At 46.6% G+C, this 529,235-nt stretch overlaps 7 protein-coding genes and 2 long non-coding RNA genes across 46 annotated transcripts in view; 4 read left to right on the plus strand and 5 right to left on the minus strand.

Moving 5' to 3' along the window:
* Positions 1-15,023, minus strand: part of SLC16A9 (solute carrier family 16 member 9) — a 16,980-nt gene extending 1,957 nt beyond the window's left edge. The window contains exons 1-6 of the mRNA XM_088129795.1: positions 14,660-15,023; positions 13,225-13,341; positions 9,516-9,741; positions 3,159-3,302; positions 2,744-2,839; positions 772-1,665 (exon numbers count right to left, since the gene is read on the minus strand). Coding sequence (XP_087985921.1) covers positions 772-1,665; positions 2,744-2,839; positions 3,159-3,302; positions 9,516-9,711 — 1,330 coding nt within the window. The 5' untranslated portion in view covers positions 9,712-9,741; positions 13,225-13,341; positions 14,660-15,023. The remainder of the gene's footprint in view (positions 1-771; positions 1,666-2,743; positions 2,840-3,158; positions 3,303-9,515; positions 9,742-13,224; positions 13,342-14,659) is intronic.
* A 13,408-nt stretch (positions 15,024-28,431) lies between these two features.
* On the minus strand, positions 28,432-61,551 carry CCDC6 (coiled-coil domain containing 6). Its single transcript, XM_088129943.1, has 9 exons — positions 61,202-61,551; positions 47,229-47,378; positions 41,518-41,646; positions 37,626-37,729; positions 36,228-36,388; positions 33,693-33,849; positions 32,571-32,671; positions 31,854-31,978; positions 28,432-29,796 (listed from the first exon to the last, which is right to left on the minus strand). Exons 1-9 carry the CDS (start codon positions 61,466-61,468, stop codon positions 29,644-29,646), a joined length of 1,347 nt encoding a protein of 448 aa, XP_087986069.1. The 5' UTR covers positions 61,469-61,551; the 3' UTR covers positions 28,432-29,643.
* Positions 61,461-80,078, plus strand: LOC148216925 (uncharacterized). Of its 3 annotated transcripts, XM_088129957.1 has the most exons (3): positions 61,461-62,376; positions 73,001-73,115; positions 76,105-80,078. In XM_088129957.1, the coding sequence occupies exons 1-2, from the start codon at positions 61,467-61,469 to the stop codon at positions 73,075-73,077; spliced, it is 987 nt and encodes a 328-aa protein (XP_087986083.1). In that variant the 5' UTR covers positions 61,461-61,466; the 3' UTR covers positions 73,078-73,115; positions 76,105-80,078. The 3 variants fall into 3 exon arrangements, with proteins under 3 accessions (XP_087986083.1, XP_087986085.1, XP_087986075.1); XM_088129959.1 differs by lacking the exon at positions 73,001-73,115; XM_088129949.1 differs by lacking the exons at positions 73,001-73,115; positions 76,105-80,078 and adding an exon at positions 63,311-67,579.
* Positions 67,217-333,441, minus strand: ANK3 (ankyrin 3). Of its 26 annotated transcripts, XM_088129894.1 has the most exons (48): positions 201,754-201,941; positions 199,372-199,881; positions 193,196-193,297; positions 191,639-191,737; positions 189,128-189,226; positions 185,461-185,559; positions 183,654-183,839; positions 181,099-181,197; positions 178,745-178,843; positions 175,071-175,169; positions 171,840-172,037; positions 169,217-169,315; positions 165,682-165,780; positions 164,036-164,134; positions 162,187-162,384; positions 159,151-159,249; positions 158,028-158,126; positions 153,373-153,570; positions 151,906-152,004; positions 145,746-145,844; positions 145,530-145,628; positions 144,739-144,834; positions 142,449-142,521; positions 142,221-142,283; positions 133,923-134,046; positions 128,487-128,589; positions 126,409-126,515; positions 123,011-123,043; positions 118,556-118,780; positions 111,887-112,041; positions 109,342-109,553; positions 107,942-108,149; positions 106,920-107,016; positions 105,913-106,141; positions 102,075-102,200; positions 101,036-101,158; positions 100,464-100,490; positions 96,927-97,008; positions 85,312-85,386; positions 83,975-84,106; positions 82,612-82,755; positions 79,881-80,535; positions 78,457-78,838; positions 77,186-77,290; positions 74,559-74,642; positions 74,362-74,418; positions 71,503-71,588; positions 67,217-68,827 (listed from the first exon to the last, which is right to left on the minus strand). In XM_088129894.1, the coding sequence occupies exons 2-47, from the start codon at positions 199,393-199,395 to the stop codon at positions 71,520-71,522; spliced, it is 6,078 nt and encodes a 2,025-aa protein (XP_087986020.1). In that variant the 5' UTR covers positions 199,396-199,881; positions 201,754-201,941; the 3' UTR covers positions 67,217-68,827; positions 71,503-71,519. The 26 variants fall into 26 exon arrangements, with proteins under 26 accessions (XP_087986020.1, XP_087985991.1, XP_087986055.1 ...); XM_088129865.1 differs by lacking the exons at positions 199,372-199,881; positions 201,754-201,941 and adding an exon at positions 333,211-333,441; XM_088129929.1 differs by lacking the exons at positions 123,011-123,043; positions 199,372-199,881; positions 201,754-201,941 and adding exons at positions 86,021-93,739; positions 248,070-248,489 and having other exon boundaries at positions 79,881-79,971.
* LOC148216926 (uncharacterized) lies at positions 258,499-271,750 on the plus strand. The gene is made up of 5 exons (XR_015793732.1): positions 258,499-258,928; positions 260,888-260,939; positions 266,669-266,853; positions 270,649-270,743; positions 271,267-271,750. It is a non-coding gene; the product is annotated as an uncharacterized LOC148216926 (long non-coding RNA).
* Positions 333,442-371,878: 38,437 nt separating the features above from the next.
* CDK1 (cyclin dependent kinase 1) lies at positions 371,879-379,061 on the plus strand. Its single transcript, XM_088129988.1, has 8 exons — positions 371,879-372,013; positions 372,309-372,360; positions 372,725-372,881; positions 374,328-374,451; positions 375,300-375,470; positions 375,621-375,784; positions 376,469-376,610; positions 378,726-379,061. Exons 2-8 carry the CDS (start codon positions 372,324-372,326, stop codon positions 378,840-378,842), a joined length of 912 nt encoding a protein of 303 aa, XP_087986114.1. The 5' UTR covers positions 371,879-372,013; positions 372,309-372,323; the 3' UTR covers positions 378,843-379,061.
* A 4,806-nt stretch (positions 379,062-383,867) lies between these two features.
* RHOBTB1 (Rho related BTB domain containing 1) lies at positions 383,868-415,773 on the minus strand. Of its 4 annotated transcripts, XM_088129977.1 has the most exons (10): positions 415,406-415,773; positions 401,773-401,974; positions 400,481-400,584; positions 397,129-397,314; positions 395,767-396,710; positions 393,968-394,086; positions 389,408-389,558; positions 388,676-388,764; positions 387,685-387,790; positions 386,653-386,960 (listed from the first exon to the last, which is right to left on the minus strand). In XM_088129977.1, the coding sequence occupies exons 2-10, from the start codon at positions 401,962-401,964 to the stop codon at positions 386,791-386,793; spliced, it is 2,061 nt and encodes a 686-aa protein (XP_087986103.1). In that variant the 5' UTR covers positions 401,965-401,974; positions 415,406-415,773; the 3' UTR covers positions 386,653-386,790. The 4 variants fall into 4 exon arrangements, with proteins under 4 accessions (XP_087986095.1, XP_087986108.1, XP_087986103.1 ...); XM_088129969.1 differs by lacking the exon at positions 387,685-387,790 and having other exon boundaries at positions 383,868-386,960; XM_088129971.1 differs by having other exon boundaries at positions 386,818-387,790.
* A 761-nt stretch (positions 415,774-416,534) lies between these two features.
* On the plus strand, positions 416,535-430,861 carry LOC112542349 (uncharacterized). Of its 8 annotated transcripts, none has more exons than XR_015793748.1 (6): positions 416,535-420,983; positions 422,468-422,680; positions 422,777-422,893; positions 426,068-426,172; positions 427,651-427,792; positions 427,884-430,861. It is a non-coding gene; the product is annotated as an uncharacterized LOC112542349 (long non-coding RNA). The 8 variants fall into 8 exon arrangements; XR_015793749.1 differs by having other exon boundaries at positions 416,567-420,983; positions 426,068-427,792; positions 427,884-428,065; positions 428,197-430,861; XR_015793747.1 differs by having other exon boundaries at positions 416,567-420,983; positions 426,068-427,792.
* A 57,870-nt stretch (positions 430,862-488,731) lies between these two features.
* TMEM26 (transmembrane protein 26) lies at positions 488,732-500,895 on the minus strand. Its single transcript, XM_088129996.1, has 6 exons — positions 500,573-500,895; positions 494,556-494,634; positions 492,546-492,650; positions 491,828-492,057; positions 490,963-491,039; positions 488,732-490,335 (listed from the first exon to the last, which is right to left on the minus strand). The coding sequence occupies exons 1-6, from the start codon at positions 500,761-500,763 to the stop codon at positions 489,914-489,916; spliced, it is 1,104 nt and encodes a 367-aa protein (XP_087986122.1). The 5' UTR covers positions 500,764-500,895; the 3' UTR covers positions 488,732-489,913.
* Positions 500,896-529,235: the final 28,340 nt, after the last annotated feature.

Here is a 529,235-nt window from a genome sequence, read left to right on the forward strand (position 1 = left end):
TTAATTCCTGCACTCAAGAGGACTCCTTCATTAAAGCGCGAAATGTACGTGCTGAGGGTGCAATTCTTTCATCAGAAGGTTGGAAGCAGTTGTCCCACATGGGTGTGGCAGTGGGCAGCAGTGGAAGGGAGAGGAGAGACCATGGAACTTCTGCTGATCTGAAGGAGGCTCCTTAATACTGCTCGGGCCAGGGCCAAAACCCACAAGTTCCCAAACCACGGGATATCCTCTAATTTATTTAGCATTATAGTACATCCACTTACAAGGTAACAAAGCCATAACCTTCTGGCAAGGTGGAACTCTCATCCTGTTTGAAAGCCTCTCCTTCTGTGTGAATCAGAAATCCCCTAAAATGAGTCTGCCCATTGGGCTCTTTGCTGTTTCCGAGAGTGCCTGGCAGACACCACGGTGAAGTCCTACATGCCCTTGCACAGACAACACAATCTGGGTCGTTTGTACCATAACATGATTGCTTCCAAAAGTCCTCAGGCTTGGATGTTGGCAAATTTTTGAAAATATCCCCCAGGAAGGGCAACAGTATCAATACAATTGCTTTACAATTACATGCATTGGAAAATAAAGCAAATGCAATTTATTGTCCCATAGTCTTGTTCCCAAATTAAGAGTGGATTTCAGCCAGTGGTAGGAATGCTGGTTGCTGCTCTACTTTTCCATTCTAACTGAACAATTCTACATCTCCACTAAAAGGTTCTGTGGATGGAGGGCATTTTTGAAAGGAAGGAATGACATATGGCTGAAATGCCAACTTACCTACAATTGGTGGTCCAAGACTATTTCCAAGTCCAGCGAAAAACATCAATATGCCATAGGCGTGGGTCAATTTCTCGATCCCCACCGTCTTGGTTGTGACATAGGGAAAAATCGACCAGTTTCCCGCCAGGAAACCTAAAACCCCGGAAAGGATCGCCAGGGTTCCGTAGCTCTGTGCGAAGGGAATTAACACCAGCGCCACGGCCGTCAGGATTAGCGTCAGGATGTAGAGGTACAGAGCGTTAATGCAGTCCACGTCTGCCAGGACGCCCAGGGCCAGCTTCCCGATGGCCGTCATAATGCCGATGATTGAAATCAGAGGGACGACACAGTCTTCCTCAGCGATATTGGAGCTCCTCGCAACGTCCTCCATGAGTAACGAAGGAGGGAAGCCGCCAATGTCAAAGAGGAAGATGGCGATAAAAAGGGCGGAAAAGACTTTGTTTTTAAAAAGGCCCAATGTCTCCTCCCAGTAATTTAAATACCGGTCCCATTTCTTCTTGGCAAGCTGTTTGCAGAGATACGTTTGTTCTGCGACCTTCTTTCGGTAGCTGTCGGCCTCTCTGGGCGAAGCTGAGGGCAGTCGGCCGTGGACCGCGAGGCCGCCCGCTTTGCGGTCGCTGCCTGGCCCCTCGCTGCCTTCTCCCTGGGCCCTTTCGAGTATGGTGATGTGTTCCTCGTAAGCAGGCTTTTCTTTCTCTTTATAAATGAGGTATTGATCTGGAACCTTCTCGAGAGCGGGCGCCTGGGCCACCGGCAAAGGCCTCATCAGGCTGCCACAGGCTAGTATGTTTAGGGAGAGTGCGCCAATGATCAGCAGGCAGCCATCCAGCCCGTACAGTTCAATCAGCTCTTTCTGTAACGCAGCGTATATGAAAAGGCCCACGCTCGACCCTGGATGGAGAAGAGAGGAATGTGTCAGTAGCTTCATATCACCATCTGCTGTGCCATCTACTCTGGGGACTCAGACTGTGAAATCGGGAGGGAGAAACAGAATCATGGGTTGGACAGGGCTGCGAGGCCAGGGAGCCCCGTCATCCCTGCTCAGGTCAGGGACCCAGCGAAGGCACCCCAGACCGACGGCTGTCCAGCTCTGCTTCAGTTCACCCTATAAAGGAGAGCCCCCCCACACGCCTCTTTACGCCACCGGCCCCACCCTTGCAACTTGGCCTGAGTTTCACCCAGAACTCCATTCGGGTCTGAGGGTCTTCCAACCAAACACAGAACGATAGGCCATAATTCGCAGGAAGGCTGGCCACTGAAAGTTTGCTTTTCAGGGCTTCCTTTGGGGCCATCAGACACAGAACGAAAAGGGCAAGATGCAGCTGAAAGACTCTTGGTTCCTGAGTACCATGCAAAAGGGATGCCTTGGGGAGGGCCAAAGCATCAAGATGGCGGCCCCGGACACACAGTCAAAGCCCTGTCTCCTTCTGTGGGCACTGTGCCTGCGATGCAGTTTTAAAGGGGGCCTTGTGGTGGGCGACACGTCGACTTTTTTAAGCCCCCCGTGGAATGACTGTATTCACATTTCTTCATGGGTGTCATTTTTTACAGATTAATCTCCAAGTGCCTCCAATTAATGTAGAAAGCTACATAGCGGAGCAGATATCAGGAGGTTTCTGTAGGGGAACAAACGGCATAAAAGCTTGGTTTTTGAAACTGGTGTTTCCACAGAGGCTGCGGTGGGGGGCAAGAACTGGACCAGATCACCCATTCCTGGCTGATCCCCTTCCTTCTTCTCCCCCCGCCCCCATTATCCCATCAAAATCGAACACATCAAAAGGACCAGCAGAGAATTCAGGATAAGGCCATGGAGGTGAAGGAGTAACCCGAAACTGTTCAGAACTGAAGTAATGTTTAACTCTGATAAATGCAAACCAACTTTTGGTGTTTGGATGATATAATCTTAGTGAACCAAACTACAGCATAAGGTCGTTCAACCCAGAGACCAGCATCAGCTAAAACGACCTACCTGTGGAAATCAGACCAAGTGCGAGGCCTCTGCGTTTGTCAAAATACTGGCACGTGATCGTGACCGTGGCTGTGTACAGTAAGCCACATCCGAGTCCTAAAGGCACAGAGAAGTTTATGGCACATAATCAGCCCCCCACCATTCTTGGCAGTGCTGCTAATTTGATTAATTCAATGAAAGGGCCCGGGGAACCCTTCTGGAGGTCCAGCTCCCAGAGCCCCACGGCTGCCCCTGCACCGTTTATCTGAAGATGGGGCAAGACCCAGTGCCCACAAGCCTCTTGGGAGCTTTGCAGGGTTGGGGTCCAGGTCTAAAGTCAATACTACCTTCTAGAAGATGCTTTTAGCTGTGGAGGAGGGTGTTGGACTGTCCCGCTACCCGGTGGGGTCGGAGGGGACTTTGTGACTTTTCTTACCAACAATAATTCCATAGGAGCAAAACAGGAAGTAGATGCTGGGCGCAAAGCTGCTCATCATGAGGCCTCCTGCAACCATAAAGCTGCTGAAGATGGTGACCGGCCGTGCCCCGAAAGCAGAGACGCAGGTGCTGCAGACGGGACCTGCGAGGGAATCGTCGGGTGGGGGGGGAAGGGGTGCGGGAAAAGAGCAGGAACAATTTTTTTTATTTTAAATCGTTAAAAGAAGGAATTGAGATTTGTCGGCCTCCTTTTAAATCCTGAAAGGACAGCTGATGCACGGGACCAACCAAAGAAGGGCTCCAGCATAAGATTTTTTAATGTTTATTTCATCATTTTCACACCAGGAAAGAGCATTTTCTACCACCCAAGCCTCGGAGAACCACATGCCAGTTTTGGTGGTCGAGGCTGGCAGCACCATTGCAAGCAGGTCCCCCGCCTCCCCCTCCGTCACAGGTCAGCAAGGCTGCCTGCTCAGAAGTGACTTCCCTGTGGCTAATTCTCGGGCAACTGCGTATAAGATTGCAGTCTACGGACTTAAACGACAAGCCCACCAGACAAAACGCACAGCAGCAGGTTCCTCTCCCCAGCAGGTACAAAGCCATCAATATACGTTTCCTTCCCATAACGTGTTTAGATAAACTCCTATTTGCACCATCCAATTTTATAAGTGCCTGCACAGGGATCAGTCCAGCTGCGGACAATGAGGTTGATCTCCAGTGAAGAGGACTGTAGACTTCTTAAACGGGACTAAACAATACAAGCATTTGCAACTTTGCAGCAGTTTCTGAAAAAAGGCAATAATTCCTTCACCCCAGCAACCCCCCTTCCGACCATGGATTCGTAACAGACGAAGAAAATACAGCGGTCCCCAACTTACATGACCCTTCCAGAAACCTCTACATAAGTCAAGTTTCATTTAAGTCCAGGTACCCTTTGTGTGGCACCCTTCCACCATTTCTGCTCACGCACAAAAAGCCAGCCGCCGTGTCTTACACCACTTTTGTGGCTTAGGGAAAAAATTCTGAAAAGTGGTGTTAGACCTTGTCTAAATGATCTGTATCATCAGGGAAGACAAGGTACTTACAATGTGCACCTCCTGTGCTATGCATCACAACTCTGTTTTGACAAAGATAGCTAGTGCTCCTCGTTAAGGGAATAGCCAGCTCTGAACTGCAGATTTGTGGCAACTGGTTAAAGGGGTTACTCTGACGTGTCTGTCATACTCAGGTTCCCTGTGCCCTTAATTGGTTACAAAAGAAATCATGTTTTCCTGACATACATTCATCACTGATAAAATGGGCCTGAATGCGTCTTCCCAGGAGAAGAAAAGAGGGGGAGGGGAGGGGAGGGGAGGGGATGGAAATGGAACCTGGAGGAAGCAAGATGAGTTCATTCAAAGCATAGTAACTCTAGCCTTTGAGGCCTGAGATTTCTCCAGAGTAGGGCTTTGCTGCAACACTAGGGCAACCGTGTGAAATTTGTGACAACTGGCAGATACGCAAAATGAAATGTGGCCCTTACTCTGTAAGACAATTGATGGTACTGGAGGCAGGAAAGCTGCTTTCTGAAGTACCTGCCTGGGACTTTTGAGAATGCTGCCAGGTTTGGCCAACCAGACAAGGACCTCCAGAGAAGGTCCATCAGATGGGAATTTCTCCAGGACCTTGTGAAACGGGCGGGGAGATCCCCATCCTGCCAACATGTGTCAATAGGTCTCTCTGCTCCACTGAAGGCGCCTGTCCTTACATTGTCAACTCCTGAATCATTTCTCCAACTTGTTTGATCAAAGCCTTCCATTCTTAGTCAGTGTCTAGTTTAGCCCGAAGCAACTGTGGGTCACGCCCAAACCACCTCCCCATTTGCTGCCACCAAACCCAGCACCCTCCGTTCGTTTTTCTTGGCCCTGTGAGCGCTCATAGCCCACAGTATGGATGAAGAAAAGAGAAGGAGGGCTGCAGAACCATCTACCAAGGCCCTTTTTCTAGAATTCTTCACGAGGCAACTGAAGTCCTTCTTTTTACACAAACTTTCAATTTGGCTTCTTTTTGTTCTCTTTTCCTACTGTTTTTTAATTTGTTTGCGTGTTCCTGCTGTTGTTATCCTTCCTGACCACTTTGCATGAGCTTTTGGAGAAAGGTTGCATCAGCTAGGATTGTCTCAAACAGAAATAGGGAGGGAGGTGCTCTTTCAAGGAAACCCAGCCACGGAACGGAGGGAATTAGTGCCCAGTTCTAAGCCTGTTAGCAGCTTCAGTTTTCGGTCATGCGTACAATTTTAATTTAAGCTAACTCAAGAGTGAAGGTAATCCGTAAAACAGAGAGCCGCTAAGTATCCCTCTGCATTTTGTGCCAGCGACAGGGCATTTCATGACTCAGCACAAGGACCTGAGGCCTGGGCAAGCTTCACCACTCTCGCACCCTTCTTCAGTTGCAGTCAACAACTGACAGGCTTTCCTGTTTCAAGAGCCAAGCCATCCCCTTCTCTTTCAGCGAGCCACACTCTCTACAGCACCTTCCCACAACCTGCCCTCTAAAAAGCCGGGGCCGTGATTTACAGCATTCCCAGCAAACTCAGGATTTTCCGGTTGGAGGATAAGCTACTTTAGAGGCTTTCCCCCCAACCCACCATTTCATGGGGCATTGAGGCAAATACCAGATTTGTTCACTGTTTTGCTCTATTCATCACAGATTATGCTTTCCCATTAAAGGATCGTATAGCAATGAAGTCAGGTGGGGCAGGAGACTGAGTGAGTGCCAAGAGAGGTGGGCAAGAGCACCAGTGGTGTGCCCGTGCCCTGCAGGGCCCATCAGCTTGGGAAGTATGAGCAGGAGAAGCTGAGGAAGGGCAGTCTTGGACCCGGGCATCGGTCTTTCAAGGAGTCACAGGTTCAGGCCAGAGGATGAAGGGAGAAGGGTGGACTGGATGAAGGGACTCCATTTTTGGCAAAGCGAGCTCCTCGCTCAGAGCTTCCCTGGTACTGCGGCTGTCGGACTGCCTTCGTGCGCGGACATCGCCTGCCCTGGGAGCAGGCTGCCTTGGCCTGCTCCCTCGTTGCTGGACAAATTGGCTTTGCAGGCTTGGAAAACATGAAGAACCTGCAAAATCTCTTTTCCAAAGTCAGCAGTCACGGACAGCATCGCTTCTCGTGCCACCATGAATAGCCTCAGGAGAAAATCTATAATCTGCCTCTCCCTTTACAGTCGCCTGGTAGTTCTGCCACAGGAATTTGTGACATAGCAACCAGGATAATACGCAGTTTTAAGCGCAAGTGAAAAGTTAGGTTAAAACTTGCAACTATTGCTAGAAAGGTTGATTCCTGTTGCACTCCCCTCGTTCCTTCTCAGGGAGGTCCAGGAGAACTTACTAATGTTAGGATGTGGGCAAGTTCTTCCCCTCGGTTCCAGTTGTGGTCTGCCACAGAAAAAGGAGAGAGGGACGCTTTAGGGCACTGGTATATCTCAACTTACGGGAGCATTAGCATGTCTAATTTGCCACACGGCCATAGGTAGGCAGAGTGAAGAAGCGAGTGAGTTTCTCTGAGTGACGCTGAAACCGTTGTTTGGAATAAGCAGATTTTTCAGATTTTTCGTTCCTAGAGCATGAAGTGTTGCACCACCCAATCAGGAGTCAAGCCTAAGCAGATTTTAGACTTAAATCCCAGCACTGCAACCATCCCCATAATTCCCAGCCAGCAGCATTGTTGGCTGCATAGTTGAAAACGTTAAAACTGAACACCCCAGAAGGGGGTTTCAGGACATTTAAAGTAGCAGTTGTTCCATTTCCAAATGAACGATAAAATCACTTCATTTATAACTGATATTGCCAGGTATGTTTGAATTTTAATGCCATATTGCACAGCCAAACTCCCTCAACCAGGTCTTTAAATCATCTAATTTCTGCGGCGTAACTCAAGTGAATCAGGCGCTATTTACCAGGAATGGACTAGCTGCAATCTGAGGGGGAAAATCAAGTTCTTCACTGGAGTGAGTGGAAGCAGGCCTGGCTGCAGGCTTCGGCTAGGTGTTTTGTGGTGGACTTTCCTGGCTCAGGTTACGAAGTTCCTCCTCGGAGCCTTGATTGCCGGGAGAGGATCCTGGGCATCTTCTTTCCTGCCGCTGTTAAAGCTTAAAGGTGATGCCCGCCTGACCTTGAAAGCCAGCCAATTCTTTTCAAGGGCAAGGTCTTGCTTCTTTATCCACAAGGGCAGTGTTTCTCAACCCTGTCAGCTTGAAGATGGGTGGACTTCAACTCCCAGAAGGCTGGCTGGGGGATTCTGGGAGTTGAAGTCCACCCATCTTCAAGCTGACAAGGTCGAGAAACACCGCACAAGCGTGACAAACATCTCAGCCCAGCCTTCTCTGCCGCCTCCTAGAGTAAAGGAGCTACCGATGGCCAAGCCGGCCTTAGCAACCCATTCAGCGCCCCACGCTGGCCTGGCCCCCCCTTCGTAGCTCTCGGGGCCGGCGAGAGCCACCCAGCTGCCCGGTGGTGTGAGACTCAGAAACGCAGCCTGTGGGACCATGGGACCCTCCCTGTGGAAGCTGCTTGCTGGAACCGAAAGCCCCGATGCCCGGCCTCAGCGGCGTTCCCACAGCAGACGCCTTCCCCCACGGAGTCAGGGGCAGGTTCCTTCCTCCCTCCCTCAGCGTTTTTCCAGGCTACAAAAGCTGGTTTTCCTCTGAGATTCGCGCGTTAACCCTGCCAGACTCATGGGGACGGTCTTTTTCCCAATCCTCGCCCCCTTCCTCTTTTTCTCCCCCCTCCTCCCCCCTTTTCTATTCTTCCTTGTTTGGACTTAGATGTGCAAACGCAGCCCTGCCAAGCCTGGAGACTTCAAGCGCATCCACATTTCCAATTTTAATTCTATTTTTACCACAAAGCAGTTAGAGAAGGGCCAAGACCATCTCCTCTGCTGTGACTCAGACAATTGCACAAAAAGCCTTTGTATTTTTAACACCTTTAAGGTATGCAAAGTCATAATATTACAATTATAAAATCCACGGAGTTCAAAGTCATTATTTTGGACCCCGGGTGTCTGCAGGGTGGGCTCAAAAACACCCAAGACGTTATTATCACCTCCAATGGGCACTGTCGAAAATTAGACCTTATTAACCCTACCCTGCATTGAGGAAATTTGCATAGATACATTTCTGCCAAATGTATCTGTTTTATTCCATCTCTTATAACTCAACTATATTCCACAAATAGAAAGCAATTATTGCCTCTCCGGTAATCTGTATTAGTTTTTCTCTTTTGTTTAGACTGCAAAGTTTTTATAACATTTTCCTTCACAGTTTCTCACATATGTACTTAAGCCTGGCATAAATAAATACATCATCATCATCATCATCATCATTTTTATAAAACAAAATGACAAAGTGGTTTACAAAAATTAAAATAATATTTAAAAGCAAAATAAAATCCCATATTAATCCTTCTGCCCTCCAATCCCCATACAAATGTCTGTGCCCCATACAGAATTTTAGAGAAAGGTTTTGGAGGCAAAAGCAGATTATCTTTTCATGGGCCATGTTGAATATTTTTACATTTTATAGCTCTTTGTCCTGCCACTGAACTGAGCCAGATTAATGCAGACATACTGGAGAGCCAACAGATCATAAAAGCCTAACTCTGTGAAAGCAACTTCTATTTTAATTCTTTCTGAAATTAGTGTAATTTATTCTGCTTGTGGTGAATACAAAGAACTGGACTATCTAATTTGTGAAATTCTGGCCTTCAATTTTCACTACACCAAAGACGATGTGTGCGCAAATATTACAGTTCTAGAGATTCCCTGCTTCTTGCATCATTGGATATGTAAAGTTAGAGACTTGCTGAGATACAGTGCTCATTTCTATAGTACGAACAGAAATATATATTTGTGTTTCAATTCTAACCACAGGAAAAGGACTGCAATCTTTAGCAATCACTGCTTCAGACATTGTAGGGCTCACACAATGTGAAAACAACAGCGTTGGTCCTACTGTGGACTGCCTGCTAAACTGAAATGGAAAGCCCCCATTTGCAGAATGTAGAAATAATTGCCACTGGGCTTCCTTGCACTTACTACAACATCGTGACCCTGAGTAGATGATTCGAAGGAAAGAGACTAGGCCGACGGATGCTGATTGCAAGTAAATGATTATTCTTAAACTCCTTGCAATAAAGTTGCTGGTTTGCAGCTTTACATCATTTGGCAGTGAAATGTCATTGCTGGAATAGGTCTTCTCATCTGAACCGAGACACTAGGAACCCCCTTCTCCAGTTAAATTTATTTCTTTAAAGCAACGGGAAGGTTTCATAAGTAAAGGGTTAGATGTTAAACGTTTTCTCTTTCTTTTACTGGAGACTTACTTGCAAGCAGTCCAACTCCACTCGCCAGGGATCCGACCCACGCCGTCTTCCCTTTTCCTTCTCCAAACAGATCCAGCCATTCCACGTACAGCACCCCGACGGCTAAGGGCGACCCGTAGCACAAGAACTGGGTGAAAAAGGAGCCGAGGACTATCACCCAGCCCCACCCGCCGTCGGGCGACTTCTGGAACACCATTTTCCAGGGGAATCTGAGGGGTCACGGGCACTGCAGGGAGAAAGACAAACGAAGGGGAAAAAACGGGGTTGAAGAGGCAAGGGCACTGCTGCCCGAAGGCTGGGTATATATGCATTGAAGGCCATAATGAATCTGAGCTCAAGGATAAGAGAGAGAGGGTGGTGCTGAAGAGCTGGTGAACCTTTGCCAAGGCAAATGGCGAGCAATTTCTGGTTCCCACCCAGCTGGTCTCAAGAGGAGCATCAGCCCAGACATTCCCTTCACATCCATGGCAGAACCTTGATCTGTCACAGGCTGTGACTTTGCCGTCCTCTGAGCAAGCAGCCGACTGGAACAGCCATACGTGTGATGGCACGGCTGCCTCTTCCTTTAGCACGCCCCCTCCCTTCTTAAAGACACTGGAAGCTGTGGGTTCCCCCGGCCTTTGTGGCTTCTGTGTGGAGAGCTGAGCAGGCCTTGGGCCCCAGGCCGCTCTCCTTGGCTGCCAATGCGAAGGTCTGAACATCCAGAAGTCCCAACCACCAATGACGCTTCTGACAGATCAGGGTTTGCCCTCTGTGGGAGGAGAGCAGTGCTTTGGGGCAGGATCCCTGGGAACAGGGCAAGACTCACCATTGCTGCCATCTGCTCCTTGCCCACCAGCTAACCCAAGGATATGGGACAGGAGCTGTTCCGCAGGGAGGCTGAGAAGGACCCCCCACCCCCACCCCCACCAAGGAGGAAAGGATATGACTGAATGGCAAGGGTAGTGCCTGTTTGGCGCAAGGCCCTTAGAGCAGACCTCCTGTGGAACTACCACAGTTTTCTTTATTGTCACTCTAAATCACAATTCTCACTGTCCCCCACCCCTCTGCTTCCCATTTCCTCCCTACATCTTCCCTGCTCCCAACATATTCCTTATTCATGTGAGGCTCATGTGAGGCTCATGTGAGATCTCATGAAGTAACCAGCGAGCACTAAGACCTACAACCACCTTTAAGTTGCCACAAGAATATCTGTGTTGCTTTCGAAGCCAATCTGGAAGAAATACCTTCACAGCATATGGATGTATCTACTTGCCCTCTTCCTGCCTTCATCTGGGGCCATCACCAAAGCCTCCTCGGAGTACATTAGGTCCTACAGAAGCACATCAGCAGCCTGTCATCTGTCCAGGTCTTCACAGTCACAGCTGCTTCCAATACTAGCCATGCATGGCACTCTCCAGCCATTGGTGTGACGTGTGACTTCTTTGCTTTTTCAGTGTTGGCTCCTGGCGACTGCCTGGACAAGGCCAGGAAGTTTCCTTGGCAGCATGTTCAGAAGGGGTTTGCCCCGGCCTTCTTCTTCTCCTTCCTAGGGCTGACTGGCAGGACTAGAACTCACTCTCTCCCAGTTTCTGGTCTGGTGCTAACCACTAGACCAAACTGGCTCTCTGTGACACGTAATAAGATGCCCTAAATTCCTAGGCACAGAAATGACCTCGCAAATAGCTTTGCCCACTAGAAATCAGAGTAAAAAATGAGAAAGGTTTTTCTGGCCTCATCTTGGCCAACACCCAAACCTATCATAGTTCCTTTCTCTCTCTCTCTCTCTCTCTCCCCCCCCCACTCCATATATATATATATATATATATATATATATATATATAATATCTATCTATCATTATCTATCACCTATCTATCTCTATCATATCTATCTGCCTATCATTTATCTATATCTATCATCTAGCTATCATCTATCTTTGTGAAATGCTGTGCGATAGAAACTAGGAAACACAACTCTTGGATATTTTTGCGATTCATTTCGATTCAGGGATTGGACTTCTGCACCCACAGTTTTTGCCAAGTCTTGTTCCCCAGGGACACCTCCCTTCTGCACTCCCAGGCACGTCCTATTTTTCATGAGACAGGTGATTAGAAATTAATACACGTTCCAAGTGGACTTTCGTAAAGCTAGTGGCTAATGCAAATTCTTGAAACGGGTTAAAGGTTTTGAGCCCTCCCTCCTTACGGATACATAGTCCTTACTGTCCCTTTTGGTGAACAAAATATATGCCTGGAGAAGGACTTTGGATTACTGTTTAAATTAACTTTAAATCATGTTAATCTTGCTGAAAGACAGAGAGAAATTGTCCTACTGCTCCTGTCCTTAGAGAAAGCATTAATCTCAGCAGCAAAAATCTCAACCCTCTAGCTTTCAACCTGCCACAATCCAAGCCAGTTACTTCCAGAATCTTCTCTGGGTCATAATGTCTCCATAGACGTGCTTTGCCTGAGTCCTTCTCTTCAGAGAGGTGACACAGAGTTTTGTAAAGCTGTTCTCCTACACCTCCCCAGCCCGTGGGCAACACTTCCTTCCAAACACCGCAGCTACCTACCGTATTGGAATATCTGGACTGTAGTGGGAAGGAAGGGGAGCGCATTTTTGAACGTGCATGACATTCAGCATTAAGAAAATGAAAACCCTTAAAAGCAAAGGACCTGCCCTTTTATTCACTAAAACATTACTTTGCTCCAGTTAGCTGAAGCACAGAGGAGTGGTCAACCTGTTAGGACGTATCACCAAGCCAGAATGTTTTTCTCCCACCATCCACACACGCTGGGAAAACCTAACAGTAGCCTCACCACCTTATTCCCTGGCCTGCCGTCTCCTTTGGGTTGGTCCACTGAAACATTTCAGAAAGGCACAGGCTGGGTCTCTCCTAATGGCGAAGGCACTGAGGTGCCCTGAAGATGCGTGAAGAACATCAGGAGGGCTGTGCCTCTCTTAGGATCCAAAGGGGCTTCTGCAGCCTTGGGGGGCTCATGGCGTATCCATCTGCAACCGCCTCTGTCCCCAGGATTGTGCGGCTGCCCCAGCAGCTGCAGCGGGATCCAGAGAAGATGGGCCTGGTGTAAGAACTTGGTACCCTGGGTGCTCCAAAGCACCTTTTGCATTTGAGCTGCACCCACCAAGAAGAGGCGTTTTGCTGAAGGACAGCCTGTTCGTCAAGCCCTCCCTGCGACAATTCCCACAAAACACAAGCCACCTCCATCTACATCTTCCGACATGCCGATGAACGCAACAGCTGCCTCGAGCCCAGAAGAAATTTGTGTCACTCTCCAATCGTAGGGAGAATGGAGGTGGCTCAGGGTCGAGCTGTTGGGTTCTTGGCATTATCCGAGCTTGGTTGTTCCTGCAGCTGTTTCGTTACCAGGTTAGGTAACATCATTCATAAATGTTAGTGTTGCAGATTGAAGCATCTGACCGATCTGCTTCCTCATGTTCTCAAGACTGCTTCCTTCTTAACTGACAGAACATTTTCTTTTTACATAGACAACAGCCAGTGAGGGAGAGAAGGCAGAGAAATTGTGCTGTTTTCAGGGCAGGCTGTCCCTCTTTCTTCTGTGTGAAAAATTCCCACCCCACTAGATGCTTCCTGCATAATTATCTATTCAAAGCAGTCATTCAGACATATGCTTAGGAGATCAGGGAAATTCCGTCTCATCCAACATTTTCTGAAACACAAACACTGCATCATAAGACTTTACTTGCCTTGTTCATTCGTTTGTTCTTTTTCCTGAGATTGTCAGAGTCAGAATTAGGGTCCTTTCCTCAGCAAGTACAGCCTCCTTAAGACTTTTGGTAAAGGCTCCTTAAGAATTTCACTTTCTGCAATAGATAATCCTATACTTAGTTTGCAAAACTTCACACGGTCGGAGTCTTTAGTAAGGAATACTCACTTGGAAACTGGAATCCAGCCCTTTTGCCTATCTTGTTCTAAGGACGGTTCTCTGCCTGCCTCTGCAAGAGGGCCTTACTGCCCCTGCCCTCCCCCAGATGGGAGCCACCAGCGTGGATTCCTGCTTTTCGAGGCAGGTACTGCCAGCTGCATCTGAGGGTGGCAAAAGGTGTCCAAATCCATACAAAGGTTGGCTTTAGTGGGGCTTCCTCCTCAGTTGCTTTTCACAAGCCTGTCCTTATGCTAATCCCAATTAATTGGCTTCCATGTTGTTTGTTATTGGTGCTGCTTAGTCCTGGCGGGTGGGGTGGGGGGAGGTTTCTACTGAAAACATTCCAGCACCTTAGCCCTAAATTGAGAAGGGGGAAGAATACACCTTAAATGTAACAGCCTGAAAAACAAAAACTGCTTGGAAATTATTGCAGGATCCCAGGGTCTCTCTACCCTGAACTGCAGAGGGCCAGGACAATCGGAGCCCCCCCCCCCCCCCCCCGCTGATGTGCTCGCTGGGAAAGCACAGAACAGGCTCTCCAAACCGGAGCAGCCGGCCTCAGGTCACATGCCCAGCTCTGCCCGAGCACACAAGACCTGGGGTTTGGTGTGCTCTGCCAGGCCAGCCACAAGAGTGAAATCCCCGGGTGTTGGCAGGTGAGCCGAGGACAGGTGAGCCCGTGGCCAGATCCTGTGGCCAGCAACCAGTGGAAGGAAGCAGACCTCCTTCTCTGGCCAGGAGATGAGGGGCTGGAAAGGAGGCTTCGGAGAAGGGCAAGAAGAAGAACTTTCTCCAGAGATGGACGCTCCCCAAGAGCAGGCTTGGGGCTTTGAGCACCCCCAGGACCCCAGTCTTAAGCGTGTCTACTCAGAAGTAAGCCTCCCCTTGGGCCCCACAGCTCGTGCCAAGTCAGTCTTCCCGCCTCCTGGCCAATGCCTCGTACTACAAAGCCCACGGCCGGCCACGACCCAAAGGCAGCTGCGCGCATCACGCCGGGGGCGCCCCCGCGCCCCGGCCACCGGCTCCCTCCCAAGCCGAGCGAGCCGCTTCCCCGGCAGCGGGCCGGGTCTGCTGGCGGCTCGTCGTCCGCGGAGGAGCTGCGCCGCGCCATCCCTCGCCGGCCGGCTCCGCTCTGGCTCTCGGGCTGCCCGGCGGCGCAGGCGGGCGGGCGGGCAGGGCGGCTCGCCCCCTGCCCTGCCCTGCCCAGGCCAGCCCTCCCCTCCCCTCCCCTCCCCTCCGCCGCTCCCCTCCAGTACCTGCCTCGGCGCGCTCGCCGGGTGCCCGGTCAGCGGGGCGCGCTCCCTCGCCGCCGCTCGCCCCGCCGGGGACGCCCTGCCTGGCCCAGCCCTCCGGGCGCGGGGGAGCCGGGCTGGCGAGCGTCCGCGGGACTCCCTTCCTGCCGCCTCGCTGCAGCCGAGGAGCCGCCGGCCGGCAGCCGGTCCAAACCGGTTGGAACCGACGGCAGGGCGGCGAGGCGCGCTCGGGAAAGGAAGGCGGCGGCATCGCGGGACTCGGGCTGCGCTGCTCCGCCCGCCAGAAGGAGGCCCGCCCGGCCCGGAGCCGGACTCTCCGCCCGCCCTGCCGGGATCCGCCTTGCGCGGCCGCCCCTCTGGGCTGCAGCCTCAGCGCATCCCCGCCGCCATCCTTCGCGCCGCGGCCCCAGGCTGCCTGGCCCCGCTCGGCCCGGAGGCGCAGGGGGACCTCCCTGGGGCGACGCCGCCCACCCTTCCTAAAGGAACGGTGGGCGCGATACCAGCCCCCGTTCGTTCCCCCGTGAGTGCAGAGGGTCTGAAGAGATGAGGCCTTGAGGGGAGTTGGGGCAAAGGGGGTGGGGGGCAGCCCTCTGGCCCTTGGCGTTTCCCCCCGGGGCTGGAGAGAGCCCTGGCGCCGAAACAGACCCGAGGCTGAGGAAGGGGGCCATCCCAGGGCTAACCCTTGGAGGGACTGCCGGCCCCCAAAGCCTCCCAAACGTGGCCAGAGATTCAGCAAAAGGGCACATCCTTAAGAAGCAGAGTCTTCCCCGCCTGCCCCACTTCTCCTCCACTGGGCTTCCATGCCTCCCGCTCTTCCTCTGCATCCTCCCTTCTCTTGCCTGAAGAGCTTCCAGCTGAGGTGGGATTTGACGCAGAGATGTTCCCACATTAGAGCTTCTGAGCTGGGCTCCCATTCTTGGCCTTCTTCGCCCAGAATTCAGAGCCAGCACAATTCTGAGAGTTAGAAAAGTTGGAGGGGCAAACCCTTGAACGCCAGCTCCATGCCAACAAACTCCTGGTCAGTTTCTCAAAGGCTTGGAATAGCTGTTAGGCATGCAAGATTACCGTCCAGTCACACCAACCCATCAGAAAGATGACTTAAGCGCTTTTTTATTTTCTTTTGCAGAACTTTCTTCACATTATTATGCTTCATAATTCTTACAGGGAGTATCTACATTCTTTATTTATACATTAGAGCCCCTTTGGGGTCATGGTTAAGGCACCAGGCTAGAAACCAGGAGACTGGGAGTTCTAGTCCTGCCTTAGGCACCAGGCCAGCTGGGGGACTTTGGGTCAGCCACTTTCTCCCAGCCCTAGGAAGAAGAAGGCAACGGCAAACCACTTCTAAAATCTTGCCGCGAAAACTGCAGGGACTCGTCCAGGCAGCCTCTGAGAATCGGACACGGTTGAACAGATTAAAAAACAAAACAAAAACTACATTCTAGTTTTGTGGAAAGCTAGAGCAAGTAAATGAATTTGGGGACTCTGAAAGTTTGATACAAGTGGGAGAATGGATGAAGAAGCGTGAAGGTGTGCCAGTGCTGTGGAAAGATAGAAGTAAGTCAGATCCTGTTGCACTGGGATACTGTGGCAAAGCAAGAAGAGAGGATCCAGAATGTGGCCTGAATGCAAAAGTAACTGATAATGAAAAAAGTAAGTTGGAGAGGTTTGGTCATATGGAGCGAATGAATGCGTATCGGACTTCAAAACACATGGATGAAGGAAGAGCGAAGGGACAGAGAAGACCAAGGGAGTCCTGGCTGGAGGGCATCACCAAGATCTTCAGAAAGAAGAGGGGGAAGTTTAAAGAGCAAACTGCTGTGTGAACTGCTGTGGTGGAAGCAAGTATGGGGGGGGGGGGTGAGCAAGGATAAAGGTATGAAGAGATCTAGCGAACAGGGCGGAGTTAACTGGACTTAGTTATTTTCCTTCCTTTTTCTTATTTCATGCATTAACTTTCTTGGGGTTGTTATCTACCCCTTTTCTGCCATTTCCATAATGCTGCTTAATCTGAAAGGGGAAAAGTGTGATGGGTAAATATATAAGCAAGGCTATGTGTCCATAGCAAGCTTGAGAGTATGAAGAGTAAGCAGGGTGGATACAAGAAGGTAAGTAGAAAGGCTCCGATAGGCGGTCTGGCCTTTGGAAGGAGGCCCTCATGACCGGATGATTGCAGCTAAAGGGAATGTTTTCCAAAAGGATGCAGCAGGAAGGGAGGAATAATGCTTCTGTACGTAAGCTAGGTAGATCACTGCATGGAAATCCATATAGTCTTGGGTTAGACCCACGGAAAGTAACAGGTTAAATAATATGTTGGCAGGACACTCTGCCAACCAGAAGGTGCAAATGAGGCCTCTGCAAAACAAGCATTCACAGAAAACCCAGAGCAGCAATGTGGGATTTCAGCTTTCCTGATACTTGTGTGAAGTGTAAATCTAGTAGTCCTGGCATGGTGGGGGGGAAAAGGACTCTGGTGACATGTTTTAACTCTCCAAAGACAGAGAAAGACAATAAAAATGTTGGATTTATATCTAAGCCACAAGGACTGAGGAGGGAAGTAAACGTAGCTGGAACTCTGGAGAGATGCCATGTTGACATTTGTGATAGCGAAGGACAGAACTAAGCAAAGCCAGCTGTGTATCCGGGACACAGCATTTCAAAGAGGTTAGAGGAAGTTCAGGAGTCTTCCTTAGTTAGAAATTCCGAGAGAGAGAAGTACTCAAGGGGGATGAGGAATCCAAACAGCAAGGTAATTGCAAGCTCTCCCGGGAGAAGGGACATCTGAAGGCCACCGGGCTGCAAATGGCCAGAATCAGCAGCAGAGAGATACCGAGAAGTATTCCTGAGAAAAGGGATCCCAAGAGTTGATCAAACATGCTCCATCCAAGAGTCCCGTTTTTGAAAACAATGTTCGGGAAAGAGACAACGTGAACCACGTCCCAAGGACCATGAGGAGACAGTAGAAGAGTTTTCTGTATCTCTTCACCTACCTTCTAGTGGCCATCAGGATTTATGCAGCCCAGATCTGGTAGCCCTAGGTTCTCAAGAAGCTGAGACTGGAAGTGTGAGTAGGGAACAGGAAGCAGAAAACAAGGCCAAGAATGAGTGCAGGAGAGTAGCCTGAATGTGTAAAGCCAAGCGCAAGAGACTTGTAAAGGATTCCAAAAGCGGTAGAAGACCTTCGCTATGTCAGAAGCAGGAAGAGCCAGGAAGAAGGCTGCTGCTTACTTCCTTCTGTGCCTTGAGGGTCTTCTGTCACAAGAGAATTATGCTTGGCGAGGAAAACAATATAAGGAGAGATGGGACAGGCAAAGGTGCTGGAGAACATGTCATCCCTAGTTAGAGGAAGCACTTCTTGGGATCCAGAAAACACTGGCAGATGTTCTTTCTGAGAATTGTTGGAAAATAAAGCTGGTGTCAAAAGGCTAGAGCCAGGCAACCGTTTCCCTGATCCTCAGATGGGAGAAGAAGGTGGATCTGATCAACTACAATTTGGGAGAGATACAAAATTCTAAAAAAGACCATTAAGCATTGTTTAATTACTGGGAGCTAGCATGGTTGTGTCAAAAATAAATCATAGGAAAATCCAACTATGTCTTTTTTTTTTTTTCCTTTTGCTGGGGGCGGTGGGGAGACCTAGCAGCTTCAGAAGGCAGTTCCTTCTGCCTGAATCCTACAATGCTTCACAGCAAGGAATAATTGAAATTAAAATGAACCTGTTTGTATTAGTAGAACAACTGCAGTTCAATATGTTTACTTATGGGATATGTGGTTTCCCAACATTTGTTTTTAAACAAACTAAGGCAGAATCTGTCATATTACTTAAAAATGAAAAGTAGGTTTCCATATGCAAACAAAAATTGCTTCTGTATAAGCAAGGGGAGGCCAAGTTATTCTGCAGCAAAGGACAGAGACCGACACGAGTGGCTGCTGAACATCCTTCCAGGAACACAGTAGGACACGGTCTTCCATCGCTCCAAGGAGAGCAGGTTCGCTTGCCCGTATCTTGCCATTGCCCTGGCCTCTTCCACTAGAGGTGGCACCTTGGCCTGCCTGAGAATACAGACAGTCCTGCATAGACATGGCCATGCTTCGCAATTTATGTATATATATTTTTTAGTGCATTCGAGTCAGTGTAGACTCCTGGCGACTGCCTGGACCATTCCCTGCAGTTTTCTTGGCCAAATTCCGGAAGGGGTTTGCCCTGGCCTCCTCCTTTCTAGGGCTGAGTGAGAGGGACCGGCCCAAGGTCCAAGGCAGCTGGCCTCGTGCCCAAGGCAGGACTAGAGCTCTCAGTCTCCCAGTTTCTAGCCTGGTGCCTTCACCGCCACACCAAGCTGGCTCTTAGATTGTTTAAAATGGCTACTTGCCCGCCCCTTGTATTTTCAGGGATGACGCCTAAGAGTCGAAATGCGTCCATCTCCATCCCATCGAGAGATCTCATTCCTCGAGATGTGGAGGCCAGGACCGAAATCTAAATCTGATACGGCACCAGGTGTGCACAACAACAGAGCCAAGAGCCGCCCTGGCGCTGAAAGCGAAGCTGTTGCTGCCCACGGAGGACAAGCACAAACAGAGACTTCCCAGGGAAGAGCTGGTGTGCTTCATGCCTTGCGACACGGCCCCTTAGTGGACTTTTCAAGGGAGACGTGTCTGTGGGACTTGTGTCTACCGAGGAGTGTAACATGAGTCACTCCTCGCCGAGTGATTCATATTGCAACTGCTCCGTATCTCAGCTGAGATATGGCTAAAAGAAAACAGGGATGGAGCAAAAGGGACGGAGAGGGGAAACGTTTGAGGAGCGGTATTTTTTCGGGTCGCAAAGTTTATTTAAAAACGCCAAGACTCATTCCAAAGATTTGTTCTTTCTCGCACGATCAGAGGCCTGGTAGATGTTTTGTTTACTTTCTTGTGAACTACTTGTGGGATATTCTGTTTAAACCTTTGTGTGATTGTAATTTTCTGCTCTTAATTACCAGCCCTCAGTTGTTGAGAAATAAATGTAAGTGAAAACAGAGTATTTTTCAGAAGCGGTTGTTACACGGCAAAGTATATGTACGACCTGCTTTCTGAGGGAACGGCGTGCAGTTTGTACCACTCCGCTGTTGGTTGTGAAGTTCTTGTCGTTCTCCCTCCCTTACAAACCTTCTTTCTCTCTCTCTCCCGCCCCCCTTTCTCTTTTTTAGTTTCCTAAACCAAATAATGTTCTCCAACTTGTATGAAATTATTTCTTGATTGCGTGTAAGTTCCCAGCTGTTCATTAAGAAAGAACATTGCTAAAAGTCAGGCCTGATTTGATGGCACCGAGCTCGTCCCATGAAGATATTACTTTCCAAGGCTGGCGGGCAAGCCGTCGTCATTTTAAGGATGCTCCATTAGAGTCTGCGTTAGTTGCTTCCTTCCTGCTCTGTCTGTTTACCAGGCCCTGGACTGCATGTGGTGAGTGAACGAGTATGGACTCTGGTTCCCAGAAATGGTAGAGGAGATATTAGGATGAGGAAGCCACATTCTCCTGAAAGTTCACTGACTTCTTAGATTACTCAGATCACTTCCTTTAAGAAAACATTTAAAGAAGGGAGATAAGAAAAGTTTAAATTAGGTTAAATTAACCTAAATTAAATAAGATTAAATTGTTTCACACCACTGAAGTGTCATGTGGAAATCCAAAGCCCGGTACCTTTCAGCCTCAGCAAGATTTCTTTCTGAGGTGTCAATGTATGCAGAATTAATTAATTCTCAGTTAATTCAGCCTCAAATGGAAAGACTGACCAGCCCTGAGATAGCCACTCAATGCTATTTAGAAGCCTTCTTAAGTGACAGATGTCCCAAAATGGCCTTCTCAATTGCTAAGTTAAAGGCTACGTCATTATAGCCAGATATATGTAATGCAACGATATGCTGGGGTGATGTTTGTTTTCGCTTAGGCTGTGCTGGTCTTGGACTGTAATAACAAAAGACGGCACGAGACGCTTTCAGTTATATCTTTAAAGTGTCTTTTGATCGGGTTTATTTTATTTATGGGGGGCTGCACTGAACGTTTCTTGTTCTTAGTTGCCCAAAGTGTGTCAGGCTTGGAACAGGATATAAAGGAAGCCAATAGAAAGAGCTGCCGGGAAGAAATACGTTAGAAAAACAGACCCCCGTCACTCAAACAGCCAACCTTGGATTTAGGAGTGGCTGGGAGTTCGGCGGCATATACATTTAATATATCATTATTATCGTTATCACCGCTGTTGTTATTTCTAGTTCATTACGATCCAGGACTGGTACCAAAGCAGCCTTCCCCTTGCTGCCTCCCCTTGGCCCCAGGTCTGGGAGAGGAGCTCTCCTAAGGAACCAGGGCCAGCTGCACAAGCACAGGAGCCAAAGACCCCGTCCTGGAGTCCTGCAGGTGGAGGCGCCCTGCTTGTTCGGGGCAGCCACTCCTCCTGGCAAGAGGGAGGATGACCGGGAGTGCCCCCAGTGCCCTCGCCCAGGAACGCAAGCGCGGCCCGGGAGGAAGGGCGGCCCCTTATGCGAGGAGCACCCGTGCCTGCAAAGCCTCCGGCTGGACTCCCGGCCCTCCCTGCCACGAAGGTGAATTTGGAAAGGCCACCGAGCGCAGCCAAGAAGGCGGCTTCCCGTTGCCTGCCACTTCCCCTTCTGCTCACCGGGTAGGGCAGCTGATGGCCTCTGAGCGGGACCGGCGGCCAGGAGTGACGGGAGGTACCACTGAGCCAGTGATGGGCAACCTGCCACCCCCAGGTCCACATCCTTCCTCCCCCTGATTTTTTTTTTTGTTTTGTTTTTTGGCAGCCCCAAAGACTCCTCTGACTTCCCCATCAGATGCTGACTCCCAACCTTTGAGACAGGAAACAGAATCTGCAGTGAAATGCAAAATAGCTTAACAGTTTTGTTTTGCTTTTTAAATCCCATCTTTCAACACTGCTTTTAAGAAGAACAAAAAGATACAGGCACGGATTCTGTAAGAATGTTTTCCAGTTGGTCTCAAGAAGGAGCGCGGCATCTAAGAACCCGCATGCGAGATTTCCATTCCCCCAAAGCTTCTGACGAGACACCCCCAGCCCCACGGAGCCAGTCAGTCACAAGCAAGTGAAATTCTCTTTGGGGCAGGCACGGCCAGCAGCCAGGCTTACTATCGCCATCTGCTCTCGAGGCACCGTTGAGGAAGGAGGAGGAAGTCTTGCGCAACTGAGCGACAGGGCCGAGTGTGCCAGAGACATTTGGCACATGGGAAGAGCGGGTGTCGGTCCCTGCTGCCTCCTTGAGCGATGGGAGGAAACCTTTCAAAACTCCCCCTGTGCAAAAGCCTTTCGGGGACTCCCCTTCTATTCTGAGCCTCTCTTTTCAAACCTTTCATTGCTGTTGTTGCCATGACCTTTGGCGGTATTTTACCTGCACTGCTCTCTGCTTGCGGTCCATGGCTGAAAAATGTCCAGGAATGCGCCTTTTAAGAGTCATGGCATGACTAAACTCAGTGGCATTTTGGGTGCTGTGCTCTGAAACTTACCTTTCCTGAATTAGGGCTGTAGGAAGCTGGACTGGTAGCCCCAACTGGAGTACAAAGTTAGTATCCCCTTCACGGTGTTTGTTAGCTGGGAAAACTCCATGGACAATTAAACTTCACCTTTTAAAACAGGCTTCACTCTTTTCCTGATTTCCTTCTCAAAAGTCAGCCCAGCAGTTCTCCACCCCCCCCCCCGCCCCGCCCCCATGTGCCAGGTCCTGTAGGAAGCACTGGGGGCCAGTTTTGTCTCTTCCCTCCGGAAGAAAATGGCATTTGCGGGGAAGGAGCAGGGAGGCAGATCAGAAGGTGGGCAGAGAAGGGGAGACACGATGCAGATCCATTTAATTTTGCATACTGGGGAAAATCCATGCAGACCTCCTCACAACGTTAGCGCTTGGGGGTCATCCAGAAAAGCACCCTGCACAATTCAGGGGTGAGTTGGATGCTGTCAGGCTGATTTATAAGGGGAACTGGGCCCATTTGTGGAGGGTTGGGGTCCCAATGACAAGGCAGCCTTGAGGGCAGCTGGCAGCTTCTGAAATTGTGGGCGCTGCTTGGAGCAGAAAGACCCCCTGCCGGGGTCATGTGCTCCCTGAAAGCAGCTGCCACCCCCCCACACACAAAAAAAACCAGGACCAGATGGCTCATAGGCCTGGTCTAGCCGAAAGCGATCCTGTCCATACAGAAAACAGGATTTTTACTTGCTTAAATGGAGAGAGACTCAACCAGAACAGCTGCAGGCGACCTGACTGCAATAAAACTCTCTTTTTATATGCAAGCCTGCTGTGAGTGTGTGTGTGTGTTTGGGTGTGTGTGTGTAAAGCAGGTGATTTGTTCTGGTGGGATGAGGTGCTTGGTCCTTTCCACGCTTTCAGGGGTCTGCGTGGGCACACCAGCAAATGGGGTCACCTGCTATTCAGCCAACAGCAGGTTTGTGCTGGTTCTCCTTCTCTTGAACATTTTCCTTCATGCAGTTCAAAACTCAGTTTATCAGCACAGCTGAATTTCTTTCCTCACTTCCTCCTCTTCCTGTTGATAAACATAGCTGAGGTTAAGATCTGGAGGGGCAAAATATCAGCTGGAGAAATCTGGAAGCAGCTTCATGCTGGTGTTTGGCTGCCCTCCAGACATACAAGCGGAAACATGAACGAAGACACACACACACACACCCAGCGTGCTTCTCCTTTTCTCAGCTGGATCATCCAGGGCAGAGATCAGCTGAGGTGAATTGGATTGAGATGGGAGCCTGCAAGAGATCCAGAGGCCACCCCAACAAGAGGTGGTGAGAAATGAGTGGGGCGGATCTCATTTACATCCCGTAGTGGAATCCCCACTTCCTCCTTCAGCCCCCGTGCAGCAATTTCTTGGCAACAAGAGGGCAGGGAACTGGCGGAGCACAGCTCCGGGGGCTGCTTCCCGTCCCCTGGCCATGACCTCTGCCCAGGTCTCCTGCCCGCAAGGGGGGGCTTTGCACGGAGCAGCTGGCAGCACTCTGAGCCGCTGCCCGACCCCAGCCCCTCCCATGGGGGGGGTGCTTCAGGAATGTCTTTGCTTGCAGCCCCAGCCAGATCTGGCTCTGTTTTTGAACCAGATTTTCCTTTTGCTGGTTTCTCTCCCCACGCTAAAAGCAGCCTGGTTCTGTTTTCTGAGAAGGGTCCTAGAAACCAGCCAACCAAGACCAAAGTTCCACCCTCCCTTATGTCATTTCTTTCCAGGGACCCACTGGGTTGGAGGGAATAAAAGCGACCAGTCGTCATTCCCATCAGAAGAGGGAAGGGGAAGGAGAGCCAAGCCCACCAGCTTCATCACACGGGCGAAGTTCTGATTTTCCCCACGTGCCCTTGCAGCGAGCTGCTTTCTAGCAGTTTGGAGACGTTGAGCGCCTTTAGTTCAGTCACTCTGCAACCAGCTACTCATCCCTAGAAGTCTGTCTCCAACTTTGTCTGATGAGAGAGACACTCTCAGTAGCCTTTTTAAAATCCAAATCCACACTCCATTGATATTTGCAAAGGAATATATTGAGGAATAAATCTCAAATATTGAGATCCGACTTTTCAATAAACATAGCACATAGGACAGTTTCTTGAGCAGTTAATCTGGAAATCCTTAATTACACTAAAAAATTATTAAACTAGACCATGATTAGCCAAAAACAAGCACTCAGTCCTAGCGAATAACCTAAGATGCATGGGAACCAGCAATGTATGGCTTTTTAAGGGAGCTGATAATTTAAAATATTGTCGTTTCCAAAACACACGCTTTGGAAAGAACCCATGCAAAGCACATTTATTTAAATAAAGCTGCATGACAATTAGCGTCTATTACAATCTGCTGAAGCAGCCTCTGCATAAACAAGAGGAGATGCGTCGTCTTAACTGTTTGGATGTTTGGATAAGATGAAGTAATAAAAGCCTACTGGAGGAGATACTCACACCTTAATACTGTAACACGCCCTACATGGGGTTGCCCTCGCGGAAGCTGCAATCATGCAAAACAGAGCTACTGATTTGCCAGTTGGCATGAGATTCAGGGATCACGTGCATTAAACAAGAGCTACTGTGGGGCTAGCTCTGCACCCCACCCGTAATTATCCCCTGCTCAAAGACACTCGGAATCACAGCCTGACCTCACAACCACATCTCAGAGCTGCTGAAGCCACTAACTCCAACCCCTGCTCCGTGCGGGGATCCAAATTAGCATTCCCCCCAAATGCCGAAGTAGCTGCTGCTCGAACACATTCAAAGCATCTTCTCGGGATCGCCGGTTGGTATTTGGTCAGATTCTGCTTTCGGTAACCGAATTGTATTTCTGTGTCCCGCACTCAAGAGAGCAAAAGAACAGATCTTGACCTTCTCCTTCCAGGTGACACCTTTCAGGTGTTGGAGGAAGGCTGTCATGTCACCCTCCCTCTCCTCAAGGCCTGCTCAGCTGCTTCCATTGCCCTTCACAGGGCTTCGCCCTCACCGCCTTCCTCCAAACCTGTTCCAATTTGTCTAATTCTTCTTAAAGCATCGTGTCTAGAACTGGAGGTGGACCTAGAGGTGGGGCCTCTGACTAAAGCAGGGTGAAATGGAATGATTACTTCCTGGGATTTGGAAATTATGCTTCTGCTCATGCAGCCTAAAATTGCACGTGCCTTTTTTCAGCCACACCATGTAGCTGGCCAACACTTTGCCATCGAGTTCTGTTCTAAGGCCTTTTTCACAAGGACTGTTGCCAGACCAGGAATTTCCTATCCTATACCTGTGCATTTAATTTTGGCATTCTAACTAAAGAACTTTACACGCATCTCGGCTAAATTCATTCTGTTACATCCACCTCATTTCTCTACCAAGATCATTTCAAATTTCATTTCTGCCTGAGGGAGTATTAGCCATCCCACCCAGTTTTGAGTTATCTGTAAATCTGGTAGGCCTCTTCACTGAAGCCTTCCTATAAAAAATATTGAAGCATAAAGGACATGGGGCTGATCCTTGGGGAAACCCACTCCATACCTTTTTCCAGTCTGACAAGGAGCCACCGATGAGCAGCCCGAGTATGTTTTCTGGAGCCATTTACGTCTCCGTGCAACCCCGTCAGCCAGCTTGCTCACCAGAGCATTGTGGAATACTTTATCAGGTGCTTTATTAAGTCTACAGCATTCCCATAGTTGACTAAGGAAGTTACCCAGTCAACAATGGTCTATCAACAGACCAATCCTGGTTTGCATTTCATGCTGGGATATTACTTCCGTAAGTATTAAAAGTGAGTTAATTAACCCTCTAGTACAACTTCTTTCCAGATGCTCAGCAGAAGGGAGGGTGGCATGATTTATCAGGACAAAACAAAAATATCTGTAACTCGCTGTATCTACCCCACGTTGCCTTCTTGAACTTCTTCAAATAACGCACAGTTCAGGTAGTACTTGTGGCTTCAACGTTATAAAGCTTGCACTTGAGGAGGATGAAAGGAACCAGTCTGAGCAGTTCAGGGGAAGGTTACGGGGTTTCCGTGATTGTTATGGAAAAGCAACGATGTCTTCCTGCTCCTCTGGCGCCAAACGCCCTTTTCTCCGCAAGCGAAGATAAACAAGAATTTTTACCTCGTAGGCTTGAAAATGTGCAGCGCCAGTTTCGCTCAAGAGCAACAGCAGCTTTTTAACTGCATCCCCAGAATCATTTCCAGGGACATAATGCAGCCAGCTCTACGGTTTTCCCCCATGAAGACACTCAAGTAAACTTGATAGGTAGGGAAGGTGTCTTCTTTTAAAAAATAATAGAAATACAGCCTGATCTTGCAGGAGGGAGGCTTCAAAATCTGGTTAGCCAACAAATGACAACCAAGCAAAGCTGTGGACACGCACCTTTTCGGGACGCCCCAGGGCGCAGCCCCCAGGAAGAAAAGGCTCTTGCGTCTCCGCTCATCCCTCCTGCCCCAGGACGGCCTTTCAGAGTCACACGGAATGATGGCTTTTGCTGTCCTCTCTCATGGCTGAAATGGCCCTCGCCTCCATCCAAAAGCCACTCCAAGGAGCTGGACCCTTCAGCACCGCAACTGACCAGGGCCGCCTGTCCACAAGCCTTGCTGGAGCCAGCCAGCATCCACAGGTCTGGGACTCCCGTGGAGAAAGTCGGGGGCAAGCAATTGCCTTCTTTAGGGAGCCCCTACTCCAAACGCTGGGAGCAGGGAAGTCTCGAAGACGATGGGAAGAGACCCAAGCAAAAAAGAGAGGATGCAAATGCTGATGTTGTCTGTCTAGGACAGGGACTGTGCTCAAGATTAAGCCACCGAATAACTATCTGCACAATGCATAGATCAGATGAACTTTCCCCAATTGCCTCTCCAGGGAAACTAAGCAAGGAAAACGGTTCCTGTAGAAAAGTGTGCAAGATACTCAGGTGATTCTCATTACAATGTAGCTTGCTTGGGGGTCTGGGGGTAATGTTAAAAAGACACGTGTTTCTGATTGCAGCTTTAAAGAGTAAATTTAAGATTAAATCACACCTTTTCTGGCACTTATGTGGCATTGGAGGCAAGTATTCGTTTTTGGTCTGTTTTTATTTCAGCAGCCCAACGGATGGATATCATTCTTCCAAACATTACCACCACATGGGGAAAATTAAGTGTTTAAATAGGCCGCAAGATCTCTCCGTTTACCAGGATCTGCTTTCTATCTGCAGGTGCCCATGCAGAAACCAGGAGCAGTAAGATAGACTTAGCAGTCTCAAAGGTCTCCTGGGACATGTGCCGCGTGCTTGCCCACCAGCGAAAGCAACCAGGATAAGCAACCAACCAGCCAACCAAAGCCCATCAAGCAGAAGTTCAGCATCGCATCTGAGCCACGGTGCCTTGCTCCCGCTCTCAAATGTACGTGCCATGAGCTGTCTTTCTCCGATTCCTTCGTGCGGGGATGGACAAGCTCTTGACTGCCAGAAGCCACACTTAACGTGGGGGTATTAGGGAGAAGGTTGCGTTTTCTGGTATTGTTGGCTGCCCCCCTCCCCGGTCTTGGATTCATGTATGCTTAACCACGTGAAACAGATTCTGGAGCACACGCCACAGCTTTTCTGTTTCTTACTTAAAGTATGGGGCAGGGGGGTAGAGAGAACCATGCACTGATTTTTGGGTACTGAGGTCTTATTTTAAGTTGAGTTGTAGAATGGAATCTTGTCCCTTCGCTGATTTTTCCCAGGCAGGACACGTATGTTAAAAATGCAACTCTTTATTAGATCCTAGCTGAACACCGTATCTTTGATAGATACTTCAAATGCTGAGCGAATTAAGCCCAAGTCTGGCATCTTAAAGTGTCCCCCTGAAATACTTTAATGCAAGAACATTAAGCACATGCCTCTAAAAGCCATAAAAAGTAACTGGAAACGTTGAAGCAGGGATAACTCAGCCAAAATTGACTTTACGGGGAGCTAACCTATGCGTAAGACTCTCAGACACAAATTAAGGAGAAACAGCAGTGCTCAAAAAATTGGAAGGGATTATGCCTTTGAGTCTCCTTTCCACTTCATAGAGGAAAATATGAAATCATGCAAACTTTTTACAAAACACTGATTTCTTAAGCTTGTGCTTTCAGTAGTATGTTTAGACGTATCACAAAAACAGAGCACTGCCCCGTTCGGTACTGTCTCAAGCACCACACCCGAGTAGGAGGACTTAACTTTTAAAAGTAGTGTTACTACCTTGTAAAGGTTAGCAAGTAGGAACCCCAAGAAAAGGCTCCTATGAAGGCAGAATGACATTTCGAGGGGGAAAAAAGACACTTCGTTCCACTGCAAAGTGAAACAAACCATTTATTTGTGCTAAATGAATTGAAAGAATGTATTCCAGAATACATTTCTTTATACATTGTACCGGCTTATGCTGCTAAATACGCATTTGCTATTGTCACCTAACTTTCTCTTGATCCTTTTCTACCAAGCAATACAACAGTTTTGGCTGTTTATCATATGCTGCTATGAATATGCACCTCCCATCTGATTTTTCTTCCCAAAGCCTAACGTCATGGTTTAAACTTTCAGAGAGGAGGGGCCACACCATTAAAATATTTTAAACAAGGGGGAAACCAGGCTTTTTTGCTTTTCATACAAACTGCTTTCCTACAGCAGAAAGTCAGAGAACAGGCTGTAGACGGCCCCAAGCATCGTAATGAAGCAGCGGGATGGGAAGGGAGGAAGGAGGGAGGGAAGGTCGGACCAGGGAATCATACGTCCTACAGGCTCTGACGCTCCAGACAGTACCAACACACTGGACAAAAGGGGCCAATTGCTCATGTATGCTTTACTTGGGGTCTGGAAATTAAGGGACACAATTAGAGAAGTGAGGTTGGGCTTTTGCTTTCTCACTAAAAGCTGTCCTGAAATGTGGAGCTGATTTGCTGAATATGCTGGAAACACTCTGTCATATCTGGGAGCTTGTAATATACAGCCCATGCCTTAGTTTTATAATGCAAGATGTTGTGAAGAACTACAGAGAACTACCCCTTTTTATTTTAGAAAGGAGGAAGCTGGGGGGGGGGGTCGGGGGGGTAAAGTAAACGCCGTACGGGGAGCTCAGCAAAACGTAACGCCATAATACCAAGCGACGGAGCCGATGTTCCAGCCACGGGAGGGGCATACATCTATGATCCAATGTCAACACTGAGGGATTTTGGTTGGCTTGCTTTAAACTGATGTCGCGGATCCCACACCAACGGCTGCGCTTTAGAGAAACAAAGGGAGGACACTTCGTACACGGAAAGGACCCCCCGGGGCGGGCGATCCCCACGAGCCATCATCTGCGTTCTTCCCTGGAAGCGCCTTTAATGCAGGCAACGAGCTAACGCTGGAGGAGGTCCTTAGACAAACTTGTACAACACAATGAAACAGTGAAGCCTCGAGAACTTCAGTGCAAGTCAGTCAACTCCGAATTGACCGTCGTAAGCCTTTGGCTTGTAGTAAACTGCTCCAGGGGATGAGTCCAACTCTGAAGGCAGGATCGCTGGCCGGGGGCGCTAAGGCTGAGCGGAGGGCTGGAAAGGAGCCGGCTGGGGGGGCGGAGGGGGGGGCGGGGGGGCCGACGGCAGCGGGGTCTGCGTGTTCGGAGAAGGAGGCGGGGTGGGACGCTTGAACTTGTCCGGGCTGTTGCTTCTTCGTGGCAAAGGCCTCTGCGGGAGGAAACAAGCAAGCTGGGGTTACAAAGACGAGAACGAGAGAGGCCCTGACGGTGGCAGAGGTAACTGCCGGAAAAGCCACGCCCAACGAGGGGTCCTGGCAAGGCTGCCGTTCTCTGAGCCCCCCCCCCCCCCCAGCCAGCCAAGCCACGGAAGCAGCACAGCCTCAAGCCAGCCGGTGCAACAGCCCCTCGCCGCACGAGCCACAAGGCATCTGCCTTAAGCGGGACGCTAGACCAACCATCTGAAAACACGTTCTGGAGCCCGTGCCTTTTGCTAACCTTGCCTGCTTGTTTAATGTGGACACCAGGGCAGAAAAACAAAAGGAGGGGAGGCAAGGAGGAAATGCTGAGCAAGGCCTTGTCAAGCGCGGTGTGTCAGTTTACAGACACCGCCTCTGCGTGACGGGAAAACCATCTCCCCCAGAATTCCTGGTCTCTCTCGTCCAGGTGATCCAGATCTCAACATGTCACCTTGCAGAAACCGAACGGCCTGAGCCTGCGGGCGCCCCCACCGAGGGCCAGTGAGATTGCCTGACCTTCTACTGCAAACGCCCTTACTCCCGCTCAGAGTAAGGTAACCTGAAGGGGAGTGAAAAGGGCTGAGTAGCTGTCCAGGGCAGCTGATTCCGGGAGACCCACTGAGAACAGGGACCGTGGGATCTTCTGGCTGCAGCTCAGGCCACACTTTCAGAACAAGGGGAAAGCTAAGAATGACGACTGCAAGTCCAGTCTTACTGCATGAATCACCGAACAACTCACTTCTTCGAGAGGGGCAGGCAAACATTTTCCACCTGTCCCCGTGACCCCTCCCTGATCCTTGTCCCATGCTACGCATACTGTACGGTTAGGAGTGAGTCTCTGCCACGTTCTCTGCGTCAGAACCTCAGCCGGAGCACTCCTCCAACCCTCACGGAGTGGCTGGGGCACAGGAAAGGGGGGCCCGAAGGCAAGGACTCCTGCAGAAACGGTCCGGTGGTTGTTCACGTGTGGAGGGGGAAGGGGCTGCGCCCTTCACCTGAAACTTGCTTGGGGGTAAGTTAATGGGGCGCATCACTGCTGCAAAATTACTTGCCCCAATTCAAAACTACTTGCTAAGTAGAAAACCCTCATCTGTTGCAGCAGCAAAAAATAGTCCCGATGTCTTTTTTGTGACTTCAGAAAACTGGCGGTCATGGTCATTCTCTCATGGGTTCTAATGTTGCAGTCTGATGCTGAGTGTCAACAACAGCTGATGCTGGACCACAGTTTCATTTATCTTGCTCCGCAAATATGAAATGAAGATGCAACATAATGCCCCAAATGGGGCCAAACTGCTATTCTGGTGGAAGGGTTAAGCAACAAGCAGAAATCTACTCTTCAGAGGCTGAAGGAAACGGGTGAAAGGAGGCATATCCTGCAAGAGGCACAGTACGAGGACAGCCACATCAGTCCACGGTGGCCAGAAACCCCCCGGGGTCCGGCAGCAGCTTTTTCAACTAACAAAAAGGCAAGATAAACTGGAAGATGCCATTTAGGGTGATCAGTTCACGGTCGGCCCTGAACCTGAATCAACCTGGGGTGATTGATTTGTCAAGCGGGAAAGGCAAGAAAAGCAGGGTGTGCTCTTTATGATTTGGGGCTTTTATGGGCTCAGAGACGCTCCCCACTATTCATGCCCTGCAACCCTCTGAACTTTTGTTCTGGAGGTGGTGCTGGTGGGAAGCAGGTGCTAAATGGGGCACACAAACACGTAACACAGTGGTAAGGAAAGAAGAGCCGCAGAGCACACGCATGATGGGTTCAAAGAGGCAGCCGCTATTTTGTAATTCTGGGAAAATGATCATCCAGTGTTTCTCAACTTCAGCAACTTTAAGATCTGTGGACTTCAACTCCCAGAATTTCCCAGTCAGCATGAGTTGAAGTGCACACGATGTAAAGTTGACAAGGTCAAGAAACATTGTATAAAAAGAGAAAGATGGGCTTGACAGCACTCCGGTGTGAAGACACCACAAAGCAGCCAACACAAAGACAGCGTGTGATTTACGACAAGCTGATGCTGTAGAGACTCACTGTAATGCTGTGGGATGGCCCCATATGCTGCACGTGAAGGCCTGGAGAGTTATAGTAAGACATGCCAGCTCTGGTGAGTGAAGTCGGGGGAGTAAAGCCAACGGTGTGACTTGCATACGAGAGACCTAAAACCAGAAAGTGAGAGAAGGCGTCATTACTGGGGAGGTGCCTCAACAGCCAGTCCAGGAGGAAGAAGAAAGGAATCACTGCAGAAAAGGTATTTGCAATGGTCTTGACAATGTGATGGTGGTTCCTGGCCAGGCACAAAGGGGTGACGCCATTTAAGCACCTAAACGTATAGTTTGCTCCAATCCAAAAGCTTCAAGGCAGGAAATAACATGGCCCCTATATAGGTTGGAGATTTAACACTAGGAGTGGCTGGGTTTGCTAAAAGAGGGAAAATCTATTTTCACCACTGAAAAAATAAAAGTTTGAAAAATCTAAGACTAAAGAAAGGATATAAAGGAAAAATGTTGAAAAAAATATAAAAAACTCTCTCCGATTTACATTCGTGGTTTCCAACAATTCCATGAAATAAAAATGACTCTGTTCTGTTTGTTGGCTAGTTACTTACCAACATTTTAATACAAGTCTTTTACTTCCTGAATGCTGAAGAGTCTCCACTCACTGCTTCTAGTGGAAGATTAACTATATATCTAGGCAAGACAGGCACGTGCTATCACAAACATAAAAAATCAGAATTTTCCATATATTTACCTGGTGAGATGGGTCTGCTGGAACTTGGAGAAGGTGTGTATGGAATTGGACTTGACACAGTGCGAGGTCTTAATCCTTGCGCAGACATTTCGTTAAAATATCTAATTTAAGAGATACAGATCAATTAGTTTTAATTTGCCATAAATCTGTTTTCTTACTTTAGGCTTTCTTCTAGTTTTTCTCAAAGTTTTGCCAAGATACTAGAGGAGCATCATGATAAAGTTGGTACAACTGACTAAATAAAAACCATTTTTAATCATTTACAAGGGTGACACTAATAAAATAGACATTTTAAAGCATATTAAGTATTTTACACAATCACTATAAATGGTATATTACACTTTTACACAGGCCTGTAAGGAATATGGGTAACAAAGCTAATTTCTGAAATGCTACTCCCCCCTTCAGTCCAAAAAGCACAGATTGCTCTTCTGGCACTGCCAACTGCAACACGTCCAACCCTCTTCAAAGAAAGCGGTCTGTTCTTCAGAGGAATTCCGTGCACATTTAACTGAGTTGTTCATTAAAACGCACACGCTGACTACGTCTGTCTTAACTGGACGACAGTGCTGACTTTGAAGTCACTAAGCTGCTAACTCCAATTGTGGAGGGACACATGAGAAACGCTTCTTGTTCTGAAGGCGTGGCACTACGATAACCAAGCTTCCACCTGCAAACTTCAGTTTAGACTCCAGCTTAAGTGGAACATCCTCTAGTTACCAGATGGACGTAATTACTCCTCAACATTAACAAAGCAATATAAATCAAGCAGAAGGAGAATCCCCAGGAACGCAGGCCTTGTTATCTGGTCAGAGTGACTGAACTGTTCCTCCCCTTGGAAATGCCTTTGTTGTATGCCCAAATTAGCCCCGTATCTTCAAAGAGAGGGACAACCCAAAGCAAGGCCGTATCAGGAGTAGCTCTAAAACAACGTATCCTCCTGCTGCTGGTGCTGCTGCTGGCTGCCCCTGCAGTGGCATGGAGTGACCCATGGCATCAAGCTGGGCTGTTAATTACAGAGGAGAAAGGGACAGAAATGGACCGGGGAGGGTCTGTTTCTGCTGGCAGCCCCAGATCCCTGAAACCTAAAAGTCAGAAGAGTGGAACAAACCGAACACAAACCTTTCATCGTCCATTTCCAAACTGGATTCACTTTCGGACAGCTGCCTGCACAAGGCTTCCCTTCGCTCCATCTCCCTCTGCAATTTTCTTTGGAGCCTCAAGTTCTCTTCTCTCATGTGACGTTCTTCCTCCAAGTACTGGGCCATCTTCTCTGAATCTGGAGTTTCAAGATGGTTTGTTATTAAACCCAATGTTGCGCTTTGTAGGGCCCACAGATATTGGTAAACATTTTATAATTCGACTCTGAATTGAGCCGAATCAAGGAAGGAGAACATAGACAGCTGAGCAAACCCTAGTTTAAGCATAGTTTAACCCCAACCCCACTGAACTGGCTACAATTGGAACCATCCAAGGTTCCCTAAAGTAATTTGTATCTAACAGAAAGTTGTTGGTTAGGTAAAAGTGAGAGTGGCAAGTGCCTGGCTCAGACAGGCTTATCAGCCATCCTCAAAATCATGAATATTAGCTCCAAGAATCCCAACTGTAGAGGGACATATGAGAAATGCTTCTCCTTCTAAAGGTGTGACACTACGATAACCAAGCTTCCAGCAGCAAGCCTTGGTTTGGGGAGAAAATCTATCTTTGGGACAACTGTCTCTGTTTGCTGTGATGACAGAAATGACAATATAAATCTCAAAAAACTGTCTGGGAGGGGGAGTGTGTGTGGGGAGGAGCTCTCGTGCTCAGAAGATTTCCCATAAAAGTCCCCCACAGAGTCTCTCGCCTAAGCTGAAAGGTGGTGGGAGAGATGAGAGATAACCCAGAGTGCTCCAGCCTGGCTATTCATTATGGAGACACAGAAAGCAATAAATTGTCCAGGGTCACGTCCCTGTTGCTGCAGTCGCCCACCAGGCCATTCAAGGACAACGATGGAGAAGATAAAAGGAGAGCTGCACCAAGAGGCTTCTGGATTCTAGTGCCTCAGGCTGACATTTGCACACATGCAGCCCTCACCCCGAGACGTTGCACTGACTCAAGGACAGCGAGCAAAGGCAGTGTCTCCGAAGGGACAGGCAAGGACATGGAGATTAACGTCTCTGATCTCCTCTGAAGTGACATTACTAATTCTGCAAAACTTGTAAACAAAGACTCAGCCTAAAAACGTACGTCTTCTTCATTTCCCTCCTCAAATGACATTAATTGCTGCTAAATGCTTTGCCTCAGAAAGCTAAGTTAAAATATTGCTACTAATCTCTGTCTAGAAAAAAGGCTGCCAATTCAGCCTATTCAGAATGTAGGGAACGGACAGAGAAGTCATTGACCCACAAATACCCAAGTGCAGAAAAAAAGGGCAACTTTCTACATTCCAAGGCTGGAAGAAATACAAACTACGAGGATGGCTCTTCTCTCTGCTCTCTTTCAGCCTGAATCTGAAATTCAGGGGCTGCTCAGAGGCTGTCCTCCCATTTATTTCCCCATCTTAAGCACAGACTTCAGGATCCCACACTTCTCCCCCATACTCCTTTCTCTGTGGAGACATGAACACTCAAACCGCAGGATGACGGCCCCTGTCCTGAGATGTTCACTGAAGTTAGTAACAAAGTAATCACCGGAGGTTACTTTAAAAAAGCTGCTGACTTTTATTCAGAACAATTTTAAGCATCTCAGATTTAAAGCAGGGATTATTCAGCTCAGTTCACGGCTTGATCAAATTCTGTGCATTAAGGCCCGCTTGTTTATGCCAGAAATGACTGGCCCCCAAGAAGAGCACCAGGAAGAAGATCCCACTGGCAACGCATCTGGAGGGCTACCGTCCTCCAGGTATTCGGGGGACTCAGGTGCCAAAGGCCCTTCTGGACTCTTCAAATCTCACCACTGTTGCAGGGCACCAGCTTGGAGATAATGGGAAAATGAGGATAAACGTCTGGCAAATGTCTTTAGCCTCCTGTTGCAGAGTCTTCTCCAGTATTTTATGCCCCTGTCCTGTTGTTCCTTGGCGATGGCCTGCCCCTTCATTTTGTGCTGCTTTGTGGCCGTTACTTTCAATGTCTTTGGATGTCTTGCTCCTCCCTTGTCCCACAGCAAGCGGCTTAGTGAAAAAGGTCCACGTGCTCTGTGCCCAGAGGACTGGCATAATGCTCTTAGACAGTATCGAGGCATCAACAGTTATATTCTTGTTTTTAGAGCAAAAGTGTAATATAGAAAACACAGAGTATGGCATTTTCACAACTTTGAAAAGTCCATAACCAAATGTTAGGCCATTTAAACTGATGAGCTAGACGTGGTCAGTATTCTGCGCCCCCCCCGCCCCATGTATATTGACTACAGTAAAGCAAAACACAACGCTGACTCTTAGCAAAGATGACTAGAGAATTATAAAATCACACATAATTGTTTTATGGCAAAGCAAAATAAGCTAAAATAACCTGAAACCCTATTTGTTCTACCTGGGGAGAAAACCTAGATTGCAGTACAGTCAGTCCTGTTACACAGAAACTAACACCCTGCTTCTGAACTCGCCCTCTAAGTTATCCTGCCTGGAAATGATAGTTTTACATGACGCACAGGGAGCGCAGCGAAGGAAGCCGGACTTACGCTGTAGCTGCGCTGCTCGGAGCTGTTTCTTTAACCTTTCTACCTCATTCTTCAGAAACCTGATATGCCGCATCATATTTTCTGGAGAATCTATTTCCATTGATATGTCCCTTGGCGATGGAGGAGCAGACACCGGCTGGTCCAATTTCTCCTGGAGAATTCTGGAATTAAAATATATATGTACATACAAATTGGCACTTTCTGCTTCATTTCTTTGAAATATATTGTAATGGTACATGGGAATGACCTTGGGAGACTGGCCAAGAGACGCTGCCTAGGGAATGGTCAGACTTGCAAGATTCTGTTAATATAGCTTTACAATAAAGTAGAATTAGTCATCTGGTTGTGTTTCCTGTCTGGTCTACCTAGTAAGGCTGACATCAATCTTGCAAGTCTGAAAGTACAATTCTTCCCCCCCCCCCCCGGTCTCCTTTACAGCCCAAGAAATTAGGGAGGGTCTCTTCTGAGCCTCTTGCCCCGCTCACTATCCAGCTGTGGGCTATGCTGCCTCTTGGCCCAATCCCCCAAGGTCATTCCCACATACCATTACATCTATCAACAGAAAACAAGATGATTTGAAATGGTCAGTATTCTTTTTTGGCAAAGAAAGGTATGCACAAACTGTGCTGAAGAAATCAAATCCTACAAGTAGAAATTGTAAGAAGGCATTATCTAATTAGGGCAAACACTTTATCACAAACCTGAGGATCAATAAACCCACCCAGTGGGAAGAGTTACAAGCTAAGGCCAAGCCTGGTTGCTCCAGAATTCTGATTAACGAGGCTGGGCGAGTGGCCGGCTTACTCCTTGGCCCAAGGGCATGAAGGAGGCAGGGACCTTCCATCCACAAGTCACTAAGGGTTAGGTCCATCCTTGGCTTCCCGCTCTCTGAACAAGACTGCCTCAGGTTTCAGAATCAAGACTCAAGGCATCACTTTAATTTCTTGTGTGTTTAGAAGGTTAAAAAAAATTCTTGTGAGAACAAAAGATCATAGCAAGACTCAACCTTTCATTAACTAACAACCACATCAGAAAACATCAGGTGTTCATGGCCCTCCAAATTCTGCTGCTTCTGTGAAATCTGCTGAATGCTGTGAAATGTTATTTGTGATGAAAATTGGGATTCAGCAAAAAGATTTTATAAATAGCAATGGCTAATTTTCAATGTGAGATTTGTAACTTTAAGGCAAAGCTTAGTAACAGGACAGGAAGGACCCTTTCTAGTGAATTATCCTTAAAAGCCATATTATATTAGTCTCTGGTTTTGCAACATACCACGATTTACTGTTCTCTTACTGCTCCTCAAAATAGCTACATTTTAGGGAGAAGCTGTGAAATCTGCACCTTGGCCCCTCAAAAAGGTGTGAGTGAGTGGGAGGCGCAAAGAAGAAAATCAACCTTTTTTCTGCTTCAAGTTTATCCATCCTCTTCCAGAGACGATTCACGAGGGCTTCCTGTTCTTGTTCAAGTGTGTTTTCAAGATCAATCTTCTCACGTCTTAGCTAAGAAACAAAGTGTGGTTTGTTAAAAATGGGCATTGCCTTTTCCTAAGTTTTAGCTGGACCACAGTTTAACTCAGCATCAATTCAGGACACCAAGAAACTGCATTTAGATTGCCAACATTTACATTTTGGTCAGAAACTTTTTCTCACAAAAATATATTTTGCTTGCACAGTTGAGAGAAGTTCTGTTGGTCCAGGATCCTGGAAACAGGACAACTATTTTAACTAGTTATGCTTTTCTTTGCGCTCATTAGGGGAAAATAAATGCTTCTCCTGATTTCCTTCTAATTCATTTGTCCAGGTAAAAACAACGTTTCCTTCATGTCAAGCTTGATTCCTGGGGATGCCGTGCCCATACCCATGTAGTCCACCTGGCAGCAATATGGAACTGGTTTGGCTACTGTCTTCTCTTAGAGTGGAGTGGGATGTCTTTGGATTCCCAGCCTCACCTACAGCCCTGAGATTTCCTGCTCATCACCCATCCAGTTCTAATCAGCTCCAATCCTGCTTAGTTCTCAAGCTCAGCCAAGGTCAACCTGATGCTGCCAGGCAGCTGGACATACTCTGCTATTTACTGGTTGATTTGCTGCCCTTGTTTTGAGGAGACCAAGGCAAGGCCACCCCTCATTTTATCCTCGTAACAGCAGTCCTATGAGTAAGACGTGCTAAGAGAAAGCAACCAGCCTAAAGTCACCCAGCAAGTTCCACGGTCAAGTAGGGTCTTGAACCCAGATTTTGGGGGTCCTGGTCTGACACCATGATGACATCTCAGCACTTGACATTACTGAATTAGGCCATTCTCATTCTGGGTGGAGGGGGCTTTGCAAGTTTGGGAAGAGAGCGTTCCTTTGCATATCCTTTTGTGCCCAATTTCCTTTTCATCAGCTGAGTGACTATTAAGCCTCACTTTGTTTACTAATCAAAACATAGATTTTACCGGGTCCCCAAACTTAGCTACAGCTTGTGGGTTCTTGGGAGATAGGGCTTTGCTTTGGGAGAGGCTGTCTGAAGCAAAAGATGCAAGAACGCCAGCTCAAACATCCAGATTAAAGACTTTTGGGTTAACTCTCCCTACTGCCGAACCATACTTGATTCAAACTGGACTCCAGGCCCAAGTGGGCCTGTTCCTCCACTGGCTGGGCTGTCCCTACTACAGACAGACAGAGCCAACTATTCCCTGCCGCAAAGTACAGGAAATGCACTTTGGTGGAAGGAACATTTCCGTCAGCTAGGAAGAGTACTTGGGAACACGATCAGCCTCTCTGAGATGTGCTTTTATTAGGGCTAGGGGAAGATCAAGCCGACTAAATGGCCACACAAAGTAGTAACAAGACACTTTCAATTTAAATGAGAAATTAACAACTGCCAGAAGGGCAACAGCAGCTGCAGCTCAACTCCTATTTTGAAAAAACGGGGAGCTGCTGGATCAGGTCAGCTTCCTAAGCGAAGCCAGACAGAAGAGGCATTTCCTGGTAAGGATGTGGCAATAAAAGGAAACTCCCTAAAGGTATTTGCATTTTAATCTTTGTGCTTGGCCAAAGGGTTTATACCTGCTGCTGAATTCAAGTGCACAGTTCACCTTCCCCACAGAGGCTGGGAGGTGGCAAAAGTTAACCTCTAATTCTCAGGACTGAGCCACACACCCACGGCCGTAATTTGGTGTTCAGAATCCAGGGTAACACAACTCTCTCTCCTCCCATGGAACTGCTCGACCCAGGGAGGTTCTCAGGTGAACAAAAGCCACACGGCATTCCCACAGGGAGTATTTATGGTTCAATCAGGACCATCAAGGGCAGCATAACCACCAATGGCGGGGTTGTCGAGGAGCATTCTTTGTGCATACTTTCTTTGAGCACTAAAACAGAGCAGAGAGCAAATCAGAGCTCTGTAACAGACGTACTCAGATCCTCTTTTTTTGGTTGTTTTGTTTTTAAGAGTAAGCCAGCTCCAAAAACCCTTGCAACAGAGGACCATCACTTTAAAAACTGACAGTGGAATCAAATCTAGAAATCAAACATTAAGACCAAAGAATCCACCAGTAATTTTAATAATATCAGAGTCTATAAAAGGCTCTTAGAATATAAAAGTAAGAATAAAGCAGAAAATCTTAATTCTTCCGCAACTAGCACAATGATGTCGAAGTGAGTGGCTTGCATGAGGATGAGTGGCAAGGGCCCCCTGAGATCCCTTTTCTTCCTTGACAAAGTTCCTTCAGGGCTTGACTGCAAGATCTTTTTGCCAGGGAGTTCTCTGGCTTGTTCTTAACACCTTAACGTCGGCATGGAAGTCAGAAAACAGGTGTAATCAACAGTGCAATATCTGATCTTGAATATGAAGTGTCAGTTATACAGGCTTCAGAATTTGCTCTTCAGAAACTCAGAACGAGAGCCAGTTTGGTGTAGGGGTTAAGGCACCAGGCTAGAAGCCGGGAGACCGTGAGTGAAGGCAGTCGGGGGACCCTGGGCCGGTCCCTCTCCCTCAGCCCTAGGGAGGAGGAGGCCAGAGCAAACCCCTTCCCAAATCTTGTCAAGAAAACTGCAGGGGCTGGTCCAGGCAGTCACCAGGAGTCAACACTGACTCAAAGGTGCGCGCACACACACGCACATACAGACCCAAACCATCTTGAAATAAAATGGTCTTTCAAATGGCAACTTTGCTGTTGCCTTTTTCAGTTCTACACCTGGAAGATGATTATTATTCCTGGCCAAAAGTCACATGGCATAAACCTTTCTAGCTATTCCGGAATCATTTAAGCACATCGCTATCATAAGTGATTCTGCAGATACACTGCACATATTCCATGTGCAGCAGGCGGATTATTGTCCTCTCTAAATGAAGAGACCATTAAGCAGTAAGCCAATGTACATATTATTCTAGAACAAACAGAAACAGTCCCCTACTATTCTGGAATTACTCATTTAATCACAGGAATATGATTGAACACCCCGCTCTTCTTATGGCTAACCTAGGTGAGTGGGAACACAGCCTAACCCCTGCTTGTTCCTGCAAGGAGAAAACACGGGGCTCCACCGTTCATCTTCACTGCTAATTTCAGACTCCAAATGACAACACGAGGCGGTCTTATTTGGCAAGCCAGTGGATGAGCCCAGACCATCTGCTTATTTCCAGGATCTGTTCTACGCTCCTACTACCGTTAGCAACAATAAGGCTTGTGTGAAGCTCTGGAGACAGGATATAAGCGGGATGGCAGGCTCAGCTTTTAATGGAGTGACGCTCCATTAAGTGACGCTCTGGAGGTGTTGCTCTGCTTTTCAACCAGAATGCCCTCTTCTGTAATATAGGCAAAATAAGGTGGTAGAATCCTCACTCGCCACAGAAGAGGAGGAAAAATGCCTTCTAAATTTCAAGTGCGTGGCACTGATTAGTCTATTTAAGGAGGCACGTGCCAAATCTCTTCTCATATCTTATTTTATTACAAGGGGGAACGGGGAATGATCACCTCATTCCCTACCCTGAAGTCGGCTGCTCTGCAACCAGGTGCCCTTGACAAATGACTGTGAAGGAGCCCAGCTCCTTCCTCCTCCTCTCTTAATCCGCCCTCAGGGGCCACCTTTCCTCTGGCCTTTTCCAAAGCACAACTCTCCACGGAATCTTCCCCCAGACCCAGCACCTTCCCTTTAGCCTTCCCAGCCGCCATCTCGTCGTGGATGGGGGATTGAGCCCCACCAAAAGCAATGTTTCAACTCTCCCTCAAAAGCTGGGCTGCAAACTGCGCTGACAACCAGACCTTTATTCCTGTCAATGCTCACCAGCCCCGTGTGACTTACCTGTTCCAGAGTTAGCTGCTTTGAAATGGTGTCATTTTCCAGTTTTTTTATTTTCTTCATCAACTTGTTCACTTGGAACTCCTGCTCCTGCTCCAGATGCTGCTCGAGTTCTGCCTTCTCATGCTGTAGCTAAGATCAGGAGAGAGATCAAAACCCAAAGGGTCGGCATTTTGCAACAACAAACCAACATTTATTTTATGTAAGTATGGCTTATCTAAAATCCAGTCTGGGTAAAACCCTGATTGGAAGTGAAACAATATTAACAGCAAACATGAAGGATAGATAACATACGAAACACACACATCCTGCAGAAAATGCTTTTGTTCCTTTTGAAGGGGCAACTTCAGTAGCAAATTTCTACTGTGTTTTCTACAAACAGGGACAAAATACAGCAATCTGGAGCAAATCAGATTTCTGGGCATTTCATGTGGGGATGAGGCTCAAGGAGATTCCTCTAAGGCAACCCATGTCACTTCCATATTTTTCTTCTCCTGCGTGATGCAGGAGACCGTTGTGCATCCCCAACTATCTCTCCTGATCTTGAGGCAGCCCTGGTCTTAAGAGGGCTCCTCAGCAGGTTTTTCCCCTGGGCTTTGTGCTCCTAAAACAACAAGTCAGCTTCACAGCAGGCTTCTTCCCGACGTCTCTGGTGCATTTTTCACATGGACACCTGAAATCATAAAGCCTTTCTCTGCCTGTTGCTCCATCACAAGGCATCACATTCTGGAAAGGATCTCCTGAGCCCGACATCCTAGATATGCCTTAATCCTAGAACCCACTGCTAATAGAAACTCAGTTTGTTGTGAGCCATGGGGATGAACATGATGTGCAATACTCCACAGGTGAGGGTTGGCTTCTAAGCCTTCAAACCACTTACCTGAATACCAGGAGGACATAAGATCAGACCCCACACCAGGAGAGTGACTTCAGTTGGAACACCTGGCCTCTCTATGGGAATTCCTGCCTCTACCCATTTTTGAAACATCTGGGCTGCTCCTGCAATGTGTTGCAGAGTTGAGCCTGCCAACTGGGGAGCCCCAGCTGTGCCAAGCAAATGCTCTGATCCATTATTATAGGGACTGTGTTTCCTCAAAAGTATGTTTTATTACTAAGCCTATGGTTGTTGTTGTTTTTTTAAGTTCATGTTACTGTAAGAGCAACTGATCATTTCTGAAATTATCCTACCCTGGTTCTTTCCAAAAAGAGAGATACAAGACTGGTCTTATCAGCCAGACTTCCTTGATAAACAGATTAACTTAGAATTGGCAGAGATCAAATGACCGCCCCCCCGCCCCTTTCAGAGCTGACTTCCTCCATATGTGCAGAAGTCTGAACTGCAGACAAGTTCAGACAAAGACTTAATATTTCTGAGTGAGGGCAGCAAATATTTAAGTACCCCTTTCAGCCTGTCCTATCTTGTAGGGCTGGAAATCTAGGTGTCCGTTTTCTAAAGCTGCTCTGTAAAATCAATTTCTCAAATTCTCCGAGAAGGATGCAGAATAACCCCCCGTGATTCTATAAACCTAAGAAAAAACTTTCAAAGTAATAAGCAGTGCTGGATACCAAGCCAAGAGATAACCCTTCTTTCTTAGAAGTCTTCCAGCCATGTCATTTAAAACACCATGACATCCCTTCCCTAAAGGAACTGGTGGCTGGAGCAAATCCAACAGAGCTTGCAAGAAATCTTGAGCTTGTGCCTCTAGCTGGAAACTTCAAACAGAATGTCCCAATGCAAACAGTTGAGGGTCACATGCACAGGATATCTCATTGCTCCCAGTTCCATGAATGTTTTATTCTAGAATAATCACCTTCCTCATCACCTCTCTCCCTAAAAGCTTTTCTGCTAGCAAGGATCTTCCCTTCCAAGATGCCTGCTAACAGGCGATCACAGTATCTTTGCAGATACTGATTCATTGGTTCTATGGAACCAATGAAGCATCCTCTTGAAAGCTAAAGGAACAAAGTGGTCTCACAAGGTCACACCTACACACAGAACAATACAATATTTTGACACCCCACTTTGGGGGAAAAAAATCCCCACATTCGCAAAGAAGAGTCTGACTAAAGTACCTTCTTACAGACATAAGCCTCAAATTTGCACCATAATGCTGAAAGGCGATATACCCGTGTTTTGAAGTATAGTCCAAACTGTTCTGACCTGGAAAATCCCTGCCAAGAGAGCACCAGGAAGAACCCCAACCATGCACAAGGGCTGAAAGAGCTTCTGGAAGCTTTTTCCAGATGCCACTGAATCTCTGCCTCATGAAGGCCCAAGACATGTGCTCAGACATTATGAAGGAACCCTTCTGCTAATTCCTCAGCATCCCAGAATTCACACGGCTCATCAAACAGGCAAGGTCTGTCACACTGAACTTGAAAACATCTTTGTGAGGCTGAAAATTAAGCAAAATAATGGTGAAACAATTTGGGCAGCCACCAAATGAGGGTTGTATTTGTTGACTTGAAAACCTCTCATGTACAACGTAAGAGCAATTTTCTTTAGTGGGAAAGATTGGGAGGAGCACAACAGAGGAAGAACTGCTGAAACCCTTTTATTCACACATACAAGAGCAGCTCAACTCTTGCTTCCAAGGACACCATCATGATAAATTTAGAGATGGATGGTTAATTAGTCCAGGCATAACAATCCCAGTTTTATAGGGCAGAATTAATTAGTATTATACCTATTCATATCGGCTTCCGAATCTGTTATCATTATTATTTGAAGTTCAGTTCCCATAGTCCAAAAGGGAAATTGTGATTTTATTCTGGAGTCCAAGGCTTCATAATGAACCAAGATCAATTCCCACCTTAGTAAATCATAGTTTATGATCATTGCACCCTGAATTCATGCAGGTATCTTTACTGCTGGAGAAACTCCCAAAGGACATTAGACAATATGAAAGGTAAATTCAGCCTGGAGAAGGATCATCTGGAACCACACATCCTTATCTATGATTAGCAGGTGCAAAATGATAGCCCAGATGTATTTCTGAAGAGAAAACAATTCTAATTTATAATGCCTGTTAAGAAATCATTACCTTACTCAATATTTTAATTCCATTTATCTAATAAAGTTCCCTTTAACGGCTATATTAAACTAGTTTAGGGAAGTCTGAAAGAGTCAGGAGTGGCCCTTGTAGGCTGTGGCAGACAGTATTATAGACTCAAGAATTTTTTTCCCCATTGGTTTATGTACATTCATGGACCAAACAGACTTCAAAAGAAAGAGATGACAGGGACCGACATGGGTGGACAGTCCCCAGAGAGTTGCTAGATGAGTAGACAACAAATTAAGCTACAATATTCCTCTCTTCCAACACAGACACATTTGGAAACGTGTGCCTTAGAAATAAACAGTATCACAGATTGATAACTGGCTAATACCTTTATAAAACCCAATCCAAATATCGCAAAGAACATACAGATTTCTGACTTCTCTGAAATTCTTTAGCAAGGACAATATTGCAAAACCAGGAGGACTCCAAAACACAGACTCTCTGTTTCACCAAGACCTGCAGTTCAGAATCTTGAAGCAGACTCTGGTTACCTGCTCAAACAATAAGTATTGCCAGATCTCAAGAGTACCTTTTGATTGATCCAGGAGGAAGAGAGAGACTTCGAAACATAGAAACTAATTGTATGCATTCATAAACAAACCTGCAACAGTTGCAACAACATCAATCCAGCTGAAAACAACAACTCAAATCTAATACAGCTGCGGAAACACAAACATCTCTGCCTCTAGGTCGGCTGGAACACGCAGGAGGTGAATTTACAAAGTGGGAAATAGGCCAATTAAAATAGAGCTAAGAGATTAGAGGGCAGTAAAACGCAGACTTACTTAGCAAATTGTCTGCACAAAGCGATTGTATCTTTCCTTTCCTTTCGCACTGCGTCTGAGGAAAAGGAGCAAATGCCTGACGTGTTATGGAACAGCCATGGAAGACTTTGTTTGACAAGCAAGGTGAAAATAATACCAAGAGATGTAATAAACTAACTCAGGCAGATGGATAAAATTTGGGAGGGCTGTTCATACACAGGGAATGCATCCATAGGAAGCCAGGCAAAACAGAGAGATGGACAGCTGATGCAACACCATCCCCCCGTATCTCCAAAGAAAGAACCTAAGCAGTCTAGGGTTTTATAGGCAAACTAGGAGCCCAGCTCATCTCTGATGAGAGTCTATTACTTTTTGCTCTGTCCACTGCACCTCCTGGTGAAGAATCAAGGCATTTTCTTGCAAGCAGCAGCAGCAGCAGCAGCAGCAGCAGCAGCGGCAGCGGCAGCGGCAGCGGCAGCGGCAGCGGCAGCGGCAGCTTCAAGGCCCCTCCAATTTCTTGTCTTGTCATACATGAACAAACTTGGTGTGTTGACCCAGAAAGATGGTCCCCAGGAACCCTGAGAAGTTGCACAAGGGTTTGAACATGCCCATTAAGAAGAAAAGCCCGGCAACGTTTTCAGTTTGGCTGGTGCTAAGGAAAATTCTCCAAGATGTACGTACAAGATAAATGGCTTTAAAAATAAGCAGAGTTAAAGTCTTGATCCAAGAGTGGTAGATCCAGCAACTTTGCATCAACAGTCTTGCTTATGACCAAGAGGCAGACTAGAGAGGAGGAGGAGGAGGAGGAGGAGGAGGAGCAGCAGCATCAGCAGCATCAGCAGCAGCAGCATCAGCAGCAGCAGCAGCAGCAGCAGCAGCAGCAGCAGCAGCAGCAGCAGCAACTGTTGGGTTGTGATTTACAACCATACTCTGCCTTTTTAGGTACTGAATATTATCATCTAAACCTTGCTACGTGGACATAAAAAATTATTTAGATATAGAGTATTTCTAGTGGAACCTGGAAGTAAAAATTATAGGTTGGAAGGGTCAAGAGAACAAGAACAAAATCTAAGCGCTGCAGCCGTTCTCCTTGGCAGTCTTGGAAGTCAGCCCCACGGGGCATTCTGCAGTTGACTAAGTGTGCTGGGCTGTGCAAAGCTTTGATCCAAAGGTCAGTTCCAAGGCAATTAAAACACGCCATCCCTTTGTACCAGATCTTCAAACCAAAGTGCCCGATCAGTGCTATGCACTGAATCGGAGCCACTAGATCAGTGTTTTTCAAACTTGGCACCTTTAAGATGCATGGACTTCGACTCCCAGAATTTCCCAGCCACCTAACACTAACCCTGGCTGGGAGATTCTAGGAGTTGAAGTCCACACATCTTAAAGGTGCCAAGTTTGAAAAACACTGCACTAGATCAATCGGCCAGCCTGGGGGAACCTCCGTACAGGAGCACAAATCCTCACCACTGAGTTGAACTAACTTGTCCCATTAAATTGGATCTTGGGTGATTCACAAAGCATAACTCACATATTAATAATTTTAATACTGGCTTTTGAAAAAGTCTTTATTGTTTAATTTTTTGCAGTTAAGCCTGGTGGCTTGGCTTTCCCTGGCCTCCAGTTTAAAAAAAGAACGAAGGAAAAATTCTCCTTTGCAACCCATCTTTCTTCCACTGGTCTGTTAACTCCCCTGCTTGGAATGTTTAGCTTACAGACATGTTTGCCCGATATAACCCTTTTTGTCATTTCATCCTAATACCCATTTCTTTTTTCCACTTAAGGATTTAAAATGATGATTCCAATGATAACAAATATACTCCCTATCTAACAAGCAGAGTTGCCTGAGCAGTTCTTCCTTGAAAAACAAAAATAAAAGAACACGTACCTGCATCAGCTTCCTTGAAAGTTCATTAGTGAGAAATTCCTCCTCCTTTTCATAATTCACTGCCAACGTCTCCTTCTCCTTCTGCAAAGCTTGAATCTTCTTAAACAGCGTATTACTGATAAATTCTTCTTCTTGCTCTGCTCTTGCTTGCTGTAAGAGAAACACAACCTTACGACAAGAGGACTGGACTGGAAGGCACCCTGCACGTTCCTCTGCCCACGCCCTTCTGCCACTTAACTAAAAGAGGTATTGGACACCAATATATCCATCCTGAAAACCAAAACCCAATCTCTTTGCTGCCTGCCAGCGAGGATGCCATCCTGTTCACAAAGGACCTAGACCTCTCATCTAGAGAGCCAAGGAAGAAAGATAGGAACCAAAGTGCCATATATGCACCTTACAGATAAGAGTGCCTGGCTCCAGAACCGAAGCCAGACAGACAGCAAACCAGAGCATGGATGTGGGCGTGGAATGGATCTTGGTGGTGAATTCTCTGACACAGACAGCACCTTTTTCAACTTCAAGGAGTTTGTGGGCAGAGATTTCTTCCTGTCACTGCACTGAGGTTCCTGGGACAGAGCGCAAATACTGTTAGCCATCACAGAGGCAGACTCTCCTATCCCTCAACTGCAGATTAGACCAGTCACAGAACCAGTCATTTGGAATAAAGTCCATTCTTCATTTCCAGTTGCCCATCATGCTTGACTTTAGTGTAACCAAGGTTATACACTGTCAGGTGGGGTGGGGGAGGAGGAAAGGGAGAACAACCTATTCTTGTTGAGCCAAGAAGCCATCAAACCCATCATGGGCAGGGTGAAAACACAGGGCATCATGGGCAGGGTGAAAACACAGGGCAACCCAACAGATTTCCTTTCTCTTCCCAAAGCTCCCCATGCTTCTACTCTTATAATACCACAGATCCCACAGCACAGAGAATAAATGCAGTGGTTTAAAAGCAAACTTCAAACTATGGATTGGGGTCAAGGAAGTCAAGCCGTGGCTATCATGCACGCTGCGCCTCACATACCCCACTGAGTTTACATCTTTCCTGGTTTGTAGCAAACCTTATTGGTGCTACAGTTCAACCCGCAAATCTGGTTTGCCATTCTGGTTTGGCCAGGCAGTTGCAAAACAGGCGGAACAGGGAGCATAGGAGCACAAAGGTCACTTCATACGGAGCAAGAGTTTGGAGCCAAACGTGAAGCAACACAACTGGCTGGAAGGTGAAATGTCAAACCTAACGTGAGAAATCTGTACCTTCCCTGTATGTTGTGAAATGCCTGCGGATGATCTCTGTGTGATGCCAGGAGCCTGGAAAGGCCACATAAGCCCTACATCCTTGCCTTGATCTTGAAAAGGAAGAGGTGAAAGACTGGGACTAAGAGGAGGGGTGGAAACCAGGTTCTAGCACAGGGGATGTGTTTCCTTTCTCTCTCCATGGGTCTTTTCAAGACCTGCCAAACAGATGGGTATATCCCCTCTTGGGATTCTTCTTAACCAGGGCTGTGCTACATGTTTAGCCTGGGAGCTTTTGAGTGAAGTGACTCCCTGAAAGTGGGGAGGCCAGACAAAACAAAGCCCAAGTTGATAGGATTTAATTTAATTTGCTATTAAAATTAAACCAATGAAGTTATGATTACCCCTTATAAATGTAATGATTGTTGGCTTTGGCTGTTCAAGCACATTCATAAAGTACAGATCACAATAGGTTTAGAACAGCTCTTGGGGGCATATCCAAGGGTTGGGGGAGGTACATGATGGGAAAGGACAGATGGACGGATGCTCAAAGGTGCAAGAGAAACTAGCATGTGCAAAACAGCTCTTTAGAGAACTCTGGAAGAGCTGGTTCTTCTGGTGAACCATAGCGACCCAGTTGCTCCAGGAAATGGCTGTCTGGAGCCAGGCCACATTTACAGTATTTGCTAGGTTTTCATTCCATCTTTCCTTTGGAACTCATGTCCAGGACCCACAAATGATATCCTGGTCTGGAAGGTTTACTTTCAGAAAACAGGGAAAGTAATCTCAGAACAGCTGGATTAGTGTATGTGTGTGTGTTTGTGTGTGGGGGGAAATAAGACACTCTGCACCCCCTAGTGGGAAGTAGGATCTGATTCACACAACACTAATATGATTTCTTTTCAGCTTCGTGAGACACACACAGTTCAATATTGTGGTTTGCTGTCAAGTGCAGAAAAGGCCATTATGACTTCTTCAACAAACCACGACTTAAAAATCCTAGGCTAGTGCTATGTGTCTCAGTATGAATGTGTTCTAACAGAACTCATTATTCAGAAGGTGTTTTGCAAAGATTTGATAGCAATTAAGCATCTGTCTTCTGTTATTCCTTCTTATGGCTTGGGGGGGGCACCATTAATCATCAAGACAGGAAAACACACCTCAGGATGAGCAGTTCTAGAAGGCTGGCTATCACCACTGCAGGAAGGAGGCACCCTGACATCAAACTGAATGGACAGAGTCTAGCTACCACCACCTGCCCCCAAAGAAATAATATCCTTGTGAAGGAAGAACGTGTGACCTCACAAAAGCTAAAAACTCCTTGTCAGTTGTTCAAGGAGCAACCTCCTCCTGCCAATTTTCACACATTTCAGTTTTTACAGAAGCTGCTTTGGTATATCAGAGAAAGACATTTTACTGCATATCTTGAATTATTCTAAGCCAGCCTTCTTCATTCTGAAAGTAGGAGCCCCACATCTGATGCTCACAGTCATACGCGGCCAATGTTTATGAAATTCTGGAAGACGCTTGGGATCAAGCTACTTTGGTTTTTCCCATCAGTGACCTGTAGTGCCCAGAGAGCCTTAGTTTAATAACAGAGTTACTTCTAAAGAGTAACGAAATGCAAGGACCTAAGAATGTCAGCTGATTGGGACAGGGGTGAGGTTAATGCCGTGAGGCCCAGTGGTGAATCCTGCAAGAGATGGAAGCCTGGTGGGAAGACACGGCTTTGAGGAAATTGGGGGGAGACAGTTCCCCAAAACCATGCAAACAAATCTGAGCTTGATGATCCTGAGAAGGAGGTGAAGAATCTTAGTCACAGACTGAAGAACAAGGCCTCAAAGGATATTCATCGCAAACCTCTCCTCCCAAAATTGAGTCCCAGACCTCAAGGACATAGAAGAGACTGGGCAGTCTGGCTCAGTGAGTCTAGCCATGGTGGAGATAGAAAGGTGGCACAGAAAAAGATTCTGAATTGCCAGAGATAATCCCTCTTCTTCCTGCCCTGATTAGCACTAGGCAAGGCAGCCTTTTATCCAGCTATTTCTCCAGGGCAAAGGCAGCAGAGCAGAAGCCTTCCCTCCAGAGATGGGAAGCTCAGACAGTCTCAAGAGCAGTCGAGAGAATCCCCAAGCAATTCCTTGCTGGGAGCTTTAGAGGAAGCTGAAAGACCTCCACTGGCATTGCTCTAAGGCAGCGTTTCTTAGCCCTGGCAACTTTCAGATGAGTGGACTTCAACTCCCAGAATTCCCCAGCCAGCCATGGGAGCTGAAGTCCACACATCTGAAAGTTGCCGAGGCTGAGAAACGCTGCTGTAAGGGCTCCCAAGGGGGCCAAGCCCCTGAAATGAGCTTGCTTAATAAGCCCTTGGCAGGGATAACAAAATCTACACTGGGATCTTCCAAGGGGGACTTTGCTCCCACACTAGGCTGCGTCTGGGAGGCCGAAAGGCTTACGAAGACGCACAAGAGGGATTTGCCAAAACTTTTCAAGCAGGGAAACCCACAAGGCTAAAATGAAGGAAAATAACAGGAAAAAGAAGGGATATCCTACCATGACTGTGACTTCAGACATGAATGTGCTATTCCTGGGGTGGCCAAAAATGAGCCCCAGTGCCTCTGGGTGGCTGCCCCAGGCCAAGCCCAGAGGGAGACCTCCTCTCCTCAAGAGCTGTGCAACCTCCAGAAGGTTCTGAGCAGGACCTGAGATCCCTAAAGGCCACCACGAAGAGCCTCTGTCTGGAAAGACTCCTACTTTTCACAGCAAGGGTTCAGAAATTACACAGCTTAAGCAGGGCATGAGTTTCTCTTTTTCTTTCTTTCTTTCTTTCTTTCTTTCTTTCTTTCTTTCTTTCTTTCTTTCTTTCTTTCTTTCTCTTTCTTTCTTTCAATTCACAGCCTGAAGCTGTAATACTTGCCTTCATATTGAGAAGGCATAATAAGATCAAGGGGAAGGGAGGATTATTTTGTGTTTATAGAACTGGAATGGACCTCCAGAGGCTTAAACTTTCATTAGTCTCTGAGCTTGTGAGAGCGCTATGGGGAAATTCAACCTTCGCACTAGTTCTTTCTCTCAAGAAACTGGCACAGCAACACAAAGAGGAATTCAGAGGGTAAAATCTGCTTATGTTCAAAGACAATGAGAACGCTTCTGTCATAAGAGAGGGGGAACACTTCTGGCAATCCAGTACCACAAGTAAACTTCTCTTTTCATACTATTTCAATTGCATTATATGTATTTGCAAATTTAATGAAAGTGTGCGTGTGCGTGTGTGTTACACATGCACACTAAACAAGCTATATAATCATTATCTGTGTGAACAGGGCTTTCTTATGGCCTCACAATTTGCATAATCACAACAGTAAGTTTTAAAGAGCTCCCCAAACCGTCACTTGCGTAGCTGCAGCACCAGATTTTTGATACGCTGATGTTCTCATACAGAAATTCACCCTGAGATGGTTTTCACAAAAACGGCCTCACTCAAAATGCAGGAGAGCAGCCACATCAAGAGGAACGGGCAACAACCTCAACAACTTGTGCAAAATGTTGTAAGTCCAGATAAAGGCAAAAGATGTAAGATTCAGACAGCAATTCTACGGATGCCTATTAACAGGGCTCACTTGCATAACATCCTCCTGAGCCTTGTTCATGTGTGATATTCTCATAACATGTTTTAAATCATTTAACCTGAAGTGATCTGAGAACTCTATAGCAACTCAAGAGAAGAATTCACATAGGAATAGTTAAATGTCTAGGAGGAACACAATTAGGTAAAATGTGTGTGGGAATCAGACAAACTGAAGAACTGGAGGAAAGTCCAATTGCTTGTAGGGAACAAAAAACCCCAAACCCAGAAATTGCTTTCTTCATTGCATCCAGCTATTGCCAGATTGACAAACTCCTGAATTTAAAGATTTAAATTTAAAGCTGTTACAGGTAAATGTTTATATAGATTATTTAAAAAAGCTTCTTCCTCTGACTGACATTACTAGCCTTCTGAGCAAACAAATATTTAACTACAGCTATATGGGTAGTCTTAGCTCCTAACTTTCCAGATTTAACAGTTAGATAAACTGCTGTTTTTTGTACCAGAGAAATCAGTGCACCCCTAAATGTGTGGTGCCACATGTCATATTGTGCCAATGAGGGCTGGAATTCAAATCTCACCCAGGACACTCTAGTTTCCCAAATAGGGCTCTTTTATCACTCCGATGCTTCACAGCTCTCAAGGGCCACTGAAAACCCATTCCTGCAAGCTGGATGCGCCTCCAGTGCTGGAGACAGCAGGACCCGGAGGGCAAAACTCGAGATGGAAGTGTAAGAAGATGGCAAAGGGCAGCATCACATGGAGGAGCCTCGAGACACAAGACAAATGTTTATTTGCGAACTAAGCTAATATGTTTGTCCTGCTGACTCTGTTTTGAATACATTAGAGAAATGTTATTAAATCATCATCTACAAACATGATGGTTTCCACAAAAATAAAAAAAGGGAATTTTCAGTCTTCCAATACTTGTCATGGAGAAAAGGATGTGGATTTGTTCTCCACTGCTCCAAGGACAGGGCAAAAACCAACGGCTGGAAGCTTTAAAGAGAGAGATTCAAACGTGAGGTAAAGAGGACTTTCCGGAACCATGAGAGCTCTTCAGCAGGGGAATAGCCTGCCTCTGAGTCACAGGGGTTCCATCGCTCCATCATTTCAAGCCAAGGTTGGATGGCCACTGGTCTGGGATGGCAGGGGGATTCCTGCCCTGGGCAGGGGGTTGGACTAGGAGACCTCCAAGGAAACCAACGCTAGACTCATGGTGACAGCGAAAGACATGTTTTGTTACTCAACATTCAGGCCACATTACGCATCACCCCCTCCCTTCAAACCATGGGAAAAGAATACAGAGACAGTAAGAACTTCAGTAGCAAAAAAAAAAAAAAAAAAAAGTGGCATCCTATCCCTTGAGAAAATTGTTTCATTGGGGATGGAAGGAGAGAACAAAAGAAATAGAATCAAAATAGCTATGAAGACTGGTTGGCTGGCAACCCCTTGGTCTCCATGTTAACTTCTTCATTTCTTTAAACGTCTGGAATTGGAAGTTAATTATGAGTACAGATGCCAAGATTAACCTCAGGGTATGTTCACAATATCAGAATTACAGATAAGTCTTCCAACTGTTCTTTCCATCACAAATGTTAAAGGAAGACACTGAATTTGCATCTTTATAGCACCGAGGTTCTGTTACTTGAATTCCAAATTCTATGTTGAAATGTACGTAAAGCCCCATTAAAAGAGTACCCTCCTCACAGAGTATCCCTCCTGTAATTTGCAACAGATTGGGTTTTCAAATCTTTTTGACCAGAAACACTTACACGTATGGAAACCAAGCTTCCAGCACAATGTTATCAATTAACCCCACTGCTCCCAGCTCAGCTACTCCCAGCAAGAACATTCAGTTGGGATTTTTGAGCAGAGGAAACAGCCAGAATCATCAACAGATGTGAAAAGTCAGTCAAAAGGATTAAGTGGTCTCAGTGACAAACAGATCTCTAATTTCATGCAAATTAAAATATATTCCTGAAATAGAACAAACAAAATCTCATTTGACTTTTAGAGTGAATACAATATACAAGCCAAAGAGTTAACCCCAATCACAGCTAGGTAGAAGATGGAGTGAAAATCCACAAGCAGCGTCTTGAGTTGCGATGGAAGAACAGGAGGATGTCAAAGTATTCAACAGATTCTCCTCCTCAGATGGCTTTTTAGAAAGGCTACCTTCTCCTACAAAGTTAAAGGCATCCGGCAAAAAATTAGCTTTAGAAAACTATTTTGAGAAGAGAGTTATAAGCAACAGGGTTTAGTTTCCCCAACATGTAATTATTTAACTTCAAAGATGAAGTTGGGTGGGAAGGAGGGATGACCTATTCTGGTTATTCTATAAAATACTTTCCAAAAATACAAAATGGACCTCAGAGTTCCAACAGATACAACCAAGAGGCTAATTCCTTCCCCAGCCCGCCAGCCCCCCCGCAAACCAAACATCTTGTACTACATTTCAGCTTAATTCCGGGGCTGAAGACAAATCCGCACTCCAATGGCCTTGGAGTGCAGATTCACAACACAAAAGAGGAATAGAAAGAAAGTCCAGGAAGAAAAGGCCACCAAAGAGTTGCCCAGACCACCACATATCACAAAGTCCTTCCCATAATTTCTACTATTTGCACTGGAAAATAAAGCCTATTGATTTCTCAGAAGTGTAATTTTGCCTCCTATCTCATTTTTCCAATGGGATATGAGTGCATTACTGCCAGGAGTAGGGAATGCAGCTAAGTTCTATCAAACGGGCTCCCTGAAGAAGTACATGGAACACCTACGATGCCATGAATTTTACTTCCAGTTGTTCAGGTCTCGCCTGGAAGGAAATACTGGGCCAGGTAAATTAAGAAGGTTGTTATTTCACGAGTTACTTTCTTGCAGTCCCTCACAGGAGGCAACTGGAAAAGCAGAATATGAGGGTGTCAAAAGGCTGGTAGGAAGTATTATTCCTGCCAACTTGAAAAGGCTTACCTGCCACAATATTTAACATTTCTGACCTGTAAATTACAGAGTTGCACTGTTATGGTGGCTCTTTGTAGCATACAAGGAGGAGAAACAAAAGAGCAGGTCGAATTGCCAATTTGCTTAACTTGCTCTTTTCCATTTGGGCCTTCTCCCAGGTTCTGCCTGAAATTTCCTTTGATTTTCTTTTATGAGGGAAATGCGCAGTTATTAAAATAATGTAATGCCATGCACTATACATCAGAAAAAGCCACAGGACAAAGGTGGTGGAGTCAAAAAAGTGACAGGAAAGAAAATGAGAAAAAGCAGCAGCAGAGGCTACACCTCCTCTAAGCGTCCCACCCCCCACAGCCTCAGAGTTATGGGGGCGGCATCTGAAAGCTGAGCGGGGGCATGTTCCTGCTCTGAGGGAAGGCTAAGCTAGGCCCGTCCCTGTGTAGCTCCTGTGCTCAGGCCCAGGCCCAGGCCCAGGCCCACAGGCCCATGCACAGCACTCAGACTAAGGCAGCACTTAGCACAGAACGGGCAGTTTAATTAACCAAGGAATGAAGATCTGCCTTTGCATCCAGCCTCTCTTCTACCAAGAGCCAACCCGGAAAAGACACTCTAAAGCTCCTGTTCAGAATATAACTGCCCATTGGCTCCATTTTCATCCACTGGCAATGAGCTCTGGGGGCTGAGGAGGGAACCTGGGCCTCTCCACTCCTAGTTCAGCCCCTTCACCGCTGCCCCACATTCACTCTGGGGCCAAGAGGAGGGACAGGCCCAGAGACCCCCAGGGAGAAGCCTTGGTGGCTGAGGGAGGGCGAGAACCTCGGCCTCCCTGCTCCTGTTCAGCGCCTTCACCGCTACCTCACCACGTGGGCTCTTCTGGAGCAGCTTATGACCCTGCAAATAAATAAATAAATAAATATGCACCAAGCCACGTATCTTGTTAGAATTTCTATTCTGAGTTCCTGACTTCGCAAGGTGGTTTTGCTGCTTAGTGCTTTGATGGGGTCCTTTGAAGGACCCCACAGCCAAGAGACAACTGAGGCAAACAGTCTCTCCTCTGCTCACACCCAGGTCGATGTGAGACTGACGGCGGGGACCGCAGTGCATCACCTTGCCTTTCGGAGGCAGTTCTTCAGGCTAGCAATAAACTGCCACCTGTGCTTAGGATCTTTCCCCACCCTGGGGCCTGACCCGAGCGTGCGACACTTTCTCACCTGGACCTTATTCCCCTGAGCTCCCTCCGGGTAGCAAACCAAGCTACCAAACAAGCAAACAAACGAGCCTGTAAGTCTTCCTTTCTGCACATGCGTAAGCATCTCTAGTGCCCACCCCGGGCCCTTTTTCACCTTGGAAAAGAGCAGCTGGGGCAGGAGCAAGCACAGGACAGGTATACCTTGTGGGCATGAGGTAAGGTTGGGTCAACAGGGAGCTCCAAGTCCAGTACTTGAAACCTGCAGCTGCCCAGAGTTATTAGTTAAGATGGAGAACCATATACATTTGCTTAATAATTAATGATTGAGTGATAGACAGACAGACAGAAAGAGGCATGAAGGGCTTATTTTATTGGTGACTGATGGACACATTTCTTTGAAACTGCCTGCTGACCAAGATAGATGTAGTGACTGCCTGGGCCAACTACTGTACTTTTTCTTCTTCTCCACTTAGTAAAGCTTTTTTCCCGCATTCTGTCTCAACAAGAATGAGAAAACTGCCAAACAGCTTTTATCCTTGTGTTAAAATGCTTAGCCTTGGACTGTTGGTCAACCACCACTGGAGATGCGTAGAGACACAAGACCTACCTGGGTCAGGCACACAGTATGACAAAGCCTGGAAAAGTATTTTTGCTGAAGTAGACTAGATGGACAGAAAACTTCTCCAGCGGGCCGTGGGCAGACCCAGCATGCAAAAAGAGAACACCGAGAAGAGCACTGCAACACATCAAATTCAAAATATTTTTCAGAAGAGGCAGGTCTCCATGCGTCTCAATGCAATCCAACCATTTGGCCTGCAGCCTCATAATTCTGCCACGTATTTGAATCAAAAGCTACTTGGCAATTAGCTCTGATTTCCTCCCAGAAAGGGCTTACTCAAAGTAATCTCAGACTTTGGAGAAAATCTCCTCTGGCAATCAATCCTCTTACATAGCAAAGTGGTTTGTTTGAAGGCCTCCTACTGAAGGACATCACCATCTTTCTTTCTTTCTTTCTTTCTTTCTTTCTTTCTTTCTTTCTTTCTTTCTTTTCTTTCTTTCTCTTTCTTTCTTTCTTTCTTTCTCTTTCATTCATTCATTCATTCATTCATTCATTCTTTCAGAAGAAGAAGAAGAAGAAGAAGAAGAAGAAGAAGAAGAAGAAGAAGAAATGCATCTGCTGTCAGAAACCGGCTGACTTCAACAGAAGCTCACCCCTCCAGTGATACGTACCATACGCTGTGCTCCATTTCATTTTATGATTCAAACAAATCACCTTCATCTGCAGGATGCTGGTCTCACAGACTTCCTCAAAAAATAAAAAAGGTGGGGGCTGCAGAAACAGACAAAGAAATTGGAAGGGCCCAAGAACCTCTTAGAAGTACGGGGACTGGTAGCAGCAAGGAAGCACCTCCCCAGATTCTCTTCTGGTAAACAGTGTGCTGTGTTTGGTGTGTGCGCGTTCTCCAGATTCCCAATTGGTCCACTGTCCCCCATAGACTGCACAGCCATCATATACAGTGGAACCTCGGGTTACGAACGCTTCTGTTCACGAACTTTTCGGGTGACGACCGGCTCCGGCCGCAAAATTTTGCTTCGGTTCGCAAACTCCGCCTCGGGTTACGAACAGGATACGCAGCCATTTTCCCTCCCGTGACACCGTCTGTGGCCATTTTCCCTCCCGTGACACGTGGTCCGTGGCCATTTTCTGCCCCTGACATGTGGTCCGTGGCCATTTTTCCGCCCCTGACACGTGGTCCGTGGCCATTTTCCGCCCCTGACACGTGGTCGTAGGGAGGGGGACTCTCCCTCCAAGCAATAGCTGCCTCCCTGTCCTCCACGCCAGAACGGATTAACGGTAATTACATTGAACCTTATGGGAAAATTTGCTTTGGGTCGCAACCAATTCGGGTCGTGACCAGAGTCGCGGAACGAATTAAGTTCATGAACCGAGGTTCCACTGTAAATGTTATTTTTCTAACCATTCATGAATGTTATTCTCTTCACCTTAAATTCTTCAGGAGAAATATCTGAATTATAAAGATTTCTATTTTTAAAACATTAACTGAAATTTTGACCACCAAAAAAAGAGGAAGCACTGTAGCGACGGCAAGTCTTATAGTAACATCTTCTTTGTACTGTCCACACAATCTTCACGGCTAAGGTCTGTCAACCAGCTTCAAGCGATTCCATCAACGTCTCTCCACATTCCACATTACTGTGTTTCACTGGATTTTTCAAAATCTAAACAAGTTTTCTATCAAGATTTTAAACAGTTTAAATGCTCATTTTACTAAGATGTTCATCAATGTAAAAGGGGGATGCCAACAGGTTGCTAGAGAAATGCTGTAACATTTCCATATGCTTCCACATCTTTTCATCATATTTGCCAAATGATCAACACTCCTGAATTCCTGAACATACTGAAGCATTTAAGTTGGCTTCTGACCATTTAAGATGACATCATTAAGACATGATTTCAGGGAGAATGCATAATGCAAGTTTATGTGTGCGGTGCTCCTTTTTAGGCATCTCCTCAACATTCTTAGCTCCTGGTTTATCTTCGTTTCCATGGATTTTGTTCCATGGATATCTTTTTCTGGTCCTCTCTTGTCAGGGACTGTGAGCTCCTTGTGAATTGCCTGGGTATGCTGATTATACAGTAACAGTACTAGTTAGCTCAAGAAAGTAATTCTGGAGGAAAACCAACTTTTGATTTCATTGTTTCATACTTTTTCTTTCTTTTGCTTCTACAGTCCTCGATCTGATGTCTAGATGATAAATTGGGGTGATTATATTATGGTTCCCATGGCAGCTTCTTTTTAAATTATTAAAGGGAAAACAGGACTTCCTCGTTAGCAATCTTGAAGTCTAGTATGATGCTACACTTCATCTTCCTACAGATTATTCTTCAAAATCCAGTAGATGATTTTTATCTTTGAGTTTCAAAGTATTTTTTAGCAATGGGGTTAACATTTAAATGTTTTGAATGACTAAGCTGTCAATCTTTAAGCTATAAATGACGGCATCTTTCACACAAGGACCATTCAAACCATTCTCACATATTTTTTGTGCTTTGCATCTTCTGATGCTGAACATCGCTTAACATTTATGGCTCATAACTATGAAGGACAATCTTTGGATGTTTAAAGCTGGCTGGTCAGGCCCACGTCTTACAACATACAAAGAGAGATTTCATAAACAAATGGAGCAAACAAATCTGCAAATTATAGTTCTGTAACATTAACCTGACCCTTATGAACTTACATGCAGATAAATGGCTTTTAAATTTTCAGCATTTAAGTAGGTATGTTCTAGAACTCCATGAATAAATTACTTAAATTATCTGTCCCATAAAAGGAAGCAGTACTTTGAGGAGAAATGCCATAACAATGGATTTGCAAAGTGTCCAGAAGAATTTGTGTTGATTATAGAGCACCATATTCTTAAGTGAACAATTCCATCATGATAAAGAAAGGAATTTTATTATTTTTATATTTAAATTTTAATCTGCTACAATTTTAACCACTGCCCTAAATCTGTGGGGATTCATGTTACACATTATGATTTTTATGGCTTAAAATATGCTGTATCATGTTATAAGTTGGTTTTGAATGGGATAACCTTGAAAGGCAGGTGGTCAATACTGATGTAATAAACAAAACAATGTACGTGATTCTTATCAGTCCATGAACTAGAAGACCTTCTCCAGAATGGAAAACAAGGTCTAATTCAGCACTCTTTACAAGGTATTTCAATGCAACTCATCTGCACGGAATTGCGCATTCACACGGTTAGAACTCCCTTCAGCATCAAGGTGAAAGTGCCCCTCAGGCTGTTTCTGATTAGAAACACCCTCCTGCTTAATCTCTGATTTCCTGAAGAGGAACTGGAAATTCTCCAAAAAGCATCCTGAAGCAAAGAAACCCAAAGAAACTCTACCCTGAGCTGGATGTCGCCACTATAATTCAGTAGATACGTCAAATGCTTACTACTTCAATGATGCGGACCCTTGGAGTTAATTAACTCTTCAAAATACGTATCTGCTCAAACAGCAGGACGGTGAACAAAGCTTCCAACGAGACTCTTCAGCCTGCGTATTTCTAATATCAGAGAACATGGGGGGACGGGGGGGGGGGGAATTCATATGCAACTCAACTCTCCAATCAACTCCATGTGTGAAACATGATGGGCAACTCCACTAAAGTATGAAATTGTTCAGCTTACAGTTCAGTATAGAAATGGGCTCGCTGGGTTACGCTCAGCCTTTCTGAGAGCAGGAAATGACACTACGGTTGTGTCCCTGCCCATCGCAGAGCGAGACAGACAGACAGACTGAGAGACAATCGATCGATCTTTGGAAAGTCTAAAGGCAAAGAGATTTTGCAGGTCACTGCAGCATTTCAAGCAACCCCAGAAGGCAGACAAAGGTCGCCCTCAGCAGGCGAGCCACAGAGAGGGAACAGACGTGCACCTCCGTCTCCTGTCGGTCGTATCTCGGGCAGCGCTCACGCGGGGCCCGCGTTCCTGTCGCAACGGAGAGGCTCTGCGAGATTCCGAGCGTTACTCCTCCGAATGGCGCCGGGGGAGGAGCCGCCTTGCTCCGCGGACCTGCAACTCCAGACGCGCAGCGCAGCGCGGCCTCCGACTCGCGGCTCGCTCTGCGCGCCCGCGGTTCCCTTCCCCGCCCGGCGCCTCCCAGGGCCTCCCGCGGCGAGCGGCCGCCGAGCGACCGGGCCTCGCCCGCAGACCCGCGACCCTTCAGCCGGCTCCGGGCGGCCGCCGCCCCGCGCGAGCCTGGGGAGGGCGGGCAGCCCCGGTGGCCCGCGGCGAGGGCGGGCAGGCGCCCCCCGGGCACGCTTCGGCCCGGCCGGGGCACGGGCAGGGCGGCGCTGGGGCCGCAGGCGCCGCGGCCCGGCCCACCCGCCCCGCCGCGAGCGCCCTCCCGCGGGCCGGGCCGGGCCGGGCCTGGAGGACGCGGAGGGCCCCCGCCGCCGCCGCACTCACGATGGTGACGCTGGCCTTGCGCAGGTCGCGGTTCTCCTCCTGCAGCGCCTTGCACTTGAGCTTGTAAGTCTCCAGCTCGATCTTGAGCACCTTGTTCTCCTGCTGCAGCGAGGCCAGGCGGTTCGTCAGCTCCTCCAGCCGGAACGGCGAGATCACGATGCCGCCCGCCTTCCCGCCGGGGCCCGCCGCGCCCCCCGGGCCCGCCGCGCCCCCCGGCGCCCCCGCGCCGCCCCCGTCCGTGTCGCTCTCGCTGGCGCTGTCGGCCATGCCCGCGGGCGCGCGCCGCGCAGCCGGGCCGAGCCGAGCCAGGCGGACGCCGCGCTGCCGCCGCCGCCGCCGCTGCTCCCGCGGCTGCTCCCGCCGGCCCCGCCCCGCCCCGCCCCGCCGGCCCCGCCCCCGCGGCCCCGCCCCCGCCAAGAGGGGCGCCGCCGCCCGCCCGCCGCGCCCACAGCGCCGCCGCCCGCGGCCGCCGGCACTGCAAGCGGCGGCCCGGGGGCCGGTCCCTGCGGAAGGAGAGGCTGCTTTGCGCATCCTTCGCCGGGCCGGCGGGCCGCTGCGCCGGCGGGGGGCCGGCCGAGGCCCGGGAAGGGAAGGGAAGGGAGAGGGGCTGCTGCGAGCGCCCCGACGGAGGGAGGGCCTCGGAGGCGGCAGCGCCCGGCGTCACGGCGCGGGAAAGAGGTCCAGGCCCTTCGCGGGCGCCCGCACGGTCGGCAGGCCCCGCTCCCTCCTGAGGGCGAAGCTCCGGGGCCTCGCCGCGCCGTTCCCGACTCGCCGGGCCGCGCCCGCCGCGTCCCTCGCTTCGCGGACCTGCTCGGCCTCCGCCGCGCGTCCCGGCCCCCGGCCCGAGCTGCGCAGGGAGCGCCCCGGCGGAGGGGCAGCCCCGGCGCCGACCTGGACGCCGCCGGGCGACGCTCGCGCTTCGAGCCGGGCCGGTCGTTTTCGTTGCCTGGACGCCGCTCCGAGGCCGACGCGGCGTGTGAGTGGAGGAAAGGGGCGGGTGGCCCCGGTCGCACGTCCGCACCGTAAGGAAGGCGCCCAGACGAGCGTGTCGGTCGTGTGCAGGATGCCCGTGGACAACACGGGTGCTCGCTCGCCTGTGTCTGCGTCATTCCGGCTTGCCGGGACCCCTCGGCGGAATGGAGCCGTGGAAGGGAGGACTCCGCGCCGTCGGGAAGGTCAGTCTCTGTCCTGCGGAGGCGCGGGGCTGCCCTGCCAGGGGCCACCTGCAGCGCCCACGCCGCCCGGGGCCCGGGCCCAGGGCCCTGGAGGCCGCGGCTCGGCCGGCGGGCTGGGCAAGGCGCGGGCAGGCGGACCGCGGGCGGCTCCGTCCCTTGCTCCTTCCCAGGCCGCCTTCGCGGTCGCCGTCCGCCTGGCTAGTCAGGCCGCGGAGGAGGACCCTAGTCCTGCCGCCTGCGCCGCAGGAGGGCCGCGGTGGCTTGCTCGTTGCCGGGGCGGGTGGGCGAGCGACAGGCCGGAGCCGCGGCGCGTCTGTGCGCTGCGTGGATCTGGGAGACGGCGGCGGCGGCGGCGGGCCTCTGCCTAAAAGGTCGCTCAGGGTTTTTTGGCCGCGCGCGCGCGCGCGCCTCGGGCGCAACCGGAGGGAAAGGCAGATGGACGCGAGCCTGGCGGGGGTTCGGGCTCTAGGCCGTCGCGGCCAGTTTCTCCTCCTGGCAGCGGTCACCAGCAGCCGCTGCAGCAGCGAAGCTCCTACTCCGGCATGAAGGGCCAACCCCTCCTTCAAGCGGGCCGCGGTAGGAAGCCGCCCCGGCTCACCTCGTTTTCTAAGGCAGACCGCACCGTGCAAGGGACCCACAGCACCCCACAGGCCTCTCCTGCCAGGCAAAGGGCGTGCCGCGGTCTCCGTCCTAGCCTCTCTTCTTCCGGCGAGGAGGAAGAGGCTCCCCATCTCGCCGTCAGATAAGCAGAAGCAGCCCAACGTGCCGGCGGCCAGGCGGTCCTGTTTCTTCTTGAGGCTGGCGGCAGAAGGGTGTCCGTGGAGAGATCTGCTGCACTTCCAGCTGCTGGGCACGATCCCCTCCTGACCCAGGCATACCTTTTGGGCCACGGCTTATATTGTGGTCCGAATCTTTTTTTGTCTCCTGATTCCAGAATTTAACTGTGGCAGAAAGCAGCCCTCCTCAAATGGATGCTCTTCGGATGCTGTGAACCTCCGTTCCCAACATTTCGGAGAACACAAAATACAGAACTATAAATTGTATGAGCTGGAAAGGGGCCTTATTCAATGGGATTCCCATTATTCCCATTCAAACCTATGGGAGTGCAATACTACCTGCCCATGTTAATCCATCTTGTCCACCAGGATATCATACTCAGAGACATCCAACAGGACTTCGTGACAAATTCACCCTTGCTCCAGATAGCCCTTGTATCCTAAAGTGCTCACAGACACGACGTCCTGGTATCCTGTACAATGCAAATGTCACGGTACAAACTGCTCCTTCTTCCCATTTTCAAATACTGGGACTACCTTTACTCTTCTCTAATCTTCTGGCACCTCCGGAGTTTTCTAAGATTACAATTTGCAGTTCTGCCAACTACTTCAACACCCTGAGATGTATTTCAGCTCATGGGAACATAATTTGTTTAGGGTAGCAAGGTGGTTTCTCACAATACCTTTATTAATCTGGAGCTGGATTCCCTTCTTTTCCTCAGGCATGTTAGCCATGGCTCTGTCCTTCTGAAGATATTAAGCAGGCCTCCCCCATTTAGACTTGCCCTGCAGAAGAGACCAGCACATGTCTCCCTCCCAGCCCTTCCTCACCAGCTCAACTTTAAGCTTCTTGGCTCCCTCCCTTCAGGTTCAGACTGTGGGTGTTTTGTGTTCAGCCTCTTTTTCCATTTCCTTTTCATCTCCCTTTTGCTTCTCAGTTTGTCCATTCACCTCTTAAAGCTTTCCTCGTTTCATTGGGATCATTTCTACCTACATTTTCAGGACTTCTCATCTCCTTTAGGATTTCAAGGCATGGAGCATTGCCTGATTTGAGTTTGTTAAAATCTAGCTTTCTGAAGTCCAAGGTACATAACTGCTTCTTCAGCTTTTCCTCACTGAGTTTGCTTGAACTCCAGTGTGACATGGTTACTTTCTTTCAGAAGATGCCTGACACCTTCAGTCTGCCAATGTGTTGGCTGAGACTGGGTCTAGAATAGCTGATTCCCCTTGTTTCTTCTTTCTTCTGAAAAATGTCATTGTTTGCAAGAGAAATTGGAAATCTATTGGATCCCTTTTTTCCCTGCAGTTATTAGGGTAGTTGAAGTTCCACATTACCACTCCAGCCTGCTCTCTTGAGAAATGGCAAATTGATTTAGAAAGACATTGACCTAACTGGACCTGTCCACAACAGGTAGATGACCCAATATTTGTTTCTTGCTCCATTTAACCTTACCCAGATACTTTCAACAGGACTTCCACATTCCGGGACATTAGTTTTTTCACAGGGTAAATAGTTATTCTACCTATAAAACCACTCTGTCTCCAGCTCCCTTTCTACAGGGTACTTATTATCTTTCTAAGTCTGCATTCCAATCATGTCATTCCATCCGTTTTCCATGATTCCAAACAGATCCTATTTCTTATTTTGTGTCAAATTTTCTAGTTGCTGTTTATTGCCAGTGTTCTGCGCATGGATGCACAGATAATGGAGACTGGGGTATCGCTCTTTGCTGGTCTTCCTATCGCTGTGTATGGAGAATTTCTGAATATCCTTTGCTGCCTCATCTCCCTCAATTAGCTTTTGCAGCCCATCTTTCCTCTACAGGAGTCTGTGTCTCTGTCTCCCTCCCTGCTCTGATTTAGTGTGCAACCTTCTTGGTGAGATGTGCAAAGCTCTTGCCAAATGCATTATTTTCCTGCCTTTTTGAGCTGCAGCCCATCCCCTAAGAATTCCTTTGATGGTTGGTTGGTTCTATTGATTTACTTACTTATTCTTTTATTAGGCTTACGTGCCACTCTAATCAGAAACCCATAGCTTGCAGATTTGAATACAGTAAATAGGATTCAAAACATAACGAAGGCACAAGCACCAAGGAACAGCCCACTTACATACAGCATTCCCCCATAGGAAGGGGAAATTCAGTAATCGGACCCCAAACACCAGACTTAATTGAAAAAAACAGGACTTAATTGCTGAATGGAATGGACTTAATCTCTGAGGGGTGCTGTCCCGGTGAAGGAAGGCAGTGACCAAGAAGGCCAGACTTTGTCATCCCAGCAGATGACATTTCACGGGAATGCAGACACTGAGGAAGTTTTCCTTTCCAGCATTCATTTGGCAGGCAGAAGCCCCTGGGAGCAATATAAGTCATGGCCTAGAATCCAATCTTTCTTAACAACTTCATCATCTTAGCTTCGCTTCCAGGATCCCGCTGAGTCTCCCACCACCTCCACTTATCTTTTTCTTCTCAATGGAAAGCTTTGGTGTTACTGATTGCACAACACTGACAGTTCTTTCTATTGTTCTGGAGAAGTTAGGATGATAGAACCAGCTCAGGTGGTTGGGCTCACTCAGCTCCAGGGGCTTGGAGCATGGCTTTCTGTCCCCTTCTGTCCCCTCCTTGTCACATGCTTCCAAGTCCTCCTTACTCCCAGCAGGATGTCATCTTTCTCCTTGACACCCTTCTCACGTCCCTGCTCTTGAACAGAGTGCCCTATCCCCCTCAAAGATCTTGTACTGCTGGCTTCAAGAAGTGCTGTGTCTTCTCTGATAAAGAAGAAAAATTGGCTTCCAGTCCTTTCACTTTCTCCTTTGGCAAGGAGACAAGTTTGCATTTGTATGATTAGCATGGCCTTCTGGTTAAGAAGACAAACACAGCACACGTGGTAAATCATTAGTGCTGCTCCCTTGTGCCTATCTGTTCAACAGGATAGGAGACTGGCTTGTTTTCTCTACCTGCTTTACGCTCCCTTATTCTTGCTTGTTTTCCTGATCCCAGCTCTTGTCCCAAGCTTCCAGCTGCCTCTTCTTATTCTGGTTCACAAAGTGTCTGTTTCTATGCTTGTCTCATTCACTCATCCCAGGCTATGCTTGTTTGATGGATACAGGTTTTCAATGTTTTAATAGCTTCATAGATTGAAATTAAAAAGTGGTTCACTTGTTCCATGTATGTTAATCCTTTGCTATACATTGGAGATGGAAAATGGACAGTATTTATTAAACAGCATTTAGGCCACCTTTCAGGGTACAAAATCTTCCATCTTCCCTGGTCACTGGCTATAAATACATTGAAGAGTCTCAAGCCTCTGGAAGGACTAGGTTTAGTGGTTGATACATGCCTGCCTCCTCCTCTTCCTCCTGTCGGCCATGCTGCTTAGTAATGTTAAAGGAGCCACATCTTTTCCCAGGCTGTTCATTTTCTGAAGTCTTCACTTTATGAACTGCCACATGTAGATGCTTCATATAACTCAGCATCAGCCAGGGAAAGAAGTCCATTGGACATGCTCCTTACTGCATCTTGTTCCAGACTGAGATGCCAAGAGGAGGGAGGGAAGGGAAATGGGAATGCAAGAAATACTTCATATGTGCAAACAAATCTACTGAGTCTGAAAGGGGTGAATCCAGGGTCATCAAGAACCCTTCCCAAGAGGACAGTCGTTTGAAATCATGGTCTTTTCTTAATCTTTTTTCAATCTATTCCCCTCCTTTATACCCTCACTGAAACATCAGGTTTGACACTGAAAGGCAGTGCAATTCGTACATCAACCTTCCATCCTCTCAACGAGAACGGGAAATTCTCTTGGGAGGTCCCAAAAACAATTATTTCATGCCCTTTGGCGGTCTGCATGCCAGCCCACTTGGTGTTTTGGGTAAAGCTGCGACCCGGATGAAAGGTGAGGCAAAGAAGTTGGAAGTGGGGGAAGGGACAGGTGGGGCCAGAGCGCCCCAAAAGGCAAGCAGAAGAAGGGATGGTGGAATTAGCAATCCTGAGGGAAGAAAGGGAGGCAAAGCTTGCTCAGACCATTTACACCAGGTACAAAGCATACTGCGATCTCCATGTAACTGAAGTGTTTTAACACAATTTATTTTAGGCTTAAATTATCAACTAGATCATCCAGTGTTGGTGGGTTTTTTTCATACATATGTAATTAGAGCTATTATCAATGAATCCTGTTTTCATATGAAGATAATTAACAAATTAAAAGTATTTCACCAAAAACCCAAATAAAAATGCCCTTTAAAACACAGCAGCCTTAACAACCTAATATTAATCTGCTAGGATGATTACACATGATTGGCTTCCTTAAAGATTCTACATCTTAGAGCCAGTACACAATATAGTAATATTTTTACAGCGTGCTGCCACTCTGTTAGCTAAGAAATTCTCTTCCTTCCTTCCTCTCCCCCCTCTTTTTTTTTTAAATATCCCCAACTGGTGCTCCCAAAAGCACCCTCCCACTTCTAAAAGCTGCAAGCGTTTTCCCCAGTGGAAAGCAGGACAGATAGCACCCCCCTCCGCAAAAAGCAACTACTGTATATGTTATGGTTTCTGTAAGTCTGAGATAATTTCCACTGAAAAAGTTGGCAACAGCAACAAATATTAGATGAAGGGCTTTGTGTTTAGAGGTGGCGGACAGGCTCCCGCAAGCACCCCGCTCTCTTAACAGCCGCCGTCTCCAGGCTGCCTCCATTCCCCACCCACCACAAGCTGAAATGAGGAGGCATCGCTCAGCAGCTGTGCTTGATGAACTGCACCCCAGGATCTGGTCTGATGTGTCGCAATCTAATATTTGCAAAACTGGAAAAGAGTTCATCAAAATAAGGTGGAATACATGCATCAAAATATTAGTACTCTGGAGAGAGAATCTTTTGTTTCACAGAACTACAGAATTCCCCGTCATAGGAATCATTAAATTTGCAGCAGATTTTAAAGATTTTTTTAAAATCAAGCTAGCATTTTTGCATATACAAACATTATAATCGCTAAATATACAAGAATCTGTGAAGATACACCCAGAATACCTTGGCAGGTGTAGTGGCCATCTGAGACACTGATTTCTGTTCAATGCAAATGCACTATTCAGTTTGTGAGCTAAGAGGCAGTGCCTTATCAGCCTGGATCCTCTACTTCTCTTTAGAATTTACACGGTGTTATTTACAATGAAACAAGCAATGTTAGTCTTCTTTTTAAAAAAAAGATGAAAACAAAAACAAAGGTGTATTTTAGTACCCTGACAGTTTGGGTCTGAGAAAAATAAGGCGAACTGTTGTGGATTTTAATAATTTTTAGTGTCTCTCTGTAGTTTGAACCATTTTCCAGTGTCATTTTAATCTGTTCTTGCAACAGGAATTCCTTGATTTCACGATGGCCTCTCATTGCTTCAGTGAAGCTGTCCCGTAGGAGCACCTTGGACATCCGTAGCATCTTCTCCCACCTCATCCTCTCCAATGGTGTGAACAAAAGTGGATTTCCATGCTCTTGTTGAACTGGCTCATGCTAAATTAAATTTGTTTTTGTTGTGTTCTTCACATAAAAACCATGCGGTTAATGTGTGGAAGCAGCAAACACACAGACGCGCGCACACACACACTTTTGTCCGTGACTTGATAATTCCTGTTGATTTTATTCTTCCTTGAGTTTCTCTCTAGAATACTGGCAGTAAAAGCACACAGTCTTGGGTCAAGTGGAAACGGAAGGGGAAAAAAGAAAGAGAAAGAGAATACTGGTATCAGAAATGTTCATTTGGATAGCACTGAGCATTTCAATTGTAAATAGTTACTCTGCATCTGTCCCATAAAACAGAAGGCCCACCTCACAGCCTCTGCTGTGTTTGCACATTAATCTAGTTCACCTTCAGGTTGGGCAATGTTGGGCCATGCCTTCTGCTTCCTACAGACTTTTGTAACCCGAGTTACAGCACATAAGCTGCCATCTTCCCGTTGCCACCAAGAGAGTTGTACAGTATATCCATGGCCAAGAGGACTACTGCTTGAACTACAAGGCTTATCCACTCCCACCTAGCGTAACAGAACAAAAACTGAAGCATACTCAGAATAAGATGTAAATCCAGCTTTTCAAGATCTGGCGCTGGTTAAATTACCTTTGTTCTAGCCACCTATTCAGGAAAATGCTTCCCAATTCAATGAGCTAAACAAATGAGATTAGAACAAAATCTTCCAAATTAGAAGTTATCTGGTTTTATAGGTTACAAAACGTAACTCATATCCAGTCAGACTAGCAGCAGGTGAATATCCTTCCATGGTAAATGGCATGGTACCTAGCTGTCTAAAGGTCAGCCTTCAGGTTGACCGTCAGACAGGTCTGTCTCCATCATACAGTGGGACAAAAAAGTATTTAGTCAGCCACCAATTGTGCAAGTTCTCCCACTTAAAAAGATGAGAGAGGCCTGTAATTTTCATCATAGGTATACCTCAACTATGAGAGACAAAATGGGGGAAAAAATCCAGAAAATCACATTGTCTGATTTTTAAAGAATTTATTTGCAAATCATGGTGGAAAATAAGTATTTGGTCAATATCAAAAGTTCATCTCAATACTTTGCTATATATCCTTTGTTGGCAATGACAGAGGTCAAACGTTTTCTATAAGTCTTCACAAGTCTTCACACACTGTTGCTGGTATTTTGGCCCATTCCTCCATGCAGATCTCCTCTAGAGCAGTGATGTTTTGGGGCTGTCGCTGGGCAACACGGACTTTCAACTCCCTCCAAAGGTTTTCCATGGGGTTGAGATCTGGAGACTGGCTAGGCCACTCCAGGACCTTGAAATGCTTCTTACGAAGCCACTCCTTCGTTGCCCGGGCGGTGTGTTTGGGATCATTGTCATGCCGAAAGACCCAGCCACGTTTCATCTTCAATGCCCTTGCTGATGGAAGGAGGTGTTCACTCAAAATCTCACGATACATGGCCCCATTCATTCTTTCCTTTACACGGATCAGTCGTCCTGGTCCCTTTGCAGAAAAACAGCCCCAAAGCATGATGTTTCCACCCCCATGCTTCACAGTAGGTATGGTGTTCTTTGGATGCAACTCAGCATTCTCTCTCCTCCAAACACGACGAGTTGAGTTTAGACCAAAACATTCTATTTTGGTTTCATCTGACCATATGACATTCTCCCAATCCTCTTCTGGATCATCCAAATGCTCTCTAGCAAACTTCAGACGGGCCCAGACATGTACTGGCTTAAGCAGGGGGACACGTCTGGCACTGCAGGATTTGAGTCCCTGGCAGCGTAGTGGGTTACTGATGGTAGCCTTTGTTACTTTGGTCCCAGCTCTCTGCAGGTCATTCACTAGTTCCCCCCTTGTGGTTCTGGGATTTTTGCTCACCGTTCTTGTGATCATTTTGACCCCACGGGGTGAGATCTTGCATGGAGCCCCAGATCGAGGGAGATTATCAGTGGTCTTGTATGTCTTCCATTTTCTAATTCTTGCTCCCACAGTTGATTTCTTCACACCAAGCTGCTTGCCTATTGCAGATTCAGTCTTCCCAGCCTGGTGCAGGTCTACAATTTTGTTTCTGGTGTCCTTCGTCAGCTCTTTGGTCTTGGCCATAGTGGAGTTTGGAGTGTGACTGTTTGAGGTTGTGGACAGGGGTCTTTTATACTGATAACAAGGTCAAACAGGTGCCATTACTACAGGTAACGAGTGGAGGACAGAGGAGCCTCTTAAAGAAGTAGTTACAGGTCTGTGAGAGCCAGACATCTTGCTTGTTTGTAGGTGACCAGATACTTATTTTCCACCATGATTTGCAAATAAATTCTTTAAAAATCAGACAATGTGATTTTCTGGATTTTTTTCCCCATTTTGTCTTTCATAGTTGAGGTATACCTCTGATGAAAATTACAGGCCTCTCTCATCTTTTTAAGTGGGAGAACTTGCACAATTGGTGGCTGACTAAATACTTTTTTGCCCCACTGTAAGAACAAAATCAGTGGAATCAGAGAAAATCCAGAGTTCTGATAACTTTGTCCATGTAGGTGATCTGCAGCATTGACACTTAAGAGAACCACCGCCGTTGTGATTGTTACTCTGACATCCCCAGGAAACTCTCACTTATCTCTAGCTGTTCTTTTTGGAGAGATTTACTTCCTTCTGAACTGCATGGCATTTCTTGGACCTTTGACCTTATTGTTCCCAGAGGGTCCCCATCTCACTGGACGAGAGCAGCCCCATCAGCCCAGTGGTGTATTAAGGAAATGCAGAAACTATATCTTGCTAAGCACTGAAGGAATGTTTGCCAAAGCAAAACTCCAAGTCTCATATTGCTTCATAAAGATTCCATAATCGCTCAAAGTATTAAGAATAAAAGAGTTACGTATCCAACTGACCTTTCATTGTTTGGCTGTTATGAATAGGTTGTCTTCTCTGCATGCCGGACTTCCTTCTTCATTTTCACTTTACAACCTTCTCCCTGCTTTAAAAAAAGGACACACCTTCAGATATCAAACTGATGTTTTTATTGTAGTGATTCCACATGATAGGGGACAAGGATCAAGCTGTAAAATCTACCGAGTCATGCAGACCACTGTCGTCTGCTGAGTTGCAAAACGCGAGTGTCCAATAGAGCCAGCAGCTGCACAAGATGATGAGGTGTGTGCTCACGCAGGCGCCAGCACAGCACAGGGATCATCATCCAGAAATGAGTTTCCCGAGCATCATACAGAATGCTGGGTATTCCACTATTCCTCCACCAGTTTGCAAATACCCCATGCTGAGTGACCCCGAGTTAGCAGATCCTTTGCAAGCCAACGTCCACTGATTTAAAGAAGGCTCAAAGCTTTAAATTAAGTAGATTAGTCGGGAAAAACAGGGCTGGAAAAAGGGAAGGGGAATATTTGCAAAGCAAAACACATCTGCGGGAAACATACTAAAAGTCCCCCAAATATTTTTCCATTTGAAAATTAGCAGTTTAATAGTACAGTCAAAACCTTAATTCTTCAGACCTCCATGTAGCAGGCTACATATGCAGTGGACAGTTTTTTATTTTGGACTCCGTCCCTAAATGGTGGACAAAATCCGTTATTTCCACAGCATTCCAGACAACTGACCTGATTTGCATCACTTCTGTAACAATGTCATTTTACATCATTTGTGTCCATTCATGCCATGAGAGTAATGAGAGAATTAAAGAAATGGCATGAATGGATACAAACGAGCAAAAATCACTGACAACGTAATTACACAAATGATATAAATTGACACAATATAAATTACATCAATGACATAAAGTCTCATCTCTTCCCCCCATCCCCCAAGCCAACTGACCATTCAGTTGAGATTTTACCGCATTTTGCTAAAGAATATACATACAGATGATTGATCTAGGGACAGCAGCTTTGAGGGTGACTGTAGAGTGTGTAGCTGCTGGCCAGCTGATCCCATGCAGGTCTTCTGTGACTCAAGCTGCTGTTCAAACCCACCCCCGAGAGGCAGCGGGGAGCGTTTTAGGTAGAGAGGAAGGGGGAAACCCCACAGAGTCTTGGCCAGAGGCGCTCAGAGAAGCATGGGCTTTATCCGGACATTTTTGAACCCGGCCTGGGATTCTGGCCCAAATGTCCCCAAAGCCCTTGGAGAACTAGGAGCAATAAGATCAAGTTGGTAAGGAAAGTTTAGACCTGTGACAGACTATTTGGTTTCAGTGCTGCTTCTGCTCTTCTAAGAAAATCTTCTTTTCCTCTATCTCCTCATTTATTTGTTCTGGTTAATGGTTGCTAGTTTTCTAGCAAATGTATGCAAATCACCTCATGTAACCTGATGCAACTGGCTTTTCTTTTCACATTACTCCCTAATTAAGACCAACACCCCTTTTTATTATTATTATTCCAGTGTTAGGTTTACAAGCCACCACTGCAAACTCCAAAACAGCCTTGGGCCTGGTAACCCTGGAGAAAGACTGGAGCTGATTCCTGGGGAAAGAGCATTTCCTGTTCAAGAGTAGGAGGTGAGAGAGGAGGGTGGAGATCCCAGAAGACATCTGGCAGGCAGATGTGCTTATCACCCACGCCCACATACACACCATACACACACCACTTCCGCTGCTATAGTCAATGAATGCATGCTCAGGTATGCATCTCTTTAAAAAGCATTTGAACCCTGCATCAACAGCCATCAAGCATCCCCAGGACCTGCCTTCTGTTCTCTTTGGCCTTGATGGTCCACAGACCTCTCCTCACTCACTGCTGGTTCCAGAGACCAAAATCTGCAGCCAATTTAATCCGCTATTTAACCTGATGGACTTTTCTGGCGGACTAGTATCATCACAAGAGGGAAGGAAAGTAGTTATAACGGCGTGTCCTTTTCAGGATGAGCAACAGCTTTTCTTTGTTAAATCATAGGCTCATACTTCCTGCAGTTTCTCAAAAACTGCATCTGGGTAAGAATCTGGGTATCGTGTCTTCATTTATACATAATTAATTACTTAGAAGACGACCGATCTGGCTAGTCAAGTGTCTTTTTTAAAAAAAAAAAATCTTTCTGCCCAGGCTGTTAGAAAATTTGGCTGCCATCTGAATGCGAGGAACGATAGATTAGGAGAAATAAGGATACCCCACGAGAAAAGAAAACAGTGTATGGATCTGATATTCATTTGGACTGATATTCCACTTGGACTCGCAAGACCAGGCTAGGGATAGATCATCATGGAGAAAATCTATCTATGTGGTCGCGTGGTGTCGAAAACAACTTTATGGCACCTAATCAGTTTCATGCCGGCATACTTGGGCTTGAGTAATGCCGTTCTTGTGCACGTTCTACGGGGTCTACTAGGGGCCTCGTTCTAGTAAGTTTTGCCCAAAATTGCAGCCTTAACCACCAAATACTTCCAGTGCAAAAGAAAATGCTCTGCATCCTGTCTTCTTTTTGTGGATGAAACTGACCAGGAGGCAGAAGATGGGAATAACAAGCACTCACATGGAGTAGTCTGAAATTGTGTTATTAATAGTTTTACTAGTAAAGCCCCACTAGCCGAAACAGCAGGTGAATAGTTCTCTGAAGCCGCAGTGTGAAAAAGTAGTTGCCAGCCCACACGGATGCACGTAAGATTTTATCCTTTCAGCTCAAATGCGCCATTTGCTGAAAGCTCAAGCATTTTGCTTTGACGGGCCTGAGGTTAATCTGCAAGCCATCAGCCACTCAACCGCATTTCGAGCCAAGAGGAGCCGTTGCACCCCGATCAGCTCTTTCATTACCCTGACAGGTTTTTTCACATGTGGGACAACAACACGTCTTAATACTTTCCGGGTAACCTGTGAGAAATAACATAGGAAAAACAAAAGTCGATACATGTTCTGCCTGAGCCTGGAAGGGCAAAGTTGATGTAAAAAGAATCCATATTTAGGAGGACACGAAAAAGAGGGAAAAGAATGAATCTGCAAAAGAGAATTACTTTTCGGGTGACGGTATTGCCTTCTTCATCAGTAAACTGCTCTTGCGTAACTGATTCGCCTGGAATGTTTTTTGCTTCCTCGCCCTAGTAGAGAACATGTCACAGTGTTAGCTCTACTTACTTGGTTACAACTGCTGCTTTTTAACACCACTCCAAGCACTAAAACTCATGCCAGGCAAGATTTCCTTGTTAGAAACAGCACTTCCAGAGTGTCTTATGACGCATCATTCATGGTTCTGATACGGTGGATCATGTTAATTATATAATTATATCATCAAAGGCCATATTAGAAGAGGGTCAGCCCACCTGTGTCTAACTCAAGAGGTGCAATTCTGTGCTGGATAAGAGAGGGCCCAATGACTTCTCACTTACCTCAAGACGGTCCAACAGGTTGTCATTTTAGCACACAATGACTGTTTGGGCAATATGTTTAATTGTATGGGGAAGCGTTGTCATGTTATGCAAAGCACCCAACCCAGTCAATGATAGAGTTTGGTTTTCACCCTAAACGACGACAGGATTGCTAGAGACTAAATCCACTACGAAGAAAGATTAGACAGTTGATAACCCTGTCTTCCTGCTGCTAAAATGAAGACGAACGTTTCACTCTGGTGAAAGCTGAACAGAGGGCAGAAAGGGGCAGGGGTGAATAAGCCTCCTTGACTTCACATGTGGTGGTGCCCAACCAAGTTGGCCCGCTCAGATGGAAGGATCTTGAAAATGGCCACTCCCTGGTTGCCTGGATCATCCCTGCATGAATGCTGCTGCGGTGCAAGGGTCATTCAGTTGCTTCAGTCTGTCTTTTGAAGAGAGCTGGTGAATTCAGATGAGAGCTTAGATATCAAGGAGTGCCGCCTGTTACCCTCCGTTCCTCAAGGGTTGCTATTCAGCACAGTGATGACCCAGCCATGCCACTGGCTGAGATTGTACATCAAGCCAGGAAACAATGATCTGTCCCAGAGTAGGGAGTCATACTTCTGTGTATGATCATATGTTCTAGATCTATTGCCTTTCCTTATTTAAAAAAAATAATGAAGGCAAATATGAATGCACAGAAACATGGAAACACATTTCTTGTGCTAATGGATCTATAGCTACATCATCAGTTTGGAAAACAACCACCACAACAATATAGGTTGACTGAAGGTAGACAAATTCTTGTTTTAAATATACATTAGAGAAGGTTCCATAAAAGTTGTACAAGTAATTTATGTGACCAACCCACTGCAGCTTGAAAATTTAAGATAAGATACATATGGAAGTCAACACAGTAATATCAGTACTTCAGGGAGAGGCATGTCAAGCATTCTGTAAATCTATAAAAGGTTGTCCTAATGCAGAGCCCAGGATTAACTCAGGAACTGCTGCTTTTCTCTGAAAGGTTCCAAAGTGGATTATCCTTCCATACCCAAGAGTCTGTGTGCATACACGTTTCAGCAGCAAGTATTTGGGAAAATAACTCATCACTTTCACTAACCGCTGGACTGGTTTTAATTGCCTTGATTTTCATTTTGATTTTGATTTTGTGTTTTATATTTTCTATTAGGATTATAAGGCACTTTGAGTGGCTATACAAGATAGGATATAAATCGAATCATCACCACCATCACCATCACCATCACCATCATCACAGCAGCAGCAGCAGCAGCAGCAGCAGCAGCAGCAGCAGCAGCAGCAAAAGCTTATCAGTGTCCCAACCTACACCAAAGAGGCCATCTTCCTCAGAACTACTTTCACAAAGAGCCTTAAGAAAACTGGGGAGTCCCTGGGATTCCTCTCAAACTGGATCAGGGGCAATGCCCAAACAGGTCCACAAAAATGGAAGACATCCTATTTCTCTTTTTAGAACATGGCTTTGACTATCTAGATCACTTTTCTGGAGGTGCTGCTGTGACAGCCCCCACCCCTATCCCCAATACTTCCAACTAGTATTTACTGTTCAGCTGAGCAGCAGTCATTGTGTGGGTTTGTATTTAGACAAATGGCTTTGAGGAAGACATCCAGAAGAAAGTTATGAAAAAGATAAATCAAATTAACATATTTGTTTTGGGACTATAATTGGTCAAGCTACAGGACTGGTTCAGGACATTTTGCCACTTGAGATGAAGGGCAAGATGGTGTCAATTACTCCCTGGACAAACACAAGCAGGACTGATAGCCGAATCGTTCTTTTGCACAGGGTGTGCAATTGCTTGACTGTGTGTCCCTGATTCTGAAAGCACCAGACAAGCCTAGGGCCTTCCAGAACAGCTTGACTGGTGCCCACAAAGCTCCTTCCTCTTGCTTTTCCTCCATGGGTTCTATGGTCCAAGACCAGGACCTGACTTGTCTTTCCTGCTGTAACAGCTTCCAGTTACTAAACTGCTCCTGAACATATTTAATTTAGTGTATTCAACTGCATTCCAATGCATTTAGAGTCATGCATATACAAAGAGGCAACCGTGCAACACAGGATGGGATTATGAGGAACAACCCACGGTGCAATTTGGTAGTTTCTCCCAACATGCCTGTAGGTTCTGCAAGGGACAGCACATATCACACCAAAAGGAAGAATCTAATGTGAGCCATACTATCAGCACTGCAGTCCAAGCCCACTTCATGCCAGTGGCACCACAGTCACCCAATACCTTCAGAATGAAACGCCGGCGATAAACCCTCGTAACGATTCTCTGTTCTTCGTCTGAACTTGAATCACTCTGAATCTCACATTCACTGTCACTCTCACTAAACTCCTGATAAATGCAGTTTTTAGTACATTTTACCAGCTCATTTAAAAGATAAAAATGATTCTGAGCAAGACAGAGGGAAAATGGTTACTCCCAAATTTAGGTTCACACCCCACCCCACCCATACTGGGAATGTGTGCCAGCTTGCTCCTGGGGATCACACTCCTAAATGTGGTGCATGCTACCACGTTGCCTTGATAACATTTAAAGCATAAAACAGATTTGCACAGGCTTGGTCCAGCTATAATCTCTTCCCTCTATAAGCTGCTTTACGAGCAAGGAGGGACCTGGGGTGCACGTGTATTCTTTCTGCCCAGTACACATGTCCCCATTCTTCCTTGCTGGCCTCAAGCATACGTTCATCTTATATCAACAACGATGTTTCGCAAAACCAATGCTATTCTCGAGGTTGTATATGCCCCATGCCCCCTTCTTTCTAGTCCAAACCAAGATTAGTGGTACAATAAACATCGTTGTTGTTGTTAAACAGGATTTGAAACACTACTTCAAAAAGCAGTTTCAAATTTGAGTTAAGCTGAGAATTTTGTTTAAATCTGCGGCCAACCAAGGAAAAAATGTCCATCGTGTTTTAGCTCCACCGTCCACCTTTACATGTCTTTCCCCATTCAACAATATGTATTCTGTAATGGGGAAGAATTGCTTTTAGGGCTGAAAAAATGTGCTATTTACATGCAGAATCCACCCTAGAGCTGCAAGTAATGTCCACATGCTACTAAACTGAAGCATTTTCCAGGGATTTCTGCTACACCAGAATGGGCTAAGCTAGGATTTGATGGCATTTGGCAGGTTGATGCACCTCCACATATTTCCTGCCCCTTGTGTTACAGCATGTCATCATGCATCTCTCCTCAGTTTTGCATTAGGTATGAGCATATCTCGTTTATGTGTGCTCCTACATTCATATCGAGAACTTGGCTTTAATCAAGGTCCTCAGAGCAGCTGGTGAGTGAATGGGAAGGCGGAGCTGCAGAATGAAAACATCATGCTCTCCGCACCTGATTCCAGCATGGCAACATGGGCCCTGGAATGCAGCCCATGTATTCTGACCCTGAGAGACCACGCGGGAGGTAGCTGCAGAATAAGCAACAATGGTCGGGAATGGTGGCCTGTCCCCCTCCTCCCCAAGCAAATCAAGTTCACGGCATTTATACCTTTTGTTCCGATGCAGCTGCTGCTCCATCATCTTCCTGAGCTTTTGATCTTGCCTTGCTGCTGTCAGAAATATGCCAGCTTGTCTTTTTCATGCTAACAGGCACAGAGGTTTTAGGCGTATCAACTGCTGGCTTGTTTGCCTCTTGCAAGGATTTCTGGTGGGATGTTAATGAGATTGTTTGCTGCTCAGTTCGGAGAGAACTTCGCGTTTTTGGTTTCACAGTTTCCTTGTCACTCTGCTTTCCTAGGCTGTTCACAGAGTCCTGGACAAAAGACTTAGCCTTTGCTTCTAATGTAGATTCAGAGTAGCTCCCGTCGGTTTCCAGTTTTCCTGCTTCCCCTCTGAAATATGAGGTAATAGAATCTCTATACTGATCAGGGCTACAAGAGAGAAAGAGCCAACCCAAGAAATAAATAATGGTATCATTAAATCACCTCTCCACAGGCATTCAACAACAGGCTTACATTTATGACTTACTGTATACAGAAACAAATACATAGGTATGAACAAAAAGCCAAGTTGTGGCTCTGGAAGTCGATATCATTCCAGACGTACCAGGAGATGTATCTAGCCAATACAGCCTTGAAGGATCGTTGTGATCCTCTTAAGAAATAAATCTAGACCTGAGCAAGAGTATGTCTGGCCTGGCTTCTCTGTTCCGTAATGGCCAGCCAGGTACTTTTGGGAAGCACCCAAGCTCTGTTTGAAGGTCCCCCCCCCCCCCATACACACACTCTTCTCCTGGCAATGGATATTGATCCACAAAGGGTGTGTTAGGGGGCCTGATCCTTGATTCTCATGGGAGACGTTGTTGTTGTTGTTCAGTCATTAAGTCGTGTCTGACTCTTCGTGACCCCATGAACCATATTGCGCCAGGCCTTCCTGTCCTTCACTGCCTCCCTGAGTTTGCTCAGTAGAAACAACCTACAGCTTATGCAATTCCCTCACCATATTCCCAGGGTGATGGGAATAGCTAACAAGATCCTGATAAAATCTCCAGATGTTGTAGGCACATCCACAAGGAGCAGGAACCCTTGGTGATGGCTCTGGATCTTTGGAACACCCTTCTCAGAGCCCTTTTGAGAGACATTTGGGCTATTTTAAATCCTTTGAGAGCTACATCCCATCTGTTTCTAGAGTTCATTCTGCTTTTAATGTGGATGTTTAAATGCTGGTTTTGATTTCACTGTCTTAAATATCACAGCACATATATGTCTTGAGAACATTAGTTGGTCTATAAAATATTGTTAACCAAATACATAAGCTATTGATCCGTGCTTTTTAAGGGTCATGTTTATATACCTCCATCTAGCAGGAAAAAAACTAAGACAAATATTTTTTTAAAAAACACCCTATAATATTTGAAAACCAGAAGAAGTGATCTATCTGAGACTTGGCTGTCTCAGCCTTAGCACTCCATACCTGTCATCCAATCGATTCAGCAGTTCACCGCTTATTCTGCGTCCTGGAGATGTTGGTTCCACTTTGACCCTAGAGGCCTCATTCTGCCAACCTGAAATTGAAGACATTTCCTGTTCGGCCTGCTGCACATAGTTAAGTATAGACAAGACTTTTTCTTCTGTCATTTCCTCAGACTCAGCTATTTCTTCAAGGCAAATATCTTCAAACAGAGATTTAAGCTTTTCGTCCGTGGTCTCCTCATCAGTACCAGACTCCTCTCTCTCGTGGCGTTCAGTCCTCGCTAAGGTTCGGCTAATCTCTTCTCTTGGTGCTTGCATTCCAGCATAGCTACCGAGATAGCGAGGGAAATCCTTAAGATGTATTTCTTCCAATGGGATCTGGCCTGCATCTTTAGAGGTTCCTTCTCTAGGCACTGAGTTACCATATTTGCCGTCTTCCAGTGAAGTGTCTTCTTCAATGACCACGGGAGGTCCTGCGGCTTTCTCCTCTAGGTTTCCCTGTGAAGTTGCTAACACATCACTCAGTCTACTGGGAGTTCTAAAGGGTGATTCTATACTAGAGAAATCACTAGCCAAATCATCTTGATGGAAAAGGCTGGGTGGCACGAAGCACAACCCAGGGGGAGTTTCCAGTTCCATTTGAAAGGTGGGATAACCTAAGGAAGACAGTATATTTGGACTAATTGCAATGAAGAATGGAGTAACATGAAATCAAGCATTCAGAATGGCTGATTACTTAAAATATGAGAACTATATGAAACAGTAAGAACAATTTAAATAGGAAAGGAACAATGAATTCTTTAAAGAGTGCAACAAAACTGAAGTCAGCAAAGCTGCTAGCACAGTGCACCTACAGCTGATGTCCATTTACAGCTATTTTAATGATTTCACAACTGAAGAACTTGCTCTTCTCAATCAGCTGGAAAGAACCTCAACTGTTGTTCAATAATTATGTATATGAATAATGACAATTTGTGGCAAAATAAATAATTTCTGCTTTTATTATGGCTCATGATGATTAAATGCAAAGAATGAAGTTCCTGCCTGCGAGACAGGCAAGTTTCTTACAAGTATTGTAAAATTGGCTTCATTTTATCCTAGGCGTATCCTTTTTAATATTAACCTAGTTGCCATGCATAATTATTACTGTGCTATATACTTCAATTTAGTCAGTGCACTATGAGAATAAAGTTGATGTAAAAAATGGAAATAAATCTCAACAAGGACAGAAAAAGGTAATTCTTCTTTATCTATGACAGGACAGAAAACACAAACTATAGGTGGGGAAGGGGAGAGAATCTATATATAAATTCCCAGAACAGTGTAACTCTAGAGATGAGAGCACTGTGATGAGTGAGGAGACCTTGGTGATCTTGGAGACCGAGGTGATCTTGGTGATATGGGTACAATCAGAAACACTGATCAAATAAAGAAGAGAAAAGGAAAACCATGAACACAAAGGAGCCATTGCTCTCTAGAACAGGAATGGCCAAAGCGACACCTGTCAGACAGATTCTGACCATACCAAAACTTGGCTGGAACATTATTCTCTAAACGTTAGCATACTGCTAGCGTGTGAACATTCTGGAAAGGCCAGAGATGGTGGGGGTCACACATCCTTCTAAGGGGATCAGCGAATGACCTCCTCACGTTTACCACAAGACTGTGCATGTATTACAAAACCCGGCCATCTACTGTGCCACTGTCGGCTTGTCAGAAAACACTTCCCAGTGGACAATGGCCAGCGAATGGAATCATTCCAGGAGTCTGACAATTGACCATGCCTGTCCTAGCACTGAGTCTCAGCATAGAAATGAAACGGCAAGTGAATGGTATAGCATATTCCCACATGTAAATATTGGGCTAACCAATCTGAGAAAACGGGGAAAAGGCTTTCAGCGTTCAGATGTGCAAACTCTGGAAACTACGTGCATTAATGGTTGGTTGGTTTTCTGAATCCACTGAGAGAAAGTTAAGGTGTAGTCTGGTCTTGGTGAGGACAAGGAACTTGAGAGATGCTCGGAGAAGAGGAAGGACAGAATGCAAAACAAGAGAAGCACATTCTTTTTATAGGAAAGAGTAATTTCATGATTAAACAGCACAAGCCACATTTCAAGAAGAAATTTCTTAAAATGTCCACAGAACTTTATTTCTGCACTGCCGTGATTCAGTGGCCAACACTGCTGCTCAGAGATGGGTAATGTTTTATGCCTTGCACTGAGCCACAAAATGCTCCCAGGAGGCGGCAAAACAGAACATGTATTCTTGTACATATGCAAGTGTACACATGCATACACACTCATCTTGCATGTTCAGGTCAGCATAGTATTTCATAAGCAGCCTAGCAACATGTCAAAAGCCAGAAATAATTGCTATAACTTGTTCATGATTGCACCTCCACATTAGAAAGCAAAATATAGGTTAAAAATCTCAGGAAAACCTGGGCACTGATTGGAATGTTTGAGTTTCATTGCCCAATTAGGGGAATTTTAGAAAGCAACTGAAAAGTTTGCAATCATACCTCAGTGGCTAATTGAAGTAATCTGCAACTCTGTTAATGCAAAACAAGTTAACAGAGCCTATGCTCACTCAGTCATACGCTAAATTGTATCTTGGTAAATAAATACATATTTTGGGTGGACAAAAAGTCTCAAGTCCCATGTCATTAGATCAAAATATATTTTGGTTACTCACTTGGGAAAAAATACATAAAATGAAACAAACTCAGTTACCATCAACAGAATCGTGGAAAACATTATTTTCATCTGCAAAACTTCTGGTGCCTGATATGTTTCCATAATCAAATATTGGTCCTTCCAACAAAGTTACAATGTCAATCCGATTGATTTTTGTTAATACAGAAGTTAAGGCATCAGCTGTGGAAAAAAGAACAAAACACATTACAGTTCTTGCGTGTAACTTACAACTATTTGGGTACATGGCCTGTGGTTGCACCAATCACACAGGAAGCGTAGAGATCTATACACAGGAGGGGAGGTGCCAGCTGCAGACAAAGGACATGCCAGGAGACCAGCATTTCACATCAAGTCACTTTCTCTCAGCCCTAGGAGGGGGGCAATGGCCAACCCCTTCTGAAATCTTGCCAAGAAAACTGCAGGGACTCGTCCAGGCAGTTGCCAGGAGTCAACACTGGCTTGAAGATGCCAAAAACAAACCAACAAACAAACCCACAATACCACAACTTGCTGACAAGAACAACAGAGGAGAGAGATGGGATGGAAGAGGACAGACTTCTGTGTCAAAACAGGTACTGCGATTATTTCATGAATACTAAAAGAAAGAACTACAGATATACTATCATGGTTTCCTGTTTGTGATCTCCTTATGAGGTAAAATTAGCAAGAATAGTGGGGTTTTGTTGTTGTTTGGATTTGCTTTCTACTGCTGAAAATAATTCAATAGCCTGGTTTGATTATTCTGGACCTAACCGTCCACTGCTGAATGCACGCAGGGATTTAACTGAAGAGGGTATCGAGGTCACAGAATAACATAATGTAAACAATGTACCATCTGGGGTTTATGGAAGCCCACTGCATTGGCATAGAAAAGGAATGAGTAAATCGTGTTAGTGGAGATGCGGTGGGAATCATGCTTTGTTAAAACGTCTGTTTTTGCAATGCCCTAAAGTTACTACAGTGCAAAAGAAGTAATTACATACCTGTACCATAATAATTTGACTCTGAGGGTTTAATATTTCTGGTCATCCATATTCTTTTGAACTATATAGACTTATTATATGGAAATGTAACAGCTGGACAACAGGAAATATTCTCTGCACTCTTCTTATTTATTTATTATCCAATTTCTAGGGCAGCCAATAAATCAGTGAAGGCATTTAAAATAGTACTGATGAAATAAAAAGGTTGAAAGGAACTCTGGAGATCACGAAGTACAACCCCTACCCAGGGCAGACATCCACCACTGCCACAGAGCAATGGCAACTGGCATTCACTCTGTGCACGGGGTGTTTGATCTGTGATGGTTCGTTCACACATACCACTGACCCTGTCAGCTATCAAGTCACTGCATTGTTTCTTCAGGATGTATACGCTTCTACACAAACCTTAAACTTACTTGTAGCATTTTTTCCATCTCTGGTAACCCATTTCTTTAACAACATGAAGCTCTGGGCAATTAAAGAATTTGGGTTTTCCACTCGAATCTGATTGATTTCATCAACAGAAAAATTCAGCTCTCTTGCCAGTTCTACAGTGTGAGAAAGAGGGAAGAGAAATAATTACTCATGCTTGCTTTCAACTGTCCATTTCAAAATCAAATGCATTTCTGACATCAAACGATACAGCCTTTTTTTTTCCCAGAAAATTCAGCCTAAATTTCCCAAAGTTCCTCGAAGGATGTAGACAGACGATGAGAACTACTCTCGGGAACAGCCTTGAGTTGCTGTTGTTCACTCACTGCCTCCAAGAAGACAGGCTGAGAAAGTTATGGGTCTTCCCTCCATTCTAGGTTCTCTTTACTTTGTAAGGCTTAGTCTGGACTGAAACAATGTTCCAGGCAGGGAGGCAGGCCTTGACAACCTCAAAACATACAACATTGTGGCTTGGGTTCCAAGTCTCCAAATCCAATTCCAAGGCCAGAATGGCAGAGTTCACCAATCCTGCCCCTCTTCCACCAAGCGCTGCTCTGAAGCACCAGACTTGGAAGGGCATCTGTTGTGGCCAGAATGAGGGGGAAATGATTCGAGTCATGGGATAACAAGCACAATGCTCAACACTCCCCCTTCTGTATCTGAGATGCATACCCAACTGGTGGGTCCCCAACATCCAGTAGGAAGCAACAAAAAAGAATCCGGCTTTGTTGCTTGCTTGACTGTTGCGGTGACCTGCTGCACAGGCAGTTCTGAAGCAAGGGAGGAGTTACCAATGTCACACAGGAACACTTCAGGTAATGCGAACAGTGTCCCAGTCGTGGCTGCCCCTAGCTGGCCTAGGCTATTCTTAACCTGGATAGTATGTGAATGGGAGCCTCCCAGGGAATCCCAGGGCTGCAGACAGGACTGGGATGTCAAAAAATCACCTGGAAAAAGGTGAAGGCAACCTCTCTGAAACTGCTGCCCAGAAAATGACATGGATGCATCAATGGAAACATCAGCTCAACTGGACAGACTTTAAGACCCATAAAGTGTCTTAAAGTGTTGAAGGATGTTTTTCTTCATCTTTTCTTACCAACTCTATTATTTATTTTTGAAGGTACCATGAGCTCCAAGGACTTCACTCTTTCCCATTTTTTTAATCTCTCCACCTGAAGAGCAGAGCAGGATGGACCTGTGAGGAATAAGCTTGCCCTGTGCCCCCCATCAACACATGGACACACACATTCAGGGAGAGAGAACAAGGTGGGACTAATGGGGTTGCTAGTTTCTAGGGAGTCAGAATATTACAAACTCTTACCTGTCCAGCTAAGTCCCAGGTGATCAGCCACAATTGCCATCCTTATATCTGTCCGTTCGCATGGACTCTGTGGACCTGTGATTTATAATTCTTCTATTAAAAGGGTAACATGAAAGGGTGCTTAGCACTGACTAACTCTAATGCACTGTGTTATTTTAACAGGTGCTTGTAGCCCAATTATTAAAAGGATGGAATGCCCTGTTTTGTTTTTTTTAATATGCAGATTCATGGATCTGAACCTTTCCCCTTTCAAAAGCTAGTGTTCATCTACATGATGTAAATTGCGTAAATGGAACCAAACATGCCAACAATCTATCTACTGAGCTGTCCAAAATGATTTAATTACTGGTGGAGGGGAGAAAAAATGGCCCACCAGGAGCTAAAGAACCAAAAAGTTCTTTCTTTCGACAAAAGGCGAGTTTTACTGCCACAGAGCAAAACCTCCTAGAGCCCGAGTGTTTACATGAAGGTCTTCAGCATGCGTCCCTCACTATCTACCACACGGGCTTCACATAAAGGAAGAAAGAAGAGCATAAAAGACAAAACACAGAGATGACAATGACAGAATGAGAACTAGAGGAAGTCACTTCACAGGCAACCACAACAGTTCATGCACTAGGATCAACAAGTTGAAAGTTTTACAAACTAGGCTTGGTCTCCACAAGGTGAGCCCCGAGAGCTCCAGAAACCTGACTCCCTCCATTCTCACCAGTCCTCCTCTTACTCCTCCTCCTCTCACTGTCGGACTTTTCAATCTTTGATTTTAAAGATGCTGCCTCTGTTCTCATATCTCTAGCGGGCTTCGTTGTAATGGAAGGCTGGAAAACTTGAGTGGCTTCAGACAGGGATGTGTTTCTTGATGTACTATCTTCTTCCTCCTCCTCCTCCTCCTCCTCCTCCTCCTCAGACACTTCTGGTGGTCTTTTTTTCTGTTCGTCAGATAGTCGGTCAACAAGCTTTAAAGCCTCGCCGCTAATTCCCTTAAAATATTCAATAGAATGTTTACATACCTCCCTAAGCTGACTTTGCTTTGCTTTAACAGTTGTGGATGTTGCTGCTGCTGCTGCTGCTGCTGCTGCGATGGTGGTAGATCTTACCTTTAATGGTAATTTAGAAGGAAGAGATTTGGCTTTGCTTCTCTCTATCTGACCTTGGCTTTGAGCTGCTGGCATTTTTCTAGCTAAGGCTACATTATGCCTCTGCGTGCTTTTTATGGGAATCTTAGACCTCCCTTCTATGGGTGGAGAAGAGGTGCACGGCTTTCTTGGGTCAACTCTACTCGCCTGCCTGCCTTGACTCCCCCTGCCGGTCTGGCCAGTGCTCTGCAGCACAGCTTCTTTGGCCTTTACGGGAAGCCGAGAGCGACCTCTATTCCCTACTGGTTCGGAGGATGCCTGCTGCTCTCTGGGTCTTTTCTGCTTACAGTGTCCTTGAGTTGCACCGGGACCATTTCCTGAAGGGTCTTTCATTGGATTAGCTTTCTGTGTGGGACACTTGGACTCAAAATGTTCATTTAGCACTACTGTACAAGTAACGTGATTGGTAGGTATGGTACATGGGTCCAAATTGTTGTTGTTATTAAAATTATCTTTTTGAAAATCATGCTTTTCTGCTTCCCTACTGCTTGACTGATTAAGCACAGCTGTGTTTGTAACCTCCTCTACAGTTTCGCAGTCTAACCCCTGAATCCCTGATGTCACAGACTCTAGCTTATCTGCCATTTCCCCTGAGACGTCTTTCTTCAGCGTCATGGTGGAAGCCGAAATTCCCATTTTAATTGGCGTACGCAATTTGGGATCGACTTTAGAAGCGTGAACCACAACGGATGATTTCTCCAGTGAGTTACAACCAGGTGTTGCTTCCATACCATCTCCACTGGCCTGGAGGATGAGCTTAGGTTCAACTGTTGGTGTTTCTACTTCTCTCTCTATGGTTTTCTCTACTGTTTTGTCCCCTGACTGTGGCTGTGTGATGGCAGTGACTTTATTTTTATCCCCTTCCCCCTTGTCCCCTGACTTCCCTTCAGAAGTATGCTCACCAATCTGAAAAAATTGGAGTCTTTCTTCAACAAAATCCCTCTTGCTCATGTCAATTGCACCACTGCGAGTCATCTCAAACATCTTCCCTTCATGAAACGGGAAGGGATTTGGCTCACTAGTTGGGGTACTTTCATCCGTCGGCGTCCTAGCAGGCGTCGTGTCTGGGGTCGTCGCTGGAGATCTGTCTTCCACTGCAAGGCCAAAAGGCTTGGTGTCATCATCCCGGGTCTTGGATTCAAAGACTTCATCATCTCCACGATTACTGGACCAAGGGTCAAAATCGAGGCTCTTGGTTGCTATGGTTTTAAAAGGGGTGGCAAACTCTTCATCTACTTTGTAGCTAAAATATGTATCAGGAAACACGGTCCTGTCAGGATGTCGGCCTTCCAAAGTGAAAAACTGTGCCCCCGACTTTTGTTCAATCTTATCAGCACTTTTTTCAGCTGCTGGACATTTTGATAAGGGCTTCTTTTCTTCAGTGCCAACTTTTTCCTCCTCCTCAATAATTTCCAGCTTACTTTGGCTAAAACTTCGATCAGTCTGTTTCAAGATGCCTTCAGTAACCCACAGATCTTTTTTAGTTTCTACTGCTGGACATGCATGTTTAGAATCACTCTCTGTCAACCCATCATCCTCATCTTGCAGATCATACCCATCAAGAGAGTCAATTTCAGTGGCATCTGTATCGTGGGAGAATTCTGCCGTGGTTGCTATCGAGCATTCGGTGACTGACTGGTCATTGTTCCCATTTGGTGCAACATCATTCTGCGGTGAGTCAAGGCCCAAATCAAATTCATTAGGCTTTCCAGTCTCCTTCATTTCAGATGACTTATGTGTGGAGGTATCCTTCTGGTCATCTTCAATATCGTTCAGTTTAAACATGTATCTTTTAATTGGAACAGGTTGATACAAGGACTCATCATCACTAGAGTCACTTAGATCTTCTCCTGGTGGCACAGGAGAAGGGGGCTGAACTCGGATGACCGGTTCAGCCAGCTGACATTTTTCAAGTTCATCCTGCAGATTGACTTCAGTCATCTCCATGTCACTCTCGGAGGAGGGACGTTGCTTTTCTGGTTCTGACTGATCAGCATCTAACGGAGGAGGTGGTGGGAATTCAATGTAGGCCACCCTGTTTCCCTTTGGCCTTTTGTTAGATTCTCTGTCCAGGTTATGGGGCAGCTCTTGTTCAGTCAGGGGTGAGTCAGCAGAGGCCTGTTTTACAGAGGTGGATTTGGCTTCCGCCTCCTCCTCCGACTCCTCAGACACCTCGGGGATTGGGCTTGGCTTGCCAGGTATATAAGTGATGAGCGAATCAGGCGTCTTGGACGTAAACTCGTAACTCACTTCCTCTGAGCTTGGTGTCTCTGGGGTTAGGGGGCTTTTCCCAGAACTGTCCATGAAGGACACCTGTTCTAAGGTGTCATCCTCTGGACTACCTTGTGGGGAAGGAATCTGCTTCTGCTGCCTAGTGGTATAAAATCCCCCCCTTGTCTCTTGCACCGTCTTGCTTTCCTGACTGACAATTTTTTTTATTGTTCCTTGCTGCACCTCTCTTTCATACTGCCTCCCTACTTGAACAAAACTGACATAAACAGGTAATGTTTTTATCTCCTTTGCTCCTTCCTCTGTTGCTAAAGGGGATGGTTTCCCCAGGTCAAAATTCTTTGAGGGGGACTGTTTTCCTGGGCTAACTTCTAAGGAATCGGGTGATTTACGGGGGGATGACTCCGCCTCCTCCTTAGGAGGACTTAATTTGAAGCAACTGAGTTGCCCAATGCTATATTCTACACATTTGCTTTTCTCACGTTCTGCAGCAACCAACTGTCCCTCTACTTCTTCCTTATCCATTCTGATGTGGGGCACGTTAGCTGACAGTTCATGGCCTGCGGTTTGGGACTGTTCTTCAAGAATGCCACCTGTCAACATTCTTTTCTCTTCTGAAACTCTCTCTGGAATATGAGATACAGCCAGTGGTTCTTTTTTCTTTGAAATCCTGTCTCTCGCTTCGCTGGGGTATTCCCCTTCTCTGACAAGATATTCTCTATAAAGCACCTTTTTTGATGGAGACTTTACAGTCACTTCCTTCACCTCCTTAGAACCTGATCCGTTTGTGGATACTCTCTGCTCATATTCTGTCACGGTGATCAGTTCACCAGACTTGGCCATATCTTTAGTCTCAAGAGGGTCAATCTGATTTTCTTGGACTACATCCTGAACAAGCACATGGGAAAGTTTTTCTTTCTGTGCTTTATGGGAGGATGTCCCAGGGCTTTCCCACGTCCTATAAATCTTTTTATCCCAGTGTCCCTTGGCCGGGGCAGGCACTGCACTGGCACTGTAGGCCAGGCACTTCACCTTTTGCTCTGCAAAAGCAGGAATGTTCTTGCTTGGTATTTCATCCTTGGCTTTGGGTACCTTTGGAGGAGATGCATTTTCAGTAACTTTGCCTTTGCCCTTGGGGCCATCTTGTAAACAGCCAGCAGGAGATTCCTTCTGTAATGCTAAATTTCCATCCATGAGGTCTATGTCTTTGGCCTGTTTTTCTCGGGAATAAAACTGATAGACCGGGAGTTTGCTGTCCTGCAACCTTTTCACTGGGATTTTGGATGGCACGTCCAGCCTTTTCTCCTCTTGAAGCATCTCCTTATTTTTGGAGCCCAGGCTCTGTTCAAATTTCAGCCTAATGGAGCTGAGCTTGGATTGCTTCAGCTGGAACCCAGTTGGCAAAGCCTCTGGGATTTTGCTCTTTGGAGCCACTCCCTTGTGTTCCTTCAAGTCCTCGCTTGGCTGAGAGAGAATCTGCCTCTCTGGGCTACTGGGCAAACTGGCTGCCTTCCTCTCCTCAGTTTTTGGCCAGCATTTCCCATCCTGGGCATAGACTCCTCCTCCTCCTCCTCCTCCTCCTCCTGCTGTCCAGTCACTTTGTGACTCAGAAGCAGTCGCCTTCTCTGGACTGCTGCTTGCTGAACTAAAGCCAACCCCGGCCTCTCTCCCGATTCCTTTCTGCTGCTTTTTCTCTGGAGATTGCAGTTCATCGTTCAGTTTCTCTGTTTTGTCCCGGAAGAACTGCGATACTTCGGTCAGCTTTTCTTCGGCCTCCTTAACCGTCCTGTCCACCCTGTCTTCATACATCAACTTTTCTCTACCTCTGTCTAATCTGTTCTCTGCAAAGCGCATCCACATGGCATGCTTTGGGCTACTAACATCTCCGGAATAATGCAACACTGTCACTTTATCATAAGGATCATTTTTTGATATTTTACCCACACCATTTTCTGATATCTCTTTAGAGAGTTTGGTGAGGATGTCCTGGGGGGGTGCTGTGGCTACTTTTTCTCTGCATCGTTTATCAGGCCCTTGCAAGTCTGAGCTAAGGGGGGGGATATGATCAGTAAGTGACTCCTCGGTATCCGAGTAAGACACATCTAACTTTTCTGAGAGAAGCATTTTCTCCGCAAACCTGTAAGATTCCCCTCTTAGTTCTGACAACTCATCATCATGGTACTCTACTGAATGTTGACTCAAAAGCTTCAGGGTTTTGTACGAGTCATCAGACATAAGTTGGGCAGAACTAGGGCGACTATCTTCTTCTTGGGAGACAGGCGTATTTACTCTGGAAGATTCCAAGTAAGAAGGAAGTGACTCTTCAGCTGTAAGTTCTTCTTCTTCTTGCTGGCCTTGTTCATCTGAACAAGGAAGAGCCTCCTGCACTTCCAAATCACCTTGAGGTAAGTCTTTCTGATATACATACATTTCTTTCTCGGGGTGCTTTTTTGTTTCTCTAATAATGACTTCGGTAGGTTCAGCCTGATTACCTTTTTCAATATGGACCTCTATTATACGCTCCAGTTTGGGTTTCATTTTGTTGTCCTTCTCTGTAGGCTGGGGTGAAATTTCAGTAGGTTTGCTAGCATCTGGTGTAACTGAAGACTTATGTTCAAACAGACCTGCCAACTCCTTGGAAGGATCTCGTCCCGACTGAAAAGCTTTCATGATATCATGAACAGACATTGTTTCCTCAATTCTTTCTGAAGAACTCTCAGTGCATGGAGGTTTGTGGTAAACCATTCTGGTGGTAGTAGTTATGTGGGTTTCTTCTTTCACACGGACACCTTTACCAAGGGTGCACTTGTGGTCCTCATCTTCACTACTGGCCTTCACTTGAAATGCATTCACCTTTTCTTTGATGGATCCCCCATTAGGCCGGGGCTCCAGCTCCATAAAAGTGCTCACCACTTTGGGGGACGGTGGCTCTTCTGCGTGGGGTTCAGAACCCTCTCCTGATGTAGGTTCATAGCTACGGATAACGTGAACCACTTCAGTTCTAGTCTCTGTGATTACAGGAGGGATGGGTACATCATGGAAAAGGGGCTTTGGCCCTGTGCTTTCTGCACTCTGTGGGGCTGAGGGGGTTTTCTCACTCCTTGTCTCAAAGCCACTATCCGATAAAGGACTTTTGTCTTGATCGTGCTGGGAAAAGTCATCTGGAGACTCCAAAACAGTGTCAGTTCCAAAAAAGGAATCCGCAATTTTACACAATTCTTTTTCAGAAGTAGAAGGCCTCACGGAGGCTGGAGGCATTTTAAGTTTATGTTCTTGCAGGGCAATGGCTGGTTTTAAAACCCTTTTTTGTCTCTCTTCACCTTCCCTCCTCCCATCTTCAAACTTGTACTTCAAACTTGCCAGTGAACTGCTGCCAATGTCATTTGTTAGGTAATCGATTACTTTGGTCAGGTTGTAATCCTTTTCTGATACAGCCTTTGCTTTGATCTGCATCTTTTCTGGAATAGATATGGGAGGGATGACAACGCCTTGCCGTCTTGCTTCATCAATCTCACCTGCACTGAACTCTACCCATTCTTCCTCAGAGGAGTGTCCTTTATCGTTCTGTGACAGTTTAACTGATGCTTTATTTTCTACACAGACATCCTTTTTCAGTATCTCGCTAACTTTTACTAAGTCCTCTTTGACTTTCTCAACAATCTTAAAAGGTTCTTCATCATCTATTCTACCCTCTTTGGTTAGTTCTGGCTGGAACGCCTTCTCCTCCATTACATCTGTCTGCAATATTGCTGTCATTCTCATTAGGTCCTCTTTCATCTCGGCCACATCTTTTAGTATCTCCTGACTAGAAGACAAAGATGATGGTGTGGACAACTTAAGAGCAGAGGGTGCTAAAAACAAAGATGATTTGACAGGAGATGAGGTTCGGTTAAAGGGAGGCTGTGTGCATGTCTCTGTAGTCAATGTTTTAAGAGGTGAGAGCAAGGCAGCTGCTGATTTGGCTAGGGAAGGTGTCTCAGGGAGCTTCTTCAGTGCTGGTTCAGACAAAACATTGACTACAGAATATACTGGCACCGTGATTGTTGATGAGGTGACTGACGAGGTAGTTGCTGAGATTGACCCCAGAGACGTATATAGTACCCCTGCGGAAGGAGTTCTGATTGACTGAAAGGCTGGCGGAGATGAAGTCGCGTGCGACCTGAGTGGAGAAAATGGCTTTGCAGGAGTCGCTGGCAACATTTTCTCAACTGTGTCAGTGGCTGCTTTAATAGCACAGCTTGCAGAACCGGCTGCTGCCACCATCTTGTCTTGAAATGCAGCCGTAGCCTTGGACCCATTGATTAAACTGGCGGGGGATGGATATTTCAAAGGGGATATGGATCCATTCACCAGGGCTACCTCTGGGTGTCCAACTGTGTGTTTCACAGGGGATGGGAGGGATGAAGCCACCATGACTTTAGAAGGTGAAACAGCATCAACTGCTGATTTAGCAGGAGACACCACTGATTTTAAAGGTGAAGATAAAAGAGGAGATGCTGATGTGATGATGGACTTAAATGGCAGGCTTGAAGAATACATGTTAAGGTTAGATTTGGGAGAGGCTGGAGGCGTCATGGTAATGGATGACCTCTCTAAAAGAGACCCAGCTGTAGTCACAGGAGATGTCCGAGTAGGGAACACAGAAGCCGACACCAGCCCTTTCAAACTAGCAGCTTCCGTTATGGCAGGAGCTCTGACAAACGAACCAGGAGAGACTTGGATATTATAGGGAGGCTGTGAGGCCATGGTTTTCAGTGGCGAGGAGATTGTCCGAAATGATCTAATTGGAGAAGCTACATCACTAACAGATTTAACTGAAGATGTAGTGGAGGCTCCTAATGTGGATTTGATTGGTGAAGCAGAGGAAACAGACCAGATTGATTTTAATGGGGAAGCTGTTGGAGTGTTAGAAGAAGAACTTGACAAGGAAGTGAAGCCAGATTTGCTTTGTCCAGGCACAGTAATGGGTGCTGTTGTCCATGACTGATACGGTCTTGCGGACAAGAATGGCTTGTAGGAATAGGTAGTAGGTATGGATCTTGTAGCTCCAGCACTCCGTTCAACTGTTTCTTAAATTGTTAAACCAAAATAATATATAGATAGATATAAAACATAAAAATCAACAAAAATGATTGAAAAACAGAGAGACCAGAGAAGAAAATTGGTCAGTAAACGTTGTAATATTACAAAAAAAGCAAATACAGTTGTTCGTATGAATTAGAATGAAATAGGTAACAATTAATGGCTAAACAGGAGGGGGAACATAGGAATGAGCCACATAATTATGGATAATCAAAAATTTTTATAAAGAGGGAAGTGGAAAAGACAACAGGAAATGGAGAACAGAAGAGCACAAGGCAACCGAGTCTGCAGACAATGAAGAAAACAGAAAATGCTAAAAAAGAAGTCCACTGTGGTCTAGAGTAACAGCCACAACCAAAAATTCTTCTCTTACTTCCTATTGACTTTCTGATGTGCTGAATTTGAAGTTTTAAATCTTTCAGTTCCATTTGCCTGTTAATTTATATGTCTTTGCTACGAGCAAGTGTCATAATTTCCTCAGGATTGTCTATTTTTATAGACTTTAACCGTTTTGTTAAGACACGGAGTTCTTGTATGGACTTGTGCATGTGACTCTGCGTAACTAAAGTCTGCTTGAGAAACACCCCAAACTCTTTCATGCAGAACCCCCAATACCCATAAGAGTGACGGGCAACTGATGCGCAAATTGTGAAGCCAGGGGAATAAAGTCAAATAAATGCTTCAGGCTCACAAAGCCAATAAGAGCAAGAGCTTTTCTGACTCTGAGATTAAAACAACAACGGAAAAAAAATCATCTGAATGTCGACTTATTCATGCTTTAACTTGGTAAAACTTAAATAGAAAGCTTCACGTGAAATGACTTTAACAAGCATTTGTCATACAGAAAAAAAGAGAAATACAATTAATGAAAAAACATGAGCAAGCAAAGCAACCAAAACGTTTACTCTTATTCATGCATGATTTATCGTGTCAAAACAAGCATGAGGAAATGACATGTGCGGTGTGCAATGCAGAATACATCAATATTCAGAATTATTTCCACAGAAGGCATTTTAAAAGAAGAGTCCACTTTTTCTACAAGGCTGGATGTCTTGGTACCTTTTGAGGACAGTTTTCAAAGCAATGAATACAAAATTTACATTCCAGTTTTAATAGCAAATGGTGTTATTTCTGAAAATGGTCTTTCTGTATCGCTGTTGCTGATTTGAGCATGCTAATTTAATCTGTTCCTGAGGACTGCTGGAATTATTGAAGTCTATGACATATGAACTTTTAAAAAACTTCCAAAGACAACTAAATTTATGCTGTCAACCCTAAGAATAGCAACTCTTAGGAATCACTTCACTCGTATCATTGGCCTTTGAAGTTTCTGTTCATAAGATACAAGTGACAAGCTTCCCACATTTATTTATTCACTCAATTCAATGTTGGCACTGCCCTGCTCCAGAGTGACTCTGGGAGGCATTGACATTGGGGCGTCAGATGGTGCCACATCTGTAAAAAGAGGGTCAGCTTCAAATTAGGAGATTCTTAGTACGTTGATGGAGTTCCACCACCAGCTTCTTCCTTTCCTTCTAGGAGAGAAACTGCCTGGCTGCACTAGGCACATCTGAAACAACACTCATCTTTTAACTTCTGAGTGTTGCTACGTTAAGGGCTCCAGGGAACTGGAAGAAATGCAGTGTGGTTGGTGACTTTCCAGTGCCAGCAGCCGGTGCTCTGTGCCTGCGACGGTGACGTTTTCTTAGGACAGTAGCTAGAATTTCCCAATGCAGAAGCGCAGTAAATGCAAACAGGCAACTGCTACTCATAGGTGAGTATAGAAACAAGCAAATAAACAAAAGAAAAAACCTTACTGTTATACAGAGGAAAGTGTAAGAAGAGAGGGCACCAGATTTTAATCCAGGAGATATAACTTTGGGAATCAGCTGTAGCAGTCAGAGACCACCAACAGTTGGCAATGTCTAAGGTGACCATGTTATGCTGAGACTCTGGAAAGCTTCGGAGAGTTGAGCCTGACATGGGGAACTCTGATATGTGAGATAATAAAAAAAATACAACAGACCTGAAAGTTGCAGGTCGCTGCTAACTTTGCTCTTGTCTGTGAGTGCCGAAACCTTTAAGCCAACGCTCCACTCACAGCAGTAATTCTGTTTTTCCCCCCCACATGGAGCAACTATCTTGAATAAAGTCACCAAGGAATGTCTAGTTCACATGTGCTTTGATGAAAGGGGAGGACCATCCCCTTGAGCTGATACCTGAAAGTGCTAATCAATTTATGATAGGCTGGATACTAAAATAATAAATATGGCAAGGCATAATCTCCATGGAAATGGAATGACTTTCTCATATGCTTTTGCTAAAGTTGCTTTCATAATATTTCAAATAAACCTGGCCATTTTCTTAAAGCAAGGAATTATTTTTAGGCAAACAGGAAGCTGGTTTTATCCTAGTAGGCTTGCACCACCAACATATACATATACAACGAAGAATTGTTCATTGTATAATGAAATTTTAATTTTAAATTATACATATCTATTCACTGTACAATTAATCTTACAGAAGTCCATAGGTTAGAATTCTTTGAATAAGTCTGAAGATACTTTGGCCCGACATATTAATGTAAAATATGATTCCTATGTGAATGTTTGTAGTAAAAACAGCCACAAGGAGGCTTGATTTTGTGCCTGTAAAGTGCCATTAATTATAAGCAATATACCCGTACCAAGAGGGAGATTCTTATTAGGAAATTCATGCCATTCCAGAGCAGAAGTGTTCTAGACAGTTGCTTTTTCTAAAATAAGCTTAATTTGAGAGCAGCTCAGTTTGACATGTAGCTTGGTCCCCAGCTGTAACCTCACAGGGTGCATCTTTGGATCTGACCCATTTTGTTTAGCTGTCGGTGAGATATGACCACCTTGTCTCTGGAAAAGGAGATGGAACAACTTAGCTTCTTTTGCTACGCAAGCACAGAAAACCAATCTTCTACAAATGATTCATGTGGCCCATGGATATTTTAAAAGAAGGAGGATGGTGTCCTTGTTTGAGTTTCTCAAGTTGTTTGTGCTCAAAGGAGCTCCTGAATAATCAGAGGGCTTTGCCTACTAAGTCATGCCTCTTCAAATGACACCAAATGCAACATTTATAGAAAAAATGTCTCTTTTAATGAAAGATTAGATTACAGTATTAGTACATTAGGAAACTCACTCATGCCAGGCTCAGTCAGATAGCTGTAGCGCTTACGTAGAGCCAGGGACACGAAGTTCTGTCTCCGGTCTGTCTTCTCCGTCTGTAAGAAAACATATTTCTTCTTGGTACGTCGAAGAGACATCGCCGTTGACAGCAGATGCCCTTCTGTATTTTAACCTCTGCCTCGTTATCCAAGTCTTGTTCTAAGCAGCAGGCAGGGCAGGCAAAGGCCTGCTTTAAAAAAACAGGGAGTATTCTCATCATCCCACTTGCATGGCTAAAAAAGGCTTAGGGAGGAAACGGTGCCTAAGGAAAGAATTCTTGCATTTAAGAACTGTAAGGGCTTTCCACCTACACTGTCTACCCATAGGCTACACAGTCTGGGTTTGTCTTTTTCTGGCCCTGCATTTTAGAACAACCAACATCCCGTAAGGCATATTGGTCTGGAACCAGCGAAAGGAACCCACTTCCCTCTGCCCTCCCCAAGCTGATCTCCACATAGGTTTGTTTTGATTCAGTTTCGAAGTTTGAGTTTTTCCCTAACAAACAGAGTTTGCCATCTGCAATCTGTTTTTAAAGTTGTAACTTTGCCTCACTGACTCAAATCTAAGGATGAATGAATGACTCGTGTCTTGTTTGAGTCTTAAAAACAATTTAATTTCTTCAAGCACAAGACCTTTCTTTTTCTTTCTTTCTTTCTTTCTTTCTTTCTTTCTTTCTTTCTTTCTTTCTTTCTTTCTTTCTTTCTCTTTCTTTCTTTTCTTTTCTCTCTCTCTCTCTCTCTCTCTTTCTTTCTGCGCATTTGTGAACATTTTAAAGCCCCTCCCACCCAAATTGTACACATATGTGTATGTATGCTGGGGTTTTTTAGCATGCACATTTTTGCAAGTATTTAAGCACTTGCTTAAAGCACCCTGCAAGAAGTAGGAAAATGGAAGGATAACTGCATTTCACTTGACACAGAAGTTCAGTTTATGCAAATTCTATTGGCTTATCTTAAAGATCAGTTTAACATGAAATAAATTTCACCCTGCTCTTAATCAATTTAATCATTGACATAACTGGGCACAAATGGCCCCTTTCTGTTGCTACTGGAGGGTGGATGGCCCCAGCTCCATTCTCCATGTCAGCGGGCAAAATGAGAGGAAGGACAGGTACCCTCAGGCCTAAGACTGGACCTAGTATGAGCGGATTTGGGGCATATCCCCTGCCTCCTTCAGTCCCTCATCACAGAGAGCAGAATGAACCGAGGCCCCATTGGGCTGGCCCTGCTGCCTCAATGTCCTGAGTTCATGAGGTGTTTGATCCATGATGAAAACAGCAAGGAAGAAAAACGTGGGAAGAAGTATGACCCCAAAGCCTACCGTCCATAAATCCATTCCCAACCACACAGACACAACTCCTGAAGACACATTTATTTAGCAGAACCATATGAGCAGGTATTTGCAAGACCGCTTTGCCAAATGCCTTGATGGGAGTCAAACATCCTTCCTCCAAGGCAGTCGCACCTTGCAAAAGGTTTACTACAGTGCTGTGGAAGGCTTTCCCATCCGTGTGGGTCCATGTGCAGCTACAGTTTTGTCTACGTAAGGACGTGGCCATGGAGGCAACCCAAGAAAGCCTCCGAAGCATCTGTGCTGAGTCTTCTAATGGATGTGGCCGCCTTTGAAGAGGGACACTTGGAAAAACATCCTTTCCTACGCTTTGCCTTGAAGAGTGCCATACATTCACTTAGCAGGGCTAAGCCTTAATGACCATGTTACAACGTTCCATTATTACAAGGTCCCCCATCTCTACCATACTGCACGGTGACATCACAGTCATAACTTCTGGCTACAGATGAGAGCACCCACAAACAAGGCTACAGTTATACACGGAACATCAGGGCAGCTTTAACTTAGGCCAGTCAAATACTTCTGCCAAAATTAATTTGTCATGAAAGCACATAAATGACAAGGTACACCTACTTTAAAGTGAGTACAGAAAGGACAAATAAAAGGCATGGAAGGGTTTTGATTTTGTTTTAATATGCACAAAGGCAAGAATGAGGATTAGAAAGCAAGATGCCTTTGCTAGCTGATAACAGTTTGTATCGTACTTCCCTATATATGTTTCATAATTTTATTTAGCAATAGTTATACAAATAGCTCATTAGTTCAAAAAGAAAAAAAGAGGCAAACTAATTGGGGGAAATCTTAAAGAATGCTTGCTTGAAACTGACAGAAACTAGTTATCAGATAGCTGGAAACTACGGGAATGGTTGAACGTCCCAAGGTGTGAACCTTAAGATGCTGAAATTGGTGATTTAAGCCCTACTGACTGTAATGGGAGCATAAGGTCCTTATTTACTCAAATTATTGGGATTTTTAACACACTTGACTCTGGTTGACTCATGCTTTATTTTTTTTCCACAGTATGTCCCCTACTAGGCAAATACCAAACAGTTGGCACAATCATAAATCTCACTGAGATGGCCCTTCTCCTCCTCTGGGCAATTTGCCAATAGCTGGCAGCTTGGCACCAGGAACCAGGGTCCTCACCAAATATCTTCAGTGTGGTCCCTTCTAGATGGGTTGTGACTGAAATGTTGGGACAGCTGATAATTCAGGTAACTGTAATCCCAATTTAAGTGTAAGGCATCAGGTTTAGATATTTACAGCAGCATTGAGTGTTAACTCCTTGTGGTTCAAACACTGTAGGAGATTTGAGAGAGAGGTGTGTGTGTGTGTACCTGTGCACATGTGTAAAATATTTATAATATCCATTGTATAATAGAGAAAGGTCACATAAGTTGTATATGGAAAGTCTAAAGAGGAAGCCAGCTATCTGCAGGGCATTTTAAATGAATAAAATGGTTTTCTGTTTATCTGAAAGAAAATGCAGTATTTTCCTGGGGGTGTCAGATATTTAATGTGACACAGATTTAGCAAATCTGATTGTAGCTTCGTATGAGTTGCATTTATTTATACGCAAAGGTGGATTATTTGGGATTCACGCATATCCTTCTGACTTCCAATTTGATTTAATGTTCTCTGCTCAAGTCCACGTGAGCACTTGCAAAGAAAATCAGTCCTGCACTATATGAGTCTGAAAGAAGAGAATTCGGTAGGTTGCAGCTACCACATGGACCTTTTAGCCAAGGGCAGAGAGTGAGGACAGGAGAGCCCACTGACTGCACCCTACTGAATGATTTCCCCTCTGCAAACACTTGTGTAAAATGTGGCACAATTTTCTGCCTTGAAATGCTGCAAGGGGTAGTTTCGCTTTTCTTGGGCAAAGTTGTACTGTTTTATTGTGAAACAGCCCATCGAGGAGGAGGAGGAGGAGGAGGGAAGCTAAATGTGAAAATTGAGAAGAAGAGTGCCCTTGTTGCTCTAAGCAAAGGGTGGTATTTCATTTGATGTTTGCAATTTTTCTATTTCACAGCACAGCATAAACATGCATATAGTTTTAGAATTTGGGGTAAAGAAACCTTACTGCAAGGTGACAGAAAACTGAATATAAACTCTGATTACAATAAAAGTAAAAATTTTTAAAAAAACATGTTTGTATTACCTCATCATCTTGATCTGATTCTGTTTCCTTTGGGTCCCAAGATGAATTGCAGAGACAAGGAATATTATAATGGACAGCAGGGAAAAGAATATCAGGATATGAAAAAGGCCAAGTAAGGGAGCACAAAAATGCAAGCTAATTCATAATAGACAAAGCAAACCCAAATGTCAAAAAAAAAAAAAGATTAACAAACAAAACTCTACATCGAATGCAAATCAACACGTGACATTACTAAAAGCAGAAAGTCTATGAACTGGAAGCAGAAGCATGATCTGTAAAGAAAGTTTCCCAGCCTTAAAAACCACAGACCTTTTAAAACGCTTCCTGCTCAAAGGGTGCAAAACACTCCGGGTCCAAAACTTTTGAGCTCAGAATATCCCCATCCCGCTTGGAGCAGAACATTTTGAGCCTGAGATGTTTTCCACCCCTCTACTTTCTGCACACATGAAAACAGTTAAGACATAAAACAGGCTTAATCCAAAAGCAAGACGTTCATTCCTATTTGCAGCACGTACTAACTATTGCTTTACTACTCGTACTACTACGCCGTCACACGAGTCTCCAGGCTATACCTTTTTGTGTGCTGGCAGAGTGATATTCAAGTTGCAGACCGCTGTCTGGGGCAGACCCTTGGTCGTCTTTGGCTCTTTCAGAAAGGATAAGCGACCGCAAGGCTCTTGGCTGGTGTCTCTAATCTACAAATCAATAAGACGCCACAGGCCGGTTTGAAACGGTGAAACGGTTTTGCATCTCCACAACATTTACTTTGCCAGTTTAGTGGTTTAAACAAAAGAAGGAGAACCCCCAAAGAATGTTGCTTGGAATAGGACAGGAAGGTTTCTGGAATTCACCTGAACCCATTCCCTTGCTGAGATGGCGTCCCCATTTATGCACCTCCGTATTCACCTTCCAGAGGGCTATGCTCTTTTGTTTCCATTCATGGTTGCCACAAGTACAGGGCTGGCAAGAGCAGCCATGAGGTGCCTCTGTGGCCCAAGGAGCGGCTTCATAAAGCTGCAGGAGTTGGTCAAAGTTTGGAAGCGTTTTTATTTATGCCTCGCTTTTCTTTGTAACAGGCTTACATGACTGCTGCCCTTTAAGAAATAGACACCCATCATCCACAGAATCGCAAACAGTGATCATTTTACCCGGTCATTAATGGGCCAGGAGTGCAACGTAAATACTCATTGATCTGGGTGTACCAGAAGGAGAGCAAGATCTTAGTCCTCTCCAGACTCAGTTTCCAGAGGTGACAATGGCCATTCGGAAAGGATCTTAATGAAGGGCAAGTCCTTCCGAACTCCAAACCGATAAACCAGACTGTGTCTTGGTGCAGAGGTGCCCTCAAAGAGCAGCAGGGGGTCTTCTCCTGGCGGCTGAGAGGAACTGCCAGAAAGCCCTTCAACCATCAGCAGGACCCTCATTCCGTGTCTTCGCGGATTTATTGTCCCTGTCTCCAACCCACCTTCCCCGAGAGGTTCACGTCAAGCGCGTGATGGCACATTCACAGGGAGAGTGTACTTTCTTTGAAATAGCATGGCCTTTTAAAAGAACAACGCCACCAGATCACAAGAGTTTTGCCCCCGATCTTGCGGCCGCAGTGGCTTTTACCTTGATAGAAAATGGCAGTCTGTTTTCTTTGAAAGCATAAAAATTAAATACAAGCTGCTGTCCTCCTTTGGTTAAAGGGGCCAGATTCCCATAACAATCCACATAAATGGGTTTTCCTTCCAAAACCTGTTGGATCAAAAAAAAGCTTTGTTAGTACCCCAAGCAATTAAAGTAAATAGGAAGCATCTCAGCCTGAAAGCTGTTCAAGAGGTGTACTTAAAGATGCTTCCCCACATGAGATCAAGATCTGTAGAGATGTATTTGTTTTTTCCACCGGGCAGAAGGGGGCAAAAAGACATCAAAACTGCAGTTGTTTCTGAAATGACACCGGACCCTTCAGTGGCATTAATTACCTGCCTTTCTTCTTCTCACATCTAATTATTAAAACGACCCGTGGGCAATGTTGAGCTTTCACACATCTTTACATTCATCCACCTTTTCTGCTCCGAGAAGGGGGAAAATGTGTGCATTGTTTTCAATATTTATTTATTTATTTATTTATTTTTCAAATTTGTATGCCGCCCATCTCCCCCAATGGGTGACTCTGGGCAGCTCACAATAATAATAAAAAAACACAGGACTCTCCAGACATGGACATCATCTATAAATAGTTAAAAACATATATTAAAATGGCTTAAAAATCTCCTATAATTTGGCCCTAAAAAACCTGTAAGATGCTGGGGGGGGGGGACAAACCCCTCACCCCACCAGCCATCTCCACAGGTGCGGGCCCCCCTCTGGCCCCCAAGCCTTCTGGCAGAGCCAGGATTTGATCTCTTTCCTGAAGGCCGTGAGGGAGGGGGCACACCGCACCTCAGGCGGCAAGATGTTCCATAGGGCGGGCGCTGCAGCAGAAAAGGCCCTCTGCCTAGACCCCACCAATCGAAATTCCTTGACGGGTGGGGTCTGCAACCTGTCCCTTCTGCTGGACCGAGTGGGGCGGGCTGAGATGATCGGGGCGAGGCGGTTCCTCAGATAACCTGGTCCCGTGCCGTGAAGGGCTTTAAAGGTGATGACCAACACCTTGAATTGGACCCGGAAACAAACTGGCAACCAATGCAGCTCGCGCAACAGCGGTGTTATATGTGCCCTCCTTGGGGCATTAAGAACTGTCCACGCCGCTGCATTCTGTACCAGCTGTAGCCTCCGGATACTCTTCAAGGGTAGCCCCATGTAGAGCGCATTACAGTCGTCCAACCCAGAGGTGACCAGGGCATGAGTGACCGTGCGGAAGCCCTCCTGATCCAGGAAGGGGCATAACTGCCGCACAACACAAAGTCGTGCAAAGGCCCTCCTAGCCACGACTGCCACCTGCTCTTCGAGCAGGAGTCGTGAGTCCAGGAGAACCCCCAGAATACGCACCGGGTCTGTCTGGGGCAGTGCAACCCCGTCAAGAACCAAAGATGACAAACTCCTAGATCCTGAGGCTCCCCGTATCCACAGCCACTCCATCTTACCAGGGTTCAGCTGAAGCCTGTTGTCCCCCATCCAGGCCCCCACAGCCTCCAGGCACCGCGAGAGGGCAGTCACAGCATCACTTAAGGCACCTGGGATGGAGATGTATAGTTGGGTATCATCCGCATACTGATGATACCTCACCCCATGGTGCCGGATGATCTCACCCAGCGGTTTCATGTAGATGTTAAATAGGAGTGGTGAAAGCACTGACCCCTGTGGCACCCCACAAAGTAGGGGCCGGGGGCCGGACCTCTCGCTCCCTATCAACACCGATTGGGTTCGGCCTTGGAGAAAGGAGCTGAACCAGCACAGCATTGTGCCACCCAACCCCAACTCCTGCAGCCGACCCAAAAGGATACCATGGTCGATGGTATCGAAAGCTGCCGAGAGGTCAAGAAGAGCAAGGATGGATGCACTACCCCCATCCCGCTCTCGCCAGAGATCATCTAAAAGTGCGACCAATGCTGTTTCTGTCCCATAACTGGGCCTGAATCCTGACTGATAGGGGTCCAGATAATCCGTTTCCTCCAGTATCCTCAGAAGCTGCCGCGAGACCACCTTTTCTACCACCTTTCCTAAAAAGGGAAGGTGGGAGACTGGACGAAAATTGTCCAGGAGGGTGGGGTCTAGCAATGGTTTCTTGAGGAGTGGGCGGACCAAAGCCTCTTTAAAAGGCTTCAGAAACACCCCCTCCTGCAAGGATGAATTAACCACCGCCAGAACCCATCCTAAAGTCACCTCCTTGGTAGCTTTAACCAGGAGGGACAAGGATCTAAACCACAGGTGGTCGCACTGACAGCCCCGAGGACGCTGTCCACTTCCTCAGGGGCAACAGGATCAAACCGTTCCCAGATAACTAGGCAAGAACGCTCCCCGGGCAACTCCACTTGACCTACTCCACGCTTGGCTTCCAACTGAGAACGGATCTGAGCGATTTTATCCATCAGGTGTTCAGCTCTGCACGACCCTGCAAGTGGTCCTCCGCCCCCCCTTTTCCCAGGAGGGCCCGGGTGACCCTAAACAGGGCTGCAGGGCGACACTCTGAGGATGCAATAAGCGTGGAGAAATGCTGATGTTTCGCCACCCTTATCGCCACTAGGTAGGCCTTAACAGCAGCTCTAACCGGTGTTCGGTCTGATTCGTCCCGGGTTTTCCGCCAGCGGCGCTCTAGACGTCTCTTAGCCCTTTTCAACTCCCTCAGCTCCTCCGTGAACCACGGGGAGCGCCAGGGGTGATGGGCCAAGAGAGGACGCACAGGCGCAATCCTGTCCAAGGCCCCAGCCGCCTCCTTATAACGTTCAATAACACTTATTGGACTCGTAAAATTACAAATTTGGAAGTGTCAGGAGCATTGGATGGGTTGAATTCATCCTAGGCAGGACAAATGCACGGGTTTCTCACACCCCAGTATTGAGGATACCATGTTGAAATGGACAATTTAACACGACCATATTGTTTATTAGAATGTAAATGTAATGTTATTAATGTACAGCGACATATATTTTTGTACTAGGGTTGAGCAACATTAGAAGAAGTGCTTCAGTTTGACTGAACTGTTGTCAGAATACTCCGGCAAAGGAAATCTGTAAGTGGATGTGGAGATCTTCCTTGGTGGGATGCCCTGAATCCTCTGGATTCAGAGATTCAGTGGCTGTCCTGTTTCTTCTGGGTGTGTGGCAGACAGTAGACAATGTTGCCACCTCACATCCATATACAGAGAAGGATGAAAGTCCTTTCCAGGAGGTCCCAATAGCCAATCATCTATGCTAACCCCCCTGGCACCTCACGAAGCCTCGTGATCCAAGGCAGGCATTGCCCAGTGAGGGCAAGTCAGCGGTTGCTCTGCAGCCCAATGCCAAGTCCAGCACACCAGAAAAGCAGGTGGAAAAGAACTCTCTGCCTCCTTATGTTTAAGCTGGGGTTGGGCCCTTTTCTGCACAGATTAAGCCCAGCTGGTCAAGAGGCTTTTTGAAGGCAGCCACCTTGAAGGCCGACGGGCTCTCCTTTCGTATTTCTGTCTTAAAAGAGGTGCAGTGGAAGATTTCAAAGACAGATTGCAGTGAAATCCTTGAGGCTACTTGGCTCAAATGTGGCAGGATCTATCACCTCTGATATTTTCATCTAATTCTACCAAGAATAAAGCAGCCAGATGCATTTTGACGCTTTGCCCACGATAGACTTTATAATCTTAATTTAGCTTGAATCACATGAATTTGCCCTCAAATCTTAAACTGCACTCCTGCCCTTTTTTGATCTACCTCCAATTCAAATCAAACCAAGGCTGATTTGCACAGGCCTGATCTCACGTTTAATACATTTTGAAAGCCTCACCCACGGTCTATGATTATCTTGAAGACCTTTACCGTTAAACCATTAATACCTCAATATCTTTGCTTCTTGCAACTTCTTCAAAATTCTCTTGCTGCTCCAAAGTTTTGTCAACTTTATCATCTGTCATACAGAAGCAACGCAAGTTGGATTCCACAGCATCGTTTGTTTTGGCAAAAATGACAAACTTGGCCATGTAGGGGACACATATCAATTCCCTATATAGCTGTGTGGCCAACCCAACAGTTTCAAGAACTTGATGGCAATCTGCTAACCAAAATCTAGAGAGGGGAAAGGGAAACAGATTAGATAGATAGATAGATAGATAGATAGATAGATAGATAGATAGATAGATAGATAGGAGCAATTAGCTCGTTGTCACACATCTGGTTCATAAGGATATGGACAAAACAAATATTCCATTGGAATACCAATCAAATCTACCAGACTTTTCCTCCATAATTACCATCTGTTTAGAACAACGTGTCCTGAATGTATACTAAGAACTCCAAAGCTTTTCCTGGAATTTTAATTCACTTTCAGATGCTCTTCCCCCAAATTGGAGGTATACAAACTAGATATTGTCATATTTCCTTTCTCTGTCTTATCTCATGCATTCACTTTCACTGGGCTGGGCCATGTCTGGGTTCCCCTTCAGCGTCCAACCTGTTGCCTTTGAATCCCCCCATCCCTCTTTCTGGCTTTTGCAAAGGAGCTCATCAAAATCAGAGTTGCAACATTTCAGTGGACGATGACTTCCTTTTTAAAGTGCCCCGTATACAGAGGAGTAACGTATGGCAATCTTTCCAGCTACATATGGCTGGCTGTAAGTGATGGGAGCTGTAGTTCATGGGAGATTGAGGGCCATTCTCTACCTTCCCCACAGGGTTGTTGCTAGGTAAAAAAAATAGGACAAAGGAATGCAATTCATGCTGCCTTGAGCTCCTGGGAGAACACCAGTCAGTATGTCCAAGTAAGCAAATATGACCTTCATTTTTGGCCTGTAAATCTTACAAAAGGCAAAGTTAATCTGCTTTGCACTGTTTGCTTTTGTCCTACCTAGCTGAAACGTTGGTTGTGAAGGAGACGCAATCATTCACAAAGGTGAGGGGGGTGGTTCCTGTGATGTCTTCCCATTGCGCTGGTGAAGTGCCTCCTAAAGAAGAAAAGATATGCACCTCTTTTAAGAAAGGAGAATCTCAGCTTTGGCACAATCTGAAATTGTGCTTTTGTTTGATCCAAGTTTTATTGGTGCAATAGTTCCCAAATCACATAGCCCTGGACTTCTGGTCTTTTCAGATGGAGACCACTGTGGCCCTGCCTGTGGAGGATGAAGACCAGCCTCAATCTGGGAGAGGAAAAGTGTGTGTCTGTGTGAGGAGACCTAGCCCCAACCTTGAAATAAGTATAACTGACTAAGGAGATGCTAAAACAGAGAGAATCAAACCGTTGCTAAAGATGGTCCCTGGGTTTCTTCCAAAAGCAACACTAGATAAGGACACCTAAAAAGTCTGGAGACCTCAGGAAAGTGCACCATACCATGTAAGGTCTCCTGCCAGATAGATGATAGATTAGATAGATAGATAGATAGATAGATAGATAGATAGATAGATAGATAGATAGATAGATAGATAATGCTACTTATACTCCAAAAATATAAAATGTTTTAAAACAATATTCAGCAAAATGTTTAAGCAGTTCTCTGATTAAAGGAAAAGATGCATATCAAAGGTCAACAGCTGTAGTCAGGAATTTTCAGAAGGAGCACAGAAAACATAGACTTTGGCCATTTAGAATTCAGCTGACTTCTTGGAGTTGCTCTCTTCCTTCTGGCCTCCCAAGGGATGTGAATGTGCATGGTCTAACCGAGAGTTGGGGAAATCTCTGATGCTTGGCCTGAAATTCAAATCAAGCAGGCCAGCCGTCTGCCCATCCTGCTCATTCCAGTCACGTGGAGGCTGGGGAGAAGCAGGCGGAGGCAGACAAGACTGACCTTGGGGGTCACATGACGACTGGAAGACGCTGCCCGGGGGCGCGCAGCCCATCCTGGGGAAACGCAAGTGCCCCAGCCAGGGTCTCACCTGTGATGCTACACAGCAGTCTAAGGCTGGGCGTGGTGTCGCCTTTGTACCCGTTGGGCACTCCTTCCCCCGAGGGTGGTGGCACTGGAATCGTCATAGTGATGGGCTTGTGGAATTTCCTCCTTCTGGGTTCCACGGTAACAATGGGGCTGAAGGTGGCTTTGTTGCCAAGGATCTTCTTAACCATTTCATCCTGAACTGGTTGAGCCTATTATTAATTCAAGAAAGAGTTTTAAATTGTTATATGTACTTTTTTCCAGGAAAAGTTAGTTGTTCCTTTTTTTCAGAATGAGAATGCTGTCTTGTTACTTTTAAAATCATTTTGCTCTTTCAAGCTCACTAAAGATATTCATATACGCTAAGCTCCAATCTCAGCGACTGCATCCATGCAATGTCCTTGGCAACAATATGGGATTGCTTCTCCCGGGTTGGTTGTTGACAGCCCTTGAATCCCCCCCCCAGCACTAATGACATCATCCTGACGAGATTAGCCAAGGTCAGTTGCCTGCTGTCACCTGCTCAAGTGTCTTAAACAAACAACATCTTCTATTTTGACCATGTTGCCCAAAAGTCCTGAACCTTAAACACCTAGTTACAGTCCTACAGGAGTCTACCCTTCCAGGATTATAGAATAATTTTTGGAGTCGTCGCCCAGGTGTGAGAAGTACACAATTCTTAATGTCCTGAAAAAATCCATACGGGGAATACAGTCAAGCAGAGCATACCCATTCTTGACTGCAGCATAGAATATAACATTAGCTTTCCAGGTTCCATGAACCACCCCTCCAGAACCTCAAAAACATCATGTTTTGTAGCATTTCTATAGTGCACATAAGTGGTGTGAAACCTGCATGAATTCAGGTTTGAGGATCAACATTGATTACAGAAATCCATCAAATGACTGCAGAATGAACACCCGGCCTCTCTTTATTTACTTATTGATCCCCTATCAGTTTCAACGCTAAAACAGTTTCTCTGAAATGGGGGATCTAAAGAAAATCTCCTTATGGTGACAGAACAAAACTGAATATTCTGTACAACTGTTGACACAATAAAACGTATTGTTACATTTCATCCTGAATGGAGTTGAGATGCTGGATGAGACTCAAAGGGTTAATAAAGGGCGAGGGAGAAAAGCCCATGGACTTTTAGGAAGCTGTGCTTGAGAGAGATTTTTGGAGCCGCATCTGTGGGAAATCAGGAAAGGAGCCCTGCCCGATCCACTCACCGGGGTGCAACTGTACGCAACAGGTGACCTTCCATAAGGTGACACCCATAAGGATGTGCAGAGACGGGGCATGCAATTTTGCCCACGCGCGGGGCCAGGAAGGAGCCAGCTGGCCTCTGATTTGGGCTTCCTCTTCCATGAGGGGGTTTCTCAAGGCACACAGCTCCCTTACCTGAAGGCCCACTCGTATTCTTTTGGTCAACGCTCCTTCAGGGAAAGCAGCCTGGACCCGAGGGAGAGTCGTGCTGCTTAAGATGCCTCCTTCTGGGCCAATCTGGTTGCTCTCTTGCTTAATTCGCGAAACCACCGCAAAGTACTGAGGGAAATCCTTGGTGACGATTCTGCAGATCCGCTTCTTCTCCAGTTCTTCTGTACTGTCCAGCTCTAGGGAAGGAAAAGGGACTCCAGCCTCATCTCCACATCGCCACTCAGAAGTCACGACTGGCCCTTCAGAGAATACCTTCACTTGGTCTGCCTCGCGCCCGAACCTCTTTGAACTAACTTTGAAGCATACAGATTTTTCATTCTGAAAGTACTTCTCCTGCTTCTATTTCGAAGCTTAGCATTAAGCCTTTCTCGGAATTTGTTTGTTGGAACACTAAGCCAGAGCAGAATTGAACAACTCTGGAACCCGTGTTTAGCTATTTAATTTACAGTGTACTTTTCTCCCCAAGTAAATTAACAAGCTTACAGTTAAAACATAAAAAATATATCCAGAATCCTCAATAAAAACACACCAGTAAAAATTAAAAGATAGTTGGATTCAAAGTTTAACACCACTTTCTTCAGCTCCAAAGCACTGGATAACCACACTAAATAACAACACTCTTCCAAGTAAACCTGAGTGGCTGAAATTGCACAAGCTTGTCTGGAGGGAAATGTCTTTGTCAGTGGACAGAGGAGCTGAAGAAATCCAGTTCCACATCTCTGAGCATCAACGTTCAAAGCCATCATGAAGATTATTCTCTTGCATTTTCCCCTCCAAGGCCTCTAAAAGACTTGCTAGGCCATGACCAGTGTTTGAACTGAGCCTGGACAGAGACCATCAGCCAAGGAAGAAGCGAGTGGAGTAAGACATCAGGAGGAGTCCAATAGCACCTTTTCAGATCATTATTTCTTATTAAAAAAAAAAAAAAGCAGCTGAGCCTTTTCATAAAACTTGTAGTCTAAAAAAATGCTACCAATCTCTTTCTGATTTTTGGCTCTCCTCCTCCAATATCTGCTAGATCAAGAGAGTCACGTTCTGAATCTGCTTGAGTTCCTTGGTCCCTCTTAATATCTATCTTGGCCAGGAGGTGGTAGTGCACTCAGCAAAACCATGTTAGTTTTAGCATCAGAAAAGGAAAGGAGTGGGTGGTATCACTTGGCAGACGGCTCTTCTAGTTCACAGAATCGCAGAGCTGGGAGACTCGCTCAGTGCATCTGAGAGCATGCTATCGTGCTTATTTAGGTGAAGAACCCCTTCCTACAGAGAGGACACGTAATGTCTGACCCCTGCAGACTCCCCCAACAGCAATTCAGATGAGCCTGAGACCCGAGAGCAGCTTTTCTGCCCATCTGAACAGCTGCATCCATCAGGGCAGCGGTCACTGCAGCAGGCCCCGAAATGGCGGTCATTCTGCGCGGAGGATGACCTTCTTGGCTGCGCCAGGTTCATCAGCAGCAGAACCAACAGAAGCCCCAAGGAGGCTGCACCTAGCCAAAGTCAGGAAATCTTGGGAATAAAAAACAACTTGGAAGGGGGAGGGGCTTTTAGTCTCTGTAAGGGTCCCTCTGTGGGGGGGGGAGAGGAAGGGGTCGCTTCTAGCTCTGCCACCCGCCTGGGAGCCCTTCGGAAAGTCCCCTCGGCTCAGGAGCAGCAATCAGCGTCTCTGGCCCTTGCACTGCAGTGGGCAGTCAGCTTCGTCCTGTGGCAGTAAAGCTCCTAACCTGGCCGAGCCATGTCTGAGAATCAAGCTCCAAGAGACCAGAGCTTGCTGCCAAGCCTAACTTCCATGGGTTGGCCCCATGTGCCATAAAGTCCCCGTAACTAGGTAAGACTTCCACCTTCAGGAACACCAACATGGCAGGTAGGAGGACAAACATTTTCTCTCCTATCTCATTTGAAAATGCTTCCAAGCAGCATTTTACTGGCTGCCCTTAAGAGCAGGACTTGACTCAATATACCTTAACTCCTGCAAGGCTGGGCCCAGGTATTATTCCGGGAAGAGCATGGCAAAGACTGCAAGTTCATGCAGAGACAGGTTCTGTGCGGCCATGCAACTCCCAGCAAACGTTTCAACGGTTGTTCCCTTGGCAAAAATGATCCAGAACTTTGGCTTTATATCAGAGGTGCGTGTTAACGGTAACCGGACCGTAGCTCAGAAGAGCAGCAGTGAGCCAGGGATGCAGCAATAGAAACAGAAACGCTAGAGAAACAGTGCAGCTGAGTGAACCCTCTCCTGTTGCAGCAGGACAAAAATATCAGACAGACAAAACACTGAGTTAACAAAATGTCAGCAATGGTAATAAAGCAATGGGGAAAACGGTAAGCATATACTGTGATGGTTAAGCGGGCATCATGTGTTTCCTGCTGGAAGAGAAATCTGCGCAGAGGCACAGAGGAACCTGCCTCATCGTTTCTGCACTTTCATCAGCGGCTCCTGGCTAGAAGCGCCTCGCACATTTCTCACGTTTGCCTCATCTATTCTAGCTGCTTGCAAAGCGAGCGCGGTTACCTTCGTTCATGCCATTCAGTATCTCAGTGAGACTCTCGTGCTTGCTATCGTACTGATGCTCTTTCCAGGTTTCCCCATTCTCACTCCGCAGCACGATCAGCTCTCTCTCCTTTCCTCGCATCGATCCAAAGTGGGGGATCTCCACTACGACTGGACTGCACCAAAGAAAGAGAAAACCAGTGGATGACTAGAGGGCTGGCTGGGCCACCTCTTGCATGGTGTTTTCCCGTGGATCAGAGACAGGCTCGGTTTGTCACACGGTTGCAAGCGATTAACAGTTGACAAAGCCACAAAACCTTTCCAGCTTGACCTGCGAGTGACTGTTCGATTCACTCCAACACCACACTTAGGTAAAAGCAGACACAGGAGTGCTGGCAGGTGCTAATTCACACAGAAACAAGAAGTTACGAAAAATACATAGAAGCAAATGAAGAGTAAGAGTTTTGGAAGTTGCTTATGCAGAAAGAGGTCATAATCAAGATATGTGGATTTGGCAAGAAAGTTCTGCTGTGACAACACAAGTTTTGAGGAAAGCTAGTTTCTGCACCTCAGCTCCTCTGCATCATGCAACGTATGTTAACGTGGAGACTTTTTTCTGCATTCATAATTTCTTCTGCTTTGGGTAAGCATGGAAAGAAAAACACAGTGCACAGAACCCAAATGACTGAGAATCTTATTTAGCACCCGCCCAGCTTCATTCTGAGACTTTCTCAGCTCTCTCCCCGCCGTGGGCACGGCTGTGGCTGCCACCACGGAGGCTGCGACTTCGCTTCATCTCCCCCACGAGTTTCAATTTTGCTTTCGCTCTTTTGGAGCACAATTTGGTGTATGGATACTAGACAGGTGGATGTCTATGAGTACGCAAACTGAGAGAGAGCCAATCCTGGACTTATCCCAAATGCCAAATTTACTCAGGGGTAGTGTGGGTGCGAGAGAGAGAGAGAGAGAGAGAGAGAGAGAGAGGGTTGCCTCCAAATTCTCTGCAAAGAGGTACCATGATGAAGCTCCATTTGCTGGCGAAGGGAGCCCTTCTTGGGACAGTTTCAAGCTTTCTTTTCTGCCTAGCCGAAGAACTCCACAGAAGGGAAGCAGGAAGAGGCTGTGTAAGTCTCAAGAAGCTGATTTGCGTCGCAGCATCCCGGCCCATGGATTTTCCGCTTTGCAGAGAAAAAAACACTCCCTGCAAAACAGCCCCTCACAGAAGAGTCACGTTGCAGACATGCTACTCCTATTTTTTCCTGGATGAAGAGCAGAGCTTTCTCAGCAAAACACTTGAGATGAAATCAGACAAAGGAATGACTGCAACTGAAACGCAGAAGAGTGTGTGCAGCACAACGGGATGCAAGTCCTACCGAGTGCCAAGAGCCCTATCCCAAAGGAACCATGTCCTGGACTGGGCTGTCAGGGACTGACCACCAATGTTTGTACCCCGTTTTCCTCCCATTCCTCTTATGCAAACTCCTGCTTTTTTTGCAGCGCATCTTATGAAAAAGATCAGGCTTGAATTCTGGGGCGTCTTCCTTGAGGATGGTCTTTAACTTCCAGATCTGCTCTACAGCCCTGCGATTCCCTGGTGGTCTCTCGTTCAAGTCATAATTAAATTAGATTTTGGGGTGGGACCAGGCGCCACTGAATGGCCAGGGGCGGCTGCTCCTTCTGGTACTATATTCTTACCCTCTTGCAATAGATGGATTAGGAACTCTGCTGTAGCAGAAGAGCTCTGTCGTTGGGGGGAGGGGGTGTCTGCAGGGTGTGGTCAAAAAAGTGAAGATGGGGACCACAATGGTGTGATCCGAGCTCCAAGCGTTTTTTATATCTGTCGCAACATCATGTCTGCTATCCTCCCTTTTTTCCGACCGAACCCTGAGGACATTCATCTGCCACAGTGGTAACTTACCGTGGCAAAGTTACCCAAGCTGATCAGCTACATACAACCCACCCACTCCGGTTCTTTTTTCCAAATACCAGGAAGCAAGTGATTTGCTGAGTCAACGAGCCACCCCAGGCAGCCACCCCGGGCAGCCGCGTGGACGCACCGAGTTAACTCCTGTCGCTCTTTTCCGACCCCCTTTAAGCAACAGACAGCGTAACCCTGTGCTTTCCACCCAGGATTGCAAATACCAGCATGGAAACGAAGCAGAGGCAGCCTCTTTGTTTTCTATATGAAAAGTTTCATCACAGAAACATAAGCATTTATGGATTATGCAGCTTTGATATAGTTCAGTAATTTCCCACAGAAATTGCACGGAGCTTTATCGATGGGAAACAACGATCACTGATCGTATTTTACATCCACGGAACATCGGACCATGCTGTGAAAAGGCCGTGAGTGGTCAACCAAGAAGCAGGATAGGAGAGTGGTTTTCTCCTGCATTTCCAACGAGGGCATTAGTAACAACAGAATTTTTAAATGACAGTTAGGACATCATTGGACAAATGACAGTGAGGACACCATCCAATTAATTTATCCACTTTTACGCCACCGATTTCATTATCTACGTGCTTAATGCCACGAGATGGAGAGGTTCTTAACTCTAGTTAAATTGTGCCTTTCCTTATTTTTTTCCAAAACACAAACTGTTATTCTAAATGCCGTGGTTGGGGAAAAGCAGCAACATCTCCAAGGGCTGTTCCGTTTGCTGGTCTAACTTTAGCTCAGTGCTCCCCATGTACAAAACATTGAAACACACCAACAATTACCTTCTGAATGCAATCTTTGTTGGCGAACGTGTCAGAGACTGTCTCTCTGGATAAAGCCCACACAGTTATGTCCATGAATAGAAACCAAACTCAGAGGGAAGGTAGAACAGGGACTGAACACAAAACTTGGAACAACAGGATAGATTAAGTTTCACAATTGTGGAACACCAGCTGTCAATATATTTAAGGCGTTCAAAGAGTCTAAATATGAATATAATACTTTTCAGATTACTGTAAATGTGCAGTGTGTGTGTGTGTGTGAATTCTAAATATAAACATATGTAAATTACATACACACACACATAAAGGCATAAATTTTATATATATTTTGTTATAATTACAAACACTTGGAAGTGTGTGCGTGTGTATAGATGTACATCTAGTTAGGGATGATATAGATTGGGGAGGGGGACGGATTGGATCTGTTGAACAAGAGCCCCTTTCCTGGCAAGAGCAGCCGACCTGCTGCTCTCAGCCTTTCAAGGACCAGCTGGCTGCATTCACACACACAGCACGTTTCCCCAGGCAACGTACTGTAAATATCTACGTGATACACTACTTTTTAAAAAAGTTTTAATGGGGGGGGGGATGAGGGACAGGGGTTGGTGGCCTTGGGCATTGTTCAAACCCAGTCCCTTTCATAAGGCTCGGATTCCATGTGAACCCCGCAAAGGCACCACGGGATGGACATGTGAATCCAAATGATCAGGAGGGACTTCCCAGCCGGGCCCTCTCCAGAGAATTTGGGCACATAGCCGAGAGACGCAATGCCTCTGGGATGGCAGAAGGTGAAGCCCCACTGATCAGCAGGCCACGGGTTGGGGAGCCTCCATCTTCAATGGTTAGAGCAGAGCCACTCTAGGAGAACCACCCCACTGGAGCTCCTGCGGGGGACCTAGGAGGCGATCCGTTTCACGTGCCTCATGTTCCGGGGCACCATTTCCGCCAGGCTGTCTTTCAAGCTCAGCTTGACTCCTGAGATCCACAGAGGTGTCCCGGTAGTTTTCTTGGCAATAAGGAAACAGCGGTTATTATCGTCCTCTCCCAGGAAGTTGTCAGTCTGTTGGTTTGCTCTTGCCTTCCCAGTCTAGCCTACAACCTGGATGCTCCCCAGAGGCGTCCCATCCACGTCCTACGCAGACCCAAGCCAGCTCAGCCGGTGAGCCCCAATAAAGTCAGTCTCAGCCACCTGCTGAGTCACAGCCTTCCAAGCCAGGTGACCTCTATCTAGAGCTGTCCAAGGACAAAAAGACCTGGCATGCCTATAATCATGCAGCTGCATATCTTTAAAAAATAAGCAGGCAAAGGAAAAAACAGAGAGGAACGCTGAGAGGATGATCCAGTGGTGGACCGCAAAAGGAGGTGATGCAAAGATTCCACCCTCCAGGCCCAGCAGGTTCCACATCCATTTCCACCCTCCTCCAAAGTTGCTCTCTGAATTTAGAGGAAAGCTGTCATCAACACTGATGGGAGTTTCTCTTCTTACGTAAAGAGCAGTTTTAGGGAGGTCACATGTAGGTTGGGATTACACTGAGGAGAATGGATGAAAATCCTTCCTCATTACGGCATTAGTCTGCTGTGAAGATGCTATTCGTGAGGAAGACAATCATCTACATTTAGTTCTAGCCAGGAAACACACAAATAAAGAGTGTGACTGTGTTCATTCTGGCACTGAACTACAAGTAATCCTCGTCTGGCAACTACAGTTGGGACCAGCAACTTGGTTGTTAAGCCAAGCGGTCGCTAAGTGAAGCCACAACTGTATTTATGATCTTACTTCAGCTTTCCTTTGCTTTACAGACCTGCAAAGGTCATAAATGCGAGGATTGGTCATAAAATTACTTTTTCATCACTGTTGTAACTGTGAATGGTTGCTAAACAAGGCAATTGCTAAACAAGGACTACCTGTACATATGAGAACTTCTCTATTTATTTACTTTTTAGATATCTATCCTGTTCTTGAATGACATTTGCAGGAGTGAATCCTTGGCTCCCAATGGTCCAACATCTAAGCATGTATCAGCAGACTTCTGAGAATTTATGCAAGACCAGAGCAGCACAGAAATATAGAATTCAGAACGATCTCAACCCTTTCAGGTCTTGGAGTGACCCGTGGGGTCCTGTTTTATCAGGGTCCTGAATAGTACGAGAGCTGCATTCAGGTTCAAGCAAATGTGAGCGTGAATGCAACTTCTCAGAAATCCTTGAACTTTGACGCCCTCCAGCAGCAGATGGCTAGGGGAATAGATCTCAAGACCTCAGGAACTTTCTAGAGCTCTCTTCTCCAACGCTGTACCTTCTGGATCTTTTAACATCCACACCCATCTGCCAGCAAACTGGAAAAGGCTGTTTTACAGCAATAGAAGCCAAAGATATCTGCACATTACTGGGTCCACAGGGAACACTGGAGCCCAGCCTTCTCCAGTTTGGCACCCTCCAAAGTTGCCGGGGTAGCAGTCCCTCCATTCTCAGCCAGTAGGGCAAACCGGTGTGGAATACGGGAGCTGTTACATTTGCAGAGCAGCTCTTCTAAAACTTCACAGCACACCCAGGTCATTATCAGGCATGAACAGAGGACGCCTGATGAAATATTGGGTGTGGCTGCACCCAGTGAAGAGGGGCAATGGGACCCTGCAGGGATTCCCTCTGCCTTGATCCATGTTTTCATTCTGCTAACTGCTACACGGTTAGGATGGAAGAAGTTTGGACCCCACTGTCTTGGGCCGCCTTTGTATTATAAAGAATGTACTTGCTGAAAATGACCCAATTCTGGCCATGTTCTTCCTCCACAAACTGCCTTCAAAACCTTGTCAATAATTCCTCTGCCAGCAGGATTAAAATAACGGGACTACCACCACCATGTGTTTTGGGTGGAACTTCCTTTTTTAAATGTATAGTTAATGCAGCTGAGACAGTTAAAAAAAGCTATTTTAAAAAATTAAGAAAAAGCACAGAACTTATGAAAGCAGAAATGCTTGCAGTGAATTCCACATGCCTTGAAGCACAAGATCAGTTTTATAGGAGCAGTGCTAGAATATAATCAAGCCACTATGATTTTACTGCCTGTGATATTTAAATAAACTGGAAGCTTTTGCTGCAATTGTAAAAGAAATGGGAATGATCAAAACACAAAACCAAAAAAAAGCAAGTCAAAACCAAAAATAAGAAAAGAACCGTAGACATTTGATATCTTTGCTTAGAAACAGCCTACCCAATAAATTTTGTTCCTTGAGGCCCAAGCTGCAGGATTCGGCTAACCATGCTCTCGCCCTCATTTAAAGGGGGAGGTTTGGTGGGAAGATGCAGTTTACTGGATAGCATCCATGCAGCAGGAAGAAAAACAAGAGGGGAAATTAGGAGCAAGATGTCATCATGACAGGACCTTTCTACCAAGGACCGCATGTGGTAATGAACAAAATTTATCATTTTTAAATATATATCGAGAGAGAGAGAGAGAGAGAAAGAAAGAAAGACGAACAGATCCCTCCCCACATCATATGAGCTTGTTTCTCTCTACCGTTGAAAAATGTTTGTTGTTGGCAAATTCGGATAGACTGACAGCTTCAATATGTCCATTTACAGGTTAGCTCTTCTCTTACTCTCGGCAGGCAACTGCCAAGGAAGAGGGAAAGGGGCAACCGGTTATATTTTTGAAGTGAAAGGGGTTTTGCTGGCATGGACTGCTCTGCGCGTGACTGGGTAGCGCTACCAAGTCTCACCAAAGCCGATCTGACCCCGGTGAGAGAGGCGGGTCTCTGCTGACTGGCTTCCCTTCTTCCCTCCGCCCCATCCCACCTCTTCAACAGGAGGTCCCTCTGGACTCCATGGGGAGTTTGGCCTCAGGTGAAACAACACACGCCACAAACAAGTCAACAAACGCTCCGATGGTGATTACAACAGGAAAGACAAAGGTCCAACGGATTAAGGATGAAAAGCGATAGAGATAATCAACACGGGAGAGCAACTTACCCCAGGAACTGTGCCCCTGAAGGCCCCATCTCGATCAGCCTACTGGCTAATCCTTCTCCTTCAACCATTGGCGGAGGGCTGGCCAGCTTGGCTCTCTTCACCAAGCGGCAAGTGATGCGGGTGGGAGCGGTGCACTTGCGTGGCGGAATGATGATCCTCATGCCATGGTGGCGGCTGCCGCGCATGGAGCCCCCCCGGGCATCCACCATGAAGCTAACCAGGAAACTGGAACAGAAACAGGGAGTGTCAGGAGAAGTTGTCAGGGTGTTTGAAGGCTTCGGAGCAAAAGACCTCCGACACCAACCTAACGCATTGAGAAGGAGAAGCCTTCCGAGAACAGCCCAGCACTTACTAGCACCGTCCGGTGCCGGTCTACTCGGGAGGAGGTTCCGCTGAGCCCACTCCGCTCCCTTCAGCAGCCAAGGCCAGTGCGGCTTCACGTGGGCAGAAACGCAGGCCCTGCATTGCCTTCTGGCCTCGGCCTCCCCAGCAAAGGCTACAGATAATTCTCTGCGCGAGACACCCTTCTGAAGAGCAAGCTTTTTTTCTTATTGTAATCACATCATTGCAATGACACCACGGTTAACCACTGCACCGGTGTCTCCTATCATGAAAATATTAGCGTACTGTGTTATTCATGCCCTATCGGCAAGATCAGCTAATTATTTAACAATTCCGTGCACTCTATTTCCTCAGAAGCTATCATGGTGAAGTGCACGCATGACAACACTTTTCTCCCTAAAAAAACAGGCTTTGGCAAAAAGCCCGTCTCCTTCCTTTTTTCCTTAAAATCTCTCGGCCCTCCGTGCTTCGTCCTGAGCCTCTGGGCTTCTGCTGCAGCTCCTCCTAATTCTGTGGGCTCCCTGAGGCCTGGTGGGCAAACCTGGTTTCAATAGAGGCAAATATGTGCAGCTCGGGGTTGAACTGCAGCGTCCTCGGGGCTCTCCAAGCTTGCAAGGCTGCTTTCTTGCAGACATTTCATTACCCGGCTAGGTCACATCTTCAGTGCTAGAAGGGAGTGGGGTTTGCTCTCTGTTTATATACAGTGGCATGCCCCGCCAGTGTTGGTCGGGCTGGGGGTTTTGCTTTGTTCAATTTTTTCCCTCTGGTAGTTCCTTGATTAAGGTATTGTGTACTGCTTGTATGTCTGGTGGTGTTAATCTCTGCTTATCTGGGTGATGACTGCTGGTGGGTGAGGAGATGTTCTGGTCTCTTGTTTCCTTTTTATTGTCTCTTTTGAATAGTGTGTAGATGCTGTTTATCTCTATGTGCCTGTTGATGGCTGCCTGGCCTGAATACCAAGCTTCCAGGAATTCGCTCACATTTTTGGATTTAGCTTGGTCTAAGATTTAGCATCTAAGATTTAGCTAAGGAATCTTAGCATCTTGGACCAAGGTTTAGCTGAATACCAAGCTAAATCCAAAAATGTGAGCGAATTCCTGGAAGCTTGGTATTCAGACAAGGAAGCCATCAACAGGCACATAGAGATAAACAGCATCTACACACTATTCAAAAGAGACAATAGAAGGAAAAACAAAAGACAATACCTTAATCAAGGAACTACCAGAGGGAAAAAATTGAACAAAGCAAAACCCACTGAAGATATTACCTAGCTGGGTAATGAAACATTTGCAAGAAAACGACCAAGCTCAGAGAACCCCAAGAACTCCACAAACCTGGTTTCCTCAGGAAAGCAGCCAGAGTTTGATCCAACTGTTGCCCCACTGGAGGATGTTCTAGCTCTCTTGGTTAAAATCCTTCCAATTCTGCCCAGCTCAGAAGGCAAAAATAAAGCCTCCTTGAGCCAAGCACAGTTCCTGGTGACTTCATGGACATCCACATGGGTTTCCCTAGTGATAAACTGCACTTAGGAAAGTGGTTTGTCTTAGACTGACTTTCAGCTTCCCAGGCCAGCCTGCACTCCGGGATTTCCAGTATTGCCCAGGTAAGATCAGGCAAGGCTGATGGGAAAATTAGCCAGGCAGGACAGAGCAATGCAGCTGAAAATGAGTTTTTCTGAAACTGCACATTACTGGGGAAGGACTGATGGCAGAGGTGTGATGCTCCATGAACAAGCTCTAGCCTGGTATGTTCCCTTCACTCCTTTCAAATAAGGGAATGTAATAAAAAATCAGAAGCTCATTTACAGCGAGGTCCGTCTAAGCTACAGACTGTGTTAGGATTAATTACAATTTATTGAAACAAGTCAAGAGAGCTCTTTGAAGGCAATGGCAAACCACTTCCAGACTGTTCCTCAGAAAGCAACATGGACATGTCCATGAAGCCACCAGGAGTCAAGCTTGACTTGAAGAAGTCTTTACTTTTAAGGAAATTGAGGCACCAGGGACGGATCCCTGAATCACTTTGTGCAGCCCTGACGTTTCTCCAATCATAGCAAAGCAGAAAGTAGGGAAACAAATCCTAGAAAAAGAAACACAAAGTCCTGGTCCCCCTCACTTTCCTTGTATGTGGAGCACATCCCCCAAATAATAATCAGGACTAGCTACAGCTTATCTGGTTGGAAGAAAACTAAGCTGCAATTAGTTAAATATGGAGTTCCTGGCTAGGCTGGAGGAATGGGGCCAGGCGTGGGGCGGGGGGAACCAAGCTTGTTCATTTAATGGCAAATGGTGAACCTCAGCAGACGCGTTCCAACAAGACCCACATCAATTCAAGAAACTGGCTGAATCTCAAGCTGATCCCCAGCAGCTGGCAGGAAAATATTAGAAGAATAGAGGAAATTCTTTGTATTTTGCCTATCCACAGATGGATTTAGATTATTTCAAAGAGAGGGAAATCTAAAGAAAACCACATCCCAATCTGTGAACAGGATGAGATCTTAAATGACCCATTGAGCCCTATGGATAAGTTTGCCACATGATGAATAGGCTACTAGATGCACCCTTGTATGGGGCTGCATTTCAATAATCTAATATACCACTTCCTGAAGATAGTAAACCGACACACCAGGGGAGACAGAGCAGTGCTTTCCCTTTGACGTGGTAGCCTCTGAATGCGTGGGTTCCCCACCCTCTGTCAACCATCTAAATGGCTTCCTCCAGCATCCACTGAGACAGCCTCGGGAAGGCTTCATCACTGACTCTGGGACCTGCATAAATGGGTGTCCTTCCTCGGCTGCTTTTCCTCCCTTCTTGAGTATGCCCCTTGAGTTTCCACAGTCTGTCCTTTCCAAACACTTGCCCTTATGGTTGCCTTTAAAAAACCGCGGCCCTCCTTCCGTCCACCATAAGAGCCTCTTGCATTTCACCTACTTCAAAGACGGGCTTAGACTGCTCTGAGTTTTTGCTTTGTTTTTTGTTGCTTCCTTTGCACGTTATTCTAAAGCAGTTCTTATTAGCTGTCCTTCGTTGGTTTCTACATTTCCATGCCTAAAATCTTGATGTGATTGTAGATAAAAAGCTGCTTCCTGCAAACTCTTGATTTAAAAACAAAACATGGACCAACATTGATTTAATATAGATGGAATCATGCAAAAAAAGAAAGAAATAATTGCTCCAAAATCCGCTGCTTGTGTCCTCCCCAGGAATAAATTGCCAGTTTGCCACACGTGTATTTTTGCCTTGTGGCTAAAACCTGGACTCCCTCCCCAGTACGGGGGAACTTTCTCTTTCGCTCTTGGGGAGTCCCCCACAGGACATGCAATGCAGCCGCACAACAGATTTGTCCTCCCTTCCCAAACACTGATCTGTCCTAAGAACTCAGCTTGCCCTCTGCGCCTGTTTTTAGATGGATCCCTTTGGCGTTGTTTAGTCTAATCAACAAAACTCACGAGTTTGCAAAGCCTCAGGGATCTTTTAGGGAGTTTGCTAAGTGTTTCTAGAGGTAGTCTTTCTGCCTGACCATTTGCTTAAACAACACCGTTTCTCCTAAATGTGAACAGGGGCCTGGTTAAGAGCTGATCATGGCTCGATTTGTCAAGCTCAGCATGTACCTTGAATGCGAGACTATGGTCCTCTGGCTAGAAGCACCACAGAAGCGAGCCGCAGTTTGGTGGTTGACTGTTTGAGGCCTGGTTTCTTTCTTTCTCACGAAAACTCTTCCATGGATCCTCACTGGCAAATTCAACCGTATCTAGCAGGGCTATGAGACTTCCTCTAGCATTTCTTATCGAAATGCCCACCGCCCCTTTGTCAAGCAGCCTGTCTGTCAGCCCTCATATACATCAGACATTGTTTTTCTTCATGCACAGTTTGTATAAATGACATTAATAGTTAGTGACCATCTAAATCATTATCAGACTAATGACACAAGTTACAGAACAATTTCTAAAGCACAATACTAAACGCAACAAGAAGACAAAAGTGGAAAATCTACAGTAGAAGGTGGAAAGACTGGAGATGCACTAAAACATCTACACACATTGCAACTGGGGAGGAAAAAAAAATAAACATATATAGAAGCAAAATGAGAAGTCACAGACAGCATCATCATCACCTTGAATCATACTGTGGGAGTGGAGAGGAATAGCTGCAAAATAATTTAGAAAGCAAATTGGGGAAAAATTAATATGCGATTATTAGAAGCAAGCCACAAAAATGTTGATCATAAACAAAGGCAGAATCACAAAAGCAAAGCATTTCAGTTTGGTCATAGGGCGGTGGAAGGAGATGGGGGTTATTCTCCTTTTTTAAAAACGAAAGACATTATGTGATAGCAATGTGTATTTGGCTGAAATTAAAACCTTTGCCAAAACTTGTATGGAGATGAGGATCTGTTGGTCCTGTACACTACAGGGAAAAGTGAAGTGCTGTTTTGCACTGCACGACATCCCTGGAACCTGGATTATGTTAAAAGATGCAACACTGATGGCAAAGGATGTTCAGCTGATTTATGAAAGCAAGTACTGTAAATGTTTGAGAATGCAAGCTATCTGAAACAGTCCAGCACTGAACCCCTGCGCGTGTTTCCTGGGTTCACAGATTGTCCTTAGACGTCACACATTTAGTTTGATTTTGGCTCAGCCTGTTTGTTTGATCCCAGCCCCTTCTGCTTGAAAACCCTGATTTATGGTTTATTGGGCTCGCATATGTCTAGAAGAAAATACAGTGCAAACATTCAGGATAAACTGCATTTGCAACAAGGCCCTGAGATACCACCACTGGCATCGATTAGCGCTGATTCTCCTCTGCCTTGGACTCGGTGAAGAGATTAGAAGCATTTGCTTCCAATTTCAATTAGTCACAGGTTAGGGTTTCATCTGAATGCTAAATTATGGTTAGCCTTTGTGGAAAAATCCAATAAACATCCAATTAACTTAAAAAGTAATTGGTGGTAGAGGACCGAGAGCTTTGAAGGACCGTAGCAATAGCTTAGTCTAAACACCACAACGGCAGAGGCAGGAAAAGAAACAAGCAGGCCAAAACCTCAAATGCTGACGTTTGGGATGCCTGGGCGACCTTTATGGGAGCCAGGTATATTTCTCCAGTTTCTAGGGAAAAGATAGTAAAGGTTTAACAGTGCGCGTCCACTAATGCTTGCCTTTTACCTGCGGTGTGAAAACAGGGTATCTCAGATGTAGCAGCGACACCGAACCCTTTAACCTGCATGCTGTAGATGGAAGGCGACTGCCTTCTTGACTGCCAGCCGCCTGGGGCCCCAGAGCCATATGGGGGCCTCGAGGCCCCCTTTGCGCAAATGCTCCCCAGAGTCCCCAACTGGCATCTCCAGGACCCATCTCCGTAGCAGATCCTTTGGGTCTGGCGGGCAGCGCCTTAACAGCTGGCGCTGGGGCAACTGCTCTGCAGGCCGGCCGGCCGGTCGGTCAGCTGGTCGCTCCGTTGGGCGTTCCTGGGACGGGATTTCCGCCTCTGCCTTCTCGCGCAAGTCACGACTCTTTGGGGGAATCTAAGGCCAACAGACATTTAGTAACACTGCGGGTAAAAATGTCCTTTCCGTGCTGCAGGAACGTCTCCTAGTTAACTTTTCAGTGGAAGGAAGCAAAGTATTCTTGGCCTGGGCGATGTAAGAGGAGCTGCGCCTTTTCCAATGCAGCTGCCCTGTCCCACCTCGTGCACACTGGAGGCGGCATCAGCTGAGCAGATGACTGTCACCATATTAATAGGGCTGTGATTATGGTGACGTCTGGGGGACTGGGGAGTTTATTCTACCCTCCTATCCTCCTGGAGTGAATTCCAATAAAGCTGTCCATGTTGGATAAAACAGGGAGCGCGGCTAATACTTCATGAAGTTCGTGAAGAATAAAGCTATACATCTTTTTAAAAACACCATTCATATTTTGATTCGGTGGTAGGAAAATGATCTTGCTTATAGCTCTAATTATAGATATGCTTTTGAAGGAAAGAAGAGGAAATGGAAGATGCCTTGTAATTATAGCAAATATGTTTAAACATTCAAAAATAGTCTTTAAAAACTTTGAAAGGGTTATTACTAGTATTTAAAAAATGCATTTCCTTTTTTTTTTTTTTGCAGACATAATGAATCTTTCAACGTCCTAGGCATTCAAATCAAGTTAATGTTGTTTAAACTGGACTGAAATTCAGGGAACTTGAGTTGTTTTGTTCACACATACCCGTTTCCTGCACCTAGCCTAATTCATTACCAACACTAATTTCTTTGCAACAAATGCAACTGTCGCACATATGAAAAATAGACCCTTAGATTAGATGTAAATTTTACAAAATATCCGTGTTCCATAATATACTCTTAAATCAGAATAGTGGCCTAAGGACTTTTGCCCTCAAAGTTATTCGGGGGGGAAAAATCCGCAGAGGAACATGGAGGTTGTTTTCCAGTCTTCTTTGCAATTGTAGCTGCTGGTTTGCTCTGAACCTCCATTCCTACCGACTGGGGCTCACGAAGCACAACGGGTTAGATTAGAAAGCAAAACCAGCCACACCCACGAGTAGATCGGACACATTTCTGCTAGCATATGGACCTGTTTCCAGGTGTCTTACTAGTAAGAGGACTGGAGTCGGAATTAGCATATACTGTATATGACATGAAAAGGTTCTTCCATACATCCAAGATGAAGAAACTCACAATTATTTTAGTTCCTCCAAATACACCTGGTTGAGCCATGGGTTTAAATATGTTTACAACAGCATTGTGAACTAGAATGAGAAATGTCTTGCCATCTAATCCCAGCAGTTGTTCTTAGAGCAAGGAATCAAACAGAAGAGATTTGGCACTGGTATGAATCAGGATCTCCTGGAAAGCTGTAACTCCCTATGATGGAACAGGACCGCTCAACGCTTTAAAGTTTTAATGGAAAAGCCATCTAATAATGGATCTTGATGTGACTCTTTCTTGCTGTTGGCTGTTGAAGTGGTGCCCAAGCTCAAGGCAGATTAATATTTTAAAGATGTTGGTTTAATTGTTTTGCTATCAGAGGCATCAACTTTATTGCTAGATTTCCTGTTCTGCACCTCTTGATTACAGGGAGTCCCCAGTTTAAGAACGAGTTCTGTTCCCAAAGTCTGTCCTTAAGTCGAATTTGTATGTAAGCCGGAATGGTATGATTGTATAATACTGTATAAGTAATATTATGTAATGAACTCAAACCATTGTGTATTTCACTTGGATCATTGTGTATTTAACTCGAATTTTGCTACAACAGGCTTTGTTCTTAACTATGGATCATCCGTACCCCGGCCGTTCTTAACCCGGGGACTCCCTGTACTGTAAACCACCCTGAGTGTTGGTATCAACATAATGGTAGTGTTGACACCCAATAACAAGATATACAAATCCCACAGTTGGCACGGAGGAAGTGTGCGTCAAGAGCGAGCACTGTGAACAGGTTATTCCCTCTCCTCCAAGCCCCTGCCTAGTTTCACCTAGGATGAAGGAAGGGAATGATCTGCACTACTTACCCAGAGTGAATGGGGCTGGACACCAGGTTAACATTATCCAAGGTCTCTGCAGCCCAGCTGTAGTGCCGGAGGGAATCCGAGTCCACTTCTCGAGGAAACGTCGGGGGCTTCAAAGAGAAGGCCAACAAAAAACCATTAAGTCATCCAAGGAATAAGAAATATTCTCTGTGCTTTGTGGCCATCGAGCCCTTAAATGACCCTTTTGAAGAAGTGGTAATGATCTGCTGTGAATGTTTTAAATTTGTCAGATACTTTGCCAGCCTTACCTACACGGCACAGCTAGTCATTGTGCTGCGTACGTTCTCCTCACTTATTAGCTCTTGTCCTCCAAAGAACGCCCCCCCCCCCAGTTATCATCTTTATAATGCTGTGGTGATTATACAGTTATTGTCCCCCAAATCTCTGGGTTGAATGGGGGTTTGGACCTACATCTCCCAGCCACAACGCCCAACCACTGCCTCTGTCCCGGGCAATCGGAAGATGAATGCAGGGAGGACGAGAGACTCGACTCAAGGCTCTCGTTCAGGCACCAGATCAGCTCCTTGAGCCAGCTGGATGAAACCCCTTGGCAATTGCCTCACTGCAACAGCACTGTCCTATAAGAAAGTGGACGGCGCCTCACCTATAACGACACATCAATGTTAAAAGGAAGCAGCAGATACTCAACACACAGCATGCCTGTGGGGTGAGGCCCGGCTTGCTCCCTCCATGTTTCTTGCTGTGCAACAGGGGGAAGAGGAGGACTCTCAGCTTCTCGTGCAGATGCTCCGCTACTTCTCAGAATGCTTCTTTTGCTGCATCCCGGGGGAGTCTATCAGCCAGGCAACCTACAAGTTCAGGCTGGCTCTGGACAGCTTTCAGTCTACTGTGAAGGTCCAGATTTGCATGTCTGTGGCCACCTTCTTGACTTTTTTGACCCTCCCCTCCCCGGACACGCCTGATTTTGTATAGCAATCCTATGTCAATCAGACGTCATCTATTCCTGATGTCACAACCCTCATTTAGTGGGAGGGTAACGCAGCAGAAATTTGTGGTTTAATTCAGCCCAGTGGGGCAAGCCTTTTGCTATTTAACCGAAGTCTTCCACGCTGGCTAACAGTTGTAGCTTTCGATCACTGCATGGTCTTCCCTCCCTGAAGTACAGCATGAAGGTGCACAAAAGTAGCGTCCAAATTCTACAGTGTCTAAATCCAATCACAGATGTGATTTCATGTCCCGAAAAGAAGCCTTGCCTTTGCAAATTAAATGCAATACTGCATGAACTGTGCAGATACACCGCTTAATTCACACAGTCTTTAGTCACCTCCCATCTGTCTACAGTTTATTGCCCTGCCCTTAAACACTTAACAGTTTCAAACCTGATAGGAAAAATAGCAGGGTAAGAATCTGAATTCCAGGGATGGGCTACGTTGGCCTCTGGATCTTTCTGAACTTCAACTCCCAGGGGCCCTGCTACCTGAGGCTGTTGTGAGTTGTAGTCCAGCAGCCTTGACTGCTTTTAATAGCAGCTGACTGATGCATTCACCTATAATTCAAATTTCATCTCTAATACATTGCTTGTTGTTTTTTTCTATTTTAACAGTACACTACCATGGAGTGTGGCAGTATACAAATATAGTAAATGTATATATAAAAAATTAGGAAGGCTGACAAATGGAGAACTTTTAAAACTGGAATTTATGAAGAAACATGGACAGGCAGGAAGATGAGGTTACCAAGTACCTGACTGGCCAAAATGCCTGGTTTGTAGGCTGTTTTCAGCTTGGTAGGTGAAAATTCATAAAGAAAAATTCAAGCCTTAGCTTGAATTGCTTAGATTGAAGCAGCATGTAAATTAATGTAATAAATAAACTAGTAAACAAACAAACAAAGGCTTTCTCCATCTTCTGCCCTCCATATCTGCTCAACTACAACTCCCAGGAAGCATGCCCAGAGTGTGCTGGCTGGAAGGGATGGGAGCTGTAGCCCAATCAAGCTGAAGGACACCAAACTGTGGAAAGGCAGCTGAGGTCAGCCTGAGCTCCATGATCAACTCAGGGCATATTTAAATCCCCCACCCCGGGTCATAGGGAACTCACCGTGTCCTTTGGTGGCACCAGAAGTTCTTCGATCATCACGCTGTCTCGGGTGTAAGAACTTCTGTTCAAGGTGTAGGACCTATCCGAACTGAAGGAGCGGAGGCTGGTTGTATTTACAATTTATCAGAGAGTGTGACGATGAGAATGAGATGAACAAAAGAAAAATTAATTCATGCAACTTCCAGGGAGCAAGCTCAATGTGTAACTGATGTGAAGGAGTTTAAAAAATGCTACAAATGCAGTTTTAACAAAGATTTTAGCGATTCCCTCCTGTCCCCATTGGGTAAATCCAAAAGATTTCACCATTTATCCTGGCAATTTTATTTGTCAAAAGAAGCCTTTGGATATTGTCCCTCAGCAGAAGGTATTTAGATGAGAGTAAGTTCCACCGAGCTCAGTCAGATTTACTCCTACGGAAGTAGAAGGAGCTGTTCTGACAGGCATGCTATCCCTTTGAAACCAGGGCGCCTCTACTTGAATGCAGTAAAAATGCATAATCAAGTCCGATATACACTTGGCGTATGTTACCAATTATTTAGTCCTGAGTAAACTTATTCAAAGTGCAACCATGACTGATTTCAATGAGTATTGTAGTAAGTTTGAATTGAGGATTTATGCCTTGTTCCAAAATTATACAGATGCAGACTTCAGGAGAACTTTCTCAAAACTGCCCTCCAATTTTTTAGTCCAGACCTCTTGACTTAGACACTTCTGTTAGTCAGTGTTTTACTTGCCCTTCAGATTTATGATGATGGCGGCACTGATGGTCACTGTTTTATTATATTTTTTTGCATCACACAAAATTGTTATTGTGTGCATCTAACTGTGCACGGCTAATAATGTGTAAAGTAAGGAATAATTTAGAAATATGTTGGTTAACATAGAAAAAGCAAATTAATATTTTCCCTATTAAGTAAGATAGCTCTGTGCTGAAGTTTAACTTATCCATTTTATTGACTATCCTTGTATGTTGCTCTTAAGGATTTAGCTCTCAGACAGGCTACTTGATCTAAGCTGGTTTTCTTCAAAATGAAACCACCCACCTTTAGAACTGACAGCCCCTATCCTAAGGAGAGTCCCCCAAGTCTGACTGCCGTGCACTTGGAGCGTGTTCAGAACCGCTGACTTCCACCCCAAGGGTACCACAACAAGGAAAACCAGCTTGCTGAAATGAAGCTATTCCAACGCCATGCCTTTCAGGCTGGCTGGCAATCAGAAATAAAGGAGAGGTCATGGGCCATCCTTTCAGAAGTTCCAGAGGTTAGCTTGTTCAGGTTCCAAGCTTAGGATGAGGAGACTGTCCTTCAAAAGCAGAAACTCCAATAGTTTAGCACAGTGGGCAATGGGGCAATATAAATGGCAGGAGGACTCTTCCCTGTAAGGCTGTCTCTTCTGCAAGGGATGAATATCATCAAGTTCTTCAGCCTCAGTCATAAACTAACCTTTGGCAAACCCTTATTCTCTCAACCTTGATCAGGCCTGACTGCAGTGGAAGGGAAGAAGTCCTTGTTTATCTTACAAGGCTCTTTAGGGATTACTACGAGAAACATTTTCAACACTTGAAAAGTGCTACCTCATTGCTAATCTATCCGTGTGTCTATATGCCAACCTCCCATCTTCTCCAGAAGTTTGGAGGAAAACAATCTGAATCTACCAAAGTAAAGGCTAGACATTTACGCCTTACATTTTAATCCTGGAAGTTACATAGAGCAAACGTTAGAAGACATGCCACGTTCAAAAATGCTTGCTGTTGTAACTGAGAAGAAAGAAAAATGTCAAATAATATGCATTCAGCAAACAAAAGAATGCGTTTGGACTAACTTAAAAAAAAGAAGCATCGTGGCTTAACAGTGTATGACATGCACGCTGCACTTCTGAATAAATCTTCCCAAATAGTGTGTTTCTATAAAGCCCCATCCCTTTTAGAATGCTTCTCTCATGGGTTGATCACCATCTTGAACAAGAAGATAATTTGGTGGATTATTAAAGCCATCCATCTTACCAGCACAACAAGTGCTATACAGCCTTAGGCCATATCACTGCAGTCATGAAAACAGCATTATTTAAAGTAGGATGCAACAGAGGCGGCCATGTTACGCTGAGATGCTGAATGAAAAGCCACAAACAAACAGAGGAATGAGAAACGGCAAAATCAGAGAAACGTTACCAGGCTGCTGCCGTGCTTCCTTACCTGACCTTAGGACTATGTTTAGAAATGTACAAGGGAAAAGAAAAAAGGAGGAGGAGGAGAGGGAGAGAAAGAGGAAGAGGAAGAGAGCAAAGAATCAGTGAAAAAAGCACAGTGCCACGGCTGGATGAGGTAGCCACTGAATGTCATTGAATGGGAGTGTCCTTGGTTGATTGTCCCCCTCGGTGGTAGAGCAAAACTCTTTGGTTTTGTTTTATTATTTGTTTGTTTATTTGTTTATTTAAGAAATGTATATAGCTGCCCATCTACTAAAAGGAACTCTGGGTGGCTACATAAAATCTCCATCAAGGGGACTTCAGGTAACAGGTGTTGGGAAAACACTCTGCTTGAGATCCTGGAGAACTCCTTCCAATGGAAGTCAATATGATTGGGCTAAATGGACATAGTCTGGCCTAATATAATCTCCTGCAATGTTCTCAGTCCACGTGGGATGACAGTCTGTTCTGAATCCGGGCTAGAGAACTAGTGGCTGCAGATGCTTCCTCATACCACTGGACTGAGCCGCCATGGCCAGAGCTATGAGGAACACTGGTAGTTGTAGTTCAGCAACTTCTGGAGGACCACAGGTTCTAAACCTCTTCTAAATAACTCCTCTTGAATATATGCCCAGAAGAGTCTACAATGTTCAGGTGTCCCACAGTACACAACTTGAATAGAAAGTTTCTTTGAAAGATGCACAATTCAAACCTAGTTTCTTGCAGGTAGGTGTTAATTGACTTCCTGAGTATAAGATACATATGAAATATTCAAGATATAAATGTGAGTTAAATTGTAACAACCAATGGTACTATTGAACCAGAGGTATGAGAATTCTACCCAGTCTTGGACTGAGACCCACCGCCTACTTCATGGATCTACGCTTAGGTCTACTTTTGACATTGCCAAATCTGGTTGGTAGTTAAACCTCAAAAAAGGTTAATTATTAAGAGAAGGTTTAGTTGTGAAAATGATGAACTGACGAGGTCACCATTGAAGAAATCTAGCAGAGATCCAGTGGTTTCTGATCTGTTCTTCTAGGCAAAGCCCTTTCAACTCCAAATAACGCTGACTCTTAGTCTCTTACTAAAACATACTGCAACCTTCTTTTTTAGCCTATTTTTTTGACAAAACCTTTATGAGAACCCTGGCGTATGTCTTACGCTGGGAAAGAGCCGAAATGAGAACCGTATGACCGTATTTCTAATGAATTAAGCATTTAAGATACATATATACCATCTGTCACAAAACTGCTGGGCAGTGTCGTTCTTAGCACGGTACCCCCATGGGCTGCTCTTAGGGGGCTGGAACGGATGTTGCAACAGATTTTAGACAGGGCTGCGCTCCCCTTGACATTCCCGGTGCATCATTCCGATGTCCTCCGGGGTCAGCTGCATCCCAAGGCAACCAGGTACGGAGTGGCCAGGGACGATCTGTAAAGGCAGCTATGGCCTTCTCCTGGAGCAGCCCGACCGAGCTGTTTGCCAAACTCTCTGGGGAGGGTTCCAAGACTTGGGCTGGAGAAAGAACTGTTGCCTGACTGCTGGTAGAAGAGATGCAGGAAGTTCGTGTAACACAAATATTCTACCAGCTGCAGTTTGAGCCAAGGTATTTGTAAGGCCAATTTAAAATGCTAGTTAGCAAGGACAAGACAGAAAAGGCTTTTGTGTAATAGTTCTACAACTCTGAAATGGATAACCATCTGAAGTCCACTTCAGCAGTTAAGTCATTATGAAAACCCTCAGGCTTCATCTGTTTTCTTTAACCTGACAGTTGCTGTTAGTTTAAATGGTTTTGACCACAATTTGTCGCTTAGAGTTTCTGAATATAAATGATTATTTCGTGACTGTTGCAATGATATTAAGTGAACCAGTTAAAACTTTGAGTTTCTACCAAAGAACAATAAAGTCAGCTAAGCATTTCTGATCCATAAAGGAGAACAGAGAAGTGGCAGATTAACATTCCATAAATATCTTCAGGATGTGTGCATATATGGAGGCTTTACTGTTCCAGTAAGTACTACTCACTAGCTAAATACTGAAATATTCTTTGTTAAACTTTACTAAAGCCACAGTTTACATTTTGTAGAATAATAACCTGGATAATAACTACACCAATGGAATGTTATGCTATTTGGATAAGAAATCTGGGAAGACGCTAAAATTCAAAATAATTCTATTTATCTAGCACAATTGTGAAACACTTTACTGACACATGATTGAGTAAATGAGTTTCATAATTCAAAAGGTTTGCCATGAGGCAAGAGTGTAAAGTTCTAAGCGAGGGGACATGCGTCTGAACTGGAGGCAGAGCCAGCAACTAACCCCAAAACTACTACCTTCCACATTTTCCTTTGGGGGAGATGCCACCCACTGTTAGGCAATGAAACAACCTTCTACAAGCAATCATTAAGCTATAGGAAAATGTCCTCAGGGCTGCGCTCGCGAGGCTTAATTATTAGCCTCACAATAATTCTATTGCCTGTAAACTGACTCCTTATCCCCAACTGTGAAAATCATCTCCAAATGATTGCTTTGTATGTTTTAGGCTAGGAAATTGGAAGATGCCCCCACTTTTTGCTTATCCTGCCTTGCCAAGATGGCAGTCTGTGACCCATTCTCCTCCCTTGCAAGAAAGCTGCACCTTCCTTTTGAAACAAAAGCTTGCCCAGGGTTTCTGCAGCAACACAACAACTTGCAAACAAATTCAGACAATGATCATGATAATGGTGATGGCAATGCATTCTTCTGAGAAAGGATTAACCACCAAATGACCTTCGATATATATATTTGGCATGGACCTATGTTGCCTTCATTGTAAAAAAGAAAACAGCATCTGTAAGAAGGACAGCCAGTGACTGACCAGTTTTTCTTTTGGCCTGAATAAATGAGGATTGTAGGCTCGGCTATTGGAGTCATAAGCCGAGATCTCCACTGTTTCCAAAAGAAACACCTGATGTATCTGGACTGTCAGCAGGTACCAGGGAGAAATGATGATTTATTCATTTGAATAAATGAATTAGCCTATTGAGTGGGGCGGGACAGAAATTGTGGAACACAGAAATATTTTTTCTCTGAACTCTCGCCATAACAAAGCTCCCATGGAAGGCAGGGCAGATATGAACTAAAATAATGAAGGCGTCATTGAAAGGCTGAGAGCAATTAGGCAGTGACATTATGGGACTTGCATGAGCTCCCGCAAAAAGAGATGCTTCTGGGGACAAGGTGCTTATGAGAAGAGCAGGCTCATACCTGGCAGAGCGGGCTCCCAGACTGAAGCCCACGTAGCCTTCGGCAGGCAGAGAATCGTCCCCGAGTTCTTTGAGATCCTGCGGTCCAAGATACTTGTCCGTATCGCCCGTCATTGCGTCTTCACCTGCCACAGAAAAAAGGAAGTGGAAATCAGGAACTCCTCCAAAACAGAAGGCCACCCCCCACACCTTTGGCATCCTTGCTAGGAAATAAAACTCACTGCACACAACCACACACACACACACACACACACAGAGACCCCCGTGGTTTTGCCTGCTGAAGTGTTACAAATATCAATCTTCTGCCGCCGCCTCCCTGTGGAAAAAGAAAGGGCCCTCCTTCAAGGATTCATATATACCAGTGTTTCTCAACCTTAGCAACTTTAAGATGAGTGGACTTCAACTCCCAGAATTCCCCAGCCAGCTATGCACATCACAGATGAGATTGATCCCAGTGTTTCAACAGCCTTAAAAAAAGGAAACAGAAACGGGGGATTTTCACCTGGACTCACGACAGGGACACAGCTGGGCAGCGGCTTTCTGGCAGCAATAGGCGGTGATCTGCTGCTGACTTCTTGACCTCCAGATGCTCATCCCAAATCCAAGAATTTTAAGATCAAACCTTCCCTTTCATCCCTTCCTCTCCCAGTCCCACATACAGCACCCTGAAGGTTAAGTGTATAAGTGTGAATTGCCTTAGAATTTCCCACTTAGGCGGACACCTGCCCCAAACAGAGGGAGCAGAGAGTCCGCGTGGATCCAGCCGGCAATTTCATCTCAGTTCAGGGGCCTCAGAATGAACTCTTCTTCAGCGTGATCACTTTTTAAACAAAAGACTCTCCAGGACTGTACGCAGGTCTATTTTGCCCATACAGCAGCCCTGTGTTATGGAGTTCGTAGTCTCGGGGCTCTAAAAACAGTAAGCATCTCCAGCACAGCCCGTTCTTCAAAACCGGCTGAAAGGATGGCCTTTCACATTGCATCTTCCACTTCCATCTGTCCCAGTCTGCTCCCCCCGCCCATCAATCTCAAAGCTGTCCACACTGCTCTTAATTTTCACCTGAAGTGCAGTCTGGTGCCAACCACGGATAAGGCTGGTGAGTTTTCCTTCCAGATTCAGATTCTGGGGTATAACTTTAAGAGCTCTGTGGTGGCACTAGAGCTGTGGATCAGCTGTGAGGGCTGCCCGCCCCATTTAGGAAAACGGAGCAAGGAAGACCGAGAGGGCCAGCCCAAGGGAATGCCAAATGGCCAGTCAAGCGGTCTGAACTGGGGAGAATGGGAGATGTTACTGTATTCTTTATTCAGCCTCAGGGAATCCAGACAGAGGTAAAAATGACATAAAGGATCCTGAAGGACTCCCCCCTCTCTCTGGGGGCAAGGCGAGTGAAGGTCAGAGTCTACGGGCAACCTGAGGTGGGAGAGGTCCGGGTTGGTCCAAGGAAAGACAGACCGCAGTTCACAAACAGGGCAGATGCTGAGGGAAGCCAAGGCTGGATTCGCATCCAGAGCCAAGCCGCTTTGTTTGAGGGGCAGATACCCCAGAGCGACTCAGATCAGTCCAGAACCAGATTTTAGCAAAGCTCAGGATACCTATCCAACCTCAGAGGGAGAACCCCCTGTAGCTGCAGTCGCCCAACAATGTATTACAGTCTGACCCACCAAGTTATCAACAGGCAGGAAGTCAGGCTGGCTTGTTTTAGGGAGAGGAGAGACTCTGCAGTTTGCCCCTCTCCTGTTACAACCATCACTTCCAGAGACCCCTCAGGGAAGAGACCAGATCCCACCTATGGGGCAGAGGGTGACATTTTTGCACGGCAACTTGGGAGGTGAATGCTTGGGAAAAATGGGGTGCTGCCTCACTCCGCCCTGGTTCCTATGTCAGCAGGACAGGACAAAACTAGGTCTGGACACTCCATGGTTCTTTCTTGTAAGTGTGGCCTCCGGGCTTAGACACAGGTGCTACAAGTCCTACACTTGGCTCCCAGGAATTTGCTTTTTGGAAATAAAATATAAAATCTGTAGTACTGGGGTTTAGTTTAAAACCTCTGGCTTACCTCACTGTTATAATCTGGATAAGAACGAGTTTATGAACAATGTTCTAAAACTGTGTAACTAAAATAGCCCCTTAAAGCAGCAACAAATAGCCGGATGCTTGAATCTACCTCCCAGAGGTCTTTTGCCTTAAACCCCACGAGCCACGGACCGCGACGGACGAGACGGGTCCGCTCAATGTGCATCAAAGCAGCAGCAGCGGCGCCGCCGCGAAGGGTTAATTTCCCCCGACTTAATCTCTCCCCCGCCATGTCCCAGTCAAAGCTACATTCCGCCAGTGACAAAGATACTCTGAAACGCGCCCTCGCAACTTTAGCCCCCCCCCCAAACTGAGCGCGAGCTCCCGTCCCCCGGTGCTGGCAGAGCCGGCGGTTCCCCGGGCGGGGCTCTGGGCCGGGGCGGGCAGCGCCCTCCCTCCCCGCCTCCACCGCGGCGGCTCTGCGGAGTTGGGCCAGCTGCCCCCGCGCGCAGGGGCGAGGACAGGGCCGGCGTCCTCCTGGCTCTCGGGCCGCGCTAAAAATACCTCCCTCGCGAGCAACCACCGGGGAGGGGGAGATCGACCTTCTCCCTCGCCTCGCCTCGCCCTCAGCCGCGGCAACCCCAGCGCCGCCCGCAAGCTCAGCGCCGCCCGGCTCCCGCGCGCCGACGGCAGAGCCGCGAGCCCGAGGGGGAGGGAAGCCTCACTGCGCCGGAGGGCCATCTTCGCTCGCCTCGTCCTCGGCCGCCTTTTCTCCGCCTCTCGCCGGCCCCGGGAAGGCCGGTGAGCCCGAGAGCCGCTGCGGGGGATCATCAGCCTCCACAGCAGCATCGGGGCCCGGCCTCTGCAGCCCCCCGCCACCCCCGGCCGGCCGGCCGCCCGGCCTGCCAGCCAGCCGGCCCACCTCCGCCGGCACGTGCGCTCGGGGCCGCGGGCCCGTCCTCCTCCGGCCCTCCCGAGGGCGAGTGTCCAGGCGCGGCCCCGAGAGCGTCCCAGGGCTCGCTCCAGGCGGAGAGCAGCTGCGGGAGGGGAGGGGAGGGGAGGGGAGGGACGGGGCCACCCAGCCCCCCGCTCCCGCGGCATTCCTTCCCAGGCGGGCGGGCGGGCAGGCCAGCCGTTCGCAGGGGGACGGGAGCGCCGCCGGGGGCCCGGCTGCTTACCGCCGCCCTTCCTTCTCCCGCAACTTGAAGCGAACTTCTGGGCTCCGCTTGCGGGCGCCGGAAAGCCCACGGAAGTGCGCATCCTCCTCCCGGAGCGGGGGCGGGAGCGAGCGGGGCAGCTGCTTGGCTTCGCGGGGCTCTGGCTGGGGGCGCGCGGCGGGGAGAAGGGTCGCCTGGACGGCTCTGCCCCGGGAGGCGGCGGCGGCGGCGGCAGGGCCGGGCGAACGGGCGCGCGGGTCTTCCCAGATACCTTCAGGTGGAGGAGGAAGGGCGGCGGCGGCGGCGGCGGGTTCTTTGTCTCCTGAAGGGAGAGGTCCGGAGAGGTCCTCCTTCCAGGCCGGAGACGGCGGCGGTGCCAGAGGCGCTGGGAGTCGCGGTGCCACCCACCTGCACCCGCACCGCTCGGAAGTGCTGGTCGCACGGGCGGAGGCTCCCTCCCTGGGACGGGCCTGGTTAATCGTTAACCTCGTCGCCAGTTTTGCCACCGCGGGCGGGCAGGCGGGCGGGCAGCCATCGGAGGGACGGCAGCGCACGGGCTGACCAGCCCCGAGGCGTTGTCCGGGGGAGCCAGGAGGAGGCGAGGGGCCGCTCGGGGCTGCCCGGCCGGCGGGCGCTCCTTCCCGCAGGCCCGCCGGGGCTTCCGAGGGGACCCCTCGGGGCAGTTCTGGCTCTCCGCCACGTGCCCAGAGCTGCTGCCACCCTTGCAAGCAAAGTGCGCCAACGGTCCGGTTTGTTCAAAAGTGAGGCGGTTTTTCCTTTTTCCAGACTGCTGAACGTAAATACAAAAGGGAGGAATAACTGGCAGAACACCCGCTTCAGGCCCTGGCATCACATTTTGTCTTTCCTACAACATAAGCCTGTTTTGGCCTCTGAAGTTTCGGAGCGCAACAGGGGACCTGGTCCGTACTTCTTGCTTCCTTACAACTCACCAATGGCCGGATTTGGCTTCCAGGTAATGGGCCTGCTCTAGTATACATCTGAGCACATGGTTACTGCACGGTGCAATCCTCTGAATAGGAGAAATACGGAACGCGCTTAGTATCAGTCGCAACAATACCCTCCGTATTCTCCTCCAAACAGAAAACGTGCAAGGCCAGAGCCGAGGTACCAGGAGGGACAGAAGGCAGATTCTTCAAAGCCACCAGATGCATCTGGCTTTCCGAAAGCCTCTGCTGCAACTACTTCACTACTTTTAAGCCTCCGAATCACGGGCGAAATAGTCTCTTACTTGGACTCTTCTGAAGCAAACGGATTTGCACCTTCTCTACGCAGCACACAGACGGCATCCACCGTTCCATTTAGTGCTCGCAAGCAGTCATTTCCAGACGTGCGGAGCCAAGCGGCCTGGGATCCCTTCATGGGGAACAACCATACTGGCCCGTGACTTCTCCATGAATGGCGGCCTGCCTGCACTGCTGTATGAGGGGAGTGAAGAAGTACGAAAAATAGACTGAAGAACGAGATCCTGAAGAAGATGCCCTGAAGAAGACGTTAGGGCAGAAAAGCCCAAGACGGGCATCTGTTCTTGAATCAGTCCTTGGCAAATGCACATGGCGATGGGTTTTGTTTTCCCAAATTACGTTAAGGACAAGTATTAGAGTTTAGAGAGAGAGAGAGAGAGAGATAAAAGAGCAACTGCACATATTTTCAGTTCTGTAAAATCTTCAGTGAAGCCACTGAACATATGCAATTGCCGTGGAACTCTTGGGGGGAGGTTGACCCCCATAGTACCTACTTGATCTTGATTGATCTCAGATAATTAAAGAAAGGTTGGAGCTGATTAGAACTCGGATGAGGCGCTACTAGGAAGTTCCAGACTTGTAGACTAGACTAGGAAATTCTAAGAAAAGGACAGTAACAAACTAACTACATCTTGTCACCATGTCCATATAGAAAACAAGGGTTGAAGGAAGCTTTATCTATACCACCCAGCAGGATTATATCTCCCTCTTCTAAGTTAATCAGAGCTCAAATACTCTATCCAATTCTGAGCATCACACTAAGAACGATTCAGACAACCTACAGGCAGTTCAGAGAACGGTAATGAGGATGATCAGGAGAATGAAACTGAAGTTTTATGAAGAGAGAGTAAGAGCTGGGCATTTTTAGGCTTGAGAAGATGGAGCAGATGCTTTATCTTTAAATACCTGCAAGGACAACTTCTGTTGTTCTAGAATGCAGGACGTGGAATGATGGTTTTAAATGTTAGGATAGCCAACTCAGATTGAATATTAGAAAAAAGCAACCATCTGCAAAGTGAGGTGGGGGAAGAAAGTGCTCGGAATCCAACTCTCCATCTGCTTTCTTGTTTGGTTGCCGGCTTATGTACCATCAAGTCAGTGTCAGCTCTCAGCAAGCCTATAGGTAAGTTTTCTCCATGATGATCTGTCCCCAAATGGGTCCTTCAGGTCTACTAATAGTGCAACCATTGCCACTGTAAGGGAGATGTTTATTGAACTTATTAATATGAGGGAAAAGCTGTGGTTGCTTGGTGGATTTCACAGAAAACTGCAAGGACTAGTGGTAACATTCTGTCCTTCTTGCAAGAATGCCCATCTCCTGCCTTAGCAAAGTCTTGGGCCTAAGTGCTTTTGCCCTCGCGTAGTGGGGACCATTTTGCACTACTGTCTACCTCTTCTGTCCGCAGCAGGGAGCAGCAATTCACGGAAAAAGAAGCTAAGCAAGATTGTACCCGGTTAGTGCTTCAGTGGAAGCCAACCAGGAATCCCAGGGCCGTACACTGGACCAGGCACTCTGAGAAATACCCTGGAGGGCAGCCATGGCCATTCAATTCCATACTGTTATGAAAGCTACCCAGATGTGTCCACGAGGTCACCAGAAGCTGCCCTTTACTTGAAGGAGTCTATTTTTACCCTGTCTTTCAGCAGGCATGAATGATGGATTCTCCAAAATAACTTAGAATGATTTGAGCAGAAATGAAAACCTTTTCCTACTTTCCTTAGCAGGGAGGGGATGAGCAGAAGGAACAAACATTGTTTTTCCTTGTTGCCTGGTTGATTTTCTGCCCTGCAAGAGACTGGCAACTAGTCTTGCCCACCAACCGGTCTACTTTGTCTAAAGCAAACATTTATAAAGGCACACTCAAACATTATTATATAGTATAGACATGGCACCTAATAAATATTATTTTGTCCTTCGTTTTCTTCAAGGATTGGGGAACTCATGGCTTTTTCTCCTGTTGTTGGTAGGCCTTTAGTACATTTGTTTGCAAATATACAGGCCGAGCAGGTTTTGTAGAGTGCAGAAGCAAAAACTTCTTTGGGTTGGGCTGGCCTCCAAATAATATTTGCTTGTCATTCCAAAACCTAAATACAGTTTGTTATTCATCAAAATCTAACCTTATTTCCTTAAAACTCAGCTCAACTTTACAACTGAACTCTCTCCAGAGGGTCCTATCGATGTGGCTCTTACCACTTTACATTAATGGGTAACTTAAGATGCATTTCAGTGTGACAACCAAAATATCAGTTAATCAATCACCTCCAATCAATTACAGAGGGCTATAGAGGAGACGTTTTTGTTCCTAATGGAACTTAACCAACACCAACTTCAGACTTTAAAAACAAGAACAACAATGAAAGTCAGTTTCTGTTTTAGGGTTCTGTGTCTCAACTGTTGTAAACCAGTAACTCAGAATATGCAACAGAGTTAAGAACAGCCCATCTTTGTCCATCCATCCATCCATCCATCTCCTTTAATGAACCCTAGGATGAAAGATTTGTGCCACTCTTCCTCCATATACCACAGTCTGCTTAAAATTCATATCTCCCATATTTATCAGTCTGATTAATACAGTAATGTAGAAACTCTTAATTTTACAAAAAGAAGCAGTAGCATAAGAGAATACCTCAAGAAGATTAATAGCCATTTGATTAAAGGAGTGAAGAAAGGGACCTGAACAAAATCAGAAGGTTGTCCTGAATAATTGCAGTCATTAAGGAAAATAAGATGCGCATGAAGGCACTCTTGTGGCTAAAGAGAATTGACAAGGAAGGTTAGTGAAAGAGGAGTGAGCTGCATATACCTAAGTATGTACAACTAGTACTTTTCACCAAGGAAAACCTACAATGTCACCCCAGTTGTTTTGGGGTTTTAGCCACCAAAATAAGAACAGTCAACTGCTTGAAACAGATTTCTCCACTTCACTGGCAGAACATCTCCTTTGCGTGCAAAATTTCAGTTGATCTCTTGGTAAGGAACCTCCCGTAGCCCAGGATGCTTAGACCGGGAGTCTTAGCCGGTCCGAGACAGTGCGAGAGAGCTGCGCCAGAGCTAAAATTCCTGCTGAGTTAAGCAGTTTCTCATTAACAGCAAGTTCCATCTATGATAAAAGAAACTGCAGGTGTTGAAAGGCAGGTGAGAAGCCGCCTCTATTGTTCACTATTGACAGAGTGAGGAATAGAACTGAATGTGGCTTTTCTCTCTCTTCATAATAACACACAATCACAGCAAATACTAATGTTCTCTACGTGCCTCTCTAAAATATAAAGTCATTTCAAAACCAGGATCAGCCAGTCTGATGCAAAACATTTTCCTCCTCTTATCGAGAGAAAAGATCACTGTTGTAGGAGTCTTTTGAGATTGTGGAGAGGAGGTATTAGCAGCTCGGTCTGAAGGTGCATCTCAAAACACTCAGATACGGCCAAAACATCTCCTCCGTAAGTACAACCATTCTGTTTATACAGGTACAGGACTATTTATACTGTTCAGGACTCTAATTCTGAATTAAACCTGTGCAATGGAAGAAAAGAACAGGTCTGCTGGGGCCACCTTATCTATGGTACCCCCATTGCTTGGACCCACAAATTGAGGGCAATTGTGCTAGATGCCTGCATGCCCAGAAGAGGCTCCTTCCTGTAAAACTGCATCCTGCAACCAACAGAGAAAGCTGACGGGCTTAACAAAGGACAGGCGGGTTACGATGCCCGGTCTGAGGGAAAGAGATGAACTAGCAATGTTGGACTTGCACTAGAAGTACAAACTGTAGTGTATATGCAGCTTTGATATGCAGCTTGTTAGGAGAAAAAATGGAAAATCTGAAGGGCAGAGCCCATTGCAACTCCGAGAAAAGAGACATCAGAAATACCTTCTTCAACGTCTGAAATATATTCACCTTCACTGAGAATTTCAGGGGCATTCGCTTTACATGCTGCACAATTTAAGTGAACAAAATATTAGGTTAATTTTAAAAATCCAGAAAAACAAGTTACCATTGCAATTTTGATCGAAAACCCCATGAAAAAGGGTCTTCTTAATAACACGTATCATTAATATACACTTGTGCACAACCAACACTGTCTTGTCATCTACATACCTTCATCATCAGACATGTCCAAGACTTCATTCATTGTTTCTGGAACATTCATTTTATGTTTTTCTGTCACAGTCTGTTAAAAAAAAAGAAGCATCACTTCAGTTTAAAATTATCAGTAATGTTCTCCGGAAACTGCTGTAATAATAATCTACGTTAAATAAAATGATTGTTCCCCCTAATCGCCTGCAGTATTTCACGTACATATTTTATCAGGAATCAGTACAACAATACCCAGAGTTATGCCTGTGCCAGTGTGCAGGTCAACTCTCTCCAGGTAGGTCAGACTACAGCCTCCATCATTCCCCACGCTGTCTGCGGAGGATGTGATCTGGACTCCTACACTTCTGGGGGTCACACGGCTGGTTCCATGCAAGTAGTTGCCTTCTTCAGGATGTTTTTCACACACACACACACACACACACACACACACACCATCTACCCTACAGCCCTGGGATTTCCTAGTAAGGAAGTTCTGGGGTCGAGTGGAAAGACTGGGGTTCAAGTCCACCCGCAGCCACAGAAGCCCCCCTGGTGACTTTGGGCCAGTCGGCTCCACCTAGCCCATGGGCTGTTCTTGGGGCAAAAAATTGAGGATTGTTATGTACTTCATCTTGAGCTTCCAGACAAAACAAAAAAAGGGGAGGGGGGACATAAATCTAATAAACAATGGACATTAAATTATGGGTATCACTGAGGGGTGTAAACTAAAAGTGCAGATATCCGAAAGAGGATACTGATCTGCAAATCAGTAGCAGAAAAAATGTGGAATGAATGTCAGGCAACGTTAGGAGAACACAACTTAATAGCCAGCGTATTCCTTGTGGCTTCAATAGTTATTTTTTTCACTGCTGTTTCATCTGCCGCTCTTACTCTTCATACCGTTCAGAGAACTTGCTGCTGTGCTTTTGGTTAGTGTGTTCTTTCATTTTAAACGCGCCCCTCTTAAAATTATTTGCAAGCTGTAAACCTAAAATTATATTAGGAACTTCTGAAATAAGTAAAAGTAAAAGGGGGGGGTGCCCAGAGATGGGTCTACTGTGAACTTCCATCTGTCTTCGGCAGACAGTTTTCTGTTAGGGCTGAGCTACCAGCCTCAGTCCATTTCAGCTGCTCGGACCGAGACAAAAGTCTCCATGGGAACATCTGCAGCCAGCAGGGCACCGACTACCCACTTCTTGTGGCTGGGGAGGTGGGGGGGGTCAGTCTCTTGAGCTGGACTGTAGAAAACGTGGTGGGAATAAGCTCTCCCAAAATTGGAACAGAGCAGTCTAGAATGCGGATGCTGGACCAAACTCCTATTCATGTAATGTGGCACATGGGCTTTTCTGTAACAAAAATGCGATGGTTAAAGAAAAAGAATTTCAGCTTCTCTAATCAGCTCATCGACGATACCAACCCCTCACTGAAGTTATGGGTCAGAAGATGGCAGGACCTGACTTATCTGGTCTGGACTCTGAAGTTAAGCAAGATCGGGGCTGGCTGTTGTGTGGGTGGGAGACCCAAGTCCCGCCTGGGACTGGGGACTTGACAAGACCTCCTTGAAGAAAACAACAGCAAACCAGTGCCATAATGTTGGGTGGGAGTGGGGGTGAAGCTGGGCCCAGGAAGACCCAGGTTAAGCTACATTCAGCCATAAACACTCATTTGTGGTGTGGGGCCAATCGCATTCCCTTGCACAGGGATGCGCTGGGGAGTGTTACATATACTACCATGAGCTCCTCAAGGAAAGCAGGGATATAAGTCTAACCAATAAACAAACATTGTTTTGAGGACACTACACGGATGCAAGTCCTGGGAATGAACCCCCTGCTTCAAGGGATAAATCTGGAATTCACTGAAATCACCCAATGGCGTAGAAACGTTTCCCTACCCGGGAACATTTGGATCCATTTTAGCTCCCGCATTTATTTTTCCTACTGAAGTTCCAGGGCTGAATAAGGAAATATAAGGAAGGCAAAGCACCACTCCAGGAACAAACTTCAACTCCTTTCCATAGAGAGACAGGCAGCACCTAGTCAGGCCGATCTCACACACTCTTCCTATGAAATCATGGGAATTTCCCCACGACTGAGGATGGTAGTGGCATCTGGGGTTGACCTGGGTGGAGAGAGGGAGGAGGAGAACCTGCCAACTAGCCTCCTCCACCACTGGGTGTCAGAACTCAACATGGGATGATGAAATCCAAACTCCCTGGATAGATTGCCATGGTATGACATCCAGCGTATCTCGGGGCTGCCGGTTTCTTGGAAGAAGACGCGGCAGCTTCCTGCTGACATGGAGCCATACTTACAATCGTCGTCATCGTCTCTTCTGTCACTATTTTCAGCGTGTCGACGACAGAGATGTAGCCAAGTCGTTTGGCGATGGCCAAGGCAGTGTTCCCATTCTAGAAGAGGAAAAGCTTCCTAAGGAGATGGACTCTAGCAGGTTCTCCAGCTGAGGAGACAGCAAGAAGTCCAGCATGCCTCCGTGCAGAAATGTTTAGCTGTCATCTACTATGAAGGGTTGGCATTGGGCTGCTTCCCCGGGAAGCAAATGGAAAAGTAAATTCTGGCTTGTGCTTGGCCAGAACAACCCACTCCTGCTCAGACTTAACGGAAGAGCAGACAGGGATGGTTGGGGTTCTCAACCCTCAATTTGTGACCACTCTTATGAATTCCAAGAGGAAGGATACTTTAAACGCAGCTGTTAACACGGTGCCGAATAGACACGGTTTTTGGAGCTGCCTTTCAAGGCTGGCTGAGAATTCAGGCAGCAAAAACATCTCAAAAGCCCTGTGATACGGATGACCACTCTTGAGCTTATCTGCAAAAGCCATCTGCAGCAGGAATGAGGGATGGCCCAAGTACAGCCTGCTTCTTGAGAGCGAGGAGACACTGGTACAACTATGTCACGAAGGACCCACGGTGACCTGCGGGCTTAGACACGGGGAGCTGGTCGCATCCTTCCACTGTGATCTTTTCCCTCCCCAGCTTTGATAACACCAGAATTATGAGCACAAGCGAAACAGCAGCAGCTATCAGCAAAGAGGAAGTCTGCAGACAGAGGGAACCAAGACCTCTCCCCGGCCATCTCTCTTACCACAGTGAGCTCGTTGGGGGATGCGCCGTTCTGGAGCAGGACGTTGATGACATGGGTGTGCCCTTGCTGGGCCGCTTGGTGCAGGGGGGTGTAGCCATTCTAAGGAGAAGGAAAGTGAAGAGGGACTGTCACAAGGGACCCTCCAGAACTCCCCACCCATCCATGCAGAGGAAAGAAGACAAGGGAGGGGGAGGGAGGGGTCAGAGAAAATCTCACCTTTGTTTTGGCATTCACTTTTGCAAATTGCTGCAGGAGGAAATTGACCATCTTTATGTTTCCATAGTGACACCCAACGTGTAATGGAGTGTAGCCCATCTGAAATTAAATACACATAAAGTGCAGGATGATTAATACAGCACAAAAAAAAATTAAACTTAATGGATTGGGCTCCAAGTCCTCTCCTCCACCCCCTCCGTGGCCCAAAGTAGTTCCAGTTGTGTTTTTGAAAAGGCTTTCACAGAATGCATTGGGCCAGAAAGCAGATGGACTAAAATTATTGAATCACTGATTTATTTACTTATTTACTTATTTACTTATTTATTTATTTGATTAATTAATTTGTATGCTGCCCATCTTCCCCAGAGGGTGACTCTGGGCAGCTCACAATTAAAGTAAAACCTGACATCTGTCACAACAGGGCATGCAGAAAAGGCAGCAGCCACAGCTCAGTGCGTATTCCTTTATGCATTTAATCAATATCCCCAGTTTCTGATTTTGTGACGCTGGATGGGAATTCCGAGAGCTGCAGTTTGGGAAAGCTGCCTTGGACCAGATGGACTGCTGAGCTTTGAACCGAGAGATCTGGATTCAAGTCCCCTTGCAAGCAGGATGCCGAGCTGGAAGACTCCAGCAATCACCACGACCCTATCTCATGGGGTCATCACAAAGACTCACAAAAACGGGAGGGGCCTGGCTGGCCAGGAATAGTCACATGAGCAACTTTGAGGAAACACGTGGCATTTGAAAGTCACATGCAAGTCCAGCCCAGCGGGGTTCCCCCGTTTTGTGTGGCTCCTCTCACAACAATCGCATCTACTGACAGTGGTCCCAGCCCCAAGAGCGCCCAAAGTAGCACCGTTCCTGTGCAAGAGGAAGGCCCTGGTAGGGCTGAGGACATCCTGAGGATTGCACCGCAAGAACAAAAGGGAAAACATCCCATGGGGGGCAAATCCTGCTCCATCAAGAATCCTGAGCACAGGCAAGGGGGAGGTGGGACACAATGTCCTGCAACGTTTTGCGCTGGCAGTCACGGTTACCTTGATTTAGTGACGGGAACAGGCAGATCATTATTTCCTGAACAATACTACTACGGTTATACCTCTTGCAGATCCGAATCCCAGCCTGAAATGTGTGGAAGAGATGACCACGGTTGCAATCTTGTGCCCAGGCAGCTGCTCGCAAACGCCCCACTGAATTCCAAGAGCAAACAACATCAAGCCAGCGTTTGCATGTAACAGGTGGTTTTGCCATTAAAGCTATGGGACTAGCTGTATGTTACGAGATGGGAGGGGTAATTTAAAACCTCTTTCCAAGGCTTCCCCAGGGGACGCCAACCACCAAAGGTTAGGGCTGGGGCTGACAAAACCTCCTATCAAACTCTCACCTGCCAGCGGGGGAATTCAAAGCCCTTCCACCAAGGAGAAAGCAAGTCTCTTTGGACCTTCCTGCCAAAACTCTAGAAACACAGAACACGACCATCCTTGTGCCAGTCACTAAGCAGGGCAGCAGCTGTGCAGCACTGCGGTCTCATACAAAGGTAAGTTGCCATGAAAATTCCCTTATTAAACTAAAGAAGCTGAGTTTCTCAATCTAAGAATTATAGGGGAGAGGCTTTGGGGGGCACAGAGACCCGTTCTGGCTCTTTGGGGTTCTCAGAATGGGGCTGGTTTAGCATCCGCTTTAGGGTCTGCTGTGCAGCCATTCCCCAAACCAAGGGTGGGCCAAAGGGCATCGAAGCCGAGTGGCCGCCCTGAAACCAGCTCTAAGCATTTGCAGTGGGTGGGGAATCACCTGCAAGGATCTTTCCCTGGACCTGAATTAAGCAATAATAAGGGCAGATATGGGAGAAGCACCAATGTAGGGGGAGCTGGAAAGTGAAGCACCCCACACTCGCCTTGTACTGGCACTTTGCCCCTCGCACCCTCCCCCTGCATTTCGGGGTGCTTCACCAGAGCCCAGGCCCAAAACCCGCACTTGCTTTGTGCTGAATTTCAGCTCGATGGCAAAAGAGAGATGCAGCTGGGAGATTAAGGCTGATGGGGGCAAAACTCTCTTCCCTCTCCTTATCTTCAGCAGCAAGCACACTCCTGCTCTGCTAGCTGTGTGCCGGGGAGTTTGCAAGCAAACATCTGCTTCCAGACAGCAACCAACTGGGTCAAATTTGGCCCTCAGCATTGCGTAGGTGGGTCTGTTACAAGCAATAATCAGCCTGGTGAGAGATAAGAGCCCTTGAAGGAGAGGAGCAAAACGCACGTGCAGTTGAAGGCCTGGAAACAGGCAGGGTTGGGAAGCCGGACACTGAACTATCTTGCTGTTCCTCCTGCAAGATACGAAATGCATGCTCCTGACAGAGGCAGTTCAACCCCTGAAGCCCAGTTGTTGGAGAGGAACGCACTGGAGGGAATGGAGGTCCACACCTGGGAAAGTGGCTGTGGCGGTCAAATTAAATATTCCTCTTCCTTGCTCCTCCTTTCATCAAGTCTCCAGCAACTGCATTTCAGCAAGGAGACAGTTTATATTTTCAGGCCGCTGATCATCAGTTCCGCAGGCTGCTAATCAGCAAGGACTCTTCGGGGTTAGCTCGAGTCTGTGGTGCAAGCAGCCAGCAGGGAGACAAAGCAAACCTGAGCTCTCTCTTCCTTGAACTGCCTACAGAACTGCCTGCTAAAGCTTCAATAACAAGCAACAACATTCTCAGAATAGCCTTTCCAACCTCCTGTCTCTCTCCAGATGTGCTGGACTACAACACATCTGGTGTCCCAATAATGTACCTGAAGGCACTAAATGCAGAAAAGCTATTCTATACTTTTCTCTCTCCTCATGTAAGTAAACTGTTGATTGTGGCTTCGGAGAGGTGTTTGGGTGTCTACAGACCTTTAAGGATGACCACAGGTTGCCCTTAAAAGTCATGAGCTCCTCATGGCTTATCAGCTCCATCCAGGTAACATTATCTCTTCTTTCTAGAGACAGATGCTTATTTAGCAGAACTGAGCTGGGAATGCATGAAGGGGACAGTTCACAAAAGAGTCAAGGTAATGTGATATTTTCTGATGTACAACCGCACCACGTATAAAAGCCCTCTAGCCCCTGCTTTCACACTCCCATGCCCCCTTCTTGAGACGCAAGTATTTATTTATTAAATGTAAGTTAGCAGGGAGCTACTCGCTCACTTACACACTTTACCACAAAACATATGCATTTCTATTCACATCTTTATGGTGGCATGTATTGTTTTGTTGTTAAAATACAGTGATATTCATATCATACAAACGAAGAAGACCTGGCGAGGTCCTGCCAGCTAGCAGATTTTGCCTTATGGAGCCAAGCAAGGATGAGAAACCAGCTGGATCTCCTTCCCACAGTCCAGCCCAGCTTCTATGGATGGAGTAGGTAGGATGGTCTACAGAGAGCTCAGCAGGAGGTTAACGACTACCAGCTTTTATGTCAAAGCACCATCGCCCAACCTGAGATCCTCCCAGGACTTGGAACATGACCCCAGTTTGAGAATCAGCCCAATATTTATTTGAGAAGGTAACGCAAGACAATCCAGAAGATTTAAACAAAATGTATCTTGCAGTCCTCTGAGAAGCAATGGATCCTGTTCCATCTTTTCTAGTTTAACAACATGCAGTCTTTTAGATTGCACAGAAAAAACTGGAGAACATTTAAAGCACATAAAACAGAGCCAACTGCCCTGTAGTGATAATATTATTTCAGCTTAATTAGTCAAAATGTTAATATTTTGGTCATAAACCTATGTTCTCCACTCTTTCCTTTGAGTGACTGGTTGGTGAAGCATATAAGCCCCTGTAGAAACAATAAAATGAATTTATCTTCCATTCATTATAATTTCCTTTCTTTCATTGGAACAAGGAAACATAATAAATGAGATTATACCTTGGTATGAAACAGGCTTAATATGCTAATTATTGTAGTTTCCCAGTTCGGACATTAGAGGAAACTCTACGTAGTTCACTGAAGAGTTCATGGATTATCTGTTCACTTCCATCATCGACTGGGGAGTGAATAAATTAGCAGTCATTTGCTCACATATTGGCTTGTTTAGCCCAAATCAGCCCTGCTTTTAGTAAATGAAGATATCCAGGAAAGGCTATTACAGAGAATTCAAATATTGCTTCGGTTCCCACAACACACTTCACTTGGTTACTGAGTTCACCGATTGGTGGGCTGGCACAATACAATGAATTATAAGCTAACCAAACAGGTTGGATTTACCTCACAAAAACAATAAAGTTTAACATGTCCTGCAAATAAAGCTACTAGTAAATACTGGATGTTGTGTGAACACAGCCCTTGAGCACTGTACATCATTTTTGGCAGAGGAAAATGTAATTTCTAGATTGGTTGGGGGGGGGGCAAATTATACGAGATGCCATCTAGTGATGCAGTTAACAATTATATTAATGGCTTTTTACATGTAAATACCAGGTAGGGAGACCCAGTTTTGATCACACCCTTTCATTCCCTTCTTCTAGATGCTGTGATTCTGATCTGGTCTGAGGCCCAGCTGCTGCTCCTTGTACTGGACTATCAGCTCCCCTCAGCAGATCCTGATTGCTCTTCTCTACCCCAGGTAATGCGATGAAAATAGCACTAAATATTGCAGCAACGTCCCTGTTTTTGAGACGGTATTTCAAACCCAAACAGCTTGAGATATGCTATCGCATGTCCTTCAGGGCTGATCTTTAGAACCACTTTTGCTTTAGAACTACCCTGTTAGCTTGTCTACAGCACTAAACAAGCTAACAGGGTGTCCTCTAGGCTTCTAACTGGATTGCCAGCGCTCCTGGGTGTCACTAAATGATTTAAAAAACGATTTACTGGAGACACTGAAGGTGGGGGAAAGAGGCAGTAGAATGAGAAACCCATGTTTCAGAGTCCCCCCACCTCCTCCTCTTCCTCCTCAAGAGAATGGAAGGGCTGACTTGAAACAGGTCCAGTCCCCAAACGGATTTCCTCCTTTATCTGTGCCTCAATGTGATAGTGAACCAGAATGGTTGTGTGTGAGATCCCTCTGTCTCCTCTCCGTGGATTTTGCTACTCCAGCTAACAGCCCTGCCACTGAGTTTTATGACTCAGTAATCAGCTTCCTGACCTTTGATAAGAGGACAAGGGCAGGTAATTATTACTGTAGCAGGCTTTTTTCCACTGCCAAAGTGAAAAGCCTGACAACTCTTTCATTAGAATGTCCTGCTGCTCGGCTGTCTGTTATTATGTCCCCAACAGATCCTTGGTCCTTCCCTGAGTGGTAGGGCAGGGAGACCACACAGGTTGCTTTCGCCCAGGTGACCCAGTTTGGTCTGCTACCCAGAACAAGTCTGTGTTTGTTTGTTTTTAATCATAGAGAGAGAATGAAGACAAGTATCTTTCTCTTCTTTTGTTCACATGATCAAAAGGAAGAGAATTTGTCCAAAGTTATACTCTTACAAGATCCATTCCTCCCAGTTTGAGAAGTCCCTCAGCCTGCCTTTTGCATCAACGTTTTGAGGCAGAAATCAACAAACCTCTTGAAGAAAAACAGGCAAAAATCTGCTGCTGCCATTCACTGTACACCCAGTTCAAGCAACTCCTTCTGCCATGTTGGGAGAGGCACGCAAGTACCTTCCAGATGTTTAGGACTGCACCTGCTCTAGGCCTCGGCCAGCCTGGAGAGCGACTAGAGATCATGGAAGCTGCAGTCCAAACCTTCTGTGACTGAGTTTTTTGCTCCAAGCCACCAACAATGTTATACACCTCGCAGGTAAATCTGTGAATCAGTTCCAAAGAAAAACAGTGCATCTGGGATTGAGGGAGGCAGAGTAGATTTGGATTTTTGAGGCAGGCATTAAAATGAGTTAAAATGCGAAGGACCATCCATCCACAGACTGGATAACACGGTGATGAGGTCAGCCACAAAACAGGCCTGGAAGGGCCCAGAAAGAGGTCCACAGGCAGCCTGGCTAGGCACCGCACCAGAGGAGACTTGATGAGCTCCATTTCATCCAGGATCTTCTGTGTTGTTATATTTATTTGAGAAAAGGTGACTTTGGCACAGGAAATGATTCCCAAGCTAGAAGGGGAGGGATGGAACTGGTTTTACCTACATTAATTTGCCTCTCTTAGGACTATTTAAACATAACCTTTCAACAAACCCTACCTTAGTGTATGCATCCACCACAGCTCCTTGGTTGACTAGAACTTCTGCCACGTTGACTCTGTCCTCCTGTGCCGCCAAGTGCAGGGGAGTCAGGCCGCTCTGCAAATCATATGCAGCAAATCAGTTTCTTGCAGACAGGGTCCACTCAGAAGCATCGGGGTCAGGGTTTAATGCCCAACAAGGCTGTGCTCTCCTCCTGAACTCAACAAGAGGTCAGCAGAAAGTGCCCCCGTGGTTCTCAACACACATTTCAACTATGTCCAATTACACAACAGACTAAAAAAGGAACAGGCGGTGCAGGAGCAAACAAGTTGCCATGTCTTATAAAGGGAGTACTATTCTTTGTGCAATGGTAGGATACGGTGCATGGTATCCTCTTGCTGGTGCAGCACAAGTACTCCAGGAGCACCTTTCTCAAGGTCTATTTGTTCTGATCATTAATTTGGCATGTAGAAAACTGATCAAAAAGATGCTGTGAGGCTCCTTGCAATGCTGCATTTTACGCACCATTCAACCTCTCCTACAATGGAAAAAGACTGTACATAAGACCTCAAATGTGCCCAGAGCAGCAACCACCCTTTTTTCAGAATGACACCATAGGCCTGTCATACACCTGACCTGAACAACATTTTATCAACAACAATTGGTTTTACTCCATCACACTTGGTCTTCTACAAAGCAGGGAGCAGAACCAATGTTCCTGCTATCCGATCAGGTGGCCCAGGGCCACACCATGTGGCTTCTTTTGCTGTGTTTTTTGGGGCCAACCGCTTGACATCCAAGGCAACAGATTGCAAAGGGAATTCTCCCTCTTCCCCTTATGAATATTCTGTATTAATTCAGTGAAGATTATCTGGATAATTTGCATCTAGTCAACTCCATGCGAGGGCCTATGGCTCTATAGTAAACTTGCAATGCATGTAACGGAACTACACGAGAACTGCAAGATCCCTCCAATTCAATCCTATGATTCAGAAGCACAATCATTTGAGACCAGGACAGAGAAACAGAGAGACGTGAACTATTAGCAGTGTATCTCCCTTCCCCCTTCTCTCTCTCTCTCTCTCTCTCTCTCTCTCTCTCTCTCTCTCTCTATATATATATATATATATATATATATATATATGGAGAAGGGGAGAGAGAAAGAACTGAGAGCATTTGATAGCATCCAAGTAAACCTTTTTTGATCCCTTACAGAGTTCAACATTCAGGATTCGCTGCCAGGCAGGGCTATAGTTATCCCGGATCACAAGCTTCCCTATCCTGTCCTGCCAGCGTTCATCCTGTTAAATCTGGCTTGCGAGCTATTACACATCGTCGTATTTAGCAGAGATTGCAGATCATGCAGAACTCATGGTCATGAAGAAATATTCTCCATGAGCTATTCAGGTATTATGACCAACAGACCGCAGCGCCGCAGAGACCAACGGGTAGCAGGGATCACAATCTCACCTACGCCCAACGTACCTTGTTGCTAAGATTCACGTTAGCGTTTCTGGTGAGTAGCAAGGACACCATGTCCACGTGACCCTCTTGGGAAGCCAGATGCACAGGAGCAATGCCTTGTCTAGTCACAGCATTGGCATCGGCACCATATTCCAGCAATGTGGTTGCTATATCCATCTGGTTCTTCTTGGCAGCGATGTGCAGAGGGGTGTAACCATTCTGTCAATGCAAATATGTTTGGTTATTGGCTCATTCATTAAAAAGAAGATGAGCTATTTCTGGCATTTGTTGATGAGGATGTCTAAAGTATATGGAGAAAGGTTTCTTTTTTTTCAAAGGAATCGTGCAACCTTCCCCCCCTCCCCCAAGTAATATTTGTTTTCTGGCCTGGGAATACTTTGCTTGCTGATTTCCAAGAAAATACATATTGCTTGAAAATGTCTTTGCTGATTTTCCTTATATTTTCAGTCAGCTCAAAAACCAAATCACTAAGAAGGCTCAGTTTTAATTAGGAAACATTATTCTGCTTGCCCAACCTCTTTCCTCCTTTCCTCCCCTTGTAAAATAAATAATCTGAAGACTGGAAGCAATTCCATTAAAATATGAACGTAGCAAGGATGATTGTAGGAGCTCAGATGGCAACTTGGGTGGGGACAACCAGGAGATGCGGAGAAAGATTTGTGATGTTGAAGCAGAACCCCTGACAGGGTGGTGGTGATGTCACAAGACAACTTCCAGTGACATGCTGGAACCCTTCACTTCCCCCTCTTCTATCAAGCTAAGCTGTGGACTAAGGTAGATGTTTCCTGAATTCTGTCCTGGAGATCACAGCCTGGTCAAGAGACAGACAAATGTGAACCTTTCCTCATCTCTGCAGAACTAAGTTTGAGGAAAGCTTAACCACTCTACTGGTGACTTGGAAAGGAAGATTTGTAAAGGGGGGAGAGGCCTTGGGAGGTGGTCTGGAAGGAAACTAAAATGAGAAATATTCTGGGGGGAATACAAAACTTTCAAGAAATATGCTGAAGAATAATTTTAAAAAGCACAACATTAGGAAAGCAGAAATATGCCCCTGCAATTGATTCCCCCCCCCCGCCCCCGATCTCCTCATCTCAAGAGAGGATACAACAGATGTCAAGCGAAAATCCATAATTTTGTTTTTAGGTTGCTTGGGCAGCTATATTAAAAACAAACAAATCAGTCAGCCAGCCAGTCATATCCTGTCTCTGAATTGTAGAAATGCATGAGCTGGCTAGAAAACACAGTGAAACTTTAACACCCAAACTATGACAGTCTCTGCTCAGAAACTCTTTTCGGATGACATTCTGATTCTAGGACCTGGTTGTGGAAGATAGATTAAGAAGCTGGGACGCTGATACTGTACAGTCTAGGCACAAATAACAGGGAAACTTCTCAAGGAAAGATACAAACGGCATCTTAAAGCCACAGAATATTCTAGCACCTTATTTGCAAAAGCTTATTTTGGCATAACATTGTGGCTGTTAGTTATACATACTGGTGCATACTAGACAGATGCTTGTTTGAGCTGCATCTTTGCAATATTGTTCTCACAGAGCAGTTAAAAAGGAAACATAGGAGAGGGGGAAAATGGCAGACCTCCCCCCCGCCCCACCACCAGCCAATGAAGACAGCTGGAGCAGCAACAGCTCTGCCTCCTTTCCAGAGACAATATCTCACAAGCGGAGGAAACCGTCTGCCAATGTGGCCCTCGTATGGTCTCTCGGCCGACTGCTGAACAGCCAGGAAGGCCATTCCATGACTGAAGCTCAGCTCAGTTCAGTTCTGGGACCTTCAGGAAGCCTTTGGCAAAAATGGTGAGTTGGCAGCTGCTGGGCCCTTTGGTCAAAGGCGAGGGAATCGAGGGAGCCAACACGTACTTTCCGGTTTTCTTTCAAGTCCACCGTTTTGTCATTTAGGCTTTAGTGCAACATGGGCTCTGGGAGAAGAGAGAAGTGCCTGCTCCCATGAAAAGAGGCTGTTTTCAATGTCAGACTGAGACAACATCCTGACTCCATAGAGATGTGCTATTTCTTATTATTGTGCCCAGCACCGGACTTTTGGAACTTGGACCCGCTTCATCTCTTGAGGCACAGAGGTATTTACGGAGCTAGATGCCGGTCGCAGTCCTGATGCTTCCCAGGCTTTGCACGGCTTTGCCTTCCCTTTCCAAATGTAACAAGCAACGCAAAGCTTTCCAACGCCTTTTTCATCCCAACTCCTAGAAAAGGACCAGGCCTCTCAGGGTCTAACCATTCGGTGGGAGGCAATCCCAAGGAAGCCCCTTTGTGGAGGTTGTGCTCCTCTGAACAAAATCTTAAAGCAGACCTTTGAAAGCTCTGTTGTCCGAGATGGTGAGGAATATACACCAAGCTCAACGTGATACTTTAAGCCTACTTTCCTTTAAACCCGATGGACCAGGTAATGCAGCTTGCTGACAGCTTTGTCTTACAATTAAAAAAAAAATTATAAAATAACTTGTGCTTCTCATAGCAGTTTGGAATCAGGGAGAGAAGCCTGGGATTGTACATTACTTGACAAAGATACCCACAAGTTTGCTTTGTGCATAAATGCCCTTAGCCATGTACCATAGGTTATCTTTTGATTTTCAGACCTACAGATTGATTGATGGGTCTCTCCCAGCCCATCTTATCATAGCTCACTTTAGCTAACATCTGTGTCTAACATTGTCCCTTGGACACTTGGATTAGGGTCATCAGGCTGGAGCCTACAAAAGTATTTGAGTCTGGCACACCTCACAGATGACTGAGCCACCAAGAGCATCATTCCATTGGGCAGTTATGGGAACTGTGCCATCCGTTTACACTTTTAAGTGGGCAACATTTACCGTAGCAGTCCCCAAAAGGGGACATAAGAACAATTCATCCAAGGTCTCCCAAACTTTCTTCACTCAATTCAGTTAAATTAAGACAGAAGAGTCTTTCTGAAACATTCCTTCTCTAGATATCTTCCTTCTGAGCTGCCTAAGTGAGTCCACCACAGGAATGTCAGCAGGATTATAAAGTATACAACATTTTGTATTAATGGTTTCATTTATTCCAAGAATTTTGCTGGATTGGATTAAGATCAAAATCCTACATCTGCTTCTCTATGGGTGAATACCAGTGAGCCTTTCTGGGGAAGCACAGACAGGATTGCACTGAAAAACAGAACATTAAATGTTGAGTTTGAATCTAATGGCCACATTCTGGAATCCACTGATCTCTGATTGTTGCCTCATGCTCAGAAATCCGTTCCTGCATTTGCCAAGTTTCCACTGAAAGGCAACGTGTTGCTGGCATTTTCCACTTCAACCTTTTCAATCTCTAATCGATCTACACACAGTCATGTTGCCACACAGATACTGATGAAAGTGATAAACAATCATGCAAGGCTCTTACCTTACTTTTTCTGCTTAATTCTCCTTTCCTTTGACATCAAGATTACCAGAAACAATGGACAAAAAAAGTAGCCCATTCAAGTTACACATTTGCCCTCATGTAGGAAGAAAGAAAACCAGGATAGGCCTGAAGCCCTGGGATTGTATGAAGAAACCTGAAGGAATTAAGGTACTTCCTATTCCTCACCTTCATGGAGACCATCTTTACTACTGACACAGGAGGCCTGGATAGACTCATTTCTATAGCAAAGAGTCCTAGATTATCTAGGGTGGCCTCTGACATCCTCTTGTGCCAATCATCCCTTAAGTTCTTCACTGACCTTATGCCTGCCTGCCTGCCTGCCTGCCTGCCTGCCTGCCTGCCTGCCTGCCTGCCTGCCTGCCTGCCTGCCTTCCTTCCTTCCTTCCTTCCTTCCTTCCTTCCTTCCTTCCTTCCTTCCTTCCTTCCTTCCTTCCTTCCTTCCTTCCCTCCCTCTCTCTCTTTCTGCCATTCCTGTTAAACCACAAAGACTAAACCTTGTATGCTCTGCAAATAACAGTGCCAGAGTAATCACCTCCATCCAGTCCATAGATTCCTGAGACCACCAGCCATCATAACGTAAATTCCCTTTATCTAAATCTTTGTAATGCTTAAGCAAAAGGGGAGAGAAGCAGGAAGTTCTCTTTGTCCTGGCACTGCAAGGCTTTCCAGATGTCTCCTTAGAGTACCCATCCCATCCCAAAGTGCTGCTGTGGCTCTGCAGGGCCACTCTCAAGGGAAGGCTAGTAGGACAGTCTTGTTTTGCCAGACTGGGAGATTGATTTGGATTCTGTACTACTGCTGCTGTGGGTTAACTAAAACACTACAGGTTTAATTTATGTAATTCTATAACAAGAGTACCAGCACAGCTTAGAGGCTTTATAGGAGTTTCTGGGCTGAACAGAACATTACAGGCTTCCATTACAAGTTCAGAAGAGACATAAAGGGGAAGCCATCTCATCTGTATCAGAAAGCTTCAGGTGGCACTTAGGGTTAATCTTGTTGTCACCGACCCAAGGGAGGGGAATGGTCTTCCCAAAGCATCATCCCCTTGTCAGATCCTCCTCTACCAGTTCTGGGTCTTCCCTAGCGCGACTGACAGAGATGAAGGTCACCTATGCATTCAGCCACCCATCTCCTGCTTCTGATCGTCCCTGGAGGAGGCCCAGCAGGGCATCCCTAGGAGGGGAAAGATGCAATGCGTGGCTGGATCTTCACCCCACTCAGCAGCATCAGTACCTTTGCGGAGGCGTGAGGGGAGGCTCCCTGGTCCAAAAGGAGAAGTGCCACTTTCTGATTATCGTAATGTGCTGCGACATGCAGTGGAGTTAAACCACTCTAAAAACACATGCAGAACAAACAGGCATTGTTAGAAAACCACTTTACATAAACACTTGAAGAATTAGGTTAAACTAGGTTTAATGAGATTTACTGTGGCATTAACTAAGGTTTTGAAATGATAAAACAGCAAAACACAATACAACACAGAACACTGACTTATATACGAATGCTCTTCACACTTTTTAAGAGGTGGACTTTGCCTCCTTTAATAACTATCATCCCTGATCTCTTATGGATAAGAAATATTAAATAAATATAAGAAATCTAAAAAATATATTCTTATGGGTAAGAAATACTGATTCATATTTCATTTATAAGTTTCTTAAAAGTCAGGGTACCTTTTTTTTTAATATAGTGGACTCTGATCCCTTCAGCAGAGGGACGGGGATGTCTCTTTGCATATTCTGCGCATAGTCAGACCAGCCCATCAAGAGAAAAGTACTCTTCTGGCCTCAAGCAAGCATTCCATCGTGTAATTAGAGTGATGCCCAGGGGCATATGCAGCCTAGGAAAGCTGAAGTTGGTAATTTTTGCCCGATCTAGATAATGCCTACTTCATGTTAACATTGTTGGTGGTCCTCATTTTCTATGCATAATTACATAATCAAAGATGTGTCTTTTAGTAGAAAGCGGGCCACCACAATCCGTATGGCAGAGGGTTAAGATGAAGCGCTCCGTTACAGTGGCGATGAGTGCACCGTTGGGAGACTTGAAAGGACAGGCTAGGGATAGATGGTCATGGGGAAAAATCTATTTATGTGGTCACTAGGAGTCGAAAACAACTTGATGGCACATAATCAATCAATCAAGATGTTGTGAAGTAGAACAAGATCCTCAAGAAATCAATACCTCTGCTTCAGGAGAAATCAAGAGCTTTTGCAAGATTTCACTAGACTGCACAAAAGTGCGGGAAATGAAGAAATACTCCAGGGGTACCTGGTGTTCCAGCTTGTTGCTGGGATTGGCTGATGATGGATGGTCCCAGCTTAGGTGGGCCGTGTTGAAGCAAGATCTGCCTTACCTTTCCAGAAGCATCTGGAGAAGCATTTTTTTGAAGTAGAAGGTTGGCGACTTCCATTTTGCCATATTTTGCTGCCACATGTAGAGGGGTAAATCCTTTCTGTAAGATAAACGTTTTAATTAACGGTTTTATTTCAGGCAAAAGCTATTTTTGCAGGACCTTGGCATAACTGAAGAGGCTGTATTTCTCTGTTGGAACAGAACAGAAGGTGGCCTCCCACAAAATGTGGACTTGCAAGGGACCACAAGGACCCATCTTTCCACAATGTGCAAGTAAACTAATTAAATTACTGTGTTTTGTTTTGAAGTAACATTCTAATCCTTTGAGTTACAAAGAAACTTTGAAAGCATGGGGGTAATGTCTATGGGGATATGAGAAGGACGTTTCTAATGTCAGGACTTTAGCGTCCTGAGTAGAACATCCATCCTATTATTAGCAAAAAAATATATATAACCTACGCAGGATGGTAAAAAGGCAAAATAAAATGACTCACTTTAATACCCACCAACTTAATTATATTGGCAGACAAACAAGTAGCATCCTTTTAATTTATCTAATTAAATTATTAGATGTCTCTCCTGTTTTTTCTCCAAGAGCACAAGGAGGCCCGTTTGTTCCACGGCAGCAAGCCTGAGAGGTGGGCTGGACTGAGGACTGGTCTGGGTGCTTCCGCAGTTGGGGAGGACTTGAATCCTTCCCCATTAATTCATAGTGACTCTTCAAACTGGCAGAATATAGGAATACAAGCAATCATTTAGATAATTTGGCTCCAAATCATTTGCAGCTTTTCATCTGAAGCTAATCTAAAACTGAAGGATATTGGCAAAATTTCAGTTCTTGCCAGTTCGGAAATGAATTGACTTGTTTCCCACCACAAGTCTAATACGTTCAGATTGAGACAGCTAGTCAGCTTTTGTACTTCCTATACATTTTGATTACCCTTTCGACTCAAAAATATAAGCATGCATTTCCAAAGGTTTATTTCAAGAGAAAATTAGTTTAGAAATTTAAAAGTGAATTTTCATGAAGATCCTTTAAAACCCAGGTTGCCAAAGGACAGGAATGAGAGGTCTGAATCATATCCAAAAGTAACATGGACTGGAAATAGGCTGATTAGTCCATCTCTCTTTTCACTGGAAACAAAAGAATATTCTGCAAACTCAAAATCAGCAATCGTAATTCAATAATTGAAATTTTCCTCTTGAAGACGTAAAATAACACAGCCTGTGTAAAAAGGCACTGGTATGCTATAAACTAATCAGATTCTCCTGAAAAAATATAATCAAAGGCTGCCAGGATGATACCTGATCTGCAGAAACAGTTTTGAACTGTGCCTCGGCATCAGCTCTCGAGGTTTCATGCAAGGGTCTTTTCCAGGCCTACTTGAAGAGGCCAAGAAGGAACCCCAAACCTTCTGCAGGTGCCCTCTTTCTATCTTGGTTCTCTTATTATCTCCTTGCTTCCAGATATGATTTTCTGGGGTGGGGCACTTCAACCTCAGTCTGCTAGAGATCTCTGCCACCTTCTAAGGATCTAAAATACACTTCACACCCACAAATTGTCTTCAGATAATCACTGGCTGCTTTTTCCCCCCTTTCCTTCTTTTATTTTCTCAACTGTGTACAGAGTTGGCCCAAGTTACTTTGCTCCTTGAAGTAAAAGACACAATGCCTCCGGACCCCCATTCCAAGCACAGAAGCCAACTGGAGTAGAATGGACATCTTGGGTGGGGTCCTCCACTGCCATTGAAGAAGGAAGGTCATTCAGAATGGCTTAAAAGCTACTCCTGCTGCCCCTCCCCACCACCCTTGAGACCTTCTGCATTACAGAAGGTCAGCCCTGATTCTGTGCCGAGGCTGGACTGGCTCTGAATTAAGGGGATGATTCACAAGACACAAACTCTGGACAAGTTTCAGAATGAGAAGATGCAATTTGGGCTGCATTCTTTCAGATTGCCAAGGAATTTTATTGCTGAACATTCCCAGGTACAAGTTCTCTGAGTATAGAAAAGTAGTGGAGGCACAACCATACAGGTTGTCCCCAGGTTAAGAATGCCTGGTTTATGGACAACCCATAATTAAGAACAGAGCCTACTGTACCAAAATTCAAGTCAAATACAGTTATTCAAGTTAATACACAATGGTTCAAGTCAATTACACAATACTATTTATGCAGTATTATACAATAATACTGTTCCAGCTTACATACAAATTTGACTTAAGGACAGACCTTGGGAACAGAACTTGTTCTTAAACTGGGGACTACCCGTACTATGTTACTATATACAGAGAAAAGACAAGAATCGTGCAGGCAATGATTTCCTTCTGACACTCTACGGAAGCAGAAGTTGGACTTTGAAGAAGGATAGAAAGAGTATTGATGCCTTTGAACTTTGGTGTTAAAGAAATCTCCTGAGAATATCATGGATAGCCAGGAAAACAAACAAGAGGATCACTGAACAAATTAATCCAGAATACTCACCCAAAGCACAAGAGACCAGGCTGAAATTATCATATTCTGGACATATTATGTGAAGGCCTAGCTCTGGAGAAGTCTATAATTCTGGTAAAGGTAGAAAGAAAGAGAAAAAGACAACCAACTACAGGGTGGACGGACTCCATTATGGCACTGATGAGTGCACCTTTGGAAGACCTGAAGACCAGGCCGGGGACAGATCATCCTGGAGAATATCTATGTGGTTGCTAGGAGTCAACACCAACTTGATGGCACATAATCAATCATTCAATCATGTAGGAAACCTTTTCTGTGGGAAAAACACCCCCCCCCCACACACACACACATATACCTGCTAGAATTACATCTTTCTATCTACTCATTCAGCATCCTGTGGAAAAGCTCCAGAGTCCTGAAACTGTCCATTTGACCTTATCGGTACACTGTTGGTCCAGTGCAATTTATTCTGTTGGAATAAATGTTATCCCCAGACACATAATGATGTCTACCTGGATAAAGAGCGGCCACAACATTTTGAAACGTTCATCCAAGGCCAGCTTTCTGTATCTTAAGTTTTCTTACCTTGGTAATGATGCTTAAGGACGCCCCGTGGTCCAAAAGGATGGACGCTACATCTTCGTGTCCCTCTCGTGCTGAAAGGTGCAACGGTGTGTACCCTGAAGTTGTGGCAGCATTTGCTGAAGCTCCTTGCTGTAACAGCTGTTGGACTATATCAGCTTTGCCCAGACGCGCAGAGATGTGCAGTGGCGTCTGGTCATCCTAGAAACAAGGGGAAAGAGTAAAATTCAGCAAATTCCATGCTGGGATTCAAATGGCCAGCCAAAGGTTGTCCTCAGGGCCCGCAGAGGAGGAAAGAGGAAGAACCTGCAATAGGGACCCTGGACCAAAGGCAGCCGGTATCAGCGCCACAGAGAAAGGCTTAAAACCGACTCCCAGCTTATGCAAAAGCTCACACCGGGTCCATTTCTTGTGTACCCAGACTGTAAAACAAGCGTGTTACCTCTGAGCAGGTAAGCGCAGAGGGCCACAGAGACAACTTGAAGAACGAACCCCGAGGCAGTGAGGGAAACAGCAGGGGCAGGAGAAATATGTGGCAGGCCCAGAGAGGTGGGAGAGCATTGCGAAGAGCCTCAGACTAGCCCCCCGCCCCCAGAGTATAAGAGGGAGAGGAGGAAAGACGTGGACAGAGCCGCGGATTCTGTTATTATAGCCTGATTCAATAAAGTAGAGTTCTGGTCATCCTGCGGAGTCTGCTTCCTAATCTGGTCTACCTTGAAGGGCTGGCAGTAAGCATGTAATATTCACACATTATATAACCACAAGTAGGACACTGAATACAGGTAGTCCTCATTTGGCAGCCACAATTGGGACCGGCAACTCGGTCGTTAAGCCAAGCGGTCGCTAAGTGAAATCGCGACTGTGCTTATGGTCTTACTTCAGCTTTCCTTTGCTTTACAGACCTGCGAAGGCTACCAGGATTGGTCACACAGATGCTTTTTCATCACTGTTGTAACTGCAGTTGCTAAACGAGGACTGCCTGCAAAGCACTCTGTCCCATTTTTCTGCTTCGCCCAGAGAAAGAGGGGGAGAGGAAGAGAGTTAACTGGGCCCTTGGATCCGGATGTAGGGCAAGGGAAGGGGAACGCAGACACCGAAGCTCAGAAGAGCACGGTGCAGGCATTCATTTGCGTGGGTGTGAGGCTAAGTCCACATACGTGCTTTTCTCCAAAGCGCGTGGCACGAAGAACGTGGCACAATTAATTTAGAATCTGTTTTCAGATTTCCATATTAAATAGAACTTAAGTGGGAGTAAATCTGATGCCAGCTTGGAAAAGAGGACGGGAAAACGGATTTCCCCCCTCTGGCCACCCTCAGAATCCAAACCTCTCCACTTACAGATGATTGCCTCGCTTTCCCACTGTTCCACCCACAGAGACTCAATTTGGCAATTTAACATGGTGACTCCAAACCCTCAGTGTTGATCGCAGGACCGCATAAAGTAAGATAATGTTGGAGAGAATCCCTCGCCACCCAACTGGGGCAGATTAGCAGTGCACAAAACGCTTTGTTCCAAACTGTTTTGAGTGTGACATGCTCTGCCCCAAGAGTAAAATTGCTGTTCTGAGCACAAATAGGATTGTTTTGAGCACTTTGAGCTCCAGAGAGAATGTTCTACACGTGGAAAGCAGTTTTGCACTCAGAGGGGGCATCCCATGAAGGGTCACGCTGGTTTCATACAAAACGTTCTGTGCACCTTTGGACAGGATCCTAGGGCGCAGGGAGACCATCTCCTTGTCAAGGAACAGTAAATCCATGTCAAATCTGCAGATGCTAACTGACCTGGGTAGTTAATCTCTCGCCCCTTAATGCAGACCAGCTGAAGGTCAGAAGAAGTGAAGAAACTGCTCACCTTGGCTTTGGCTTCCACCTGAGCTCCATTCTGAACTAAGGATCGAACAACTTCTGATTGGCCAGCTCTGGCGGCCATATGCAGGGCCGTCTCTCCCCTCTGCAAATGGAAAATACTGTCAAGAGGCCAGGATGGAAGAGTAAAGGAACAAAGAAATATTTTACGAGCAACAACAGCAGAGTTTGAGAGCGAGTTCCCTGGGAGCAGAATGAAAAGCCAGGGCAACATCTGACCTCTCGAGACTGCCGAGCCCTCAGAAAGTAATTTATTCCTGGATTGATTTTCTAGCCATGAAAGCACACAAGAGTTTTGCTCTTTGTCTAATGAAAATGTTGCCGTTTTAAAAAGGAGGATGCGACGTGAAGCATTAAGGCAACCTTGTATTTAAAGGACATTCACCACTCGGTAAGCCCGTGGGACCGTGCCACGCTTTGGACATTCAGGCCTGAACGTCTTTCCTCCATTTGATCCTCCGCTATTGCACTTTAATGATCCGGAGGTCTGTTTGTCAGCAGACGAGCTCACAGCTAGGCCGATCGAAATGAATCAATAGTAATAATAAAAAAGGCTATTAAAAATCTGCAGAGCTTCATGCACTTTAACCAAAGGATGTGTCACTAGGGAGACGGCAAAGACAGCAAGAATCCGAAAAGAGCTTTTGCCGTCGTTAAAAGCAAATACTGCTCATAGCAGAGATTGTGCTGAATGCGGCTGCTTTTCTGTGGTGGCGGCTCACCTCTCCCAGCATCTAGCCTGGCAAAGAAGGGTCTGTGCCAAATGGGAGCAGAACAAGACAAAGACAAAAACTGCTGCTTGGCATGTCTGCTCTTGGAAACCCAGCTTTCACAAATTCATCCAAAACAGCGCCAGTTTTTAAGGCGTCTCTTCCTCCTCTGGGGGCCTGAAGGCACTCTTAGGTTTGACTGGATTCAGCCACATGGACAGGGTCGCCTCAGAACGGCCCACAGAGGCTTTCCCCAAAGACTGGACGTGTGTGTGAGCGTGCCCAAACCTCCTCTTTGTGGCACAAAGCAGGATAAAAAGAAGTTTGGGTCAGACCAGGGAGATGGGGAGAGGAAGGATCCCTCCCTTCCTAGCCCAGGAGAGAAGAGGGGAAGGTCAGGCCTTCCCTTCACATTTGCCAGGGTATGTCAGAGAGTGATTAATTCTGGTCAAGAATGTCATCACTTGGCGACGGCTGCCTACACAAAATGCCACCATTTGGAAACATGACAGACATCTGATCAGCGTGCGCCGTGCCATTTAGAAGAGTCTTCTGTCTTGTTTCTGTGCCCCAGTCAGTGCAATAGCTTGGCTGATAGCTACAGGAAATTGTTAAAATCTCTCCATGAGAGGGGCATCCGGGAAGGTCAGGGACTGACGATCTCAACAGGGCTGCTGCAGGGAGAACCGAGAGGACTAGAACGGTCCTAAGGAAAGGTCTGTCTCCACGGAAATCCAGCTGGGAGGACTCTGGAGACTGTGTGAATGCCTGCCAGCTGTGTGGGTTGGCAGGAATAACCAACAACTGGGGGGTTTCGAAACAACGGTTCCAGACAAGGCCATTATCTCTGCCTAGAAAAGGGAGATGCAGAGCATGATGCCACCACACCGCCCAGTAATGAAAGGTCCACCCTGGTACTCACCACATTGGTTGTGTTGGGAGAAGCTCCGTGATGCATCAGCTGTGAAACAATATTTACATGTCCCATGAAGGCAGCAACATGGATTGGAGTCAAACCCGACTGGAAAATGAGCAGAGAAAAGGAAAGAGCGTCCCTGGGGCTGGAACTGCCGGCATAACCTCAGCAGAGCAGAGCAGAGCAGAGCAGAGCTGCCCGGGAACCCGATGGCTGGTGGCTGGGCACTAAGGCGCCCCACCCACACTGGGAGCTGTCTGGGAAACCTGATGTTTGTGGCTGCAAAAATATACAACGAGGCTGGCTAATGCCAGTATTGCAAGGCCATCCTGCCCTATTTGTCTGCGCTGAGGCTGCATCCTGCACATCCACTCAGGTTTGGAAGAAATCTTCTGCTGCACTCTGTACACATATCTTGCAAAAGCGCAGCCCTCCGGAAGGTGCATATTTTATCATCCAGAGCAAGCTCCGTGCAGAAAGTACTTAGAAACCTTGAGTTGAAAAGGGCCTCGTAAGCAGGGCAGATGCAAGCATTCGGGCACGTACGTGCATGTGTGTTCATGTGCATTAGGAAGAATACGGTATTCAACTTAGGCTTCCCCTACCTGGGAATGAGAGTTTACTTTTCTACTTTGCTTTCTGGTTTTATGGCAATAAAAGCCATCTTAAAAGTTCATGGTGAAAGCTAAGCTGTTTCTTTTACCCTGGCGCAAAATGTTGTGTCTCCACTGACTGTCATTACCTTAGCATGACCTCTCTTGAATGCGCATTCGCTCTGGATGCCCTCTATAATCGTGGATGTGTCCACAAAGCTGAGGACTACTCTGCACCCAGTGGTGCTGCTGTGGCTCTTTTCTCCCCCTCACTCCAGAACACCTTTTTCGTGGAATGGGGCGGTGGCTGAATCCATGTAATGCTCTTTTACGTCAGTAGCTCCGTTGCTAAAGCCATCAGAGTGGGCTTCCTCCCTCCCTCACGCAGTAAAAGCCCCCCTCTCACTTCTAGCCGAGCAGAAAACAATAAACGTTGAATTCCACGGTACACTGTGGCTTGTCCTTAAATCAGTAAGGAGAGAAGGATACGAGGGTGCAAGCTTGCCCACGGCTCATTCTCCTTGGCTTTTCATCTGCACAATCCCTACCAAGCAACAGAAATCTATGACCAGCGCTGAAGTATCTCACCGTGTCTTCCGTTACGCTTTTCATGCTGCTACTCATCTAGCGTTGCTCTGCTCCAAATTTATTTATTTATCTTGTTTATATGGCCGCCCATCCCAAACAAGTGACTCTGGGCAGCGAACGATCATAAAATCAATTAAAACCAAATTACAATCGCAATACAAAAAGAAAATTAAATATATACAGCAGCTGAGAAAAATTATAATCCACAGATGTTAACCGAACCCGGAAATGGGGCTCTTCACAACTCGGGACCGCAGGCCCGGGCACATAACCAGGCCTTCAAGGCCTTACGGAAGGGCAGCAGGGTCGGGGACATCCTAACCTCTGGAGGGAGGAGTCCCAGAGGGCGGGGCTGCGCAGAGAAGGCCCGCCTCCTGGTCCCTGCAGCTGACATTCCTTAGCGGATGGGACCTGTGGCAGCCCAAACTGCTGGACCAAACTGACGGGCAGAAACGAATGGGAGAAGAAGGTAACCTGGCCCCAAGCCATGAAGGGCTTTGAAGGTGACAACCAGCTCCTTGAATCGCACCCGGAAACACACTGGCAACCAATGCAGCTCAGTGTTGTATGTGCCGAGTACCTGACACCGTTGACTGCCCACACAGCTGCATTCCACACCTGCTGAAGCTTCCAAGCGCTCTTCAAGGGCAGCCCCATGTACAGCGTGTGCAGTGGTCCAGACGGGAGGTGATAAAGTCATGAGTGACAGTGAGGAGGGCCTCCCAGTCCAGGAATGAGTGAAACCGGCGCACAGCCTGAAGGTGTGCAAAAGCCCTTCTAGCCACGGCTGCCACCTGCCTTTCCAGCAGGAGCCATGAGTCCAAGAGGACCTCCAGATTGCACACCGGGTCCGGTTGGGGCAGCACCACCCCATCCAGGACCAAATGGATGAACAATTACAGTAATTGAAGAGAAATAGCAAGAACAAAAATGAAACATCTATTTTAACAGCAGCAGCAGCAGTTAGCAGTAACTGCATTCCTTATTGCCCCAAATCTCGAGGATTTGTAGCACCGTGGACATCACTCTAGAAATGATTTGCATCTACCCCCTCACTGCTGAACGTCCCATTCTATGGCAAGAGTGGGGTCTGTTTTATACCAGAGCATAAAGAATATAAATTCTAGGTCAGGCTTCTCCAGCCTGGTGACCTGCGGGTGTGTGTTGAATTCCAGAATCCCTAGCCAGCACAGCCTTTGATCATCCTTGCTGGAAATTTTAAGTCAACTCATCTGGAGGGCGCCAGATTGGGGAATGCTATTCTAGGGCATTGTCCTCTTCGCTTGGTGTCTTCAGACCTGAATCCAGAATTTGGCCCTATTTGGAGGTACAGGGTCAGAGAAAGCTGTGCCAGAAATCCAATCCATTTGTCAGAAATGCAGAGCATATGTTGCAATTGTACTGTCAAACCAAGAACAGTGACGCTCAAGTTCGAGCCTCATGACCTACTCACCTTAAACTTTTCAGAGCAACCTCCAGACCTTTTCTAAAACTGCTGCCAAATTGCCATTTTTAATGTGACTAAAAAGGAAATTGTAAACTATATAGGAACAATCATATTGATTGTATCCCCAAGGCAAGGCAAGGGTTGTGACCTGCCAAGTTTCCAGTTGGATGGCTACAAGTTCCATCATCAGTCATATTTGGCCATGTTAGCTATAGAGTTTTGGAGTCCAAGAACATCAGGAATGATGCTCGTTTAGAACAAGAGACATTGGTTAACACTATATTTGGTCCAGTTGAAGAGATGGAATATGGGAGTGGTTTTAAAACGTAATACAGAAGTTTCCTCAGATGCTAAGCGTAGGTCCTGTAATAATATCTACAATTGTTCCCTAAACTGATGACTCTGTGAAATGGCTTATCCTTCTTGCTTGCTGTTTTAGTCTTTTAACTACAAATACAATTTATACATTTACTGTATTTTACTATGAGGTTATTCATTTTTGGTATTATGTGAATTACCTGATTTTAATTACCTGAATTTAATAACTATACAGATTAAAAAAAAAAACTTACCTACCATTTCCTAACAATGCAAAACTCCCAAGAAGAACATCAACTAAATTCCAGGAGATCAATTCTTTACCCAGAGTTTGGCTTAGGCCAGCAGGACAAGACCTGTCCTGGGTCAATTTTGTATACATCTCTTTGGGGTTTCTCAGTAGCTGATGTGTGCAAAGAATTCCCTAAAAGACTTTGTTTCCTCAAAATTAGCAAGTAGAAACATTAACTGAGGCAACAGAAAATGGTGATCATGTTTGATTTAGAATCCTTTTCGGCATTCTGAGCTTTTGTGCGGAAAGGCCAACGTGTGGCTTGTTTAATTAAAGCTGGCAGTAGCCGCAAAGATGCCTTACCTCCGTGACGGCTTGAATAGATGCTCCATGTTTCAGCAGAAGTTCCATCACTTTAATTCTGTTCTTTTTGCAGGCAATGTGGAGGGGCGTGAAACCATTCTGAAAATTTCAGAAGGGATTTCAAAAACTCCAAAATACATTGTTTACAAAATCTACCTATCCCTTTTGATATTGTATGGCTGCTAACTCTTCCTGGCCTGGAAGAGCATGATGGATCAAAAATCATCTTGGGAGCTTCCATGGTGGAAGGTAAGTTTGAAACAGGGTCTCTCCACTCCTAGTCCAACCCCTCCACCAGTAAACCCCATTATAGTGTCATATAAACCAATAAAAATAGTTCATTGTCCTTGCTAAAATGCTAATGATAAACATGGCTTGAAGAAAAGAAATGGACATACTATATAGTATAGCACAAAGCTGCATTAGTGCAACAGCAACATGATTTAATAAAAAAAAATCCTGAATATCAAAGATACATGTATTTCTGCTCACAGCGTTTGCTTAGATGTTGATGATAAATTTTTAAACTTGTCAGGAGCTTATTTTAAAAGCAATAGACAGAACTGGGTCTCCCATCTGAAGAAAAATACTTTAGTTACCTTCTCAATTGGAGAAAAGATCACATACTTTCAGAATCATCACCTATTCTAGCTGAATGAAAAAGGTAATTCACTCTGTTGTCCCCACCACCACTACCACCAGCAGCACCATCACTGCTACTACTCCATCTTCTTCATCATCAGGAAATCTCCCAATTGCATAGGCTGAGGATCTCACCTTCAGCCATATTGGTTGAGAAGTCTAGGAACTGCTGTCTCAGCATGCAGAAAGCACCAGGTTGACAAAAACTAGATGAGAGGGAGGGAACATGTGGAAAGCCACCTGAAGAATGTTGCTAAATTGGTAAGCCACCATCTTCTTCTTGGTGTTGAGGTTATTGTAGGTCTAGGCCAGTGTTTCTCAACCTTGGCAACTTCACGATGGGTGGAGTTCAACTCCCAGCATTCCTCAGCCAGCATTCTGGGAGTTGAAGTCTGCACATGCTGGCTGGGGAATTCTGGGAGCTGAAGTCCACATATCTTACAGTTGCCATGGTTGAGAAACACTGGTCTAGGCTATGGAATCTGGCCTGTGAACTAGGAGCATTTGACTCCCTCGTTCTCTAATTTCTTCTCTCCTCTCTCTTCTAATTTCTTCCTTGGCCCAGTGATAAAACTGGCAATATCTTTTAAAATTCAGGAGCAAGTTATCTGAAAGACCACCTTCTCCCCTGCAAACCCGTTTGCCTAAAGATACCTGCAGTGGGCCTCTTTTATGTATCCCAGCTATGGCTAGCTGGCCCCAGAGAGAGATTGTCTTAGTGACTGAGCCCTCTCTTCAACAGCCTTCCAGGTCAAGATTTATTCATTTATGAGCTCTAAGTGGTTGGCTTCCCTGCAAAGTCTTTAGATTTTGAGATTGTTTAGCGACTAAGTTTGCTTAATTCTGCTGCTTTTTATTATTTTGTTCTTATTGTATAATGAGCATTTCATGATCATTAGACACTAAGCACTTGATGTGGGGAAGCAGGGGAATATTTTTTAAATAAGTAAATAAATATGGAAATTTTGTCTCAGGACAGTCCCTGATAGCACTATGTCCCTGAGGCCACAATGGCTCTCTTGCAACCATAAACTATGTATTTTTGTCATTCTGTGAACCAGCTTGTTCCAGTCCTGGCCACCTTTTCTTCTGCCTGGCCCTGAGGAGATCAGCCACTTTTAATTAGAATTTAATGTGACATTGAAGCTTTGCGCAGGTCTGAACCAGGGGAAGCAAAAGCGAGGCGATACAGAGTCACGCAGGCACTCTGCCCAGCAGGCTGTTTTTGGAAACAGCAGATGCGCGGGTCTTCTTCTCTGCCTGCCGAGGAGAAGGAAGGGTACACCTTCTGCCGCCCACCTGAAGTGTGACTAAGCGTGGATCGTGGCCAACTACATCCCAATCAGGACCCCGTCAATAGGATCCAAGGGTGCTCTTCTAGTTGCAGAAGATTGAGAAGGGTTAGAACAGAATTGTGCAAAATGTCTTAAGGCTTTTTTAAAAAAGAAAGTGGGATTGTTCATAGACTTCTTCCTCCAGCTAGAGAGATTTCTGAGAATGATGGAAGAATGGCTATAATAACCTTTTTGTGTGGAGAATCTTTAATATAATCACAACTTCAGCAATAAAATAAAGGCAACCCGAAAACTCTACTTTGCTCCCTCCCTCCCTCCCTCTTTCTTCTGCAGACATCAAAGATTCCTCTGATCACAATTACCAAAAATCAGCAACGCAACTTCATTTCATTTTCAAGCAGAAAACTCAAGAAACCTGTCCTGTGAACTCACCATCAGCTTCGCACAGTTTTTGCTTTAAAAAAGGGAAAAACGCAAACTCCTCTGAGCCTGGCCATCTTTCCTCCTTAACATCGCGCAGCTACAAGACATCTGTCAATCGCAGAAGAGGCCCGCTAAGGAGGCCGGCAGCCTCTGCTCCTGACCCTGCCAGCCGCGCCCACGTTTTTCCTCCCAGCTCTCAAGTGCAGGACTCCACCTAACTGGTAAATGGGGGGTGGCAGACAAGAGGGACCCCAGGCGCTCACCAGTGCTTTGGCGTTGGGGTTTGCTTTCTTGTCCAACAAGACCTTTGCAACTTTGTAATGGCCACAGTGAGCGGCAACGTGAAGCGCCGTCAGGTAGTCGTTCGTCACGTCATCCACCGGCACATGGTGCTCAATCAGAAGCTGAACACAGTTGAGGTGGTCCCCTTGGGTTGCCATATGCAGTGGAGACAAGCCATTCTGGAAGTAGAGTCGGGGGGGGGGAGAAAGCAGAGTGAGAAACCCAGCCCTGGAGAAGAAGACAAAACTAACATCTCGTTCTTGTCTAGCTGTACAGCTGGGTGCGTATCTGCAGGGAGACGCGCAGAGCAGGAACGCTCAACCAAAGCTTTCGCTCAGCTGTGGTTCTTATCTTATGAAAGCATCCATGGGAACTTCAAAGTAATCTCAGGAAAGGAAAAAGGGAAAAGGAGTGTTTCCACTGGCAGAAGTGCTTAACCTGGAAGCCGGATCCTTTCACTGAATAAGGCCTGAGCAAGAACAGGTTCTAATCTTCTAAGCAGTGGGGCCAGTTTTCACCGAGCGGAAACCCTACATCAGGGGTTCTCAAAGTGCGGACCGCAGGCCGGATGCGGACCGCCAGGGTCATTTATCCGGCCCGCCTGCCTGATTGGCCACCGCTGCTGTCAGAAGCGGAAGTGTCGGGGCTGTGTCGGGAGCTGCAGGCGATGCACGAGGAGGGAGATCGCAGAGCCGGACTGTTCTACATGACCGGTATGCCGGGTCCGGCGGCTCTCCTCCTGAAGAAGAGGAGGAGGAGGAAGCCTATCCCACACATGCTTAAAGATCTGCATCACAGAATATCCTTAGCAATGGAATGCGAATAATCTAAAGTTACTTTGCACAGATCTCTAGACACAGATCTCAGAAAAGCTCATGGTTGCAGAAATGGCCTTCTAGATGCATCTCTGAAGGTTTAAGAGCAGCAGCATTTCCTTGAGTGTATCTTTGACGTATGAAGAGAAAACCTTAACACCAGCTTAGGCAGCGAACTTAGGTTTCCATGCTAGAGATGTCTGAAATCACTCTTTGTTCACAAGGGGCAATCTCATAAGCTAAGCTTACTCACGACTTGTAGTTCCTTGAGTGCACACTCCCCATTCATCTACAGCCAGTAAAAGCTGTAACTATTACTATACTTGATATTAAACACTGTTTGTCACAACCTAGTAGGTGAGCCACAGTTGAGAGTTATTATGAGTTAATGATTTGACAGGAGGGAAAATACTCTGGTTCATGTACATTCCCATGCTTAGTATTCTGGCTTAACAGGAAGAGAGGTAATCTGTGTCCCGCCCATCCACTTTTATCCAAACAAGATTCTTTTAAAAACTTGTTTACATGGGAAAGCAGTATAGTCCGACAGTGTCTGAGATTAAGAACAGCTTTTCCTCCTTTCTGTGATTTCTTGTCGGGCTCCTTTCCTTGCAAGAGCTAAACAGGACTAACCCTGCTTAGTTTCTAAACATAGACTAAGTTGGGCCAATGCTGCCATCTGCTGAGAGGAGAGGAGCTTCAGAAGTCTTCTTGACACCACCCTCCCTTGGGGCCACCAGACAAAAATGTAGTTTGAAACATGGAAAGCCTGGGCCTTTTTCCAGCACCGGGAAGCACAGCTGAAGATAGTGGAAAAGGTGAAGGGGGGAAGGTGTTCTTCAGGGCCCTTCTCAAGCAACTGACCAGCATCGCCTTTTCTTGTTAGCAGCCATTCATCTGTACCATAAAGTAATGGTAAGAGAAGAGCAAAACAGCAACCATTACAGCTTAAAGTGGGTCACGGCCAAACACGTATCAGGCTGAATTCTGCTGCTACAGCACGTTAATGTAGTGCGAGAAATAAAACAAGACCATTTCAGAATCAAATCCACACGCTAGTCAACACAGATTAAATTTATGTGTTGAAAAACAAAGAAAATGCCGTTTAGGAATTCCTTAAGAAAACGACAACTTATCTGAGCTTTGCTTGAGACTTCAGCTGAAGCAAGCTGGAAATACTGCTTTAGACCTCTCCAGTAGAGGAAGGAGACAGAAGGCCAGATGCCTGGGATTGAGATGCAAAAGCTACTTCCGATATATATGAGGACTTGACAAAACCTCAGTCAAAGCCTCCCTTTCTTCTTTGTACAGTTGACGCCCAATTCCCTACCACAAGCTGCTTTGAAATCCCTTCCGGTTTGAAAGACAGACTGATGTGGGAAATCAAAGCCAAAAATTCTCTGGGTGGGTAGAATTACCTGCGGTTTGCACCCAAAAAGTTGTGCCAAGACCTAGATAAGGACCTGGAGTTCTGGCCCTTCGCCCAGGTCTTTGGTATCTGTTTTTTGCTCCTGTCTGGGTTTTGCTATCTTGCCATCTTTTATTCCTATTCTTGTTCATTCTTGTCTTGTTTAACTGCTTTTTAATGCTTTTTACTTGTGAGCTACTCAGAGGCATTGAGATTTGGGCGCTGTACAAATTTCATACATAATAATAGCATAATTCAGACTTCTCAGACTGTTTGCCAGTGATAGGGGGATACGCTTTTCAAGAGACAGTCAGATTAATCCCAGGCATTACAAGTAAAAAGTTGACTGATGGACTGTTGCAGTCTCTGGCCAAACACATTCTCAAACACTGACAAAACCTGAAAAACCTGTTCAGATTAATTCCACCTGAGACAGGAAGAAAAATCTAGCTGTGTATATCATTAGGCAGCCATCTGTCTTACTTACCTGAAGTCCCTTAATTCTCACCTGCACACAGGTATAGGCAGAAAAGACGGAAAGCAGCGCATTTTTGTTCAAAAAGCTAAGACGCAGGGCTGGGTCTTATGGTGAACTAGCAGAACAGCTGCTAGTTTACAATTTACCAATGAACCAAGGATTCTGCCACGAGTTCCACCATCGCCCACTTACAAATGGAAATATGGGTGCAGAAGTACTGGCCTAAGCTACAGAGTTGTTGTTACGAGTAACCCAAAGCAAGGTAGGGAAAGAAGCAATCTGAGCACTCTAAAACACAGTAGCCCTCCCGTCCAGAGCCAAGCGCTCAAATGCAAGATTATTCCTCAGCTGGAAAACAGCAGAAAGATGGGTTGAAGTGAATTTCCAACCAGGCTAGTTTCCGTCAAGCTCTTTTCTTTCCCAGCCATTCCAAGCCTCTCCAAAACAAAAGATGGGTCACTGGAGATGTCTGAGTCTAGTATTCCTCGCATCCTGAGCATCACAGCATTACCTTTGTTTTGGAAAGAAGAGGGGCTCCACGGTCGAGCAGCATCCGCACCACTTGCTCGTGGCCACTCCGTGCCCCGCAGTGCAGAGGTGTCAGGCCATCCTGAAGGGAAGAAAGTCACAGCCCCTTTTTTTGGGAAACCAACAAAAACAGGCAGGTCTGACATCTGCAGAGTAGTGTGAACCTCCCCCTGGGCCCAGGAAGAAAGCCACATTTTAATTATATTTCTTACTCGTCCAAACAATAGAAGCAAAAGTCACATTGGCCAATATCACAGGACAACGATTATGTAAGTATTTATTCTGGCTTATTCGTTAAAAAAAATAGTTTCTCAGATTGAGATTGTCAGGAGCGGGATAATTCAGGAGGTGAAGGAGAAAATCAGACCTGTTGAAATCCAGTCCTTCATGCTCCTTCCCCGCTCACTGGAGCTTCCGCTCCTAGATGAGGTTTTTCTCAGTCTTTTCCCCTTCATATTCTGGATGATACTTCAGAATTAATATTTCAAGTCAAATATTACAAGTAGTCACTTTTTGAAGGGAAGCACCAGAGAGGGTGCCACTTCCAGTCCCACTATAACAAACCCCCAAATTTTCTCTAAACACATTTCTGTATCCAGTCATCCCTGGAGAAAGCCTCGGACAACAGCTTTGTGAAAGGCGAAGGCCAGATCTCACGCAGAGTTCTTCCCTTGATGGGCTCACCTATGCTCACACATTCTTTTTACCAGGTGGGGCTTTGTCTCCATCACCAAAGAATAAAAGTCTTCATGTATGATGAATGTCTTTCCTCCCCAGTGCAGTCCTACCCTCATACACGCACCCTTAGAGCAAGCAAAGCTCTTTTTTACATGCTGGGGAATATCCAGCAGGTCTCTCATTTAGACAGCATAACTCTAGGCTCCTTGTCAAAGAATCTTCAAGAATTGTAAACGGCGGAAGGGTAGCAGTTGTTGTACAAACTCATCTATCAGTTAGTGACAAACAACCAAGAGGGTTGTGTTTGGGAGAAGGCAAATCATTCCAAGTCTGCTGCTTCTCCTCCCTGGATCTCTGGACTTAACTGCACATCGGCAGAGCTGTTTTGCTTCAGGAGCTCACAGGTTTCCGTGAAGAGGTCATCATTCCAGAAACTACCTCAAAAAAGCCACAAATTCACACAAATAAACAAAGACACATCTTAGTGTGCTTCATGCAATAACTTTAAGCTCCAGGAAGGCACTGATTTCTCCTATTTAACTCACATTTATTTGGATTTTTTGCTCCTTGGCACTTCTCACAATGTTCCTCCAGGACAGTGTGTCAGCTAATGTCACTTCCTCTAAGATGGCCAAGGCAGCCTGTGACAGGCCAAGCGCTTGCATTGCTTTACTTCAGAGCCAAGGCATATTTTACCCATTTTCTTAGCTCTGGCCTGTGAGACTGAGCACGCCTATTTCCCATCACATCATTCAGTGGCTGCACAATACATGAAGCCCACAAGTCTCTCGGGGCTTAAGCTCCATTCAAACCTTAAACTGCCACACAGTCGAAATCCTGAACAGGAAAGCAGGACTGAGTGTGTTCGTCGGGCCTTCAGGTGACTTCCTGGTTCCTTGGTTCAACCAGCGGGTTGTTTACTGAAGCTCACACACTCCAGGTAACAGTGAGTGTGGGCGGCTTACACGCCTGGCTTCAGTCATCAGGTTAAAATGTAACACATTCACATCATCAAAACTAACCAAATAACCACAATCAACTGGCACGACGTCTACCCCAAACCACTCAGCCATCCCAAATGCCCTCCAGAAAAGCTGGGTCTTCACCATTCCATTCCATTCCATTCCACTGTTTTGCTTCTGTGCCACCCATTCCCAAAGGTCGTTTTCTGGAATGGGGCGGCCTTGTCTCATGGGGGTATAGTATTCTTAAAGGGGGGGCCACTACAGCTTGCACTTGGGAGCCCTGATAGCCATATTCCCTAGGATACTGGATCTCCCTGGAAGGGCGGAATCCACTTGGAGAAAGTAATCTCCTGAGCCACTTCAGACCAATCAAAGCAACTCCAGCTACTCTGAGACTTCATGCTTTGCTTGGTTCTTCCACAAAAGGAGAGGAGATGAGGATAAATGCGTGGGCAAAAGACATATTCATAAGCCAATTTATTAAGACACGATACGATCACCCGAACACCGCTCCCATGTCAAAGAGGTTCAAAACCAGCCAAATAAACACCAGCAAAATATAACTACCCATCAGTGTAATAATGAAGGGAAAATGACATTCCAGAATGCCAGCAAGCTCAGAGCCATAAACAAGATCTATATAACATGTAATTTAGCTGTCACTTCACCTCTTTTACTTATTTAAGCCACATCAATCACGCCTTTTCCAAGCATTTTGGGGATGTGCTTTCAAAGCAGCTTTAATGGTTCCCTGAGTGCACAATGTGCTCCATTAACCACCATGATACGCCGGGGAACATCTTTTAGACAGGAAAAAAGTGGTGTTATTTCTTTAGTCGCTGAGATCACATCTAGTGACGGCAGTCTTATTTATTGTAGTGCCTGAAATGCCAAAGTGTGAGTTTTGAAGCATAAGGTTAGGGGGCAAAGATCTGATGTGGCTTTGTCTGAAGGAGTCACAGATGAAGAAGCAAGCAAGGGACCCAACTAGCCTTTTACATATCATGAAAAAACGAGGTTAGGGCTTGGGCTTGGGCCGGGGAGCCGATCAGGGCCAAAGGAACAGCCGCCTGCAGTTCTAACTCCGTATTTGGATGCTGCTACCACAGAAAAGGGGGGCTTGGTAGAGAGGTATAAACCATGCATGGTGCCCGGGACACCTACAGGGGAGCGTCCCCCAAAGTCAGAGCAGCAATGAATAATGGAGGGCTCAGAGCAGGCCACTGAAGTCCCGCAGACCATGCCCAGACGGTAGAATTTGCTATCGCAAGAGACAGCAACCGTCCCCACCAGACCTCGGTGTGACCGTCACTGTCTCCACTGTAAGGGGCACGTCCCCTTCAGTGCCAAGCGCAAGGGAGCCATGGAGCTTACGTCCTGCTGGAGAGCTGCCCACTGGCCCCCAGTGGGCCCCTCTGAGAGGAGAGCCCTGGGCTAAGAGATGGTGGGTCTGAGCAGGCGCGCTTGGGCGGCTCCTCCCACTCCCCAAAGAAGCAGCTCTCAGGAGCCAAGGGGGCTGCAGGGCTGGCAGGCCCAGAGGAGGGCTCCTGCAAGGCTCCTGCAAGGGGAGGGAGCCTGTCCTCCACAGAAGGCCACACCTGGATTCAACCCTGGGTGGTTCAAGGGACAGCCCACTGCACGCCACCTGCCCCCCTGCCAGCTCCCCCTATTTTTCCTGAAACAGCTCTCCTTCTTAGGCCGTGCCCTGCTTGAGGGAAGTTCAGCGGCAGTTACAGGGGGCTGCTCCAAAGGGCACCGGGCGTGCCAGGCTGCTGGGGGCGAGTGCTGGGCAGGGGGAGGCTTTGATGCGGATTTTTAGTGAGTCTGAATATACGTAGACCAGGAAGAGTTAATGGTATACAAACAAACACGGCACTAAATAAATAGAATGACGAAGCCGTATCTTTTGGAGGTCGTTTTTTTGTCTGTTTTCATATATTTTCAGTTTAAAACTGCTCTACCCACAGGCCTGTTTTGCACGAAACAATAATCAAACAACTGCGGTCGATCTTACCCTTGTTTTGGCATCAATTTTTGCTCCTCTGTCAAGTAACAGCTTTACCATGTTGGTGTTCCCTCTTTTTGACGCTACGTGTAGCGGGGTGATGTCATTCTGCCGGGGAAAGAAAGAAGCAGCATTTACATTTCCTTCGGGGGGAACCTCTTTCCCGCGCGGCTGCGACTCTCCAGGTGCTCTTTCCCACACCACTCCAAACGGCCTCCTCCCTTCCTGGGGGCTATGCGGGGAGGGGGAGGAAAAGGCTCATTTCTGCAGGGGTTTCAGGAGGGGGCGCAGACGCCCGTGAGCAGCCTCCTCTGCTCCTGCCCCTTCTGTTCAGCCCAGCCCGGCAGCTGATGGGAGGGTCGCTGCTGCTCTTCCCGCAGAGCCTGTGGGCAGCACTGCCCGGGTGCTAAGGAGTCACCCGGCCCAGTACCAGATGGCTGATCGTGCTTTCTGCTCTGGCCTTGGCACCGCCCTGAGTGCTGCGCTGGCACTGCTGGGAGAGGGGCTCAGCCAGAAAGCTTTCTTGGTGATCCAGGGCATCGCACTATATTTAAAAAATGTGTAATGTATCTTGGGAAGCTGCAGAAAACTTCCTGGAAGACAGCAGCAGCAAAGCACATCGATAACGCCACCAGGTAAGCATCAAGCGATGCAGTCGCCAGAGGTTAAGCTGGACTCAAGGGCATCTCTGCCGGGTAAACAAATACAGGCCCTCTTTCACCCCCCATCATTCCCCGCCAGCAAAGGCATCATTCTGGCTGGGGAAAGAGGAAAAGAGGGACAGAACTGGGCTCTTCCAAGGGGACCTTCCTCCTCCTCCTCCTCCTCCTCCCGATCAAGAAGTGGAATGAAACTGGCTCTCTGCTTGCAGCACATCTGTCTTCCCGAAAGCATCTTAACTGCTCTTCATGTGCTGACTCACTTCAGCAAAGCTGTCCTTGATATGAACCCAAAAAGAGTGATCCTTGAAATTAAAGGGAAGGAAAAATCCACAACCCTGGCTCAAAAACGAGCATCTACAATCAAAATAGAATCATTAATTCTTAATGTGAATCTTGCTTATTTATTTTGATGGCCTCCCACAGCGTTGTTGATACTGTTTGGATTGGATTGCCAGACAGCAAGCTGCAATTTCTGTCCTCTCTTAAAATCTATGGCTGAGCTGAGCGGAGGGGAGGGGAGGGGAGGGGAGGGGGCTCCTGCAACTGACGGTCCCACCAGGGCAGCAGCAGAAGGGGGGGGGGAGACGGCTCCACACGGCAAGGTTAAAAGAGAAACTTGCTACCTGAGCCATATAAAATGGGCTTCCTGAACAGACGAAAAGAATATAAAGGCAAAGCCAAGAAAAGAATGTGCATGTTTGTTATAGTGTGAAAACTCTACTTAAACACCCCCAAAATGGGTGTGGACTTGACTCAAAAAGATAACTTATGGGACAACCCTCCAGCTGGTTCAGAAGGCAAGAGAAGGGTAGGGAGTCAGAGGGAAATGCTCAGAATGGGCCGATCTGGCCCCAGAAGCCATGCGTGGGGCTTTCCTAATGATACAAAGCTGGTCTCCGGACCAGTTAGGACACCCCTGAGAGGTAAGAATTTCTGCTGGAGGGAATGACTGAAAGCCTAAGTTCTTCACGAAGCGGGGCACGCACAGCAGACGTCACGGCCTACTCAGATTGACAAAGAGCCACCCAGCTGAGTTAGAAAATGCTTGAGTCTACAAATTGCCATACGCCGGACAATTAAATGAACATACGTGTGCGTGCTGCTGTTATGGTACCAGATGAGTTTGTGCAGCAGGCCTCATAAAATATCTAAAAACTACTGGCCGGTCTCTACAAGAACACGGAAATTGCAGTCCATTCTTTTCATCTCCTCCAGGAATAGAATGTACTCTACTCCCCAAACATAAATCAGACATCTGCAGAAGAAATGTTCAATTCTTCCCCCGCACATATGATAAACTACTTCTGCACCGTTGCCAAGAAAACCCCATGAATGTGTCCGGGCGGTCACCAAGAGCTCAGCTAGAGGGAGTCTTCCTTTTCTTCATTTACCTTCCTTCATCTGCCCCACCAAGCAGTCAAGGAGGAATTTACACAGAGATTTGAAACCAAACCTCCTGATCTGAGGAGTTCTTCTTCATCTTCGCTGGAAATCTTCCTGTGTTACGGGATGCAGACACCTGCGGTTCTTAGCAAGTCAGCATCCAAGCTCTGCGCTAAACGAGGCCCTGAAGCTGCTCTGCTTCCAATTTCTACTGAAAGGGGATGCTGGGGGTTGTAGTCCGTGGGCTTAGGGGGCGCTGGGTCGAGGGAGCAGCCCGGAAAGGAATACTGGGATGCATTTCTAAGAACCGTGACATACCCTGGCGGTAAAGTCCACAGCCGCCCCACGGTTTAAAAGCAACGTCGCCACGTTGATGTTTCCGTAGTGGGCCGCTATGTGGAGAGGGGTGAAGCCACTCTGAAAGATAAAGAAAAACAACCACGACATACACAGCAAAGGATAAATTATTATTTTTTTTCAAATGCCTTCCGGGAGTTCCTCTAACGCATGTCTTAGACTGGGCGAGAGCTCAGGAAGCAGAATGTGTTCCTGGAATGGGGCGGCCCTTCTAGTCTAGCCCCCACCACCATTTTGCTTAATGGCCTGTTCGAGGACTGGGGGGGCGTTGGGGGCGAGCTCAGAAAAAGAGAAAAAATGCCATTCGTACTTTGGGAGAGCAGGAGCAGGAAAAGGCATCTGGCTATCTTAAAAAGAATCTGCTAAAACAAATGCTACTAGTAAAAGGCAAATGACACCTTTCATTTAATTTGGTACATCAGTTTCTTTTTGGAAATATCTTATTTATGATGAATATTTTATCATCCTTGTCAGTTAAATATTTTAAAGTTTCCTTGATGAAGCTCAAAAAGAAGTCACTTGATAATAATCGCTGGCTATTCAAAAATTCAGAGCAGATGCTAATTGAAACAACATCAGAGTCCATATATTAAAATAAATTAATAAGAGCATTTTTTTTTTTTAAGTTTCTTCTGTAAAAGATGAAGATCAGACTTCCCCTGTGAGCAATCAGGCTGGATTAACCTCTCAGTTTCCCCACTCCTTAGAAAATGCCTCTCCAACCGTGGATGTTCAGTGAGTTGCTCTGATACCTGAGACGTTAAAAAAAAATAAATCTCCCCCTGTTTTGACAAATGCTAAAACATGCAGCAATTCAATCAGTTCCCACCACGAGTGGAACTTCAGCGGGACCCTGGTCCGTTCCTGGGATGACCCGCAAGCCTCTTTAGCCATGCTCCCGCTGCCTCCACCTCAGACGTTTCTGGGTCCCCGGGAAGAATCCGTCCCTCTTCTTGGTGCCGACAACCAAGTGTCATGCATGAGCCAGTCCCGGGTGCAAAAGTGGACAGAGATGTCTGCAGCTTTGCACGGAGCTAATAAAACATCGGCCCAGCGTGGAAAGCCGGTCGGACCCCCTCTTCTGGCTCTCTGGGGGAGACCATGGCTTCCGCCGAAGCTCACCTGGGGCTCCGGAAGCACAGACCCAGCTGCAGAAAACCCTGCCCTCCCCTCCCCTCCACCCCACCCCTCCAGCACATGCTACGCTCGGCTCGGACTAAAGCCACTCTCTATGCCTCTAAAAGGCAGTGCAGAGAAGGAAGAGAAGGAAGAAATGAAGCAGCAGCTCCACGTGGTAGAAGAGCAATGATGCACAGAGAGAGTCATAGTCGATACACAGAGAATATTTTATATAGATATACCTCGGTTGTTCTATTCACCATCATCTAGGTTAACACATTGGGAAGCAAAGGAAAGGGGGAAAAATGAACGGTTAGTTCTCGAACCGCGACCACGGGGCAGAAAGCTTTGTGAAGGCCAGATGATGCTAAAACAAGATCACGAACAAGCACGGAAGGGAAGCAAGGCTGAACAGCACAAACACAAATGCGCATTAGAAAGGAACTACAATATTTACCGCCCAGAGGCCATGGGAATTGGGGGGAGGGGGAGCTATAAACATTGTTAAAGAAATAAGTAAATTGCCCGTGGTAGAAATCAAAACCCGTCTCTCTCTCTCTCTCTCTCTGCCCCTCGGGTCCCACGGCAGCCTCTAGTTCCAGACCTCCCTACCGACTGGTTTTGAATTCTGCCAATTTCTCTCACAACAGGAAAGGAGTGCCACTTCCATGGGCTTGAGGCTGTGCCAGGCTTTGCTCAGGGTGTCAACGGCCACACTCTGACTTGAGCAACACCGCAGCCATTGTGGGAAGGACCATCAGGCACTTTAAGGGTCTCCGAGGCAACTATAGGGCTTAAGGGCCCACATTTTGCCCTGTAAATTGACCTACCCTTTTGAAACGGAAAAAGGGTCGCCCAATGCCTGGTCTCAATCCTTGGTTCATGGGCTGTGGGGGCACACGTGCAGGTCCCAGGACGAATCTTTTGCTCTCCTGCACTAGAGTGACCGTGAGGTCAACAAACTAAACTCAATACTGCAATAGCTCCTTGCTTGACCTCATATACAAACAGTACCGTTGGCCTCAAATATAGAAGGACCTCTATCCACTAATTACATGTTTCCTTCATCGATCCTGAGACTAGATAGCACACTCTCCTAATTCACAGCCTACCAAATCCAACAGTTGTGGGGCAGAAGGCAACTTAACAAGCCTCCTGGTGCTGCTGCTTCTATAACTGCAACAACTGGTGGAGCCGAACTACGATCGGTTGGCTAAATTCAGTTTGTGGATTCAAGTTCAACGTTACGTTCGACTTTAAAAGGTGCTAAATTAAGCCACAGCAGTATGACAGACTTTTCTTACATAATCCGAACTCCTGTTGCTATCAAGGAGCAGCAGAGAATGAGCATACATCATTCACTCTGTCCTTCAGAGAGAAAACGTTGCGTAACTAACCTTGGATTCCACATCGGCATTGTGGTCGTTTTGCAGTAGCAAAGCCGCCGCCTTGGTGTCATCCTTGCGTGCAGCGATGTGGAGAGCTGGGAGTCGCACTTTCCCCTTTGTGTCATTTTCAAGCAACAAGGAAACTACCTGGTCGTGACCCTGCTGGAGAGCCACGGCCAACGGGGTAAAGCCATCCTACCAAAGGAGCAAGGAACAGCCATCAGCAGATGTTACAAAATCAGTCACAGATGATAGCTGGGTTTGAAGAAAAGTGCCAGCAAAGAAATACAGTAGATCTTTCTGCAATGTCTGTTGTGTCAGTGTTTCAATAAAAGGAAGAGAAAATCTGGAAATTACTTGTCTGGAGAGAGCTATACAAGTGGTTCTCACAGCAATTATTTTATACTTCCCTGTACAAAGTATTATGGCGCTTACTTCACAGACACACAAAGTGAAAAATAATTTTACAATTACCAATAACTTTCTCATAAATGTAAAAGACGGTATCAGATAAGGAACAGCACGTGCTTCCTAAAGCTATAGTTTAATGTATAATTCATTTCAGCAAGAGTGGAACTTCAAGCTTCAGGCCATTAAATGGATGGCCAAATCGGTAATGTCACGGGGGTTGCCAGCAAACTGGATGGAAAGTGGATTATAATATGAAATTTGCAGGGGGCGTCCTCTGCGGACAGACTTGAGAACTGCCGCTAGACTTCTTGCAGCCTCTCGATGCATCCGTGGTACACATGACTTCCTGGCTGACAGCCACCTGCCTAAAAGTGGCAGGTGAGAAGCAAGGCTCCAAAAATTATATCCAAAGAACAGGAAGAAACTTAAACCTGAATTCAAACAAACTGAATTCAGTTAATCTGATGAACCTCCACGGACATAATCATGTCTTCTAATCGTCTTACCGAAGTGGGCCAATATTAGCTGCATAAAAAGTTCAAGTAGTTCATACTACAGAAAGTTGGCAACCAACATGGTGCAAAGCACCCTTCCCAACTTCATGACCTCCGTTGTGTGAGGTCTTCAGTTTCCTGAGTTCTTGGTCAGCAAAGAATCTGGACATTGGGTATTTTGGGAATGTGAGACCCTCTTATCTGTACACAGCCTGGGTTCCTTTTAACTATGGACTGTTTAATAAACCACCTTTGATTGGGTTCGTACAATACGAGAGAACAAAACCGAACTGACTGTATTATGTTTTAGCTAATGCATGGACTCGGGAAAATAAGTATTCATCAGAACTACAGTTTGGATGTCTATGCATCTAATTTACACTATGAAATATGAGAAAGTTGTATCCACCTGGACCTGTTTACGGTCAGTAGCTGTGAAGTGGTAAAACATGTTGCACAGCAACCCAGTCAACACTGAGTGATTTACATTTAAAAGCCTTTTGCCAGGGATTTTTTCCACCTTCCCAGGCTAGTCTCAGGTCTGAGGCCTTTCTGATGACCTCCCACCCAAGAACTACCTGGATCCGGCCTTGCTTATGTTCTTTGAGATCAGCCAAGGTTGGGTAGATGCTGTTGTACACTATGAAAGCAACACACAATATAGTGAAACTAAATCAAATCACTGGGCTGTGAAGTGGTAAAACATGTTGCACAGCAACGCAATCAACACTGAATGAAATGCATCACCTGCCTATGTTTTTTGTTTTGTTTTTCGAAGCACAGCCCTCAGGATAGCACTCACAAGGCAGATCTGACCCGTGCCCACATCTGGTCATCTTCATTTATTTTATATAACATGACCACACAAGATATTCCATATTTTGGCAAAGATGATGTATATGAACACCTACCTCTGTGGCAAGGCTCTGACTAGCTCCATTATCAAGAAGGAACTTAACCACTTCCAGGTGATTCTCTTGGGCTGCCATGTACAACGGTGTGAAGCCATTCTAAGGGGGAAAAGGGAGAAGCGTGTAAGAGCTGAAATGTTTCAGAACCCAGCACTTCTGGAGGGTGCAGGACTGTAGAAGGCTGATTTGAGAGGCTCTAAACCAGTGCCACATTCACACTGAGGACTGAACCAATGCAACTTGGAAATGTGCTTTTCAGTGCTCCCCTATCTGAAAAATATCCTTTTTAGCTGATGGAGTATAAAAAGAGATGAACAACAGATCAACAGGGGAAACTTAAGCCTCGTTTGGACATAATTATCTGAAGGAGTCTACGCCTCCCTTAACTGAAGCTGCATATCGCTTTGCTTTTACATGGAAAAGCAAGAAGGAAATTTATGTGTTCACAGTCTGCCCACACAGCAGTGTCCACGATTTAAAAACTGAGATTCTGAGCAACTCAATCATAAAAGACATGGATTAAACACTGGTTTGATGTGTGAAGATCACAAGTTACAAATGGCCAACTCTGATGCTGGAGGTGTGCATAGCTAGCCACAGTGATGCCCAAGGATGAAACATGCATCAGGAGATCACAGGCTAAGCTCTTCCCTTGTATACTTATGTGTGATGTCATGACAGAAGTACAAAAGGAGGGGAGGTGGCACTATGAGGTCACAACACAAGTTTTGTCACTCTTCCCCTCCACCTTGACTGGATGCCCATGTCCGGCTCAGCGATTGTGTCTCCAACCTTGACTTCCTTAGAAAAGAAAGAAAGAGGAAACACTAAGAGTGATAGACATCCAGCATCAGCTTTAGGGAAGAATGCTTCCTTGTATCCTTTCTGCTAAGTTCAGCAAATAATTGAGCATCTATGCTTCCCATCGAAATGTGGTGCAACTTAATCCTGTTGAAAAAGTGGAGGACAATTTCTAAAACATCCTTTGGACAAATATTGAAGCCATAACCCACAACCAAGCACAGCTCCTTGTTGGGTCTTAGCTGAAAAGTGTAATGGGAGAAACGTTTGAGTAGAAATGTAAGTGTCGTGGCTTCAGGAGGCTCCTAGCCAAGGGAGGGGATGTGTGAGAGACGCCCCTTTTTCTGGGCTGCAGATACTTCGTTCTGACTGTCTTTTCCTCGAGAGGCTCCGCTTGCTGAAGGGCAACTGGATGGCTGGATAACAGCCCTCAAGCCCCAAGAACAATCTGGGGACTGCTTTGGTCTCCAATGAATGAGATGGACAGGAAGGGTTGAGCTCTTCCTCCTTAACTGGATGACAGCTGATGAAACTGAATACAAATGCAAACTGGGGGAAAGCCAGGCAAATGCAGAGGCCCACTGGCAGTCAGAATGAGAGAGAATTGGGTCCTTTGCCAACATAAGCTGGGTCATGAAAAAAGGGAGTGAGAAATCATTCCACCTTCCAGAACCCACGAAAATAAGCTCTTTGTTAAATGGCTTATTTGTCTATAATGTTTGACAGAGTCTGTGAGATTCAGGATCAGCTGATGTTTGGTCAAGGTTTCTCTGTTGTTCTAACAGCATTTGCCACAGCCACGCGACCTATCCTGATCTTACTGTTACTTGATTTTTAATTTCATTACCATTTTGGTCTTTTGATATTTAAATAGTTTGACTAAAGGTTAATGACGATTTATTTTGCAAGGTGCCTTCTGCATCTGGTTCAGGCCAAAGGTGCAGTACAGACTAACTGACAGGGCTCAAAAAATATACATTAATGAGTTCAAAGAATGATACTTCCAGGCAAACAAACACAGGACTACAGACTAATCTATGGAATATCCTGTCTCTTGAACCCAAAGCATTTACAGCAAATCAGACTCTCCTGGTCCTCTCCTGGAGGCCCCTGACCTGAAAGCTGTGCCTTGTGTGAATACCGGATGGCCTGTTGCTCAACAGCCTGGGAAGGAAGGGCGCCCTGGGCATTTCAAGGTGAGATCTGTGCGAGGGCCTCTGGCACATCCCCAGGCCCTCTGCACAGGAGGGGTGCACCAGTGCAGGCCAGCATGGGGGGAAATGAAACTCATCCAGTGAAACTAGCTTTCCTAACCTTGAGAATACCACGGATAGTCAAGACGAACAAATGGATCACAGAAAAAATCAATCCAGAGCTTTCACCCAAGGCACAAATCTCCAGGCTCATATTATCATATTTTGAGCACATTATGCAAATAGATCGCTTGACAAGTCTGAAGTGCTGGGGAAGGTGGAAGGAACAAGAAGGAGGGTATGAACAGAAGCCAGGTGGATGTGCTTGATTACAGTGGTGACGGGCGCCCCTTTGGAAGGCCTGAAGGGCCAGGTTGGGGACAGATCACCCAGGAGAAGGTCTACTAAGAATCAACACCAACTTGACTTAATCAGCTAGGATACTATTTACAGGGCAGAGCCTTTCAGCTCTCAAGCCTTGAAAGACCTAAAGGGACAGGTTGAGAACAGACAAAGTTGAAGAAAATCTATCTATGTGGTTGCTAAGCATCCACACTGACTTAATGACATTTAATCAATCAATCAATCAATCAATCAATCAATCAATATGCAGTTCAAAATATGTAACATTTAAACAGCTTTCTATCAATGACCATAGATTGAAGATGACGGATGCTGCAGTTTGAACATATCCAACTTGGAAAGGTTAGTTTGAGCTGTCTCTATTAAGATTTAGTGTCATAGTACAGCCGCAGAAGCTCTAACGGGCTCTTTTAAAAGGATTGCTGTGGGATATTTACAAGAAATTGGTGATGTTTTCCTTCCACCCCCCTCCCCCCCAGAAGGGGGTTGAAATTCTTCTGCTGTTCTACTTGGATCATCAGCCAATCCAGCTGATTGCACAACAATGTCATTCCTACGATTCCAAAGGGGCGTCCTCAAGAGGCGGACAAAGTGCTTTGCAGCCCTTTGTATCCCCTAACTTTAGATCTGCTTAGTGCCGTGATGGGAGTGGAGAGGACGACTGATCCACCCACAACGTATCCAGAGAAGCAGGGAGAGCAGCAAGCTGACAGGCCCCTCTCCCTGGCTCGGCAGTGCTTCACATTCAGCTCCAGAAGGTGCTTCTGAGGGATGCACACATTGCTCCTATCTGCAGCTCTTTAAAGCAGCCAAATCTTTTTCTGGCATTGCATGGCTGCCCTCTGTAGCTGCCAGGTCATCATAGGAAACGATGCTACTGCTTTAAAGAGTTATAGAAAGGGGACATGTTTGCACTCCTGCATGGGCCAAAGCAGCTTTCTGGAATTAAATCCAAAGCATTGCACACTCCCACCATGTCATACTGATATGGTCTTGCCTATTCTCGCCATGGAGGGAAGCAGGAGTTCAGTTCAGCAGGTTCAGGACAAGTTCCACATTCAGACACCTGTGCTGATTTCCCCTGAGTCTGAACTGGGAGGTTTCTGTGGTTCTAATAGGGGGGAAGGAAACAGTATCCAAAAAGGTTAGTTTATATTCACAATTTGACGCAATACCCAGGGGCTTTCAGCATTAATTGCGGAAAAACTCCTAGAGAGAAGCAAAGAATGCTAAAGGACTTTGGTAAGAAAGGGGCAGGACCCCAACTCTGCCCTGCCAGCAGAGTGGAGTTCAAGCCAGGTTTGTTTTACCTGTGACTGTGCATTGACGTTGGCCCCATTTGTTACGAGCACCTTCACCACCTCGGTCTGCCCAGCCAAGGATGCTATGTGCAAAGCTGTGTTTCCTTTCTGTAACGAGAGACGGGGAGGGAATGTGAAAAATGCGCCGGGCCCTCCAACCGAATGGGCAGCAGGAAGACACGGATGAGCATGTTGACAGCCCAGCGGTCCCGAGATGACCCTGCAGGGATTCTGTGCATAACTAGGCAACTTTGTGGCAAGATCCGTTGGAAATATAGGCACCGGGAACAAGCTCATCTACCCCAACAATTCACTTAGGTTCGGGAGGGGGCACGCCACGAAAGAGAGTTAACTAGACAATTTGGAAACTTTTCTTTACGTGCAGTAAATTCTCAGGATACAGACTCTTGCTTTCAGCTTCTGTGGGCTGGGATGAACTGTGGGCTGAAAAGGGCCCAGCGTATGCCCACATGGGTGCCCTTTGTGGGCAAATGGCGGCACCTGCAGCATGGCACTATGCCCCAATGGATATGGCATAATGCCACACAAGTTACATCCTTTGCACAAGGATCCCGTGGCTCGGGGGGGCAGTTCTTTCACCCGAAGCGGATGACTGCTAGACTGCCACTGTTAACCGAGCTGGCATATTTCTTCCAGCCACAGTTCAGGTCCATCATCTTCTGTCTGTGGCCAAGCCACACAGCAACCTGCAGATGATCTGAGCCAGAAAGGAAAACTTCTGCAGTGCTCCTTTTGACCTTAGAAGAGAAGTCTTGTGAACCTGAGATTTCTGCCATTTATTCACATTATGCTGGACTATAACGTAGCATTAGAGGTGAAATAGCACAGGAAACGGGATTTTGTTATCCTTCGATTCGTTCATTTGCAGACGTATTTAGCTTCCTTGCTTTTCACTTTAATATTGCCACCACGTACTGCACACATCCTGTTCCTCTTCTGGCAGCGCTCTCAGCTGCAGCTCTGCCCGCCCCTTCTGCCCTCCACAAACAGCTGGCTGCTGGACCCAAAAGCAGGTTTGCAGGTGTGCTGCAGCACAGCCGTGCCAGTCCCTCCTCGGAGCCCTCGAAGAAGAATTAAGATGGCGATTCTGCACAAAACTCAGCCCAGTGCTAGAGAGTCTGTTTCTCTGGAACAGCCGAGCACAGGGAAGAGCTTACGGTTTAGGAGCGGGCAAAAGGCTTCCAGCTGCTCATTCAGTCTTTTTGGAAACGTTTCCGGCTCAGAGCGGTGTTTTATGCTCAAAACACACTCTAACGTGTCAGAATGGCTTATTTCGGACTCAAAAAGCAGCATTTTGGATTTGAGATGATCCACTCCAAAACATTTACATGCCATTCTGGCTAGTTGCTTACTTATTAAAATATTCCATTCACAGGATGTGTCTCTCTGCTGCTCTCTCTATAAATAATACCTCCCATCCTGGTTTACAGAAACAAACGTGCTTTGGAGGAGCCGCTGGGCTGTTCCTGTCTTCCAGCGGGTCTTCTCCAGGTGTCCACCCATCGTTCCACTGCCTGAGGGAGATGTTCTGGCTGTTTTTACTGTAACCTGCCTGAAGAAGCTTCAGCATACCCATGCAGTATACAATGGAACAAATTAAATGTATTTATGTAAGTGATAAGGGCAAGGTGAGTCAACTTGATTTGGTCAAGAATCTTTTTTTAATAAAACCTATCCTAATTTTGGTGATTGACAGACACAATCTTTTCAAGTGGAAAAATCCCCATGTAGCTCTTCTGAAAAACGACTGCTGTTTACAATGTGTTTTTTGCACATTTTTGATTCGGGGAAAATGAACTAGTTCCTTAGCGCTCCGATTTGCGCTACTGGAAGGTTTGGTGGGTTCCAGCAGCCAACCTGACCTCCAACGGGACTCATGGCCGAATTCTCTTCCCTTCCTCCTGGCAATTTACAGATGTTGTAAATATTGGGCTGCAGCTCCTGAACACATTGGCAGTGACCACGGGCACAGCTGGAGTGGTAAAGCCTTTCCAGTCCGCCCATTAGGCTAAACCAATTCAGCGTCTTCTGGGTGCAGAACTGCTTGACCAGTAGGTTGCCTTTGGGCTCAGAGTATTGTAGGACACCAGTCACTGGAATTGGTAAACCACTGGTCATGGCTTACTGTGGTATGTTTACCCTGCCAGCTGTGGTTTTTCAACAAAGTACGGTTAACAGAACTGTGGTTTAATACAATGTGGGCCCCCACCCAGCCATTTTTTTATCAATCCTCCATTCCATCTGGTCCCTGATCTTACAGAAAGCGAACTTAAGCTGAAATGAGACAGATTCATCTCCTGACCAGCATCTGCCTACGTTGGTCCCCGAAACAACATGCCTTACCTACCCCAAAGCATTTTCCCTTTCCCTGGCAGTCCCCCACCTTTATCTCCTGGCTAAAGGCTTAAGGCCTCTTCCCTTTCGTTCACTTGGCCGCCCCTCTGAAAGCAGGGAGTCTGTGTCGGGAAGCAAGGAAAGATTCAGATACCAGCTCCAGACCTTTGTTGCTGCATCCACATTGGCGCCTCTCTGTATCAGCTCTGAAACCACTTCTACGTGGCCTTCTTTGGAGGCGAGGTGCAGCGCGTTCAGCCCATTCTGATAAAGACAAAAGGGGGTGGGAGAGGGTGATGCGGGTGCCCGGAACAACAGATGATAAGTCAAGAGGCCTAAAGGTCACATTCCAGCATGATGAGAGCTTGCAGAAAGAGAGCGTGAAAGAGAGGAAGAAAGCCCTGGCCTCTTTCTAATTCATTTACTTTGCAAAACAATGCACAAGCTCCCTTGGCACGGCAACGTAGCATAAATCTAATGGGAAACCAAGTGTAGCTATCATTCTGTTTTACTTGAATCGCACAGTGAACAGCGATGAGATTCAGCAACCTCTCCATCAAAGGTATGGAAGAGACAACACTCCTACGTTGGCTGAGAATTCTGCAAGTTATCAGTTTCAGAGCATCATTTGGTGGGCACCATGCCCAGGGAGACCACGGGGCAGGTTCCGCTCCATCCACTGCAGAAACACAAACTTCCCTGCAGAAGTGTTTCTGGGCTATTTCATTTTCAGATGAGAGCTTCACCTACAGATGCCACTGAAATTGGACTCCTGTGTATACCTCCTCAGCAGGAAGTCCCATTTATTTCCTAACGCTGCACTGCCATGGCTTCAGCCTTCGTAGTTAAAAAATGGTACCCATGTCCACAGTATCAAAGTACAAAGTACTTTTCTGTATGGAGGTGTCAGCACACAATTCATCTGTAATCAGTAAAAGTATGCCACTTGTATTGAAACCAAGCAATTTCTCCTGTCCAGAAAGATGGAATTATACTTTTGGTATAGGTGTATTTCCATAAAATCCAGGGGAGTTTATTTCAAGTAATAATGTACCTTAAACACATCAATAGGCACACACTTTGACTGCAAAGCGCTGACTTTAAAACAAGATGGAGACAATGAATGCAAGTTGGAGAGAGGTTCTAGGATTAAGTACAGCCTTAAAATGCAATCTAGGGAAGTAAATTCTATTATGTTCAATGGGGCTTAGTTTAGAAAGGATGCGTAGGACTGTAGCCTTAATGCAGCTGAATATCAGTGTTCTTTCTTACCGCATCTTTCCCCCAGCTACACTCAATCTATCTACTTTATCATCTATCTATCTATCTATCTATCTATCTATCTATCTATCTATCTATCTATCTATCTGTTAACCTTTTTAGCAGAAAGCTATTTTAGCTTTTGTGCAGTAACCACAGAATTATTATTAGTAGTAGTAGTAATAGTAGTAGTAGCAGTAGTAGTACTAGCAACACCAAGAATAATGCACAGTGGACATGAAATGGGCTATTCTGACTGCCTAAGCAAATCTTTTCTGGCCTCAAGCCCTCTAAATGAGATGGATTTCAATGCCCATCTCCCCCAGCCAGCCTGGGCAGAAGAACTTCTAGCTTACATGGGGGAGGCTGTTCTGAACTCTTGGACAGGCACTGTCAAGACACAGACACAAGTATAGGCTAGTAGTAAAAACAAAATATGTGTTAATCAAATATTTGTACAACCTGATTACAAATGTTGATGTCCACTCCACTCTTTAAATAATCAAGAGCTTTTTCTAAGTTTCCTGCTCGGGCAGCTCGTAGGTAACTTGCATTGGTGTCAGACTGTAAGAGAAAGAAAAAGAAGAGAAAATAAAGACTTTGAAAACCAAGCATGGGATGAAATCTGAATTTTGTGATTTGGAACATTTATATAACTAGCCATCATACCCCAGATCCTACACCAACTTGGCCTACATTTTGAATCAAAGTTGAACGTTAGCACACTATTCATAACTCAGTATTTAGACATAATTAGAGTCACCCATTGGGGGAGATGGGCGGCATACAAATTCATAACTAAATAAATAAATAAATAGGTACCTCTTTGTCAAAGATTTTATTACTCCCTATTGCGTATAAGCTGCATCACGGTACTCACAATACTGAATATTAATATCTGTTATATGTCAGCCAAGTCACTTCAATGAAACAGGAAAGAAATTCTGCAGCTTATGTGGCGCCGTGCCTGGCTTTGGAGGCCAAGCAGGTGTGGGCCTGGTTGGGGCTTGGATGGGACACCAGCCACTCATCCCACGGCTGGAGGCTGGGCTGGGAAGAGAAGTTCATGGGTGTGTCAGCAGGAGGTGCACGAGGCTCGATGACATCCCGACTTTCTGCTGCACTGATTGTCAGTGGTTCTAGAATCTCCCGACTAGGAGAAACCCCTCCCCACCCGGGTGCTTTCAGATGGACTGGGGCTGTTTTAGAGCACCTATTCTCTAAACATCCCAAGAGAAATCCCCACCCCAACACACAAGTGTTTAAATACAGAGAGATAGCAAATTAGGGGTGTGCAAAATGTTTTGGGTCAAGCCATGGCCATTGCAAAATGTCACAAAAAGTTCTGGGACAAGTGAGAAACTGCTCTTTTGAGTGTAAAGTGGGCTTGTCTGAAGACTTTGGAAGTATTTCAAAATACAAGAAATAACATGGAAAAGTTTGTAGAGTAATATAAAATAAAAATTTTAAAAATACAAACTATTCCTTTGGAAGAAACTTCTCAGTTTCACCCTTACATATCAACTTGGGTTAAAATGAATATAGAGATAATTTCACAACAGTTGAACATTTTGGCACTTTCAACACTGTTATATTTAACTATTATTTAAATCAAAGTTTAGGTTAGTGGAGAGATCTGTATAAAAATAAAAGTAAACAATGATAGTTAAAGAGTTTTAAACTCTTATTTTAAGAGTACCAAAACTTCAGAGGTGGTAGCAAGCCATGTACAAAATAATACTCCATCGACAGTTGGACAATGAACACCAGACTTCATCTTTCTTACATGTAGTTATGTTATATACCGATGCATAGTCTCATACTGTAGTTTTAAGCTGCACGAGACACTTCCACAATGCTCAAAACAGCTCATTTCATGCTCAGATCAGCAGTTTTGCATTCAAAATGTGACATTTCATTGAATTTTGAAGTTCAAAAGGAAGCATTTTACTAATTGTATATTGGATTTTTTTCCTTTAAACATAAGACATCTTCTTTCTGGCACCTGCTTGTCTTCAGGCTAGGCGTTACAACGATCCTATGCAGACTGAAGGACAGCCCGTTTGGTGTCGGGGTTAAAGTACCAGGATAGAAATGGGGAGGCCGTGAGGCCGGAAGCCAGGCAGGGGCGGTGGGGCTGGTCCCTTCCAAAACCGTTGCCAAGAAAACGGCAGGGACTTGTCCAAGCAGCTGCCAGGAATCAGGACTGACTCAAAGCTACCGAAACATAATAAGATACAGAGAGAGACTAAAACGTACTTTGGTCACTAGGTTTATAAATTATTTTGGGAAGAGTAAAGTGCCCTAACATATTAAATGTTTGTCTCAGTCATCAATTTCAGTCTAAAAGAAAATGTGGTGTTATGCATTTTTTCCAGGAGGAAAAAAGGACCCAGGAAGGCAAATAAACACATTTTTACAAATTTTTACAATTATTATTTTAAAAGTAAAGTTCACCTAGGTCTTGATCTCAAGTGGACATTTATTCTTGGATTGCTATCATGACTTTTTGTACGTATGTCACAATTTTAAGTTGTGCAAATGGTTCATTTAATACAGACAGCATGCCTGGACCATCTTTCAAAAGAAAGGGATCGGCATAGCCTTGGCAACATTTTTCAGGCTTCAACATCTCTAGGAGATCAATTATTTTCTTTTAATATTTTACAAACAAAGAAGAGTATATCTGTCTCCTTAAACAGACTTGGGACAAATCAGAACACAAGAACTTTAAGTTTCCAATGCTGAAAGTTGTTCATTCTGAACCTGTAGTCATGAAGGCAAAGTCAGGCGTGGTGCTGAAGCCTGCGCAGTTCAGGAGAGTATAAGAAAACTGTTCATCGATTATTATATTTTTTCCATGTATTATCATAAGCCGACAATACTTTGAATTTAGATATAGCAAAACTATTTCCGGCACACTATTGTCTATACGTCTAACTGGCACTGAAATATAATCATGTTTATTTAGCATATTTACCTAAAGGCCTAAGTTGCGCTTGTCAACTTTTCTTTTCATCCTGCCCATATGTAACCTGGCCAATTATATGGGGCGACCTGATGAAGCGGCTTACAGCCCGTGAAATCGACCGTCGTGATAATCACAACAGGGTGAGGTTATCCTCCGGCCGAAGGAAAATAAAGGACCTGCTCCAGGTCATACCACAATTACGGCTCGGGATGACCGGACCCCGGATTCGCCTGACTCCAACCACTGTTCTTTCTCTGAAGTTCCACCATTAGCTTTCAGGCTTCCAGGTCCCAAGGAAATCAGCATCTGCTAAGGATCTTCTGAGTATTGCAGAAGATGGTTTGTTGTTTGGTTCATTCATTTTTATGACTGCAGCCTGCTCCATGCAAGCTATGTACATCAGCGAGAAAGATTTGGAGTCAATGATTTAGTGATCATTTGGGGAACCTTATCTGAACTAAAGACTTTGCCACTGAGGATGTCATGATAAGCCACCCAAAAGTCTCTGCAGCCCAAATGAAAAACTGCTGACCCTCACCACAATGCATAAAATCTTGTATTTTCCCATTCTTTTCATTAATGAAACAAAATACTGTGCGCTGTATAATAACAGTAATTTTTCTGTTAATTTCAATATTCAGCATGATTGTCATTGTACTGGATTCACAAAAGAGCATTTGGTTATTGTTTAGCTGTCTGGTCCATTTTAACATTTGTTGTGCAGGGAAATCTCTAGCAGGATCTCATTGTTCTCAAAGAGGACACATTCTGGCTCCCGTCCTAGCATGGAACCGCGTTTGATGTTCCTGTGGAACAGGAGCAATAACCTTAACTGGAAGGAATGAGCTTGCTCTGAGACCATCTATGCCAAATGTGAAGAACTCTTTGTACCCAGAGGGTACTTTCTTGGGCATATTCTCACAAAGAAGGAAGAACTACTACAGAACAAAACAGGTGCTTCTACTCACAATGTAAAAGGGAAAAATCAGTCACCTGTAGGATTTCTCCATCTTTGAACATTCTCACATTCAAAAAATACCTTAGAACTATTTGCAGAAAACCTGTCCATACATACATGCACACATACAGTACATTACATTTAGAAACTGCTGTTTGTTTGCTTAATTAGAAACTGTCTGACTCCAGTGTGACTCTGGGTGGCTAACGTTAAAAATAAGAAACTGTGAAAGGAACCAAGAGACAGAAAATCCAATGCACCCAAACACGGTCCCTTGAACAGAAAACATAGCCAACAATACCCCAACTTCTTAAAGACTTCCGGAACGTCATCCAGGCGGGGGCGGCACAGACCTCGGGGGTCCTCGTTTCAGGAGCAGGCGCTGTGACAGAGGAGGCTTGCTTCCTGAGTCCCCAGAAACGACACTGCTGGATCGAAGCGACCCCAAGCGCACAACCTTACCAGAGAAGTAGCAACCAGTGCAGCGTGCAGACCGGTGGGGTCACATGGGTGAACACGGCATGCCCCACATGCCCGTGCCACCTCGTTCTGGACCAGCTAGAGCTTCCAAGTGGTCTTCAAGGGCAGCTCCATTTAGAGCACATTACAACAGTCCAGCTGTGAGGTGACTAGGGCATGACTCAACAATTCTCCTAAGATTTTGGTGTAGTGGAACTTTTAAAAAGCGACACCCCTCCATTTCCCCCCACCCGTCACAGTTTGAAGTGGGAGAATCCGTTTGGTTACTTCCTTTGGTGTGTGAGGTGGACAAAGCTACAGACTTTTCCTAACCCCAATGACTCCAAAATGACAAAACCTATTGTTGTGATGGAAACACCGTCCCATTGTGCTTGTGTCACAACATCTCACGCACAAATAAAAGATGGAGTTGGTATCACAACTTCACAATGCGCATCACCTGGCTCCTCCTGAGGCCTTTTAGGGACAAAGTATTCTCAACCAACCACTGACTGCTAGTTACCTCTCTATTTATATGTTTCATTTATTTATTAGATTTTTACCCCACCTTTATTTCTGGTCCGCTCAAGCAGTGTACATATCTAATGCTGGCAACTCACACTGGTAACCTATATTGCCTTCTTGTGAGGAAGTAATTTCTACTGTTACCATAGATACAATATTTATACTTTCCTGTAGGCTGCCTGCAGTTCTGGATTAGGGCAGGTTACAAACATTGTAAATAAATCCGTGTGGATTTAAGTAGAACATTGAGTCAATACAAGCAACTAGTTTATCAAGCAGTTACATGGATGTAATAGTGCCACGCGGTCATCTGTACTCACCCGATGAGCAAGGATGGGCAAATTTTCCAGGTCTACCTAGTTCTACATTTTTCCACGCCACATAAGGCTGTATTTTCTGGATTGTTTCCACCTGCAGGAAGCAGGATTTATAGAGCTATCTGAATGATTTACGCCTCACCTGAGGCTTAAGAGAGTGGTGCAATGGTTAAAGCATCAGGCTAGAAACCGGGAGACCGGGAGTCCCAGTCCCGCCTTGGGGACGAAACCGGCTGGGCGACCTTGGGCCAGCCCCTCTCTCTCGGCCCGAGGAAGGAGGAGGAGGAGGAGGAGGAGGCCGAGGCAAACCCCTTCCGAAAATGCTGCCAAGAAGCCTTCAGGGACTTGTCCAGGCAGCTGCCAGGAGTCAAGATTGACTCGAAGGCACCAAAAAAATAAAAAAAGGGCTTGAAACTAATAAAAGAACTCTTATGATGCCAGAAAACTGATCACTGCTGCTTGGTATTGTTGCTTAATTTGGGGGTGGGGGGCACGCGCTGGAGAGTTCTCAGGGCCACAAAAAGTGGGGATTGAGGCCCTAATATGGTCACCCATTCTTTACAGGCCAAGGAGGAGTTTCAATAACGTGCAAGGGATAAGTGGTGCAAAGGTTACTCCAGGCTCCTTCTGAATTTTCCCCTTTAATTCAAGTAGGCAAACTTTTTTTTTTTCCATCTGTAGGGAAAGATTATTTTGGATACTTAGCAAAGTTTTACGTCTGTCGTCAACCGAACGGTAGCCTAATCTTAGAATTCCAGAATGGTACATACTAGCCATATGCTTACATGCAATATGCTTTCTTGGTATTTTTAAGAAGAGGAGCATCTACGTTCCAGTTAACACACAGGGAGAAAAAGCATAGATAATGAGCATTCAGGTACAGTTAGGTTTTGGAGGAAACCATTTTTTTTAATTTGTAACAGCAAGCTCTATGAGTTCTGGAAATCACTTCTCTCACCTTCACTACTAAGCACTTTGTCATTTTTTAGGTGGGGAAAAATCCTTTGTTACTCAAATACAGTAAATGTTGGGATCAGGTGAATCATCACAAAACATAATTGTTTATCTTTTAAAGCATTGCTACTTAAATATTTCTGATCTCAATTATTAATCTCAGTAATACCCTCAGTAATATAATTATTGATTGTAGTCTATAATTGAACTGACAACAACCCGACCCACAGAGTATCCACTCATCATAAGTCTCCTTGTAGCTACACGAAGGCCGCACCACCTCACGTATTTCTCAAGAACTTCGCTTCCAAGGGGCTACCGAGCAGAACACCTCAGCCTGTGCATTAGGCACTGCTTCCCTTCTGCACCTTTTAGCAGCCTTCAAGTTTATCTTAAATAAATTCACAGTTCTTATTCACCGCAACTCGTTGCTGGAGGCAAACAAGTACCGTACCCCTGCCGATGTGCTCCTTGCCATAGTTCACTTCGCGTTGCCTGCTGTGTCCTCTGCGCGGGCCATTCCTCCGCGCAGCCAGAGCGAATGCAGCGAACAAAATGCCAGAGCAGCAGTATTGCCCCTGAGCAGGGAGCAGGTCAATGCCCTTTCAGAGCCAGGGCAGAGCAATTCAGCCTCAACCCAGCCCTTCTGAACACATTCCACTGAGGGCGGGCGGACAGGTCAGGCAGCCTGACACCCTGGCTTTAACACACAGAAAGCCAGGAACCGGATCCACCGGGGATCTCTTCCAAGCAAGCTGGCCTCAGATCGGTCATTTCTGGGTGGAAACATGCAAGACCTCCTCAAGTCCTGCTTCGCTCTTCTTCGGCAGGCTCAGTACTTCCATACAGCTCAGGACTCATCAGAGGCTGATAAATAAGGAATAGACTCTCGAGCCACTCAGTTAAGATAAATGGAGCCAACATGAGCAGCGCAAACCGAAGCAGGCTTCCTCTGTACTGTATTCTAGGCCAAAAAAGAAAAAAAGTGATTCTGGTAGTGTTTCGCCTTCCTCCCATTTCATCAGGTATTCTGCTTTCAGGCAAAAGAACAGCTAGATGCTTCAGTGTGCTGATGAGCAAAGGTCAAAGCCTCTCTTCTTGTCAAAGACCATTCCCTCTACACGTGGACCTGCCTCCAGACCTCTCCTGGCCGGCAGCTTCTTGATTAGGGGTTATAGCAATATGACCACTAGATGACAACAAAGACACAGAAACTCTGGAGCCGGACCAGTAGGTTCCAGACAAAGAGCTGCAAATAAATAAATGCATAAATAACTAACAGGCTGCCATCCAGCAGTCCCTCTTTTAGCTTCCAAGGAAATATTACGGCAGTGTTTCTCAGCCTTGGCAACTTGAAGATGTGTGGACTTCAGAGCCCAGAATTCCCCAGCCAACCACACTGATAGGCGCAGACCAGGGTGTAACTTCAGAACCAGAACCACACAGCGGGCAAAAGGCTGGTGCAAATGCCAACCTCTTCCCCCAGTACAGAATTCACAATGGTAGACTGGGATCGACTTCTGGCACGCTCCTTCTGTTTCCAGATGTTTGGCCCTTGCCAGTTCATCTGTGCATAATCCTACAAGTAAAGCCACTTTCAAAAGTATCCTTGCAAAAATGATTTCAGATACAGAATGTTTATTCTCCATATTATCTTAGAAGGCAGTTCCACATCACCACAACCTGTTTTTTAAAGAACTGCATCTTCCTTTCCTTGGATATATCAACTCTTTTCGTCCAGAGCAACCCCCACATTTTATTCTGGGGGACTCCCTGCCACTGAAAACACATTTACATGGACCTTCTGGGGAAGATCCACGCCCCGTGCCACCCACAGAACGGACCCACTGAGCATATATAATGAGAGGGGGGTAGAATGTGAATGCACACACGTACACTAAGATGCATGCATATAACAGCAATACAGCCATAACAGGAAAATAAATCAGCATTTATTACACAGTTATCAATACTGGAAGGCAGGCATTTTGCTGCCATTACCATGAAGTTGCATAAGAAAATATGGTCGCATTATTCGGTCTGAAATATTTTTATCAGCCGGATTTTTCAAGGAAATCATTATTTCCCCTATAAGCACTGTGGATCTTTGGAAAGCACTTATCCTCGTATCAGTAATACCATAGGATGATATACTTCACTCAGGGCGATTGATCCTTGACAGTCAAGCTGCTGCAAGGGGATAATAGTTAATGTTCCTCTGCAAAGGAAGTTCCAGCCGCCTCACTCTTTGCCAAACTAGGTATTATGCAGTTGATAGATTCGTGATCGAAGGATGCATCTGAAGGATCGGACGAAGAATCCCGCTTCCACCCATGTTCTGTGCAGAAGGTCATCCAAAGACCTCAAATTTGGCAGATTTTATAGCTTTAGCTGCAGCAGCTTCAGCTGCCTTCCTAATAACACGCATCTCAGTTAAAGCGGCCATGATTGCTTTATGGAGTAAGGCCATCCGAGTTCTCTGAGGAAATACCGCACAATGAAAATACGACGCGCATCAGAGGTATTTTAGGCCTGTGCTTTGACACAAACGTATCCTTTTACGCTTCTTCCAAGCATCTTCTATGCCGTAAACAGACTGCCCCGTTCCAGTGTCCTGGACGGCGGGGAAAGCGAGGGGAGAAAGCAAAACCTCGAAAAAACACTCAGTAAAATGGAGCGAACAGACCTATGTCCGCCTTTACCTGCAAACCAGGAAGATCCTCCTTCTGCCAAGAATGGCAACAACAAGAACAACAGTAACCACTCCTTACCGCCATGCAAGAACAGGGAAATAAATCTGAAAAGCATGCTTAGGGCAGCATCTGTACACGCTTACTTGGTCCACGAAGCACTCTCCCTCTTCCACTGCCATTTTCTGTGGTCAAACATGAAACATGATGACTCAATTAGTTAACACTTTGCACACTGCATTGCAGCTAAAAATAGCTGCCAAACAGAAAGCAACCAAGCGTGGTCACGTATTCGGCTTCTCCAACTACTTCTGAAGAATGGAAAAGCAAGGGAGGGTCCGGCTGGGAGCGCTAAAAAACCAGGGGAGGAGAGGTCCTGGGAGATTCCTCAGTGCTTTGTAATCTTGACCTATTCCCGGGCCGTGTAAGCCTGGGACGAGGAATACCAAAAATAGCCTCCAGATCAGCGGGTAGCAAGCCCTGGCAGGCAGGGGTCCCTCCTGAAATGAGCTTCCGGGATGCTGTTTATCAGCTGTTTCTCCATGAAAGGAAGCTTGGGTTCCACTTGTTTTCCAGAAGCAACGCAACCAGGGTTTTACACTTACCCTGCCTACGTGCTGTCAAGAGGGAGGGTGCCCTTCCATATGCCCACGTTTCCTTTAAAATGCAAGGGTGTTCTGTCCTGGACCACAGAGAGTTCGGTAGCACTTTAAACCTGAGGAAACGACATCATGGATGGGTTGGGTGGACTAGAGCCCACCTTCTCAGTTGCCTGAAGAGTTACTGTTGTCAGCAGGTGCACAGATGTGGAAAAGAGAGGGTGGGAAGAAAACAACGCGTTGGCCTGTGGGACGTCCAATGTCCGTGGAAGGCAAAAATGGTAGTCCAAGACTATTTCACTCAAGAATGAGAAGTGAACATGCAGATTATTTACTACTGTAGTAATTAGTCACAACACTAACCCTACCTCTGATTTGTTAATGCCATTTGTGACAGAGAAAACCACAATCCACCATGACTGATCCTGACAGCACAAGACACAGAAAATGTCAGGTTCCCTCTCTTCCCCTCCTCTCTGAGATACAGATACAATATGGACTGAAAGAGTTTGCTCCATTTTTTGCTAACTGCAGTGACATCTCAGTTGTAAGCTGTGGCTAGTATAGCTTCTTCTTAAAGTTGGAAGCTGAATGGTTTTGAAACATACTAAGATGTGTTTGCTTGTTTAGTGTCCCAACAAGAATTAAAACAAGCAAAACATACGAAATGAATACACGTCCAGCAGCCAAGATAAAAACAACAATCACTCTCAATGCAACCACTTCACGGGCACTCCAACTCCCACATGGGGGAACACAGCCATGTCTCAGGGCCTTGCGAAAGGCCAACGGGGTCAGGGCCAATCTGATCTCCAGGGAGGCGGACGGTCCACGGGACAGGCATCTCTGCCTGAGTCCCACCAAATGACACCTGCAGTGGATGGAACCCAGAGCGTGCCTCTCCCGCACATCTGGTGGGATGGGTAGGCACAATCCGGGAGAAGGGGCCCTGTGAACAACCTGGCCCCGTGCCACGAAGGGCTTTGGGTGACCACCAGCATCTTAAACATGGAAGCACACTGGCAACCAACGTAGCTCACAGTCTGTTGACTTCAGCCAAAACAACAAGTTATGGTTATTCAAAATGAAGACAGAAGCAACCATCTAATAGGAGAAGAAAGGAGGTAGAACAGTATAAACCAACAAGGCTCAATGCAGTCCTTAATAAAACCATGGTTTGTGGGACAATAACAGTGCTTAGTGTTATAAACCATGACCAATAAACCATAGTAGCAATAAACCAAATGGCATAGGACATTGTATGACCCAACTATTGTCAGAATATCAGATGAATTTATTAATTTAGAAGAAATTAATCATACTAATGGCTTCCTTTGTCTTTGGGGATTAGTAGGAGAACATCTTGGAAGTGAAAATGTTTTTGCAACAGTATGTTTCTGAACATTAGTGTCCAGTTATTTTATTTTTTTCCAAAGCAGCTGAGTTGTCTGTCCTACGTGAAAGGTAGAAAGCCCTGCGTGGTGCTTCTCTTCCCTGGTGAAACTTAAGAGAGCAGGTGGATTTTCCAAGCAGCAAGCCAGGCCGTTGAGTCTCGTGCCTTGGGCCATCCTAGGTATACATGTCAGAGTCTTTGTGCATACATAAGCCACACTTCCACAGCAGTTTCTCACTGCTAGTATGAAAAATCAGTGGTCAAGCAACTCTAGTTTCTTTACTTTCACTTCTTTGTTAACTGTAACTGAAGCCACCTTGCTCTGCTTTGTAAATACTGAGATCAAGACACTCACTGGACATATTTGGAGTATTTGAACCATAAGATCTCATGGTTTCTTTAGACACAGTTTGTAGAACAAATCACAACTGGCTTGGTTCACACAACACATGAGTGCATAAATCATGGTTTACAAATCACAACCAACACCAAGCCAAAACCAAACAAACACTTGTATTATAGTTCAAGATGAGGTGTGAATCAAGGGGGCATACTTCACAGCTGGACTTCAGAGCTATCAGCAATAGCAGCTGATGCTGAATAGTATTTGACAGCTGACTACGGGGGCATCTGCAGGAACCTGCTGCTTCTGCCAGAAAGTCCAAAAGGACGCTTCCTTTCCTTTCCTTTCCTTTCCTTTCCTTTCCTTTCCTTTCCTTTCCTTTCCTTTCCTTTCCTTTCCTTTCCTTTCCTTTCCTTTCCTTTCCTTTCCTACTGGTGTGCGATGTCACAGCACATGTACAAAAGGGGAGGGGCTTGTGTCGCACTACTGCAATGATTTGTCATCATTCTGCCCCCCTTGCCCTCCCCCAACATATACTGCATTGCACTTTGGGGGCTTTATATTTTTGCAATTGTTTTGCCTTAACTGTCACGAGCAAGTGGATTATAAAGGGGACAAGTAAATCATCATTCTGGGATGGAGCGAGGATGCTACGTATCGGGCGAAATCAGAGGAAAGGCACGGATTGTTTCATGGGAAGCATCTGGGTCTGGCCGCAGCAGGAGGCAGCAGCTGGCTGGCCTTTCCGGGCTTGGAAGTCAAGCAGAGTCAGGCCTGGCCAGGGTTTGGATGGGAAGCCTTCAGGGAAGCCCAGAAGGAGGCAGCAGCCCACGCCCGTGAGGTTGCCAAGTCAAAGGCGTGGATGCACCAGGGAGTTGCCAGGAGCGAAGCTCAACTTTCCGGGCCTCCAGTTGCTCCAGAGCAGCCGCCCCCCCCAATGGAAAGCTTACTTAAGGTCCGACATTTCAGGAGCTGTTGCTGTAAGCAAAGAAAAGCTCTTGTGCGATCAGAAGGATTGGATAAGCAACCCACAGCCAGGTCCTCGGAAACTGATCTGACGCCACCATTTCCCCCAAAGCTATAACAGCCCCGTAGGGAGGAGGAGAACAGAAGTCATTACGTAGTACTGAAGGGTAAATAACAAGCAAAGCAGGGCCACGGACAGACATTGCAAGACATTGCGCAGCGCGGCCCTTTTCTTCCCCTTGGTTAGTTAAAGCTGGAGAGAAGGGAAACCCGATTATCAAAGTGCTGGGCACGTGAGGCCTACAGCCAATTTGCAGAAGCAATCTCACGACCCTTGGTGTGTGAAAAATGATAAAGTTAACTCGCTATCTTCCTTGAAGGTTATGCTGAGGGTTACTGAGGCCACCTTGCATAAGACACTCTAAGCGAACCTGCCTCTCTCCTGCCATTTGCCCCTGGAGGAGCCAGAAGAGGAGGGAGCAGCAGAGGCGGGCCGTCCCTGGACCCTTCCCCGCAAAGGCAGAAGGAATCCCAGCAGACTCTGCATCGGAGGCCCACTTCTGAATAGCCCCAGAGCTCTGCTCAGCCAGCTGCTATAGATCTCGTAAAGAAAACACCCGGCTGGCTATGTTTCCTTTCTCTTACTTCATGCCACTTTATGCCATTAAACTGATCAGGGGCTCAGACAACGGCATTGCGTTCCACCAGAGAAAGGAGGGCATAAGACAACTCCTGCAGGACCAGCACAAAGGGCCCATCCAGCAGGCTATTCATTCCCATCACGCTCCCAGACAGGCAGGAAATGTCCTTCTTAGCGGTAGGTCCACCATCTGATGGACCGCTTAGAAGTGCATCCGTGGAGCATCAATGTTGGTTCTTCTTATGAGCAGGAAGCTGCTTTGCAACCAGGAGCCACCCCCCACCCAGTCTCTGAGGGCTGCTGAGGTCATGGCCATCCGAGTGCACGAGGTCACATTTTTACCCCAGTTTTGCACAGATTTTGCCTCCTATTTTGGCAAAATATTTTTTAAAAAGAAAAATATCAGAAAATTGTGAATGTTGACACTCTAGAATCTGCAAAACAGAGTCTGAAGGGCTGTGAATTCACCCCCAATTTCCAAATGATTCCCTTTGGTATTGTACCCTTGGGTCCTAAACTATGTCCTTATTGTATATTCTTCCCTCCTTGTAAACTGACAGACTACCATATGGGGTGTTTTTTTAACCCTTTCCCCACGGTGGGGAAGAGCTTTGCCAGAGGTCCAGCAAAGGATGCAGAAGTTCAGAAGGCCGGTCCCTGCCGCAGGGCCTCCTGCCAGAACAAGGGGCACTGCGCCCAGCCCCACTCCAGCTCTACAACCACACAACAGGCTTGCAAACACAGGTTGCTGCGAAACCCCTGCCAGGCGAGCAGAGCAGCAGGCTGTGAAGTAGCCAGGGGGCCGAGAGCTTCACTGCCGCGGGCCGCGTGGTGGTGTCCTGCACCAGCAAAGCAAAGGGCAGCTCCTCGGCACGCTGGAGGCATCTCTGACATGCTGCCAGGAGCAGATGACTTGCATTCCAGCCAAGGCCCACATTTGTCAGCACACTCATAAAACTGTAGGGCCTCCTCCTCCTCCTCCTCCTCCCCCCCCCCACCTCCGTGCCTCTGCTGCAGCGGCTGAGAGTTCAGCACAAAGACTCACACCAGCCTTCCTCCTGGGGAGCAGCGCTGCTCTGGCAGCATCTCCCCCACGCATGGGAAACAGAGCCTCCTTCTCCAGCCCCACGAGCAAGTGAGTGGGGAGAGCAAAATGGGGGAGTCTATGGATCCTTTCAGATGCTCCCCCCACCTGAACGTGGCAGAATCCAGGGAGGAGGGAGAGAGATCCTGCATAATGGACAGGAGCAAAAGAAAGGGCTGGAATTTTGCCGGTCTTCCTGCTGTGGCAAACGGTATCAAACTCTGAACTCTAAAGAGCGTAAAAGCAAAGCTTTCAGAATGCAAGGATTCTTCTCTGTAAATCGAAATAAGTAAAACTAACATTAATTGGGATCATTTGTCAGTCACATCCCCAAGAAATCTTTCTGGGCTCCTTCCCCAGCAGCGCAAACATGATTCATCGCTACCAGTGGGAGGAGATGCAGAAGAGTCCCCCCCCCCCCAAGGGAGAAGGAATTTTGGGAAGCGCTGACTGTGCTGCTGGTCCAGAGAGATGGATCGATGAGACTCAGCATCCTTTGACCCTTGTGTAAACTGCCTAACCGGCTCTTCCATTTGCATTTTTAGAGCACCCTGGGTCATTTGCCCGAAATCACATCTGCAAATCCCCCCATTTGCAGCATGGCTTATGCATGTCCAGTGCTTATCAAATCTGTGCGGGCAACCTTTGACTTTTAGAGCTTCCCAGGAGATCCTGCCAAACGCCACAATAAAATGAAACAGTGAACGTGATGCTCCTCTTTCATTTAGAATGGATCGGGAAAATGAAACGGCGTGTGCTGCAATGCAAAGCGCCACTTTTGTGATTTTACTGTACAGTCAGGCCGGGCTAGACATGCCTTATATTTCACCACTGGGGGGAGAGGGGAGGGAGAGCTATAGCCTCTTAAAGATGCATCGGAACATGGACGATTCCATGAAAAGAATGAAAAAATAAAATTCTGTCCAAGGAATAAAGGAACAGCTGTCATTCTGCATCCTAAGAACATGGAGTTTGCATTTCTCAGTCGCCCCTCGAAAACTGAAGCAGTTTGGTTCATAGCCAGCTCCTCCCAAATGCTCCCTTTGAGATGTGTTGGGTTTCAACTCCCATCATCCTAAACCAGAATGGGGGAGGGAGTCCAATGTATCTCTAAGGCATCAATTTGGTGAAGAACAATTTAGGATGGTCAAAGAATAAAACCAATTTCCCACTGAGTATTTTAAAGGAGTTTCCTTGGATGCAAATCCTTGTGATTATCCAATCTTTGTACTAGAAATTCACGCTTCTGTGCATGTGTTTATAGTCCAGACAGCAGGATTGTGAATATTATCAACAGAACAAAGGAGAAGCAGCTTGTTCCACAAGCTGTTCCATAAGCCATTTCATGTGCTCTTCCCATATGATTTCAAGCTGCATTGTTCCAAATAATGTCTTTAAACTTTAATAATAAACACCGTTTGCTTCTGAAAGCAGAACCAGAAACCCAGGCTGGTGCCTGGACCTGAGCAGGGCAGGGAGCCCTGCTGTGCCTGTCCCGGTCGTTGGGCAACCCGACTCTTCAGCTGAGGCTCCAACGGCTTCCTTGGAGCGAAACCTATTCCTGTTTTGCCTATTCTGATTTTTTATACCAGAAGTCAGTAATGGTGAAAACAACTCTTTCAACCATTATGCCAGTTACCCGTTGCTGCTGCCCACCGCCAACGCACGGGCAGACTTGGTAGCAACCCATTTCCTTGGTTTGCAGAGAGAGTCAGTCTTGAAAACCAGGCAGTACGTTGCACTGAATCTTCGTGTAGTTTGCTTTATCCAGCTTAGACATTGTGCAGATTATCCTGTTCAGCAAATATTGTACTGGTGTTATTTAGAGTGGCGTCTGGGAAATAGATCTATACGGGTGCTGGCCTGGGGCAGGAATGAGGAACAACCACCCACTGCTGTTTGGCGAGAGGACTGCAAAGGGGGGAAGCCAGTTCGGGAAGAAGTGAGGCAGCCCACTCTCGGGCGTACCTGTCTCAGAAGCTCTGAAAATATTAGGAACAAGCAGCTAAATGAAGAGCAGGTGCACAAATACCTGGGGGTGGAAGAAATATTACCCAGGACTCAGCCAGCTTGTCACACGTTGGCTCTCATGTGCTCTTGCTGTGCGCAGCTGTGCCATTTTGGCAATGTCTGGGAGGACTTGAAGGGGACAAAGCTTCTCTGCTGGTTTTTGGAGAGCAGCTTCTATTATTCATTTCCCTTTTTCCATTGTTCTTCTTGGCCCATTTTCATGGGCTTTGCAAGCACTTGCAGCAAAATGCATCCACGTGCTACGTGTTCATCACACCTAAAGCCTGGTTGGGAAGTCCATATCCTGAAACATTCAGGTGCCTCTTATTTCAAGGACTTTATACAAAAGTACCTTCATAATTCAGCCCATCTGTCTGCCTGGGCCATCCAAAGTGTTCACCAAATCCTCACTTCACCTGGTACTTCAGATGCAGAGAGGAGCCAAATCAATCAATCAATCAATCAATCAATCAATCAATCAATCAATCAGAGCATACTTTCTATACTTTGGGGAATGCATCTTGTCAAAAAGAGGGTATAGAAATATTGTACCTGCTGAAACATCATCTGATTTAAAAACTAAGCAATACACAGGCATCCTGTCCTCTTTCCCCTCCGACCATTTCATAGCTCTGTAGTGCACTCTAGAGGATAGAAGAAGTTGACATGTGTGCATACAGACACACCCGTAGTGCTGGCCATTTTGATACAATGGGATTAGGATCTATAGGCTGGTTTTTAAGGCAAGTCATTGCAACACAATTTTTGTTGGATGGAGTTTTAATGGATGGAGCTTTTATTAATAAAACTGAGTTTAATGAAAGAATTGAGGAGCAATGGGGCCAATGTCCCAACCTGGATGTGTGACCCTCAGTGGTGAACAATGACCATGCTACTGGGAAATTCTGGGAGTCAGGTCCTTACATCTGGAGAGCATCCAGGTTGGAAAAGGCTGGACATTCCTATTAGTTTCCCATTCTATTCTCTAAATGGACTTCCAAGCTACTGACCAAGAGAATACATGATTTTACTGACTAAGACATTACAGTATTAAGGCCTACCTGATTGGCCAATGTGACATCTGTGCAATTTGTGGTTCTCAGTTCCTTGAGAGTTTTAAAGTAGACTTCCCCAGTCAGGTGCTCCCCACTGCAAAAATACAGTGGTTTTGGGGGGAGGGGTGGAATTTGAAGTCCAGGATCCCTGGGAGACACCAGGTTGGGTTGGGCTACCTTAAAGTCACCAGCCACTTCCAAGGCAGAGAGATCTGGAATATGCCCAAGCCCAAGCCCAAACCAGAGCTGAGAATAGTCAACTAAGGTATCTCTTTGAACTATATTAGCCTTGCCTGCTTACAAGGAATGATGCTGATCTAAAGAACATGTATAAAGACACAAACTAAGGATAGCATTTATATTGAAGGTAGACCAGAAAATGTGAGGACATTGGATGGAAAATATCTTTACCTATTCAAGAGATAAAGGACTCCTTAAACTAAACTGACCCCGTGCCTCATGGGATCGTAGCACCAAATTCTACTATTCAAGCATCTTCACATAAAGACTATATACAGCCAGACCAGAGAAAAAGATCTTTTTCTCCATACCCTGTTCACATGACATGCTCAACTGGATCAAGGCAAAGCTTTGATTAATATTAATCAAATTAATTAACACAATTAATATTGTGTTAATGCACTAACCCCGTTCATGAACTCTGACAATTAAGTCAGGGTTTTAGCTCTATAAAGTTCTGGGGCTGTTTGGGGCTACCCTGATTCCTCCTACAGACTATATTGTGTGAACTGCTTACGAGGGGAGTTAATATCCCTTATGGATTCTGAGACAGAGAGGGGAGAAATGGTGGAGCGGTTCTGTCAAACACACTTCATAGGCACTCTGTCTCTGACTCTTTTTTAACCTCCAACACAGCCACATGGGCTGGAGGAAAACGGGATGGGAGTGGGTGAGACTCCACCGAAAATAAATAAAGATTGATCACTTTGGCCAGAAGACAGTCCCTCTCCAGCAAGGGAAAATGAAAGTTATGGCTTCCCATCTTCCTTTGGGAAAATTCAGAGAAGGTCTGCTTCTTGACTGTCCAAGTGATCTATGACTACGCACTGCCAACCCAAGGAGTCAATTGTGTCATCTCGGCATCAGCCGAATGGTGTAACGGAACAGCTTCTGTCGAGTCTTCCAGTGAATTAGCGTTGGCCCACCCCATCCCATTTCCTCTTCCTTCCTTAACACTCAATTAGCAATCTGTGGTTAATGAACAAAAATGGAGTCCAGGACAGGGGAGGTAGTCTTCTGGACTACTGGAAAATGTGGGATGCTAACTGAGTCTTTCCTCATTTTGCTGTTTAACTAATGGTACTTGTGCCTAAATATCAGAAGGAGAAAGACCGGTGCACACTGAGCAAAAGCCGCTCCTCAAGACTGTTAAGCATCTGACCACTTGGATTCCCAAACAGTGGAAAGGCCGTTCAAACCATCACCTCCTAAGCCTCAGGATCGGAAGGAAGAAAAGAAGGAAAACACGAAAATACACACGGCTGCATGGGAAATGCCTGGAAAGCCTTCACAGAGAAACGTGGGCAGAGCTTCTGCAGAGAAGCCAGTAAAACTGGGTCAGCTTAAAGGTATTCAGGATGGTGCGATAATTTAAAAATACAAAATGGAGATCACTGGCACAGGCACTTGTAGGAAATGCAAAGTTAAATAAGGGGGAGAAGATCAAACAGTTGTGCCTTATCTTATCTGAACTGAACTGTGGTTTTTTTAGAGTTTGTTCCTTTCCCACTGGGGTTACAGTGCTAACTGTAAGCCTTCTGACTGCAAGTATTTACTTATTTAAAGAAGTTACACGGCTGCCCATCTCAGTACAGTGACTCTGGGCAGCTGAAGCATAAAGCGTAAAATAGCCCAATATAAATAATCAGTAAAGCAAAGCCGAGAGAAGGGCGTCCCGGTGGATACTGGCTCCGCTACCACCCTGGCCCCAGACCTCAGGGAAAAGCCAAGCCTTCAAAGCCGCCCTCATCCCGACTCATGTGCTGAGGACCCAGACGACTTCCCACGTTGGGATGAACTTATTTTAATGGCTTACTATGCAGAGAGCACAACCTATTATTGCAGGCCAGACATAATTTTGCTAAATGAACTCACTGGACTTACTGCTGTGATAAATGCTGCAATATTTTGTGTCATAGTGGAGGCCGTGTACAATTCTAACTACGGTGTCCACTCTTGAAACGGACTTCTATTTGCAATAGCTAAATTGTAATGCCTGGAGTCCACAATGAAGCACAACGGCAGATGATAAGACCCTCAAACTATGGACTTTCCCTAACAAGTCTTTTTATTTAAAGCACCCAAATAATAAAAACACGAGAACACGTGAAACAACGCACAAGTGAAATACTATCTCTTTGCCACACAACAGCCAGGAGATGACACTGATCTTTATCACAAGGATTTTCTCACATAGTAACTTTAGTGTATATCTAATCTCTGTCCTTGTCAAAAATGACCACAAAACAGCCTATGTAGACTAAATTAAGAAAAAGGAGCAGGCACGTCTCCATCTTTTGGGGTCAGAGGACCAGTCGGATTATGTCGATCATATATGTTTATTTTGGTTAAAAAAGAAACTATGAGAAATTCCGTTTTTAAACTTGGGAATGTTTTCATGCCTGCTTTGATTAAGCTCACTCCACAATCCAAAAGAATATTCGGTAACATCCAAGTGCAGACGCTTTGCTTCGCAACACTGATATTTTGGCAGTTCTGCTGCTCCCACTGCTTTGGGGTCTGTATTTTTTTCAGCCCAACTTGCGGTTCCATGTTATAAAAGCACATTAGCAGCAATATGCATTTCTTTTAAAAAGGCATTAGGCTGCCAAAGAACGGCTAAAGCACAGAAAGTCTGTTTTATCAGCCCACCCCACTCGGTCCGGCAGAAGGGGCATGCTGCAGACCCCACCAGTCAAAAAATTTCGACTGGCGGGGTCTAGGCAGAGGGCCTTTTCTGCTGTGGCCCCCGCTCTCCTGGCCTTCAGGAAGAGCCTGAAATCCTGACTATGCCAGGTGGCCTGGGGGCATTGGTGGAAGTGGCTCGTGGGGTAATTGATTCTGTGCCCCCACCCCCCGTCATCTTGAATGGTTTTAGCTTTTATGTACAGGGTTTGCTTATTGCTTGACCTTTTAATTGATTAATCAATTTTAATTAATTAATCTGTATTTATTTTTTAAATTATTTGTGGGTTTTGTTTTAATTGTGAGCCGCCCAGAGCCACCTGTTGGGGGAGATGGGCAGCATACAAATTTAACAAATTAATTAATTAATTAATTAAATAAATAAATAAATAAGTCCACGAGGAAAATGGAGAGAAGCAAGATGGCGAATGCCTGCCTACGTCCAAATGTGGTGATAACTCAGCACGAAGGAGCGTGAAGAACAGGGCGTTCTAGTTCAAGACGTTTAGGGGTTAATGAATGAATAGCGCTGAGCTGAAAGCAGAGGGATATTAAAGCACCCCAAGATAAGATGCTGCACCCTAAAAAAACACAGCAGTCTTTCTCAATCTGGTGTGACTCAGCTGTAGTGGGACAACAACACCCAGAATTCCCAGCCAACCCAAGATGTCAATTTTAGCACTGATGAAATGCACCAGGTTGGAGGCGGCTGAAATACAGAAGCTGAGCCTTTAGTCCAACATTAAGCGTGGAAAAGGAAGAGCTTAGGGAGTGGTATAAAACTGTAGAACTTGCATTAGCAGCTGCTTCACGAGCGCCTCCATCCTGTGGTCTCCATGCCTGCTTCTGCTTCGGTCTCCAGTCTGCCCCTCCATCCCACCCCCTCCCTAACACAGACAACTGCCCACACCAGGGTTCTTCTCTGATTCTCCTCCGAGCCACCCACTTGGCATCGAGGCACACGAACGTTTCTTCCTCTCGTGTTTCTAACGGATACCGCAGGAAAATGCTGGATCTCTGATTGTAAGCAATAATAACAACCATTGCCCCCACCCCACTAAGCAAAACAATCTTAGCTCCTTTTTCAGTCTTTTTGCTGTCACTTTTAAGGGCACATATCGAAAACCATTATTTATGCATACGGGACATCTAGGAATAGAAAAGTCCAGAAAGAAAATGGAAGAAAATGTATGTGCACATGTGCGTGTCTGTGAATGTTAGCATGAACAGATGTGTTTTTTCTCTCCAGGACTTTTTGGCCAATTTTTCTATTTTTCACCCCCAACTTCTTCTTTTTCTTAAAAGGTTCCAATTTTTCCTCCAGGACTGCACATTTCTAGGAACATCACAGTAAAAAGATCTCAAAATTAGTTGTGTGCCAAGGCATGTTGCAAGAGGCTCCCAACTGTAGCTAGCCATCTCATGGACAACATTTCTTACGTTCTACTTAAACGTCCAGTCCTAACAAATTACATTCAACCAAGTACAATATTTTAAACCTCACATACTATCTTAAATTCTGGGTGATATCCATTGCTTTAAAACTCTTGCTCAAAATCTATGTAGCATCTAAATGTGCTGGCAAAGTTTTCTTAGAGACTTCCACAGCCTACCAGGAAAGTGGGCCAATTTAGATTCAGATTTTTATTGTTGTTCTTGTTGTTAGAAAAAAGCAACCAGCCTGTCTCACCATGAAGAAATGAGATGCAGCTCTTTTTCCAGTCAACATTCTTACAAAAGAGAAATACTCTATTGCAGAAAAAGGCAGAGAACTATCCTTCGTAGCTTAAAGCAGGGTTCCTCAACCTTGGCAACTTTAAGACGGGTGGACTTCAACTCCCAGAATGGCTGGGGAATTCTGGAAGTTGAAGTCCACCCATCTTAAAGTTGCCAAGGTTGAGGAACCCTGACGTAGAGCCTCTCCAGCACCAGGGACAAAGAGGACAGAAGAAAATGAAACAAAAACTACATGATTGGTTCGTCATTTTTTACACGCCTATGCACCTGCTTTGGAAACAACCTCAGGACTCCAGAGTTCTAGGTCAATCAGAGCTGGGACCCATCATACAGTGACACCCACAGCAAGCCATGATGATGCATACACAGCACTTGTGTGGTGACATCCCTCCCTTTGTGTCCCGACTTCTGATGCCATTACATAAATCATGGTATTCATGTCAGGATGTCATGCCACACACTTTATCCTTTTCGCCCTGCAGATGTCCATCCCACCATTATTCCACAAGGAATCTCAGCTCTCCTAGAATAAAAGGCTTAATGACATCTCAAGTAAGAATCCCAAAAGGAAAAAGTAGGCTAGGGGAAAACACACATACACAGAGTAAACTCCTACAAGCAGCATACAGAAATCTGACCCAGGGAATTAAACTATCACCCTTACGTATGGAAACCCTAGTTCTCACAACAGACCCTGTCACAGTAAAATGGCAGCATTCATGCCAAGCAGGGGAAGGTCATCCCAGGAATGCCCATCCTATGAGCACTGCAACGTAGCCATCTTGGCACTTTATAGCTGAACGTCTTGCCTTCTTCTGATAAACATGTAGGTCTTCCACTGAGGCCCAAGAGAATGTGAGCCTTGCCCAAGTCCTCTGTAGAATCAGGTGATTCTGGACAGTGGTCAGTCTGGTTGATTTTCATTCTACTGCCCCATATTCAATACATTCCTCAGTAATAACAATAATCACGTGAGTTCTCAGCTGGCAGTATAAGTAGGCCCATAAACAAGTTTATTCCTCTCACTTTATGAACCTATTCTTCCACCTGCATTAGATTTATCAGAACAACCACACAGTCCCATTTGGAGAAATTCAAGGAATGACAAATCATTTACTGCCAAAGCTCTCCCTTTTAATGAACTTGTCCGTATTTTACATATTCTAAAAATAATCCCTTTTGGTTGATAGCTCATATTTTCTTTCTAACTGAGGTGACTCAGGGCCTAGCTTGGGCTTTCTATTTCTTAGGAGAGTTCTGCATTTAAACCTCCTCTGAGTATTTGTTGCTGCCTCTCTGATGACCTAAGCCTCAGGGCTGTTGTAAACCTGGAGTAGGCGAGAGAAAGAGAGAGAGCAGTTCAAAGCACCCTCAGTTCCTGGGAAGAAACACAGGCTAGCAATACCTGCAATAACAATACCACTCCTGCTATTATGAAGCCGTGACAGACATCACTTCCACCGTGCTAGAGCGATGAGTCTTTCTTGGAATACTCTAGAGCTGTTTTCTGCTACTGTCTTACAGCATGGTACACAATGAACGGCACTACAGCAGAAGCACTTTCTATCTTGCCATTGTCTCATTCCCTCCCACACCAAAGGCAGTCACAGTTGTTCTTTATCTCGAAAGGAATTACGTCATGCACATACAATAAAGTATGCCTTGCCAGTTATATTCCTGACCAGGCTGTTTGGAGAACATCCTTCTCTGCTCACGTTAGTCATGGGCAAAGTTCACTAGAAATATCAGCCAGCAGAAATTGGTCTAGAGAGAGTCCGCCTCTCTCAGTCTGGTCTCTTACTGCATTCACTGGGAAGTCAAATCCCAGCCTCAGGGAGCATCATGCTAGGGACACCGGAGCACCTCTGCCCCCTCCACGCCTGGTGTGACTTTACTTCTAATCAAGTGAGCTGGGCCACAGACATTAATAGAGGGTTAGGGAGGTCAGAGGCAATTAGGCCTCCCTGGGTCCCAGAGGCTGAGAGCGTGGCCATCGTGGCTCAGATCAACCATCTATTTTTCACATGTCATTGGCATTTCCATAATGACCAGCACTTGTAAGGTCACTGTCCATCCCTCAGCAGCTCTCCCACCAGAAACACAAGGAGCAAGCAAGAGTTTGAGAAGATCCAGCCCAACCCAGCCCTGGCAAAAATGACCTCAGCCTCTGCTCCATTGTTCATAGGCTCTTCAATCCAGCAGCAGGGCAGGCAACCCTAACCAGCTCTTGTTCCTCACACCCTGGTGCTGAACACTTACTGAGACAATCTTCCGTTTCAGGAGGCAGAAAGAGACAATTCACGTCCCCGGCAAAAGGGCATCATGCTTGGGTTACATCATTTCAATACAACTCACTAGGAAGCGCCAGCTGGGGAGAGTCCTCAAGTAATGCTGCCACTTCTCCTGGTCCAGGAAATGATAAGAAATTGGAACCTCAGAAAGGTTTGCCCATTACCTTTTGAAACAGTCCTTCTATCTTAGGAGGAAGCAATAAGTCCCCCTGGTCACGTGGCAAGGTCATTGTAGAGACGTGGACCCATCGGTAGAAAAGCCTAAAAGGTCTCTAGACCCTGATCCATCAAAGAAGATGACGGTTAAATACGCTCGAGGTTACCTAATGCTTGTGTGCTGCTGTAAACTAGAAATGAAATGGCATGACAGAAGTTGGAAGTGAAGTCATTGCTGTGGTTCTAGATAGACTCCTCTGTGCTACAAAAACCTTGGGGGTGAGGGTGTGGGGTAGAGGCAGTACCATTTTCCATCCTGTATTTCTTGGAACTGCTCTGGAGAAAAGACTGTGATTCAGGCTAAATCCCATTCTGTTACCTCTCACTGAAAGAGGACACAGATGTTGCAGCGGCATTCAATATCTAGATTTACCAGCTAGCCTGTAAGTCCCTTTAACCCACTCCCTAAATATAAGTTTGCAAAGGTACATCTGTTGTTGCTTTCGCCCTTTCTATTGAACAGTGTGTGAACACCATCCCCACAGAGATAAGACTGGCCCACACCTTGACGCTCTTCTGAAAAGCCTTGAAGACATGGTTCTGCCAGTGGGCCTGGGGGTCCTAGGTTGATACTGAGCCCATCAAGTGGTTTGTTCGAGTGCATGGCTCTCGCCGGGGGTGGGGGTGTAGTGGATGTGTATTTGGGGTTTTATTTCCATAAGCCACCCGGAGCCACCATGAGTGAGTTGGGCGCCCATATAAATTGCTTTAATAAATAAATATAAATAAATAAATAAATATAAGCCATCTTGAGAGCATATCTATCAACATGTAAAGTGGATCTCTGTGACTCTCAGGACAGGAAGCTCAGCATCAACATCCTTTTCTCTTCTCATAAAGGACAGACCCCCCCCCCAGCAAAGAAACCAACTGCACATGACACAGCAAAATCCAAATGAAAATCCTCTTTTAAAATCCCTACAGCAAGAGTGAGAGAAGTGGAATGGAGCAATAATGCTTAAAAAAAAAAAAAAAGCTTAAACAATCCAGAAGGATGTCTCAAATGATCTTCATATGATAAGAAACAACCTAAAATCTAAATTATCCTATTACTGTCCTATTAGGATGTCCAAAAATTATGTAAGACGGTGCTGGGAAAGCAGAACATCTCCTTAAGATAAACAAAATCAAGGAAAGCAGGAATGTATTTTCTCCTTTACTCCACAATTTGGACCTAACTAATAAATAAGTCCCCAGATGTACTAATGGCAGGCTGCCAAGAAGGGCTTCTGCTTGTTTATGAGATCTGCAGTTGACATATCTTCCAGCCAAATATAGAATTATTCACTTCAGTGATATCGCAAGTTGTTCTGCAGAAAAAGAAAGAACAGCCCACGAGTTCATGGCAACTCATGCGTTACGTCAATCCTCCCCAATCCAGCTGTGGATGGACCTCAGCTCTCGTGCCCCCCAGCAGAAGTCATGCTGGCTAGGAAATTATCCAAGCTGTAGTCCAATATATCTGGAGGGCTCCAGGTCAAGGATATGCTGTGTGCCTGTGGTTACAAAAAGAAAATTTTATTATTGCCACATTCTCCAGCTGAAGCCTTCCTTTGGGATCGTTACCCTCCCTCGCCTTGGGCTGTTACACTTCCCCACTGTTAAAATGGGAAGCGACTTATGTTTGTTTATTTCTTGATACAGTCACTTTAGAGGCAATTCTGGGCACCGCCTGAAAGAAGCCCATCACCAGGGCAGCCTAACTTGTATGTCCACAGCCTTGTCCCATCTCCCACCTGAAGAATCCAACCATGCAGATGGTTACCACGAGTTCAGCTTCACAAACTTCCTCTTCCCCTCCCCACCACCCTTCCAGCCTAGCCTCCTTTTTTGTAACTTTCTGCCTGATAAAGAGATCACTTGCTCAGTTCTGAAGACCTTTCATTAATCCAAAAGGAGTGACATGGTGTAATTGAAACAACCCATTATTTTGTTCTACGCTCTCTATAAAAGATGCAACACCCAACATATCCAGATCTAGCATACCATACAGCAGCTACTGGCCAAGTATGAGATGCTGAATATTAGAAACAACAGCACCTTTTTTAAAAAGTAAGTTTATGCCACAATCAATTACAAGAATCACATCAAATGGATCAGAAGCTGAGTCTGTATGAAAACAAGTTTTTTGAACAACAGCTCTTCTATCCAAGCTTCTCAAAATGTTTCAAATTATTGTTAAAAAAAAACCAAACACTTAGTTTGTCTCAGTACTTTGAGGTAGACCAGAACAGGAAGCAGATACCACAAGAAAAACTAGAACTGCATTGATATAAGTTACAATAACTGACACTGTTCTCTCTTTCCTCTCTCTTATACCAAAGAAAGTCAAGGTGGGACAATCCTGAGTCTCTTTCTCACACTTCCCTGGGCTAAGCTCATGTTTTATTAATGGTCGCTGCATACTGTCCGCAGGATAATCTAAGTACTCCTCCATAATTTGTGTTCTTTTATTTTAATTACACCTACGTTTTGATCACAAAACATGCTTATTTGATGCCAAAGTGATGACATTATGGTAGGTGTAATTCCCCAACACATTAAATAATATTTATTGTGGATTGTCTTATCTGTCATAAATTATTATATCATTATCATAGGCATCTTATTTTATTTGTTAGGTAAGTTTTTATGTATCTATTTACTTATATGTAGCTTTACATATAGAAAAAACTGAGAATGGGTATAAGAACATTAGCATAACCATACTCCAGACATTCTTTGAGGCATCTTTTCTAATGAAGCAATATACGTTGCTGCTTTTTATCCTACTGATCTGTGGAGCATCATCAAAATGCCTGATTCTTTAAAAAGCATCACAAGAAGCTTTCATTTTGAAATTCGCTCAGGAAGGGAAGACCAGAGAAACTGGGAGAACAGAGGGAAGGAGAAGTACCTTCACAACAGAGCAACAGTTTAGCCAGGGGATTTAGGCTCAGTGCCAGGGGGCTGCTCAACATGGGTGCAGCAAAATCTTAAGCAGGAGGACATCATCTACCACCGCAACCATTATCAGCCCATGTTTTCTGTATTTTTCAAAACTTTTCATAATCTTAATTTGTAGCCAAACTTCATAACAGCATGATGTCTTAACAGCCTTGTGAAATATGCTATTTTAAACAAAAGGACTCTGCTTTTCACATGGAGGGAACTCCCAGACTCAGCTCCAGCCTCCAATCCAATCTTAATAACAACAAGAACAACAACTTGCTATCTGTAATGCGTAAAATTACCTTCATGTTAAAAAAAAAAAAAGGAAAAATATTTGTCATCTCACTGCTACACACCTCCTCGTGGGCTCATTCTGGTTCAATTTAGGCAATGCAGAGGGCTCTCTGGAGTCCAGGAGAAGTCTGCTGATGGTTCCTTTTTGGGAACAATTTTCACCTGGCCCCTGAACCTGACCCTCTCATCTTCCCTCCTGAGAAACCAGTGCATCTGGAAAAGGAATGATTTCCTTCTGTATTTCAAAGCAAGTCACTGCGTCTATGAGCAACTGAATGGAGAGGATTCCATGCAGTCACGTCCTTGTTCATTTAGCAAGGGAAGACTGACAGAGAAAGAGAGGGAAAATGAATCACTGGATAATACTGGGTTGCTCAATGATCCATTTGTTTGTTTTCTTGGGTACCCATAGTATTTTCAGGAGTCTTCTCCAACACCAAAGTTCAAAAGCATCAGTATTTTTTCCTATTCTGCTTCTTCAAATTCCAACTTTCACTTCCATAGAGTGTCACAGTATTGCCTGCACAGTTCTGATCTTTGTAGGTATAGACACATCCCGGCATCTGAACATCTTTTCCAAGGCCTCCATGGCTACTCTACCCATTGCAGTATATTCCTCGGCTGCTGGTTCCTTTACTGTTGATAGTCGATGCTAAAAGGCAGAAGCTCTCCACCACTTCAATATCTTCACTGTCAATTATAGCATGAGACCAAACCAAATTTATTTTGGAGATTCAACACAGTAGAAAATCGGAGCATTTTAGTCAAGTTAAAGGTGTGTGTGAAGAGATGATACAAACCACTTCTGTTTTCACTGTCAATTTCAGCAAGAGAAGCAAAGTCCTTCCTAAAAAAACCCCCAAGCACTCTGGCATATTCCTAGGCCAGGGGGCTTTCAAGATCGCTCTGCGCTCCAGAACCGGTCCTTCTGGGTGCTACCAGGTGCCAGACTCCACCCTTCCTGGTGATCACGCTATCTCAGCCTCAGCTAAAATTTAACCAGGCATCTGTTGTACATTGTCCAATGCAGGGGAAGCCACACAGATGGTGACTGAGGGATGAAATCTCAATCAAGGCCAAAGTGCTTCTTGTTACTTAAAATTAAACTAAATAAGAGACTCTTCCCAGACCCCATGGGGTGCACCGAAATTAATTAAAGTTGACATTTACGTGAAAACGAATGAGTGCTTTGCTGTGCTGTCCATTGATTATGCAGAACGCAATGGTTCCACATTTATTTAGACCTACCATTTTAAAGGGCATCACCAAAAACTGTGGATTCATTTGTATTCAGATTTCTGACATATGCATAACAACTCAGTCCTCCGATTTAATTTTCCATGAAGGAAACACACACACACATGCACAACCTCAAAGTGTCCCATGCCTGTGTTTTCGCAAACAAGTCAAATCATAGGATTTAAATTTGATGTGATTCTAATCTGAACACATACAACATTATAAACAACATCCTGCTGAATGAGGCACTAAAGACCCGAGATTGTTTTGCCCACCCTTTTAATCCCAAGGCCTACTTGCAAAGCTTGGCTTCAGCCTATCTGTCCCTTTCTCATTGTGGATCCTGGTTTGTTAAAGTGAGCAAAAGTCATCTTCGTAGGTCATGTTATGCGGAGAGTGAGGGGTTGCATTGCAAGTGGACCTGAAGCATGTGCTGAATGCAGTCAGGGAGCACAAGCCAAGGAAGCCGTGGCTTTCTTTAGGAGAAAAGAGACATCACGGAGAGCAACACTGTAAAGACCTGGCCTACTCCCCCACCCTCATCTCACTCTCACATAGTATTTTGCGCCTCTAACTAAATCCGTCTTCTGCAGTTGGTTGGCCTCCAACTGACTTCTGTTTCCGTATTGCCTTGAATTCTGAGATGTGCCCTTCACTACTTCCTGGGGAAGGCTGGATTAAAACCGTGGAGAACCTTCAAAATCTGCCTGCTTCCCTTGGGTCCTGCCTCTCTTCGATTGCCCTCAAGTAGCCTTTCCATTTTGCCTCCCCATAGATCCTCTGTAGGCTTGACAAATGGCGGGGGGTGGGGAGTTGATTGCTCTGAATGGAAAAGTTGGTGCTCAGGAAGCGTGAGAAGGTGCAGGGGGTCTTCCCCTTAGGGCTTCAGAGAGGGTGGGAAGGGAAACACCTGTAACACCTTAAAGCGGCGCCGTCTTTCCCCAGGAATCTGCACCTGCCGAGCAATCCCAAGAAAAGACTCCAAAGCTTTCCGGCATCGCATGCGGGCGTTGTGCTGGTGCTCTGAAGCACTTCGGGGAGATCAGATCAGAAGCTCCCCACAGCCCTTTTACTCCCCAAAAGGGGGAAGAGAAGGACATTGGAGAACAACCCCCCAGGACTCCCCTCTTCACTCATTTATCCTTAAGAACGAATCACTTTCTACCTGGTTGTTGGGAAGTAAACCTTTTTTAATCCCCTCCAAAAACTTTTAAAACTCCCATCTGAAGTTTGCTAGGCTTCTTCCTCTCAGCCAGTGCAAACAGGTTTGCAAATGGAATGTTATTTGGCCAAGAAGCAAAAAGTAATATACACCCCCAATTAAAAAAGCTCTCAGATGTCACACAAAATTTACATAAACACCCATCTATTGGTGTTAACATGCACTGAAGTTGAGGAGCATATGTACACGCTGGTGATGATGCACATTTACACGGTGTTGTAAAGATAAGAGCAGGAGGGGCTTTCATGCTCTGTCTGGGAAAGGGCCATCGTTCTCAGGAGGACAATGCGGACATGCCCTGCCTCATGTGCTCGCTATCCGTTTCTTCTCTCCCCCTTCCACACACGTGATCTGGAGGTGAAGAAAGGTGACAGGGTGAAGGGTGAGCTTATCGTTACAGTTTAAGCATTTATAGGAATCTGCACCCTAGGATGTGGTACATAATGAGATAAATACTTTCATTCTTTTAAGGGAAATGCAGAAGGACCCCTGACTGAAAATGATAAAACCCTAATCTACTGTACATTAAACCCAAATTATGTCAAACTCACTAGTACACCACTAAAAATGCAACTTATTGGAATCAAATTACATGCAGTTTTAGAAGCAGGATAAATGTAACAACCAAATAAAATAATATAGGAGCTTCTGCAGCTGGATAAAAAAATACATACATAAGGTCAATTCGCACAACCAGGAAAACTGCCTTGCCATGACACATATAAAAGTCGCTGGATCCCATCCTTTCCTTGAGGCAAAAACTTATAATAATCACAAGAGTGAAGACATTTAAACAAAAGGAGGCTTGAATACAAATCCTAACAGGACCACAGTCTGAGTATGTCATAGTACAAATTTTGTAATAAGAATTAAACAGAGTTGAAGAAAGAGCACAGGAGGGTCTGCAAGGCGTGGTAAAAAAAAAGTCAAGATGGTGGCCCTGACAGTACATCATGTAAAAAATGGGTGAAACCTGATCTTGACCTTTTTGACCACACCTCTCACAGGCCCGTGAAAGGGCACATCAATGTAGCCAGGCCAAAGGATCCAAATCAAGGAGTTCTCCAAAAAGATACAGTGATGGAACCTAATGGGAAGGCGTGAGCAGAAGAGGAAGCCTCCAATGTGGGCAGGAAGCCCTGCCTAAAAGAGCTGCCCAAGGAGTAAAGACTTCTAGAGCACACCATGAAAGCCACCCAGACAACATGAGGGCTTTGCAGGCTGGGGTGGATCTAGGGTAGGAAGAGAGTCTCCTCAGGGTTGACAGCTGGATGATCCCAAGAGCTCCATGAATTCTTTCTGGTAGACTCTTCTCCACCAGAAGCAGAAAGCAGGAACAAGCTACACATACCAAGCGGTGACAGTGACCACACAGCTGCTCAGGAGACCTTCCAACATCTACTGACACTGAATTATATGTAACCTGAGTGGTTACGGAGCCTCTCTGAACCCACGTAGCCATGAAAAAGAAAAGTCCTGGCATTGCTAGTGTTAGTATGTAAGCTCCTCGTATGCAGCCTATGCATTCCAAAATGACAACTGCACCGTGAGGAACAAATTAAATAATTGACCCAACCTTGGGGCCATCTGCTGTGACTGTGCCCTCCAGAGCTTCAGCCTGGTTGGTACCAAGTAGCTTCCCACAAGGGAAGATGGTAACATCGTGCTCCCTTGTAATTCAAATAAGATCCATCTGACATTTTTATGCTCAGAGTAAGGCTTTCAGGTACAAAGATGACACATACATACATCTGCCTTTAATTCAGTGGTGCATCTCAAATAAGAGAAAACTGAAAAAGGACAGCGCTTCCAGTGTTCAGAGAAACCTGTCCTTTTAATCTTCTTAAATCTTAGGGTTTCTAACAACATCACGTTATTTATCTGAAGGTCCACTTGAAGACCCCCATTAACAAGGCTTTTGCCAACTCCTGATGCATATTGACTAAACTAAAAGGGATCTCCAAACTTTAAGCCTGTCAGTTCAATCCTGATCTAAATGGGATGATTCCAAGAGTCAATATTTCAGTTCTCTCTTTGAGCAGAAAGCATTAAGCTAATGGCTTTAGAATCTGATGCTTTCCTTGGAGCTAAACCCTTAATTTAGGAATGATTTCCCTTACATTTAGCTGCTTGCCTTTACACTGGCTAGTTGTCCTACACAACCACTGCCTTGTTGGGTTCGGCTGTATCAGCTCTTTTCCTTTCCTGCTGTTCCATCTTTTCTCATTGCGTTGGCTCTGCCGATCCAGGTGTGGGGAACTGTGCTGATGGGCTTCATTGCGGCAGCCTCACAAAGAATCCAGGTGGATGGAAGTTGGTGTCTGATGTTGACTAGAAGGTGACAAAGCCTCGCCTTTTACTGTGGACATTTCTACTCCCTTCTAGGACTGTTTCCTCCTCCTGTTTCAGCTAGCTTCCTTGGCTACCATTTCCTTTGACAGATCTTCTCAGATCCTTTCCACCTCTCGTTATGATTTATTTTACTGCAAAATCTAAGGCCCGCTTTTACTTAAAAATGCAAGCCAGCCTGTTTTTATTTTAAAAATATGATTGAAATAAGACCACACACATTAATGGGATCTGAGTTATTCTACAACATGCAGGATTCATCCTGTGTGCTTTTTCCTTGGGGAACTTCCAAAGATTCTCTGACTTTCATGCACCATAAAAAATTCTAGTGCTTCCAAGCAAAAAAGAGGTTCCTCCATCCACCCAAAATGTGAGCTCTTGATACATCTTGTTAAGCACGGCCGTTCTCATTTTCACTGCAGGATGCCAAGCCTTGCGATAAAACCACTAAGGTTTCTGCCACAGGCTCACGGTTTGCAACCCACCAAGAACATTTGGCTTGTTCCTTTGTCCGCTCCATCCAGATGCCGAGGGGGAAGGTGAACAAAATGCCATGATGCAAAATCTTCACTCAGAAGATGGGCCACGGCAAAGCAAATTATCTTCACAAAGAACAGCACAGCGCCACACCCCTCATGCGTATGTTTAAGAACACACACATTATGGAACACCTAACATGTCTCCACCGGGGGAGGAGGTGGGAAGCTGAGAAGGCAGGGAGCTGAGAACCCACCGAGGATCCAGATGGATCGTTGCAGCTCCGTTTATGCTTGTCTGGGCTAATAAAGCAGCAAATTACAGAGTAGCGTAATTTTACTTTGCTCGGGGTGACATATGTTATAACAAAGGCTCTCCTTCCCCCATGCAAATATTTCCCCTCTTTCATCAGTTTTTTTCGATACTGTGTGAGATCTACAGTTAGCCAAATGGGAGAGAGGAGATAATTTAGATGGGGGCTAAATGAGAACAAAAAAACCCCCAACAACCCCCTTTCCGCTGGACGGCTCATGTGCCCATTGTGGTGATCAGCGAAAGCAGTAACAGAACAGAAACAGTCCTTTGTCTGGCTGCTAAGAAGACAAAATGATGTAAGTCTTACCTCTGAGGAAATTACGGTGTGATTCCAGGCCGGATACGTCATTTGGGTAGAATGAAACCGCGACAGTGGAAGTGAAAATTAAGGAGATATTTTGTCCATGCAGGCACGTGGGTTGATTCTAATCAGGGCTGTTTATAACATATGATCATAGTTAATTGTTAATTAATTCCACCATGTCATTTGTTCATAGATTACAACCTCCGTGTAATGATTGTGTTGGTTTTTCTCTCCCCTGGGGTGGGAATGGGGAAGAAGCGGGAGGGGAGCTGGGACTTCAATGGGGTTTCGGTACCTTAGAAAATAACAGTGTAGTGTGAGTCAGTCGTTTCTTTCTGAAGACCAGACCAAGTTGCACTAAATGTTGCCAGTCAATCTTTACCAACAGTGAGACATTACATATAACAAACCTTATCACTGCAGATAATGTTTGCTTACCCATTTTCTAAGCGAGGGGGAAGATTAAATTAAAATGGCAGCACAAAGAAAATTATTACAACCCCTAAATTTTACTTTTTCAGCGATAAGAATCCTTTAGAAGGCAATACGTGCACACAGATGCACAGCACCGCCTTTTTCACGCATGGATTTCTTTCTCTATGCTTGAAAACCGAATTCTGGACACGCAGAGCCTTACAAAGTGCAACCATGCCATCAGATACTGAATTGGACCCCAGCAATGATAAGTGCCCAATAAGTTATTCAGGCTGCCACAGATGCCCTGTGAGAAATACAAAGAAAGAGTATTTAAACATAAAGTTTTCTGCTTAAGTTTTTATTAAAAGAAACGAACTCCAAGTTTAATATACTTCCCACTGCTAAAATATGAGAAATGTTGTCTGTACAAGGTTGCACAGCAATTTACAAGACAAGGAAAAATAACGTCGGCAGTGAACAAGTTGCCTAATAAATTATGAATTGAGACAGTTTGAATTAAGCCTGAATTCAAGCAAAATGATCAGAATTGGATTGATACAAGCCCCAAAATTTGCTCCTATTAAAGGAGGGCAGTCACAAGGAAATTGGGTTATTTCAAATGGTATCATCTATTTGCAAGTGTTTGTTATGAGCCAGGAAAACTTGTGAGTTAAAATGAAAGGAAATTAGCAACTACAGATTTGGGCACTTTTGGGGGGAAAAAAAACAAAGAAGCAAAATTAAATTATAATATCTTGGATAGAATAGCTAAATCACACAGAGCTTGGACAGCCATTAATTTCTTTGCGTCCTCCAGCCGTTTCTGCTAGTAGAAACTTCTGTGCAGCTGGCCATGCAATTGAAGAAGACGAGGGTAATGCACCTACTGTAACACCAGTGGCAAATTTTTTCATGAGAAATGGCAAAGCATGGCTGAATAATTAAAAGACGTGCTTGATGCTGCAGGAGTGCCCAAGAAGATGTCTGCAGGAAACACAGAGAAGCAGATCTGAGACAAAGAACTTGGGTTCAGGACCAAACCAAACCACAAATTCCACCTGGAGTGAAGCTTCATTCCTTCCTCCCCACATAGTTTTACCCCTTAAATCCCCCAATAACTCAACAGCTCCATAACAGCAGAAATGTATATCCTTGTTCTGCGGAAGACAGTAATGTGATCTTTTCCCTGGGTGTGCTCAAAGACAGGTTGGACAGCCATCTGTGGGAAATGCTTCCTTTGGGTTTCTGCTCTGAGTATCTGAGTAGGGAGTGGGACTCCACGGCCTTCGTAGCCCCTCCCAACCCAATGCTGCTATGATTCTGTGACAGTTTACGATGGCGGTGGCAATAAATCCAAAGGAAACGTACAAAGACAGTCGTGCCATAGTCCACAGGTACTTGGAGTTTTAAATATGGGAACTACTCAAAATGCCCCCATTTTTTAAAATAAAAGCAGCCAGATTTTCATTAACTGAGTGGAATGGGTGTCTGTGTGTGTCACTACTAATGGTGGCCAGGGCACTCAAGAAGACTCCGTTTGAGCAGGGATTAAGTCTGCTCCTGAGGGGTTACACACACACACACACACACACACACACACAGTATTTTATTGTAAACCACCCAGAGTCACTTCCTTGTGAGATGGGCGATGTCCAAAATATTTATTTATTTATTTATTTATTTGTTTATTTAGAGAGAGAGAGAGAGAGAGAGAGAGAGAGAGAGAAAGAAGAACAAGATTTGATTGTCCTAATAACTCCAATGCCCTAATGTTTCAGCCTTTTACTCCATGAAAATAAGGTGGCCCCTCTTTGCATAACTTGGTCCCTTGGACTCTGGTGATCAAGGCCAGGCAACCCACGTCACTTGCCACAACTCTGATACCCTCGACCACTATCTACCTTGACCTGTTAGAGCTGTAAAATCTGGAGTTAATACATCTGGAGGGACCCAAGATATACCACCTGGTTGTAGTTTGTGATGAAATATCATTGGAATGGGATATAGCCCAGGGATGTAACTGTCCATACAGACAGGGGCAGAGATACTGATAAATGGATTTCAAGAATCTTGGGAGACTTGATTATGGTTGGTGTTCAGCACAGGAAGTCCCCAGTTTAAGAACAAGTTCCATTCCCAAGGTCTGTCCTTAAGTTAAATCTGTGTGTAAGCCGGAGCACTCATACTGTACAAATGGTAGTGTGTAATTAACCCATACCATTGGGTATTTAACTCAAATTTTGCTACAATAGGCTCCATTCTTAACTATGGGCTGCCTGTAAAGCAGGCATTCTTAACCTGGTTAAACCTGGGCACTCCCTGTATTACAAGAATTGCTGCATGTTTCTGTTTCTTGTGTGTTCCCTTTGGGGGTACCTGCAGAAATTGCTTGGAGGAGCTGTGCAAGCTGCAGGAGAGATTGCCACCGGCATATTACCACAGTTGGGCACGAGTCAGAGGAACTGGGCGCTCCAGCATCCCCTTGATCAAATCTCTTGAGACACTGGCAGCCAGTCAATGTCTTTTCAGAAGCTGGTATTTGACACTGATGACCGAGTGAAAATTCCCACCCCCCCCACCCCCTGCCTCTATCTGTTGTTGCATGAACACCCGTCCCTTCAGGTTTTATAGCAGAAACTTTCTAGAAAAGGAGAAACAGCAGCCACCACAGACAGTAAGTCATACAATAGATATCTGGACTTGCCCAATAATTGGCCACTGTTAAATCAGTCTCAATACAACACAAATCTGAATATTTAATAAAACTCAGCAAATCTAAGGAGATTTTTAAAATGCTATTCCACAGATATCATTTTCAACAGCTTAAAAATAATTGTCCACAAATGGTTCTACGGTTATTTTCTCATGTAAAAGGACAATTGCACTTCCTACATTTTTGTCATGCTTTACTAAACCAGGCAATCAACTCTTCAAGATCCATCCTCTGGCTGGACAGAAACATTGAATGCAGTAAGCAAGTACAGAGTTGTTTCATTAACAGGATGTCCGGAATATCTTTCCAATGCAGCGCTCCCTTAATGCTTGCAGACTCTGCCAAGAGAATCTCTCTGCAGGGAACAAAAGGCCATGTGCCATGCTCATCATACCATCATTGTGCAAGTTACATAATTTGTGCCATGATATGGTGCACATGACATCACTCTGGTGTCCTAGTGGCTTCTAACAAAGGCCTATTATTTTTAAACTAAATGCAGAAAAACTGAACTTCAAGGATCTACGTGCTGACAATACTTCTCAAAATGCAACTTTTGTTTATTCAGCCCCTAAACTGTGTTTCCATAGATAGAAATGTTCTAATGAATATCTGTCATTGAACTATTTTATTCTAAATGGCAGTGGAACAATTAGGAAATTAGATCTGTCTTGATTTCAAATTTCATAAAAATGGTTCCATCAGAAATTCACACTTTATCAGAATATTTTCTTATTATTATGTGATGCTACCCACACTGGATAATTTCCTAATATAGTGTAAACTGTGCTTAACGCTTACAAGAAAAGCATTATGAAAAGGCAGATGCAGATGTTACAGGCCAAGAAGTGCATTGCTCCACTGTGTGGAGAGTTCGCATAGCAGTGCCAGCCACCCAAAACACCTATTAACAGGTGCCACTGATTTTTCCCTAGCATTGTAGATGCCTTTCCTGTTAAAACTTCTGAGAGATTTATGGTAAGCTGAACGGGTACCCTTGATCATGTGCTCTGCCTAGATGACAGCCACCAGAGAGGGGGACTTCCTGTAGAAACCCAGAGAGAAGGAGATGAGCACAGAAAGGTCATGGAGAAATGCCAGCATCTCCATCACTGCTAGAAACTCAATCTCAAAACTCTGAATGCAGAAGTAGGCCCTGGCTGTTAAGACCACCCTGTTTCAATGGGGGTCTGTGGGTGGACAGTGGATGATGGGCCTGGGTGCCTTTTGGTTAGTTGGTAAACTACTTTGACTTGCTTAAAGTTAGGTGATATTTGTGTAAATAAAAAATACATAGAAGGAGAAAGTGGAAGATGAGAACAGAAATATCATAAGCTATTCCTTAAGTGGGGTACAAGGTTGGATGAAGTTCTGCTAAATTCAGTAGCAATGAAATCTGTCTTTTTCTGAACCCTGGCCAGTCTCAAATGCCTCGCAATCTCTTAACTGGAGATGCCAACAACCAACATCTTCAGTGTTGGAAATTCAACTATGAAAGTTCTTCACCTCCCCACTCCAAGTGGATTTTTGCGTCTAGCCTTAAAATTGCAGGGCAGTTTGCTTTCAGTCTCAAACTCCTTGCTCACTAACTCACATTAGTGAAAATATAGCTCCTGGATCAGTAGATTTTTATTCTGCTGTTACGTCTTTTTCACACTGACTTGTCCCATAGGCATGTTTTAAAAAGCATTATCTGCTTTAATTTATTCTCTTAAAGGTTTGAGAGGCAAAAGGCATATTTTTTGAGTTTCCAACAGAGTGCAGCATTCAAAATGATTTTCTGGGAAAGCTTGTCTAGACCCAGCCTCTCTTAGATTCTTTGACCCAAGGCAGATAGTACATATGGCCTTTCAGTCTGAATTTACTGTCTCTGTTCAACAGTTATTTCTACTTGAACTTATAGAAAAGACCCGTTGGAGATGGTCTAAGGCAGTGTTTCTCAATCATGGCAACTTGAAGATGTGTGGACTTCAACTCCCAGAATTCCCCAGCTAGCATGGCTGGCTGAGGAATTCTGGGAGTTGAAGTCCACACATCTTCAAGTTGCCAAGGTTGAGAAAGACTGGTCTAAGGTTTTTCTGGGGAAATGCGGCATCAGTGGAAATTGTTCCCTCTCTAGTCCAGCCTTCAGCTTTCTATTTCTACCACAAGAGAGAGAGTAATCCTTCCATTGATGGAAAGATAACTCTGGATCCAACCCAATGTGCATAACCCAAGGATGTAAATAAAGGAGCACATGTAAATAGGACTTCGTTTACCTATCTGAGGAAGTTTTATAAAAGAATGTATTAAAATCTAAGTCTACCCTTCCCCAGTTTGCCAGCCTCCACGAGGCTTGAGCCTGAAGCTCCCAATCCTAGAAGTTGTTCTCACGCATCTCAAGGATGACAGGTTGGACAGAACCGATTTATTCCAATGTCCACTTGATTGCAATGGTCAGTCAGATGCTCTACCTATTTCCCAAAGAGATATCTGAGACCTATACATTTTATTTTCCCTCCCAATATTTGTTTTCAGAATTTTTCCTTGGTAAGCTTATTCTAGCACTTGTCATGTGCTGGGCATCCTTGTCTGAATGGCAAACTATTCCCCCCCCCCCCCCCGTGGCATTCTTCATGCAAAAGAAAAATGTGTTGTGAAGGCAGAGTGAAGGCATTACTAGTGAAATTTTCTCTTCCAGGGAACTTAATGTATAGTTTTATATGCACTATGCCCATGAGACATTTTTATAAGACACACAAATCAGCGTGGCACTCTAAGGAAGCAAGTGGATTCCTTGTACCATATTTAAGTATGATAGATACTTAAGTAGGTAAAGCAGAAATAGAGCCGGTAGTAGTTGGGCTCTCTCTATGCATCTCCCCCCACTTTTTTGTTTTTTAACGTGGATTGTCTTCTCTGTATGAAATCCAGCAACTCTAATCCTCTGAGAACTTTGTGGGTGGGGCAGAGGCTTTGAGTCAGCGTTGGCTCCTGGCGACTGCCTGGACCAGCCCTGCAGTTTTCTTGGCAATATTTTTGGAAGGGGTTTGCTCTTGGCTTCTCCTTCCTAGGGCTGAGGGAGAGGGACCGGCCCAGGGTCACCTGGTCTTCCAGTTTCTAGCCTGGCGCCTAAACCACTACACCAGACTGGTTCTCCTGAGAACATTACAGAATGCTAATTGGACAGAAAACAGAGAAATTCCAAACAGGGCAAGAACCGCTGCCTCTCCTACTGGAAATGACAAAGACACCTACAGGCTTTGTCATGTTGCCCATGGAAGAGATTTGTTTTGTCATACTGGTCTTAAATTTGGCAGGAAAGGTACCTTAAAATACCCGTACAAGTGCTATGTGAGTTGGATTGTAAACATCAAAGTTACGCACATCAGAATGTTTATTATTACTTTTTTTTTTTTTAGATTTATGCCTTCTCTCTTCTCCAGAAGCACAAAGTTCCTTCCTCCATTTTTTTCCTTTAACAGCAACTCTGTGAATAGACTGGGTTAAGAGAGAGTGACTAGCCTCAAGCCACTGTAAGTTTCCCCAGCTAAAGGTCGACTTGAACCTGGGTCTCCCAGATGACTATCCAGGACCATCACCATAACACCACGGCGGCTGGGTCATCTCCTGAAAACAACAATAATGTAAGGAGGAAGAGCAGACACATTCCTCTTGTTACAAAAGCAAATAGAATGCAAATAACTAATGAAATAATGGAGCCCAGTGAAAACAAATGGGATGGATGGCTGGATGGGACTCTTGTGGCCCGCCTGTCCATGCTTGCTGTCCACGTCTGTCCATTGCCTGGACTCAGGGAAAGGAGATCTGGAACTGGCAGCGCAAGAGAAGGGTTCTGCCCTCCTAGGCAAGCAATAGGAAGGTGGCTTCCAGCTGTTCCTTCCACCTGTTTTCACATAGTTCAACAACTTCTTAAACTGAGCCAATAAACATGGCAGGAATTGACAGGGAACAGCAACTTTAAGATTTCAACAGGAAACACCTTCCTTCCCACTGAGGACTATTCTACGTACAAACATGGATGGCCTTCCCTCTGTTACCGAAAATCACTTCTCTGTTTCAACTATTAATCTTTTCTTCCACCAGCACAGAAAACAGAAAACTTCAGTTATCACAATTTACATTTTAATAGCTTTAAAGTGTCAGTGATCTCAGTTTAAATGAAAACTGTCAGTACATACATAAATATCCTGGAATATGCTTTCTTTGCATAATTGTAAACATCATTATACAAAGCAGAATATTTTTTGATCCAACTTTTAATTTATTGTTGATTATATTAACTCTCAGATATTTTGCTGTATATTTAGAAAACTCTGTGGGGATTTTTGCTCCCGAATCCCTACCCCATGGTAATTATTTCTTTAAGGTGCTACAAGACCCTTTCCTGTTTGTTTTCACAGTAAAGATGGCAATGTTCTACTTATATTATATCAAGCATTCACCATTCCAACAAAGATTTTTATTTAGAGCCTGTTTTAACATCTTACTCTCAGCAAGGTAAGTTACGGGGAGTTTATGGGGAATTTAACAAAGTCCCTATAGCCTGAAAGACCTACCCCTGTGACGCTGGCACTTCTAAAGCCATCCTTCACATGCCGTTATGTTGCTCCTTTCACCATGACAGTCAAAAAACCCTGATTTCCCCTTTGTGGTTGCACGTCCTAGGTTGGTCTGACAAATTGTAGTAATTTCCTTTGATCAAATAATTAATCCTTTATTAGGCATAATCTTGCGAAGTTTGGCACAGTGCTGTCAATATCCACAAACAATTGACCTTTGGTTCCACTGAGTAAAAGTATTCATATGGGTCTCTTTAGGCATGCCTATTTATTTGGAGAATCTGTATGGTCACCCATCTCAAATGCATAATCTGGGCAGCAATTCACAAATATAGGTATAATAGAATCTCAAAACACAAATACAAGCTGGGTTAAAAATAGCCATAACACAATAGCCAGGCACCATAATGAACTCGCAACACGATTACACTTATGCTAGGCTCAAGTAACACCTTGGTCCTCTGGTCTTTGCAGCCTTCACAGCCTTCCAGAAGAACAGAAGGGAGACCATTCCCCACGGTGGGTGCTGAATCACTGCCATTATGTTACTTTGTCTCTGTTTGTTTCTGATCTTTGATTGAAATAAATTGGATCGACCGATGCAGACTGGTGCAGTAGAGAAAGAATCCCATTGCCTCACTAATCGCCACCCTGGTTAGGTTCTTCAGTATTTACCATGAGCTGGACCTATATCCCATCTTTTAAAAAAAAAATTAGGATTTCCAGGATGCAAGATCTACTTTTTGAGTTGAACATCTCTAGGTGCATCTACAGAATCCAAAGTAATGGAGCGCCCTAAGCCCAGCTGTTGCAAAAAGAAAGGGAGGCAAACTCCAAATACTCATTGCTTGGGGATCCCATTTGTATAATGAAACACTGTATGGGCATATGTCATTAAAACATTCTCAAACTTTTATCCAAGTGTTTCACTGCAGCAAGAGGCCCTCTGTGGCTGACAAAAATCTCTCAGTGACCTCCTTCGTCATACTGACATACTAGTTTTGCAATTTGACCCTCGGAGGATGAAGGCCAGAACGGCACAGAAGGGGGTAGGAGAGGGTCCCCTGAGGGTTTTCAGGAATGATGAAAAACCTTAGCCTGTGTGGGTGGAAAGAATGGGCCATATTGTAGGGAAGCCTAGAGGTTGGTCAAAGGGAAGGTCAGTCCTATGAAAAGTCACATTGTGTAATGACAGCTTTACAGAATTAATCCTTACACTTTCAGATGGGACTGACCTCCAATCAATGGAGCAGATGCCATTAACTGCCTGATGTCATTGGCAGCTATCGCCATAAGCAGACCTAGGAATCCCGTCCAGCTGCCCTGAAAAAGTGTCGAGGCTGCATGTTGGGCACCGGGATGACCTACGAGCTGAAAACTCTGGGGTTCTTGCTAAGTGACTTTAAAGCCATGATCTTCTTGGCCTTTCATCTGTAGGTCTGAGCCAGCTATGAGCGTTTTAATGAAGATGGTTTTGGGAAGAGAGATGAGAGGTTTCCTGACATGCTCCCAAGGTGGGCCTGTGTTGTTGGTACTAGTTCCTAGAGTTCCTTGTTAGTAGGCCTGACACAACTGCACAGCCACTCAGATTTCACTTGGTGGTGACATCACTGAGGGGAAACAATCCCCATTCAGAGTGAAGGCTTCTTGAACAGACTTGACCCTTCCTCCGAAATGGCCTCATTCAACTCCAGGGAAGGTGCCAGAGACCAAGGGTCACTGACAATAGGATTAGGTCACTGTTACAAAGCAGGGAAGTTGAAGAGTCAAGGAAATTGTTTATTTGTAATTATTTTAATGCCATTCTTAATGGTGGACTGCTCTGAAGGCAACAGATATAGCAGAATAACTTCTAATAAAAATAGAAGGGGAAAAAAATCAATAGAAGCAATGAATGCCAGCAACTGCAATTAAAGCTGTTAAGTGCAAAAATTCATGGAAAAATAATGAAAGCCACTGAATCTCCAGAGCTATGAAATGGTCTTGATCCAGCTTCCTGTCACCTGAGCCAAAGGCGTCATCCAAGGCCCTTTCCAGGGCGCCCTCCCCCAGAAGCTTTCAACTCCCTCTACAAACTTTGGGTGGGCTCACTGAAGCAGAAAAGGGATGTTATTAACTGCATGGGGAGTGATCACTCATTGTAGGGTTTCTCCTGCCCCTGCCCCACCAGGTGTAGACCTTAACCAGAAGTTGCCATCTGGGACTGCAACAAGACTCATGCTAGACCATTCCTGCTGTGGGAAGAGCAGGTAAGAAGTCGGAAAGGCTAAGCAGCAATTGCCCCTCAGTTCTGCTTAACTGACCACCATCTGCAGCTAGGAAGAGCTCGGGGCTTCTAAATCACAATGACATAAATATTCATCAACACTGTAATTGTCCTTACTATAATTCCTCCTTCTCTGCAGGTTCCAGGACATAATTGCTGAAGACTGTACGCAGGATGAATTTGTCTTTGAAGCTTATATCGAGTTTGTACAACCTAACTTGAAAAAAGTATCACCTTGGCTTTGATGTTGGAAAATGGTGTGCTCACAACACATCTATGGTCATGTGAAAAAGAAAGTGCACCCTCTTTGAGTTCTATGGTTTAACGTATCAGAACATAATACACTGGCTTTCTTTTTGTAAAATAAATGATGACATGGTGTAACATGTCATGCGTTGTTGTTCATCTGAGGCTGTATTTACCTACTTTTGAGAACTGCTAAGGACCAGATGACTTTTATTATGTCCTGATACGTAAAACCAGAGAACTCAAAGAGGGTGCACTTCCTTTTTCACACGACTGTATAAACGCATTCTAAGTACTATTTCGATTACAGCTTTTCTGATTTCATGACTGCAGAGGAAATAAAGGCGCGGTTCTGAAAATGCACCTCTAACGTTTGAATCTGCTTTATTTTCACTCTACAAACAAATCGCTGTATTAAACGATGCCAAGAATACTCAGTGGTAAAGTAAGGGGAAGAATTATCATAATGTAAACAAAGGATAAAAAGAACATTTGTCCCCACTCCACTCGTACTGCCTAATGTCTCTTAACATGAACGATATTGGAGCATCTCAGCCATTCTCCAATCTGATTAGGCTTCTGAAGCATGAAGGGATCAGATACCAAATGTCTGTCTGAAGTCATAAAGAACTAAGAGCAGTTTTAATTGATATGACAGGCAGTCTTGGCATCACCATCTTCCAGTGTTGGCAGCAGGATATATGGACTGCTTTTCCCTTGCTTCCCTGGCAGAATTCTTTAGAGTGAAAATGCTAATTCAATTGCATCTTACCAAAAAAAGCAGTGGAAACAGCCCATGCTTCATCTCCTCCACCAAAAATAGTTCATCGCTCTACACATCTTTGGTTATCACAGCCACAGTCTGGATACATATCCATGTACCAAAACAGTGTGAGAGGAGACAAGGGAGTATGAGGTCAAGTCCTTGCTCGGCTGTGGAGCAGTTGCTGCTGGTCTCCATCTAGTTTGCCATGAAGATTAAATACGACCACCTTACAGAAAGGAAGAACATACAGACAGGCCACCAGCAAGTGCCTGAACTGCTTTTCCAATTTATCTTAACATAACCATCTGGATAACTACAATAATCAAGCTAGGGAGGGAAAAGGTTTGTGTCTTTTCAGTACAAGGTGACAAAAAATAAGAAGAAATATTTTTATTGTATGTCGGCCAGAGTCACGTTCATGAGATGGACAGCTATATAAATATGACAGATGAGGATGGATGGATGGATGGATGGATGGATGGATGGATGGATGGATGGATAGATAGATAGATAGATAGAGCTTAGAAATGTGTTTTCCAGAAGAAAAAAGTGTACTTAGAAATCTATAACTGAAGCCGAGAAAGACTTTCCCCAAAAATCCCTGAGAAAGAAATGATCAGTTGGGTTGAACAATAAAAATACACTATGAATAAAGAGAACCGAAAATTAGCCACATGATTTAGTAAGCAAGACATAACTGAAAATGTAAGTAGGCACAGATTTAATGAAGTGACAGGGTGACCCATATTGGAAATGAGATAACTGTGAACAAGCAGAAAGAAAATGAGGCACCAGGTAAGAACAGAGGATCCAACAACTTTCTGATAATCAACAAGGAAGGAAAATGGGTCAGTGTCTGATAATTAAGAATGGGTACACATCCAGGAAGTTAAATATTAAAATGCCCAGCAGAGAAGGAGGGAGTAAGGCAACCAGCTCCTTGGATTAAAAGGCTGAAAGAAGACTTAACTCAGTACATAGTTGCAGTGGAAGATGAGAATACGATGCAGATTTTTATATAATTAAGCAAATAATTAAGAGATACGGAAGAAGAAAAGGAGGAGGAAGAGGAGGAGGTTGATGTTCTTATGAGTATAATGGTTTAGAGATAGAGGAAGGGAGGAGAAGGAGAAGGAGGAGGAAAACAGAAGTGAAGGAAAACCAGAGCTGGGGAAACAGCCCCAGCCCAGGCGGACGAGCGCAGAGCCCCATGAAGCCAGGGAGACATCAGGGCAGAATGAGGCTAAGAGAGGGATTAGTTCTGCTTTAAAGGACCTGATTGATTGACTCATCGTCATCATCATCATCAAAAGAAATGATTAAAGAAGGGAACACGGAGGGTGAGGAGAGAAGAAAACAGGAAAACTCAAGCAAAGGAAAAGGAATAGTTGAGAGATCCAGCAGAAAACAGAAGCAGGCCACAAATGAAATCAAGATTAACAATTTCTTAATTACTCCAGATCAAACTTTCCAGTGATTTTTGAGTTTTGATGGTTCTAATTCTGCTTCTTATTTCTTTGCTTTCTGCCTGAATTATCCCAACCGAGGCTTCAATCACGCTGTCATGGCCACAATCTTCCCTTCTTTGACCCCCTTCTGCAGACACCCCTGGCTCTTGTAATAAAAGGAAGAGGACTGTGATGCTCTTAACAATAGGACTTACTTCTGAACAGATGCAGACGGGACACCCTGCAACTGCCTTATACAAAATTCCCTATCTGCCAACGTGTCAAGTTGAGAAATTGGGAAAGGGTTAATATTTATGGTAATATGCCATAAATAATTTAGCTTTGCTGACCCCCATTTTATCTCTAAGCCTAAAGCAGAGCGTGCAACATATTGATTGAAGACCACCAGGCTTTGCTCTGATTTGTTTGCAGGGTTGAGAAAGGGTGAGGGCTGAAATATGTATTTTGTCCTTAAAATACCCTCAAATGCAAAAAAGAAGATTTAGTCCTGCCAGGCTCAAGAGGTTGTAAAAGGGTGCATCACCCTCTTTTTGCATCCTGACCTTAAAGGGAAAGGTCCGTCAGAACAGACCGTGAATAACTGCAGCCGAAGTACTGGCTGCTCCCGTGGGAGGGATCTTCTTCTAAGCCCAAACCAAAACATACATTCAAACAATGAGAGAGACCAAAAGGTTCATTCCACACAAACGGGAAGCTGCAGTGAGAATCCTGGCAAGGCCATCCTGGGTTCAGCGGGCTGTTGGTCCCTGGTTGCGTGATTCGAGACCTTTTGACTTTCTGTTACTAGTCCTGTGGCTCCACAGTCCATACATGTCCCTTTCCATCGTGGAACAGGCATGTTTCATTAAACAATAATAATAATAATACACTCCGGCAGAGCTCAGATCCTGGCATCTACAAGGACATGTCCACATAGGGTTTTTTGGCAATAACATGGAAGCGGTTTGCTATTACCCAGACCTTCCTAGCTTTCAAGGACAAAGTCAATCAGAAGCTGCCATCAGTTGTGATACTTTCCCAAAAGGTTTAGGTATCTCCTTCAACTAAAAAGCCCAAGCTCTCTCAAGGACATGAAGAATTTAAAGGAGTTCCATGGTGTTTTTGCTCAGGCATAGTGCAACAGCAAGGTTTTGAAAAATAAAACTCTATTTTATACCGGAAAACCTGTGAGCTGGAGCAATAAAGAATGTTTAAAAATTATATCTTGCTAGCCAAGGTTTTAGGGTTAGCTTTCCTATTTTGACTGAAGCGGTCCCATTTCATGCTACAGTGGGAGAGGCCTTTGCGGGGCCCACCGCTTTTTAGATCTCCTGGGCAGCGTGTCAGACGGGGGATGGAGCGTAGCAAGTTCCTGACTACTTCGTTTTCCGTATGAAAGGATCTTAAAAATATAGCCCTTGTTTGTTTCCTTAACTCATAGGCAATATGACCTTTTTATAGATAATTCGGGAAAGTTGAGCCCTCCAGAAGTTACGCTGTATTTCCTGTTCTCATTGTCTTGGCTCTCATATGAGGCTTCATCTGGCACCTCTCTCTTTGTATATCAGCAACCTGAGCACCTGGGACTTTAATTAATTAAATAAATGATCAGTCAATCCATGCCTGGCAGCAACAAGCCCAACTTTATTCCCTCAGAAGTAGGGCAATCAGCTTTTAAGGATTTCTGTCTTCTGAAAGAATGGCTGCTGTAAAAAAAAACAGGAAAAAAACTTCGCTTCTCCCAGTGCCCGTTGCTTTCAAGCAGCATGTGTGAAAGTGGAAAGAGAAACCTTATTTCATTGATTTCCATTGCCTGACTGCTTATTATTGCCTCAATTATTTGAAATGGAATCGTTTTTCGACCGCACACGCGTGCTGTAGTGTGGAACGCTGTTGCTGTTGTTCTAATATTCATTTTACAAATCGTGCTTTTTGTTGTTGCTGCTGCTCATTTTAATCCCCCTAGGCTGCCCAGTCCCTTTGGCGAGAAGGGTGGCTGTGTAAACTGTTTAAATAAAGAAAGCAAAGTACGATCCAAATCCACGCACCTGGTCTCCCAGCAAGAGAGTAATTATAACCAACCTTACCTCTCCCAGCCCTTCTGCATCTAATGGAACCTTGGCAGCAAAATTAACCAACCCATTTGAGATCTTGTGTACAAGGGAAATTAAACCTTGTTTCCTGTTCGCAGAGTCTGCATAAACTGGACAACACAGAGAATGAATAAGGCATGAATAAAGCTTCTTCTTCAAGACTCCTTTAACAACGAGAGATTGTTTACAAATTTATTGCCTGATTTAATACTTATTATGCATTTCACACAAAGAGCTCTGGTTGCTGAATGATGACAGAAGATGTTCTAGGTCTCAGAAAGCCTTTCTGTAAGAAAACTTTTTTGGACCATCCCTGTCCTCCCAGCTCCTGCTGACCACAACTATCATTGACACAACGATTTCCATACAGCTCTTTAGTCTTTTAAAGGCTTGCAGCTCTTCCTGTTTAGCAGAACCCTCCGAGATAAGCATGAGACTGAACAGAAGATTTGTGATCCATTTTCCCACTTCCATCTGAACAACACCTCTGCAGCTGAAAAGGGCAGCCAAATGCTGAAACAGTCTTCAGGCTAGAATCCGTGGAGGCCACAAAGGCCCAGAATATGAAGAAAAATGTTCACCTCCATCTCTATGGAGCAAGATGGGGCAGTTATTCCCAGCAGCCAGGACTCTGGGTAGTAGGATCATAGACAAAAAGATACAATTTTCTTTCTTTGTTTAAAACATTTATATACTGCTTCCCATTAAATATTTCAGAGTGGTTTGCAATAAAATTCAAAGCGATTAAACAGTAATTCAGAACAGTTGGCATCAAACCTACATTTAAATATTTTATATAATATGCAAGATAAAATGAACACGGATAAACAATAAAACAGAGTATTAAAACAGCAGGAATATCACGGTGGGCAGCAAATCATTTAATGTAATAATAACCCCCCTGGGAGAATGAACATGTCTTTGCCTACAGCAGAAAGGCAGTAAGGATGGGGCCTGCATCCTGCCGTGGGGAGTCCACATCTATCGGGGGGTAACCAGTGACAAGCCTTGCATCTTCTGAGTAGCCGCTCGCTGAGTTTCAGCATGGGGGAGCCCCCAGAGAAGACCCTCAAGACGATCAGTGAAGAACATGACAAACGATGTCCTATCACCCTCGCCACAACATTTCATCTTCGCTAACATTTCCAAACTGTCTTCAAGGATAGCTCCAAGTATAATGCATTAGAGTAATCTAAACAGGAAGTGCCCATGTTATGATTACCAGAGCAAAATTCTCTCCGTCCAAGCGCAGACATAGTTGGTGCGCCAACCGAAGCTGGTAAAAGATGCTCCACGCCGCAGACACGATTTGTGCCCCCTGGGTCAGAGATGGATCTAGAAGCACCCTAGACTTATTTATTGTATTATATAAATTGATATGGCCACCCAACTGCCAGATCTCACAGGGATCAACAGAAAGAAAGACTCCTGGGCTGACTTAGGGGGGTGGTTCTCCTTCTTCCTCGAGATCAGAAATTTCCACAGACTGAATGGCTCAAACTGTGGATCCTTTTACCCTCAGAATGTTTACTCAACACATTACCTTGAGCTACCAAGAGTGTATGTGATCCAGAATGGCCTTGAAACCTTCTAAAAAGCTCTACTGCATAACACAGAGAGGATACAAGGGGAGAGGAGAAAAACAGCTTTACGTCCAGCACAATCACAGAATAGGCTTTATAATGAGTTCTTTTTAGTATTCAGTCAGACTTAAAACCAGTTTTCCTCTCCTTATGTTCCAGCTGTCTTCCCCATACAATCCAGAAATTGTCCTAGGCAGTTCCTTTGAAATAGTTAGAAGTGTCTACTCAGTTCAAAGAAACTAATGCAAGGTAATTTCCCAGGAGATTGCACTCTACATTCATCTTTCCCTTTCCCTTGGATTTATTATTCCTAGAAAGCTCTATATGTATCGGACACTGCAGGCCTTCACCCCTTCCTTTTCTCTCCACATCCTGCAGCGCTAACCACACACGGATCCTTCTTTTCACCCCTTCCCTTTAAAAAAATGTATTATATCAAGCAACTGAACAAAGTGCATTCTTACATCTGTATTAATTACCCATTTGTCAGAAAAATAAAAACCAGTTCAAAGTTGAAGACAACACCTATAAGTAATTCATGTGATACAAACCAGGTGCAGATTTTTCTCTTCAGGGATGAGTTCGGTTGGCCATCCCACATTACAGACACCCCGCCCACCCCCAATTCCTGATGTCTGGATAAAGACTACATACTGCCAATATAGCCAAGAAAAACATACCTAGTCTTGACACTCAGGATTAGTCTAATTTCAGCTCCAAATGTGGTAACAGTAAGACCAGCTCCAAGCCCATGCGTTAATATTCCAGCTTCTAAACTGTATCTCCAACAATATGGCAGTTGCAACTAACTCTTATTTTAAAGTTCTTTGAGATGACTCAATATATAAGAAAAATGTCTTGTTGCATTTACTTCCTTTTAAGATTTAGAAAAATAAACTAATTCCACATTTAAGTGATTTCCCTTGTTATTCCAAAGGTTGCATAAGTAATTAGTACTGACTCATCAATTCCTTCAACTTCTTATGCAAATGAGTTACCGCTCAGGAATCACAACGGAGCCTCTAAAACTGCTCACCAATTTGGAATTTCAGGACTAGTAACAGCATCCAGACTGAGCAGCCCAAATAACAAACACTCGTGTTCAGCTGCCAAGAAGCACTCCGAAATCAAACACAGATTTTAGTTCAGCGAAAGTTTTTAAAAAACTGTTTAAGGAGAAGTGACTTGGCCAATATATTCTGCAAGGCCCAGTTTATACCCAAAATAGATTTACTGGCTATTTTTAAACTCAAATTATTCCATAATATGAGCTATTCATAGATAAATTGGGAAAAAAAAAAAAAACATCACACCAGCATTTTCCAATCTCTCATCCTGAATTAAATGCCAACATTAGAACTAATCTTCAAAAAACAAGGATCCAATCATTACCAGGATTTTAATGAAGTAATAGTATAGAAGGAAGGAAGTTCTTGAAAATCCTCATTCCAATCAGTGACTGAAATGAAAATAAATTCCCAATTACAATCCACAAAGTATGGGAAACTTTTCCAAAAGGTGATTGCAATTAAGGCAGTAAACATCTCAGAGGATATATCTACTGGATAAAGGTACTTAATAGAATATAAATTCAAATGAAAACAGGAAGATCCTTTAATGTATAAATAAATCTTGAAGCAAAACGCATCTTAACGAAATAAAGAACATAAAAAAGTATATACCATATCCATCTAAGTACACAAATTGTACAAGTAAAGTACAGAATAGAACCATCCCAGATCAAAGAAGCCAGCTGAGGACAAAAGGGGGGGGGGAGGGAGGGGGAGGAACTTATTTCTGTATGTTCATTACCCAAACTTGTTGCAAACTTTTCCTGACATACCCCAAGATCTAATCAGCAAACAACAGACTAAACCACCTCCAAAAGAAAGAAAAGAAAAAGGTGAAAAAGAAATGAATCTATTTCTTTTTACCCAATTAATAGCTTGCAACATTTTTCTTGTTGCTCCAACAACAGCTAATGTCACGTCTTGCTCTCCAAGATTTTATAGTCCGAACAAAACCAGACTTTTTGCTCTCCATGTTGATGTCTGCACAACTGGAGCGACTTTCCATCAGTCCCACCACTTAGAGACACTGCTGGGCCAGGGGTAAAGAATTGCAGTATGCCTGCATCCCTTTCGCAGCCTCAGACCCCTCTAGAGTAGTGGGGCCAAAACTACTGTCCTTTGAAGAGCTAGGAGAGAATCATGGGATTAAACATGTGCCTTCAGTCTCACAGGAGGAAAAGGTATCTGCTCCACCCTTTAAAAACCTCCCAATTTTGCCTGGAAAGGGTCCTCGTCCTACTCCTTTTTGAGCACAGACTCCAACATGCTGTGCAAACCTTGGTGTGGCCTTCACCCGACAGAAGTTACTGCTCCTGATATAGGCTGAAAATAGATCTTCAGAAGATTTCAATGGATATTTTAAGAATTGTATTTCTATTAGAGACATGCAGAACTGGAACAGTTCCTTTGCTCTGTCAATCAACAAATGGGATTTCTGTATGGACTGAATGCTTTGTTCATCAGCCTAAGGCAGGCCATCAAGGTCCCACATCGATACACAGAGGCAGAGTGCACTGCCAAGGCAGGAAAGGCTGCGCTGCGTGCCCTTAATTTCTAGATATTAGGATCCAGCTCGGGGAATGCACCTTGTACATGGCCGTCAATGCTCCAACTCCTGAGAACGCTGTTCTCTGTTCTGATAACTTACCTGTGGGGGTCAAGTGAAAAAGAAAGTGAGGCCCAGAAGCCCGAAATCCTCCTCTATGCCACCGATTCCCCACCCCCACGAATTCTACTTGCTGTTTTCCTCTCCACATAAACACAAACCTCTGCCGACTTTCTGATTTCTGCTCAAGCCGTTTGTCATGATGTTAGCACCACCATGAAGAACACCCCAGAACCCTTGGAAATTACCTGTTACAGGTGCTGTTTCCACCGCACCTGTGTCTGCTGCAGAATTAGTGCTCCAGAAGGGAAGAAGCTGCTACAAGAAAGTCTGCCGAACCTTTTGCTCGCCTGGAGTCAGAGCCTCCTTGAAACCCCTCTTTGAGTAGCCAGGTAGAGAAAAAAAGATCCCTTTTTTTCGCTGTTTGGCAGTTCCAAGCTATTCATATTCACCCAGCCTGATCCACACCCTTGATAACTAAATGGCTGTGAATTATCTTTGTTCACTAAATTGCAGATATGAATCATCTTCATTCTACAGCACACACAAAATCACGACCCTGATGAGGCTAACATCTGATCTACAAGGGCTTCTTCCTAGGTATCTCAGACTCTTTTCTCTGGGTATGTCCTGATAAATCCCCGTTTTCATTGGTCAGGTGCTGGAGGGGTAGATTTCTGGACTTAATCAGAGGCTCAGCTGGAAAGGGACTCATAATGTTCAGGCCACAACAGCCAGCTTGAGGAGTATTATGTAACGTGATACTGAATCATCACAGAAATGTTCTCTTAGCCAAAGAGCAAACTATTATTTCTTTTGTATGCATGAACTGGGCAAGTGAGCTTAGAAGATGTCACTTTAAACTCCAGCTAATCCCCTCTGATTTTAACTTTGAGAGAACGGGATCTGAAAACAGTCAACTTGACTGACCGTAAGGGGTAAGGAATGCAAAGCTGCTTCCTGTAACTCAAGTTGGGAATATCTTCTATCTGGAGCCCTTACTGAAAGGCTCCTCAGGCCTGCCAACTGAGATGACCACTTTACTCATTTCTGTTGTTCCAGTTGCCCAGGAATCCAGTTCTTGCCAATAGGTCGATGCAACTGGGAGCTTCCCCAAGAGTCTTTCTAACGTTGTCCAGGTAAAACTCTAGCATTAGCACAGAGCTGGACCAAGGGGGGCTAAATTGTTTGCTTGCTTGCGAATTTAAAGCAAAGGTGGGAAGCTAATTAAAAGGAAGCCCAATTACTGTACTTAACTTACAAAAAGAGAAACCTGCATTCTGTGCTGCACATAGGAACATCAAAACCTCCCTGCTACAGGCTAGGTGCAGCCTGGTCCAACCTGTAAATGCAGCAAAGTCAAGCCCCATTTTTCACAGCAAGTCTCAAGTTCTTTAATTGATTCCAGAGTATTTTGAGGCCAAGCCACCCCATGACAGTGCAGGGGAAAATAAATATTACCTGATGATCAGGATCAAAGCTCTGTGAGGCTTTTCTCCCATAACACCAATACTGAAAGAAGGGAATGCGTGGCATTCATGATGCTGGGGTTCTTCTGTCCATGTCCCCCTGTGGTTGCTAGGCGATTCCCTTCCAGGGCATCATGATCTCTGAACAGTAACATATTTCTGTCAACGAAGCAGTTGTCCTCACCACTGAACCAAGAGCAGACGCTTACTGGCCTTCTCTTCTCCTGTCCCCCACCGCTTCTCTATTCCACTGATACAGCAGCAGAAACAGACCCAAAGCCATCATATTCCTGCTAAGGCATAACTTAGGCCAACTCAAGGAAGTATCCAGCTAGTTCCACTGTAATGACAAGCTAATGGTGAAACCCAACTCCAAACATACGTGGGTCTAAAGAGGCAACTCTCTTGGATTCCTCTGATTGCTTGCAAGAAGGGTTCTTTGCTAATAGCATGCTCTACTTTCACTTTTCATCCCTCCGAAACCAGAGGCTGGGGAGCGGAGTGAAAGGGCTTGCAGAATCAAGATTTAGAGCTACGTTTTACTCCCACAATTCCATCCTTGCACAAAAGGAGCAGGAGTCCCTGAAGAAGAAAGCCATGCTCCTGCCCCTTTAAGAGGACGGGATCTTCAGAGCTTCCATGCGGCACTATGCGCTGACCGCAACCCCTCCGTAGCCAGCCCCTCTAATGGTCTCACTGTACTATAAAGCTTCGCGGTGCTTTTACATTATGCTCAGCCCTGCACTTTGCAGAGGCAACGGGTGGGGAGGAAGTCGAGGAATGAGAAGTTACTAGCCAAGCAAAGCACAGAGGGAATTTGACAGCCACGTCCTTTAAGGAAGCACATGCATCAACGCTCATAGCCCATTCAGCTATGCACCCTTAGGGAATCTCACAAAGGCACATTAAAATGCATCAGAACCTCATTCCTGTCTTCCAGCTACCATCACTGGAACATTTTGAGAAAATTCACAGCCGTTTAATGACCAAGAAACCCAAGAAACCGAGCCCTGGGCCTCTCAGATGCTTAAAGGACCCTCTTAAAGGGCAAGCTGAAACAAAGCCTCTTCACTTAGGAGTGGGCTATCAGCCTCTCCAAGTCGTCCACAGCTTGGGCTGGGGGGGGGAGGGGAGAGCCATTGCCTTCACTGAAGGCGCAGCAGGATCCAGGGCAGGGGAGCGAAAGGCATCCTTTCCCCTAAGTAGCTCAACACCTCCCCACCGTGTGGGGGTGGGGGTGAAGGCAGCAGGACTCATCTTTTAATCTATCAAAAGAAAGTTGGCCAACACAGCTGAGTTGGAAATGATGCCCTCCCAAAAGAGAGCCGCCAGGTCGTAGCCAAATGGGACAGCATTTCATTGTGGTTGCTGCTGCGGCTATTCCAAACCTTCACAACTCTCAGTACTGTGTAAAGAAAGCCCTAACTTTGCAACCTATTAAATCCCCATAGACACCCCCCCTTTTTTTTTTTCCTTTGCTGAGATCTATGCAGATGCTATTTATCTAACCTGTAAAACTCCCATTTCTACACTGGTCTGCCTTGTACTTTCGAACCAGGTCATGTTTCAAGACAATGTAATGATCTGCCTGAGAAAACACACAACACCAGAGCTGTCACTGCACTTAACGCACCATCTAACTTTAAACAGCCCATTTGCCTTTCAAAGCCGCCTCCCTCACCCGAAGTTAGGGCTCAGGGACATTTCGCAGCCTTAATCATCCTCGGCCACGAAGTTCCCTGCATAGAAGCTCCCTGACGTTTCACGCCGCAGTAGGAGCAAAGTAAAACAAAGGGATCCACGGGAAGACTCTGCAAATACAAAGGAAGGTACCTTTTTCTTACGATCCTTGGATCTCTTCCTGTGCTTCCTCTTTTTCTCGTTTTCTTCTTCAGGGTTAAGTTCTAAATCTCTGTTTTTCTTGAGCTGCGACGCTGCGTGAGCCATAATGCATTAAGGACCCCCTTTACAACAATCCTCTCTGGGAATATTCGCCAATATCCTCAGGCCCCCGAGCCGAGCCCAGGGAAGGAGGCTCCGGCCGGAGCCAGGAGACATCCAGGATTCAAGGGGCTGGAGGGCTGGCGGGTCCCACCCGGTTCAGGCTCGCGGATCTCCTCCTGCACCTGGATCTCGACAAACGAGGGCAGCCATTCTGCGCCCTGGATGGAACCGAGCGAGGAGGGCGGCTGGGACCGAGGGCCGCGCTCAGGCTGCGTCCCTGGCACCGGCTGGAAGTGCCCAAGTCATGCCTCCGGGGGGGGGGGGTCCGCTGCGGCCGGTGGCTGTCCTCAGAGGGACGCAGGAGCAGCGCCCGCTCTCCCGCCTGCGCTGGTCTTCCGTAAGCCTCAGGTCTGCTTCAGAAATCCACCTCTCCAAAGCATCGTGACGCTTTATACACCCTCACCCAGGCTTGCACGCTGAGCTACTTAACCCAGAAGGAAATGGAGCAGCTCCTACTTTAGATCAACTGCTGATAGTGGCAATAAAGAAATAAATAAATAAATAAATAAATGTTCGGGGGGAGGGGGGAGAGAGAAATTTACCATGGAGACCCTAACTGCCTGGTGGAAAAAACAATGCCTGCATTGCTGGATCAACAGTGCGTCCTTTATGCCGAGTGTTCGGTCTTGCTGCAGGGGAGCAAGGAAACATTGTGGCCGTCCCCCTTTCCCAGCACATGCTTATTACAACACAGCTCCGGAGGAGGCAGGAGATGCCGTCATGCAGGGCATCAAAGAAGCATCCAATTCCTTGGAAATGTCCTGGCCATTTTCTCCTGCAGGATCCAATGGGGGGAGGGGGAGGGGGAGGGGGAGGGACCCTTCCCTTCCCTTCCCTTCCCCTCCCCAACATGGGAAACAGCCCCCTTTCCACCCAGCCCAGGGTGCAGATTTAGGTTTTTATGTCACCTTGCTATTTTTGCTATCCGAGTCCTCAGCAACTGCAGCTTTTGAATATTCATTATGGCAGGCAAACCAGGATTGGTATGAAAGGCCTGCAGGGGCATTTCTACCCACGGGGCTTGGAGCAAACCCATCCCTTCCCACGGCTCCCATCTTGACGCCTGTGTGTGTACGCAGACATGCAGTTACTGTTTCTGGGCAATGCCAGAGACAAGCAAACAAGGACCCGGCTGTCAAACGGAAGCCATAACCTTCGGAAGGGTTGCCGGGGGCGGGGGGGGGGGGGAGACGCTCTAGAAGCTGTGCTGGAATCCCAGCTCTGGGACAAAGGGCTCTGGGATTCCCCGGGCCCATTGGCGGGAGCCCGTGTGTGTGTGCACGCTTGCCACCCCCATCCGCATCAAGGCAGACGTCCCTCTTCCGGATTTCTGTTCCGATCAGTAGCAGGAGTGGAGGTCTGACCCACTTCTCAGCCTCCCTTCCCAGCGCAATGCAGGCAGTTTGGCCTCCTCTTCCCTGGGGTGTTGAGGAGGGTGTGAAAGGCTGGGGGACCAGCCCTTTGGTTGCAGAAGCCACTGGATTCCAGTCAGCCTTGCCAGTGACCTTCGGAGAGCCTCAGAATCCCACAGCAGCTTTGCACGAACTTCTTGTCTTTCTTCTTAAATGTATGACTTTCTAACCAAGTAGTCCTATGCTTCTTTTCTAACATCAGCACCCTCTGAGCAAGGAATAATAATAATAATAATAATAATAATAATAATAATAATAATAATGTAATTGAAACCTTTAACAGTGCTCCCATAAACTCATAACAAAAATGCAGAAGTAGTTTAAAAAAGAAAACAGCCAGGACAAGATTATCATCCGACAGAGGCGCAAAACGCATATGAACATCGTCAGACCACTCGTGCAACTGAACCTTCATTTATTGGAGGAACCCAGTTTGTTAGGATTAGGGTTTTCATGGGCTGTTTTTTATATAGTTCTGCAGGCTGTAGCCCAAAGAAAGGGCAAGAAAAGGGAGGACAGAATGGGGTACATTTTGGGAGGAAACGTAATCAAAGGGGTCCATGGTATATGCCACATCCAACTTCCAAGGACGTGTTTTGCTGCAATGGGAATTCAGTGGAAGATTTAAGGAGCCATCTGGTCTCCTGGCTTGTGACAACGAAACAAAGCCCCCATCTTGCTTCACATCCCTTTGCTTCGGAGCCCCCTCAGCCTTTTCTCGCAAACTGTGCGGTGTAAGAGAAGACTGAGAGGTGTCTTCTTCAGAGAGCATTGTGGGATAGAGCCAAGAGGAGCCTGTACTGAACTTGATTCATCAAGCTCCTCGCGTGCCACCTCCATGGCATCAGCTGCTTCAGCAAGGCAAACCGAATGCTGAAGACAGAGCAGGTCCATTTTCTGTCCTCTTAAGCAGAGGCTGAGACCTTGTGACCCTAGGATTAGATAAAACTCTTGACAAATTTCATGCATCCCTCAGCAATTTTCAAACCAATAATCTAGGATGGTGGCAAAAGCAATCTGTTCTCCTCCAGCAATCTTCTGTGCAAAGAGGAATGGAGAGTATCGTGCACATCAGAAAGAAAGAAAAGGGGTCCTTGGGAGAAGGGGGTCCTGGAAAAGAAAGATGGGTGGCCTCACCCATTTTTTACACTAATCTCACCCACTGCTTATTTGCCCCTGTCCGTGACTGGTATACAACCCTGTTCCCAATGCACTATTCCTGCACCCATGGGAGACTAAACTAAAGAAGGTCATCCTAACCCAGTTCTACAGAGCAGGATCAGGACTAACGCAAAGAAGTCCCAAGGAAACAGATTCACATCTGACAGCTGGTCCAAGTCAATGACTTTCAGTTCACCAATGCTTCTTCACAGGATTTGGACCAGGAGATTTAGGGACCTGTCACATCGCCAGTAGGGCCATGTTCTTAGGCAAAGGGAGACATCATCCAGCTGCCCTTCTCAGGAGGCAAACAGTCAGATGGCTTAGTTTACAGGTGTGCATCCATCACACCCATTTGCCTAGAGCCTCTGGGACAACCCTCCTTACAACCTGTGGAGGAAAGCACGATGGTACAATAAGAAGTGGGCCACTGCTGCCCTTTGGAGCAATTTCCCTCCAGTCCTTAAAAAAAGGCAAAACCCGAATGAAGCCACTAAGATTGCAAGACTGTTGTGCAAATATTACAAATGTACAGAAATCTATACACGTGGTCTGCCTCATGGAGATTGTGCCAGTAATTACATTAAACGTGAATAGATGCAATTAGTTAATAAATTACCTTTCAATTAATTCCCTTTCCAAAGAATTCCATCTTCCTGCAAGGCTTGTGAGAGCTGGAAATTCCTTTGCCCAATTCCAGACTTGTAACTCTGTCTCAGCCTTCTGAGGTAGGCCAGGTTGTGGAGCACACAACATAAGGACTACTGGAACTCTACTTCATTGTTATAGGATATTTAATAATCTTGAAAGCCTGCCAGGATATCCCTCTGCCCCCTTTTACCCAAACCGAATCAAGGCAGGGTGATTTTGATCCTCCTCCTCCTTGCCTACCTAAGGGTTCTTGTGTTTATCTCCAAACAGAGTCTCTGGGATTGTTATCATCTGCATTCGGTCTGCCCTGGCAGGGGAGCCAAACACCAAGTCCTCTGTGTGGGATCAGGTGCACATCCAACTTTGAAAACGGCTCAGATTTTCAGAGCAAATACTCACTCATTAAATCCAAAGAACAGAAGACTTGTGAAAAGGCTACCATTTTAATGAGTTCCACTTTGAGCGTATACGAACCAAAGCGACCGCTTATCTGGTCAACCCACACCAGTGAACGGCCAGCACACCAGACAGCGTCTTGTCCAAACAACAAACAGAAGGGGGATTTCTAGACTCTAGAAACTGAATGCAAAGATCTTTCCCAACTCTCCAGTGGCAGCATTTCAGCGATGCACGACAACTGTCCAAATTCTTCTTTCCCAAGGCTCACTGCCCACATTTGAATACCTGGTATCTAATCCAAGAGAATGAATGAATGTGCATAGAGCAAAAGATGCCCTGGCATTAGCCGTGTGGCTCCTGGCTCCTGTACAAGACAATCACATGGGAAGTTTTTCCCTCTCCCAGATGGGGGTTGTCCCGGGTTTCTCCTCTCTGGACCTTTCAGCTGAATTGAACCAGCCACAGCACAGCACACTCAGGAGGAACAGAAAGTCAGACAGAGGGCAAGAATTGAAAAGTGTTATGACACACACAAAAGCAAATCCAGTAAGGAGACTAATAGAGATAGCTCCTACAGGGACCACATCTCATTTCTAATCTAGCCCTTGTTGCTTCAGAAGTGGTTAACGAATTCATTCATTCATTCATTCATTCATTCATTCATTCATTCATTCATTCATTCATTCATTTTATATGGCCACCCATCTCAAACAAGTGACTCTGGGGGGTGAACAATCATAAAATCAATTAAAACCAAATTGCAATCACAGTACAAAAGGAAAATTAAATATATACAGCAGCCAAGGAAAGTTATAATCCATAGATGTTAGCGTAACCAGGAAATGGGGCTCTTCACAACTGGGGACCACAGGTTCGGGCGCATAACCAGCTCTTCAAGGCCTCATGAAAGGCCAACAGGGTCGGGGACATCCTGATCTCTAATCCTAATCCTAGTCGTAACATGCCCAACCTGCTGGATCAAACTGGATGGGTAGAAACAATTGGAAGGAGACGGTCCCTCAGGTAACCTGGTCCCAAGCCATGATGTTCCTGATTAAGTTTTGCAGGAAAATTTTACATTACTCAGATTTTGCAAAATAGTAAAGATAATTAAAGGTGGAAAAACAGCTCTGACCACAGGGTACTTGTTCCCAAAGGGCTATTTCATTCGCTACAGAGTGCATGACTCAATTGTGTATTTAACAGTTGTGTACCTAACAAGGAACTTCACTGAATAGTTTCTACATCTAATCTTAGTTAAATAACTTGCATGATACCAGTTTTTGTGAACTTGTATTTATTGCATTTAAAAATAAAATGTATTGAGTGGGCTTGAGATCCTGCAGGTTTTGAGAAAATAGCTACCTCTGTTGTTCAGAGCATCCATGTTTATTAGGAAAGGAGGAAAAACTAAAAGATATGACGACCAATAAAGACGTCTTGTATTGGGGTGATGTGTTGCGGTACTGCAGAAGGCTTTCTTCTGAAGTTGGCCATCCTGTAGCTTCAGGAAAAGCATTTATAATGGGTAAGTAACGAGTGGCATGTAACTGGCAGAAATATAAAGAAACAAAAAAGTATGCAGCTCTAAAAAGGCACAGATCAAAACAAACAGGACAAAAGTCAGTCTTCTCATCTATTTATTATATTTAAATTCCTGGTTACTATTTTCCTTTGAAGTTGCTTTTACATATTCAAAAGAGCTTACATGGTTTAGTGTTTTCAAGGGACGGTTAATGGCCTTGCTTTGTTTTAAATCTGCTCAGTCCACGATTCACAAAATCAGCAACAGCCTGATCAACCGCCTAATTTCCCGCTTTCTAAGGCCACAAAGGCAGGGCCTGGAAAGGCGGGTGTGTGCGTGTGTGTAAAAATCCACACAGAATTTCTGTTACAGAAATCTAAATGAAATGAACTAAGTCTGAACTGCAGCTTCAGCATCTGAGGTTTAGACGCATTAAGGCAGGATGGGTCTATCAAAGGCTGCTGAATACGACCAGTGAACTCGGAAACCAAATCTGGATCCTGGAGCGCTCTCGATCACATTTCTCATTGTCACTCGGCTTTGCTCTTTTCCAGATCTTTCTTCTGTTCTATAAGTCATGTTCTGAAGTCCCTGCACTCTATTTTAGGGAACTTTCTCTCCTTAAGGCCCTTTTTCATCAAGTAATTGCTCCACAAACAATAGCATTCGCGACTCGATCAACGAATCAGAATGACCAGTGATTGAAATCAGTCTATGAACAAAATCACTTCTGTTTATTATTTTGAATGCAGGGAAGTCCCTTCCAGGCTCTGCCTCTGAGCGGCTGGAGTGATCTGGTTGGCTCAGAATTTGCATGCCAGACAATACAGACATTTTCACTGAGCCAGCAAAGTCATTACGTTGTGTTCTTTGCATATAAAGACTCCGGTACAGAGACACATCCAGGGAGGGTGTTCTTATGGGACTAATCAAGAGACAGGCCGTTGCTGCTGCTGCTGCTGCTGCTGCTTCCTTCCCTTTTTAAACTTTCTGGTGTGGTCCTGCCCACCTACTAACTAGTCCCCATCCTGCTGAGTTCCGCGACAACCAGCCCAAGCCAGACAGGTGCTGCCACCAGCTGTGAGGCTGCTGTGACCTAGGAGACATTTTTGCCATCCCAGGGCCTTAGAGGATTGACATTTATTGAGGATAAAGGTATGTAAGCGACAAACAGAAAGCTGTATTCCTGAATAAGAGTCTTGTTATCATCGATAGGATCAGTAAATTAATCTGGTGAAAGCAAACGTATCCGGGTATGATGCTGAAGCAAGGAGCTGCAGCCAGAAAAATCCAAATCCATGGTAGCAACTTCCCCATCAGCGAGGATGGTGTTACTTTCAGACAACAGGCGCATACAACATATAGCTCAAGCAGATAGATGCGGCTGGTTGAATCATAGCCCATAAATCAGGCACTCTGCTTATCTCCGTCGTCTCCAAGTGCCGTCCTGCCTCAAGGCCATCTAATGTTGCTTTTGAGATAGTAGAAAGTCTGATGTGGCCTATTCCTAAAGTAATTATTGAGCAAAGTTCCCTAATACAGTGGTACCTCTACTTACGAACGCCCCTACTTATGAAATTTTCGAGATACGATCAACTCCGGCCCCAAAAATTTACCTCTACTTATGAACTCGCCTCGACTTATGAACCGGATCCGCAGCCATTTTCCACCCGTTCCACGTGGTCTGCGGCCGTTTTTCCGCCCTGCTGCGTGGTCCGCGGCCATTTTCCGCCCATTCCATGTGGTCTGTGGCCATTTTCCGCCCATTCCACGTGGTCTGTGGCCATTTTTCCCCCCTGCCGCATGGTCAGCAGCTGTTTTTCCGCCTCTGACGTGTGGTCCGCGGATGCCGGAACGGATTAACGGTAATTACATTGAACCTTATGGGAAAATTTACTTCGACTTGCGACCAACTCGACTTGCGATCAGAGTCATGGAACGGATTAAGTTCGTAAGTAGAGGTACCCCTGTATTAAACATTTCTGATAAAATAAAGCATTTTTTTTCTTGGTATCTGCTATTCACTGGATGCATACTGAGTCCATAGGGCTGAACCGTTAGCATCAGAAAAGGAAAAATCAAGCAGCTGAGGGAAACTGGCCAAGCTGAAACATAAGCTCGCGGAAATAAAACGTATTGACCATCTATTTTGCCAATATGTGGTTATCAACTTTGAGAGCAAGAGGGTGCCTTATTTAGGTAATCCACTGAAAATAGGATGCGTTTGTTCGTTTGTTTGCTGGGGCTTACAAGGTTATGCAACTCCAGTCCAGCAGGACTCTGAGTGGCTCGTATTCCCTACCTATAGTAACACTGATAACCGACACAATAAAATAACAACCGGCAGCAAGACGTAGTAGCAAAAGTGACTCAGAAAGAAAGTAAAGCCCCCGAGAACAAAAACATCCAAGCACAACCCAGCGCGAGGATTCCGGCTTATTCCAGCTTCCCTTCCCTTCCTGGCGTTGCGACCTCCCCCAAAGACGTGGGGCTGCAGCAGAGATGCTCACTCCACTCTGACGGCCATCCCTGTGGGAAAGGACCTGTCTCCTTTCTTAGCCAACAGCCCCAGAGATGAGCTGGGCCTGCGATGACCCAAACGCCCAGCTCGTAGTCCCCACCCATCTCAGTGGGACCTCAGTGGGGAAGGTGACCAGGGTGGTGGGCCGAGAAAGCAGACGATCTCATCCCCAGAGTGACTTTCCTCGAGAACCCAGTTGACCAGTGAAGCCCTTGCAGCCAATCGCCAGGCATTCTGATTTGACACAGAGGGGGCGAGGCATAACGGGGGGAAACACGTCTGGCTACTCTTGCTCCCAGGCCGCCTGCTCCCAAGATGGCAGCCTGCATCTAAAGCAACATTCGGTGCTGCGGAGAGGTACGTCCCGTTGCCTCATCTTAACATGGTGGAGGATTTCAGGGGAACGCAAAGAGCTCCCACCACCCTTGATTCCTTCAGCCCACATTCTTGACTAATCTCCATACACTTCCTTTAAGTTAGGCAAGCTTCTGCCGAGCACCTTCATGTATTTGTTTCTCTTCTCATAGCAAACACATACAATGAGGAGGAGGAGGAGGGGGGTGCTTAGCAGGTTAAAAAGAAGCCATTCGTCATTTGTGGTCATATTAAAAATGGAATGTGTCATTTTAGTTCCCAGGATCCATGGAGAAGAGTATAAGCAGTACTTGGTGATCTGAAATGTTTTAAAATATGAGCTGAAGTCACTGAAAAATATTTTCCCTAAAACCTCTCTTGCAAACGTTGATGCTAAATATCTCCCAGAGGTTTAGAACTTAACAAACCAGCCCTTTGAAGTTTAAACATAGCCCTACCTGCACAGGAGCAACAGTCTGTATGCAGTTCAAGTCTCGGCGGGGCAATGTTTTAGCAACTCTTTTCCCACCTGGAGATGCAACTACGCCTTTGCAAGCTTCTAACTGGCCAGGCCTGGAAACGGTGTCCCAGGGGAGCTGAAGGATAGGGCTGTGCAAAGGTCTGATACCTAGGCGTGTCGGCTACCCTCAGGGCACAGAAGCTGTGGCCTCGCCCAGACCGAGAGGAAGTTCATTCCGTGCCGTGGGGTAAAAGCCCCGGTCCACAATGGCAGAAGCAAACGTGCCTTTGGGAAAAGCGCCCATTTCAAATGGAGGGTTGGAGCCTCCTCGATGGATGCTGACTCAGGAGTCCTCTCCAGCGGAGAAAAATTCCTGACTCTGGCTCTTCAGCAGGGGGGCTTTGTCGCCTGGGAGAAACCCAGGGTCGGGCAGCAGCCGGAAAGCTGCTCTTCCGGTGGACCGATCTGTCAGCAAACATCATAGTTTGCTGGAGCACATCCCAGGCCAAATGCTTGCTCTGTGGCCACTGCAGGGAGCCAGCGCTCTTGTCCGGAGAATCTCACTTTCCTGCAATCAAAGTGAAGGGGAGCACGAAGGGAAGGTGGCTCTGGAGTTATTTCACTGGCCAAGAACTGGATCCTGGCACAAAGAAGAGAGGCACCGAGCCGCCAGGGCTGAATGAACGCTTACGCCAAGAAGTCTTACTGCAGGAATTCCAGAGCTACAACATTTAGTTATTTACTGCTTAAAATGCTGTGTGTGTCAGAAATGGGGTAAGAGAGTCTTTAAAAATCACATAATGATTCATGCAAGGCAAATGCATTTGCAGCAGTGGTATTCAGAAGGTTTCGATTTGAACCGTCTCAGACTCAACACATCCCATTTGGGAATGTGGTGAGCTTTTGAAACAATCCATCTCACCCTTGGAGCAGCTGTTTCACGTTCAGAACAGGTCATTCTGAACTTGAAACAGTTTAAAAAAAACTCAGGATGTTATCAACCGAAATTTTTCATAAACCTCTCCTTTGAGAGAAGGCAATCCTCTTTCCTTCTGAAGGGAACATGGCTTCCAAGATGGCTTCTCTCATGACACACATGTACATGGAATGTTGCTCCCACCCTCAGAACTGCTATTTTATTTGCATGCAGATATATGACTATTTAATCTATTAAAATCCAAATAATGACTTGACTAAGATACATTGGATCAGAAGTCAGCTATGATCCATAGACTGTGTTTGCTTGCTCTCTGGGGAATCAGTGAGGGAATCACATGGGAAGAGAGTTCTCAGAGCCATAAATCCAGAAGCATAAACCAATGAGGGTGAGGAATGGCCGTGTTTACAACGATGAATCTGAAGAGCGCAGCAAAAACGTTCAGAGGGGCTGGTCATGGATTGTTTCCATAGCAACTGAACGTGCATCTCTTTTTCAAGTAATTCAGCTTGTGGCAAGTGATCGTTGGAATGAATAAAAAGAATTTGGCTACAGACAAGTTGCAAAGTGGAAAAAATAATTTAGAAACTGAGCCTGTGGGTGGAGTTCCATGGTGCTCCTTTGGAGCCCAGAATGGCACTCCAGAGTGGCTTGATCTCTGGAGTGCTCTCAGGCAGGCTGGCCGCAGCCAAGCGGGAAGGCAGGAGGCTGGGTGCCCAGAAGACCGTTGGGTCAGGCAAGGTGAGTTCTTGGCAAGAGATCTGCTCCTCGCCAGGGATACCGGCAGCAGGAGCCAGTGGACGCAGGGCCAGCTCTCTGAGAACATCTCTGTGCCGTGAAGGACTCAAGTTGATCATTGCTAGTTCAATAGCTGGTACAAAACTGAAAATTCCCTCTTTCCGTGTTGGATCAGGAGTCAGGTTTGAGAAAAAGCTCTACTTACTCGTGAGAATGTATACAGTATTTAGGGTTAATATACGTATATTTAGGTTTAACTGTCACCCAGCCCTGGATGGCAATCTGTCCACACAGAAAAAGCAACAGCAATCCCAGCACACTCCGTTCAATCCCATTTAAGGCTGGTAGGATGGTCAGCTCTAGTTCACAGCTAGCCGGCCAACTTCACTTTCCCAAGACTGAAGAGACTACTTACACAGTAATGAAGTGCCTGCAGATGAAATACCAATTTCAGAGAACTCCTATAACCCAGCACTCCAGCCCCGAGTGACCTGCTGCCTACAACTGCAATGTGCATTCGATTCGCATTGGTAGGTACGCTAATTCACAGCCCTTTCTAGCAGACCCAGTTTGGGGATGCGTGCTGAATCCTCTCAGAGCCTCTTGGATCAAGGCCCTCTCAGGGGACGGCTCTGGCAGGCTTTCAACCCTACAGCAGCCAAGCAGCATTCCTGACCATCCAAATTTGAACACTGCTGGTAATAAGAGTATTAGCTCTTTAGATCATCTTATTGCTAATCAAGTTTTTAAACCGTTCTAAATCATTTGATGTCCTGTAAGAGGAATCTGGATAATCTAAAACAGCAGAATAGCGGTACATTCAGTCGAGACATTTCACAATTTGGTCTATGCTCAAGAGACGCACCTAAAGCTCCTGGATTACTATTAGTATGAAAACGTGTCTTTGATTATTCCAAACCTGCTATATTAGTATTTTCAAGCTAGATATTGGTGGAATTTTGGAACAGGTAATTGGAATACCTCATATTATCCCATCACTGGTTAAGGGCCTTAAAGGATATTGAGAATACTTTTTTTCTGATCCCAAAAGGAAAGTAATTCAGATGTTTTGCATGTTCACTGGACACCACAGAGAACATTTAGGAAGGATGCTTGTCAGTCTTACTCTGCTGGAGCTGTAAAGGGAGGGAGGGGGACACTTAGACATATGTGGTGGACTTGCTTGTCTCACCACTGTCTAATTTTCATTTAATACCTGTACGTCTGTAGAGAGGAACAGGACTTAAGGATGTTAATGTGATGTTGAACTATATACTGAACATTTAGAATGTATCAATATAGAAAGACTTTGGATTTATGCATGGGGAGCAGCAAAGATTATTTGTTAGGAGGAAAAGACAACATCAGTCTTGGACTGATATTTGACTGCTGTCTGCTAATGAACTGATTCTCCATCGATACAAAGACAGATTGACCAACTTTTCCCCATGTGGTTAAAGTTTAATGCTATGTTTAAAAACAGAACAGATATTTTTTTTTTCTGCTAGTTTAATTTTCTTCTTCTTCTTCTTTTTATATATTTTTTACTTTATTTCCTAATACTACATTTAAAAAAAATCTAAATTAGCGAAACTACTCAGATTTCTTCAACCTGCTGACTAGCTGAGAAATAGGATACACTCCGTACCAGCAGGAGGGTTCAGCTTTTTTGGGAGGGGGGACAAAATTCAGAATGCCGAGATACAGAATTGCATTTAAAAGTAAGTTGGTTGTATCAGACTGAATTAAAATTAATGGCATCATCCAAAGACAGGGCATTAACTAGATTCTTGTACCTGCAGCTCTTTTACTAGATGACTGATTTTTTTTCATTCATGGTATGTAAGATCCCAAATCAAGTATTGCACTGGGGTTGAAAATGCTGCTATTCACATTAAGGCACATTTTATTTTGGTAGCTGACTGTATATAGAAGACCAGAAAATAAATCTATGCAACAGACATCAGTAACAATAAATCGTAGGAGCAAACGTCAGATAAAAGGCGCTAGGGACTATTCTTTGAGGAACGGGAGATACTCAGATGTGGCAGCCTTCGAGGTATTTCCTTCATATTGGTCAGACCAAAAGAAAGTGACCTGAAGTGCCCCAGACCAGCCTGGCACTTTTTAATAACGGGAAGCATGTATCTCAGATTGATGTCTTCCTGGAGGAATTGCCGGACCGAGCACCTCCAAAGGGCCAAAGGCATCGCCCTGCGAGCTTTCAGCAGAACGAGCTGAATTAAGTCCCCAGCTGGTGAAGGCTGTAAATCCATGTGCCTAAATGGATTGATCTTGTTATGGTGTTTCAATCAATTTGGCAATCAGTGCTGGGCATCCTGGGTCTAATCTCTGATTCCTCCAGGTCACAGGTCATTGAGCACATAGCTCCGTGTGGGAGCAGCTTCTCTAAGATACGTTTCCAGAATGAAGAAAAATTATCTTCCAAGCCCCAAAACACTAATGAGGCTTCTTCTTATTTTTTGTAGCGCCACCTTTGGAAATGGACAGCAGTGGACTCTCATCGTTCTGAGTCAAAAGGCAAGTGAAGACTGTAATGTTGGGGAGGGAGGGAGGGAGGGAGGGAGGGAGAGTTTTTAAACAGCAACAACGGCAAATCCCGTCTCCTCCCCAAAACAAACAAAAACTATTTCACGGGGCAAATGGCCACCCAAAGTTGCCCATCTCTACGGTGAGCAGCAATAGGGTTTGTTTGTTTTTGGCTTAGCATAATGGGATGTCATCTGCAAACCAGGCCACTGTTCAACAAACCATGATTGTTCAATAAGCCATGATTTAAAACTCAGTTGCGTGTGATGAGTGAATTCAGCCATATACAATGTAAGTAAGCCCAGAACACAATTCTCTGGGAACTACACACTTCAAGGGAAGATTGACAAAGCACTTTTTTCAGGGTAAATTGGTTGCCATTGCTGGGTTTCAGACTGAGGGATCCCTGGCTCTGACTTCCAAAGACGTCCCTAGGCCTTTCTAGGAACGCAGACACAAGATGCCACGCCTTCATTCAGTATGCAGCGGTATGTCCGTGCCCCTTCCCATCAGAGCAAAATGGCAGGCAAGATCCTACCCTCATCGGGCAAAGCCATAATCATAAATGCACTCTGAAGTCAAATGAGAGAAGTGCTCACCGTTGAGCCAAGAAAGATCCAAGGTTCATGGTGCAAGGCACATTAACCGTCTGATTCAGGTGGGGATCATAGTTCCTGGGAGGCCCGCACAACTGAGACCCTGACCCAGAGCACGGATGGCTGGACTGTACTCAACAAGGTCCTTAAATATAGAGCATTCCCCATATTTGTCTGTGCACACCTTGCACTAATCACCGGGCCAGTCCCAGGCAACAGCAGCTTCCCTGCACGGCCGCGCTTTGCTCTTGTGTCCTTTGATGGTGCCGCCGCCAAGAGTCATGGAGAGTCAAGTGGCACACAAGTTTAATAAATGATTATCATTATTATTACTCAGCTGAGACACAACCTAATGCAGGTGACGTCCACCACAACTGTCCCTGTAGGATTACTGTTCTTTTCTACACAGCTCAGGGCCTCACGCTCTTTCTTTCTTCCAGCAATAGCCACAGCTTGCAAATGTCGGGTGATGGTGTCTTCTCATTATCAAGTGTTTCAGCTTTGGTTTTTCTGTATGTCAAATGTTGTGCTGTGTTTTATTGGCTGGGACCATAAAGAAGGGGAGGGAGGGGAGGAGGGCAGTCTAAAGCCAGGATTTTCAGCCCTGGCTTATGGGGTGATGAAGAGTAGAGGCTGCTGACATTTATACCTGGTCTGAAGTTTAATATGGACTGTTTTACTACTGTGAGCCCAACCCAGAGTCTCTGACTGGGGTAGCATATAAATATGGTAAAGAAATAAATAACTGGTCAGTGTCACTGCTCTGTCCCTGAACTACAAATGCATCACTCCAGCAGTCACTGTATTTTCTGCAGTGCCAAACCATGAACCTTCCTAAAAGACATTCTGGAGGAAGATCGCCTTTTGCACGCTGCATTCCGTATCCAACCGAACCCAGAGCATTGCCATCTTGTGGTCTGGGATGGGAAGAGCAATCAGAAGGACTTCAGGGGATAAAAAGAGCGTAGAAAAACGAGGAGGAGGAAAGGAGGAGCAGAAGGCAACGTTGCCAAGAAAACGACACGGACGCGCCCGTCCAGGAAGGCACCATACCCGATAGAATAAAACTGTTTCCCTAGCTGTCGACGGGCCAGAGGCGACATTGCCATTATCGACAGCGCTGCTGTCGCGCCATCTTTAAGAGGGTGAGGGAGGAGCTGGAGCAATCGTCACCCGGAAATCCCTTAGACGTGGGGCTGTCTTGTCACTAGCTCCATAGACAATGTATGATTTAGTGGGGGACTAATTAAAATCCCTCCTGTCATTTAGTTACAAGGAAGAATATTCATTACTGCAGGTGGAGCAGGAAAAAGAGAACAGAGTAGAGACTGGTGCAGGATAACCAGGAAACAGAGTGCTGAGAAGAATCTGAGAAACCAAGTCCAAGGTCCCCAACGTGAGAGAAGGAGGGCATCTCATCCTCTCTTCTGAAACAATCTTTCAGGGACATGAAATCTTTCTCTTCTCTTCTCTTCTCTTCTCTTCTCTTCTCTTCTCTTCTCTTCTCTTCTCTTCTCTTCTCTTCTCTTCTCTTCTGTAAGTTTAGTTTGTATTAGATTTTACTATTATAATCAAAACTCTTAATACAATTATAGATTTAAAAAACCGAGAAGATGGAGCAATAGGTGGTCTATGTGGCTAGATATAATATGTTAAAGGATCGAGTTAGTTCTATATTAATACTTTATGGATATATCTTTAGATTCTTCACTCACTCACTTACAGCACTGTTTTGTATATTCTTTTTGATCATATTAGCAATGTTACGTTTTTGGTTGTGCTTCATCATATCTTCTAGGTATTATACTTTACCAATGAAGTATTTAAACGTAGATTACCACTAGGTGGTGGCAAAAGGCCAGGGTTTTCTGCATCCAGCGGTGGTCGGCCTTTCTGCGGCCCAGATGCGGCACCCACAGCAGTTCCAGCACGTAGCTCCCAGTTAGGGCCCGCAGACCCCGGGGCGGGGCTGAGCCGCTTTCTGGGGGCCAGGGACTTGACTGAACCGTTTTTCTAGGGGCGAGGTCCATCGGTGCTGGGGTTGAAGTGGGAAATACTGCACAGGGCCAGTTTACTGCAGGGTTTGAAGAAAAGGAGCTCTGTGGCTTTTCTTTATGGCTGTTTCTTCAGCCACGTGTTAACGTCTATTTTAGGGCTAAGCCTCTATGTTTTGTGTGCATTGCCCTTCAAGAGAGCAAGGAACCATGCCGCCCATTTGCAGCCGCTCCAGTCAGAGGGGTTGGGCACCACCAAGAGGTCCAGGGACCATCTAAAGAACGTCTCTTTGAAACAGATTCAGAAGAAGAATTCCAGCTTTAAGACATCCACTTGTTCAATGAAGTCTACTCGGATGTGTCACACATTTGAATTTGTCTCAGATTTGATTAATGTCAAAACAAAAGTCAATCTGATAGGGCAATCCCTTTTTATTCATCTGAACAGGTTTATTTACAAAATAAGGATTATTATTTACAGTGAGTTTATGTCACGAAAAATCTTCCACCCTCCTAATTTTATCTATCTATCTATCTATCTATCTATCTATCTATCTATCTATCTATCTATCTATCTATCTATCTATCTATCTACAGTATATGTCACATTTATATAGGCACCCATCTCACACAAAGTGACTCTGGATGGCATACAACAATTAAATAAAGTAACAAATAGATAAAAGCAATCATCATAAAAAGATAAAAAGTGATTATGGGGTGGAAAGATTATCAAAAATTTTAAAATATATAAGTTGCACTTCCGGTACTTTAAGGATTCTACTTTTTCCTAAATATCATGTTTATTTTCCTTCCACCCAATTGCCACCACTCTCTTCTTATCTGCAAGTTCTTACTTTCCTTTGAGCCTCCATTTGTTGCTAAGTAACCCTCCACTGGGGCCAATTTTATTCCCAGTTATTCCCTCCCACCTTGCATAGAAAAGTTCTCCTAAGTTTCAGGAAGGAAGATAGGCTGGGGGGGGCTATTTGTTCTCTTCCCTCCATCAGCTTCCAACTCAGTAGGGAGAAAGATAAATGTGCCAGTCGCTCTCCTCAGTTGTCCATGACCCTGTTGGTCATTTGTTCTCTTTGGGGGGTTTGGATCAAATTTCTCTCTCTCTCTCTCTCTCTCTGATAGCTGGAGCTGTGTCTCTGCAGGTCTTGGATCTCTTGAACAAGAGTCTTGTTCAGCTCTTTTCCTCTTCACACAGAAGAACAGGAGCTTCTTATTCTTCAACAAGCAGCAATTCTTCCAACAACTGCTCCTCACCACACTCCATTCTGCTCCACGCCATCTACCTTCTAGCTCTCTTTGTAAGCCTTTGTAAGCCTTTGACTCCATTCTTACCTTCCAGGGTTAGGGTGAGGCGTGGGACAGGGACAAGCTTTTGTGATGTCCTTTTTTTCAGAGTCGTGCAGAAGCCTAAAAAGTGTCAGGCACTTTTAGGAAGAGCAGGGGGTTTTGTTCCAAGACAAATTCCGAAGAAGAACTTCTGAACCTCTTCAAAGCCTGCACAGTCCTAACCCCTCCTCAGCTGACTAGCCCTCGTGGATACCCGTAAGAACATTGGCCAAGGCTCATTTCTAAATGACCCCCCAAGGAAAAGATTGGAATGTGGCCCATCTGATTTCCACAGGGAGGCTGTTCCAAACAAGGAGCAGTGCCCTGCGAAGCAATGTTTCAGCAGCCCACTCGCTCCCTGGAAGTGGGAACTGCTAGCAGTTTCTCCCAAGATGGGTGCAGTCAGGGTATGGACACCTTATTGAACTGTTGGATGATCTCTCCCAGCAGGACCATGTAGCTGTTCAACAGTAGGAGGAAGAGGACCGAACCCTACAGCGCTCCTCAAGAGAGTGGCCACCAACCTCTCTTCCCCTGCAGCCACTGACCAGAACTGTCCACTGAGGAAGGGGCAGACCCCTGTAGACAGTGCCTTCAGTCCCCCAGTCCATGAATCCACCACAGCTCCGAAACAATATCACGGCTGACGGTATCCAAGCCAACCGAGAGATCAAAAAGGACCAGGAAGGGTGCCTTCCACCCATCCAGATTCTGACAAAAGCTATTCACCATAGCAACCAAAGCCATTTCTGTCCCATGCCTATCCTTGAACCTGACTGAAAAGGATCCAGAAAATCTGCTTCTTCTAGGGGGCTCCACAGCTAATTCCCACCCCCATGTCAACGGCCTTGCCTAAAAAGGGGCAACTGGAGACCCTCGGTATCACCCAAAGCAACCGATCCAAGGAGGGCCCCCGCAGGAGGGGTGCCCCACGGCCTCTTTCAGTGAGTCTGGATTATCCAGAGACTGGATTTCAGTCTCCATAGGCTGCCGGAAGGCGGGGGGCGTGTGGGGGAGAGAGAACAGGGGGCGTGCTGGAAAAGAGAAAGGGACCCCCTTCTGCACAACAGACCACAGGCTCTGCAGGGCAATATTGGCCATGGTCCTAGGGCTTAAAAAAACAAGAAGGTAATCCAACAATGACTGAAATTTTCTTTACCAGGGACAATCCTCTCCATGCAATCTGGCTGATTGTGCTGTTACATGCCAAGGTAGCCACTGGGTAGCGATATTGCCCTGCTCGTCAAAAGAAATTCAGCAAGGGAACAGTTTAGCAACACACGGAAATTCAGGTTTAGGGCTGGGCCAAACACCGAGGTATCTGAAGTGAAACCAAGGCCAGGTTTCTCGTCCATTTCAAAGAGGAAAAAACTCGTTATTTTTACGAAATTATTTATTTCGTTTGTGGCTATAAATCTCTCTCTCTCTCAATAGAGCTTTATAAAGCATAAGAATATTGATTTTTATAAGACAACCCCTAACCCCCAAAAGATACGGCTACTACTGAATATAGAAAAAAGAATCTTCTTGAAGACAGCAAGGTAATCCAGAATCATATGACGCTCTGTGATATGAAATGGCCATTTTATTAACATATTTTTGTTGTCTAACGTTTTAATCAATATTGCCTTTTTTAAAAAAAAAATGTATTAAACCTCAGAACAAATTTGTAAAGCTACATTCACATAGCTAAAACTACATCCCATTAAGTCAGTTTAAGAACTTAGGAAATTCCTGGTAAACTTCTTTTTGCCAAAATACATAATTTAAATTGTATTATATGCAGGGTGGCCGATTCACCATCAGCTCTGGGCTCCCGAGATCTGGCTCGGTGGGACTTTCTGACCGGACATTCCACTACGTGGCAGTGGAATGAAGCGAAGCGATGGTCAAAAGCTGTAAGCTGAGATGACCCTGAAAATGGAGGATTTGCTCTCATTGCACATCGCCGTAGATTCTCAAGATCCTGAGGTACCTTTTAGCATCTGTTGGTTGTCCTGTGCTACTGACCAGTCCCCACAGGGAACGCTGACCCCCAGAAACCAAGTCGTAGGTGGCAGCACGGCTCCCGCCACCACCTCTGGACGGATCTCCCTCCTTGCTCTGGGACCACAACGTGCCCGACGACCCCCGCCCAAGACTCACCTAGTCTGGCCACGGGGAGCCACACCGGCCCTCGGCTGTTAGGTCTCCATCTTGGCGATCTTTCTAAATTCAGCAATTGTCTTTCTTTCCTTCCTCTGTAAGGAAATCTAACCACCCATAACTCGGGCTACGTGGCATTTCAACTGGGTGTAGTTAAGACTGAAGATGAAAACGCCATCTGAGAATTATTTTGAATCCTTACCTTAACAGTGCATTGAAATGATAAGGCCGTGGTCATACATACAATCCTCAATTCTTCTCCATCCGCTCACTTACCCTCTCCCACGCGCACACACACTTATTAAATATGTCAGAACAGAAAACGATACATTGAGACCTTTCTTTCTTTTTAAGACACGCACGTCTCGGCAGGAGGCAACCCCTGGCTGACCTCCTTAAAGCTCAAGTGGGTTGGACCTGACTGGGCAATGGATGGGGCACCACTAGGAAATTCCAGCTGCAAGCTTGACTGGGGAGCAGAAAAACCTCTAGAAGAAGATAATGTCAAGCCGCTGCAGCTAAGAAAAATGCACGGACCTGTCCATGAAGTCCTCAGAAGCTGAGCATCTCGACTTGAGGACAACTTTATAAGATAAATGTCTTAGGTGAAATCAAAATCTTCATCCCTAATTTTCACAAAATTGCCATTTCCTTCTCGTGTTGTCCAAAGGGCGTCTAGACCATATACCCCTTACCCATTCACTTTCTCCCATCTTCCTCGCCTCATACACACTCTCTGATTTCTGCCTTTGTTTCAGTGACAAATGAAAGAAAGCTTTTATTTATGCTCTGGTCTTTCTTCTCCAGGGCTTACAAGTGAGGCATACAAGAGAAACGGGTAATAGTCTTGTTTTTAAGACTCATAATAATCTTAAAAACCGACGAACGTGACAGTTTATTTCTAGATACTCACATACTTCTAGTAAACTATAGTATAAATATTTGGTATTTATACTGTATGTCAGTAACATATTCAATAATTTACAGCTGATGTTTCACAATACAATACAATTAACAGGAATTTAATTAAACAGAGTGGTTCTTTCATGGTATTGATACTGTTCTACTGTTTGCCACTCAAAATTTGTGGGAGTAGGTGGCTTAGGAGTGCTGCAAAATAAATAGTAGCTAAACCAATCAGTCGATGCTCGGCTACGCTTTCGAAGTGGCATGCCGTGCTGATATACGTTAGCGTTTAAAACTGGCGTGTCACAAATGTTAACGAACCCACTGCGAGGCGGTGACTTGCTCCACCAGCCAGACCCCAGCCTGAAGCTCCAGTGCAGCGGACCGTTCACTGGGTCCTCCCGATCCTTCGGGGGCATTTGCCAGGCTCTCCTGGGACGCTCCCGGCAACCCCAGCAGTGGCCAAGGCTTCCTTGCCAGCCCATCTCAGGCTCTGCGCTCCCCGGTGACCTTCAGGGTGTCCGGCCCAGGCCCAGGCCTGCGCGAGGCTGAGCAGAGCAGAGCGGAGCGGAGCGGAGCAGGGTGGCAGCAAGCCCTTTCGGTAAACTTAGTCAGGTTTAATTGCTTTTCCCTTTCAAAATGCACGTTCCTCATAACTGATAGATTGCATGCAGTGCTTTGAAGAGTGTGACATAAACACGAGCTTGCTCTAAATATTAACAATAGGAGCATCCAAGGGAACAGAGAGACAAGAAAAGTGAAATATACATGTCAGTGAGAACAGCTATGAGGATACAAGCTTAGTTTGGCCTGTTGTAATGGTATGTGGGAATGACCTTGGGAGACGGGGGTGGGGGGTAAGAGAAGCTGCCTAGGGAATGGTCAGATAAGAGAGGGCATAGCCCACAGCTGCAAAATGGGTGGAGAAAGAAACTCAGAAAGGAGCCTCCCTGATTTATTAGGCTGTAAAAGAGACGGCAGGAGATTTGTACTTTGAGACTTGCAAGACTGATGTCAGCCTTCCCAGGTAGACCAGACAGGAAACACAAGTAGATTAGCTAATTCTACTTTACTGTAAGGCTACATTAACAGAATCTTGCAAGTATGAAAGTACAAATCTCCCGCCATCTCTTTTACAGTCTGAGAAGTTAGGGAGGGTCCCTTCTGAGTCTCTTTCTCCACCCACTATGCAGCTGCGGGCTATGCCCTCTCTTATCTGACCATTCCCTAGGCAGCATCTCTTCCCCCCGTCTCCCAAGGTCTTTCCCACATACCATTACAACTGTAGAGGAGAATGAAAATAAAGACTCCCTTAATTCACGACATAGATAGGCAGCTTTTGGGCAACAGAATGGAAGTGGTTTGCCCCGCCTTCCTTCACTCCTTCATTCATTTTACTTCCCAGTCTCCACGCGTGGGATTGCCTGGTGGTCTCCCATCCAAGTATCAGCCTGAGACTTTTTGGCTTTCCTAATCATCCAAGGTCAGTATCAACAGCTGAAAGCAAAGCTTCTTGGGAAAAGTCTGCAAGGCACAAATGTTCGGGAAGCTCAGCTGCCTCAAACCCATGAAGTATGAAACCCTTTCAGTGAGTCATCCTAGGGCTCCAACGGATGCATTTAAGACACTCTCTCTGCAGCCTTCAAGCTCTTCTGGATAACTGACAAGCACTGATCTCCTCCCCGACAGACACGTCTACAGTACTTTCCTTGGGAATCCCAGGAAATTAATTCCTTTATCGTTGGCAGGCAGCCTGCTGCAATATATAGTCCAAATTAAATGGTACGGTTGACTCTGGTTAGTAAAGGTTTTCCCTTCAATAACTCTTAACGGCCCTGCGTGGAGAGTGGTGGGGGGGTGCGGGTGGAGCCTCGTTTGCAGGAGCAGCAGCCCTTAAAAACAAACATGTATGCACTAAAGTCCAAGTGCACTTTCACAACCTTAGTCTTGAAAGCAGCAGAGAAAATATTAGCTGGCCAGTGTGTAACTAATACAGGAAAGTGAATGCAAACTGACTGACAGATAATAGGCTTTACTTTAACTGGTTAAGTTTAATTGCAACTCTCCTAAGTATCTGCTCTGGTTTCCAAGATAAGCCCCCTCCTCCTCCACTTCTCTTTTTCTCATCCTGATATTGCCCATCTTTTCTGCCCTCCGTCAACTGTTCCGTTTAGCTGAATCATTGCACCTCGTCTGCCTCTCCTGATGCACAAGACATTCTTTTCTCTCTCACCTCCCACTCTTTCCTGGCTCAGATGGAACCTCCATTTCCCACGGGGCATCCTTCGGATGGGGTGGACTACAGCTCCCCCCGTCCTCATCGAGGAGGGCGCTGCAGGCTTTCCTTAAACCCTCACAGTCTGCCGCTGGAGCCCAGCCCAGCCCAGCCCAGCCCCAGGCTACTGATCATTCCCCGGGCCTGTGGCTGAGAGGCTGGCCATGGCTGGTGCTCAGCCTAAGCACGGGGTGATGATCACAAAGGAGATGTGAGACGGGCTGAGGAAGCACCAGGGCATAAATGGCAATTTCAGCAAGATCAGCACGAGCTCTGCCAGGGGATGGACAGGTGGGCCTCAGGCTTTAGGAGCCATGGGCAAAACCTAATGTCAGGCAGCCTCAGTGGAAGCAGGACTAACAGCGAGGGAGATGTTGGTCTTTGGGCAAGATGCTGGTCTTCTGCCAGGCCGGGACTCTGATGTGAAATCTGCCTTGCAGGAATGTCTCGGAGGAAGGCAGAGCCCTGCGATGTTTGCCAGTGCCTCTCTCATCCAGTCCAAGGCACGATCCAATAGCAGTTCATGGAGCGAGAGGTCAGTACGTGTAACAGCTTGTCTCATTATAGGCTGTTCCAGGCAATACAGATTCACCATGGAAACCTGGTGCTGAGAGCCCGAATGATCTGCCTGAGAAGAACGGCATGGCACAAAACTGACTGCAATCAGAGACAGACACCCTTCAGAAGCAGAGTGATTTGTGCTCAGCCCAGAAATCTGTTTTCAGTACCAGGATTAACATTTCAGGAGAAAAAAGAAAGAAAGAAAGAAAAACCCCTCCTGATTCTTAGCCTGACAGGAGGAATCATGGTTGCTGGCGTTACTACCTGTAACTAGAAGATGGAGCCCTGCCCTCTGCCCCTTGCAGAAATGCCCTCTCTTCTGCAGCTATCATATGTGCCTCTTTGGGCACATATTAAATTAAGGCATTTCCAAGCAAGGTTGACAATGGTCTAAAAAAATGGCTTGCCATGCCTTCTTATAGGAATAATAATAATAATAATAATAATAATTATTATTATTATTATTATTATTATTATTATTGCTGCCTTCTCAACAGGTCTAATTCTGCTTCGCTTCCAAGATCAGCCAAGCACAGCTCAGGGGCCATCGGATCTGCTCGGTGGGATTCAGGCCAGGCCGCTGGTTCGGAGCTCTCCCAGGTGCTGAAGAGCCGAATCCGACTCTCCTGCCACGGCCGACGACTGCCACGGATAGCGTGTCTCCACTGGCTTCCACCTCGCATCCCATCAGTCCCCAGACGATCCATCTACTGATAGGGTTCAGAATGGGTCAGGACACCATGGGTCCAGTTAATGCCTTGTGGATGCTTTATTACTGTATGAAGTTAAAGGAGAATTTATCTTGGTTACTCCTCTTATAATTAGCAGAATAGGGTTCTTGCTGGGTATTTTCTTCTCTTCACCCCAGATGAAAGACATGGGATTAATGCCAACCACCTCTGGCCTGGTGTTCTGTCAGTGTTTTGGATACAACTCCAAAAATCTGCAGCTGATCTAGCCAAACTCTTTCCAAGCGTGGAAGCCCTCATAGAGTGAGTGAGGGCTAGTCATCCTTCTCAGCTCAATCTACCTCACAGGGTCGGTGTGGAGAAAAATAGGAGAGAGTACCATCTTGAGCTCTGGCCACAGAGGTGGTATATAAATCTAATGAATAAGTAATAATCCAGTGCCTCTGGGGGGTGCCAGGCTGTGGAGCACTGATGTATTCACACCTCTCAATGGCGTGTTAGCCACAGATTTTATCTCCTTCTTGCTCCCCTGCTTGGTTTAGGCCCTCTATTGAAGGAACAGTTCAGAAAGAAAGAGGCTGTGAATCAGTGGGGACATTAAAATGTTTCCTGAATTTTTGATGACTCTACAAAGATGGGAACACCTAGCTAATGATGCATACATTCTGTGTGGGCATATTTTTCCAGAAAAAGCTGCACTGGGTATGACACCACCAATTATATTATTTGAATTAATATGATTTCCCCCCTTTCTTTTTGAGCTCTGACATCATGGCAGATATATAAAAATATCTGCCTCTGAAAGGGGGTTATATTCGTCTACTTTCAAGGTCTGGATGTAATTCTTGTCAGACACAGACATTTCAAAGGGACTTGAATTTAGTATTGCTAAATGCCTAGTGTTTAGCTCCACCTGAGGGGTTCCCACAGTGGCATCTATGGTAAGAATCTGGAAACAAATAGCTCTCCTTGTGAATCCAACATGAGCTCTACTGATTTGACTCTCAGTCCAATATTCTCACTTCCTCTCCCACTTTTTGCCCAATTTACAGCAATGCAGGAAAGCCCCAGCTCCAAGATCCTCTTTGCCCCCCTCCTGAGTGAACTCATAGCCACTGAGATGACCTAGAGGAACAACAGCCTGGGTCTGCTGTATTTACTGCTGGTGATTTTAATGCTAGACTCAGGCCAAATGATGGTGACCCCTTTATCCTTTGCTAGAGTAGTGATTTCTTTATTTCGTCTTCAATTTTGTACACCAATGACAAGAGGATTAATTATGAGGATGGCGGATGGCCCAAATGATCCCTAAATTCAATTCAACAACCTTAAAATGGATCTCAAAAAAGGGGAGATCGAAAGGGGAAGATATGCATAATCGTGGTACCAGCACAGTTGATTTAATGATCATATCTCCAAATTACCTTCTTTAAAATTAACACCCAACCAACAACAATCACTTCCCTCTCACTGTGAGACTGCTTTCTAAGGCTTCAGTATGTTGTCCTGAACAAACCTGGCCCAAAGTCCCATAATGTAATGGGGGATTCTCAAATTTAGAGGGACTAGGAAGTTAGAGAGGTCATTCTCTATGCTGTTTTCATGGATTTAAAGGCAACCTTTGTCTCAGTGCCTAGAGACAGACTCAACCACTGCTGCTAATTATGAGGTCCTATTAAAGTATTTCATTGTGTGCTGGATAGGGTACCCTAGCCTGTCTTTCTACCCCAATTTCTCTTTTTGAAAAAAGGGTTCAGCAAGGTAGTGTTCTTGCCCCCTTCGTTACAACATTTATATCAATTCTATAAGCCAACCATTGACAACAATACGGTTTCACTTTCCAATGCTGGCAATTAACCTCGTTTCAGTCCTTTATTGTGCTGATGATACAGCTGTCTCTGGGTCTAAGATGAACATCAAGCACCTGCCTTATGTTGTATAGAGTATCCACAAGCCATGAGTTACTCCAAAGCAAAGGTGTGATCTTATCACAACAAGCTTTTAAGCTGTAGACATTGCTAGGAGATTAATGGCATCTGCACAGAACAAACTGGAACATTTACATATTTGGGAGCTACTTTTCAGTCCTCTGCCGTTTGGGGAGAGAGCGCAGGGAAGGTCACCGAGGCTATTCTGTGTTTTGCTAGCAGCAGACGTGGTCGCTCTGTTCCTGCCACTACTCATTTGTTTAAGGACGAGGCGACTGGCCTCCCGTTCCCTGACTCACAGATACGCCTTGCCTTGCTGGGCAGAAGCTGTCCCAAGGCAGGCAACGACCTTGTCATCCACCACCTGCCGGTTATCCAGCCTCTCCGGGCAGCTCCTGCAGACCAGCCACGCTTGACCCAGCAACATCCAGCGGTGGGGTTTCCCCTCGAGGAAGAGGAGAGCTTGCAGCTCACGCACAGCAGGGCGCAGAAGACTCTTCAGCCTCTATCTTGGCATACAAGTGACCCAGCCCTTGCCCATCAGCATGAATTGAAAAAGCCAAAGAACACCAAAGAGAAGTCAACGGGGGCTTCACAGACTACGGAAAGGCCTTTGACCTTTGATGGTGTTGACCATGCCAAACTGTGGAATGTCCTTAGGAAAATGGGAATCCCAGAACATCTCCTTGCCCTTGTGCAAAACCTACACGCAGGGCAAGTAACCACAGTCTGAACGCAGCATGGTGAAATGTACTTTCCCCTTACTTATTCAACCTATATGTGGAATATATATTGAGGGAAGCTGGACTGGAAGAAGTGTGATTTTAAACCTGAAGGAAGAAACATCAATAACTTGAGCTATGCTGATGACACTACTCTGAAAATGCAAATGATCTGCACGCTCTAGTAATGAAAGTCCAGGAGCATAGTGAAAAAGTGAAACTATAATAAAATATAAAGAAGAGCAAACTAATGACAGCAGGTAGAACAACCAGCCTTAGAATTGACAATGAAAATACTGAAGTGGTAGATAGTGTCTGGCTTTTAGGATCAACCATCAACAGCGAAGGAATTAGCAATCAAGAAATATGCTACAGATTAGCACTTGGCAGAGCAACAATGAAGGATTTGGGAAAGATACTGAGGTACCATAACATGTCTATACCTACAAAAATCAGAATCGTGCAGGTAATGGTTTTCTCTGACAACTTTAGGGAAGGGAAGAATCATAGAACAAATCAATCCAGAGCTCTTACTTGAAAGACCAGGCTCAAATTATCATATTTTGGGCATATCATGCAAAGACGCAAGTCTCTGGAAAAGTCTATAATGCAGGGAAAGAGAAAAAGAAAGAGAAAAAGAGGATAAGCAACAGCAAGGTAGATGGACTCGACTGCAACACTGTTGAGTGCCCCATTGGAAGACCTGAGGGACCAGATTGGGGATAGATCATCCTGGATAAAATCTATCTATGTGGTAGCTTAGTGTAGATACCAACTTGATGGCACATAATAGGATTGAATATAAAGCTGCTTCCCATGTTCCCATCTTGTCAGAAAACATATCTGACAGTCGCAGCTTCTACAGAAACCCTGTCTAGCAAGTGTGGGCTCCCAAGGAACTCAATTTGACAGTTATTTTACAAGAAATCCAGTTTGCTAGACAATCATTATCACACACACACTCCTTGCAAAATGCTGAAGCTTTGAGAAACAGAAGGCAGTCTGAGATGGTGAACCAAAATTTCTGCAGCAGATCACTCAAGCAGACATTGGAATGCTGCCCAGCCATTAACATCAGGGAGAAAAGGCTCTCTCCAGGTCCCTCCCATAGGATTCGTGGAGGAAGGCCTTCTCCCTTGCTGCCCCCGTTTCTGGAACAGAATTCTCCCAGAAATTAGACCAGGCCCTGCCCTCCTGAGATTTTGAAGAGCCATAAAGACCTGGCTTTTTGAGCATCCCTTCATGATCTGATATACTATCTTGTTCCTCCTTGCTGAGGAATATCTAGATGAAAGTTGTGCTCTCAACACCTGGGGTATTTGAGATTATATACTTTTGGGTATCTGATATTACTCAATTGTTGCATCAGATAGGTATGCCAGTCTGAGTCAGGTATGATAGGAAAGGCCTTTAAGCCCAAAAAGCAAGTAAGGAAATAATACATTGGGGCATAGAGCCAATGCCAACTTCAAAAGATGTCTGCTTTGTCTCACTAAATATTCAATCATTTAATGCATAAAACTAAAGTAATTGATTAGCCTTCTCCAGTTTTGAGAATGCCAATGAACTGTAATTCATATTTTTTAGCATGTTTAGGGGTAAAGAGGCAGAACCAACAATAGTATGACAGGGCTCTCATTTCCCATCTGACCGTGGTAGAAATCAGACAGATGGCTTACAGTATTTATCATTCTCAGTGGCAAGAGAGGATGGCTTGAAGGCATAAAACTGCACCTGACTCCGAATGGAGCTTTACTGCCAGGAAGTGAATGTACTACTACTGGAAGCCTAATTCACAGAATCACGTACATGGGTATGTGTGAATCAGGCCACTGGCATTTTTGTAAAATGGCTAGGAGAATCATTCCATCCATTTTGTCAACCTTAAGGAAAAAAACCAGTTAAATATTAAAAAGATATTCTTTATGGCAAGCATTTTTAAAGTGCTTGGCTGAATCATTAATCTCAGAAACATGCACAGACATTCATCAGAAGCTTCTGCAAGATGTCCACCATGACATAACTCAGGTCAACTTGAACAAATCCTCTATGCAAAATTCAAGTGGTTTAAAAAGCCATGCTCCCCTGCTAAGGCACTGAAAAAAAGGGAGGAATAATAAATTACCGAGCAAATCAACATTTGGAAATAAAGGGCCATTGCTAGGAGGCCAGTATTCAAACTCTTCTTTCTATGAGCTTTCTTCCAGGGATGGAATTGTGACCTAACAAAATAATAAATCTAGCTTTCCTGCTGTCCTGTTCTCCCACCCAACAAGTATAATAATATATATGGTTGAGGTCCCCCATCAAACTCTTTGCAGAGTGAAGCTGTACAGTAGAAGCTCAAGTCAGGCTGACAGTTACTGAAAAAGGTCACGAGTCAGAAAGATGTCTGAGGCCAGACTGGTGGTCTTTTTTGGCCAAGGGGTTCATGTCAATATCCCTGCTAGAACTATAAGTCATTCTTTCCCCTAACTACAATCAGCAGCACAAGGAACAAGAAGCCATCACCTGAGCAACGTGGCAAGTGTCTCAAGAGATAACAGACCTTCTTCCCTCTCAAAGTCTGCCTCTCTTTCACACAAAAAGGTTCATGGAGGTTCCAAGGAATACGCAGTCGCAGCATTCAGCCACAGTTCATTTTGTTACCCAGGATTCATCAATATGTTAAAATAACCTTGTGAAGCTGCACTCTGATGTACAAATCCAAATAACTGTTGGTCATGATTTGGATTTCCCATATATTCTGAGCAAAACAAGGTTATGGTAACGCCAAAGCTCTCCAGACTTTTGGCTGCAAGGAGGCAAATGACACTCACAGAAGATCCTTTGCAAGGCAGGGTTTGAACTTGTGACCATCAGGAGCCATTCCACCAACCAACTCATGGAAATGATTTCATTGCCCTTTCAAGGTCTTTCCTCCATCATCAAATTATCAACAAATCTAAAGGACCCATCATTGACTTTAATGATTCATTTGCTTGTTTGCTCACTCACTAGGGCTCCTATGCCACTCCGAATACATGCTACTCTTTAAACCTGAGTACTCAGATCTGAATGCATGGAAGTTTAATATTGCTTGGTGAAAAAAGACACATTTCATTTGGAGCCTAAGTCAAGGAAAAAAAGACTCATTAGACTCCTTCCAGTAAAGGACTCAATCTAGTAGGTTGCAGATACCATCAAAATGAATGGGAGGGCTTATTTTCTGTATGCATGCAAAAACGTCCTTCATATTATATTGAAAGTCTACCGTATCTATGTGTTCTTTTAATGATTCCCACAAGTTGAATGTGCTATTTTTAACTGACTCTCACAAAATCACAAAGTAACATCTAGTCAGTTTGCATCTTAATCAATGACAACACAAATTAGCAGGAAGCATATCTTAAAGCACAGATATGAAAAAAAAATGCATTTTATTACAAAAGATGTGGCTATTTTTGCTGCTCGGGAAAACATCCACCAACCATATTACACTTCTATCGTTTTAAAATTATGATTTCAGAATACTTTGATAACATATCAACTATTTAATTGTCATAAATGATGTAAGCTGCTTATTGCTTCCATGCTTTCAAACATCTATGAAACTGAATAATTATAAATTATTGCTAGTTATTTTTTGCTACATTTCTATCCTACCTTTTCTCCAATAGCTGCACCTAGCTATTTTATCTAGAGCTACCCAGACTAGGCTGCCAAAATGCAGAGGGCAGCACAGTTAGCATCTTCTATGTCTCTTTTCTGACGTCCAGTTCTGGTAGCCCTATTTTATAACCAAGGATGAGAGAGCAACTGACCCAAAGCCACCCAGGCTGAGCATGTGTGAGTGCCCCAAAGTCATTCAGGGAGCTGTCAGGGCTGAGGCTGGACATAAAGGGGGGTTTCCCCCATCCTGCTCCAACATCTTAACCACCACACCACACTGTCCCTCAGTAACGAGGGACCTGTCACCCTCCAGAAAGGGCTCATAACTCCTCACCTTCCTCATCACTGTCCACAGTCAGAGTAGAAATTCGATGTGAATGTGGGGGCGGGGAGGAAGATCATGGGGGGGAGGACCATCCAGATCACTTGTGTTATACTCCTGGGCTAGACAGTCAAAAAACAATATACCCATAATAGGTCTTTCTAACTGATTTATTAAAATAACTATTTCATGTATTTGTACCCTGTTTCCCAAAATTATAAATCTCCCGTTGGTTCTCTGGCCACCATCCACATAAAGCATCCATTATTTTGGTTTGATCTCAATGAGGACTGCGAAGGAATCCCTGCTCCACCTATCCCAGTTACGAGCCATAAACAAGGTTTCCTATAAACATCCAAAGTTTGCTGGACCCTGATTCATGGCCGTGTCTTCCCGTGGAAAAAGCCCGCCTGGCATTTGCAGTTCCTGAACAAGGCACCCCTTGCTAACTGCATCTGCATTCTTCTCAGTCGAGACAGCCACCTGCACCCATCCCCTCTTCTTAAAGACAAGTTTGTTTTCCTTCCTTCCTCATCTGGAAAGGACTACAGGACACTTCTGAGATATGGAGAACTCATCTTCATGACTCTTTGGATATCTGAAAAGTCACCTGTGAGACAGAACATCATGAGTCACCCTTCTGGTCAGGGGTGATACATTATCGAACTTTTTAAAACTGGTAAGCTTTGCACGCCAGCTGGCATTCTTTCATCTTAGTTTTCAGTCATTTTCAAACACAATCCAGTAATCCTCTTTTGCTAAGGTTCTACTCCATTTATAACTACACATCAGAGGAATTTAGCACTGTCGTGTTAGAAGCATAATTAATATGGTTGAGATACATGTAAGATTTAAATAAGCCAGTCTGCATTTACTCTCGTAGAATCGTACATTTGAAACTGCCAGATTATAAACACGTGGTTAATCTTCACAATCTTCATGGGATTTTGCATTTCTTCCTAGCCCTGCAACTATTTCGGGGCATCTCCACCCACCCGTAGGCTTGGCCCCTTTTCTCAGATGCAAAGATCCTTCCCCTGTTTTGCCTGGAAGGAGGGAGGGAGAAATATTTTCCTCACTTTGAGTTAATATGAGGAATGCAGGAAGTTATGCTCAGGTGTACAAAGGTGAATCAGAGACGGTAAGTCACGCCATCTTAATTATATGATATGAAATGTGGACACTTTGCATACAAGATCACTAAAAGTCATATACATAGTAAAACCATTGCTTTAACATTACAAACAACCTCATTAAACAAAGCTAATCCTTTGTTTGATCCTTGCTTAATGGAAGAGGAAAGTATTAAGAAATAAAGTAAAACGGCTGAAATAAGTTTTTAAAAGACACAGATATGCATGATAAATAATAGTGTCCACAAAGTCCTAAACATCTCGACCAGCTCTGCTGCGTAAACAGGGCCAGCCCCGCCACAGACAAAATGAAGCACTTGCCTTAGGCAGCACATCTGAGTTTTTTGAAAGGGAAGCAATTCTTTTAATTTTGGGATTTCTGGTTACTGCTTTTTCCCCCTTCTTCATAGAATAAGAAAAAGTGATTTCCCGGACGGATGGCTGATTTCTTTATTATTTAGATTTCTAAAGCTGCCCAACTCAGCCATGACGCTGGGCAGCGTGCAAGTTAAAAATACCCGCAGTACCTAAATCCCAGACAAAAAGAAAAGGAACACAACAAACACACACTATGGCAAACTGGCAAAGTACCATCTGATAGTCACCCCAGCCTCTCCCAGAGTTGGGGCAGGGGGGAGGCCAAGTTTTCAAGACTCATTCAGAGGGTTGCAGGTTGAGACAGCTTGAACGTCTGGGGCAGAGGGCTCAGTGTCCCCCCACTGCAGCAGAGAAGGCCCCTCCCTAGGTCCCTGCAGAGGGCATTGCTTGATGGATGGGGCTCTGTCCGATGGCAGAGATGATGGGAGAGAGGCTGTCCCTCAGATAACTGGCTGCATGCCATGAAGGGTGATAGCCAGCATCTTGAATCGCACCGGGAAGCTGAAGGATGACCAGTGCAGCTCACGTAGCAGAGAGGGGTGCCCTGGCCGCTCATCCACTGCATTCTGGATCAGCAGTGGCTTCTGAGGGGTTCCTCGAGGACAACCCGTGTACAGTGCAAGTGGGAGGCGAATAAGGCAGGAGTGATCAAGAGAAAAGACTCCTGGTCTAGAAGGGGTGCAGTTAGTACGGCAGGTGAATCAGGACAAAGCCTTTGTGGTTAACGCTGCCACCTCTTCTTCTTTTGTTTTGTTTCTCAAACAACCCCCATTCTGAGAAAGGAAAATTAAGTCCTCTTTGATTTGGCTATAGGTGTTATTGAAATGTTACTCTGTACAACTTCTTTGTCAAGTCCTAAGCAGCTGCTTACAACCAAAAGTAACATTCTCTTAGTCTTCTTTAACCAGATTTATTGAAAGGGAAAAAGGAATTACATGGCAGAAAACTTGGATAATGAAGATGTTTTCTTTAACATCCACATTTATCTTTAAGTTTTTTAGCTTTCTTGAGCCTCTTGCTAAACGCCTGTTGATCCCCTGGGGAAATGACTCCTAGTTTTCCAGATGAAAGAAGAAGGTGCAGATGTTTTGTGCTTGCGTTGATATTTTGCAAATCACTATCCTCTTTTCCAGGCTCTGAGAAGGCCATTAAACATAAAATGAGATGATGAGAAAGTTATGCTAGAGCATTTTTTTCCAGGCAGCGTGTAACAGAGAGATCACTTTTAAAGCACTTCCTCACTATTTTTTTCTAACCCACAAGCATATAGTGACACTAGTAATTATTAATAATACGCCTCTGCTGTGGCACCCGCCTTGTGAAATCTTCTCCTCCCAGAAGTGAGGTTAGCCCCATCCCTCTTAACATTCCGTAAGTCCCTCGAGACCTGGCCCTGTGACCAGGCCTGGGGCTCCCAGGGGACCAGGGAGATTTTACGATGGCTCCCTTATTAGTTTTATCCCCTCCTGTTTTGTGTGCTTTTATAGTTTTTTTATTTGTAATTGGTTTTATGTATTTATTCTTTTTAATTGTTGTACGCCGCCCAGAGTCACTTTGTGTGAAATGGGCGGCTATATAAATATGATAAATAAATAAATAAATAAATAAATAAATAAATAAATAAATAAATAAATAAATAAAGGTGATTTGCACACTAGGGAAAAACAGTAGATCATAAATGGAGAACATGTTCTCTCCCCATCACGAGCATTTATTTAATGGTACCCTGGATTTTCTCAATCTAGCAGCTTCCAAAATGTATGGACCACAATTCCCATCACACCTGCATCATGGTTAAGAATGATGAGAGCTGCAGTTCAAATTTGGGATGCGCCTGATTCGGGAGGTTGTCCTCAAACATTCTTAACTGCCCAACTGAATGTTCTTTCAGCTATAATTCATTTTAATACTGGGAGTGTCTTTTTCCCAAACTGAAGTGACATAATGCCATTCTAAGTTCACCAGATATATTACTGTCTCTTCTTGGAGCCAAGTTTACCACTCAATCAAAAACAAAGACTTACAGATATTTTATAATGGAAACACTCTTTTTTTTTTCTTTGATTATAAATATTTCAAGACAAAGACAAATGCACAAGCAAAAACTGAATGTTCTCATTTGCCTCCAGGCTTACTCTCTGCCTATTTATTCCTAATAAATCAGTGCATCACACAACATATCACAGGAATCACTGAAATACATTTAAAAAAGAAAAGTCTTTGGAATTCTTCCCTTCCTGATATTCCACCTCCTTTCAATGTGGAAAAAAGCTACCTTAACATCTGCGTTCTTTTTGCCTTCTCTTCCTTCTATGGTTCTCCTCAATTCAGCTCTATTAGTAGTTCTGCATATACCCAGGACTAGGGTCTAGATGCACAACCAGTTATGTATCCATTGCAGATCTATGCACATGCGCGCGCGCACAGACACACACACACACACACACACACATGCTGACACCCAAATCAGCACCTTGGTAACCCAAATTCGATGAGATGTAAAGCAGAATGCTCAGTCTTCTGGGGAAGATGGCCAACTGAAGATGGCACCACAAAAAAGCAGAGCCAACGTTTGCGGACTTCTTTGATCCTCTCTGGATAAAAGAGAGAGAGGCGAGATTGCCCGAGCTGTTTCTTCTTATGGTTGTTTCTTTTCCTCACAAAGAGACCACAAGACAGCGATCTCTGGTGGAGGGGACCTGGAGATGGGGAGGATTTGCCATACACGCTCTAGCTGCAAAAAGAGCCTTTCAAAGGACACCATGTTCGTGCACTTCCCTTGCTAACTACCTTCGGAAATTGTTATTAATGACTTTAATCAAGGCTGGAAACACCCGGTGAGTCAGTACCTTCAAACCTCAATACAAGAAAATAAATGAAGATTTATTTTTTATCACTTTTAAGAACTTAAAATAAACAGCAAAAAGCAAGACAAGCTTTTGGCTACAGAAAGCTTTAAAAAGATCAAGGGCTCAGAAAACATGGGTTGGACTTTGAATATTAAGACTTTGAAATTATTTTTAAAGAATAAATGCATATTTGTGGGAAATAAATTATGGTGTTTAGAGATACCTTCGAAGAACTCCACTGAGGACTGTATGGAGACTTTGAATCAATTATGGTAGCTATGTGGTGTCTTTTTGGGAACAGTCTGCCTTCAAAACAAGAAGTTATAGAACAAGATACACAACAAATTCCATCTGAGAATAACTTGAATGAAACTTTGGATAAGAATCTGCCATCAGATACAAAGAGAAAACTGTATGCGGTTTTTAAAAATTTAAGAAGGAAATAAAGAAGACAATCCCAGAGAGTAACAGGAATAATTCTTTCTTGTTGGATTTACAAAAGAGCCTGCTTAAAGAATGGAAGAAATTTGTAATAAGAATCAACATCTACTGGAATGGATTACAGAGAAAGATTGTTCTGTACTTTAAAAAAAGGAATATAAAATTGGCTTATTTGACCAGGTTTAAAATACAGCATGTTGTTACTCTGGGTGGTTCTTTTTGGGTTTACTGGTATTTTGACTGGAAAAATGTGGTATGCTAAATTTGCTTATTTGTTATTTAAATTCTTTACTTTATAGCTATTTTCTGTATCCTAATTGTTTGGTATCTAAATGCTTGACATCTAATTAACACGGGGTCATGGTGGCGTAAGGGCTTAATGACACTGGAGTTTGCTGGCCAGAAATGGTCGGCACTCCAGCGGTTTGGGCCCAGTTCCACATGACCGGGTGAGCACCCGTCATTCGTCCCTAGTTTCTGCCCACCCAGCAGTTCGAAAACATGCCATCTGCAAGTAGATAAATAGCCACTCCCATTTCGGTGGGAGGAACTGGCAGCGCTTTGCTTGGGGACCAGTGCTGGACCTGATCGGCAGAAAACGCCGGATGCTGGGCGCGACTGATGCAGTGGGCGGAAAAGATCATCGGTGGAAGAAAGCCCAGATGAGATGATTCCCTCGCGACCACTGCTGGCCACAATAGAGTAGGGCTGCACTAATTGTAAATAGAATAGGCTTGTAATTTGTAATTGTTAAGTTGTATATATGCTGTACCATGTGAGCCACCCAGAGTCCCTAATTAGGGGGAGATGGGCAGAGATAAATTCAAAATAATAATAATAATAATAATAATAATAATAATAATAATAATAATAATAGTGTGAATTTTTTCTTTAAGAGAAATTAGCTCTTTTAGTTAGGTTAAATTTTAGTCCTTTTTTAGCATTAGGGTGCTGTGGTTACTTTATATCTGTGAATAGTTTAGAGTTGGATATGGAATGTTTATTTGAATGGATAGGTTGTTATTTGGGCTGGTTATTTTCTAGAAAAATTGCCCCCCACAATGTCGAAGCTTGCTCTGCATCTCAGAGAAACCATCTGGATTTGACCAGCCCCATGTGATATGGACAACATTGAACAGAATTAGCACGGGCCGTGGTAGATGTGTAGATGCCCTTTATAAATGGGGCAAAATAAGATCACCGAATTATGATTGTGGGGCTGAAAAACAAACTATCCAACATATAGTGACAGAGCCTATAATGGAGATTTTGTTGACTTCCTGGCTGTGACAAATGAAGTAAAAAATTATATTTGTAATCTAGACATATGTTTATAATTTTATATTTTGTATTTTATCTCTTGTGTTTTTATTCAACTGAATTGCGATATGAAGGTGCCACATGATAAATAAATAATAATGGGCTGGTTATCTTTGGAATGGTTGACATTGGAATGGGTTGTGTATTGTTATGTTAAACTTTAAGGTTCGGTTTGCTTATACTTTTTTAAACCTTTTAAACTGGGTTTTGCTTACAGTTAAGAGTCGAGGCATGGAAAGTTGAGTTTTATATTTGTTAATTAATTTTAATATTTTAGAGCTCTGTTTGGACTTTTTGCTGATGATGGGTTAAAGAGAAGATGTTACTTATTTGATTTGTTTATTGTTAAGAGATGGGTTATGGGATGAAGAGTTTTATATTTCTTAATTAAGAGGGCTGAAGAAACTATGAAATTGTTTATTACTTGTGATGAGGGTGGGAAGTCACTTTCTTAAAAGGGGGGATTTTTTGTATTCTTTTTTCTTTTCTTTTTTCTTTTACCTTGTATTATCTTTTATTGTTCTTTTTAAAATCTTAATAAAATTATTGGAAAAAAAAGAAATAAAGTAGAATTCTAATTAAGCGAACTATCCAAAATAAAAGGAGAAAAGCAAATTTGCCTTAGGTCGTCTACAGCTTTTACTTCTATCTGGGGAGGAACAAGGAGTTACTCCAGGCTCTGGCATTGCCCCACTGATTTTCTCCCCTGTTAGACATTTTCTTCTACTGATTCCTGGGACCTTGGAAGGCGTTGTCCTTGTGATTCCAGATACCTCTTTGTACATGGTGATCTGGAGGATCTCAGGAAGCCATCTTAGAAGCCTGATATGAGCAGCACCATGTGGATGTGGAAGATGGGTCCCTGCCTTTAGGCCAAACAAGGATGATGCCAGTCCACAGACAATGATCCAGCATTGCTACAATTACCTGGTTCACATCCTCTGGTTGTGATGCAGTCTTTCCCAATCCAGTGCCGTCCAGATGTGTTGGATTACAGCTCCATCACCCATTATGGGTAGAGGAAGCTGCCAGTTGCAGCCCAACTTTTCCAGAGCACATCGGCTGGGAAAGGCTGCTGTAACACATCCCTCATTTCACTTGCTTGAAGGCACTACCACCAAGACCACTGCATGTCCTTTTTGGAAGGACATTGTGTCTAAAACACTGTAACCATGATTTAACTAGAATGCACAGAGAAATTATTACGTTGCAAGGATTCAAAAAATGGATCTGAATAGCTGCCATTTGCCAAGATGTCTGCATCAGATCTTCTTCTGCCCCATTAGTGCTCGGCAAGTACACAGCTCTGTCGTATTTCTCAAAGGAAGAGAGAGAGAGAGAGAGGGAGAGAGGCTTTTTGCAAAGGGCTGTTAGTAACCCTTACTTCTTTTGTTCCACAAAGTACCAGAACTCTATGGGCTAATATCAGGTTTTCTGCAACTGCCAAACATTTTCTAAATATGAGACACAGACTGAGGCAGTAAGCAAATCCTGAATATGAGAGAGGTGGCAGACATACGGTGCTCCTCCTGTCTGGATGTATCCTGAGGCCACCATCGCTGTCTCTCGTACAGACAGCACCATGCAGTGAAAGGCCCAAAAATCTGAAGCCCAAAAATCTTTAAGCCTGCATCACCTGTGCATGCCACCATTTTGTGTTCAATCTCCAGCACACGTTCTCAAGGGTTTTGACTTCCAAACACCGTCAAGAGACAGATCTTTAATAAACAACATGGGATGTTAAATTACTTGATACGTCTATGTTTTCATTTTGCCCATACAGTGTAACTCCCTTATCATCATTCAAAACAATACACTCCAGAACCTTTCTATACATTATTTAAATCCTCTTAATCAGGCTGCATTTTCTCATGCAGAGGTTCATACAAACTGTCTTGCAGGATCCAAAATCCTTGCTTGAGCTGTCCATGCTGAATTAACAGGGAGATGCACCCGTGTGGAATAGGGGTTGGGCTGGACTACGCCTGGGGACTCAGGCAGCGTTTTCACGGCCTCACACGTTGGGGGCGCAACAGCCCACCAGACACGGTTCCTGTCTGATTAGCAAACACATTTAAATGCTGAACATAATTATTCAAACTGCCAGAATTAAATATTCAACTACCAAACAGTAATCCTCCATATTATTAATGAACATCACTATGTGAAACCATACGAAACATTTTTATGTAAACCAGGTAATCAGGATAAGAGATCAAATTTACTCATCTGAGATAGCAAAATTGCGCGGTGATCTCATGTACTCTTACCTCAGAGTAATCCTAATGGAGTTCAAGGAGACGTGCTTTGAAAGAGTGGTGCAGTGGAACTGCTCTATCAAAATGATTCAATAACGGAGCCACAGATACATCTCCTCAAGACAAATAAGCATGTAATTCTTTGTACTGATCCAATCCATGGCCATTCCTGATCAGACTTCAGAGGCTGAGTTTTGCTTTGCTTTGCTTTGTTTCCTCAGTAAAACTGCTTCCCCGCATTGGATCTGAAGGTGAACAGACTCATTACTCGAGGCGATTCCAACAGGGCAGCCCATCTCAGGGTCTTCAGGACATCGGGTCACAAAAGGAAGGGCGGGGGGGAGCCAGTGAAGTCTGTGTTCCTCACCCCATTCCAATACTCTCAGTAAAACAGATCTGATCCCAATGTTTTATAGCAGGATTTCTCAGTCTTAGCAAGCTTAAGATGTGTGGCCTTCGGCTCCCAGATTCTGGGAATTGAAGTCCACTCATCTCAAAGTCGCTAAGGCTGAGAAACGCTGTTTTATAGGCTCCGAGATGTGAGAACCGTGTCCTCCTTGGCTCCCCTCAAAGGAAAGGGAGTCGGTTTGTCGCCATTTGGTGGCTCTGCCCTACAGCGAGGAGGAGAAGCTACCTGCTTCACGCACGTGTGGAAGCGGCAGTGGGGCTCTGAACCATTCATGGAATAACACAAATGACTGCTGGATGGCAGCAGAAAGCTAAGACTTGTCTGTACCTCTCTGCTGCCACCTAGCAGGTATCCAGAGTTTTGCAGCCCAGGTCGGGTAGCCTTCCCAATTCTGCCCCCTAGCCAAGAAACCTCTGTCATTCACAGCTCCTAGAAAGCAACGGCCTCTCTTTTGATGTGGAAAGGAAATGGCACGTTGTGGGTCTTCATCACTCTCACCAGCAAACTGCAGAGATGGGCAGGATGCTGAGAGATGGTGGTCTTTTATCACTACTCCCAATGCTCATTGCACTAACATACGTCACAAACTTCCACAAGGAAGGGTTGCCTTGCTTTCTAAGGACTTCCTGCACCGAGAAAAAAATAACCCCACCCTCCTAAGCACCCCCCTTTCCCCTCCCATTTATTTATTTCGTTATCAAAATGATTTATATTGAATTAAGCAAAGCCCGTGCCTGCTTTTTATGGCCAGACTTAGAAACCATTAGCTTTTTACTAGTTTGGCAAAGAACTGACAGGCACAGAGTTTTGCTTCTCTGTGGTGTCATAATTCGGGGCGCCCAGCATCATTTTCCAGTGGGCCCCCCCTTCTGCCACAGAGTGGAACGTACCACCCAACATATCAAATAGAATTGCTGGGGGTAGCCACCTTTGAAAGTTATTTATTTGGAAATGGCAAACCAGGTGGTGCAGGTAACCCTTCGTCACGTAGTGCTTCGACTGATGGTGGCCTAGAAGCATCTGAAACAATGCGCCGCCTCTTGGGAACCTCTAGATTTCAAATAAACGCTGCCAAACCAAGCTGGAGATGCCAAGAGAAAGACTCCCCGGGTGCCCCCTTGTTACCCCTGGACCAACAGAGGCCCGTATTTGAAAAAGCCCCTCTGGGGGTTTCCCTCCATCTCGCCGTTCTGACTTAGCTGCGGCGCTTCCCCACTAGCAAAATGCTGGAAACCCCCTCCGGTCCTTTGCTCCCCGGACTGCTCTGGCGGGTCCAGCAACAACTGCAAAAGCAGCGGGGGGGGGGATGAATGTGAACAGAAGAGCATAAATCTGGGAACAGAAGATCAGTGCTCGGGCAATAGCAAAAATGTTAATTTCCTGTCCCTTTTCATTGCCTTCCAGGGGCAAAATGTGCCTGATCTTGAATGGAGCTATTGCTAAAAATGACAGCTGCCACACTGAATCTTCCTCCCCCTTGCAGGCCTGCCGGGTGGCTCGCCCTGCTCTGAACGGTGAACTGTCTCCTTCCCGAGGAAGCTCTGCTACGGAGCAGAAACAGGATTGTACAGTGGCCTCCGGATCTCGTCCAGCCGAGCGGTACTTTACCCAGCAGGAAAGCTGACCCGGGGCTGCTCATTTCAGACACATAATTTACCCATAAAATATGCAAGGCGCCCCTCCCCCCGTGACTGGAAGGCGCCCGTGATGCATCCCATTGGACTGCACTGAAGGCAAAGCGAAAAGAAACAAGATTTAAATCTCAATCTGTTTAAAACGCCCAAATGGGCCACCTTGATAAGGGTTGCAGCCAATTGACATAGTTATCAGCCAGATGCATGCGGTTTTAGCTGAAAGAGGGCAACCCTCTCCCTGGTACATAATACGTGGTAGAAAATGATCACATGGTATCCATGGTTACCTACACAGACAAGAGCTGCATTTTTTTTAATTAACAATGTCAGAAATAGGAATGCATTCAGGAGGGGCTGAGGCCCCCCATAAACCCTGCTCTGAAATCATCGCCATCTCTGCCCAGTCATACAAACGCTTTAAAAATATCTAAACAGATTTTTCTGTGTTAATGAAGAAGACGAACCCCCTGCCCAACGCAAACATTTCAGTCAGTGCCAAGGCACAATAGTAAACTCCTCTCTGCGGCGGAAAGCCCAGCAACCTAACCCTACGCGCGAGCAGAGGCCCTTTGAACCGGATCGGCACGGGAACCCTCACCCCGCACCAGCTCACCAAGAGACGGAAACTGGTGGTGCTCGTGTGCCGCTAAGCCTACAGACCAACCTCTGCAGGTTTTTCTTATTTTCCTGCAGCGGTTGGGGGAACACACGTGGCTCTTCCCCACGTTTATTATTACAACTCGTTGAAGGAGATGAGGCCATGGACATAATTAATTAACGTAATTAAGCCCATCAGGATGGACAAAGAGGAGCAGAAAATATTCCCTCGTCTTCAGAGGTCCCGTGGAATAAGACCAGGCGCAACTCGCCATTCTGAAGGTTGCACGTGCCAAACAAAATGGCACCTCGCTGGGATTCGGTCCTCCTCTGCGGACTCCGATCCAGTTTATCCAGGATCTCCACCGCCTTCGTAGCAACACTTCCCATAGCATGGGACAACATCTGGATTCAATGACTGCTGTACAGCATCTTCTGGAAACAAGGCCAGGGGGCTTTTTTCAACAGCTTCTCCTTGATCCAAGCCCTTCGTATGAAGATGTCAGGCTTCACACCAAGCACAGCCACAAAGCGTCAGATGCTCAGGAATTTCCTCATAGCAGAAGCTGACCGATATGACCATTTTGTGGCTTTACTGAAGATAAGAAAGCATAAATGCGCAGATCTGTCTTCTACACAGTACCCAGACATCAAAGCCATTGCCTATGTCTTTACTCCAAGGTTTAAATTCTAGGCCTTTTCAAGTGAACAGAAACGCGGGTGCTGTCTCCCCAGCCCTGCTATTGGGAGACCCCTACTCCATGTTGACATAATGGCTCTAGAAACAGCCGATTCCCGGCTCACGGTAATAGGGTGAGGCCCCTGGTGCTCAGGGGCATGAGGTATGATGAGATCAAGCACCGACTCCATCAAGGGTCTTGCGGGACTCTTCAGCCAGTAGCTTCTCCGACATGGCCCAAAGGTGAGGAAGCTTCAGGGGCTGATGGTGCACTGCTCGAGTCCATAAGCTGTGGCCCAGCAGTGGGCCACTTCCTCAGAGAAAGGGGTGCCTTTCATCTACATGCCTCCAAGGTATGTGGCAGTGACCTGAGACCGCACTGAAGAAGAGAGTATTTCATGCACTTATCCTAGAACTTTTATTTAGAAAGGAAAGGAAGAATCACAACCCTGAACACTCTGTTACTGTTTTTTGGTAGGGTAAAAATGGTTCAGGGAGCTGCGTAGAATCTGCAAAACAGCCATATCTGCTTCATTAGAATTCTTTTTTTTTAGTGCCTTCATCAGTCTTGACTCCTGGCAACTGCCTGGACCATTCCCTGCAACTTCCTTGGCAGCATTTTTGGAAGCGGTTGGCCCTGGCCTTCTTCCTCCTGGGGCCGAGAGGGAGGGACTGGCCCAAGGTCGCCCAGCTGGCTTCGTGCCTAAGGCAGGACTGGAGCTCACGGTCTCCCGGTTTCTAGCCTGGTGCCTGAACCACACCACCAGACTGACTCTCCATTAGGAAAACTAGGGGTTTTCTCAAATTTTTATCTACAAAATGAGAGAACACCAAGAAATCCAAAGGTTGTGCATTAATCTAGGAAGTAGAAAAAGATTCCCAGACAAAGCAATGGCCAACGAATTTGATCCTAATGCCTAGGAAAGGACATGGAGTTCTTCGCATAGTCACCAGAGTCTGTGCCTTGAAGGGGCATTTATCTTCCGGTTGTGCAGCTGACTTGTAAAACCAGAGGAAAGACAGGACTAGAGTCCTGCCTAAAGTAGCAATTACAGCACTAAGTGCAACTCATACGTTTCCAATGATTTACTTAATAATATTTTTTCTCTCTCTATGTATCTAAGTATATTGGGAGTCATTGGGAGTCAGGTGGCATACATATTTAATAAATAAATAAAATAAGTAAGTATAATTCTGCACTTGGATTTAAAAAAAAAGCATATAATGGGCGTGGCTTCCTAAATGCACAGCTAGGATCTCTGAACGCGTCTGTTCCTTCACTTGACCTGTGTGGAGCCAAGAACTGCAAAAGAGATGGGTGGGGGACATTAGAGAAGAAGTCATCCTTCTCTCCCCACCACAAAGAATTTGGGGACAATACTTCCCCTGCCCCCAACTCCAGCAAAAGTAACCGTTTCCTGGTTTGGCCACTTTCGACCGATGTAAGAAACAGCAGCAAAAGCTGGTTCTGCGCAAATGGACATAAAATGTCTTGGTCAGCTTCCAGATTTTGGATTTGGTTTTGCCTTCTCTATGAAGTTAATCCTTGTTGCAGGGTGTGGGGTGCACATGAGGCTTCATTCCAGTAAAAAATGGGGAAACTCCTTGCAAGAGGAAGTGGGAGACAAATTGTTGCAGCCTATCATTACGTTAATTAAGTTGATGCCTTGCTAATGTGTTACAACAAAGGGAGGAAGTCAAGAAAGATGACAGAAGTGTTAGAATGCATTAATATGAAGTGCTGTTAATTAAAACGCCCTGATAAGATACAAAACCCGTTTAATTTCCCAGCCACAGGACTGTTTAAAGCTAGTTCTAAGTTGTGATCTTGACCATAGAACATCCTTTCCCAAAAGGTAAGAGATGCTTGCTGGGGCAACAGGCTGCTTGGGTGGCGCTCGCATCTGCCCTGGAGGTCTCCCAGGAAGGTGGGCCTGCTCTCCAACATCACCCTGCAGATTCTCCTCTTTGATGGTGTCCCCACTTCCCCCTAACCGTGGCCTGAGTGAGCCTGGCAACCTCTTTCATCTACTATGTCTCCATTAGGTCCCCATCATCCTGCCCCAGGCCACGAGTGAGGCAGATGTGAGCCATCCTTCCTGTCCCAGTGTTTAAAGCAGCCTTTTCTCCCTTATTCTGACATGCCCAAGGGCAACCTTGGGGCCCGTAAGATCTCGGGACCTTTGCCCTCCGTTACATCATGCTGCAGCTGCAGGGGGGCACCGTGCCCTCCTGGAAAAGCAATGGTTGTTCTAAGGATAGGTGCCCGGTGCTCCGGGCAACTGTTTGCCTTCCTAGAGAATGCAGCTGTCCAATTTTTAGAAGTCTGCGGTTCTAGACCATCCAGTGGATTTGCATCTGATCTGAGTTCTTTAGTTCCAGAATAGAGTTTAGTTCTAGCCTTCTATCAGCTGAAACAGATTCATCAAGTGAAACTGACGAAATGAAATCTTCCCAGACAATGGTAATTGTCTCCGGCTGCCAAAAGCCATTATCGAAGTTCTATCTCATCAGATTTATTGAAAAAGAAAGAGAAAGAAACCTTTTCATACCAGAAGCTGGAATGGGAATCCACAAACAGGCTTGGGGTTGAATAGAATTGCTATATATTCAAGTATATTTTAATTTTTTTAAATCATCCCTTTCAGATGCCTGACTTCTTTTAAACCATGTGCCAACTCACTCAGATGGATATAGTGTAATTAGCTGTGTTTTCTTCCCTTCCAATAATAATAATAGTAACAACAACAACAACAACAACATGCTACAGCAACGAGCTGGGAATGTTTCTAGCATCAGAGCCCAGAGGAAATGCTTGGATTTGTTACTCGGGCCACCCTCTCCTCACCCCAGTTGCAAAGCAGCCTTTCCAGCCAGCCCCTCTCTAGATGGAGAGAAAGAGGTTCCCTTTCCACTCCGGGGGACCAGACCTGCTCGGGTGGCAGCTTCTTTCCTGCTACGCATTAAATGCTACAACCATGAAACTCTGGTGGCATCCAAGGAGAAGACACGCATCCCAGCTGCCACCTTGTATGGTGGATCTTGGACCTTAACGTGCAAGCAAACCGGAGCTAAGCCAGCAGGGCCCTGGGTTTGCCCATCTCAGCACAGGCCTGAGAAAGAACTTCTGCCTTTTTTATAATTTAGAAGAAGTAAGCTGCATTTATTCAGCTATAAGGCTACCTGACCCTAATTCTTCACCCTTAAACAACACGGATGAAGGTACATGAGTAACAAAACGGGGCAACAACTCCTGATGACGATGAGCAACCGCTCAGCAGCAGAAAGCTCTGAACCTGCACTTCTGAAACTTCAACCCTTTCTGATGCCACCGTTCATGTGAAATGGAGAACATGCTGCCAAGATGCTGGTCAAAAAAATAAAAAAAATGCAGTTCAAAATCTCACTGGACGTACCTGGGCCACCACTCAGGTCCTTTGTGCCCAGTCTGTCTTTACAGCCCTCAGAATTACTTGCTTCATAACCTTGTTCAGCTTCCACAAGCCAACCCTTGACCCCAAATCCCAAAAACCCGATCTGCCATGCATTCTCTTCTCTCTGCCTCCCGTCTCCTGAAAGGGACTTGGAAAAATCCCATCCTAGATCGGATTTCCAAAGGTTTCTAACTCTGGTTTAACAGCACCAGAGTTAGAAGTAGCCATCCTGAGATGCAAAATTAACAGAAATGTTGAAGTTACAGAATTATTTGACAAACAGAGATTTGGGGAAAATTGAAATATGTGCAATGGTTCATTTTTACACTCCTTGCTTACAAAAACATGTTTGGTATACAAGATTAAAAAATATAGTGGATCCAAACAAAACATGTACATTTACTTGTTGGATTCATTGTTACGAATGAACCTAAAAGTTGCTAAATTCCAAAGGAATGCAGAAGTGTTTATTTTTGGCTCTTTAGGAGAAATAGGCAGGCAAAAACTTCGTGCTGAAAATACAGGAAACCATCAATACAACGAAGAAATTTAGGCATTTGGAATTTTGTCTCCAGGCAGACACAGAAAGCATTCTTTTTCAGAGAGAAGAAAAAGAGGAAAATATGAATGAAATGTCTTTTTTTTAATTCCACAAAAATTTCAAAAATGATTTCCTTGGAATTCTGATTCAAAGTAATAATGGTGTGAACAGTTCAGTTTACTAATCCGCCCCCCCCCCGCCATTTATACACTATTTTAAAAATGCAATTATCCCTTGATGTACCTTTTTATACATTAAAAGAATTGCAAACCGATTTACAGCCCAAGGTTTTCTACATATTTTTCTCTGAATTTCTCTATCATTAACAGCCACTTCTGCTTCCTTTCAACCTTAATTTTTATCATTTTCAAGGACTTCTGAAATCTGGTTTTCCTGTAATGAGAGAACCTGTTACATCTCTAGATATTAGTTAATATGGGAAGACAAATTATTTCTGTCATACCTTGTTTGTTTTATGTATTATGTAAAGCAAAAATATCAGAAAATGTTTCGTAATATTTTCAGGTTTTCTTTCAATATTCTGGAAAAACAAGTGTCTAAGGGACTTTCAAGCCCACCTCCCACCCCACCCTGCGTCTTGACATCTCTACTTTCTCTGTACATTAAGTTGCTTTGGAAACTAGAAGATGATTTTTGCACAAAGTGAACTCAGTACTAACACTTAGTCTTTGGGATGCACTCAAATTATGCAAAATATGAGAGACAAAATTCAGACGTTCAGATAATCCAACAGCAGTTATGAAAACTTTCAGGTGAATAAATTTCAATAGGAAACACATTTCCTATTTAATTCTTTTAATTCTAAAATAATCCAGTGGAAGAATGTTCACATTAGGACTGTGAAGTGATAAAAACGTTTGAGCATCACCGTGGCAACTAGCATGATTTGGGATACTATGGCCATAAAATAAACATCTCCAGCTATGACACATGGGGAGTCAATGTAGTAAACAAAGGAAATCTATGCTGCAAATGTCAGAATGAAATTTCTTGTAAGAAACAGGGGGGTAAACCTCACTGAATCATAATCCTGGGGGAGAACGGGTGCGCATTGCTCTTGTGAAGCTGTATTTAACAGCAATGCCTACCGAACCCTCCGTGCATTAGAACACCCATTTGATGAGAATCTGTAGCACGCGGTGCCTGCCTTTTTCCTCCCTTGCCTGCCACCCAGTTTTCCTCATGCTACCTTAAATAGATCGTTTTGAAGTCACACACACACACGTGTCCAGTTTCCAGAGTGAACTGTCCCCATTTCATGCAAAGCGTGGGGGCAGTGGAGGGTTTCTGGCCTGCAAAGCCTTCACAGTTTGGGAAGGAGTCTGTAGGGAGAGGTCAGCAGCCGGCCATCGCGCTGAGGGCCCTCCGGTTCACCTCCTTTACGTCCAGCTGCAACGAATGCAACTCAGGACTTGGGGGACTCTGCAGACACACAGGATGCAAAGATGCGCTAGAGAGGCTGTGGATGAGGAGAGGCCAAGACAGAAAACACACACTTACCATCTTTCTCAGCACACACATGCTTCAACGGTATCCACAATACAAGCACCCCACTAGTTTCTCCCCAGTGACTTTGATTATTCTCATTCCGTAACCGGCAAGAGCAGCAAGAAGGAAAGTGATTACAGTATGTGAAATCAGGGATGGCCAATGCCTCGGTGACTTACCTACGGAAGAAGGAGCATGAAAGGAAAAAAGAGCTGGTTAATCCACAACCGTTCCCTAAGCTCTTTAAGATCATGTCTAATTAGCTCTGATTCACAGGAGGAGTGCAAAGTTGCTGAGGCTGGAGTAATCAACCTGCAATTTTTAATCAATCTAGCTTGGCTGAGTCCTACGAACAAAATCAGCGATGGTGTGTGTGCATGTGCGTGTAACGCACGCCACACGCATGCATGTGCATTCCAAGCTGTTTGGGGAAGAAGAGGAACCGGTGCAGGGAAACAGGTGGTCGAAACAGAAACCTCCCCAAGGCCCAGGGCGGCCTCCCAGGAACGGTCGTCACCGGATCAGCGGCCGGCAGAATCCTCCTCGGAGGAGGCCAGCGTGGTGCCCGCCCGCCGAGCCTGGGATGGTGCCAGCATCGCCTTGGCAACCGGCTGCTCCGAGGAGCCACAAATAGCCGCAGTAAGCCCCGTCCTGCATATGGCCGTGCTCGTTCCTCTCTCCCCACAGACTTTCCCGCAGCGTAGGCAGCGGAACTAGTGGGGAAACCGGGCGCTCCTGTCAGCCCCTCCTCAGATCTCTAGCCACGTTACATCAGCATCGAATCCACGGAGGCCACACGACAGCAAACGTGTCCAAAAATTTCTTGCTGAGGAAGCCGTGAGGTCAGCGTATTTTGCCTTAAGGGAAAACAAGGCACTCACCAGAGCCCGTGATGGGCCAAGAATTAAAAGTGAATTAGCAATGAATTCATAAAAGTGAATTAGCAAATGAATTGGTTAAGAAAGACTGAATACAGCAGAATGTGCAGCAAAACTTACACCTGACCTTGTATCTCATTCTCTACCTTGGCTGTCGCTGTATCACAAGCACGCACATTTACCGCTAGAAACAGCAAACTCGGATTTGGGATAACCAAATGCCAGCTATCGGAAACAAAATATACGTTACTCAGTTACGCCTGAGAAGTAGAAACGAATACTCCGTGTTTAGGTAACCACAAAATGTGTCTACTTGTTAAAAAAAAAAAATTTCTCTGCATCTCATTTTAAAACTAAGTTGAAAACGGCAGCTTAAACGGTCGTACTTTTTTTCAAGTAAGAAATTCATCTGCTTCCACTTTAAGCGGTCACTTTGAGAATGCTATTGCGATCCACCTCAGAAGTTGAACGGTCACCCTAAAACTCCAGGTCACAAGGCAAAGATGGTGGAAGTCTGGACAAGGACGTTTGTACAGACACGAAAAGCATGTATTTAGCTCCGTGGCTTTCTAGAAATATTCAGGCCAGCATTTTATGGGCAAAGCTAAAGGGCTTATTCACTGTACATTATTTGATCAGCCATTTTTGATGCTAAAAAAAAGAATATTGAAAATAAGACTTTCATAGTTACAGTGAATGCTGGATTATTTAAGGGAAGAGATTTGCAGCTATGTATTTTGAAGACTCCATCAGCAAAACAGGGAGGGTCCACCCCAGCCCCGGAATATAATTTTGAACTGTAAGATAAACAAAGAGGCTGCTTGGAACATAAAAGAAACCTCTTGATGTAAAATGTCTCAGTTGATCCTACGATAAATCCCCTCCAGGAAATGATTATTGTCCACCCACACCCACAACCAAAACGTACGGCTTTCTTTCCAAAAATACAGGTCGCAGTTATCATGAGGTGTTTTCAGTCCTCTATAACGCTGGAAGGCTGATTCTCTATGAGAATGTATGATCTCAAACTGGAAATTGGGGGCAAAAAAAAGGAAACGTAGTTTTCCCCTGCTAATTCATGCAATGCCCCCCTCCACTCTGCTGGGCCCCCGCTGCACGGCTTCCTTTGATTTAACCCCAAAGGGAAGCCTCCGGTCTACATTTCTTAGCCCCCTTATTTCTGGGGGGATTTTTTCTTCTATTTTTTTATTTTTTTTTTGCACAGAATTCAAGTTGGAGCTCACTGTAGCTCCTTCAAAGTGCATCATTCAAGAAAACATGATCACTGCTTGAATTTAAAAATGCTATAAAAAGCCTTAGGCTGCAATGCTGCAAGGGAAAAATGAGAAAGGCGGCTGAATCCATTAGGGCAGATTTCTTCCTTGCGTGAACGTTAGCTCCAGAAGATTCTCTGCAGACAGGCAGCAAAGCACAGGGATCCAACCACCTTAGAGGGTAAAACATTTAACCATTCAAAGCCAAGAGATGGGGGGGGGGTTGTTCTATTTTGATGGACAATATATTTTCTCACCTTGCTGGGAGCAAGGAACAAGGACACCTTTACAAGCAAAGATGGTCAAAAGGAAGATTACATGTTTTACAAGAATTCCCCCCATGACCTATTTTTGGAAGAAAAATAGAAGAATTTGCAAATGTATTGCAGGAGGATCATATTGCGGGTTTGGATCTGGGCCACTGATCTGGACCAACCCATCCTATAGCCAAAGATCCATAATAAAAGACAAAGATACCTTAAGGCAAAGCAAGAGATTACTGGTTTACAAATTACAAATAATCTGCCTTTTTCAGATGCAGAGATTTTTCATTTTATCCCCACAATAAGCCTGTGAGGTAGGTGGAGAAGCCTAGGAGCCCCCCAAGGAGATCCATGGAGGAATACGAGGCTGGGTGCCTCCAGTCCTACCCAACGCCTTAACCTTGGTCTTCAGGGAAGAGATTTTCAAAGAGTGTGAAAATCCCATGGTCTCTGGGATTTATGTACTGTTTCTTGTTTCTCCGGGAACCCAATGTGGGTCTGCTTCAATGACAGGTTAGGGCTCCCATTCCTCACTTCCTTCTCCCGGGTAAGCAGGACTCCTGCAGAGCTTGGCTGAGGAAGCCGCGGTGCTCCTTTCATCTCGCCTCTCCTGCCTTTGGAAGACACGCAGCAAAGCGGGAGCAGAAGTGCAGGCTCCATTTTGTGTGTTTCTACTGGCGCGCAAGCACTACAGGTTCCTCTAAAAGAGGCAAATACCAGGAAGAACGTCCTTTCTTATAAAACGCTTTCACCACTGACCTTTGGACACCGCAACAGCACCGGGAGCTTATTTCCCCCAAGATTTAGGATGTTCTGCAGCTCCCCACGGTGACAATGAGTCCCTCCCCACTGCAAATGCGACCGTGTTGTCAAACTGCAGCTCTGGCCACTTTGGGGAAAAGGTTTGGCTCTATTTTCAGGTACATCAGCAGCAGCTTTGTTGAAAGCCGTGTCTCTGATTTCACAGCGGGCAACAGGGCTGACAGCTCCCCTTCGCTTGCAGGAGGAGCGGCCCCCAGACAAGATCCTCCTTATTCTGCCAAGAAGCTGGAGACCAGAGGGAGGAAAGAGGCAGACCCAGGCTCAAAGTCCCCCCGGGTGGCAGAGATCCGAGCCAGTGACCCGTTGCCCTCTAGCACGAAAGAATGCGTCTCCCAGCTTGAAGAGGAAAAGACCAATAATCAGTCCGATTTTAATCTAATCTGTATGGAAAAGTTAGGAAATAAATTGAGCACTAGGATGCTAGGCGACCCTGCCCATCCACGCCTAGTCCTGTGTCTGCATCCTTCTGGTGTTCCATGAATTATTCTTCTGCCACCAGCTTGCAGCGAAGCGGCAGGTCCCCGGCTGCCAGAACGGGATCCTAGCGGCTGACCACCTTGACTGTTCCCAGCTCCCAGTCCCAGTCCCAGTCCAGAACAGACTGAGGGGGCTCTTCCTCTGTGTCTCCAACTGCTGGTGTCTCTCCCGACCTCGGTCTTTCCAGTGGCAGCTGATGGTGCTGTAGTGGAGCAACTGAGCCCAGGAGCAGCTGCTTTGGAGTCTCTCGTCCCCAACTATTTCCTCCAGCAGGCCATTCTTGGAATGATTCCAGATAAGAATAATGCCTCTTTTAAAAAAGAAAGAGGAGGGGAAAGCTAATTCTGCACGGGGCCAGGAGTGCCCGTGGGCTGTCTGAGGCTGCTCCTCAGCTTCGTGCTTTCCGAGGGTCGGGAGCATGAAGACCCAGAACAACTGCACCCTCCTTGGTTCAAATCTGCCAGACTGATAATATCTGGAACAGCTGAATCAAAGCATCTACCTTCAGATTCGTTCCACATCATGTCACAGACTAGACTGCAGATGAAACGCGTACTTAATTCTGGACATTGCCTCTGGACATTCAAGAATACTTATTCACGTATTACCTCAAGCAAGGTAGGTGACATTTGTTTTCCGTCAACAGGCAGGCTGATTGCTCACAGGCTGTGAAAGCAAAGGCTTGGGCGGAGGAGGTTACGAAAGAAAGTAAAGCTGCGGAAAACAGAATCTGCCTTCTTCCCTAATGATTCATTCCGTGCAACAAGAAACAACAACAATTAACACTGGGAAAGCCCTCTTAAAAAAACCAACAAACACAGCCCACTCCCTTCTTTGGAACCGTGCCACCAAGATAATTGGAAAGTTGCTCTGTGCCGTGCCGAGCAGAAGGAGGCGCGGGGAGTGCTCTTCCAAAGAGGCCACGAAGGAAGGCGTGGAACTGGAAGGAAGGAACGGAGACAAGAGGAGCAGGTCCTTCCATTATTCAGTTGCTGCTCACCAGCTCATATACCTACACAGTGCCCATTGCTGAGCTAGAGAGGCGTGCCTTGATACACGGCACAAGGCACAGCGTCGGTGGAACTGAGGTGCCAAAGCAATTGGCATCAAGTGTGATTGTTGGCATGCGATACGTCCTCCACAAAGCGGTGAGCAGCAAATGGCTGGAATCATGGAAAATGTGGAGGACGTCAACTTGGCTGACAGTCGTACTGATGAGAAGTCAGGCCATTTCATTAGCTCTGCTGAAAAACCCGCTCCATCAGCTGCCTTCTTTGCCAAAACTGAATCTCCTTGGCCATTGCAAACTAGCCTCCCATTTTAAGAAGCAGGTTCACTTAATACCCCTCCAGCCTTTTCTCCTTTTTTGCTGCCTCTTTAGAGTGTAAACTTGCAGGAGGCAGGGTCTCTTTTTTTTTTAACCAATAACAAGTGAGGTGCTCCAAAAGCCTTTCTGGATGAGGAACAGAAACGAAATAGGTGTATCTTAATTTCTTATACGGTTTTCCCTCCCAAAAGATTCCTGAGTAACCCACCGCAGAAGATCAAAAGGAACCTTAAACAGAACCATCAGCGATCAGAGCGATAAGCTCAAAAACACAAAGGAAGGGACTGGCAGTTACCAAGCTCAGTCACTCAGCCACTCAGGTTAGTGCGCTCTGAAGGACAGGTCCTGGCACACCGCTCTCCTGACAAGACTTCCACCTTCCTCGGAAGAAGGGAGCATCAGAGACAATTCTTCTTCCGCGGGAAAAGAGTTCCATAATGAAGGTGCCGCCACAGAGAAGGCCCATGTGAGCCAAGCGACCCCACAAGCAGGGCCTCTCCACCTAACCTTCACACAGGTTGTTGGTATGGGGGAAGGTGATCTTTAAGCACTGGAAGTACTAAACCGTTTAAGGGGTTCAGCACCTTGAAGTCAGTCTGGATAACTCTCAGAGAGCTAGTGCTGCACTTTGGAACTGTGGTTCACCCTAGTTGCCATTGCTAGTTCCTATCCCTCTCCACAGAGCGCCTTGCAATCGCTCAGCAATAAGGTTATTGGGACATGGACTGAGGAACTGGAGCTACCCTGGGCCAGGCAGGGCCCCTGGTCAAGGTGGGCCCCGCTCTCCCTCACCCTATCCCCACTGTCATCTGTGCCCTAAGGAACACAGTGGAACCAAGAAGACCCTCTCAGCTGTGCCTTCGCCCAGGATAAGCCCCCTCCCTAATTCCTGGGGTTTCGCACATCAAGCCTGCATTCAGCTGCTGTTACTGCTGCTTCTCAAGAAATTGTACCAGTGGCTAAAGACTCATTTTTACTGATAACAGATTAGCAGACAATTAAAATAATTTGTTCAACTCTGACAGTGAAGAATTCTCAGTAGAAGTTTAGATTCCATTTCCTGCATTTCCCTCCAGCCAATCAAGTCCAGATTTACATTTTTCACCCGCCCTGGAGGTGGACAATCTCTGCGTTCTCCACATTCCAGCCCTCAGTGAGAAACCTCCTTCCTTCCCAACGATCTAGCCAAGAGAGGCCCATCTGCAGAGCCTCCCTCTTCCCTGGATTCGGTTTCAGGCTGTTGGCTTCCAGACAGTGTAGTATGAACCAAGAATACATCGCTGGGTGTTGCTAAAGTTCTCTAGTCCACATAAATATGACGAATGAATTAATTAATTAAGGGCCCTCCTTTCCAGACCGCTCCTTCCCCACAACTACTCTGACCCAGGTGAGGACTGTGGCTCTCAGAATTCCCTCCCAGCCTGTAAAGCACAACTCAGGACTACAATGAATAACTTGAGAGCGTCAACTGATCCTGAAGGGGTTCTGAGTGGTTCAAGCAGAATGAGCCACGCTCTGATTTTCAGCCACAGATGTCAGCCCAGCTGGCGCTGGAAAAGCCTGGCGTGATGAGCTTCAGATTCCAGATACTCTGTTGCCGCTCTTGTGACTTGTTCCTTCCCAGGAAGATGCCACCAATTCCTCTCTCCTCCCTTTAATCTTGGCAGCACATGAACCGAATGTTTTATCCTTTTCCTTTCTCTTTTTAAAGTGTATCTGGGAAAGCCATCTTTTTCTACCATCCCATTTGGTATGAACTTGGCTATCAGACTTCAGGAACTAAGCTTTTTGCACAGGTTGACAAGGACTTTTAGATTAACCACTGGAAGTAGCAAGTTCTGAAATCACTAAGGATTTTTTCCCCATTAGCAAGCTTGGCCATCTCCGATAGCTATTAAACAGGACAAGATACCATCCTATTTCAAGATTTCCAATGCAATTGGTATTCTCAGTTTATTCATTTGTTTGAAGTGGGTAAGGATTGTAAAAACATGCTGGAATAGGGATTTTTAGGTCTTCTGCTGTGAACTGAGATCCACTGCTGCTCCGATCTCTTGACTGCCCTGAAAACGATGTGGATTTCCATCTCAATGACTTGAACACCTTGAGGAGCATTTTGAGAGTTTCCTGTGAGAGACCAGAGATAGAGGCTGTTGGCTTCCATCCACACAGGACTGGGCCTGATGCTCATGATCGTGCTCAGGAGAAGATGTCTCATGCGTCGCCTGCCACTGGGGAAAAGGCCAACCAGTCTTACCCTCTTCCAGCAGCAGTTCAACTTCCTCTTGGTGGGAATGTGAAGGAATGTAATTGGGAAGAGAGAACAGTGGCTAAAGTGAGGGGCACATCCCAGAAAACACGCAAAACAGATAACTAACACAAATACCTGGAAATGAAGGAATTTGTATTCTCAGGAATCTCCTCCTCAAATAATTGCCTCATCTCCACTTTCAAACTGTTCTCACGGGAAAGAGGCTCTTCCATTATGTAAGAATACAAACCATGGTGCCTTCAACCAAGATGGGATTAAACCACGACCTTTTGTTTGGGCTTAGTACAACGTGTGTGTACACAGCCTTTATCTAGAATGCATTTCCTCATCATTTGTGACATAAATCAAACTCCTATCTGCTTATCTGTTCAATTCATTTCACTACAGGTAGTCTTCAAGCAGGTAACAACATCCGCACAAAATCATATAGAAACAGAAAAGCCAATCAGTTCTAAAAAATAATTAAAATCAAGGAATTTACATGATTCTCCATTTAAAACTATATCAGAAAATGTCTACTTAGAAACCGAACACTTTGTGACCTTGAGCCATAAAGACTGGTTGGCTGGAAGTCTCAGGTATTTACAACCTATACCAAAATCGGCCAACTATTTCCGTGCCAAACAAAGGACACGTTCAGCAGCCTCTGCCCGCGTGGATACTCAGCCCCACAGGACTGAGCTCAGCAAACATCACAATAACAAAAACACATTTCTCTGGCTAGTCACTTGCTGTATTTTGCCCTGCTTTCCAAGCTCAGTACACAAACCACACAACAATTTGTTTGCATTTAGTAACCTGAAAGCTGAGCAGCATAGCAACTTGAGCTGTAACACCCGTGCAGAGTGCATACTTTTGCACTTGGCAACCTGCTTGAAAAAGAGAGCATAGCACACCCTTACACACACACAAGGACAAGGGCAGTACAGCCCTGACTTCCCCCAGCAAAGAATTTAAAAACAGCCGCAAACTTACCCCACGAGCAGGCTGGAGTCTTTTTCTTGTGGCCAAAATGGTTCTCGGTGAAAACGAGTTTCGTGTGTAACTGACTCCCTCTCACTCTCGCCCTGTCCCTTCTCCTTCCTCAATTAATTCCAGCCTAGAATGGCAGAGTTGTGACTTTCTGCTATTCCTTCTGCAGCTTCAAACTCAGCGCGTTTGGCACAGGTCTTGCCAAGTCAGTTCTAATGTGGTGTGGCCCACCCTGGCATCGAGCTCAGAGCCTGCCGTCAGCCCCTGGAAGCCAATTTCCTTATATTCTTGCTCCATTCAATTCATTTCTCCCACCAAATTGGAGAAGGCTGGCTTGAATTTACAGATCAGGTTAGCATAAAAGAAACTTTGAGCGGCCTGTTTTTCCATGGGTCTACCAGAAAGTTACTGTTACCTGTAAAAAGCCTGTCTCCTATCCCGTTTCTGAATAGATCTGTCATTCTTTCTCTCAGCACCGGCACTTGCAAAGAGAAAACATTGAAAACAGAAACTCCTCAAGGATGTGACTGATTTTTGCACTCAGTTCTGACTTCTTAACACAATCAACAAATCCTTTGCTTTATAACTGATTTGTCAGTCTCCTAAATTATAAACCCTGCTTTATTCAGGTTAGGAAATTCTTAAAATCCTCCTTAGAATTTATTCCCTAAACAAGGTTGGCCAACTTGGGTCCCCCGATATAACTGAGCTACAGCTCTCAACATCAGTCAGTGAAGGTTACACTCCCTGGATTTCCCGAGACCCACCCAGCAAGATCTAGAGAGCCACGTTCCTGCTTTCAAACCAGTGTGGCATCCTGCAGATATTTTGGACTATCCCGGGCTTCCTCGCTGGCTTGCTAGGTCCAGGCTGGCCAGCGGTTCTGGGAGCCAGAGTCATCCTGGGCTGGGGAAGACCACTCTTGGGGACCTGATGTAACGGTCTGTGGGAACGACCTCGGGAGACAGGAGGGAGAGCCGCAGCCGAGGCAGCCGCCGCGCAAAAGGGACCTCAGCCCACAGAGGGAGGGAGGGAGGGAGGGAGGGAGGGCCTGGGAAGCACTTCAGAAAGGACCCTCCCTCGTTCTCTGGCGAGTAAAAGGAAAGGCGGGGAGAAGCGCTTTCAGACCTGCAGGATTCGGTCGCCGCCACCTTACAATAAAGGGAGTGTTAGTACTCATGGTTTTGGTTTCCTGTCTGGACTACCGCAAAGGGCTGAGACCTAGAGGCAAGCCATTGCTCCACAAATATTATCATCCACATCTTCTATGCAGATCCAATGTACCTACTGACAACTGTAGCTTAGAGAAAATTATTCTGTCCTTCTGTAGTCTCTTGTTGCACCACCTACGCATGATAGCTAGATGTTGGACACTTCCTGCCCCAGAATCTTCATTTGGGAAGCCTCTACTAATATGGTGAATATTTCCATATATTTAATGCATACACTGAAAAGACAAGCCTTGGAGCTGCTGCCTGTTATACTGTACTAACCACCCCAGGAACGTCTTCCAACCTTCCTGTGGGCGGAACTGAGCAACGCCCCCAGACTCTTTTTCCAATGGTTGTGACAAATGGCCTGGGACGTTCTGTGCAGAGAGGCTGACGCGCCTGCTCTTCCATCCCGGCGCAGGTCCACTCAAATTGCCTTGGGAAAACGCTGTTATCTCCACCTTTGTCTGGAGTCTCCAACAGACGGGCTTCCTTAGACATCACAATTAGCTGGGTGATTAACAGCTCCAACCCACAGGCGCAAATTCATAGCAGCGCCGAGGGAAAATGCAATCAGCGGGAGCTGCTTATTGATCAGGAAGCTCATCCAAGGGGATAGTGACCACGACGATGTTTATGGCCATCAAATGCTGGCTGACAGGTTTGCTAATGGCCGAGGCACACTGTCAGGAGAGGTGGGAAATGTTGAAGTGGGTCTTTCCCCCACACCCCCTCCAGAGGGAGGACTAGAGAGCGCTCCGGAGTTGATTCTCTTCCCACTTTCCTCCCTGCCTTGCTCTGGGAAGCACACAGCCCCGGAGCTTTAAGGCCTGCATTGAGTTTTGCTATTCAACCTCGACCTTCCTTCTTTCTCTTTAATTTCCCTTTACTGTTTCTCTGCCTTGGGGAGCGCGCAGCTTCTGAAGGCGGTAAATGAGGGCCACAACTTAGTTGCCAAGTCCTTCTTAAGACATTGAGAATCATGTATATTTTGCTTCTCTACCTGCCTTGAGCAATGGCAAAGGTGCCCTTGTCTTGCTCTTTAATCAACACATGATGTTCTAAACAGATCTGAGGCTTGGGTTAGACCAAGGGGCTCTCCTTGCAGTAGGGGTGTCTGTAGGGTGCGGTCAAAGAATCAAGACGGTGGCCACAATGGTGTGATCAAAGCTCTACCATCTTGACATTTTTGACCACGCTCTGCAAACACCCCTGTCTTGCAGGATAACCGAGTATGTAGACAAGATTACCAGGAAAAGTTATTTTGAAACAATTTTCAATTGAAGTTAATGAATGTTGGTTAAAGAAAGGTTACAGCGGAATATGGGCAGATAAAATCATCTGATGCCTAGTGAAAATTGAGTTGAAGATTTTAGAGGCCTAAATGTCCCTTTAAAAAATTGTGAGCTGCAGGATAGAAAAATGTAATACAATTTGGCGATTATTTCTTGAATAAGACCATTCTAATCTTTTCCTGGAATGTATCCATGTGCCAAAAGTGGGGGAAATGACCTTTCTGTCTTCCCTTCATCTCTCCCTTTATATTTTCTCACAGTGCTAAAGTTCTTTACAGGTAGTCCTCACTTGACAACCATTTGTTTAGTGACTGTTCGAAGTTGCAATGGTACTAAACAAAGGGACTTACAACCGGTCCTTGCATTTACAATCGTTGCAGCACCCCCGTGGTCACATGATCGCAATCCGGGCGCTTGGCAACCAGCTTGGAGTTACGACGGTTGCAGCATCATGGGGTCACGCAATCACCATTTGCAACCTTTCCAGCCAGCTTCTGGCAAGGAAAAAAATGGGGAACTACATGATTCACTTAACAACTGCATGATTCACTTAGTGACCATGGTGATTCACTTAATGACCACTGCAAAAAAAGTCATAAAATCGGGCATGACTCGCTTCACAACCGCCCCGCTTAACAACAATTTTCTGATCCCTATTATGGTCGTTAAGTGAGGACTACCTGTATTGTCTTTTTCAAATTCAACTGAACAAGAAAATAATGACTAAACAGGGAAATGAGGAGAGAGGAGGGGAGAGGAGAGCCAAATCAGAAAATGTCAACAGCATTTTCTTCTCTGATTGTCTTATTAACTTATTTTCTAATTTCCTCTTCATATTCTTAATTTTAATAACAAAGAAATAACCCAATATTGCAAAAAAACAGGGATTTGACAATGTGTATTCAAGATGAAAAGCAACAAAGCATTCACTTTTTTATGATCTTTAAATTGGCCTAATTAATAGCCTTGACATTGATTTTGGATGGTCAGCACAGCTACTTTTGCTTTTTATAGATGCCGATAATCCAGGATAATGTTTCATATACCTGAAGAAGCGCCATCCTGCTGCTTTTCCTCCCTGCCTACCCATGCTCGCGCCGTGATAAATGCACCAGTCCTTCAGTGGTCGCAAGATCCTTTGTTGTTTTTCTTCAGCCGGGAAACATGGCTGTCATTCTAAAAACGGCAGCAAGTTTCTTTTTAATTACTGCCTTACTTACTGTATCGAGGAGACAAGTGCACCAAAGCCCCGCACACCGTGCTTGCTAAATGCCCTTTTCAATTCAGCTGATTTTCCTTCGTTGCCACTGTTCCGCCTGGCGGGCCAGGAGATTCAAGAGAGAACCATCTCCTCGAGTCTAGGAGGCTCTCCTGGGAACTCAGCTGAAGCCTGCAACTGTCAACATGGGTATGTTCAGGGTCATTAAGAACTTTTCTCCCCCCTAAAAATTGGCCTTTGCATGACAGGCTCAACCAACGGATTTATTATGTAGAGATGGTAGGTATGTGGTTCATAGAAGGAGTGAATCTTTTTTAAGGCCCTCGGACAAATAAGCAGGGACGAACACATACGTCACACGGGCAAGCAAACAACCCGTGCGTTCCAAACAGCAACAGCCCTCGGAGTTCAGAACAACATGGAATTACCTAACAGGCACGCAAACATACAAGAAAAAAAATATATTTCCAGTTGCCTGTTTCAGAAGACCCAAAGACTTAAAGAATATGATCAGATCCTGGGTTGATAGCTGCCTAACTTTGCAGGCAGCAGAACCAAACGTTGCCATGCTGAGAATAATTCATGGCTTTAGCTGTGCCAGAAGTGAGTGAGCGTGAAATGGATCACACCTACGGGCCAATCCTCCAAAAGAGAGGCAACGTGAATGGGGGTGGAGGGGGGGATGTCACCATAGGATGGGTGATGCGATAGGAGATCAGGGCTGTCCCTCTCGACCCCCCCCCCATCCCACAAGGGCAAAGTTGCCGTCCAACGGAAAGACCGCACCACCTTCTCTGCAGAAAGGCTGAGCAGCAATGAGCCAAGGAGTTTCAAGGTCACAAGGCTACGCAGGTAGCTGGCAATCTTCAAAAGAGTGGAAATCCTCCACCCCTCCCCAACTGGTGTGTGACAATGAGCTCAAAGCCAACTTTGATCCTCTGGACCACATCCGGAAGCTTGAGAGCGAGTGTGCACACTTGCAAAATGGCTGCTGGGGGGCTTGCCCGCTGACAAAAGCATGACCGGGGGAACATACCAAATAACAAAGCATACCTTTATAAAACAGTTACCTGCTCCCTGCTCTGTCAAAGAAGCCCTCCCCACCCTCCCCACTTATTCTTTCCCTGGGCAGAGGAACACACTCTCTGCAAAGCTGCAGTTGCCCAACATTTAAATTTTCTAAGGGACTTTATGGGGCCCAGGGAGGTGGTGGCGGAGGCTGGTGTTTTGTTCGGCAGCATGCCGGCTTCCCCTCTGAGACTAAAAATACTGTCACCTAAAAAGAAATCAGTAGAGATGGAGCCTTGCCACCAGTGGGGGCCAACTCTGTTGTATTCCTGTACAGTAAATAAGCTCCACATTTGTCTACAGCTTTCAGTTTCCTATTATTTCTTCGGAGCAGCAATGTGCAATAGCATGATGTCTTCTCAGAGTGCCAATTTAGCTACCTTCTGATTTCCACCTGGCTATTCTACATTAAAATCACTGCCAATTCTGTAAGATACTTTAGTAAAATCCCCAAGATACGTTCTATATAATGCATTTTAGCAAAAGATGGAACACATGAACCATCTTAGTAACATACAGGTAGTAATAAAACGGGTGCAACCATTCTGAGAAGAGCGATGGGGAGCTTTGCAACGACTCTTGAAGGCAACAGTCTGCCAAGCTGCCCCTTTTATTTTGATAAACCCACAGCGCTGCCCTATAAATGAAAGGTCGACTCTGGAAAAGACGCCTTCAGGAGCAGGACAAGAACAGGATTATCTGTGGGGGGAAAAAGAAATCAACAGACCCTCAGAGTTGAGAGAGAAAGGGAAGCGCGATCACAACCTGGAAGACTAGTCAGCGCAAACATCAAGTCCTTGGCAACTAATGAGAGCGTATCATCGCCCCTCTTTAATGAGCCCGATAAGCAATCGGCAGTTTCAGATGCATCGGTGCTGAGCGCAAAGGCTCCCCGCAGCTGACGTTCTGCCCTGCAGGGAATACCGTAACGACAGCAGCACTTCACCCCAGGGTGCGAGCCGAGGCTGCCAAATATCTGCCTCTCACCGGACGTGCCTGTGAGGAGCATGACAGGCACACCAGCGCAGACCACATCTCAGGCACTGCATCAGCTAATGTGTTTCCAGCATTGGGTTGTGTATTCAGCTGCCACTCTATGGTTCTTTATTTTTAAATCAAACATGGACCTGATCAGGAATCCCCCCCCCCCGCCTGAGGTTCTCCAAATGTGCCAAGAGCTGGCCGAGGATGTTGGGTGACAGACTGACACGTATGAAAAGCAACAGGCTGGGGGACAGAGGTAGCCATTGGACAGAGCACACGCATGCTCTCCAGCGCATATTTTGCCCTTCCCCCCGAGATGGAAAGAAGTCACGATGTTATGAACTTCATCTAATGGCATTATGAATTTCTTCCAACATTCAGCCAACCTTAAACTCCTCCCTGAATAGGCACCAAAAAAATGGATAATCTCTTTCACACACCGATCACTGGTAAGTGCACCCCTATAACACATGCGCACGCTCACACACAGTCACCCAGGGGCAGGCTGGGTGATGGACACATCTGAAAGAGGATGTCTAACTATGATCATCGTAAAGTTGGATAGGTTCAGATCTGGGCCTCTCTACCCATGAAAAGAGACACCGTAATCATGGAACAATAACAAAAAGCAGACATAAAAATCTAACAACAATCTGTTAGAAGTAGGCTTCATAAAAGTCTAAGCAGCAAGACACCTCTTGCTAGATCAAGGAGCAATCAGCCAATTTAAATCCGGCACGCAACCTTTCCTCTTTACGGCCTCACTACGACCTGGCAGGGTTGGCCAGTTAATTCGCACCTGGCTAGGTAGCTATCTGCCCACATCTTTATCTAGTAAGCCATTTCTGTCAATTTCTTATCCATGCAAATAATCTTTAGTGATATGGGGTTTTTTTCCTTTTATCTACACAAAGTAAAAAGAATTACAGTTTGGAATGAAAGCTGGTACTGTGTCCACGTTCAGTTACAACCAGAGTTCAAACACGACAGCTGCATCTTTTAAACCAAGGGAGGAAAGAGATGACCCCTGTGCGGATTTATGGGGGCTCGCCTGGAAGGCAGTGAAGAGAATGAAGATATGTGAGTCATTTTAATAGAGTGCCAATATGTATAAAGGCATTCCTTTTCCCCAGATACTGCACTCCTTTGTCACTCACAGTGAGAAAACAAGCTTTTCTCTGTAGTTTTGGTCTAGAAGATCAAGGCAAAATAACTTTTTGTGAGAGGAAGGTAGAAATTACACATAGTCTCATAATATCTGGAGTTCAGTCAGGGTTAAAACATGGGGTAACTTCAAGACTTTACTTTGCTTACTTTTCCTAAAAAGAGAAGACTCTATTCCTTAGGAATAAACCGAACATACGTATATATCCCACGTTCAGACATTATCCTTGACTCTTTTTACTTGAAACTCCGGCTGGGATATGGAACCTAATCGTTTCCAGCAGCAGGGCTCAATGGGTCGAGGCATCGCACATCGTGGTGTTCATGACAACCACCGTGAATTCGCCCAATGCAATCGCTAAGGACAGTGGCAGACGTGCTTCCCACGCGTCTGGAGGTACCACGGTAGGCAAGTCACAGGGACGTGGCTGGCTGAAGTCTTACAGCGCTATGTGTTGGACAATGATGCGTTATTACAACTGAACTTTATACATGGACACTGAATTATATCTGCTCTGTTGTTTTGTTCATATTGTATTTATATTATTACTTTGAGTGGCTTAGAATCATAATGACTGAAGCAGCGTAGAAGCATCTGAAATAAATAGTTTCTAGCTAATTTTTGTCAGAATGCTACTGAAAAAATAGGCCACATCAATCTTTTGGACTGCCTTAAGAATCTGGGAAGAGGTTCAGTGAAGATACTTTCTTTTGATCATGGTTAACTAATGGGACTCAGTGGGAGAGGTCAGACAGAACACTAAATGACATTTTAATTGTTATTTAATTGTTAACATTTCTGAATTCTGTCATCTTGAATTTGGGCAAATTGAGATTATCTTAAACTATGATTTGCCTAAAGAAACCAATATCATATTCTGGATTCTAATCCTGACAAACTAGACACAGCCCTAGCTTCACTGAAATTACTTTTTTAAAGAAGTGTGTCTCCCAACTTTCTCCTCACACTGATACTGAAGGAAGCATTGGACACATTTGCACACATAAACCTAAATCATGGTTTAGCATTATATTTAGACTGAAATGCAACATGAGTTCCTTTCAGTTATCACTCAATGTTCCACAGAGACTAGAATGACTACCAACGCTGTTTCACATCTGGGTACAACCATAGTTTGGGGATTGGACGTCACCAATCTGTGTGAAATCTCGGCCCTGAATGTCCTAAACTGAGCATCTCCGAGCAGTTCTCTGGATTAGGAACCAGAGAGGTTCTTCTCTCTGCAAAACAGAGCTCTTCTTCAAAGCAGCAGCAGCAGCTTCAGCAGCACGTCTACGGGCCTCCCTGTCCACCGATGGTTCCTGCCAAGCCAGCTGCAATCCTCTTCCTATGGTTATATTTAAAAATGCCAAGCTGCTTCCTTCGGCCCCCAGTCCAGAAGGTGGAAGTCGCTCTAGCCGAAGGTCAGTCAGCAAATGACTCGAAAAGGCAGGCCCGTGTCCTTTTCATGTTCCTCTTTTCAAGAAAAAGGAACCCACGGAGAAATGCTCAAGGCACACTACCTTTTGCCTCTCAGCAGGAGGAGTCTGTGGGGCACTTTCTACTGAAGATAACGCCAATTAAATAGTTTGTGGTGATTTCCCCAAAACAGCATTTATGGTGGGAGACCACAACGAACAACGTCTACCTTTCTTAACGTCACAGGTTTTTCAGTGAGCAGAAGACTGGAGCAGGGGAAATACTGCCACAAAGCAGTTTACAAGTATGGAATGGCTTCTCTGTTTCCGTAGCCGTGGACAAGGAGAAGTGCTATCGAGTCCAACACACTGTTCTTATGTGGCTCTTGGGCTGCATCTGGCCTGGTGGATTTCCATGAGTGCTCCAAGGCAGGGCAGGCAACCGGCTGCCTTCCAGATCTTTGGGGCTTCAACTGCCATCACCCTCAACCAGAATGGCCAGTGCTAAAGGACTGTGGGAACTGTAGTCCAAAATACCAACTTGTCTGCCACTGCTGTAGAGTCAGTGGGGGGTCTCTGAAGATTGCCCAAACGATGACTCATTTCAAAAGCCTATATTAGAGGAATGGCAGATAATACTGATAACTCATAAAGCATAAAACATGTGCATCACTCTTAGGAGTTGCTCAGAGAGCAGGGGCTGTCTGCAACCTTGGGGTAGTTATTCTCTATAGCACATCAGTGTGACTGGCACAAAAAGAGCCAGAGGGACAGAGAAATTATTCCAGCTGCGAATCCACGAGGTTGCACTTTGGGCACATCTTCTAGCTGACCAACCAGATCCACTTCTTTGGAATCCAGGCCACCACACAACACCATGTCCGTCATTAGACATGGATGCCAGACTTCTGTTTTAACAGAGCACACATTTTGCAAGCCTCAGCTATGAAATAAATGGAATTAATGTGAGCTACAAACTAAACAAGCACCATGTGTGCGTTGGGGGGGGGCTTCATTGATCTTACCCAGCAAAGCCCCCTTGAGACACACGTGAACCTGGCCACAGCACACCACAGTCTCATGACTGAAGAACCAAAGCCATCTGTCCTGTATGTTGCATTGCCTAACCCTGTAAACTCATCAGGCTAATTGCTTTTACTTTTCCAGCCGCTCCTGAAGGTTCAGGCACGCTGAAGAGAGACAACCTGTTTTAATGGTGGGAAAAGCAGCTGCACCAATGCCAGAGCAATTAAGGTGATAAGCCGGCATTCTGTCTTTCAAATCGTACTCTTCCAATTCTGTCTGGAAAGAGCAAAAGGAACTTGCAGTGGCATTTTTAGCAGGGCTCCTGCTGTTCCTCCACCCCTCTTGGGCTCGGCGGATCTGCAAGAGGGAAAAGCTTCACAGTTTTCCAGTGGGCAAGAGAGAGAGAAGATGCCTGCCTGCCTCCCTCAGAAAGGTTTCACAAATCTTCTAAGCCGGTCTCCCCACTGGAACTCTGTTCAAAAGCAGAAGAGCAACATGAGCAGAGATCTGCCGGCTGAGGTGTGGAGCCAACCAGGCATTCCCGACCCCTGGCCCAGTGAGGACCGTGGCCCGGACCTCCGTAGGGAAGAGAGGTTCAGCTGCTGCTAGGCCCTCGGACTCTCAGGAGCACGCCATTCTGGACTAAGCGGTTTCCAGATGGTTGCGTGACTGCTGGGGCAGGACAGACGGTAGGTGCGAGGAGAGCAGCAGCCTTCTCTACGGGCAACTAAAATGAAGATCTGTTGAGAAGTTCCAGAAGCTTGTTTCTACACATCTCAATTAAGAAATCAATAGTTTAGTTTTACATGGACAAGTTTCTCTTCAGCATGCTTAGAGGTGGATGATGGAGCCAGATGAACGTACAGTATTCGCTCGCATTCCAACATGCGGCCTCAGAAGGTGGTCAAACCCATCTGGCCTTGGCTGGTCTCAGAGGCTAAGCAGGAAAACCCTGGTTTGAGCTGAGGTGAAGGGCTGCCTGGGAATCTCTGGGCTGTTGGCTACTCTGGTGAGGTGAAAAGCAGCCGGAAGAAGGCAATGGCCAACCACTTTAGAAGCCCCACCAGGGCAGCCGCAAGGAGATGAGCGAATGCCATTTCCTCTTTCCCAAAACGCCGACTTTCATTCTCCTCAAGAGTCTCACCTCCCTTCACTAAAAATTAATCAAAATAACCCCAAGAACGTTCTTCCCAAGGTATAGTACAATGCCACAATAAACATTAAGATCCATATTTTATAACTTTGTATTAAAAAATATATCCGACATAGAATTTAATTCTAATTGGAAGTCATTTTTTGGATTACAAGTTTATACATAGAATTGTGCCACATTCAAAACCTGGATTTTAGAGTTCATATCTCAATTTGATGTATAATTAACAGTATTAATTTGATGCATTGTTTACTGCCTACTCTCAACGGTTGTTTTTTAGCAACTTGAACTGTGTTAACCAGGCACTTCTAGCTTACAGTTCAGCAGGGACACGTGGCTTTAATCAGAAATTATATATGAAACATCGGATAATAACCCAAGCTTTGAATGATGCATGGGGATATATTAATTTTATGATATGTCAGGTTTGTTTTTTATCCATCTATAATTCACTACCTGTACCTGATTTTTCCGTTAGAATCCTCTATTTCTTATGTATGTATGTATGTATACATACAGTATATGTTATGTATTTGTGTGTGTGTGTGTGTATCTCCCATACTTTGCTCAGCAAGCCCTAAACACACCAGTGCAACACAGCAATTATGTTAGGTAGCTTTGTGATAAATAATGTAGAAAAATCTAGCAGGGAGGATTTCAGCTGACCTTTAAACAAGATCTCAGAGCACAACATTGCTGTCCCACTGTTAAAATCTTTTTAAGAAAAACTTTTTAAAAATGGAATAATCCCAACTGTATAATTAACTTTGACACGTAGGGCAAAGTACATGGAAGTAATCAAAACCAAATACTGGTGACATCTATGAATTCCACACCAAAAGCCTCACTAACTGGAGTGAAAAATCTCCACAAGTCATTTATAATCTTTAATTGCCAGTCTTGGTCCCCAGAAAAAACCTGCCCACTCTAATGTTTTAAGCACACAAACTAAGACTGCATGAACCCATTGAGTGAAACGGCGCGTGGGCGGGAATTGGTTTGATGGACTGGATCTCTTCAGACCACAGGAGAGTGTGAAATGCCACTTCTGAAGGCCACTGTTGTTTTTAAAAAATGTCCCTGCAAAGAGAAGAACAGCAGCTCAGGAAGAAAGTTTCCTCATCCATCCATCCATCCATCCATCCATCCATCCATCCATCCATCCATCCATTCATTCATTCCATGCACACATGGTGCTTGTTTTTCTCTGAAGTACACAAGCAAGCATAACTATTTAAACTAAATATATATAATCTATTCATCTTCCAAGCCGCTCCAGAATCTGTTGAACATATAGAACGAAGCCAAAACCTACCCAAGATTGGGTGGTAATCCCACAGAATGATGCTATAGACCATGATCTGCATTCAGGTAGACTGGTTTATTTGGAACGATAGCCCCAAACCCCATCAGGCTCATGTAGGCGATTTGCTCACTCACTCACTCACTCACTCACTCACTCACTCACTCACTCACTCTTCAAGCCTCTGAACGTATCCTTCTGTTATGCTCTGAGTCCTCAGATCCTCACTGTGTCTCCTTCTTTTACTAGCTGAGCAGAAAAGAGGAGCCAAAGGGAAGGACAAGGTAAGAAAGCTGAAGGATACAACCTAAACCATCAATGGACGCCTTCTGATAACCTGACACCAACTAAAGGAACTATCAATCTATCATGAATCCATGGCCAATGCTATAATAAATAAGTCTTTAGTTCCTTGAGAAAGGAAATGGCCCATCAAAACAAGACTAGAAGGTATGAGGCCAGAACAAAATGTGAGAACAAGCACAGACACCATGGTCTGTGGGTGTGAAAGAGGGAAGCCTGGGTTGGAAAACCGGAGATTCTTCCACCGAGAGCTCTTTGGAACCTCCGGCTCCTTCCATGCATTCAGCCATGGAGGAGAGGCACATTTTCCTATCTTCCTTTTGGGTATGCGTATTGTGTGCTTGTGAATGGACACATGCATAAGTGTGGGTGCCTGTCTGTAGAATAGGCTCTAATAAAACGGTCAGAAAACAACCATGTTCCTTACTCGTTTGGCAGGACCTTCACTGCCTATGCTCTGACACTGCATGAAGATCCCGCAGATTTTGTAAGAAGATCTCTGAATCTATCTGGAACTCTGCCAAAGCATCACAAAAAGTCAGCAGAGTCCCACCTAAAATATAATGCCTCCGTTTCTCCTACTGGCTCATAAGCATACAGAAGTAGGAGTTTTGCAGGTATGAAGACCCACAGAAAGCCAAAGGCCCCTTCTCTCGAACTCACCAGGCCGAGATGAGGGAAGAACTTCTATTGTTTAGAATATCAATACGGCTGTGAACTACTATCTGTAACACCACATCAGGGTTGAATAATCAAGTAAAAATGTCCATTGTTGCTCATCTATAAAGCTCTTCCAAAGATTTCAAAGCAGTTTCCCAGTATGGATTAAAATGGAATACCTACACTATCGTAACAGAATCTACCATTCTCATATTACATTGACTGCTTGTATATTATTTTTTATTATGTTTTATTTTGTATGCACAGTCCAGAGTGCCTTGAACTGAATGATCTATTAATCAATAATATAAGTGGATGACACTCTACCATATGACTGAAATTTATTTTAACTACTTCTGTGAGAAGAAATAACTTATCAATGAAACATCTGTTTGGGGGTGTCAGTGAGTAACCACGTGGGGGAATAAAACGTAATTTAATGAAATGAAACAGATGAGTATTTAACAATGGACTTATTATAATATTTAATTTAAATATCGTGTGTGCTTGGGCTTCCAGAGCTGGGCTGGAAACATTCAGAAGTCTATTCAGTGGCAGAGTTTTTGTTGTCTCTTTGCTCTCAACCTGTGGTTGTCGGGTTTTCTGCATGGTAACCCTGGTACATACGTGTGCGGGCATTAAGCAGTTAGAAGAACACAGCGGTGGCCGAGGACAGCCCACGATGGGGCACAGCTGTTCCATCTTGCCAGCACTCTGCCCTTCCCGCAGTGCAACGTCTCGTGTCTTTGAAGCGGCGGAAATGCTGGAATTAAGCCAGTCATTTCAATCCTTTACCGGACGGATGAGACATCATCCCATATTATAAATCTTCCTATCAGGAGGCATGGGAGGCATCTGCCTGAAAATAAAATGCTGCTTTATTGCCCGTCTAAGGTTTAAGAGTTTTCCAGCTACACAGCAGTTGGAGTACTAAAAACCTCGGCATTAGATCCCCCTCGAAAAGTTTATTTACTCACTGCTATTTATGGCGTTTTGTATCCCGTTTTCCTGTATAGAATCAAAGTGCCTGCAACACTCCCCAAATGAAAGAAGAGCTACCAGTAGCTGTAAATCAGTCACATAAAAATATTTCCTTCCAAAGTTCGCTTTGTAAAAAGTCTTCTAGAATAAATCCTTCAAATCAGACAACGGTGGATCTCCTTGAAAAAGGAACCCCCTAATACCACAAGCATCACTACCATGGTGCCCACCAGCCGAGAGCCAGCTGATGCCCTTCAGATCTTTGAGAGGGTGAAGTTCACCATCTCTTGCCACGGTTTGTGCCCCCTGGGGGTGACGGGGGCTGAGGAAGCATCCGGAAGGGGCAGAACCACACCTCCCAAATACGTTCTACAGACTGGCTGGCAAAAAGGGACAGGGTCTCCTGCTCTCTCGGGTTCAGATACTTGATACTGAGGGCGGGAGCAGAGCCACAGGGATCCAGGGAAGACATAGGCACTTCACCGAAGACAGAGAGGCCATATTCCCTCCTTTTCTCCTGGAACTTAAGTATCCCATTTAAAAAAATGAAGGATGATGTTGACACTATTAGTGGCTTCCTAATTAAAAAATGGTGGTGGGTACACACGCAGGAATGATCCCATTTGCCCCACCATTGGAAAACGATCCTTTGCAGCAATCTGTGGACAAAATGTTTGGCGTTTATTTGAAAGAGTGCAGCTGTGGGACTCCACACCTCTGCTCCTTGCAACCATCTGCAGTGACAGCAATGGGGTCCCCGACATTCTTCACACCGGCACCCTAAAATTTTCTGAAGTGTCCAACTGGGTACCAGGCTGGGGAAATTGAAATAAGTGAAAGAAGAACTAATCATCTCACACGCCTCTTAAAATAAACTGGAATGATGATGGATCATTATAACATGAATGGGTATAACTCAGCCTGCAGCAAAGAAAGTGACCTTTTTCATACAGTGTGGTACTAGTATTTGTGCAAAGACTAAATTCATGTGTGATTCACAACCTGATGCATATTTCCAGATAATTCACGAATATTGTCTTAACAAAGCATTTCTTCCAGTTAAAAAAAAATAAAAGTCAAATGATGGTCAAAGCAGGGTGAAGGGAAAGGGCAGCGTATTCTTCACATCCATTATGTTGCCCTACGGAGCCTGTGTACGCCAGCGATTTTCAGCATGCACTCCAATTAAACCCGAAGCACATTGAAAGTTCAGCAGGGATTATTCTCCTACCAGAATGCTCTTTAAGGGGTCTGACCTCCCCTGAGGATATGAGACGTGAGGGCGCAGCCAAGCTCAAGGAACTGGACAACCCCCCGAGAAGGTCCTTTCCCCGCTGATCTGCACAGAGGCAGGGTCCTAGGCCACGCCGTAATGGAAAAGGGGATGGGGAAAATGCTCCTTGGGCTTGGAAAGCCGCCGCCGATCAACTAGAGCCGTTCAGCTTCCTCTGAAACCAGAAGGGGCGGCTCTGACTGGAGGGAGACAGAGGCCACATTCACACAACTATTTTCCTTTTCCTTTTGACTAGGCATACGACAAACACAGGGTCGGTTTACATCAGTGTTGTCCAAACTTGGCCACTTTAAGATGAGTGGACTTCAACTCCCAGCATAGCTGGCTGGGGAATTCTGGGAGTTGAAGTCCACTCATCTTAAAGTGGCCAGGTTTGGACAACACTGGTTTACATTCATCCACCTGACAGCCAAAATGAGCACAGATGCAGAAAAGTGAAGCACTGAAGCAAAGTAAAAAAGCATTAAAAAAAAAACCTTAAAGGAAGAGGTTTCTATAGATCATTTTCCCCTTCCCTTCCATTGTCCCTAGCCATTAACCACTGCTTAAGCATTTGTCCTTTTCTTGAAATATTGGAGATTGTTGCTTGTGTTCGTTTAAATCATTCTGTCTGATTTTATAACATTAATCTCTTAACTTTCTCCCTAACAAATCGTATTCCAAATGTCTAAACCTGCCTTGCTGCAAGATGTACCATATGAAGGGAGCCATTCCTGCCTGAATTTAGTCGAACTCTTATGAAGGACGGACGGGCAGACAGACAGACGGACAGACAGGGTCAATGTTGCCATCGCTGCGCATTCTCCATTCTGGCCTCCCGTCCTCGCATCGTCAGGGTTTCCCTTTTCCAAAGTTCTGCCGAGCTGGTTCTTACCACTGTCAGCATGTATCTTAGTAGATTGTGACACTTTTCCTTTATGCTCTCTGGAATTATTCCTAGTAAAGTAATTGTGGTTTCCATCCAAATTTTATTTTTAAAAGTTTCTGAACGACTTAACGTATTTCCTTCCAATATTGGGGGGAGGGGGTTATATAACCCCCACGTGTAGTAATGTTCCTTCTTTATTACGGCATTTCCAGCATTTCTTATTGCATGGTTTGTCACCTTGTTAATCCCACACTGAGGAAACATTTTAAAGTGTAGTAGATAAAACCGTAGTGCCACCACATAAAAACACTGTGTGGTTTAGGCCCAAACGGTGCATAACATGACTACAGACGTATCCATGGCTTGCATATCGTTGATTATTACACAGCAGAAAACCAACCCTTGGAAATAGAGAATTAAAAGGAGAAACATTATAATCTGTAAACTGTAAATCTGAAATTACACCCAGAAACAGACGATTGCAGTTTAAGCACAACCATTTCTCTTACGACTTAGTTAAGGCAAAAGCCTTTCAGAAGGGCACGTCCGTTCTTGCGTCCAAGTGAGTAAGTGGAAACAGGCCAAGAAGTGAAGGAACCACCGCCATTCTGAAGGCCTCCGACTCCCAGCCTAGCCAGCCATACCAGGTTGAAAACCAAGGGGCAGGGGGAGAACAGCCAAGCGATGGAGCAACTCCGTATAGTTGCACGCATCCTGGAAAGCTGGGCAGCCCTGGCTGATCTCAGAAAGGGGGGGCACCTGGAAAGCCCAGGGGTGGCGGCTACGTCGGAACGTCCCTGCAACAAAGCAATGGCAAATTCTGCCAGCCTGCTGAAGTTGAAGCCCGCCCATCTTAAGGTTGCCAAGGCTGAGAAACCCCGGGCGAGACAGAGTCCGGCCAGAGTCCCGTTTCAGGGGTTGGCAAATCCCACCGACAAGCGGGCATCTCAGGGCCTTCCGAGGGGGGCGAGGATCCCTCCAGTCGTGCTGGGCGCCTGATGACTTCATGGACCCAAACAGGTTGTTTTCTTGGCAACGAAACAGAAGGAATTCGCCTTGGCCATCGTCCAGGATGTTTTTCAGATTTCCCACTCCCTCGTGGCCCCCATTCCATAGAAAGTGGGCCTGACTCTGCTTTTTCCCCCACGCTGATGGTAGCTACGTGCAGTTCCCTGCCGTGGTGCGAGTTTGCCTAAGAGGAGAGCAAACTGACCACGGTAATTGCTGTTAGGCAAAGCGCTAGTTCCCTTATGCATCTGGGGAGCGATAAAAGCATCTGATCACTCTTCCTGAACGAGGCTGGAGGAACAGAAAGTTCTAGGCAGCCACTACCAAAGCAGAAAGCAACTGGCTAAAGAGGAGGAGGAGGAGGCGGAGGAGGAGGCGGAGGAGAGCACGGCAGGCTCTGATCAGCCAGCTCCAGGAACAACATGCCGGACCAGCCGGCATCTGCCCTCCGACCCAACCCCCGAGCCCTCCACCAGCCCCGCAGCCCTGCAGAGCACCGTCCCCTCATGATGCTTTTAGCACCAAATGCAGAACGTGCTAACCCCTCTGGAGGGGCCGGCACGCTTGCTCTTCCCCGGAGCCCATTAGGGATGTTTACCAGGCTGAGAGGCGGTGGGGAGGCCTTCCGATCGCAATTAGAGGCCAACAGTTTTATTGGACATAAATGGGAAAACAGTGCTCTTCTCTCGGCCTGAGCGCATTTCTAGAGCACTCACCTTTTTGTCATGTTTTAACCAGGGCCACAGAATGGGGGGAGGGGGCGTCGGGCGCAGAGGAGATGGGAAGAGGGGTGCGCGCGGCAGGTAAGGAGAGCTTGGCGAGCCCTAACGAGAGGACGGAAGCGGGTGGCTCTGTGGCCAGCAAAAGCCGGCTGGCCCCACTCTGGAGGAGCCGGGCAGGGCAGGGCAGGGCAGGGCAGGACCGCGGCCCAGCCCTGAAGATCAGGAGCTGGAAGAGATGCTCCGGAGAGGCTGCGGGGGAAGATGGGCCTCGACGGCGGATGGACGGGGTCAGGCCACCCAGCCATTCAAGCTGGCTTTACCTTGGTGATGACGACATCGGTTAGTTTGTGCTATTGACAGTAGATGGTGCTTTTGATAATCACAGGCAGGCACAATTTATTTAAAAGCGATTTAATTCCTATTTTTCCTAGGGTCAAAATCAGAGCTTTTACTCTAGTTATGAGGACTGAGATGGGTTTATGATAGCCTGGCCTTGCCACTTAAAAAAAAAAAAGGTAATTTCAGCCGGTAATCTTCTGAAAAAGCATTCCAGCATTTCCCATGGCATTTGCACCTTTTCACTCTGCCAGTTATTTTTATACATGAAGCTTGATGAGATGCAGTGGTGTCATGAGAAGTGCACAGGTGTGTTCGCATCCATGAGTGCGTATTTCCCCCGTGCACAAGGGTCTAAAACGAATGCGCAGTTTCGAGAAAAGAAAGAACAGCACATGCAGAATCCTGGCCTTAACTCTGGAAATTAAAAAAAAAAACCTTTAAAAAAAAAGCAAAGAACTACATAAAACTAAAATTAAAAAAAAATCTATACTATATCTAAATCCAAATATATATTTAGAAACCCATTTAAAAAGGAAAAATCAGGCTATTAAAATTGTATAACTTTTTTGAACTTAACATTAAAATCTAGTTTTTGACCAATCAATTAACTGGAGATCATAGAAAATCTAGTCTTGCCTCTCCTTCAGTAGAAAACTAACTCCAGCACTGAGAGATAACAAATTTAATTAAGCCAACTTTTGGAGTCTGGGTCACAAGCATTCTTTCATAAGTACATAATCACCTTTTTTGCAACAGTCCAAGCATAATATACCTAAAGTTCTTAACAGACTGAAAGATTCCGGATTTGGGGGATATAGTTCACCAAACATTGACAACTTCCCCCATACCTGCCTCTTAAGAACCTGGTTGACCACAACAATAATATCTAACCAATGAAAGATGACAAGGATGACCTACGTCCCTTCCCAGGTATCCCCTCTCCAGCAAGAAAAGAGGGAATTATGGCCAACCTTCTTAACACTCGCTTGGGGGGGGTCCAGCTGTGAGGGAGTGAAGTTGGGGGTGCTCTCTGTGCTTGGGAGAAGTAGCTGCAGCCGGGCAGAAACGCTTCTCATCCCATTTTCCCTCCTCTCCCTAACTCAAAGTTTACTCACAACCCTCCAAGCTGGCGTTCCAGCTGCCTGTGAGAATCAAACGTGCCTCGCCCCGCCCCGCCCCGGCTCTTACCTTACAGAAACAAACGCTAAGGGCGAGTGGGAAGAAGGTGTGCGTGTGGGTGTGTAGGAGGAATGGAGAGAAGCAAACGGCCTTCAGACGGGGAGGCGGAGGCACCGTCTGAAGACTGGCAGCTCTCGCAAGCAGGCAAGAGGACGATCATTCAACGGCCAGGACCACAAGCTACCGTGGGCAGCCTGTCCTGGTGGGGGTCCTGCCCGGAGCTTGGAGCACTGCCGGGAGTTCAGTAGCATCTGGAAGGCCAACCACACCGAAGCAGCCCCTCTTACTCGCCTCAACTAGAGTAAGACCGTTGGAAGGAGGCGAAGGTTGTCTGCCACTCTACAGACTTTTGCTCGAACCGAGTATTGAAGGACCGGTATGAAGGACATACTGACCCAGCAACATCACCTTGCAAATCCTAGGTGGGTGGAGAGCAACAGCCTGCTGTTGGCGAAGGCGTGTGCTGCAATAAAGCATTGTGTACAGATTGGCTACGCTGTGGTGCGTCCAGCCCTTGGAAAGCAAAGAACCCTCACGCCTGTAGACCCCAGAGAGAATTTTGGGCTGAACTAAATAAGGTTTTCGATCATAAGAAACATACCTAACATCCCTTAAAACCTGAAGCCATTGACAAAACACTTTAATCTCTATTCCACATTTCTAGTATATTGTCCAAATTTATCTTTGAACTTTCAAATATTTTTGGTGAAAATAAACAGTAGTCTCAATAAAGGCTTTCTCCAATGCGCTCATTGACTCTGGAGTTAGCTGAGATGGCAAAACTGACAGCTTTGCTCAGAGAAAAAAACATTGACTAACTTTAATGCCAGTTGGAAGCCCCTTTTGGACCTTTTGCAGGAGACTGAAAAAAAATTAAATTATATGGATTTGATGATTAGTTAAATTAATAGGTTATACAAAATATGTATCTTAAGATGTAGTTTTAGAGTAAGAGGTCATTATATGATTTATCTATATCTGCTGTATAAGAGGTTCATGGGGTCACGAAGAGTCGGACACGACTTAACGACTGAACAAAGCTGTATAAGAAATCGAAAGTCATTCTTTTTGTAATTTTTTCCTTTTTTCCCTCTTCTTTACTTTCCATCACTTTTGTATTCTTTCTTTATTTCTTGTTCTATTTCTCTCTTTGATTATTAGTTCTTGTTTGCTTTTATCTTTATGCTTTTTTGTAACTTAATAAAGTTCTTATTAAAAAAAATGACTCTGGGGTTTCAGAGGCTGCAAAGGCAAGAACCCCAACAATAGATCTGAATGTTTTAACCCTTCAGCCTTTCTAACTAAATTCTATTTGTTTTGTAAAATCTCAGAAGTTTCAGAAGCATCATTCCTTAATAGCTGATTAAGTGTGATGATCCCATTAAGTTTTTCCATGTTTTCCCAACAACAACAACAAAAAAAGTCTATTACTAGCCATTTTTAAATAGGAACTTCTCCAAAGGATCGATTTCTCATGAGAGAGAGGGGGGGGAAAAAGCAGCCAACTCAGACCTGCAGCCCCGTGAGGGTCAGGGCTGGGGTCCGTGGCTAAGGGCTTTCAGTGCTGGGAAAGTAACCGAATTCCTGCTGTGGTCCAAACCAAAAACTTGTGAGGATTGCAAGTGTCCTAGATAGTAATGCCCAAGACGAGCCCAGAATAATAAGCAACCCGTATCGTTTTCATTCCACTACACAACTGAGGTTCACAAGTGAGCCCAAATGGTACTGGTTCAACCCCCAGCCTAGTCCCCTTAAATCTGGGCTCCCCAAATTTGCATGGTGTGTGGGAGTGGCAGTCACCACACATCTGGAAGAGAAAGAGTTACGGAAGGCAGATTCAGCTGCTTAATTCTGTCAGAAATGGCCACCGGTTTTTTTTAAAGACACACATTCAAAATAACACTTGTTTTCTTTTCTTTCTTTTGCTTTGCTTTGCTTCCTTTCATCATTCCTGGTCCCTAAATTGGTGAGCAACTCAGATTGAAAGCTGCGTCCTCAGCCTCATGCACGTTCCTTGTTGCACACTCAAGTGGACATTGAAAAAGTAAACCAAGGAATCGAAAAAGCTTCCTCTCATTTCCCACATTTTGAAAATGAACTCCACAGTGAGCTATTCTGATTTGTAAGCCAGCTTTAAAGAGCTCTGCTCTCCCATGGCTTCGTCTTCCCTGCACGAAGTCTCGCTTCTGCGGAGGGTGCAGAGGAACCCAGGTGGGGCTGCTGCAACTGTGGGTCAGCAGAATTTCTCCTGTCCGGCCCACATCACGTTCCTCGGCCTGGGCAACTTCCAGATGTGCGGACTTCCGAATTCTCAGCAACAGCCAAGTTGGCCAGGGAATTCAGGGAGGGGGGTTCACGGATCTGGAAGAGCACTAGGCGGAAACAGCTATTTTACGGCACTGATGAAAGTTATTGGCCGATCAAATTTGTAAGCAGCCAAGCGGAAGGGCTTGAGAAGAGTTCCTCTAAAAGCGAGCGTGCTTCACTCGCATGGGCCTGTGGCGGTGGGGACCCAGCGGGCCGCTTTCCGGAAGAACGGCCACCGCGGAAGTGGAAGGCTGCTGGAACTGGGCCCACCACTGGAGCTGCCGTCAGTATTAGGGGCCTATTTCAGATGCAGACGGCGTTTAACGTACTTATACATCACTTCTTCCTCTAAAAGACTCAGAGCAAAGAACAGCAATCGGAATACGTATATGTATCCCGAGGGGCTGGAGTGGGACAGGGACCCCCGCCCCATGGAAGCCCAGGGTGACCTGGGGCTAAGCCCTCTCTCCCAGTGCAGCCTGCCTTGCAGGGTTGGTGTTGCAGGGAAAAATAGGAGGAGGGAGAGCTGATTTCTTGCAAGAAAGGTGGACTATAAGTCTAATAAAAGTAAATAAATAAAACATGCAGAGCAGAATAAAGAATAATAGATTAACGAAGAAAAACGAAGAAAAGACAGCTGCAGCCTCTTCGTGAGTAAACTTTATCAGCGCAGCCATCTGTCCTTAGCCTCTCAGGGCTAATCAGAAACACCAAGAGCCGAGTTCACACACTGCACTAAACTGTCCAGCAAAACTGTGTCTTATTCAACAAACTGTGGTTAAAATAAACTATGGCTTATTGAGTTGCCTGAACCTAGGGAGTCCTAGAACTAGCTTCAAACATAACTGCAGGTTAATGGGTGGGAGGAAATGCTTTTAGAGAGAGAAAAGGTCAAGAATATGAAATCTTTGGATGTTATAATTGTGTTAGACTTGGCTTTAGCGCCAAAAAACTTTTTTAAAAAAGAATTTTCTGCCCACTTGAAGGAACCCAATGTAAACATACTACCTGAATTTAAAGAACCAACTGTTAACTGCTTTTTAATAAGAAAGGGGGCCAAAATAACTCCACAGCAAAATACCCATTTCCCAGCTAAGACTGGAGGCAGGATTTATTCACAACCTCCTTCCAAAGGGAGCCACGACCGGAAGCCACGCACAAAACATGTGGTGAGTCCAGCTGTCGACGGGCATCAGTGGGTTCACTGGATCGACTGCGCATGCCCCGAGAAGGTCGGCTACAGCCAATCCGGCCTACAGGCCCAGAACGACGCAGCGCGCCTGGCCAACGCCAGCAGCTCTGTCCCCCGGGTGGACCCCGGCTGTGGCGCCAGCCCCGCGTGAGCCTTTTCTCATCCCCGGGCTCCGTCCCCACGCATCCGCCGCATAGCGGGCCAGGACTCCCGGGCTTCTTTCCGTGTGCATCATCCGGAGCAGCACAGGTAAAAGCAACCGGTTTCCTATCCGAGTGCTTTCTCTCGGCGTGTCCAGAGGGATTGAAGCGTGGGCGCCATGTTGAAAGAGGGCAGAGCAACCCAGGTGTGAGGAAACACTGCACCGGGAAGGAAGAGTTCTTCCCCAGCTTCCACCCGCGTCTGAGAACTAACTGCTAATGGAGAAGTTGTTGACATGGTCAAGCACAACTAATTGCTGTTAGCTGCCAACATCTTGTGAAACTTGCAAACTTAGGGTCTCGTATTTATTTACTTACTTTATCTGCATGCATCCATCCCCAAAGGCTTCGGGTCACCATTGGTCGAAACCATCACAGAACAACACCCCCCCATCAAAAATAATACATAGGCCCATCCATAAAATGAACAGAATAGTCAACAATATCAAAATTACGCCCCCCAAAAGGAAAATGTAGTGTGTGTGCGTGTGTGTGAATATTTTCTGTACAAAATATACAAAATCATGTGTCTGTCAGATTCAAACTTAAAGTCTGCTGTGAAAACATACCTCGAAATAAAGCCTACTGATTTCTCCAGAACCTCTAACCAAGGATGTGTTTCCAAAACAGACCCCAACTATTTTGCTGAACACTAGAGGGCAATGTGGAGAAAGAGTTCCATCGGTGTGACAAGGACCTTGTGGCCTGTGCGCACTATTAATTGCCATGCCAGCCTTAGCAAGTGGGCTCTTAAAGTGCCTTTGCGGGGTCCCGCATACCCGGCCAACAACGTCATCAAGAACAGTATGTTGTTGATAGCGGTGATGTACCCAGTGGCAGCACCCAGAACACCGTGGCTGATCCCGGTGAGCGAAGCAGAGTCGGAGCTTGCTGATAGGACCCAGAAAGCCCCGGGTTCTAAGCTAGGTGAGGAAAATGAAAGAACATCCCAGAATAAGGCAGTTACAAGCTGCTTCTGCGCTGTTGCCAAGGAAACAGAGGTGGATAGGCTGAGAAGGCTCGAGCTTAACTAAGGATGTGTTATGGCTAAGGAGCTTAAGCCAGGGATATCCTAGCTTACAATCCTACCTTGAACTTCTGAAATGTGTTTTTAGCGCAAGGAGATCTTCTGTTACTTCTCCTGCTAGGAGAGTAAATGCTGCAGTTTCCTGGCTAGTTGACACTTATCTGAACTCTTAAAAATATGTAGACATACTCTAAAAGTCACCGATACCATATTGTAGCAGACTCATCCTATTTAACAACCTCCTACAGAATCCATTACTGATCATTTAGTTAAATGAATGTCTCCCACAACACTGTTAAAGAGGTGGTGTTGGGTTTTTGTTTTTGTTTCCATTTTGGTCTATGAACACATTAACTGCATAGGTCTCCTTTGCTATTTCAAAGAATGAACTAAACATTTTCCTCTTAAAAATACACAAATGGTGAAGATAATGCAATCTAGCGAGCACCACATAAATATTCTGTATTTGACAGTAATTCCTAATCCCGGCTTGGCTTGGCTTGGCTTAGCTGAGGAACTCAAGAAAGGCAGGCGCTCAGCAGGGGTCCTCACCTTGAGGGGGAGAGAAATCTGGGTTTTGTCAGGACCCTGGAGAGCTCAGAGTAGGCTCAGTTTGCGCTCTCAGTACAAAAGCTATTGTTCTAGCACTTGTCTGCTCATCTGAGACCTTGAGAAGGCATCTGAGGAGCATCTGATACCTTCACCCCATGGCTACTAAAATCTGGTCTTAAAGAGCCCTTGATCCTTTCTGAAATTTAAGACTTCTTTGCAGAAGCTAAGGGAAAAGTCTGAAGCTGAGCTTTCAAATGATGGGAGGACCACACCCACAGGCTAGAAAGGCATAAAATGGAGGTGTTGAGGGCCTTCTTTGGATTAATTTAAGATTTATCACATTCAGATCTCAAGGAATGACATTCATTATGCTACAGCAAAGTTAACATGTATTTATGTCCAAAAAACCAACTGTGAAAACTAAGGAACAGCCATTCACAAACTTCAACTTATTTGCAAATCCATTACTTAACTAGGGGAAAATATTTTCAGCATGTATTATGTTCCTCTTGAGGATGAAATTGAAAATCCCCATTTAGTTGGGATGAAGTATGACTGAACAAAAAAGTAACTATAAATTACTTTCTATGGCATTAAATCGAGTGATGACATCTTGATGACATCTTCATCTTAAAAGTACCTTATAAGAATGTACACAAATTCTGCTGAACTGCACCCAAGGCCTATCTAGTCTACCATCCACTATGTCAGAGTGATCATTCAGATGCTGAATCAAAGCCTCCACCACAGCCTTATTGTGGAATAAATACTATTTTGCTATTTATTCATTCAGCAGCACTGCTGAAGATATTCAACCAAATGAGCAGTACCAATGACATAAACTGTGTGTTTGTTAAAGAATGTAGACCTGGCCTTGAGAGGGGGAAGGAATGATCAAACTGGTACTGGAGGAGTTTCAGAAAAAATGATCTTGTCCCGAGAAAGTGGAAATTGTGACGAAGAAACTCAAAATAATTCTGCCTTGATTTTGTTTGGTATAACATGGAGTAGAGAGAAACTCTGGTAGGTTTTCAAGATTCTATTATTCTACCCTATATCAATGAAGCCATGTCTGACCTGGCCTACCTCACGACTGTCAGTGTTAAAAAAACCGCAGCCGTCTTTGAAGTTGGGCAGCAACTCCACATGCATGCAGTTGGGGCCTACTTCAAAATGTGCCGACTGCCCCTGAGGATCAACTCAGAGAAAAGCAGGTCCCTTGAAACAGCTAAATCACGGAAAGAGCTACCTGCTCCATAAGAAGAGATAGACTTCATCACTGTAAAGGGTCTTTTCCCTTTGCCAAAGATATTCTGCAACTGCTCTCCTTTGAACCCGGCTATTATGGAAGCTCCCTTCTCCTGCCAAGTTCTCAGATGCTGACAAATTGCTTTAATTCCATCATGTCAGCCTAAACATTCTCTTCTGGTGACCGCAGGTGGTCATCCGCACCCAGGACCTGCCGTTCTCACGTGTGAGCAATGTTTCTTGGTATCCATGGCACTGGTTTTCAGCAGAACGGAAGGACACGGAGGTAGGCAGGCACGGCCACAGGAGGCAACTCCCTCCGCTCTGTTTGGAATAAGTATCTGCGCGGAGAACGGGTGGCAGGAGCCGTGGCCCCACCGACGACTGGTGAAAACCCTAAGAAAGACCTGGCTTTATTTTGTAGACTGGCTTAACGACCATGGCTTCCGATAAGCACGTTTCTGTTCGTGAGGCTGTTCTCACAACAGAATGCGCCGGGCCTTCTTGTCTCAATATCAATGCATAACAACAAACATCATATAATTTTCCATGAAACTGGCATTATTTTGATGCATCATTATCTTTCCACGCCATATAAATAACACACAACAGGAATGCAGATGCTTAAAAGAAATGAGTCTTGGGCCAATCTATATTTCAATCACTCTTTTTATATCATACTTATTTCACAGAAGATGAAGAAACAATTTCATTTGCACATTCATAAAACTCCATCAACAGCAAATAGCAACTCTTTCACAGCTTTCAAATTACATTTCAACATCTACCTCATTGTTACTTGTGAACACACAGATTATTCTCTTGTAGAATTGGATGAAGCTTTGGGGGAGTATACGATGACCTTATTTCCAAGCAGGGCTTCTCAGCATGATTGCAAGCCCAAAGACCTCTACCTAATGTCTCCAGTTTAATTCCACTGATGCTGAGGAGAACATCAGAGAGCACATATCAAATGGCTGTGGGAAGGTTTCAGCTTCACTACATCCCATGTCTGTGTCCCTCACCTAAAACCAGAGGGCTTTACTGGAATCTGGCACTTCCGAGAACCTGCTAGTCATCCTTCCATCTCGCATACTTTTTACCAGCCCTGCCTACTCTTACATCTGTGCCAAATGCCTTCTCCTGTTTCTGATGAGAGCTTGAAATTTTCTTGCCTGCCTTTCTAAAATGCCATTCCTCCTCCTCCTCCTCCTCCTCCTCCTCCTCCTCCTCCTCCTCCTGGCCTCTTGTCGTGACTTTGCACTCTGTCCAAAAAGCCTGAATCAAGACCAGATCCAGTAGGGGACCAGTGCAGCCTTAAAACTTGCCTAGTTTCTCACGAGTCTTACTGAGCAAAATGCAGTTTGCACCCTAATACTGTCCCATAATAGCCTGGCCAAAAATAAGTCAAGAGCATCCATGCCCATCTCCTTCCCTGATATGCAGGTTTAAAGCCTAAAATGGAATAAAAGCCAGAATACATTTAAATAAAATTTATTTCTCACATTCCCTTATTTGGCACTCTGGTATTAGATTAGGAGGCACCCACAGGATGTGCCGGGTGTCTCACGCTAGTATCATGTCTCCTTGTGTAAATCAACCACAGGAAATTGCCATCGGTTCCGCTTGATTTTCCAGATCCAGTCTCAAGTCCTGACAGTTCTAAAATGCCAGTTTCATAAAGCGAGCGTATTAATTTAGCTTTCAAATATGCAGCTACCTTCCAAAAACTTTGGGAAAATTTCCTCAGTTAATTAAAGTAAGTGCTTCAGTATGTCATCCATTAACATTCATCATCCAAAGGCTTTTCCAAGATTCAGAAAAGAGCAAAGTCAACTAGGAATGGAACTAACATCTATATTATGAAGGAGAAACTGCTGGATTTTCTAACAAGGGATTAATCCAATTCTCCAACAACCCACACATCCATAGTAAGCTGGACTTATTAGGAGTGATAAGCAAGCAATCATTTACGAAGATGAGACAAGAGAGCAAAATGCAACATTACAGAGTTTCCTGTCTTAAAGGTGGAAAAAAGATGCTTTCTTAGATCCTGAAATGTTATAACATGTTAAAATAAACATGTTAATGATCCTTGCACAAATATTCCTTGTTACTAACTCCCCACCCAACATCTCCCAGCTCTGCTCAATGGGCCTTCATGACAAAGCTTTATCGAAGAGGAAGGAAAGGGTATTGCAAGCTGGAAAACAATGACTAAGCACACCATTCTGTATACTTCACTACTGATATAAAACATCACAAGTGTGTGTTTATGTGCAAGGACACACAAGAGACCACAGAAAGAAAAGAGTACCTCAAGGATCATGAAACATGGATGCCCAGCTTGGCACTGGGACTTTGTCTCTGAGGCTCTAGATGGCTACATTCTGGCATTTGATAGGAGCTAGGTCCTAACCAGTTAGTGGCCATCAGTTCTTCTCTAAAGAAACCATGCTGAAGGAGATACATGGTTTCTGCAAGTTAGAACCAGCTTTACCTGAAGAACTGAGTATTAACAGTAAGGCGGTAGCTGCTGTTGGACCAAAGCCAATCTCAGAACAACCAGACATTTGGGATCAGTGGAGCATAAGCCCCACTATGCTTAATGAGACTTAGCCATGCTTCCTCAAAGCTCAGAGACATTTCTCCAGCACACAGGGATTCCTAGCAGAGAGATTCACTTAATATTTTTTTATGCTTGACCAAGAAGAGCACAGTTGTAAACAATTTAACATACTTCATTAAAAATAACAAACACACACACACACACAATCTTTCAAAATATACAACTCCATAGTGAGTATTCTGTCCAATCCTAAAAAATGGCCATGCTACAGAGACAAACATTTCCTATAGTATGGATTTACCATTAAGAATGTTCTCCAGCTTTTTCCTATGAAACAAAATATAGAATATATTTTTTTAAAAAAAGTTTAGGGATGTATTTAATCTCCTTTTCAAATGCCATTAATACCTCTGTAAGTGTACATTTCTCTGCACTGATCGATTATATAGGCAATTCCATCTGTGGAAGAGATCTGTTAAATCCCACTACTTGGATTTATTCTAAAAGGCTGAGCCCAACTTGTGGGCAAAAATTTTAGGTTACAGCATTCAGCATATCAAGGAGGTCCAGTAGGCATCTCTCTCTCTCAATTTCCACGGGAATTGGGACCTTTCCCCATATAAGTGGGCTTGCAACAAGAAGGGGCGCACAGCTGCTGTCCTTCTTCACAGCCGCTCATCTCTAAAGAGCCCCATTTACCGAAATGGCGTGAACTGACCACGGCTTGAGGGTTGCAACCAGTGTCACGGGAACTCCCTAAAATGTTTACCGCTTGCCATACGCTGCGTGTGCTTCATGCAAGGAATCCGGTGCAAGCAAAACCAGACATCCACACGGAAGGCACACCGTGCTTCTGGCAGTTCGCGGAAGAACCGTCTGCGCGATTCTCCGCCATAAGGCAGCCCAGCCCCAGCCCCAGCCCCAGCCCCAGCCCCAGCCCCAGCCCCAGCCCCGGTTCCCGAGCGAAAGTTGCCTCTCCGCCCAGCTCAGTCCACGAAAAGGAGAAGCCTCCCTGAGTTGAGCCGGGCTTGCCGGTCCGAGGTCTCTCGCCGGCCCTCCCCCGCTCGCCCGCGGGCTGGCGGGTGGGCTGGCGGGGCTCTGCCGCCCGGGCAGCGCCAGCGTGGTCCATCCTCCCTCGAGCCTTTCGGGCCAGCAGCCCCGCCACAGAAACCCGTCGCGAAGCCAGCCGCGCTTCCCAGCGGGAACACACCCATCGGCGCCTCCTCGCGCAAACAAGAGCCTCTCTCTCGTTCCGGCATCTTCTCCGCTCCTGCCGGAAAGCAAGCCCCTCTCTCACTCCAGCCAAATGCCTTTGTGCCCCGCCACTTTAGAGGCGAGAATGAAAGACTGCGAAATATCTGCGAGTTTTACCTTTTTGCCCTTCTTCTTCCTGTGAGCAGGCTTTACGGTCTTCTCTTTGGCTTCTTCACTCATTTTTCGGCAGAGAAAACACCCCCCTTCCAGACTCTCCTGGCATTCCAAGATCCAGCGCGGCTGGCGGTATCGCAGCGCGGAAACCCAAGTCCATCTGCTGACGTTTCTCAGACGAGGCAGGGGGCAAGACTGCTGAGGGGAGAGGTCCCTGCTCTCCCCGGCGAGCCCGCCGCCTTCCCCCGCTGCCCCTGCTTCGCCTACCGCCGCCCGCTCGGCCGAGGACCCGAGATAAGCCCCGGCGCTCCGGAAGGAGCCCCCGCCCGCCGCCCGCCGCCTTTGTTCGGCCGCTGCCCGGGTGTGCGCTGGGCAGAGCCCGCAGCTGGTTCCGCGCAGAGCGCCTCGCGACGAGCAGAGCGCTCGGCGGCAGGCAGGTCGCTGGCAAGCCTCCGGAGCTCTCGCCAGCCAATGAGTCGCCGCTGCCGGTGGATGGAGAAGCCGCCGTACGCCGCCCCGGCCCCCCGCGCACACAGCGCCGCCAGCCCATGTGCTGAGGGGCTCGCACCGCCGGCGGCCAGGAAGGGAGCCTCCGGGAGGCGGGCGGGGCGCGGATCCGGAGCCTAATCCTGCCTGCTGCGGATCGATTCGGCCTCACCAATATGGTTTTGTGCTCGCAAAAGATGAGATGCCCAGGCAACCGCACAGAGCCGGTGCTCGCGCCTCCCCACAAGCCAGTCCTCCGGGAGCAGGGCTAGCTGCCTAGACCAGCGCTGGCTTCTCCCATCCCGTCAACAGTTTGTCCCAGAAAATGCCTAATGCTCCCATAAAACAGGTCCACTGTTTTTCGCATCGTCTTGCCCGTCAAGGAGAAACAGGAAATTTACTGGGGGTCCTCCCCGACCCCCATCGCACTGCGCCATCTTCTCTCAGAGAAAGTGTCATCAGGGGAGCAAGGGAGGGGATGTCAGGGTCACAGGCCCACAGGCTGGTGGAATCCGCTCAGGAAACCGACTCACACGCAGTCCAGAAAGTCAATGGCAGCACCATGATGTCACTTCTAGACTTCTGCACCCTTTCAAAAGAGGGTTGATGAAAAAAAGAAAGAAAGAAACCATTTTTCTCAGCTCCTTACATTCATTGGCCAGGACCCAAACCACCATGAACACATCCTGCTCCTGTGCGCACCTTTCAGCTCCCGTTGGCGAGAGCATCTCCCCTGGCCCAAATTCAGGGCCCTGAATTTGTGGCAAGTCATGAGGCCGAAGGGCAGCCAGCACAACGCAGGTGTGGAAGCAGAATCTGCTCATTGGGCTCAGGGCAAATGCACTCAAGAGCCTCTTCCGAGGAATGCCAGCTGGAACTAGCACTGGTCACAAAGAGAAGGCATCCAGCTGGTAACATCTGGCTTAGTTTTTTGCCCCTGAGAGAAGAAATATTACACCACAAGAATGACTCTACTTTTACTGTCAGGCTGAACTATTCCAGCTAGCCACTGATTTCCATGGTACCAGTAGGGCTTCCTCTGAGCTCTTCTGCCTGACAATTTTTGGAACTCAGTCTAGATTCAATGCATTCTGGGACAGAAGCTCTGCTGGACCACGCCTCTCCTCGGCCAGGCTGTGGGTAGAACAGCCCATATTTAGAGTTATCCTCTCCAGCTCTAGATCAGCTGGCACCCTCCAGAAGCTTCTGCTGGCCATGCCAAAGGCTCTGACGCCTGGGAGGGGATGGGAGTTGAAGTTCAAGACTTCTACATGACCTCACCTTGGGAGGGCTGCTCAACGTCTCGCGGGACCACAGTTCCCTAATAATCTGGACAGGGTAGGTAGAGCTGATGAAAACTTGAAGGGTACTGCAATATATACCCCCTGCTACACTGCAGCCATCCAGACTACAAAAAGCAACGTGGTACTCAGCACCACACATGTAGCTCTAATAAGACTGATGACATTTTCACACCTGTGAGCCACTTGTGATGTGACCACTGTGACCACTGTATTTGCTAGGGTCAGAAAATGCTTTAGAGATGGAAATTGTTATATGCAATCTATTTAAAACTGAATCTTCCAGCAATAGCTGGTTAAATACTATCTTCTATAGATTATTTTTATCCAAAGAAAGAAGGCTTAAGAGTATTGAGTGAAATCCAAGTGCACTACAGGACTGGAGATCATTTTCGGGTCAAAGTAGATCAAGAAACACTTAACTGAAGAACCAGGGACAGAGAAATGTTGATGTTTTCCTGAATTATCATTCTCAGCAGCACCATAACAGTGGCAAACAGAGAGAGTGACTTCCAGCCTAAAACCTCTAACATGGCTGACGTTTGGCCAAAAAGGATTTGCTTTTGCTCTTACTCGGTTCCAACAGTCCAGAACGCATCTGCTCACGCAACTGAATCTCTCTCCTTCATGCGTACGTTTCCACCTCCACCTCTAGCTAGATCAGTCTGCAGGTGGGAAACCAAACACCAGACAGAAATCTCCACTCTACCCTTTTCCTCCAGCTCCCAGCGATCGTGCCCACAGAACGCCTTCCGCACGGAAGCGTTCGTACCTGTAGGGTGAAGGGGCATGGCCTAAATGAAGGTTCATCCCCTCAGTATGAAAGAAGCGGACAAAGCCATTTATTCTGCCTTCCCTTTTACCTTTTAACAGACTGAAAACAGGACAAATCCGGTCTCTTCCCTTGATTTACATTCTTCTTTCTGATGTTAAGCTGGAGAAAGAAAAGTGCTCTCTGCTGGCTGATTTGGAAAAAAACACTTAAAGCTACAAATTCACAAAATCAATTGCTGTGGGAAAGCAGGGAGGCCGCTTCACATTTGGAGCCCTACAATATTTTAGGTGTCTCCGTGAAAGAAGTTCAAATGGCTGAAAACAGTGCACAGAGTTACCCAAGTCATATCTGCAGACCTGCAGGAAAGGCTCCTTGTTAAACGCAGACTTGATTAAACCAATCAGATGCGTGACTTGGCCTTAAGAAATAGTGAAACCAGCATAACTAACTACATTTCAAGTAAACGAAATCCAACACACACACACACACGGACGCACAGCGCTCTATGTTCCTTAGAAGTACAATTTCCAAAGTTGCTGACTATATTATGATCTTTAAATACAGATTTCCTTGAACCTACGCAGATTTTTACAACAAAGGCCCATCTTTCTCCGAGGATGCTGTAGTTATAATTATTTTTAAAATGTTCTGACGTGAAGTTCTTAATGTTCCTGCTCTCCCAAGGCACCACGAGGCGCATGGCCTCAGCTCCCCAAAGAGCAAGTGTCAATGGCAGCCCCGTGCTTTGCTAACACGTAGCTTAATTGCAACTTGGTTTATCTGTGAACCTTTCAAAATCCCGGCGATGCAGATCCACTGGCAGACTTCTATTTTGAGATCAAAAATAACTCGCATAAGAGGACAACGGGGCAAGCCAAGTGAAGTCTACCAGGACAGTTCTATTTATAAACCGATGCATGGAAAAGGAAGAGGTATGTTGTCCCCGGAAGGGGGAAGAAGGCTTTGAGGGAGAGAAATCTGCCTCAGGTCCCTTCCACCAGCCCAAAGGGGTACCTTCACCCCGTACGCAAGAGGGTGGAAGTGAGGAACAGCTTCCCAGAGTTGCTGGAAGCCCTTCCAGGGGCTGTTCTGAATTCCTTGGAAGACCCTGTCCTTGCGGGAACTCCCTTGCTTGTGGCCTGAGTGGACCGGCTGCACCGGGTGTCCGATGCCCTCTGCTGCCCTCTGCAACTTGCTTAACCTGATGGGGACAAGGCCTCCCTGCAGCTGTGGTGAGCTTCCCAGAGGGGTGGCAGGAAGGCAAGGCGGATCTAAGTAAGAATGTTCCTCCTGGACAGGATTGACTTTCTTCATTAATGCAAACACAGACGTATTACTCTCTGTAACCGAGCCTAATATTTATAAAGAAATACTAAAACCATAACACTCAAAGCTGCAAGAACAGCTAGATGCTTATGGCCTCAGAATTCCTGCATGTAACATTACAATTTCCCACTCTTTTTAATAGTCTTGTTGTTCCATTAAAGCACTGGCTGATCAGTGAACACCTGACCAAGATCTCTCCCTATTTATTCTGGAACTGTAGAGTTGGAAAGGACTACTGGGGTCATCTAGTTCAGTGATGGCGAACCTTTCAGGCTCGGCATGTCAGAAATTCAGAAAATGCCTAACTTGACTCTGCTGGCGTGTCAGCCTCCCACCCAAACAAAAGAGAATCAATTCTTTACATATTCATTTATTAAAAAAAAATACAGTCCAATCATGTTTGATGCTATCTATTATATAAAGAAACATCAAATAGGATGGCTGGTGTGGGTCTTCCGGGCTGTGTGGCCGTGTTCTTGAAGTTTTGTTTCCTAACGTTTCGTCAGCACCTGTGACCGGCATCTTCAGAGGGCAGGAGCACAGACAGGAGCAGCTCTCTCTGTGCCCAGGGTGAGGTGACCCTTTTGTGGGTATTTATAGAGATCTGAAGGGTGTGTGTGGGGGGGGGGTTGGGGTGTGTGGGGGGTTTGGGTTAATGATTGGCTGCTTGTTTTGGTGTCTGCATATGTGTGTATCTTCCTGGGGGTTAGGCAGGGTGTTTTCTATTTAGTTGTTAACGAGTGGCTGCTGAGGGTGATTAGCATGTTCGTTGTGTGAATTGTTCATGCGTCCTGGTGGTTGAGCTGAGTTCGTTGACCTTTTGCAGGCTGTATTTTTCAGGATTGGTAGCCAGGTTTTGTTGATTTTTAGACTCTCCTCTTTTTTTATTGAAACTGTGCGGGTGCTTGTGAATCTCAATGGCTTCCCGGTATAGCCTGGTATAGTGGCTGTGGTGTTGTCCAGTATCTCTGTGTTTTCAAATAGGATTTTGATGCTGGCGAAACGTTAGGAAACAAAACTTCTAGAACACGGCCACACAGCCCAGAAGACCCACACCAGCCATCGTATTCCGGCCGTGAAAGCCTTCGACAAAACATCAAATAATTACAAAAAATGAAATACAAGTAAAACAAACTCAGTTTTTTTCATAACTCAAACTGGGACAATAGTTGTCATCGGGTGTTGGTGAATGTTGGTGTGTCACCCAAAATGTTATGGCGTGTCACCTGTGCCATGTGTGTCACAGGTTTGCCATCACTGATCTAGTTCAACCCTCGAAACCATCCTTCCGTGGGGGGTGCCCAGCCTCTTCTTAAAAATCTCCAGAGATGGAAAACCCACAGCCTCCGCAGGGAGACTCTTCCAATGTATGCGTATCTTATGAGAAATTATTTTTTAAAATCTCTGAATTATAGAGACTAATGTGGTAAGGTAAGACATATATACATCAAATGAATGAATGAATATGCACACACACACACACACCCCAATCAACTTCTGATTATTTTAACAGAATTGATATTATCGTCATCAGAAATTGGTATCAAAACACCATGTAAGACAGTGTTTCTCAACCTTGGCGGCTTTAAGATGTGTGGACTTCAACTCAGAGCTTTGCTGTCCAATTTTAGAATGCAGTTTTTATAATATTTTTAATTTTAATTTTAATTTATATAATTTAGAAGCCACCTGACTCCAAATGCCCCTAGGCAGCTTAGACCTTTAAAGCAAGGACAAGAAAAATCAAGAAAAAACAAGAAATTTTTCTTGGCTTCATCTTCTGCTTTCCTAATCATTAAAAAATTTGGTGATTTTTTAAAAAAAAAATCCAGGTGGCACTTTTAATGAATGAATAAAAAATGAGTATGCCAGGCTTCAAGTGAGCTTGTGCATTTATGTGGGAGATAATTTGCTCTATGGTTTCCTATACAAATCTGCCTTCTTCCTGTCACTGCCTGTCTCTGTTTCTGATTAGTGAGCCTGGAACAGTCAATCCACGAACCTACAAACTCTCCCTTGGAACTGGGAACATCTTCCTCAGGCCACATTCCTTGGCTCTGTGGTCACAAAGGAAGTACATTCTTCTAAAACAATCACATTAGTCCATGTACTATGCCTCTCAAAGACATGTCCTCTTAAATCAAAATTTTAAAAAGGCTGCCCATTAAAAGCTATAAAAAGTCTACTTGCTTTCAACACTTTTTGGTTATTACACATTTGATTCAAATTTCAGAACTAAGTAAGAACCTTGCATTGCTGTTGGGCTTCGTTAATTCTGCCCCTTCCTGTGTTTGTGGCCCCTGATCTTCATGGTAACAACAACTGAGCCTCCAAGCCGCCCTGGCTGACTCAGGGCAATGACTCAAATTCAGCTTAAAAGGGGGTAGAAGTATTTGACGTACCGATTCAGGGCCATGTGCCAGAAATGATTACGCTGGCTAAAAAATGGCTTGGACTACATGTTTCACAGGTTTCCTTCACCAAAAGAAAATAACGGTGAAGTTTCACACAAAATGATATGCAGTTGTAGAGATCATACCATTCCCCAATTCTGTGCTGCTTGATGGGAGGATTTTTGCATTCCCAACATACCTGTACTCTTTTAAACAATAGATTTCTCTTTCTGGAATTTCCCATCCCCATACTTGCGTAGTTCTTTATAAATCATCAGAAAACATTTAAGAAAATCACCTTTACCACAATTAAGTATGTCCTCCTTCAGCATACAGATTTTACAGAATGTGTAAATTTGTGTGTAAAGGGAAATCCCTCTGGTGAGGTGTCTTTTAATAGGGTGTTGTTTACTTTGTGCTTATGATAAGAACAACTGCACCCTTCAAGTAAACACATTATCTGGGTGCAGAAATGTTGGCCTGCTCTTCCACAGTGAGCTGCTTCCACTCAATAACATTTGAGGGTTTTCTAGCACAGACTGCTCATTTCAGGCCCTGCCATTACATTTCTACGGGGTTCAGGCTGGGAGGTTGACGTGGCCGATCCAAAACACGAAAAAGGTTCTTCTGATCACTGTTTTGCTGCCCTCCACCTTTAGTGGGCAGACAGGCTGATCTTCTCCCGTGGAACTCATCGATACAGAGCAGACGCCAGGCTTCCTTCAATCACAGCAAGTCCCCCGGGTCCTCGGGCAGCAAAGCGTCCCCAAACCACCCCCGTGCTTCAGGGATGCGTTGAGGTTCTCCTCGTGGAATGGAGCGCTGTTTTATGCCAGACGCAATGGTAGCCCCAACCTCCAGGGGACCGTTCAGGGGCTTCCAGCAAGCATTGACAGGCACCGATGTTCTTGCCGGTGAGCCACGGGCGCCACCTTGCCAGTCTCCTGCAAAACCTCTGGAGGCCGCCTGTGGTCCGGCTCTCGACCTTTCTTATCACGACCACCCACAGGTTCTAGTTCTGCCAAATCGTTTCTTAAGGGGGAAAACCGTGACCTTAAAAAAATGACAAAATGCCTGGCTGCCTCGGTCTTGGGCTGAACATCCCATGCGTTATTTCTTCCGTGCTCTGCATCTTGCGAACAGAGTTCAGAAACAAGATAGCAACCACTGACTGTTCCAACAAGCGCGTGCACAAACATGGTCATGTCCTCTTTTTTGCTAGGCCCCTTTACGCTATTAAAAATGATCGAGAACCCCAAAGAGCTTTGGTTTATGTGGTTTATATCTATCAATATTTACTGTATTAGAAATTAAATGGAGAAATTTTAAAATGTTTACTCATTTGACTTCACGGACGCCCTAAAAGGGTCTCTGGGACCCCCAGGGATCCCCAGACCACACTGAGGGGAGAACTACTGGACTGGAGGAAGCTACATTGTAACATTTAAAACTTAAACATCAAACTTTTCCTTTTAGGCTGGAAATTAGTAATAGTCCCAGCGCAAAAGGCAGGTATTTCAGAATACCTTTGTGGAACTGAGCAGCAAAACATGATGGGCTTCTTTAAAGGACAGCCACATTAAAAAAAAAAAAGCCTGCTATTTTATTTATAAATTGAAATAAACTTAAACAGAAAGTTTAATTTAATGGTATATGACTCCAGAAAAATTGCCTAGAATATATAAAGATACTTCAAATTTATGTTGGAAATGTGGACAAGTTGAAGGGTCATTTTATCACGCCTGATGGACTTGTAAAAAAGCCAGAAAATGTTGGGTTCCAATACACACGATACAAAGAATTATACAAATTAATATTCAACTGAAACCAGAACATTTTTTTGCTGGGATTGATGGGCGGACAATTAGAAAAAAGCCACGGAAGACTATTCTTATATATGATTACTGCTGCGAGACCATTATATGCACAAAAATGGAAAGACTTTGAAATACCCACAGCAGAGGAATGGTTGGTGAAGATGGCGGCAGCAGCAGAGATGGCAAAATCAACCTGTCTGTGGCGTCCTCAGGGTTCTCTGAGCCGGGTTGTTTTCTTGCCAGCACTGAAGACGTGACCTGGCCGGGTAACGAGACGTTTGCAAGAAAAGAACCCAGCTCAGAGAACCCGAGGACTCCGCAGTTCAGCCCTGAGCTGCACATATTCGCTTCTACTGATTAAGCTATCTGATTAGAGAAAAGTCAACTACTACATTTATTAGTGACTGGAAACCCCTTATGGACTTTTTGCTGAAAAAAGAAAAAAAATGAACTGGTGATTTTGGGGTTTTATGTTTAGAAAGCATAGACTATGGAAAGAAGGAAATTATGATGTAACCTTAGAGGGAGCGGGTAAAAGTTAGATGTATTTATAGCCACTGTCAAGAAGGTCGGAAGCCGCTTCGTTATAACTTTTCTTTACTTTTTCCTTTTTCCCCCTCTCTTTCTCTTTCTTTTCTCTTTCTTTCTTTGCACCTTTTTTCACTTACTTAATACTTCACTTTCCTAACCTTTTTCTTTCAAAATTTCTATTGCTTTTATTCCTTTAAAAAATTCTTTAATAACAATTATATCCAATAAGAAAGTTTAAGACTTTGAGTGAAGTCAATCCGTGGATGACTTGTTATGAAGGCAAGTTTTCACAAAACCTGCACGGTCAACTTGCCTTGCATTTCAGGTAAAATCTCATCCTTCCAGGCAGCGACTAGAGCTATTTGGGGAGGGGGGGGGTGAAGGAGAATCAGTGAAGCACATGTTCAAAAGCAAAGAGCCACTTGGATAGAAGGGGGGGAAACTCCGAGCAGGTTTACTGCTGCTTCCTCGTGATTTGCTAGAGAAAAACTAGAGTTCACGGCCTCGGTGTTACACTGTGCCTCTTTTTCAAGCGAAGTACTAAGGGCACACCCATGCTCAGGCACATGGACAGGTAGTGCTGTTATGCTGTGAAGGTTGCCCAGCACAAGAAGGATGTTGCCTGCTGACCTTTGCAGGCAAGTTGCCCACGGCAAAAATTATGCTGCACGACTATGCATGTTATGAAGATGCCAAGAGCTGGAGAAATGTATTTTTGCTGCTGTTGTTCTGTTACTCATGGGCTGTGCTGAAGTGCCCCCGCTGCTGTTGTGTCTTTGTTCGAGTCCCATCTAAGGGACTTATACATACGGGCTGGACAGGCTGCAGAACGTGTCTTTAGCTGCGGCTCCCACTGTTTGCTGTGAGATTATTTTACAAAAGCACGTTTAAAAAACTCACTCCTTTGGCCTTGTTTTTGCTTGTAAATTGGGCATGAGGTAGCCCTCGGCAAGAGCTGACACCCCGCCTACACTGGGGCCTTGATGCAAAACGACGGGCTTTCTCATTCTTTCTTTCTCATTCTTACTGCTGCCTATGAGAGAATACACAAAATATTCCGAGCGTTACTCCGCTGGAGCACCACGCACCCAAAGCCTCCCTGAGCACCTAGGCGTCCCCGGCTGCCGGGGAAGTGGCTGAAATTCCAGGTCAACAAGCAGGTGGATGTTCGGATCAAGCCCCTTCCCACCCTCAGGGCAATCTGATCTAAAAATCAGGCTCACCGGAAGGCGTTACGAACTCTTTACTGGAATTGTTTCTGGGTGAGATGTTGTCTCTCTAAAACAGCCTAATGTGAGTCTGGCAGAATAAATAAAAAAGGAGCTTTTCCTAGGAAAGGATTTAAAAATGAAAGCCAAAGGTAGCCTTGCTAGCGCTTTGATGCGCCTCCTTGCAAGCCAACTGAGGCTGTTGTTTCTGGAAATGTTTAACACCCATCTCTTTAAGTCAGGTTTCACCGTTACTGAAAATATACCCGAGTTCGTGACATTTGGGCAGAAGCACCACTCCCACATGCTCAAGCTGATGATCAGAATAGCCCTCCCCAAACATACCGCTCTGGAGTTGGAGTAAGACACACCTGGAACCCGGCAAAATGGGGGAGATGGGCCAAGGATCTTGGGGGCGTTTGGCTCTTTTAAAAAAAAAAACTAGCTGGTTCTCAGGAGCTTCTGGACTTTGCTGATGTGTCTGGTCCTCCTCCAAGATTGAAAGCTCTCCCTGGCCTGGATCTCGTAAACAGCACTAAGCTCACCTAGGAATTTGAGGTGTCCTCGTGTGACTGTTTCAGGAAGCAGAGATCCATTTCTCTTCTTCACCCTACCCCTCTGCAATCAGCAAAGCACTGTAGAGCTATAAGAAAATGATTACATAATGGATATCTGGAGAAAAGCCCAGCTGTCTCCACATTTCCAGAGCAGAATTAATCATTTTTGTTGTAGAGAAGGCTTAAGCCATGGGAAAATCACAACACCTATATTGCTCTTGCTAGGTTCTGAACCGGCTGTTTTGCGAAGACTGAAATGGATGTAGAGAAATTAAGAATACAGCTTTCCAATGACAGACCTGGAAGCTACTGTGTGGTAAGAACTGCAATAAATAAAAAATACAGCAAAACAAAGATTCAAGAAGAAGGAGAAGAAGAACAAATTAAAGCCACAAATCAAACAGCCATGATATTGGCAGATCTGCTGATTGTACAACAATGTCAGACTGGGCCCGGGAGGCAAAGAACCCTGCCAACGTCTCTGGCCTAAACTGGGCTCCCAGACGGGCAAGAAACACACCGAGGACCTGGACCAGGATGGGCAGGCAGAGGAAAGTCGAGACGGAGCTGCCGGTCGAAACAGCGGTTTTGTCATCTTTCTCATCTCCGGCACTGACCTCTACTTGTGAGTAGGGCAGATGAGTGTGGAGAGCTCTGAGCTCATCACGCCAAGGCAGTGTAAACCTCCTCCTCCACAATCTACTCCTCCTAACAGGCTTGTTTTTGATATTAAACACAAAAATAAAGAGCTGGAACATTGGCATGTTCAACAGGGCCTTTTTTCCCCGTTAACAACCACATCTATGATCAAAGACCGTGCTAATCCTGATTACAATTTGTTACAGCACCGAAGAGCATTGCCTGTGAGGGTCAGACTGAATCTCAGCTACCTCCTTCCTAAATAGCGGAATACGTTTCTCTGCTTTCAGCAAAAAAGAGCAACAGACGGACAGAAAAGTCAGTGCCACAAAGCCGACTCTGCCGGTCCGGCGTGATCTTCCAGGGAAGGGTCCCAGCCCAGCAAGAGGTCAAGGGACTGCGGACCCAAAGGCCATTTTTCCCTGTGACGCACGTGGGGGTGCCCACAGCTTCCTCCTTTCGGATCTTCTGCGTGGCCATTAAGATGGCTTAAGTAGGGACTGGGGTTAAAATGTTGAACGGCATGCAAGGTTAGAGCGGGGATAGTTTTCCTGTGGCTTTTGCTCTTGCTGACATCGCTCTGGCCAGGAGGAATTTATTATTTTTATGATGTTGTTCTGGTTTTTCCAGCTTTGTTGCAGCTGATTTATGCTTTCAGCATTCATTATTCCAAGCCACCCAGAGTCCTGGGAGCTGGGCAGTATATAAATATATCCAATAGATGCATAAATGCAGCAAATTGAAAATGATTTCCTTTGCCTCTCACTGTACCTCTTTTCTTAATTAGCCAAACTGCTGAGTATTAGGGACCACACAAAGTGCTAACGATCTTTTAAAGAATCAGTTCTCTCTAAAATGATGTCATGCATTTATTGCATTTCTTAAACTACTCCCCAGCAGAAGTCTAGTGTGGAAATTAAAAACATAAAATATAAGCTAAGAAAGCCACGAGAAGAAAATGATGAGACTAAAGCAAAATAAAAATACTAGTTGTGCTTTTGAAAACCCAAACTATCCAGGAGCCAGGATGAAACAGGCTGAAGACTCAAGATCAGTGTGATCTTCCAAACAGTCTTTCCCTGGTGCTGAAAGGGGGCTGCCCACCCCAAGAGGGGCTTCTCTGACCTCAGATCCTTGAGCAGAGTCTTCTCCGTACTGCAACGCCCCCCCCCCCCACGCTGTCTTTCCAGGATTTCTACAGGCATTTTAAAAATGGAAACCTGACAGTCTGCAAGACACTTGCAGAGCAGGTTTATATGGTAACTTTAGAAATGGAGTTTGTATTTTTGGAGGCACATAGCAACTGACATCTCTCTAATTTGTTCATTTCTATTTCCCTTCAGTTAGCAGAAGCTTAAAGAGTAGGATGGGTGAGAGATTTCTGCATGGTTCTGGTAGAGCAGAAGCACCAAGACTGCCCAAGAGGTTGGACACATTCATAGAAGCCCCCTGAAAGTTCAGCAGCTTTTGGAACATTTAAAAACATTATTTAAAAGACAGAAGGTTCCATTTTCAAAACCAATTCATGAGAAATGCAATAAAACCAAAGCAATCCAATCAGACTGAAACATATTACAGGCAGTCCCACTGGCAGGGCCATCTGGGGGGTGGGAAGGGGGGGAGTGCCAAAATGGTAGGTGCCACAGGTGTGCCTGAAACCTCAGCCCTTTTTAAGATGTGTTACGTGCATTGCATTAACATAAAAGGGGGGGGGGCTTCAATCAGGAGGTCTTTCCTCCCATTTGGACACCATCGACTCCTCTGCAGATGCCCCGACCGCTGATTTCAAGGGGAGATTTAGGCTATTTTTTTTTTTCTCAAAGTGTATCAAACGGAGGATTAGAATGGGAGTTCAAATATTTTAAGAAATCCATCCGTGCAATTTGGCTCATCTCAGCTTAGCTTACACATTCACTCATCGAGTATCTAAAAATTGGTCACCTAATCTAATACGGAAAAGTGAAAGCAGAGAGAAAAGCAGGGATACCAATGTTTAAAGAAGCATTATTTATTCACGTACTTACTTTTCTAGTGTTTCCAGGAGGGTAGAATCTATGATAAACCTAAAGTAAAGATAGAGAGCTTTAGCGAAAAGGGTGGGGGAAAAAATGAAAACCTGTTGTTAAAGAAAAACAGTAAAGTCACGTGACTCCAGAAATCTAATAAATACATAAATATTACGTTCACCGAGATTAAAATGGAGAACAGCAACAGCGCTTCTAGAGAGAGAGGAAGACTCCCTCTCCCGGGGAAATCGAAGAAGAATCCGGGTGTCTAGCTCCTACGGCGACTGCAACGGATCCCCGTGTCCCTCTTCTCTTCCCTCCCATTTTCACTTCAGTCGTTTCCTTACTCTGCGTGTTTAGTTTTTTTCCAGTGCAGAATAGTGCCAAGGATCCGCTCGCGCAACTTGCCCATCTCATAAATCTTATGGGCAGCCCAGAGGCCCACGATGCTCCCTTGTCCTTTTTGGCAATGCAGAGCGTACTTGGGCCCCTTGAACGATGCTGGCCTTGAGGAGGCTGTGAATGACGGGATGCAACCGGTCGCCTCGCAGCCGGCGCTCCTCTTAAGAAAGGGAGGCATCGGCCTGTTGCATTCAGGCCGCCAGCCTTTCTGCTAGTCCGTTCCTGAGCTAAACCCAATGCTGCAGTTTCCACCCACTCCTTGTTTCAGGAGGAAGAGCAGTAGCAGCAGCAAACGGGAGACGGAGTCTCAGCTGGAGAACGACAAACGTCTTTGAAATCCCGGCACAGACGCCACGCATCACGCCTGGCCTTCCAAACACTCAGCCATCTGGGATCCATAGGCTCAAACTGTATGGCCAGCTTTGTGAGGTAGACTAGACAGGAAACGCACCCAGATGAGCTAATTCTACTTTATTGTGAGGTTACATTAACAGAATCTGACGTACCTCTCTCCCCCCGTCCCCTTTGCAGCCCCGGAAGTTCGGGAGGGCCCCTCCTGAGCCCCTTGCCCGACCCCCATCCCTGCTGCGGGCTCAGCTGCCTCTTATCTGACCGTTGTTCCCTTGGCTGCGCCTCTTTGCCCGTCTCCCAAGGTCATTCCCACACACCATTACGACGGGTATAGCGTAGATTCCAATGAGGAAGGAAAAATAAAACATCTTTCTTTCTTTCTTTCTTTCTTTCTTAACAAAAGCTATTATGGATGAGAGATGAGAAATTTAAACTAGTTTTTTTAAAATTTTACGTTCAGGCATTCGGAGGCAAAGTCAAGCGAGGATAATTGCATGGATTATTAAGAAAATATCAAAGCATAAATTGCATCTGCTTAAGATGTTCCAGTCTCTATTATAAAAAGACATCCAAATAAGTAGAGTAATTTCAGACCTGTATCAGTTTTCCTAGAAAGGGCCTAATCTATGCGGTGGGGGTGGAAATAACCTTCAGGATCATTTTAGAGAAGCGTGTTCACCTACATTTGCTTTTCATACATATGTGCAACTGAGCTGGTCTGGGCGCCTATTTAACTGATGAGATACAGAAGGCAGAAATTCATTTCCTCAGAGAAATAATCTCTCAAATTTTTCACCGGGCTATTCCCTTTCAGCCTGCTTTGATGCCTTCTTTGTATCCTGCAGTTTAGGATGTGATGTCCTCATCGTCAATCTGAAGAAGTTAGGAGTCCTTCTAATAGCGGAGAATAGGTGTAGCTCAGGGTGGGGTTATGGGTTTCTTGGTGCTCTCCGGACTTGGTTATTTTCTGCAGACGTTTCATTACCGGACTAGGCAACATCTCCAGCGGAGTTTGCTGGCTGTTTATATATCTCCGTCTCATTTAAAAGAGACAGTCAAAAGCCTAGGAAGAAAACAAAGTGCCTTGAACACATCTCCTCCAGCATCTCCTCCAGCAGCCAACCTCCAGAGAAGCAGGAAACTGCACCAGATAGCAACAGGGAGGAAGCCATGCCTTAATCAAGGAACCACCAAGGAGGAATCCACCAAGACGGGCAGGTCAAGCTACTATATATATAAAACCAACAAACTCCACTCTCCCATGTCCTGAGGGTGTTACCTACTCCGGTAATGAAGAATCTGCAGAAAAACTATCCAGCCCAGAGAACAGCAAGAACCCAGCATGTTCTTCCAATTTTGTTCTTAAATGCATTCTCCTAGGATGTTAATGAATCAGTACCAGCCACAGAATACCTTTTATCACATTTACATTCATGCAACTTTTTTCAGAGACACAACGTCCATTCCAAATATTAATCCCGTAGAGAGTTACATCTGAACTGCTTTCTGGACCAGGTCCGGAGGGAGACCATTGCAGCTCCCTCCAGCTAGCGAGACATAATGACAGCGATCGCCAGCATTTGGCACTCAGAGATCATTTGCCTCTTAAGAAGGAGAGCCCATTTGGATCCATTAAATCAGCGTTTTGCTTTATTTTCATTCGTATCATAAAGCAATGCCCACCCCATTCATGGCGGCTGCAGCACACTTAGAACGTTTCCGGAACCTCTTCCGTTGTGACCCTAAGAGCCCAGGCGGGGGGGACTTCGTTTTACCACCAGAGAGACAGGAAAACAGTCTCCCCGGTGCTCAGAGGCAGACCCACCCGGGCCACACGAAGGCAGCCTCAGCATCGAGCTGCCCAGAGCCATACAGGACCCCTGAGAGTCATCGGGAGGGAAGAGCTCCGGCCTTCTTGAACACGTCTTCAGTTTGGGGAGGCTCAGCGCCCCCCGCCCCACCTCTTCCAGCGTCCCAATCGTTTAGGAGTTTTGCTCCGAAAAGTTCTGGGAGATTATCACCCCGCATTGGGTGCCTGGGGGCTTCCCTCACCCCCCTGCCACAACTAAATACCGATCCCCACCTCCTGATACGTACAGGGCCAGGTGGCCACAAGAACCAAGAACGAAAGCCAGCAGCTGCCTTGGAAACATTCAGGGGCGCAAAATGTAGTATTCAGAAAAGATGTGAAAACACATTCTTTCGAGCAGATATTTAAACCTGTACAAAATGTAAATGTAGGCTGAATTCCCCACTGTGAAACCATTTCTGAAAGCATTATTTTTAGCATGGCTGTTTTTGACCCCAAATACTTCCACTTGGGTCTAAAGATAAATATCCAAGCTGCAGATTGAACACACCACCTAAATTGCCAGGAGCTTTAAATACTACTGTAATATTTCAGGCTTACCCAAACAGATCTGCTAGCTGATATATCAAAAGGTTCATAACGATGGAGGGTAACCATGGGAACCTTGTACAGCTACACATTTTTCCATGACAACCAGGTCTCCATGGAATACTAATGAGTGGCCATGGCAACAGGAAGTTAAAATGAGGATGTCTCGAGACTAAAATATTTCATGTCTCATTTATAGAGAAAAACTGATATACTTATTTTATACAAATCCCAATTTCTGAAGCAAAACACAGAATCAATAACCCTACTGTGAAATGCTAAACACTATTTTAAGTAAAAGAGAGAGCAAAAAATATCTCTCTGCTGTATTAAATCAGAATTTTCATTTTCTTAGTTAAACCAAGAGAAACCGCTCACTACTGCGGAGCAAAATGCCTCCCACGTATCCTCCTAGATACACATAACGTTGCAAAGCCATCTGAGGTCCGGAGTGGGATTGCGAAAGGTTTAAAAAAAGCCCACTGGCCAATCACTCCAGCTATTTCCTGTTTCCTCCTACCATTTTAGATACTCTGGAGGAGAAACAGAGGAGATGATGCTTGTATTAACCCAGAGAGCAATACCTCACGAGCCCTGAAACAAAGAAGGAAGCTCTCGGCTCCCCACCGCTTGTGCATCTGTGCAAACTTTGGCCTGACCATCGACACGTCCCTTCCTTTCCATGCTTTAAGACAGCGTTTCTCAGCCTTGGCAACTTTCAGATGCGTGGACTTCAACTCCCAGAATTCCCCAGCCAGAATGCTGGCTGGAGAATTCTGGGAGTTGAAGTCCACGCATCTGAAAGTTGTCAAGGCTGAGAAACACTGCTTTAAGGTATCCCTTGCCCTATTTATTCGTTTTTTTAAGTGCCACAGACACATTTATCCATTAATTCATCCCTTATTCGTTTTTTAAGGAAACTTTTAAAAAGAAGCAGTACTGTATATGGAGTTTCTCGGGCCCCCTAGACAGCTTTACATACAGGAATTATCAAAGCTGCAAAACAGGGCTCAATGTTAGAAAAAATGTATTTGGACACAATACACTGAGAAAGTTTCCAGAATCTCCTGAACGCATGATAAAAAAAAGTGTGTGCTTGTGCAAGCGTGGACACATCTGCATGTATTCTTCATCCAAGTTCCACAGCCACGCTGGCCTGATCTGGCAGGAAATCTGGCACCACCTGCATGTCCCAGCCGCATTCAGAAGCCCACAAAGTAATTTTTTCTCTCCCCCCCCCCGGCTTTTTTCCCCTCTCTAAAACAGTAACACTTTAGTTTTACAGCTATTTGCCAGAATCCTAATTACGACTCTGGAGCTCAGCTCCGGAGGACAGATAAATCCTGGAGAGATACAGCCCGTAAGGTCACGCTGCTCCCCAACACTTTATGCAAGAACAGCAGCAAAAATAACGGATACGTTCAGAGTAAAAGCAAACCCAGAGTTCCCAATTCCCCCCCCCCGAGGTCCAGTCACTTTCTTTTCAGTTTCCATTTCACCCCCTCAACGAAACTCCAGCCTTGCCCAGATTCCCTCCCAGCGACCAACCATGTTCCTTCCATTCCACCCCCGCTGATTATTAGTTCGTTACAGGTTTCAGAGGCCGTCCTGATCCAAGGGCCCCGGGTGAGTTAGCCATTCGCCTGTAAGGTCCTCACACCTCAAGTTAAGACAAAACTGCCAATTCAAAATGTCACCCTTTAGCAATGTCATCAATCCTCTGTGTGTGTGCGTGTGTGTGCACGCGCACACGTGCCTTCAAGTCAGTGTTGACTCCTGGCGACTGCCTGGACAAGTCCCTGAAGGCTTCTTGGCAGCATTTTCGGAAGGGGTTTGCCCCGGCCTCCTCCTCCTCCTTCCTCGGGCCGAGAGAGAGGGGCTGGCCCAAGGTCGCCCAGCCGGTTTCGTCCCCAAGGCGTGGCCAGAACCAGCACTTTCAACGAATGCTATTTTAGAAAGGCCGCTTACTCACACGGGGAATTCCTTAACAAGTATGTAGCCGAGAGATATACGTGCATCAAGCAGAACCAGCAGCGAATGGCCTCTTGGACAGATGGCACCATATGGCCAATAAAGTGGGTGTCCAGATGGAGAACTTCCGCCGCCACCCGGCCAGGAGCCAGAGAGAGCTGAAGGCCGGGACACTGGGCAGGGGTAAGAAGGGTGGGAGGGGAAGCGCAGCCAGGCTTGCGAGATTCTGCCTGCCTCGAAGAAGCATACGTCTGGTCTTCCTGTGGAGCTGGTGGCCTGGCCTGGCCTGGCCTAATAGGATGACATCGCGCAACGAGACAGCAAACTCTTAGCTGGATTACTGGAACAGGGCCTACTTGGGGCCACCCTTGAAGAGCACCAGGAAGTTACAACTGGTTGAGCGTGCAGCGGCACACACATTTTGCCCACGCTACATGGCTGCTGCATCTGTTTCCCTTTGCTTTCCAGGTACGATTCAGGACGCTGCTTGTCCCCCTCAAAGCCCTAAATGGCGTGGGACCCGGTTCTTGCGGGACCGCCTCTGCCTAAAGCTACCTGCCCGTCCCACCAGGCCAGAGAGGGCGAGCGTGCTCCGGGCCCCTTCAACGTTGCCGTCTGGTGGGACCCTGGAGACGCGCCTTCTCCAAGGCCGGCCCGGCCCTTCAGGACAGCCTCCCCCAGGGATTCAGAGCCCCCCCCCCCCCGATTAGCCTTCCGGACGGCTGCAAAGGCGCTGGGCTCAGATGGAAGGGAGCCCAGCAAAGGGGAATGCGGAGCTGGTGGGAGGTGATGGGGGGGGTTTGTGGGGTATATTTATTCTGTCACTGTGAGGTGCCTAGGATGAACAAGCCTATGCGTCTACCACACACGTCTTCGAAACAAGACAAAGACTGTTACGGGGTGACACAGAGGCCGTACAGCGGCAGGATTCACGTAAGACACCCTTGCGGTCCTTGGAGAGGGCGGGCTTCCTGAAATTGGACTTCTGAGTGGAGGGCCTTCCTCCCCCCCGGGGGGGTGGGATGCAGCGGTGCAGGGACACATGTCTCTGCCCCTCAGAGAGGATCCCTGGCCCTACGAAATGCAAATTCTAGAAGTCAGGGCACAGTTTTAAAATTCTCTCCTGCTGCTGAATCCATGTATTTGGATAATGACGCCAAGTGGCAGCAGCCGCTCTTTACATGCTGTGGGATAAAATTCTGCTTATTGGGTTAGGGATCCAACACTTGGTTTCTGGAGCTATCAAAATGAGGACAAAGCTTTTCTGGATTTGTTCCAGTCCAATCCAGAAAAGCAGCTGCTGTTTAGCCCCCAGTGTTCCCTCTCTGTCTCAGGGTGGTTACAGGCAAGGATTTTTGCAGGCCCAGATTCCTATAAAACATACTGTGTTTCATCTTCTGCAAATCTGCAGAATGAGAGACAGATAAACCCCTGGAGAAAACAGAAATGAATCTCTGCAGTTTAAAGCCTGCACCAGCCCTGTTCTTCCATCTAGACTCACAGACAAAAGGAAGAGGGGAACACAATTACGCCTGATGAAGCTGGTGGCAAATGTTGCGGTGCTGAAGATCCCAGAAGGGGGCAAATGCAGGCCCAGCGCCGTCTCCCCCTCGCCTGCCCGCCTGAGTCTTGTACGAGACACGGGCGCCCTCTGCTGCTCCCTGTTTCACCTGCGCTGCTCTTCTGTCATCAGCCACCTCAGTCCAAGGGCGCAAAGCTGGCTCTGCCGAAAACAGGCAGAAGGGTGCTTGGGTCCGCCCCCCAGAACGCCCGCAGCTGAAATCCCCGGGGCAGCTGAGAGACGCCTCCTCCCAGCAGGTGTCCAGCAGAAGGAGCACCAAGTAGTAATGCGCTTCTTGGAGCAGAACCGCCAAGTAAGGAGCCTCTTCCTTGCAGGGTCACGCTCCCCAAGATCTGCGGCTGGAGAGGGTGGCCCTGATGGACCATATTGCCAATTCGGGAGGGAGGACGGACGGACGGATGTAAGTTTCTTGGCAGTAACAGGGAAGCTGTTTGCCTTCACTGCGTGCTATCCTTTCAGCTTCTGAGTCTAGCAGGCAGCCGTGGGACTCCCTGGTAGCCAGCCAGCCTGCCATAGGCAGATCTAACCCTGCTTAGCTTTTCTGAGATCACCCAAGACTGGCTCGGCATTCCCATGTGAGAGGCGCTTTATTTACAAGAGCTCTGGGTACAAAAATCTGCATTATCGGTACAGGTCCTGTCATAAAGTTACGGATGCCATAACGTATGAGAAAGCCCCCATACATTTTGTTACACATCAAGTCATGCGTTTAGTTCCGCTCCGCGGTCCCCCGTTCATCCATGGGAAGAGTTCCCCGGGAGTTGGCTCTTGTTACCAGAGCCGTAGTGCCCTGCGGGTTAATTCTCGTCGTCCCCAGACAGGGCGGCCAAAGGACGGGCACAGTAGCCCAAAGACGTGAGAGAGCGAGCAGCCCAGCCTGTGTCACTCAAGCCTTATTCGCCCTCTGTACTCGCTGGGCACAGATTGCGTGGACTGGATCTTTTCTAGCAGGCTCCTATTACATGGCAAGCGTTGTGCATGAACATGAGGGAGGCTGCAGGATTCGTCCCAGAAGAGGAATAGTTCCAGCTCACAACCAAGTGTAATAACACGGCCAGCAGCCACATAAGGCAGAGCTGGCCTTTGACTGGGCAGAAGAGATTTGACCAGTTGACTAGCCAAACATTAATCTCAGCAGAACAGCAAGAGACCGCCAAGAGATCTGAATCTCATGCTACAAAAGAAAATATTACCAGACAACAACATTGCCTTTTAAAATAATTGCTTTAACACAGTAATCATTACAATGTTTCTAAAAACATGAATGACTCACTAAACCATTTTGGGTTTCAACTTAGAGTCTAACTAGAGTTATTTCCTGTTCAAAAATGAAATTAAAGCAGAGATAGAGCAAAGTAGCTGCCACTAAAAGAAAGCAGAATTCCATTTTAAAAGACATTTGTGCTTTTTAGCTAACAGACCAATTATCTCCTCTTCAGAGAAGATTTGATCTGTTAAATTGGCAAAAGAACGTTCTCCTGAGCTGAGCTTAACTCCCAGGGTGGATCCACCGTTGCAATGGTGGCAACAACACAGGAGGGCTTTGCTGCTGCCTTCTCGGACTTTTTTTCCAACTTCTCAAAACTGATTGGCCAATGATCTTTTCCTGAACCACATCCCAGTTAGGCCTCCCAGAATAACGCAGAAAACAAGACCTTAAACTCTCCCTCTGCTCCTAGACTTGTTGGAAGACGTGGGGATGAATAGGCAGACATCTCTTCCTGTGGGCCCTCAGCTTTTCAGGGATGGTGGTCTGCTTGGCAGGCCTACCTCAGCCTCTACCTCATGCTGTCCTTCTGGTCCAGCTGCAAGGCAATACAGAGCGAGAGGGCCGCTATCCTTGCCCAGCTTGCAAGCCCCCCTAGAAGCATCTGGTGGGCACCGGGCTGACTCGGAATGAGCCCTGGCCCAATCCAGCAGGTCCAGTCTTACTTTCTTACAGCCACCCACTTAATGACCAGGACACTGTGAGGAAAACGTCTGTTGCCTTAAGTTTCCTCCTTCCTACTGTTGTTGCCAACGCCATCCTGGAGAACTGGTTTCTTGTGGCTTTCTCACTCAGGATTTGCCTTTGGAGATCTCAGGTTGTATCTGTGTCTTCTACCGTTTAGTTCAAATTCCCATTGAGTCATTATACTCTTGGGTGGCCTTCAGAGGCTTCTGGCTCCCCACCCACAACCCACAACCTAACCTGCTAGTCCAGGTATAACTTGATATGTCATGTTAAGGTGTTACGATCAACACTGAATGCTGGAGAATTCAAGTTCACCATTAACACATATTTATCTCCATCTCCCTCTGGTTGCAAGAAACAAAATTCATTTTGCTCCAGGGCCGTGCAGAGATTGTTTCAAGAGCTAAAGACACTAATCTAGAAATAGCCGCTATGCCCAAGTTAATCCAGAGGTAAACTATTTTGATGGATTCCTTGTTCAGGCATCTGATTTAGGAACTCTCACTCTATTTCACATGGGAAAAGCAAACCAGACGTGGCCTATAACTTCTTCATTTTTATCGAATGAAACAAAATTGCATGGAAATCTGTACTGGGCTCTCAAAGAATGCTCATTTAAAATCTGGGGTTTTTTTTAGTGCCTTTGCTGTTTTGAGGCAGTATTGATTAAATCTGCAGCAAGAACAATGGTTTCTCTCATGGGGAATATCTGTGGCAAATTTCAGAAAAAGTAGCTATACAAAGAAAATTAATGGTGAGAGAAAAAGTTATCTTCCTCCAATGCAGGAGGGCAACTTTTGGGTGCTGAGGATGGGGAAAAGGTATCAGCTGAGTGATCCTTCCCAGCCAACAGAAGAGTTGTGAAGCCAGTCAGCAATTTAAGATTGCTCCCAAGCGTGGTCTTCTGATGAGATGCTGGGAAATAACAATCACCCCAACCTTCCCAAAACACTGTGATGGTTGCAACTGATGGCTGTCTCTTTTCAAGAACCTTCTGAGTTAAAAATGGGCCTGCAGATCCCCAAAGCCAACAGTCTCCTTCCTCTTCACCCCATTTGGGCACAGTTGCCAAGGTGCTGACCATGCTGACAAGTTGCTAGGCAACGCCCCACATCACAAAACCCAACAGGAGGGCTGTCCATACAGCTGTGTAGCTAGTAAGGCTATGCAATAGTTTGGATTCAGTTTGGAAGAGATTTGGGAACACACACACAGTAGCTATCTGTATGGAAAGGAGTTCAGAGCTGACCTTGAGGAAGGTAGGGTAGAGCTGTTAAGGAAGGAGCTGAAGAAGAGATTCCACGGCCCAGAGATAGGAGGAAGTGAGAGAAAGAAACCCAGAACAACCCTGCCTTGGCCTCGTTTTCCATGAGACGGGGCGCAGAGAAGCCTGGACGTGCTTTCAAGGTTCTGCCACTATACCTTACAATAATAAAGTAACATTCCCGGAATCCCTGTAGCGTTTCTTGACCTGCCCCACCCTGAAGGCTCATTAAAGCTGCCACGTCTGTTTCGAGGATTGCACGGCTGCTGCAGAAAGGACTCCTCTTCCAAATCCAACCTGAAGCTCTGCAGGCACCCAAATCCCCCCTAGCTACTGCCTTCCCATCACGAGAGCACCGGGACACTCGTGCAATTTAACCTTCAGGGAGCTTAACCGCAGGAGTCTTTACTATTGCACTGCAAAACAATTTCACCAGAAACATCAACACTTGGCTTGTTTTATTATAGCACTGTAATGACGACACCCTAAACAACTACAGGCAATGATAAAAACGGCTTTTTTAGTTTAACGTATCAATCATCTAGCATTATGCAAGCATGTGAACTAAGTCAGGAAGCAAGAAATTAACCCTTCGAGAGGCCTTAAATATCAGATCTTTATCCCTTCAACAAGGCGACTGGATTTCAAAGCCACTGGCAATCTCACAAAATGCTGAAAAAATTATTCCAGGAACTCGTTGTCTTCCCTGTGTGTGCGTGCGTGCCTTCTAGTCAGCCTTGACTCCTGGCAACCTCAGGGCAACGTTTTTGGAAGGGGGCAGCCTTCGCCGCCTTCCCCCCAGGGCTGAGCGGGAGTGACTGTCCCAAAGCCAGAGCTCCAGCTCAGAGTCTCCCAGCTGGCAGGCCAGTGTCTTTAACTGCTCCACCACTACGTTGGTTTTCTAAATCAACATACTACCTTAAAAAACATGTACCATGCTCAGTATCCTCTTTAAAGTATTAACAACGAGGGCATGGGACCTCTGAAACACTGATGCAGTTTGCAAGCTTTTAAACAGCGTTCCAGCTTTTAAGTAAGGGTTTATCGTAGCAGAAGAACTTTAGACAGATGACCGAGCTCCAGTTAAGGCAAAAGCGAAGAGAACAGCTGTGCTTGACTGTTCTCTGAATCCGGAGCAGGTGCCGAGCAAGAACAAAAAGGAAGCTATTATCTTAGATAAGAGCAAAACAAATGGGAGAAAACCTCCAGCATTCCACTTAGAGCCGCCACGAGTCCAAGCGTGTCCCGATCCTTCCCCCCTTGTCTTTTGAACAGGAAGCCTCATTTTGTTTTGTTGCTCAGCTTCCAAGTGCATCTGTAAGTGTGACGAATCAAGTAACAAGCACGCCGATAACAACAGCTGCAGTTTTCTCAAGTTTACTATCCTGCCACGGAGTCATCTGAGTTGTTCTGACTTTTGACTGGTGGCTTAAGCCGTCTTTGGCCGAGTTCTGAGTGAATACGCCAAGGAGTTTCCTGGGCTAGAAGAGCAGTTTCTAACACTGCCAGTATAACACGCCCAGCTGTCACACTATTCACGCACAAGGGGTGGCATCTTCACAACTAAGCAGGTAAATTCCTGCCACAACTGCTCCAGCTGCTAAACATTGCCAGGCTCTCTTCCTGGGGACCCGATTCGCCCGGCAGGCCTCCCGAAGCGACGCATCTCTGGCTGCCTCCGCGCATCAGCTGGGAATAGCCCAGGGCAAGAGGTGGGGAGAACCTGTGCAAGTGCGCACAGGAGTTTCAGTCCGGCTCCTCGATTCTCCGTTGCGTCAGCCAAGTTTGAAGAGCAGCAGGGTTGCTGCAGGAAGCGCTGATGTAGCTCGCCAGATCAGGGACCGAAAGGAGCTTTCTGCAAGGGGGCCGGGCGTCAAGGCAGCGCGACAGCCCACTGAATGTTCGAGTCAAAGGGACCCCTGACTGTAATGGGGAGAAAGGATCAGGATCCTACTGGAAATGGCCAAAGAATTAGAAACTGGATATTCAGGACTGAATCGCGTTCGACTTCTGCTCCCTCCCTCCACCCCACAAGTCACTGGCTGGACCAGCCACGAGAGGTTCAACAAGGGATAAGCACGCAGCTTGCAGCTGAGGAGCCCAGCCAGCCGAACAGACCTTTCCCCACCCTGCCCCCTCCTCACTGCCGTCCCCTCCCAATGGCAGCAGCTGCCACCGCCCCCTGCCCCCCAGGATAACGTTATCTCTACCCTAGAGGGGTTACGTTAAGCCACATCAGAAAGTAACCAAGAACAAGTGAGCACCACTGGAAGCAACGGCAGTCGAAAAACCTGCTTTCCTTGAGAAAAATGCTCATTTCCATATTGAATTAGATTTCCCAATTGGATTCCTTAGATTAACATCGTGCCTTGTCTCCAGGAGTGGCTTGGGTGAGTTCTCCTTGCTGTGCTGCGAGGGAACCTGATTTCGCTACGAAGCACGCAACCATCTCAGAATGTTTCAGACTGTCTTGTGAAAGATTTTCTTCCCGAGCAACTTCTGAAAAACACACACACACGCACAGAAAAAATGCATGAAGCAATCATGGGCAAAGCAAGCCATGTTGAGTTTGCTTCCATACAGTGATTCAAGATTTGATAGAAGAAATACATGAAAGGTTAACAGCTGCTCTTCAGTCGTAAAGACAGTCTATGCACTTATTACCATTAGTCAAAGACAATTTGATTACATTTTAATTTTTAAAAAAATTACTTATGAAAAATGTCTACCTTTGCATGTATAAGAAATTAAATCTTTAAATGTTGCTAATTAGAAAACATAATAGAATCATAATATTGACAATGAAAAATGCTGTGGCTCATATTTTCAGGCTGAAAGACTTTTTCTGACACCCGCTGAGTCCCTTGGAATCTTTTTCATCTAGCCAGGGACTTATCTTGGCCCTCGAAGGGACAAATGACTGGTTCGTGCACACTTTTTAAGGCATGCAGGTATGCTAGAACTTCACCCCCAGGGATCAGCTACTTTACTTCCTCTCCCCCCGTGAAAAACTTCGCCAAGTAGTGCTCCACATGCAGATATTCTGCTGACCACATTCAGAAACTGCAAGAAGGATCCACTTGCCTTTCCTCTTCCTCATGAATTCCAACTACTCAAAGTGCTCAGAACAACAGTCTCTCCATGTGCAAAGAAATCCCCCAGGACTCAAAACATCCCTCGGCTCTGCTCAGACAAAGGACACCCGCTTAAGTGGATCACTGACAGGTTAAGAAAGCAAATTAGCGACTTCGGGGGGGGGTATGGCAAACTGAAGACATCTCCGCAAAAGCGGCGCCGACGACCACGGCAGAGACCAAGGAACTGGTGAGGAGACCAGTTCCCTGGAACCTCTCCGGATAAGGAGAGGATGGGAGATCACACACGTGTGTTCCAGACAGCTGCCACTCACAAGGAGACTGCAGGACAGCAGCTTTCCACGGGCTTGAGCACCAGGAGATGACAGGATCAGCAACACCCCCACAAATGTCCCCCTTAAGCACTCCGAGGAAGTCACGCACTAAGAACAGCACAGCCTACCTCCTGAAGGCCAAGGAGGTCCAGCGGCAGCAATGACGGAGTGCCTCAAGCACAGACTGCTTCTGTCACATGAAGGCCCAGTCTCTTCTTTCATCCACTATGGTTTAATCTTGCCACATCTTTTTCTGCCCTTTCCACAATTTTTACTGTATTTCCCATAGTTATATATCTCCATAATCCAAAGACTCTTGGTGGGTTTACAGCCATGCCAATGTAAAACGATTCAGACAAAGCAGAATAAAAAGACAACACATTATCAAGTTGGTTTCCACCGTGATTACCATCAACTGGGAGTGCCGGTCAACATATGACGACTCGATCTCCCTGGTCCTTTGGAATAACCCCTTCTTGGCTGCCTTTTGGAACATAGCCAAGGTAGCTGCCAGTCTGATCTCTGGGGCAGGCTCTTCCAACAGAGAAGTCCCACCTTCCCTGCCCCCCATCTCATTTCGCACGGAGGGGAAGCCCACAGCACTCCCATCCAAGGAAAACATGGTGGACAGGCTGGTTCTGCTTGGAGGTGATTCTGCCTTGCACATTTTGGCGATGAAGCTGAACAGCTGTGGGTGGTTTCCTTAAGTGACATGATGTCCTGTCCTGATGTGTCTTTGTGAAATAATCTCTAATATAATTACGCCAGAAACACACCTGAGTTGAGCATGGAGCCTTGTCTCTTTCCATTTGGGACCCAGAGGATGTGCTGGAACTCTGTCTCCCCTATCAAAGGACCCAGCTTAACGTCCCCTCCCCTGCACCAAACAACAGGGTCCCGATCTAGACTAGATCCTCCACGATTTTGATTAAGGGATTTGAATGAGTGTAGTGCAACTGCATAGATCTATTACGAAGAACAATTACTTTGACCCCAAATTTGGGATAGTGTTCTTGGGCTGCTCCATTTCAAACTCCAAAGGGGAGAAGCGTCATATCTGAATGTTCCTTCCCTCAAATGAGTTGGCTAAACTGGAAAAAAGGAAAAGTCCTGGAATGTGAGCTTTTTCTCTCTAAACAGTCTCAAAAAGTTTGACAGAATACAAGGAAACTGAAATATTTTATGGCCCACAACTTAAGCTATAGCCAATTTCTTTTTTTGCAAACAACCATGACCAGTTTTGAGACCAAGATATGATTGCTGATTGTCCTCATTTTGCCAAGATTTATCCTTAGAAAGGAGGAGGAGGAGGAGGAGGAGGAGGAGGAGGAGGAGGAGGAGGAGGAGGAGGAGGAGGAGAAGGAGAAGGAGAAGGAGAAGGAGAAGGAGAAGGAGAAGGAGAAGGAGAAGGAGAAGGAGAAGGAGAAGGAGAAGGAGAAGGAGAAGGAGAAGGAGATGATGACGATACCTGGAAACAGCAGAACAGAAGAGAAAGAACCAGAGAAAATCACAAAATACAAAGACCTGCAAATAGAAATAGAGCAACTGTGGCAGAAGAAAGCAAAGTTAGTCCCAATAGTAATAGGCGCCTTGGGTGCAATCCCAAAACATCTGGAGCACCCCTTGAAGGCCATCGGCATTGACAAAATCGCCATCAGCCCATTGCAAAAGGCAGCTTTACTTGGAACAGTTTCCATCCTGCGACGACACCTTGAACACTATCAGACAACAACATCTGCCTATCCCAGGCCCTTGGGAAGGACTCCATAGCTGGATAAAAATGCCAAATCCAGTCTAAACATCTGGCTGACTGTGCGACCAACCACAACCCCAACAACAACATACTGATTCAGTTCTGAGTTATCTAATTGAAGTGTGAAGTACTGATGGAGATTAAAAGCAGAGAAACCTCACCAAAATGGCAACGTTTTCAGTTGCTATTTACAAATCACAACGGAGGAAAGCAACATTGTATCAAAGAATAATCTCTTTCCTGGAACTGCTTTAATTAAAGACTCCAAAATACACTTTTGTCCCTTGTTTAAAAATTACAGTTATTTACAAGATGAACGTTTTCCAGAACTATAAATATCCACTTAAATATTGTTATGGGAGAGTTGCAATTTTATTTTTATACGCAAGTTTATTAAAATAGATTTTCTAGGCAAAATAGCCATGAGTTTTAGGATTCTGAAATGAGGGAATCATAATTTATTCTTTCTGCGGAAATACTTCCTTACATATTTGACTGTCATTTTGACCATCAGGGACAGGAACTCTCGTCAAATGACTTGGTTTGAACTAGACATATCCAGAGCCGAAGGATTTTCTCCCCTTAATTTATGGTTTCCTATTCAGTCCCTCCACCAGAAGTTCTTCTCTGGAAAAACTCTGTGCTCCTAATCCTTTCAGTTTCCATTCTGCCACTGACACTTGGTCAAATTTCCATCACTGTTAATCGTGCCAGTATTAATGATCAAACAGACTTCTATTATTTCTTTACATCCCCTCTCTAAGAGCTCAAGGTGACGTACAGGAGGGTCTCCCCTAACTGTACCTCAACCCAGTGAGGCAGCCGGGACTGGAAGTGTGCGAATGGCCTAAAGTCACCTGGCGTGACCAACGGAGGACGCTCACCCCTCCAGAAATCTCTCCTTCGGGGGGGGGGATCGCTCAGCTCTGCCTTCCACAACTGAGTGGAAAGAAGCCAACGTGAGTCAGTCACATGGTGGACACAGCTGCAGGCAAGGTTAACCTCGTCTCAACGGCAAGGTCACCCCCCCACCCCCACGCCCACGCCCCACACAGACAACGCTCAGAAACAGCCCCGTCACATCCAAGGCCCTGACTGCAAGGTGCCTTCCCGGGGTGCTTCATCACCTGCCTGAGGCCTCCAGCCAGGGGGGCCTTGCGTGTCCCCTAAGCATGGGAAAGAGCCCTTCTAGTTCCCACATTTCTATCCAAGGCCCACCCGTGCTGAATGACAGCAGAGAAAGGAGCAGGATCCTTGACGTTCAGGTACCGCCGCTCCCCCAGGGACCCTAAAGCCTTGTTCTGCTGAGCGGGGCTCCAGGTGGCTCCGTGAACATGTCTTTGGCGGCCGTGTGGACACGGCTTATCATTCTCTCCTCGGCTGTTTGGAACAACTTCCCCAGTCTCGGCTACAGCACCGGGATTCCACTTTGGCTTAACCTCAAAAAACCAACCACGTCTGACCCTGTTCAGGTCTTTTCCTTCTTAGTTGAGTTTGCCCAGATGCACCCTTTAAAATGACCCACTTGTGTATTTAACACCAAAGAATTTTGGGCCTGAGAGCTATTATATATTTAATATATAGGAATGTTACATGACCTTAATAATTATTAATAAATATTGTTTTCCATGGAGTTACTCTAGAAGAGAAGAAATAATCAGGAAATCTATCAACCTAATGCCGTTAACGTATAGATTATCAAGTGGCTGCGGGGTGCTCTCTCCTTCCCAACAAGATACCTTAACAGCTTTTAAACAGTCACTGAAAAGAAAGCTGTTCAAACCAGGTTTGGTCTTGAAAGCTGGCCAGGATTGTAGGTCGGTCGGTCGGTCTCTCTCTCTCTCGCAAGGTGCAAATCGCGCGCACGGAGCAAGGGGAACGGAGGACGACACGATGGCCAGGTCCTCCTGACAACAGAGAACTCTACAAGGCCACCACCAGAGAAACAAGCCACACGTTGTGGGGAAAACAGGGAAAACTCATTGCTGAAGCTCCTGACAAAACCAACTTTTTTTGTGGATTTATTTTTGCAGTGGGTTTCGCTGTACATAGAAGCATCAGGGGCTTCTGATGTTTACGTCCTACTCCTTTAAAGTATCTCTCGTCTGTAGATTCTTCTACCCAAACATGAATTAGTGCCTTTAGGCTGTTGACAAGAGAGCAATACATTAGATGAACTGAAACCAACTTCCTGTGAAAAGCAGCTTCTAACATATTTCAGGCTACAGCGCCCCCGTGTGGACAGAGAGCAAAGAAAAACGTGTTGATAGTATTTAAAAGCTCGGCGGCTTCTTAGTTTGCTAAGAGTTTCTTTTATGAAAAATGTACCTGTTTCTCAAGGACCAAAAGGAAAATCTCGCAAAGGGGCTTGGGTCCCCTTGTCATCTGAATGGCAAGGCTTTAATGATAAGACCAGCACATTTGGAAACGCACTGGGCATATAATTAGGGAGAGCCAGAGTGGTCCTGTGGGGAAGGGGTTGGACAAGGACCAAGGAGACCTGGTTCAAGGCCCCCTCAGGGGCAGAAGCTCATGGGTCAGTTTTGGCCACTCACTCCCTTTACCCCCAGCCTACCTCACAGGGTAATTGTTGTGGAGGAAAAGGGGGGGGGGAAGCAAAGTACGCTGCCTTGAGTTCCTGAAAGAAGTTGGGAGATAAATTGAACCAATAAATCCTGGGCACGGTTTAATTACTCCAACTACACAGCAACATTTGGTAAGATGTGGTAAGATGTAGAGAAAGTATGTCCGTGTTTGTTTGGCCATTTCTTCCTGGGGCCCTTAAGTAACTGACCGCACCTGAACACTCATTATCAACACAGAGGACCCACTGCCTGGATGGCTGAGTTATTTTACCACGTCAGAGAACTGAAAACCCATCTCAGCCACCTAACTTTCAGTTCTAGAAGTCTGTCCATTCTTAATACGTGCTTTTGTATTTTAAAAAGCAGATTTCCCCACAGAGCACTTCTGTGCACCAAAGGTGGCTTTGTCGATCCACACACACCCCACCCGCAGTTGGGGACTATGTTTCCTTAAAGAAAAAGCTAGATATACAGTACAGGACTACAATTCCCAAAACCCTTGGCATGAAAAATGGTGGTGGGCAGCGGCTTAACCCTCCCCCATCCCAAGTGAAAACGCCTTTCGGTTTTGCAACGTGCAGAGCCCCTCCAGGTATTTCCAGTTAATGGCCCTGTTAGCCAAGGTGAGCTTGAAGCTGCCGGAGGAACTCCTCTGGGCCCCAAGCGACCCAGCGGAAGAGAAGCTGCCCACCGTTCCGTTGCGAGCGAGGCCAGAAGAAAGCTGCAGAGAAGCCCGATCACACGCCCGGTGAAGCTCAGACTAATTTCTAAGCGATCAGGCGAACCTTGCTGGTCTTGTTCCAAAGAAGGGCAGGACATTTCTTAGGCTAGGGCTGCAAACAGGTGGGGGCAGAGATTCGCCAACGCCACCCCGTGGCTGCCCTCTGATGGCGGGCGGCGTTCGCCCTCCCGGAGCTGGCGGTCCCTCAGCCGCCGCCTGCGCTCAGAGCCGCGAAGTACCAAGCGCGGACCTCTTCGAAGACGAACCGTTTCTGGAGCGTGTGGAGATGAGACTCCCGCGTCAGCCACGCGGGGCACCAGCCTCGGGGGGGGGGGGCGGGGAGTTTATCTTCGGGCCCCAATTCGAGCTTCTCTCTCCGCCTGCCCCCCCCCCGCACCCCGCCCTGCAAACTGGACTGCCGGTCGCGGGGCTGCGAGGAGGGACGGGCAGCGCCCACACCTGCCGGCGGCGCGAACGCATCGGACGCACAAGGCGCCCGCCCGCGCGCCCGGACCCTCCCCGCCCGCCTCGGCGCTTTTGCGCCGCTCGCCAGGGAGGCTCGGCCCTGGGCGCAGAGAGCACCGGCCCGGCCGGCGAGGGAGTGGCCAGGCAGCGCGGGCTCTCCGCCCAGCTGCACCTGAGCTGCGGAGGCCCCGCTCCCCCACGGCCCGGCGGAGAGACCGGCCGAGCGAGGGCGGGCAGCCAGGCAGGCAGGCAGACGCCCGTCCGCCCGCCGTCTAGCGGCCGCCCGGGCCCGGTAGCCCGCCAGGAAGCCGCTCTCCCAGACCAGACCGGCGGGCGCAGGGGCGCCCCCAGCCGCCCCCTCCCCAGCCCCCACTCGGCGCCGCGGCTTTGCCCGCGATTCCGGGGAGCGCGGGGCGCGGCGCGGCTCACCTGGTCGGCTCCGGGGACGTCCCTGCCTGAGGCCATGTCTGCGTCGGAAAGCCCGGCCGGGACCCCCGAGAAGCGCAGCCAAGCCGCTCCCACTCCCGCCGGCCCGGCCTGCGGGCCAACAGGTGGCGGCGGCGGCGGCGGCGGCGGCGAGCGCAGCGACCTCCCAGCGGCCGAGAGCCAGGCCGCCAGTTCCCAGCCAGGCGCCCCGCCCGAAAGCGGGGGCGTGGCGGGGCCGGCCGGGAGAGGAGCCGCGGGGCCGCCAGGTGAGCGCGCCGAGGGCAGCCCCGCCAGGCGCGGGAGGCGGGCCGGCTGGTTGGCCCGGGCGCTTCCCAGCTGGGTTGCGGTCCCTCGGTTAAAGCGCGGGGGCAGCGCGGTGCCGCGGGACCACGTCGGCCCCTTGTCAGTGCGCCCCCGCGAAGCGGGATGTTGGGGTCCGGGAAGGGCCCCGGAGGGGAGCCTTCGAGAGTGCGGCCAGCCAGGCGCCCCCCGACCCGCGAGGCGAGGCGGCCCGAAGCGCGACTCCCACAGCGGGAGGGTGCCGGGATCAACCGCCCCCCCCCCCCCCCCCGTCGTCGTCGTCGTGGTGACTTGTTATAAACCTTCCGTTTCTTCAGGGAGGTCGAAGCGGGAGCCCATGCTAATTTACTACCAGGTGGAGTCGGGATTTACTGCTAAAAACAACACAGGTCAGGTGGGCCTGCCACTAGGCGCGGGCCTGCATCCGTGGCTGCTGCCTTCAAAGTTTAGCTCTGAGTTCTCTCCGGGGACTGGGGGGGGGGGGCTGTGATTCCTTTCATGCTGCGCCTGCTTTGTTTATCACACCAACACAGGTCAGGTTACCTGCCTGGCTACCAGAGGCAACAAAAGAGCTCCCGTTGGGCTGGGTTGGGTTGTGCCCAGCTGGGCAAAGCTGGCATTCGGATGCAAAGAATTGCTCCTGGCTTTTGTCTGCCATCTACACCTGGAGTTCGCACAAAGGAAGGCAGAGGCCGCCTGCCCTTTCTCAAGTCAGCCTCAGACCTGCCCCATAAGCCACCAGAAGATGCGGCCGCCTGCTGTGTCCCCCCCCCCCCCGCCCCCGTGGGACCGACTGCTTTTGCAGAGCATATCTTCATTCCTGGAAGTCTTGGCCAGCTTCCAAATGCCTCTGGAAGGTTCCTCTAATACCCTCTTCAGGTGATCAGAATGAAGTAGGAGCTGTCTGAAAGTTTCCTGGATGAGAAGAAGGGGCAAAATGGCTGCCAAGCTCCCACAGCTTGCACAAAACGGGCAAGGCAGCAGAGGCACCAGGAGAGCTGCAGCGGGTGAAGAAAGGGTGCGGACTCTTCCTGCATTTGCAATTTCCTGCGTGCAGCCAGGATTCAGGCTCTGTTTGTCTTGTCCCAGGGCAAAGGAGCTGGGCGGGAAAATGTGTGATTTATTCCTTATCCCGCAGCTGGTCTTTAGAAGCCTTGGAGGCCCCTTCGGTGTGCTTAGAAACAAATAAAAATGCATGCCGTGAAGCCACAATGATATGCCAAGAACCGGGAGTTAAGTCAGAAAAATACTGGAGACTTTGAGCAGAATGCCACAGTGTGAACAACCACTTCCCCGGAGTCAGGCAACATGGAAATGCAGACCTATGGAGAAAGGGCGGCAGGGAAAAAGCAGAATATAGGCTTGGTGGGTCTGTAACTGACACCCGGAAGAACACAAGTATTTGACTGTCAAAGTGTCCCAGAGAAATTACCTCTGTCTCATGAGGACTTCCCTCCCACTCGCCTATCTGCAGACGGTTGTGGTCAGCAGAAGCTGTCCCCCGTCCAGTAGCCAGAGATGCTGGTGATGCAAACAGGCGGCGTCCCTGACGTCATTTACCCAAGTAGGACAGGGTTATGTGGGCGCCTGGGGGAAGCCACAGTGGTGGCACCGGTGTCATGATGGCATAATGGAAACGACACAAGCTCTACAATTTGCACTATCTCGTGGTATGCGTGACAATGCCCCTCGGGCCCTTATGTGGGCTACATCAGCACTGTCCTTTTCTCCACTGATGGCATCGCCTATTTTTACGATGGTTAACCCAGAGTTTCCCATATCAGGCTAAGCTGCGAGTCGCTGTACCATGGATTGTAGAACACAGCCCCTCGTGCTCGGGCATAAATCACGGGGTCCTGATCTTCTACCGACCCAGGCGGCAGCAGAAACAAACCCTGCTGGAAGAGGGCAGTGGCTTCCTGCCGCACGCGCGTCTATGGGGAGCTCTTTTGGCTCCCCTCCGGCTACTCTCGGCTTGCGCAACAGAGAAACCAACCCTTTGGGCTGCTGCAGTGGTTCAGCCCCTCCCTTCTGAACCTGCTGGCTGCTTTGGCTTGCGGGGGCCCATCCCTGTTCTGGGTGTGCAAAAACACAGAAACAGGTGGAGGTGGAAGCCCTTCCCCTTCACAGAGGTGGATAAAAGGAGTGGATAGAGGAAGTATCTTTTTTTTCTGCCTCGTAGCACTAGAGACTCAACTGTCCCCGAAAAGTTAAGTGTCAGGTTCGGGAACATCTGGATTGTGTCAGTGCCCAATCGGGTGACCTTGTTGAGGACAAACCCTTGTGACGATGACCAGCCCAGAGGCTTCCAAGGGGAAGAGAGTGAGGCCCCGAGGACTAGCTGCTTCTGCTCTCTGTGGCTCTAGAGAGGCCTCCAGAGGCCATCTAGACCCCAGTTCTGCTTGTTGCCCAGCCTCAGCCCCACCTCCCCGAGGGCAGAACGAGTGTGGCCCCAGCGACGCTTTCTCTGAGCAAGGGCCCCTCGGAGGCTCTGCTTGGACAAACACCTTTACTGGCGCTCAACCTCACTGTGCTTTAAGAATAAACCCAACGTCCTGAGTGTGTACGACACAGAAGCCCACATGGAGCACACAGGCTAGGTTTGTACATTTACTAGGCTACCACGGTTGGCCAGTTGGAATTCAGTATGCTGTGTAAACACAGCCAGGGTAAGATCCTCCAAGCGGTCACCACTGATGAAAGCCACCAAGAGAAAGACAAAATGTTATCAATGAAGCCCTCAGGACTCCAGCACCCCAAGGCTAATTAGGGGTCCAGGTTGGGGTACTGTATATTCTCTCCATCTAGTGAGTTTGGTGGGGGGGACGTGTCCTTACAAAACAGCTGTTAATGCATACCCAGGTGAGAACCTGCACCTTCTTCGATTGAGCGTGCACGATCTCACAGCCGCTCGTTTCACCACCCAGCACAGCAAAGCCTATCGTAAAGCAGCGCAGGATATGATTTTTGATAGGAGTGTGGCTCTTACTTTTCCTCCCGCTCGGCAGACACGGAGTTTGGGGACGGGCAGCCTTCTCTCCCTCCCGGACATTTCGCCTCCATCCAACCCGGCTTCTCCTCCGAACTCTTCAGCTGCCATCAGCCTTAGCCAGGACGTGGAAATCTTACCCTGAAACTCCACTGGGACACCCGATTAATCAGTTACGTTCCTTCCCATCTTCCTCAGAAAGCCTCTGAAGCAGCCCTCAAACCTCAATCTTCGGCTAGGCCAACCTACACGCAAGGAGGTGGGGGAAACGCCATTTCTTCCCTTTCCTCCAATTCCATTCCAGCTTTGGCGCATCGTTTATGTTAGACTGTAAGTCCCTCGAGGTCAGAATCTGCCGTACCAAAAGGCTTGCCTGGATACAACCCTAAACGGAATGGGGAAAGGGATGCGGGGAGGGCCGCCTTGGCATAACTGGCGCTCCTGAAAAGGCAGCTTCTCTGACTGCGGAACCCGAGCACAACCTATTCCTATTGTGATTTCGGTTACTGGCCGCCCCCCACAGGATTGGACACGGCACACGAGGTGCCATCCAGCTCTGGAGGCAAACATTTTGCCATTTCATGGATTATTCTATAAATACCCCAAAACAGTTAGATGAGTCTGTGAGCCATACAAATGGCTTATTTAAAGCGGTTTCATTTGGCCACGCTCCATCCTTTTATCTTTGTTTACTTTTCAACCATTTACAGGAAATTTTCTGTTCCAAAGTTTCTTGGCAAATCTTTCCAAATGTAGCATGATACATTAAAAAGTGGAGTTATGTGACACCCAGAACTGTTTCACAATCACCCAGTTATGGGAACTGACTCTCACAGCTGGAGAGCAGGGGGGCAGGGAGTCCAGGGACACCCTAATGAAGGGTATATTCTGTGCAGATGATCCGGTCTCTGCTTTGTGGGGCTTGCACCAGGGGGAACGCATCTCAGCTGTGGAGCAATTTTGCAGCAGTAGTGAAATTAGCTGTTTATTTATTACAAAGATGCCTTGCCTTTCTGCCCAAAAGGGCATTCGAGCCAGCTAATAATAATAATAATAATAATAAAAAAGGAGAGTACACTGAAATTATAATAGTAGCATAAAAACAAAAACACATAACTAAAAAAGGAATAAACCACACGACCTTTCTATATGGAGTTCCTCAAGCAAACTAACTGAACAAGAGCCTCTCTCAGGGAAAAGGGCCCCGCGCAGGCAGAGGCGAGGAGGGACCTGGGCTCCCTGGGTGGGGAGTCCCACCCCGGGGCCCCCTGCCAGAGGACTCTCCCCTGCGCTCCCTCCGACAAGGCAGGATCCCCAGAAGCCCCCTTCAGGCTCTGGCGTAGGAGGGGTGGGCTTTTCCAGAGCCCGGTTTCAAGTTGGGGCTTCCTGACCCCCGAAGCAGGCTGAGAAACAGCCTGCTGTTCCCCGCGGCTGAAGTAACCAGGGAGACAAATGCCGCCACGAAGAAGGGCCCCGGTCGGTGGCCTGGCCGCAACACCCCGGCCCAGCTGAAGTTTCTGACCGGTTTTCAAAGTCTCTTCCAGTTCCCACCACAGATTGTCCGCCAAGGGGAAGACAGGTGGACGTGAAGGGGGGAGCACCCACCACATCCAGAAGCCCTGGAGCGGAGCCCCAGATGGTCATACGGGAATTCGTCTGCATTTATTTCTATTTATTTTTTATTGGAATGGCGTATGAGGGTCCCGCTCAGGACTTCTTTAAAACCAAAGTCCTCGCTGCCGCCGTCTTTCTGGTAAAGCGGCTCCCCTGCTGCTCTCGCCCATTTTCTGCAACGCCTCGAAAACAAGCAGCGAAGCAAGCGAGGCCCCCTCGGCTGACCTCCCGCACAGACCGCCTTTGTGCCTCCCGGCGCGGCGGGCGCGACGAACCCGCAACCTCTCCTAAGCCGGCCCGGTTCGATTCGCGCCCTTCGGTGCCTCGGCTTCGCTTGGGCCTCGCGTTGTGCCAGGAACAGAAGGTACTTTCTGCCCCTCCGCAGAGGCCCCGTTGCCGCGAGGGACAAAACTGCACTGAGTCCTGCGGCGGCGGCTGCGGCCGCTGGCCAGGAACAAAACTCCCTTGGGGGGCCACCCTGGGGGTCCTCGGCCGCCCTTTGCCGGCCGGTGGCGGCTGTCGGGGAACGGGTCCGCGGCGCGGCCGGTCTCCGGAAGACGCTCCGCGCGGGGCCCGTCCCCGCGCAAAGACGCCGAGCGCAGGCGAGCCACGGCTCCGACGCCGCCGGCCCGAGGCTGGGCGACGTCGGCTCCCACGGCTGGCCGGGGGCTCGGGGAGATGGCGCCCACCCGTCCTCAGGCAGCCAAGGCCGAGAAGCGCTGCGCCGGCCCCACCGCCCGGGGGCCCAGGAGGCTTCGCTCCCCCGCAGCGCCCCAGCCCCCCAGGCCGCTCGCGCGGACTCCGAGCCGGTGCCCAAGGGCGCCGGGGCCGCGGACCCGGTTCGGCTGCGGGCGCGCGACCTCTCGGCCCGGCCGGCCCCCGAGGGGCGCCCCTGCTCGCGCCCCCCGAAGGCCCGAGGCCGCCGGGGGCGCAGCGCTGCCGGCGCTCCGAGGAGGCGCAGCCCGTCCCCGCTGCTCGCTCCGGGCCGCCGCAACGACTCTCCTGCGGCCGCGCCTGCCCTGCCCGTTCGCCGCTGTGCCGGGCAGGCGGCCCCGAGGGGCCCTCCGCCGCCCGAAGGAGCTCCCGGCTCGGGCGCCGCGGCGGACCCCGCCGCCCCGGCGCTCGCGTTCCGGGCGTAGGCTTAAGCCGCGCTCCCCGGTCAGCCCGCCTGGGGCCCCTCGAGCCGAGCACCGCGGGCGGAACCCTGCCCGCCGCCCCGGGGGCCCCGGCCGGGCGCAGGAGGGCCGCGGCGCGTGCACGGGGGCGCCTTTCCCGGCCGCGCCGCCGGCAGCGGGACCTTCCGGGGCGGGGATCCCGGCTGCGCCCGCCCGAACCGCGAACCTCCGGGGGCGGGGCGGGGCCGCCGGCGCCCGCCCGCCCGCCTTGCTGGGCCCGCCCGCGCGCCTGAGCCCGCGCTGGCGCCCGCGCGCCGATTGGCCCGTTTGAAAGCGGCGGCGCGGCGCCATTGGCGGGTGGGCGGCGGCGCGGCGCGGTTAATTTGAATCCGCCGCGGGGCGCGCAGGGCGGCGGCGGCGCTTTCGGTCCGGGAGGCTCTCGCGCCGCGCAAGCACCGCCGGAGAGCGGTAAGGCACGCGCCCGCGGGCGCCCCGCCGCAAGGCCCGGGGGGGGGAGCCGGCGGAGGGACGGGGCCCGGGGCCCTGCCGTCGCGGGCTGGGCCGGGCCGGGCCGGGCCGGGCCCGGCGCGTGGAGCAGCAGCAGGCGAGGGCGCTGGCTCCCGGCCGGCGCTCGGCCCCCAGGGGCGCCATCGCCGTGCGGGCCCCGCCCCCCCACGTGCGCGGGGGGCTCTGTGCCGCGCGGGGTTCCGGCGCGGCGGGGCGGGGCCCCGGCACCGACGGCCGCTCTCCCGGTTCGTTTCAGCTGGAGCGCCGCGCGATGGACGACTACACGAAGATCGAGAAGATCGGCGAAGGTAGGCGCGCCGAGCCGCCCCCGTGGCCCGGGCCCGATCGGGCAGGGCGGCGGGCCTGGGGCTGGCGAAGGGGCGGCCTCCGGCCTCGGCCTCGGGGCGGGCGGCGAAGCTTCGCCGTGCCCCGCCAGCCCCGCGTCCGCGCCCCGCGCTCCCCGCCCCGCCAGGGGGTCCCGCGGGGAGGCGGCCGCCGCCGGGGCAGGAAGGGCGTCTCTGCGGCGGCGCCCTCGGCGGGGCGGCGATGGCCGCTGGGCGCCCCCTGCCCCTGCCCCTGCCCCTGCCCCTCTCCCGCCAGCCCGGCCCTCGCGGGGGCGTCTCCGGGCAGCCCCCTGCCCGCCCCGCGAACTCGGCGACGGCTTCCCCCCAGGCACGTACGGCGTGGTGTACAAGGGCAAGCACAAGGCCACCGGGCGGGTGGTCGCCATGAAGAAGATCCGGCTGGAGAGCGACGAGGAGGGCGTCCCCAGCACCGCCATCCGCGAGGTCTCGCTGCTGAAGGAGCTGCGCCACCCCAACATCGTCTGGTGAGAGGAGCGGAGAGGAGCGCCGCGCCGGGCCCCGGAGCCTCCCCGGGAGCGCCCGCAGCCGCGCCGGCCTCTCTCGGGCTCGGGGCCTCGGCGAGGCGGCCGGGGCTGCCCGTTCGCGTGCAGAAAGGCGCGCCCCGCCTCGCCCCGCGCCGCGTTCACGAGCACGAGCACGAGACTCGGTGTCGTGGAGCGCCGAAGCGGTCCCGCGGCTGCGGCTGCGGCTGCGCGGTTCACTTTCGCGAACTCGGTCGAGGGTTAGAAGAAGTGCGGCGCGGGAGATTCTCAGCTGAACCGCCCTTAATTCAGCGGGCGTCGGACGTAGCGCTCTGGTTTCTTTCCCGCTTGACAGGTCGCGTCCGTTAAATCAAAGGCAAAAAGCACCGTGTCCGTCCCTTACGTACACGGGGGCAGGTTAAGGAAATTTGGATTTAAGGGACACTCCGTCACCCGAGCGGTCCGTTAAAGCGAGGCTTTGTATAGTTACGCTTTGGCTTTTTCGGTTTTGTGGTTAGTGACGTTTTGACAGCTTCTCTTTGGAAGACCGTTCAAGGAGCAGGGACAGCCGCGGAAATCAAAGTTGAACCGCTCCATATAATGCAGGAAATATTAATGGGGAGTCTGTTTTCTGCAAAGTGAGATAATTTCAGACGAGAAGGTGGCAACGGCCTTCCCTAACACCCGAGGCCTCCTCCAAAATGTACTGCTCAACTTGATCCCGCCCATGGAAGTCTTCAGGAGAAAGAGTCCCGCGCAGTAGAACGTTTCTGCCCTCGGCCTTCAGATCTCCGACTGCAAAACCACTGTGGTTTAACTCCGGGCTTGAGCTTCTGCGATGACGGTTCTCCCGTCCAGAAGTACCTCCGCTGAGTTTAAGCGAGGCTTCGGGGAGTTAAGCTGCAGGTGGTGGACCCTGTGGATCAGTGTGCGTGTTGGTTGACCCCGCCGTGTCTGTCTGCACCCCCTGAGGCCTAGCCGTGCTGTGGCCTTGCCTTGTGGCCACAACACGTTTATCTAGTTAAGGGGAACTTTAACTGGGGATGCGCGTGGTGGGGTAGTAAGGTTTCTTGCTTTTGAACGTTCATGTTAGACTTTTCCAGGCAAAACGCAGAGGGTATTAAATGGAAAAGAAGTCGGCGTGATGGGGAAACTAAATGAAAATTTTTAAGCTGTTGCTGCAGCTCCTTTTAGACGCCGTGCTAAAGCAGCATTTTTATCCGCTCTCAGTCACACTTGCTTCTCCTTGGTCCTTCCCAGTTGTGGGAGCATCTGAGCAAACTAGAGAAGCGTATTAATTAATGGCACAATTAGAGAATCGTTAATTTGGTGCATTGTGGGGAATAACCACCAAGCTGTTGGATGCCGTGGGTGGTTAGAGGGGACGTTTATGTTGGCTAGAACGAGGGAGTTTGGGCCGTTTTCATTTGTTTAAACAAATCTCTTCAGTCTTCAGGATGTGCTTATGCAAGATTCCAGGCTTTACCTTATCTTTGAATTTCTTTCCATGGATCTCAAGAAGTACTTGGACTCTATCCCATCTGGACAATATTTAGATCATATGCTTGTTAAGGTAAGAAAGGGTAAAATAAAATGAAAAGGAGGTTCTAAAAAAAATGTTCTCTTGCAGCTCATTTCTGCTGTGAGCCTCTTAGAGTTGAAATTGGTCGAAGCAGCCTAAAAGCATGCAAAAGTTAATAAAAAGGTCATTGCTCTCCCCCCCGCTTTTTTGGCCAAGGAACCCCCGCATGATAATTGCAAAGCCCATCATCTGTTAAAGACAGCTGGTGTGAGGTCCGCTGTGAGCCAAATGAGCTCAGATCTCCTTACTGCTTTGCACTCCTCGAAAAGCATGCAGTGCTCTCCTTAATCTGTGCTCAGGGACATCCATAAAGACATGTTTGTGACAAAGCATCACACAGTTCTGTGACTTACAGACTTGCATCGGAAATGCAAGCATGTAATCTTGGTGCTGGCTGATGAGGATGATGCCTGCCAGCGTCACTGCACGACGCTGTAGCTGGCTGTGGGTGCTGCTGTCTCCACCTCAAGCGAAGAATGTCCTAAGAGAAGCCAACAGATCCTGGAGACTGTTTCTGCCCCACAGGACCTCCAGGAAGCTTCAAATGTTCCAAGCTGACGGTGCTTGGGGGCTGTTCCTGCCCAGTGACAATTGCTTTTCCCAGAGGCTCAAGCCCACAGCTGGCAGGCTTCTGCAAGTAGGCCAAGGGATGGGCGCAGATTGTAGGTACCCGCTGTGGCCGATGGCACTTGTGTTTTCCGTGGAAGATGACCCACCTCTACCGTCTAGCGTTAGATCCGCAGTGGATCTTCGCGTGTCTCCCATGAAGTCCATCTCGGGGAAATGTTTGCGTAGCCACTTTCTGAAGTAGCCTGTCTTTGCTCTTGTAATTCTTTCAGAGCTACTTGTACCAAATCTTGCAAGGTATCGTGTTCTGTCATTCAAGAAGAGTTCTGCACAGAGACTTGAAACCTCAGAACTTGTTAATTGATGACAATGGTGTGATTAAACTAGCTGACTTTGGGCTGGCTCGTGCCTTTGGCATCCCTGTGCGTGTCTATACACATGAGGTAAGGGGGCTTTTGTGGCTCCTTTGTGTTGGATCAGACCCTCCCTGAAGAGGGTAATGCTTCTCCCTGTGAACGGCACGTGCTGTGTTGTTCCAGCTCTCTCTTTCCCATAGTGGGAAATAGCTTCTAATGGCTGATTTCTTGTGCCAGGTTGTAACCTTGTGGTACCGATCCCCAGAAGTCTTGCTTGGCTCTGCCCGCTACTCAACACCCGTAGATATATGGAGCATCGGTACCATATTTGCAGAAATGGCGACCAAGAAGCCGCTCTTCCACGGGGACTCGGAGATCGACCAACTCTTCCGGATCTTTAGGTATTGAATGATCCTTTGGGGTGCAAAGAATTTGCAGCTTGCGCGTCAGCTTTGCGTGCTGCCCGTCTGAGATGGATCGCTCTGGGGTTACCTGGTGAATTGGGACCTGTCTGCTTGTGATTTCCGCCCTCTGTCGTGGCAAGCGACCATACAGGTGGTCGGAGGGCGTCTGCGCTGACCCTTCGGAGCTGCTGCTGGGCTCGACGGGTTGAGCTTGCTGTTATGTCTGGCCAGGGCTGCAGCCTTGAAGGACAACTGCAGACGAGTTTAGAAGCGTGAAACAGCGTTTTTTTCAGGCCACGATGTTGCCGAAAGAAAAAAGTCAGCCTGCAGTGCACGTTAAGCAGAATCCACTCAAACACGTTGCCAGCTGCGCCTCCTGGTGTGGGGTGGGCCGATCCAAAGTCCTGCCAAGTTCAGGGCAGGAAAGGAAGTGCGCGCGCACACATACACACACACACCCGTTGTATCCTATTCCTTCCAGCTGGACAAAGGGAAGCAAAATGAGGTTCTCCTGCTTCAAGGTGGTTGCCTGTTTCTTCCCAGTTCTGGGGTGCCCTGGGGAAACGGGGAGGCACAGCCGAGGGAACCCACCCTCCGAGGGTGGGACTCCGAAAGCCTCCTTTCCTCTCAGGTCTCCTCTGAGGGCAGGTTCAACCCACCTTTGTCTCCTTTCCCTTGTAGAGCTCTGGGGACCCCGAACAACGACGTGTGGCCGGAAGTAGAATCCCTGCAGGACTACAAGAACACTTTCCCCAAATGGAAACCAAGTAGTCTGGCGTCTCATGTGAAAAATTTGGATGACGATGGCCTGGATCTGCTTTCTGTAAGTGACTGCGCGTTCTCCTGAGGGACGCACCCAGTGCTTGACCTTGAAATGTCCCATCCGCAAAGCCGCCATTTTGGGTGTTCCGAGCAGGAAACGAGATGTTTGTTTTGCTGTTCCTGGGTTAGGCTGGGTGGCCAGGCCAGAGCCACAGCCCCGAGCGGCCCAAGGAAGTGGCTGCTGGTCCGCAAATCTGTTTGATGAATTGCTGCTTGGAGAGGCTAGGATTCACTGTGGATTATATTTATAAATGGCTCTTCATACAGCCATTTGCTTCAAACACAAGGGTGTCCCTAATACAAGTGTGAAGCCTGCCGGTAAGAACGGTTTGGTTGGCTTGCGCCTTCTGAATGAAGGGACGTGTGGCTCCACTGGCTGGAATATTTGATTGTCCGCCCAGTTGTTCTAATAGATAAAATAGGGTTTTCCTGAGCCAGATAGGTGCAGATGAGATGCCGTTGTATAATCTGCCACGGGCAAGGTACCAGGAAGAGTTCTAGCAGATGAGATCCAGTCCAGCGTTTTCCCTCCTGCAACTACGCGGTTAAATTCTTCTTGGACGTGGAGGTCTTCCTCTGCTGTTCCTGCCCAGCAATTGGGATGTTTGGTGTGCAGGCGTTCCTCCATCCTGGCACCTCCCGGTACTCTGTAGTGCAACAGAGCCGTCATTCGCAGTGTCTCCGTGATGGGCTGGCCAGAAGGCTGGGTTAGGGTCAGTCTGGCCTCCAGTGGTGCTCCACGGCCTACCACAGGCAGTCATTACTGATCGTGCTGTTTGTGCCATTTATGAACACCCTTTAATCCCTTTTAGAGGTTTCTGAACCCTGGTTCCCGCTTCGTCTTGTAAGGGGTTCATCCATGGCGACGAGAGGCTATGCAGCTTGTCTGAGTTTGGCTTAGCATAATGTGTAAACTTCGCTCTTGTGGTTTGTGAATCACGGCTTATGACTTAGAATTATATGGGAACAAGTTCCTTATGGATTTTTAGTAGACCAGGTGTGAAACAAACCATGGTTTAGTCAAATCTAGCGTTACCTATGAGAGACATCGCTCTACTTTCTCCACGGTAGGCATAATCTAGGACATGTTTGTGATTCTGGCTTTCCATGTGCCAGCTTGTTTTGAGGCACTTCCTGTGAGGTTGTGTAGGGCAAATCTTCACAGACTGCGATCTATTAAATTGCTCCAACATAAAGAAGACGTTGCGTTCCTCATCTTGCGTTAGGCGAAGGGAATGACTGGTGGGCGTACAGCGGGCACTCCTTTCCTTTCTCTGCTCGGCAGCCACGCGGGAAGGCCCGTGGCTCCGGCACAGGACCTGGGGCCCCATCGAATAGAGTATCTGCCCACAGCCTGTCCCGTGCTGGCCACCAGCTTCCCTGCCCTGCTTTATTTGCTTTAGGGGTTTAGGTCCTTTCAGTTAACGGTCGGATTAGCAGCCAGGCTGTCGCAGGGCAGCTTAAGTTGGAGTTCCAAGAACCCTCGTGGGGCCCACGGAGACCCCAGAGGCACATTTAGAAGCTGAAAATGGGCGTTCATTGCGTCCGGTTAGGTGCTTTGTTTGGGGGTCAACACCTGTCCAGAAACAGGACACAACTGTGCTTACCTGGCAGCCTTGGACAGGGAGGGAAGAAGCATCAGCAGAGAATAACCCAAAGCGTTTCTCTTCTCTTCTCTTCTCTTCTCTTCTCTTCTCTTCTCTTCTCTTCTCTTCTCTTCTCTTCTCTTCTCTTCTCTTCTCTTCTCTCTTCTCTGGATGCTTTGTGACTGGCCATTTTGCAAGTGTGCCCGTAGCATGTAATCTAAATGCCAAAAGTGGCCTGAAGAGCTTGGAGACCCTTTGAATTGGGACTGAGGAGTATGGGCCTATCTGCTGACAGGTCCCTGCTCTGCAAAAATTAAAAGGCCAATGCTGGAAGGAACCGAAAGCTCTGAGCAGGAAGGGGTGTGACTAGGCCTCCCCCTGCCTCCCAGGAGAGCAGGGCGGCTGACGATGCCACTGTCTGCCTCGTCTAGCGTGAAACGCACGGTCCCGGGGACACCCATCGCTCCATCATTCTTGCCTGTGGACTGTCGGTGGGTGACGTGTTGCTTTGCCTTTGTTCCGGCTTGCAGAAAACGCTGATCTACGACCCGGCGAAAAGAATCTCTGGCCGCGTGGCCCTGAATCACCCGTACTTTGATGACCTGGACAAATCGAAACTTCCAGCCAATCGGATCAAGAAATGCTAACTCTTGGTTCGCAGAGAAGCTGAGGGTGTTTGCTGCGAGAATACCGAAAGCGTTGCTCCTGTTTTTTATACGTGTCTGTCTTGATCTGTTCTAAAATTATACTGTTTAGAGTGCTCTGGTTTAGATCCTCCTCAAATGTAAATATTAACCGATCCAGTCCTCAATAAAGTTGTGAACTGTTAATTATTCCCACCATTATATAAATAAATCCTTCAAATCTAGGGTCAGAGTACAGAAGACGTTTGTTTCTTCCGCTTCGGATGCTCAGCGCGGCTACAGGAAGAGGGCTGAAGGGCTTGGCCTTGGGGAAGCAGGTTGGACCAACCTGAGATCTCCCGCAGGCGCAGGGTCCGCTCTTCCTGTGGGGGTGAGCTCTGTCCCATGAAGTCCGGGGCTTGAGGCTGGTCCTTGCGTGAATCTCTTGAGCGGGAAAGAACCTGCTCAGCTCCATTGTGCGCGGCTTTAGGGAAGGCGACCGTCTCTCGCTCTCCTCCCTGCTCGGAGAACGCGTGGGCCGCCCACCGCTGCAGGCTGACTTTGGCAACTCCCTCCTTGGCATTGGGGAGGTGGTCTCCTCATCTTACTGGGAGGTCTCGGCTTGAGGTGCCGCAGGCTGCTGTTAAACCTGAGTCTGGTGAATACTTACCTGGTTCTTCTGTGAACCCTGAGACTTGTCTTACTAGCTGCTCCCTGAAGATCATCAGGCCGCTGGAAGCCCAGCTTTTCACACTGCTGACAGGCAGACATTCAACCGAAGCAGAAGAGGAATGAGGTAACCGTAAATGTAGTAACCAATTCAAGTGGGAAATGCGGGATCCTGCATCCACGGCTTGACAGACTGACTTGTTGGGGTGCCGTTTCCTCTTGAACCACAAGATGTCAGTGCAATCGCTAAACAGTCATGGAAAGATGCAAGGCGTGGTGGGAGCGTTTGGCCAAGAGGACCGACTGCAGTAGGGAGCTGAATAGTCCTTGAGTCACTAGCAGGATTAATGGGTGTGTGTGTGTGTGCACATGCACATGTGTTTATGGGGCAGCATTACACTTGAAAATGATTGGAAAGATTGCAAACTGTTTAAGTTCCTTGTTCCCTTTTCTCATCCTTGGTTTTGCCTGTCTGTTGGGATTACTTTGTAGATTGGAAGATGCTGCCTTTTTGGAAGAAGGAAAGGTCATCAAGCTTATTAAGTCTGTTGAGATCACATTTACTTAACATAAAGCCGCTCGCACCTAATTTTCAGTAATATTACTCTATACTGGGTATCCTCCTGCCCTCTCAGTGTTGTCTTTAAATCAGCTGGTGCTAAAGAAGCAGGTTCTTTGTGTTTCTGCTTGACATGCGCTATCTTTAGTCTTTGTGCTCCTTTTCTGGAAGGCTGGCTTGACTGGAGTAACCAGAGCTGATTTCTTAATTCAGCAGTGTTTTTAACGCCAAGAGCAGCGCAAGTCCTTCCTCTTGGAATCCAGTCGAGGGTTTGCCGCCCAAAGCAGTTCTCCTCCCTCCACTAGCGGTCTCCAGAGAGGCTGCAGCCCCCAGCCACCATCACGCCTGAAGGCACCTGTTGGGTGAGGCTGGTTGAAGGCTGAGCAGACACTGCCTCCTGGAACCACTGGCCTGTTTTCAGGATTTGGTGACCCTCGTGGTCGAAGGAAGCAATGGACTGAGAAAGAGGGAAGAAGTGAGGAGGGCCAAGGCCATGGCTTCCCGTAACCAAGATGAAAAACTGATTACAACTGCAGGTATAGCCGTGGCTGCAAGTGTGGTTCCCGTTTGTGTAAAATCAGGCCATTGACAGCATGTTCTTGAAGAGTATAGGGGTTAAAAAGCCAAATTTCTGAAATAGTTTTTCTGATAACTTGACTCAACTCTTACGAGGTTCATAAATCATACTAAGCCATAATTTGATTGATTATGGTTTGACTTAAGTTTACACAGGGCTAAGCCAGAAATCATGGTTATTACATCATAGTACGCGTTAGCATGATATGTTGAAGTTTAATTCCAGGAGTAGAATAGCAATTTTTGCAATTCTCTTGATTACTAAAGTCATTTATTTAGAGCTGCAGATGAAGTAAAATAAGTTCTGGTTCAGCAATAAGGACAAATTAAGACATCAGAGTATGTGAGTGAGTGTGTGTGTGTATTTTTTTAATTAAGAATTTTCATTATAATAGTAAAATTTAATATAAACTAAACTTAAAAGCGAATAGAGAAGTAAAATGTGCAAGGAAAAAGAAAAAAGCAATAATATAATAAAGAGAAAAATATAAAGAGGGGACTTCCCACCTTCATTATAAGAAGTATAAACAAATTTAGTAGCTTTTCACCCTCTCTAAAGTTACAAAGATGTATCTCTTCATCCCATATCCCATCTCTTATCCATAAATAAATCCATAAAACATAATCTTTTCAGTCCTGGTGTCAGCAGAAAGTCCATAAAGGTAGCCAGAAGTAACATATTTTAATCTTGATCAAATAAACCTCCTTTATATTCCTTCCTTTTACTTCTAACAATCTTAATCTTTAGTTCATTCAAATATTGTTGTAGGATTTGATTTCTCTTCATTTCTTCTTTGTCCCATCATGCAGAGTTCTTCAAGGCCTTAACTAACCTCTTTTGTAAATCCAGTAGGAAAAAAAAAATATCCAGGTCACTCTCTTGGTTTGTCATTTGTATTTCCCTTTTAAATTTTAAAGCCTCACCAACTTCTTTTGTAGATCACTGAAACATCCTTTTCTGTTTTAGCTTAGGAAGAAATACTGTAAAAGCACAGTCAGCAACTTGATGCAAGGAAAAAAATAATTTATTTGCTGCTCACCAGGTCTGCAATTCCCTTGCCGAGTCCCAAACTAGATGCCAGCTGGGATTTAGAGAGTCCCCTGTGTTTACCTCTGGCCACTGCTTCGTGCCCTTCTCCTATTAGTTCACGAAATCCTGCCTGATTAAAACAGCATAATTGAATGGAAAACGTCTCAGGTACAGTATTAAAATCAAGTTGGTATTGGGCTGCATAGCCTCCATTAAGAATCCCTCAAAAATGGTATTTTTTTACATTTTAAATGTAAATGTAAAAAAAAGTTAAAGTCTAAGAAATCCTAATCTTTTCATCAAACGAACCAACGAAACGGTTTAAACAAAGTTAACATTAACGTACTTCACTTGTAGGAGAATACAGTATATCAGGCACTAATTAATAAGAAATATTTGCATATGTTTTGTACGATTTCCTGTGTATCGGAGTGATAATTATGAATTCAGCATAATCAAATTGACTTGTTTGATCTTGGTTTATTTTTTTCCTGAAGAATGAATTTATATGTTCTGATTTAGCAATATAAAGCCATTTCATCCATTCCTTCCTTATTAAATGCGTCTCTTCCTTCCCCGCTTCTGCCCCCTCCCAAATACCTTTGGCTAATAAGTTGGAACAAAAAAATAAATACATTAAAAGGATTTCCGCCTCATGTCCTCTGGCAAGTGCCTCCAAAACTGAAATGTAGGAAATCTTAATTTTGACCCGTGAGGCAACTGCTCCTGTGTGGCTGCCCCGAGAAAGTTTACCAGTTTGAGTAACGTCATTAAAAAGCTGCCAGAAACCTCCTGACGGGCCCGTTGCTGGCCCCTCCTGACGACCGGTCCGCCTGCGCACAAGAGGGGCAATTCCTGCGCGCTGTCCCTGCGCTCACGGCTATTTTAATGTTGCTGGTCTTTGTTTCTCCTTTTGAAGCGCAGATAAATCTCGTTCTCTGCTGTTAAGAGTGAAACGTGCTGCTTATTTCATTTTGCCACCAGCATCTTCTGCTTTCTCAGTCAGACGAACAGCTCTGTGTGTTGGCTTGCCCTGTCGAGGAACTTTAGCCCTTTTCCCAACTGCAGAGCATCTGGGGCTGAAACAGGAACAGGGAAAGTCTGTTTCTCTGCTTCCACTCACAGCTTCCCATCTCTGGCCAAATGTGACACCCAGACGCTTTCAACATTAGGTGGATGCAGTTCGTTTTCACTTAATGCAAGTGGGGAAAGTCTGGCGGTGTGTCTCTGCTCTTCCTAGTAATTAGAAGGGTGATAGGGAAAATATAGTGCTTCCAGCTGGCCATTCATTCCCACAAAACGTTCAGAACTCCTGAACAATGTTCAACTGAGGGATTTTAATCCAATATAGGTAAGTTGTGTCTAGATTCTAGACTTTCTGTGTCTGCTTGGAGAAAGATCAGTACAGTATCTTTGGTTTTATTTGTCATCCACGTCTTAATCTGTGGCAGTCACCAACTAGTCAACTCTGGGTGTGACAATTAAAACTCATCCGGGTGGTAAGACCACCTTCTAAACGTTTTACTTGCTCTTTTAGCCCTCCAGAGTTGGGCTAGGTGATCAGACCTACCTTTCCCCTGACCAAAATGGTAGTCCATAAAAGGGAGACAGTTCTGATTTGTCTCAAGCCGTCATTATCATGTAAGGCATCTCCTTTAGATATGACCATCTCATGACCAAAGACATTCTGTGGAGGACCAACACGCACACATACATACACACACACACCCCAACACTTTAAACACTTTTTTTTGTTAGGGCATTCAGAAAAGACGTGCACACAGCCACTACAAACTCCAGCAAAGTGTAGGAGTAAGGAACAGCAGCGGAGCCTTTTAAAGTCTCGCAATTCAAATTAAATATTCAAAGTTCATACCGTCTCTGGAATGCTTAAATGATGCATTCCCCCACCGTCGTCTTTTTAGACCTTCTACACACAGCGTCATCCTCAACCCGTATCCTCAGTGGTATCCGTAGTATTCCGCCCCCCAGAACCTGCTTTGATGACGTCTCTTCTGTGGTGGATTTAGGAAGGCAAGGTGCAAGGGCCAGAGCAGTGTTTCTCAACACTGGCAACTTGAAGGCGGGTGGACTTCAGCTCCCAGAATTCCCCAGCCGGCGTGCTGAGTTGTAGTCCGTGCATCTTCAAACTGCCACGGTTGAGGAACCCTGGGCCAGAAGGGGGAATCGAAAGGGGATTCGGAGCCGCGGGTCCTGCTCACGTGCAATTAGTGGATGGGGGAAGGGAGGGCGAGGAGCACCGTGACCTCCCGCACCTGCCGTGCCCCGGGTGGCTCAGGACACGTGCTTGGGCAACAGACACTAGAAAGCAAGTGTGACTCTCCTGATACCCTCTGAGTCCCCCGTGATGGAAGCGGCATGCTCTGGGAATGCCCCTTGATAGCCCTCGTAATAATTCACAGCCATGTGGCCCACCCGGGTTCTCACACGACGCAAAACGGATCCAAGGGCAAGGGTTCTAGAAGGACTCTGGAAAGGAGCCTGAGTCGCTTTTAACACACTCTTTGAAATGAGAAGAGAGTACAGCCAATGATTAGGAAAGGTTTATAGCTAAACCATTTTATTGAGTTGCTTTTCCCAAAATAGAAACAAAAATAAATCTCCCACCAAGCTGAAAGGCCACAGGCAGAATTAAACCAAATGGACCAGCCACTTGGTCACAGAAGCTGTTAAGTGGTTCAACTGTTGGTTACTGCAATACCCCTGGCTCATTTATTCGCCTCCCCGGGTCAGGAATGCCACTGACACTGCCAGATGCAGTCGCGATGCTTGCAGAACACACCAGGTGTGGACATTTTACAGTGGGCTGCCCGTTTAGTCCAACACTCTTCCTCGCATCCGAACCAAGCCCGGACTCGAGGGGGCAGGTGAGGGGCTGAGCCCCTTAGCTCCCCTGTCCAGGGCTTTTGTTTTTCGTCTTTCCCTTTTGCTGAACCGGGCTCAGGAAGGATGGCCTAAGCCTTAGGCTCTGCTCCACCTAAATACGCACCCTCGGCTTTAAAAGCCCATCGCGAGGAATGAAATCTGAGCCGCAGTAACATCTCCTTTGCTTATCCTGCCCTTCCTTTTGCGATCGTTGACCAAAAGTTATAGGTACGTGCAAAAACCCTTTCCCTTCACAGCCCTTTGTAACAAACAGTACAATGATTTGTTTTGAAAATATTGACTATTTAATGTATACAGCAGAGGTATTTCTGCAGCGTCAGACCCTCTTCTGCTGCCGGAAGCAGAGCGTCTGCGGCCTTCGCGGCTGGGCCCTGGAAAGCTGGGCGGGCCTCCCGGCAGCCGATCCTGATTCAGCAGCGGCCGAGAGAGCGATCCTTCCCCTTGAGGAACCTCTGCCCGAGACTGCTCAGAGGTTGAGAAATCTAGCTCACCGATTGTGAATGATTTATTCACCTGCTTTACCTGTAAATGTGGTGGTGGTAAGTGGAGCGAGCTTTTTAAAAAGGACTTTATTATATTCGTATCCCTCCAAGGAATTGAGAGAACACCGATGGGAGTGAGCAGCCCAGGTTCGCCTCCACCTGGAGGGGATACGGTCTTAGCTCCTCCAGCCCTCCTGTCCCAAGAGGTAGCCCACTGACCCCTGAAGAATGTTTAAAAACGGCGTCAGTACAAGGTGCCTCAAAATGCTGGAAACCTGGTGTCTATCCGTACGGTATTCACCAAAAGGTCAGGGGTTTCATAAGATAGATTTCCCGGCACTTTTAGAAAGCAATGAGATACTCAGACAGCTTAGTTGGGAAGCTGTCATTTCAGAAACGGGATTATTTGGACCAGAATGACGCTGTTAAAATGCAGGTGGGTGATTGTTTGTTCTTTTGTAGAATAATAAAAATGGAAGAGATCAGTTTATTTAAGGAGCCCTTAACATGTGAATACTTATAGAGAAGCAAAGAATAGTATGTGGAAGTTTCTCCAAAGAAAAGCCATAGACAATTCTGAAGAAATTGTCCAAAATAGCAAAAAGTGTTGCCGCCTTTGGATTTGAAACAGAGAAAGAAGACATAAGTGAAGATCATGTTCACTCCTGACCTAGATAAAAAGGAGAGAGTTGCACACGGTGGCCGCCTTCTGTCCCAACATGGCAAATACATCACGGAGCTGAAGAATATTGTACGCTTCATATTCTTTGGCTGGTCAACCAATTACAATCCTAATGACTTCTGCTGTTGATGGATCTTGTTACATCCCATTTCTTCAGACAGAAGAAACAAGGATTTAATTGCTATGAATGCGGTCCTTGGAGGAAGGGAAAACATCATTCACCTAGCAAAACTTGATTTGTTGCTAGGCTAGCAATTTCAGGGAGGTTTTTAAAGCCATTGTTTTATTTTCAATACTCTGGTGACTGATGGTGGTGGTGAAAAGAAACAGAGGAGATGCTTTAAAGATGTATTGTCGAAGGCTTTCACGGCCGGAATACGATGGCTGGTGTGGGTCTTCCGGGCTGTGTGGCCGTGTGCTAGAAGTTTTGTTTCGCCAGCATCTGTGACCGGCATCTTCAGAGGGCAAGAAGATGCCCTCTGAAGATGCCAGTTACAGATGCTGGCGAAACGTTAGGAAACAAAACTTCCAGGACACGGCCACACAGCCCGGAAGACCCACACCAGCCATGCTTGAAAGACTTAGATCATTTTGCAGAATCAGAGAGAAAATAACACAGAAATATTATTTAAAGACCTTCATCTACAGACCCCCACACAGGCACACTCATTCACAAGTATAAAAATAGGTTCACTTCGGAGATCAAAACATTGATGCTGAATTTCTTGTTAATTAGTATAAAAAGAAGAAAGGGGTACCCATTTCAGCTTATTAAAATTGCAGAGCTCCTGTCTAAGGAACAGTTTCACGCCCTGAGGGCGAGCTTGTGCTTCCTGATCGTGGTGATCCCTGAATGCGGGTGGGACGCAAGGAGTGGCTCCGGGAGGTCTCTTCCGCTAAGCGCTTGGCCTGGTGGAAGACCCACTGAAGGGAACGGGAGCGGCCCAGAGAAATGTCTGCCGTGTCCCACCAACTCCAGCCACGCAGGGGCAAGGCTAGAGGCCGGTGCTGGGCTAGAAGCTGACTTCTTCCCAGCTGCAGCCAAGATGTGTCTGCCTTGTCTTTGCTCAGGCGACCGCAGTAGACGGATTCCAGAAGCACCACTTCCTTTTCGAATGACGCTTGTGTAGGGCGAGCTCTTCCTTCTCTCGTTCCCTTTTAACCCGCTGGAAATGATCTTCTTCCTTAAGGTACCAAATGGGAGGCCAACGGTGTTTCTCAAAATATTCCTGATTATCTATGATAAACAAACAATACCTAGTAAGTGTAACGATATTTTGAATCTTCAAACTCTTAGAAACTTGCCTATATTCGTGAAGTCCGAATGGTTAGGAAAAGCTTGGTTTTTGGTTCATGGTTATCTTCATGGAAAAGATAACCATAGGAAAGTGTTATCTATCACACAGATTTCAGGGAATGCAGAATCTGAAACCTTGTGCAGATTTCTGGGGGGGGAAACTCGTTTCCCTTTTCAAAACTCCACTGAATTTCAAGCTGTTATGGGGTGGGCCTGAGAACATCTGGGATTTCCTGGTTGAGATGGAGGACATAGCTCTCTATCTACTTTCAGATATCGTATTCTCAAATAGAGAACCCAGAAAGAGGTGGTACGTTTATGAAAAACATAAAATGCTAGACTGACATAACTCAGAATGGACATTCCTAGTCTACAGAAGAGTTCATCAAAATGCTTGAAACTGAAACGTCCCAAACGCAGAATAGGATGTTTCAGGGCTGTATCGTTTCTGTTGCTAAATGTTTTGCATGCTTAGTTTTCAGGGATTCTGCAGCTATAAAAAAGGCCTTAGAAGTTATGTTATAATAAGCAATGAACCAAATAAATATCTGCAGGTTGGCGTAGGCTGAAACCCTTTCTTCGTCGCAGGCCTGAAGGAGGAGGAGAAAACGCAGATGTAAATATTGAGAGAAGGCGATGGAGAACGCTTGCCAGAAGCTCTTACCAGGAGATTTCATTTTAATTTCCTTCCGGAACTTCGAACAAACGCTGTTATAGTTAGTGCAGATGTAGTGCAGGCACCAGGCTGCCAGCTGCTTGGCATTGTGGAACTGGAAAAGAAGGACAGGGAACATTCTGGAGCCAAGGCAAGAGGACGTTTCGAGGGGCTGCGCCACCTCCACCGCACACGCATTGCCTGGTGGGAGCTCTTGGCAACTTGGTCTGAATCAGACGCTGGGAAATTTGGAAGACGGCTGGAGCAGGGGCTGGTTCCCTCTGCTCAGTTAGAGGAACTCCTAACAGCCCACGTGGATCGTTCCAAGGGGCACTTTATGGCAGAACAGGGGGAACGGGCTTCGCCCTCTGTTAATCGTGGAGGGAACAGTGCGAAACTGATGGACCAAAAAGGGAGGGACTTCGTACCATGCGAGGACTCTGGGAAAACATCTCCCAACCACCTCTTGGGTATTTGGGACTGAAATCCCCACCGCTCACAGTCATCCCAGCCATGCTGACCATGAAAGATGTACTTTGCAGTCCAGAGCAACCAGGCTGTCATGTTTGTCCCCATCTCCAGCTGTAAGGAACCTGGAATCTGCCTTTGCAGGGGAGAATCGGGATGCACGGGAAGAGTTCAGTATATGTTCTCATCCTGCTTGCTGATCCCCCCCCCCGCCCCGCAAAGACACACTTCATCTCACTGAAGACTGATTGGAAAATGTGTCTGTCAAGGTGTTGAGTAGCTTTTGTACTCCGAGCTTTGGAAAAGGAGCAGCAAGATGAGAAGCAGCAGCAATACTGGGGACATCGCTTATGCGTCTCCAGCCCATTTGCGATTGTCATCCCAAAGTAATGTTTAAAAAAGTATGAAATCTTCCCTTCATCCATGGGGAAGAACTGCATATACTCTCCATGCATATATTCTTCTCCAGAAGAAAGAACGTTTTTTACAATGTCACAGGCATGAAAAATATTTGCAATAGAGTGACACCGACCTGGGCGATTTCCAAAATGTACAACACTTCTCCATCTATGCTAACGCCGCTCATGGCCGTTCTGGTGAGCGCCTGCACCGTGTGTTGCTCTGTTGCGGGAGAGAAGCAAAGACCGCCTGCCCTGGTAAAATGGCTCCCGCGCGTGTGCTTCACGGGAGGCCTCTCCCTGCCCTGCCCTCCCGTCCAGCCTTGGTCACTGCTGCTGTCGCCACAGCCGAGGAAGGCGCGCTCTGCCTGCTCGCTCTCGTCCAGCCCCTTCTCTCTGAGACGAGGGGCGGTGGGAGGGGATAAATATCATGACAGCTAATTCCAAGAACACTAACACAATAATTAACAAACTCGGGCTGGAGTAATAAATGGAACTTGGGCTGCTCCTTCCTGCAAGATTTGCTTAAACTCAATTGCTTAAGATGTTATTAGGCTCTCAAAGTGGAGATTTACAATGGAAACTTTAATATTCACACTCTTTCAATTAAGAATAATCAGGCTGCCTAAAGGGCATTATGAATTGCAGCCTGTTATTTGCTTTTGGTCTCTCAAGCAGGCACGCGCGTTTCCAGGGGGCTCAATTAATTCATCACGGAGAGATGTGGAGGGAACACTACGTTTTCCTCATTGAAAATGCATATTGCATTTCAGAAACAAAGTGGCCGAGGAACGTGGCAACGAGCAGGGCTAATCCCTCCCAGACCCCTGGCAGGAAGGGGAGGGCAACGGGCTGAGGAGGCTCACCTGCCAGCGCGGCCAAGTGGGACAGGCACAGTCGGTTTGCCAGGGCGATTAATTCGAGGGGGTCCAAGTCCTGGCTGGCTGAGAGTTGCTTGGCGTACAGATAATCCAGGACTGCTTGCATGGCGGTCTTATTTATGTTGGGAAGAGCAACCTGAAAGGTTGGGGAAGGTATTTTTAAAACGTTCAGAGCGAGCAATAATCCAGTCCAGGATAAAGACGCCGAGCCGTATGGCTGTGCTATTTTTTGCCTGTGTTGTGAGATGTCTAAAAAAAGAGGGGAGGAGAATGGAGGAGGCTCCGTATGGCACGGAAGCATCGGCCTCCCCCAAGTGGGAGAAAGAGAGCACAGAAGAGACCCCAGACCCTTGACTTTCCAGCCCCGGAAAACCTGCTTCGGTCCTAATTCTGGGGGGTGAGTAGAGGGTTCCCGTGTGCTTGGAAGCGTGCCGTATCCCTGTACGGAGCTAGAAAAGTAATTATTTCAAAAGGAGATCTCAGACATAATCGTGGTGCATTTACTTCTATCGGAAAACAGGCAGGATTAAAATCTGCGTTAACGCTTGAGGCCGCCGCAATACACTGACCCAAGGCTGAGTTGCTCCCTAGTGAGCAATAGCTCTTCTTGTGTGATTTATAGTCGTGCGCGCCCGCACACACACACACACACATGTTCTGCAGCTTACGGCTGTAACTGTACAAACAGTTCTCCCCACTGTAAATCTGCACTACAGCAAGCTTGCTAGTTAGGTGATTTACTAAACCATTGCTCAAAGCGTTGAACATAAAATATGGACGTGATCCCCGTTAATGAATCCCACTTTCAACGGAACGCATCAGCAGCAAGGGCAGTTTGTTAGACTACCAAACGTATCCACAATTATTATGATTGAAGATCCACTATCCCATCAATAGGAGCGTTATATTAAGCTAATACTGCCTTTTCACAATCTTCCTTCTGCATACAATTCTGCTTTCCTGTGGTTGGAGTAAAATTGGTTCTTTGGCCTTATGAAGTGTCTCGGCAGCACTTCAGCCATTTTGTTTTCGTTGAGTCATCTTGGCCTTCATCAGAAGTATTGCTTCATCAAGGCAATACATGAATCGGGATCTCATCTTACGAGAGGAAATCCAAGATGTTGGCCTACATCTTACCCTCTTTGTGCTCTCCGTGGTGAAATCGTTTCCTGGAGGCCACCACTAGGTGGCACTGGGAAGCCATTTCCATATCCTTGCTAAGAAAAGGACATGTCACTTTTTAACGAGATGACAAATTTGATAGATAGATAGGTAGATAATAAATAAATAAATAAATAAATAAATAAATAAAGGTTATGTCCATGAAGTCAGCGGAGCTGAGCCCAACTCCAAGGAGACAGAGCCTGTACAGACAGAATAGATGAAGGTTATCTGCTATACCTTAAAACATCAACGGCAACCAATTTGAGGGGTGCTGGTAGATACATTTCAAAGTTTGAGAAATTATCATGGATGCCCAAAGTGGCTGTCCTGGAGGTGAACCTGCAGTGCAACATGTAATGAAACAGTTCTCAGAGGAAGGGGAGAAGAGGATGCTCTGGACATCTGCTGCCTCAGAGACCTGACCATCCTATGCCAGATGCTCCCAGATCTGCCTGGAACACAGATAAGTCTTCTAATCAAAATGCAGCCGCGCAACCTGAAGCCAGCCCCTGACTCACTTTTAGAAAGAGCTGACCCTCCCCCAGCTGCTCAGCAGCAGAGGAAACAGTGGCTTGACAGCAAGTGATGGAGGTTTCACGGAGGAAGAGAAGCCACCACAGATCCGGAGAGAGAGAGACTGAAAGTGGGCAACAAAACTCCCTTGATAATTCAGTTTTGCTAGACGCCAGTCTGGTCTCTTTGCTGGTTTGTGTTCCCATGCCCTCTTCTCATTTGCAAAACCCAAGACTTGGCTGACTCAAGGCCCCAATTTATGGCTCACTTCTAACTTATCCTCTTCATTCTCCCAACTCAGTGGCTAAACTACGAGCAGCAGAACTCTGACTTTCATCACTCACAATGATATTGTATTAGAAAGCTGCAGCTTTGGGCAGGACAACGAAGTCATTGTGAAGACGGGCAAGTCGGTTATGAATTCCCTTCAGGATGCTCATGAGACCCTTGTGCCAAGATGTCATTTGTGCCCCCAAAGAGCCGTACCCTGAACCCTCAGCTCCCTAAATTCTCATCCACTGTCCCTGCAGCAATTTAAATAAAATGTTGGACCTCTTGGCAAGTCCCATAGAAGTGTCCAAGTGAGAAATGGCACAACTGAGCCCCCACACTGCTGATTTCAGGGTCACGCCATAACCAGAAACACAAGCATTGCTCACCAAAACGAACAATGGGAAGTGCTTATCCTTAGTTTCATCATGTGTTCCCAGGTGCACGCATATCTGCACATAAGAGATACATGCCAAATGCCCCCACGAGGAAGGGGACTAAGCTAGGCTAGCTGATGAAGACGAGGAATGCAGAGGCACACCGTACACTCAAGGTCAAGGACGCTGCATTTTGGGGCTCTGCCTCTGCGTTAGCAATTTTCTGTCCTTAAGATAAACACCATGGAGCTAAAAATAATTCAGAGATGCTTTTCTGGGATGCTGATTATTTTTCAGCTCCTCGCAGTATTACCTTTCCTAGGACAACTGCTTTCAATAATTCTGCAATGTTCTTAACATTTTCAAAGTCATTTTCTCCAGAGAATCAATGCTTCTGCAGGAGAACACACAGTCACAGTGAAGAAACAGCAGAAGCTTCCTCAAAACATATCAATCCATCAGTGTTTTCCAAACTTTCCATGCTTAATGCACATCTTTCCCTCCTGAATTAAACCCAGAGGCCCAGCAGGGAGAACGTGTTGGCAAAGGGTGATCGCCCAGAGCTAACTTCTTCAAAGTCCTGTCACTCGCTGCTTCTCTTCTATTAAGGCAAACGGATCTTCTCCTACAGCAGAATCACATCAAATGGCCCCATGGCTGATCACAGAAAAACAGAGCAGGGCCAGATCTGGTTAGCCCTTGGATGAGAGGCAATCAGAAAATCCCAGAGTTATGTGTGCTTTGAGCCCAAAGTCTTCTTCCCCAGGATCTCCCCGCTAATGAAGTTAGCCCCTGCACAAAGTTCTTCCATTGTCCATGCAATTCAGCTAAACACAAAAATCCGTGACAACTGCTCTCCACAACCCACAAAGCCAGGGAGAACGTGTGCAGTTGCCACTAGAGGAGGGCAAAGAGCCACCATCTCAACAACGATTCAAGAGAGGAGGGTTTTTTTCCTTGCTGGCTGTTACAGAGACTAAGCACAAATGCCTGACTTATTGCTGCAAATAACCTGTTCTTCCTGCAGAATTTCAGAACAATAAATAAATTAGAAGGGGCTCATTATATTTATGTTGAACTGCCTCAATCTTTACATGCTACTCACATCTTGAACCAGCTTCTGCTCCTTCCACTGTCATCACTCTACCCGAACAAGGCAATGAGAGACGGTGGGCACAGAGAGCTTCATGTGCTATGAAAAAATAGGGCTTTGCAATTAATATTTAAGATTACCAAGAAGAATGTAAGTTATTAGTGTTTATAATTAGGAACCAGATTGTAGAAAATGAATATATATATTCTTGTTGTGGAGCACAGCTTACTGAATCAAGGTATGTATTTTTAATGAACCACCTGCTGGGAATGCCTCCGGGGAGGGAATTATGCTTACTGCTGTTTCAAAAGTAATGAGAATTTTTTTTTTTTAGTAGAACACAGGCTTCCAGAATATTAAGTATATAACGTGTGTGTGTGTGTGTGTGTGTGTGTGTGTTTGAGAGACAGCATTGCTGATGTGCATTATTTTCCCTTGATATGTGAGAGCATCCCCTTGACAATCTAGCTGAAAGCAAAGATCCAGTAGTTGAAATATGAGGAATAATTAGAAGATTATTTCAGATTGTGCTAAAAATTCATCAAAGCCGCTATCATGGCTTTGTGAGGTCATCAATACTGTATCACCAGAAATAAGCACAACAGTTTCTTTACATTCTGCTACTAATCTTTCAGTGTTCCACACCAATACTTCATGTCAAGGTAGAAAATGAGAATCGCTCACCGTGGTAGCCTGGTGACCCACTGATCTTTCTAACGTTTCACATTTAAGGTTGCACCAATTTTATGTGGAGTTCTGAAGCTTTACAAATTAGGCAGAATTAAAACGAAGAAGAGTTTAACCTAGATCTGCGTGGTGCTTGGCTTTTTCACTCCCCAGACTGCGAACTGACGGGAGACAGTGGCCAGCTCTCCCACCTCCGGCCTCCCCCACCACCACCAACTCCCCAGCTATCAGATGCCCTCAGGTATCTTCTGAGAACTACTGCAGAGGAGGACAGCGCTTAAAAGCTAAGGTAGGAGACTGGAGAAAAGGAATCCCCAAACAGACTTCACCAAGGATGCCTCAGAAGGGAGCCCCCCACGCTTTGAGCCCTTGAACGCCAATGCACGTTCCCCCCCCAGAGCAACGCTTTTGGTCTAGTTACGAACCAAAAAGGACAAATACCTCGCTGTTTGAGCTCTCCACAAACGATCCTCCAAACATTGCAGACATCCACTCACAGCTACAGATTAGTAGCGGTTTATGAGCATTTATCTTTCCATCTTCCAACACAAATGCCACATCTGTTAAGGGATCAAAGGAACAAAACAACCTATGACTGCTGGTGCTCGCAGCCAAACGTAAGAACCAGAAAGGAACATCGAAGGCAGCACATGACCTGCTATTTCACAGAATTTCTGCAAAGAGGGTTCTTCACTGAGGACATCCAGAAGGGCAAAAATTAATGTTTAAAGGAGAAACAGAGCAATTAAACTCTGAGTCTCCATCAGAGGAACAATGCCAGGAGTTCTTGCTTGCTGAGTTCATCAAGAGCTTCACTGGCAAAAGTTAAAATGGGTCAAATTTATCAGAGTTTTATAGGTCATGTAAATGCAGGGAGACATTAGTAGTAGTATTAGTAATCATAGTATTTATATCCTATCTTTTCTCCAGGAGCTCAAGGCGGCTTAGACGCGGGTCTCCCTTTGTTCTTGCCTGCAATCCTAACCCTGTGAAGTAGGTTGGGCAGAGTGTGGATGGCCCAAAGTCACCCAGGGGACTTCCGTGGCTGAGGGTGGACTTGAACTTGGTCTCCCCAGCCACAGTCCAAGACCTTCAACTGCTGGCTCTCACATTAGGGCTTCTTAACCTTAGTTGCAAGATTCCGGATGGCCATTAGATGGCAGACTTTCGTAGTATTTTCCACATCCTTCTGCTGCCATCTAGTGGTTGTCTGAACTTCAATAACCCAGCTCCTGTCGCCCGGAACACCTGGCATTGAATTATGCTCCAGCCTACCCTCCCATATTCCCCTCAAATGGCTCCGTGTCTCGCAATTCATCGAAGAGAAGCACAGCCCCCCAGCAGAGCAGCTGTGTCATGGTGGGAAGACTCTGGTGCAGGCCAGAAGGGCCGGGAGACCCTCCTGTCTGAAGAACTACTGCCAGAGAGCCTCTTGAGCCAGATGGATCACGGTTTGGCCTGGTAAAAGGCCTTTCCCATGCGCTGAAGGCGAAGGGCTAGAAACGTACATACTCTGGACTGGTGTCCAGGCAGACGAAGCAGCCTATGTAAACAGTTGGAGGAGGAGGCGTGCATTCTCAGATTGTAGTTCTGGGGGTGGGAGAATAAAAGAGAGGGAGCCCCATCTGGTTGTTAGCAAAGGAGCGAAAGTTCGCCAGGACCCCAGTGGAGGTGAGCCTGGTCACCCCCAAGGTGCCTCGGGGAGCTGCTTGTCAAAAGCTCCCAGGCCTCCTGCAGCAGTGCCCACAAGGAGGAAGAGCGGCGGGTGGGGTGGGGGACGCCTATTCCTGCAGGTCTCCCACTGAATTTTAACCTTGTTCCAGGGCCTGAACAGGGCCAGACTGTCTTCCAAGTGTGTGTGTGGGGGGGGGGGGGACCACAGCCTTTCTTTGACAGTCTGTGCCTCACTCGGATCTCTCTGTCAACAGCATCTGCTCCTTCCCTCTGTCCTGCAACTAGAGGGGAATCTCCTCCAGGCTTCAAAAGTAATTGTGGGTGGGGGGAATTTACTCTTCTTTGGGTAAAGATGCTGTAGCGTTAGCTGCCCTCCTCAAGGAAGACAGCAGCACCCCTGTTTTGGCCAAGGGCACAAAGCGGCCCTTCCTGGGACCCTTCAGGATGTCCCAACTGGACCTTGGTTTGCGCACAACCATCCGAGTTTCCTTATCGTGACTGGAACAATCGTTTGAACTTAATTCAGACAAAATGCAAAGCAAAGGGAATTTTCCACGTGCACTCACCAGAAAATGTCTCCTTGCAAAGGCATTCTTTTATTCTGTTAGCTTTCCGGACGTGGAAAGCCTTTGTAATTTCCTGGTTCATGAAGGCTTCCTTATTGGTGATGTTTTCTACCATCATCCGCAAGTCAAACACTTCCAGTATTTCAGCAATCTGAGCCACCCGGGTGAGATCTTTCTCATCTTCGTCCAGCTGCCCAGTGTACAAAAACCGCAGGACGGTTTTAAAAGGGCCGGGCTGGATGGACGCCTCCATCCTGACGACCGTCACCGCACACGCCCTCTTCGAAGCAGGGTTGACGTGCCTCCCTTGATGCAGGCTGACGAAGCCTTTGCCCCGGAGCGTCGGCCCCTGTTTCAGGCAGGCGGCTTCTCCTGCCTCGGGCTCTACCCCGAGACCAGGGCGCAGGCAGTCAGTCGCGGCAGCCGCCCCGTCCCCCCGCTTGCCCTCGGCTTCAAGGGCGCCGGTTCTGGCCAGGAGAGCCCCGCCTTTAGGGGAAAAGGTTTCGGTCAAGCCCTGCGTTTCCTCATATCCCATTAAGAAAAGATCATAAAACTTGGAAGAAGAGGTAGCTAAGTAGATCTTGTGAGCAAAGATCTGAGTCTGCTCCTGAAGAATAAACACCACGTCCGCACACAACGGATTGTCCAGTAAGTATCCCACGTCGTTGATCTTGGTGATGGGACACTCTGGGATCTTTATAACAGGAGGAGGTGCCTTTGGAGGTAGAAATGGAGCTTGAAGTAAAGGTTTCTGGACTTTCTTCAAATGCGATTTCCAGAACTGTAAATGTCTCCTGGAAATCAGGGCGGCTCTAATTGCATTATCAAACACGTCCTTGATGCCAAACTGGTCAAATACGCTGGTTTCGTAATATGGTATTCCAAGCTCTTTAGCAACTTCTCTGCCTCTTTCCGGCGGCAAGATGTCTCCCCTTTTGATAGGCCTGTAAACAAAATGGAGTGAAAAGGAAGAGGACACACCGTTCAGGCTCACTGAATGACACTGGTGGACCCCACCCATTCAGGGACGTATTCTCGGAATCCTTTGGCCTCCACGTCTCCCTTTTTGGTCGCCCTCCTTTCCCAGGCACAGGGAAGGCCATTGGGGTTGACCGTCAAAGTCCTGAACATCTGAGGGACCCGCCTATCTGAGAGATCCCCCCTCCGGGTATGGAACTGTTAATTGATTTGGCATTAATTTTGTTTTTAACTTGTATTTAGTTATAAACTGAAGAAACCGGACATGGAAGGCCACTTCAAATGGTTCCTTAGGAGCCAGGGGGCTGCGTTTTCTGCAAAGCAGAGCCACGGAGCCGCTTTACCGCCACGGGGGAGTGGAGTTTTATCCGCGTGCAGCTGTACCTGGCCAATGGCCTCCTGGCTCGGTTGACAGCTTCCAGGTCAGCATAGCGAAGGTCCAGTTGGCAGCCCACCAGAATGACAGGAGTGCGAGGGCAGAAGTGCTTGATCTCTTGGCACCACATGGTTTTCACATGATTCAGGGAGTTGGGGTTAGCAATGGAGAAGCACAAGACCACAACGTCGGATCTGCAATGAAGAGGCCTTTGTTTTACGTAAACTTCACATCTCAATCCCCCCTCAAAAATGGGGGGGGGGGAAATAATATTCGAGGCTCAGTTTATTTAGAAGTACACCAGGATCACGATGTTGAAGTGCACAAACATATTTGCAATTCTACGTTCCTCCCCAATAACCAAAGGCCCCTCTTACCCAACTTCTGAGCGGCATTTGGGGGCAAGGAGGACCAGAACGAGGCCTCAACTATGCAGCGAGCAGGTCAGCTCCCCCTCCTCTTGATGGTGGGTCAAGCACTCATTTGCAAAGGGGCCAATCATTTAACACCAGTAACACAAAACAGGTCCTGAGATAAACCACGGGGAAGCTATGAAGGGTGATTCCACACAGTTTCTGAAGGAAAAGAAAGTATGCCAGGGATCCCTTTAAAGGTTCAGGGTTCACAGGGGAAAAATTAATGAATCTTATTCCCATCCAGCCCAAAGTGTGACTCAGGCAATTAAATGGTATGCCCTCAGCCAGAAGCTGCAGCCAATCATGTCCCTCTGCTCAGTGTGTCTCTATGGAGACGTGTATTTGCAAAGCGCATTTCTCTTCTTGGTGCATTAGGAATATATTTTAGAGCCCCTCCCTCCCTTCCCGAGGTGAGCGAAGGGAGTTAGGAAAGAGTGAGACTTGGTCCTCCTCCCGATGCTCCGACTGCTGCAGACAGCCGATCTCTTTCCTTTCTTTTGAAATGTTTGCTGGTGGTCTCCAAAATCCACCACACAAACCGTGTCAGCATCGTCACCTGAAATCTCAGCCCAGGCTCGGATGGCTCACCAGATACACCGTTTCCGGGGGCGGGGGGCAGGGCAGGGCGGGGGCCATTCTCGTCACTGCAGCCCACAACAGCCTCCTGCTCGAACCACGCGAGGTCCAGAGATGGCAGCTGCCGGAAGCCCAAGTCCGAACAGAAAGAGGCGTGTTTGGGGTATTTTGTCCACATATAGAAAAAAGTGGGCTTCCGTGTTCTCTGCGTGGTTCAAAACGTGGCTCTTCCCAGCAGAAATGGCCTCCTGAGGGGTCTTTTTAGCAGTGGCAGGCACGGCCCTTGGCCACGGTAGCAGCGACGTTTCCGGGGAGGCACAGAGGGGTGCCTGCGTGTGGCATTGGCGATGGCTAAAGGCAGGAAAGCAGGAAATTTGCTTGGAAGAAGAGCCGTAGGCTGGCCCGGGGAGATGGTGCCCCGAACATCAGTGGTGGTGCCTGAGGGGAGACCTGGCCCTGGAAAGGGAGAGGAGGAAGGGGGCTGGCTGCTTTTTGTAAGTGTAACCCTGCAAAGACCCACACGAGCTCTGCTGATTTATAGCATGACGTTACTGTGGGTAAATTCTACTGACGCTAAAATAATCCATAGGCCGAGTATTTAAGAACTCCGCAGTTCTGCTTGGGCAATTATTCCCAGAGGTCTTTTGCAGGGTGGCCGAAGCAGGTGCTCTCCCAGCCCCTTCGTTTCAGCAAATCCTGGGACGCTCCTCGTTCTGCCCTTATATCTCCACCAGCTACTCAGTGATGAACCCTTTTGTCGTATATTAGAAAAGCACCTCCAGGAGGGGAAACCCGGGTTCAGGTAGTCCTGCCGAAGCAGGAACCGCTGAATTTTAAGCACGCAGATATTTGGCAAAGTAACATTTAGTGCTTATGCCATCTATTTTGCAACCTTTAGGAAAGGCACTTAAATGTACTTAAACTATTTAACTGTGTTTGTTAACCAAGGCTTGGAAGGTTGTTAAACCTGGTTGTTAGATGACTTATTTCCCAGAAGGTGCCACGAGGTCAGTGGGGGAAGGCTGATGGTCAGCATTCCTGAGCCCGGTCTGTTCCACCCCAACTCCTTCCTGCCTCGTGCTTCTCTTTTACGGCCTGTGCTACTGCCCCTGCTTCCCCAGAGACCCCACAGGTGAGCTGGGAGCAGCCAGGAGGACCCCACTCTCTGCCCCAGACCTCCTTGCTGCTCCGCCCCGGGTGTGAGCCTCCCAGAGATAGTGGCTTCACTCTAGAGTCTTCCCTCGCAGACGCAGTTCGTTGCTGGCCTCTCTTCCTCTTCTCCCAAAGCAACTGCCGGGAATACGATGCCAGGAACATATTACGGATGAAGCAGCGGACGCAAACACTGTGAACTCAACGGCTTTGGGCTGCTACTGGAAGTAAATCCACAGATATTCCAAATTTCATCTCCTCCTTGATTCTCAACCTGATGCTCTCCAGATGTGTCAGACTTCAACTCCCATAATTCACCCACTGGCACGGCAACTAGCCCTATTGCTTGGGGATTATGGGAGCTGAAGTCCAATGTACCTGGGGGGTACAGGGTTGGGGAAGTCTGCTTTAAATTACTGCAGATTAGCTCAGGCAAATATAGCACAGTCCAGAACAAAGTCATCAATATAAACCCAAAGTATTAATGCAAATGCCGCATCAGCAGCTGAACATCTGCTTCGGCACAAGGTCTGTGTGGCTGATCTGATGTGCCTTCGTGCTTAGTCCTCTTCCATGCCACATAACAAATCACTTTTGACACCCGTGCCAAAAGAATTTCTGGATCTCGGCCACCAGTCTCCAGGGCTGATGTTAATGTATTTGACACGCATGCAATTATGACATAAAGGTCTGTTCTTTTTGGTTACTTTTAAATTAAAAATAAACCAAACCAGAGAGAAAGTCTGAAGGGGCTTTAATGAATTCCAAATTGGTTGCAGGAATGTTAAGCAAGTATTGCACTCTGATCCTATAAAGACTGCAGCATTAATGCATTTAGGATTACAGAACGTTCTCCAGTCATACCAACATGGTCTTCAGTTAACAGCAGAGCTTGACCCTTCCTTGTTAGTCAGATTCCACTAATCTGGAACTGACAGGCAAAGTTTCACCCTCCATGGAATCACAAGTGACTGCAGGTCTTCAAAACCCTCCCAATTCAGCAGTAACTCAATCGGCCACTCTTCTTTATGGCCAGCCAAGCAAATAAAAATAGTTAATGTAATTATTAATTTAATTGTGTAATGGTTCTATGAATGAGCTATGAAATATATAGTATTTTCTTCAGATTCATTACTCCAGATTTTTGACCCCCAAAGCTGTAATTATTCTCCTATTAGCTTGTTTGCCACAAAAAGGACATCTGACTTAGACTGACCTTCCATAAGCAAAACGTCGGTCTTTATGGTGATCTCCAAACGTGTCCCAGAGCCTAAGAGAAACACTTACTTCATCAACCACATCACGGGACCGTTCAAGAACCTGGAACGGAGACACGTCTGTTAGTTAAAGGCTTGCTCCTTGGTTAAGGGACCTGAGGATATGGTATGGACCTAATTCCCAATAATTTGAGGCCAGCAAAGCTTACAGTCAGGGATGCTGCAAGATGCCACCTTCTGGGTTGCAAAAGGCTGGAGACCATCAGATCCTCAATTCAGGTATCTCACCAAATTACGATCTGACAGGAGCCCAAATCAAGAAGTCCCAAACCCGAATCGGCAACCATGGCTTGAAATAAGTTTGAAAAGTATTGTGCTAATTATAGTCTGGCATAACATATGAATACTTGACCATCTCTTCCTCTGTACAGAAGAGTTTTAAAAGCCGAGAGGAAGCAGATTGTTAAATCTTGGTTTTCTGAAGCATCCTAAACTGTGGTCAGCAGGAGTCATGGTTAAACCTGGGGCTAAATTGACACATTTTATGTATTTGTACGTAACAGGATTTCTTAACGAAAGGCTTAAGCCTAGACCATCTTTATTAAACTAAGCCCCTTATGAAATCAGTGCAACAAATGAGCAATAATTATCCAACATTTTAATCTATCTGTGGAGGACACAAAAGAAAAGTACATCATTAAGGTCTGTCTTGAAGGCAATATGTGGTTGCAAAGAGTAGGTTTGAGGGCTGGCAGGTTTTAGACCTGACATGGAGTTTATTAACAAGACCAACAGTTATGAAAATCAGCTGGAGTAGAATTGCTGGACTGTAACACTTGCACAGAAGGTGCGATCCCATGCATTTTTAAAAATTCTAGCAGCATAGGACAGATTACACTTGCTGTACCATCTATCTTCTTTACCAACTGTTTTCACGTAGAACAATCTTTTGGGGAATTTCTCTGGCCAGCTAACTGCAAAGATGAGCAGCTAAAAAGATGGACAGGGGAGGACAAGTTGGCCAGAAGATCTCAATCTTCTGAGCTAATCAATAGCACACGCAAGGACATGTCTATGAACCTTCCACCATGATATAGGTATGCAGTTAAGTAGTCCAAATATTTCAGGACACGTTCTATGAGTACAGGTGGAGGAGCCATCCTCTGGCCCCCTCTAAACAACTGAACTCCTCTGTCCTGAATTCCCTCTGTCCAACCCACAGGTCTCCGTCCATCCCTTCCAGGCAGGCGCTCAGAATTAACTGCCTTTTCCATGCCAAAGCCGTACCTACCTCTTGGCAGACCCGATACTGATCAATGGCCCACACGGTTGGGACGTGTGTTGCTAGCAGCTGGTACTGGCTCAGGGTGGTGTTACAGGCTCTTGCACAGATCAAGCGAGTTTTCCCCACCGCGTTATCCCCAACGACAACACACTTGATGGTTTCAACATTTGGTCTTTCGTAGTCCATGTCCGTATCCATCTACCGGGGACTGAAAGAAGACCAGAATACTGGTTACCACCCCAGGCACACCCGCCGCTTGGCCAGGAGCCTCCTGCTCCCTTGACTTTCTCAGAGGCCAGGATGGGCACGGCCGCTGGTGGAGGCTGACTTATAAACCTCACCCGGTTCATGCGCCCCGGCAGGGACCGTCCTCCGACCGTCACTCAGTTCCCTGTAAGTACAAACTCGCTTAAAGAGGAGAGAGCAGGATGGAGTACGGGTTACTGGCCGGACAGCAGAAGCCTTTGCCTACAAGCTGCTCTACGCGTTATGTTTCAGCCGCGCTTATACCAGTCCTCAGGAATATGCCTCCGAGGCAAAATCAGAAGACGAAGTTAGACAGTTACAAAACGAAACAGCTGCATATTAGCAGAGAAGGAGAAAACAAAGCAGGAGTCTTCACTAACGCGAGATTCCGTTCAGGCCCCCGACCGGTGATTCAGAAAACAATCCACTATGCCTCTGATTGATGTAAAGCCCCCTCCCCACCAATTCCAAGTCTCAGTTTGGAGACTGAATCTCTTACTGGCTGTAATTAGAAATCAATAAAGAGCCTTCCTGGATACAGAAATAATAATCCATTACTGTAGGGATGAAATTTTCCAAATTTGGGACAATTCGTGTTTTGCTATAATTGCCTGTACATCTTTGTGTGTGTATTGTGTGTGTTGCTTTTTAGAAGAATTGATGGCTTTTATTTCTTGGGGCAACTCAGTGTATTCTGCAGACATCCCTTTGTAGGAAGATCAACCAGGCAAATTCCAGATGGACAGGTTCAGGATACCCGAAAAGTACACCCCGTCTCTCTAATCTTTGGTGGATAATGATTAGGAAAATACAAGATAAAGGCGGTTCTGCCTGAAAAGCTGCAACATTTAAGGGAGGTAACAGGGGACAATATGAGATAATTTCCCAGTCTTATTTTCCCTTCTCTTCGTATCTGTTATGTCTGTGCAGAGGGAGGTAAATGCTGAAAATGGTAATGAACATGTCATACATCCTTTATATGTCCATAGATCAGAAACCTGCAAAAAGTCAGAATTCAGTTCAGTATCATTTCTGATCTTCAGTGTTTACTCTGAAATGTGCCCTGAACACATCCTGTAGCTCATCACCACACATGCCTGAGCAATGCATGGTATCAACCTGATGGTTTGCTTCTATTCCTACGATGATGGCCATGAAAGCAATGGGCTTCCAGAGCCCGCTGGGTATCCCTCGCTCCATCTCTGACCGCTGGCCAGTCTGGTCAGGACTGATGCGATCCAGCAACATCTGGAGGGAGAAGGGCTCTGCGTGCATGGATGTGTCTTCCACTTCCCCCCGTGTTCCATCCTTGCACAAATGTCACTTCCTGTGTGTCAGTTCCATTCATGCACACTGACACACAAGTTGATGGAAAACTTTTCTTCTTACACAAGAAAAGCTTTCAAGGATTTAAGCAAGAAGAGAAGCGCCCATATTATATCTTGACCAGGATTTTCTGTCTGGTAGGCTTCATTGTAGATTCTTCACCTGTAGATTTCTTTAACTTTGGAAGATGAATTATCTTAACAACATGGACAATGAGCAGTAAAAGTTCAAGAACACTGCAGCATATCTGCAAACTAGATTCATGTCTAAATTAAAGCCAAACTGTCTAGCAAGGATGTGTAAATATGCCTTTTCTTTGCAACGCAGTGTTGATAAAACACGGATAAAACAGTGTGGCTGTTTTGCTGAACAACTTGCTGAAAAAAACAGAACTACATGCTTTGTATTTCCAGGGTTGAGGGAGATAACGCTTGAGCCTTCTACAGAGAAAGGAAAAAACTTTGTTTTGAAGAAAAATAACACAACATACCGGGTTCAAGGGTTCCCCTCTGGATACAGAATAGATTTGCTTGTGATGGAAGGATCACTTTATGCTGACCTTCCCCAGCTACCAGATGTGGTACGCTACAACTTACACCATTTCTATCAACATAGCCCAGGTTCTGCTTACAATCATTTTTTAACAATAAAAAGTGGCTTAAAATGTTATCAGTAAAAATAAATAAAGCACATGTATTCTAACAAAGCTGAAGAGAACTCATTTGGGGAAAGCTGTACTACAGCATTGCACAATTCGAACGAAACCGATCCCAAATATTTTCTTCAGCTTCCAGCTCATTGCGCAATACCATATCACAGCATCCTCTGGCCTCTCGCAAGAGAAGAAGTGGCTATTTTTACCCTGTCTTGGTACCAATAAGTAGCACTTAAAATGCATTCCCACCAGAAATGGGCAATCACTTGATGTACGGCATCAACCCAGCACTGAGGCACTCACTTCGGTGTCCCATCTTCCATCCATCATCTGCTTGCAAGCCAGAGATTTCATTCAGGTGGTTTTCTATCCTGGCTGACGCAGCAGACGTTTCCACGACTTTCTTTGTGCCCTCAAACACAGGGCAAGCCACTGCTGAATGTCCCTCTCTCAGACTTCTGCGGTTATTTTGGGATAGACTCCAATGTAGTAGCGGTTTCTCTAACCTCTGTCTTGAATCCTCCCAAGAGGCAACCAAGTCAGGGCTTGTCTGTGTCCTGCATGTATACCTTGCCAGTGCCCTAAGGAACTCAAGGTGGCAAACACTGGGCCATTCCTAATGTTGTTCTCCCAACAATTCCCGAGGCTGGGATAAACCGATCCATAATTTCCTCGTGAGCTCCCAGGCCTTTCCTGGCCCAAGTCAAGCACTGTAATGACAACACTGCAGTGCTCTCAACTTGGGCCAATACAGACTAATACACAAATGTAAAATGTGAAGGGTCCACCTCTAACCCTTTGAAGTAGCAGAAAGAAACCAGTGAAGACCCCCCTCTGCTGAAGCTCAGGGGGGGAAATCCAACCCGATGCATTTTGCAAAACACTAACCCTGAAATCTTCTCCAACAGAAACACTTTTGGAGATATTGGATAGGTGTCCAAACACAGTTCAGTCTTTTATTGTTACAGGGGGTTTTTTCCCACACAGACAAGCAATTTCAAAATTAAGGAACAGGTATAATTTCAGAGGTGAGAAATTTCTGTTTTATGGGTGGTGTGTAATCAATTTTTTTTACCCAACATAGCTACAGAAAAAGCATTCCTCAAGTAGCTTTAAGTGCTATTTTGCTGTTCGGTATTTGCATATGAATGTTTTAATAATGGAAGGACTGTAATTAATTTTAATAGTATCTTGTTTCTATTTGCCATGACTTTTGAGATACTGAACAATTAAACATTACTTAACCAGTCAAGAGCTCACACCATTGTGTGAAGAGAAATTAAGAGTTTTAATCTATAATTATTCCTAGTCTATCCTGGAGCAGTATCTTTGTGTTAGCCTGTCTCCACAAAAAAGTAGATGCACTAAGGAAACACAACTGGGCAGGACTTCCAGTGACTCTTCTGTAGCAGACTTTGCCTTCCATGATGTTCTCCAAGTCGATACGTTAGACTGCAACTCTAGAATTCCTACTTCTGGAAGTAATACCCCAAACATTTGGGGAACATCAAGTTAGGGAAGGCTAATTTATTACAGAAGTCACAGAAAAAATGTGGTCAGGGAATGTGTAAGAGCCAAAGTACACTTGAGCAGTAGAAGAAAATAACCCTGCAAGTCACATGGACAGGACTGGGACTAACTTTATCCAGTAAGCTTATATTTGGGACATGTCATTTCAGTCTGCAGATAGAGTTGCTTGAGCCTAACATTCCACCACACTTGAAAAACAATTAAAGCAGGTGAAAGGGTGGGTTATGAATCTTCGTGTGCCAATGTTGTTATCAGTGAAGAAGAATGAGTTTGAATAAGGTAGTTGCAAAGCAAGTTCACAATAGAAATGAGAACCAGATGGGAGTGGTGATTCCACCACACCAAATGCAAAATAACCAAAGCATATACAGAACAGCTGTTTACTGAGCTGACAGTCTGCCAGGAGAACCTGGATGAGATCCAAGGTCAAACATATCAGAAAAAGAAATACAGTGTGTTGAACTTCCCTTACCTTGAGAATGCATATTCCCTGGCAGCTGCCATGGAGAAATATTTTCAAGAGATGTTTCAACTGGAGTATGGTGATTCTATTGACACAACTGTTGGAGCTTACATAAAGCTTAAACTCCTTGCCATGTGGTAAGTTTTTGTTTTCGGGGTTTTTTTAGATCCAGCCATAACAACAGTCTGCAGCTATCCAGGAAGGCAAGTACCCAGGACTTTGCTGGGGGAAATTAATGATATTTCCTGACTTGCCATCAAGAGTTGTAAAAAAGCCATGTCATGGCCAAGCAGCACAGGATAAATATTTCCTTTCTCTGACAGGTTACATGTCTAACGATATGCCATTTCTCAGTTACCACTTGGGGTGATTACTGAGGATCGGGGCATCTCATGGGTAATTCTCATAGCAGACAATTACTTCATATTAAAAGCTTGACTATGGGATCTGGTGAGCTACTTGCTTCAGTTCTGAGCCTTAAGTTTCAGTCTAATTCCACACCAATATATGCAGAGTCTTACCCACATCAACGCAGAGCCAGGAGGAGAAGCTGAGAAAGATGTGACATTCTCCAGCTTAGCCTTTCTCTGTCTTGAGTGTGAGTGTGTGCATATGTGTTCTACATGCATTTTTCTGGGAGTTGGCTTCAAAAGCTCCCGGCAAGGTCTGCCCCAGAGGTAACAATGGGAAACACCCACTTCAGAGGACTTTGCCCAAACAATTCCAGGAGGTTCAGCCCGCAGAGCTTCTGAGTCGAGCTATTAAGAGGGGAAACTCCCTACACAGCTCAGGGATCAGCCCTTAACTCTTTGTTGTCAGGGTGTCCCACGGCCGCTGCCAGGAGCGCACCAGCGCACCGTTGCTTCAGCCCCCTTCTCTTGGGAAGCCAAGGGGCTCCTGCAGCTGCCTTTTACAACGGCCTTCTGACATCTCCGTCCTTCGATTGTTTGGCTTCCCCAGACACTGGCGCCGGAAACACTGTCAACCCTTGTAAACAAAGGACTATGCAAGTTGCAGTGGCAACACCACGAAACTAAGCTTATGTTATAGACACGCGATCAGTGGAGGGGACTGGCATTCTCACACCTTGTTTGTTCTCCTTATCTCTTACTTTCACAGCTTAGGAAAGAGGGAGAGAGGCAGACGTGGCGGTTTATATGCATCTCCCCCAGGAGTTATATTTTCCTTTTCAAAAAATGTATTCATCCCTTTCCCATTTTTAAAATTTTCTTTCCTTTCCGAAAAGTTTTGCACATTTTCCCCCTCTTTTTGCCATGGCAATGGTCGCATCAATAGTTATAATTTCTTTTTCTTTTTTGTAATGTTTTACATTTCATCATTTTTATGTCTTATTTCTAGATTAGGGTTTTCAGGCTTAAGCTGATGATTGGGTTGAGAAGAAGTCTTAATCTTCTGAAATGTTAAGTGTTTCTATCTTAGCCATGGCTCAGAACCATGTCTTTTCTTTAGGATACTAGGAATTTGTAAAATGTTTAGATGAAGACATTTTTCTTTTTGTGGAACGGGAAAATATCGAAAGATGTTTCTAAGAGGAGAAAGGCTTTTATGAATTGAAATTATTGAAGTCTGAAGCTGGTGTTTTGCAAAAAACAATTACTTGTTCATTTTACTTTATTCAACTTAGGCCCCGCTGACTCCAAATCGACTCTGGGCAGCTCACAGCCCCAAAACAAAATATCAAACGTACAACTGGAATGAAACCATGAAGCAAGACGGTGGATCTGGCCCCAGACAACCCACATGAATCGCGCACCCAGGTGGGGCCTCCAGAGCCCCCTCAGGACGGGAGCCACCCAGATTTCAAAGGTAACCTTGTGCCAGAGGGCACCTGCCAGCGTCCCAGCAGATATTCCCCATGACGAAAAACACATTTGGGCGAACTGGATTTATATCGGTAGAAATTCAACCGCTGCCAGAAGGGCAACAATACTAATTAAGATATCCTCAGACTTGGGATGTTGATGGATATTGCATGAGTTTGGTAGTTAATACCCCAAAATTAGGAATTAGTCTATTTATAGAAGTGTGTTGGGTATATTGTGCCCAGATTGTTGGGGGAAAAGGGTTATTATTCACTGCTGGAGGAATGTTTGCATACTAGTCTCTAAAGATTGCCCGAATGAAATTTGCTGAATGCATGTATTTATTTAATTTAGGAAACTCATAAGGTCGCCCATCTCAGAGGCCGTTCATCTCTTTCGTTGGACCAGCTGGGCCGGCTGCTTTAGGAAGCTGACGCTGGAAGGGGAAGTCACGGTGTTGCCACCGGACAGAGAGACCCCCGGGCCGCCCAGACTGCACCGGAGGCTGTCAGGTGCGGAAAAGGCGAGACTGAAACCAATTTAAACGCATGACTGCCCCAAACAGGGACGGGGGGGCGGTTGGGGGGGGGGACAGAATAAAAATGCCTGGTGCCATCTGGCTAATTTAGAGAAAACATAATGGAAATCAAAACATATCCCCTGATATTTATTTATTTATTTACTGAGGCGGGGGGGACTCCTTAAATGCAGGCAGCCCTCCCAACTCCAGAAATGTTAGACTCAATGCCCTGAATCTTCAGCCAGCTTCATCAATGACAGATTGGAAAATATGAGTGATGACAATAAAAACCACAGTCAAGAGACAGCAAACCCCCATTCCTCTGCTAATATAAAAGCAGCACAAGGAAATGCTAGAAGTCCAGGGATTCCTCCTCCTTCCATCCTCCAAGAAGTGACTTGCTAACTGAACCTTCAGAAACAGGTATTTTATAAACAGATGAAATAATAATAAAAAGTATGTGCTAAACAGAATAGGCCAAACAGAACCATTCATCTGTTTATAAAATACCTGTTTCTGAAGGTTCAATTAGCAAGTCACTTCTACACATAAACAACAAGGCGTAATTCATAGCAGGTCCCAGCAGGATAAAAGCTGATGATCAGCCACTGGGCAGGGGACATTACCCAGAAAAGGTGTCATTGGTTCACCCCTTTTTCTTCCTAACTCGTACGTTCTTCCTGAGCCTCTCCCCCTCGCCATGCCCTTCAAAAGTACAGCACGTGCATAAATTCAAGGCAGCATAACTGAGAGTGAAAGAGACCAGGAGAGCTTGGAAGGCTGTGAAAGGGCTCCTGTCCCAAAAGATGAATGGTGGGATTCCTGGCAAAGAGAAAAATCAATTTCCTTCGACATAGGGTGGCTTTCTTTTCTTTTCTTTTCTTTCTTTTTCTTTTTTTTTGAATTCACAGTATTCGGGAAATGATAAAGCTTCTAGAGTTATGTTTGTTTCTCCTGTGATGTTTTGTCCCCTTACAGTAAATTACCTTTAAAATGATGTGAATGTTCTGGCTGATGTCAGCCAATGGAAAACACAAAATATCGCTGGAACGTAAGAAGGATGCAAAAACGATCAAATGCAGTATTTCAATGAAGTCTTTGACTTATAAAAAAGACTCCACTTGAATGACTCTTATTATTAACTGAAGCGTATTATGAAAGTATTACAAGTCCTCACCTTTCCTTAGAAAGCTGATGTAGCATACAGTGATGTACAGGAAAGTTTGGATGCAAAAAGAGCTCATGATTAGCAGCCATATGCTCAAGCAGAATCCACATTCACACCCTCAGAACATATATTTATATCTTGCTTTTCTATTTTTAATACTCAAAGGAGCTAACATTCTGATTAAAACTCTAACAAGGAACCAGACATCTAATGCAGAACCAGGCAAAACGGTCTTGTGCCCATGGTTAATATCATTTTTCTCGCTCTCTCTATTCCTGCGCCTGCTACATCCTTTTATTGTAATCTTGATACCTGCAAAGGTTATACAGGGTTTCACTGAAAAAAGAAAAATCAGTTATAAAGCCACCTGGTCTTCTCAAAGAAAGCCACCACAGAGAGGTTGAACTGATGAACAAGTAAATTCAGACAATAGCACAATTCTTCTTTCTTCTCCGCCCCAAAGCAATGTAATATGACTAGGAAACGGAAGCCACCCGGGAGGCGTGGGGAGGGAATATTTAAGAGGGCCTTCTTCCAGGTGAGACTACGACTCCCATCCTTATGAGACAGCTGGATGTCCGCCAGGCAGCATTCAGAGGACGTCAACTACGGAAGGGCGACTGGCAGAAACAGGCAAATGGGGTTAATATTATATACTTGTGCTGTGCAACCACAGCATCAGTTGTGAGAACAGGCAGTCTGGCTACAGCCCAAGTACATAAAATATTTCAGGATTCCCCTCCTGCAGAAAGCATTCCGGAAAGGAAAATAAATAAATGACATTGGGAAGAATAACTACATTCAAAGGCTGAGCTTTTAAAAAATTCACCAGGCAAAAGGATTGTGTGTCGTTGCCCAAACCGATAAGGTTACTCTTTTCAAGCCATGAAAAACAAAACTTCGGAAAAGTAGCAGGTAGGCATGCAGGATCAGCAGATTGAAAAGGAATGATGGGAGATAATAAAATGCGCAGACCACGGGGCAGAACAGGGTCTCCTCCTGCTGTTGTTTGCTCTAATGGAAACACTTTGGGTTTGGAAACTGACTGCACCCCATTGGAAACAGAAACATCGGTGCCTCTTTATGTCCCTTATAGATGCTTGTCTGTATTTCTGAACAATCAATTCATAAAGAAAGAAGAAAAACCACAGTGAACTCAAAATAACGTATATGGTACCACGAGCTGCCAGTGCTGCTTCTCACAAGACTGATCTTGGCAGGGGAAGAAGAAATTGCTAGTGGAGCCCCGGTCTTCCCTAAGACCCAGGGAGCACCAGACCCAGGTCGAAGGAACGTGGGCGTTCATTCCCACCTTCACGTGTCGCTGGAGAGGTCCACCCAGATGGCCAGCTTTAACCGGTCCGTCCTTTGCAACTTCCTCAGCCTGGGATAACCAACTTCCAGTTTTTCACACATTAGATTACCGGCCTGCCAACTACCCCAAAGAGAAAGGGGGCTTCCTTGAAGGTGGTCCAGAAAGTACGGCTGCCAAATTGCTCAGCTCAGCTAAGCAAAGCTATCAGATAACAGAAACTTCAAAAGACCTACTCCGGTTGCCTGCCAGCCGCTTTGGCCTAGTTCAAAGGTACAAAGGTCTGCATTGTTTGAGACCCAAAGACCTGAACGAAACTCTCCCCAGCATCGTCTGTGGGCCGAGATCAGCGGGAAGAGCCCTGCATGGGGTCCCATCTACAAGGCAAAGTGGACTTGGAGCAGAACTTCACGCACATGGCCACATCGCCTTCTTGGCAGCCCAAAAGGAGGCACAGCCATAGTGCAAAGCATGACTTTGATGGTGGAAAGTATTTTATTTGAACTGCTTAAAGGTTAAACGACTGGTTTCGGTGTAAACGTTTGTTTCATCTGTACCTCATTTTCAATTCAGAAGTAGCCAAGGGTGCCTGAGGTACCGAGCATGGTGACTTAAACTCCCTAATGAAAATGCAAAGTAATGAGTGTCAAAAAGTAAACACCGGATTCTTGAATAATATCAGTATGTTCATAGTGGGCATTTTGTGCTCATTTCATTCTGGAGAGCAACGGATATTCTTGTACCCCTCACACATTTTCCAGCTGGTATCTGTTAATCTTGCACACTGACCCTTCTTTCCCTAGTTCGCTTTGAGAAAAACTGCTCACCACAGCAAATGCTGCCAAAGAGAGATCTCGCTGCCAGCACGTGCCCTCTTGGGCGGGAAATCTCACTCCATTTGTAAAATTCATAAAATTTCACCAGGCTCATTTCAAGGGAGGCTCCTTCGGTTTCAGCATCTCCCTGCAGTTCAGCCCATGAACTTTGTGAGAGCATCTTCTGACTCCCCACCGCAACGGTCGGTTCTACCTTGTTGGGCTTCGGGGCACGGAAGCATCCTTAGAAAATCTGCAGTAGGTTCTCACGCTCCTTGGCCTTGTCTGTGGTGGCTGAACCCAGCTGATGGGAAACACTTCCAGCGTCCCCTTTGCAGTTCCTTTTGAGACAGGCCCCGTCCCTCGTGAAAAGCACAGCCAAGAAGCCATCTGGCGCCTTGCAACTGTCGGCGCCTGGCATATTGAGGCTTCTTGGGAGCCAGCAACACAGTTATTGCACGGACACACTCCTTCACATCTGGTTGCTCCAACAAGGCCTTCTCAGGGGTGGCACCTTAACTGTGGCACTCGTGCCCTCTTCAGTAAAGGTTGGCACCAACATTTAAAAACTTTTGGCACATGAACTATCAGGCCAGGGAGAGGCAACAAAGCACCAACGGGAGACCAGTGTCTCTGAAAACCCTAAACGATATCCATATCCACAGACCGGCACAATTAAATAAAACCGTATGTTTAAAGGGTCAAAACTCACAAGATTATAAGATCTTGCAAAACTACGAGGCAGCAGATGGGATGTTCAAAGATAGGGATTTTTGTTCATTTACTTTTTAACATTTGTGTGTGTGTTTGGTACACCCCCAACCCAGTTCTTTGGTTGAATATTTGAAACTGTGCACAGGTTACTATTCTGTTGTCCTTTTGTTCATTTTTAATTTGCTGGAATTTGCTGGAATTTGCTGGAATTTGATGTGGTTTTATTGTTTTTAATATGTTCAGAATCTCTACTTTGGGATCATTTGATGAAAAGCAGCCCAAAGAACTTGTATATACATAAATGCTGCCCCCATCCCAGTGTTAGGGTGAACCATATTTCCTTGAGATGGCATAAACCTGGGTTAGGAATATCTTCCCATCCAAGTCCCATGATTTGTGATGTTATGAGGTCACCATACTGGGTAGGGCAAAAACATTTGAGTCCTTTATGGGTTAAGATAACGGCACATTATGTCTTTAAGCGCATTTTGCTTATTTTGGAAGGCTAAGGGGTCAAAAACTCCAACCCCCAAATTAAAAAGCAGAGCAAAAATATTGGCCCTGCCCCCTCTGGGATGTTTGGGAGGGCATAAAGGGACTGGGGGGCCCATAGGCAGTAGATGGGAAACGCAGGGACACGAATGCGTAAACTGTAGTGGGGTGGTCTGTGAGAGGGCCACACCCTGCCCCTCCAAGGCACATTCATTTACTCTCCCCTCCCGCCACCCCTCGGCCATGTCCATTGACGGTGCCTTATCTCCGAACAACAGCAAAGTTTGAGAAAGTTGCCCCAAATACCAGAAACACAATGAAGAAGGAAAGGCCCTACAAAGACTCTGCTTTAGGATCTTTACTCAGCCCTGCAAACAGCCCCTCTGCATCATTGTCTGAGCGCATATTTGATCCCTGCTGTACATAGTTCTTCTCCCATATGAATGGGCTCAACAGTCCAACGTAAACACTCTTAAACCGCTCATTCTGCCATTGAGCTCAATGGCCACACGCTTAGACAAATATTCTGGCATCCAGGGATAAGATACAGATACGAAAGCACACACTCTTCTTCCTTACAGGGTGGCGATTAAACGGTAAAGTCTCCTCAGAGCTGAGACCAACTCCTGGTGGCTTCATGGCTACGTCTGTGCAGCAACCTTGGCAACAGGATGGAAGAGTTTTGCCATTTCTTTCTTCCTCCCCTCAGCCACGCCCTGAGACCTCTAGTGAAGGGTTCACCAGCCCCAGCTCTGCTTGGTTTTCCAAGATCAGCCAAGGTTGGCAAAGGACTGCCATCAGCTGAGCGTCTGGGCATCACTCTGCTCCAAGCTACATTCATCTCCTGGCTCTTTAATTTTAACTGGCCCCAGGGACCAGAAAAGGTGAAATAACCATGTATTTCAGGCCCATAACATGTTTAACTGAGGCTAGGAGAGGGATTAATGTCTTGTGAGAATACCCAGAAAGGGCCAGTTTAACCACTCAGGGTTACTTTTAACCCATGGCGGATTCCTCCACAACAGCACTGAATTAATTCTACGTGATCAGTGGTGTTGCAGGAAGACTCACCACCAGCCACCAGACCAGGTGCCCGGAGAAAGTGCTAGTGACTGAGGAAGACCCTCTCCCTTATCGACTGGAGCATGGAACGCCCCTCCCAGACACTGACTGCCCGGCTAGGCAGACGTGGGTGGGGCTTGCCCACCCCTGCCACCAAGGGGAAGGGCTAGTGATGCCCTGAAGCCTTGGCAGTACTCCCCTGCCTTTCATGACACAGCTGGCATTTCCTAGAGCCCAGGTGGAGACGCTGCTGGGTGCTCCACACAGGGCGATTCTGACCCAGTGAATGTGCCTGCTTGCTGCCAGAACCACTTGCAAAGAGACCGGGCAGGGTTAAGGGCTGACGGGCTAAGTGGGCAGCAGGAACAGGCCCTTCTCATTCCAGGAACGCCAGGGACTCCGAAGGTGCTTCAGCCCCTCTGCGTAGCTAGGAGTCACTGCAAAGTTGCTATCAGAATGTGCTACTGCAGGCGAAGCAACATAGAAGAGGCCGGAAGATTTAAAATAAGTTCATCTTCCTGCTTGCAGTGCACAAAGGGGCGTATATTTGGAAGAGTTTTGCTGTCAAGCCAGTGAAGAAAGAAAAGCGAAAGAGAGGAATTTGAAGTCTAAGCAAAACATCCTTCCTTCGGAGGTCAAAGAGCCGAGTCAGGTATGCCAGAACAGCGCCCTGCGAACGGCGGGCAGAGCCATGGTTAATTATGGAAAGCGCCCTGACGGCGGCGGGCTGGGTGCAGCGATGCCGGACAGGGCCGCTGGCCCCGATCCGCGGTTTCGCCTGCGTGCCGCTCTCCCCAGGCGGCCCAGCCCGCTCAGCCTCCGGCGCTACATGTCTGGCTCCCGTTCAACGGAACATCCAGGAACAGAAAACAGACCGCGGGAGCTCCTGTCAGTCACGGACGCCGTCCTGGCACCGCCGCCCAGGCGGGGCGCAGCCGAGCGGGGACCGGCTGCGCCCGCGCTGCAAACGGACCTGAGGCGGGCAGGGAGGGAGGGCGCGGGCCCTCGGAAACTTCTCTCCCTGGGGGAGGCTCCCGAGAGCAACGCAGAGCATCTCTCGCAAGAAGCGGCGGGCTCGCGGCGCTCCGTTGCACGGCAGCGTCCACGGCGCCAGCGGGCAGGGCAGGGCAGGGCAGGGCAGGGCACCCCGCCCGAGGCCCCGCTCCACAGCAGGCAGCGCTCCTCCGCCCCGGACCTGCCCGCTGTGGTCGGGCAGGGCTGCGAGCGACTGCCCCTCCCTGCGCGGGCTCTCTGCGCCCCCGGCCGTCCCGCCGGGATCTTCTCCCCTCGCCGCGGCTCCCGGCAAGCGCACGCCGACGCCCCGCAGCGCACCTGCAGCCGGGCGCCCGGGGGCGACGCGGACACGGGCGCACTCGCCAAGGGCCCCGGGTCCCAGCGGCCAACCGCCCGGCCGCGCCGCCAACTTTCCGCCCCGCGGATCGGGGGAGGCCGCAGGCAGCAGCACGTGGCTGGCAACTCCCGGCCGCGGGGGGGCTGAGCGCATGGCACTTACCGGCACCGAGCGACCCTCGCGACCAGCGCGGCGGCGGCGTGTCTTGCAGGGCGGGCGGGCCGCAGGCGCAGCCGTCACCTCTGCCACCCGCCGGGCTGCATGGCGCGGAGTCCAGGCGCCCTTCCCGCCGCTCCTCCCGCAGCCGCAGCAGAGGCGCGCGCTCGCTCGCTCGCTCGCTCGCCAGGCAGCCAGCCGGCCGGCCAGCTGCTGCTGCTGCTGCTGCTGCTGCTGCTGCTGCTGCTCCTTCTTCTTCTTCCCGCGGGCAGCTCAGCTCCCGAGAAGCTCCGCTGGAGGTGACGTCGCCGCCTCCTCCTCGCGCTATTTATACCCCGGCCTGGCAGTTCATTCACGGAGAGGAGGCCGGTCGCCCGGCCGCCCGGCCAGCCAGCGGGGACGGGCGGGGCGCCCAGCAGCGCGCAGCGCGCTCGCTCTCTCGCTCGCTCCGCAGACCTCCCGCGGGACGGAGGCCGCCCCTCCCGGCAGGCTCTGCTCGAAGGCGGCCGCACATCTGGGGGGCGGGCGCCGGGCTGGACAAGGCTGAGCCCGGAGGGACTCCTCCGAGCTGCTGCGCGATCCCTCCGTCTGACGTCATCGCTGGGACCGATTGCGTGAAAGTCCCGGGGAGCACGGTGCGGCCGCTTGCCCCCCCCCCCCGCCCGAGGAATGAAAGAACGAACGGGCGGACGGACGGACGCCCTTAACCCAAACGGCGCGCCTTTCTTTCAAGAACCGAAAGAGCGCAGGGGCGAGAGGCAGGTAGTGCCCGAGCTGTAATACAGCAGAGGTGGCAACCTAACCTAACCTAACCTAACCTAGCCTAGCCTAGCCTAGCCTAGCCTAGCCTAGCCTAACCGAATCTAAACGTGTCCCGCTCGTTTAGCACACACGTGTCGGGCGGAAATCCAGCAGGCGAGTCTGAACCCCATCCCTGCAGTTCTTTGCTGGAAAAGGTCTGCCTCCCGCTATTAAAGATGCCAGGGGGTGGGGGGGAATCGGCATTAACCCCCCATCTATTCCCCCCAAGACCAGTTAGCATGCGAGGAGGCTGTGCTGGGCGGAGGTGCGAAGTCCTCCGAAGGGAGATGGGGAGCCCAGGAAGGAAGCTGTGCCTGGACGGGGGGGGGGGGGGGGGGGCCGGTGGCCTAACCACGTTTTCACTACGTTCGCTGTCTTTGGGACGGCTGGCTTTTCTCCCTTTCCGCAGTTTCTGTCGCTTGGGTGATCCTGAACGGCAAGGGCGCGCTGGGCTGGCCTCCTGATCATATTTGCTCTGTAGCTCTTTTTTTCTGCTAACGTGACTCTCACAGCAGCTCACGCAAATATTGAGGAAGCAGAACCACGTCTGTCAACGACGTCAATATGTGTACCCAAACGCAGGGGAAGGTGCCTCCCTTTCTGTTCAGGGTTTCCACACACCTTCCAGGCATCCTCAAAACCGCTGGGAGGAGGTCGGTGTTTTTCAAGAAGTGAGTTCCAGAACCAAAAGCACCAGCGTGGACGTTGATGGATCACAACTTCTAAAGTTTCAAGGCCAAAAATCTGACAAGAAGCTCTGAAGAAGTAACTGTGGTGCCTTTCTTATTATTAGTTTTATAGACTCCTTTGATGCAGTTTTAGCTAGGTTTTCCTTTCTGAAAACCTTTCAGATTTCTTTCTCATCCAAGATGAACCATCTGCCTTTCCCAAAATGTTTTGCACTTCAACTACTATTCTAGAGATGCTTTTGCTTTGCACAGATGTTCGTACTTGAGGGAGGACAGAAGAGCTGTTGCTGCAGATTCACAGAGAATATAGTATTGCAAAACTCTTTGGGCCACACTTAAAACAATGGTCTTCTGTCTAGACAGTGGCTGTTTTCACTAACCAAACCTACCATTTTAGTGTAATCACCACTGCCTTCCAAAAGATAAATACTCTACAACTTGCAATTTACACGCAGAGTTACTCAGCATCTTGAAAATTAGGCATTTTTAACAATAACTGGGAAGCACATGGATCTGGTTTTTGTTCTGCCAGAGCTTGCACATCTTCCTCAGAGAGGGACTTTTAAGATTAAGGCTCCTCTCTGAAATGGAAGTTGGAAGCTTAACTGATGGTCCGCATATATTCCTAGGAGATATATCTCAAAATGAAGAAATCGCCATGCACATGATGACATTGATCACAAGCTAGTTCAGTAAAAAGGATTTTGGAGCTTGGATACAAGATACCTAGTGACAATTTGCTTCAGACAATAATGAGGTACAGGGCAGTGTCTTATCAGATAAAACTGATGCGTTTACCATGTTAGGCTGGCCCTGAAGTCGTTCTTCCTGTGCAACCAGCTAGGATATTTCCAACACATTAGCAACTACTTTCACCTTCCGTGAATTTATTTTACCAGGGGTGTGGCTTGGAAAATAGCACCTGTTCCTCAGGCATCCAAGCTTGAGACACCTGCCATGAAAGTCAGGATGTAGCTAAAGAGGGTCTTCTTCAAATCTCTTGCAATAGTGTTTGTATTTTCCCAAGCTGGTGTCCTCCAGATAATTAGACAACATCTCCTATTATCATTCCCCAGGCAGAAGAATGGCTGCGGGGGGGGGGGGGCAAGTGGGGGATCAACGTATTTCAAAGGCGCAAGGCAGGCAAGTGTGTTCTTGCGATTGGGAAGAAGAACCAGCAGCGTCACAGAGGTCTACGGGCCTCCTTTATTCACTGCTTTACTTAAGTGACAGACCAAGCTTCAACATACAGTAGTTGCAAGTGTTTTACAACAGAAATCTGGGTTGTATTATCTGTAGGTAAGCTTGACGATTAGCACTTGCTATGTGAAAGTGCCACATTTCATCGCTTTAAGTGAAACACATGAAAACAAAACCAGGGGTGCAAGAAAAAGAAGGGCCCAAAACCTTTAAGGTGATTAACAAAGCTGCTGTGCGCTGTTTATGCAGCTAAGGAGCTCAGAACATTTTCAGGGGCGTCCACAATATTGTCACAAATCTTCATAATTTGGGAAGGATGCTGCCCTGAACTCATGCTTCTCAGCTGTGAAAGAAAGGATTGCTGGAAAGGTTGAGGCTCTGCCACAGATGTCCCGCTTTTGTATCTACAAGCGCACACTTCTAAGTGCCCAAGCAAAGTCTTGGAAATCCTCACAGCGAGCAGGACTTTCTGTGTTTGGCGGGAGGCTCTTCCTAGTTCCGCGCATTCCAGGATATGATTACAAAGAAAGGCAGATTACAGAAAACTGTAGTCTAATAGCAATCATGCATTCTACAATTTGTCTAATGTTTTATATATGTTACTGAATTCAGCTTTCACTAGCACAGGATATCTAGAGGGTGGATGATTCTGTTTATGGACTCAAGTGGTGTCCAAAATTATTCAATGACTTTAGCATAGGGCATTGACTTCCAAACCCCCAAAAGCTCAGTCCAAGATCCCAGTTGACAACAGAGGGTTAACGTGGTCTAGAGAAGAGGAAAGAGATGCAATTCCTGGGCCTCTTATTTTGCCATCTTCAAAGGAGTAAAATGGGATGGATTAAATGGTAAAGTCAAGGACATCTTAATCTAACCCTTGTTAATCTTTGTGCGACAGCCTTGTCAAAAACAGTTTACTCTGCAAACAGACGAAACACAGATACACAGCAGAAAAGACGACAACCAGTTGTATTTCTGAAGCCCCACTCAAAGGTCATTTAAGTTCCATGCAACACTTCCCCTTTGCTAACTTCCCTAAGTTTTAGATACCATCCTATTTAAATGTCTGGAGTGCTTAACTATCACCCCAAACGTCTTCACAGGCAGAAAGAAACAAAGAGAGACAAAGCCTGATGTGCTAGTGAAGTTGCTGGAATTGCAATAGCCTTGCTTAGCTGTGCAGCACTCAGAGCTGCATTTTGGCTTTCACAATGTACCAGTACAAAGCTTGTTTTCAGTCAACTGACCCTGGAAACAGCCGGAATGATTGGGGATTTCCCTCACACATCCTTAAACTTAAAAAATGTGTTCCCCTTCCTCACACAGTTTCCCTTGGAACTCTGGCTTAATCTCTTCAGATACTTGTTTCACTCTTCTGGCCCCCTGAAGATGTGGCATGTGCTTCAAGTCTCCTGATGACCTTGAGGGTATGGAGCATTTTGCTCCCACTTATACCCCTCCCCACTTGCAATGAGGCCGGGAGGTAGGAAGGTCCCCTCCATTGGTGCTAACAGATGCTCTTCTTCTCCATCTAACTGACGTTGGCTGATATTCTGTTGGGAAGAAAACTTCATTAGCTATAATTTTTGGCTGACGTTTTCCAGTCAGCCCTAGTTAAGATAAATCAGCTGGTCTAGATGTGGACATCACCAAATGCTACACTTAGCAGGGAACTGGAAGGAAAACTTTCTAAACTCCTCTTCACTGTGGGGGACATTCTGAAGGCCACTATGCTAATGTTTATTCGCTAAACCAAAACCATCAATTGTACAGATCTTCCTTTGTATCTAGTACACCCTGCCAGGTGCAAAGAGGTGATTCTTCTCTATAGCAAACGAGAAGTTACAGAAATACTTTGATCATGGCGGAAGTGGCTGTCAGTGCAATCTGATCTACATCTATTCATCAACCTTTGCTCCAAGGTTAAATCCATGGAGTTACTGGATTTGCCACCAGGATAATCTGAATAGGATTGTACCCTTAATTTATCATGGTATCTGTGATTTTTATAGGAATCAATTTCTACTCATCACCAAGTAGAGAAATATATTCACAGCTATGATTCAAGCAAAATGGATCTTTCATCAGAAGCCAAAAGCTTTGTCAGTTTCCTTACTGTTCTTCCCTGGGAAAGAAAAAGATACAATGAAATTAACATTAATTTGCTTTTCATTTTAGACCTACAGTATGCTAGAAGTCAACAACTCCTCAGTGGCACCTACTGACCTCCATAGTTGAAAGGACATTTCATTTTTCATTTTGAAAAAACAAAATTAAAAATTGTGAGTACCTCATCAGATCGTCTTTGTTGTTCAGTTGTTAAGTCGTGTCCGACTCTTCATGACCCCATGAACCATATCGCTCCAGGCCTTCCTGTCCTTCACTGCCTCCCTTGTATGTAAGAGTAATTGTGTTCTTGCAGGAGCTCTCATGGCATTCTGGCCACTTATTTTTATGACTCCTTTTTATTTTATGTTTTAGTACATGCAACATCGTTGGAAATCGCACAGTGGTGATTCTCGCCCCAATGGTGGCTGGCCCATTGTATGTTGCTCCCATCCATCCATCCATCCATCCATCCATCCATCCATCCATCCATCCATCCCCCGTGGCAGCCTGGGTTGCCCGCCCACCTTCAGGTCTTCAGATACAGTAATACCTCGGTTCACGAACGCTTCTGTTCACGACCAATTCGGGTCACGAACAGCACCGTTCGCAAAATTTTGCTTCTGTTCGCGAGCTCCGCATCTGGTGACGAACATGACCCGCGGCCATCTTCCCTGCTGTGACACGTGGTCGTGGCTTCCTGTAGGCGAGGGGGACTCTCCCTCCAACCAATAACCGCCTCCCCACCCGCCTTCCTGTCCTCCACGCCAGAAGTCGCCTTGAGCAAGGTTAGCGTTCTCTCTCTTCAGACTGTACTTTGTGTCATATTTTTGTGGTTTTTTAAAAAAATACATATGGTTCAGAACAGATTCACCTTATTTACATTGAACCTTATGGGAAAATTTGATTCGGTTGGCGACCAAAATCGGTTGGCGACCACATTCGTAGGGGTCAGAACGGATTAACTGTATTTACATTGAATCTTATGGGGAAATTTGATTCGGTTCGTGACCAATTCGGTTCGCGACCAGAGTCGTGGAACGAATTAAGTTTGTGAACTGAGGTACCACTGTAGTGGATGCTGGGGGACAGTCCTCCCAATTTTTTCCCTGCTCCCATTTAAATTACCTTGAAAAGACTGAATTAGTTTCCTTCAAGTATTTTTGGGTGGTTGCAAGTCTGTCCATCTGTAAGGAACCAACTGTTTGTAGGAGAAAACTCTGATGGTTCTAAAACGGTTTCCTTCAATTATCTAGTATGGTCATCTTCACATACAGTTGCGGAGTTCAGTAATCGATCTCTCCCAGCCAAGTCAGTTTACATTTCCAGTGTTTATTTCTTCTCTAGCACAACCTTCCCCAGACAGATATTCTCCAGATGCCTCCAAATCTGGTGCCCTTCCAGTCCCATAATCCCCACTCAGCACGGTGAGACTGAACCATCCTGCAGCCTGTAAACTATCTGTGACAATAATAACAGGGGAAACAATGATCTTTCAAAACCCAAGTTATCCCAATAGATGTACTGTAGTTCTTTCTGTTTCACACAATTGTAGAGCAGATACTCAGTCTGGGTGAATTGACTAGAACACCCAACGTTCAGCATAATTGATCCGTCCGTCCATCCAATTTGTATCTCAGTCTTTATTGAAATGTCTAGGGTTGAGCACAAAGACAGGATGTAAATCTAATGAATCATGTAAATAAATATAGAATTATTATTAGTTAATTTTAATATGGATATATATATTTTTGCTGTTTTTACTGTTTTGGATTTTAAGTGTGAGCTGCCCAGAGTCGCCCTCTGGGGGAGATGGGCAGCATATAAATTTAAATAAATAAGCAAACAAATAAACAAATAAATATAAACAAAGCTGAAATTATGACATTTATACAGCCGTGAGCTTTGTTTAAAAAGTGGTCAGGCAGTTTTCACAACATCTTTGCCATGTGGATCAGCGCTGTTGTTCTAAAGCTCCTCTGGAGTCACGGCTGTGCAAGAGAAGAGGCGTCTCCAAGGCACCGCAGATCCCGTTGCAGAACCCTCTCCCTGCAGGTCAGACCCACCTGGGCCCAGCAAGGGAGCCTCGTTCTGCAAGGCGCCTGCTGAGGGAAGCAAAGCCCCACCTTCTCTTTTCCAGAGTTCAGAGTCCATATGTGACCCTGTCACACGTATTTGCACGGACACACATATTCAATTCAGATGAGCAATATACTGAGTTGATGAACGTGCCTCTGAAACTATATCTGCCCTTTATTTTAATTCACCACAGAGCGGTCACTTCTTCCTGCTTGCCCTCCAGAGAGGGAGTCACGCGCTTGCAGACCGGGAGGAGAAGGCCAGCCTGGAACCTGCTCCTGCCCACAGGTTCTTTCCAGCCATCAGTCATTAACCGAACGGCTTTGCAGCTCCTCCCCGGCCAGGAGCTGCTGCCGTGTGATGATCTCGGGATGGGAGGCAGCTCTGCTGGGGCACCCAATTGCAGGTGGGGATGCCAGAAGGGCAAGACCCCTCCTTTGGGCTGAACGTGCGCAGGGGGAGGCTTTTAAAAGCAGTGTCTCTTCCTGTCTGTTTCTTCCAGCAGAAGAGCCAGACCCCAGAGTGGAACAGGCCAAGTGGATGGAGAAGAAAGAGGGAGAGCAAATGGCCTGAGGAAAAGAGAAGTTGCTTGGAGAGAACACAAGCTAAAAGCCTTGACGTAACTGATGTTAATCACAGCCATTTCACACTGTCCCTTTTATAGCCCTGCTGGGCCTTTCCAGGCTGAGACAGGCTGCCCACTCTTTCAGGAAGGCAGGACTGGGCAAGGTTGTCCTTCAGCCCCCCCCCCCCCCCGCCTGCCGGCTGGGAAGGCAAACTCCACCAGACGTGGGTTTCCTCCCTCTGCAGGGCACAGCCCTCCACCCCATTCCTTCCCTCCTAGCTGGCCGCTGCTGCTCTGGTGGGCAGGGCACACCACCCTGCTCTCTGGCTTTGACACCCATAGAAAAGCTTCTTGCCACAAAAAGCTGGGCCTTTGCTTTCTGCTTTTTTCTGCTTTTTCCCCCCCAGGTTCTATAGCAGAACCACGAAGTGCTGGCTGTGTGCTTTTCCCCCTCCCTTATTGGTAAAATTGACCAGAGTTCTGAGAAGTTCCCCTTCTAGGTTCCCAAGTCACAGGAAGGATTGTAAACCTGTCGTTGCTTCCTCACCCATCCCTGGAAGTCATGCCTGAAAAAGGGAAAGCAGCTGGCTGGGTGGGGAAGAGAAGAACGGAATTCACCAATCGGGGGTCACTTTAACCACAGCCCAGATAGAACATCTGGCCACAGTGGAAGAAGGGGTTGTTTGAACTGGCTTCATTTCCAGCTAGTTGATGCATGAGAATAAGGTTCTCTGACTCAGAAATGTCAGATATATAGAACTATCAAGTTCCTGATCAGTCTGGTGGGATTCTTGACAGGGCTTGAATTCTGTGGATTGTTCTAGGGAGAGACTAGAAGACACCCTTGATGGGACCTTGATGACATCTAATTCCTGACCTATAAATTGGTGTGCATAGATCCATATTGTTGTTCTTCTGTCCAGAAAATGTAATTCATTTCAGATAGATGGTGGGGGTGAAAGCTTCTGAGATTCTTCTTATCCACCGAGAAATGGAGCCAAGGAAGCATCATTCTATGTCAGCTGTGAAAATGTTGGCAGATGGTGGAGCCAGGCAAATACTGTGGCAATGCCACTGATTTGAAGATACGTATTTTCTCTAACTCTGAAGTATTTGTGAATAAATACCAACTGGCAGAGACTGAAGGCCAGATGTGTTCTGGTATCATCAATGCTGATGTACAGGGCCCATTTTAATGCATCTTTATACCCAAAAAGTAACTTTTCCTTAATGCGCTTGCTTCTCTTTGCTCATGGTCCATACTGAACTCCCTCTTTGCAGTCATTCTCATTTTTGGAGATCCCAGAGAAATCATGAAGAGTTTTTATCTTTAACCATCACTGGCTTCCTTTACTTGCATCTCCAGAAGTCCATCCTTCATATTCCTGACATTCCTAGCTTCTTTTCTTGGCCTCTCCCAACATGGGCCCTGTTTAAACTGGTTTCAGACAGGCCGTCCCAATCCAGCGTCTTTCAGACGTCTAAGGCAAAGGCTTCTACCGTGCTCTGCTAAAACAGCCAACAGCACTTCTCTTCTCTTTTCCCAGACCCACATTAAAACATAGCTTAGACCCACCCACCCCCTCCAGTGGAAGGCTGCGTTGTGGAGCATCTCACATCCTACGCTTCAGCTTTCACCAGGAGCATTACACACCAGATCCACTTTCCAAGGTCCATATATACATGTACAATAAAATCCAATCCCAACCTAATAATGACAATGAAAATAGCCTTAAAAAACCTAACACTCCATTTTATTCAAAGCAGCTAACTGGAGAAATACTCAAGGTCTTCCCTCGACTGAAGTTTATGTTAAACAAAATGTTGCTATGTGCAAAATAGCTTAAGCAGGAAGTTATCAGAAACACAGTTGTGAAGTCCCAGAATTTCTACCTGAAGAAGGAAATCGCCTCATGAGTGGATTGAAGGAAGACGTGGCTCATTTGAGCAGGAAAGCCAGGCTGAAGAGGGAGGTTGGCGGGTCAGGCGAGCTGGAACAAAATCAAGCCTTGTCCTGTTTCTCTGGATTTATTCTCCCCTGTTATACACACTTGAAAAACATAACAACCGAAGGAACTGCTATATCAGATTCTCCTACATGATTAATGAAATTGGGGAAAAAGTATGAGGTTGTATCTTGCTTTTTCCATTTCAGTTTACATCAGCTAGGAAGACCATGAGAATGGTGAAAAGTACTGTCCTTTCTTTCTGGACGTGTCATAAAACAGATATAAGAACTTAGACTCCCATTACATCATCATCATCATCATTGTCATCGTCACCATCCAAGCCAGTATTTAGCGTGCGTTGCCTTCTCCAGTCTGGTGACCTCCAGATGTAGAATTTGCAGGATTGTCATCTAGCTGGGGGTTATGGCAGTTGTAGTCTCAGCACGTCTGGAGGCATCAGGGTGATGAAAGCTGTTCTAGAACAATTCTCTTTAAGCCTTTCTACTTAAAGAAATGGATTTATAAGGAAATGCATTAATATAAAGGCTCTGTCTTACAATAAAGATAACTTTAATATGCATAATTTCTTCTCTTTTTTTCAGAAAAACTTTTTTAAAAAATCAATACTTCATATTCTTGTGTTGGTGAACCAGTCTAGGTTTGATTTTCTTTTACCACTATATCTTTACAATGGTGTGTTGATTTTTTTCTTGAAAAACCTTGAGACAGATATTCTTACGATCAGACAATTAGCTTATAAAGTCATCAAATATGGCGGAAGTGAGAAGAGAATTTGCTGAAAATGCTTACCTGCTATTCAACCTAGGAGGGGCTCTCACTGAGTCCATTTGCTTTTTCCACTATCCATTTACTTGCACTGCACTGTTGCTTCTTTCAGAGCACTTATTAATATTTAATTCCCTGTCCCAAATTTTAAAGCCATTAGAGTGCAGTCTCCGTGTCCAGCCAGACAGAAACTCCACTGAACTCAACAGGGCTTCTGAATGGGCAGGTATAAGATTGCACCGCATTGTCTTTAGACTCCTGAGCACATCTGCAGCACGACCCTGTAAACGCACACTCAGAAATTGTATTCACTAACTTCAGGAAGCACAATTTGCTCACTCGTGGGAGAGAACTCACTTTCAAGAAAAACTGCTCCTGTCAGTGCACGTCAACGTAGCTGAGACTCACTCTGTACGCTCCATATCCCTAGAACAAAATATCGGAGAAATGGCATGGAAAACCCTTCATGGTTTAATTTGTTTTCTCCTAGCAGTTTTTTCACTCACTTCGGAGACGCTGGATGCAGGCAGACCGAGCCAAGGGAAGAGAGTTTCACACAAAAAACCCAAGACAGACTAAGTTTACTTCAAGCTCTTTGGTTAGACCCCTCTTTTGTTGTGCTCCCTCTTCTTTGAGTTGCTGCTTTCCCCGGGAGGAAGGAGCCAGAAGAAGTGAGGAACTTACAGGAAAGCAGGGAGATGAAATTGGCTGCACAGTGAGATTTTAGGAGGAAAATGAGGTGGGAGGTGCAGATGAGGCCTTGCACTAGAATTCTTTACCTCTTTGCGAGGAAATAAGCCTCACGGGACTTAATGGGACTTAGTTCAGGGTGTATTCTATTCAGGGACGCACAGTTAGTTCTGCAGTTTCAAAAGCTGAAAAACTCATAATTTATTCCCACCCGCCCCCCTTCTCTCAGCAGTCGGTGGCACCTGCTGGATGGAAGCATTATTGCTGTGATTTAGTATCTCCAATAAATTCAGCAGGAATGCAGTGTTACTGAACGTGTGACGTGCCACCTTCACCAGACAGACTGCAAAAATCCATGCATGAAACAGTCACAGACCCCCAGAGTTTTCTGCCTCTCTCCGCTGCCCGGAGGGCTGTCCTGATCTGGGCGACCCAGACAAGGTAGCCCATCCTCCACAGGCCTTCTGGACCTGTGGCACCCCGTGGCGTTCACGAGAAAGGCCATCTCGCCTGTGGAAAAGCACCTGAGAGGGAAGCGCAGCGTAAACAGCCGGAGGAGGGAGCCGGGGGAGGGTTCTCCGTCCAGAGAGTCATCAGCAGGGGAGTTGCTCGGGGGCAGTGAAAAAGGCTTGGAGTGGCAAGGTTGTGATGAAATCACAGGGCTCTAATAATTAAAGTGGAAGGTACACAGGGATAAAATGGGACTTAAAAAAATAGTTTGCAGCCCTATCTTAACTGTTTCCTAACAGAACCCATGATCTTTCTGGCCCCTAAAGGTTTATTTAGTTGTACTCCACAATCAGTCTGTATGGGATTGTTGATTAACAAAAAATGCAATGCCATAAATTTTCGTAATCAGAGCATCGACTGTCAATTTATTTAAACAAGACTTAAAGCAATATATACTTTAGAGTATAGCTTGCTTGCAACTTTATCTCATTCAAGTTGGTGAGAGTAAAATGTATCTCAGTCCTGCTGGTTTTGTTCACTTTAATCTGCTGCCCACTCTACAAAGTTCTTCAGAAATGCCTTCTAGTTTGTAAGAGTTACATTATTAAGTAAAATACATAGATGTGGTTATACAGATAGAGCGAGGACATAGCAACACTCCTTACAAAATAGGCCAATTCTGTATATCGCTGATTAATCAGAATGTAAACGGGGCACCTCTGCCAAAGGGAGGGGAGCATCTGGAAATATAATCACGCCACTGGGCAGCCACATATGAGAGTCACATAAATGTATTGGATATACATACACATGAATAATATTTGCAAGATAGATAGGTAGAGATAGAGATAGTGATAGATTTGTAACTATTTACTGTAATAATGATATACAGTGCTGCCTCTAGTTACGAACGCCCCTCCTTACGAATTTTTCAAGATACAACCAGCTCCGGCCCCAAAATTTTACCTCTACTTGCGAACTCTGCCTCTACTTACGAACCGGATCCGCAGCCATTTTCCCTGCTGCCACGCGGTCGCGGCTTCCTGTGGGCGAGATCACAGTAGCAAGGAGACGTTAGGTGAGGCTTGTGGTGTGTTTTGTGGCGTTTGGAAGGTTTTTGTGACATTTGGAAGGTTTTGAGGTTTAAAAATAAAATGTATATGTTTCAGAACTGTTTAGCCGTATTTACATTGAACCTTATGGGGGAAATTTGCCTCGTGGTGCGACCAAATTCGGAGGGCGGAACGGATTAACCGTATTTACACTGAACCTTATGGGAAACTTTACCTCGACTTGAGACCAACTTGAGTTGCAACCAGAGTCACGGAATGGATTAAGTTCGTAACTAGAGGTACCACTGTACTATGCCACGTTTTGTCCGTTTTTTGTCATGGCACTTTTTAATGTTTTTCTCTTCTTCTTGAGAGCGCATTATTACTTTGGTGTTTTGTTTTTCCTTTTTCTTCTTCTTTCTGTTATCAGTGAAAGAAACACACTGGTCAGCCACGGAGGGCTCTTCCGAGCGAAGCTGCCTCCGAAGTCCTGGGCCGGCTCTCGGACGGGGGGCTCGGCTGGAGCCAGGCAGCCCCACTCAGCCTCCGACACAGAAAGGGACACAGGTCGAACTGGCTTAGCTCCGGCAAATTGCCAGGGGGCCAGAGGCAGACAACGGAGGGCGCGGAGAATAGACTTCAGGCGCTAATCTGCATTTTGGACCAGCGAAGCTCGTGCGTGTCTCGCAGCCCAGTGTGGCACCATGTGCCTGGCTGGTGGCACGTGCAGCATGTGGGAGTCCTGGTCCGAGAGAATACCCTTCTGAATCGACTCGATCGGCCCGCATGGGGCAAACATCTCCCTCCCTCTGTCACAGAGCACGCAAACTGAGAAGGACCGCGTCTTTGGCACTATTTTTTATAAGCGCCCTCTCCCTCTCAGCTTTTCCTGGCTCCTGGAAAGGCCACCTGATCTCGCTTCGGAGGGCAGACGGGCCATCAAGACACAATGCTGCCGAAAGTCGATGTCGGAATTCCAGCAGGAAACATTTGTGCTAGGCGCAGCAAACAGCCAGATATTAAATATGAAATGTTTATTATAATGGGACTCTCATTTAACATTTGAGGTTTGGAAACTTTAGAGCAGATGTTTTTTGTTAAAAAAAATCAGATTTATTCCAATTTATTAATGCACAGAGGATTTGTCAAGTCAAGTTTTAATCCTCCTGTTAAATTAAGTGGTACCTACTCATCTTTTTCATGTATGGTAATTATTTAACTATGACAATAACTAATGGAATTTTAAAATGTTCTCTGTCCTCCTTGAACTCAGATGTCCTATTTCATCACAAAGCCTGGCGAACCACGGGACTAAACCACAATGTAAGTGGGCTGCAGTCTGGAAAGTATTACAGGGGACCAGTGGGCACAGCTGTGCCCAGTCCTGGGACCGTCCAAATCCCAGGGTGGGCTTTACGCTTTATCACCTAGAAATGAATGCTCTCTCTTCCAAGCGGCGGCCCCCGTTAGGATGTGAGATGGCATCTGCTACTTTCTTGAAGGAAATTGCGGCAATATTTTGCCCCAAACTGGCAAGATATGTCACAGCTCCCCTTAACTTCGCAGACGAACAGGGTTTAAAGCTGGATTTCTTATACTAGAATCCTCCTCCCCAAATAGAGGTTATCTGTTACAGTTGGGTTGGGTTTTTTTTTTAATTTTGTATTTTTAATATTGTGAGCTGTGCAAAGCGGGTCTGGAGTTGGGTAGCACTGAAATAGAATAAATAAATAAATACATGCTTATTTATTTAAATTATTCGGCTTTTCAACCACTGAACTCCATCTGTTTATGGAAAATGGGGAACGTCGGCTGATCTTTTTGCTCTGTGTCCAGACCCAGAGGTTGGGTCTGCCCGTTTTACTAAGCCATGTTTCATAGAAGGAGCCGCACAGCCGGGTTCAAATGCCACAGCAAGCCAAAGCTAAACAAATCGTGTTGCATCAGAATGGGATGTTGTTGTGAATGACAAAGGAAGTCTCCTTTGGGCCACATCTGTAGACAGGGCAGCGTAACCCAAGTCCCACAAACTTGGCTTAAATAGCAAATCCGTTCTAATCAGGACTGCATGACCTGTGACGATAACGTGAACCGCCTCCGCGTGCGCTCGCTGCCCGTGAGATATTGGGCAACTGCGGGGGGCAGCTGATGCTGTGGGGTTATCTTTGGAGGGCAGGGAGACAACCTTGTTTCGGCCTCAGCACCTGAGCTCCTTTGGAGGTAACCCCACAAGCCGGCTAATGAGGTTGTTCTATGGACTTTAAACTAGAGGCCTGCATTAATGTTTAATTCTTCTTATCTCCCTATGCTATGGAATGCGCACGATCCGTGTGATTAGAAACGGGGTCCGTATCGCCTTTTCTTAAGGGCAGCAGGAAGCCCAAAGAGGGACACCCCTTTTATGTCCACAATAACCCTGCAAGGGAGTCTTAGGCTTTTCGGTTGCTTTCTGAGGATTTGGAGCAGATTTCTGATTCTCCCCCCTCTGTCTGTGACAGCCCGTGCACTGGCGCACGACTCCATAGGGGCAGGGGAAGCGCAGGGAGGGAGCCGCTTCCCAAGAGAAGCCTCCGCGTGACGTGGTCCCCAAGCTCATCGGCTCTTCGGAGACCCTGAGGAGCAGGACCACCCCTCTGGCTCCAGAGAGGACCCACCTGGCTGCAGACAAGCACCCATTTGGGTGACTGGAAGGAGGTTTCTCTTCTCCTTCTCCTCGGCATAAACCCAAGACGTAAAGTGTACCTCAAATTAAGCTTGACTTCTGACGATGACATGGATGAGTCCGTGTTTCCTTTGCAAGACGGTGGAAGAGGCTGATCATTGCCTTCTTAAGGCTTTTTTTTGCCTGTTTGTTTGTTTTGCTTTTTCCCAGCCCAGCCTGTGGGCCTGGGACCTTCTGCTGGCCTCTGATCCGAATACTTACCGGGACTGATTGCGCTTACCTTTGTGAAGATCATCCAGGATCAATGAGCTGCTGGCAGACACTGTGACACTTTTATAGAGAGAGCTGTTAATGTTTAAAATTAGTAATAACAACAACAACAAAGAAATAATTATGTCCATTTGGAAAGTACACAGGCCTAATACAAGCTGATTACTCCAGGGGAACAGGGCATTCAGAAGAGCACTGCTGGAGGAGGGCCTGTCCAGCCCAACCTTCTGAACAAACAGAGTATCTGTGGAAGCTGATGAGTTCATATTTCCCAACATATTATATTCAGAGCCACTCAGTCCATAGTAGGAAGATAATATTTAGCCATGTGATGAGTCACTACTGATAGTCCCATCCAACACCAATAATCTAATCCCCTCTGAAAGCCATCTAAATTGGTGGCCACCAGCACAACATTCCCACTTGAGTCTCTTGCATAACTGGAATGGTATGCGCGCACACAGACCTGCTCACAAAACATTGGCAGCAGATCAGCGGTGACCCACTGCAAAATCTCAAACCCTCTGTTTCCTCCTCAGCCTTGTAAAGTTTGAGGATTTATTTGGTCGGCTGGTCGGTTGGTTGGTTTGCTCCCCCTGCCCTCAGCGCCAGGTGAAATGCACTTGGTTCCTCCCCGGGTGCACACATTTCCATCCGCCAACGTGGAGAAGAGTTGAGGGATCCTGCAGTGCCACAAACTGACAGGGTGGTGTTGTAATACAGTTTTAAAGTTGGTCACTTTCCTAATGGTTCCCAGACAGAACTTTCATTTTTCAGCTGCCAGGTACCAGCCTGACCTTTCTGTCATAGATTACAGTCTCTTTCCTGCTCACTCATTACAGGTTTATACCCATCCCATGTAAAATTAGGTTTCTTTCACAACAATATTCATCAGAATGCAACGACTGAGACTGAACTGAATGTCCTGCTTTCTCCTTTGGAGAGATTCTTTCAGATTCCTTGCAATCCCTTTCCGTGTCTGAACAATTTGGAACCAAGCGGCCCTCTAAAATGTTTTATGTTTAGGAAGGTCGGTAATTCCAGTTCCACGAAAGACAAGAAACGCAAAGCAGGATTTCCTGCTCTCTAGGACCAGCCATATCTCATCATCCCACAGTGCAGCTGGGCAGCAGATTCGGGACGAAGGTTAGGAACATCATCCAAAGGTTGGCCAAAGCTGGCCAGCAGAGAAGGGCCGGCTCCCCATCCCCGGACACGACAGCAGAGGGCCAGTCGGGGTGGTTTTTGTCCGGAGCCTGCCGAGCGAGGGCCGGGCCGGCGGCCTTAATGCTGCTTCCCACTCTAGGGTTCCACAGAGAGCAGCTCTTGCGGGATCACAAACGAACCATTTGGCCGTAGCAGATTTTCGGATCTCCGTGGCTGAGCTGTGAAGATCCCCATGCCCACGTTAGCCCGGGGTGGCGGCCTTGAGACGTCCGACCGGGTTGCAGCTCTGGGCAGCTGCCGGCGTCTTGAGGCAGAGCTCTGCCCAGAGGTGGCTCGGTCCCTTTTCAGGGGCGGCTGGGCTGATTAGCAAGATCGGCCCACACACACACACACACCCTGCCCTCAAAACACCCAAATCCAGGGGCATCACGTGGTGGTTTTTATTGAACGTTTCCGCAGTTCCCGAAGCCAGCGCTGAACATTCATCCGACTGGGAAGATGGTCCCTGACCTCGGCAGCCGTACAGACAATCACAGCGTAAAATCGTCGCAATGTCCCGCTCTTTGGCCACACCCGAAACTCGTTGCTTCTCTGCCTTGCAAGAAGCCCGGCCCTGCTCATCAGGAGCAGGTTTCTCTCCAAAAGATCGTCCAGGCCCCTTTGGCCGTACTTCCACCACACGTTTCGGGCTGCTGAGAAGAAAAATAAGCAGCAGACATGGCCCGCTGCCCTGGAAGATGACCGATTCCCTTTGGGGGAGAAAGGCAGAAGTTCTCCACCCTAATTTGATTCCTGCTTCTATATCAGTTCCTGCTATCTATGCATCGTGTTCCTCAGAGGACTGGAGGGACATTTTGTCTCAGCATCCAGCCGCTCTTTTTTTGGGGGGGGGGTAAATGCCCATATGTAGCTCCTCAGAGCGAACCCCGTGCTCTGTCCAGAGGGGAGGCCATCTGTCACGGCCCTTTTTCTGAAAGGGTTCTGCTGCGTGTTGTTAACTGTGAGTTGTTGATGATCCCGGAGAGGCTTTGGGCTGCCCCTTCAGGTCGCAGGGTGCTAGCCCATCGCTTAAGCTTCAACTTTGCTCCTGGTGATCTAATTATACACGCCAGAATGCACCCAAATCATATGAGGGGCTGGCGGTGGGTGTAAGGTCTCTTTCTGGAAAGCGTCCTTATCGCGCCTCCGCCGCACCTGTCCCTTGCCGTCTCTGAAAAAACTGTCCACAATATAAATCTTCACAAAGCACGCTGCTCTTGAAAGCTGCCCCTGACGACCCAAGGCCGGTCTCCATATCTCACGGTCCTTTCTATAACCAGCCGAGGCATCTGCCTTTCTGCCTTTCCCTGGCTGAGACCTCGTGCCTCTATTTCAGGCGTGGAGGGGCGGATTCCGAGCCATATTCGCAGTCCTGGTGTGGCAAGGGAGGGGGGGTCCTCTAGAAGAGACCTCTCCGAGAGCCTCTGACCCTTCTCCCAGGACCCCCTGAGACCCTGCGGTGGGACACGGTTATGGGTCAGCAGGAGGGTGGAACTGAGTCTGAAGGGCCAGAGGGGAGAAGGCTGGGGTGCTGGTGTTGGCCAGCGCTGCCAAGTGTCTGTCGCACGGCAGAAAACATTTGAAAGAAAAATGCAGCAGAAAGGAAGTAACCACAGAAAGCGGGGGAACAAGGAGTGCCAAAACTGGACTGACTCTTGCTATGCCTCCAGTTCCCTCCCCGCTTGATCCATCACCCTGAAGTGCTGATTCCAAATCTTGGCAACTTCCAGAGGTGGCTGGGAAATTCTGGGAATTGAAGTTCACACATCAGGAAGTCGCCAGGTTTGGGAGCCTTAAAGGGTTGGGGTCTGTGGTCTCCATGGTGCAAAGGATGTTCTCCCAAGGAGAGGGTGCAAGGTCTGGAGCTCCAAAAGACACGTGTTTTGTTCAGCACCTTCCCTGAACCCCGCGAGGAAATTCCCAAAGCTGTAGAAAATGCAGCTAAATGCTGAAAAGAACCACGCATTTCTGCTGAACGAGGTTGGTTCTTGGTTGGGTATGCAGTGATCATGCAGTGACTTGTATGCTCGTATTTTAGACATTATTTGCTGCTGAATGTTGATTTTCCTTTTCAGCTGCATGGCATACATCTCATACTCAGCCCGTGCCTGACTTAAGACAAAGAGCAGAGGATATTGAAAGTGACCGTTGCGTTTCACCTTGCAAAGACAACTAGCTGGCCCAGGCCAGTCCCTGGAATGACGATCTTCCTCCTCCCCTCCTCCCCCCACTCCAGCTTTCCAAGGCTTTGGCCACCCGCCTCCCTTTAGTACTTCTTTCCCATCCTCTGCAAGTCTGTGAAGATGCTACCCCAGATTTGATCATCGCTAAGTCTGCTGAAAGGGAACTGCCTATAAATAGCTTCCCGGATGCTCTGTAATCTTCTTATAGGCGGCTTTTCATTTGTTCATTCTCATCAACTTTGTTTGCAGCTGAATTACAATTTTAAACATTAGTATTTTTTCTTTTCATGCAAAAAAGAAGGAAGAAAAGACAAAAATAAAAGAGGTCACCCACAAAGTGCCTTACTTCATGCAAAATAGAATATAATGCAGCCTAATTTTAGAATAAATAATTAAACCTCAGGCACATGGAATAATATTCCTCCATCTTTCCACCACATTGACAGAAAGCCAGGTCATCAGTGGAAAGTGAGCAGGTGACTACAATGCAAGTTGATCTCATTTGAGTAGAATTTCTGTTGCTAAGCTATGAACCAGCAAGGCCAAAATTCAGACCTAATGTTACCTGCAACGTTCACGAATTTATACGATGACCCCATACCTGAGCAGCCAGCCATTTCGGCTGCTGAGATCAGAAAGTTGCTAGCGCTATTACAAACTCCAGGAGGCAGCTGAATCCCCGCCCAGGTCCTCAAGGCCAGCGTTGAATGCTGGTGCTGATCCGGACTTCGGGATTTACCTTCCTTGACAAAACAGCCTTCGTTCTCAGCAACTGGGGATTAGCAGAGTTCATCCCCAGCCTTAAAAGGCAGCAGGGCTAATCTAGGGGCACCTGGGACGGTCTCTGGAGCTTGTATGCAGGGCACTGAGTGGACCTGGCCTCAGGACTGGCCGCAGCAGGAGAACATCCTGGCTAGGGAACAAGCAGGCTTTAAAGATGCCCTGATTTGTGAAATTACTGGAGGGGAGGGGGACGCTCTGGCAAGTCCAGGCAGCGTTGTAAATAGCATTTCTGGCTTTCCATCTTAAGAGAATCTTGTAGGATAAGCTTAAGGGTTCTACCTTAGATGAATGCCTCCTCTTATCTCAAAGCTTATCTCAAATAAGATGCAGGCCTCTGGGGGATCTTATAACCTCAATCCCAACGCAGAAAGAGGTCAAAGACGGCAGGGTGAGGACCTCTGCACTTTTCAGCTTCCGGATGAAAACCTTGCAAGATCTGGGCATACCCACTCCTTCAGCAGCCAGCAGCTGTAACATGGTATGGACACAGACACCAGTCAGCCTTAGGTGAGCCTTGGGAATCCTCACCTACGCACACCAATAATTATTTTCTGATTGGAAGACAAAGTTTGTGTTTGCCAGAAGACCAAAATACAGCCATGGGAACATTCAGTGGGTCAAATGCTGCGGGCCCGACTTGAAAATGCAACGCAGACAGCCCGGAGAAGAGCTGCAGGTAGACATACAGGGTGCTCAGATCTGAAGTGGGCGAAGGGGCTTCAGATCTCTCAGCCCACGCATGCTATTCTTCTGGGTCTCTGCAGTTGCTTTGCGAGTTCAGAAAAAGGCTCGGCTCCTTTAAGGAACAGCCAGGCTGCCTTGCCAGCTCCAAAGCGCCCTCGCCCACTTTGGATCTGGATGTTGCCCACTTCTCGTGCAAGTACCAAAATATTCCCTGTGTGGAAGAGGCAGCTTTGGGCTGCTGTTACTGCTATCACAACATTCGAGGCTAAACTCCTGGCTCAGTTCCTCTATGGCAGTTTCTCAATCTCAGCACCCTCGAGATGCGCGGACTTTAAGATGGCTGGCTGGGGAATTCTGGAAGTTGAAGTCCACCCGGCTTACGGTTGCTGAGGTTGAGAAACCCTGCTCTATGGAATCCGGTTAGGCCCAGGGCCCACGATCCCCTGGAGTCTCTTCACCTCAAACGCTTGAGGGCTTCCCGTCCCCAGGCGTGTCTCCGGGGCTGCCCTCTGGCGTGAGGTTCATACCTCCAGAGTGGAGATTCACGCTTGGCCGGCAGTTCCTAATTTTCAGTCAAACCTTTGCCAGTGGACCTGCCCCTCTTAATAAACTGCCTCTGGGCTTGGGCAAGTGGTGGACCCGTGCCTGACTCCAGAGCTTCCGTTGTGGGTGAGCTACAGTTCAGCCCTGTGCTTCTCGGGCAGCAAGTCCTGAGCACGGAATGGTCGAATCCTGGCGCTGAGCCTGAAGCCGCGCCCACAGCCGGCCAGTACCGTTGGCCCTTCTGTCTCCATCCTCTTTGCCCTTGCGGGTCCCGTGGTCAAAGCACTGCGCGCTGGACACCACAGGCAGACAGCCTGCTGCGACCTCTGACATTAGTCCAGGTCTTCAGTTGTCTCATGTTGCTGTACCAGCCTTTGCTTATTTGGAACAAGGGTTAAATAAGCGAGTGCAAGATAAATAACTTGGGTGCGGGGGCGGAATTTGAGTTGTGTGGAAATACTTTGAACTGTACGCAAGTTGGGTCAGTAGCCTTTTTAGGTTACTCATTTGCGAATGATACATATCTCCTATAAATTGGGAATGGCACATGCTAAGATTTAATTAATCCATTAAATCCTTGCTCGGGTTAACTGAAAAAGGAATATCTTTTTTAATCAGTGGGAGCGTATTTTTGAAGACCCTTCATTTCTACTTCATTGCTGAAATAGAGAATGTGATTTTGAACAAAACAAGATCGGGACCAGCAGCAGCTGATGTTTTGCCAAACTTCCATCACCCTTCCCTATTTTAGAGGGATCTTAGAATGCACCGGCATTTAAACAAAGAGCTGCAAAACAATACAAAATCAAAATTCATGTGACGGTGATGATGATGAATCCAGTAGAGGAAACGATGGGAAGCAGGCAGCATCCCTGAGCTTCACTGTGACCGCTGCTTTCTGAGGAGTTTTGCTCCTCATTGCATGATGCCCGGCCAATGCACAGTGTCGTGCTGCAGCACGTGGCAAGAAGTGGTTTGGGCATGTCTTGAAGCGGGGCTGCCCCAGAGGAAACCTCCATGCAAAAGGCCTGGGACTTACTATTGGGCGTGTGGCTGGGAGTGATGGGGCCTGATGTCCACAACACCTTGCAGGCGGCAGACCACCTGCCTGCGACTTATGGGTCCTCAGAGGCGATTCACTCTCCTCCCGGCTGGCTTCTGGGGTTTCCCTGGAGGCAGAGGCACCGGCCCGCCATATGTTGGCAGAGTATCCCCACCACAGATAGGATGGACTGTGGGGCCTGAAACGTCCACGCTTTCCTTGTCATTGTGCCATGCAGATGCCAGCTGGAGACCTTTAATCTTCCTTGTTTTGGGGGCTTCTTTGTTTTAAAACTGGCTGCTTTTCTGACAAAGTTAGTTAATCCAGCCACTGCTTTTCTGCTGCTTTTCAGGCTCCATTGTTCTAATATCTTTCTGATTTTATTATCATCTTGATTCTTTGAAAATCACCTTGATCTGGCTGACAGAAGAGCAGAGAAGGAGGAATGAACAAGCCACCAGCAAATGAGGAAACAGATGCACCGAGAGACTCGTTCAGAGCGGAGAACCGCGGTGCAGATAGCCGGGCGTTTCTGCCTCGGCCCCAGCTACGGGCGCCATCTCCCCAAGCTCGCTGCTTGTGGTTTGGGCAATTTGTGTCTTTTCTCCTTCACAGACACTTGGTAACGTAGGTAGCATAATGGCCATGCACCATACATTATGCACAAAGATTGTACAAGGCAACTCTGCTGCGATACAGTTTACATTAAATTGTTAATCACGACCACAGTCCTTCTCAGCGGGTAACTGAATTCTGAGCCAGGAGAGCCGCCTTTAAAGGAAACCTCTCGCAAAGCTTCTTGGCGTTCAGAAGAAGAAAAATCGCCTCATTAAAACAGAGGCTTTAGAGACAAAAGCCTCGGCAAATTGCAGCCAAAATTAGCCTGCTCTCAAAACGTTTCTCCTCTTCAAATGATGATGGTGGTGACTCTTCCCAGGATATTCTCAAGATCTACCACGTAGTGGTGGACTACCTGGCACTAGCAGCCAATATCGGTGGATGGCGGGTGTGTTGGGATTTCGTGTCTGGCACCACTGGATGGCTGAGGTGCAAGAGAAGGTAGCATTCAACAGCTGATGAGTTTTGATATCGGATGCCTCGTAAACATTCAGGGGGTGCTGGTGTCTCGTTTCAAAATCACATTTCTGATTCAGGCAGTGAATTTCCTCCTTTTGTGGCCTGGGGAAGGGGGCCCTTCTCCCCTGCCCTGGGGCTCAAGCCTTGCCTCAGCCACCAAGCAGCACCCCTGAAAGGGGTGGATCAGGGTGGAGACACCTGGAAGTCGCCCAGTTGGGAAACTGCTATACACCCACCAAAGCATCTCTTGGTTACACAACAGTCCCCTGAATTGCAGAAGAATCGCTGGGGAATTTAATTCATGGCACATGAACTATTCTTTTGCGGCCTATTCCTGCATTCTGGCACATAGTTAGGAATTAAACTGGTAATTAATTAAACTGGTAATTGAAGAACACTAAAGCAAGGTGGAGGGGTGTTCCTTAAATTATAACCAGCCTACCTGTAATTGACTGAGTTTATGGCTGAACAAATCCTGTGGTCATCTGCCAAGGGAGAGCATTAATCTTGGAGCCCTTGAGGCAAATCTCCTCCTGCGTGGAATACGTCATCCTCCGTTTCCCCCTCTGAATGGCCGCTGAGCGAGGCAGCCCAGCGCTCTTGGGTTACGGCAAGGTAGGCTTTGCGGTTCCTCCCTCTGTGGAGCTGAGCTTCACATTAACCCACAGTATGAAACTGACTTCAGAGGCTGTAATGTTCATTTCGTCCTTCTCCAAATGTCCTTCATTGTGTAGCGTGGCCAGGAATTCAGTTCTTTTCCTTCAGTCTTTCTGGGGCGTTAGCAAAGAATCATATCCATCGTGCTGTTCTCTCATTTGATATCCAGTTTTGCAAATGAATACTTAATTCCCTAAAACTTGGACTTCCTTGCAGTGGCAATTCTATCAGAATATCTTCTTTGTTAATAATTTAAAGGGCACCATTGTGTTTTATGTGGTTAAATGGAGCATTACAGTATAAACCCCAGTGACATTTGAGATGTAAAGGAAGTCTTAACTTTAATAAAACATTTCAAAAATGCCATAAATATAGAGCTTGTTTGTTTAATTCTCCGCTTTCGATGTGGAAACCAGGGGCTGGATCCTGCCTTTTTGCTGCGGGAAGAGAAGCCACCCCTGGTAAGATTCCACCGTGCGTGAAGGGGGTGGCTGTGCAAAACGAAGCTGCTTCTGAGCCGGGTCCCGCGTAACCCGTGGTGCGCCAGCCATTGCTGCAGCGCGACTTCCCGAAGCCCTCGCCGTGGGCCAGGCTTCCTACGGATCCCGGGAGGAGCAGCCTGGCGAGAGCAGGAGCACCGGCTGCAGCCCAGACAGTCCTAGGCAGGCCCTGCGGCCCGGAGAGCAGGAGCGCATCCTCCGACGCGGGCAGCTGTTCCAGGCTTTCTGAAACGGACGCGAAAGGTTCCGGCCGGGTGCGCTGGAATCCACAAGACTGGAGCCTGAAGTTCAGGGGTGGGGAACTGGAGTGAGTCCCCAAAGTAGGAAGTAAGCTCGGCTCCGACCTTTGTTGAGCCTCGCTCTCACAGGTCGCAAAATGGAAGGTTTCCCGCTGGAGGACAGAGAGAAATAGTCCCGGCTGATCAGAGAGGACCGTATCAAGGCAGCCAGCAGCCCAGGGACAGGCTCCGAACCCGTGCTCCAAAGGAGGCCCAGTGCAGACCAGCTTTAAGGGGTTGCTGAGTACGCCTAAAGCCCTCCTGGCACGTAAAAGCTCAGAGGTCCGACCTCAGCATCTTTAGCCAGACCTGTCCTGGAATCGCTGCGAGGCAACAGAGAGAACGCTGCAGTGGTGGTTCTGACTTGTTACGTACCCCTTTCTTAAGTTATAATGAGCCCTTCATTTTATTAAAAGCATACAATCTACACACTTTCCACATAACTCGTCTGAGACGGACGGCCATAGAGATTGAATAAATGAATAAATAACAAGGTAAAAGCCATGGCCATTTAACTCAGCGGGTGCATCTGAAATGGGGACAAAAACATTTTTTGGGCTACCTGTGAAACAAGGAGCCACTTGAGACAACAGTAGTGTCATTACTCCTGAAAAGCCTTTGCTAGCGTTTGGCCTCCAGAGGACCCTCATTTGTTGGCCTCCTGGGGATGAGAGGCAATTGCAGGTAGCAATGGACGCTTCCACAAGACTCCAGAAGAAGTTGGGGACCCAATCTGACTCTTTGGACCCCGAAGTCCATTGGAATCCCATCCAGGTGGATGGACTCTCTGAAATGACTACCTGGGACCATGCTTCCCGTCTGGGTTCCCTCAGCTGTCTCGGGACAACCTCAAGGGCTGAATAGGACTTCTTGTGGTGATCGAAGTCCAACACCCCTGAGGGACATGGGGTTGGAGGAAATGGTGCTAGGAGGTGGTACCTACATTTTACAGTGGCCAAAGCTTCTTGCTAGGGAACATCTCTAGCAATCTAAACCTTATTTTCCCACTGCACAGACATATTTCTAAAGCATTTTGGGGGGGAAAGGATATTCACTAAAAATCCACTTTTCTCATTAAAATAGGCCATGTTGTTACAACAAGCTCTGTTCAGTGATGGTTACAAGTGAATTCAAACAAGAGGAAAAAGAAATCTAGTTATCCCTACACCCTATTGGTCTTGGGAATCCCATTTTGTCAGAGTATCATTTTGTTCAGATTCAGGATCCAGCTTCAGGAGGAGGATTTCTCCCAAAGATGGTTGTAGCCAGGCTCACTTGCTGATCTTATCTCGGATATTCTTCCTAGCACTTGCTTTTGATGGACACAGATTATGTCCGTCTCATATTTCATATTCCATATTCATTATGTGAGCAAGGCAAGACATCTTCTAAGATCTGCATAAAGAGACGCCCTTCAGCATTTAATTTCTTTTGTTTTGAAAAAAGATTGATGCCTAAATCTTTCCTGTTATTGAGCCATCAATCTGTTTTCTCAGACTAGGAGGCCTTTGACATCTCGGTGAGACTGCAGCGTTTCTGTGACGGGGGAAAAAATGAAGAAGTGGGTGTGCAAGCAATGGCAGGGAAGGGAAGGGAAGGGAAGGGAAGGGAAGGGAAGGGAAGGGAAGGGAAGGGAAGGGAAGGGAAGGGAAGGAAAGGAAAGGAAAGGAAAGGAAAGGAAAGGAAAGGAAAGGAAAGGAAAGGAAAGGAAAGGAAAGGAAAGGAAAGGAAAGGAAAGGAAAGGAAAGGAAAGGAAAGGAAGGACAGTAAAAATGTAGTGGAAAAGAAGTGAGACAGTAACTAGGAGGACATATGGTGAAATGTTAATCTGGGTAAACTGAGGTAATTTTAACTTTTTTTTCTTCCTAAAGATGATATTAATATTTGAGGTGCTAAAATATCCATGAATTGGAAGATTTAGAAAGAGGTTTTGGCAGTGGAAATGCCCATACAGAATTTAAACCAAAACACCCCACAAGGGAAAAGATCACAGTTTATACGAATGCGCTAATATCATGCAGTGTAACGATCCAAAAGCAGGGCCCTTCCCGCACCACATTAAGCTCACCCAAGTTCACAGGACCAGGAACACCGCCTGGCAGAGGATGTGTTTGAACAGAGACGGGCGAACAACGTTGAACTATTCAGTAAAGTTTTGTGCCTCTCTTCCCTCGTGCTAGCCTACGCTGCATGCTGTCGCTCTAGAACGGGGGGACAGCAAGACACCTCCCTGGCGGTCCTAACTGATTAGGGGACGTGCCTCTCTCTGTAGCCCACGGAGGAAGCGCTGTGAGTGACTGCAGGCATCTCTGGGCGTTTGTGTTAGTGTCGCAGCCACTGTAACTCAGCATCATTATCCTGTAACAAATGCTGGCCACATCCCGTTGACCTCTGAGGCCGGTGTGCCCAGAGCCCAGCTCCCCAGCCCAGCAAGAGGGTGCCCCCAGATGTGCTGGGGCTCTGACTCCCTGGACCCCGAGCTAGCCTGATGTCTGGCAGTGCTGCAGGAGCATCACCTTACATGGCAGGGTTACACTGGTATGTCTCACTTATTGACCGCTCATTGATGGTGGTCAGAGGGGAAGGGAAAAATGCATATGCGGGCTGTGTTGCCTCCTGGGGGAACAGAAGTAAGGACTAGATGGTGGGCTGCTCTTTGCAGTGGGACCGTAACGGCACAACCTCTACTTTTGCCTTTCCAGCCCGTGTAACGCCATCTTTTACTGTCAACAGTGTAATACTTTGGTGGATCTTCAGGGGTGGGACGTCCTCACACAAGAATGGTCTATTATCAGGTTTACCTGGAGAGAGACCTGATTATGCCGGGCAAGAACAACAGTACTGTTTGGGTTGGAGATGCTGACTAAAAGGAGAAAAGAGATTTTCCGCTGAGCTGCAGGAAAACGGGCCCTTCACGCACTATCGAGGCACAAGGGGTGAAACAGAAGTTGGGCCTCCCCCCCCCGCAGGGGGCAACTGCGTCCCTGGCACGGATTCCACCCCTTATTACAGCTTTCTTCCATGAGGGCCTCGCTGCTTCCACTGCATCCTCCTGGGTCCCCTGCTCTTCTACCTTGTGGCTCTTCCCTACGGGAGCGTTTTCGATTGTCTGCTCCTGTCCTAGTCTGGTCGAGAGCTGCGTCTCTCCTCCCTGTCCTGACCAGAGACTCTCCTCCTCCCTGGCTCTGGCTTTCCAGGCCGGCACACAGCCGTCGCCTCCGTCCCAGGGAGGTTCGGGGACAGGCTCCCTCTTACGCCCCCCTTTTGCTTTGCTGCCAAATTCCTGTTGCACACTCAGTTCACTTGCTTGTGCTTTGCTCCTCCAAAACACCTTTAGAATTCTTGCTGGATACACACACACACACACACACACACACACACACACACCCCTAGCAAAAATATATGGTTTGGGTGGACCTCTGACTGTGTGTTGGAGTGGTGGGGAGAGAAAATCCACGAGATACAGATGGACAGTTGAATAAGCGGGGGATCATCAGTGGGTTATTCCACACTAATAACTGATAAGCGGTCACGGCTGATATCCAGCAGCGGCACCTACCACGGAGCGTCACTTGGATTTTCAACTGTCTGATAGCAGAGGACACAATTATGACTGGCTTATGCCTATCAGCCTCAGAAGCAGCGCTGCAACGTGAAATACAAATGCTGCAGCAAAGAGGGAAGCTCCTTTTCCTCTGCAGTTGGGTGGCCTCTAAATGATGATGACGATGATGACGATGATGCTAACATTCTCTGCTTCCCTTGCCCCAGTAGCTCCTTTGTTGCCCTGTCTACGTTCCAGGGGTTGCAGCTCATTCCAGAAACCCAAAGGTAGTCCTTGCTGCCCAAGACTTATGGATCAGCATGGGCCGTTTTTCATATTACACTCAAGTTGGAGCCTCACCAGAGCACCCTAAATAACACACAGCTTATTTTTTTTTCCTGCGTCTCCACTGCTGAACATGTTTGTTGGAACGTGTGCTGGGTGTCCACAGAGTATGGTCAAAAAGTCAAGACAGCAGCCGCAATAGGGAAATTGAAGCCCCTTCTCTTTTTTATCTGTGTTGAGTGTTAATAGCTTTTCTAACAGTATTTCTTAGAAAATGTAAAAGAGACCCTTTGCATAGTCCTGCAAGCCACAGAATTTTGTCTACCATTTTACTCTACCTCACCTCAGACCTCTACCTCATTTCTATGGCACTAAAACAATACAGGTTCAATAAGAGTTGATATGAGGAAGAAGGCAGCAAAACCTGCGGACAGTTGTACCATGTTCTGCTACTCAGTTCCTTCTTCAAAGAGACCTTCCCCTTGCGGCCATAATCAGTTATCACTCTGGTTTCCACTGATTAATGGAAAGAACGCAGGTCAGGCTCTGGAGCCCGTTTTGCAGATACTCTAGCTCGCTTCATCCAGGCTGCGGCCCAGCAGGTCAAGGACCGGCCTTGGCAGAGAAATCCATCACAAGAGGGAAGAGCACCACACAGCCATTAGCCCGCCTGGTTTTATTTTTGGTTGCCTTGAACGATGTGAAAAGTTCAAGAAGGTTGGATATATAGGATGATATGGAATAAAAACACCATGGATAATGTCTCCCGGGGATTCAAAGTGCAACGATTAACTCAATAAATCAAGCTCCCAGAGATCCTAAACACGAGCCACAAGCAGTATTCTGAGTGCTGAGCATCCTCTCACCCACAGGGCGGACCATCTGGGTAGAGGGGACGTGCACAGTGGCGTTTTCTTTTTCAGCTTTGCCCCCTCTGCCCGAAGAGCTAAAATGTGCTTCGGAGGACGGCTGCTTTCAAGTGATTCTTCCAGCCTGAAGCACCAAACAACTCCACATCCACATTACACAAACAAGGTCTCCCCACAAACTTCCATTGACATAATGGACCACAGCTGCACCACGGTGGCTTCCACGGTTCCTGCTTCTGTGGAACAACATGGAGAGAGGCGTGAGGATGTGTGACACTTTCATTCGGTTTCTCAATACAGCCTGTATCCTCCTCAGACTGAGAATCATCTGCCCCCAGATGTGTCTGCACAGCACAGGTGGCCCAGTCAAGCAGGGAATGGTGGGAGACAGGAAAGATGGTTGGGAAGTTGAGCCAGGACACAAAGAAGAAAATAAATCAGGGAAAAGGGAGAAATGCCCATTAAGGCTGCTGAGATGATTCTGGGTAAGGCTTACCAGCCTCACCCCTTTCTTCCCAGAGATCCTGGAGCATCTCTGTTTTTGTGGGGCCCTTCCAGGACTTCAGCATCCTCCACCAGCAGGTGGCAGCACCTGGCTGATTTTTCCTGGGTGCAGAACCCAAGCAGGGTCAGGCCTGGTTTGCACTTGGAAGGGAGACGCCCCTCAACTGGCAAGTTGAGGGCACCCCCAGAAGAAGAGAATGGCAGAGCGCTGCTGAGTGGTTGGCAAGGAAACTATGGAGCTGAGCTTCTTTACCTTTACTTCGCTTTATTTCCTTGCTCTAGGACCGAACAGATCAGTTAGGGCCTGCCTGGGACATGCAGCCAAGGCAGCAACAGATTAGATCCCCTAAGAAATTACAGCAATGCCTTCACATCTGTCCTGAAGCCTTACTTTGGCCTTGTGGTGCCACCGAGAGCAAATTGTGTACCTTTGCACTTAAAATGTGAACCAAACACATTTTTCTACTCATCCTCTCCCACCAGTCTGTGGTATCCACATCTCCTTGACTTTAGCCACATCAGAGCCTCCATGGCTTGCGGACAAGTCTTTGAAGCATCTTATTGTCTTGCGGGTGTGGCTTTCGCCCCTGCCCTCCCCTGCCCTTCTCAGTCGTCTCCTCACCATTTGTGCCTCTGGAGCTCCTGAGTTCCCCTCAGCACCGAAAGGCACCGTGGATGACTGCAAGCGCAGGCATTTCTATGGTCAGCTAAGGGGAACTGTAAAGATGGATGTCAGTCATGTGCAAGAACTTCAGAATAAAGTTGGAATGCCCTATATTAACAGATCCATGTTTTAAAGGCCTTGAAGAATATAAGTTTCTTATGGTGTTAAGATTATTCCAACAAAAGTTTTCTTCCACATTTATTGGAAATCTGAGAGAACATTTTAAAAGGTTGTCAATTTCACTATGCCGGAAGTGTAAAATGATGGAAGGGACACTCACTGATACGTTACGGGCTTATGCAGCTATTTTCCATTTTGGTTTAATAAGCTTGAAGCTGCTTCTACGGTTTTGTGCGGCTGATCGATCAATCGATTACTGGTTTATTTAAAAGAGTTACACAGCCTCCCGGCTTGCAGCAGTGACTCTGGGCAGCATACCTGTCTCGTATTTCTATGCCACCAAATTTATCAAGACTCACAGTGGTTTATGACTAACCACTAAAACATTTGTTATAAAATAATTAAAACATCAACAGCGAGTAAGTTAATTCATATAATAAAACCTATTTATTAGGTTTTTTAAAACCTATTTTAAGGTCATAAAATAACATGAAATAAAATAAGGTGATAACACATTTAACTAAAACCATCACAGTACAATTACAGTGATGGAATAGAATGAAAATCTGGAACGTATCAATATATGAAAAACTTTAGATTAATCTAAAGTTATTCTGTTACGATGGAAAGGCTGCCCCCCGCCTCTCCCACCCTGGATTGGCAGTTGTGGACTGATGATCTGTATTTGCTTTCTGCTTTTGAACAGCTTCTCTATCCATATAACAGCGAAACTGATCGATATTACTTTGAAAAATAAAGCTTTAATGCTGTGACAAGCTGTTTTTGATATGTATGATAGCATCTTTTTGCCCTTGTCTTTTTTTTTTTTTTTTAAACTTCTGCTTGTTTATGTATCTTCCTTTCCTGGATTTTTCTGTTTTCTTTTTTTCCTGTCAATTAAGGAATAATAGCAATATGAAAGAAGACCAGGCCTGTCTCCTCCCCTTCCACCCATAGAGATGGGGCCAAGCGGGGTGCACCTCCTGCCAGCCTTGACCCATGGACCGGTGGGGAGAAAGTCCTGGGAGGAGGGCCCTGGAGGGCCATTTCGCTGCAAAACGAGGACGACTAAGCTGTAGGCGATCGAGGGGACTCGGGAACATTCCTCCGCAGAGGAGAGGCAGGTCCAGTTCTCTGCCGGGATCAACCTGAGCCCCCTTGAGCGACCACCTCTCTCCAAAGAGAAGGAGCACCAACGGAGGGGACGTAGGTCGCTGGGCCCTGGACTTAAACGCATCTGGCCAAGCCTTTACAAGATCTGCTCCTGTACATTTCACAGCAGGCTGAAATTAAGTAGAAGTCTTTCACAGGAAGTCGTATCAAGCTGTAAAAAGCTTCACTGATTAAATTCTTTCAGGCCAGACAGATGCTAAAAACAGCAGATGGGAGCCAAGAAATAGTTGCCAAATTAAATATAGTATTTAAAAATAAGCCACTGAAAGAGGGCGGCCCATGGCTGTGTTTCCCTGTTCTGCACTTCCCTGTTATGTCACTGCTGTTTACATGTTGCTGCGCGCGGATGGCGCACTTGGCCTGCAATCCTTAAACGATTTAACCAAGTACCATTTCCGAGAAATGCACATATAGAAGTCTGAATGATTCCCCTAAGAGGATTTTGTAGCAAGCAGCTTCCTGGGCTGTCGATTAAAGCCTCTCCGCTTCAGCTTGGGTCCTTGCTCGATTAATGCAAGGTATTTCCGACTGCTGCTCCGTGTCTCCTGCCAGCTGCTTCCAGGGCAGCGTGGCGTTCCTCCATGTTTTCTTTTGCTACCGAGGCCCGTTCCCCAGCCCTCGATGCGCATGTTTATCCAGCTCCCTCCACCGGCTTGAACTGTGGAGAGAGAAACATCGCCCTTGCTGGACGCACGGCCACGAGGACCGTCTTTGACCGGAGGGGCCCTGGACTCGTCCTGCACGGCGCTGACGAAGGAGCAAGTTGCTGCCGAAACGCCCGTGACGATGAGATGCATCTTCGCTCCTTTTTCTACCCTGTTTCCTGAAGTGACTCCTTGGGGGGCCAAAGGAAAACCTTTACAGCAGCAACATTGTAAGAGAGTCGGGGTTCTGTACCGTACGGCTTTGCTCGGTGTCAACTCAGAACGCGTTAAAATGCAAAGCCAGCACTGCCGTTCACCGGGAGCAGACTAGGAACAGGCTCACGGAGAGGGTTCAGCAGCAGGACCGGTTCGAAATATCCTGGGGCGAGAGACAGCAAATGAGCTTGGGGCGGGTCTTCCCAGCCCCCTCCTCCTGGCCCACCCACAGCCCAGGGAGAAGCAGTCAGGAGGCCTGCATGGAGCACTGTGCAGGCCGCAATGGCACAGGGCAAGAGTGGGGAAGTGGGGGCTGGGTGAGAGGGCTCTGAGACCACCAGTAGAAGGTCTCAGTCTGGCCTGAAGTCACCTCTCAGTCCTTGTTTCTGGCCCTGGCAGGCCAGCTGGAGTCTCCTTCTTAGGAAACCAGGACATGGACGAGACACACCATGTTTAACCAGAGCACCCGCCTCTCTTCCTTTGTGAATGAAGCGGGCGTGAAACGGGTGGCTGTGATTTCTAAGGCAGAAGGCCAGGTGGGAGGCGTGCTGGTTTCATTGCAAGCCCCATCACAAACCCTGTGAGAGAGCCCTCTGAGGACCCTGAGGCAGAATCCGCGTGAAGAGGCTTCCTTGCACAGCATTCCGCAGTGCGGCTGTGGGCTTCGAGGGAAGGTTGTCGGCCTTATGCATGTAGGATGGCGCCAAGCGGCACCCTTGCAAAAAGCCAGGGATAATGCAGTCCTCAAGACAGTTGTTGCTTCCCCCTTGGCTGCCAGTGAAGGCAGGCTGCTATTGCAGCCCGTGCCGCCGCTGCTTGGGTTGTTCTCCAGCCTGGTGCCAGCGACGACGTCCTTGGACAGCTGCCCAGGTTGTCTTGCCTCATCAGTCCTGGCTCCTCCCCAGAAAGAGAGCGGAGCTGGAGCAGCTGCTCCCTTCAGCCCCCACGAGGCCCAAATCCATCCTGGTAGGAAAGGCGGCAGACGCGCCCGGCTGCCTGGGACTATCTGCCCAGGAATCGGGGCGGGGCTTCGGCAGAGAGGAGGGCGCCGGCCCCGGAGGCGAAGAGCTGCAGCACCTTGGATGGCATGTCCAAGAGCTGCGTGAGAATGCCCTCCGCTGCTGCTCGTTGCCAGGCCGCCCCGCGCGCGCCCGTGCTCCGGCATCCCTGGAGTCCCGCACAGCCCTAACGGCGACGATCAGAGCAAAGCGCGCTGCGTGCAGTGAGTGGATTGTAGGGTTCGTCCTAGTTCCCACGTTGTCTCTTGAATGGCACATCGCTCCCCGCAGCGCAACATTTCTGATCGTGGGACGCGGCAGCCGGGGGGCCTGGGCGAGCGAGGGCGGGGGGGGGGGGCAGCCAGAGCAGCTACGGAAGTAGGACAAGGCTCGCGGGTGGGGCTCCCACCCCACGTGCCTTTAGCGGCGGCCGGGCGACCAGCCTTCTTCTGGCTGCCGGTCCGTGCCTCGGAGTCTCTGGGTTTCAGGGGCTGCCGAGGTGGACTCCGCTCTTTCCAAATGTGGGCGCCTCCCGGACGCCAGTACTTGGAGGGGAGAGGAAAACAGGGGCGCGCCCAAACTTGGCCACCTCGGAGGTAAATCGGGCCTCAATAAAGGAATTTTCTTCTGCTGTAACTCGCGGGAAGAACTTGCAGCCTGGAGGCGTCTGCCAGTATCTCAAAGATTGGGGCTTTCAAAAAATGGATGAGGCTCCTCTTGGAACTGGGCGGGGGCCAGGAAAGCAAGATGCCCCGGACGAAGTTCGCTCGTTGCTCACAGACCTGCATTCCGTGCACACACATCCATCCTGGCTTGCAGGAGATCAGCGCACGCCTGCCCAGTGCCACGGCGGGATCAGAACTGGGCGGCGGCAGGGCCTGGCTGGGCGGGGCTGGGGCTGGGGCTGGCTGAGGGGGGGCCAGTCAGGAGCCGCAGCTATCAGCCTCTGCAGGGCCACTGATCTCCGCCCCCCCCCCCCGTCCACCTCAGCCGGGATGGGAAGTGGGGGAGTGCGTGAGATCAAGCCCCGCCCCCTGCCTCCCTGTGCCCACGTTTTTCATGGGTCTGGGAGAGGACACGGGGTGGGTGGGAATTGCTGGCTCTCCAGCAGAGGGGGAATCCCAGCCCAGGATGGTTTGGTGAGGACGGGGACAGAAGAGGCGAGATGAAGGGGGAATGGCCGGGCGAGGGGGAGGCCCAGCCACGGATTTGTTCCGCCACTGACTGTGCCGTGGCCTGCCAGCCAGCCACGAAGAGGGCAGCCCCACCTCCGCTTTTCCTTCCAGGCCTCTCAGATGTTTGAAAAGCCACCCAGTCCTGACTGAACCTCGCCCGTGAGGAGTCCCTGTGGCCAGGCTGCCACAGCAGACACATCTGTTGCCCATGTGCTCGGATATGCGTCATCATGTGTTTAAGGAAAGCTCCAGAATTAAAAAGCTGTGAATGCTGCATTTTCCCTCCATCTGCACTTTGTTTAATCCTGGCAGCTATTCTTTATTTTAGATTCCTCCCCCGCCCCCCCCCGCCCCACTACATACTGTACACACTCATCCCAAACCGATCCTTCAGCGATACAGCTTTTTCTTTTCTTTGGAGGGTAATCAAACGGTTTCTGTAAACATCTGTTCCCATTTTAAATGGTTTTAAGAGCATCACATATAATAGTCCAGGCTATTATGGAGCATTATGGGAAAGGCTCATTGTCTCTTCAAACATAAACAGTGAATATCTTCAACATTATCTCACAACTGGAGAGCTGAACTAAATCAAACAAGCCCCAGTAAAGGTCCAGAGATAATGCAGAATTTTTCTGTTGCAAGCTCAGAAACCTCCTTTTCTAGAGCAACGGGTGATGCACTCTGCCTCCCCACCCAGCAAGCTCCCCATTTCTTTCCCTGAAATATTAGAGTGCCAGGCCTTATTTTAGTGAAGTGAAGACGTAGTTGCAGCTGGAGCACAGCTCCGCTCCTTCGCTTTCTCCATAATTCTGAAGGAGGCTTCAGGCTTGATGCTAGAAACACCCAGCCCAGACAAGCTCGGGGTTTCATGGTTGCTGTGACCACCCTGAGTCTTGTTAGTGGCCCAATACATGCGGCAGAAAAACGCCCTCCAGATCTGATTTCTCTTGGGCAGAAGGACGTGCCGGAAGCGATGGCATTTTACACTGACTTCCTTCTCGTGTTCAGACTAGTTCCTGTTGAGTGGTAAACGTGCGGCAATAGTTTTGGTCTTTAGGGGTGCTGGACCCATTAGGATGAGGAACAGCTGTGATGCAGGCAGAGAAAAGCATGGGCAGAATACGATCAAACACTTGGAGAAGCTCCTCATCGAGCCCATTCTGTGGCAGTGATGCTGATGGAGAAGCTTCTCTTCTCCTCCACCTCATGGGTACCCAGTGGCGCTTTCCGGAGAGGTTCAAGGCCTTTGAGGACCTGGCCTAGCTGGAGATCACTTAGGTGTCTCAGTAGCACACAGGGACATGCTGACTGGACACTTCGAGCACAACACTGGACCACCTTTGTTATGATGAAGATGTCGCAGCTTTGACCTGCAGTCTGCAGAGGTGCCCAGGGCACTACGTATGAGGCCAGATCTGTTTGGAAGGCTTTCAGGTTTTAAGGCCAGAGAATGTGGACACGGTGCCGGTTGGAGTTGGGGCAACCACTGTTTGCTCAGTCCTTGCTGTGCATGGGTTTTTACTCCTAGTGGGAAGTGGGGTTCGGCTGGAAGCAGAAGAAGCCTTCTGTGAGAAGGAGAGGTTCCAGGCTTATTCAAGGAGGCCACAGAGGAACTAATTATTCCTAAAAAGTCACTGTGGCCATAGGATTTGAATGTTGTAGGGTGGTGGCCAGATCCCCATCTTCCAAATTTGATTCCAGTCCCTACTCAAGGCCTTGGTATTAACTCACTAAGCCCTCCTTAACTTGGAACCACCCTACCTGAAGAAAGAGCTTTTCCCAAATGTCCTCCCCAGAATTCCCCGGAGGCCAACCCTTACAGAGACATGGCCAGGGGCTACCAGAAAGGGGCCTTCTCAGTGACAGCCCCAGCTCCAGAATGCCGTCCCCAGCACTGTTGCCGTGCCCAGATGTTTCAGCACTGGCAACAATCCTTTTATTTGTTCAGCCCTTTGGATCAGCGAATGCGATTAATTTAAAATGTTCACGCTGCTTCAGAACACTTTGCTCTGGCCTTGGTGCTTACTGCAGTTGGGATTCAGAGTTTTTATTTCATGGTTTTGGGGCTGTGTTGGTCGACCACGCAAGTGCTACAGAGGTGCTGGGAAGGAAACCCTTCGCCACTGCGACATCCGGCCAAGGGAACTGGAAGCTGCGGTTGCAGATGGAACCCGCTGGCGAGCCCTGTGAAGACGGGCGCCTCCAAAAACTGATGGAAAACCGTTAGTGGGGTCACAGAATAACACCCACAGTTACTGCAACAATGGACTTCCAGTGCCCCCATCGTGCTAGACCAGTTTTTCTCAAGTGGGCAGCTTGAAGATGTGTGGACTTCAACTCCCAGCATTCCCCAGCCAGCATGGCTGGCTGGGGAATGCTGGGAGTTGAAGTCTATGCGTCTTCAAGTTGCCAAGCTTGAGCAGCACTGTGCTAGACTCTGTGCTTCCAAACTGGGACTGCAGAGCCGCCTCCGTGTCGACAGACGAACGGCATAACAGCACGTCTTCTTCCAGCCCGAAGGACTAATATATTCCATAATCCACCTTCAGAAAACCTAGTTCTGAAGGGAAGCATAGAGATTTTAAGCATGAATAAAACCTTGAAAACATAATAGCTACAAATAAATAAACGAAACATTTGTACACATGTAATGTAAGTAGGACTGTTCACTGATTCCTTTTGCCTTCATAATGTGAGTCTTCGGTTAATTTCAGTTGAATATGTTGGCATCCTTCCAGTGCCTTCTTAGGATACCGAAGTGTCGACTTCTTTTTCATTTCTTATGGAAAGAAAGTGCTGCAATTTGTGTTCGTGCATGTGCAGAGACAGAAAGAGATACGCGGTGTTGTTAATTCCCAGGTCTGTCACCCTCAACAATTAAAATCACCGTTTTCTTACTAATCAGTTGAAATGTAAGCTGATTGCTGATTAGAGGTGCAAGTTTCAATCAGAAAAGTTGCGCCTTGTTTTATTTTTATGTTGTTTAAAGGGGGAAGCGCTCAGATTCACGTAGTGCATACGGTGTGCCTAGGAAATCTCACTCTGGGGCCCCAACCAACCAGCCCCAGTTTAGCTATTGAAAGACCGATTCCCCCCGCTCAAGTGCGCTGTCTGCCTGACGGCCCTCGGGGCAAGGAGGCTGGCGACGGGGCCCTGGCGCCTTGGAGCTGTGCTCCTGAACGCCCCTCCGTAATGAGGCCCTTGGGCCTTCTGCGCCCCTTGCCTCCGGAGAACCTGTGATTTTCTTGTTAATGTCACAAAGCACCAGGGATCCTAGCCTGAGTTACGGTTAGGAGCGGGCATTATGCGGGTGGCAACAAAAACAAGTTCCATCCTCGGCATGCCCTAAGCCTAGCCCTGACCCCAAGAACTGCAAGGCCCTCTGCAGAAAAGCGATGAAAGAGTTCCAGCCGGTGAGCCCCATTTGTTAGACCTGCTCAGGCCTTCCCTGTGGAGCTCCTTCCCACTTTGGGGGCCAGGCTCAGCTGCTGGCACCTCCTGTGTGCCCTCTGCCAAGCAGGAGGGTTTGGGGACGCGCAGCGCAGTGGAAGCCAGGAGGTTCCGTGCTCCCCTTCTCTTGAATGCCACCGTCCTCCATTTGATGGGAACCCAGTGGACACCAAGAAGACCTCTGCTGCCTTCCCCTGCGGAACCCAGCAACAGTCTGAGTCAAGCGTTCAAGCAGTCAGAAGCAACAGGGAGACTGAGGGGAATGTTTACACAACGTGATAATCCATAAACCCAAGGAATAAAGCACACTGCTGTGCTCCTGTAGTGTTCTGCGCCCTAAGATGTAAAATATAGATGGTTTAGTGGCAAGTCCCAAGATAATGGCTGGCTTCCTACAACCAGGCTGGACCACAAACTACCAACGTTGCTTAGATTCGGCAGTTTTAGGTCAACCCACAGCTGCAGTGGGAAGGTTAGACTATGCTTGTGTCTGCATTAGAGCTGAGCAAAGCTTCAGACATTCCTGAAGGAGGTGGTTTGGATGCTGCAGGAGCATGAACGTAGCATCTTTCTTTATACTAGAAAGGACATGGCTGCTTTAAAGAGTTAGAGAGGTGCTTCATTTGCATGCCTGTGTTCACTGCAGAACATTTTGGGAATCAAATCCAAACCGTTGCACAGCCATGGTATGCATGAGTGTGTGTGGGAGGTGGGGTGGGAGGCACAGATTTGAACAATCTCCCACTCAACACATAGAAAATCAACATGTCAGAGGGAAGCATTTTGTGATCAGCTCACTGATATGCCCATTTTCTACCTGCAGAAAGGGTTCCCCCCCCCCCTTGTAGTAGAGAATTCAGCCTATAATCTCAACTGAACTAATACGTCTAAAAAATTCACACCCCACAGTTTGGTGATTCAGTAGCTGTGGCTTTTCAGGTTATGCTCACATATTCCATTTGGCACATCTGTGACTTGTTTCAACAGAAAGTGATCTATTTGGCTAAACTTTATCCAGTGAAATGTCTTATTATGATTGCTGTCTGCTGCACATGAAGGACAATGCCCCTATCATTTCTTGCCACACCAGGGCAGCAGGAAAGGTGTAATTAGTAGTCCCATTCCTTTAGTGTCCCTCCATCTGCAGCCATCCAGGCGCCTTCCGGCCGAATGAAAGCAAGCGAAACCGTGACGTCACACGCTCATTTTCACCCTGCTCCCGGCCAAAAATAACTGCCTAAACTCTAAGAACATCAAGACCTTCCTGCTGTGATAAAAATAACAGGATGCGGCCATCTGGGCTTGGCTCTTAGAAAAATGGAAATAAAACAGCTATTCTCTACCTGCCCCTACCCTGGTTGTTTCTTACAGCGTAAAACAGCGTTTCTATTCATGTAGGACTCCGTGGGGCCCCCCAAGCCTGTCCCTCCCGATATAGAGAGAATCAGGAGCCAACGGTCAAGGAATGGGATCTCTGTCCTGAAACATTACCACCACAGGCTGAAATGTGAACTCCCTGAACCTGGGGTGGTGCAAACCTTCACACATTAACATCAGAATTTTCGCCTGGCAGGTGGCATGACATTTCTGAATCAGACCTGCCTAGAGTAAATTCAAGGAAGTTAGATATCTCCCCTCGCTTGGCGGCATCATGAGTGGACCCTTGTCCTGTGTTTTATGATGTCTGCTACCTGCATCTAAGATCTGGTCTGTTAAAAGGTACATGGAAACCACCCAAAGAAAGAAGTGTATTTACACGTTGACTTCCAATCGTGCTGAGTGGAAGGTCAGGAAGATTTATTTATTTACGAAAGTTGTTTATGTACTGCCCAGAGCAGTTGTATAATGTGATTCAAAACCTAGACAACCCAACTAGAGCAGTTTCTAATTGGCTTATCCCAACTTAACGTAACTAAACATGCAAAGGTTTTTAAAACAAAACATAGATGAAGATTTACAAAGAATCACACTTTAATGCCTGGTGCCAGGGAACCCTCCCTGGAAAATAAGAGCTGAAAAGTTCCTTCTGTCTGGCTGGGGCTGACCTTTCTGCAGGAGAGGCGCCTTGAGCAGGGCAACCCTTCTTTACTTCAAGGTCCAGAACAACAAAGGCATCCCGTTTCCCTCACGCCCTCTTTCCTGCTGCTCTTCTGGACCAAATTAGTCAGGCGGGAGTGATGCACGCGGAGAGAGAACAGGCGAAGCGTGAGCTCGCCCTCTTCCAAGCCTCCTCAACCATCATCCCATCTGGGGTGAAGCTGCAGGCCTTGTGACATCTGGATTTGACCAGGTCACCGCGAGCTGATCCTTCCTTGATGCCCCTCTCCCCACTGTCTCACCATCCTCCATGGTCACAAGGCCAACCTTTATCAAGCTAATTTAGAGCAAGAGTCACTAAAATTTAGCCCCTGAAGCTGCAACCCTTAAACTCAGTAGAATCTACTTTTCCATAGGTATAGTTAGGATTATGCTGAAAATCATCTTTATTTCAATGAAATTTCTGGACCTCTCATTTGGTGGGATTTTCAAATGTGTAATAATAATGTCTGGATTGTGTTCAGACCCTACACTAAAAGAAACCATGAAATCCTGCCCATTCTAACCGAACTGGCTTATGGAAATTAATATGCATCACTGTTTACCACTGATGGTCTTTTGTGCATTTCAGGAGGAACATCCCATTAGAATAATTCTAATATACTGTATATTGCAGGCAATATCAAAACAGTTGTGAATGTTGACCTTCCCCATGAACTATTCAGAGAAAGAGAGACTAGGAAATCAAATGCTGACAGCCATTTTTAGTGGATTGTCTTAACCCCTTTGATAGGAAACCCTCTTCTTCCTCCTGAAAACGTCTTTAAGGAGAGAACGTCAGAGAGATGGTCATGTTGTGTGGTCACAGCCTCACCCAACGTCCATTGACCTTCCCAGGACTACAAGATCAGCATTCCTAAGGAGGATCCTCTATGGATAGAGTTGGTTGGCTTGAAATCCTGATGGTGTGATGTCAAGCTCTGGGCAGCTGTATACCAATTAAGGTATTTCACAGGAATGTTTCATGCCTGGTTCCTGCTCTGATTCCTCCATCCCCAATGCATTCCTTGAAGAACTAGTGTGAAAATTTTAAGGTTCATCCTCGGGTGGGAATCAATGGGGGCTGTTAATATTCACCAGTAATAGCACGATTTGCAGACTGCAGACTAGTGAAATAGCAAAGTTGAGAGATGGGCCAAAAATGTAAGTTAAGTTATCAAACAACTACCTTTCAATATGCTTACAAGTGACTGGAATATCTCTGAACCAGAAGAGATCATTGTGCTTCATTCTCTAGGATATTTCTTTCACCACACACACCAGCAGCTCCAGTTGGGTTTTGTCAAACCCTTCAGAAGCAGTAAAGGGGGCCTTTGTGCCTGGTCACGGCTGCAACCTGTCTGAGCTTTTAGGGACACTTTTTATTTCCATTAATGAAAATGGGATCAGCTTCTCAGAATAAAAAGGCTTTTAAATGCTTTTTTTAAATAGTAATTTTATGAAAAATTACAATTAAAAAGATAAAAACCAATACAAACTAAAGAAATAAAAGAAAAAATAGTGCAGAAATGAAAAAAGAAAAATAGAAAAGAAAGAAAAAAAGAAAAAAAGAAAAAAAATAAGAATATAGTAAAGAAAAACAAAAGAAATATATAAAGAGATGACTTCCCCTTCATCACAAGTATGAACAATTTTAGAAACTTATCACCTTCTCTTAAAATATAACAATCTCTTCTTCCCATATCCCATCTCTTATTGATAAACAAATCCTTAAAGCCTTATCGTTCAGTCCTGATCAGCAGAAGTCCATTAAGGGTTACCAGAGATAACAACATCTCTATTTTAACCTTGATCAAATAAACCAACTTTATATTCCTTCCTTTTACTTTTAACAATCTTGATCTTTAGTCCCTTCAAATAATCTCCTAGAACTTGATTTCTTTTCATTTTTTCTTTGTCCCTTCTCACAAAATTCTTCAAAGCTTTAACAAGCCTCTTTTATAAATCCAATATAGGAAAGGTCACTCTCTTGGTTTGTTATTTGTATATCCTTTTTAATTATTAAGACATCAGCTGGTTTCTTTTGTATGTCCAGGGTAGCATCTTTTTCCATATCATTCTTGTAGCCTGTCATTTTTAAATCCACTTTCAGATCAGTCTCAGTCTTGTCCAGTAAACTTGTTCCTCCTTCATGACATCTTTGAAACATATCTATCTATAGAGGCAAACGCTCTTAAAATTAACTTCTGGGTCCATTGTTCAAAAATATCCTTCAATATGTCCAATGTCAAAATAATTTGCTTCATTCTGTATTAGTAAGTCAAATTTAAGTGTTCTTATCCTTTAATTGTAATCTTTAGTTTCTTCTGGTTCCTTCTAGTGTCCAAAGTCTCATCCTATCATGTTTTTTAAAAATAGAATTCAAAACAAAAGCATTTTCCCATGGGAAGGAATCTTATAATTAATTCCAAAATCTTATTTCAAATCCATCTGGACCCTTAGTCTGCTTGTAACTTTCCAAAATCAAAGTTCTAATAATCCTTTTGCCATTTATTTCAAAAAAAAAAAAAAGTCCTTAAACTTGTATTTAAAACTTCTTTCACTAAGGATTGAAGGAAACTTACCCGGTGCTGTAAAACCTTTCAATCCAAATGTTCCTAATAGCTGAAAAGCAATTAGCAATAAATTTCTGAAAGTGATTAGAAAAAGAAGTATGCAAACTTAGTGTCCTTTCAAAGGCACTGGCTGCAGTTTGAGCAAGATGGCTTCATCTCCCAGAGCTCTAAACCCGCTGGAGACCACTGTCTTGTGGTCTCCTCATGAGGAGTGACTGTCTGCAGCACTTGAGGGCGACCTCGAGTCCTCTCCTTGTCTAGAGAGAAATTATGAACAGCCAGTCTACTTGTCGGCTCTTCATTCTGACACAGTTGTCGGCTTTGCTTTTAGCAGAGCCATCTTCAGTTCGCCATTTCTTCCCCAGAAGTCCCAGAATAAAAAGGCTTTCAAATGCTGATTAAAAATTAAATCAGCCATCTCTTATCCCTAGGGAGTCTTTTTTTTAAGAGCTGTAATTCAGTTGAAAGTCAAACAACTGATCTTTTTAACACAGATAATTCTCAGGCTGGAAAGCATTGATTGAAATCGTTTCTGGGCCCCCAGATGGATTTTAGGGTGCAGATTTTTCCCTCCTGAAAGAGTCTATGGGTCATAAAAAATTTTTTAGAAATTTGCAAAGGCTTTCAGAATATTTTGTCCACTCATAAAAAAGAAGCAGTTGCAATATTTCCTAAATGAAAGCAAGGGGGGTGTGATTGTTCCGCACCTGGCAAGAGCAGAATGTGTGTATTTCTGTGTGTTAATTAGCAAACGGGTAAATGGCAAGACATGAGATGAGAGGGGTGGCAGCCAGAAGGAATCAAAATCTGCCTGGAGGTCATTGTGTTGCAAGAACCCCTTGGTTGCTTATCTGCCGTCACAGTCAAGCGCCCATCTCTCGTGACTCGGTTATTAATGGTGCTTTGAATTTGGCACAGGAATCCTCAGGAAACGATTGTCGATACGGGCAGGTCAGCCTTAAGCAAGACAGGTGACTCGGCCTGAGAAAACCCTTTTCCTTCCTCTTGGAGCCAGAGGGCCCCTTCCCCTTTCAGACTCCGAAGTGCTCAAGGCCCGAGGAACAGCTGCTTGCCGGAGGAAAAGGCAGCTTCGTTTGGCGCGTCAGTCCCGAGAGACAGAAGCGGCTGGGAATGGGACCAGCGCCTTCGTGGAGCAGGACCCTTCAGAACGAGCCATGCTACTCTCAGCCTGGGGCATCTCCTACTAATCCAAAGGGCAGAACGCAAAGCCAGGCTCCGCGGGCGCTGCCAGCGATGGAGCGGTCCTGGCTCCTTGTCCCCCCAGCCGTCCGTTTCTTTATTTGCTCAACTGCACCTGATGGTGCCGCAGCCTTCGCTGTCTTCCCCAAAGACCCAGAAAGAGGAGATGGGTTGAGCGGGACAAAAGGAGCTCCCTCACAGAGGAGCCCAGCCCAAGCCAGGCACCCCTCTGTGTCTGAATTATGTCATAACTAGAGAATTGGAGCTAGATCAATTGCAAGATTGGGGGGGGAGCTAATGGGCGTGGCAGAGGTCAGAGGATTGGCTCCCCATTAAAGAGAGAAGGTGCTGGACTGTCCCACCAGCGTCCTCGTGGCGGGTCTGATTTTAAGGGTCTAGAAGGGACTCTAGGGGGAAAATCTTCCGGCAGAGAAGGCATGCTACGGGTTCCACCGGCCAGGGACTTGCACGGGGTGGGTCCCAGGAGGCGGGGCTTCTCTGCCGTGGCTCCCTCCCTGTGGAACGTTCTGCCCCCCGAAGTGAGGCTCGCCCCTCCCCTGCTGTCATTCAGGAAGCCCCTCAAGCCTGGTTGCGTCAATCAGGCCGGGGGGTCTTTGGGAACTGGAGACATCCTTAGGTGGCTCCACTGTGGTTGATATTCTGCTCTCTCTGTGGGGTTTGTATATTTTAAAAACTAAAATTTTAAAATCTTTTTTAAAATTTGTGATAATGTTTTTACTCTAATAATAGCTTTTTATCTTTTTTATAATGCCTGGTTTTATTCATTTGTTATTTTATTTTAATGGTTGTATGCCGCCCAGAGTCGCTTTGTGAGATGGGTGGCTATATAAACGTGATGTATAAATAAATACATAAATAAAATAAATAAAATCCTTCTTTTTAGAGGGGCTTTGCTGAGGGAATGGTGTTCCCCTTGTCTTGACATAATTGGTTGTAGGGGCTGATTTTATTTATTCAGCCACCTCAGAGTTTCATTCTTTGCATTATAATTCTTGTTTACTTGAGAAATTCTTGTTTGCTGCCTTGAGGTCTGTTAAAATAAACATTTAAGATAAATAAGTCTTTGCCAACACCCCTTTTAACTATCTGAGATTACATTGGTTTTATGTTGTTTTAAATGTTAAAACAACTCACAAAGATTCCTTGAAAGTACCATTTCACGGGCCGCTAACAATTCTGCTAGAATTTCCTAGCCTGAAGCTCCCTATGGGGATCATGTGCGTGTGTGTGCATGCACGTTGCCTAACACCACAGGTCTATGCGCACATTCACACAGTTCACACTGTAGGTGCCCCTAGCTGAACGGGAGCTGCCACGAGCCGTGGTACCTGTTCAGTGCAGCCTCCCTCTGCAGATGCCCACGTCCTGGTCCTTGACGCTGCCTTCAGGTTCAAAGTAAGAACACCACAAACACGGCAGGTGTGAAAGTTTAGACACACGTAGGCTGGGACTTCGTAACCTCTCCTTTGGCAGAAATAACCGCTGTCAAGTGTTTCTATTGCCGACTAAGAGACTTTCCATTCCTATTTTTCCAGGAACGTTTCTGGGTCCCATTTCACAATAACGCTCCCACCAGGGCTGTGGGTCTGAAGAGAAGGCAATCGCGCCAATGGGGACCACAGAAAAAGTGCCCGGCCTCAGGAACGGCATTTTCAGAGGATCTTCCCTGAACGGGCACCAAGTATTCCCTTGTCCAGAATTGCTACAGCAACCTTGCTCCTTCTCGCGCAGCCCTCCAGTTACGTTGGACGACATCCCAACCGGCAGTTTTAGACTGGCGAGTTTTAAAGGTTTGAAATATTATGGAAATGACACACACTTCCCGTTGTGTCTTTCTGCCGTCTGGAGGCACGGTGGTGCTTGACTCTTGAAAAGCTCATTTGCAGATGGAATGAATGAAAGGATTAAAGAAAATAACCATCAACAGTTGTGTTCCCCTTTTTAAGTTAAACTACATTTTAAAAAGTCATTGTTTTTTTTTTAAGGATCAAATGTATTTAGGGAGAAAAAATATGTCTTAAAATTAACGCATAAATGCAGAATGCAGAGAGAAGAAACTTATACAAACCAGATGTACCAAAAAATGACACGGATTATGAATATGTTGCCCCAGCCATTCCAAGCCGGGATCAGTGGCAAATGCCCCGGAGCAACAGCGCCATCCGCATTACGCATAATTGCAGAAGGCCTTATTTTAGCTCACGGAGGACAGTGAAAGCCAGCATGCCTGACTGGTCTTTCCGTGAACCCCACCAAAGGTACTCCGGGGTCTGCCGCAACGTTTAAGGACCCCGTGACTAGATCTGCCTGGTTGTTGGAAAGGAGTGAGGAAGCGCGTGGCCTCAGGACAACGTAGACAGCCGTCCAGATCAAAGCTAGCGAGTAAAGACTCCGGCGTTTTCTGCGCAGCCCTGGAGCCTTCTTCACGGGATCAAGGCGCAACGCAGAACGCCTCCTCTGCCGTCATGAGGTTTGTGGCCTAAACTCTCCACGTGTGACAAGGGCCTTTTGTATTAACTGATACATGGCAATTCAATATTCAACGATATAAGATGTCCGCTCTTCTCAAAAGGTCCTATAACCAATATAAATGATTGTAAATAAAAGTGGAATCGATATTATTGAAAAACCAGGCATGAAAGAAACGTCTAGGATCGGTTGATAGTAATGGCTGGGTGGAAGGGATGAAAAGCCAGCTGGTTCTCAGGGTTTCTCAGAAACAATATCTTACGTTTCTGCCAGCCTAACAGTTGATTCTTGCGGCAATTCAACTCACCCTGCAGATCCAAACTCACTCAGAGTAAATACTTACAATTATTCTGACTTTATTAAAATCTACTTTTTTTTTTGTTTTGGAAATCTCAGGTAGGTTTTTGACTACCCTTCATTTTAATTTCCTTTACAATGAGAAATCCGGCATTCCATGTTTCCTTTCCCCAAAGTCCGTACCAGCTGCCCTTCGTCTTCCAAAGAAGTCTTCTCCACTGAAAGGAAACCAGTCGAGGACATGGCCCCCCTGGCCCCCTCCTCCACTCGCTCACAGAGAAAGGGGTCAGCCAGGCCCGTCTTGACAGAGTTCTTCTCCCCGGAGGTCTTACTAGAATGAAGGTCTCCCATCACTATGACTCTGAAGATCCGCAACTTGTTTTTAGAAAGCCTCGTCCACATCTCCTAGGCACACACACGTACATGCATAAAGTTATTTCTGACAAAATACAGATTTCATTACCTATTTCTTCCTAATGTAAGCATGTTATTGTCATGCTGGCATTTGTTTTCAGCTGAAAACTATGTTGTAAACAGCAGAAACTCAAAGGATCACCGCATCCTGTTTGGCCCCTTAATCCTGAAGGTTCACTTCTAAATGCAGACTCAGCAGTCTTCATCAGTGATATCAAGCACTGTCCCTGTGTTCAGGTTAGGCAAAAAGGAGGGGCCATTGTGTGGAATTAAAGTCTGGTAGCTCCACCACAACTATCAATACTCTTAGATATGCTAGAGGGCTGGGATAATCCTTCCTCCTCCTTCTCCTTCTCCTTCTCCTTCGTCTTTGCCTCACCAGACATCCAGATGCAAAATGCAACTCATTGGCCCTTTCAAAGATTTGTTGTGAGAATGCCTGATACAAAGAAAGAAGCATTATCAACACTGAGCTTCGGGGATAGGCCAGGCTGTAAAATTAAATTTTAAATCCTATCATGGGGAGATGAATATCTATTAACATAGTACAGAGAAAGCATTTTCCAGGGCACATGTATAAAATGTTTCTGTCATCTGCCCCAGGAGAATTACTATCATAAGGCAGAATGAAAGTTTATTTTAAGTGGCTCCATGTAAAATGTCACAAAGCGGGCTTCTAATTTTGCATTCTTATTTTTTTTCCCACTCATTTCTTTATAGGTCTTCAGTCCTCCAGGGAGTGTGACAAATCCACATAATGTATCAGAGTGCTGAAAATTACATTTGCAACTCCAATATAGCTGAGAGATGTGTAAAAAAAAAAAAAAGCACTCTATACCCAGAGAATGCCATGTTAACTATTCATCTAAGAAATCTTCAATATGTGCATTATTCATTGCAAAAGTGGATTTTAAATTACTCTGTGGGGTTGTCTCCTGAACAGCCACTCACCGTGACCAACACTCCCTTGGACGATTCCGCTTCCCTGAAGAAGGGGAAGAGCAGGAGCTGCAGAAAGCCCTTTGCAGCAAGAACGCGGTGAAGCCACCCTCCCTGCTCCAGCTCTCCGGCTCTGGACTCTGGCATGGCACAGAGTCATGGCTTCCGAGCCCACAAAGGCACGGCCACCCCACTGGGAGCCCGGTCAAAGGGAGGAAGGTCTGGCTGCCAGATTGCTTGGAACAGCATCTTGGGGGCTGGGATGCTTGGGAGTAAGAGTCCACTTGGAGTGGGCCATTAACTGTGGGTGGCTAAATTTCTGGAGTCAGGTTTGATCCATCCATACTCCGGTGGATGTCAGGCACTTCCGGTATTTAAGTCTCTGTTTGAGAGCAGCCAAACGCTGGGAAATCTTCTGCACCACAGTCCAAGGTCCAAGTCGATTCTAAGCCTCACCCGACCTGACCTTTGAATGGACTTGACCAAGCTTTGCTACTGATCTTGGGCCTCTTGGTCTCAATCGATGGGCCAGTGAGCGTGCCAATGTCTGCCCTTGCAGGGTTTTTGATTCTGAGTGGCTCGATCATGCTATTTGCCCGGCTGCACAGACCCTTGGGCCTAAGCAAAGGACCGATGGTCCCAGAACATCCAAGCACAGCAAGACAAGGAGCCGCAATCAGCGGGTACCAAGCCCCAGCCAGGTAACTCCAAGTGGTGTCCTCTGCTGCTCCTGCTCCCTTCCTCTTGGAGGGGTTGGGCCAATGGGCGTCACGCAGATGGGCCTGAACTGAAAGCAGACCATGGCTTAGAATAAGGAAGGAGGAACAAGCGTAGAAACCAGATGAGCTGATCAACAGAGAAAAGGACAGTCTCGACTCTCATCATTTGCCTAAGGGTTTCTTAAGGAATGAGAAACAGCACATCAATTTAGAATGGGAATTTTGGAGCCAGATCAAATGGACAAGATAAAGATAAATTTTTAAGGTCAACTTTTACATAAAGTTGTAAAGTAGTAATGTCTTGGCTTTTGCTTTTTGAACAAAAATCACATCACATAGCAATAGCTATGTTAACTGTCATAGCTATTAAACACCAGAATGTTTAAAAGTTACACCTGGTTTCCTCTTATTGTCAGTTAAGCAAATATTTCATTGACGTTATACTTAAATAAATAAAAATAAACAAATGAATAATTGTCTTGAGAGTTGGAAAGTCTTTATTCAAAATCTATTTTCCTTGTCAAAATGCTTTGGGGCCTGTAGACCCCCTTAGAATTTTAGCAGATAGAGGGGCTTCATCCCATAATGGCCGCTATACAGATTATAAACTCACAACTTTACTACTATATGGCATTTGCTATGGTTGGTGGCTTACCCGTTTCATAGCTCTGGAGTGATAATTCTTTAAACAAACAAGCATCACTTCCCAAAACGTTGTCTCTGCTTACTGTGTCGCAACAACCATCATGTTGCCTCTGCCCCCGTTAGCATCCTGTGAACGTTCGTCTCAAAACTGGCCAGTCTGTTTTGTGTAGCACTCAGCGCACCAATGAGCATCGAACAGACACATCTGGGTGAACTATAACTGAAATCCGATGCGGCTATGGCTGCTCCAGACAAGTAATTCCCCGTCCTGTGCATGCTCCACATTAAAGGTTTGAGCTGAGATGTCCTGCTTGATATTTGTAACATTTTCTGCATGATGTAAGGGTCTTTTCAAGAAGAGATGTAAAGCATCCACGCCTTGATATTAAAACCACGTGTATCTCAAGCGTGGGAACATTTTCATTAGTGGAGGAACCTGGTCACGCTCTTCTAGTGCTCTGGGGAAAAGCCAAGGGTTCTGCCTTCTTGTTTTGAAAGTGATCATAATAACAATAAAGCTTTGTTTAAACCTGCCTATTCCATCAAAGGGTTGTCCAGACGTGTCTTCATGATAGTTTCTACATCATCAGTGAAAATTAAAGTAGTTGTACTGTATTTTAATGGAATGCTGCTTCTTTAGTCAAGTCTTAGGAGTTTTCTGGCACAGCCACAGCTGTTTCCTTTCACAATTCATTCCTGCCAGAACAAAAGACAAAAACAAATGTATTTCTCCATGTTTTCTTTTTCCTATCCTTTTGTAAGGGACCATGAAGATTTCAGGCAAAAATGTAACTGGATATTTCAAGGGGAAGAGGGCTAAAGCCTCACTGGTCAATCTGGGGAGATTTGGGGGAAGGAAGGAAGGAAGGAAGGAAGGAAGGAAGGAAGGAAGGAAGGAAGGAAGGAAGGAAGGAAGGAAGGAAGGAAGGAAGGACAAGAGAGGCTGCTCCAGACAGAACCAACTGGGTTTTTGGGTATGCCAAACATCCCACCGCTTGGATGTAGGTCCCCCTATTTTATAGAACGGAATATTGATATGTTTATAAATATACTGCTGTCCAAATGAATAAGCAATGTTTTTCCCGCAACCTGTTCAGTAAATAGCTAAGGGATTTATTTTTATTCAGACAACAATAACAGCATCTTTATTTCCTATCTCGCTTTATATAGGTCACTAGATCTGGGCAGTGTAAGTGAAAGAGCCCAAAGCCATGGAAACACAATAGGGAAGTTTCCTGGGTGAATTAAGTGAGGCTTGCAGCCACACCTTTCCTCCACAGCTGGGTGGCTTTTTCTGACCGATTTTGCTTGCGTGGCAAATGGATCTTCCCTCGCTTTTGAACTGGCCGTCTAGCCCGGGAGTCACAGAAGGAGCAGGAGAGATTGCGACCCAGCAAACCTTCTCTCCATCCTTTTCTTTTCATGGAGTTTTAAGTTCCAAAGGAGATGTCAAACGGTTGCTTAAAAGTCATGGATTTGGTTGCCTTCTGCCCAAAGCGTTTGTTCTCAGAAGTTTCGGGACAAATTGCTTGTGCACCAGAAGACTGCTCTCCTTCATTGGTACAAGAAAAAGCCATTTCTTTCCTCCCCAAATAATGCATTTAAGTACGTTCATGTCTTCCACAAACTGAGGCTTTAAGACTAAGTTCTGCATAATGCTCTTTGTGGAAAACAAGGGCTGCCATTTTGATTCTGCCCCAGTTCCAAAAGAAGGGGAGTTGGGGAGGTGGAGAGAGAGAATTGTTTTTTACAGGGAAGAAAGAAGTGGGGATTGTGGAGGGGGAACCAAGTGATATTCAATAATAGTAACAACAACAACAACCGGTGGGACCACAAAACAGACAAAGTAATAGAAAATCAAGAAGCTAAAGCGCTCTGGGACTCTGCAATTCACACAGACAGGCCCCTGCCACACAACACCCCAGACTTAACAACTGTTGATAAGAAAGACAAAAAAGTCTGGACAGTGGACACTGTAATACCTGGAGAGAGCAGGAGAGAAGAGAAAGAACCAGAGAAAATCACAAAACACAAAGACCTGCAAATAGAAGTAGAACGACTGTGGCAAAAGAAAGCAAAGGTAGTCCCAATAGTTATAGGCACCTTGGATGCAATCCCAAAACATCTGGAGCATCCCTTGAAGGCCATCGGCATTGACAAAATCACCATCAGCCCATTGCAAAAGGCAGCTTTACTTGGAACAGCTTCCATCCTGCAACCACACCTTGAACACCATCCAAAAACATCTGCCTATCCCAGGTCCTTGGAAAGGACTCCACAGCTGGATAAAGATCCCAAATCCAGTCTAAACAACTGGCTGACTGTGCAACAACAATAATTTTATAATAGGAAAATAACATAAATATCGAAATAATGTAATAAAAACACAAACAGAATGCTGGCAAGGAAAAGCAGTACATGGTCAATTTCTACAAAAGATTAAAGGGAAAGTAGATAAAGATAAAACCTGGCAATGGCTTACAATTGGAACCTTAAAAAAAAGAAACTGAAGGCTTGATTTTGGCTGCTCAGGAGCAAGCTATTTGAACGAATGCAATCAAGGCCAGAATTGAAAAATCATCAAATGATTCAAAGTGCAGATTGTGCAAAGAAGCAGAAGAAACAGTAGATCACGTACTCAGCTCACTCAGGAAGATTGCACAAACTGATTATAAACAACAACATAACACAGTCACCAAAATGATTCACCGGAACATCTGTAAAAATTATCATGTGCCAATAATGAAAAATTGGTGGGAACGTACAGTTGAAAAAGTAGTAGAAAATGAGCAAGTTAAGCTATTGTGGGATTTCTGAATACAAACTGATGAAGTCTTGGCACATAACACACCAGACTTAACTGTGGTTGAAAAGAAGAAAGTGTGGATAATTGATGTGGCAATACCAGGGGATAGTAGAATAGAACAGGGTTCCTCAACCTCAGCAACTTTAAGATGGGTGGACTTCAACGCCCAGAATTCCCCAGCTAGCAGTTGGCTGGGGAATTCTGGGCGCTGAAGTCCACCCATCTTAAAGTTGCTGAGGTTGAGGAATCCTGGAATAGAAGACAAAGAGAAAATCTGCGCATTGGAAAAACTTCCATCTGTCAATTACAAAAGGCCACACCGCTTGGATCCGCAGATATACTACGCCGATACATTACAACATCCTAGGTTCCTGGAAGAACCTGATGCGAATGAAGGCCAACACCAGCTAAAGAACGGGCAGCTGTGATTTCACGTTGTAGTGCAGGTAATAATAACAATAATAATACCGACTATAAAACATTTGGTTTAATCTGAGAGTATTAAGGATCTTCCAATTTCCACATGTTTAAAAAACCCCGGAAACTGGAAATTAAAGGCATTCGGGAATATCCACAGACCAACATAAACTCAAAAGACGTGGCTGAGCTCCGTATTCTCTTGTGGATTTATGACCTGGGCGAGGATGTATCCAGGCAGAGGCAGAAGCGCAGCTTATCCAGTAACTTGATGCAGATGGTTCTGAAGTAATTGGCCGTAGTGCAGCTGTATAAGATGGCGCTCCCCCAAATTTCCACCTTCTGTAGTACCGTAACTATGCAGGAAGAACTGCGGCAGGCCCACAATGCGGCCACCATCACTCCCTACGTTGCTACACCGTAGGACTTCCACCCGGGGTGCAGTGACGTCATTCTACACCATTCCTGCCACTGTAGCAGTTGTGCAGGGCCACTGGCTCTTCCCCGTGAGTGGGACCCCCAGCTGGATTCTGCTCGCCCGAAAGCACAGCACAAGGCGCTGGGGGCCCTTGCCTGGCTGGGGCCCTCTGCTCCCTTGCATCGCCAGCGGGAGTCGAGGAGGGCGGGCCCTCTCTGCTCCCTGGGCTGATCCGATGGGTGGCAGCGACACCCAAACAAGACTCCTCCCTCCTCATGGTTTCGTCCATCTAAAATTAATTCATGACTGCAGTAATAGAAGAAGAATCTGCCTCTTCTCATAAGCAAAAAATATTTTCCCCTCATTTTGAAGAATCACAGCTACTGTCTTCTGAATTAGCAGCAGCTTTGTACCAAAACAAACAGTTGTGATACATTAAAAGGATTAATTTATTGTGCGTGTTTCTTTGAGTTAGGAATCATGTCATCAGACGCAGTAAGCTCTAATTAATCTAGGCGGATGCTATAATAAATGTATTAATTTTCAAGGCGATATAAAATTCCTCATTTTTATTACAACACAAACAAATGCAGTGCCCCTCTGGACCTTGTAAGAAATGAAGCCCTACATTTTTCTACATCTATCAGTGTTATATTCATAATCACAAATCTTAATTCCGTGTCTGCTTCCCGTCTGAAGTCAGGCTGCCAACTAGGAATGTAGGTCCCAGAGTGTATCATTTTAAATGTGGCCAGTGAACTTCAGTTGTCAGCCGAATGTGCAATATGCAGAAGTGAGTGTCCAGATACTCTTTCCTAAAGGGTCCGAACTAGCATCTGGGGGGATGTTCAGGAGGAGGAGGAGGAGGAGGCGGAGATGCCATGTTTCTTGCTTCGGGTGCTGTGGCTGTACAAAGTCTCAAAGAGGGGAGATGAAAATGATGAAAAGTTACAGGGTAGGCGGCTTATTAAAAATAAACAGGGATGTGGGTAGCTCAGGAAAAGAAGAATAGTAATTATAAATATCCCTGCTGGGTTTCAAACCAGTGACCTTCTGAACAGCACTGATAAAACGGTCTGCAACAGAGATTAGAGAGTGCAGGTCAGTGGCCCCTGACCCACCCATGTGCCCCACTGCCAAAGTGAAGGGGTTGGTCTGGGAGAAAGCAAAGTTCAGCAAGTAAACTGGACAAAGACCCTTGAGCCGGAAAATGACCCTTTCAAGGTGGGGAAGGAAAACATGGGGAGAGGTTGCATTCACAGTGGGCTGGAAGTGGGAGGGGGCAGCGCCATCTGTTCCTGCCCTCCAGAAATGGCTGGTGGCTAATGCTGGGTGTTTCCTGATGTTTCCTTTTGATAACATGATGGGTGAGATTTAGAACAGAAGGTCACAGTTAGTGCTGCGTTAATTTTAGTGGTCTAAGAATGATGCTTCCAGCCCATGTCTGTTTTTCAAAGATGAGCTGAAGGCAGGGACGTCCACAGGATGTGATCAAAAGAGACAAGATGGTGACAATCGAGGCTGTGTTTTTCACGTGCGTCGCACAGACAACACACTTGAAAAACAGCTTTGAACGCATCATTGCAGCCCCCATCTTGACTCCACTGGTGGAGGGCAAAACCTTTCGAGAACTCCATTGGTGGGAGTTTGTGGTGTTACCCCTTCCCTTGATCTAGCACAGTTTCAGTGTTATTGTATTCAAACAATCCCACGGTTCCGAAATATTTTTTCTTTTATTACGGTCACTCTGATCCCACATCACAAGCCTTTGTCTACACCTTTCACAATCTTGCAAGACTTCTCTGCTATCGCTACCTTAATCTTAAAAGAATAATTGGAGATACAACAGTACAGTAAATGAGAAACAATGGTGAAGGTTGAAGACAGCAAAAATCTTGCTTCCCTGTTGGAAAAATCAGTGCCAGACTGCTTGAGCGGAGGGCTGTGGTCTGCAGACGCCAGCGCCACCCAGTGGTCCGAGGTGGATCGTCAGAAAGTGCAAAGAGAGAACCGGTTTATCTTAAGTACAAAATGGTTATCAGAAGTGGAAAAGTTGTCATTAATGACAAGTCCTAAAATTGTGGTCTGCATCAAGCTAAAATGATACCATGTGTAAAATCGAAAAGCAATTCATTTTTAATTCAGCTGTTTGACCTTTTCCCATGGAATACGAAGTGTCAACTGATTTTAACTTGCTCGGGAACAAAATCTTACTAACAGGGAGGGAAAAGGCTAAAAGATTCCACAATCAACCGCATCAGAAAAACAGAAAGAGAGTGTGTGTGCAAGCCAGTGCTGGACTATGCAGAACCTTAACATTCAAAACTGAACAACCAGCATCTAAACTCCAGGAACAAGCATTCCAACGAGTTTCAATTTCCAGGGTCTCCAAGGAATTTCTCCAGTGCAGGAAAAACAAAGGAAAGGGCTGTTCCGTCTCTTGTCCTTCAGTTCTTCTGGGCTCAAGCCAACCCTGTCAACTGCCATTACCAAAGTAACAACCCAGCCTCCCACAAGAGGAGCTGCGTAAGAACATTATTCAAGCGAGCTCAAACGCACTGCAGCAACCCAGAACAGCGGAAAAAGGAAAAAGACCACCTATACAACATCTTCCAACAAAATGGATGCCCACGCAACTTTATCAAAAAATGCCTGACCACTCAACCTACCACAACACAACCTGCACAAGCTATGAAAAGGATCACACGGCCATACATCAGAAACCTCTCAGAAACCACCAACAGACTATTACAGCCACATGGCATCTCTGTAGCACACAAACCAACAAAATCACTCCAAAACATCCTAAGCAAACCAAAAGACCCAGGAGCCCAAGAAGAACAAACAGGAGCCATCTACAGCTTACAGTGTAAGGACTGAAACAAACACTACGTAGGACAGACAGGCAGAAGACTGGCAGAGCGCATCCACGAGCACCAACTAGCAGTCAGAAGACATGATGAAAATTCCTTAAACTCACCACACATGGACGGACTCAACCATAGTTTTAACTAGGAAACTGTCAGCATCTTAGACCAAGCTAAATCCAAATATGCAAGAGAATTCTTGGAAGCCTGGTACTCAGACAAGGCAGCAATTAACAGACACAGCGATAAACAGCGTCTACGTACTATTCAAAAGAGACCAAAGACCAGAAGATCGCCTCACCAGCAATCATCACCCAGATAAGGAAAGGTCACCACCAGGCACACAATCAAGCAGTAAACAGATGCTGATCAAGGAATTATCAGAGGGAAAAAATAAAACCCACACCCCCACCAACACTGGCAGGGCATGCCACAGTATAAAAACAGAGAGCAAACCCCATCCCATTTTAGCACTGAAGATGTTACCTGGCCGGGTAACGAGATGTTTGCAAGAAAAGAACCCAGCTCAGAGAACCCCAAGGACTCCACAGTTCAGCCCTGAGCTGCACATATTCGCCTCTATTGGAAGCATCCATTCCTGCCTCCCTGAAAGCTTCTTGCTTCAGAAAGGAGAGCAGGGAAGGAGCTTCGTGACAGTGGCCTTTCCGTCTCCCACAACCTGCCCCCCAGGAGAGCTGGCCCGCATCCTGGGGGGCAATTTAATATGGCTTGAGGTGATTTGACTGGCCCCGTGCTCTTCCGAAAACAGACCAGGCTCAGCTGGAGCTGCGATGGCGTGTGGGAATGACCTCGGGAGGCAGGGGGAAGAGCCACAGCCAGGGGAACGGTTGGATAAACGGCAGCTGAGCCCACAGAAGGTAGAATAAGGTAGAATTAGCTCCTCTGGTCATGTTTCCTGTCTGGTCTACCTTGCAAGGCTGACAGGAGCTGCTTGGGAGGGGACAAAGTGTGAGCCTGTGGACAAGGGGCTTTGCGGCGATTTCAGAGACCACCTCCCCTTTGCAGAGGCAGGCAGGCTGCTCAGACCCCAGAGTCCTCCCTCCACATACAGTCCCTTTCAGTATAGCAATCGCTAAGCATGTAAAGAGGGAAGGACTCTGTAAAGAGAGAGAACCCTCTTCCATTTTTCCAGGAAATATATAAAACCTCAGTAGGAATTAGGACACAGCTTACAAAATTGCTTGCCCATGGAGGGACTGAAATGAAATGGAAAATTACCAGCAAAACCTTTCAATACAGTCGTGACTTTTCAACCTACAAACAAATGGGAGGTGGGGGGGGGGCGGGGGGGCCGGGGGGGGGCAACTGGCAGAAAAGCAGGAGAAACAGACCGGAGCTGGGAGAGTCTGTGATTCCGGTATTAGATTAGTGCTGTCCCTCACGTTCCAGAGGGGAGAAGAATCAGGGGGTTGCCTAGATGCCCGGTGGGCTGGGGCAGGTAGATTGAGGTGGGGAAGGCCTCTTTGAATCCTGTGGGGCTAGCATGCCCCTGGGGTGATTGCAGGCCCCCTGTTTCCCCCTTGTCTGGCCCGTCCCAAGAAGTGGGGCCAGGATAGGGCACCGCCTTCCCCTCACACTCCTGCAGGCTGTGACGGCTCTCCTGGCCAGCTGATGGGGGTGCCCGAAAAGGTGGCAAACGTAAGTATTTAAAGCAGTTTTACTGCCAAGGCAGGGAAGAAACGCTTGCAGGCTTTTCTGCCTCAGGTACCCAAATCTTTGGGCTTTCCTTGGGCTGCGGGCAGAGGAGCCTGGCGTGGGCAGGGCAGGGTTAGGGTTCCGACCCAGCCAGGGCTCCTCTGCCCCCCTCCTCGGAAGGGGATCCAGGGAGTCCCTCTGGGCTGGACCGGCCAGATATGGCTGGGAGGTCAGAAGGGGCTTTCCCGGGGAGCTGTCCTGGCCCGTAAATACGTGGCGCCACCGGCTAATTGAAAGCTTCTTAGAAGGCTCGTTCCATTCTCCTAGAAAGCTTTCATCGTGCGCCTGGTAAATGTGTAAATTAAAAACCCAGAGGTAATTTTTGTGCTTTATCTGGATGTTAAGAAGATTGCAAAATTATCATCTCTTTCATAGTTAAATAACTTTAACCTGAGCACCGACCTTTTAATATGCAAATAGCTCGGTTTTGTGGGAGGAAATGCATCAGGCTAATTGTGAAAAGGATAAGTGGAGGAAATCTGAAGGAAACAGGAATTCACTTTGAAGTAACCTCAGTTTGAAAGTCGAGGTGATAAGAAACCGGGACTACATGTGTGCACGTGCACATACGCACAGGCACACACACGAGGCCGCACAGAGCAGTATCTACGCCGCCACTCAGATCGGAGACTCTGCGGCAGTAATGAAAACCAGCGGGAGGCTTCAAACCTACAACACCGCCAGCAAATTTGGTGAATGCATAATGCATACCCAAAGAGTTACAGACTTTCAACAGCTCCTTTGGGAGCTATTTTTATTCTTTGCTTTTAGGGTTGTTGAAAACTCTAAGTGCTGCAACACCTGGACCATTCAATCTGAATATCCTGTTAAAGCCCAAAATTTGGAGGGTGGAGGTGGGGTGGAACCAGTTGGGCTGGACTGTGATGCATCTGCAGGGGGAAAAACTAGCCCGCCTTTGGGACGGTGGGTCACTGTTGCTATTCTTTATATGCAGACAAATCTTGTCATTATCTTTTATGATCATCAGCACTAGTCCTTGTACAAGCAGTGGGATTGCTATGGCGCACAGATCTACCTAATAGAAGAACATACATGTTTAAAGCAGGAGAGCAAGTGCAGAAGAAACTGAAGATCTGCGATTAACTTTCTAGCCCGTTTTAATCTAATGTGCCAGTGGCCTAGATGGGTGTACTGCCATCCTGGGGGAAGAGGGCTAACCCTTCCTCCAAACCAGCTTCCTCTCGTGCTGCCCCTTAAGCAAAATATCTAAGCACACATACTTTTTCCTCTACAAAAGAATATGATAGACTTGTGCAAGGTCAAGAAAATTATAGGGCAAAGCATTAATGCAACCGCCTCTCCACGAACCATTTCTTCATCACCAGAGTTAGAATCACATATTTGTAGAGCACTGTTCAGACATACAAAAACGTACTGACTCTAACATGTGTGGATGCAAAGCTGCAAACGGCCACCAGAGGGCAGGAAATAATTAGAATCGTTTGCTGCCCTCTAGTGGTCTTCTAGGGTTAAAGACACTGGGCTAGAAACCAGGAGACCTGTTTGAGTCCTGCCTTCGGCCCGGGGGCAGCTGGGTGACTTTGGGCCAGTCACCCCCTCAGCCCTAGGAAGAAGAAGAAGAAGGCCGGGGCAAGCCACTTCTGAACCTACTGCCAAGAAACCTTCAGGGACTTGTCCAGGTAGTCGTCAGGAGCCAAGACCGACTTGAAGGCATGCAGGCATACAAAAGGGGGAAAAGGGGGAAAAAAATACTAGTCTTTCTTGCAGCAGAGCAAAAGGAAAAAGGTGGGTTCCTCCCCCACCACGTTCAGTGATCCTGTGTTCAGCATGAACTTCAGAAGCAAGAGGCCTTTGTGTTTTCGGGACGTTCTCCTTAAGGGTTCCGTAGCGTGTGGAGAATCGCCATGCATAGAAGCCACACGGGCCGGAAAACTCTGAGATGTAAAGGCTTACTCCTCTGGAGGCATTTCAGTGGACACTTGTGATGCTGCTAGCTTTCTGCTTGCAAAGATTCCTGCCTGCCCCAATTTTAAGGCCTAAATAGCTTTTCTCGGTTGCATAAACTACAGTGGTACCTCGGGACATGAACGCTTCTGTTCACGACCAATTCGGGTCACGAACAGCACCGTTCGCAAAATTTTGCTTCTGTTCGCGAGCTCCGCATCTGGTGACGAACACGACCCGCGGCCATCTTCCCTGCTGTGACACGTGGTCGTGGCTTCCTGTAGGCGAGGGGGACTCTCCCTCCAGACAATAACCGCCTCCCCACCCGCCTTCCTGTCCTCCACGCCAGAAGTCGCCTTGAGCAAGGTTAGCGTTCTCTCTCTTCAGACTGTACTTTGTGTCATATTTTTGTGGTTTTTAAAAAAAATACATATGGTTCAGAACGGATTAACCGTATTTACATTGAACCTTATGGGAAAATTTGATTCGGGTCACGACCAATTCGGGTCGCGACCAGAGTCGCGGAACGAATTAAGTTCGTGACCCGAGGTACCACTGTACGTTGACTCCTATTCATAGGAGCTTCTCTCTTCCTTACGGATTACTTAAATAATGGTCCAGCTGTTCAGTAAAACCTCAGTGCCGTTGAAAACCAAGCAGGAATTAAATTTCACTTCCATCAGAATTAAAACAATAATGCATAAAGTTACAAAACTGCTAAACATGTAAATGTGGTGGCAGCAACAGGGACAATTATCCAGACCCTCAAAGCAAGAGACCCTCCCCCTGGATCTCATCAGTCAACAGTACCCATGCCTTGCAGTTACTCCGTCCCGCCTATAGCTTCATATAATTACTTACAGGTATGTATTTAATACTCTGCATGGTGATTTTGCTTTCAAAGTGAATGATAAAAACACACTGTCATGCTTTTTTTGCAAAACAAGGTGGGGCATTGTGTCACTGTCTTGCTGGCACAAAAAACATCAGTCAGCTCCCTCCATAAGGAGTCTCCTTTCTGAAATGCATGCAGCCCATAATGCACACCTCAATAGGTCTGTTGACAGTCACGCTTGTCTTTGAAGACTTTATTGACCTCTTGGGACAAACCTCTATCTTTTGGGGTGACTCCCAGATCGGTTCTCCTGGCAAGTCTGCTAGAGTGAAGCTCATGGTGTCTTTTCCACATGAACTCTTTTTGCAAACTCTGCTGACTGAGCTGAAACTCAGTAGCCCTCTTGTCGTCCAACTTGTTAGGAAGATAGCTCAGTGACTCTTATGAATTGCTGGTGAAATTTCTGGCATCAGAGATGTGCATATTAATTTTGAAAAGCTTATAACACAAAGCTCAGAACATCTGTTGGGGCTTATTTACAAGTTGTCATTTGAAATAAGTGTCAGAAACCAAGCTAGTTAAAGACTATAATTAAATTTATACTGAATTTAAACAGGACAATTGACATGCAACAATGGGAGTATCAATGGAAGACAAATATTTAATTTTCTGTGAATAAGACACTTAGAGAAAACTGGTACAAGATGTTTTACCAATGAAATATTACTCCAGTATTGATTGATTGATTATTTGGTTGTATATGAAATTTAGAGGTCACCTGACCGCAGAATGACTCTGAGCATCTTACATTTAAAAAGATAGAAAACAATAAAAAGAGAGATAATTTATATCCATGCAAACTACTTTCCGTATACCATAAATGTAACTGACAGGGGCTCCACAACCACTCTATCCTAAGGTCTAGGAGAACAGCTAAGTTTTCAAAGAGGGAGCCAGATAGATCTCTAGGGGAGTGGCATTCCAGAGGATAAGCACCGTGATTGCCAAAATAGGTAACTTATTCTCTAAAGCTTCTTGGAAATGCAATAATCAGGTTTGATCATTCTTTCACATTTGGTTGCAATGTTGTAAAGCCCAACAATTCTGGAAGATGATTTATTATAGAATGAATCAAATGTTAAAGGTTGAATTCCCTTTCCATCCAGTTGTTTTTCTATTAATTGCCAAATATTTTATTCCCATTAAGTATATCAAGTTAGCTTTGTATAAGATAACAGCTGGAAGGACACTTGATTTTTTTTTTATTGGAAAACCTGTGTAATCCCCTCTATAAAAGAAGCAAATTTGTGGGAACATCAATCAGTGTAAGAAAGAACCTATTATTTCTCTCTTTGGAATGGTCAGAATCACCTCATTAGTTGGTAGGAATAGAACTGCAGGGACCCCAATTCTCCCAATACCTGATGTTTATGTTACAAAATAAGGTCTTTTCCTGCCAACATATCAGATCCTGATGCCAGACAGCCATCACCTGCTTGACCCCCATTCTTCCCTCTATCATAGAATAAACTTTAACATTTCTCTGGTGGAGAGAGGCTGCAGCTTCCCCACAGATGGTATCTGCACTCCTGGTGTACATCCATGTGTATTTCTGGAGGGAAGACCTCCTGTGCCATGAGGGAGGGCTGGTATTTTTGAACTGCATTTCTTGCCTTGGCAGGCAATGAAATTGTCTGTGGCAATTTCAGTAGAAGAATAAAACTACAAACTTCTGAAACAGATCAGTAACAAAACAGATGCTCAAGATTTATTCCCATAAAATAATTTAGGAAGGGAGTGACAGTAATCACTGAGAGATTAGAGGAAATGTATCATGTTAACTTTTGTCTGAGAATTACTGATGAAGGAACAAGCCATCACTAGGAATGTAGGACAACCAAATCTGGACTGTGTTAGCTTAGATGAACACTAGGGGGCAGCAGGAGTCCCAGAACAATGCCTTGGCTGCCATCCACTGGCCATCTGGAGTTCTGCAGCCCGCATCTGATAGGGTCCATAACTTCACCGCAGTGGGAGTGCTCAGACACCCTTCCAAGGTCCCACAGTGCCTCAGGGTAGGAAGGAAACGACCCTCAGATATGGCGATGGCCAACAGTTTAAATGGAATGAGACAAATTCATGTGCAATCAATGTATCCTTGGCTATCAGAGTTAGCCATCATACTCCCAAATTCACAGGCAGCGTGCGTCTGTTGTGCAGCTCAAATCCCCCGTGTAAGCAGCCAAGATGTACCTAGCCGGCCACCATGGGATACAGAGTGCTAGACTGAATAGGTTTTGCTCTGGCCAGCAGGATTCTCTTTATGTTTTTACATTCTTAACAAGTTGTCAGTTCTTACACTCAAAATGTTCCAACAGTATTTGCAAAACGTTTTTTGCAATCAAAGGTACAACAAAGAACTTCGGAAAGTGTTACTGGTTTTATGAAAGCTTAGCTCTCAGAAGGTGGCTTTGGAGGAATCAGACCTTCCTGCTGACTTCAGGGCTGCTGTTTAGTTACCTCCCGAGTCTCCCACAGCAAGTCCCAGAGAGAAACCGGCACGACTCGTAGCTTCAGCAACCCCCAGCATCAGCCCTTCCATACCGAGGGAGACCCAACACGAGTGATTTCACGCAAGGCCTTTGTCTGATTCTTTTGCTTCTCTTGACCTTCCTCGGATATTTGTCTGCGTGAAGCCCTCCTGATCTGCCCCAACCTTTCAAGTGAGGTAAAACCCAGGAGAAATTCTACCCGCATCATCTGCGGGAAACCAAATCCAGTCAGCGGCATTTGTTCGGTTAATTTCCATCCTTTGAATTCTCCTGCCCTCCCAACAGGAGGCCCCACCAGCGGAGGCTGCGGTTCTGCCTGGGCCCACCTCTGCACGCAGCGTTTGCGCCCACCTCAGACTGGCTCTGCGCGCACGGGGTCAGACCCCGCTCGCTCTCGGGCCACCGAGCCGGTCCGCTTCCGGTCCTGCTGCGCTGCGAAAGCACTCACAGCTGTTCCTGAAGCAGAGCCCTCGGCACAGGTCCTCCGGTCTCCCGGTCTGTCCTTCCTCCCTGTAGCTGCTAAGCTCCCAGAGCAGCAAAGTATTCCTACAATTTTAAGCTGAGCACAGGGGCTGCTTTTCAGCAAAGCCTTAAGGTGACGGGTACGCTTAGATTCCTAAAACAGGTTACAGAGAAAAAGTACCGCACTAAGGATGTGCTGAGACGTGAGGCAGGTCGTCAGCGCGAGTCAGCCGCTCTGAAATTCATGGTGGTGGTGAGGACAACCTCTCATCTTTTTGAAAATTATTCTAAGGACCTGGGGACTGAAAACTAACTGTATAAAGTGTGCAATGTCATGGTGGCATTTGTTTTTATTGCACTTCTTCCTCCTCCCTACCTGTGATTTTCAAAATCTAACTGGCTTTGACTTTCTGATGAAATTTTGCAGTCTTTTTCTGAGATCCTCCTTTGGTCCTATGCAAGTGTTTTGAACTTTCTACCTTGACTCTTCCCTGGGCCTCCATCTCCTCTGAGAATGCCTGTGCAAATTTTTGCTTTTCTCCTCCCAGAGCAGTGAAAAACACTGGGGAAACACACTTCCTGGCAAACTGTGCAACTGCCTGCCTGTAGCAAAACGTGGGCCCAAAGGATGCAGATCCTGTGAGAGTGGCATTCATCTGGAACTTCCAACTTTGCATGTGATGGGCATCGTACCAAAATCCCATACAACTGTGCTTAGAAATCCCATTGGGTTCAACGGTACTTGTTCCCAAATAGCTAAAAATAGGATTGTGGCTTTAGTTGCTCAGCCTGTTATAATAAGTTAAATGTTGTGGTTAGGGAAAAGACTTTTATAAGGAATGAAATGTTTTGGTTGTTTTTTTTTAAATGCACATATTTAAGTTGTTTGGGTAATAATGATCAGTTTAATTTAGAAACCACAATAGTTATCTTCAAAGGGACATCTTGATGATCAAATTGTGGCAATAATATGTGATTATTGCTTCCTTATTGCTGACAAATGTGTTAGCATCTGTGAGCAGAAGGCCCACTCAACATGCTGTCTGTGTTTTCTCTGTATGAAATAGTTCAGCTGGGAAGAATGTTCAGACCGAGATATATAATGCCTAGATGATCAACACATTTCCCTCAACCATAAAAGAACGATCAAAATTCACTTTGTTCTGTAATAAAACTTTGTAATGACTGCAAAAAGAAATTGCAAGACAGCCTGGACATTGGCCCACATCATATTGTCCAGCTAAGTAACCAGGAAGGCATTAAAACCTCTGAACACAGGAAGATCCCTCAGCTGATCAGCAAGAGCACGCTGTTTGACGAGGCTGTGCCAGAGCTCCTGGCCCTAAGAAATGTTAGGGACACAGCAGAAGGATGGAGCCCTGGCTGTGGCTGTGCTCAGTTTCCGTGTCACCTTTTTGGCCAAGAGTGGGGACGAAGGGCAAGAAAGTCTTACAAGATGGGGCAGTGCACACGCAGCACCAGAGGTGGCTCCTGAGTGCAAAGTCCCATCAGAAGGTTCATTCACATCTCACACCCAGTCATTCTTTTTGAGACATTTGTGGGTTGGTTTGTTTTTTTTTGAACTCTTCTGAAAGTAATTGCTTATCATATGTTCAGAAAAAGTATTTGAAGAAGAGGCTGACCATAATTAGTGAAAAAGAATGGGCTCGTTTTAATACCCACAGTTTTCACGACTCCTCCACTGTGCAGGCTTATCTTTGTTTTCTTTCAGGTATAAAAATATATCAGGCCAAAGTGATAGAATCCAGTTTCTGAGCTGTATCAGTTGAGATAATCTCCATGATGATTATTACTGGTCAAAAACCCAAAGCCCCACAACAGTGTGTATGTGTGGGATGGGACCACCTCTGGATGGAGATGGTATCCCCAATCAGTATCTCTTATGGCAAAGGAAAGGGTGGGGTGTTCAAGAATAAAGAGCCTTCAACACAAGATATAGCTGGGGTCAGTGTCATAGAAATGACCCAGAGTCACTACAAGAAGTACTTTACCAGATCAGTTCATCCAACTTATTACTCCTTGTAAGATTCGTAAGTGCAAGAATGGTCACACAGTCTCTGACATCTCAGCTTCTAGAAAAGCCAGGGTCTTGCCGGTGGCCTGAGAATGCATGCTATGGAAGCAGGTCTTTCGCAGGCCTTCAGAGCCATGTCTGGCAAGAGAGCCCATAAAAGGGAATCAGAACCAGTGAGAAGAAGGAGAGATGCCCACCTGCAAGCTCTGGGGGTCCGCCATTGAACAGAGAAGCTGGCATCACTCTTCTCCAGAGCTGCAGATGTCATAAAAAGCTGCCCAAAACGACAGTTTTCCCTGATGCGTTTTCACTTGAGAAGGAGGATTTAGAAATTCAGAGGAAGGCAGAAATATATTCTGAGCTCTCAGTGCTGATGCTAGTGGGGGTCGAGGGGCCTGAAGGCTTACGCAGGTTGTCGATTCCTCCCAACTTCACAAGGGGAATTTAGTACTGAAAAATGTTGAGAAGTTCAAAGGGACTTACAGAACTTCAGATGATTGCGTGTCAATAGAGCAGGTACTCCAATGAGCAGGTAGAAGAACGAGTCCCATCCTGCAGCATCCGCTTTGCTGGCATAGCAAAACCATCTTTGGGACAAAAAAGCAGACTGGTCACTCCGAAAGGGATTGCTCCCATTAGGTCCCAAGATAAAGGCAGAATGTAAACGTCTCGCCTTCCGGTTGCGTTCTTGCCTGTCACCTGTCAGACCAATTTTTAAAATTATGTTTGTTCTGCAGTTGGAGATCAAAATCATTATCAGGTTCACTGCAGGGCTGCAACCTTGCCCTTGTCCTGGTTAGGTATGCCTTGGGGGCTGACGTAGGACTCCGTTTTGTCTAAATTTGCGTTGGATCGCTCTGTGCCAGAAGCAAATCCAGCGGAGTTCACCTGTGCTTGTCCGCAGCTCAGCAGAGTTTGGCACGCATCCCAAATCTTCTTCAATTACAGGATGAAAACATCCCAGAGTGTTTTATTAGTGTTTTGCCTCTATATAACCAATGCTTAACCTGAAAGGGGACCATTTCTGAGGGCTGCATTTTGAAATATTCCTCCCAAAAGGGGAGAGAAAGGAAAATAACAGAGTGTCCGCTCCAAGGAACCAAAATGCCGAGAGAAGGATCTCCCAAAGTAACCACTTGAGAAAAAAGGATCAAATCTCATAGGAATGTTGAGGGAAAATCTTTACTGAAAAATACTGTATGTCTGAATGTGTTTTAGAGATTTTAATTTTTCTTCAGGGACAATTCTTCTTGGTTAACTAAAAGGAGTTCACGATCAATGTGAGCTTGTTTTATCTCCACACAAGAAGCCACAGTAAAAACTGGATTGAGGAGGAAATGCTTAGACAAAGCCATACCTAGAAATGCAAATGCCATTTTCCTAGACTAGATATTGTTGAGCTGAATAAAAGCTTTTTGTTCACTGAAAGGTCCAACTGTGGATGCCCTAAGATCAGTACTTTCTCTGCTTGCTATGTCTGCCTCTGTTTTATGATGCCATCTTGGAGAAGGACAAACTGGGCACAGTTTGAGTAGCACTTCCATCTTTCCTGCCCTCTCCTGCCTCTGGGCGATGCCCTCTGCTGGCTGGCTCAGCAGCGGTGGAGCAGGCTGGTGCTCGGCCTCCTCCATGACTTCTGCTGCTCCTCCATCCACCCACAGAGACCTCCCTGGCTCTGGGGCACTCTGACGTCTAACAGCAGTGCCACCTTCACGCAGCCGACCTCTGTGCCGAGAGGAGAACCGACGGCTCCCTCTGCTTCCCCTTCCTCTGTGGTCCACGAAAGAGCGACCGTACAAAGCCTGTGTGTTTATGTGGGGAGTAGAGAGTCTCACTGGTGCTGCTTTATATCAGAGAAATTGTCCTTTCCATGCTTTGAAATTCTCTTTTGTTTATAGATAGTCCTATTTCAGCTACAAAACAATTAGCTTCGTGCCACTGAGTTGAACTTAAGGGCAGTGAGATAATCTGGGGATAAGTCTGCCTTGCAGAGCTGTGTCCGTTAAGTAACTCAATAAGGGCATTGTCAAGGGGGCAGCAATTTTTATATGAAGGACAGTGATCAGACCTAAGTTTTGGATTGAATTGGTGAAACCAAGTCTACAGAATGAAGGATCATAACCACTGCATTTCAGCTATATCTAAGAAAATGTAGTTAAAAGCACCTGATGTTGCCTTTTCCCAACCCAGACCTTTCCTTCCGTTAGTCCAGCACGATCTCCTCCAAGCTTTCCCTTCACTGTGCTGGGTTACAGCTCCAGAGGGCACCGGGTGGGGAAGACATTTCTGCTTGGGTTGGAGCGGCTTTACAGGGTCCTGGGCAGAGGCCTGGCACATCCCTTACCAGCTGGTCCTCTTAAACTGCAGACACTCAAACGTCTGATTGACAGAACCTCAGGATGGCCAGAGGCACTGCAGGGAAAGGTCATAGCAGTTGTCCACCAAACCTCTTAGTGAGAACTTTTCACCTTATTTTGTTGAGCCAAGGCACACAACTTCACACTTAATCTCTTGTGGATAGGCTGTCGTCTAGGTTAGGGCATTTTAAAACAAAATATTTGGGTGGAACTGGCAATTAGCTGAGTTAAAAAAGAAAAAAAGGAGTCATGGAGGATCCTACAGGAATGCCACCTTTTAACTACAGCTAATTGGCAGTTCAGGATCAGCACTGCAACAGTTCTCTGTATAAAGCTGTTCTTTTATAAATCATGTGTTTTGAACCCCTGGAGTCAGTGGAATCTATAAATTGAGGGTTTTTAAAAAAATCTCTTCAATCGCATCCGATTCTCGGAGTCTGCTGGACCAGTCCCTGCAGTTTTCTTGGCAAGATTTCAGAAGGGGTTTGCCCTGTCCTCCTTCTTCCTAGGGCTGAGAGGGAGGGGCTGGCCCAAGGTCGCCCAGCTGGCTTCGTGCGTAAGGCAGGACTAGAACTCCCGGCCTCCCAGTTTCTAGCCTGATGCCTTCACCACTACACCAAATGGGCTCTCTATTACATCAAGTATAAAGGTACAAATTGGCCATCTTGTCTGCAGATCTGAAATGAAGTTTCCATCTACTTATAACAGTTCTCTAGTCTCTCTCTCTCTCTCTCTCTCTCTCGTAACAAAATGGCATCTAAACATATAAGACCAATTTACCAGAAAGCAAGCTAGTGAAATTGCTCCAGGCTGTAAAAAAGTTTCTCTAACAGCAGAGGATGTTGATTTGTTTGAAGTGTGCTGTGCTCCTCCTCCCATACAATTCTTTTTTTTTTTTTAGAATTACACTAATAGACTATTTTAAAATTGATCTTGGGTAGGGCAGAGCATTGGGTGGTGTTTCACAGACCCACTGACACATCACCTTGTTAATCTTTGCTCTTGTGTCTTCTGACATCTGGATAATGTAATTCTACAGTCCAGGCACTAGATGGCAGTGGACTTTGGGGCAGCTGATGGAATCAGAAGCTCTCTGTTGCTCTTCTGTGTGTGTTCAAGAGAGACAATAAAATCCCTGTTTAGTGGTCCACTAGATGCTTAGCCTGCAAATCTCTGGATGGGGATTTGCGTGTTCATTGCAATATATAAAGTGCTTCATCTGCTTTAAGTGCTGCTTTAATTAAATGACTAAACAAAGATGTGAATAAAGTCTCAGGTTCACAAGTGTCCCCAGTTCTTCCGAAGTGCCTTTATTGTGCTTCCTTGTATCTACAGGAAGTTAGTATAATATATTAGTCACCTTTGACAATGGAACTCCATGGTTTCTTAGCCCTTGATTTACCCCCTAAAGGCTTTATGTTTTGCTGTTGTCTCTTTCTTCTTTTTAATCTCTTTGCAGTTTATTGCATCTATTTCTGTTCCATATTCATTTGTATGCTTTCTATCCAATAGCTCTGGGGGCATTTCAAAGCCCTGGGGCTTATTTCAAATAATTCTTTAAAACGTGCAGGTATTGTCTTTGTTATCATTTCAAATAATCCACCGTCCCTAGATCTGTTAGAACTATAGTTTATGACCGCCTCAGCTTTGCTACCTAACAGGCCATTCCTACTCAAAAAAAATTCTTTACAGCATGGTTGAAAAATGCTATTTCACAGAAAATCAGGACAGTCAACTGATCAAGGAGAAGGGGGGTTGATTTCACTTGAATCTTTAAACACAGCTTTTCAGAAAATGCAGATCAAGTTGCTGTTACACCTCCTGCTTCTACCCAAATGCTGGCAACTTATTTAACCTACCCGGTTAAATGCCAATGAAGTGGAGGCAAGGGGTGGCAGAGTGCCTTAAAATAGGCAGAGACCCAGAATATATCTACAGAATGGCGTGGGACAAGCTGGGGGCAGTGCTCCCTCTGTTCTGATCCTGAACTTCCATTTCCATTTTTTTCCCCCGTGGAGCTGTGGCACAAAGAGTGGCACTGCCCCCAAAAATGGATGTCATGCATGGTGCCGGCTACCAGTTTGGCTGGCTTCAAAAAAGGGTTGGGCCAATTCATGGAAGTCATGGGGAGCAATAGCTATTAGCCTTTAATGGCAGTGGAACTCCACACACTTTTTCTAATTTATTTATTTTTAAGGATGGCTAAATTCCTGCTCTCCCTGCAGTATGCACTGGTCTGGCCAGTTGGAAAATATCTGAGCTGTTGTATAAGGAGAAAGCTGTCTGGCCATCAAGACTGGATCCTTTCTGAAAATATGGAATAGATATAAACCCAGGTTGTGCCCGAAAACACCTTTATGGATCTCAGTTCAATAAGCATATTATAGAAGAGAACTGGCAGATAAAGATAAATGGTTGATGTACCGGGACTTATTGGAAAACTATCAAGAAGAATTCAAAATTAAATCAAGAGAGCAATTAATAGCAGAAGGATATAGTTGTCAATGGTTTTCCCATTTACAGTTATCTGAAAGATTTTAAATGGATAAGAAGACTTATGGTATGGAGCAAAGTAAGAGAGAATTTGAAATACAACCATGTACTGATGATGAATATGTAATGCTAAAATGTACAAACTTGTTGAAATTTGAAATGGAAGTACAGGTTAAAGAATGTATGATAAAGTGGGCTAAGCATTTTGGTTATAATATACAGATGGATCAATGGGAAAATATGTGGTTAAAAGAGTTGAAATTTACATTGTGTTATGATCTCAAAGAGTATTTTTATAAAATGATGTATTGTTGGTACATGATCCCAGAGAAATTACCTAAAATGTATAAAGGCATTTCAAATGTATGTTAGAAATGTGAACAACATGAAGGGACATTTTATCATGTGTGGTGGACATGTAAAAAGCTAAAAAAAAATGGATTCATACTTTGATACAGAGAATTTTAAAGATCAGTATTCAGTTGAAGCCAGAGTTTCCTTTTAGGATTAATGGATAAGCAGAAAAAAGCCATGGAAGATTATTTCAATACATGATTACTGTGGCAAGATTAGTATATGCACAGAGATGGAAAGATCTGACACTACCCACTATGGAGAAATGGTTGGTGAAGTTGACAGATTTTGCTGAAATGGATAAATTGACTACTTTGATTGGAGAGAAGACATTATCTACATTTGTTAGTGACTGGAAGCCTCTTATGGACTTTTTGCATAAAAATGAAAAAAATGAACTTGTGATTTATGGTTTCAGTGATTAGATAGGCTAGATTATAGAAAGAAGAGTAATGTGATATAACTTTAGAGAGAGAGGTTAAAATATATTTGTACTCATAATGGTTGCGAAGAATATCGGAAGCCACTTCTTTATATCTTTTCTCTTTCTTTTCTCTTTTTCTTCAACTTTTCTTTTCTTACACTTTTGCTTTTTCTTTGATTTCTTCCTTTTTCTTTTTTCTTCCTTACTTTATATTAGTTTGTATTAGTTTTTATCTTCTTGTTTAAAAGTTTTAATAAAAATTATAAACCAAACCAAAAAAGGCCGGATACTTCCTTCACATACATTTTCACTGGAAGTTGTAGTGATGACACAACATGAGTTTTGCAGCCAGAAGCTTTTCCTACAGATTTAGCCATGATTGTTGGCTGCTGTCTCTGTGTGTGAAGCCTCAGTTTGATGCAGATGGCTTCTGAAGTTTGGGGAAATCAACCCAGCCGTCCTTGTTCGGGTATCTTGAAACTGATCAGAAGCAGACTAGAAGGAGTAGATCAGGTATGCGGAGACAGCCACTAGAAAGCTCTGTGTTCAGGCAAGAGATTCCCGCAAATGCCATGGTGTTGCAGGAAGTCTAACAGAAGGCGATGGCCGTGCATGCTGGCGTGTTCCGTCCGCCAAGGGCAGTGCTTGGAAGGTCCAGCTAGCAGCCCCCTTACACTTGGATTTCTCAGAAGAAAAGTGCCCTTCCCACCCCTGCTGGCCTTTTTGGAAGCAATCCGGATGAGATTTATTTATTTATTCATGCATTGCATTCCTGTACCACCTGAATCAGAGTTGACTCCTGGCCGTTTACAGCATGCAACTTACAGTGTACGATTGAATCGAGAACAGAAATAACACGATGCTACTGTTCTTGCTGCGTGACCCCCAGCCTGATGGTGTCCCAGAGGTCTCTGAAGCCTGCCAGGCCGTGGGGCAGGATGCTCGCGGAGCCCCTTTGGCTTTGTGTTCCGTTGTGGGGGGGCATTCGTCCAGACCCGCAGGATTTCCTTTTTGTTGCTTTATGTTTCGAGCGTAGGACGCCCGGAGTCATTCTGGAGCCAAGGAGCCTCTAAACTTCGTAAGATAAATAAAAATGAATCAGAACTCTGGTCAGACCACGGCGCTGGCCCCCCTGTTCAGTGGACCTGACACCCAGCAGTCTAGCTTGGCCGACAGAATTGTGATTGTGAAGATGGAAACCGTGGGGCTAATTTGGTGAAACGTGGGGGCTAATTCCAGGAAGCACAGAACGCAGCTGGGGCCAGGTGGCCGTCAAAAACCACATCCCGATGTATTAACAGTGTGGTTTTGAAATGGGTCGCTTATTAAATCATGACCTCAGGAAACCCTGTGACTCTCGGCCCTCATCACCACACACGTCCCCTGGCCGGTCTTCCCACAATTCCCCGCAACCGTTGCCCCCCACAGTAATGCGCTCCAGGCGGGAGAAACAGACCTCCCTTCGATGGATGCGCTGCCCTGCAACGCGACCGTGGTGTCAGGATTGCCACAGTAACGACTCATTTCTTATCGACTAGATGGATAAAAATTCACATAAGAGAGGGGCGAATGAATTCCTTTCTGGCAAATGGCCAGAGGCTATCCTGCAGGCTGCCCCCCCCCCCCCCGCTGCCTGTCCTCTCCAGGTGCAGGTGCAGTTCTGTCTCCGAGCTTCAAATCTGACGAGTCCGTGAAACAAACAGACGTCTTGAAGCCCTTTCGTGCGCTTCTTCAGAAAACTCCATTTTGCTGTCTACTGCATGTTCCTCACTCAGCACCAAACGGGGGACCTAGACCGAGGACCTGTTTCTTTGGCGAGACCCTGCGGCTGACCTGGATCGAGCGCCCCCTCCCCAGTAGCTCATCAGGTGGGAAGTGGAGCCACGGCAACCTGCGCAGTGCCCACCTGGCCTCTCGCTGCCCTCAGGGCCCGTGGCTATCTGCCCCTGTGGAGACGGGGCTTACCCGGCCGCCCCCGCCCCACCGACAGGGGACCCGGCCTGCCGGTTCAGGCGCCTGCCTGCCTCTGTGCCCCTGCCCCACCCGCGTTACAGGCGGCAGCTTCTCACCCGCAGAAGGGCTTGGTGGGAGGGCAGAAGAGGCTGGGGAACAGCACCGACGCAGCCGTCGGGAAGAGCCCAACGCATCTGAGGCGAATGCAAGCGCTGGGCCGGCCAGTGGGGCCCCAGCTCTGCGGAAACGGAGGAGGGAGCCAGCGAGTTCAGAAGTCAGGGGCCAGGCCCATCGAACGGGCCCCTCCTCCATGCCAATTTCCTCTCTCAGGCTCAGTGTTCCCCTCCCTCAAATCCCAGGAAAGCCAGCTGAGGGGAAGCAGCCATGTGGATGAGGGGGAGGCAGGCAGAAAGATCCCTTCCCCTCCAGCAAACACACCGACAGACAAACATTTCCCAGGCAAATACAAGTCTCTTTGTCTGTTTATTAAATGCATCTCCTCCCTTTGCATTAAAAAAACTGGGCTCAAGTAACAAAAGATGAAACACCAACATTCAGAAACGGAAGAAATAACTGCACCTACTATATCAAAACTGAATTCAGCAATAATAAGACTTTGAACAGGGTTTTTTTTCACTAAAAACAATAAAAAAGTTATTCTAAGCATGCAAGCCTTTGGTCAGCTAATACAATATTTCATTTCAAAGGCTAGAACTATTCCAAACAGAAACGACCGTGGCAGTGTTATTGCTTAGATCCGAGATAAAATTCGCACAGTGCCAGAGTTGAGAGATGAACAGTTGTGCTTCCCACCAGTACTTTCCTCAAGATTTATTCTTGACTGCAACTTCTTCGGCTGGGAGGAGCTCGCATGAGACATGCCCACTTGGCCTACTGTCCCTCCCCGGAAAAATCTCACTGAGTCTGGATCACTGAAAGGTTGCCCACTGGTTTGTGGAAAAGAAGCAACGTAAGCAGGGCAGAAGTAGGTGAATTGTGACAAGGTTACATCAAGCACGATGCTGGTGCAAAACGAAGTAGAACTGAGGGCAAAATGAGTCGTAATCACTAGAATGTAGTATTGCGTAAGGCGGGGAAATGCCTCCATGGTAAACCATACTGTTCTCAATCTGTGCAAGAAGGCGGCGATTGCAAAACCAGCCATTGCTGCATTCACTGAATACATGTTTCCACGACAGATTGGAAGAAGGAAAATGCTCTTTCCATTTATTTGTACTTCCATATTGCTGTCAGAATTGAAATAATCCTCAGACGGGATCAAGGGGTTCTGCATCACGTTCCAGACGTGAACCTGAACTTCAGGCAAATGTTCCGTTATTGCAGGGCCCTTAAGGCAATCACTGAGTCTGTAAACGCCTCACACTGAAAAAATCCCACCACCAGAAAACTGCTTCAGCTTAGTCCCGTCAGGTACACAACGGATAAATACAATGGATACTGTGTCAATCCCTCTAATCAACAGGAAGGGTTTTGTTTTCTCCAGTTCCCACTCAAATCTCTCTCCTTTGCCGTCAGGATCAGGCTTCCATCTTGCAGCGGACCGACGGGGCTGCTTGCTAAGGCCGGCCGGTTCAAACGTGGCCAGCGCAGGAAAGGGCCAATCCTTGGGCAGAAGAGACCTTGTTTCACAGGCACTCAGCGGAGTCGGGGAAGGTGTCCCCCAGGGCTGGGGCAGCAGCGGCAGAGCACCCTCCACCATTTGTGCAGCTGGGCGGAAGGGTGATGAGGCTCGGCTCACATGGGCAACACGAAGCTGCTCCTTCCTGGTGGTTGGCCCTGCACTGGAGGGAGGCATGGAAGTCCAGCAATAGCACTACTAGACGGTACAACTGCAACATCACAATTAAAATATTCTTGGCTGCAAAAAACACAAGCATCTGGTTCACAACCTGAAAATAGCCCATCAGGATCAAGCGCACCACAAGAAAAGGGCCGTCTTGAATGAACAGGCTGATGCCGATGTTCCACAGATCAGCGCTGTGTCTGCAGAGAAGCAAATGGAAAACTTTCGTGGATGAGGCTGTTCGACCACAGTTGAGGTGTTGCACTAGAACGAAAAAAGGACATTTCTTTCAGGATGTTGACACCCGTACCATAAATCATCAAAAGACAGACGAAGTTAACAGAGATAGCACAGATGGAGTCTGTGACAGGTTTCATTCTTTGTATTATTCCATGGCTTAATTAATCGTGGCTTACTGACTAAACCACACTTGTCCAAATGTATTCACATTGTGATGAATCATAAGCTATACTTACAAAGTAGAAACTCAAGTGAAGTTTCTAGAACTTTGTATTTACTCGGTCAGCCATCTCCTAAGTGCATCCATCACCTATTTCTATCTATTTATCTCTGTCTCGCTCTATCATCTGTCTACTTATTTGAAGTTCCTTGGTTTCTCCTCATAAGACATTCCAGTCTCTTGAATCGCCTCATTGGCCTTCCCTGCACTTATCCAAGGGTCTCTACCTCTTTCTTCACCTGCCTTGGCCTTCGGACAAGGGACACGTTTTCGACTGACCTTCCCCAATTCCACTCAGAGTGACCAGCCCTTTCTCGCATTTGGCGAACTTGACTTTTCTCACAAAGCCAGCTGAAACCGTTTCACAGTGGAAGAAAGGGAACTTCTCCTGCTCCTGAGTAAAACCCTGGGAGATGCTGAGCAGGACCAACCTGCTAGATCCAGAGGGAACTGCAACAGGCCCCAAGTCCATACGGCTAGGATTACATACACAAGAGCATCCTTGTTCCTGAAAAAAAGGAGGACAAGGCACTGGCTTAATTAGGCCAGATACATGGGCTAGATTGAGTAGGTGTCCAACAGTGGGGACTTACAATTTGTTTCCATAACTCGTAAAGTGGGAGTGGGGAATATTGTAGGCTGGAAATCATGAAATTGGGGGATGGAAGTAAGGTTAAAGTTATTTTATTGTTCCAAACCGTCAACTTTATGATAGCAAACCAAACTTCAGAAAACCAAACTTCCCATCTATCGGAGAATCAAGTATCTATATCTCTCTATCTCTTTCTCTATCTCCATATAATCTATCTTAAGTGGTTTGTTTTATAGCCCTTAATATATGCACATTTAAATCAGTTAAAACCCATTTTAAAGCATCACCTTGCAAGGGTTTTTTGAAATGGAGTAAGGCCGCACATCACCCACTTTCACTAGAGCTAACAAGGGCTAAATCCCAGTGGAGCCAGAAGAAGACTTCAGTTGAGAGTAATGCAAAAATACCATTGCTTTTTAATAGGACTAAAGAATAATGATTTCATCTTCCCTTATTCAGCCTGTTGGTTTTCATGTGCAAAATTTCATAAGTCTTTGAAATGGTTAAATTCACAATCCTATTATTCTGGTTTATTCACGTGGGTTGAGTATTGCGCATTTACGGAAAACCTGACGGTGGGGCAGAAGGGGAGGAAGGGCAGGGCTGGCTTCCACAACCGAGATGGCCAACCAGCCCAGGGACCCACGGCCCGACCAGGGAGCCCAGACCAGGCTCCAAGGCCGAAAGCAGGTAGGAGCACCTACCGTACGTTCTCTATTTCCAGGGTTTCACTGGTGAATTCAAGGATATCTGCCGCAGTGCCCACAAACAGAAGCAGCAGCTGAGACAACTGGTCCCTGGTGATTTCCCCACCGATGGGTAGCAGCCAGCGGCCCAGGATGAGGAGCAGGAGAAACGTCTGATGGAGGCTCAGTGTCCAGATGGGCTCACACATTTTGGAGAGTGTGTTGACAAACTCATGGGCCTGTTGTAGCTGCAGCAAAAGCAAATGTCAGAAAGCAGAAAAGCAAGGTCCCAGGAGGCAGGCTAGATGGTTTTTTTGGAGAATGTGGCTCTGTTTCAAGATCTATTCTTGCATGCCTTGCACACCTACGGGGGGGCGGGGCTGAAGACTGAGCAGGCCCTTTGCCATGAACTCCCTGGCTCCTTCAGACTCCCTTCGTATCCCCCCGCCCCCATGGCCAGAGGAAATTATCTACTAGATCTTACAAAACAGGCTCTCCTATACTTGGTTTTACTTACACTGAAGAACATATTTATCATTTCAGTGCTCCTCATGGGCATCCATAATGTGGCCATGGTTCTAAGCCCATCTAGTATCTCTGGGACCACACTGGTGTAATTCCCTTTCTTTTCTGCCTGCCCCCCCCCGCCATTAAAACAGTTTTTGCTGTGGAAATCTAATGATTTCAAAAATCCAGATGTTGATTATGGGATGCCAACCACTACAACAACCCTTACCTTTTCCATTATGTTGTTTGTTGTGGCCTCGTTTCTGTAACTGAGTTTGACTTTTTCACTGTGGTTCTTCACAAGCTGCCCATATTCATATTCATTGGGGCAAAACTGCAATAAAGACCCAGTTTCAATCTCTGGTCCTGCACAGACCTGAAATGGGAGGACCCCAAAGGCTCCCGCTTGTCAATTCACTGGTTCACCAAAGACCTTGGTGGGGGCCCATGGCAGTGGACACTTCCATCTGGGGTTGAACCAATGAGGGACTCTAGTGTGGAAGAAGGTGCAATGGGAATCCAGGTAGACGTTGTTCAGATCACCCAAGGAGGTGGCCAAGACCCACCGAAGAGCAGTTCACCGTTGCCCCAGCCTTGGCACTCACCTACTCCCCCTAGGCGAGATACAGAAAGGGTTCCCGTCAAAAGGACACACAACCAGATACTGGACCTTGCTCTATTTTGGATCTTCTCAGAACCAGCTATTTGCCTGGAAGTAGTGCTCCATCGCGCACATTCTGCATCTGCCTGGCTTCCCTGGGCTCGCACGTGCATTCCTGGGTTTAGCCTCTAGTGCCCGTTGTCTTAGCTGTCTCCCTGTGCCACTCTTGGCCAACTGCCCCCAAGTGAAACGGGGAGCCATGCATCAGCTTGGGGCAGATGAAGGTCCAGTCTGGGGACCCAGGATAGGCCCTATGGATGCCTCTTCCCTTCACCCGCTGCTTCCCAGCACGCTCTATCCGTTCCCAGAAGGCAGCTGCTGAACGAATAAGCCTCTTGTTCTCAAATTAAGATGTGTGAATGGTCTGCAAAAGGAAGCAGCACTCCAATCAACCTAGAAAACGTTATGTGAGGAAATGAATCCCTCGACTTGGGCTGCAATACTTTCTCTGATGTTAAATCCCCTTAAACGTGAGCGGAAAAGGCCCATTCGGGGCCTGAGGATCTCCTGCGGATGCGGCGTGCCAGCACTTCACCGGTCTTTTGCAGCCCTAAGGCCCGCAGTCTTCACCCCTCCATGGCTTCTGCTGGGCCTCTGCTTGGGCCGCAGCGCCACCGAGCTCAGAGCCCTGCGCTGCTCTGTACGTGGGATGCGCTGCTGCGCTGCTGCGCAGCCGTTCTTATGCGAGGGAGATGCAGCGCAACGAAAACGACTTCTAAGTAAACAATCCCTGGACTGTGCCGTAATTCTCCTGTTTGTGTGACTTTGGTGAATTGGTCTGAATATTAAGCTAATGTTACACAATTACGTCCTACTATGATGTGGCTGCAGTATTGAATGTAAAATGCCAATGAGCCATGACCACGGGACATTAATGTAATTGGTGCTGGTCGTGTGTAATAAAACAGGAGAAGGAGAAATGCAAATGAAACATAAAACGTCCCTTTTAATGGTAATCTAACAAGTGATAGTGCATGAGCATCTCTCTATGAAATCCAGCGTGAGACGGTGAGATGGATGACCTGCTACGACTGATGCCTGAAGTCCTCCTAGTTTGCTACGCCTTTTAGTTCGTTACGCATGGAAAAAGGAGGTCTGCTTTTGCAGCTGCTAACGCCAGCCATGTTTTTCTCACAGGGAAGATAACAAAGATGATGAATCTGGATACACTTATACAACTTTCATAACCAAGGCCGTGTCTAGTAAAGCAACAAAAAGGACAATCTAGACCAATAAAAACTGGATTTTGCATCTGGAGCCATCATGCAAATTGACCACATCTGGATCACCCCCCTTCCTTGGCTTCATTTATTTAGCAGTGGGACTGATGTAGAAGGTTTACTGCTCCCATCCTTCAAGGTGCATCAGTAAACACCAATGCTATATCGTTGCCTAATCCAAAATGATTTCACACCTCAGGTAGGAAACCCAAAGGTACCTGCTTCTTGAATTCAGGATACAAAAATACAGTAACGGATGCCCCAAGATTGGCCTTCTGGGAGCTCAGTTTTCTTTGCCCGAGCAAATGGTTCCCCTCCATCTCTGTCATGCCTGGTAGGAAGCCATGAAATCCAGTACCTGATTTTTAGGCTGAAGTTCCAAAATCCACAATGACGGCACTATGTTAATGAGATAGACAAAGATTGGCGGCGAAAACCTGAGAAAGAATAAAAAGTGTGGGGTTTAGCAAACTGAGGAAGAATTGCAGAGTCCACTGTCAAAACACTGAAGAGATAAACAGAATGTACATTCCGTGATGCACTGGGGTGGGTGTGCACGTTCCTATGCCCACAGATGCCCCCTCTGGTGCCCACCAAGTTTCCTGTGGCCCAGCTGACTTTAAAAAGAGCTTCCCTTGGAAACAGACACACAGCAAAGCAGCAAGAGTGGCAGCATCCAGGAAAATCTTGGGACATCCATCTCGCCAGAGGCCCCACCGCTTGCTCAGAACATGAAAATGGAGCCCTCTGGCAGCTCCACGTTTCCTTGGAAGCACGTCTGTTGCCCGTGGCGCCCTTGCATGGAAGAGAGGAAGCCGCGAAGGGGGTGGGAGTGGGCATGTCGAAGGGAGCAAGGGGGCCGTTCTGTCTGACCCCACCTCACCCCCCGGCACCCTTGGAGAGAGCTTCACAGCTTGCAATCAAAATGCCAAGCATGCTGACCGCCCCGGCTGTTTCGGAACCCTTTGCATAAGGAAAATAAGGGGAGAGGAATTCTGCTGTTTCCCCTCCCCCGGCTTAGGCCTTGCTTCCAGTAGGGTGTCCTGAAAGAGCCCTCAGCCTTCGCGGTGGGGGGGGGGCAGAGTTTAGAGTGGATGCGTGTCCCTCACTTGCCCTCCCCCCCCTTCGCGGCATCTCAAGGAAGGCGCCCGGCCGAAGCAGCTGACTTCCCCGTCCCCTTTTGCTCGGAGTCCGGGTGAGGCAGGGTCCCTTGCGGGGGACGGAAGCAGAGGAACCAAAAGCGAGGCTCCACGGTGGCAGGTGGGGAGAGGGCTGGCCCAAGGAGGGATGAAGGCACCGCACGGACCCCTGGATTGCAACTGGCAGTTCCAAAGTCTGGAATCCCCCGCCGGAAGGATCCCAAAGCTTTTATTGGTGGGATTCTTCAACATTCCCTTTTTCTGGAAAAGAAGAACGGGAAGGCAACAGGGAGGAGGCCGGATCGCTCTCTACAGATGGATTTCCTCTCCAGCCTTTCGGTGGGGAAACTGTGACAGACACGCACTTCCATCTGGCTCTTGAAGCAGAAGCCAGGTGTGGAACCAGGGAAGGCTGTGCCGGGGAGGGACGCTGCAAGCTCAGCGAGGGAGGCTGCCCTGGACGCCGATCCCCACCAGGATTTCTGCCTCCTCAACCCGGTCCAGCTGGCCCGGGGCCGATGCTGATCTAACCAGGCGTCTTTCACCCACTGACACGCTCTCGCTGCATCTTCGGGAGGAGGTGCTTTGAGAAAACATTCCTGACCAGGCCTCTCTGCTCCTCCTTCCAGTATCAGTCATTAAATATGAATACTATATCACCGTCTTCCAGCCTTTTTATGAAGGAAGGAACCAGAAATAACATCACTGTTGTTTTCTTTGCGATTGGCAAAAAGTCTGCTATTCTGAAGCGCCGAGTGGAGGAGAGAAGGCGTGTAAACTGCCTGGGAGTAGAACAGGCCGGTCCCAGCAGGTGCAGTGTCTACCTGGTCTTGGTTGCTCTCAGAAAGCCGTGCAGAAGGCTTGGAAGAGAGACCACCAGGAAACCCCACAGTGGTAGGTTAGATGGGGAAGCCGAAGGAACACTCTGGGAGAAAGCTCCCATTCTGATCCCAGCAAAACAAAATAGAGGTGTCCCTGTGATCAGCAGGAATCACAGGCATCCATAAGGAGCCCCAGTGATGTCACATACTTGATTGCACAAATCATATGCCACGATGATGCCGTATCATTTCCCATTACCCCCGATTTGTGGACACCCGTGGCTGGTATTGGTTGTGACTCTAGGGAGGCCACTGTAGGATACACCAAGCTCTTTCCCCCTTCCACCCGAAGGCCATCCCCAGAGATACTCTCCATGGGGGCACCAGTCTCTCAGCATCAGAGGCAGGGGACTGGACCCCCATCCTGGATTTCTGGATGATATTTGTCCAGAAGGGAGGCAATAACTTTTGAAATGCGGTCTTTACTGCTTGGCCTCCACAGCCTCCGTCTCAGGGCCACGTCCTCCGAGCTCGGTGACGCCTCGTGGTCACCCTGGAGCAGCAGGAGCAACAGGGTCTCTTCCAGCGCAAGGGCCAGTCTGGTCTGTTCCAATAAGAGGAGGGGTCTAGGCAAAGACCAATGCAAACAGCATTGTGTGTAAATTAAGATAACTAATTACTGCACTGATTAACTTCCCCCTTCCATCATGTTCAAAAGTACAGTTTAGCAGCACACTTAGAGGGTGCATGCCCACGAGACTTCAGGAGGTGATGGAGTGACACCAGCCAGTGACCGAAGGATGAAGCCCGGGCTGTATCCCAAACAACAGGGTTCACTTTTGGGAAAAGGGAGAATGACTGGGATGTTCTCCTAGACTCTCGAGCACCCCAGTTCCAAGGTGGCTGTGCCGGGTATGTGAGTAACATCTTTCTCGGGGTGACCTCTGCTGACCAGTGGCATGTATCCAGAGCTCGGTGCCTCAGGCGACCCTCCAGCCGTGACTGGAGTTACAGTCCCCAGAACACAGCAGAGCGGGGCTGACCACGCGTTCAGACGCCACTTGTAGCAGTTTAGAGAGTGATTTAAGGGGCAAAATGCAACACAGTATTTTGCAGGGAAGATACGGTTAGAAGGCCTTCTTGTTGATGTTCAGTCATTCAGTCATTTCCGACTTTTCAGGACCCGAGGAACGTCGTTTTGCCAGAACTATCTGTCCGTAACTGCTCTCTGAGTGCTTGGAAGCCCCTCCTTGTGTCCTCGGGCAGAATGTCTGGCCATCTCGCCTCTTTCTTTACTGCCTCCGATTCCTCCAAACATCTTCTCCAGTGACTCTCATCTCCGCAATGTCGTGAGCCCAGAATCAATTGTCGCTGAGCAAGATCCAGGTTGAATGAATAAATAAAATTATCTGTCCAAAATATCTCAGTTTTAGCTTCCATTAAACAGCTCAGTTTACAACATCTGGTACTGAATGTTTGGTTCTTCTAGCTGTCCAAGATAATCTCAATGATTTCTCCAGCACCATAGTTCAAAGCCATCAATTTAATAATTGAATAAAGAGCATACTTGGTAGATGATTTTAGATCATGATTTCAATTTCTACTTAACCACATAATTTATCAGTTAATTTATCAATGCAATCACACAGGTTCTATTTCTACTGAAAACAAATATTTAAGTACTTAACTGTTCATTGGATTACACCCCTCAGTTTGAATTTAAACTTCAAATAAGTCAGTCCAGATACGAAGCCGAGATCTGTGAAGCTTTTGCCAAACAAAATAGAACAATATATTGTCAAATAGAAAGAATCAGTGCAATTTGTTGGAATACAAAAGCTTCTTGGTGGGTGATGGACAGCCAGTTTGATGCTGGACTGAAGTTTTGAAATGAACCTGCATCACCAGCGGAGAAAAATGCACTTAAGGATTCCTTTCTGGCCAGAAGCATGCCAGTTCCTGGAGTGGGGGATGGAGCTGCTGCTCGGAGAACAACCACAGAAGGTTGGGGACATCTTTGAAAGCTCCCCATCCTGCTAACCCATGGCCTCTCTCCATAAAGCAGAGGCGTCCAGTCTGGGGAGGGGGAGAGGAGAAATGAATGCCCCCCATTAAGCAGGGCTGCTCCTTGAATCCAGGTCACGGAGAAGACCTGGATAGGGCTCTATCAGCAGTATGGAGCCTCACCGAGATTTGTTGTAAAAGTTTCACAACCCTGCTCTTGAAGTAACACATATTGGCAAGACTGAAGAAAATCTGCAGGGATTGGGAGCAAGTGCTGGGGATGACTTTTGCGCGTCTAGCAACACAGCATGACCACCAGGAACAATGGCCCCCTCTTGCTGAAGCGAAGGCATGGATGCCCCTGGCCTGCCTACCCCTAGGCAGGGGTCTAGAGCAGGGGTTCTTATGCAGGGAGTCCGTTCTAACTAGGCTCGCCCAGGCAGAGTGGGAGAACTGTCAGAACTAACCCCGGGCTTTGCTCCTTCTCCAGTCTGCACAAGCCCAGGCACAGTGGCTGTTCTGCACGGACTGAGGACCCCTGCCAGAGATCAGTGGGAGATAACACATTTAGCTCTTGTCCCATCTGAATCCCAAACAAATCATTCGTTTTGTTGGGTTCATGGAGGAGAACATCGGTTCGTTTATCATTTTAGAGGGTTGCAGTCTTCCAAAATCTGAGAACTCTGGTCTACAGAAATAGCAACTCCGCGGACAAGAACAATCTTTCAGTATGTAAAGGTGCACATGTTTGAAAAACAGGAAGCCGTGTGGACCACCTGCCTCCATCCCAAAGGGGCCCCTTTGCTCTTCTCCTTGCAGAGATGATGTGATCATTTTCCCTACTGAAGAGTTGAACCAGTGTTGCAGAAGAAGGAACACAAGTCCACCTTGAAGATGATGAGATCTGAAGTCAAGAATCTTCCCCCAATCTGGGGAAAACAGGCCACTTTTCAACCCCTCTCTCTTTCTCCTTCTGTCCTGCTTCTCTCAGCACAGCTCACATGTGCGGTGAGCCACCACAGGCATCAACATCTCCTGTGTTGGGTTTGCATCTGTGACTTAACTTTCCCACGTTTTTTAAAGCATTATTTTTTTGTCTGTCCTCAAGATCCAAAAGGTTTTAGACTGAGTCAGTTCCCGTATTACTCACTGATAGGAGGAATCCAAGGACACGGAAGCATGTCTGGGAACTGCCCTCCTGCTGCCACCACATCCTCTCTGCCCCCGCCCCCCCACATATAAAGCCGCCCACTGCCCCCCAGGGCTGGCCAGCCCCTCCGGCATCCGTGGGTCCTTCTGCAGGACTCGCAGCCTGCGCAGGGGTTGATCCTTTCTCGAACCGCACGTGGAAATCCAGCCTCCTGCTGTTCCTTGGGCTGCCCCAGAAGACCCTTCTCTGAACTGGCCTTCTCCTCCGCCTTGAACGTCCCTAAGAACCTGCACAGATTCTGTGCCTTTGCTCCTCATGAACATTGTTAAACTATATTCCTTTCAAAGAGTGGTTGATATTGAGCACCGACCCCTCCCAGCTGGCGCCCTCTTGGTCCAAGCAGCCTGGCCAGCAACGGGCTCATCTGCTGGGCACTTGGGATGGGTGCAGTCGTGTCTCCTGGTTCTGTGGTCTCATTAAGGTACTCCTCGCTTCAGTGGGATCTTGTGCTGCATGTAGTCTGAACTGAGAAACAGACCGCGGATGCTTGCCGCTGGTCTGTTAGGGGTCTGCAACAAGCCTCCCATTATAATCTGAAATAAGGGTACTGGATGTGACTCACCAATTCATTCATTCATTCATTCATTCATACATTTGGGGTTTTTTTAATGCAAGCAAAATATCCCATGTCTGAAGCCACTTTGCTCCAAGCTGTGCACAACAGTTCTGCTGAAGGGTCATCTCTTTTTTCAGCTCGCGTGGCTTCTCACCATCTTAGGACCAGAAGTCCAGTCCAGACCAGGTTTCCTCACCTGGAGAGAGGGCTGGGGTGGGGAGTCGGGCACGAGCCCGACTGACACCAAAGCCTGCCAAGCCATTTGACTGCAAAGGCAAAACGGGGACCCTACATAAGCTGGGCACCGGGCAGGCCGTCACGCGGGGAGCTCAAGCTTTCTGTCACGCGCTCTGCACCTCCAGAGGGACCTTGTCGCAGCTCACACCCAGAAGTGCACCGCGCTCTCTGGCTGCACACGGCGATGCTCCCCGAGTGCTCTGCCAAGCGCCGATGGTCCTAAGGCAGACTTTGGGAAGTCACCAACCACCCCCCCCCCCCGGCGGGCACAGAATGAAAAGTTCTCTCTCGGAAGCAAGCGAGGAGGGAGGGGAGGGGAGGGGAGGGAGGAAGCGCAGCGAAGCGAAGCGAAAGGGCGAGGAGCCGGACCCCGGGCCGGACCCGGCCGCCGGGCAGCCGCGCGCTCACCATTTGTAGCCTCTTCCCCGCTTCAGCCTGAGCGTGAGCGCCGTTTCCAGGCAGAGCAAGAGGTTCAGCAGCGCCAGCAGCCAGTACTTGCGCTCCTGCTTCACTTCGGTCACCCTCCAGACGCCGAGCAGCGCGTGCAGCGCGAAGAGCACCCGGGCGCCCAGGGCGCTCAGCAGCACCAGCGCCTTCATCCTCTCGGCCGCGCAGGCGACGACCCGGCCCGCAGCGCCCGCCGCCTCTCTCCGCGAAGGGCCCCGCGGCGCGACGAGCAGCTGCGGCCTCCTCGCCCCTCCCCCGGACTTCCTGAAAGAGCCCCGGGGGTCGGGGGCGGGCAGGACGGAGCCCAGCCGGGCGGGCGGAGGCGGGGGGCTCCCGCTGCCCCTCCGGCGCGCCAGGGCTGCAAGGAGCGGCGGGCTCCCCCACCCCCGTCGGGCGGCCCTGGGGCTCTGCTGGGGAGGGGAGCCGAGGGGGCTCTCCCGCCTGATGCAGCTCCCAGCCCGCCAGGCCGGCCTTAGCGGCTTGCGGGGGCCCCACTTCTGGTCACTGTCCCCGAGAAGGGCGGGTGGGCAGGAGGGCGAACTCCCGCTGGACAGGCAGGGGGGCCAGCCCCCCTCCCCCCCCCCCGCTTGTGCTGAAACGCGATTTGAAGGCCAGCTCGACGGAGGCTGCCCAAGCAGTCCTGCCATCTCCACCACCACCAGCGCGGAGCTTGGCAAAATCCCATGAGATTTTCCGCTGTGCTTTGAAAAGGGATCTGGCTTAAATGTCGTCGGATGGGCGCGGGAGGGAGGGCTGCGTGGCTGGGCTCCCTCGTTCAGGCATCCTGCCTGCCTCTCCCTCTTCCCTGGGGAAAGGGACATTTTCTCTGCCCTTCAGGCAGGCCTGTGGGCCAGGTGAGGCCGAGGGAGAGGGCCGCAGCCCAGGAGAGACGGGGAGGACTTGGCTCCAGATCCTGATGCCCCCCAAGCCTTAGAGAAAAGCCTTCAGCAGCCCTGTGGGCTGTGATTATTCCAGGACCCACCAGAGATTCACCGGGTCAAAGCCGCCTCGCCTCGGTTGCTGTGCCTCCTGGCCAAATCCATCCAAAAGACCTCCCTGGACTAACGAGGCCATGGGGATAGAGGGGAGCTTCCAGAAATCCAGCACCGGATTCCAGGGTTAGAGGGACACGTTGTAGGCATTATTCTTCTCAGACATCTGGAATGGCTCTGCCTTGCCATCACTGTGGTTTTCACTCTCTTCCAGTATTGGGAGCTTCGAAACAAGCAGGGCTGACCGGACACTTGGGTGGGAGAGTCCAAAAATCCCAGCATTTCGGGTAGACAGGGAAGTTGAAAATCCATACCAGAATAAAGATGTGGGACCCACATGCAGAACATCAGCATGTCTTTGAGGTCTCCAGGAGTTGAGCTCTACTCAGAGAAGACCCTATCTTCTAACAGGACCCAGTTTATTCTTACCAGGGCAGATCCTTTCCCTAGACCCAAGCAAATCAATGGAGCAGCAACATGTAGAGTTAGGTTCAAAACTGGGATTCATTTAGCAACACCAGAGCTGAATGAAGAGGAAAGTATGTCCTCCATACTTCTACAGATGCTAAAACAGAGAATCACATTTGGGGGATGGGGAGCTGAAGTGAGCAGTGGGTGGTGCATATCTAAGTTGGTGGGGGAGTCCCTCTCTCTCCCAGATCTGCAGGTTGGTGGTGGTGGTGGTCCTCTTCTTGTTCTCATCTTCCTCCTCCTCCTTCCTCCCTTCTCTTCCTCCTTCTCCTCACCACCTCTGGGCTGCAGTGATGTCAGGTTCTTCATCGCTGCTATAGAAGCAAATCTTCCATTAAATTAAGGCGGGGGGGGACATGCAGTTGCTATCAGAAGTTTGGAAAAATGCTGTTGAGTGCCTACTGTTGAGTATAGGACTGGAACTCCCACTTGAAGGTTTTCCAAAGATTAAAATTTAATATCCCAAAACTTTTTTTGAAGTCCTTCGCTTTCTCTATTAGTAGCTGAGTTAATAACACATGTTCCTGGAGGATTACAGTCAATGATCAAGAAAATTAGATGTTGTTTGAATTTAATTTAGTTATATAAAGCTGCTACAATAATTTACAACTTTGATATTTAATATTTAATAACCTGGTTCTTCAAAGAATCCTCTCAGTAATTGTGTCATTATGTCTTGAAATATTACCCCCAGAAGTCATTTAAATTTTCTGGTTCAAAAACTTGTTTGTCAACTCAATTGGCTTGATGTGAACTATCTGATGAAGATGACAGGTTCTCCTTCCTGATACCCAATATGTCATAAGTTGCTTGAGGAGAATTCTCAGCAAACATCTCTGGCAAGAAGTTACTGCTGATCTCTTGATTTCGTTTCCTTGGTTGCTCTTCAGTCGTTTCTGACTCTTCATGACCCAATGAACATCATTTCACCAGAATTGTCTGTTAATCGTTGCTTCTTTGAGTTCCTGCAAGGTTCTGCTTGTGTCATTGGTGATGGCATGTGGTCCCTGTCTTCGGCCATCTTCTTTTTTCAAGGATCTCCTATTCCTCCAAGCATCAGGGTCTTTTCCAAGGACTCTTGACTTTGCATTATGCGCCAAAATTATTTAAGCTTTGTCCTCATTATTAGTGCTTCTAGTTGGCAGCCTGGTTTTAGTTCTATTAGTATTGAATTATTTGTTCTTCTTGTGGTCCAAGGAATTCTCAATAATTTTCTCCAGCGTCACAATTCAAAGGCAATCTCCATAAAATTCTGTGAATGCTACAGGGTAAATGTGCAATAAAAGCCTTGTCTGAAAACACCCAGAATCCAACCAGGAGGAAAAGATGGAGTATGTCCGTAGTTCCTGTTGGTTGGTAGCACCATCTGGAGGCATATCTGCCTTCTGTTCCAAGCAGTTTGTCAGAGCAGTGGGTGATCCTCTGGGCATTTATGTATCTGGTGGTGGTCTCCCCTCCATGCCTCATACTTCTGCAGAAGTATCTCTGGCCAGAGAGGCACGTGATCTAACATTAGCTGCAAAATCTTATGAAACTCCCAGCCTATTGGAGAAGAAAAATATGCCTTGGGAAGATAACTCTTTAAAGGGCTTTTTTGCAAAGGGTTAGCCAGATGTCATTTCAAGATTATTGTTTCTCTCTCTCTCTCTTTCTCATATACACTCACTTTTTTTTTTTAACGAGACAAGATCCAACTATTCTTTGTGCAAACAAGAGCTGCTCAGAACAACAACCAGAGTATTGTTAAGGGGTTGGCTGGATTTCTTTTGGTGCAGGGCATATATTGTAATAATAACTGGCAATTTTTTTTCTCTAAGAAAAAACTCAAAGCTGCGTATGACTGAATGCCAGTTTGCTTGCAGTGAATTTCTGTCCCCACTGAATACAGCAGAGGGGGGAGGCTTTAAGCACATCCCCTTTGTGGCCAAGAATGTGGGCATCCAAGCGGCCCCCCTGCACTGCCCCAAACCCCAGGAAGCAGCATGAAGCTCCCGCAGCACAAGGTCAGAAGGCGGAGCCGAGCGATGCACAAAGGTGACGTCGGCTGTAAAGCTTCAGACACAAACATCCCTTCCAGGGAAAAAAAACATTAAAAGTAAAGGAAATTCACTCTTTCATATATTTGTATTGCTTTATAAATTCTTCCTTTTGGGATGCCACCCCAAAGTGTAGAAAATTATATTTTCTAATCAAAGGTAAAAATTGACTCATGTCGAGCTGAACTTGGGCAACTTCATGGATACATCCATGTTGTTTTCTTGGTACCCACCCAGAAGTGGTTTTCTGGTGGTTTCCCACCCCCCAGCAGATAGGTCCAACCTCAATCCATGCCACAGAGCAATGCAGTGCAGGCCTGCCAGAAGAAGTCAATTGTGGTCAGTTCAGGTCCTCTGAAACATACTCCTTGGCACGCTTACGTGGGATTGCTCCCAGTGAGAAGCTGCCTGGAGTGCGGGGAGTCCTGTGTACTACCATCCTCCCGGGACCAACAGGAGAAGAGAGGTGGGAGAGGTCGAGCTGGGGCTATTGGGTTTGCAGCCTCCGGCCTTGGCACACAGCAAGAGGGTTAGTCTTCCCATTCCTGCTCAGCCGGGGAGCTCAACTGGCCTTCCTCAGAGAGTCGTTGGATAACCCAGCAGAAAGTCTCTGAAGGACTCCTGACCGCGCAGGGCTTCTGGCTCAGTCTCCAAGAGTCAGAAGCCCTGAGCCATCTCCACAGCTGCTGAGCAATCCTGGGGAGAAGAGCGCTGCTTTAAGGAACTCTGCCAGGTGCCAGGTCCGTGCTGCCAGGGTCACTGAGGCTCTTTTGGAGACTGAATCCGGAGGGCCGCCCAGCCCCTATAGTACAGACCCAGCCCCGCTCACTGTCCCTGTTTCACACATGGCGCCATCGAGGGTGCTGAGTTCCTTCTAACCTCCTGAGTAAAGTCAAGTGAAGATGGGGATGCCCTGTTTTCTTCACTCAGGCATGAAGGTACTGTAGGATGAGTGGAAAGCCAGTGGGATGAGGGAATTGTGAGACTAGGCTGAAGCTGCCATAACCTAAAGATGAAGCAGGCACGTAAGCAGAGAGGACAAAAGCCAGGAAACTTATCTATGAGATCCCTTCAGGGAGGTAGATAAGAAGGAAGCAAATCGTTAAGGAAAATTAAGGAAAAAACAAAGGACCTGAACCAGAAAGAGGAGGTTGGGCCTGAGCACATGGAGGCCCTCGCCCCAATCCCATCAACTTGTACTTTTGGGGATAAAAGGGGTCCCAAAGCCCACCCACTCTGAGTCGTCTGAGTCATCTGAGTCTTCTTGGTCATCTGAGTCATCCAGACTTGGTGGCTTCCGTCCCTCTAGCTAGTGCCTGGCAGCCTAGTTGGGAAGGACGTGGGTAAGTGTGTGTGTGTGTATGAGGAAGAGCAAATGTACCTTGCAACCAGTAAAGTTTTGCTGTTCCTTTAAATTCACGGGGTCTCCGTGTATTCCAAAGAACCTCTTGGGCCTCAGTGTTTGGTTGGAAGTGATTTGTGTGTATCCCTAATTATTTCCCCGCTGTTGACCAGGGGTGTGTGTCTGTCTGCTCCAGCCGCACCTCTCTGGAAACCCAGGTAGAAAGCAAGGGGGGCTGACAAGATCTGCGTGCCTCAACAGGCTGTGAGTGTGTGAGGGAGTGACCATAAGCCGAACCTGGGAGCAGCGTGTGTAACAGAATAAACTGGATTTTCTGAGTGTCAAGTGTGAAAGATCAGCTTAAACTTGAGAGGGAGAAAAGGTGAAAGACAAAGCAGATAAGAAAGTAATTAATGATCAAAGCAGATCGCAAAATGCCTAGCAAGGAAAAGAGATGTCTGATCAACAGAACTGAATTACATGCAATTTGAGGAACCATCCGGTAACAATATCAGAAGAATACTTGAATTAGATGAAATGATATACAGCAATGAAATTACTTGCTTGGGAGTTTTTTTTATGTTTAATACAAGTATTTTCCTTTTGTTACCAAGGAGATCAGTTGGCTACAGGTGACGAGAGAACCAGGGGAAGTTGGATCCATTTTGCTTTATAATGTTCAATTTAGAATTCCACATTGGGGCCGGTGCACCGCCATACAGAGATGGAGCCCCAGAGGCGGAGCTGACCGCAGTGAAACGGAACCTGAGGCCCCCAGAGGCCAGCGCGGCTCCTCTGCTCTTGGGCGGGGGGCAGACGGGGCACAGCTCTCTCCGGGGGCGCAGCACGAACACGTGAGGAGAATCGGTGCTAGAAGAGTGGTTATGACTGCAAGGAAGCCACATGAAACCTGATGATACCCCCTGAAAAGGAACAACATGGATATTGGGAGGCCCCCAACTCTTGGATGTAGGACGAAGACTGTTTGGGGGAACTGCTTTTAGAATCAAGTGTGTATCTCTAGAATTTGCTTGCTCCCATCCTGCAGTCTTGCCTCGGTTTCCTGAAAGCTTCCCAAGGTTTCTGCTGCAGGTTTGATTGGAAGAAATTCAGTAGATGTCTTCATTAAAAAAACAAAAGGATAACGTGTAAAACCTCCATATTCCCCAGGATGTCAATGATGAGAAGGAGATCTAAAAGGAAATATTGGGCGCAACAATTTATGTACTTATTATATGTTCACGTTGCTATGTATTGGTGTGAAGGTTAGATTACGCATTTCCTCAAAATATCAGTTTTCTGTTTCTCTGGCACAGAAGGGTTGAGTTGATGGAGGAAATAAATGAATGTGGATTCCAGAGAGGAATGTTAGGACATTACTGCTCCCTTAAAAAAAAAGTATTATAATTTATCATGCAGACTTGTCATTAGCAGCACAGCTATATGAAATATTAGTTTTAGCTCCCCAAAAAGGAGGATGCAGTTAGAAATTCATTCCATCTGCCTTTTGCAGCAAGCCAAGTGGATTTGCAAATTCTGGGCTCAGGCTGGATCAGGAGACATTTATGGGGCTGTGGAAAGCTTCCACGTGAGGTTCACTTCAAAAAAGCTGAATCTCATCTTCCAATTAACCTGAGTCGTCATGTCGAGCCTCTGAAAAGTTTTGGAAAAATCCAGAGACCATTCAGAGATATGATGGGCTTCTATCTGATTCTGCAGATTTCAAACATTACTGTAGCTTCCTGCCATATAGAATAAACTGGGGGGGGGGCTGTGACCCCAAGCCCAACCCTAATACTGATACGAGTAGCAGCCAATTCTGCTGTGGCAACTGAAGTCCTTGGATAACCATTTCACTTCCTTTATTTCCAGGATGTGTACACGGGTTAGGGTTTGTGTAGTCAAACTTGACTCAACAGACTTACCTTTACCCAGTCTAGGATTTTCTCCTCTACCAACCCTGCCTATTGGACTGCTTGTCATTTGGCAGCCTTCCAATTCAAGGCCTACCTTGCCAATGAGCAATGGCCGTATGCTTCCCAGTTCTTAAAGCAGGTGGTCAAAGCTCAATGGGTTGTTTGATCTTTAAGAAGATCTTTAAGATCAAACACTGTTTTCAGGTTTTTACTTTTAGGTTGGAAGAGGATGCTTCCCATGTAGGTCCAGTGTACACATGGACAGAGAATACTGGGAACAAAGCTGTGCCTGTGAATGTGGGAATTCTTGGTGGACAGATTTGCTGCTACCAAGGTAGGCAGGGCTACATGGAACTTCTGTCCCCTCATGCCTTGCTTGGCAATGGCTAAAGAAAGCAGAGCTAGAAACACCTCTCTGTCCAGCTGCCTCCGTCTCCCTGCCCTCCACAGCTAACCCAGCCCAGGTAATGTTTCCTCCGGGACACTCCTCTCATCCTGGGAAGTGTCGGACACATTACAATGTCTGGGATCCACCCTGCTTTCCTCTGGGAGGGTGGCTGGGCACAGGGAGGAGACATCCGACAGAACGAAACAAGAGTGTCCGGGGGTTAACCACTGGGGGGGCTGTGAAACCCAAACAGGAGGTGCTTCCTCTTTCAGCTCCTTGGTTGTACCGATGGTTTGCACAACAGACTCCCGCTCCTCTGGCGTTTCAGACTGGTGGAAATAGCTACCGCTCTGAAGGGCTCCATCTCCAAGAAGGAAGGGCACTTCTCTCCCTCCCTGAAAGCTTTTGCTCACTTCAAATCAGCAACAGCAATAAATAATAATACTAATCATACCCAAGATACAGGAGGCATATCCTGGCTGTGCAAAGGGGTGAGACACGCATCATTTTAGATTGTCAGGAGGCTCTCTTTCAACCCTTGCCCTGTGCAGGCCCCGTGCCTGAAGGGGTATATTACCCCCAGCAACTTGGCTGCCCCAGAGGGACCTTCTGAGAGGGAGATCAAAGGTCCCTCGGGATCCTTTGTGTCCAAAGCCTTCCTCCAGATTGAAACCCAAATTGGCATTTCCCCCCAATAGCTTCGATGGATGGGAACCCTTTGAACAGGGAGAGGAACAAGCACAGGAATGGTGGGGAGAGGGCGCCGTCTTCCACTTCGTGCATCGCTGCGGTGGCATTGCAGCAACTCTGGCAGCGGGTAGATGCCCTTCTGCTCCCCAGGAACCAACAGGACCAGCTAGCCTGCAGGAAGGGTTAGAGGGGGGCCTCCCGAGTATTAGAGCAGCAGCTCCTTGGCATAATTCTTCAACTTTAGTTAAAGTTCTTAATTAGATCGGCCGACTGCTGAGGCAAGTAGCTTTTAGAAGGCGAGTCAAAGTATTATGACTAATGCTTTGCAAATTAGCATAAAATAGAAGCAGAAGAATGATTTCTAGGAGTTTGCAATTAGGAGAGGCTTCTGATTAGTGAACTTGTGAAACTTCTACTAATGAATTGTTCCTCCCTGAAATAGCCAGCACAAAAATGGAACACTGTGAATCTGAGAAGTGTGAGTTATTAGGAGTGACAAGCTGCTGACTTGTTCCATTATTGCCATGACTTTTTGGAAATAAGTATCTATTAAAAGTTTTATGAATGCATAAATTATACTAATGCAAGGACCGTCAGTGAGTATCGGATCCTTATTCAGCTGTAAGTAACTGCTCTCCAGACTTCAGTTACTTAAAAAGACTCACACTGCACAAAAATATGATTGTGTATGATGTGTATTTTAAAATATGATATATATTTTTTAAAAACATGCAAGTTATCCAGAGTCTTTTTGTGGGTTGGACACACTTAATGAGAATTTAAATATTTGCATTTCCTCTCTAGACCAAGATAAAAATGGGTCTGTGAGCAAGTTTGTTGTCGGTCGTAGCTAAGCTTGGGCTCCAAGTACGAATTTACACAAGGAACAGAAAACTATCTCAGATCACTGCTTTGCTGGACACAGCCGAAGAGGTGGCGCATAAAAACTAAACGCCCGCTTCACCAAATAACTGAATGAAGCAAAGAGTTCCTTTTCCTTCCCAGCCCAAGTTTCAGTGCGTTTGGAGAGCTACAGAAATGTTCTTCTCTGCAATAATGTTTATTTTCCCTGCGGATCTTCTCCATCTTCAAGCACAGCTGGCTGGTTCTTCAGGTCCTTGCGGTAGGTGGCGTGGCGCAGAACAGGGGGTGGGGCGCCGCACGCCTTTTGGGCGATGGACGCAACTGCAACCTCGAAGTGTGACACGGATTCTTGCTCACTCACAGTATGGCTGCCAAGGGGTGTGGCCAGTCAGAAATTGGAAAAATCAAGGGAGGGGCCTGAAGGGCCCCACGGGAGAAATCCACGGGCACTCTGGCACGCCCAGGCACCACACTGGGCGGTGTCGTATCAGGTGCTGCCGTGGGGAAGGCCTGTTTTCAACGCCCTGCCTGCAGCCCCCGAAAGCAGTGGCCCCTCTCCCAGGGCTCTCCCAGAAGGCCGCCCTCTGCCGCTGCTGCACAATCCCAGGGAAAGACACCGTTTGGGAACGCAGAATTGGGCACGCCATGCTAGCAGATGCAAGGCAGCCACCGCGCGGTCTCCGAAATTCTGCCTCTGCACCGGTCAGTCAAGTCTGAGAAGCAGGCTTCCCTGGCTCCAGAACTGCCCAGACACGTGGGCCAGTCCTACGCCTTTGCCGTTACTAGCCTGTGCATCCTTGTCCGCCTGCCTCTCTGAATCCTACCTGCGCGCCTGCCTCCTCCTTCCCCCTCCTGCAGGATACAAAATCCCCCGGTCTGCCTTCTCCCCACAGCCTCTGCTCATTCCCGGAGCGCCGCTTATCTGCGATTATGGTGCTGTTCATAAAACAGACCCGCTGTTGCCATCTGCAATGTACTCGCATGTCGAAGTCCTACACCCGGAAACAGCAGATTGCCAAAAGGGGCTAACCCCCCCACCACCACCACAAGTGATGGCTCAAAGGACTAGGAAGCACTTGTGCAATCCTAGTAGCCAGCGTGTCCTTCATGTCATTAAGAGACATGCACTTTTCATTTAAAATATATTATTTCCCAGAAGCGGAGGCCGAAGTCAAGTCGACTGCACGGATAGGTGGCTGGATGGCCCAGTTAACGTCTGGGGCTGGAGGGAAACTCAGCAACCTGGAAAGTCAAGGCAACTTGCTTCATGCTGAATTTTGCAGGAATCGCCAATGGCTTCCTCAAGAAACTCCTAAGCACAAAATATCTGCTTAATCAAATGGAATGTAAATCAGAGGATTTGATAAAGTGAAGGAATGTGCAATATCAGCAGACCAAGATGGAAATTTCCCAAGATTTTAATAATGACTTTCACATTCCATGAGCTGAAAGCACTTTACTTGAAACAAATCCCATTTGAAGAAAACGGCTTTACTTGGGTAAACATGCATTGGATTGAGCTATAAGCAATTATATTGCAAGCCGATACCTCGTTCAGATATGAGGATAATGCCACCCTCACTCAAATAGCGGGTTAATGCCTCCGTGATGGAGGCAAGTTAAGTTCTTAAGGAGAGGTTGGGTACCCATCAATATTCTCAGTCTACACACACACGGCACGCATGATACTCTGCTCCCCTCACCCTTACGTGCATGATAGGTTTCTGTCCATCCAGGCATTCCTTCCAGCTCTCCTCTTCTCATGGAAGGACACTCTTCAGCTCTGGGGCCACCAGATTTCCAAAGCCCTCTGCCAGGGATCTGTTCAGACCTCAGTAGATATTGCCCATCCTTCCTGGCAACTGGCAGTTTCAGAGGGACAGCGAAGTGTCGGAGGGTGACTGGCCCCCTTCTGCCTGCTCGAGACCGGCCCCACCGGATTACAGGCTGCCCTGACAGAGAAAAGTTCGCTCCTTCTGATCTGGAAGAGGGAGGCCTGTACTTCAATCACGCTGTCCCCCTCCCAGCTTAAGAATTAAGCATTTTCAGAAAATCAAGCCCGTCCTGCCATCCCATCCTCAAAACAGCTCTGGAATTCACTTGTGCCTTATGAAGGAGGCTCACGTGTGACCAGAGATGTACCAGGGAAGGTTTAAGAAGTCAATATTGCAGCCACCGCCCTGCGATCAGAGCCCCTTTTTTACATGCTCTCTGTAGAAAAGCAGACTTGAAAAATTAGATTCTAATGTAATTCAGGAGGAAAAAGCTTGGTGTGGCAGCCTTTAGCTGTCTAGGGCTGCAGCTCTCAAAATCTGTGGGACGAAGGCAACCCTAAAGACTCTAGAAACTGCAGTTCCAACATATCTCGGGGTGTTAGTTTGGGAACAGATGTCCAGGTTCAGTCCTTAGAAGGGAGGAAGAGATGCACCTGATCTCACATTCCAGACCCATAAACTCACATGGTTTCCATCCCGTCTAGGAAGAATTTGTGTTAGCTCTAATGTTTTTTTAAAAAGAGGCAGCTAAAGATTTTCACACAAATTTGTGCCAGCCAAATTTAATAGGGATATATATGCCCAGCATGGAGAGAATCTTGTTGCAACTGCCTGCCAAAAAGCTGCTACAAATGAAGAACCAGTCAGAAAAAAATCAGCAGATTAATGCCACACCACAAATATTGCTGAATATATTCAAACCAAGAATCTCAAGAACCTGGATGAACAGATCTGTCAGTTTTGGTACTGCCACCCTTCTGCCTGTTAAAATCTCAAGAGTCCTTCCTGTTCCAGAAATGTCTAAATTCTGCTAGACTATAACAAGCAGGCAGGCAGACAGACAGACAGACAGGCTTGCCCTGTGTGCTGGATACCTCCAAAACACAGTTATATTTGCTAAGAGCAGAACTGTTCCCCAGCACTGCAGGAGGATTCCCTCCTGGTTGTAGAACTCCAAAACAGAGTTAAAACTAAGTAAGATTAAACCCTGGGAACCCACAGAAAGTTTAACAGCCAGGAATCCTCCATTGGTGGAGATTCGACTGGTCCAGATCCAAAGGTCCTTGCCTCCTGCAGCTTGGAATTGGGCTAAGAAATGGTGGTCGAAAAGCCCAAACGGTGGTCGATTTGCATTGCTGGTCCAGGCAGGAGGCCTCCACCCCAAAGAGAAATATCATGGTCTGTAGAGGAAGGTGGAAATACCTTGATGAAGGCATTCGGGAGCCGTGAGGAAGGCAGAAAGACAGCTGAGTCCGGAGGAAGAGGAACGTATGGGAGGGGAGCGCCTTGACTCCCTTTGGTATAAGAGGGGGCAAAGAAAAACCCTTGGGGGCTTTCAAGATTCTTCAGTTATATCCTACAACAATCGTGGCACTCCTGTAATCCTGGCCATGTCCATTTCCTGACCTGGCCTACCTCAAAGGGCTGACAGGGTCTCAAATACAGCTGCACAGGTGGGCATCTTGGCGCCCACAGACACCCACCTGCCCTGGTTCAATTTCAGGCAACGGAGTCCCCAGATAAGGCACTATTTATTTATTTATTTATTTATTTATTTATTTATTTATTTAATTTAAGCGATTTACGTGGCCGCCCAAATCACTCACGGTGACTCCGGGTGGCTTATAGAAATAAAAGCCCCAAATTCAAAACCCACCACACTAGGAACTGTCCTGTTTCCAGGGCCAGCTGAGGAGGGTCTCGGCCTGTTGCCATGGCTTTGGGGTGTTGCTGGGGCTCACGGAAGTCAAGGCAGGGGTTATCTGAACCTTCTTTGCCCGTTTTGCTTTTTCTACCCTCTGGGGATCGTCTGCCCAAATTCTGTGGCAAGCTACAGACGGACGATGTGCCAGTGTTTCAGGAAAGAAGAAGTGAAATGCGCGGGCTGAGCCTGCGACAGGTTTCAGGCACGTGCTTCGACTTCTTTGCTTTTTGAAATTCAAGCCCCCCAGATCATTTTAAGGGTGTTTTTTGAAGAAGCGCAGATTCCTCCCTGCCCTCCTCCTGATGTCCTCTCCCCGCTCGCAGCCCCAGGGGCCCGGGCCTCTGAGATCGTCACGGTGGGAAGAAGTGTGGCCCCTTCTCTTGGGAGACCTCTCTGTGCCCAGGCGTTGCAGGACTCAACCGTCTTCCTGCAGACCATCCCGTACACACACACACACACACACACACACACACACACACACAGACCGGTTCCCAGGCAAAGGTCTGTCCCACCCATAGTGGACCAAACCACCACGGAGGATCCCTTTTGCTTTTGCCCTCGGGCGGATGGTGGGTGCGCATTATGGTTTAATCAACGCGGTCCCTTTTTCCGGATTAGTTAACAATGGGGAACAGGCCCCACCCGTCTCTCCGTGGCAGATTTGGCTTGAATTCCTTCTCCAGAATTTAACCGGTGTGGTGGTAAGAGACATGCCAATTAGGCCAGTCAGAAGCTTCTTTCAGGAAAGGCGGGGAGGGGGAAGATAATACATTCGGTTGTTATTACAAGGGAAGCCATCAATAATAAAAAGCCTTGCCTGGCTCTATGTGGAAATTCATGGACCATTAAAAAAAATAGAGCACGTTGTACCGCCTGCAGCACCATGTAGATACATTTCATTATCTTTCCTCTTTACAATGAACCAGCCTGGGAATTTTTCCTCCATCCTCTTTGTACAGAGAAGACTCTGACCTCCCTTTTCCAATCTTGCTCTATGAATAGGATTAATTTCTCCTCTGCCGGCTAACTCTGGAAGTGAAACGCGTGTCCCTGAGTCTGTGTGTCTGCCTGGGGAGGGTGGGGGGGGCACGCGCGTGGCACAACTCTGTCCCCATTTCCTGCAATGCAGAGCGGCCTGCCTTTTTTCCTTAAGACAAAAAGGAGATGCCAGTCTAAGTCCTCCCAGAAAGAAAAGGAGCCTGCGAACACGATGATGAAACCAGTGCTCTGGCCGAGGCATTCCTGAATCCTGGAGGAAAAGGGTCCAAGAATCCTTTTAAAGTTCAGACCCCCTTTTCCCTGACCTGGACATCAAGAGCCCCTTCTCTTCCTTCAGGTGCCTTCAGCTGGGCAGAGCCAGGCCTTGGGGTCGCGGTCAGAAGTCTGGCCAGCAGACAGGAAGGGTGGGCTTGATCCATAACAAGGAGACACTGGCCCTCCAATGTGATTTATTTATATGCTAAATAGTGTAACATGGGCACCTGCGGCTCAGAGCTGCCGTGAGAGAAGACAAAATGTGGATTCCCATGTCCCTCCATTCCAGATTTATGACCCAAGAATCCTCTTCGCACCCAAAGCCACACGTGACCTCAGCCACTGGACACGGTAAAGCACTTGGTCTAAAGAAATGCCATTTCGGGTTTCTTAAAGTGGATTCCTACCAGCGAAACTGTTGGGTGAAGTCCAGCTACCGTCTTGTTTCGTCACGGCCATCTTTCACACCACCTCTTGCAGTTGTGCAAAAGCAAACTATGGAAAGCCCCCCGGGATGCCTCTTCCACCAAGAGCTCCAGAGCACAGCCCGGGCGGTTGAGCAGGAAACGTGACGTGCTGGGATCGCTGCCCCCCCAGGAACTCTTCCAGGAAGGGAATCCATCAGACACCCCCCCTCCGCCCCCCGGGCTTTTAAAGGTGGTGCACCTGATCCTCAGGTATATTTGAGAGCCCCCAGTTAAGAGGCTGGCGTGGCACCAGCTCAAGAGGGTCTTTGCCATGCCCCCCCATCTGTACAGCATCCACTGATGGTGGTTTCTTCGGCGGGCCGTGGGTCTCTATTTCTTCAACCAAAAGCCCCACGGCAGAAAGGGGAGAACAGCCCACTGAGTTTGTGGGCTGTCAGGCAGCGCGTAACATCCTGTATCTGAAGTTTCCTATCCTGCTTTATTTGACTACCGGTAGGATCTGCAACAAAAGGGTTGCAGCGCATTCTTGCCCTTGAGCAGGGAGTGGCCCTGTCAGGCCTCCAGCCGGTGGGTCTCCTCCCCAGCGCTACAAGATACGAGGGGCTCAACCCAGCCAAGGACTTTAGGTGTGCGTCCTGCAAGTTTTCTTCGCGTTGCCACACAAAATGGAAATGCAGCATAAATGCAACATATACCCCATTCTAACCCTACTTGTTGGGAGAAAGACGAGACCCAAAACAAGTGCAGACGAAACCCCGCATGCGGAACGCCGCCCATGCTCTTCAGCCGCCTCTGAGGGTCGCACTGAAGGAAGGAATGGCCTTCACGTAGCACGGAAATTACGCAAGGTGAATGCCGTTCTTCAGGTTTACTCTAGACGAAGGCTGCTTGGCTACCGGAGACCCAAAGAACGGGCACTCAGATGAGCTCCGTGGCACCCAAACGGTGCGAAAAGGCGCGCCCAGGCTGCCCTGGAGGAGCCCCCTCCCCCTCCCCGGGGCCTCTCCCGCTAGGATGGCCGGTTCAAGCGCGTCACTGGCGCTTTCCTCCACAAACTTCCTCCAGGCCAGATGGAGGGATGTGGGAGTTGCTTACGTAAGAGAAGGGAGGAGGTCGCTCCATCCCTCGCTTGCTGCGGACAGCTGTGGAAAAAGGGGGAAGATCCCTCCAGCCCCTGAATTCCGGCAGGGAGCCAGAGCCCAGCGCAGCAGAGGCCGAGACCCCGGGCAGCTCCGGGCTTAAGAACAAGCGCCCCGTTCAGCAGAAAGTCCGGTCTCCTTCACCCGACTCACCTCCTGGAGATCCCCATCTTGTGGGAAAGGATACAGGAGTGACTGGCTGCCTGTTCCACTTTCAATGTAATCGACATCTCTGAGTTTCCCTAGAAGTCTCCCATCCAAGTTCAAACCAGGCCTGATCCTGGTTAGCTTCTGACTCAGCCAAGAAAGCCAGGCGCTGCTATCTGCTGAGCAGAGACCCAAAGCTCAGCTGGACGTACCCCCTCGTTTACATTAATCGGAGTCTAAATTGTAGTTAGAGAGAAAAAGGATGTTTCAAAGCAGGAAAAAAACATGGCTACAAGCCACTTCTGTAAAGTGTAGAGAATGATCCAAAGGCGGCTGATACAGCTCTGCCCTGGAAATTAAACAGGCTGGTCTCGTAGTAGACAAATCATCTAGGGACATATGGCTCCTGCTCACCCAACACGGACGGCCCAGCCGCCCCCTCTCCCTTTCCGTTGCCTTGCCTTTGGGTGTCAACACTGTAGGGTGGCTCAGCCGGTCAGCCAGCGGCTGGGCTGGGGAAATTGAGGATGGTGCAAACAGAGTGAGCGAGTGGCCAGGCTCAGGGAAAGCTTAAAACCGCCTTCTTTCCCCCTTATTTTTTACCCTCTGCCCCAGGTCGTCCCACAGAGAAAGAGGGGACCACTGGAAGGACCGTGGAGGGTCTAGAAAAGCCTCGCTTCATGGGGCCTCGCTAGGATCTCATCTGATCCAGAGGTGAAATGGGACCCTTGATCTTCTGGCAGGGAGGTAGCTGCCTGCCCGGAAGAGGTTAACCCCGACAAGACCAGGTGGCTTGGGCTGATTTCAGCCCTTTTAGGGTCAGTGGACTGGGTCAGTTCTCCTTTTGTGGTGGTCCTATCATCTGCTGCCCCCATTGGGGAAGAGGGCCACCATCAGCCCTTTGCGGTAGTCCAGACAGGAAACCAAAACGATGAGTACTAACACTCCCTTTATTGTAAGGTGGCGGCGACCGAATCCTGCAGGTCTGAAAGCGCTTCTCCCCGCCTTTCCTTTTACTCGCCAGAGAACGAGGGAGGGTCCTTTCTGAGGCGCTTCCCAGGCCCTCCCTCCCTCCCTCCCTCCCTCCCTCCCTCTGTGGGCTGAGATCCCTTTTGTGCGGTGGCTGCCTCGGCTGCGGCTCTCCCTCCTGTCTCCCAAAATCATTCCCACAGACCGTTACGGTCTCTGAGTAACTCACAGAGATAGCTATGTTACACTACAGATGTGCAGACAATACCCTAACCTCAAACCTGGTCAACCCCTCCTCCCCATAGCTATATTCCCATAAAATGCTGTGCCCTAAACGGACAAACGGACAAACAAACGTCGTCTGATGGTTTAACGTGAAGGTCCTGTTCACACCAAATGCTAGAACAGGGGCTGGATTCCCACGTCATGCTGAGCCTCCAGCCTCCCAACCCTCTGTTTCCCTGCTGTCTTGCCTTATCTAGTGCGAATGCAGCCATGGAAACTCTGCTTTTCTGGGTCAAAGGACAAGGAAGGTCCTTTTCATTTCAGTGGGGAGGGGATGAGTGAAGATGTTGGGCTTGTGAGCCTCCAGGAGGCCTTGGACTTAGAGCCACGTCTGAACTCAGATGCAGAAACACATCTGAATATTAATTGTACATTTGTTTTAATTATATAAACACGATTGGTATATACAATAAGTGTAATTTTTATTTTTAAAAAACCCTACAACAAGGGGAGGAGTGGGGGGAGGTGCTTTACGGCTAATGAGAACACAACACATCCACGAAGCAAAATGCTGCCATGCGTACCCTTAAAAGTGTTACAAACTTCCAAAATCGTGTCACGACATGAAATAAATGAAACATAAACAGATACATTATGTCTGTTTGAAGAAGAGGAAAGGGATGATGCTGTGAATCTGAATGAAAGTCTGGTTTTATGGAGTAGAGTAAATAAATGGATGCAGGAAAATGAAGGCGTGGGTTTAATTATGAATGAAAGGGCTAAAATGTATGTAACAAAGTGTGAACTGGTGTCATCTTGGCTGTGGGTGCACATGTACATCGGAATCCATAGGTTGACCACAGCTGCATGCTACCTCCATCCAAGAGTGACAGTGGAAGAACTAGAGAGTGGAGGGGAAACTGTGTAACATCCTTATGGATGAATGTGATCCAGGGATAAAATTATTCTGTTAGGTGGCACGAGTGGATGAGAGGAACAGGCTTAGTTGAGGTGTACCGGTATCCATCAGGTCCAAGAAGAAAAATCTTGAGTCCTGGCCTTTGTATTGAATTCCTCTCGTTTCCAGAGAGTAAATCACAGGGATTAAGAACAAGGGGAATCAAGTGATAGCCCAGTATGTTGAGGAGCCTATGGAGGTGGTGGACCGCATGAGCCAACAGTGGCCCTTGTACCCACCTATATGTTTTCTCCATGCGTGAAGGGATTTGCAGGGAGGCTGGTGCGGGTGGGGAGAGCTGGCTCCTTCAGGTACTTTCTGCGGGCACCTCTGACTTTGGCTTGGGAATGGCTTTTGGCTTGGCCTCCACCCCCTGCCTTTGGAGCACCTGTCTAATGCGCAGGAGGGAGAAGAGGGTCAGGCCACATGGCACTTGATGAACAAGGGGCTGCCATCTTCACTCCCTTGCATCTGCTACCGGAGGTGGCCATTTCAGTGAGCTAACACTTAGGCTTGCTCTAGAAGCGGGACCAGAAATCAAACTCCAACACATCGTTCTTTGAACTCAGGTTTCCAGTCAACCTAGACAATGAAAAAGCCAACTGTTGCAATAGGATGACATATTTTTGGTGCTCTTATTAGTTCTGTGGGTGAAGGCGTAGACATGGAAACAAAAGGATGTCATCAGGGTACTTTCTAGTAGAAGTTGAGTGGTAAAAAAGCTAATATTTTTAACATCTCAGTTTTTCCTGCCCTGAATTATTTGCTGAAAGCTATCCAGATTGGCTTGTATGCTCCGCTGTGTGTCCATCATGGAAGCATTTATTAAATCTGTCAGTGCGATCTGCGGGCTGGCCCAACGGCGTAAGCGCTTGTTTGGAGTACTTCTAAAGGCCCCCTCTGTGTTCTGCAGAGCGCCTTTCCCCCGCTCAGACACTCCTTTTTCAAAAACAACATTTATTTGTCAGTAGGAGAAGCAGCGTTGATAGATCTAGTTCTTAATTACAACAGTCCGAGCTACTTGTTTTATTCTTCACTTCAGGATACAAACCCACAGCAAAGAAGCCGTGGAATGTAAAGTAACTATTAGAGTTGGCATCTTTTAAATTCCCTGCGATTGCTATTCGAGCTCTTTTTCACCTGAGGGGAGCTGTTTGCTCAACTTCACAGTTGTGATTTGCACTTAAGACAACCACTTCTTTTAATGAGAAAAAGATTTTTATTATCATAATACATTTACAGAAAAATACCCTTCTGGAGTTATATGATTATATTGAATATTCCAGTACATAATAAATGGAGCATCTCCCCATCGCCTCTCCTAAGCGATTCCTTCAACATACTTTATCTTACAACTTTATCAGTTTCAGCAATATCCAGAAGCATAATTATCATTTTACCAAGGATGTCTGAATGCAATTTTGGCAGGAGATAAAATATTACACAACAATAATGTTAATCATGCCTTGGAAGCTGTATCCGAAATAATTAAAAAGCTACTTTGCTGCTTCCAAGTTTAGCCACACAATAAATCTGAATGCAAAGATCACCTTGCCTTACACTCAGAAAGCCTGCTTTATTGGCATCCTTTATTGATAGCATTCCTGGGCCCTGCAACGGGGATGAGGGATGTGCTCTCCCTCCTGAATCCAGCTGGGGCTGCATTTGCAGGAGTCAGCAGGGCGTAGACAGAGAGTAATGGAGCCATTTGCAGGCTTCCCAGTCTGTGGACCAAAAGGGGTTCTCGGCAGGCACAGGAAACCCGCAAGGAAGCAGCCAAAAACCAGGGAACAGCGCCTGGTGACAGGGAAGACCAATGCGAATATTTGTTTCGGGGAATCAGCATGAGGGCAGTTTGATCAACTCCAAATCAACCAGAGTTTTTGAACTGAAGCGATGATTCAGCTCAGTTTATCAAACCAAGCCAGATGCCCCCAAATCAATTTGATTCAGATTAATTCTGATACCCCTACTATGGACAAATATACATTTTTTAATCCAAACTGGATCAAATCAAATTGGACTGATTTGGCTCCTTCAAATTGAATCACTTTGGGCACATGATCAAACTGGATTGATCTTCTGAATTAAAGTAATTATTCTGACTGGACTGAATCCACAATCCAAATGAACTGGATGATTTGAATGTACTTATGTCTGCCAATTTTCTTCAACTGCAAAGATATTATGTTGTGGAAAATGTCAGTGTTAGTTGAAAAAAGAGGACCTTGCTCCTTTATAAAAAATCAGAACCTAGACAGTGAAAAGAAACAGTCGGTCGCTTCTCGCCAATGTCTGGTCAAGGTGGCCATATTTCACGTGCTAATACAAGGTGTGGGTGAGCCACAAAGAAAAACAGCTGTTTCCAAGGCCTTCATTGTGGGCGCAAGATTTCTCACCTGAACCCAGACAAGGGACCTGACGAAGCCTCTGCAAGATCTGGAGAACCCAGCTGTATTTCCACTTCATAGAAGGACCTTTCCACGCTGAAAGACAAAATACATTTCCAGACTGTCCTGAAGTTCGCCGAGGGTGCCCTTGGGGGTCCTCCCCTCCAGGCCCCCCGCCAAGGGCTGGCTTGGATCCTCAGAGCACTCCCCTTCCCCGTCTCGCTCTTCTCCCATTGGGGCAAATTCAAGAGGTACGTCCTGCCTTCTGCTCCTCTGGCCCTGACGGAGACCCAGAGCCTTCTCTGCGGCAGCCCCCGCTGTCTGCAAAGCCTTCCCGGGAACCAGATTCTCTCTCCCCGCCTGGCGAGACTCGGAGTCTCTCTGGCCCAAGGAGAGTTTTCTCCCGTGGCGTTTTATGCTGCTAGGCTTTAGGTTCAGAGTCATTGTGCTAAAAGCAAATTTTGATTTGACTGTGCATTTCTTTGAATACTTTATTTAATGGAAATCTTACTGATAGATTGGAGCAATACTTTTTAAAGTACATAATATTTATTTTTTACAGGTTCTGTATAAGGTTTTAAAACAGATTTACAGCACCACAGCTGATCCAAGTGCTGAATGTTGCTATATTTTCCCGTGTTGCTGTTAAACGGGATGATAAAGTGCTGGTAGAAAAATCAGGGCACGTTATATATTCAGCTGAAAATTATATTGCATTGAACCTGGTGTCTGATCCAGAATCCATTAAAAAAACCCGACAAGAAGCAGGTAATTGGCAAGAAAAATGAATCCTCAGCCTTTGGTTGCTCTTCAAAAAGCAAGCGCATCGTTCTCCTTCGGAAGCTTATATGGACATAAATATTTCACTTTAGTTTTTCAGAATTCACTGACTTCTGAATTGCTGAATTTATGATTCACGATGATGGATATAGCTGGAGCAGGATTGTTTTTAATCACGCCGGCTGCAATCCTGCATGTGGTCAGGCATAACGAGTCCATTCAGATCAGCCGCAAATGTAACGCGTTATTTCAGGACAGAGGTCTTTAAATAATAGTTTTAATATCTTGCCTCATTTGTAGGAACCACTCTTTGTAATTAAATCCTCTTTTTTCTGCTTTTGCACAGTCTCCCGTTTCCTTGTTTTAAGTACCCTGTAATTGCAGCAAGCATGAGTTTTAAGCATCTTCTCATGAATTGTTTTGGATTCACTCACATAATTGTGACGGGTGGGTTGAATTTATTCTGTAATGACTTGGATTCTGCTGATTCAAAAAAACACATGAAGATTAGTATTTGCAAACCACTTTTCAACATATGAAGGTTGCCAACCATTATTATGCCTTTTTTATACCCTGGAAAATGAAGCTGAGGCCTGCCTGCCTGCCTTCCGCTTGGCAATGCATCAAGAAAGGTAACCAGCAGCTCAGCTTGCTTTCCTGGAAGATGACATTTTGTTAAATTGGATCCAAAGGGAAAAAGGAACCAGTGGACCGCATTTAACCAGAAAAAAGGAAACTGCTGAACGTTTTTGTATCCTGTTCTGGCAAGAAACAGTCCTGAGGTACTGGCAAGTTTTGCTCTTGCTTTGAAGTTTCTAAGATTGCTTCGGGAACAGAATTACCACAGCCTAATATGCTCTGAAGGAGACATTTACAGATCTTTACAGATCTCCAGAATTCTTTCTTCATAGACAGCCTTGTTTGCAGTAAAGGCTCATCAGATTTTATCCCATTCTCTTTTCTTTTTGATGGGCCAATGGATAATAGCTTTGCACTAAGAATGAGGATGGACGGATGGATGGACGGATGGATGGATGTCACAGCTGTCTTAGAAATAGCCTTTATTCATGTCCAGTCAATGATATATTTTCACTTTGCGCTCACTACATCAGATACAGGTTTTACAACTTTTACATAGTAACCTTCACAGAGGATGTTAAAAAGTAATTAGCTGAAAATCATAATACAGTCGTTTTTCCTGGCGTTCTCGATGTACCACATCTTTCCCCATTCCCAACATCTCCAACCCAACCCAACCCAACTCAAGGATGGCAGGTCTTTGCCTCACAAAGGCACAGGCAGGACTCCTGTACTACCATTATGGCTTCTTTGGCTTAGTGTGTTGTGTGCACACAACCACTGTGATTTATTCAATCAATGATAGACTAGGATAGAATGGGTATCTGCTATGGAAGAGGTGTAGGCTGTGTTCATGGTTAATAACTGTTTCCTCTGCTGGTATGGCTGTCTTTTACTAATGGCTTTAATGTATTGTTTTTGGTTTAATCCTCATAAGCCTCTCACAGTCATCAGTAAGTGTCCAGCCTTGGAAACTTGAATTATAAACAAACAAGCCCACCATGGTTAAATAATGTGATGTATGAACACAGCCACTCAATTAAAGAGGTGACCGAGAATGCTGCCTGGCTTCCAGGGATGTTTGAGTACGCCAGATCAGCAGACAAGAAATGGGTCAGTTTCCTGCTTCCTCCAGAACTGAGAACCTTCAGCCTTATCTGGGGAGCATGAGATCCATGAGGCACCGCTCTAGAACAGGGCACCAGTCCAGCCACCTGGTTCTTGGACTGCCCTCCCAAGGTCCTGGCCAAAACAGACTGCCCTGTTTTTGGACCCTTGGCATAACTTCGTCAGGAATCCTGAATGTGAAGCGCCCCGAAGACTTTAGGAATCCTGGTGACTGTGGAATGAGATCGAGGACCTTGACGAGGAGAACGCCCCACCGCTTTCCCTGAGCAAATACCAGAATCCGCTGTTTTGAGACAGACGGTTCTGCTTCTGGCTGCAGCCAAGAAATCCACGTAACCAGGGAAACGGGAGTCGAGGCAGAGGCAGCAGGATAATCCCCAGGATTGAATTTAGATGGTGGAGTTATATCTAACTCATTATTTCTTAATTTTAAGCGTGCCTATCCCATTTTTCCAAAAATAATCTTAACAAATCCCAAAGTTCACTGTAATGATTTTTAAAAGACCTCCTCAGGTTAAAAAATCATGCCCAAGAGAGCAGAAGCCCACTAAACCCCACAAAATGAAGCAGAAAAGAACGAAACTGCTTGTGGAAGGACACATGGTTCAGGCCACTCTAAACACTTTTAGCAATGGTGTAATGAGAGTTAAGTGGTTTTCCAGGAATGTCCTTGACTTGCAACAGTGATGAACTCTCTGTTATTTTTCCCACTTCCCACATTCAGCTTCTGCTCCAGATCTGAGCTGGAGAGCCAGGTTTCTACAGTTGGTGGTCACTGGTCAACTGGTACAGCTGGTTACAGCTGGTCAGAACTCATGGGGGGCCAAAAGATTCTCCCTCAGCCATCTTCCCCACCAGTTCTCCTTCGGCTTGAGGAAAGAGAGCTTCCATGAAATTCTCCTGGGTGGCACGAAGTGGGGCATGAGAACACCCTATTTCTCCCTCTACCATCCAGTGGTTCACAATTTCCTTGGCTCTGCCCTGGGAGGAAACCCTTCCACTGGGCCATTTTTGATTGCAAAGGGGTAGAAGGAGGGGGAGCCGAAGACAACCACCTCAGCAATGGCTGCAAGTGCAAAAATGCCACCAAGGAAGTTCTCAAGCACTCTGAGAAACTGATACAAAAACAGATGAAGGAGAAAAACAGAAACCTTCTGAGAAATCCTGCCTGCCTGCCCGCTCTGTTGTCTCTGCAATTCTGCCCTCCCCAAGGAGGTACATAAAGACCTATTGTATGCTTGCTCGGTAACACAAGTCAACATAGCAAGAGAAAAGGGGTGAACCCGCAACCCCCAATCCCGTGGCTAAAATGCAAAAGGGCTGGATGTACGTGCAAGGTGGGGGGAGAGCGGGGAGGAGACCTCAACCTGCTAAGCAGAGAAGCTCCTACTAATATTTGAATCATTTACAGCGTGAAGCCTGAATCATATTATTGATCTGAGAAAGTTGCATCTTTTTCAAGGTTGCTATTAAAAACCCATTAGAATGACGCCACATAGATCCAGTGAGAATCAACACATCTCGCCGTAAAACTAATGATATATTCCATTATAGAAGATAGGCTACAAAATGCTGGTATTGAATTACACTCACAAATAGAAAATGAGTTAGAAAAATATCCCTCTAGGAAATAACTCGTCATGACTGAGCAGTTTCCTGTTTACATTTTAGATCAATCATTCCGCACGGGTCTTATGGAGAAAGCTACATGTGAAAACCAAGGAATTTCTCATTCTCAACCTACATGGCAGAACCACCTTTTTTTTTTAAATTGCTAACCCTACCAAGAAATGGGTAGGTTTGCATTATGCTGTCTAATGGCCTGGAAAGATTACAACAGCAGAGACATCGTACCTCTGGATGTATCATATGGTGTTACTGTTGGTGTGGCATTAGCTTTACTAGAACCGTATCCACCAGTCAGCTCAGCATTGTCTCAACTGTGTTTTCACTTGACAGCTTCAAAGAGCTCCCTTAAAAACTGAAGACGGTGCGTTTTGGAGCCTGAACCCGAAAGAGGTGGGATCCTACCATGGCTGCCATCAAGGCAGGGAGGGCAAAGGACATTCCAGGAAATGTCTCTTTCTCAGTTTTGTCAGCAGTTTTGGGGCCACGTCAGCCATCAGATTAAGAATGTTTTTTAAAGAATGTGCTTAATGTCAGCTTTCCTTTCAAGAAAATTCCTGTGAATGAGGCTCCTATAAAGCTCCAGAAAGGTGGAACTGGTGTGCAGTGAAAACAGACATCTGCTCTAATAGACGCTGAACAGCAAGAAAAATGGTGTTCTCCATCCCGTGGTGGACAGCTCACTTACAAGACTTTGTTGACCCATCTACCTATATTGCCATCCCTGATCCAATTCCTTCTGTGCAAACATTATGCTGACAGTATTTATAATAGCTACTAATCTTTCCATGCAACCCTTCCTGACAAAGCTTTGGTATTTTTGTCACATACAAGCTTATTTGGCAGCAAAATAATGCATTCAAAAATATCTATGGAATATCTCAATTAGCCTGCCTTCTTAGCCTGGAGATGAATTTGATCTCATGGCAAGAACACGCTAAATCAGATCTCACCCCAGACAGGTGACTGTTTCAAGAGGAAGAACGCGTGCTCAGTATGAGCGATTTCACTCAACACCCGATCAAAATGATTGCTTCCAGCTTCACATTAAAGCCAATTTTTTTCCTGAAACAATCCATTGTGCTCCTTTATGAACTATCTCCACCATTTATAATCCATCAAAAGATATTTTAATAACAGCATGACAGCGCTTTCGATCAGACAAATGGGGCTGTTTTTCCCAGTAATTGCATTTTTGCAACCAAGTTGTTTGCTTGCTTTTCATTTATTTTATTTTATTTTATTTCACTCAGGCTTGTGGATTCCTTGAACCGAGAACTGATTCCAGAACTGATCTTCCCAATGAACTCAATTCATTCTTTGGGTTTTGGGGGTTTGTTTGTTTTGTTTTTGTGGAACTCTGTGTTTAATGCCCTTGGAAGGTTTCGCGCTTTGCAAAGCAGCGGGTCATCCTGCCCTAAGAGCAACATGGTCTCATCCCTTGGCCTGCTCGCTCCAGCAGCTGGGGCCCCAGGATGCTTCCAGAAGCCTCAAAAGAGGCCACTGTGCAAGCACAGCTCCTCCCCGGGACCCTTCTGGCTCTTGCAAATGCCAGAGGAGCTCCTGGGAGGCTGCAAAGGCACAGAAATTATGTTCTCCATATCAAATCCAATCCAATCCAAGCTGCCTCACTTACTCACTCAGACCTAATCTCTTGGCTTCCTGAAGAGAAGTTTAGGGTGAAGATGTGGGGACATTGCTTGCTCTCTTCCAAACAGTACAGAGAAATCTTACCTTTTATTTTTAAACCTTCCTTTTTAAGACCTTTGTAAAGGAGAGCCCTGTTAGTTTATGGTGGCAAAAAATCCAGGGGAGTCTGGTAGGACCTTTCCCAACCAAGAAATTTTATTAAAAGGCATCAGCTTGCTTAGTGTACTTCCTTCGGCCCTCATTTCCCACCTCTTTTAAGTGTCCTTTGTGTTAAATCAAAAGCTCACCTTTCAGCCCTGCTTGGCCAAACGGCGTGGCTTTCTGCAATAGGTCAGAAACCAGAACCACCTTAATGCCGGATCCAAGCATGGCTGCAGGGTTAGTTACATCAGGGAACGCGAGCAAGAAGGTCTCTGGGGCACCACGGCTCTACCTACTATTTCCCAGGCAGGGTGGGGGCAGGGGGAGTTAGGCGTCTCTCTCCAGTTTTGCTGGCTTGCAAAGAGCCATTCAGGGGCTCCCTGATTCAAAACTTGGAGGCTGCTGCGGATAATCCTAGCAAGGCTTCTGCTTGCTCTGCTTCTGTGGATGTGACCTGATCTGCCCAACCTGCTGTAATTAGAAGAACAGATTTCCCCAACCCAACACTCTCCACCCACATTGCACTATAGCTTCCATCATCCCCAGCAGACGGGATTGGAGCTGGGACCTAGTGCACCTCGTGGGCATCTCTTTGGGTATGAGTAGGCAGAGCCAATGGGTGCAAATGAGGATGCAGACCTTCCATTCATTTAATTGTTGGATTCACTTCCCACCTGCTTGAGGTTGAGGACCGCTTTAATCCTCAGGATGGCCTTGAGCTGCAGACCAGGAGGAGGGACAGTGGCTGTCCCCAGTGAGGGTTTCCTGTCACTGACTGAACTGTGAGATATTGGCCGCCATGGGAATCGGGTGCGGAAAGAAAGTTTGGGGGGAATGAAGGGGATCTGAACTGCCCTGGCTGAGTTCAAAAAGGCTCAGCAGGGTTGGCCCTCATTAGTACTTAAGGAAATCCAGGACTGGAATTAGACTGGCAAGTAACACCCACCCACTCACCCAGTCCTGGAAGAACACAAATGCCAGCTACTTCTGGGCACCTGCAAAGGATCAGGCAGGAGCACTTCTCAAGCTGTGCGGTCACGAATGAGCAAAGGCGCCCAATCGCTTTACTAGTGAAAGTGGTGAGTTGGGGCTCCAGGGCTGGGTCTTCTCCTCCTTTGCAAGGCTGAAGCTTCTGGGGCCTGATCTCAACATCCCTTCGCTGCCTGCGAGGTACGGAATCTTCTGGTGTCTTGTAGAATCAGCTGCAGCGTTTTTCTGAATTGTTTAGCTGGTGTAGCTAAAGCCTTGTGAACGTCTACATAATTTTCCTGCAACAGCGGATGGCGGCATTGCGGCCGTTATTTCCTCCCCTGCTAAATAGACATCTATTATTGTCAATTAAAGATGCTATTTTAAGCTACAGATACAGTCTGCTGTGAGACAGAAGAAAAATGGGGGGAATTAAATGGGATTGCTGGAGAATTTCCTAACATGCTCAGCATTCCTTCGGTAGCTCTTGAACACGGTCTGTTCTTCTGGGAGGGTTTGCACCTTTCAGCAAGGCCGTTATTTGTTTATTTATTTCACTTTTACTTGATTTCTATGCCTCATGTTCCCAAAGCCTCTGGGTGGCTAACAATCAAAAACAGCACCCATCAAAAAACTACCCCAAGTCATAAAGAAACCCACCCATAAATTAAACCAAATGCAGTATCAAAATTGTACAAAAAAGAAAATACACAAAAGCGTGCGTCTTCCAAATTCCAAATCTACCATCACAACCTGGGCAAAGACTGCACAGCTGTGTTTCCCCTGCTCTTCTGAGTGTGTGAGCAGTGATCAAAAATGGCTGCTTCCAGGCCCCACCAGATGCACTCCTGTATAGACTGGACCTGGAGGGAGCTGACCCTCTTCCACCCAGTCAGATCAGACCGTGAATTCGGGAGAAGGTGGGCCCTCAGGTGACCTGGTCTGCATCCACAGAGAATGTGAAAGGTGACAACAGCACCTTGAAGCCAACCGCCAGCCCGCCCAGCTCCAGAAGCTGCAGGGCCACCCAAGTGTATCAGGACATGGGCTGCCACATTTTGTACCAGCTGAGCTTCTGAATGTGTTCCAGGGGCAGACCCACACATTTCAGAGGCCAGTTGATCTCCAACATTCACACTGTCATTACTTCTAGAAAAGTCCCAGCGTTTGCGTCCTTTATATCAATATATTAACTACGACAACCCAGAGATGAACAAACCATCGGACAAGGAATATGACCTGCCCCACATGGAGGTTCCTTCTCCCCTAGAGAACAAGACAGGCTCCTTAGAACTGAGAATAACTCCATCAAGAGGTAACAACCTTGCAGCGGTGCAAACAGGAGCTGTCCAAGGGTTGAGCAATTGTGAGCAGAGCCTCCTGATCCAGGAATAGCGTCAAGTGGTGCCCCAGATGTAATTTTATAAAAGCCCTTCAGGCTGCAGCTGTCACTGCTGGTGGGACCAGCACTGAATGCGGGGGTGCGACCCTGTTCAGAATCGAAGATGGCACGTCCCTGGAATTTTGGGGCTCTCTTTGTGTGAAGCAGGAGGACCCTTGTGGCCCTGGGCTCCTCTTCAGAGCCCAGAAAGCCTTTCAACCAGGCTGCTAGATTTGGGGGGCGGGGGTGCCGCCGCTGAATACTATCACCCTGAGACGCACACAAAGGGGAGGGGGCTGTAAAAGAGGCTCAGGACCCCTAAAGCGAGAGTCGACAGCCGGCCGGCTTCTGCCCTCCCTGCCGCGGGCTCCGCAGGACGCGCCTCGGGGCACTTACTTACTTATTTATATATCAAATTGATATCACCGCCCAGCTCCCCCACAAGGAGGGACTCTGGGCGGT

The sequence above is a fragment of the Python bivittatus genome, unplaced genomic scaffold, assembly GCF_059951505.1.
Source record: "Python bivittatus isolate LINGU-HERP-01145 unplaced genomic scaffold, Pbiv_v1 ctg000050_np1212, whole genome shotgun sequence".
In the NCBI taxonomy this organism is placed as follows: domain Eukaryota; kingdom Metazoa; phylum Chordata; class Lepidosauria; order Squamata; family Pythonidae; genus Python; species Python bivittatus.

Bases quoted from the DNA above. Each gene is read 5' to 3' on its own strand.
- ANK3 (XM_088129929.1), bottom strand. From the start codon at position 248,183: ATGGCTCACGCAGCGTCGCAGCTCAAGAAAAACAGAGATTTAGAACTT. The intron at 164,135-165,681 runs GTGAGTACCAGG...TTCCATTTGCAG, and splicing joins CTCCCAACACAACCAATGTG to AGGGGAGAGACGGCCCTGCA. The intron at 153,571-158,027 runs GTACTGATGCTG...TTGCATTGACAG, and splicing joins CCCCTCACGCCTCCGCAAAG to AATGGTTACACCCCTCTGCA.
- CCDC6 (XM_088129943.1), bottom strand. From the start codon at position 61,468: ATGGCCGACAGCGCCAGCGAGAGCGACACGGACGGGGGCGGCGCGGGG. The intron at 36,389-37,625 runs GTTGATTTTCTT...TTTTAATTCCAG, and splicing joins AAACTTGAAGCAGAAAAAAG to AATTCTCCAGGAGAAATTGG. The intron at 31,979-32,570 runs GTAAATATATGG...TTCTGGTTTTAG, and splicing joins CAGCAGACCCATCTCACCAG to GTCTCTCGTATGCAAGTCAC.
- CDK1 (XM_088129988.1), top strand. From the start codon at position 372,324: ATGGACGACTACACGAAGATCGAGAAGATCGGCGAAG. The intron at 375,471-375,620 runs GTAAGGGGGCTT...TTCTTGTGCCAG, and splicing joins TGCGTGTCTATACACATGAG to GTTGTAACCTTGTGGTACCG. The intron at 375,785-376,468 runs GTATTGAATGAT...TTTCCCTTGTAG, and splicing joins CAACTCTTCCGGATCTTTAG to AGCTCTGGGGACCCCGAACA.
- LOC148216925 (XM_088129949.1), top strand. From the start codon at position 61,467: ATGCCCGCGGGCGCGCGCCGCGCAGCCGGGCCGAGCCGAGCCAGGCGG. The intron at 62,377-63,310 runs GTCAGTCTCTGT...TCCTGATTCCAG, and splicing joins GACTCCGCGCCGTCGGGAAG to AATTTAACTGTGGCAGAAAG.
- RHOBTB1 (XM_088129969.1), bottom strand. From the start codon at position 401,964: ATGGATACGGACATGGACTACGAAAGACCAAATGTTGAAACCATCAAG. The intron at 396,711-397,128 runs GTACAGCTGCAC...TTTTGTTTACAG, and splicing joins GCCAGGAGGCCATTGGCCAG to GCCTATCAAAAGGGGAGACA. The intron at 389,559-393,967 runs GTATTTGTCCTT...CCAACCTTTCAG, and splicing joins TGGAGAGCTCAAACAGCGAG to GTTGCTCTTCCCAACATAAA.
- TMEM26 (XM_088129996.1), bottom strand. From the start codon at position 500,763: ATGAAGGCGCTGGTGCTGCTGAGCGCCCTGGGCGCCCGGGTGCTCTTC. The intron at 492,058-492,545 runs GTAAGGGTTGTT...CTTTTGCTGCAG, and splicing joins CAAACAACATAATGGAAAAG to CTACAACAGGCCCATGAGTT. The intron at 491,040-491,827 runs GTAGGTGCTCCT...CCTTTTTTTCAG, and splicing joins CTGGAAATAGAGAACGTACG to GAACAAGGATGCTCTTGTGT.